The sequence below is a fragment of the Polyodon spathula genome, chromosome 6 (genome assembly GCF_017654505.1).
Source record: "Polyodon spathula isolate WHYD16114869_AA chromosome 6, ASM1765450v1, whole genome shotgun sequence".
Classification (NCBI taxonomy): domain Eukaryota; kingdom Metazoa; phylum Chordata; class Actinopteri; order Acipenseriformes; family Polyodontidae; genus Polyodon; species Polyodon spathula.
Genome location: NC_054539.1, coordinates 22,157,271 through 22,723,065, shown reverse-complemented (window position 1 = coordinate 22,723,065; position 565,795 = coordinate 22,157,271). Strand labels below are relative to the sequence as shown.

The window sequence follows — 565,795 nt, the reverse complement described above, 5'->3', positions numbered from 1 at the left end:
CCTAGTAAATTGAACACATACCTGTCTGCTTCCCAGTATACCGTAATGTTGTCGAGTTGCTGTTCTGGTATTTGATAAATTTTCCTGTTTTCTCCATTTTCTTCCAGTTACGCTTTAGTAAATGTATATCACTCATCATCTTTTTTCTTGTGGCAACATTTTCCTGATTTTCAATGAACATGTCTTCATCAGTAACATTTTTGTAGAATATTCATGTAAGCACACATTCCAAATAAATGTGTATCAATGGACCACTGTACTTGTTGTGGTAATTGCGGTTAGCAGGTCCTCCCTGATCTCTGATTTAGTACTGTAATGGCAATCACCAGTCAAGTACATGTTAGTTGTTATTAAAATATAATACCCCTTTCACACAGATGAGTTATGATGGCTCAGAACCAGCACTGATGCGATATTTTGGTCTGTGTGAATTGCCTATATCCAGCCGTCATATTTTATGCCGTCTCTGAACCTTCTCAACTCCTGTGTGAAATGCTATGCCAGCACTGAAGCGCTATAGTGGGAGTGGATTGAAAGTCAGCATCCAACGTGACTGTATACCAGATGGGTTGAGTATTTTTGTCGTTGGTGTTACACGCTTTCCTTTTTTTCAAATGCAGTGGCTGATCAAGAACAAAGTTATTGGAGTTAATTGGAGTCTGGAAATAGTTAAAGAATTGTTAACTTTATGGGCTGTCGATGAGGTGAGTTCACAAATAGAAGGGACGGTGCATGATGCTGTAATTCATGGGTGAATTGCCATTGCCATGAAAACCATCTGTTGACTGACAGGTTTGAAATTGTTACTCTAATGATCCCTTTGCCTGTGTGAAAGGGTTATAATGGTATTATACCAGCATAGATTGCACAATTCAGTGCTGTGTGAATGAGTATTTTAAAGATTTTTTTAAACATCTCTGAGATGGCTTGGTAGTGGCATTTGTGTGTGAAAGTGGCCTAATTGAAGCAAACCTCTCATCTCTGGACATATCATTCAACATGATATCAGAAGTGGTGCTTACTTCCAAGGAATACAACGCAAGAAGATTTTGAGTTAAAAGACAAAAATCAGGGCTCCCGAGAAATACACAAAAGGCAACGAATCAGTCAACCAGCAGGAAGCAGCGTCTGGATCAAGTGACAGTGATCAGCTATGTTATGTTGATGGACTTTCAGTAATAAATAAAAGTATTGAAACACTTAAACAAACACATCATAAGAACAAGTATGAAATCCACTGCACAGTTTATGCAATGACAATCCCATCGAGCTGAAAGTTGACGCTAGTGCAAAATGCAATGTAATATCAATGGACACATTCAAATGCGTCAAAAATGCAGAAAAACCTGACACAGTGAAAACTACAAAACTCATTGCTTATTGAGTCCCTCAAGTGCCACACTGCAACACAGTTACATACATTGCAATTTCATGTTGTAGACAGACAGGTACAGCCACTGCTTGGTTTACCAGACTGCCTTCGAATGGACTTGATCACTCTGAGCAAAGAAATCCACCAAACAGACATTGATCAAAGCTCCAGCTTGCCACATAAAGATTTCACAGACTATTATGATCTGTTCGATGACAAACTAAGCAAACTTGCTGTCACACACACACCATGAAGATCCAAATGCAATGCTTGTTGTGAGATCACCTCACTAGATCCCTGTTGTAATGCAAACCAAAGTAAGAGCTGAATTGGGCTGGATGACAATGACCTGCTTCGTAGCCCACAGAATGGGTTTCATCAATGGTGACAACACAAAAAACAAACTGATAAAATATGCATAAGCATAGACCCACAAGGCCTCAACAAAGCACTAAAGCGTCCCCATCATCCAATGCGAACTGTTGAGGAAATCGCTGTGCAAATGCCAAATGCCTCTGAATGTCTTTCGGAATCAATTCTGCATCTGAAGTGTTCCAACATTCCATGGAACAGATTTTCACAGGATATCCAGGCACAATCATTGTTGATTACATCATCGTCGCAGGAAATGGAGTTAGTGAACATGATGCAAATCTCAAGAAAATATTAGACCATGCACGCAAAGTTGATCTGAAACTCAATCCTGTCAAGTGCAAGTTCAGGTTAAAACAGGTGGGGTACGTCGAACATCTATTCACAGACAAAGTTCTGAAGCCTGACCCAGCAAAGATCAAAGCAATCAGCGAGATGCCTGCCCCAAAAAACATTGCAGCTCTCCAGGGCTTTCTAGGAATGACAAGTTACTTAGGAAAATCAATTCCAAAACTAAGTGATGAATGCAACCTCTCTATGTGAGCTGACACACAAAAACACAGAATGGTGCTGGTTGAAACAACACCTAGGTGCCTTTGAGTCACCGAAAGCAAGTATTACCAGCTCACCAATCCTGAAGCACTGTAATATTTGGCCATTAAATGACTAAATGGGACATTCATTCAATCTCGTCACAGACCACGCCCCACTCAAGTGGTTAAGTACAATGAAGGACAGCAATGCTCAGATAACTCGGTGGTATCTGGCACTGTAGCCCTTCATGTATCATATGATCCACCATGGAGGGTGGAAATTGGCCATCTAGAAAGGGGGCGGAGCTACAGTATACTAAATATACGAATTGGAAGGGAAGGGAAGCGACGTGGCAGCTGTGGATTGGAGGAGCGGTTGCAATCGCTAACCAAGAGTGCATGATTGACAGTACATAAGGGGTCGTAGCGAGGTGATCTTTTCCTTTGTTATGGTTAACGCTGAACCGGAAGGAGAACTGTATTGTTATCGGGAGTGTTTTGTTTGTTTGCCATGTCTAAAAATATACTTGTTTGTTGTTATTAGATGGCTAACACGATCCGGAGGTTTCGCTAAAGGCCAGCATAAAACCCGGACAACACTGCACTTTTGTCACGATTAATTGTATTTGCACCACAAGTACTATAGCACTCACTGTGGACTGATCGTGTTTGTGCTATTAGTGGGTGTTTAAATACCGGGACTGAACCTGTGGACAACGCTGTCTATTGCCTCTTATCATTATTGCTTACTGTTGTCATCAGACTTTGGATTACAAATAAAACCATCAATTCACCAGTACTTTGTTGTTTGTCCTTGTCTTGAGCACTGTATCACCCATACACCTGTGCACTGCAAACCACTTTGCCACCCAATATAATTAAATACAATTGAACCAAACTTCTCATCTCCGGACATATCATTCAGTAATTTTGGAATCTAGTTGTCATTTTCATTAAACTGCCAGTTTGTGTGCTGTGGTGAAGTCAGTTAAGATGCCCTTGAGACCTGTACATAATAAACCTTATAATCATACAGCTGTACATAATAAACCTTATAATCATACAGCTGTACACTGTAAACTCTGTAAACTCCTGGAGTTCTAGTATAATCTATAGCGCTGTAAACAGCTATTACTGATGATAATAATAATAATAATAATAATAATAATAATAATAATAATAATAATAATACCACTTGGAAATTATGTGTTAATGATTAGGAAAATGTATTATTGATTTTAATAAGACTGATAACATTAAAATACAAATGAAACTTTAAATGTGCACTTCAGTCCTTTTCCAGTTCTCAATCCTGGAAGAGCAGCACAATTCAGATCATGCAGTAGTACCGTTCGGTGCTTTTACTCATTTTCTTTCCCCTCTGGATCATCAGAAGAGAAAGAATTGCTCTTTTAGAAGCTTCAACCAAACGTATGTTCTTCCCTTTGCTCATTACTACCACTAAGTATACAGTATAATTCTATAAGGTTAAAATGTCTGTTTCGCTTCAAACGACCATACAAGATACATGCGAGTCCACACTTACAAAGACAGCATTTTGAAAAATAAAGGTGCACACAGTGTGTAACGTGAGTACGGCTGCGGGTGCCAATGGCTGTAACTACCTTCCTGCTGTCCTTTTTGCAGGCACTCACGTACTGCTCTTGCGTCTGTTTCCTTTCTGCAAACGTTCGCTTGTCTGTCTCTGTCCAAAAGGTCTCATCATGTTTATGATCTGCCGCTCAACCCATGGTTTCTCCTGTTGCTAGGACACAAAGCACTTATTTATACTCAGTATCAATGGTTGAGGGTAATGTTCTCGACTTCTTTGGCCAGTTTCATTGACGGTATTTTGAAATTCAGTGATTTTCTTTTAATTTTCATGTCTTTTGGTTTTGTCCATTTTGGTTGAAGACAATGCACCCAATAACCACACACGTCTGCAGAAAAACCTTCTATATGTGCCACACATAAGTAGTTGTTTAAACGTTATAATGATTATTTATTTTTAAGGAAAATTGCATCCTTGACGTGTTTTCTGAAAAAAAGTTTTAAAAAATTGCATTATCCTGTTCCAGATGGACACGTCAGGCAATCTCACATACCTTAATAGCAGAATGATGGCAAATTGTATAAGTAAGGGTTGCGTTTTCTGGTGATACTTATAAAGAAACTATTTTGTTATTATTTATTTTATAGAGCCACATAGGAATGAATGTAATGCATTTTTTGTGCCTTTGTATTACTATTTAAAACCCTTGTTTTATGGAATTTATTTTAGCGTGTTGCTGGTTACACTAGTTGGATGGAGATGGCTGATATATCATTCAAGGTATAACACATGCTTAGGTTTACCACCATGTTGAGTGGAATAGGATGAGCTGTGTAAGGAACAGAATGGACTATACAGATCTCAAACAGGAGTGTCATAGGATCTACATGGGTGCTTGTGATGGGGTACACCCCACCCATGTGTGTGTGTGTGTGTGTGTATTATTTTGCATTTTTGTTGTATTAATATTTAAAATGTATTGTTTAGTTTATAAAACACAATGTTTTGTTATTGTTTTGCAACATGGGTTAAATTTCTTGCAGAATGTGACCATCTCCAGATGGATTGATTAATACTAATTTGGAGACAATAACATGTATATAAACCCGCAGCTACGGCTGATCAGGGTTGTGTGTCCAGGGGCGGAAGGAGAGTCATGAGACAAGAGAGTCTATATTATTAGAAAGCAATTGCTACCCTTGCTGGTGTAAACTTGTTTTGTTTCGTATCTGCTTTGTATCTGTTTATTTTGGCCAACATGCCTTTTTTTTATAAAGTATTTCTGTTTTGTTAAAACCTTTTGTTTATTTATAATTCAGATGTGCTGCAGCACTTTCATACCCCTGTGCTATCGGTGTATGTCTATTCTTTTCCGGGTCTGACATCACCACAAAGCCAACCTGCCACATATGAAGAATGAAAGAAATTCCTCCAGGACAAAAAGGAATCTGTCCCTCATTGAAACCATGCCCTGCCATCTTCAGGTACTAAAGGAAAATGATGGGAGAACCATTCTTTTACTTATCTCTGTTTCTAGACCTGTACTGACAAGACCTGTAGACCTGCACTGACAATTGTATATGACTTACAATTGTGTTTTCTTGGCTCTAGGCCTATGAAAGATGAACGGTTGTTTAACAGAGTGAAGGGCAAGTGCAGCTCTAAAATAAAACTCAAAGGGGGACATGTGTCCAGATTAACAACACAGCGTTGAATTGGCAGAGTGTAAAGTAGCATCCTGCCACAGCACAAATTTCACCCCATCCCGAATGTATTAACTGGCCCAAAAATAATGAAGCACAGCACAAACTGGAACATTTAAATGCTTAAATGCACTGTGCCGGTGCTCAACATGGGCTACCAGTAGCACAGATTAACAGACTAATCTGAAAAATAGCACCTCCCCTCCAAATGGGCTACCTCAATTGAAGTAGGTCATTTGGAGATGCAGAAATGACAGTTCAAAATGGACTAAACTTTGTTTTAAATAAAATGCTTAACTAAATACTCTCCCATCTTCTGTGTGCTCTCCCTCTGTTCCTGGGTTAACTCTCCGTCGTAAGAAATACTTTATGACTGCTGCCTTAATGCTCTTTCCCATCAGCTGCAGACTTTTTTCTTTGCACCCAAATTGAAATCAGACTTATTTGTGGACCCTTTTAGAACTAGCACAGCTGTTCTACCGCTTCATATATCTAACTTTAATATCACAGACTTCATTTAGAAATGAGCCCCACCTGCAATTTGTTTGTGCATATAATTAAGGCTTGACACGCCTTAAAGCGCATGGCTAATGAGCAGCAGAGCGCATTGCATGGCGGAGCGCATTTTGGCACGTGCTAACGCGGCCTTAACTTGCCAAAAGTGTCATGATACATACGGGGCAATTTAAAGCCACCGTTATCCCGGAAAATGCTTGATACATGACCCCAAAAATTTCATAAAGTTATTGACATCTACATCACAAAGGGTGATCAACCTTAAAACAAATACTCTAAGGAAAATAGTATTATTTGAAAGGAATTTAATGTAATGACCTTTAGATATATTAGCCAGCATGAAAATCTCTGATTTGTAAACATTCCCATAGAGATAGACACAGTGGTGGAAAAAGTATTCAACACAGTGGTGATGGAAAATACACTGGAATACTCATAATGGCAACCCTAACCCTAACCCTAACCCTAACCAAAAACAACAGCACAAAAGTGAAAAACATGTTTCATATTATATGTTAATTTTTAATGTAGTACAATTTCTTCAAATCCATCTCTATTTAGTCTATAAAAAACTCTCTTTAAATAACTCATTAGTGAAAACTTTTATTACAGAAAGATTTGGAGCAGCCCGTTCGTAAACAGCCAGGATCACAACAGTATATTAAAAGGATCACAATATAGTATGTCATGGTTAAGGATAGAATTGGTTAAATGTAATGATTTTCCACTTAACATTTATTAGATAGACTCCTTAAGTGTATTCCAGCATTTGCCTATTTTTGGATGGATTGTCTGGAACCAATTTCTAATACAAACAGATCTGTTTTTACAATAAAGTATTCATTCATCATTGATCAGCACAATTTCAGCTTTTTATAAGTGCATAATTTAATATATACTGCTATTCAATTATTTTCAGCAAATCGCCATAAGTATAGATGTTGCTAGGAGCCAAACAAAGAAGGAGGCGGTGCCTGCATTGTAATAGGCATGCCAAATGTCCAGTTTTGGACGGGATGTCTGGTTTTAAGGGAATTTGCATACTCTCCATTTGGGGGGGGAATGGGGTTGATATCCGGTTTTGAAAAAATGTAAAGTTGGCTACCCTTATCAGAAATCATACATGTGTTACATACATCTAGCTTAAGTTTGACATTTAGTAAAACTGACTTTTTTAAAAAAAAATGTATAAATACTACAGGGTTGGTGCACTAAGATGGACCAGTTCCAGTGCAAACATGCCGCAGTTTGCATTTCCATTGCAACACTTAGCAAAGTATACATTTTATTGAATGTACTAAGAGAAAATACGTAAATGAAAAGAACAGTAATATACTAATTAAAATATTTGTTGCATCATCTTAGCAAGATCTTATTGTGAGACATTGTTCAAATACATAGTGGGAGTTGAGTTGTGGTTTGCTGCAGCAGAGGGTGCCCGACGTCAAGGGTCAAAGAATCAAAACAACCTTGTCTTCGTTAGGAGGTATTGGGTTTAAAAAATATATAATAAAATCACACACATACATTTATAGAGTTCAATCTATTTTAAATGTATAAATCAGTGTGCTGAAATAAATCTTTATAGTATGCTGTGGCAGAGCAAAGCTCTGCCCTTTAAATTGGCAGAGATGGGGTTAACTTCCCCTACCTGCCTGGGTTTATTATGTTCAGGTGGCTGGGGTTGATTAGTTGATTAGGTTGATTAACGATCAATCAGCGCCCAGCCACCTGATATAAAAGGAGGCCTCTGCTTCTCATTTGGGGAGAGGGAGCAGAGGGAGCTGAGGAAGCAGGTTGTTTTTTTTTTTGGGTTGTTTAGAAAGTTTGAATCCAGTGAAGGCATTGCCCAGCCTGGAAACTGTTATTTTTGTAAGTTTTGCTTTTTATCTTTTTTGTGTTTAAATTGCTTTGTTTTGGCCCTTGTGCCCTTTCATTTTGTGTTTATTTATAATAAAATAGTTATTTTTTTGAACTGCAGTCTGTCTCTGGGCCTCTATCCACTCGCCAGCCTGCCACATTTGGTGTCAGAGTGGGATAGCGCCACCTAGAGGCTCAGAGCAGTATTTTTGTTTTGTTTTGTGGAATTTTTGGGATAATTTTTTTTTTTTTTTTTTTTTTTTTTTTTTAAATGGGAAAGAGCAGACAGCGGCAAAGGCAGGAAAAGCAGCAGCAGCTGAAGAAATGTAAGCTGCTGCAGCCACCGCTGGAGGACCCGGCTAGCCTCTTCCCCTGGTGTTCCTGGTGTGAGAAGGAGGACCATCGTTGGCGGTCCTGCCCAGACGTGCCACCGGCAAACTGGTGTGGCCGGTGTGAGGAGGACGGCCACAACTGGGCAGGATGCCCCTACAACCAGGCCCAGGAAGAGGTGCCGTGTTCACCCCGGGCATCAGGGGCCACCCCACTACCTCCAGCACCACCACCTTCACCACCTTCACAGGAGATCTGGGACTGGTTGATGCACCCTGAGGCAGACCTCGTCCACGATCTCCCCATAGTTATCAACACGCTGTGGCGTCGAGATGGGGAGAGGTGGGAACAGTGGGAGGAACAGCACCACCCGGCCTCCTTCCCAGAGGTTGCCCTCATGGTGGTTAATTACCTGGCTGTAGACATGGGAGATGCCCCGGTCACTCCAATAAAGAGGGGTGAGCCGCCTTCCCGAGAGCCAGAGAGGGGTGAGGAGCCGCCGTCGTCCCCAGAGCCAGAGAGGGGTGAGGAGCCGCCGTCGTCCCCAGAGCCAGAGAGGGGTGAGGAGCCGCCGTCGCTCCCAGAGCCAGAGAGGGGTGAGGAGCCGCCGTCGCTCCCAGAGCCAGAGAGGGGTGAGGAGCTGCCGTCGCCGCCTCCGCCACCAGAGGGAGCCGGGCCGCCGTCGCCGCCTCCGCCACCAGAGGGAGCCGGGGGGAGTTGGCCGATTGCAGCCGGTGTACGTTGTACATGGGGGGAGGTGTGTGGCAGAGCAAAGCTCTGCCCTTTAAATTGGCAGAGATGGGGTTAACTTCCCCTACCTGCCTGGGTTTATTATGTTCAGGTGGCTGGGGTTGATTAGTTGATTAGGTTGATTAACGATCAATCAGCACCCAGCCACCTGATATAAAAGGAGGCCTCTGCTTCTCATTTGGGGAGAGGGAGCTGAGGAAGCAGGTTGTTTTTTTTTGGGTTGTTTAGAAAGTTTGAATCCAGTGAAGGCATTGCCCAGCCTGGAAACTGTTATTTTTGTAAGTTTTGCTTTTTATCTTTTTTGTGTTTAAATTGCTTTGTTTTGGCCCTTGTGCCCTTTCATTTTGTGTTTATTTATAATAAAATAGTTATTTTTTTGAACTGCAGTCTGTCTCTGGGCCTCTATCCACTCGCCAGCCTGCCACATATGCCTATACAGTATACAGTAGAGTAGTGAAATCAAATGAACACCTAGCGCACTTTCTTTTTAATTTAGCCTGTAGGCTACCAGTAACACCAAATAAATCATGCTGGAGGGGTTAGCAGCACAAGGGTTTAGTACATTGCTCCCAACATATTGGGGAAAGCAGAAATGTCATAGAGATTTGTTTTCAAGGCTTGTAAGTAGGAAAAATTAGGTATTTGGCTGTTCAACATGCATTGAGCACAACTGGCAACGCACGAGAAAAAGCGAACTGGGAAATGCCAGCAACCATTGTGACTGTTTATAACATGCTTTCAAAAGTTCTTAACACAGTGATGCAACTGTACACGTCGCAATTGTCTGCAACTTTCATACATCTCGTTATAATATTTGAGAACCCTCATTTGCAAGCCCGCTGCTAAGCATATGCAAACGCACAAGCTGTGTACCCTAAATGCTCTGGAGAAAAAAAAAAAAAAAAAAACAGGAAGTGGTGGTGTTCGCGCGAAAATCTTTCTCAGTGAGAGAGCAGCTCCTGTGGTCCATGTCTGTCCCCCATAGGCTGTTCGACCGAAGTGACACACAGGCGCTCCTACTCCAAGCGTTCCTGTACTTCAGAGACCTCACATAGTATATGTTACAATATTACCTCTTTTTTTTATTTGGGTTCCAGGGGCCAGGTTCGTTATAGCCAAAGGTTCATTATAATGAAGGGCGTTATAGCGTGAGTGTACTGTATTTGAAAATATTCAACTGCAACTAGCCATAACACAATCATGCTATATTGGTTAAAACAGCAATTAAATGGGCTTGTTTTTAACATTGATATTCATTTGATTTTCAATTCCGTTTTTTGATGTGCTACAATTTGACTTGGCTGTTATTTTATTTATTTATTTTTTAGGAGCCGGGCGCCCCCCGCGGGGGCCGGGGGGGGGGGCAGCACATGGTTTTGACTTTGCGTATGTTTTTTGGTGGGCTGGTGGCGGGTATGCTCATTTGCACTATCTCCGTCCCTTTTTTGCCCAGAAACAGAAACTGCTGCCGCAAAGCATTCCCTAAAAAGTCGCTAATAGCCTTGGGCGTGTTTAGTACATTTCACCCTAGACTTCCTACTCGTTTACAACTGGTTTGCGACTATTGCAAGGTGTCTTTTCCCCTGACTACTTCCTGTTATTTCAAAACTTATTTTACATAATTGTTACTTTATTTATTTATATTCAATTTATATAAAATTTAAATTACAAGTATTAACACAGCTGGTACATATCAAGCTGTATATACAATTGTAATGTATAGAACACACAAAATACTATTATCTTTGTTTAAGCTAGGGAGATGGTACTTTATGTGGATGACATGTTTAGTATTGTATTTTATTGTATTAAAAGAAAAAAGAAAAAAGTATTATTTTGTGCAACTGTCCAGTAAATAAAATAGTTAAAGGAGGTTGAAATACTTCACTACAATTTAGTCTGGGCAATATATGATTTCTTTTCTACCTCTAGCTCTAGCTTGTTCTTAATGCAGGCAGTAGGATTCTTGTATTCAATGTATTCCACACAGCCATAGAGTACCATGCCTACCACCAACACAGCAAGCACAACATACAGCTTAACATCCACACATAAATAGTTGCTGTACCCAAAGGCTATTACAAAGCCCACAGACTCCCAGAGCCGATAGTTGGCAAATGCTGCCTCCTTGTGTTCTTCAAATAGAACTCCATAGAGAGCTGAAATGAAGCAGAATACATTGACAATCCATTATATTGAGTAAAACGTGATACCTTTTTTAAAAGTAGTGGCAAAACATCGAATGGTAATAGCAGCTCAATGTGTTTTTCTAGGTCTTAAAGCTGCAGTATTCGACAATATCATTTTCCACATAAAGCATATTAGCTTGGACTTTTTAACTGAAGCAAGTGCGACAATTTTATTCTTCCCCGTCGTACTTCTCCACAGTCAACCCTGAGGAGGCAATTTAGTTAGAATGGAAAATAAAAAATGATCCAAGCTGAAACAACAATAGAGAATTATTATATTGATAAAACTTGAACATTAATAGCTCACACAATGTGGAACACAAAGACGTTTTGTATGTTAAATGTATATACAGTATGTCATATATTCTGCCTTACAGGAACTCACAGTGAAGTGTGTTTTTTAAGTAATATGAAACCAATTACAATATCAGATAATAACTTATCAATACAATTCCTTTCTAAGAACATGCTACTGTATGTGTAATATGAATATTTGTAACTTGCCATTTGTTTGTGTCTGCCACACAGCGTCAGCCATTCCCCAAAGGCCAGAAAACACAAAGAACACTGCCAAGTCATCAGGATGAGGTTTCCAAAGAAACAGGCCTATTATACATGACAAGTTAGTGACTGTACCTGCAACCAAAAAAAAGAATCATTTTAATTAGATGAAATACATTGGGACCATGTCTCCAGTATAAAGAGCAAGGCAGCACTGGATCTTTCACAGGTAATAACAGTTTCCTTACCTAAGGCAAATAGGGCGATTCTTCCAGTATAATGTGACAGCTTTCCAAAGGCAAATGAAAAAAGGGAGTTTGTAGCACCAAAGCAGATCATCGAATAGCCAACATATCGTATTCCAAGAGCACAGGTCACATAGGACTAAAGAGAGAGAGCCAGTCAGTGTTGGGAGTTCCAGACTGGAACTTGATCCATACCCCAACATTGAGGTAGCACCTTAGACAAGAAACTTGGGAAAGGAAATACCTGAACATCAGATGTTGCTGCATCGAATAGCATGGATAGTAATGCTATTGCTTTTCACCCCAGGAGGGTCAGGTTTGAATCTGGCTTACAGCACATAAGCAACTTAGCCTTCAGTGGACAGTTGTCCACATCACAAAAACAACAACACAGTCTTGGCACAGTTGGCACCTTGGTGGTAGTCTCAAAAAGAGAGACCTGTGATTGTGTGGGGATGCAGACAATAACATGGTCCCTGTATGGCAAGGAAGAGGTTTGTGTGTAGGGAATTCAAAAATTGCTACTGCTTGTGCTACAGCTGCTCTATAGATAAGTTACATTCTATTCTACTGCAACTGTATGAAACACCAAAATCCTTACTGTACAAGAGTAATTACATAATATGTATATGTATAGGTATATGCATGTCAATATATCTAACGGCTACTTTGAAAAATGTAAGCATGTCTGCTGTACTGTGTTCCCCCACAGAAATCTAGTACATTTCCATCTATTACCTTGTTGTAGTCTCCGGCGAGGAAGCCCTGCTCAAAGCCGCTGTACATTGTCATGGGGATAAGCAGGACCTGTCGCTTGTCTCGGAGATGCTTGAAAGTAGCTAGGAAAACTGAGAAAAATGGCTGCCTGTTGTCTCTGAACTCTTGGGCTGCTTCCTTGTCCAGGTTGTCTAGAAATACAGCTACCAGGATCACAGACAACACACCAACACCTGTATGGGGAACGGCAAACAAAAAGCCTTATACACAGTGAGATATATATATATATATATATATATATATATATATATACTAACTACAACAATAAAAAAGGCAGTGATCGTTTTTAAGGCACGATAGGACAGATTTATCAAGATACTTAAAGTTACAAAACTAGTTACATGAATGTTAAAGACTCAAAAGTGTCGCTTGTATCAAATTGTTAAACATTAATGATTGGTTTCACAAATATTGATTAGTACTTGGACACGTACTGTATTGCCAACCTTACTTATGAAACCAATCGTAACAGTTTTATTTCCCTCTCTCAAATGTAGCTAATTTCACTTTTTGATATAAAAAGTACATTTTTTACAACATATTTGCTTAAATGAGAATATACCATTGACTGTATTTCTAAAATAGATTTTGACAATCTCATCTAAGACAGGAATACCATTTGTAAGCTAAATCCCCTGCTGTGTTGGTCAGCCAGACATAAGTGGATTATAAATTGAAAGTACTCGCTTTAGACTGTTTTACAAAAGATTCCTGCTGTGTAGAGCAATCTGATGTGACTTTGTTAAACAAATTCAAGTCTTTATCAGATTAAGTATCAAGCTTCAAACAGATTTTGTTTACACCTTGTATCTTGAAACTGATAACAGGATCATGTAAAGGTTTTATCAGACATCGTGTCTAAAGGAATGTGTATTCAATATGAAATCTGGTGAAAATGGTGTCATACTACCATCTGGTGGATTATGGAGATGGTTCAGTTTGGAAATAAACTGTTTTAAATGGGAAAATATGTTATCTGTTATAAAAGCAGTATTTTTGTGAACTCGTAGATGTACAAACACAGAAAATCTAGTGTATTAAAATCCTTACTTAAATCACTAAAATAAAGTAGTTTATCATTCAGGAAATGGATTACAATCTAATTAATTCATTAGAAGGATTATTGTACTGCATTGTGTGAAATCACATCAAGTCAAATATTAATGTGATTGTCAAGTAAAAATGAATAACTTAGGAAAAGTTATTTCACAAGAGTATTTTTAAATGAATGCATTTTCTGTGATTTATGACCCTTTGTTTGAATGAACATGGGGAGGGATTTGTTTGATGAAGTTACGATGTCATCTGCTTACACGCAAAACAGCCAGTAAAATTACCTAATGGAGTTTACCAATGGAGTGACTAGCAGAGTCCACCAATTGAATGACAATAATCTTAGATATACACCTACTCTCAAATGTTCTAAAAATGTTTGCAACATAGGAAGAATGACTCTCTCTCAAAGGAAACCTCTCTCCAAGTACTCACTTCAAGGACTTTCAAAAGACAATACTGCTCTTGGAAAAGAAACATGGAAACATCTAAGGGTGTGCAATTGGACTGAATCACTGAGGATTCAACAACAACCCTCAACATTCTTCAAGGAACGAAAACTAATACACAGCTGCTGGACAACAAAAAAATGACTTATTGAAGAAAAGATCTTAGTTCAAACAATGAATAAAAATGTTTGTTGCTACTAAATCTAAAAGTATGCTAAAATACACAAAGAAGTAAACTGAAGAATACTAAAGTTACTTAATACCAAAGTGCTTTTTAAACCAGTTTGAGTTGGCGCTGCTGTAGCCTGTAACAAGAGGAAACCCCTTGGGTGTGTTTCTGTTGCATCGTTGGACATGAAGTTCTGAAGAAAAAGCTGTCTTGTTTTTCTTTAACAACCCTGAGTGAAGAGGACTACAAACTGAAGATCAAGTTTCTAAACTGGAAATGTTTTAACCAAGCTGAGAAAGCTATATAATTCTTCTTTGCAAGACTGTTTCAACTTTCTTCACATATAAGGACTGGTAACTAAATAACGTATGAATTTCCAAGGTGCATAAATTGATTGTATGGTTAATTCTGTTTAAATTTAATATGATGTTATATTAACCTATGTTGAATTACATGATAGAATATGAATGCACTGTTGAATGTTGGGTATATTTAGAATCTTAATTACAACTGAATTTATGGTTAATTTGTCTTGAACATACTTAGTATAATACTTTATTATATATTTAAAACAAATACTATCTACTCTTATTTTTGTAACTTTAATAATAGGTATTTACTTTCAACAAGATTTGTCATTTTGTTTTTGTATGTTGAAACAAGAACTGATATATGATAACATTGAATCAAAGTTGAGAATTGTCTAAACTTTAAATCGTATGCTGAATGAATTAATCATATTTCTAGCCAGAATGATTACTGTAAAATATATATTCATATATTTAAGTCAAACTTTTGATTGCACTTGGATATGAATGTAGTTTTGATGTTGATATAGAAGGATATCGTGTTAACACCCTAGATCATTACAGTAAGGTATTATTTATACATAACTAAAGGTGTGTCTTGAGAAAGCTTAAATTTTAATGTTACAATTACTTTATCATAACATTTATTTTTCAGTCCTCATAATTGGGGGCTGTAACAGGATGGCATGTGTTGACGTCAGACCCGGAAGAAACACTCAGTACTGCCAGGTGAAATGTGAATTACTCTGTTGCGCAGTTTAATTAATAAACAGAAAATAAAAGGTTGAACAAACGAAAAACACTTTGTGAAATAAAATGGCATAGTAGCCAAAACGAACAGACAGACAGACAAACGGTGGACGAACAAACAAGTATCTGCTGGTCGTAAGCCAGCACGTAACAATCGTTAATCTTAGTTTTTACCTCCTCTCCACACCCGTTCTCCACTCATGAACACACAACCCCGAGTGAGTGAAAACATGCAGTTTTTATGCAGCTGTACCGAAACTCGATTGCTAATCAATCATTCAATTGGAGTCGTGGTACAACTGCATGTGAATTAATAAAAGTGCCATTCCCTGTGCTCACATATTATTACATTTTACCTGCATGTGAAGTGCTGTGCAATCCTCATGCCTAAATACAAATATACATTTTAAACACTTGTGCGCATAACCCATATTACATCCCATGTACCAATGACTTTACACCAACATTAACACACTACAGGCAACATACAACACAGAAATACACAGGGGCGGGGGAACATTGCAACAGGGCTCATTAATTTATCACCACAACTTTTGCATAAATACTTTGCTAAATCGGACTAAATGTTGTATATTTCTTTTTATTCTATGCAAATTGACAGCAAGCTGTCTTCATGTATTACAGTTAAATGTAAAGAAATTGCTTTAATCAAATCTGATAAATAAACATCCTATTTATCAATTGTAAATTGTTGAAACTTACAATCAATAGCTGTGAATTCTGCTACAAACACTGTGCACTGTTTTTGAATAGCAGCCAGTGATGTAGTGCGTGGTCCCCCATCAAACGGGGTTGCAGCAGTCTGTGGTTGTGTTTGGCAGGGTGACTGTTCCCCCCTTTGGGCTAAATTCCCAAAGCTATTTACTCCAAATTGTCATTACTGCATTTGTTTTCAGAAAAGGGAAGTACAATAAAGTTACCAAACCAGACATAAACAACTAGGACTTTTTTACTTTGCAACTTTTAAGTTGTCTTAAGTTGTTTCTTATTTATTTTAGAATTGTAATGTTTTTTTTTCTTTCAGATAAAAATTACGTTAATGATGATTTGGAGTAAATACTAGTCCCTTATCTGAAACAAATCAATGTTTTCGACCTTCCTGTTTACTAAAGTCCACAAAAACCTGCAAGTGAATTATTTGATTATAAAGTATTATACCTCACTGACAGATTTATATTATTCTGGATAATGTCTCAATGCCAGAGATGGCAATACTTTTTCAAAACATTTAACCATACAAGGCTAAAGATAATCAACCATCTTTTTCATTATGAAAAATCTTTGCAAAATCACATACTGTACTGGTAGTTCTTTTAATGAAGGAAACTTACCTATGTAAGAACCCAAAAGAGTGTATCTTAAGGAGTCTGGGGGAATGTCAATTGTGCTGTTTCCAGTGGCATTTGTTACGGGACAGTCGACTGCTCCACAGTGTTTTAATTGCTCCTCTGTGATGCTAGCTTTAAGAATAATACATAAAATAATAACATAATTATTATGAACAACAATAATAATAATATAGGAGTAGTGGATAAAGTCCACCATATGTTTGATAGAAGAAAATCTGTTAATTGCAATGCATGGGTCTTCTTGGATGTTCAGGATTTTAAGTAGCAGGGCTACATACAATTAGTACCTCACTTTCTTTATATATGTGTAACAAAAATGTGACTAGATTTTCTACCTTCTCTTTAAAAAAATCAACCAAAAGGTTGGACACCTGCCAAAATACTGTCAAGTTAGTTAGAAGAGAAAATATTCCACAAAGACTGCCAATTCAGTGCCTGCTAGCAATCCTTAAAGTTGGTCAGATCTGCTCTATTGCCCTTCATGAGTTGAACTGCCTTTCAGCAGCAGTTAGGTATTATAGTGCAGTACATTTCAGGGGAGGAGAGGTGGTGGAGTTCTCAACCCATTTATAGGTCAAGTGCTGTGCCATGCATTATGACAAAGTGGGATATTTTCCATGAGTAACAGAGTAAAGTCCTTGACCCAATTCGGAGCAGCCTTGTGTGCAGGAGAAGAAGACAGAAATGAGCACTGCATGGTATGAATATAGAGCCCTGTAGAGAATTCAGCATTAAAGCAACATTATTTTACCTCTGTCATCAGCCAGCTCAAATATCAGCGATGACATCAGATTGCCCCACACTGCAGAAGACTGAAATATTAGAAAGAAGATCCCAAAGTACTGGTTGATTATGTCTCTGCCTTCTTTGTTCTCCTTCTTTCCCTGCATGTTTCCACTGATGGTCAAGTAGGTGCATTTTGCTGACCAAAGGGGAGCCCCTCCTAACCCCAGAATTATAGACGTGGGAATCAGCGTTTCCCTAAAAGAGATGCATTATAACAGTTTCAGAGATGAATTCAGGAAAACATAACAAAATGTATGCAATACATCATGAAGACAAGAAAGTTGGTTTCACACTAGTCCACAAAATCTTCAGATCTTGTTTCTAGGCATTCCCCCAGCCCTATCACGAGCTTCCCAAATTAATAGCCCAGGGGTGCTAACATGCTTGGATTGGATCTCAAATCTAACAGTGGTAAATTAGTACATGAAAGGGCATTTGTTTAGAGAAACAGGAGTGGATTCCATATTCGGAAACAAACATGGCTTGTGCAAACCTGAAATGGCCCGTTAATATTGGTTTTCCATTAATGAAACAAGTGGTTTAAGTATTAGGCACACAACACACAGCACATAATAGAAGTGTTGCTTGAATAATTTATTTTTGCGTTTGTCCATTAGTCACGATGTAATGTATTTTGTTTTTGCACTCAATGAAAAAACAAAGCAACAATGCAGCTTAAAAGACTCTTCTATGTATAAGTACTAAGTAAAACTATGATCAGTCCTACAGAGGTCCTTGTTTACACACGACAAACAATTTTTAGGCATGCTAAATTGAACTTAGGCTGACTCTTTAGTGCAGTACAAAGGGTAGTTCTGGTTCCAGCTCCTTTAGCATGTTGTTTTCTATGACAATGAGGATGGAGGCTGGCGTCGCACCTATTATGCCTAACATACTAATCTTGTCACACAAAATCAGTAAAGAATGCCTACTAGAAATAAGAAGTTTACATGTGTTGAATTTATGTTAAGTACAGTTAAGTTACTGTAAGTTTGTTTTTTCATTTACTTTTTTTTCAGGTGTTTCATACCTTTAGGAATAATTTAATAATTTTACTTTGGTTTAAAAAGTTTAATGTAGGGGGTCCCCTGGTAAAAGCTTGCCTGCGTGGTGTACAGGGCGAGTCAAACAGCCAAGGGAGCGCAGGCTTGTGTCCTAGCTGTGTAAAGCACAGGTTTTCACTAGGGATTCAGGAGGGAACATCACATTGGCCTTGGCGCTCCTGCAGGTTAGGGAGACAACACCTGCAGGCATTGCTTCTCCTCATTGCGCTATAGCAGACCCTACTGGCCAAGCGCCCAGTGAACTCAGGTGGACCCCTGCAGGGCTGGCCTTTGTTCTCCAGAGGACGGTAGCTGGCTGACATCTGCTCTTGAGTTCCTCGGTGTAAAAGAGAAAACTGGCTCAGTCGTGGGATCTGAGAATGCCCACTGAACCTTCAGTTCTTCTGAGCTGTGTGGGGAATTGCTGGGGTGAGGGAAAAAATAATTAAGCATTCTAAATTGGGGAGAACATCAGGGCCAATCTAAATGAATGAAAATCAATAATTGGCCACACTAAATGAATGCCATTCAATCAAACAAAGAAATAATATAATTACCATGATGGGTAAAGGTTTCCTAGAGAATATGCTACATAGCAGCCCATGGATACAACAATGGTCCACTTGCAGCCCAGATTCTTAATTAGAATTGGTGGTAGGAACATAGAGGAAAGTATAATGGCTCCATAGAGAACACTTAAGGAGGCCGTTCCTAGGCCTTCATCTGCATTCAGGCTGCTCTGTAAAACAAATGCAAATTAATCCTTTACAATGTAATATTAATACTAGGGCTACTATACGCCAGACACATCTTTGTTTAATTAATGGTTTGGCATGTTACAGTAAATTGTACGGACCATAGTGTGAGGAGTAGTTAAAGAGTTAAACATATTTGTGGCTGGGTGATAGATCTAAAGTTTATCAACCAATTGAGAAAGAATGAATTACGATTGTGCAATGTGTCATTAACTGGAATTCACTGATATTTTATTTTTATATTTACTGACTCCTATTTACTCAAACAGTTATCCTGCTTGCATATTCATATTACTTGTTTACTGACTTAAGAGTATTACTATTGCTTTTGCAAGACAGTTTTAGACAATTGATGAAGGCATTATTTTCCATGTAATCGATATTTACGCTGAAACTGAGATATTATCTGACTATTATTCCTGGCTGAGATGTACTGACTTGAGCTATATTGATATTAATGTTCTTTTCTATTTTTGTACTGTATTACTTTACTAACTTTTTGATATAAACGGTGTCGCATGTTTTATTATCAGTTCACGAGGCTGAGCTGGGGGTAGAGATAGGGCAGAAGAAGCAGAAGGGAGCGGTTAGTAGGACAGAGTGCCGGCTAGAAAGGACCGGACCTAGGATAGAAGAGCAGGCGAGGCCCACTCTAGTAGCAGACCAGCGAAGCTGGACATGGAAGCTAGGATAGAAAGTGGTCACTGACTGAGGGCGGCGATGCCGACACGAGCTCAGGGCCGAAGGACCTAGCAACCGGAGACAGGATACAGAAAGTGGTCACTGACTGAGGGCGGCGATGCCGACACGAGTCCAGGGCCGAAGGACCTAGCAACCGATAACATATATGAGGGTTATGACTCGGGGAGCCTCCTCTCAGAAGAAGATGGTCCTGGAAGACTGGGACACGAAAGGAGATAGAGAGGGAGTGGTACCCAGCATCTGAGACTGAGCAAGAAGCTGAGGAAACTGTGAATTCAGAGCTTCTGAGAAAGCCTAAGAAAGCTGTGAGGCAGATGGTTTCATGAGTAGATCCTCGTAGGGGGAGAAGCAGCCTTTCCGAAGAGCAGAGATGAGTGAATGGGGAATGTCCGTTGATATAGGCAGGCGTGAAGGTACGGCAGGGGGAAAGCTTTTGAGGATTCCGCGGAGGGTCAGACAAACTGCGGGTATAGAGAGGATGGAGGGAGAAGGCACGGACATGATGCGGTAGTGATATTGTATTCCTGAAATTTAAGATTTAATGGAAGCTGGGGAGAGATGCAGGGATTCCTTAGCATGGACGATGAAGGCCAAGATCCAGTCTTGATTAAAAGGAATAGGGTAGATGTGATTATGAGCGCAGAAGGTTAGGAATGCTGACCAGGCTGTAGAAGAAGAAGCTCTTGAAGAAGGGGCGAGGGCTGCAGACATGTAATGTTGGGTGGATTGTAGAAAGTTGCTGAGGGTAGGGTTTAATCTAGTAACATCTGATGAAACTAAAGGGATTGGAGAGGGGCTGGGGTAAATTGTCTTGAACTGAGAAGAGAGGACGAGGGACGAGGACTGGGTTGAAGAGAGCTAGCTGCTGTCTTAGGGCATAAATATGTGGAGTGCGCTGTGGAGGTGCACGCGCTGCAGGCATTGGGGCGAATGCCGCTAAAGATACGGGTGAATAGATCTGGGTTGGAACAGGACCAGTCTGTGATATGGTTGTCAGCTGAAAGGATGGCAGCAGCATTGGCTGAGAATGCACAGTGGTATTGATAGAACAGAGAGCCCCCATAGCGCACGGATAATTCGGTTACAAAAAAGAGATACCGACCCCCTTATGCTGAGTGTTTGACTAAGCAGCCAGAGCCTGCTCTGTTGTTTTCTGTCATTGCAGAGGAATAACATGGAGACTGGAGCTGCAGCCACGGAGCCAGCGCTAACCCAGTTCGCCGTCTCACTGCACAGCACATCACAACAAAGCACCACCAGCAATTCACGGGCACTCGCACTAAGAGCACAGTTTCATGTATGGAGGAATTGTGGTTACTGGATTGTCTTGATTTGTTTTGTTTGTTTTGTTTGGGACTGTAACCTGCCATGTTGTGTTTCCCCTATACCATTGGTATAGGAGCGACCTGTTTTTGTTTTGAGAAGTTTACTTTTGCTATTGAATTACATAAACACAGACAGTTTTTGAAGTGAAACCTTGGTCTGGACATTGCATTTATTACACTTCTTTGCATATCCTGTTCATGGTGACATACAAACGTTCTTCAGAGTGTACAGATCCAGATTATGATGGGTGTTTTTAGTTAATTCAGCAAAATCAGTAATAAATTAGCATAAACCAAGATAAAGTGTACCTTTCATAACAAAGAAATGATGGACTCTGTGTATGTCTTATTAAAAGATGCTTTATGCCAGTTTATCGAATGTTTGTGATACAGTACAGCAAACCCTTCTTTCCTTTTTCTGACCACAGTAACATGTCTTTTAGGGAGAAATACAGAAGGTTTTGAAAACTCAGAAAACTCAAATATTTCCAAAATGACATTTTATTGTTACATGAGCTGATTCTACTGTTGACTCATTCTTGATATGCATCTAGGAAGTTATACGATGTTGTCTTTCTGAACTTGTCACATGAAATATATAGGCCAACAAATATATCTAAGTTAGGCCTAAATATAAATTAAATGTATATATTTTAAACATAAACTAGATTATCAACACTACAAGGATGTTTGATTGCTTGTTTATATTTGTTCTTCTGAGAAAACATCATTCAGACTAGTTTTTATTTCCCTGAAAGAATTGCCTTAATTGATGAATAAGAGGTTTTAAAAAAAATGACAACTTAAACTAAAAACCGACACCTTGATGAATCGAGCCCATTGTACGGTAAATTATCACAGTAAGGTATTACAATGTCCTGCAGTTAAGACTATGGAACACTAGCCAATTTTCAGGCAACATTTTTTAGCAACTGTTAATGTAAAGCAGTTGTAGAACACATTTACACCCAGCAGCACGTTACTGTACCTGTAGACTCTGAAGTCCTCCATAAGCTGTAAATAATAGCAGAAATCCAAAGGAAACGATTAGGATATTTTTCAAATTGCTACCCATTTCTTCTCAGCTTAAAAGCAATTAATCTGTGTTCCAGGCAGCCAAACTGATGAATGACAAAAACTTTTCTGGTTGTAAAAACAGTCGCTACACCCACAGCCTTAGGTTAAAGGTACTAGTCTTTCAGATAATAAACTTTATTGAGAGACAAAGTTCAATACTGTGCAAATGTCATCAACAATCTGATTACCAGTTGGCATAGTATCATAGTATAGCAGAAAGAGAGGAGGGGAATGCACAGTGACGTATAAAACTATTTACTGAATTTACCTAAATCATTTAACTAAAGATGTAATGATCAGGGTCTCTACAGTGAGTTTCCCATTATGTTTCTGATAAGAAACAAGCATCTGCCTGTAAAAGCAGTTACTGTATTTAACTTGCCATCATTTGCTTTCATGAATATTCATTTAGAAAACTTTAGTGATGGATGAAGACTGTGTTTGAATATTTTTGATGACGGTTTTAGGATAATCTCAATATCAGTAAGGACATCCTGGCCAATGTCTTGATCCCATATATCCCGATGCTTTTCAGACCAATCAAAGGTTATACAGCAGTTCACTTCTTAATGGTGTAGAATAATAACTACAGTATGGTTTTAAAAAAACAAAAAACTGTCATCACATCTGCATAACATTCACACACACCCTTGTGTTTTGCTGCTGTTGTATTTTATAAAAATACACCCTTTAATCTTGTCACTTCAACCGAAAACTAGCCAATACAAGGGTATGGAGTTGAGAGGTAATGCTATGGGCCAATCCAAATGTGAGTATTTCTGCTGCAAATTACGTCAGCTCTCTCTTATACTTAGATTCAGTTTTTTCAGCCTGTCTTCATAGCTCATTCCTTAAACCATGGGATTAGTCTGGTTGCACTTTCTTAAACTCTCTCTACGGTAACTATGGTGACCAGGACTAGTCACAGTACTCCAAGTGCGGTCTCACCAATGCAATAGATACCAATGTATGGGCTAGTATACTATAATGCAATAGCACGTATTTTATTACACCTCTCAATAAAATCAAGGCCATTTTCTTCCACTAAAGTTAGGCCAGAAATATTTAATTGATTGAAAGTGGACTGGTCTACATGTGTTTTTACTGTTTCTTCTAAATAACATCCTTTAAAATAAACTATAAAGGTCACACTGTGACCAGTCTGAAAGGTTTGTCATTCGCTTCCTGTGTTATGTGTCCCTATGGCAAAGTGGTTTGCGATAGCTCAGGAGTGCTGGTGATATGATTGTGAAACAGAAGACAGACAACAAATAAACAGTTTGTAAATAATAAACACAGTATGACACACACAAAGACACACATTCACAAGTCCAGAGTGATTGTTATTGTGCTTGTGGTGAAAATACAATTTATTTGTATATGTGACGGCCGGCTCACCAAATAGACCCGCTTGGGTTCTTTTCCCTTCTAAAAAATCACGATACACACACAAGTTTGAAAGAAAAATAGCGCTGATGCACAACTTTAATAACAAAAATAAGCAAAATAAAACAAAACAAACACCTAGCACTAACTAAACACTCGATGCAAGATCCTAACTATCATGCAGGACGGCTAAGCCGTTTACCTGCCACAAACACTCAAAAACACAAACTCTCACAATACCGCAATACGACTGCTCACTCACACAGTCAGGCTCTTCTCACAGCAGCAGCCCTGAGCAGACTGGCTGCCTCTCTTAAATACCCTGCACCTGGCTCAAATTTACAATTACCACCAGGTGCAGGGGATAACTAAACAATAAAACAATTAAACAATTAACAATTAAACAAATTAAAACCCTTAGCCCATTCACCCAAAAGTGCATTTTCACATGTTTTTAAAGCAGGGAGAATTTTAACCCCCTCCCTGCTATCTCACAGTGTACAATGGTGCAGTGTTGTCCGGGTTTAGTGCTGGCCTGTAGCGACAGCTTCGGATCGTGTTAGCCGTCTAATAATAACAAACAGTACAACTAAAACTGACAAAACAAACACTAGACACTCACGCTAATATTTCGCTCATCCTTTAGCGTTTTCTTAACCATAAACAAAGGAACAGATCACCTGGCCAAACATCCCCTTTTGTACCTTCAGTCACGCCTCCTTGGTTAGTGAGTGCAACTGTTTCTCCTCCAATCCATGGCTGCCACACCGCTTTCCCTCTGAAACAATGATGTAATGTACTGTAGCTGTGCCCCCTTTCTAGATGGCCGACTTCCACCTAACCCTGGGAATGAATTGTCAGTCCATCCAGTCCAGGGCACTCTGTTCCCTTTACACTGCATCCTCACAGGTCGGGAGGGAGATTTATCACCAAGAATCATTCTGCCTCTGTCACAGTCCCAAATTTGCTTTAAAAGTTTGTTCATTTATTAAAAGCTATTAGATAGGAGTACATTATTTGCATTTTACTTCAGGTTTCCAGTTTATTTTTTTCAATTATTATTATTATTATTTTTATTTTTATTTTTTTAGCAGTTTCAAGGTCAATTGTGCCGAGCACGGTCTTGTAGGGATTTATAATTCAGAGGGTATAAAGTACTCCTTTAAGATGTGTATTTTTCTTGAGGCAGTTGTTGTATCATATTCATTTACAGGTGTATTACAAGAAATACCCTATACTTTGAGCTTGAGTGTTCAAATGCTGAAAAACAGAGCAAAACATAAATACAGTAGAATCTCAACATTTTACGAATATGTCGGGTGTTGGGGAGCTTTGTATGTCTGAATTTCATTTTTTTTTTAATAATGTGCATGTTTTTATGTTGTGTATACGTAAGAGATATACATAGTTACAGGTGTGCAAACCACTTGAAAATTTCAGGTAAACAGTTTTGGAATTTTACCACCAGAGAGCCCATTGACCACGATTTTAAATCCCAATGGAAACTATCATTTTTGATGGATGCTAGATCAATATATATATATATATATATATATATATATATATATATATATATATATATATATATATATATATATATATATATAAAAATTAAACATGTCTATTGGCACCAGAATTTAATGTTGTTGGCACTATATAAGGTACCCTGCCTGGCACTAGAATGTAGCACCATAGCACCAAATTTGCATCCCTGAGTTAATAGTATTTATAAAACAAGAGAAAGGATACATTTCACAATGCATTTCAAAGCTGTAATGCAGTTTATGTATAGCATAGATACTGCACTTAATAATCTAAAATTCCAGAAAGGAATTTTTGAGGCCACTTCATCTGCCACTAATGATAATTGTGCATATTTTCGAAAGACAACGCAAAATTAAAATATTTTTAACTAGTGTGACAGAGATGGAATGATTCTTGGTGTTAGATCTCCCTCTGGACGTGGGAGTGCACTGGACTAGATGGCCAGTATACTAAATCATCGACCCGGAAGGGAAACTATGTGGTGTAAAGCCAGTGTTTCAGGGGGAGCGGTGTCGAACTTTCTAGGGTGGTGTGGTGAGCGTTCTAATAATACAGTATTTTTATTGCAATGATAAAGTGCATACAAGTCTAAATGTGAATTTTACAATGTTTTGTTGTTTAAAAAAAAAAAAAAAAAAATACTTGTTTTTAGTTTGCCTTTGATAGTTTAATAATGATGGGCGATTTTGGTGTTCTATGAGCAGGATGATGGAGGAAAGGGGCAAGTAAAAACACTTTTGGCTTTATACCCAAGCATTATGTTTACTATTTTGATTGCTTCTCTGTATTGTCTGGTTGCTGACAGAGAGATTTTTCTCTTGCTGAGCATGTCCCAGTTTTATACCCCTGTAACATGGGGTCACTGTTACAGTGTGGATATCCGTTGAGAAATGAGAGACACAGAGGGTTTGATGTTGAAACGCCGCTCAGCGTCCAGGTTTTATTTATTTACAGCAGGCAGTTGCAGTGTTGGTGGCTGCCACTAGGGTACCAGAAATGGCAGCCCTACTGTTGGCGGATATTTACAACGCAGAACAAAAATAATCTCCTAAATGAATCCCTAACTCTGGTCCTAAGGATCCCAGTTAAACCTAAAGTGTTTTAAAAAAGGTTGATTTAAAGTATTGCTTAAGGTTAACTACAACAGCTCCTTTTAAGATTTTCTTCAGGATTCAAGGATTCTAAAGTCAAGGTGGTCGGTTTTCTGACACTGCAGCAAATGGCAGTGAGGAAAGAGACAAGCTACAATAACTGTGATTCCACATACCCATACTGGATAACTACAGTTTCTGGGACGTAATTAATTGAGTTCAGGGAGAAATTGGGCAACCCAGTTAATATGTACTAAGGTATAACAGAACGTCAGTCAATCTTGCACTTTGTAGAATAGTGGTGGCTACTAGACTCTGCTGGAAGCAAAACTTTTCTTAGTAGTTTTATTACAGTTTGTTTATCTTTTTGTTTTTGCCTAAATGTATATAAGTAACTTAGGGGGATCCCATTGCTTGTAGCAACCTTGAGTATATCCCTTGGTGCCACCCCGCCAGGATAGAAATAAATCTTGTGGGCCTGCGCAGTGTTTCAAAGGCACATTCTGACTTCCGTGTGTACACCCTCCCACACGTGGTGTTAATAGTGGGATTCACTGGCCCTGCTAAAGGATGGCATCGTGATCCAATGGGAGCAGAATGGATCTCACACAGTTCACAGCGATGGTCCTTCTGCGCCAAATTTTGATGGTGGCCTTCCCCAATGCATTTCTTACCTGAACATTAGGTCAATCCTAGAACACTTTGCTGCCAATTTAGACAGCTCTTCTTCCTTCTTTTTTTTTAAACGTTTTTAAGTTGGCATGGTACTCACAGATGGAAAAATCAGTGACACTGTGTGGCGGAGTGTCCTGCCCCTTTATGTTTATCAGTGTTTTATGTTGTATGTAGTGAGTTAATGTTGGTGTTTATACATGGGATATAAATATGGGTTACAAGCACACGTGTTTAAAATGTATATTTGTATTTAGGAACAAGGATTGCACAGCACTTTACGTGCAGGTAAAATAATATGTGAGCACGGGGAATTGCACTTTTATTAATTGATGTGCAGTTGTACTGCAACTCCAATTGAATGATTGATTAGCAATAGAGTCTCGGTACAGCTGCACAAAAGCTGCATGTTTTCACTCACTCAGGGTTGTGTGTTTGTGAAGAGAGAAGGAGATATTATATTAACAAATTGCTATTTCATGCTGGAAGCTCCAGCACAGTATTTGTTGGGTTCATCCACGTTTGTTTTGTCTGTCTGTTTGTTTGGCCAACGTGCCCTTTGTTTTGTGTGTTTTGTTTAAATCTTTTTATTTGTTGGTATTATTTGCAATAAAACTGGATGCTGTAGCATCAAAGATTCACCGCCATACCTTTGTTGTTCTTCATCCTTCTTCTGGTCTGATGTCACCCCTGCAAAGCCATCCCGTTCACACACTGCCAGTGAACATGTGTGATTGAAAATGTCTGGAAGCACGGTTATATTGAGGTCAGTCAGTCTAACATAACAACGCCCATCCCTCTGTTTGCCCGTCATTAACCAATGATACAGTATGTCTTTCTCATGGCTTAGTGCTGGGAGGTACACAGTAAAAAGAATAGCAACAATAATACATTATGATAATGAGACATTTTCTCACAGAATGAGATTAGACAGAATTCAATTGAATTGTACAGAACGGGCCAGCTGACACTGAGCAGGTTTGTGAATGGGTTGTAGATCAGATGTACTGGTGCAGAGGGACACTGGTGGCAATGACGGGCGTGCTTACAGGCACCTTTTGCCATACGTTTTTTTAAAATTTGAAAGGCATTGCGGCGAGCAGCTTGGGCACTACTACAACTGCCACCAGTGCCATCGGTTATTTCACGCCCTGCCTCGCTTGCCAGTGCCTGTCATTCTGGGGTGGGACTTTGAGCAGTTGAAATATTGGTTGGCTGCTGTGACTGTCCTGTCCCCGCCATTGGCTAAGAAGGAGGAAATAATTGGAGAAACCTTCTCCTTTCGCGACCCGGCTTTGTTTTTCCATAAATCAAAGCCCCAAAAAATAAAACGGTCATTCTGAATTACACTACTCGTTATCCAGAGGCCATCCCCCTACGCTCTGCGTCTGCTAAGTCAGTCACCAACGAGCTGGTGAAGGTTTTCTCCTGGGTAGGTATTCCCTGGAAAATGGTACTTTTTAATGTCATGGCTGGTCCGTGAAACATGTAAGCTTTTGGGGATTAGACCATCAGGACATCAGTTTAACACTCCCAGACTTTTGACCAACCTGTCAATCATGGCGTTAACACCAAGAGGTAGAGCAAGGGTGTGTTGCTCAGACATCTTTGATTGGTTGAGCGGCAGGTGTTTGGGGGGAGACGGTCGATCCCATAAAAATAACACTGTCCTATTCCTCTGGTTAGTCCTTGTAGGATATAACACAGCGGAAGCTCTGGAAGGAGGAATGGAATACCTCAGATTCAGAACAGATACGGATTAAGAAAAAGAAAGAAGGCTGCCTGTTTCTGACACAGAAGCAGGAAGCAATGGAGAAAGAGAGCCGGCAACATAGACAGCTGAACTCAACAGCCGGGATAGTGGTTTCTACGTACCCCATACTGGTGACATACAGTCCCGAGGACGTTATACAGTTGAGGTCAGGCTGATCTGGGAACTCCAAGAAAGTAGTGAGGAATAGGAGAACATTATTAAGAGGAGATTGTGCAAGTTAGCAGAGGTAGTGAGACCCTGCTTAAAAGCAGCACTTTAATTTGTAGTTTTATTTACAGTGTTTTCTTTTCTGTTTTGATTTCCGCTTTTCATTAAGGATTATTATTACACATACAGTACCTCAGGGTACGGTTGTTGGTAGTAACTTTGAGGATACCAAATAAATAAATAAATCTTGCGCACCTGGGCGGCGTCTCAAAGACAATCTGACTCCCGTTTTACCTGTGAACACTCTCACAGATAGTATAAATCATTACATAACTTTAAAAATGTTGTCTTCATAATTGTATGTTAGTTTTAGGAATTCATTTGTATTCAGTGGTATTCCGCATTGTGTTCTACAAAAGATTGGAAAACCAAGTTTTTGCTGTTAGTTCCAAACTACACATATGTGCGATACTTTTTGGTTAACGATTATATTTTCTTTTACAGCTGTATTGACACAGAGAACTGTGACGGGGAGCCCCTCCCCTATGTATATTGTGCACTATTTTAATAATTTATTATTATTATTATTATTATTATTATTATTATTATTATTATTATTATTATTATTATTGTGTTGTGTGCGGACGGACTAAAGCCGTCCAATATTATTATTTGTTATGTGAGACCGGCGAAAAGCCGGTCTCATAATATAGTCACATGAATGGGGTTAAAATCCCCATTCATAGAAACCTTGTGCAGAAGGTCACCTGTATAAAAGCCTACAGCTCTCTGTGGCAAGGTACGAGTGAGGAGAGACGTAAGTCTGTGCAAGGGGGATTTAAAACTAAACTAAAAACAATTGCTATACGTGCTGGCTAAAACCCAGCATGATACTTGTTTGTTTCGTTCACTGCGGTTTTGTTTATTATTTGTTTATTTGTTTGCCCAGCGCGCCCTTTATTTTGTGAGTGTTTTGTTTTGTTCACACTTTGTTTGTTTATTATTTAATAACAGTTTTGACCCGCTACTTCCTGAGCCTGTGTTTCTGGTCTGACGTCACCACTGCAAGCCATCTTGTTCACAGGAACCTAATTACACATCAAATGAACAAGGCGTGTGCATTATGCTTATAAAATGGCAAAGACTGCATACATGAAATAATCAGTACTTGACAAGCATTTACTTATGATGTTAATATTCCCTCAATAAATAGGCATGTCTTAACATGCGCTAAACAAAAAAAAAAAAAAAAAAAAAAACTGCAACCATGGGTCAGAGCACAAACAGAAGTAACAGTAAAATCTTATCTGCTAATCTGTATTCTCGGAAAATAATCTAGCTTTAAATCAGTAATGACACAACAACTGAAACTCATAAGGAAATTGTTTTAAAATGTAATTTGTACTGGTGAAGCAAATAAATTAGAGAGCTATACATAGGGTGCAATTTTTGACAAAAAATTGACATACACAAAATATATTTGGCACACCGTGACCCATCTGTAGCACCCAATATAAACAGCGAAGACAATCACTACGTTACTTATTTATACCAAATCAACTGTTAAATTATATATTATTTTTATAAACAAAAACTACCCTACGCTATGCTTACAGCAACTAAAATAGCTCAAAGCACACCCATGACAAGTACCTGTACTTGCACTGTTACGCATAACCTCATTGATAGCTACATAGACTAGAGTGAAACAACAACAAATGTAACATTACAGAACATACATATTTTAACAGCTTCATTTACTATGAATATTTCACACACACGTTATGGATTTAACCTATGGAAAGTCCTATAGTAAATTGGTCAAGTCCTATACAATACCCTATAGGATTTCTTTAAAGCCTTTTTAGTCCTATAGAATGTCCTATAGTACTACTATAGAGAGACCCTTTTGAATACTATAGGAGGATTTTTTTTTTTTTTTAAGAATCCTTTAGGATTTCTCTAAAACCTTTTTAGGCCCATAATGTCCTATAGTACTATTATATGATCCTATAGGACATTTCCATAAGGGACACACACACACACACATGATATATATATATATATATATATATATATATATATATATATATATATATATATATATATATATATACTGTATTTCCCTTAACAAACAACCTTACCTGATTTGGGAACTCCTGGCAACATGAAGTTGTAAAGGCACAGCATAATTAAAGACAAGTAGACTTTTTCAATACAAATGAAAAAAATCTTGGAGCGATTTAAATCCAGATTCAAAATGTCTTGCCCCTTACATAAATCAACGATCGTCTTACATTTTTATTAGCATAAGTAAGTTAAGTTAAATGTTTTAAACTTACCGATTTCACCAACGGACAAGGCTGGATTGTTATAACAAAACAGTTTGGTATGGTGGGCGATGGTTTCCTCTTTCCTTTTCTTTCCTGTAGGTCTGTCCTCAGTAGCATGGTGTCCCTCTTTAATCCACAACTCAGCATATTTCTCAGCTTGGAAAGTGTCAATGTTGGGGCCGTTAATTGAAATAAACAGCATGCTGTTGAGTGTGCTTACATGTATCCGGCTTCTCTGGTCCGTCAGAATAAGGTCCATCGCACTAAACCCATGTTCACATTCAGCAGTGGACACAGGAATTACACCAACTGTGGTGATTAGTTTCTTCAGGTTATCCCCCATGCGCTGAGTATCTTTGTACTCTCTGAATTCCTTTATCGTTAGAGGTCTTGAAACATTTAATTTCACAATTTTGCACAGATTCATAACTTTATCGTCCCCAAACAAGCATCCTCTTCTGTAGGCCATGATGTAGGGTTGAGTACAGCTGCGTCTTCCAGGACCCCTTTATCATTAGATCTTCTTTCGATGTTTTCAACTAAAGAGTAAGAACTGAATGCAGAAATCTTTGTAATTCATTCGTTGAGCTTCAGATGGCTCTGTGATTGGAACCCATTTTAATGTACCGGTTCTTGAAAACTCATCATTCATGGTGCTGGTATTTGTTCCATCTCTGTCCTTCATAGCACGTAAAGCTTTTAATTCAATATTAATCTCAGGCTTAGCAGTGATGGCAGTGGAGTTCCTATTCTGAAGAAACAGGGATAGGGCTTTTAGTGTCTCAAGCGCATCTTTCATTATGGCCACTTCCATAACAAACATTCAGTTTGTCTTCTTCCCCCGTAGACTACCATATTTTGCTTTGTCCTGCGAAGAACGTGAATTATCTGTTGAACAGTTTCTAAAAAAAGTTAACAAGCGCAAGGTAACTTTCCAATAAAGTAGTCGCAGATGTGCTGGAAGATGACAGCCAACGGATGTTATAAACTCGACCAACCTTATGTATGTGCACACAGAGCTCAGCAGCCATGGCTTCAAGTTGACTCTGATTCTTGGGAAAAATACGAATACAGTGAATCTATTAATAGCTGAAAAGGCGTCATGAATAGCGAGCTCCAGTTTATGGTTCATGCAATGAATCATGATTAGATAGTTGTTAATCCTGGCTCGGAGAATTGATGCTGCCCCTTTGTATTTCCCCAGCATCGATGCTGCTCCATCAGTTGCAAAACCCACTAGACACTCTCGAAGTATGTCTTCAGTGATGCCGTATCGATTGAGGGTGGAGAGTAACTCATCTGCAATGCCAGCACCTGTTCCTGACTTTAGCTGCACAATATTAAAAAAGTAGTTGCATGGTACATCTTCGAATGGAATTTGCACGTAAACTATGAGACAAGAGATGTTGGAGGCAGATGTGCTTTCATCGACCAGAATACTGAACATGTCGCTCGAATCAATTACATATTTTGTAAGTTGTGGAGCCATTTTGTCTGCTACAGACATCAGCATATTATGACGTGTGTGGTCAGAATACAGCACTTTCCCCTTATCCAATCCACTAAGATGCTGTAGCTGCAAAATTTTAGGATGCATCTTAAACTTTTCTTTACAAATCATGTAGGCAGTTCTCATTATGCTCGCAGTGACCTGTCATTTTTTTTATTCTGATTTTTCTATACTTCAGTGCTGTTTTCAGCAGCTTTCTCCATGGCCTGCTTTTGTCTGGTTCATACTATTTCTTCACATTTTGTATGAAATTTGTATTTCCCATGTTTGCATATTTTGTCGTTTTGTTTTTTGGCTGATGTTGCAGTTATGCCATTGATAAAGGCCTGATCAATTCTAAGCCATTCTTTTACATGGGGTCCCAGATCAGAATTTCGGAACAAAATCAGCAAATTACTGAACCGCTGGGATTAGCCTTTAGCCAAGAACGATTAGCCATCCATTTTTCAAAGCGAGCCTGCCCTGTACAACCGCCGATAAATATTGCCTGCTCCCCTGAGCTCTCCAGTGTAGTGTCGATTCACACACAGGGGACACACCTGCATCGTCACTTTGATTTCTGCAGCTGCCATCATCACTGTGGCAGAGCAAAGCTCTGCCGTTTAGAAATTGGCAGGGATGGGGTTAATTTCCCCTACCTGCCTGGATTTATTATGTTCAGGTGGCTGGGGTTGATTAGTTGATTAGATGATTAGTTTAATTAATGATCAATCAGCACCCAGCCACCTGGCATAAAAGGAGGCCTCTGCTTCCCATTAAGAGGAGGGAGCTGAGGAAGCAGGTTGGTGGTTTTTGGTTTGTGTGTATTTTTGAAATTTTGAATCCAGTGAAGGCATTGCCCAGCCTGGAAACCTTATTTTTAAGTTTTTTTTTTTTTTGTATTGCTTTATTTGTGTTGGAAACCTTTTGTTTTGCTCTTATGCACTTTTATTTTGTTTTATTTATAATAAAAATAGTTATTTTTTTGAACTGCAGTCTGTCTCTGGGCCTCTATCCACTTGCTAGCCTGTCACAATCACACTTTCCCTTTTTGGCACTCTGCCGTGCAGGTGATGATTCGGTGGGTAACTCCGCAGGCTAAAAAAATATATTATTGACTTTTGGTGTCCACTCTTCATTTTCTTTTTTTGTTCAGCATTCGCACTTTAGGTGAAAATAGCACAAGAATAATGGTTTGAGTAATACACAGCAGTTGAATGACACTGAAGTAGTTTATTTTCATATGGCGCTGCTGTTGGATGGCAATGACAGATGAGTGGAATCCGATCCTGATCCACTTTACACAGCCAAACTTCATGATCCGGCTCCAGTGAAACCAAACTCCTTTTGTTTTTTTTTTTAAATCATGTTAATACAAGTTGCTATTCATCTCACGGTCTGAAGTGCTTAGACCGGGACGGGGGCAGTACACATTTATAATTTAAAATGTTTAAAATTTCCCAAAGAAATCATGGTAAATTCAAAAAAATATTTATCGGTGGGGATAAATTTATTTATTCCCCCCCCCCCCCCCCCCCTGGTGATGACAACTGTACGTGCAGTGCCAGGGATTAAAAAAAAAACAGAGCCAGGGAACCCCCATCTCCCCCATCAAATCGCACCCTGGCTAGACATGAAAACAATTTTATGACACCAACCCTAACAAAGAGTAACACAAAATTGATGTCTACATACAAATTAAAACAAACTTTGGACTGCAATAGATTGCTTTTATTACTCTCCAGAATATGATAAGCAACGATTGCAACACTTTGTACATCTTTGGTATCTTCCCTTTTTATAAAGTAACTTAATCATGTACACTAAAGCATGCCAATATTTTTTTTTATTCTTGATTGGAATCTTGTAGCATCCCTGATAGTATTCTGCACTAGTTAAAGCATAGCAAAGTGTAATAAACCATGGCATACTGAGGTGAGTACATAGTATTCCATAGTTTCACTGATTTATACCCCTTTTTGGTTTATTATTCAATATTTTCCTGATACTGTTTTCTAGGAAGTACACAGTATTTTGATTGAAATGCTGCATTATTTTAATTCCGTTACAGCAGACGTTTAGACGTCAGAGAATCAAATAACATTCAAACATGGTTCTGTCATTTCACAAACACATTAGCACCTGATTATGTTGGCCAATCAAAGTTTGATTATTGTGGCAATAATCTTCTCCTTGTCACTCTCATTCAGGCAACCTCTGTAATTTGTATACATTGGTATTTAAAAATAATTATTTGAAAAACAGGAATATCAATGTCTCTTTAAGTTGATCCGGCTTTCCAAACGTAAAGTAGCACTATTATTAAGCCTCATTGTAATGTATATTTTTTAAGTACCATATTCCCATTTTTAATGCCAACAGTCCTGTTGTTTCCACCAGAGGGCAGTAAAAACTTGACTGTGATCAAAAACCTTTTATGTGCACAAGAAGAGCCATGGAATGAATCAATAAACATAATAAAGTCAGCCATGTATAGCTGTTACACATATATAATGATGTACAAACATCTATGTAAAATGTCTATGTTTACGTTGAATATATATTTATATTTATATATATATATATATATATATATATATATATATATATATATATATATATATATATATACAGTGTGCAAAAGTTTTAGGCAGGTGTGAAAAAATGCTGTAAAGTAAGAATGCTTTCAAAAATAGACATGTTAATAGTTTATATTTATCAATTAACAAAATGCAAAGTGAGTGAGCAGAAGAAAAATCTACATGCTGCTGCTGCCATTTTTCTGCACCCCAGTTCCTGTGTTTTCATGCATAGTTGAGTCGCTTGGCCTTGTTTCCACGTCGGAGGTATGGCTTTTTGGCCGCAAGTCTTCCATAAAGGGCACTTCTGACCAGACCTCCGGACAGTAGATGGGTGTACCAGGGTCCCACTGTTTTCTGCCAATTCTGAGCTAATGGCACTGCTGGACATCTTCCGATTGCGAAAGGAAGTAAGCATGATGTGTCTTTTATCTGCTGCAGTAAGTTTCCTTGGCTGACCACTGCGTCTACGGTCCTCAACGTTGCCCATTTCTTTATGCTTCTTCAAACGAACTTGGACAGCACATCTGGAAACCCCTGTCTGCCTTGAAATTTCTGGCTGGGAGAGACCTTGCTGATGCAGTATAACTACCTTGTGTCTTGTTGCTGTGCTCAGTCTTGCTATGGTGTATGACTTTTGACAGTAAACTGTCTTCAACAACCTCATCTTATTAGCTGAGTTTGGCTGTTCCTCACCCAGTTTTATACCTCCTACGCAGCTGTTTCTGTTTCAGTTAATGATTGTGTTTCAACCTATGTATTGAATTGATGATCATTAGCACCTGTTTGGTATAATTGTTTAATCATACACCTGACTATATGCCTACAAAATCCTTGACTTTGTGCAAGTGTACCTAGAAGAATTGATGCTGTTTTGAAGGTAAAGGGTGGTAGCACCAAATATGGATTTGATGTAGATTTTTCTTCTGTTCACTCACTTTGCATTTAGTTAATTGATAAATATAATCTATTAACATGTCTATTTTTGAAGGCATTCTTATTTTACAGCATTTTTTCACACCTGCCTAAAACCTTTGCACAGTACTGTATATATATTACACTACATTTGTAGTGGAGAAGCATGTCTGAATAGACACCAGGGAGTGAAGAGCGAATGGACGTCACCACCGACACTGCACACATCAACAAAACGGAACAGTCCAGTCCAGCAGAATGAAGAATCAAAGCCATTACATAATTGTTTGGTAAAAGCATAAAGCTAAAAGGTGTAGCAGAGCATCAAAACAAAATCCCCCAAAATAGAAACAAACCAACCAAAAATATATACAGTGCCTATAGAAAGTCTACACCCCCTTGAACTTTTTTCACATTTTGTTGTGTCAGTGCCTCATACATTTAAATTAGGATTTTTTTTCCCACTTACCTACACACCATACTCCACACTGTTAAGGGGGAAAAAAGTTTTTATTGAGAAAATAATTATATATTAAAAATACAAAACTGAAAGATCTTAATTGTATAAGTCTCCAACCCCTTGAGTTAAAACTTGGTGGAAGCACCTTTGGCAGCAATTACAGCTGTGAGTCTGTTGGGATAGGTCTCTACCAACTTTGCACACCTAGATTTGGCAGTATTTGGCCATTCTTCTTTACAAAACTGTTCAAGCTCTGTCAGGTTCCTTGGGGAGTGTTGATGGACAGCAATCTTCAAGTCATGCCACAAATTTGCTATTTGATTTAGGTCATGGCTCTGACTGGGCCACTCAAGGACATTTATCTTTTTGTTCCTTAGTCATCTAGTGTAGCTTTAGCTGTGTGCTTTGGGTCATTATTATGCTGAAAGGTGAACTTCCGTCCCAGTTTCAGCTTTCTTACAGAGCGCAGCAGGTTTTCCTCAAGGACTTCTCTATACTCTCCATTCATTTTCCCTTCTATCCTGACAAGTGCCGTAGGGATTGTGTTTGGATGATGCGCTGTGTTGGGTTTGCACCAAACATAACACTTTACATTTAGGCCAAAAAGTTCCATTTTAGTTTCATCTGACCACAAAACCTTTTGCCACATGGCTACGGAATCTGCTGAGTGTTTTTTTGCATACGAAAAATGGGATTCAAGGAGGGCTTTCTTGAGTAATGGCTTCCTTCTTGCCACCCTACCATACTGTTGGGATATTGTTGTCGCATGCACACTTTGACCAGTCTTGGCCATAAAAGCTTGTAGCTCTTGTAAAGTTGCCATTGGCCTTTTGGTAGCCTCTCTGATCAGTCTCCTTCTTACTTGGTCATCCAGTTTGGAGGGATGGTCTGATCTAGGCAGGGTCTTGGTGGTGCCATACACCTTCCACTTCTTAATAATCGTCTTGACCGTTGATATTTTTTTATACCCATCCCCTGATTTGTGCCTTTCAACAACTTTGTCCCGGAGTTCTTTTGAAAGTGTCTTGGTGCTCATGGTTGAGTCTTTGCTTTGAAATGCACTACCCAGCAGAAGGAACCTGCAGAAACTGTTGAATTTATCCTGAAATCACGTGGATCACTACAATTTAACACATGTGGAGGCCACTTAACTTGGTGTGTGATTCTGAAGGCGACTGGTTATACCTGAGCTAATTTACGATTGCTATTACAGGGGGGTGGACACTTATCCAACCAAGCTATTTCAGTTTTTATTTTTTAATTAATTTTCCCCAAATTTCTAGAACATTTTTTTCACTTGGAAGTTGTGTGGTAGAATGTGTAGATAAATTTAAAAAAAACTATTTTAATACATTTTAATTCCAGACTATAAGGCAACAAAAGGTGAAAATGTTGAAAGGGGGTGTAGACTTTCTATAGGCACTGTATATATTAGAGGCAGGCAACAATATGAAAATTGTATATCGATATTGTGCATGTATTTTGATATCGGGTACGAATCCTTCCAAGTCACCCCGTTCAACCGGTGGTACTCAATGCAGAACCTCCACTCTCTGTTCTTTTAGGCACCATTACTACCGGGGCCATCCAGGGGCTCTTGGAAGGTTCCACTAGTCCCGCCTCCCGCATTCCCCGCATGACTTTATCCACCTCAGGCTGGTGAGCCAGTGGCATCCGGCAGGGACACATGTTTATCGACACTGTGCCCCCCGAGACGATCGTGTGCTGGACAAGGTGGGTTCGGCCGGCCTCCTCCTTGTTGCTCCAGGGAAAGCCCCTTGCAATTCCATCGCCAGACTGCGGTTGCTGCCTCGACAGCCTTTTCCTCCACACTTTGTGGCTGAGGAGTAACCATTAGCTGCTGTCCTGGCGACAGATGGTGCGGTGATGGTGGCGGTCTGGGAAGAGCGGGGGGGGGGGCAGGTAGCACCCACTTCCTAGTTGGTGACGATCAGTCAGTACGCTGGCACCACCCCTCTCTCTAACCTGCCTCGGGACCCGACGTTACATTTTGTAATGATTAATAATACTGTAAGTTGCCTTGGATAAATGTGTCAGCTAAATGACATAATAAAAAAAATAATCAACTATAATCAAATCTAAGTATCAAGACACATGTAAAATGCAGTTGAAATGACATTTTTTCTGACTCTGCTACTTTGTGAACACTTGTTTCAGATCACATTAAGGAACAATGTTATTATTTTCATCACTCAAATTGTGTTTGATTTCCTTCTGTAGCCTCCAGATTTAGTAAATAGCAAAAGTGATATGAATACAATTACAATTACAAACTTTTACCTGAAGTACATGGAACCAACACAGTAACACCTTTGTATGAGGAAACACTGTGTACTGTATTGATTTCTTTCATGTCCCGATCTACCGTGACACATCTGCAAAGAGAAGTGTACAAAGGCACTAGTACTTGTGCTTCATGATTAAATAATTAGTCTTACACTTCGTAGATTAAAAATCTACAATCTTATAACTGATTGTACTATTAAGCATTTAGGAAACAGACAGGTCACACTTAAAAGAAACAGAAGGTTCATAATGATTTAGACTTCAACTGTGATTTTTAGAACATACCTTGGCTGAAAATCTCCAACAGCTTCCTGAAGTTTTTTCAGACACTGTGACAAAATGCCACTGGATTCCTCAAAAAATTCTACAGGTATTCCTCAACCATGGTTGCTTTTCATTACCACAGCATAAAATGCAAAACCACACTGAGTTATACCTTTGTATGTTGCATCAAGGAAAATCATTGTTGGACCATACTGTTCAATTTGCCACTGAGAATGCTATTATCAGGGGTTGCTTTGCACTGTGTGAGAGAGTTAAATCAAATTGTACTTAAATCAGTTTGCCAACACTTTTGCAGTTGTTTCCACCCATTCGTGTGTGTGCATAAAAGCTCTTCTTTATTACTTTAATGTCCTCTGGTGTCACATAGAATTTTCTGTCTGTCATGTTTTTTTTTTAAACTGTGTGACCAATCTTTACATTTCAGCATGACCTCTCCATTTGATAAGCCCTGGGATATTCACAAATGAATATAACCCATTGGTTCTTCATCAGTACAATTCACTACATTTTCCTTAGGGTCTTCTAGATCAAGGCCAGGGTGCTATTGCATTAAACGCACAATGCGTCCATGTGTTGAAATGCTGCTCACAAATGTAAAAGAAGCCTATGCTCCACATCTACTGGCACAAGTTATTGAAGGTGCTCCAGAGGATTTACCTTTAGGTTTATTGGACCTTTCACACTGCCACTGAAATTGATCTTCCCCTCTTTTTTTGATAGCTACAAATTTGCCAATTCCATTCTCTTCAAGACATGCCAAATAATTTTGCATAAAATCCTTTCTTGCCTCTTCTTTTACAATATGTATGGTTCTCTGCACATGTGCATCAGACTCCTTGAGTAAAGAGACTTCAAGTGATGAGATCCACAAACGATGAGATCCACAAAAAGATCCATTATCTCACTAAAAGGAGAAACAACATGTTAAACAACACCTCAGTGACATTCAGTAACAAATCACTCAGAAAGGTTAGATAGGCAGAATATCTCTGATTTAATCCAAATTTAAGAAAATAGCCATATGCAAACATGAACATATAGTGCTTCTGTAACCAGTCTGCCAGGTACCTGTGCCCATCATAAACCAGCCTGACAGGCACCTGTGCCCATTATTATAAACCAGCCTGCCAGGCACCTGTGTCCTTTATAAACCAGCCTGCTATGCACCTGTACCCTTTATTATAAACCAGCCTGCCAGGCACATGTGCCCATCATAAACCAGCCTGCCAGGCACCTGTGCCTTTTATTATAAACCAGCCTGCCAGTCACATCTTCCCATCATAAACCAGCCTGCCAGGCACCTGTGTCCTTTATAAACCATCTTACCAGGCACCTGTGCCCTTTATTATAAACCAGCCTGCCAGGCACCTGTGCCTTTTATTATAAACCAGCCTGCCAGGTACCTGTGTCCTTTATAAACCAGCCTGCCGAGGCGACAGGCTCGGGACTCTACAAACAAGTAAAAGTACAACAAAACACATCACAGCGGAGCAAAAGCAGGAACTGTGAAACCGAGCCAGGCAAGGCGGGCCTCCCTCACACAAAATGCACATAAACAAACAAGGACAAACCGCTCCTACAAAAGTTTCTCACAACCAAAGCACAGATGTAATAATGTAAGCAAAGCCTGGTGATGCAGTTGTAGGATTACAACTGGGATTGCAACAGCAGTGCCAAGGTGAGTTTACCTGAGATTTATACGAATTTCAGCCTAAGATTCTAAAAATGTGTTTTATAATTGGAAATGGGTAAAGACGCAAATCCAGCATAGTAACCTCTTGGGTAAAATGTAACATGATTGTGTCTTCATTGTCTCACAATCATGTTACATTTTCCCTAAAGGAATTATGTTTTTGTATCTATTTGATTTACTACACTTAAAACCTTCTTTCTCCGATACATTAAACATGACATCTGGTAGACAATCATGTTCCCTATACAACCCATAGAGAATTAAATTGAAGTTAAATTCTTGCTGTATTGCCGTTCCTTTTTAGTAGGCTTAATGGCTTCATGAAGAGTATTTGGAGCCAGAAGACTGTGAGCTTGAATTCCACCCTGATTCATTTGTTGGACTTCAGGTCTTTTGACCTCCTTGTAGCTGCCAAAACCTACACAATCCCACCCAATTGGAAAAATGTGTTTAAAATGAACACACTGCATGAACCACACAAGCCTCCATAAAACATTGACTGGAAACTCGAAGGAGACCACACCCTGCAAAAAAAAAAAAAAAAAAAAGCTCAGGCTTCTTTAGGCACAATGGGACACTGACTGATGGTCATCCTGAGTCTAGAAATGTTGTCCAGGTACTACAGAATTCAGTAGATGTCTTGGGAAGTTTTTTTTTTTTTTCATTTTGTTGTGAGATTACATTTTTTAAAGCAAGTGCTTGACAATCAGTATAATAGATTTATTTTTTGGTGCACAGGAATGCTTTCTTTTACCAAGCTTTACTAAAAGAACCACCCACACATTAACACACAAACAGACATAAGTAAACCACCAAGAACTACATAACAAGTATATCTATTTCAGTGAGGCTTACTAATAAATGGGCACTTGACCGACATTAGTCAGCATTACACAATCCTTTTTTGTAGCATTAAAAATCCTAACCAAATATACAATTGAACCTCTCACAAGTCAATAAAAAAATACAGAACAACTCTGAAGTTAAAGTGATTGTAACTGGCAAAATAATTTCATAAATCATACCCATTTAGCACTTCTATTACCTACTTAAGTCAAATGTGTATTGTTATTTCAAACTTGTGTTTGTTTTAAAACAGACATGTGTTACCTCAGTAGGTTAAGAATTGTCCCAGTTTGCTTTCCTAGCCTTCAAGTTAATCTGTGACTGCTCTACTTACTGGCTATTTCACCCCAGCAGTGTCTTCAGCCCAAAGCATTTTACTGGCTAAAAGGATATGAGTCAATGGGGGAAGCAGCTGATTGGATAGTGACAGGAAAGAAGCCAGTGAAGGATTGGTGTCAATTTTACCCTCCAGGTGAAATGGCCCAGGAACTGCAAGAAAGCCTGAAAGCATGGCTTGCAAACCGAGATTTCTTTAACCTAGGGTAATACCAGTTATCATGTTTTAAAATGAAGCAACATATTTGCTTAAACACATGCTCCTTTCAAAAATGCACATTTGAGACCTACACAGTATAATGAATGGATGTGTGTGGCAGGGAACATTTTTGGAACTATTTTGTTTCCTATAATTACTTTAAGTGTCATCTCCCTTAGAAGGCAAAATGTTGGTTTCATAATTATATTTGATAACTATTAAATAATTTGGTACCCACTACCACAAACAGCACAGGCTGCAACAGACCTAAATTCCAATTTAGAAACAATAATATTTCCAGCATGTTATATGTATTTAATTATGGGTGTGGTGACTGTTAAAGTTTTTAACTGGTTGGCAAACATTATGTGAACCAACACAGAAAAAAAAATCTGTATTCATGTTGTGATAACAAGAAATAGAACAGTGTTTCACTTTGTTTTTTTTTTTTTTTTTTTTTTAAATAAATGTGTGTTATTATTATTATTATTATTATTACAGACCCCCATGTAGTCTTCCACAGACAAATTACTGTCAATGCCCTTTTTCATTACTGATTATGCAATACTTTTTTTTTTATGGTGAATTTTCTCTGTTGTGGTGTAATAATAATATTAACTGTACAGTAAAATACATTTCATTGAAAAAAATAAATAACAGTATAAATGCATCTAAATTGAAAATGTTACATGGATAGAAGGTACAGTGGGTATCTAGTATGATTTGTGTTTGACTTACGTTTAATATTACTGTACTATCATTTACATTATAATTAGGGCTTCTGATACCCGATAAAGCACCCCCAATATAAAAAAAAAAAAATGAAATCAGTGGATAGCCAATAAACACCAGAAAATAACGAAAAAACTGTGGAAATGGTTAATCAATTCACATTGAATTTACCCTTTTCCCATTAAAAAAAATAAAACCTACTACAAAACTAATAATAAATACATTTCCCGGTGCTGCTGGGCAATGTCCCACCTTCCTGATTTGTATCTATCATTGATTTGTTCTGAATACTTTAAACACGCCCCAAATACTCAGTGGCAGCACATTCCTACATTTCTTCAAAACGAGGTTTCAATCAGGATGGAGGCTTGTTAGCAGTACTTGTACACTTAAGTGGTCACAGGCACATTCTTCTGGGGTTTTTGTGTGTAGGCATTTTTTTACATTTTGCCACAATTTCCAAGTCTGTTTTAAATCCTCTATATCTTGACAGTTATACAGCTTTAAATCCTGCGAACAAGCCTCCATTCCTAATTGCAATCTTGTTTTAAATCTCGCAAGCAGAGTCTCCAATAGAAATGTAGGAATTTGCTGTCACTCAGTAGTTGCAGTGGGTTTAAAGTATTCAGAATGAATCAATGAAAGATACAGGAAGTCAGGAAGGAAGGAGGGACACTGCCAGCTGCACTGGGAAAGGTAGTTTGTTTTGTTGATTGGAAAGGGATGGTCAATGTAAATTGAGTAACCCATTTCCACTGTTTTTCTGGTGTTCTCCGGTGTTTATTGGTTATCCACCAATTTATTTTTTTGTATCTGGGGTGTTTTATTGGTTTTTAATGGTTAAAGACAAAAATCAGAAGCCTTAATTATATTATACATTTTATTTAACTATTGAACTGACCCACACTCAACATGGTGATGAACACGATAACTGCCTTGATTAAGCACCACTCTTTACCAAACCTTTCTTTTACTTGTATTCAATCCTAGCCTCCTATATAGGTTTTAGATTGCATTTGACTATAGTCTTTCACTTACTGTGCGCTTGTCACACGACTATGAGGACCCTCATTAAGTGCCTGGTTTTCATATAAGGTCATGGTTCTGATATCGGAATTCTAATTAATTGGATGTCAGCCCTTTGCAATGTCTCTCAGTAGTTATAGGAATCAGTTCCAATAAAACAGGGGATGTAATAGCAATCCATTTGAATTATGAAGAGTATAAAATCGCATGATGCCCCACACACAATCCAGGCTATATATATATATATATATATATATATATATATATATATATATATATATATATATATATTCATTTTGGCCACTGACGAATGACACTGACCTTTCTAAATTTGTATTTACTGTCTCAGCTGTCAAATATGGTTTGCCTAATGATAGCAGGAAGTGAATGAACTACAGTACTAGATAGATATTAAAGCAAACCTTCATTTTGTGATAATCAGCTGTATGGCCTTCCTTCTTGGATTGCTAAGAAATTTAATTTAGTAACTATAATATTTAATGCTCTGTATTTAAACTATAAGGACCAAGCTTTTTGGGTAGAATTCCCCCATAGCTGCCTGTAACAGGGAGAGATCTGTGCTGACTCTGCTGGCGTGTTCACGGGCTGCAGGAAGAGGGCGGCAGTCGCCCAACAGCCGCCTGTGAGTCATGGCAATGACACGGGGAGGTGGGAAAGGGTGTGTGTGGACTTTCCCCCTCTCTGAATGGCTGGGAGGCGGGTCTTGGGTGATTGTTGGTCCTATAAAATAATTTGATTCAGGACCGGGAATCAGCCGGGAGAAAAGAAATTCACAGCAAGAAAGAGAGAGAGAGCGGGGAACCCTTGGGCAGACCCCGGCGTATTGTAAAAGAGCAGGCTAGATAGCCGACAGAGTAGGACGGTGATCCGGGTCGTGCGGGTAGCGGCGACCGGGATAACGCTGCCGAGTGCAGCAACTTTTATTTGTAGTTTTATTACTGTTTTATTTTCCCTTGTTCTTTTCGCCTTCTGTTTTCATTATTATTTCTTTGAGCACCTGCGAGTGCATTTGCTGTTCGTGTACCAGCTGTGGTATTTCCGTGGTGCTGTCTATCATCGTTGATAGGCAGCCCACGGTCAACAATGCCCTCTGCCGGAGAGAAATAAGAACCGGTCTAAAATAAAACTGGGCACCTGTGTGGTGTTTCCAAATACACCTGTCTGTCTCCTGGCCAGTGAATTACCCACACCCCTTCCACACCGCCCTTGAAGAGTTAAGTAAAATTGTGAAAAAAAAATGATACCATGAAGTATAATTCTAAAAAAGAATCCTAATACCACATATGACTAAAATTTTACTATGACACTGCACAGCCAAGATAGAAAAAAAAGTCTGTGTCCATGGAAACTGCTTAAACGAGCAAGAAAAGCAGGTACCACAAAGCAGTTTAGTAAAGCTACTCAAGATATTCTCAAAAAGCGTCATGTAGTCACATTACAAACCAGATCTAATTTTGCCATTTCTGTAAGTGTTTGCTGCATACATATTGTGGGTCTTTTCTCTAAAACTATTAAATAAACAACTTTTAAATATATTTTCAGAGTGATTAGATCTCTGTAGCCCTAAGCAGAGTGTCATCCTCATCAGCAGATATATTTTGACCGGGGTAATTCAAGCTGCATTTTGCAACCCTGTTGAATATAGATTTAACAGCTCCTAACAGCTCCCAGGCAATGGATGCTAGCAGCTTGTACTTACTTTGATTTGAATAGGCACATGTCATCTCCATTTAGTTACTTATATAAATATGTTGGTATTGCCACCAATTATAACATGCCTAAGCACAGTATCAAAGTAAATATTTAAAAACAAAATACAATTGAAATGGCTAGCATAAACTGCTAATCTTCTAACAGTTACTAAACTAATTAGTTCTCTTGGCTAATGTCTTAATGCAGTGAAAACCCAGGATTGTGAATCAGTGTTCTCAATGGTGGTGAGGAGTCCCCCATCTATATGCTTATGCTGAAGATATTGATTTGCCATTTTTCTTAGTTTTTGTTTTTCCTTTACAGTACCATAGCCTAATTTAGAAAGTTTACACAGATTCTTCTTGGTACCTAACAGTCTGGTCTCACTCCTGTGGTCTTGGCCTCACTCAGTCAGACTGACCTCCAGGAAAAAATCCTTAGCACAAAACGTGAGAGAGTGATTGTATTGCTAATCTTAATAAGAGGTAAAACACTGATATTCCTTTAGGCCTTTAAGAATTGAACTATTCAAAGCATTTTGATCTTACCTCTAGTTCATGATATAACTACAGGTGGTGGTGTTATACAGTCTACATTGCTGTCAGTGTTGCATAAAAAACTTGTCTGTGTTCAGTCTTAAATAAGTCTTTAATTTGCCACTGCCCCCTGTTGTTTTTCTTCCATCACTGACAGACTGTGGCAAAGTGGTTAACAGTGTGCAGGTAATTCAGCAGTGATCAGTGAACAGACAGACAACGATAATCCAGGTGCAATGCTGTTTTATTCTGAATCCAAAGGTCTGATGACACAAAACACAGTAAATAATAATGATAACAAGTAATACAGTGGCGTGTATTGCTTTGTTCTAATCCAAGGGTTGGACCCGAAATAATAACAGTCCTGTGCAAATACAGTTTATCGTGAAACAAACTGCAGTGTTGTCCGGGTTAGTACTGTTTGGATCGTGTTAGACATCTAAAGCATATCTAATAACGACAAAACAAACATAACACTCACAATAATAACACAGGTCTTTCCTTTCGGTTCAGCTTAACCATAACAAGGAAGAGATCTCTTCACTATTCCCCTTTTGTACCGTCAATTACGACCCTTTGGTTAACGAGTGCAACCGTTCCTCCAATCCGTGGCTGCCACGTCATTTCCCATTTGGTGTAATGTAGCTCCTCCCCCTTTCTAGATGAACGACTTCCTTCTAACCCTGGGAATGAATTGCCTGGCTATCCAGTCCAGGGCACTCTATTCCCTTTACACAACGCCCTCACAGGTTGGGAAAGAGTTTTATCACCAAGAATAATTCTGTCTCTGTCACTGACAGACATTTCCAATTACAGATATTTTTTTTTTTTTGTGACCAAATGTTTTTTATTGAGGAACTCATAGAACAATAACAGTACAAAAAAAGGAACAAATGACATCTGCAAATTATTCCAGATAGTATCCCAATTAACCTATATATGTAAGGAAGCTACGTCACTATTCCAAATCATACTAGCTGCTAAGGGTTTGTATGAGGCTTTAAAAGATAGGCATATAATGAAGAAACCAGCCCCTTTGTTTTATCCCCTGTGTTCAACATACAATGGCGTGGATGTACTGGTAATGTGGTCCCCAGGGAACCCCATAGGCACGCATTGCTGAGCAAAGTTAAAAGAAAGACAAAAGAAAAAGGAAGAGCCCGGTAGGCTGTACAGTGATTGTATATCCTGGAATGATATATGTACTCCCCTATCTCTCCAGAGTGGGAAAGAGAAAGGATGACCCTCCGACAGGAGCGCATAGTTAAGAAAGATAAGTGTGTGAGAATGTCATTTTAGTTGGAGTTTTGTGTGTCTTTCAACAGAATACCAAATAGCAATTAACTGTGAGATTATAGGGCCAAAGCGCAATCTGAAGTGCTTCAGAGGAAAGTTTGAGAATCTGATCTTGTAATCTGTATGGAGATATCAATTTATCTTCTAGTAATCACCATAAAACATCAGGATCAAGCCAGACAGTAAGTGGACATACTATAAATGACCAAAAATATAATTGAAAGTTTGGCAGCGATAAACCTCCTGAAATCTTGTCCCACTGTAGAGTGGAAAATTTAATACGTGGCTGTCTACCTTTACATATAAATTTAGATATCAAAGTGTGTAGTTTGTCCCAGTATCCGGGAGGGGGAGAAAGAGGGAGCATTGAACTGAAACAAATTGATGCAAGGAAGTATATTCATTTTAATTATAGAGATGCGGGCCTGTAGCGAATTAGAAAGATGTGACCATCTGTCTAAGTCTGCTTTCACCTTAGCAAAGATTTTGTTAAAATTATTTGATACAGTGGAATGTAAGGATGGGTGTATATCAATACCCAGGTATTTGAAATTTTTCAATTACAGATATATTATTTTCCAAGACAACTACACTGCAACTTATTCAAGATTAATATATGCTGTTGATTAGGATTACTATAGTTGTTATTTTTAGGAAACCATCTGACAACAGCATTTTGTTACAATCTAATTTCCTTGTGTGTTTTGTCACCATAGAAACAGTGAGATTGCCTGCTTTAATTCATGAGTTATTTAATCCTTTCAGTGCTACTGACTAGAGGTCACTGCTTTTTACTGTCTCTCCTAATCATGCTAATGACAGGAAGTCTTGTCCTACACATGTTTGTAAAATGATAGGTCTTAACAGTAAGTACCATACAAAAATGATCTTGCGAGATGTTGCCTTACACTAGATTTTTTAAAAAAAGATGCATAAAGTAAACTGGCGAATAGTTTTCAGTGACAGCCATGAAAAATACTTGAGAAAATATGATGAAGTGCGTTGATTCATATAAAACAAAACTATCATCCTCAGTCACCGTAGCAGAGACAAACATCATTTATAGAAGGACACCCTTGAGTGGGGAGAAGTATCCGGACTGCAGTGTGTTGACAGGACTTCAGGACTCCTTTGTTATGTGTGGTTTGGAATGGTGATATGTCAACCTGATTAGTAACACATATCATAGGAAGACACGAATTGCATTAAGTAGGCAAAAGCCATCGATTCTATAGTAGAATTTTGAGTAGTCGACATGACTTTGTAATCTGATGAGTTGTAATCTGATGAGTAATGACGTATGTTAAAAGAGACACTAATTGCATTGGTAAAGCAAAAGTAAAATTCTGCAATGGGATTTTCGGTATGTGACCTGACAAAGTATGATTGAGTATGAATCTGGTAACAAATGTCAGTTTGCATTACAGGATCCTCGGTGCTTTGGGAACCTGATTTGTCTTTGAAAAGGGGGTTTGATTTGTACATGATGATGCCTTGAGCATTTGGTATTTGAGCAGGGGTCTCAAATCCTGGCCCTGGAGGGCCGCAGTCCCTCGAGATTTCTGTTCTAAGTGTACCTTAAATAACTTAATTGGACCAATTGAGTGCTTATTAGAAGCTTGATTGGTCCAATTAATTAATTTAGGGTACAGTTGGAATAAAAACCAGGAGGGACACTGGCCCTCCAAGCAAGGTGATTCAGTCCTGAACTTGATTTCATGCATTTCGAGGAGAAGCACAATATGACTGCATTTACGTTTCTACCTTTGGATTTAGAGCATGACGTTTACTGGAACGAGGCACATTCAGCAACAAAGTGACTGGAATGAAGGACTGCTGAAAAATGAAGCATTGCAGCATTCACAAGATGCAGAATTATCTTTGCGTCTTGCCTCTGAAGAAGCAATTAGTAGGCAATTGTGAGGAAAAGTATGTAAATAATTAAAATACTTATGGAATGTTAACTAAGCTTACATTGTGTGTGTCAATTCCAGTACACTCAATTAGCTGCTTATGTTCACGCATTAGTGGCTTGGAATTTGTATTGAGGCATATTGCTGGCAGTAGGTGATTCAATGAATTTTATAAAGGCATCGAGGAAACAATAATGTCTGTCAAACCTTCACTAGCAAGAAGGGCAAAAATAGTATTTCCGGATTACCATATAAAAATGCAACGTGTTGTCTAAGACACCAAAGGCATTGTAGCTTTTAAAGTGTTTCAGCTATTTGAAGGATTTCAAAAATTTATCTTTCTTTTCAGTAAGTACCACCAACTGTTTGCTTGACACCTGCCACACCAAGATGGATGAAACAATTAGCACTTTCCACTACATTTTGGAAAACTGAATATGGTAATTACCTAAACACATTCACCTCTCGCATTAGTGAATAAAAGAATGTTACTTGCTCCATTTCACAGATAAAAAGGGGAATGACATTCATAGCACAAGGCTGCTTTAAAAAAAAAGAGATCAAATAGAGGAAAAGTGTTAAAATGTCACATACATTTTGTGGTTCTTTGTGGTTTAATTTTGATATTATCAATCAATAGTGTGCATCTAAAGCACGTCCTGAATTAGTTAATTGAACCTGCTAATGTTATTACTGTTATATAACATGTGCAATATGCATGACAAAATTACTGGAATTTTAAAGCCACCTGTTTTTCCAGAGCATTCAATTGTGCATGACATTAGTGGTTGTTCATGTTATATTGCCTTCATTATAACACAGTTTATAGGTCATTTACTGCTCAATCCAAGCAGGATATTTTATTTTAACCCACAAGGAGTAACACATAGATAAGCTAAAATGACCAACACAGTGTTGGCTGCAGTTATTGTCTCTTACTTTTCATTCAATTGAGAAAATTTGCACCAGGGAAAAATTGAGTTCTGTCAGAAAGGTCCCAGTACTACAGTCGGCAGGGTTTATCAGAAACTGGTATCAATGATTGCTGCAGGTTCTGGACATTACATTATTGAGAAAAACATGTCTGTTTGTGGGTATAGACAGGTAAGAAAACAGGAGTGTACAAGGCTCAGCCGTGACAAGGAACCAGGACCACGCTTCCCAGTTCTGAACGTTACGAAGGAGGGCTGGCTGGGTGGAGGCAGTCGGCTATTTGGTTTTAAGACTACTTTGACTGGTTTTATTTCTTTTATTTTGCCTTTGAGCCCCCAGGGTGTTGGTGTGGCGTGGGAACCGACAGCTGTAGGATAAAAGGTATACTACTACTTGACAGAAACTGTAGTGTGTTAGACATTAAAATGGAACAGGAATTGGAAATGCTTTGAGTTGTAAATTTACAGTATAATAGTAAATCTCAAAAAACTACTCACTTCTAAATCTTTTGTAGTCATTTTTGTATTACTTTAGTATAAATACATGTTAATTTGGATTCATATGTTGTTTCTTTCTGACTTTATGTGAACGAAAAGACACAAATTTGCCTGTTTTCTCATTGGAAATAGTGATATTTTGAAATTTACCTGTCCTGGTCACAAAAGCAAAGTTTGTGGGGAATAATAGCCATTTTCTATACTTTTGAGGCATAAGCAATTAGGAAATAATACTTGCTACCCAGGAACAAAAAAAAAAAAAAGTTACACGGTGGAATCATTGTCTTTCTGTCACATATCCCACCACTCAGAGTGGGGCCGAAGGAACTCTTGGCTGAATTTACCTTTCCCATTATTAAAATAATCTGTATTTTGGTGGTCTTTCCCTGCACAATGTACCGTGTGGTACATGAAGGGCTGCAATGCCAGATACCACCAAGTTACCTGGGCATTGCTATCCTTCTCAGCTGACCACTTAAATAAATTTGGAGCACACTTTTTGGTGAGGTCAACTAAAGGGTTAACCACTGTGTCATACTCGGTGTGATGAGTCAATGGGGTTTCGGTCTGCAATTCAGCCTCCCAACAGTAGAAGGCATCAAACCAACTCGGGACTTCCCTTACCAAGGTCTTGTGACCATGACAAAAGTCATCTTTTTGAGGGGCGGCACCTTGGTGAGGGGCGGACGTACGAGTATGTAAATTCCAGCCACTGGAGTCAAGTGAAATTAAGGATACCTGTCAGTTTGGGATTGGTGATCCACTACTACATCCACTTTGCATACTAAAGGAAACGTGCTACTGTGTTCGGTGTTGGTCCTAAGGAATAGAGGTGGGGGAAAAAAGGCTGGAGGGAAGTACGTGGGAGTTTGGACTGTGTCACGAACGGAGACCTTACTAACTTGGCTCTTTTCTGTTTTTATTCCTTTTTGTTTTATTTTTGGATTTAAGCAGAGCGTGAAGAGGACTAAGAGGCTTCCGTTCCTTTATTCCAGCACTCCCTCCCTCACATCCTTCTTTATTATTTTTCTTTTTTTTTCCGTGTAATATTAAATAAAATTTTAATTTTTACACGTAAATCACTGTCTGGAAAATCCATTTTTACTCACACGCCTCACACTCGGGGATAAAGCAATGGTAATAACCGGCTAATCCCAGTGGCGACCTCACCTGAGTCTTGGTTTTTCGGGATCGCCGGGTCTACCAAAGCCTGGATTTTTTTGAAAAACAAACCTAAAACAAAATCAGAACGCAATTCTCAACAAGTCATGCATTTCTTCCAACAAATGCTTAACAAAAGTAACCTACAGTGGACTAAAATTCAATGCAATCATAAAATTCTAACAGTCCAACCACACTTGAATGGTAAAAAAAATAGTTTATGACCACTGCTGTACAAAGAAATCATAGTGAACTTGAATTGCCCAATAATGGGATGAGGCTGTGCCAGCTAGCATCAGTTTTGCCATGACAACTGCATACTCTGCAGTGTCATAAGAAGGGCTCCTTCAGGGTTGGTCCAGGATGGTGGGTATTATAGTTAGTGTATCAATAAGCATGCGAAATTAGGCAGTGCTGGCATAAAAAGTGTATTGGAGATTTATACACAATGATATATATATATATATATATATATATATATATATATATATATATATATATATATATATATATATATATATATATATATATTATAAAATAGAAATGCCAGCACTACAAGGTGGGCCTTAATCAATTCCAACACACACAAGATGCCTTGTACCAGTAAAATAAAAATTGAAATAAAAAATACTTTAAATGATGTTTCCATCACTGAAGAGTGAAGACGACAACTCTCGCCTAATGAGAAACTTATATCCCAAAGTGTCTCTCAATTATTCATATTTTATTAAGAACAAGGAAAAAAATGAAAACTAAATAAAGCTTACATGTTTCGAGTTATTGTCTTCATCAGAGCATGTTGAAAAATGGAGTTCGTAGAATCTGTTATATGCAGCTGATATTCATTGTCAATGAACCTCATTGTCTAATTGCACAGAATCAAGTCTAATCAATTGGTTCAATTCCCTCCTTTAGAATGAATCACAAATCTATTAGATATGTTGTTAGACATTTCATCATAAACCACAATGTATTAACAATTTAAACATATCCAAAAACAAATTGTTAATTAAATTAAAATAAAAGTAAAATATTCCCAATATACCACTGTGACAGAAATACAATGATTCTTGGTTGTAAACCTCTCTCCCGACCTGTGAGGGTGCTAAGCAACAAGAACAGAGTTCTTTGAACGGGCTGGTCTGACAGTTCTTTCCCAGGGTTGGGAAGTCGGCCAGTCTGGAAGAATGCGAGACTCTGTTGCAAGAATGCATTGACCCGGAAGGGAAATGACATGGCAGCTGCAGATTGGAGAGGCGGTTGCACTCGTTTACCAAGGGGTCACGTGTGACAGCATAAAATGGGATGGAGAATTGTAATCTGTTCCTTCGCTTTGGTTGGTATTAAGTGACCTGGAAGGACCTGTACTGGATAATCATGTTTGTTTCGTGCTATTTCTAACGAGTTATTACTAGACAGCTAACATGTTCCGGAGCTGTCGCCAGAGGCCAGCACAAACCCGAAACAGCACTGCACTGTATCACAATAAACTGTGTTTGCACCACTAACACTAATTCATGCACTAACGGACTTGTGTATTTGTTTTGTGTTTTGTGTGGGTGTATAATAAAAACAGCATTATTATTTGTGGGGCAACCCAGGGATTATAAATTAAGTAATACACACTGCTGTATTACTTACCTCCATTCAGGCACTTGACATAAAATAAATTAAACAAATCTTTTCATCTGGATTACAGTTGTCTGTCTGTTCTTTAATCATCTGCACCTGCACACTATCAACCACTTTGCCACAATTACATATCCCTGAAAATTGGGAATTATTAACATTAGAAACAGTATAATTAACTGATTCAATTTGCATCATTCTGAAAAATAATCCATTAATTAAAAAATTCCCTAGAAGCCATCAAACAGTAACTTGTAATGAAGGAACTTCATATTAGAGGGCACAGATTGATTCCTTCATTGAGACCAATTGGTTTTAATGTTTGGAAGGCAAATACATAATATGCTTCTCTCCGTAATAGTAAATGTATTAGATTGCCACCTCAAGTTGGTAAAGTAACTTTCTCTATCCCCACAAATCATAAAGAGAGTAGGGATGATCCATGACCAGCTTTTTTATAGTGTTTAGCTATAGTCTAGTCTTGATTTTGATTTCTGATAGCTGCTTTATGTTCAGAGATCCTTCCTTTCAGGGCTCTTTTTCGTTTGACCTGTGTAGACCACATATAGGCATATAAAACACTGCTGTAGTATTACAGTTAATAAAGCCCTTCCTTTTTATCTTTTTACCTGATCTTGGATGATTAACAGTTTTGGTGTTTATTCAGTTTAAACAGTGGACACATCACCCAAATTTAAAATTACCACCTGGTGGGTTAGATAACCATGTAGTGGTTTTATCCAGTTTTGGACTGAATGAATAAACCAATCTGTCCTTAATATTCTTTGCACGTTTGAAGGCAAAATAAGGTTGTTCTTCTATTATTGAATTCAGAGATGTGTCACTCCTTAATATCTGCTAGTGTTTAAAAATTGTCGCTTTTATATCCCTTTTTTTCTGACCATATTAGTAGGACATCGTCAATGTATCTAAGCCAAAGAGAAATCAGCGGTAGAAAAATATTGTAATTATTATAGCTAAATCTCTCTTCCAGTCCCATGTACAAATTGGTATAATTTGGGGCAAATGCTGCACTCATTGCTGTACCTTTAATTTGAGAAAAATATTGCCCCTCAAACACAAAGTAATTAGAGTTTAAATACAATTCAAGTAAATCTATAATTAATTGAGAAGGTGGAATAGCTTCAACAGGTCTAGATTTTAAATAAAAATGAACTGCATCAATACCTCCTATATGTGGAATGTTTGTATATCATTAATGTGCTTAAGAACATCACATGTGTCAGATACAAAGGAAGGTAGTTTGCAAACAAAAGGTTGTAGATAAAAATCTATGTAACACACACACACACACACACACACACACACACACACACACACACACACACACACACACACACACACACACACACACACATATTTTAGTTTAACTGTTACAACCTCTAACAAAGTTGTTTATTCCTAGTTGTAAAATGCTGATGTTGTTTTCCTGCTTCCAGAAATAACTGGTGGCAAGAGCTGATTTAGGCTGTGGAGTTAAAGGGCAAGGTGTGTGTTTTCTTCCTTTGTGCAGCTGTGGTGAGGGGAATAACTTTTCCCATCTTAGCATGTGATTTATTTGCATCATGTGGCAAGGCGCTTAACATCCTTTTTGCATCAGCGTGGGTTGGTAAGCTGGGCGTTGTTTTGTTTTTTTCAGATGCCTGAGGCTAAGCTCAAGGAATGCAGAACTGTCTGGGGGAAAGTACTGCGAAAAGAAGAAGAAAAAGTAATCATTTCAAACACTCAAAAAATAAAAACTGAGGTAGAATTATGAGAAACCTTTCAGTGTTTTGATGCTGATGAAGGTTGTGTAAATAATAGGCTATTTCACTTTTTTATACAAAGTTGTTGATATAGACAGGCCAGGCGTTTCAGCAACGGGCAGCTGAGAGAATTTGAATACTGAATTAAATATTTAAATCAGTCTAACCCTAACCTTAACCTTAACCCTAACGCTAACGCTAACCCTAACCCTAACCTTTACCCTAACCCTAACCCTAACTCTAACCCTAATCCTAACCTTAACCTTAACCCTAACCCTAGATTTACATAGGCCATTTTTATGCATCAGGTAAAGATCGTGGCTTGTCTTTCTGCCTCTATGTCAAGTTATTTCTATTTAAGTTAAGAAACTCTTACATCTGGTTTTACAGACTCCGATTAGCAGTAGTCTTGGATTTTCTTACCTTAGTCTTTTTCTTGCATTAGTCTTTCTAGAAGTAAAACTCAGTGCCATCCAGTGATATGCTCATTTGTATCAAATCTGAGTGTTTGTTAAGAATGGCAGTGACTATCCAGAATAAATGTTAGTATTGCTTTTCAAATATCATGATTTCTGAAAACTTAAAGGATTTATAGCAACAAATGCGCACATTATGAAGAACATGCAGATGTATGCAACATATTGTGAAAAGCAACAGGCACGCTACAGTGGCCCAAGTCACAGAAATCGTTAGTACAGCATAAGAAAACAATTTTCCTCTTGAACAATGTGCTGGGAACTATTATAAATGAATCTCCTCCTAGCGGCTGATGAGGTAATAACACTGACATCAGTATAACACTTAACCCTGACTACAGAGCTTCCATTCAATTCAATTGGCTGAGATGCCAAGCCTTCCTGACTGTGGTTGAAAAAGGTAATTTAATGTCTGTGTTCTTTGCATTATAAGCTGTAGTATACATGCTGGCCTGTGAGACACTTGACTCTCCAAAAGTTGCTCAGATCCTTCTGAAGCTGAGCCTAGGTTAGTGGACATACACTCATGTTTAAGAATGTAATGGTCCTCCTGCTAGTGAATGATGAGTTAATAATACTGACATTATCATATGGCTCATATCTCTCGACTACAGACCTTGACGATAGCAGTTTGTCCAGCCCTTGCCTTTACATTCAATTAAATACAATGGACTGAGATGCCAAGCCATTACACTGTGCACTGTTGACTATTTAGTCCATTCTCCATGTTTTCTGTAAAGTATATATTGTTTTAACTGCCAGTAAAATTACTAAACAAACGTTAAGGGGGTGGGTCAGCATGGAGACCAAGCTTGCCTTCAGCTCTCCAAAGACAGTTTGAATGTTTATGTAGTCCTCTGATGAATCTCACAATGGGATGAGTAAAGCATGCGGGAATAGAAGGCGGAGACAGCAACGTAATTCCCTAGGAACTGCACTGGCTTCACACAGGGGATTAAAAAGTTGACTCACTCACTGTCACATGCCTTTCATTTATTCTATGTGCTATTTTTTACTGATGTATGTCTTACATACACCAGAGGCAGGATGTCTGGTACCAGCTGTATATGTCTGAGACCTCTTCCGAGGCTACAGGGGTCCTTTAAATTTGTGACAAATATTATTATTATTATTATTATTATTATTATTATTATTATTATTATTATTATTATTATTATTTCTCTTATAAATGTATACTGTGGTTCTGTACAGAATTATAAACACATAATAAAGTGTAGTAAAAACATAGTGATAGCATTGTGAAGGCAGCATAGACAAGGAATGTAAATCAAAGAAAAGAAGGGTCAAGTACAGACCATTCATATTAAAATGATGGGAAATACTATAGAAAACTAAGGCTTGTATTTGCACCTTAAATATTGACACTTCCCCTTGTGTCAAATTTTATGATATGGATAATGTCCTCGGGGGGTGGGGGTGGTAGGGGCGTATTATATGACATGAGCTAGTTTTGTTACCTAAATGCCTCCTGCACCATTTAACCATGCAATAACTGAGCACTGAACAAGAACAACTGCTGGACAAAATGGCATCAGGATTCCAAAAATGTATCTGATAAGCTGAATTCTGGTCTTTGTATTAAATTGCATTCAAGAATCTTATATCTTAGAATCTTATATCTTTTGTGTCCCAAACATTTTCTGTTTTGCTATGTCAGTTCAGCAAAGGAATCCATAGGTAAAGATTATTGGGGTACATTTTCAATAGACCGAAATAGAAGTGTTTTTTTACAAGAGACAGTGGTGGACATAATACTTTGAACTAGTAGTTAATTAATTTTATAATTTATACATTTTATAAATATTATATTGTTTAACACTTTGTGACAGGATGTGAGTGGTAAAGTATACAAAGATAAGGTCCAGACAATATTTCCCCAAAACACCCGTATTTTAATAAACAATTCCAATAAATAATTAAATCACCCTATACCAACAATGGTATAGGGGAAAGAATACGACAGGTTGCAATCCCAAACAGAAAATCATACTCCTTAAACCACAATCCTCCATGCACGAAAACATGCTCCTTGTTCCCAAGGAAAGTAATGGTCATGTCCGTGCTGTGCTGTGCTGTGCTGTGCTGTGCTGTGCTGTGTTGTGCTTTGCTGTGCTGTGCGGTGCTGTGCTGTGCTGTGTGGTGGGATAGTGATCTGGGGTACGTGCTGGCTCCATGTGACAGCTGTGCCATGTACAATAAGGCAGTGTGTCTCAATCGCACTCCACATGTCTGTGTTGATTATACAAACTAGACTCCACAAGGTACTTTTATTTTACATTCCACTTTTTGAACAGTTACATGTTTCCATCTTTTTAACAGTTGTACATTCCATCTTTTCAACATTTGAGCAATATAGATTTTTAACCATTGAACAATCCACGTTTTGTAGAGTTGTAAGTTCTATCCTTTGAGTTTCTGAACACTTTTTTTATTGCAGTCCTGTTATAAATGATTATATTACAAAACAAAAATAAAGTTACAGAACAATAGAGTAGCAAACCAGCTATGGAAAGACAGGAGATGGAAATTATCATTTAATAGTGAACAGAGTTGAACTCAGGCACAAAATATTAAGATTGGTAAACAGAAAAGGCTTGTATAAAAAAACTCAAACAAACAAATGTGGGTCACTGTAATTCTCTACTGCTTCAGAGATGTAAGCTCTTGCTGCCTCTCAAAAGTCATCTATAAGCTGCTAAAACCACTCCCATTCTATAGTCCAGCATTTCCATACATGTGCAACCAGTCATAACTCCCCTTCCAATAATACCCCCAAGCCTGGTGTCCAACAATAGTACCAAGCAGGCTGCAAAAATGGTGTCACAAACACAATCCTGGAGGAAAATAATAATGTCAAATGCAAAGTTTTTTGCAACCTTGTTATGCACTCCAAATATCACAGGCAAGATGGGGGAGGTGTCTGATTATAGTTGTGCAGCAGTACCCTGTTCCTTATGATAAGCAGCACAAGAAATATCTTGATAAAGAATACAAAGAAATGAAGGGAAACTATAAGGAGGAAAATCAGAATTCCAGGTAAGCACTATGTTTGGTATGTTAAAATAACACACTGTTTTGACTATAATGTAAAAGCCTCTGTGCTGTCTGAGGTTACATCTGTGTTTACTGAATTGTTTAAAAAAAAAAAAAAAAACATCAGGATGCATCAAAATTTTTTATTTTTATTTTTGATGCGTCTAATTTTGTTTAACACAGAACAGTTTTGTAGCATGCGATGCTGCAGTAGTTAATATGCATTTCAATATAGCAGTTAAAAAGATTGCTGTGGTAGCTCTAGGTATATATGTCCGTCCGGTAGTTCTAGTGTTAAAGCTATTGCCAGGGCTCCGAGTGGCTCATTCAGTAAAGGCATTCCGCGCGGAGTGCAGGATGTGCTCTATAGCCTGGAGATCATAAGATCGGGAGTTCCTAGGGGGCGGGGCACAATTGGCCGAGTGCTGCCCAGGTAGGGAAAGCTTAGGTCGGCAGCGCATCAGTGACCCCTGTGGCCGATAGGGCGCCTGTGGTTCTGCAGTGGAGCCACCGGATCTGTGTTGTCCTCCGGCACTATAGGTCTGGTGACCTCGCTGTGGATCCGCAGCGCGAAAAATGATGGATTGGCAGGAGCACGTTTCAGAGGACGTGTGCTCCAGCCGCCATTACCCGAGTCGGCGGGGGTTGTAAGCGGTGATCCAAGGATACAGATAATAATTTATACTGTACATTTATGAACGGAAAAAAAGCTATTGCTGGAAGGCATAGTAGACAGACTTGCATAGGTCACCACAGGAACTACCCCAAAATAAAGTAAATAATGCTTAAATAAAGCTATTCATTGCATGCATAAATGACATGGTAGGGTTGAGAATACCGTTGAAACCTTTCTAAGACATTTTGGTAAAGACAAGCATTGCATTTTAAAAGAAATGTTATGGTTTACAGCAGAAGATAGCAATTAAATTAACATTGAGAACAGGTGGAAAATTAAAGATGTGACAATTGTGTACATTAGTAGTTTAATAAAATAGATGGAGGTGAGGGAGAGAACAGAACAAAGCAAATTGGAGCAATGTAGACATCTGGGTTCCAGGCTGGGGGTGGTAATTGCAGGTGTGATGCGTGGAAACAAAGAATGGGCAAATCAAGGTCACAGCAAAGTAATTTGAAAGCAGAAATTAGCATGCCACAGCAGATGGAACTGAAAGAGAAGAAAAACCGTACCAAAAAATACATGAGAACCAATTTTCTACAAAACTACTTCACCTTCTCTTTAAATTACTAAAAAGAAAAGCTATGTAGTATCTTTGTTTCTGATTATTAAACCTGAAAATTCAATTCAAATACACCCAAATGCATGTTGTTGCAACAATTAAAAGCTGATTGAAAATGTTTCACACTGTGCACCCAGCTCACAAAGAGAGCAGGTAATTCAGTAAGACAGCACTGTACTATGGTACTGTCTGAAATATAAATATAAGATATTTATTCAGTTATACCACCATTGTTTATGTTTTAGTTCTTTGAAATGTAATTTTTATATATATTTTCTAACTGGGTCCCATTTTGTACTAGTGCTATTGAGATGTGCCTGAGCTGGCTGTGGCAGGCCAATAAACTAAACTTAACTGACCACAATCTGCCTGACATTTAAGGTTAGCATTCCAAAGCTTGCTAATATATGTTGCGTAAATCTCTACAGTAAAGCATATTTACATATCTCTACAAATAACATAACTTCCCTGAAGAAAACAGAACATTACATCTCAGTTGAAAAAGCAAAGCATATTTATACTTCTGAAAATGATAATTAAGTAAAATCCACTTACACAGTTTTGAAGAAAAAAAAGACTTAAGATTACATATTACTTCTCCAAAAATAATATACAGTTAAAATGGCAACATTTGTAGTCTTCCAGATAACTAAAATGTAGTGCATTTTTTTAAAATCATGTACAGGCAATTTAAAATCCATATGTTCTTTTATTTTTAAGAATATATCATTTACAGTATTTATTTTGTATTCCTCTTTTTTCCCCATCTGCAGTATAGTCATACATGTTACTGTAGATTCTCAGAAATACATTAAAACTGGATTTGGAGAAGCAAGTCAAGGTAAATACAGAAAATGAGGCTGGGCTAGAGGGCCCTTCAGTTGTCTAATGAGTTGTACAATTGAAAACAGAAAATAGGAGAGAACTGCAGGAATACAAAACCAGGGGAACGTGAAAGTGAACAGCAGAACACAATGTTCACGTGCTATGTAGAAAATGGTGAGCGTGTCCAGAGCTGAGTGTTTAAAAGAAGGAGACCTTGCCAGTTCAAAAACAAGATGCAAATGTCCTTGTGGCAAAGTGGCTTGCTGTGCGCAGTTGTAGAGGTGATGCGTTTTCAATAAATGACAAACACGTAAGTTCACTGTCCAAACCATGCTTTATTTGATCCAGTCCATAATCCAGGTCATTATGACTGCAAATAATAATCATGTGTATTGCACGGTTATACCACGGGTTAGAGTTCCAAAATAATAAACAAAGTATAAACACACTCAAAGACACACACAATCACAGAGTCCAGAGTGAGTGCTAACATGCAAGTGGTGAAATACAATTTATTTGTGCAAGGTGGTGAAGTGTTGTCCGGGTTTGGTGCTGGCCGTAAGCGACAGCTTCGGATTGTGTTAGCCATATAACAAGAAACAAGAACAATTAAAATCGACAAAACAAACAAACACTAAACACTCACAGTACTTTTTACTCAACTTCAGCAGTTCTCTCGCAACTATAACAAAAGAAACAGATAGCTCGGCCACTTCCCCTAAATACCCTGGGTCACACCCTCTTTCGGTGGCAGGGCCAATCACGTATCCTCCAATCCGTGACTAACATGCCGCTTACCTCATTAAGGCGATGACTTCTGATATAGTGACTCCGCCCCCTTCCTGGATGGCCGGCTTCTGACTGACCTTGGACTTAACTGCCAAACCATCCAGTACGGGGCACATTGTTCCTGTTACAACAGTCATTCGCTCTCTGTCACAGTCCATTTAAAAAAAAAACTTAACTTCAGCCTTAATTTGTGATATAATTTGTCAACATTTTAGATTTTCACAAGTCTGATAACTTTAACAGTTTGGATTTTCATTTCCAAAAATGTATGCAAATTGAATTTTGGCATAAAGACCTTGGTAAGTTTGTCTCTTGTTTTCATTCAGCCATCTTTTATGTGAAAGCTGAGGAAGTAATTATTAAGTTAGTAGTTCATAATCAAGCCAATATTTTGAAAAAAGGTGAAAAGATGTATTGCAAAGCCTCTTACACCTTAGACCCTGATAAGAGGATCTAAAGAAGTTATGTTCAAGTTTGACTAACATGGCAGGTGTGTAGGTGGGTCTAATAATTCTCATTTAATGTGATAATGCTGCTGAGCACAGTTTTTCAGCATGTGGGATGCTGGTATCAAGAGAGTTAATATCTCTAACAGAAATGTAATGTTCTGTGGCACACAATATTTTAATCAAAATATCAAGTTCAAAATGTAGAGTGAAGTTTGGTTTGCAACCTGAGTATAGGAGGAGAATGCTGCTACAAGAGATCCTTGATGCTGCCAGAGAAAGTAAAGAGAGCTTTCAGAAGTGATGGGGCAACAATGACTGTTATTAACTTTGGATGGCACAAGTCTAAAAAAAAGGTTTTTATATTGGAAATTGTATTGGTCCTGGTATTTAAAAAAAAAAAAAGCAATCCCCGGGTTCTGTACTTAAACAATTTATTATTTATTTATTTTTTAAGCATGCTAACTCCATATCTCTAAACTTTTATTAAGAGAGCAACAAATTAAAAGGCCATGGCTAAGAGAATGCTAAGTCAAAGAAATCAAGTTTTCAGTTAAGCTGTCACCGAATCCAACTTTCAATGTGACCAGAAATAGTTCCATGTACAAATAATCTCATCCTGGGAACTTGCAGCCTGTCAGCTTCAGTTGATTGCGGGGAACTAGTAGTGCATAAGGGGAAAGTAGGTCTGTGAAGTAAAGAGGAGAAAGGCTCTGTATTGCCTGGTAAATGTGATTTTTTATTACCCAGGAGACTAGAACATTGGTAGCATGTTGAGACATTTGTCAAATGCTGCAGAGATTTGTCTGAATTTAATTTTATTCTCAGTTTGGTGGGCTAGTAAACATCAATCCTAGCCAAAACGAAAACATGCATTCATTTATCTGCATCAGATCCAATGAAACAGGACATTAGTCTAAGGTGGTACAAGGAAATCTTAGTGGTATTCAGAATATGAGCCCTAACGTGTAAGTAGCAGGGTTCCAAAAAATATAGTGTTACATGTCCCAGGTGTTGCTACAGTTGCTTAAGTCATGTACCTGCCATTTTTTTTCTAAATTGTTAACATCCTGACAAGTTTTTACACTTATAATTTTAAAGTCTGTTTCAAAACCCTTTCAAAATGGCTGATCTTGTGCACTGATAGTGTAAGGACTATTGCCCACATTGTCAAACAGATAACACAGCAATAACGATCCATGATACAGTATGGAGCAGAAAAGCCAGAACACTTGCTGTACTATTTTTTTTTTATCTCTCTTCCTGCAATGATATAGAGGACAGATCTCAAACCCCAATGCACTAGAGCGGCCATTTGGAAAATAGCTTTGAAAAATACTTTAAAGTTATAAGTGTAAAAAATTGTCAAGATGATGTTATCCTTTACGTGTAATTCGGGGGGGGGGGGGGGGGGGGGGCACTCTTTCTATTGCTCCTATCCCTTTTCCCTATGACTTTCCTAGCCACTCTAGCCTTCTCGGGACATTCAGTAAAGGACGGGAGATCTGCCGCCCAATCACTTCGGGGTGGGGAAATTATGAGTTATGTCCTAGTTCAGGCTCAGCACTCCCTACTAATCACACGGCGACAGGGCGACAGCAATGCATGTGTCTGACTCAGACACAGCCAGTTCAGCTTCACAATTCCGATTGGCTGCTTTGCATGCCAATCTCTCCCCATTTCCTATTTCTACACAATTCTACTTCCGCTCTCTGTCTGTGTTTGTTTTTGAATCCTCCTCCTCCCCTTCCTCCGCTCCTTTCTATGCCGCACCAAATGCACAAGGGCTCCCTCTGGTGGGGAAGTGAGTATCACTCCCCCCGGCTATCCGGGTCGGCATCCACAGTATCCATTGCCACCCAGTTCCTCGCCAGGTTATAGGGGACCCCTCGTGTCAAGGAAATTCATGGTTAAATTCATTTTAATATAAGCATTTCTCAGGTATTTAATTCTGTTGTCTGTGTGACATGCTGTGGGGGTTGGGTTGTTAACACCGATTCCAGAACATTTTTAACCAAATCTACTACAAAGGTTGTAGATAAGGCACAGAACACAAACTGTGTTAACTCTTTGATTGTAGGGTGTCATAAAACTTACCAAAGCAAGCTATAGTGATGATGCAGTTGTTTTTATTGTGTTAAAAGTTAGTTAAAATGTTTTAAGATTCATTTTTAATTACATAACTTGTGGACAGAAGTTTAATAGTTATTTTAATAGTCCCAATAAATCTGAAGTGTTTATTGTGTTTTAAATGAATATTATAAACAAATATCTATTTTTAGATATTATCATTGTGTTTTATATGCTTGTAATCGTAATTTTGTATAGAGAATGAAACTGAAATCCGTATGCTTCTCCAATGAATGTAGCTAAAGTTATATTGAATAGGAGGTTTAAATGATAAATGTAATCCTTTGATAACAAAATAGGTGGATACATTCCATTTCTAACACACCCTTTTTGTGTTATACACAACTGTTTATCAAATACTGTGAACCAATGAAAGGACCAACAAAGACTTGTTTACAGTACAAGGGAACGCCTATACATCGTGTTATTTAAACTCAAAACAAGGATTTTCACATTGTCTGCTCTTTTCTCTGGATGCTGGACTCTCTCTGGATTCTCGCTCGATTTGTCCTTTTTTCAATCTCATCGTTCTTAACTCATCAGTTTCTGAAGTTCTTCAACGAAGACACAATGATGTAATCTTCAAAGCTGTCCCGGAAAAGATGGGCTGTCTCAGGAACGATGAAAGCTTTTGCCTACAGCACAGACTTCACAGAGATACTGCACTGTGCTGCTGCACAGCTAACTTCTACAGAGAGAATGACCTTGTTAAGAAGACTTTGTTTTAAACATCACACCAACAGAATAAGTAGGAAACTTATATTGTTTGTTTACAAGTAACTGAACTAAAGCCATGATATTGATATTGTCACAATATGTAATGTGCGTCTATCCAACTAGATGCTGAACATTGTATATGCGTACTTAGCCACTTGGAGAGCTGGCGCATGTATAAGTAAATGTAATGCGTGACTGAACCGAACAATGCGTTATGAACTATTTAGACTGCTTCACTAATGCAGAACTCTATGACCAGAGAGCACATCAAGGATTTATTACAAACATTTAACAATACATTACTTTTCCTTAAATGTTTTAATTTGTTTCTTCTTTATACATATGTTTTTAACTATGAAGCACAACCTTTATTCTTCTTCCTTTGAGAATATGAATAAATGTAATAATAATTTGGATTGTTAGGTTTCTTTTTGTCTTCTAATAAATACACATTCATGATTGATTTGAATTACTGAAACTTACATAATATTAATTGTTAATCTCTTTTCATCTTGAATTTAGGGATAATTAAGCCAGAATCATTAATTCTTATTGTGGTATTGTGTTTATTATGATTAATAATTACATTATGAGCTTTAATGGGTATTTTCTTTAATGGTAATTGGCGAGGACACAGTTGTGACAAAACCCTAGATATACAACGTAAAAATGCATGACACTGGCCACATCCTATCCTTTCGCTTGCCTCCACAGGCTTCGACCTGGCTATCTAATCTTCTCTCATTCCCTTTCAGGTTAAGTATCTATTCGGCCCTCTCTGCAGCATGCTGGTACATCCACCCACTGGGACAGGCCCCTCTCTAGAGAGCGGGGAGGGGGTTTTCTTTGTCTTCTTCTCTCCTAAACAGACCCAAGATTTCTTTTCCTAAAATCTCCACGCCGTCCAGCTGCCAGCCTAGCTGCCTGAGGATGCTGTTTTCCTTCGTTTTGTGTTATCTCCTGTCCCCTGTCCCTTGGTCTCCAACCCACCCAGCAGCCAGAGGATGCTGCCTGACCCGACGAGATGTGAGAGTTCAGGCTCGTCCTCTATTTACTTGTCCTAACACCAAAATTACATAATCACTTCAAGATCAATTTCACCCTATCCTAACTTCACTCTCTTATCCCACGCAGGCACCCAGTGAATTAACAATGAAAAGAAAAATTACAGGTACATTATTTAAACAATTGTAGCAACACATGGTGATGAATGATGCTATATTTTTCAGAACTCCACTAAGGTAGTAACTGAAAATAGTTGTTTGCTTCAGCATGTTTCTTTCATAATTTCTCATTTGATACCCACAGTATATAGCAAATGAAAGTGCACAATATAACTATGATCTTGGGTTTAATAATGACAGAAATAACAACATGTGCAGTAGTTCTTCCTTTGTTAATCATAGACAGCTTATTAGTCAGACCCCTATGTGCACCATATGGAAACCCTGTGGGGATTTCCTGTTCGACCACACAGTAAAAGGGAATGGTATAAATTTAAGAGCCATTTTAACACATTATTTAATTTAAATATTTGCAGCCATTAGTTTTTAGGTTTATGTGCATATTCTGGGTTATTATTACAGGAACATATGTGCTTGTAAAAGTATAAAAGTCTTGAATACCTAAATAAATTGCTCCAATCTGGTCCCTGTTCATTGCAGTTGCTTTGGCTTGTGTATACATGTATAAGAAAGTTCAAGTAGAACCTTCTTTAAATTCTTGTCTCAGATTCATAACTGAGCATTTGAGGTTATGGATATATGTGAACATGTTGTGTGCCAGCCATACAAACTCAGATACAGAGATTAAATGAATGAATGGGGCTTAAAGTCAATGGATTCAACACACATTAGCATGAAATATCAATTGTTATTAAAACAAAACTTCCTTTAATTGAAGCACCGAATTGCAACCTTGAACCAAATGGCCCCAGGCTTGATAGACATAGAAACAAAAAAGGAGAACATTCTAGAGACCGAAGACTGTGCTGGAAAGGAATGCCGATACAGCCCTTGGGGGGTACAGAACAGTTGCCAAAGCTTAACTCCAATGATCTATGAACCTTTTTAAAAAAAACACAGGCGTAGAACAGGAAAATAACAAAACCCTGTATACATGTCAGTGAGAGATATGTTTTGTACCAAAATAACAGGTTTAGCGCCAAGTTATCAGGATTTCTTTGAACTGTTTGTTGAAGTAGGACATGTTTATTTTCTTGCGTGAACCTTGACTTGGCATGTAGCAGCAGCTGGGGAAAGGACAGTGGGTGGTACAGCCCTGTGGCAGGCTGGCGAGTGGATAGAGGCCCAGAGACAGACTGCAGTTCAAAAAAATAACTGTTTTATTATAAATAAACAAAAATAAAGTGCACAAGGGCAAAATAACAGATACTCAAAAACACAAATAAAGCAAAAATAAAACTCACAAAAATAAAGTTTCCAGGCTGGGCAATGCCTTCACTGGATTTAGAAAATTCAAAAACCACAAAACAAACACCAACCTGCTTCCTCAGCTCCCCCTCTCCAAATGAGAAGCAGAGGCCTCCTTTTATATCAGGTGGCTGGGCGCTGATTGATCGTTAATCAACCTAATCAACTAATCAACCCCAGCCACCTGAACATAATAAACCCAGGCAGGTAGGGGAAGTTAACCCCATCCCTGCCAATTTAAGGGCAGAGCTTTGCTCTGCCACAAGCCCATCTGTAGATGGCACTGTCATATGTACTGAAAGCAAATTCTCAAGATTTGTTGATTACCCTGTAGGTAATGTCATCTGTTTATACTAAGGCTTGCCAAGTCATATAAATAAATGGTGACCCCATTACTATAGATTTTCTGTGACAGTGCCCCCCACGAAGAGAGGGAACAACCATTCCTTTCTTTTACCCATAGTCTACTCAGATTGTAACCTCAGGTAGTAAAAACTGTTTTTATGTCTCTCTTCCTTGTGTATGTTTTCTATTAAAATGTGCTAAAGGTGCTGTAATTAAAATGAAGAACAGCCCATTGTTTGCATATGAAGCTGTGTCTGTACTCTTGATTTTTCATATGTTCTGGTTATACAACCAATCGACAGCAATTGCATAAGAATAATAGCATGCTGGCAAGGCTAACTGAATTGGATGTATTTTAAGGTGTGCAACACACTTGGCTCATAAAACAAATTTACCAGCATATGCCTATATCTAAAGCTGATTCATATTGTCAAGAATTATACCAATAGAAAATTAAAGGTGAGGTCAGTATCGGAATAGCTTATACAGGTTTGATTTTATAAGGAAAAACAGCAAGGTCACAGAGGTATTTTCCAATGTCATTGTTTTCAGACAGCAGGTTGCAGTGCAAGCAGGAGTAACACACTGAAATACAAAAATCAAAATAGAATGTAGTTGTTGCACAACACCAGTCACGTTGCAGTCCTTTGTATATTTATGAACCAAAATACATTCACAGTGCAATCAGGAAGCACGGTAATTATTGACAATAAATGTTAATTAAAGTGTATCTTATTTATGTGTAGTTATCAAATGCAAGTTATATGCTGTATCATAATCTTTAATTTGACCGCTTGTCAGATTGTCACAAAACACGTTCTCGACCATATTTATACAATGATTTCGGTATTTTCAGCTTCCTTGTTTATGGTGAATTGGTTATAATTGATCAGCTATTTTTTAAGGCTTACGGTATTTTGTATTTATAAATGTATTGTGTATGTGTGCATTTTATAAGTATTTATTCATTGGCACTCAAATTGTCTCAGTTATTTAATGTTTACACCCGGCTGTGTACCTGCATTAAGCTTTAAAAAGTTACCAAACACACTGTAGTTTTTCAAGAGAGGCATTGCCTATTTGTATCCTGTGTTGTAAGTAGCTCAACAAAATATATCCCAGTATAATACAGATCGTTAATATATTTTTCTTGCACACCATGAGCCATAAATCATCTGTGCAATAAAAACCAAAAACATAAGAAAGATTTGTCTCATGGGTGTCAAATTGTGTGCAGATCATGCTCCCTCCTGCAAACACACTGACTGAAATTAAAAGATGTTGTGGGGCCATAAAACTTGTTGGAGAAAGAACCATGATCTGGATACACTTTGTCAGTGATAACTCATATGGAATGCTTCAGTGCGAATGCTACTGAGACTTTTGATATTTATAAAAATGTTAAAGATTACTGTTGGCTTCTTTAGCAACAGTCTGGAACAGTTGCATAAAGACAACAATTGTATTGTATCAAAAAAAGTCTTTCAAAATCTATAGATTTGCAAATAAGGCCCTCAGCCACTGGTGAAGAGTAATGTGACTGAGAAATAGTGACAGGAAATAGTGACAGGAAATAGTGACAGGGTTTTTTTTGTCATGCTGGTAGAAACTGATGCCTGTGATTGTTATGTTACACTTCCTTTTCCTGTTAGGTTTGCCAGAGAAAGTCAGATGAATCTGAACTAGCTCACTGTCACTCCCTTCGTTTCTTTCTCTCCCCTCTACTGCTTTGGACCTTGGACATTTAATTTATCAATATGCTAATCAATATGTTCATTTTTGTACCTTGGGGATTTAACTTGTAAAAAGTCATGTAATCACACAACACATGCTGCTGATAAATTGAGTTGTTTCTCTTGGCAGCCTTTGCGAGCAAGTTGTATACTAGCAAGCACTATTAATTTACATACTTGCTATTGATAAGGCTCTATTGTTTTCATGGTTATTATTATTTCCATGTCCATGAAATTTATCCATTGCCGTTTAATATGTAATCCCCAGTAAAAATGTCAATTTCTGAAACAATAGTGTAAATATACATATTGTTTTATCACTTAAAAATAAATACATAAAACGTTTGGTTGACTACTACCTATTACACTGCATTTATGAATCCTGTTCTATAAATCTGGTCAATTACTCTACACACTGCATTGAGTTGCACAAGTTCTTTAAAATGTCTTCAATTAAAAATACACCAGCTACATAAAAGACTGGAAATATTTTTGCAAAAGATCGCTCTGTCCAGTACAAGAAGAGGACATTTCATGTGTCTTTAATTATGTGTTTATTTTTGTTTGATAATTCACTGATGGTGAAAATAGAAGGTCTTTAAAAAGTGGACATAAAAAGCAAATATTCTTCAATTTAGCTTTTCCTGTTTTCCAGGTAAGTATTTTAATATTTAGGAACATTTGTTGTGTAATGACTAGAGAGAATGATCAATTTTGAAAAGAGCAAATTTGTTCTGCTTTAATAAATATTATGTTTAATCGTGACGTTTCTTGAAATGCCTGTTTTTACACTGTAAATTTCTGTGAAATAAACAATTTTTTTGCCATGATAAAAATGGAGCCCTAGCTATTAACCATTTTTAGCGATGTCTTAATGCCAAGTGAGCACAGCACACTTTGGTTTTTATGCCAGATGTACAATGCGCTTCAAAACTGGCTACTTCCAAGAAAACTACCCCAGTGTATTTTTCAATTATAGTCTGTCAGTGCCTCTCGAAGTGAAATATATGCCTTGAAGTGATGGAGAGAATTACGTAAGGGCTGGGGAACAAGATGTTGGCTTCTGATTAAGAAACAGAATGTATCACTCTCCCATAATTCCAAGTAAGCAATCAGAGTTACATGCAAAAAAAAAAATTAAAAAAAAACTTTTAGATACACCCAGGTGTTTAAAAAAATGGCAACACAAAGTTGCTGGTCTTTTCTGGGGATTTCACAGGGGGCTTCCTATCAGCTCAGGAACTCATGTGGGAAATTGGCAGGCGCCCGACAAGCTCAAAGTCAACCCCTGCAGGGCTCTCCTCCAGGGGCTGATAGCTTGACGACACCCTCTGAGCTCCTTGGTCGAGAGAGGCTTGGCTTGGCTACGGGATAGGAGGCCACTGACTTCAGTTCTCTGGAGTTTGCTGCGGTGAACACAGTTGAACATTTGAAATTGGTTAGAAAAATGGTGGTAAAAAATAACAAAGGTAGGTCAACATTATTGTCTTTGAATAGCATGCTCATTACCAACACAGATGGTAGATGTTGAGTGTGTTTTACACTGCTGCCAGTACAAATAAAGAGCAAACCATGAGGCGGATGTCCAGCTGGAACAAACACATTTGTGTGATAGTTATTAGCCTCACACCCTTGTTTTAGTTTTTTTATAAAATAAAATCAGCCAACCTTAGACTAAGTGCAACATCCAAAGCCTTGAAAATTGTTTAATTTCATGAAACAACCACCATATCTGACAAGGAATGCAGCCTCAAAGGAAGCTAGCACATCTGCAGGGATTATAGCATGGTACAGATAATAAGCACATACAGAAGTGTGAGGTTTTCATTAGATTCTCTTTCCAACACTATTAAAGCCATCAAACAGAAGCACCATCTTTGAAAGAATGCATCACATAACTGCTCTTAGGGGAAAATGGGTATATGAGCAGTAACAAAGACATAGAATGATATTATCACAAAAAACTGTAAAATTAAACTAATGGTAATGGGAAAGTAATATACTATATTATTAGACAATACATACTAAATCAGAATATTTGCATCAAGATAAATCCCTACAGATATAAAAATTGATTGATTTAAAAATGTTTTTAACCAATGTTTCTGGCATATTATTTCAGCACTGAAGGAAATATCTCCAGCCAGACTATTATTGAAATCCCCTGACTGCTTGTGAAGGAAATTACAAGCAAATTACATGCAGTTAGTTGTTTATTTTCAGCACCATGCTGTATCTGCCACCTCTACAGCTCTCTTTAAATTATCTGTCAGTTAATCATTCTCTCACTCTCCTTCCCAGTCACACTCTCCATCAGTATCTGTTCAACCTCCAACCCTTCCATCCCTCAGCACCACTGATATGCCTGCGCAGAGCCAGCATGGACAGCCTTTGATTGACAGGCTGGGGAGTGTGAATGCGCTATAGGCACCCTTAAAATGCCACCTGAAGCGCCCAGTTTCGCACATCTGTGTTTATGTTCTGTACAGCAGCTGAACACCTTGTGGTTTGATCTGAGCCAAAAACAAGTTTTAACCTAACACTGACAAGCTCGGATCTAGATTTCGTTAAATTTTTATAGTGCATGTTATAAAGAGGTTAAGTCTGGCTGCCTTTTGACTCCGCACTCTTAAATGAGACAAAGCTAATAATTTAAATGAACCGACATTGAATGCTATGCTATTCTTCATACTTGTCTCAAATTGTCGATTATGAAAAAAATAACTGCACTGGAAACCTCTGCCTCATAAATTTAGTTTCCAGCATAATTTTCTCTCATTTTCTGGTTGCTTGTTGGCTTGTGGGAGACACTGAAAACCTGCAGCTCTAGGAACATCTATACCAGGGTTGGGCAATTCCGGTCCTTGAGGACTGGTGTCTCTCCTGGTTTTTGTGTCAACTGTACTCTAAATTACTTAATTGGACCAATTAAGTTCTTATTAGAGGCTTAATTGGTCTGTTGGAACAAACACCAGGAGGGACGCTGGCTCTCCAGGACTGTCAGCATAATGTCAGCTCCAATAATGCAATAGCTTTTTCTTCGGGATGCTCCTTATAAAGGTTTACCAGAATAAAAGCATAGGAAGATGTAATAAAGCATATTAAAGCATAGCAAAGGTATATTAAAAATCATGGCAAACCATGATAAACTATACTAAATGCATAGTATAACCTTAAGAAAAACATTGCTAAAGTGCAGTTACTGTGCAAATTTACTGTAGTAAACTTCTGGAATAGCTTTAACCGAAAATGTGTGCAGTGATGGATATACTTTGGATCATGCAGACTGTTTTTCTACATGTTTATGATGTTTATCAGTAGACGCCAGACAACTGATTCACCATCCATTTGCATTCTAGTTGTATGGTAATTCATGAGACCCAGATGTTGGGTTTATTTCACTGTATATTTAACAGGAACTGTAATGATTTTAATGACTGTCAGATGAGATGGTTTGACACTAAAGTTACTGTTTTAAGCTGCACACGTCAGTAATTCTGTCTTACAGAAGGCTAATCTCTAATGTTAGTACCAATAATCAAATTGTTCTTGAATCCACATGTCATCTTTTCCCCACATGTAGTGCTAGAAGTGACTTCTTCACATAATTTTGCAGCAGAAAGCAGAAATTTTGCAGCATCCACCATATTTAACCATAACTTTAGTTTCCAGCTAACAGAGTTGCAAAGGAACAGTGTACCTTGGATTTCACACTCAAAAAAACCCAAAAAACACAACAACCTGGCAGAGCCACAAATGCTCCAGCAATCAGTACCAGACACCTGTTTCCTATTCAGCCCTTTTAATGTTGGAGCCATGAAATCTGTTTGGTGTGCTTTTTACATTCAAATAAATATAGCATTTTGACCCAGGCTATGGAATAACATTGAAACTAGACATGGAAAATGCCAAAGTTCACTAAATGCATACAACAGAGAAAATTCTCTCATCCAGTGACTTAATGACTAGTGATCTCAGGTTACAGAAAATTCTTGTCAATGAGCCAGTGATCAAACAATGCACTTACCTAGGGGTTCTCCTTCAAAGAAGTTCTACTTCATCTTATTTTCAAAGCAATAAAACTGTCTGAAAATATAAAACGTACATCAGCAGCGGCACTGACACTAGCACTCTGTTCTAGTTGCCTGCCATAGATACATTATGCATCATAAACTATTGTAGATAAGCCTGTGTTTTGCTACAATAAGAGAAAGTGCCATCTTGTGCTCTGCCCCATTGGAATAAGTTTCTTTATGTTTTTCTTCTTGCAACACATTGCTGTTTACTAGATGGTTCTCACACAGAGTGTGATGTAGCCCATCTCTACAGCAAGCAGCTAAAACTAAACAGCAGTTATTAAACTCATAGTCAAAGCATCCTAACACAGAACAAAACAACGTTTGAATTATTCTAAGACAAACCATCACAAATAATTGTAAACATGTAAGGAAATAGTACAAGACACAGAAAATGTATTTTAAGCTCTTTCTCCTTTAATGCTTATTGTTACCATCTTTGCTTAGTCCCTTTGATATGACATTAAAAGGCTAAATAGTAAATACAGTTAGGTAGCGTTTGCATTTTCCTGTTTATATTCAGAAAACGAAAAAAAAAAACAGTGGCTTTTCTTTGTCCAAATCCATTATTTAACAAATGTTACTTTTAATAAATGTTTGATGTTGCAAAACTGAGTTAAAATTAAGCTTCCCTGGCTTGTTTCTGCAACAAGACCACTAATGAACAGATCTCACACAAAGATGGATAGATCTGGGACTCACAATTCACATTTCCAGGGCAGCATGGAGTGCTATTAACAGGATATATGACCTGCAGTGTGACTTAGAACTGCTCTGTAGAGATAACAGGTAAGACAGGAAGACTTCACAGCATGTAACCAATTCAATACAACCATTTCAAACACAATATATGTTAAAAATAAATAAATAAATAAATAAATAAATAAATAAATAAATAACGCTTTTCCAAAGAAATCATGTTTGGTCACAGTCTGCTATATATTTTGTAATCATAGATGGCTCAAAAAAACACTGCACAATTGAACTTCAATATGAAGTGAACATGGAAATAAAACAAAGCAAATTGTGTGAAAAACAGCCGTTTTATTAGCACTTTTACCAAGCAAGCATAACTATCTCTCTGTCTCTGGTCTGCAGCTTCTCCAGCAACCTAGCTAGGAAACCAAAGCCTAAGCCTGCCCTTTCAGAAGATATCTAATCCGACTGGCTGGGCTTTGTATTTTTCTTTTTTACTGGCACTGACAACCCACCGACCTGATGCATCTCACAGGATTGTACTATTGCATTCTGCCGGCTGTAGTTTTCTCTCTGAACTACATATACAGCAACATTGCTAGACTCATAACGAAACCCCGGCTAGGAATTCTGCATACCAACGCAACGTAAGGAATATCCCCTAGAAAGTGTCGTGAGGGCATCAGATGATTCGAGGGCATTTGCCATTTACTCCCACCTTTCACTTCCAGAGCTCAGCAACTCTATGAAATCAAGCCAACCTATCACTAACCTTAAGCAACCCCAGCCCTAAAACCTAACCTCAAACCCAATACCTAACCCTAAACCTAACCATTTAGAATCCTTTGATGCCCTCAGGACACTTTCTAGGGGGTTTTCCTGTGTGCTGCCATTCGCAGAGTGAATACGTCATTGGAAAGTATCGGGTCTGTACTTTTAAACAAGGTGGCTTTTACGTTGCCAGAGTAATATGCATTTAAGGTTTGAAGTTTGGTGTGCCGACGCACCAAAATGAATGGGTCTGAGTTTAATTAATTATCAAATTGTTATATTTAAATTACAGTTTAATCCATATGTTATTTTTAAACTTGAGGGATGTTTCAGATAATGCTAAATGATTTTTACATGGCTGATTCTGTTTTTATTTTACTGAATTAAAAAGAACAATGGGTTAGGGAAACAGTCCTCAGTGTATTGACCCTGACAATCTCATCAATATTCAAGTTGCTCTTTCTGCCAGCTGGAAGTGTTGGTGGTTTGTGTGCAGATATTTATGCATATACAGTATGCCACGTGCCTGTATACGCTCCAGTAAAATCAATGGCAAGGAGCGTCAGTTCCTCTCCCTATGGTTTAATAATATGTCAAATGTATCTTTCCTGCAGACCTGTATCTAGTACGACCTGAGCTTAGAGTTACATCCACAGATAGAAAACAGAAACCTGCTTGTTTTAGGTGTTTTTCCAAAAAATCACCCATCTATACCATAACACAAAAGTCTAATTTACAACCCTAACGACTCTCTAATTTTACCTTCCAATGCAGGCCTATTTCATATAAACCACATGATTGCGTAACACCTGTATTGCTTGTAGAATACTACACAGTTATCCATATTTGCTGCACATTCCGCCTTCTGACCTAATGTAAATAAAGAGAGGTCAAGTGTTATTGAGACTTAATGACTTTCTGAGGCTGAGATAACAAAACCAAAGTCAGGAAGAGCACAGCACACTTGGTAATATGGTTTCCTTCTGCGGTTTTCACTTCTGCTGTGTTAACCTCAAATCCAAACTGAGTGGAGTGTCAGATATACATATTAATTAAAATGAATTCTCTCTCTCTCTCTCTCTCTCTCTCTCTCTCTCTCTCTCTCTCTCTCTATATATATATATATAATATATATATATATATATATATATATATATATATAGTATCAAAGGTATAGTTTCCATATCAAAGGTAAACGTAATATCAGAGTTTCCCATGCTTTTCCTGTGTTTTAATAGTGCAATTAATATGCTTTACCATTTTTTTTTTTATTTTTTTTTTTTTTGTTACAATGCCATAACATGTTACTTTCATTAAGATTTTGTTGTGATTTATAACACATTGGAATACCACGGTAAACTTTTATACAGCTACTGTAGTTGCTTCACAACTGTTAATATTTTACTATTGTTTTGTTATATATTTATTGATAAAAGTGTGCAATACATAAAAATACATAAATACAAAAAACAGTAACACTATTCAGGCAACTGTAAGTTAGTAAGCTGGTACTCACACTGCACTGAGATTCTGGTAAAACTTTTGGCATTTACAAAAATAGCATTGTTTAAAATGTTCCCTTACCTTATTAACAGCTGAATTTAGGTATTAGTCACCACCACACTGCAAGAGGACTGGTAAGTAGGCAGAGTGTAAACAGATAAATATGCGTACCCTTTTTTTATGACTTTTAATGAAGAAACCGCATGTGTTCAAACACAGGCAAGTGATTAGATTAGACAGTTGATTAGACAGTATGGCTGATCAAAGATTGGATAATTGACTCGTTACTGTATATTATATTTGCCATGGATATTAAATATTAAAATGTATTCCAAATGAGATGTTGGCATTCAGCACAAACAGCCCCATCAGCATATAGACAAAACAAACATCATCAAACCAATAAATAAAATAAAAATATAAAAATGAGATGATAATTAGTTAGGTTAAAAAAGTAAGCCAACCATAGCAACGGAACAAATTGAAAAAATAATAATAATAATTATATACGGTGAAACAAATAGACACAAAGGGGTAGATGTGATAAAGTGTTGCACCTGTTGCAAAAGAGTTGGAAGTCTAGGGTGAAATGCACTAAACAAGAGCAATGCTGTTAGCGACTTTTTAGGGAAAGTTTTTCTTTGCAGTTCAGTCTTAGATGATTAATTATTTGCGGTCCTGCACAAATTCCCCAAAAATGCAGTAGAGATAGTGCAAATGAGGGTTCTCAAATATTATAATGAGATGTACTAAAGCTGTCGTCAACCGCGACACTTACAATTGTATCAATTTGTTAAGAACTTTTGAAAGTACATTTTAAACTGTAGCAACTAGCAAACCTTTGAAATTTGACACCTACGTATGTCATATTTTGTCGTAGGGAATTAGTAGACCGTGGAAAATGTGGATCGTGCAAGCACCAGTTTGATTAAAGGGGAGGTTAACTACATCAATCAACATTTTCTATCTGGTCGTTCTATTTGTCGGATTGTATGGTTATGTGTTCACAAACCACTTGCTTTTATATTTATTTATTTTCAATATCTGTGCGATTCATAGTGTTCAGTTATACTATAACTTACGCCCCTCTTTATACTAGGCCTAAAGATTTAGTTACTGTATATTAAAAGGTTTTATACGTCAAAATGTTGTCAATCATTAATCGAAATTAATAAAAAAAAATGTTGCCATGCGTCATGGTTTTAGTAACCTCAATTTTGTTTATGACTGAAAATTGTGCTTTAACTTTTTGATAATCACTCGCGTATACCTATCCTTACAAAATTGCTTACACGTTAAATATGTAACAAAAACATCTCAAGTTGCTATAACGTTTGTTAAACAGATATATAAATGACACTTACAAAACTCATTTAAATTTTTTTTTCTTTGTTTGTTTGTTTTTTTAATATATCTGAACAACTTATTCCCTGGGCTCGATCTACTAATTCCCCATTAGAAATAGTGGAACCTCCCATTCAAATTCTCCACTTTTATCCACTTTTTCCCCGGTCTATTCCCCAGAACACCTGTCGCAAATTTTGACGATGTAGCAAAAATCGATGTTAAAATGGTGTATCGTAAATTTTTGCTACTTTTTTCTTCTTTTGGTCAAGTTAAAACTATCAAACCATTTATCTTGGTGGTTATATAGAGAGTAGTTTGAAAAGATTCTAAAAAAATATATAGCAGAACTAAAATAATTTAATATAATTAACATAATTTATTTTTAAACTAATATCAACAACATGCTCGGAATTCACAGCAGGAATATCTCTAATAATAATAATAATTTTACAAAGTTATGCACCACATGCTCTGGCATCCCAAACAAAGTAACCCTGGGGCTGATGCAGGGTCTTCTTCATCTTGCCCTTCTCCTCCGAATACGTTCCTGCCTCTCCTCAACAAGAGCTAAGTGTCACCGAATCAGGAAGTGCACCACAGCAACCATCCTGAGGCCAACGACAGGTCTCTGCAGGTGTGTGTTTTTATACAACTCTTAATTTCATGGTCGATGTCCTGATGCGGCAACGATTGGCTTGTTGAGGACAGTCAGGAAAACCTTTGGAGGAGAAGGGCAAGACAAAGAAAACCCTGCATATTCAAACCCAGGGTTACTTTGTTTGGGATGAATTGTCCTCTTCGCTTGCCTCTCCAGCGGTATCAGCTGTGATGTGGATGTTGGCCCTCCGTCTGTTTTTACTATATGCCTTCTGGTAACACCGACAGCATTGACTTTCTACACTATAGAGAACCATATGGCCTCTTTGGTAGCATAACTGATGTTGGCTGAGGCTTTTACAAATAACTAAATTTCATGCTGAGTGACCTCAGCTCTAAGGACTCTTAGCTCCTCTTCAGAAAACTTTTTTCTGTGGGCCAAGGAGACTCTGCTGCCCTTCCTCTGGCATATTTTTTTTTTGTTTGCTTTGATTTCCGTGCTCCACAAATCTCATCCAGCGCCTACTGCTTTCTGTACTCCTAACTCACCTCCCCTCTGGGCTGTAACAGTGGCCGCTAAATAGCCTGTTACACAGTCACCGCTCATTGCAATCCTCATTATCGTGATTGCAGCTCATTATTTGTGTCTGTTGAGCAATTTGTATTACTCTTAAGTTCACATATGCCGCAGTGCAAAATAATTGCCTGACCACTAGGCAATTTGGATTTTGCAGAATCAATGCTTTGCACTGCGCCTATCCTTACATCAGCCCCTTTATATTGTAATGGTCCTGGGTGGAGAGTGAGAATTGGAGGGTAGATAGAGAGGGTGTTTGTGCGTGCAGGGGTTGCATGGCGGGTGTATGCATGCAGAGGTTGCCTGGTGTGTGTGTAAGTGTGTATTCATGCAGGGCGTTTCATTGTGTGTGTGTGTGTATGCATGCAGGGGTTGCCTTTTGTGTGCGAGTGTGTGTAGGGGAATTAGGGTGAAGGTTTTGGTGCGAAAGACGTGGGGGTGTGGTCTGTGTAAGTGGCAGGGGAAGCAAGAGCATATAAGGGGGTGCAAGGAAAAGACTGGGGTGATTGGGGGAGAGAAGGTTGCGTTTGAGGGATATAGATAGAAAGAGAGAAAAAGGGTAGAGTAAAACAGGCAATTATAATCATTTATTTTCGTTTTCGACTCCCAGTTCCCTTCCCCTACTTTATGATTTTATTTAACTTATTATTGCACAAAAATAAACTGCTTGAGCCTTCATTTCCTCACGGTTGCAGTATAATTTCTGTCCCAAAAGAACCCAAAAGCATTACAATATATATGTTGTACATAGCATTTGTTACATTTTTTGGTAAACAATAGCAGGGATATAGGTCCAATCCCCTCTCACAATTTACAGTAATAATAATAATAATAATAATAATAATAAAAAAAAAAAAAAAATCAAAGTAGATATACTGCACAAACCTGAGGGTTATTTTACGATATTCAATGGTTTCAAACTCTACAAGAGAAAAGTACCATGTGTGAAAAAATAAAAGTGGGTTTTATAGTTGTAAATTGAAACAACCACTTAGCTGGGAAGTTACATAGCGTATACATTGTCTTAAAGGTATCATTTTAAACACCATCAGATGTATTTTGAAGAAGAAAAAATCATTGAAAACAGGTTTAAAAACAGGTATCGCAAATGGCTTTTAAAAAGTTCCAGTAGGTGGCTGCACTGAAAATTGCATTTTTGTTTTTTTTTTTGTTGCCAGCTACTCCGAATCCTTAGTTCAGCAATACATTGTTCTGCCATTGGGCAGAATTTGAAGGGTGAAACTACCATTGCCAAGAAAGGGAAGGGGCCTGGGTTATGACTGCACCTTCACATCCTTTCTATAATTGCACATAGTCTTTTGCAAAGCATTTCATCTCATCTGAGGGTACAGCGGAGTCACCAACATGATACTTAAAGCTTCACAAGATAAAACATTACTAGAGAAACAATCTAGAATATGCTTACTATAACAAATACAATTCAGCAATAAGCGGTTTTCCCAGCCTTTTTTTGCCATTCTTTCCCTGATTCTTTCTCAATAAATATTGATGTTCTGCATTGGACCGTGGGTCAATATCCTGTATCCTGTCATTTCCATTAATTATATTCATAGCTGACAACTACAGTTATTGCACTGTACTTTGTGTCCCCATGCTTGGAAAATATCCAATAAAGGCAACAGGGTTCCGCTGGTCAGCCTGGCAGCCTTCTGTTGGCAGCCTTTTGGGGGACTGGTGCTGGTTATTACATTGTTGCAGTGTTGGGGGATTATAAAAAAAGCAGCCTGCATGCTAGCAGTTGTGGAGTGTGGAGTATGGCTTGTGAAGTGAGGAGAGTACTTGATGAAGTGCTATTTGACCCTTTTATGCTAAATAAAAGAATTGCTGCTTTGGAAGATACCTGCTTCTGCTCTTCTTTCTTCTTTGTTCACTGAGTTATTAGAGCATGATAGTTAAGTAGTCTAAAGCCCTTAGTGTAAGTATGGGAAATGTATGGGAAAAATGACTGCACATTTAAATTGGTAAGCTTTTATAAAAGCATCCTGCGCGTTATTGTGCGCTATAAACCAGTTCATTGAAAGCGCGGTCACGACTTGTAACGATGCACGGCGACGCGCACAGAACCAGACGTAGCTCTTCCCAGGGAGAGTGAGAGGAGCGGTAATAGAATAAGCCACACCACAGACACCGACACAGGATAGAAGAGAACAAGGAAATATCAGGAGTAGAGGAAGAGGTGTTGAGGAGAGACAACACACATTACCATATTTCGGCAATCGGTCTAAGATTTGATTTTGAACAAAGGGAGATTTAAAAAAAAAAAATAACAACATAATATTCCCGATTCAGAATGTCGGGGAGTCGGGAGGAGGAGCGGCGCAAACTCGCCGACATCATTAACCACTGGAACGCCAACCGGCTCGACCTGTTTGAGATCAGCCAGCCCACCGAGGTGAGTCCCCGGATCGGCTGTAGTTGCAGGCCGCATCGGGATCAGCACGAATGCAGTTAAGAGAGTAAAAGGCATGGTGCAAACTGATACGAATGGTCGATTAATATACCCGTATATCCAGGATTGTGGTTTATTGGTAAACAAGTGGTTAGATGGGGTCGTATATTTTTATTATAGCCATTACACTACTGCCACTATCGTAAGTGCCTGAAATTGAGAATTATGTTTTATTGTAAGCCTTAATCACTTCAGACAGCTTCACTTCAGACAGCATTGATACCTCGTCAGTGCTAATCACGTTTATATACAGCTAGGCAGTAGTAAATGCAGTGTTTCTTTCTGATCTATACGGATTTTTTTTTTTTTTTTTTTTTACAGTAGTATGTCTAAAATTCTCTATCTCCTATTCTGAAAGCGCTGATTAACCCAAAACCGCCCATGCAGAAACTCATGAAAATTGTATTGTAAACGTTATCCATCGGTAATTTAAAGATAGCAGACATGTATTATTTCCAATATCTGGATTGCTGATCATTTCGTAAAAATGCCTTTGCCTTTAATAAGGGTGTGACAAGTTTCTGTCTCATTTGGCTTCAAAACTTTGCGAGGTTGCCAAGGTTGGAGCGGAGAAAGTAAACATGGGCGGCTCTTGCAACATATCACAGGGGAGGTTAAATAATTCACTCCGAGCAAAGCAAGCAGCTGTATGCGACCTAAAAGTTCAAAATAAAAAAGGTCTCGCTGTTGTGTGGTCTGAGCTCATGGCCAGGGTATGTTATCTGAGTTGGTAGTGACAGCAGAATGTGGTGGACTGGCAGTGAGGCTAGGGTGTAGCTGGACTCTGTATGTAGTTCTTCTGTGTTACCAAAAAAAAAACCCACAGCAGGCAATTAACGATTCTTGGGCTGCTCTGGAGTGTGGATTGAGATAGCTGTGATTTAGGCGCGCATTAGTTAGTGGATGGGGGGGGTTTATTCCTTTTCAGATTTTTAATTGGCAAGATTCTAAAGAGAGCGCAGTTTGAATAGAACCCCCAACGAAGCTGTCGTGGCATTACCCTCTCAAACTTCTGTCTGGTCAGCACAGTATTGTGGTCTGTTAATTACTGGCTGTGCAAAATCAGTGTCGTTAGCCCTGTTTTCTGATTTTGTTTTTCTTGCGTTTTTAAAACACAATCCATGTAAACGTTACTTAATGTTATGTTGAGTGGCAGGGACATGACAGTGCCTGCACAGTTGAATGATTTCATACTAGAGGTTTGCATGCTTTTCAGAATTAAAAAAAAAAAAAAGGTTAACTGTAGCATCAGTGCAGCAATTTCTACCTTGTGTACCAAATAATGTTTAAAGGGGCATACATATTTCAGATACTACCTCACAAGTTGATTCCCATAACAAGCAGTATACAATTCTTAAAACCCACAAACGAATACTGGTTCAAGATTACTGAATAAGGCAAGTTCCAAATAAAATTTAGAATGTCTTACCATTTTATCACCCTGAGGCTGTTGTGTTCAACGTTTTAACTTTCTAGATGCCATCCTATTGGCCTGGTACTGTAATTCAGAGCTTGGCTGGCTACCAAATTATTTAGAGCATGGACATTTTCCTGGGATATGTCCAATAGCATTTTAAGGCTGTGTGGCAACAGGCCATCTTAGTCTTCCTCTGCAAAAGTACAAAGAACAGTGTGCCGGCTGTTGTGCTTTTCTTAATTTTCATAACAGCTGCAACAAAAGGCTTTGCTCATAAATAACGTATTTTAGTCTCTTATAAGAGCCGTCTTGTAGGGCTCTGCTTTGTAGAATAGGTGACTATGCAAGCTGTCGAAACTGTCATTGGCAAGATCCAGGGTCTGACACAAGCTTTAGTCAACCAGATACGTACAGAATATCATTTTGCTCATAGCTCCAGGACATTGGGTCTATGGGTAGATAAGAATGAAGCACTGTCGTGTTATTGGATTGTCTGAGGCAACTTACTGTATTATACACACACAATAATCATAGGTGAGATGTAGGTGGACAAATAAAACTAAAATTGAAGCAATCTGACTTCCCTCCAAAACAATGCTGCATTGTAATAAATTGATAGAGTAATTCTAATGCCAGTAAAAAAAAAAAGGAAATCACTATGCTGTGCTAACATGCAAAATGTCTTTTGCACATTAGTTCATGTGCCCTCCCTTTCAGCTATGAAAAGTTTTAACAGGACTGTGTGTGTTTGAATTTATTCACTGATTGACAACGCTACAGAAAAATGGGCAATTGTGGCTGGCTAGGCGTTAGTGTCCAATTGTTGACTTAAATGTATGGCTCTTGTGCCTGATTAATAACGCACTGCACAAATGAAATTGTCCCCCTTAAAACGGAAGTATATTTTTACTTGTATTATGTTATGAAGTTTGTGTTTTCTTGTTTGGATATTTGAACTTTGAAAGCTTGTGACTGTTGTAGCTTGGGAACAACTTGTTGGATTGATTTGGAAATAGTTGCATTCATAATGTAATGGTGGGGAAATGAAACCTGCACATACTTGGTGATTATTATAGTATTATTGATCAGCATTTATCATTTTAATTGCACATGGGTGTGACTTGCTGTGTAGGCAAACAGCCTTCTAGGGAATAGCTGGTTTTGGACTAGGAGGTAATTGTTTGGGTGTACTGTAGTTGGCTGGGTTGACAACAGTACAGCTTTCAGGGGCTTGAGTTTTTATTTTAATTTTCATAATTTTTGTAATACATCAGGTTATTTCCACATTCACCCAATTCCAGGAGACTGTATCTGCATTAGAACCTACTACCAAAACTGGCAGGTGTGAGTATTGGCTCAGTCTGCCTAATGCCTGATATTTAATTATTTTGCCCAAGAGAGAAAAGCTACTGTTTTTGTTTTTGTTAATCCTCATTGAGTCAGACAGTAAAATTGTGTTTCTCTGAGTGACCCCACAGACAAGGGCACTGCTATACATAGTTAAAAGAAAAAAAAAAAAAAAAGAACTCAGTGTAATGTTGAAAAATGACTCGAGCACTGTAAAAAAAAAAAAAAAAAATCTTGCACCTCCCCCTTTATGAAATCATTGGGTCAGGTTCCGTCCACCCTGACCAAGATGTCCCTAATGCAAAACAGTCCCTTTAACAGTTAAAGAAAACCCTGCTGTCTGAGTATAATTTAGATGCAGATTTCTTTTCCACTTGGGACTTTGTACAAATCACGATTTGTTTCCTTTTATTTTTGCATTTATATTAGTTATTAAATGATGGTCAAACTTAAATTCAGGTTATCTTTCTCGGGTACATTCATATGCTATAGCATACTGTAATTTTGTGTGGAGGCAAGTGTGGCTGCTTGTGGCAAATTTCTGTTTTTCATCTCCCAAGAGCTAACTGGATAAGTAAGAATGAGCGTTATCAAGTCATAGGCCCCAGGTAATAAGGTTGGTCCTTCATGGGTTCCTGATTTTAAGTAAAATTTAAATAAACACATTTAAATTGGCAGCAACCTTCAATCGGTAAAGTTTTCTGTGAGGAAGCCTTATTTGAAACATAAGGTGAGGGCTGAGTGTACAAAGGGACTGTGTGTTTCACTCGCTGTCTCTCTGCTGAGTGCACGGGCCCAGGCTTGCAAATATATTACTGCCTTGTCTATGTGATTGGCCAGCAAGTGCTAAGATTTGCTGAGAGCTCGACAGCATGTATCTGAAGATTAGCATCACATTGGCTCTATCTGGTGCCTTTTTGAAAAGCCATTATCTGAGCCAGAGCAAAGTACATCCCAGAGCATGTAGGCTGGGCCCAGATCAGGGCCAGCCATGGCAGCACTGATGCCTGCAATATTTCACCAGGAATGCCCAGAATTAAAACTGGTTGGGTCCCTGCTTTCCCACCTTTTATAGTTCTGTATTGACAGTCTGTGTTACACCCTTACCCATTAGTGGAATTTTTCGTAAATCCGTGATTCCCATCCTGGAGACACCAATGAAACAGACAATGTCACAGTATATAGATACCATAATACCAACTGAGCCAGAAGAAAACAATGACAAGCTGTTTCTAAATTAAAGACATAAGAAGCAGTATTAATTGGTAGTAAATTTGAATACAGAAAAGGTGAGCCATAAGCTGTGTTTTTGTTTTCTATTTTAAAAAAAAAGACCAATTTTAAGTTTCAAAATTTAATGGAGGCAGCCAGTCCTAACATTTATTTGTAGTCTTCCAAGGTTATACATACTTTCCCATGGTGCCGTTTCTCATTAACTACAGAGTACGAGAATGCGCAAGTGTATTAATAAGTAAATACATTTAAAAAAATGTGCTTGCAATTTCGAACACTGTTGATTTTACAGTTTTTGGAAGTTTTTCTGTTGCATTTTCTGTAAACATTAATGCAATTTCTACAGTAAGTTCTATTATTTCTTTCATTAATATATATTTTTTTCAATTCTGTTAACTGTTGCTAGATTAAAATAAGTAAAAATAACAATGCCGAATATATTGGCATTTATTTGAACAACGTAGCTTGAAAGAAAGTCCAGTACAGGAATGTCAAGTAATATATGAAATGGAAAAACATGAAAATTACTTATCAAATGGAAAAGAGCAATGTTGAAATGGAAAATCACTTTAGTGTACAAATTACATTTATATAAACAAATGGTTTTGGCTGTTTTATTAAGAATAGATTAGCACAAACAGACATCCCACTTCTTTAGGAGGTTAGCACGAGCTACTATAGGAAATCCGGAGCAGATATTTGGTTTTGCAATCTGCCATAAAACACTGCAATACTAGCCTACTAGCTTGAATTTGTATTAAGTTAAAGTATGACTATGTACTGTAGCAATCACATTGATGTTTATGGAGTACCATGGACAGGTGTAAAAGTTAACGTAGCTTGTATACACTGTTTAAAGCCGGGTTTACACTGCACGGTTTTTGCAATCTGGAGACGCAGCGCCACTCACACTTACCGATTGAAATACTATTTCTCACTGCAGATCGGGGATTGCAAGCTACACACACTACATGAGATATCTTGTGGCGGACTGCGCCTATTTTCATTGCAGAATTGTAGACATCATTCTGGAGAATCATGGACTCAAGTGAGGAGGCGATTGCTGTTGTCTGTGCATTGTTTTGAAGAGGGAAAAAAAAAAAAAAAACATTTGGACGCGCAATTGGCTTAATAGACGTGGCCAGTACGGACTGATGATGCAACTCGAGTTGAGGAGCATCCAAAAAAATAAAATCTGATCTGTTCAAAAAGTGCAACACTCGCTCGTAGTACAAAATATTTATTAGATTAAAAGATTGGCCGTCAAGCGATCTTCATCAGAATACCAAATTTGATGAATAATTTGAAGACTTTTAAACTAATAAATATTTTGTACATAAGTGTTGCGCTTTTGAACGGACTAGAATACAACTTTAGTAGTAGGCTACTACAAGCTTGTCATAGGTTTAAATATGCAACAACGTAATCTGTATTCTCTCTATTTCTCACACACACAGACGCTTACCCCTCTTCCTCGTATTTTGAATAAATTAGCAATACAAGCATACAGTAGGGGTTTGAAAGGGATAACAAATACGAGTGACTGTAGAAATTGATTGCTATGAGTGCAGACACCTCAGCTCGTCCGTGATCAGCAAAAATCGTGCAGCGTAAGCACTGCTTATGACTTTCAATGTAATACTGTTGTAGCTCAATTTTGCCAGAACGTGTCGCCACAAGAGATATTCAGATCGATGTGCTAACTGTACAGTTGGCGAGTGCGTAGGAGTAAAAAGTATCAAAATGAAAGCAAATGCGGAGTTAACCCATTCATTAATGCCTACATTTTTATACTGTGTATCTGTTTGCACTATGCACTTTAGCACCCTAAAGGCCTGGACACACCAGCACTTTGTGTCGCTTCGCTTTTTTTTTGTTTGTTTTGACAAGCAGTAAACAGTGGAAACAGAGGAAGAGATTCATACTTTGTTTGAACATGAATTTCCCTTTGACTTGAACTTAAAAAGGGAACTTAGATAGTCTTCTAAAATGAAGAACCATTGTCTTTAGTACCGTGCCTATTTAAACATAGATAGATAACCACAGTATGTGTTTATACTTATTTGTGTGTGTGTGCTTTTTATATACATTTTGTGGTTAAGCAGCAAAAGATCTGACTGGTACATCTTGTAGCTCATATAGTGATACTTTGCTTTTTAATAAAGACTGAATTGGCAAAACAAAGCACATAAAAATAAAATCAATTAAATTAATTGTGCAATGCGAATATCGTTTTGTGAATTGTGTATGCTAGGTTTCAGATCGATCTTAAGTCAATGCGTAAGACATTTTACAATGCTATAACATATACTCACTGTATTTCGTAAACTTTGAGTAAAAAAGACGATCTTACCCAGAAAACATAGGTTGTTTAAAAAAAAGTAAACAATTTCATAATTTTGCTGTACGGTTACTGACTCAGGTATATGATTGTACAGTTCGGCCTTCATCACCAACATCACTTGTAAGCTCGAAACTGATTGGTCCATCGTGATTCACGGTGTCCAAAGAAACGTAAGCCCAGAAACCAAATGCCCTTCAGGAAGGAATTTTTTACTGGAATTACATACATAATGTATTGAGGAAATTGCTGCTATTTTACTGGAAGAAAATGAACATTTTGAATACTATTCATTGGAACGTACGAGCACTGTAAAAACTTTTTTTTTTTCTATTTGAAATAACTATTTTAGGTGGCTCATATGGCAAAGTAGACGGCAATTTAGCCAGCCGCCGGCTGGAAATGAGAACGCTGCAAATACTGCAATTTAATCCCACCTGCACCATTGTGTTACGCAAGAAAAACTGGATTTGCTTCATTCTTGACAAGTCACTGTTAGACGTGTACAAAATCATGTATTTGCCAGTCTGCCCAGTCTGTTACGGTACATTCTAATAATAATGTTCATTCAACAACTAGTCTTTTCTTGTATATTCAGTGTTATTAGAAGTCCATGGGACATTTTTTGCTCCTTAAAGTATGCCTGTCATATTCCTAACCACGCTGTAAGTTCAAATATATATATATATATATATATATATATATATATATATATATATATATATATATATATATATATATGTACTGTCTAATGTTAAAACAAAACTGAATTTGTGTTTCCTACACAGTAAGTGATCAGTGAATAGTTCAGAGTGAGGCATGGTATGGAACAGGTGTAGTGAAGATCCACCAGCGTCTATCTGTCGTTCTCTGAAGGACCACCACCCTGGTCTTCAGCCCTGGTGCCAGTTGTGTGTTGATGAGTTTTGTGATGTGGAGTCCTTGTGGCCAAATTTGCCTGTAACCTAGGCCTCCAAAACTGGAAGGCTAATGCCCCTGTCCTGCACACACGTTCCAGCTTCTTTTAAAGAGTACAGTACTGGATGGTTTTGCCTGACAGTTTCTCTTTTTTTCTTGAACTTAGGATACTTTTTAATCTCAATGTCTGGACACAAATCCTATTGTTTTTGTGCAACAATAAATGAGAGGAGATGAACTGTCTGAACTATCAGTCCCCATTAATCTCTGGTGGATCCCCATAACTTTTTGTTTTAGGATATCTACACACTACTTGCTCCATTGATCGTTTTGTTTCAGAGAATGTACTAGCTTAGTATAAAACAATAACACCAATTATCCACATGACCTGCCAAAAATTAGAATCAATTATGTAATACTATAGAGAATATATATATTGGCCGGAAAACTCTTCTTATAGAATTTATGGGTTTTAAAAATACAATTATCCGCCTTACTTAAAGTAATATTGTATCAGATATATTTTACAAATTTGTATAAAGAACATAAGAAAGAATACAGTAACAAAAGGGAGAATTCATTAAAAATATTTTTTTAAGTGTCAAATAAATATGTAGGTACAGTTTGTTAAGCAGTAAGTCTGCTTTTAAACTAACTACATTTTAAAGTATAAAGTACACCTGTCTTTAAAACAGTAGGCCAGGATTTGCAGTAAACCTCAAGTAAAATGCTATGCCATTTCAAATTTGTATGTTTGTTTACCACTTGTTCAACTTTCATGTCTTTCCCGTTTTGTTAAAGGTTTTATCCGAAAACCCATGTTTTAAACAGCAGTTAAAGCTAAGCTTAACTGTCAGAGATTTTTGGCGTACTGCAGACCTTCCATGGGTGACCAGTGGTCTGGAAATCAGTTCATTACTACAGTGGCTGGCATACAGTATGCTTTTCAAGTGCAAAACAGATTGGACAGGGAGGGGAGCACTTAGTGGCTGACAATTAATAGGTAGTGTTTTGACAAAAAATGTTTTTAATTTTTGCACTTTAATCAGATTCTCTCTGTTCCACCTGCTATTATCTTGTGGTTTCTTCTTGTTATTAATATTAATAATAGTTTATCTTTTGTGCACTGTATTTGTAACTCTGTTGTTGTCCTGTCATTTAATATTCTAATGTGGTCTACCACAAAGCAAACAAGGCCTCTGTAGATTTGACATTTCTATTCAGTAATAAACTTGTCAGGCTTATCTTCCAGTCTGTTCTGGTCTTTTCTGAAAGTTATTTTATTTTAGTTTTGAAAATGGTTGGTGTAGAGATTACCAGATCTATACATTGTTGTGTGACAGGCGAAGTTAGCTGAATGTGTTAAACATGCAGCCTCTGTTCTCCTCTAGGGTGTTATTTTGGGGTTCTGCTTTTTCTGTCGCATTGAGAGACTAGAAATAGTGGGCTTATATGTCATGCCCTTGCCTAAGAACGATGCAGCTTAAGAGTTGAAAGCAATGCTCTTTTTCAAACCAAGAAATACACAACAAAAAAGCCCAACATTGTTACAGTTACGAAGCAGTATGCAGTTACTGAGCAAATACAGAATCAACAGTCAAAATATGTTGGCAGCAGTTACTGTATAGAAAGTCATCTATATTAGCAGCCCCAGTTGGTAGTGTGAGCCTTGACTGAACACTGCAATTTTCTCTTCTCGGTAAATGCAAGGTGTATTTGAGTCTGGTCGTTGGCATGTCTTGCTGCGTAACCTTTGTTTAAGAAGCTGTTGCAGTGAAGTTTCGAATAGCCAAAACCAAAAACCCCCTAGCAAGTTTCTGTCTTAAATTTGTGGGTGTAAGTTTTTTTTTTTTTTTTTTTTTTTTTTAATTCATGTTCTTACATTTTCAATTCCAGTGTTACTCATTGTTTAGTTCAGCTTCTCATTTCTAATGCAGTTGTCTGATAAAGTGTATAACCTATTTTTCATGAATGTTTATAAACTTAGAGAACATACACTTAAGCAGGTTGGTAATCCGCAATTCCAGTTCTTATAAAATATTACTGTTCTGGTAAAAAAATTCTAGGGCTGCAGCGAAGGGTACTTTTTGACCTTTGACGGTTTGGGACACGTTCGAACCTTCAGTGGTACTAATTTGCATAATTTACTGGTGATGTCACCATAGCTACTAGTTTATATTTAGGCTTGCTACTTTTCGATTTTAATCGTTAAAGGTTGTTAAACATCGAATTCCCCATAAAATTGAGTTTTTATAAATGTATATAGAATAAACGTTGGTAAAGCCACTCGCTATTTTTTTTCTTGGCAAAAATAATAATTTAGAAATCATCTTTAGTTTGAATGGTGTAGTTTTTATACTTGATGTCTGTCCCGTCTCTGTTCCGCTCTGGCTAGGGGCCGCTGTCGCTCAACTCAGTGGTCCGTTAATAGGCTAGTGTAGTTTCACTGTCAGTTGGTCCACCCTTGGCTGAAGCAGAGCGAAGTTGAAATCGCTGTAAGTCATCAAGACCGACTGTGTGTGCACTTTCATTTGCCAGCTACGGTGCCTGTTCTTCAAAGTGCCTACTTCGAAATTAGCGGGTTAAGGTGTGGGTAAGCTTTTGCTATTATAGGTATATATGGTGACAGTTACTAGTTTGATTTGAAAATGGGGCGCAAACACTTAATCAGTATTGTGCACAAACCATGATCGACGGCTGAAGTCTCCATGGCAGGACAAAGCAGGCCAGTCTGCCTTGCCTTCAGTGAGTCCAGCTGTGCTGAAGCAGGAGAGGGGCGGAGCTCAGAATAATAAGTGCAAGTTAGTTCTGTTCAGCTATCTAATGTTTTGTTCTGTGCATATTGTTTTTACTTGTAAATGTATGCTATAAAAGTACACGTAATACATTTTAGATGCTGTGTTTTCTACGGTTTAATTGAGACAATTTTTTATGGATGAACTTTAGCTTTACAATGTATAGCTTCTCTGTGACCAAATGTTATTTGTTGGAGTGTTTGGTAACCATGGTTTTGTTGCATGTTGAATATGTGAAAGGGGCTTCTCTAAATGAGACACTTATCAATGGCATTAAAAGTCTAGAGGTTTTTAATCATAAAGGTCGATTTCACCCATGCTCTGCTTGAATTGAAAAATAAAGATCGGGGGAAAAAAAAACAGTAAATTCTTTCAAAAATAAACATTGATATTAATTGCCGATTTAGCAAAAAAATTAAAATCAAATATTAGCCTATTTATATTTGATTGAAATTCATACTATTTTACAGGTAATCCATGTAAATAGAATAAAACATTCATATGTAGTTTAAAAATATGTTTTATATAGAAGGTAATCAAGTTTCGTGTGCTGGATAGTTTGTACTCTGTGCCATTCAGCTGTCTCACAGTTTAGTAAAGCTAGATGGCACAGCACTCGGAAGAGGGCAAGGGTTGTACCTTCAGAGATGTTTCAGTGTAGAGAAATGCCTAAAAAATGGTCCAGCTGCTCTGAGGGGAGCAGTGAAAAAGACTCTGAAGGTAGGAACATTGATTTTTAAAACCTTAAGTACTAGGCCCAACCCTTTAAACGAAGCAGGGCTTGTGCATCGAGTTGAAAAATTACAGTAGAAATAATGTGGCCTGGTATGGGCACAGTTTAAGGAGTGTTAAATTGCCTGCTATCCACATACTCCCTTTAACCTTGGTCTGTGGAAATGCTCCCTAGCTAGGGGGTACTTAGTTTCACACACTTCAGTATCTCTGTCCTTACTCTTAACAGCAATGTCATTGTACGTATTATATAATGGCCTTGAGAGTCTGTGTTGTACACAGACGCAGAAACAGTATTTCAAACCTTTCCCATGTACCTCGTATAGCTTTAGAATGTTACAGGGAACACGTTTCTCTGGAAAGCTTAATTATGGTTATTTGTGTCGATAGGAAGTTATACTTTTTTTCTGTTAATGAAAATGTTTTTAAAACACATGGGTATATTTAATAACAGATGTATGGTATGTTATGTTAAATTAATCTTGGAAAATAAATTACTACTTCAACTGTATTTGCTTCTGAGTTGGCGCTATTCAGGATATATGTCTTACAGGACACAGGCTTATTTCCAAAAACCACTTGCTAGCATTAGGCCAGGGCACTAATGTCAGTCTTCTGTTTCATGTTCAGTCAATCAGTACGTTTACATGGCAAAGCCTTTTCCAAAAAGGAAATCAGAAAACTGATTTTCTTAAAACTTCACTTTTCTGTGTTTACATGATTAACGATACAAAATCTAATTGGAATTCAACTGCATACATGGATAGAAGTTTTTGGAAAACAGGATATTTTTGCATGGAAAGTGCTGTAGTAGCCTAAGTACGATTTGAAGACCGGACATTTCTGCGATAGAATGGAGACCAATCCAATAACTCAAGTGCTTTATCGAAGTGTCAGGTCTTAAATTCAAAGATTACTATCCTATACCTCTATTCAGATTCCCCACAATGTGCAGTCATCTTTTCAAACAGCACATCCTGTTCTATATTACCAGTTTCTTTTGCAGACATTATTTTAAATTCTCATGTCATTAAAGCTAGAAAACATTTGCTGCTTCACAATGGGCTAACAAATACATACAGACTTTAACAAATGTATTACTTTATCCCCAACTAGACAAATAGATGCATGCAGACTGACTGCAGATTATTATTATTTTCTCGATTTTCTAAAACCACGTGCAAGTGAAAAGTGTGCACATTTACTGTATGCTGTTTCAGTAAGTTTTCCGAAAAGTGTGTTTACATGATATACGTTTTGTTAGTTTTTTAAATTTATTTGGAAATTTCTATGTGATGTTTTCAGAAAATTGACTTTCGTAATAATTCCGATACATTTTCCGAAAAATGTGTTTACATGACTTTTCACCACGCGTAATATTAAATAATATCGCCGTTAACCGAGAAGGATGCAGAGAAGTGTTGGATCACACTGAGGATAAAGGGAACATTGATCAATTTTGCAAATATATCTGCAAAAAGCGAGTAACATATTTTCTTTGTTTTGCTTTGTAAACAGCGCTCCACCGCCAGGGGAAATTTACATCGACTTATTTTGGTCATCGACAGCTGACCATCTTCCTAATTTGAAATACTGCATAAATGCAGTAACAAATACAGCTGATGCTGAGCGCAGCAAGTCACTATATAATCTTGTCCTTTCCGATCGGAGGCGTTCTCTTTCGGAAGACAAACTGGAAGAGCTAGTGTTCCTTTAGTTTAATCTTGGAATTTAGAAAGACTAGGTATATACTTTTGCACAATACTTTTGTTACTTTGTACATACTTATACAGAGATACCACATAAATTGTATTTTTTCTGTGCATAATAATTCTCTGGGGTGTAATATTTGTAGTGCCTTGCATTCCAAGATGCAAGTATAAAACATATAATGGGAAACTAAAAAGACAATAGAAAATACTGCCCTTGAAAACCAAATACACTGTGAACATCTCAATATTAATTCCAATCCAAACTGGTAATCTCTTGAAGGAATTTGCTTATGCTTGGTTTAGTTTTCAAAACACATCAGAGCAAATTTTTTTTTTTTTTTTTTTTGTTTTGCCATTAATTGGTGAAAGATGTAATTGTCATCAGATTTTCAGGCCAGGCAACTTGACATGTGTAGTAACTGGTTAGCAGTGTCTGACATCAAAGTAGTAATTTTCTACTAATCCAAGTATTCCTTGTTTCAAAGCTCTGAAATACATATTTAAGCATGTCTTGAAGTTTGATTTTGAAGAGTGGTTGTGTTAAACACATTTATTTCTCAGTATTCCAAGGGATACAACACAAAACGAGTTTGCATACTGCAAAATTCTTGCCTGTCAGACAAATGAACCCCTGCTTGCAGAAACGTCAGCTGCCATCAGCAGTAATCTGACTAGATGAACGCAGCATGTCATGTTTCAGGCAAATCTGCTTTCAGCACGAAGTGAAGGTACAGTTACACACAACAAAAGGCCAGCTGTGGTAGAGTGGCTGGGTGTCTATGGTGGTCAGGACTGGAGGCAGAAAGGGGACTCAGAACTGAAGTGTTGCAGGTTTATTTTTATAAATCAAAATTAACAACAAAACATAGCTCACTGAGCTAAAATAAAAAGAGAAAACAAAAACAAATCGTGCACACAAAATGAAACAGAAAAATCCCTTATCCTAGTCTATCACGGTGAGGTTTTACATAAAAATACAGGAGTGTTTGTGTCTCTTTCTCTCTGGCAGCAAAACCTCCCTGTTCCCAGCTCTCTGGTTGTCTCCCTAATGGAGCTTTGGGCTTTCTTTTTATAGGATGTGGCTGTTCCCAATTAAAACCAATTATTCCATTAGGTACAGCCACATTCTCAATTTTTTTGCAAGGACAGGAATTAACCCCATCCCTGCCAACCACCACCAAAACACCAACAATAATTGCAGGCAAAGCTCTTGCTTTGTCACACCAGCCAATAGAATGTTAGCAGAAGCTGGGAAGAGGTGGTTGCCCTAGTAACCACTAGCAGCACTCGGTCAGGATCAATTAAAATGTTTGCGGAGTTGAAAAAATGTGGCAGCAGATGGCCATATAAGTTTTGTGGTGGTTCCAATATTTTATGACTAACTTGGCGTTTACCAAATACAACTGACAGCTTTGCCGTATGTGGTCTACTGCCAAAACAAGAAGTAAATTATTATTATTATTATTATTATTATTATTATTATTATTATATATTTCTTAGCAGACTCCCTTGTCCAGGGCAACTTATAATTGTTACAAAATGTCACAGTACAAAGTATCACATTATAAAATAACACATTACAGAATATCATAATACAGGTAAGAGCAGTTATGAAAGTACAATAAGATCAAATTCAACTAAGAGCAAAATAAGGAATACAGTAAATTATATATAAGAGCGAGTTAACTAAGACCAGTTAAAACTTACAGTAAATATTTGCTTATATGAGTAAAGTCCAGTAAGAACACATAGCAAGTAGGATACATGGGTGAGAATGATTTCAGATAAGAGCAATTACAAAAAATGTGAGTATGGTTACCTATAAGAGTAAAATCAAATACAAGATACAGTAAACAGCTGTAGTTGGGAGCAGTAGTTGAATGCGACAAGGTATGGAGCAGTTCTGTGCAAGTAAAAGCTGGTTCAGCTTGTTTACAGATGCTGTCTGAACAGATGTGTCTTGAGGAGCCACCGGAAGGTGGTCAGGGACTGCTTATTTGTGAAGGAAGCATGCGGACTGGTTTCAATGTTGATGTTGATAATTCTCAAAGTCAAGGTTTCTTAGTGGTTGTAAAGAAGACTCTACAAGACAATTATTTTCCCACTGAAGCCACTGCTTTGCACTTCACAAAGGAGATATTTGTTAACACAGTAATACTTGGCTTTGTAGCAGTTATTTTAGGGATTCAAATCTGTTCACACAACCTGTTTTTTTAGCAGAACTCGTGTCATACTCACTCAATTAAACACTTTTAATGAAACAATCCAGTTAGCATTGCAAACTTTTCCTTTCAAAGCATTTCTCATCCAGCTTAGGCTTTACTTTACTGCAACCTCACCTCAAAGGGGCTTGTGGCGGAGTGTCCCGCCCCCTTATGTTTATAAGTGTTTTATGTTGTCTGTAGTGTGTTAATGTTGGTGTTTCTGTATAAAATACATGGGATATAAATATGGGTTACAAGCACAGGTGTTTAAAATGTATATTTGTATTTAGGCACGAGGATTGCACAGCACTTCATGTGCAAGTAAAATAATATGTGGGCACGGGGAATTGCACTTTTATTAATTCACGTGCAGTTGTACCGAGACTCCAATTGAATGATTGATTAGCAATCGAGTCTCAGCACAGCTGCATAAAAGCTGCATGTTTTCACCCACTCGGGGTTGAGTGTTTGAGTGGAGAATGGGAGAGAGAAGGAAGTTAAAAATAACAATTCCTACATCGTGCTGGAAGTCCCAGCACGGTACTTGTTTGTTGGGTTCGTCCACTGTCTTGTTTAGTGTTGTCCGGTTTGTTTGTTTGGCCAGCGCGCCCTTTATTTTCAGTAGTGTGTTTTGTTGAAACCTTTTTGTTTATTATTTGCAATAAAACTCTGGACGCAGTAGTCACAGATTCACCGCCCTACTTTTGTTGTTCTTCGTCCTGGTCTGACGTCACCCCTGCAAAGTCATCCTGTTCACAGGGCTTTAGAAAGTATTTTGTACTTGTAGAAAAATGTTGTACTAAAGATATTAAAAAAAATTACGATTGAGTGAGAAGGTGTGGGTGATTGTTAGAATGCACAGTGGCCAGTTACATACATTTTGTTTATGCTTTTCGTAATCCAAAACAAAGCCGAACTGGAGAAAACTCGCAAAAATAGCAAAAATATACCGGTATTCAGTCTTTTCTTAAATTATTTGGTTTAATGCTGACAGTAACAGAACCTTGCAGAATTACGTAAACTGCAAACATGCTATGTTAAAAACCAGAGCAGTACATCAATAGCTGCCATCTTTCTATATCCCTTGCAGGATATTGTGAACATCCGGATCACACATCATAGAAACAAACAGAGTTCACTTGAAAATTGCATTGTGAACACAAAGGGACTCAGTCCTGAAAAAACAGCAGGCACATTGATACACTGTTTCAAACTAAATAAACCAGACAGAGTACATTTTGAAATGGACCCAGTGTGAATGCAGCCTTACATTTTGCATGATATCTTACCATTTTGCTACAAGTGAAATTGCAGATAACACATTCTCTGAAAAACTGTTCTGCATTTTGACTTTAAGAACTCCCTTAAGGAGTTTTCTAAAAATACAAAACCGATTGAAACTAAGTAACAGGGCCTATATATTACAGTACTGTACCTTCCAGCAAGCACTGTGAAACCTTGTATACTATATTAATCTTTCCAAAGGGTTTTTCACTTACCTGGGGTGATGAACCAAGTCAGTTGCCTGGTCATTCTGTTTCACAGGGGACTAGTGTAATATTTTGGAAAAAACTAAATGTACTGGCAGATACTGTAGTGTAAATGTTGTTCTTAACATATACCAGCTACAGTCAGTTCTCGTTAGTACGAATTTCAAGGGACCAGCAAAAAAATATGTTATCAGGAATCTAAAGGCAAATGTCAGTTTTTATTGACGTTACAGTAACAGCTGTAAGTGAAACTTTAAAAAGTATACATTGCAAATGAGCTGCACTTCCCATTCTGATCACAGGCATTTTTAAACCACAAAAGCAAGGGGTCCTCAACATCAGGGTATTGAGCAAATCAGAAACATTGACATCTTGCATCCAGTTTGCTGTTCAGAAGCCTATCCCATTTTTTTTAGAATGATTGCAGTGTCTTTCCTTTTTTTGTATGGTGGTGCATTATAGAATCTGTAGTCCCTAAACAGCACAGAGGTGCTAATGTGGATGCAAGTTAATACATTTTAGGGCTGTAACAAAGGGTACATTTCGACCTTTGAAGGTTCAAACCTTTGATGGTACTGATTTGCATAATTTACTGGTGATGTCACCATAGCTACTATTTTATATTTGATTGAAAATGCTTTTATTTTGCAGGTAATCCATAGAAATGGAATAAAACATTCACGTGTAGTTTACAAATATGTTATGTAGAACAGTAATCATGTTTTTATAATTAATATAAAATGCAGTAAGCTTGCATTGCAGCAGAACCTTATTGCGGCCATTTAAGAGAACTGCAGCTAGGAAAACTAGAGGTCGGCACAGGTACCCAAAAACCCGGGTACCTGTCAGGTTTTAAATTACCCGATGCTACCTGGGTCTCTCTATTTACTACCCGGGTTTCGATTTATTAATTTGAAAATGTAAAGAATATAGAAAGTATGACAATACAGTTGTAAACGCCGGTCTCTGGCCGGCGTAATAAAGAAGATTTTGCATTAAGCCTTTTCTTAACTGACAGGATATCAATGTTTTACAGAAAACAATAACACACACAGTGAGTGGCAAGCACACCTCAGTAATCATAACTGCAGCAATTATTCTTCTCAAGACCTATATCGGAAACAAAACAACATAACAACATCCTGTTGGTTTATGTCTGTGATAACTGATCCAATTAATAATAACCGTGTGGCTTCCAATATGGAATGCTTTATCTACAAGTATTGTGCAGATAGTTTCTTGCAAAAAAGATAAAATAAGTGGCCTTTTTATTTAAAAATAAATAAGCACATAAATATAAGAATAATAAAAGTAAGAAAGTAAGTAATTTTTAATCATTCCCCAAAAAAGATCTGGGTACCCAGGTATTTTACACGCCGAGTTACCGGTCTGGATTTGCTACCTGTGCCGACCGCTAGGCAAAACAAAGCTTTTATTTAACAGTCACCATTCCAAGCAGGTTACCAGTCAGTCACATTTTACTACTACCACTGCTACTACTAATACGAATATGAACTTACTCTTGTCACGTGATCTGTAGATTGGTTGTGCCTCCATGATACATCAAGAGTTGCTTGCACAGTTTACATTCACCTTTTTTTTTTTTTTGGGTCACCTGGGCATTTACCAAAAAAATTCCAAACAGCAGTGGGTTTTTGTGACATTTCTTCCAGTGCAGGTTACGCTATACAGCACTTTCCTGTCAAGATGGAGAATGAAGAAATTACAGTTCTGCCTCCTGGATAACACAAGCTGGAGGGGGAGGGGCGTACCATGGCACTTCTCTTACAATGTCTTGTACACTAGGTATTCAGTACATATTTTACTGAAGCACTACGACTGCAATAGTACCCACCCTCCATTGCTTTGGTATAATAGACACTGCTCCATACATGGCAGCAGCGCCATATAGAGTTGCTACATATAATGTTTTGGTCGTGCATTTTAATACAACAACTTTTGTTTCAGTAATATGCATTATACAAATCAAAAGGTCGAGTTTTGCATATGAGTAACATTTAATGTGTGATTTATAGTATTCACGCATTGTCAAACTGTTTCGTTAAGAGGAAAAAACATACATTGCGTGAATGCTGGCTGACAAACCTTCTGAGGGTTTAGAATTACCTTCGAATTCCTGGCTAGCGAACAAGCTTTCGAACCTTTTAAACATAGCCCTAACACATTTCCCAATATCCTTTACACTTGCGTGTTCAAACTAGGGCGTGTTTGGTTTTATTCACATTTCTTCCTTGGGAGGGCTCCAAAATAATTTGCACTAACAGAAAATTTGTGTTAAGTGATTTGTATTATAAGACGTCATTTGCAAAAAGTGACTGCTAAGTTTTGCGTGGACCTTGTAGAAAATGTGTTCTATCAGGAAATTAATCTGATCAAAGTTTGTTTTAATGAGAATTGACTGTATACTCTAGGTCTAGTTGTGTTCTTACTTTACTACGTTAACAGTAAGAGTTTTAAAGGTAGTTTTAAAGAGTTTCTGCAGTCTGTATACTTTGTATGCGCCTAACTGAAAAAATGTCATGCTTTGGTATGGTTCAGGCCTTGTAATGTTGTGGGTGACTCATGCTTTTACAAGGTTTTGTGATCTAATTTAATTTCAGGTTTGTGTGAGTGACATGCTTCCCTGGTGAGGGAACATGGTATCTAGAAGGGTGTTGGTGGTGTGTTTACAACCCCACTGGGTTTAGGCATGGAATGGGCGTGGTGGCGTTTAATTTGTGGTGCATATGGACACCCCATGGTTTTATATCTCCCACAGCAAGTTGGAAAGCCTATGTTAATAAAGACAGGTGGGGTTGAGGAATGGAAACAGTTTTGCAGATCTGCTTTAGTGCTGGAGCCTCTAAAAACCGTCTCCCACCGTCTTCTACGCCATTGACACTTGTATGTCATAGAGTAAATGACTCTATTTGAGTTTGTATTATACAATTGTGTGTGTTTCAAGACTGAATTATATTACAAATGGAGCAAATAGAAATTTGTTTACAATCTCAGGAAGAGCAGAGTAATGTGTACAGCACAGTAGCCTCTGTCATATCATTTCAATACAGCGCCTTTTTGTAAGACTGACTTAGTAAATAAATGTTAGGAACTGTGCAGTAATATCCTGGTGTATTTTCTTAATCATGTGATTTGTTTGTTCTAGTAAGTGCTGATCTGGCTCAGGCAGTCTCTAGTATCCAATGACACTTGAAAGACAGACTTGAATGGCCTTTTTGTTTTAATTGTCTTAAAATAACACTGCTTAATTAAGTGTTATCTTGAGGCATCTGGTTAATTTATCTGGAGCTCTTGTATAAACCCTGACATCTGTGGTCACTGTCTCCCATGCATCCTTGAGAACCACTAGATAATTAATCAAGCTATATCTGGGCGTGTAGAATATATTGGGGTGGGGTAATCTTTGAACCCCTCAGACCCCATATACTGTACCTGTCGCTTCCAAATTACTAGAAAGAAAAACGTGGCAAGACTAACGTAGGTGGCTGAAGGAAATCTGCATTTCTCAAGAACCATTCAAAGCTAGAATGTTACCTCTTAGCCACCAATTTTTCGTAAGAAACGACCCATAGATTTTGGAGGTTGGAATAAAATTGTACTGGGAAGCTTTTTATTTATTTCTATTTATTTATTTACTTTATTATTATTATCACATGCATCCTTGGCACAATGAGCCTACCCTGCTTTGATATGCCTGGAAATTAAAGGACCAGAGAAGCCGCAAGTTCCTTTGTGGAGTAAAGCTGCGTGCCCTGCCTGCTTCTGACTCCGCAGCATAGCTTCTGGGCTGCTGGATATATTTTAAGAAACATTTCTGCTTCCCGTCGATGAAGGTCATCTGTCAAGACCATCGGAATGCTGGGAGAGATGCACCATTCTCATCACAAGTTAAGTTCCCTACAGGATCGGAGCTGGCAGCACTAAAGGGCAGAGTCTGCATTTATTCTCCAGCTTTACTGTTTCTAGAGCCTGCTGCCCGCCAGGTTTACTTCCAGCTTTGATGGGATCCCACAACTCTTTTCAGGTTGCATGGATGAGAAAAAAAGGCGCACAGAGCAGCGAGACTGGCTCTGTGCTATACTTCTAATTAAAAGCATTAGCCCAAAGTAGTGGTGCCAAATATTAAGATCATTAAATACTCTTGCCATTAAGAGAAGGCATTAACATGACTCCATTCAGCTTGACAGGGTGAGGCTGTTAAGTCTGTCTGCAAGTATAAATAGGGTCCTGTTTTAAGGCTTTGGTGATCTATTACCGTAAATGTAATAATGAAAACATCATATTTACAGCAACCGCTTTTAGGATTTTAGTCATTTACTCCAGAGGCTACACATGTGGTATGTTTTAACCATGCTTTAATATAACATATAGAAGCAAAAAAAAAGTATCATTCAGGCAGTGCAGTAACTCATGCTTAAGTACCGGTACTTCGGAAAATACATTGGACAGAAATCAACAGGAGGAAAAGACCTAGGTTTATATGGATTACAGTGGGGCAATCTCCATGGAAAAATAAAAAGTCGTCTCACTCTTTTGGTAGTAGTTTGGTTGTGTGCGTTTCCATGTAGTTTTCTTTTAGACTGATAAATTCTCGTTCCAAATGCAAATAAACAAATTCATATTAAAATAACTGAGGCAGTATATTTGTGCCTGAGTTCCAGTTTTCCCTTGCGTGACTTACTGATATTGTGCAGCTTTCTTAAACCGGGTTTCCATCAAGTTTTTAGGTTGTCTTAAAACACAGCCTGCCTCATTTGGTCCCCAAAAAAACAAAAACAAAAAATAGTGTGTGTGCAGCTCTGCTGATTCTGCTGACACAAATAATAATAAAAACATTACATAAGAAAGCGCTGTGTACTATCCTTGTATTTTTTGCTAGACATTTTTTTGGCTGCATATGTTTGTTGTAAACCCATTATACACGTACATATTCGTAAGAGATAAGGACAACACATTTCCAGATAACTTGCTATTGCAACAGAAGAGTCTGCAGTTTGCATTTCCATTTTGTATTTGAAACTGCCAGTAGCTAATGCTGTGCCCAATGCTCATTTTCAAAACTAACGCAAACATTGAATCGGGTAAAATATATATCAACTGACTGAATAATTTGACATTGTTAATTGAGTGTGGTGGTAGTAAACAGTAAAGGGAAGCAAATGAATATGCAAAGAGGAGCCCCCAGAACGATAACAGCTCGGTCACCCCATTAAACTTAATGCAGCCCTGAGCACAAGTGCCGAGTACAGTGCCACCTGTACTTCTACGCTGTAGCCTGGTATTTTATAAAGTAAAAGAAAAAATGAAATGTGACAAATTTGACAGTCCCAACATGTGACCCTTCCTGTGAAAGCAATTATGGTACTTAACGTTTCAGCAGTCTTTCTCCTGCTATTCTATTACATGCATTCGTGCACTGCTCCTATCGCAGCCTGGTACTGCACACGGAGAAGGGATTAAATCATTGTAACCTCTCTGTGAAAGAGAAGATACAGATGTCTTTTGAACTGCTGAGGGATGATACTAAGAATCTGCATTCCATTATCCATGCTCTGGCTTCAACTAAATTCCTTTTTATATACTTAAGTGAGTTTTGGGTTTGGGTTTAATATTTTCTTATTCAGTAGGTGGGAATAGTTGAGATATGTGTTGAACTGTTCACAGGTCCCAGGACAATATTTGCAGAAGTAACTATATTATTTTCATACTGCAAACTAAAACTGGCAAATTCCTTTTGAGGAGCTATATCAGAGCTAGTTGTGTGTTTTGCTAAGCTGAAATGGCTAAGCTTCAACGAACAAGAATTTAGTGATACCAAAGACACTGAAGGAGACGTTTTTGTTTAAATAAAATGTATTTTCTTTTATTTCATTCTTTGAAATGTGGTTGCAGAAAGTTTCTAAATTCACCAAAACATTTTTAAAAAATGAAATCCTTTATATGAAGGTTTTCTTGGTTTCTGGATTTCTGTGTTTCATTTTTAGTTGGTTACAACCTTTGAAACCTGTCTTTGAGTCTTTCCCAACTGAACAGAATAGAAAACAATGCCATACCGTATACATATTCCCCATACAAGAAACAGAAATGCATTGTTTAGTATTCTTTCTTTCGTTACTGCAAACATAACTGCAAACTGGTTAAACCATGCCAGGCTGGTTGCTGCCAAATTCCTTTCTCTGCATCTGACGGGGTTTGTTTGAGAATGCACACAATGGTAAGCGCAATAAAACCATTTGCATAAACTACATTGTGTACCTTTGCCAGATTTAAATAATGGGTCGGGGGGGGACGGTCCTAATTTGCTTGGAACAATATTGTCTGGCTCTCTGACGTAAACGTGAGCTCCATAATGCAGAGTGTGAGTGCAATTCCTGCACATTCTTGAAATACCTTTTTCTGTTGGGATGATTTGCATTTGAATCTCGGGGTCTGAGCCTGTTAATGCTGAGCTGTGTGATCATCTCCCAGCAAGCTGAGCTTGAGGAACGTGGTGCAAAGGTTCTTACTTTGAAACAGTACAGTAACTGCGTTTTTCTCAACCCACAAATGTCTCCTACTGTATAAACGCACTATAATCAAGTTTCATGTTAAGATACGACAAACCCTATGAACACCATACACTAAAGTATTATTGAACCATTTTATTCCATTGATAGGCGTCTTTCTTTTAAGAACCCGAGTAACAAATGTATTTCAAACATGCAATAGCTGTAACTCAAGAAAAACATCAAATCCACAACCTGTACCCCCTGTCTTGTGCTCTACTCTCGTTTCTTCACCTGTTTTCTCTCACCGGTCAATCCCTTACCGGAAACTGTATCCATCTTGTATGTCTTTTTTTTTTAAATGGATAGACACCTAAAAACAAACTTAACAATAAACAGGAAAATCGGTTTAAATAATTAGATAGAGAGATATCTTTTTTTTTTTTCTTCTTCCATTCTGAGTGTGCTCACAAGATACCAAACGCTGTTTGCATACTGCATTAAGCACTCTTGGGATTATTTTGAGATATGCGCATTCATTGCATTTTGTCCATGTGATTACTTACACTATTAATGTTTTTTTTTTTTTAAATGTGAACTTCCCCAAAATGAAATGTATTTGCGTAGGTAGGTAACTTTTTTTTAATTTATTTTTTTTAATTAATTTCCGAATAAGCAGTGGAAGCTGGTAAAAGTGGCAAGTGATAGTTTAGTTTACACCGTCGTCTTGCTTTGTTCTCCCACCATCTCCCCTTTCTCCACCTCACAGCAGGCTCAGCCCCATTTTGAGGGTGCATCTTCATTAATAAACTTTCCGCCTGCCTTGTTTTATCCTACAGGATACAAACGAGTCACAATTTTGATCAGCGGGTTTCAGAGCTAGGGGGGTATTATGTATTGATTGATACATACACAGGCGTGTACATATGCATGCAGTTTAATTACGATTAAATAACATAGCCACATTTTATGTATTTGTATTTACTGTAAAGGTAGTGTGCTACTTATTAAAATATAACAATTTAAATTCGACCAGTTTATTCACCAGACCAGTCCAGCTACAAAAACCCCCCCCAAAAACAATCAATAAATGAAAAACAGATCTTGGGATTAGTGATGTAAGTGCCCAATCAAATTACTGCTATTTCTGCTGCCAGCTAGAAAGAGGAAGCCTGGCTAATGGGTTCTTTTCAGCAGCAGTCAAGGTTACAGCCTTTCGGACACGTTTTGAGGTCACTTCGTTGACAACATGAATTGTAACACAAGAGGTATGGCTTTCCTCAAGAAAATATTGTATGAGTCGGGTCTGTCTGCTCCCCTTCCCCCACTGGGAGAGAGGTCTTTCCAGGTCACGCTAATTCCAGCGCCCTACACTGAAGACAGAAAAGCCAAGCCTGTTTGCTGGAGGTTGCATTGTTGTATTTTAAAAATTCTTTTTTTTACTAGATTTTTATTTTATGTGTTCATCACAATGAATTTAAAACATTCACATAGTAAATAATTAATATGTAATAGTTTAACATTAAATTGCATGCAACACCACATATTAAAGTACAACATTCTACGATTTGCACAATGCCAACAACTGTTGCATTTTCAATGCAGCTCACATTCCAGTGAGAAATTGTAAAAACAGCCCGAGGGGGAACGTACACGGCGTTAGTTTTACAGTATTATTTCCAGCCAAGTTTGAATTTTGAAAAGTAAAAAAAAAATGTAATAAAAAAAAAAAAATGCTTTTTCAGTTTACAGTGACAACAATCTAAAAGTTTTTATTACACTTCACTGTATGACTGTTTAAACACAGGCCCTTATAATGCACTGCTGGAACCATGTTTTTCTCTTTTTAAAACAAGCAATAATGACAAGTATTGGTTTTATGAGAAACCCACGTCCTGCAGGCTTTGGTGATAAACATTGCTGCTATTGTACATGCAGGGATAACAGGGCCTGTATGTCGCAGTTTTACTGGAATGAGGTACTGTAAGTTGTCTGCTAACCAAATGAGAGTAATACTTTGACTATGAAACTTTTAAATATTTAAAAGTGTTTCAATTATATTAATATCCTTGTGTAAAAAGGCCATCTGTTCCTAATTCTCTTCTGAAATGTGTTGCATCGCTCATGCTCTTTGATAACATGCAGTTTTTTTTTAAATTGCGACGAAGTTGGAAGTTTAGAAACCCAGACTGGTTGCTAATCTTGTTGGTAAATTTTTGTTTTGGGAAGTAAAATTTGATGTGGTCCCAGTGGAAGCCAGACTTTAAGATCAAAATATCTTCAATATATTCTTAGAGAATAAACCATATATGAAAAAGGAGAGAGAAATGGTTCAGTGGTATAGCCCTAGTTATCCAAAAACAGTAAAGGCAACTTCAGTGAAAGCTTTCCCTGCAAGTTAAAGCACTGAAAGGGTTAATTCGTTCCAAATGCATGGGACGTAGACACTCCTGTAATCCACCAGCAAGACTGTCAAGGTAAGCAGAGTTTATGCCACAGACAGTACAATCTCACTCTCCATACCCGACACACATTATTTTTGGTGACATCAGCTGGAACTAACCTAAAGGGAAACTGCTACATATTCTTTTTTTTCTTCTTCCACACGGTGACCCTCCTGTCCCTACTTGTACAATCGATTTCACAGAAAAAGTACTACTTTCCAGGCCTCATTGCAACATTTAATGGACTGTTTGAGCCTAACACCTTCCAGCATTTTTTTTTTTTTTTCTGCTTACGGCAGCCCCAGCAGATTCCATTTCATACCTACCTGTATATTCAGGTTTAGCCAGTTTGTAGCAGCAGGGCAAGAAATGACACCTATTTCTTGCCCTCATGAGACTGGGCAGATAAACCTGCTTTCTGAGCTTATCACATCCTGTTCTGCATTGACACAATGTTGAATTAAGGAAAATGCTGGCTGAACTCATGTGCTGTATTTCAGGTCTGGCAGTCACATGGATTTCTGCTCAATACTGTCATTTGTTTGTTGTATGATGAACAAGAAGCACAGGTCCCTACCTACTTTAACATTGTTTCGGGAGAATATTGAAACGAGCAGGTGACAGGAATTTGATCAACCCAGCCCTCTGCTAAATTGGAATTCATCGCATGTCGCAACAGTAATAAGTCTCATCTGAGTCTATAGGTTTATCTGTAATTAATACATTAATTGAGGATAGTTCTGAAACCCAGGACTTGGTGCAACAAATATTGTTTTGTTTATTTATTTTTTTTGCAAATTCCCAGTAAGTATTGCTTTTGGCTTTGTTTTTCAGGCTTAATAGAAGTTATATTAACTTTTATATAAAAATATATATTTATGTAAAAAAAAAAAAATGCCACTGTTCGATTTTGTTGCTAACAAAGTAATTAATCTGAAGCATTTTTTAAATTTAAAATACAAGATGTGAAAGCACTTTGAGGATTTGTGTTTTATTCGACCGCTTGATTGGTTAAATGTTCATTTTGTGTCATCTTTTCTCACTTTTTGTGTTGTGCTGCTTTCCAGACAGTACTGTAATAACATACAAATTTACTGTTACCTACTGAATTACTTAGTGAGCCCAGTCCCAGAGGGAGCAAAGTGGATTCCTTCCCTGGCCCTATCTTCCAATATTGTTCAGCAGCCCATCGAAGAACTGCAGAGGAAATAGTGTTTTCCTGGAGGTAATGAAGTGGTCAAGTTCAGTGCCAGTAGCCACACGGCAGACATTACCCTTCTTCCCCCACCTTTACCCCAATATTTTAACCCAGAAGATTGGTCTGAGGGGAATCAAACAATTAGCTGCATTAATGAAATGAACTATCTAATAAAGCAGTTACTCATTTGCACAGCGGTTCTTTTCAGTCCAGGGGGGTGGAATGCATGCTGTACTGTAACTGATTTCAGAAATGGAACAGCCATATAATAGAGAGAAGTAGCTAAAAGCTGACATCTTTAAACCCCCCTTTGGTAGAGAAAATGGGAGCACATGCAGGAAGTGCAAAAAAGAAGTTGCAAAGAGACCTTTCTCCCACACATGTTGACCTCCTAATGTGCTTTTAATGTAAACCCAAGCCAGCCTTAGTGCTATTGTGGAAGCTTGAGACCCTTTTCCATGAATTTCATTAAGCCTCCCCTAGGCCAAGGCCATTTAACCATTTTATAGTTTTCTCTCCAGAAGCTGCTAATAATAATAATAATAATAATAATAATAATAATAATAGCTTCTGTATCTACTAGACCAATTTACGTACAGATTCTACTAATTAATTCTCACTGTGTGGAGTATTGCAATATGGAGTATCCATATGCTAAGAGACTAGGGTTAGGGTTATAGTACTGAAGGTATCAGAAATATTCCAATCAGATTAAAGGCTTTATAAAAATAAATTTAAGTGTCAGAACAGGATTTTGTGGGTTGATTTTTTGAGGCGCTCTTGTTAATCAAGAACCAGTTGCATCTATAATGAAAACAAACTTCCTGATTCCAGAGGCAACCATCCTTGAGAAAAATATGTAGGGACTTGAGACAAATCAAGTTTTTTTTTTTTTTTTTTTTTTTTTTAATTTTATTTGAAAGGAAGAAATGTGTTCATCTTTCTTTTCCCAACCCCCCTACATAATTTCCAATTAATAAGCGGCATATTGCAAGGATTCTTTCATCAAAGACTAAAGGGACCAGTCTGCAACCTCACAAGTCTCCTGCTCTTTGTGTGGGCTGCTAGTTTGGCCAGCCAGCCCTTTTGGAGCTGGCAATCAAACTGTCAGCAGCTTTTCAGACATTCTCATGGGATAGCAGTATGTAGCACTGATGGGTTGACCCACTTAAGTATAGTTGAGGCTAAAACAAAGGAGGGGAGATTTACAAAGTCATTTAGTCTCAGTTTTGTCTTCATGTTTGTATGATTGCAGGTCTTGTCTTCCTGCCTGCCTAGCAGTTTCAGGCTAGGCTATTCTGACTTTGTACATGGATTAAGTTATCCTGAGTTTTCAATTCTGTCAATGTCCAACTGTATGTGTCCAGTGGCAATTTAAAACTCTTGTACCATCTTTTCCTTTCTAACTCACGTTCTCCACGTGAGTTCCAGTCTGATTTCTGACAGCATATGTTTACATACAGCGCTAAAATAAGGCTAGACCTTGAGGTCTCATCAGGACAGAGAGTTAGAAACCAAGGGTCGTTTTCAAAGCTGTAAAAAAATAATGAAACCTGTGCATATAAAACTACAAATACAACAAAAAGCAAATAAAAAGTGAAATGGTGAAACTACAGTAACAAAAAATAAACCTTGGTTTCAAATCACAAATAAAGGACTGTTATAAGCAGTCTCTTGCTACAGTAAGCTTCCACTGGCCAACACTGATGAACAAGAATGGTTTTGTACTGTACATTTATAGCTTGACGTTTTGGGGTTTTATTTTTGGTCACACGACATCCTTTTTAAATTTATTTTGAGCCGATTCTGTTCCCTAATTAAACTCGGAAAAAGCTTTAAATTACAAAATAATGTCCCTTGTTTTTACCTTCAGATCTTGACTGAACCAGATTCCGTTTCGCTTAATTTGTTTTCACTCGTTTTTAAGTTGGCCTGCCAGGTTTTCTTCTCTGCATAAACTACCCAGTACAGAATGTATACTGTGATAGCAAGTCCATGATTCAAAATCTCCTTGATTTTGTAGCAAAAAATAAATAAATTAAAAAATCCTTCAACCTAGTCTTTTAATTAGTAGTTGTCTCTTTATTAGGATGCAGACACAGGTTAACAACTGCTAATTAACATTTAAAGAGATCTGGAAAATGAAAACCGAAAAGTTCAAGCTCTAAGTATATTTTAGTTGGCATAGTAACCACAGTGATTCGTGATTTATTAATAAAGCTTTTTAAAGTTATATTTTAGTCAACCACTTGCTATAAAAAGGTAATTTTTATCTGAATTTACTGGATGATCACTAGAAACTGTTTGTCAGGACCATATGAGCAGTGAATCACTTAAGTGTTTTTGTTTTGTTTTGTTTTTTTTACTCATTCTTGTGTGTAATGCGGTTCAACTACTGATAATGCTCTTGGAATTAAGTGAGTGTTCTAGTTATTTTCCGTTCCTTTTGAACTTGCTCTAGAGTGAACATCCCACCCACTACCCTGAAAAAAAGACCATAAAGGGTCCTGAAAGTTTGCTGCCTCATTAACTGATAACTGAATCAGTTAAGGTCAGTGGGGGAGGTATAGGAAGCAAGTGTTCCCAATGAAAGCATGCATTGTTCTTTACTGAGGTGTACCCAAAACCAACATTCCACTGTACAATGCAAGAATTGGCTGCTTTGGTTGTGTTGTCACTTCCTCTTTTTCCACAGTTTTTTGTTTTACTTTTTTATTTTTGATCATTTTCTCCTGGGGAGGAGGGGGGTACTTTGAATTTATCAGACAGCTGTGGTTTTAGCTGACATCATAAGCTGGCCAAGCTGTGTAACCGGAGTGATTCATGGCAATGTTGCCATTGTATCTAGCCTGGTAACCTGCTGTTATTAGTGATAGAGGACCTTGTGTACACTACAGCCACATATTCATGAACTTGGCCTACATCTTTCTAACAAAGAGATTTGTGTCCATGGGTGTGGGTGTGGGCAGTGGGAGATTTAAGCAGGTCACTGGGTCACTAACCATGTTCTTTAACTGTTTGGTGGGGTCTGTTAACGTCCGACTTGCAGTTAGGACATTGGTTTCACATTTCCTCTTAAAGCTTTATAGAGGGGTAAATACAGGCTATTCCCAGACCGGATATGAACTTCTCATTTTGTGGCCCAGGGGAAGAGGGGTGTGTTTTAAACAAAATTGCAACTGCGAGATTAATTTTATTATTTTTCTGCAATGTTGCTCTGCACTCTGTGGAATGAGGTCTGACTAGAACTGTCTTTTTAATATTTAAGCATGACTGAATATTCTTCAGATTAAATGTAACAGAGACTGTGCCTCTAGGCTTTTTTTTTTAATATGTTGTAAATAATGCATGGGAAGCAGATTTCATGGCTATTACTGTTGTATTGCCTTGCTTGTCACATTTACTGTAGACTCGGTTTTATTTTTTACTCATGGCCTTCATTATGTAGCTGCACCGGGGCATTTGGTTCAAATCTGGCAGTGGGAAAATGGGAGTTTTAGCCGTCTTGGCCTGGCTGAATGGACATTAAGTGGACAAATTGCAAAAGGCTTTTTTTTTTCTTTTCACCATTCGTATTTTTTAAAGAGATAAGTTGTGCATGGCACATACCGTAGGCTCATGAGCATTGGCGGTTTCAACATACAGACTCATTGGAAAAGCATCCATTTACAATCCTGTGGTGTGCATACTGTTGCAGTGCTTGCCAGAAAATCATAGTCGTTGAAACGGGGTGATGAAAAGGAGCCTACAGTCAGCCGCCTGTTCATAAAGGCTATAAAACATCCTTTGGTTGGTTGTATTGATGTTGAATTATAACAGACTGTCTGAACTGCTCTCTTCTTTTATCCAGCTGCAATGTTAAGTTGCACTTCAGGAGCTTTTACAGCCTCCCATAACCCGGTAACACTGATTTTTAGTACTTGAGCTGGTAGTGGGGGATAGGACACTGTTCTCCAGTTCTGGGCTTTGTCTATGAGAGATCAGCAGCAGCACTGCCAGCACTCGCAGAGCCCTGCAGACTAGCACTATAGACATCAGATAGAATTAACCTATCCACGTTTCAGCTGGTCTATCTGGATCTTCCCTTTAATTGTGAACTTTTCAGCATGGGCCAGCATTACAGTCCTACAGTATACAATTACAACATGCCATTCAGTTTGTCACTGGCGTTATGCTGTATTTTCTTCTTGTCTCTGGCAGTTACTTTAAAAGTAAAATAAATAATTGAAAATATGTGGCTTGTTATTCCGGATGAAGTTTTTTAGTGTTTGTTATTGATGTTTTCAATCATATTGTTTAGAATGTCAAAAAAGTGTGATGAAAGGTAAAAAGGCAAACTGTTATACAGTAGATTGCAGGTGGATGCTGTAGCAGAATGACAAAAATAAGCTAAAGCTACCTGCAATACGTTTTTAAATGCGTGGAAACTTGGCACCTTCAAACTAGCTGTTGGAGATGTTTCTACAGTGCATAACTGCATTAAAGCTCTAATCAAGTCATTTGTCTTATATGTTTTCTGAAATACCATGAATTACAAAAAAATTGAAAAAAGTCCATATCCAAACACACATTTTTAGAACAGAAACTTGACACTCAAACAGCCACACTTAAGTATCTGGAAATTTCTCATATGATGCCACGTAATGGTGTCCTGAAACTACATATCACCTATGGAAACACTGGGCTGTCAAGCTGTTGTAGTCACAATAAAAAATAACTAAAAACAAGCAGACAATAGTTGCTACAAAATAGCCTTTTCAAACAAGGACACCATAAGAGAAAAACACATTTTGTGGTTTGTGAGGTGGTGTTGAGGGGATGATGTAAAATCTGAATTTCTGTGGTACAGGTTGAGTTTGGTCCTGTAGGAGCTGCCTAGTGTACATGGAGCATTAATCTAATTGTATCTGGTGCCTGAAAAACTACCATGACTAATTAGGACCTGCCATAGCTGGCAGTGGTGATGCTCGTTCTCTCCAGTCAGCAGCGACTACGAGGCATATCACAGTCCTCAGGTATTTTAAGCCCAAGTGTTTTGTGATAATGAGGCACTAGTGGCACAAGCTTGACGCTGAGCAAAAGTGTATTTTAATTAAAACTGGGGCTCAAAGGATGACAAATCCTACAGGAATCTGTTCACACTTATTACATCGTCTTTGCAAGATGTTGCTCTGTGGTCCAGTGTTGGGCATTTGTAGGCTAGCCAATGTTAAATGCTTTGTTGTGGTTAAAGTTTATTAAATTGGGAATTTGAAAACCCCCAAACAAACCCTCAAACTCCCTGAAAGAGGATGTGAATGTTTTTGCTGGCTTGGGTTTTTGAAGAGATACATTTGACCTAGTTAATAATTTTCTTGCTTGTATTACAAATACTAGACACATGAAGGAATATGACTGCAATGAAATGTGAAATAAAATTTCGTAAAAAGACTTGCAGTAATTGTTCACAGGAAAAGGGTCCTAATGTGATTGCAGAATTAAATTGGAAGGAATTAAAACCTAACTTCATTGCCAGTAAAGAGGTGATTTTTTTATTTTTTTTTTTAAACACCCGAATGTACATTACAGTTCATTTACGTTACAATTAAAATGTGGTCACCGCTGAAACTTTTTTAAATGCAAGACCAGACAAGTGTTTAAATTGACAACAGCAGTGCTTCGAATCTTACAGAGGAGGAATGAGAAATGCTTTGTCAGAGCGCAAATTTGCGAGCTGTGGGTCACCAGGGGCGACCAAAATTAGTGTCTCTGATCCGTTTTTTAATATGCATTCGCCATCAGCGACAGTGGGAATGTGCAGGTCAGGTAGGAAATAAAACCTTGTTTCGCTGATACGAACATGTACCTCAGTATTCCGTGCGTGGTTTGGTAACCAGTTGTGTTGTTGCTAATCGTGCTTTGTTTATTTACTTCAGTGTGTTCATAAAGTTTATTCAAAGTATGCTGTGATGAGCTACTGATATCAAGTTGTTTTATTTTTTACAACTTATCATTGAAACCATAGAGTAGTTGCTATTGCCGCTGATTGCAAACATCGTTATTTTTAATGTATATATAATATATAATTTAAATTTTCTTTGCTATACTAAATTTAAATAGATAATATCATGTTCTGCAACCATAAAATACTAAACTGAAATTCAAAGTATTTTGGGTGTTTTGAAGTCACTATTAAGTAGGCCTAATTATTAAATGCACATTGGTTAATAAAAACCACTGGCGTGTAGATTTCAATGGGGGAAAACTGAAGTCACTGAAATATTTTAACTAAGAGTATTTACTTGGCCCCTAAATTTTTATTTGGCGACCAAATTTTAAAATCTAGGACCCAGATGCCCCTAAGGATTTTGGCCAACTTTGAGCCCTGTTTGTTGTTGTCTGTGCATATAATTTAAACTGGTGGCAATGCCAATGCTAATAGCTGGAACTGTGGAAGCCAACATTTTGAATGGCAATACGTTATTTACTTGTATCTGTAGCCAGTGTAATGAGGATCTGTCACAAGACTGGGTGACTCAATGGAGCTTAAAGCAGGGTAGGGTGAGTCATTGGAACCCATGTTTGTAGAGACTCACAACGGTACACATGAAAAGTTGATTTTGGATTGATTCTTAGTAATGGATGAGACCACTTTTGTTAGCAGATCAGCAATTGCAAGCAAAGTTTGTTGTCCTTAATGGTCAGGCACAAAGATGTATCAAGGACATGGTGGTGTCTCTCCCATCTTTAAGAATGGCAACTGTTGCAGAAGAGAACCAGGTCTTCTGATCAGACTATTTCCAACTGGAAGCCAATAGTAACAGATAAAGGAAGAGTGATTGTGATATGTAACTGAATTCAGGTGGTGAACAAGTTGTTTTTCACCAAAGTATGAAGGTTAAATGTAACTAAAGTCAATTTTAATGAAATGACTACAGTCTTGAACAATAATTGACCTCACCACAGACCATCACAATAATTAGTGGATGGTGTCTTGAGAGACCAAGGTGTGGTGAAAATTAACTACTTTATCAAACCCTAAGTGAGTGTTTACCTTAATCGCTCTCTGTGATTAACTTGTGAAGCAAGTTTATTTGAATCTGCATGAAGGCATGAGTGTGATTTGAAAGAAGCAACGTGGTGTGCATAGATTATCCACATATATTCAGACACAAAATGATTTAAAAGATGAGACCTGGTTCTGTGTGACCATAAAATACCTGAGCAAGTTGTCATCAAATATTAGTAATATTAAGTAAACAAGTAAGAGACAGGACTGTATTTCATATATCTCAAATAGTCACTGCATTATCTGTTAAATGACCTTCCTTTTTGTACAAAGGTACATTTATTCACACAAGATCAGTTCATTTCCATTGTACGATGTGTAATGCAAGCCTCTGATGTCAAATGCATTATCACTCTTTCTTGTTTTTTTTTAGTCTGCTGTTAACTTTTATGAAAGGTTTTACTGGTAATATAATTCCTAGGTAAATTATTTTACTATTGCTTGCTAAATACAATCTTACAAGACAATCTCATCTGTTTGGATTTTGTGATGCTGAATGATTTTGACATCTCATTGGACATTGTGAGCTGGTTCAGATGGTGTGATCAGGTCCTGACTTTATGGGAAGTGCGTAACTTTTTGACACCTTGAGTTGAACCACATATTGATCACTTACTGTATCTAGTTATGTTCAGCAGTTTTAACTTTTCCCATTGAGTCCAGGCATCCAGACAACAAAATTGTGTTCCCTGATGTTTCACATTTGACTATGGGCTGACAATAGGAAAACAATATGTCTTTTTGTGCTGCTGCTTTAGGCTGTGGAAAGTTTAGGACAAAACAGGATAGTCAGGTGTTTTGAATCTGCTTATGTCCTCTTAAGATAGGACAACATTTTATTAAGTGTGTCTGGACCTTTGTCAATTTTCTATCAGGCAAAATTATCCAAAACAAATACAGTTTTCAGCAGAAAAGGCCTGTAACTGGTTGGCTTATTGTAATACAGAGACTTCATGAGTGGATCTGCTTCTCCAAGCACAGTATCCTGACATTATGATTAAAATCTCTAAATTTAAATCAACATTGGCTTGCATATTTTACCTGTTGCATTTTAATTAATTTTGGTCAGTGTCTTTTTACATATTACATTTTCTTTCCATATTACCTCTTGGCGCAAGGTAAGGACACAGACTTTGGAATAATCTATTATAGTGTTTTAACAGCCCCACCTTTAACAGAGTTTATACTCTTGGGAACCATTCTGCATCCTAACACGCACAAGAAGACACTTACACCATAAGGGACAGAGTAAATTAAATTAAAGTATCTTAAATTATTAAAAACCAACAAACATCACCACCAAAAAAAAAAAAAAAAACATGCTAGCTGCATTTTTGTTAACAATTCAACTTGTTTTCCACAAGAATTTATCATACATTTGAAAGTGGTTTGTGACAGTCTATGTTGTCGCCTCATGTGTAGAAAACAAACATGTACTGGATTCTTGTCTTGGTGGATATCTAGCAGTTTGGTAGTTGGATACTAACAAACATCTACTCGATCAGTTTGGAAGGAGATGTACTGATTTCACGTACATTGTACATTTAAGCTTGATCTCGATAGTACGTATTGGGAGAAATAGTTTCCCCCAGTGTAGTGGTGATACTGTGTTGTGTCTTGTATGCGTGGCTAGTTTCTGGTTCAGATTCTTCGTTGTGCAAGTGGACTGTACTGTACTGTACCATTGACTTACATCAGTGACTGTCGAGGTTTGTCTAAGCTGCAGATGATTGTGTGAGGCAGTGGAGGAATGCAGATCTGCTGCCAAATTGTTCCCGAGTGTTTATGAAGAGTGGCTGTGTGGTGCGCTTTGATTCTGTCTGACTGCAGCAGCTAGAAGCCTTTAGGGAGTGGGCTGAGACATTAGACTAGATACTGATGTTTGTTTAATGCTCCAACCTTTTAACCAATGTTTATGGTACTTAAGTAGCATGTTTATAGAGCACGTTTTGTTAGGTTTATTTTGTGACGTGAAATAAAAAGGTTCTAAATAAAGGGATCAAACACTGAATTGTAACTGAAATGCTAAAAAGAAACGTAACTAAAGTCTTAGAAAAATGTTTGCGTTCTAAAATAAAAAGAAAGCTTGGACAAACCGAGATTACCGTGCGACATATTTGAATATTAGAAAGCCACCTTCCTTTCATTTTTTTTATTAAGCTTTCTTCAAGACTGTGTTCATGATAACCAGAAAATAGGATGCTTCAGTATTTTGTGACGCTAGTAAAGAGGCTGTGTGCTATAGATAATGTTTGACGCAGTCCAAGTTGCATAATAATTAGAGCAAGTTCTCTTCCCACGGGTGCTTTGATGTCCTGTCCCATGTTTTCAATTATCACTTGCAGAGCTTTTAAACAGCAGGTGTGATTTCCTGGCTGTACAAGCGATAGAGCTGCTGCTGAAGCCTGCTGGCAAAGGGTTATCGTAAAGGTCTGGAAAAGGAAGAATGCAAGCTTGGTGGGGGAGCTGGGTGTTGCAGCTTACCAGGACGCATCTCTGCTCACCCCTGAAGTTCTGTTTGTTTAACGTAGGTGTGTTTCAAAAGTTCGGACAATTCATATTTGAATGTCAACAACTTTGGTATTTCTTTGACAACAAGGACTTTTGTCCAATGTTTCTTAGCTTTTGTTGGAAAACGTTCATTCAAATTCTAGTTGATCCCAGCGATTTTGTAGGAGGCTGTGCAAACAACACAGTGTATGACATCATAATAAATTGCCTAGTTTGGTTGTGTTCAAACCCACTCTTGTGGTCAAATTAGCCCGGCTCCATATATTTGTATGCACTGTAAGCCTCTCTGTTTTTCTACTATTTATCACATTGCCGGCTTTATTCACATTTAACAAGTTTGTGTTAATGTAAATAAATCTGTCCAAAATTATGAACTGTATTATGGGAACAAGTTACATTGTGATTGGCCTCAGACTATGTATAAACATAGCAGAGTATAAATGCTATCTGGAAAAAAATGATTGTGTAAGTATATTGCCACTGAGCTCTGCATTCTAATTTTCAGGTTTTACATACTAATCACATTTTGTCCCTGGTATTAAAATAAGTCTGCACCCTTACACAATAAGTTGTCATGGTGATCAAAAAGTAGCAGGGATATCTTGAGTAAAGTGGCTTAGAATACATTTGGTCTCATTAAACCTTGACGTGTCTGTTAGTTTATTTTCTCCTTTTTTTTTTTTTCTTTTAACATCTCCCCAGTTCTACATGATTGTCTGCTTTGTGACTGCAGGGGATTGATGTCATTTTTAAGATTTCGATCTAGTGCAAAGCACAGTTGTGACATATTTTCTAACCAATCAATCAGCTGATTTTGTTTAACCTTCAAATAACAAGCGCACACATTGCCACTATGAAAAAAGGCCTTGTTATCTCCCTGAAGATTAGGGAATCTGCTGCTGCGCTGAACAAAATATAGTGGCCCAGACCGGTTCATGCTAAGTACTTTTCCTGGTGTGAGATATTCTCTTGGCTAAGATTGTGGATTTGAAGTCGGACGACTTTGAACTATACAAGTTTGGAATGTGAAAAACCAATCTGTACATTGCATAGAAAGTGGGACAGGATAAATAGCACATTATTTTGCTAACCCAGGTGGTACAGTATTTGCATCAATCTCTTATCGCCTCCAGTTATAATGATGAGGACATCTGCTATTAAGGTGTCACAGAACGAATACACTGTACAGCCTCTCCACACCAGTTATTACTTATTTTATCAGCAGAGATTGCACTGATACATACATGCAAACTACCAACCTACCTACCTCCCCAGTTCACAGAAGGGACCACCTCCGTCTACACACTTTAGAGAGACAAACGTATCTTGAGATTAATTGTCCTCCTGCTGGGTATGATGTTTGGGTGCTGTAATAGGTCAAGTCCCCTAAAGAGCAGCGATTTAGCCTACGTTTTGTATTTCCTTCTGAACTGAAATTCACGTTGCCCCATTTCACAAGGTCATTATTTTCCATCATTGATTTGCATCTGCTAAATTAAATGGGTACTGGCGCATACAGTAGACTAACCCTTTTGGGGCAGAATTTTTTCCTGTTAGAATACATATGCTGCTTCAATTCATTGTCCTGTGTACACCCAGTGTAAATAGATGGTCATAACCACGAAACACAACCAGAAAAAAAGATGTCAAGCAGACCAGCAATGTACTAGTTCATTCAGCTGTCCAGATTGTTTAGGACTGGTTGTTTTCTTTATTTTTGTTCTTCATTACTGGGAGCCACTTAAAATTACTTGAACTGGGTGAAAAGTGCTGACAGGTAAGAACAGGTGTCCATAAATACAGACTGTGTGTGTGTACAATATAAAAATAATGTATAAAATTAAACTGGACTTCTGTCTTTGAGACATTCTTGGAAACAAGATGTTACCTTAATGAGTATCTCCTGGTGAAATATTATAATAAAATATACATATTTTGCATTCAAATATCTGAACAGGAACTGAAAAAAAAACATTAAAATGGTCTTGTCCGATGTCTGATCATTACGATTTAACATAGCATTTTGCAATGGGTATACAGTATTGAACATCCACTGAACTGATAGCTGCATGCACACTGTACATAAGACATTTAGCGAGACCTGTAATTTAACTGCAAAAATACAAATCTAAATATATTGTGTACAGTATTGCACGTTTAGAATATGTACAATGTGATGAACTATTAACATAGCACCGTAGTGATTTCAGACTCGCCTTTTGGCAATAGATTTTACAGGTCTGGTTTTCAATTAGATATATTTTGTGATAAAAGGTCAGTAGGCAACAGAGGATACAAATGAATAAAGTATTGCCAAGTGTAATTGCAGTGAGATATACATTTAGTCTGGGAGGGACCTTGTTAAACTGGTGGTATAATGAAATGTGCATTTTCCAAGTTGATAACTATACAGTAGATAAATATATTGGGAGGTGTGGGGGGTGTGGGGGGTGTGGGGGGGGTAGTACAGGCATTGAGCCTGTGTGTGGGCTTGAATTACCCATAATTCAAGTTATTTACAAATACTGCTCGATGTCAGTTACAGCTGGGTCTTGCTTTCCAAAGGTGATGCTTTGCGGGTGATGGCTGCCTTGGTGAGAAAACATGCTAAACATTGCTCCTGAACCCAATTGGTGCCATGCTGACAGATCTAGGCACACGGTAGAACGGTATTCGTATGTACTGCTGTTTAACGACATTAAACTCATAATCTGTATTGTAACACCTCTACTGTAGGTTTGTTTTGATGGTAACAGTATAATGCAAGCCTTCTCTTTCCTATCCTACAGTCACCCCAACACAGCTTTGTTGCAAAGTTGCTGCAACCCAGTGCCAGCTTAACACGTTATGCACAAACTGCTATGCATGAAATAAGACTCCCATTGCATAGCAGTTTGATCCAATCCTGGCCTTATTACCTATACACTGTTGCTAATTATGTTCGTAGAAAAATCATTAATGGGTGAAACTGCTATGCAATAGGAGTCGTATATCTTATAAACAAGCAAAGAACTGCTTGCAACAATTACATTTAACTACCATTACAATTGTTTCATTTCTTTTGAGAAATGTGCCTTTGCACATGCTTCAGAATATGACCAAAAGTGTTGTTACCATTGCAATACAGTAGTTAAGCTCCCTTTGAAAGGAACACTTTGTCTAGCAGTGGGGAAATCCTGTACCATTAGAAGAGGACTGAGGTTTCTGGACTAAATTAATAGGCAGTGAATATATGCCTATTCCTTTGGCAGGCAAGTATACCTATCCTGCTGTTTTGATTTAAATAAAAGTCCTCCACTTAAACTGGGAAACATTTAGTTTCATGTTTGTCTAGCTGTGTAAGATGCATGCTGTGTTTGTTTTTTTCAGGGAGATTGGGGGTGGTGTTTTGGGTGGTTCTGTGAAGTAATATGCTGCACTGCAGATCTGGAATGTAAAATAGGCTAGGATTAAAATGTTACTGTAGGCAGGAAAAAAAAAAAAGATTGCGATTCTGTCTGCAGTACATTTAGATATGTTTCCGTGACTGATTTCATTTAACGTTTCTTTATCCAATTTTACATTTTGATATGCTATTCGAAATATGAGAACTGGCAGATGCTGCCTAGATTAAACAGTCCTTGGAGAGATGTGATTGATTAATCTTTTAGCCAATCTTAATCTGTCAAGCCTCTCTCATTAGTTCTCGGCTGCTGGAGGAGCAGTGTGTCTCAATAAGGAATGCGCTGGAACGTGCTCTCTGATTTCTGAGCTCAACTTGATGACATTTATTATGCTGCGAAAGACAGAGCATATATTAAAATCCTTCGACAGGCCTGCGTCTTGCCAGCAGCGCTTGTGACTACCCGGGCTTCTCTGGAGCTACTGTTGGTCCCCTTCCTTTCCTGTACAGTTTTCTTAAACCCCAAAACCCATGGAAAATTAATTTGAACTTTTTTGTTAATTTAAGCAATCATTCCAGTGTGTAATTGGATTGCTGCCACCGTCATTGCTGAATTTGGCAGTGTAATGCAGATTTAATAATAAATAAACTGTACAAGCAAGACCATATGTTTTTTTTGTTTGTTTTTTTTTTTGGTGGGGAGAAAGAGTGTGCTATATTGGTGACATCTGGTGGCAAGGTCATATGTTCTCAAACAAATAACACACAACTGGAATTTGAAAGTACATTTCTCAAACGAGAGGGGCTTTTCTTGCTAGTTATTGCTAGGCAGCTCAGTTTCTTTAACCTTTTCAATACTGCAGACCAGAATAGTCTACTGGTCTAGGAAAGATAACTAATGGTGCAGATTTAAAAAAAAAAAAAAAAACTTGTAATATACTTTTTTTTAACAATGTATTTATCTTATTTGAAAGCAAAAAAAAAAAAAAAAACAGTATAAGCCTTTTACGGTGGTCTTTTTACAAAGTTATTTTACTGTAGTGCTGGAAGGTTTAGTTAAGGTCTGGTATTGTGTATCTTTGGAGATAAGAACGGGGGAAATAATGCTGTATGCAAAAGTATCCAGTTCAGTTAGGCTAGGGCCAAGACTCATCTTACCTAAGAGCCATTGTAAGGCAGAGGGTTTTCAAGAGTGGTGTAAATATCTTTTAAAAAGGACAGAACATCAGCAGCCACCCTGATTTTTATATGACATGTAAATTTGCTGTGTAAAACCACCCCTTTATATATCCTGCTGGGGGTGGCATTACAAACTGCACTTGTCTGTCAATCGGAATTGTCATTGTAATCTGGAATAACATTATCTCTTCTCATCTCTCCCACACCCACTTTCTTGTGCCCCTTTACAATGACTGAGACAGCTGGGGGATGGGGATGGGGTGGTGGTGTGTCATGTGTATTTACAGCAGCACGGTTCAGAGGTTAGCACTCTGTAGTCTGTGCTTATCTTGAGCAGATAACGGCCACCTTGTCCATGGGGAATTCATCCTCCTTGTGTCTCAAAGCCTCTGATAGATTGGGCACATTGTACTTCAAAGCATTCCTCAGTCCACTTGGGTGCCTTGTAAGAACAGTCTGGTCTTAAACCTGTGTGACACGTGAGCACCGATATGGGGATGTGAGGGACAGCTGGATGCCTACCTACCTACTTGCTGTATAACTGAAGGGCACTACTGAGCTGGGAGGGTAGCTTTCACAGCTGCTGTTGTCCATCTGCGTAGTGCTGTATGTAATGATTAATAATGTACTGTATCTTTCTGCCGTGTTTATACAAGGTGTTAAAATGAATCTGGTGATTTTATAAAGGTGATGCCTATAGGCCAGATGATTTAACCTTGCACTAAAAGTAGCATTAGTTAAATAAATCCACTATACCTTTTAAATATACAGGAAGTCATATTGTAGGTATAGTACCTGTAGCCCTGTATACTGTAAATAGTATGCATTCTCAGTTATACTATGCAACCTTATTGCATTTACTGTAGTGTTTATTGATCATCAGACAAGAATAAACATTTCTACCTGTAAGTGCATGTTTCTTTCATTTCCTGCTATAGAAAATATCTGTTTTTTATTGGGGGTGAGATCCAAATCTCCTTCTCTTAGCACCTATGAAGAAAAGTTACAACTGTAGCAACTATTGAGCAAACAAAACACAGCTGTAACAAAGGATTTCCTTTGATCTACAGTAACAGCTTCATTGTACGAATTACAGTAGAACACATCTTGTAATAAATCCTGAACTTGTAAAATAAGCAATATTGTGTTCATACATAACCCCCTTGAAATGATCTGAAATACAGTTTCTGCCAGAAAAAGACCACACAGTTCATACCTGCTCCAGAGCATATTTGTACCTTTTACCTGGTAAAGGAGAGAATAGTTAATTAATACTACAGAGCACAAAAAGGATGTCTGTAAAAGCTGCAATGGCAGTAATAATTGTGTGGCCAGCAAAATGTGGACTGACTCTGTTATAAAAGCAGGCTACTGTTTAGATAGCTTGCATTATTGTTGCTTGCATCAGCAGTTGCACATTGGTAGTCCTCATTTTCTTTTGTTAAATAGGCCACTGAATAGAGGCGTGGCTGCCCAGGGACTCCAGGCTGTGGGCAGAACTGCTGTCAAAGCCCATCTTCACTCATTGTGACATCATCACTGACAGCTGGCTTCAGAGTTGTCTGCTTAGCCTTTTTTTTTTTTTTTTTTTTTTTTTTTTTTTTTTTGATTTGCAGGATGCAGGTTGGGTGGTTGTTTCAGGAAATGAGCTGCAGTTCCCAATAACACCCATTGTTCTTTCCAAACAAAGCCTTATCCAGCATTTGCAGTGAGCATATCCACAAGGCAGTGTAATGTTTCACTTTGAGTTGGGGGCTATTGGTGGTTCGGCGTACAACCACTACTTCCTATATATTGTAAAATAAACCCAGTACAAGTCTTAGCTTTTAATGTTTTCAGAAAGTAATTTGATGTTTGGCTTCCTCTTGCCACTGGGTTCTAGTTCAAATCAATTTGAGATCCTTTTCATCAGCAGCAGAGTGATATCAGCTTGAACTGGGATTCGGGTGGTACATAATTGGGGTACAGTAGGCACAGAGAATTTTGTCTGCCGCAGTTACTATGGTTTACAGTAGGAAGAGACGCAACTCGCATCCATATGCAAATAACGCACTGTGACGTAAGCTGGGCTTGGGTTCAGGAGAGTACAACTACAGGAAATGTTTGTTTGGGAACACAATCACATTGAAGCACTCAGTACAGGAGGGGAAGAAAAATATTCACACCATTCTGAAATGGTTTTTGCTATATGAAGACAGTATTTTTTTGTATTGGATCTCATTTTGAAATCTTACTTGCATTCATTCAAATCCCCGCTCTGTATTAATAAATTAAAATGTAAATGTAATTAGCCTGCTAAGTGTGCTATCACTTGGTAGTGGTGTTTTAAGGGAACCTACAGTTGAGGAACGGTAAGATACTGGATGTAAACAACACATAATAAGAAACATTTGCAGCACAGTATGCATACTGTAAACAGTCTTGCATGTTGTATGGGATTATCTGTCTACATTATTACTAATTAAGGAAAGATACCGTAAACAATGGGAATATAGTTTCTTGGAAAATAGTTGCAGGAAATGGGTAGAACAGTATAACTTTTCTGATGTACAGTACTGTATTTATATTTATTAACAAAATGCAAAGTGAGTGAACAGAAGAAAAATCTACATCAAATCAATATTTGGTGCGACCATCCTTTGCCTTCAAAACAGCATCAGTTCTTCTAGGTACACTTGAACATAGTTTTTGAAGGAACTCGGCAGGTAGGTTGGCCCAAACATCTTGGAGAACTAACCACAGTTCTTCTGTGGATTTAGGCAGCCTCAGTTGCTTCTCTCTCTCGCAGTAATCCCAGACAGACTCGATGATGTTGAGATCAGGGCTCTGTGGGGGCCATACCATCACTTCCAGGACTCCTTGTTCTTCTTTACGCTGAAGATAGTTCTTAATGAATTTCGCTGTATGTTTGGGGTCGTTGTCATGCTGCAGAATAAATTTGGAGCCAATCAGATGCCTCACTGATGGTATTGCATGATGGATAAGTATCTGCCTGTACTTCTCAGCATTGAGGAGACCATTAATTCAGACCAAATCCCCAACTCCATGTGCAGAAATGCCGCCCCAAACTTGCAAGGAACCTCCACCATGCTTCACTGTTGCCTGCAGACAGTGATTCGTGTACCGCTCTCCAGCCCTTCGGCGAACTAACTGCCTTCTACTACAGCCAGATATTTCAAATTTTGACTCATCAGTCCAGAGCACCTGCTGCCATTTTTCTGCACCCCAGTTCCTGTGTTTTTGTGCATAGTTGAGTCGCTTGGCCTTGTTTCCACGTCGGAGGTATGGCTTTTTGGCCGCAAGTCTTCCATGAAGGCCACTTCTGACCAGACTTCTCCGGACAGTAGATGGGTGTACCAGGGTCCCACTGTTTTCTGCCAATTCTGAGCTGATGGCACTGCTGGACATCTTCCGATTGCGAATGGAAGTAAGCATGATGTGTCTTTCATCTGCTGCAGTAAGTTTCCTTGGCTGACCACAGCGTCTACGGTCCTCAACGTTGCCCGTTTCTTTATGCTTCTTCAAACGAACTTGGACAGCACATCTGGAAACCCCTGTCTGCCTTGAAATTTCTGCCTGGGAGAGACCTTGCTCATGCAGTATAACTACCTTGTGTCTTGTTGCTGTGCTCAGTCTTGCCATGGTGTATGACTTTTGACAGTAAACTGTTTTCAGCAACCTTGTTAGCTGAGTTTGGCTGTTCCTCACCCAGTTTTATACCTCCTACACAGCTGTTTCTGTTAATGATTGTGTTTCAACCTACATATTGAATTGATGATCATTAGCACCTGTTTGGTATAATTGTTTAATCATACACCTGACTATATGCCTACAAAATCCCTGACTTTGTGCAAGTGTACCTATAAGAATTGATGCTGTTTTGAAGGCAAAGGGTGGTCACACCAAATATGGATTTGATTTAGATTTTTCTTCTGTTCACTCACTTTGCGTTTAGTTAATTGATAAATATAATCTATTAACATGTCTATTTTTGAAAGCATCCTTACTTTACAGCATTTTTTCACACCTGCCTAAAACTTTGCACAATATTCTATATAATTTTCATTCCACATTTCCTTGTTACAGTAAGATAGATGTACTGCAGTCCTGTACAGGCAAACAAATATATACGTTTAAAGATATTTGTTTCCCTTGTTATGGTTTGCAACTTACATTTTATACCATTGGGGATCTACTACATCAAAGGAACAGATTACATCGTCACATCCCCCATTATACCTTCTGTCACGCCCCCTGCGCTAGCTAGCTCAATCATGTCACCTGCAATCCACGACTGACAGTTTGCGTACCGCATTAGGGCGATGACTTCTGTCATTGTGACTCCGCCCCCTTCCTGGTTGGCCGGCTTCCGACTGATCCTGGAATGAACTGTCAAGCCATCCAGTCTGGGGCATACTGTTCCTGCTACACAGTGCCCTTACAGGTCAGGAGGGAGATTGAATGAATCCTAGTCAACACTCTGTCACACACGTCCATAAATCCTATACTACACAAATCTCAAAGTAAAATGAGTAAACGCAGTATAATGCTAAACCAGACTAGCCTGATTGATTCATATACACTGTAAAACATTTCTTTTTAAATGAACACGGTAATGTGTTACATTAGGGAATACATACATATTGTATTCCTTAATTTTAAACAATATGCGTTCTTTTTACAATTTTATAGTGTTAAATATTTTGTAAATCACCACTTCCAAATAATTTTAATAAAATTAGTTCAGCAGATAGAAAACATATTTCTGGCAAAGAACTGCTTTACCGAAAACACTGGTAACATAGGCAATTCAGTAGTGAAACATTCAAAGGTAAGCATTATGTTTATTGCTACATTTCTAAAACAAATGATCCACTAATGTAGACGCCTTCCTCTTACATATTTGACTTTGAATACGTTTAATCTTATTCAAGCCAAATGTCTTCATCAAAACAACACCTCGGTGCGCATTAAATAAGAACATAATAAGACATTTTACTAGCGGGAGGAGGCAATTCGGCCCATCATGCTCATTATGGTTGTTAAAAATCTTGCAAAGAAAGTAAATTAGACAGAAGGCTACCACTATACTTACTATAATAAACTGCAAGTACTTTTTATTGCTTTCATGCTGAACCTGTAGCCGTTTGCATTGGCGTTCCACATTTAATTTAATTTAATTTAATTTAATTAATTTAGTAATTTAATTTTCCCAGAATGCACATGTAATTGGTCGCTTCCACTATGTGGAAATGAGTAAGTTTAGTTCATACTGTTATTAAAGCACACAATTAGAGTTTTGTTTTAAAAGCTAACAAAATTATGAATAAATAAATAAATTAAATAACACGGTATTGAAAACCGTGATACATGGATATTTTTATTTTACCGCGACATTAGGTCTCGTAGGATTATGATATCCTGATATAGGTATCGATATACTGCGGAATACTATTATGGATACAGTGCAGCCTCATTCCGTCGCAAGTGAACTCAAATGTTACTGAATTCAGTGTTTCATCTGTATACAGACATTACATTCTGGATGTAAAAAGCCTTAAGGAAGGGGATTGGTTCCTAAATCAAGTGAAGGCCCACAATACATGGCAATATAAATACGAAAGACTCTCACAGGAACTTTATCCATTATACTGCAGGTGTGAACTTTATCAGCTACTGCAATTATATGGCCATAATCAAACTTGGAATGGCTTAAATAGCTATGCAGAGGGAGTCATATTTCTGGCAAATGATTTTCCTTTTTTTTTAAAGCATATTTTTTTAAATTGGCGAAACGGTTGACCCATTTCTTGAAGCCTGGTTGAAGAGTCAAGATAGTCCACAAGTCCTGACATTGTTCCTGTGAGGATTCACTGAAGTCCTTTCTTAAAGGTTTCCAGGAGGTAAAACACCGCAAGACAGGCAGCCACGCATCTACGCACACTAATGGCTAGAAGTAGGATTGTAATGCCACAGCTGATGTGTTTTTTGCAACATAGTTTACTCAGTCTAATGGTTCATGCCAGATATGGAGCTTGTTTCTGAGACCTTGTACACAAGGAAGTTGGCCTGTATTTGATTACATTTTATATGGCAGTGTTATCAGTAATAATGTTTTGGAAGCATCCCAAGTTGTATTTGTTTGCGTAAAAAGATGCATAGTATCAGATGATGATCAGCTTGGCAAACATACAGTAGTATAAAATCAAGCATAAAGTGTAGGATGCCCTGCCAACAGTATCATTTTTCTCAGGAAAGATTTTACACTACAGGGCAATTTAGTTTCTTTGTTTCCATGCTATTCACACACGTTTAACCCTGTTCAGGTGTTCACAAAGTTAATTTGCAGGTCATGTGAGGTTATTCATACTGTGTGGGTTCCCCATCCTGTTTATTATTTGATTTTTATATGGCACACTTTGCAGTTGTGTACAGGACTGCTTATCTAATTCAGATGAAACTTTTAACACAAGATTTTGGTTATCACAAGTTAGGGAGTATGAGAATGAGTAGGGTTATAAAAAGGTACCTGTCCATTCCCTTGTCACACTACATTTTTTCATGTACAAGGTATTGGCGACCTTCTTTTTCACCATGCTAGCTCTAATTTTGTATTTGATGGGGAACTTGTTGCACACCAGATATTAGTAACATACTTGTTTTGTTCAGATACCACTGTTAGGGCTGCAGGCTAACCTTTTCTGAAAAAATGGCATTTTCTCTACACTCTCAAGATTTACAATGTTGACGTGCAAGATTTGCACTTTGTTTGCTGGTGATGTCTCTCTCTCTTGTAGTCTGCACGGCATTGTGTCTGAAATAGTTTGTTTTAAAAAGAAACAATCCATGAGAAACCACACAAAGGTTCCCTGGAGAACAGCACCTCCATGTAGACTACTGTTCTACTGACCCAGACTGCACATCATCTTCAGACCACCCAAGACCAGACTGTTGCAAAAGCTGAAAGGACCTGAACAGACTTTATTGAGACAGACTATAGAAAGTCAAGTTTGGGTCTGTAAGATCCTTCATTAGCGTTCTGAATGGCTCTGAATTGTCTGTTTGATCTAGACCAGTCCTATTTTAACTTTTGCTGACGGACTTCGTTGTCATACCATTTCTTAATGCTGATCATTTGATTTCCTTTTTGGACCTTACTCCTTTGTCATCTACTTGTTTGTTGATACCCAGCAGAAGGTTATAAAAAGAAAAGCTTGAGGATATTTACATTACGTTCACCCTGGTATTTGATATCTTTTGTTGGAAATATTTGCCAAGGGTTGTCGTAATTTATGGTACTGTGTTTTATTTTATTACCCAGCGAGTTGCTTTTTATCTTAAGTTCTGTCGGAGGGGATTCCTGGCGTTTATCTGGCTAATGTGATGAAACTTTGAGAAGACATTTGTTACAATGAATGCCACCCCCATTTACTGATACCTGAACTATTTTTATAAACTGTTTTATTACATAGTGTAGTCTACCTGTGTCCTGAGTCAACTGTGTAGTGTACTGTATGTGTGAATTTTGTTTTACATTTTTTTAATTTGCTTTTTGCTGACAGGACCTGGAGTTCCATGGAGTGATGCGGTTTTACTTTCAAGACAGAGTTGCAGGAAACTTTGCCACTAAATGTATCCGGGTGTCGAGCACAGCCACCACGCAGGACGTGATTGAGACGCTGGCTGAGAAGTTCCGCCCTGACATGAGGATGCTCTCGTCTCCCAGATATTCCCTTTATGAAGTGCACGTCAGTGGGGGTGAGTATAAAATTGAAAGAAGTGTAATTTAGTTGTTTAAAAAAACCAAAAAAACAAAAAACACTTGACTGTGTCGCTGTATTATTTAAATGCGAAAGGTTCTGTGATCAAAGCAGGAAATAGATGCAAGTGTACTGTAGGAGAAGCTGTAAAAGGGAATTTGGGCCATAGTTGGAAATATGTATGCAATTTTTAAATGTTTTTAAATCCTCTTTTTATCCGTGACGTAGAAGTTACTTTAATTGTAACAAAATATTGACACAAGAAACAGCAGGCTTTAGATAAATAACTCATGTGGACATTTATCTTCTGGAAAGAAACACATGGGTGAACTTCTGTAGCCGTTTTATTGTTTGGTTTAACTTGTTTCGTCCCTGTCATTGTAGAAGAACGACGGCTGGATCTGGATGAGAAACCTCTGGTGGTGCAGCTGAACTGGAACAAAGACGACAGGGAAGGCAGATTTGTACTGAAGAACGAGAATGACATACTCCCCAAAGTAATGTTCTTTGCCTGCTGCAAATTACTGTGCCTGACTTTAAATAGGATAACAGATTAAATGCAGCAGTGTGTGGGCTGAGCCGAATGCTGACAAGTCGCTTGGCTGGAGTTGCCTTAAATATAAAATCCCTTTATAAAACGACTTATTTCAAATAATTATACAGGGCTGGTATAAAATGAGGGGAACTATGTACATTTGCCATATAGGGCACTGTTAAGGCCCATGTGTGCATAAATATCACATTGCTAACTGAAATACAAAACACTTGCAACGTTAAAATGTCAGATAGGGCAGTCACAAAGATTTACCCTTTTCAAGATTAACACAACTATCCTCTGAAACAGGATAATACAGCGATAGACAATACTAAGGAAATAAATCCTTTGGAATTGAATTTGTCAGACTATGGCCAATTTTATTGATTAAGAAAATTCTGAGATTGTTTAAAAATTCAGTGCACAATCTCAGAATCTTAAATTAAATTAAAGTTAAATTCTACTAAAATAATCTGTATGCACCCAAACCTCTGCGTAATGCCACACTGCTATGTCCAAAGTCACTGTTCTCAAGCATCTCTTCTGAGCTAAAAAAAACATGACTTACACATACACCCTCACATGTACTCTGAAATGTACCGCCGCATGCCCAATGAAGCATTGTATAAGCTGTATTACCTCTATGTGGAAAAACACTATTCTGTGTGACAAACATGGTCCGACTAATTTTCCATAAGGAATGATCTTGTACCTGCTTTCGTTTGCAGACTTTTTTTAAAAAATTTTTTTATTGAATGTAACATTGATCATAATGATACATCAAAGTACAACATGCGAAGGAAACATGTACAATGTGGAAGATGTCAACTACACAAAACGAAAGCAGGTACAAGTAAATTCCTTAGGGTTAATTAGACAGACCATGTTTGTCACACAGACTAATGTGTTTCCACACGGAGATAATATAGCTTACACAACGCTTCATTGGGCATGCACCGGTATGTTTCAGAGTACATGTGAGGGTACATGCTGAAGTCATGTTGGCTCAGAAGAGATGCTCGATGGGGCTCCTGCACTTCCTCACCTCACCACACACCAGTGACCCATATAGACTGACCGGGCGACTGCGGGCTTGCCTGTAAACTGCCCAGAGTTGCGTTGTCCTCCGACACTAGCTCTGGAATGGCTGCATGGTGGGCCTGCAGTGTGAATAGAAGCAGTCAGCTGATGGCACACATTTCGGAGGACAGCGTGTCTTCGTCGCTCCCGAGTCAGCGCAGTAGTAGTGGTAGTGGTAGTGGTGAGCTGAGCCTAAATACAATTGGTCAATTCAAATTGGGAGAAAGACAGGGTAAAATCAATTGGTGACTACTAAATTAAAAAAAAAAAAAAGAGATGCTCAAGAACAGTGATTTTGGACATAGCAGGTGGCATTATGCAAATGTTTGGGCGCATAGAGAGTATTACATAATGACCAAATATATTCGGAACAGCAAAGTGGGATAGTTTGTTTTATTTCATGTAGTACTGATTTACCCTTTAACATAATATTTGTGTCACTGATCCAATTTAAATATATTATGTATTTGTTAATAAGTTATAACCTTTTAAATTTGTTTTTAAATTTACATATTCTGCAAGATTTTGGAATATTTCATACATTTAATTGGTTAAGAGGTACTTAGAGGGGGTATATTACTTGCAAGCTAAACGTTCAGCTTTTTGCTGCAGTGAATTACAATCAGCTGCTGTAGAAAGCCTGAGCCCTACTTTTTAAAACGGTTTTCAGAGTCCCAAGCCAGATAAGCGTCTGAAGTTGGACTTGTTTCATATTTGTGATGGATGGCTGTGCTTTGACCTTCGGGATGATTTTATCTCTGCTCTGGGAGCAGTAAAGAGCTCTTTGTTGATATAGTCGCTCTCTTTAGGCAGGACAAGATCCTCTCTTGCAGTGAAACAGGAACTGTGCAGCCTTAATTGTTGTGCCAATACCATGACAGGCAGATTAAACGGGAAGTTTCCTTTACTCCTATCTGCGTGTGTCTGCGATGAACATCCTGAAAACGTATGGTGCATTTAATGGCACTTTCTCTTCAGCTGCAAAATAATCCCACAACACTTTGTTGATTTGCGCTGCCATTAGTTACAGAAACTCAAATGTGCAGTTTTAAAATAGCAAACATGCATTTTCATTTTAAAAAGTTATATCTGGATCTACACTAGGTTAATGAAAGTTCAAGTGTTGTACTTGATATGTTTTAAAATGTAATTACATATTTATTTCAAAACTGCACACTTGAGACCTTTTGTAACAAATAAAAGTGCACAACAGGTAAGATGTATATATTTTGTTAGCTACAATTAATAAAAAAGGGATATTTTTGCTAAGTGAGAGACCTACTATAGGTCTTCAAGCCACAATGTTAATATGCCCTTAGATTAAACTAATCAGCCAAACAGAAGCCGCCTTTCACTACTGTAAAACTCTTACTGAACCAGAAGAAGCTGTTTTGTCCCCCTCCTGTATCTAAGTGCGCAAATCCCACTGATTGTATTAACAAGGAGGCTTTGCATTTCTGTCTCCTCTCTTTTTACTGGCTCAGAAGGCGCAGAGCAACGGGCCGGAAAAGCAGGAGAAGGAAGGAGTGATTCAGAACTTCAAGCGCACCCTCTCCAAGAAGGAGAAAAAGAAAGAGAAGAGGAGGGACAAGGAGGCCTTTCCAAGGGTGCAGGACGGGGACGAGCATTCCTTACACAAGGAGGATAGGTGAGTGCTTAGCGACTTGGAGGTAATTAGCAACATTGTCCTGTACAATTACACCTCAATCTACTGTGTGTGGGCTAGCTACAATGCCTGCATCCTTCAAAGATGTAGCAAAACTACAGAAATACTCTGTGGTTAGGATGTAAAATTTTGCCCATTTGATATGAACACTTCAGATTTATTAACCTTATTATCTATAATCTGTACTGAGTACTCAGAACTCATCCTAAATCCTCCCAGACTGCTTTGATCTAACTGTTGTGTTTGGGTATTCATGACCGTGCCACTGATAAGAATGCAACCAGTTTTCAGGACTCAGTCGATCAAGCTTGATGGTTGTGTTTCTTTGTGACGGGGCGACAGTTCTGCTCTATGGGTCTGGAAAATTTAATGGGATACATACGAAGTAAGTCTACAGATTCTGCAGAAATAAGAGCAGATATGTGGGTTATTGTTGAAATTGTCAACTGCGCTGGTTTTGTGCTAACAAGATGAGAATTGCTGACTGCCAAGACTGATGTGAAATTAAACTAATACTTGTATTCCAAGTATAGGCTTGTGGGCTTAAATAGATGTAGATTCATTTAAAGTTTAATCTGTAGCTGTATGCTTAATTTATCCTTTCCATTTTATTTCATGTTTGCAAGCTAGTCTGTCAGGGATGCCATTCCCAAGGGACATACAGTAATGCCCGAAGTATTAAGTATGTCCCTTGGGATTACTTATATATATATATTTTTTTTTTTTTGAATTCCTATTTGCCTTTCCTCTTCCTTGCAAAATTGGGCCCATGAATGTGATTTATGAGTGTCACAATAAATGGGTGTAGAATGTCTTCTGCTGAGTACCGTACAATAAGAGGGGAATCTGTGTGGTGAGATATGGTCCTTCTGACAAAGGAATACGTTAATTGAAAGATCCATAAAATATATCTGACAGCTGGTTACAATAAAGTATATTGGCTTTTAGATCCTTCAGAGGATATCTGTGAAATATGTTGGCTTGGATCACTGAGCACATTAATGGTTTGGGTATTGGATGTACAGTGTGCAGTTCCTGAAGCCACATGACTTGGATAAAGCATGTCCTCCTTTTCCAGTGAGAACTCCCGATTGGCTGCTGAGGTGTACAAGGACATGCCAGAAACCAGCTTCACGAGAACGATATCCAACCCTGAGGTGGTCATGAAGCGGCGGCGGCAACAGAAGTTAGAGAAGAGGATGCAGGAGTTCCGCAACAGCGACGGCCGGCCTGATTCAGGTAACGGAGCTGGAACAGGTTCACTGATCCATAGGTAGTGAACAAGGACGGAAAAGGACTCAAATAAATTAATAAGATTACTTACTCCATTCCGCAAGTAACTCTTCATTATTGCAAGAAATTTATCCTTTTGTTCCTGGATACAGATCTCATCTTTTGATGAAGTATTAGGGATATAAACAGTGGAGCAGCTGTTTTAAAGATGTAACACAAGCTACGTCTGCAATGGTATCTAAGAAAGAAAGGGTAAAAATTATTTTTCAATTTAAAATATGTAATTCAAGAACTGTAAACAGTTTATAGATTTTATTTAATACCATGAAAAGGTATTAATCAATTTTAGTAAATCCTCTGCTATCCAAATGAATGAGTTCCTGAGGTAGGTTTATATAATCCAGATGAATCCTGTAAAGCAGCGGTTCCCAAACTGTGGTACGCGTAGCCCTGGGCGTGTCCAGGGGGTACGCAGCAGAAATTGTGTAGTGGCCAACATTTGTTGTTTTGTTTTGCATTTTCATAAGAAAGTTAGTTTCAGAAGCAAAAAGAGTGCTATGCTCTTGGGTTCACCGTCCTCGCACGCATGTTTATGGCAAACCTCGCAAGAGGCACCAATGAGAACAAAGATACACAGAGACAATGATGTACAGAGGCCTCACTACCAATCACTGTACAGCAGCAGTTATATGTATTATATTTAGGGCTTCTGTTTTTTGTTTTTTATTAATTTCATTTTGCTGTGCATATTTTTAGCTATTTTTGAGTTTTATGTAAATTAGTTTTGTCAGGGCTTTTGCTTTTTATATATTATATGAAATTATTGTTTGCTTGGCTGTTTTTCTCTGTCAAAATATGTATAGTAACTTGACAGCATTTGCACACTTTAGTTGTACCTTTTTGCACCAGTACTGTCTTCCACAATGAAATCCTCATGGTCACAGGCACATTCTTATGGGTTTTTTGTGTATAGGCATTTACATTTCCCCACAATTTGCAATTATGTTTTAAATCCTCCGTATCTTAACTGTAATATAGCTTTAAATCCTGCAAACAAGCCTCCATTCCTAATTTGTAATCTTGTTTAAAACCTCACAAGCAAAGTCTTCAATAGAAATTTTGGAATTTGCTTCCACTCAGTAGTTGGGGTGGGTTTAAAGTATTCCGAATGAATCAATGATAGATACAAGTCAGGAGGGACATTGCCCAGCTGCACTGGCAAAGTGGTGAAGTCTGGGAAAGTGGTGAAGCAAACATGAATTGAGTAACCATTTCCAGTGTTGTTCTGGTGTTTATTGCCTGCACACAGATTACATTTTTCTTTTTTTTTGTATAAAGTGTTTTTTAGTTTTTTTTTTTTTTTTTTTTTTAATCGTCATTTATATTGTATGTATTTTATATTGTTTGTATATACTGAAAGCATATATTAAAAATAATATTAAAATGTAAGCCTTTTATGCTAATGGAATGCGGACAATTGATAGATCTGGAAGGGGATATGTGACAATTAAGTTTGGGAACCGCTGCTGTAAAGCATAGTGTATGGCATTAGTGCATTTTCAATGGCTACAAGGCAGAAACGCATGGAGGTTACAAGGGAGCGGTTTGTGACTGCATCGGACACACCCACACAAATGAACAAGTGTAAAAATCCCAATTGTGTGTATGATGTGTTAATTTATTCTGGGGTTACAGAGATTCAGTAATTTTAGCTGAATTATACTCCACTGGCAGTTTGTAACTGCAGTCTGCTCCGGTTTTCTGTAATTGCACAGATCCGGCATTAAAGTGTATTTAGTTGAACATATCTTTTCTTGTAATAACATATTGTGGTGTTTAAATATCCAGAGGTGTTTTAAGAGAAGATGTAATGTTCTACCAGACTAGCCACAGTGAATGTGCTGACACTTGTCAGCAGCTGTGTTTACATGGGTGCCTCATTCTGACATTTAGTTGTTTCTGTTCTTGTTTGCTGTGTCATTATCTTCAATAACTATGACAATTCCATAGTGACTGCATTTCATTATAGTGAACTAGTCCAGTCCAACCCCCACCTTCTCCCTGTCTATATAAATATAGAGTAGGTGGGACTGGCACAGTTGAAAAAGTCACATGATTGAAATGGAATGAGGATGGCTGTTCTGTTCTCTCTAAGGAAGATTTAGAGAAAAAAATATCTAAAGCTTAATATTGGAGAAACATAACCCATAATCAATCCTAATGATTGTGAACAACATACAATAGCAAAGGAAATTATGCTTTAAGTGAACTAGCCACTTAATTGTCCAGCAGCCTGCCTGCGGTCTTGTTACGTAACTGTACAGAAAAGCGGGATCTAGTGTGTGATCCTTGCTGCTTTACTACTGGGGAGAATGCAGAAGGTCCACCTACCCATTAACAATGCTACACTGCTTCCACAAATCTACTGCTATACACTGAAGTTCTGCCGTGCATTTTTGGCACTAGGGGTGTTGCGATATGATGATAAAAAGAGAATTGCGATATACATTCTAACAATTATTCTATTAATAATTTTAATTATCGCTGTAATTTTATTTATAATTTTTGCACACCGAGAGATGCATCAACGTGACAGAATACAGAAACAACTATAATAGGAATATGCAGTACATGGCGATAATGAATCTTTCACTGGGTTTTATATAGCCACAAATATCAACACAAGCAGCACACAACAAATATGGAGGATATGAGAACTACAAAAATGACTTTCCTCCTAAAAAACGGATATAATCAGTTATCTGGGATCATTTTGGTTTTAAAAAAAGAGACTGGACAGGTTATTGAAGATGGAGGTGCAACTTGTAAATTGTCGAGCTGTTCTTCTTTCAAAGAGCAGCAACACGACGAACATGTTCACGCATTTAGATCACCACCAAGCACTTTTATAAGATTTTTAAGGAACAGTGTTTATTAAAAACAGTCAAGTAAAACCAATTGCGTGTATAATAATCCTAATGCGTTTAAGTATTCCCGTTTTATGATTTAAAAAACCTAAATTATGTATTTTTTTTTTTTAGCTACATAGCTTAAGGAGGACAAACATTTTAACACTATTTAAAACAGACACAAGGATATAGTTAGTACAGTGTGTTCTCAAACAGGAACGTTAAATATATTTGGCTACTCCTTAAACGCTCAGCGCACACTATAGCGTTGCGGTTGTTTTCTAATTATTTATTTCCAACAAAATATTTATGTTTTCAAACATTTATTTAATTAATGTTTAACATTTTGTTGCTGTACATGTCAGCAGTAAAGTCATAAAAACAAACCCCTGGGTTCTGACTCTTAGTGTCATTGTTATTGTGGTCCTAAAATCTGTTGTCTTAACACAGTTCTAAATGAGAAACGTTTAAAAAGATTTAAGTTGAGGCTCACCACAGATGGTCTGTATTCACAATTTTTCTATGTATTCATAGCTCACTCACTGGTGCTGGAGTAAATCTTAGGGCAGGCTGACGTGACCAGCTTCATTTAGAAATGCGTTTAACCCAATAAGAACGAGCTATTTGGGAATAAGACATTTATTTACATCCTTAGTATCAGACAAACAATTATGAGAAACACCCAAACTAATGAGGTAAAAAACAAAACCAAACCCTTTTAAAGAAGTTAAATAAAAATAAGGACCAATCTTGATTAAAATGGCACTTTAGTTTATCTACAGTAATTGATATTGATGTTTCGTAGATGTTTAAAAACAGTTGTGATTTCTGTATTTAAAATAGTTTTGTAAATATGTTATATTATAATTAAGCACCATATTGTTTTCAGTTTGGTTTATAATGTTGTAAAACATGTTTTAGCTTAATAAATAGTAAGCATTTTAAGTCTAAGAATTATTTTGTAAAATATTGTGCTGTATCGCAATTATCATGATAATACCCCACAGAATAATTGTCTCAGAGAATTTTCATATCGTGACATCCCTATTTGGCACTGAAAAGCACTTGTTGAAAACCTGCTAATTTCATAACGTTAAATGATCATCTAAGAAGTTAAAAACAATTAAACAAATGTTCTAAATTTAAGCAGTAAATTGACGTGATTATTTAGGCGATAGTCATGTAATGCTTTTGCTATATTCTGGAACGGGATGAACAATTTACATGGCCAGTGATGTATGAATAAAGCTGGTTAATATGATTATCTTTTTTTTTTTTCAGAATAAATTCAGTATATTTTTTTTTTTCTCTACCTTAAACCTTATTCCTTACTGAATTGTATCTTCACAATTAAATGTCAGTCCTTATATCATCCAATGCTGGTCTTGTTTTGGCTTCCACTATTTAAAAAAAAAAAAAGATAAAGCCAGTCAATTTAATTATCTGATACTGTCAGACATGCAGCTGTTTTGATGTAGTTAACATTTATAATCAATCAATCTTTATTTTATATAGCGCCTGTCATAGTGGACCACCATCACAAAGTGCTTTACGAAATGCAGTAGCAACAGGAAAATCCGTAATACTTCAAATATAGAGAAATGCATAATACATGCCATACAGTGGAACGTGCATAATGCATGATAGTAGCATAATACATGAAATAGTACACTAAATACAGTGGAAAGTGCATAATACATGATAGTAACATAATACTTGAAATAGTAGCAGCAACACAGCAGCTAATTGCAGATATCAGACTTAAAGAGCATGGAAAACAAGAGAGAACGGGTGGGTCTTGAGAATTGATTTAAAGCGAGCGACGTGGGAGCGTCATACACCAAAGCTGGGAGAGAGTTCCAAAGAGTCAGAGCCATGAAGCTAAGTGAGCGCTGTCCAAGTGTGGTACATTTTTGCTTGGGGATAACAAGCAGGCTAGAGTCGGAGGACCTCAGCTTGCGGGCAGGGACAGCAGGTTGAGGAGGTACTCGGGACCTGTGTGATGAAGGGCATTGTAGGTGAGCAGGAGAGTTTTAAAAATAATGCTGAAATTTACAGGTAGCAAGTGCAGCTGGTCAGGACGGGGGTGATGTGATCACATTTTTTTACATATGCTAAGGGTCCTGACAGAGGCGTTCTGAACTAGCTGCAGTTGGTTTATGGTGCGTGCCGGGACACCACCATATAGAGAGTTGCAGTAGTCGAGTCGAGAGAAGACAAATGCATGACAAAGTATCTCCGCATCTGGGAGGGAAAGGTAGGGACGGACTTTGGACATGTTTTGGAGATGGTAGAAGGAAGATTTGACCACGGATGAGATGTGGGCATCAAAGAAGAAGTTGCTGCAAAGAAGTACACCAAGGCTTCGTACTGTGGGGGAAGGCAGCAGCAGACAGTTTCCGAAGTTCAGGGCAACTATATTTAGATTCTTAGGTTGATTTTTAGCTCCTACTAGGAGGAGTTCAGATTTGTTAGTGTTCAGTTGAAGAAAATTGACAGACATAAAGGTCTCGATATCTTGAATGCAAGCCGAGAACCCGACCATGGCAGAGGGGCTACCAGGGTCTAGTTTTAAGATTTGGTATGAAATAAGCTCATCTCTAGGCAGTCCCCAGTCTTATTGCCATAAGAAGGCAACTGAAAAACCTGTTGGTTAGTGTTCAGAGTATCAGCAAGATGAGTTAGCAGTTCAACTGGCGGAATTGATTGGAACAGCATATGGATTGAAACCTCTAAATGATGGCTAGGAGTTTCAGCCATGGGATACAGTTGTGCCACTGTGGCATCTCTGCCTGTCAAAAAGGTGTCCAAGCATGTCCAATGCTATATATCGACAGCTGTTAAAGAATAGCAATGTTAATAAGTAAATGCCAGCACTGGTGCATCATTACTCCGAACCACTCGGAATAATTGGTAACTTCTTTAAACTGGCTGAAGCTTTATAATCAATTAGCTTGGGCTCAGAAATAGAGGGCTGCAAATTCCTGAAAACATTTGTGTATTTATTTGTGTATTTCTTTTTCTTTTTCCAGGGGGGACATTGAGGATCTATGCAGACAGTTTGAAACCAAATATACCATACAAGACAATCCTACTGTCCACCACAGACACGGCGGACTTTGCTGTTGCTGAGGCTCTGGAGAAGTACGGCCTGGAAAGGGAAAACCCCAGTAACTACTGTATCGCTCGGGTAAGCACTTGGGTGGCGGACTCTGTCCAGCTTCAGAACTGGAGTCTGGTCTGCAGAAAAACTGAAACTCGTTGTTTCGCGCTAGCTTTTCTGTTCATGCGTTCCTGAAACGCACATGCCTAAAATTGTGTCCCATCTATCAGATACTAAATGATCAGTTGTTAACACAAAGGCTAATAAACTCCAGGGTCTTGCATTTTGTTACATTGCCCACCAGACACAATATGAATCAATAAATAAGTATATATTACTTGTCATGATGCACGTGCATCAACATATGAAATGAACTGAAGAAGTATGTCTATGTTAATAAACTATAATAATAACGTAACAGGCAAACTAACGTTAATAAACTGTCAAACTAAATTGACACACCACCCCTACACATGTTAAAATAATGCAGCAGCATGTAAGACATGCACATTATTTAACAGAATGGTGAAGAAACTCGCCAGATTGGGAAACATCAAATTGCCTTGACTTGTGTCTGATTCCGTTTTTTTTCCCCAAGAGCTTGAACAATTTCCAACTTTTTGTAGCAAGAGAAACAGCGGCGCATTTCGCCGTTTTGTATACGTGCCATTTTTATAGCAATGAGGCGCACGTGTGGAAATCGGAATACAAAACGAGTCAATGACATGGCGGTGGTTCTGGAAAGATTTAATAAATCAATCAGTGTGCCCCAGACACTGTCGCGATGACAAGTTGCTTTTGAAAAGAAAATAAACCATTTTAATTTCAGTTTAATGATAATGAGTTATCAGGTTACAAAACAGTACTGCTGTAGATGTCAAGGAGGTGTTTAAGTGAAGTTCCCGTTCCTTTAGCCGGCACATTTACAATGGGGGGGGAAATCAGTTTCACCACAAGGGTGTTTCCTTAGACGAAGTGTTCTCTTGGGTGTTCCGCGGAGACTACTGTACTTCTACAGTCAGAAGATGCTGACCTCTTAGCAAAAAAACTCCTTGTCATATTATCACAGACACTGGTCTGGCGCCAGAAATGTCTAAGTAAATATCTTTGTTTATATTGCTGCGTCAACTAAATACGAGGCTTATTGCTGCCACCTACAGGACTGGAGTGTACCTTAATCAAGACTCTTATATTCCAGAACAGTTTTTTTTTAAACAAGTAAGTATTTTATGGTCATTTTTTGCTGCAGTGTAATAGATTACCATGAATATGTATGTCTGCGTCCCTTTCCCATTCTGAGCGTCCCTTGAACGCAAGACATTGTTTTTCCGTCCAACGGATTAATTCTGCACCTAGGTTACCGCGACCTCTGCTGCTTTATTGTATTTATTGATCGTTTTCACAGTTTTTCGACTTCCACCTAAAACAATTTAACTCTAGTGTTTGATGCAAATTTAAGATAAAAAATTAAGTAAGTTATCATTCTATTTGGCTGCCTTATTGATGTCATGTTTTTCTTTATGCATTCTGCTATATCAGGACAGTACACTTTGAAGTATTTTCTTCATGTTTGCTATGCAGTTCCATTATGGTCACTATTCCACTAGTTCACAAGCACCAATGAATAGTTTTACAATTTCAGCTGTAGATGCAGTACAAATATTTTTGACCAAATGAACCTTTTTTTTTTTTTTTTTAAATCAACTTTTTCTAATTCTTTAGAGCTGCTAAAGGCAATTAACAATAATAAAAGACAATGCAGGTTTGAATACTTTTAAATATCTCCTGTGGACGGAATTTCAGATAATCGCTGCAAATTCTCTAATTTGCATTTATTTTTATCGGTTTAATTTACAGAAGAACCTGTCATATCCAGTCTTGTAAAATAAGATACCGTCTGTTAACTGATGGATCTCATATGTCATTTACACACCCGGGTACCAATTCCATGGAACATAGAAACTGATCAATGCACATTTTATTATGGGTCTAATACAGTAAATTTAGCTCTTAGCAGGTCAAAATGTTTCAGTTCCAGGCAAAAGAAAAGACTGTGGGCTTTGGAATTCAGTTTCACTTTTCACATGCTGTCACTTCAAGTAAAATAAGATTCCTAGTTTAACCATGTTAAATAAAAAAAAGAAAGCAAGAGCAGTTAATGTAATTACTGTACCATTAAAGGCTGAAACAAGGTGTTTTTCGACAAGCTCAAAGCCAGTGTATTTGTGTGTGCACTTTTTTGTTGTTTTTTTAAACACCATTTCTGCGTTGGGTTAAGTCGCAGTTTCGGTGCAAAAAACCCCCCAAACCTTTGGCATGGACTGAAAAAGCAAAGTGTGTACTCATTCTGAGATGCAATATTTTCGCATGTCTGACCCCTGGAACCAGTTCAGTCGGATAGGACAGGTTCTGTTGTCTCCTCAGTCATACTGCATTTGAGATGTAGCACAAAAGAACTAATAAATAAAATGTTAGCAGTGGGCTGCCAGATTAAAATTATGACTTTGACATTTAGTAGAGGACTCCATTTGTTAGTAATTGAATTACAATTACAGAAGTGACAGCAAAGACAGATGAGTTCTGCTAGTGAACGAGTGCTTCTGTAAAGCATTGCTTTTATTAATCTCGCACGTCACTGTGTGGCAAACATCCCTCTTGTAAAAACTCAACCTTGACTTTTTATTGCCTGATCTTGACAGGCCCAGTCACGTTCAATCACACAAAAGCACTGGAGGTGCTTGTATAAATGTCTAATGACTGCGGAAGTCCTGTCTATATTATGATGTTTCAGCTCTGTCGGTTGTTCCTGAAGACTGGTATTTCCATCTGGATTTTCTTAGCTCAAATGAAATTGACTGAAACTACATTGAGATGCATACGCTTGTAGCATAATTGCATAGTTCTATTTTATTTTACTAAAAACTCAAACTAAAAACTTACAATAATTTCATTACTATGTTTCTTTATCCTTTTGAACTACAAATATATGATTCTTACAGCCTTTATTGCAAGTTTTTTTTTTTTTTTTTAAATCTATGTTAATTTTGCTTTTGGTTTAGTTTGGTTGAATCTGTCAAGCCCTTGAAATCCCAAAAGCAGTTGATAAAGTTAACCCTAGCTGATTCTTTAAGTAGAAACCAGGACTGGGAGACGTGGTTACAGATTAAGTGGAGACACTTTTTTTTCTTTTTTTAGACAGAATGGTGAGGGTATTAGGGTTATTAAGTCACAGTGTTGATGCTGAATCCTTTAAGACCTGACTTAACAAAGTATGGGAGCAATATGCTTAAGAACTGGGCAAGCTGAATTACCTTCTCTTTTTCATATTTTCTTACACTATCAGTGTTATTCCACTACCCCACCACTGTTTATTTGCCTTGGCAATGAGGATCTCCAGTTTCCTATCTAAACAGCACATTGATTTTTTTATTACGATTTGTTGTCATCTTTGCTCTCCAGGTGTTGCTACCTCCCGGATCTCAGCACTCCGATGACAAAGGTGCCTCTGAGAGTGTCCTTGATGATGCTGACTGTCCTCTTCAGATCTTCAGAGAGTGGCCGAGTGACAAAGGTATGGAAAAGATTACCAATGTGGGCACTTCTTTTTATTTCTACTGCAGATGAGTGCCGGAAAGTCGTTTTATAATGATACAATGTCACTCAGCTATTAAATAAAATGTCTTTCTGCTGTTGTTGCATGACAGCAGTTTTGGTGTTATAATCTGATTCCTGATTAAAACACCAAACCCTGATAAGTGCTACAAAGTCTTATAATATGGCAAGTTAATTGATAGGAGTGAAAAGTAACACATCTGAAATTTATTGACATTGAAGGCATATTGCAGAGTTTCGTTTTTATGTTTACACTAAAACAGTCCAAGCTTCATTAGAGCCTAAATATATAAATGGTTGTCCTTGTTTCAGAAACATTAGTTTTCCAGCTCAAGAAACGACCTCCAGATTATGTCCCAAAGAAAGCTAGGAAGCCAGATGAGAAAGTTCCGAGGGGGAAGTCTGTCGACGGGTCTCTCCATGTCCCTTTACCCCCTGAGAAGCTGCCCTACCTGGTAGAGCTGAGCCCAGGTAAGCATTAAGCCCTGGATTCGAAGATGTTTGAACTGGAAATATATAGCATTCAAGTTGCTCCGTTTCTGAGTACACTTCATTGAATCCCCTGGAATAAAAGCCTTTGTGCTCCATCAGAATTATGAATTAAATAAAGTTACACAGTATATCCAGAACACAAGACACCAAAATATTGCTTCCTAAAATCTCAGAGACTTTACAGTACCCTGTGTCACAAGTATAACATGCATTGGGTCATTTTGACTGGGAATTGCTCTAAATTTGGGATGGATATTTTTGTATATTTTAATAATCATATACATGTAATTTACCAAACAATTTCACTGTTCTGCTTTACATCAGCGTGCCACTGGCTTAAAATAATGCTTGCATAATACCAACACTGAAGAAATAAAAAATGAAAGTAAAAGAAAATAATAATTTTGAATGTCCTTTTTTAACAGTAATTATATAGTATCTCTAAACCACTGGGCATACATATTTATTTTTTGTTTAGCAGCTAAAATTTTAGTATAGTATAGTTTCAAAATAATCATCCACCTATAATGCATGATTTTGATTTGAGTGGGTGAAGCAGGCATCTGGCAATTCTGCCTATGGAGAGTTTTGCTTAGAGCTCTGTGCTGCTCATGAAGCGGTTTTCAGCTCATCCTATTGAACACTAATCAGTGAAGCACAATCTTTCTGCATTTTTTAAAGTAAAAAATAAACAAATAATAATCGCAATACTTTGACTTTATTTTTTTTATTAGCCAGGCTGTATTTTAGGAACACTGCAGCAATAGCGGCTGGTTGACTTTCTTTTCGGTGTTTGATAGAGTGCATCCAGATTATCTTGTGTGGAGTTTCTCAAGTCAAATTGATACATTTCTTACTTGCAAAAGACAAAAACAAAGAAAGTAAACACAAAAGCGTTTACAAAAGCGCAAAGCGACAAAGTTATACCGCATCTCATTGGAGCATTTTTATTTTAGCTTTAATGAAAAGTTTATCATTGTTTAGTTGTTATAGTTTTATCTTGAGGTTTTTGATGTGTAAATATTTTAAATGGCACACATAATTATGCTGAAATGGGAAGTAAATGGTAATGTGATAAACATTTACAGTGCAGAAAGTGAATATGTGTGTTTCTGAGATTTTCAAATGCTTTTGATTCTGTGCATCCTGAGATATCCTAAACCAGCAGTTTGTCGGTCCCAAATGCTGGGGGGGTGACCAGTAGTATTTAATATATAATTTAATTGTGGGGGGGGGGTGGGGGGGTGGAGGGGGGGTGTGTTGTTAATTGGGTTATTCTGTCTTTTATTGCAACTGTCGTACTATTTAGTAGAGAGGACAGATGGGTTTTTAAAAAAGGTTGAAACCACTATTATGCAATTTTAGTAATTTTCTAAATGACTATTTTAATTGATTTGCTTGAGTACACGTGTCCATCTGTACTCTAAATATGACAAGTGCTTTTTAAGAAAAAACTCTGAAATTTGAAATCTGTAAATTATACCTGCTTATCAAATGTGTTAATGGCTTGCTCTTGCTTCTGTACAGTGCACAGATGCAAATTTGGACCCGCAGTAGATGAGATGCAACAACGCTCTCAGCGTGCAAGAGTCCACAAAGGAGCTGGTGCTCCTGCTTTCTTATCGACCGTATGCCTTTCTACCGCTCACCATGCACCTGCTGTGTCTGGAGAAAATCAGGCAGGACCGGGCCAGGGTGCTATTAGTAGCCCCTTATTGGCCCAGGAGACTGGTTTTCCGCCTTGATGCAGCTCCTAAGCGGTCAGCCGTGACCAGCTCAGTCAGATGCGGGGAACGTTGTGTCATCCCAACCCATCAAGCCTGTGGATCTTGGTCTGGCCCTTGAACGGCAATATTTGAGCCGTCTGAGGTTATCTAATAGGGTCGTTGACACCTTGCAGAAAGCCATGCTTTCCCAGTATTGGTACAAGTAGGCCGTATTTCACACATGGTGCCTGCCTAAGGGTTTTGACCCGAGGACTTGGCCCGTGGCAGTTGTACTGCAATTTTTACAGGACCTATTTGATGAGTGAAAATCCCCCTGTACATTTAAAGGTCTATTTTTGGCAGCCATTTCAGCTTGCCATATCAAAATTGATTCTTTCTTCCCAGTTCCTAGGAGCTCATTTCCTGGTGGGGAAATTTTTGAAAGGAGCTTGACGTCTTTGGTCGCCTATGAAGAACATTATCCCTTGTTGAAGGCTTTATGTGGTGCTTGAAGCGCTTATGAAGCCCCCTTTTAAGCCCTTGCATTCAGCTGAGCTGAAATACTTATCGTTGAAAGCGTCTTTCTTGCTTGGGATCGCGTCCGCTTATTTCAATTGCAAAAGCTTACGCTTCGCACCAATCCTGCTTTTTTGCAGAAAATCAGCTCTGCATTCCACATCAACCAGACTGTGGGATTGGAGGCTTTCCAGTCTGACAGGGAGCGGCAGCTCCATACTCTTGCGGGCATTCGCGTATTATGTGGACAGAATACAGAGTTGGAGGCAGTCTGAACAATTTTTTTGTCTGTCATGGGGCAAAGTTCAATGGTAAATGATCATAACCCTGGTTCCCTGAAATAAATATGTAACCATTAACCTTCAAGGTCGCCTGTGATTGCAGCAGTCTTGAAGGAAAAATTCTCACGATGTCTGTCTGCAGTCCATTTATGCCCTCGAGGGCGGGCACGACTGTGTCACAGGCTTTGACGTGCAGCTTTGAAATCTTATTCAAGTTATCAGGGTCTTTACGATAAATACCCATTAGGTAATAGTTTAATTACTATTTCAGGAAACTAGGGTTATGATAATAACCTGACTTTTTTGCTTAACAATAAAATAGTCTGGACAGAGATTGTCAAAACTATCAACATCTTTATTGTGAAAGTAGCAGAGAATAGATTAATATGGAATACAGCAACAGAGATCGTCATTCAGTGACTCCAGTAGCCATGGCTTCAAAGTATATTTTATTACCGCAGCCATGGTGTCAGAGTAGATGTTTAGTTTCTGAGCACTCCTCTGGCATCAGAGATTGTACGTCTGAGCTCTTGTGGCATAGTCACAGTAATACTAGATATATATATATATATATATGTGTGTGTGTGTGTGTGTGTGTGTGGTGTGTGTGTGTGTGTGTGTGTGTGTGTGTGTGTGTGTGTGTGTGTGTGTGTGTGTGTGTGTGTGTGTGTGTGTGTGTGTGTGTGTGTGTGTGTGTGTGTGTGTGTGTGTGTGTGTGTGTGTGTGTGTGTGTGTGTGTGTGTGTGTGCCAGCTTTACAACCACATTTGAAGCCTACGTGCAGAAAATCACATAAGTTATGCCCAAAACCATAAAACCCCTTTTTCTCATATCTCAGCTCTCTCAAAAAGAAACACCTTTTAATTACTTTTCCTCTGTTCCCCTCCTCCACTGTTTCCTCTTTCCTGTCTTCTCACTATCTACTTTACAAGCTGAATGTCACATAATTCAACCAGCTGTTCATCCCCCCTCCAGGAATGAATACTTTACACCCAAGGCCAGATAAGATAAAGCTAAGTCACGGAATTTTTCAAAGGCCTGCTCTGGCTTTGCTGTTCCGTGACACATCATGGATCGCTATTGCTGTGTTACTTGTTTGACAGTGTTGGCAATAATCTTTACACTATTAGTGCACTAGAGCAGACATTTTGAAAAGAGCTTTGAAACTTTAAAGTTAGAAGTTTAAAAAGTTGTCAGGATGTTAACAATGAAAAAAAATGACGGGTACATTATTTAAACAGTTATAGCAACACGTGGTGATGTATAACACTTTTTTGGAGCCCTGCTAATTTCGCTGTAATGCGATTGGGCATAATGCCAAGAAGTAGCCGCACTCCAAACTGCCAGCTGTACAGTGTATTTTTTAATTTACACACACTGATTTGTACCCAGCTAGCTGTAAAGACTAAATACAGGAACATTTTTTTCCCCCACACCACGGCAGCCAAGATTTAGGGCTTTGCAATATTAAGAAGTGCATGTTTAATATGCTGGTGATTGCAGTAAAAATTATAAAATGTTGCCATCTGGAGAGTCAAAAAAGTGAACAGTTTCTGTAAAATTGCATAAAAATGATTTTAAAAATGCCTTTTTTGTGTTTTATGTATCCTCTCAATACAATAATACAATAATCCATTCTTAAATTCATTTACATATGTGGTTCTTAGTAATAGGATTACAAAGTTTGTATATCTGGTTGCTATGGTAAAAATCTTCATATACGCTTACTGCTATGCTGTGTACACTTTGATAAACCTGCTTATTAGTTGTCATCAAACTTAGTTGGGGTAAAACAAGTGAACTTGCTTTGCATAATTTAGCCTTGCTCTAATGATGCTAACAAATAGCAGCACAATATTGCTTATTGGGTTTAGCGAATTTATTTAAAATGTTCATATGTGTGTCAGGAAGCTCTTTTTTACAGTACCAAAGTGTTTTTATATGTCCTGTTTATTCTGCTTGCACTATTGGAAATTAAGGTAAGTTACCGAGGGATGGCTAAAGTCTGCAGTGAAACCAAGTATGTACTTATACAAGTGAATGTGTAGGTGTGTGTGTGTCTATATATATATATATCTATATATATATATATATATATATATATATATATAATATATATACACACACACACACACACACACACACACAACATTTTTTTTACGACATTTTATTCTAATATTTTCAAAAAATAGACATGTTAACAGATTATATTTATCAATTAACTAAATGCAAAGTAAGTGAACAGAAGAAAAATGTAAATCAAATCCATATTTGGTGTGACCTCCCTTTGCCTTCAAAACAGCATCAGTTCTTCTAGGTCAGGGATTTTGTAGGCATATAGTCAGGTGTATGATTAAACAATTATACCAAACAGGTGCTAATGATCATCAATTCAATGTAGGTTGAAACACAATCATTAACTGAAACAGAAACAGCTGTGTAGGAGGAATAAAACTGGGTGAGGAACAGCCAAACGCAGCTAACAAGGTGAGCTTGCTGAAGACAGTTTATTGTCAAAAGTCATACACCATGGCAAGACTGAGCACAGCAACAAGACACAAGGTAGTTATACTGCATCAGCAAGGTTTCTCCCAGGCAGAAATTTCAAGGCAGACAGGGATTTCCAGATGTGCTGTCCAAGATCTTTTGAAGAAGCACAAAGAAACGGGCAACATTGAGGACTGTTGACACAGTGGTCGGCCAAGGAAACTTACTGCAGCAGATGAAAGACACATCATGCTTACTTCCCTTCGCAATCAGAAGATGTCCAGCAGTGCCATCAGGTCAGAATTGGCAGAAAACAGTGGGACCCCGGTACACCCATCTACTGACCGGAGAAGTCTGGTCAGAAGTGGCCTTCATGGAAGACTTGCGGCCAAAAAGCCATACCTCCGACGTGGAAACAAGTGAGGTAAAATTTGAAATATTTGGCTGTAGTAGAAGGCAGTTAGTTCGCCGAAGGGCTGGAGAGCGGTACACGAATGAGTGTCTGCAGGCAACAGTGAAGCATGGTGGAGGTTCCTTGCAAGTTTGGGGCTGCATTTCTGCACATGGAATTGGGGATTTGGTCTGAATTAATGGTCTCCTCAATGCTGAGAAGTACAGGCAGATACTTATCCATCATGCAATACCATCAGGGAGGCATCTGATTGGCCCCAAATTTATTCTGCAGCATGACAACGACCCCAAACATACAGCGAAATTCATTAAGAACTATCTTCAGTGTAAAGAAGAAGGAGTCCTGGAAGTGATGGTATGACCCCCATAGAGCCCTGATCTCAACATCATCGAGTCTGTCTGGGATTACTGCGAGAGAGGGAAGCAACTGAGGCTGCCTAAATCCACAGAAGAACTGTGGTTAGTTCTCCAAGATGTTTGGGCCAACCTACCTGCTGAGGTCCTTCAAAAACTGTGTGCAAGTGTACCTAGAAGAATTGATGCTGTTTTGAAAGCAAAGGGTGGTCACACCAAATATTGATTTGATGTAGATTTTTCTTCTGTTCACTCACTTTGCATTTTGTTAATTTGATAAATATAAACTATTAACATGTATTTTTGAAAGGATTCTTACTTTACAGAATTTTTTCACACCTGCCTAAAACTTTTGCACAGTACTGTGTGTGTGTATAATATATATATATATATATATATATATATATATATATATATATATATATATATATATATATATATATATATATATATATAATTGTGACAAAGTGCCCACCCCTGTGTGTATTATCTGTTATGTGTTGCGTGTGGTGTGTTTAAATGTTGGTGTATAGACATTGGTACACGGGATATAAATGGGTCTGTGTAACACAAGTGTTTAAAATGTATATGTGTATTTAGGCACGAGGATTGCACAGCACTTCACGTGCAAGTAAAATGTAGTAATATGTGAGCACGGGGAATTGCGCTTTATTAATTCACATGCTGGGATTCAAGTGAAGAATTAATTGGTAATTGAATCCCAGCACAACAGTATATATAGATGCACGTTGTCACATACTCAGGGTTGGGTGTTCGGGAGGAGGGAGGGAGAGAGAGAGAGAGAGAGAGAGAGAGAGAGAGAGAATAGATTTCAATTGTTTGTGTAGTGTTCGTCCACTCTGTGTTTTGTCCGTGTCTATTCGTTTTCTTTGTCTGTTTATTTTGGCGCAAAGTGCCGTGTCCTGTCTTTCGTTTGTTAAACCCTTTTATTTTACAATAACCCAGCGCCAGCCAGCGCCATCATCATTTCATTTCATCCGTCCTGTGTTTTGTGTATTTCATTCCTTTTCCTGGTTCTGACGCCGCCCACTTCGGCCGTCTCTGTGACAATATATATAATGTGATACAACCATCTGAAATTTATTTGTATCAGTTGAAAATGGTATTGCATTAAATGGCAATACTGTATTAACTATTTCCCATCTAATATTATCTTTACCCAAGTTTTAATAGAGGGTTGAGCTGCTGTGTTTATATAAAATATATATAAAATTCACGTATTACACAGAGCTCTTTTTCATTTGCAATTTTTTAAACTGTTGTGCAACTTCTGGTGAGGCAATAAATAAGTGCAAGGTATTTTTGTCATTCCTAACGAATACTAACATCTGATTTTTTTTGTATCTGAATACATGTCAAAAAATATTCGTTGGAATATCTGGATGTTTGTTCCAGTACTAATATAACTGCCTGTTGACGATTGACCTGAATTCTAACATGCACTGATTCCAAGCTGCTTGCCGCCCCCAGCTTTACTGACCTGATATTAATGAACTAACCATGTCACAAGAACGTATCTTTTGTTCTTGTCTTTTACTTTGTCAGACCCGATTGCAACATTGTGGTTTAAGTTCAGATGGCTTAAAACTAATAAAAAGATATATGGTGGGCTAAGTTGGCCCTTGGAAACACAGGAAATTGGTGCCTAAAGAGCCATAGTGCTTCGCCACGAAGGTTGAAGTCATTGTTAGCTTGGTGCAAGCACATCTGGTAACATTTTATTAAGTGTCTCTTGAATGTGTGTGTGGTAGGGGGCAGTTGGAGATGAGGGTTTATTTAAAAAAGAAAACATTGTCACTATTTCAAGAGTTGTTGAAAGATGGAAGGCTTCATAAGAACTTTTACTTCCTTTCGTTTGTATGGTATAGTTTCGTAGGATACATTGTCATTTGTAAATAAGTCACTGCGAGAAGTTATTGAAATTGAAAATAAATGTTTTGTTAAATCCACCCTCATGACAAGATGTACCTCCAGAGCAAAGAGAATATGTTAAAAATGAGAGATCAGCTGGCTGAATGTAATCTGTGTGTCTATTCTGAGTAACGGCACATTATTTCTAGTATCGGTTTTATTGGTTTGCTACACCCTTGCCATGTGACTGAAGGACTTGGCAACTAGTATTCCACTCTCTAAAATGTAATCTTTTCTTTGTCAGGGGCTGAGCTGTGTGGTTTTTCTAAGCTCTATGAAAAGGATAAATTGCTCAAGGTGATGGTGGTGTGGTTCTTCCTTGGTGATAGGGGTGACCTGCATTTTGTTTTTTGTGGCACATTTTATCTGTCTTCCCCATCTCTGTAACTCAGTGGTCAAATTGAGACCTGCAGCTGGCTTATGAGCTACTTCTCAAAATTCAGCCATGCTTAATATCTATGTCCATTCATTTCCAGCTATCATCAAGGAAGCTAGTTAAAATGGAGGCCTTCAGAAGTGCGTCATTTGACAGAATGGCAGCAATGGAGTGTTGAGGGAGACTCTCCCCACAGTTTGTGGTTAAAGGAGGTTAAAGGCTGTGGGAGAACTTGTAGACCTTCCTCTCCCAAAAGGTTTCTGTGAAACACTGTTGAAAAAGGAAAACTATTGTAAAATATCCTTAATTCAGTGATCGGTAGTATGTCTGTTTGGCTGACCAGTCAAAGAGGGGGATACGAAGGCCTTGTTACTTACTGTGCGCTGAGCATGTTGTTTGTATCGCCCTGCTGCATTTTCACCCTTTCCTATCTTCTCTCTCCTGCCCTCCTGTGCATGTTCTGTCCGGTGTCTGTTCTGCTGGTCTGTCTGTACCTGGCTCCTGTGCATGTCTCCTAACCCTAGGGAGAGGGAAGCACTATGCCTACTACAGCTATCGCCAGCAAGAAGGTACCGTAACCAGAATTCTTTCTTTACTTGTGTTTCCTTGTGTCTATATATTTAAACACTAGACTTTATTGGTAGGATTTGTTGTTATTGTTTTGCCAAAGTAAAACTCATGAGATGGTTTTGCAAAAGCTGGTAGACTGCAGTTGCTACAAAGTAATGTATGAGCTTGAGGAAGATGCTGTGTTTGCTGACCCCTACTTTAGGAATGATTTGGCCCTACAGTATTCACTGAACTTTGTCTAGAGAGTTATTTAGAGAGTGTTTTTGAGTGTCTATTAATTACATAAGTGCAGTTAATACAGACATGCTAGATTGTTGGCTGCAACATAAACTACTTAATGGATAATAAAATACCTTTAGAATATTTATTTATTTATTTATTTATTTATTTTCCATAAAAATCTTTAAATTGAAATCCTGAGTCAAAGCTTTGCCATAATAGCACTGATTGCGAATAAAAGAACATTTCTTTACAATACTGACTGATTGAAGGCGATTGATGCTTTCTATGCAAGTTATCAAAGTCTCAAGTAAGGGGCTTAATTGGTGGGCATTGAAGTACTGCAGTTTCCTATGTCAGGGTATCACACATCGCTCCCAGTAAGATTTGACCCTGTCAGAGCAGGAACCTCAAAACAAAGAGATTCATTTTAGAAACTTATTTTGTAGAGATGCAAATCCTGGGGTGATGTACCTTGAAGTGCATAAACAAGATATGTTTATATCCACATCTTATTAGACCTTGTTTCTGCAGATAAATACCTCAAAATATAAAAGCTCAGCATATTTACCTGTGTAAATCAGTTTGTCAATTAGTGCAGGTGACCTTTTAATGTATTCTTAAAATATAATTTCTCCTTAGAAGGCAGAAAAAAACAAACAAGCAACATGCGCTAGTCTATTGCAAATTGACAATTTTTACAAACATTATGTAAATACTGTACTTTATGTTTTTATTTTTAATATATATATATATATATAAAAGAATACACAGTGATTGTGTATATATGTGATTTTAGGTCACTTATTGAGATTTTTAAAGTGACGTAAGTTTTTTGTGCTATCTGTACCACCTGTATGAAATATGTTTGTCTCTTGCAGATGGGTCAGACTCCAGGGATAAACCAAAGCTCTATCGGTTACAGATGAGTGTCACAGAGGTTGGCTCAGATAAAACAGATGAAAACTCGATTCAGGTGAGGGGACACTATTCCCAATGGTTAAAATCTAGAAATGTTTTTAATCAGGTGTGCAGTGGAAAATTAACAGAGCAGAAACATTGACACTTCTAAGAATTGCTGTGCATGTTTGCTTCATATCTGCAGGGAGAGTTTTAATGATCTTAATATAGTTTGGCACAACTAATATCCTTTTGAGGCTAATGCATTTAATTGGACATCCTTCATACAGCCCTGTAACTTTGTAGCTCTTTTTTCATGCAAGCCACAAAAATTACAAACGGTTAATTTGATTCCAAATTTGAAATATGAAATTTGTTATTGCACTAAAACATATTTAGTTCCTGGACTGTTGGCGGTCTAGGGTTGAGAAGAATTACTCCAGAACAGTGGATCTCACACTTTATAGAACAAACCTCCCTATTGCAAAAACTGCTCAAGAACATTTACATCATAATCCAAAAATATACTAAGTTTGTTTAGAAATTGGTTGACATTTGGTTACACTTCAATACTGAGTTACTTCGTCTCTTCTCTGTCAGTTGTTTGGCCCAGGAATCCAGCCCCACCACTGTGACCTCACCCACATGGATGGCATGGTAACAGTGATCCCAAGTTTTGATGCTGAGACCTATGTTGACGGTCAGCAAATTGCTGAGACCACCATGCTGAGAAGTGGCATGAAGGTCCAGTTTGGGTCTTCTCATGTCTTCAAGTTTGTGGATCCCAGCTATGACCACGGGATGACCAAAAGGAGCATGGACGCTGGCCCCATGGTCAAAGGACAACGACACAAATCAGGGTATGTGTCGCACATTTACCAGTCACTGAAAAACAAATGATGCAGGGTAAACCTAATGTCCATGTGCTATATATGGGCTCAATGAGTAGTATAAAAATACAGTATGTTTAATGGGCAAAAAGCTACTAAATCAGTCAGTATAATTGCTATTGTTTAGTCCTTTTACTTTTTTTATTGTATTTTTTTTTTTGGGGGGGGGGGGGGGGGGGGGGGTTAGTATGGCTCCAAGAGCTGCACTGGCTAATGTTTCTATGTGTGCTTTTTTCCTGTACAGTCCTCTTAAGTAAAAGCATAACATGGTTGAAAGTGCAGTTATTTGGCCAGTTGTAATGGGGATTAAAGGAAAGGGAATTGTATGGGTGAAACTGTTCCATCTGTATTCCGTCAAAATGGCTTCTCCCAGGTCCATTCGTATTATTTGTGTAGAAATGCCAAAAACATAGGGTGGGGCTGGTTTGTGCAAAAAGCCGACATGGAGAGAATCCTCCTACATTCGAAGCTCCATCACTGATCTAAAAATAAACTATTTTTAGATCAGCGAACTCCATCTATCAATATGTGTCAGGTTTATGACACAGGAGCGCTGCTATTAAGATATCCCAGCTGCACATTCACACTTCCAAAGCAGTAAAATGGCTTGTACTGTGATTAATGAAAGCGCCATTTTCAATGTGAATGGTTGCAGAAATACGACTTTTGATAAGGACAGCAACAACATGTTTGCCAAGTGTGTGTTTCTAAAAACAAAACAAACAAACATAAAAAAATCATTAAGTGTTTCCAAACTGATCTACCTTAAAATGAAATGCTGTTCTTGAGAATGCTGTACCAGGCAGTGAAACACAGCAAGACATATTGTAAACATATCTGGTTGCTTGACCAAAACAGTCGCGCCTGCCTGATTTAATTATGCCTGAACTGTCAAGTGGTGATCGATTTGGTTTTGAACTGGAGAGAGAGTGACAGAGCGAGACCATATGAGAAATGCGTACTATTTGTTGTTTAGTTTGAAGGGGATGCTTAGTTAAAGAGCAGTAAAAGTCGTGAAATGAAAACCACAGCTCCAGCTTCTCCATTTTAAAATCACTATGTTTTTTTAAACTTCATGTTTACTTTTATATGGTTAATGTACGTCAATTATTTATTTATTTATTTTAACTAACACTAATTATTATTCTAATAACGTTACTTTACATATTAATAATACAGATTGCGTGGCAAATTATTTATTTTTGTATTCTTTTGGAGCATATAGAAGATAAACACATTGTAACTTTAAAAACATTGTAAAAGACCTAATTCTTACTGACTAAATGAAAACTTTGTTTTAACATTTTTATTTTTTGTTGTTCTTTGGAAACACAAGGTCGGTATACAAATACTGTGGTTGTGTTGAATTCTAAATCGTAAAACATATTGATCCCCTAACTAAAGAAAATGCCCCCCTAAAATTTTGGTAGGGGGCCAAATCAGCCCTCAATCATTAAGTCCTGGAGCAAACATTTGCATTTCAAAAACTATGTTTGTGTCTAGCCTCATGTGAGTTTCTTTTTCTACAAAGTAAATTTCAAATATTCTTCTGAAATGGCTCGATGCATCTGAAAGCATGTACAACTGCAGAACTTAGGGGGGCCTAGGTGACCCCCAGATCTCCGGCTTGATTTTGAGATTGATTTTGTCCCAGGAGTTTGTCAAAATGATCTTTGGGCACTTTCACCCATGGAATTGTAAATGTAGGAATTGTGCCAACGTTAAGAATGACTGACCAGGTGTGGGCAAGACTTCAGCTGCCCTGCAGCTATCCCCCTTTTAGCTCTATTCCAAAGATCATCACAAGACTTGCCATGCAAGGCACTAATATAACAACATAATGCAATGAATAGGAAAGTGGTAAAATACTCTGGGACAATAGATTCAAGTTAGTAGCATTGCAGCTGCTGTTTGTATTAATGATAACTTAAAAAAAAAAAAAAAAAAAAAAGTGGTGCTGAATCCACCAGCTCATTTTATTGCAGGGGTTATGGAGGCTAACATGTATTGTTGGGAGGGTCAAATAAGAGACTAAGTAGATCAGTGCAAAGCATTCTGCGTGCAACATTTGATTTCCTTTGCATAGGACTGGCAGATGAGCTCAGTACAATTACTGAAATAGCACTTTATTTTTTTTGCTCAGTCTAATCCATGAAGAATCAAAAAAACAGTATAGTTTGCTTGGTAAGTAGATACCTCATAGGGGTTGGATTGTTGTGATTGTACTGTCTGTACATTCATTTTGTTGGTATGGATTCTAGTTTTGGATATGCCATGGTTGGTATTTCTGTAATTCAGATTGAATGTGCTGCTGGTGTCTTCCAGGATCTCCTTTGCAATGAGATCTCAATGGGTTCTCATCATTTAAACATTCAATAATTTTTATTGAATATTGATATCCACTAATGCAGACTAAAATTAGATAGATTAGAAATGGATTACTATAAAGCCATTAATATTTTATTGTGTGTATGGGGGAAAAAAACACAACGCTTTTGGCACAAATATCAAGTTTTGCTAACACTACAAGCAAAAATAGTGAATATAGTATCTTAGATTAGAGATTGTAATGAGAAACGCAATAAAACCAATCAATTAAAAGGGTGTGGAAATGAGTTTCTACGTCTCTCAAATATTTCTGATGCGTTTAGATGTTTGTACGAATCAGAAAAGACAGATGAACTTTGACGCAAAGCATTCTTAATCATTCGGATGGCTTTTTTTGACTCTATTCGGGTTTCAGATGCAGAAAATTAATTTGCATGTCTGTGCCTATTAATCTCCTTTCACACAGAAGCGTTCCTGAAACAACATTTGAACTGGATGGGGACATCCACAGTGGGACTCCGCTGCCAACAAGCAAGGTAATGATGAGCATTGCTTTGGGTGTGCCTGGAAACGGTACCAGGCATAAGGACACACATTCAAAAACGACCTCCCGTTATCAGTCAATGTTACAGACCGTCAAGCCTCAACATCTTGAAACACCTCCTGGCGCTGATGAATAATTACGAGAGGATACACATTGAAACGGTATGGGGCTGCCCCCTCAACTCTCAAACTTGAAGCTTGCTTACAAGACAAAGCTCCCATTGTTGTTGCTCTCGCAACAATTTCTCTAAAAATGCATAGGAAGGACTTCAGACTCTCGTGCTAAAAAAAAATGTGTATTTCATGGACCCAAAATTTTAATAAAAATTATACAAATAAAATACACTTGTCTGTACCCAAAATTTTTGTATCACAAAAAGGGCTGTTACTCCACATTGGGCTGTAAGGAGCGAAGTGTAGTCTGTTTCTACTGAACCATTTGTTTTCACTGCAGACAGCTGAGGACAGATGAGAGGTTTTATAACTTCTGTGTTGCTGTGTGGTGTGTCTTTTTTTGTTGCAGAGTTCGAGCAGGCTGGATATTGAGAGATCCACCCTTAGCGAGCGTGGCATGGTGAAGCCCTTGGTGCACGGAGAACAGAAGCAGGACTACCGCAAGCAGGAGTCCAGGTGAGTTCCGAGGGTTAGAGATGTTCGTGTTGTTTTCTAAATTAGAGAACACAACAGCTGAAGTTAAATTGAAACCGAAAGCAAAAAGGTTTAACATGCATTGTAATGGAGGAAAGATCTCCCTGGTAGTCTATACTATTCATACAGTATGCTGTATCTGTCCAAAAACAGACCACCCATATAAAGATGTAATGTAAAAAATAAAAAAAATGTTACTGCAGTAAGAACTAATAGCTACTGTACATGTATAAAAAATGGGGTCTGAGTTAGTCCTACTTGCAATAACAGTGTGTTCTCCTTTGTTTGACTGCCTGTCTCTTCTTGTTTTGTATGTTATGTTAGTGTTTAAAGCTTTCCGGGTAAGTTATCTGAATGGTGCTGAAACAACTAAGATAACTGAGCCAATACAATACCCTACACTACCCTATAGAGTTTTGTCTTGTATAGGTAGTTACAGTAAATTTCCTCCATCCTTTATTCTAATATGGGCGGAATTACTCCTGTGATTCGCAGTCCAAAAAAAAAAAAAAGCATGACGTAGGACCCTGAGGGGAGGGTAAACCAGTAATACCAGTTACGGCTTTGTGTTGGCTTTGCTTGACTGCTGTATTTTTTGTAAACAGCAGTACAAGATGTTGAAATTATAAAGAAGGCTCACTTAATGTAAATCCCTTCAACTGTGGCCTGACCTAACTTAGTATGCTGAAACACTTACCTTGTTTAATTAGTGGGTGTGTGTGTGTTTGGCTTTGGACTGATTTGCATTGTTTTTTAACTGCTGTTTAACACCATGGGGTGCAGGGCATTTATTATATCAATTCCATACAAGATTACGGGGTATTACTGGGGTTTTTTTTTTCAGAATAAATAAACCAAGGCTTTTACTTCAAGGAAAATAAATGAATTTGAGGTTCAGTATAGAACAAGCTCAAAAGCTTATTATCTCTGTGAGGAGATGTATCTCCCTGGAGACTGGCATAATGTAGAGGCACACGCACTGTGTTTTTCCAAACAAAAGTTCCACTGCCAAAGTTCCACTGCTTTAATTTCTGTCCATACCAATGGTGCAGGTCAGCCACTGAGATACAAGGTTTGTACATTTGCTACACAGTAGTTTTTTTTTTTTTTTTTTTTTAATGATTTCTTCACGTTCTGTTCCTGGTGTTTAAGTAAAAATTAACCATATAACTGCCACATTATTTCAACCTCTGGCCATCATATTTTTGTGTCACCTTTTTGACATCAATTTTTCTCCATGTTTACAAACTATTGTCAGAGTTAACTTTCCCTTTAAATGATGCTTGTTTTTTTGTTCATTTTCTAGTTGTATAAAAAAAATAGGAACTCCTCTAGTGCCATTATACTTTTACAATGCCCTTGTAGCGATGAGAGAGAAAGGATAAGGCCCCTTTTAGACATTTAGCCTTGTCAGTTAAACCCAGAGGCATCTGATGTCTGTTGCTATAGTGAGGAATTAGATGAGTTGACTATATCTTTTTGTCAGAATTTGACAGCTAATGAGAGTGTCACTGGGAACACATCCAGGACACTTTTTGTAATACACTCGGCCATTGAGAATGTCCTTGAGTTTAAAAGTGCATTATTAGTAAGGATGAGTAGTACATTGAAATGAGTGCATTTTAGAAACTTCAAATTAAATTTAATCTGTCAAAACAACCTTTAAGAAAGTAGTCTTTAAATAATGTACTGTATGGGTTAAAGCTTTTTAAATTTATAGTGGTCCCATTAGATAGTGGTCTAAATAAATACAACTGAGCTACCAACACCTTCAACCTTACAATATGGCTCATTGCAAGTGATATTTGATCAGTTCTGCTAACAGGTGCACAGGGGCTCTTTGAAACCAAATACATACTGGAGCTGACTGAACACAATGCCAGTAAGCATGTCCTCATCAATAATCCAGACCTATGCTCTATCTGCACTGCCTCACTGTGAGTAGTAGAAACTACTGAAAGGTAGCAAAAAGGATAGGCTGCAACAGTTTATTCTTCACACCTTGCTGAGGAATGTTGTACAAGTGCTCCAAAGCAAGGCCTCTGGAGAGGTGGGCATCGGTAGACAGTGGGATTACTTTGCCCTATGTAAACTGGTTTATTGAAAAGCAACTTTCTCTCATCAGATCCCAGGATGGACAGGGACCAGAGCTGATGCTACCAGCTAGCATAGAGTTCAGGGAAAGCTGTAAGTAACACTGTCTTTCACCCCCATTTCTTATATTCGGACATGTCGTAGATTTGGAAAGATAATGTAGGTAGAAAAATGCAAGCTCTTGTAATAGAGTTATGCAATCATTGTGGAACTCCATTGTTCACTGTCTGTACAGTGTAAATTAAATGACCATACTATTGTACAGTATCTGCGGCCGAAGTGCTGGTAACTTTAAATAAACTGCCTCTGTTTTCTCAATTTACTGCTCATAAGTGCGTCTTTGCTTGCCTCCTCAGCCGAAGATGCCTTCCTCTCCGCTATTATCAACTACACTAACAGCTCTACAGTGCACTTCAAGCTGTCCCCCACATACGTACTGTACATGACCTGTCGCTACGTGCTGTCCAGTCACTATCGACCCGATATGAGTCCCTCCGAGCGCACGCATAAGGTGATAGCCATAGTCAACAAGATGGTGAACACGATGGAAGGAGTCATTCAGGTGAGTTCTCAGTGCCTGCTTGTTCACTTAAACACGACTAGATGGTACACCCCACAACTGTAGTGTTTTCCCCTTTAGATGAAGAAACAGAGCATTCTGCACTAAATGAGCACCAGTTTAATTGACCATCTTATGCACAGCATTCATTACAGATCTGCACAACCATATGTCTGTGTCTGCAGTTTTTAGATAGACTGATCTAATCTAAACCTAAATCTACCCCTAGGGTTCCTAAAGCTCAGTAATCGCGTTGGTCAGCCACAGTTTCATCTGATGCTCTTGGGAGCTTTTCTAAACCAGTGTGTTTGTGTGGTACACCAGTCTTTGTTGCTGATTGTTTAAAATGACCTTGTGTGCAGTTTTTCATACCTGTTCTTCAGTGGGATTCTGTGCATTTTTGTATTTATTTATGTTGTTCTGGTAATCCTAAGAATATGTTTCTGACATTTCCAGATTTTTAAATCAGATATTGCATTGTGTTCTTCTCACTCTTGTCCTCCCTATTGTCATTTAAACACTCTGGGATGCAAACTGAAACTAACGTGGGTCTCTTTATTCCAAATTTAAATACAAGAAAAGTTCCTTAATGTAAAAAAAGGGTATCAACGGGTTTTTTTTGTTTTTTTTCTAATGCTAACAAGAGGTAAGAACTGTGTTTTGAAATCTTGGTTAGCCATTCCTTAACATAAATGGCAAGAGAGGAGAGTAATGTTCTAGAACTGATTTAACGTTTATTTAATTTTTTTTTTTAAGTCGTCTTCAGTTTAAGTAATTTGAGGGAATGAGTCAGAGTACACTTGGACAGCCTCTGCAGCAGTGAAGGCAAAATAGTTTAAACTACCAGGTGCAGTCATCAGGGACACTCAGCTGATGTATAATTCCTTTGTATCCCACAGTGTTAATATAATATAAATGCACAAGAAACATATACACGTTCTGTATGTGTGTGCCTGAACATTTGTACACAGTTTTTCAGAAATGAGTTGCCAATATGAACCAAGTCGTACCAGTGTATCAAGTTTTTTTGCTTTGATTCTGAAATTTGGATGAGATGTACTGATAAGAGCCTCGCCCAGGCATCCATAACCTAGAAAAGTGCTTTGATGATGTTGCATGAATAGCCGCATTTCCTTTTACACAAAAAAAACCCCAACTTTTATGCTCGACACTGCTGCATGGAAGGAGCTTGTTATGATTTATTGAGAATTACAGAAATATAATTATAATGTTTCTCCTGTCTGGTACAGCAATATAGTGGTATTATTTAGTTCTTAAAATGGACAAATTCACAGTCTATTTATGACGGTTGATATATTTCTATTCCCTGTTCACTCCCCTTCTGACATTTTAGTTTTTTTTTAATGATGAGTGTCAAATTCCACAAGTTCTATCTAATGATGCTATATTTAAATACTTACATTATTGCACACATAGTTCATTCATAAAGTGTATGTACAGTACTGTAATACTCATGAACAGGGGAAATACAGGGAAGTGCACATATAGATTACATCCATTGTAATAGATAATCTCAATAGTCTCTCAATTAACTACAAATTGATGCAGCTGGTGGTCATTATTATTGTTTTTTTTACATCTGAGACATTCTGCAATTTGAAACTGCAATGACCATAAGCCATTAAGGTACTGTCTCTTTGCAGGCAGCCTTTTACAGTAGATGATTTCAGCTGTTCGTATATGCTTGTAATCTCTGTCAATGCCATGACTGTTGATGGTATCTTTCTTTGTCCTGCTTAATGTTTTCCTCACCCTTTTCTCCAGGAGATACCCGAGGGGGATCAGGTAGGATATTGCCTCTAGGAACAACCTAGCTCGGTCAGCTTTGCACAGTTTCTCATGCTTTTTTCCATATCAGAAACAAAAACAACAAATAAACCCTTCAGCAGTGGATTTGAAACAGTACATAACCCTCATTCAGCAACTTGGAACATGCGGTACTAAAAACCTTGACTGTGCAACTTTATTATCAGCATTCCATGTACTTCTGCTTAATGCACTTCAGTGTGGATGAGGCACAACCCAAGTTATTTTGCTTTTTATTTTCTAATTGTGTCTGTTTCTTCTTCTTCTTTTTGGATCTTGTATGCATAATATGGTCTGGGGCTATGTAGGGATGGATCAGTATCACATACTCAGGAGCTGGATTTTTTTCTTTAAAAAGCCAGAGTCTGTGTATCGTTTGGCAGTGGGGCATTAACATGCAGATTTACCAGATACAGTAATATACAGCTTAAACATTTAAATATAAAAACATTGGCCTCAATAATCCTAACCTAGAAAAAGCTTGAAAGAATCAGAAATGATTAAGACATTAAATGTGCAGTATATTATCATTTTTAAAGCAATTTTCAATACAAAAACCTGCTATTTTCAGTTAATCTGAGCGTTTTTAAATTGTTAAAGCATATTTAGTTCAGTTTCTTTTCACGCTGTCAGAAGATGCAAGGTTTCTAAAGTACCCAAAACTACTGGCTTGGAGTGTTAGAGGGGTTATATTAAACAAATGCACACCGTTTAGCAGCATAGAATCATTTTTACAGGTTGGAATCCACACTGGATATTTGTTTTCCTGTGTTAGTTAAACCTGTATTACTATAGTGGATGAATCATCCACTATTAGAAAGATACCTCTACTTTAAAAGTTTTCTGACTTAAGTGGTTCTGCATTTTGACTCCCAATGTATCCTTCTGATGTATTACCATTGAATTGTTTTATTATTATGGGTTTTGTCAATAAAGCAAAAAAGAGAATACCACATTGACTCAGGCTCTGATATGTAGAGCATTCCATTCACCGGGATTTCAGGTACTCTTAGTTAGTTGACAACACTTTTTCTTCTCCTCTTGACGGGTGTCATTATCAGTATACGTTGGGTACTTTAAATCTAAACCAAGCGCTTACCTGACAGTGCTCCCGATCGGTCTGCAGGAGGTATTGAACTCTCCTGTAATGATTCATATGTGGATATTTTATCTGGTATCTGAGGTTTTTGGTAGATGGCGGTGCTGGTCTGTCCCTGGAATGTTTCATGCTGGCGGTGCCTTCACTAGTGCACTCATGCAGTCTGTAACGCAGCCTTTCATCTCCACAGAAACAGAAGAATATTGCAGGAGCTCTTGCCTTCTGGATGGCAAACGCTTCAGAGCTGCTCAACTTCATTAAACAGGATAAAGACCTCACCCGAGTCACACTGGATGCTCAGGATGTCTTGGCTCATTTAGTACAAATGGCCTTCAAGTAAGAAACCATCAGTATACTGTAGGGTATAGGGCTTTTTAATGTTGGTTTCCATCAGGTTAAAACTACTATGTGATTCAAAATTGAAATGTATTAGATTTTTAAAAAATGTCAGTATATTGTAAATTGTTCCAGTTCCAGTATCTACTGATAATAAGATGATACTGTGTATCTCCCTACAAAAATAGCTGTGTCCCCAAATTAAGGCCAAATCAGCTTTCTAGCTTTTGGAATTCATTCCTGCAATAAACAATTATCCCATGGACTGAATAGTCCATACCCACCAGAGCATGTTAAATGTCATATTAGGCTCTATGTTGCAAGCACTAATTCTAAAAAATGTAGATTTTATATTTTTTCCACAAAATGGCGCAATCAGTTTAGTGATAAAAGCAATTAATTCAACCATCTGCTTTTATCATTCCTAGTCATTAAAGGAAAATGATGACCCTTACAACGTACAGGGAGGCATAATGGGATTTGGTTTGACAAATTGTTTGCTTCTGCTTCTGTTATTGGGCAGACATATGGTGCTGCAGTAATATTTTTTATTTGGCTCTCTGTTTTTCTTCAGGGCTAAGCATTGTCTGACATGAGGGCTGATGTCATTGTTGCATAACAGAAGCTTTGTGCACCTCTCAGGAGGCCTCAGACTTTGATGCTTACTCTTATCTTTAGTATCAGAAATGCCTGCGTTGATGTTACCCTAAACCCATGTTGAAGTTACATTTTTGTAGGCAGATATAGTATCTAGAAATGTGTTAGATTTTATTTTCAGATTTCAGAATTTGTCCTATTTTTTTGTTTTAGGTGATGTATTTATTTATTTTACACACAAAGCCATTAAGAGACACATACTAAGTACAAGAAAGACATTTACAAAGCTCTTGTTTTAGTGCCCACGTATCTTTCTCTGTCATATGTGCATATATCCAGTATATTAAAACTTGCACAAGTTTAACCCACTTGTAATCTGGAGTTAACCAGTTCTACCAACATCAGCCATCGCCCTTGTTAAAACCACAGGAAGTTAATTGATGATGTTATTCTTGCTTGGTTTTTGATACAACAATGTAAAATTCCCCTTAACCTCCAATAATTTGTGTACTTAATTGATTGTGGTCACTCTTTATAATAGTTCTAAGGGGGATTTCTAATCCAATATGCTGTTGCTCTGTGGTTTTAGTAACATCAAATCTAGTTGCTGTACAAGTTGTTAAAATGTTCAGATGTGAATGTGTTTCCATGTAAAAAATGTTTTCCCTTTGCAAATTGCATGTAGGTCACTTAGCAGTAAAACATATCCGAGGTTTTGCTGCCCTCTAGTGTCTTGTCTTTATAATTGTATTTGTTTTCTGCTGCTGATTTAAAATCCACCTTTGATCCGAACAAAAGGTTCTAACATTGAGTGGCAGAATTGTTACCCTCCACCCCCAAAATCCTCAAAGGTATTTATCCTAAATCTAAGTTTGCAACACAATAGTTGTTATTCTTGGCTAGGGTGTGCTGGATGGAGTTGGTGTTAGCTTTACAGGGTTGTCAAGGAAACACAATTAAGCTGCTGTTATTATATTGGTGATGTTAACCTTGTGCTTTAATCATGCAGTTAATGAAGAAGGAGAGCCTAACCTTTAAAAACATTGACACAATATTTCTTATTTTACTGAAGATGGGGCTTCAGCCAACCCCATCTGGCAAACTAAAATAATTAAAGCAAAATAATGAGACTTTTTTTCTTCACAGTTCTTTATGCATCCTCTCCTTACTAGCAAAGCATATCTTTTTTGTTTGCACCATCTCCAAGAACGCTCACGTAAATGACTGTGACTTGGAGTGAACTTCCAGACTAATACAAGAGCGCTCACCAGTGATGGTAGTGCAGGGTACTGCGTGAATGGCAAGTGTTGACAGGTGCATTAGTGTGAAGAAATGCTTGATTTCTTGCTGTCATTAAAGGCAGCAGGGTTTGACCTCTTTTTCATCAAAGTCTAAGTGCTTGTGAAAAATTAGGAGAATACTTGTGTATTGATTGAAAAATGGACTGACTGACTGGCTCGACGTTTTGTTTCTTTTTTTTTCGATTCTTGGAGATTGTTTCACATCATGGTTGTTGTTGTTGTGTCAGGAAGTAGCAAGAGATCCTGCCACTTCCTCAGCTGAAATCCAGTCAACCCTGTTTGTCTCCCCCCAGGTACCTGGTCCACTGTCTGCAGTCTGATCTCAACAACTACATGCCAGCATTCCTAGAGGACCCAGAGGAGCAGAATCCACAGCGACCCAAAATAGGTAACAAGTGCATATTGGTCTTTAATAAGGGGAACAGCAGACATCAATTGCAAGGTGCCAAATGGAGCCAAATCTACTGAATTCAGGGACCTAGAACTCCAAGACCCTGACCCATGTTACTCTAAAAAGTAAAAGCGTATTCAACTCAAATGGCAAAAAATATATAAATTAGAGAAACTTGGAAAATTTTCTGTCTACTGTACCCATCTAGGTTTTTCAAGCTTAATAGATTCAAGCTATAAAAAGGCTGAATTAAAGCATGCTGATTTTAAAATTACAGTGTGTGCGTGCTGTACTTTGAAAATGGAGCAGATGCAAACACAGCTTGGTGCCAGTCACAAAAATGCCACATGGGTGCTTTGAATTCGTACAGGTGTAATTATAGAAAAAACACCTTAGCTCACTCAGCATTGCAGACTGGTTTAGAGGGAAAACACTCCACTTAATTTGTGGGAACAGATGTAACAAGCTCTGGACTTTTGCCAGTTAAGTTGTCTCTTGTGATTTTTTTGTAACCACTTAGGACCTTTATGTATCCTCTTAAGCATTATACAGTTTTTATTGGTAATACAACCTTTTGCAAGGTTAGAAACTTAACAAAACTGTGGTACTAGTCCAAAAGACGAGTACCTTTTGAAACCTGCTAGTCCTTATGTGAAGTGCCTACGTTTTAGAATCAACAACAGCTGGGGTCCCTAAAAATATCAGGCTTAAACTTTATTTTCCTAAAAAAATAAACTGTTATAAATTTATATAAATATATAGATTTTTTAACAAAGGCACCTTAGTAAACGCTTCTACAGATCAGATCAATCACCTGTTTGCACCTTGTTATTGAGAGATTACTGAGTGACTAATGTACTGTGTGGTGAGAAACTGACAGTATTAGACAGTTTGACAGGAAAAATTCTCTCAGCTGTGTCACCTTACCGACCATGAAGCTATTATTATTATTATTATTATTATTATTATTATTATTATTATTATTATTAGTCATTTTAGCAGATGCTTTTATCCAAAGTGACTTGGAGACTAGGGGGTGAATTATGCATCTACAATTGCTGCTACAGAGTCATTTATAATAGGACCTCGTTTTTACATCTCAGTTGTAGGACAGAGCACAAGGAGGTTAGGTGACTTGCTCAGCGTCACAGACAGTGAGTAAGTGGCTGAGCCATGATTTGAACCGGGAACTTCCTGGTAACAATTCCAACCTACAATAACTAATTTACTCGCGTACACACACGATCTTCGCTAAAGTCCCAATTTAAAGACAGTATATTTCACTGTAGCCCTCCGGATAAGATTGTTAGCTAGGTGACTACATTTTAATTTATTTTTTATTTTTTAAATTAGCAGTGGGAGAAACCGCTTCAGCAAGTACAGTAGAATCTGCCAGAACTGACGGACACTGAATTTACTAGGTTGGATTCTAATGAGAGCATAAAAAATACAAAACAACGAGGGAAATGCAGATTTGCTCAAGAAAGCGGGGGGACTTTGTATCAATGGATTTGAAGGATCGCCTTCTGATTTGTCAGAGCTGCCATTTAATGTTTTGCTATTACTGTGTATTGTATTGCTATTATAGTAAGAAAAGGGTGTTTTTAAAAACGTAATTTCAGCTTCCAATCACTTAAAATATGCTGACGATAATGTAAACAACACCAAGCTACAGACAGCGAGTCCCAAACTTCAAACGTGTTACTGTTGTTAATAGCTAAGAACTCAACTTTGTTATGGCTATTTTGTATTATGTTTTAAGCAACATATTACGATAAAGTTAATTATGGTAATTGTTTGTTTATTAGTTTTAAAATGTGGCTTATTTCCTGACCTCGTTAATAAAACTGGCCCGCTTTACTTATGACATCTTTTTTTTTTTTTCTTTTTTTTGTGGTGGTGGTGGTACTTCAAAGATGCAACACGTTTCAGTAAAATCAAAAGCCCAGTATCCCCCAGAAAGGGAGAACACAAATGTAAACATCATATTAAGTGGGGTTGGCATTGCAGGGGAGATGAAGGGAGATTTCAGTTCTGAGTGACTGTTTTGTAAGCATTATGAATGCTTATTCACCACTGCTACAATACATTAGAAAATTGACTGCATTTTTTTTTTTTTTTTTTTTAAACGCAAGACTGACTTTAGAGTTTATGTGTACATTTGTTTTAAGTACTCGCCCAGAGGACTACTGAGACACAGACATCAGCTAGTCCTCATCAGATTTAATTTGCGTCAGGCAAGCAGGAGTTTCTTACATTTTTCTTACTGTTTTGCATGAAATGTCATGCCGTAGTCTTTTATACATGATGAAGTTTCTCTGTTCATGGAAAAATTTAGAAAATTTGAGCTGGTAGGTATTTTTAGAATTCCAAAAGGATCCCTCTAGTGGCAACTTCTGATAATTACACTTAGCTGGTATGTTACTTGCATTAAACATGTCTCAACTATGACTTCTGACCAATAAACCATACCTGCAAGCCATTGAACCTTCATCCAGTTTTTAATAGTATAAAATCTGTAGTTATGCACACCTGCAATAACTAATTATTACATTTCCCTCAGTAATTCAATATAAATTACAGAAAGTGAAGTTATTCAAATGATTCTTTTTTTTTTTTTTTCCTAACAGAGGATGTTCTGAACACCCTGACAGGCGCCATGTCGCTGCTGCGTCGTTGCCGAGTGAACGCCGCTCTCACCATCCAGCTCTTCTCCCAACTCTTCCACTTCATCAACATGTGGCTTTTCAACAAGCTGGTGACTGAGCCCGACTCAGAGCTCTGTTCCCACTACTGGGGGGCCATCCTCCGCCAGCAGCTAGGATATATCGAGGCCTGGGCCGAGAAACAAGGCTTGGAGCTGGCAGCTGACTGCCACCTAAGCAGAATAGTTCAGGTCAGTGCTTCTAAAAGCTGCAGGGAACCCCCTGCTGGTTCACTTTCACATTGAAATATCGTGGCTGTATTAATTAGCATAACCTGCTATTTACTTTAGTTGAAAGCAGAGCTCTAGAATATCTCAAATGACATGCTCCAGTCACTGCTTGCAACAGAAGGAGGTTATAAAACAATTCATTTGGGTACACCGGGTAGTGTAGAGTGTTACTAAATGTTTTACGTCATTCGTTTTTTGTGAAAATGGACTATTGGAGTATAATACTTTTTTTTTGGTAGCCTGCTGTTAATTCTTACAAAGCTGTCAATTTATTAATTTCTGATCAAGCTTATTCACAAACAGGATGAACCTTAGAAAGTGTTACATGTGCTTAAATGTTAAGCCTCTTCGTTCTTACTTAATTGACAGTCTGTGAAGTGCATCATTAAAAATAATACAGTGCTTTATTATAACTACTGTATTATAGCAAGATTGTGTTATGTCTGAAGTCTCCCTTTTCTTTACACTTTAAAAATTAATATCTTGTAATGAATAGATTTATACCCTATTACATGTTTCACTGTCCAATTCAGTTTTCGTATTGTTAAGTCACCATTAATGTCTTTCCTTTGATTTTATTTTTTTGTGCATGATTCATATTTTCCAAGATGAAGGTGTTCATTACTATTTGCTATGGAAACAGTGGCACTTTTTATATGTCCGAGTGTTTTGTGTTAGCGATTTTAGAAAAAGGTGTGGTTGACCACATCTTAAATAGTTTCTTGCAACATTTTTATTTTACATCTGTTCATTGGCTTGATCCATTATAAACTCTTTGAGGGCTCGAATGCCATTGCCTTGAAGCCAGCTTGAATACAGAGAAACGAATGACTTCAAATAACCAGATTCTTACACCCACATTAAAATACACTACCCCAAAATATCCCCATGGCTTTGAGGGAGGCGATTCATCTGTTAGTATTACTAGTGTTGCATAAAAGAAACCTACAATGGTAAGGATATAGAATACTGTAATGTAACAGGATAGCACCAGGAATGAGACTTTGAGTCAGGAAAGCTACAGTGAAGCTCTAATGTGTAAGTTTGTTTACAACAACAAAGAAGAGCCAAAATAAAAAGGTTTAAACAAAGACCAGTCAGACACAAAGACAAGTTTTTCAGTCAGGCTGTGCATTCGCCTTCAGTCACAGTCCTCTTTCTCCTAAACTCCTCCAACAGAGTCTGGCTCCCTTTGCATACCATGTGGTGTGGCATGATTGACCCAGCCACGTTCTGCACATGGATTCTGTTAGTGATGGACTCAAAATAATCAGACTTTATTAAAACCCATCGCCAAAACCACACACACACACACTATTTACACAGCAGGCTCTTGCCCTGCCACATGTAGTATGTTTTTCTATATAACATACATTGCCGGTTGGGGTCATTCGTTGGTGGTGTATTCAAATTTAGAGGAACAGTTCTTTGTTCTGTTCAAATGCTTAACTTTTTTTTTTCTTTTTTCCTTTAGGCAACAACACTACTGACCATGGACAAATATTCCATGCAGGACGTTCCTAACATTAACAATACCTGCTTCAAGCTGAATTCTCTACAGCTGCAGGCTCTGCTCCAGAATTACCACTGTGCCCCAGATGAGCCGTACATTCCTCCTGTAAGTTCAAATAAACAGTGACACATCTAAATAATAACAGATATTCATACACTAGAGAAATTAAACCTGCCTATTACTCCCCCTGCATGCTTGACAACACATTTCTATCTAGGGATTGATTTTTATTTTTTTATATAAATATATATGTGTCCACCTACAGGAACATTTTCATAAATGCTGCATGCTATTGAATGTTTATGACTGAACTATTGCTAGAGCTTTGCCTGAGAACAGTTTCTACAGCTGTGACTGAGGGCTCTGTATTCGAGGTCAAACAGTCTTGACACACTTCAATGCGCTGTATAGAAGAAGCCTTGACAAAGTTGTTTGTCACAAACATGTTTACATACCACTGGGAGATGCATGTGAATGGTTTCCCAGTGGTTATGCATAAAACCACTATAAAGAACCATCCTTCACAGAAATACCACACCGTCTACTGTTTGGTATACAAATTACAGTTGCAAAATGAGGGGTACATATGTGGCAACGGCAACATTCACTTATACCACAATCACAGAGATGCTGAGTTTTAAGATGGGTTTTTTGTTAGTTTTGATTCCCCTTAGTGGTGGCATTTGAAATCATAAGCAGCCTTTGACTAACATATAACAACAACCAGCAGGCTGTAATTTCTGAGATCACTCTGCAAGTCAGCTGCAATGAGAACTCTTCACTGTCATGCAGCTGTATCCAGATCACGGTATATGTTTGAACCCCAGGGCACAAATATATCCTCCAATAATTAGAAAAAATGAACACTCGAATTTGACTGATTTTTCCATTTGATTGTGTTTTTAACCAGTGTTTGTTAGTTCAACCCCACTCCCTGTCATGCCATGAAATATGCACAAGCTGCATGAAGTTGTTTAATTTCTGCAGGTTCATGACCAAGGAATGTTGTGCCCTTCTTTTGGTGGCCTGTCCGTTTCTCTCCAATATTGGATGTGACCAGTTACTGACCTTCATAGCTAGGCCTCTGATATGAAATAGCATTCTAGGGCTTTCTGGTAATGTGTTGATATCCAATGGGAATTCATTTCCAAAGACATGGTATAAGGGTGGATCTACACTGGACATGAGCGATGCAAGTGAATAATTTAGAAGTGACTGAAATCTAGGGGTGTGTCTACACAAGTGTCGACTGCGAGCGACTCCACAAGAAAATGTGGTCTATTTTTTCCCGCCAGTAGTGAGTCACCTATAGTGAAACGGACCAATCAGAAGCAAAGTCAGTTCCCAACCCACTTACAAAACCACATCAAGGATTAGCTTCAGCCCTATTTCCAGGCACAGCCCCAGGTTCAGTCCCAACCTCTGGCCCAACCCCAGTTGCAGGATAAACCCCACCTGCAACAGCTTTAATGCAGTATGGACTGTTTTGACTGTAGAAGCAGGTGGACGAGAAGGGGAGATTATGTAAATAGTTGTTTGTGTACTGTTTTGTCGGCGTCAGGGGTGTATTATGTTGTATTATTGCGAGTGTGATTGTGTGTGTGTTTTACCTCTTCCTCCTGTCAGCGGGGCCTCTCCTGGGTGTGTGTTGGCTTCGACTGCTCATTCTGCAGTCTATGTGCTGTGTGAGTGGTGTTGTGAATGGGCCGTTTATATCGTTTGTGGGATTGGATGGGAAAACAGCGGGGGAGAAAAGGACAGACTCACATGACAGTTTCTGCTAAAATGTTCACCTTTTGATGTAGATAAAACATTTGCTGCAGTCGCTTGCTTTGCTCGTCTCCATTGTAGAACCACCCTGAATATCACATGGTGGTTTCTCTTGTTGCTACCATTCTCATGTGTGTAAATAGAAAGCTTTGTGTTCCTGCTTAGTCTCAAAGCACTCTCTCTCTCTCTCTCTCTCTCTCTCTCTCTCTCTCTCTCTCTCTCCCTCTCTCTCCCCCTCCCTCCCTCCCTGTAGGACCTGATAGAGAATGTAGTGGCAGTGGCCGAGAACACGGCAGATGAGCTTGCCCGCAGTGACGGCCGTGAGGTCCAGCTGGAGGAGGACCCAGATCTGCAGCTGCCTTTCCTCTTGCCCGAAGACGGCTACTCATGTGATGTCGTCCGCAACATTCCCAACGGCTTCCAGGAGTTCTTGGAGCCCCTGTGTCAGAGAGGTAAGTGCTTCAGTCCCTGTGGCTGCAAGATTATATATGCTGTAATTCTGACTTTGCAACTAAGGGTATAAAGATTCAACAGCACTGTTTTTGAAACTGACAACACATACAGTCATTAGCTCCCTAGATTTCTGATTTCCTGTCTGAATCTAAAAGTTACCACTACACCAGAGTGTTGGTAACACACTTTAACGGAGATTTGAATAGATCAATGTAAAAGTGCCAATTTTACTGTACAGTAAGGAAGCATTCCGTCTGTGTGGCAGTCAAAAGGTTCAGGCAAGCCCTTTCTGGTTATGTATCACTGGGTACACTGCTGCTGCAGGTATGTACAGTATGTTCGTTTTTCCTTGTTTTTATGACCACCAGCTTGAGCTATCAGTGGACACACCTGTGTTTTGTACTTCCTACAGGCTACTGCAGGCTGACACCTCACCCTCGCTCTCCAGGCACCTGGACCATGTACTTTGAAGGGGCCGACTATGAAAATCACTTTTCCACTGACAGCACTGAGTTGGTAGGTGTTTTAGTTGTTGTGATAGAGAAACGTACGAAAGCGGTTCTCCGCCCATAGTAGTTTTAAAAACGAAACTGCAAACTACGAAATGATTAACTTTCTTTTTGTAAATGGACAGATAAAACTACCCCATAAATGAATGTGTATTCAATCTGTATGTGTCTGCTTCTCAGGAATCGGGAATGGCAGAAGAATGAAATCTGTATGTTTAATAGATACGTTTGTTGTTGTTTTTTCAAGTGCAGTGTATCATTTTGGGTAGCGGGGTGCACACTGCTAGTAAATTGAACTTGTATCTGTTAAGTATTCATTGATAATAAAAATGCTTATACATAAATGGGTTATTAGTTTTAAGATTGATAACAATTAGTTGTAGTGCTTACCATTGGATTCAGGGAGCACAGGTGGTGCACGTCTGCTTGTTCTCTGTGCCCGGCTGTTGTCTGTGGGGGATTGCGTGCCTGAGGCTCATGCTTGATATGCGTTGTTCTTTTGGGGCCGCGCTTACCTTTTCCATAGAGGGACATTTAATCTTGCTTAACCCTATTTTAATATTGGTAAATTTAAAAACGGTAAGATTGAGTTTATATTTAAATGAATGTGAAGTGAAGCATTATTATTGGAATAATAATAATAATAATAATAATAATAATAAATAATAATAATACTGGATTCATGTATTTAATTATTATGGGTATTTGCCCAGTAATGGATTTGCTGGGGGAGGGACCTACCTGAGATAAGGTATAAAAGAGGTCAGTATGAGGAGGAGTAGGCTGGAGGTTAGTATTTGAACACTGTGGTAGCTTAGGTATAGAAGTGTTGTGTTTTCTGGCCAATATTTACTTTTTTTGTATTTTTTTTTTTTTTTATCCAGGATCAGTTTAAATAGTTATTTGCTGAAAGTTTACTTTTGTTCACAAATAAAATATTTGTTTCTTTTAACTGAATGCTTGGTTGGGCGTCCTCCCTGTTTAACATCAGCCACTCGGCACACGCCCACAATTCTTATTTACTTTCTGGGGAATGATTTACATGCAGCTAAATACAAGATATTAAAGGGATTATTGTAAAAAAAAAAACACTACAATTAGAGCCTTTAGAGGGGAATTAGTCCTTTATTCTCCTGCCCCTGCTGATTCACCCTGTCAGTTGCTAGTGGGTTAATTTAAATATACTGATTTCTTTAGCCCATGCCGAAGGATCCGGAAATTGTGACCGTGACACTCAAGAAGCACAATGGAATGGGTCTCAGTATTGTGGCTGCAAAGGTAAGATGCTTTTTATAATCTGAACTCTAAATAAGGGCATGTTTGTACCCAGTGTCTCTGAGGGCCAAGTAATTTGCCTCAAATTACTTGAAGTTGGACTGCTAGTTGTTGTTTTAATGGGATGTGTAATGGTGCACTAACTGTTTTTCGTGCCAGCTAAGTTAGTAAAGAACTAAAGGTGGGGTGGGGCTCATCTTTAACTCATTGAGTTTGATTAATAAGAGGAGGGAGCTAGATCGCACAGTAAGCAACTATTCTAATCAACTCTGAATGTAATGTTTGCTGTAGTAGGATATATATTCTTCTTCAGAGTCCCCCCCCCCCCCCCAAAAACAAAGAAAATAGTAAACAATAAAATAATAAAAATTAAAAAACTGAAATGTCATAATTTTTTTAAGTTTTCACCCCCCCTGGGTCATTACTTGGTTGAATCACCTCTGGCAGCTATTACAGACAGTAGTCTTTTCAGATAAGTCTCTCTTAACTTTGCACATCGTGATTGAGCAATATTTGCCCGTTCCTCCTTGCAAAATTGCTCAAGCTGTGTCAAGTTAGTTGGGGAACGGTGATGGACAGCAATTTTGAGGTCTTGCCACAGATTTTCAATGGGATTAAGGTCAGGACTCTGACTGGGCAACTCAATGACATCTATTTTCTTCATTTTAAGCCACTCCAGTGTTGCTCTGGCAGTGTGCTTTGGATCATTGTCCTGATGAAAGACAAACTTCTTCCTCAGTTTGAGTTTTTTGGCAGAGGGGTGTAGGTTTTTATCCAGGATTTCTCTGTATTGTGTACCATTCATCCTGTCATCAATCCTGACAAGATTGCCAGTCACTGCTGCTGAAAAGCATCCCCATAACATGATGCTACCAGCACCATACTTTACGGTGGGGATGGTGTTACCTGGCTGGTGTGCAGTGTTTGATTTGCGCCTCACATACTGCTTAGCGTTCAGGCCAAAAAGTTCCACTTTGGTCTCATCAGACCACAAGACGTTCTGCCACATAACTGCAGTATCTTCTAGGTGATGTTTTGCGAACTCTCTGTCGACAAGGATATGGTTTTTTTTAAGCCAGGGCTTTTTCCTTGCCACTCTCCCATAAAGGCCCTTTTTATAGAATTTCCTGGAGATTGTTGATACATGAACATCATTGTCCATCGCAGCCACTGACTTCTGTAACTCATGAAGAGTCACAGTTGGTCTCACAATAGCTTCCCTAAGAAGTGCCCTTCTTGTCCGGCAACTAAGTTTAGAGGGGCGGCCTGATCTAGGCAGTGTGGAGATAGTTTCGTATTTTTTCCCATTTCTGTACGATGGACTGCACTGAGCTGCTATATCTATCCATATGTCTATGTCTTTCTGACTGAACCAGCACCATATAATCACTGTTTGTTTTGTGACTTGCGTAAAATCATTTTTTATAGCTCTCTGATCAGTTCCCAACGGACAGATGGTCACATGAGCCCTCTCAGTTGGTAAATATTAACTCTTTTGTAGATACTGTGTCATTTGTTTTTTAGTGAATATTTTACTAAGCTGTGCTGTAGTCTGCTGTGTGTTGACTTTCAACACTGCAAACTTAACTCCACTCAAAACCATCTAATCTTAGGTATGCCCCTGTATAACTGTTTAACTTATTTTAGTATGGTTTATAAACATGAGAATATTTAATTATTATAGTATGGGTTGTCTTTGCAAAGTTACTCAGGGCATAGTCACTCACTGAAGTGCTTTTCTTTTTTTTTTATTATGTTCTTTTTAAGAGAGAAGCACGGTGTTTTTGTATGTGTTTTGTATTTTACTTATTCATGTATCTGTATGTTAATGAATTAAGGTCAGAGGCTGTTTTCCTGCTGTCAGCCTGGTGTAAGTTTTGTTTACTTTTGCTTTATGGCTTTGTGCTCAAGTGGAAGGCTAAGCAGTAAATTTAGTCACTCACTTAAACCCCCTGTATATATTTTGATGTCTGATGCTCCACGTTGCGATTGCCGTTTTTTAAATGAAATCCAGATGATTGGGAAGCTGGAGCGCATGCCCAATGTTATTTTCAAAGGAGGTTGTAGGCGGGTGGGCCACTTTTTTATTTTTTATTTTTTATTTTTGTACTCGTTCATGGGCAGGCTTTTAAACCTCCAAGAAATAATAACAAGTACAGATAACGACACAGCTGGGAAGAACTTTGGAAGTTGAACGAAACTGTTGCGGAGTAACGAGAGTCTAAAGCAGCTCTGTTGACTTTATGGAAGAGTTTGAATATGGTATTTATATGGCCTGTGCTGATACATGCTATATGGTGTCATAACACGTAGCTAAGAATGATTTTGATTGGTGTCTTGGAAGCAAGGCAGCCAGCTTTTTTATTTTTTGTTTTCAGCCCTCTGTGCAGTAGCGATTTATAAGCCTCTGTGCCTGAAAGATCAGTTGTGATAAAAAGGGGAGCAAAATGTGGTTCTCCGTTGTTGGAAGAAGCGAGTCGGTAAGCTAGTTCAAAGTTTTTTTTTTGTTTTTTTTGTTGTGTGTGCCTGCTTGGCAGCTGCAGGCTTTAGCAGCAGGTCTAGCTGACATTACATTTGAAAGAGTGTGCAGAGGTATGGTTTGATTTTTTTCAATGCTTGATGTTTGCACATGGGTGTCGGCATTTGGAAAGTGTTTTGAAAATGTTTTTAATAACCAGGCCAGCCTATGTCTGCTTTTTTAAAATATTTTTTATTTTTTTCCCCCCATGAAGTTCTTTCAAGTAATTGCAAGGAAGTATGAACAAAAAAAGGGTTAAATGGCTGGGACACTTTATTAGCGCACATTTAAAAAGTTCTCGTTTTGAAGTTTTACCTCTGTTTGGTGGGATTTCTTATTCTTATCCCTAGTCTTGTTGGGAGTGTGCTTTTTCGCCAGTGTAAAGGAGTTTTAATTTACATTCAAAAAGAAAAAAACTACCACAGTTTGCTCTGCATGAGTTACCAATCAGTCTGTAAAAAATAAAAAAATAAATCAGGGTGACGTGAATTTTCCTCGAACGTTTGTTAAATTGTTTCTTGAAATAGAAACTGACTGCACTGTGTTGTCTGGAATTTTGTAAAAGAGGTTTGAGAAATGGTTCTGCAATATGTGTGTGCTTATTGTATTGTATTCCACTTTGTGTGTGTGCGTGTGTGTGTGTGTGGACAAAAGGGGACCCTGGAGTTCTTCCACAAACCAGTAGTTAAACTAAGACCCACATAAAAGTGTGTGTGTGTATGTAGCCTACATATTGATTTCTAAAACGCTTTAAGCATGATTTAGCTTGACATGGGTATCCAACAGGTATTGCATATACATTCCTGTATTTATTTATTTATTTATTTTGGGGGGTGGTGTCAGATTCCATTTAGGACAAGGAACTGGCTAAGAAGATTGAGTAAAGTATCTACAGTAGCACTGTGAGGGAACCATTTTATTATTGTGTATGTAAGTTTGAAAATCAATTACACCACCCAGAACTCATTTTTACTAGTGTACTTGTGTAAAGAGCCTGTGTACTGAACTCACAGGGCCACAGTAAAATCCTCACAAACGTGCCAGTAGAATTATTTCCAGAGTGTGGGGGTGTCAAATCCAGTTGTGGTACTGAGATGAATGTGTCCATTCCCTCTAGTGATAAGTGCAATGTTTGTGTTTGTTTTAAATAGAATGTGTGAAATGCTGTGTGTTTTTTATTTTTTTACCCCAAGTTAAGGTGCCTGTTGAAAATACTTTGCAACAACAACGCAGCAAGTTTCTTGTTTTTAATAAGCGTTTGGATGAGGAAAATTTAAAGTTTTGTTTTAGGTAAATTATCAGGCCTGTATTCCGGTAGAAATCATCAAGATAAATTGTTTTAAAGTCACAGTTTTCTGTTTTAAATTGAAGTTTTTGAAGTTATTGATTCAGTATTTGTGATAGTGTGATTTAAAATAAATAAATAAATCAATTTTAAAAAATCAATTTTAGATATTTCGCTTCCAGAATGCTATGACAGTGTACTTTAAAACAACCACAAAAAAGCATGCGGCACTACTTCTCCACGAAAAAGAGCAATTTTTTTTGTTTTCTCTATTTGTCAGTTTGCACGCATGTTTTCTCAGCTTATAACCACCGAAGACGACTTTAAAACAATAACATTTATTTCTCATTTCCTCCTTGGCCTATTAATGTTCATCAGTCAGGAAATACATTGGTCAATAATATCCAGATTGTCCTGGTTTTGTTCTTTTCCTTCCTTCCTTGTAAAAAGAGTTGGCCCCCCTAACGTTCTCCAGAAAGGGAGCAAGACGTTTCTTTTTTTCACCCTGGAGTTCTTCCACAAACCACTAGTTAAACTAAGACCCACATAAAAGTCCCAGCTGCATTTACAATAGACAAAGCCAAAGCTGCATTTAGCCGAATAGCTTTGTTGTTTTATTTATAGAAGGGCAGATTTATATTTCTCCAATCCAGACATTCCTACATAGCTACCATTGAACATTTTAACACATCATTTTTAATTATGAATATGAAATTGTTACATTTTATAGTACCATATATCTGCTCACAGTACGTCCTAAAATATTCCAGCACAACATTTACAATAAAAATCTCTGACCTAGTTTGGAGACATTTCAATTTAATTTGTGTATTCAGTGTTCATTTTGTGAGTTGATAAAATAATGCACACAGTGTTGTATTGGATATTGAACCCACCATCAATGATTATTGCATCTAATTTGAGAGTGTAAATGTTGCAAAGCCTGTTCTCAAGAAATTTTGAGACTTTTCTTTGTTAGCATCAAGTTTTTGTCAGTTCTGCTATATTCTGCATTGCAATGTTGATATGCAGTTTTAATATACCCATGTAGTGGGTTTTTCAAATTTAGATTCAGCCCCTGTTTTTTACCTATGGTCTTTATGGTATGTGAGGTGGAGGTAAAAAGGTGTTAAAATGCCTTGCTCTCCCTCCCTCGCTCCCTCCACAGCGCAAGTAAAAGGCTGAGTTTCAATCACTACTGGTATACCCCCCGTTTGTTAAAGTTAAGCTGAGTTAAATGGCTGTAAATGTGTTTGCAATTACAGTAGCATGCCTGTTCTTATTACCATATTTCACATGATTTGTATTTTTATTTATGTAGCACAATGTACTTTTTTATATTAGCAATAAACATGTGCAGTATTGATATCTGCCAGTCTGTCTAACTGCATTTGCACTAAATTAGAGGTTGGTGTGACTATTGAAATACCTTCAAAGGACGCTGAGGTTTGGATGCGCAATCTCTGTGACCACTACAAATTAGCTTCTATAGCTGGGCATTCTCTGTACATTTCTCAGGCAGCCCATTCAGAACAGACAGTGGCTAACTGTCATAGTCTCCAGTACCAGTGTAAGCACTTGAATAGCCTCCTCTGTGTGTACTGGCTCATATTTCTGCACCATTGTAGCCACAGTTAGAATAGGTGCATTGGAGACCACCTTTGGACTTCATGTTAGTTATTGTCTGACTGCAGTCTGAAGCAGAACAGTGCAGTGAAACTTGCTGTACTACTGGATGATATGGAAAACTTGTATGCCGTTGAATGAGCTACACTGTTGTATGTATGTGTGTTCCTTTTTTTAAAATGTTAATGTTATGTCTTTTTTGTGAATGGTTGGGTTTAGATGCTTTTATGTTATTTATTTTTGTAACCCAGGTTGTATAAATTTAAAAGTAATATTTAAAAAAAAAAAAAAAAAAAAAATTAAAATTGCTGCAGTCTTTCAATATTAGTTCAAAACTGAAGTTCAGTAATTAGGGAACATTCTTCTTTACCATTCTACCACAATATTAATGATGATGAAATGATTTTGAAATGGAGAGTCTACACTGGTGCTGCAACAGAAATGCACTCTTTGATTTTCTGTCTTTTATTGAGAAAGTGATTACCTCTTGACTGATTTTAATAGGGCTTCCTTGCACTTTCCTTTCCATTTGTTTCAAAAGCCCAGTATTGATTTCCTGTGCTTACATTACAGTTGCTCTTTTGAATTGTCTGAGAATTATCGATATTTGCTGCAATAAATACAGCTGTTAGCATGAGGATAAATTTTAGCTACCAATAAGGGGGCATCCTGTCCTAGTCCAGGAAGAGTTCCAAGTGTTTTTAAAGGTTTTCATTTGTGTCGCAGAATAATACAACTTGTTTCTGAGTTTGATAAAAATGAGTTTCACCCTTAATTTAATGATGAAAGTTGGCAGCTGTATTAAAGCTTGCATAAAGAGAAAATTACTTTAAAGTACATGGGCTACCTTGTAGATTCAGTAGTCTCGGGCTAAGAGAACACCTCTTGGGAGGCAAGCGAAGTGTTCTTTAAAATGGAGATGACCACCAGACACACTATGAATCAATAAATATGTATTACTTGTCATGACGCACGTGCATCAACATATGAAGTGAACAGAATAAGAAAAATGCAATAGGCAAGTGTATGTTAATAAACTATAATAATAAAGTAACAGACAAACAAACATTAATAAACTAACTGCCAAACTAAATTAACACAACACCCCTATAAAAAATGATGCAGCAGCTCTAGATTAATTATGAATACCTGTACAGGAGCAATATTCAAGACATGCACAAAATTGTTTAACAGAATGGTGAAGCAACTCGCCAGAACGCAAAACACCAAATTGCTCGGCGACTTGTGTCTGATTTCAGGATTTTTCTAAAATTCTTGAACAATTTCCAACTCTTTGTAGCAAGAGAAAACAGCGACATGTTTTGCCGTTTGTTTGCATGCCATTTTGTAGCGATGAGATGCGCTTGTGGAAATCTGAATACTAAATGAGGCAATGATATGATGGTGGTTCTGGAAAGATTAAACCAGTCAGTGCGTCTGAAGACACTCTTGCGATGACAAATCACATTTGAATAAACCATGAATGAATAAACCATTTGAATTTAAGTTTGATGATGAGATATCATGTTACAAAACAGTACTGTATCAGTTGTGAATGAAGTTGTGCCCCAAAGGTGTTCTTTTAAGCGAAGTTCCTGTTCCTTTAGGTGTAAAATTTATGATAGGGGAAAAATCTGTTTCGCCACAAGGGTGTTCTCTTAGGCGAAGTGTTCTCTTAGGAGGTGTTCCTATATGCGGAGACTACTGTACTAGATGCATTTCAGTTTAGAATGGCAAACCAAGACCCTTTAATATTAAAACACAGTTTCAGAATTTTCTCGCTCAATCTGGTTGTAATTGTACAAAAAAATGATAAAAGTCCACCCCTGAGCTCCTGTTGCTTTTGCTCACTGTTCTTGTTCTGTCCAATGTTATTAAATTTATGTTATTTTTTAGATTTTATACTCCAGCAGTCTACCAGCAGCAAGATCATGTTATGACATCCAGTAAGCTTTTCTTCAGTTAAAATATAACGGATGATGAATTGGGATTAAATTGTTGTGTTTTAAAATCTATACATACTTTTTTAATTATTTCTTTTTTATTTCTACTCTACAAAGGAAATAAACTGGTTTGCAGGAGGATAGTATTTGGAAGAACAGGCCTAGGTTTAAATTAGTCAAAAATTTTCTGTCTTCATTTATTATTTATCAACCCTTAAGCATGCAGGCTGTTTATTGGAACTTGCCTGTGAATATATAGAAATAGCACTGTTTTTGTGGCAGCCTATTGTGTAGAACTCTGCTCGCAGAGCAACCCCTCTTTCTCAGGCAGATAATATTACAGACTGCCCCTTTTGGTGACTGGACTCATGTACCCAAACTGTCTGGTGGTTACAACAGTCAGCCTTAGTTGATGATCAAAGAATTTCTTTTGTTTGACATACATCTCACCCAAACAGACAGCTACAATGTTGACGTCATTATTGTTGAGCTCATCTGACACCACCTTTTAAAAGTGGTAATAACGAGTGACCCCTCTTCCGTGTTCTGATCCCAATCTCCTTTTTTCAGCAGCTGGGTTCTTTGCAAACAGATGTGACGATTAGCTGTTCTGTGTATTTTCCGTTTTACTGCTACATTCTGCATTAGCCAGACTAAACTGTATGAGCATAACAGACACGCACACATGCATTTTAAATTATTCAGTGTGTTGTCCTGTGATTGCTTTTGATTCAGTTTATTAAGATATTTCAACAGTAACTGGATGCCATATGGGAACACAAAGCATGATAAAAGACAAATGCAGTGGAGACTAAACACAATAGAAGCAGATCAGAGGGTTGAGATCTATATAAACAGAGTAAGTAAACAATCAACATGTTCTTCCAAATAAAGTACCATGGAATGGCAAAGATATTACAGACCATCAAGACCCCATCTAGCGTGATTCAGACACTAGTTTTAACGTTAAACTAAATGAGTTGTGGCTTTTTTTGTTTCTGCGAAAATAATTGTAAAGTTAAGTCCAGCTGGAGTGCATTTGTAACCACAAGAGGAAACCATCGCAGTGTTGTTGAAAATAGTCATGTTTGACTTTGGCCAGCAGATTTCTTGTATCACTTTAAGTTTGCTGGAATGCAAGAAGAGTGCCCTACATTTTCATTCACTGAACTTCTGCACACAGGGATGGACACACACTGATGGGGGGCACTGAAATTTTTTTTAAAAATCTTGTATGTTAAGATGTACATTTTCTGAGGTATTAACATAACCGTGCATGTGTACAGAGTCTAAAGAACTAAGATGCCAGAGAGGCTAGTGTGTTTATCGAGTAGTATCACGTCAGGCTGTTTCGGAACCAGGCTGTAATTGCACATTCATTCCAAGCTTTTCTGACAAGTGATCTCTCAGTGTCCAAACTGATACAACAGTTACTGTTGTTGGAAGACAGAATTGAGCAGCAAGTTTTGCTCTTAATCCATTGACTCTGTTAGGTTGCTGTAGTTTATGGGTTTACTAAACAACTATAGTTAGTGTAGGTTAAGCAAAATGTTTGTCATCGTTCATTTGCAGGCTGTCAAATTACATTATTCCCAGTCACATTTTCTGTCAAAAACATTTGAACCCAAGCAGTTTTCTGTGATGAAAAACTGGTATTGTGTTTTTGTATTAATTGGTGTTGCAGGCCAGGATAAATGTAACTACAGGTCTGTCTAGGTTCTAGATGGGCATTTTCATCATGTAAAATTTATATTGACTACAAATAGCCATATTCTCTCAGCAGTTTGGGCAGCCCCATCTGGTTTCAGCTTAACAGACAGTGTTAAACTTCCTGGGAAGGAGACATTCTTGAAACTTTTTAGTACAGTGCCCTTCACTTTTTATGCCGGCTCTAAATTAATACATTCTTTTAAAACATCTGTTAAAAAATATTTGGTCTCCCGGGGGTTTTCATGTGTGCATTTGGTAAAGATTTGAGTGAGTGACTGCCAAATTATTAATATTATATTTTATTTTTTTTGTTGAATGGTATAAGCATTGATCTAAACTTCTAGACCAAAATATATGGGTAGGGCAGATATATGTATTCAATTGTTACACATAAAATTATGGACAATTCATCAATTACAGTAGAACCTCAGGGTAATGAATAGAGGTTGTTTATAAGTCTGAAATGTCTGTAACTTTAAACATTCGTTTTAATAAATGTGTATACTTTTTCTATTTATTTTGTTTGTCAGAAAGTTTCATATTGAAGAGATCTGTGGAACAAAGCACTTACCCTCAATGTGATTTGAGATATTGTATTTCAAGACTATGGCAGTGTTGTCTTTGTACCGTTGTTTTACATCTGGAGTACTGGTGGAAAGTGAGGGTCATTGACACTTTGTTCCACAGATCTCTTCAGTTATTGGAAAACTGTTACTTAAGACAAGAATGCAAAATAAGCCTTGTGATAAAACCAAGTACAAAGGCCGGTTTATAAACGGAGGTGAAAATACTTTATTTGAAATATATCAGCTGGGCCAGAGAGATTTACTTAACCTAGTAAACAAATTAACAGTTACAAATGTGGGGGGCACTATTGGCTTAAAAATGCTATCCAGCCTGTCAGCAAAGAGGACAGGAAATACCCCCATCTAACTGATGGACAAGCTGTGGTTATTGCTTCTGTTGTATAATAAGTTATCCCCAAAAGGCTTTACATTTCCTTCTCAGAATAGAGAGAGGGGCCTAATTTGAAAGGAACAGGCAAGACATACAATACACATTATAAATAAGAATGTTAAAGTAAACCAAAAGGGGACCATTAGCTACTTTAGATTTCCTTTACCATGGTTATAAGGTCCAAGAAAAACTGTTTGCCTTCCTGAATTTCAACATTAGCTGGATCATTTTGCATGTTTTGATTGAACCACTGCTTTCTTCCCTAAGGGTGCTGGGCAGGAGAAGCTGGGAATCTACGTCAAATCTGTGGTAAAAGGAGGAGCGGCTGATATAGTAAGTAGGGAAAAAATAAGTTGCACAGTTTTGTTTTTACTTTTTTTTAAAAAAAAACATTTCTCCTTCATGACACTGACAGCTCAAATGATGTATTTACAACTGACTGGGATGTATGCTTACTAATATACTTTTTTTAATTAAAAAGAGACATCAAAAAGCAAGTTGAAATTATATATGTATATTTAAAAAATGCTAGGGTTTAACACTTGTTTTTTTTTTTTCTGCAGGACGGCCGTCTTGCAGCAGGAGATCAGCTGCTCAGTGTAGATGGACGCAGCTTAGTGGGCCTGTCCCAAGAAAGGTAAAAAAAAATTAAAAAAGAGAGAAAAGACTTGAAATTTCTTCTTGTTTCAAGTAAAGTATTACTATAATTTTACAGATATATTCATTTGGACACATCATAAAGTATAATAACATCTTTACTGTGACTTAATTGAGGGGATAACAAAGCACCACCTCATTCAAACCTTATTTAGCAACCATTAACTGGTTATAAAGAGTAATGGTTGTGCCTCCCATTTTCACAAACTAAGCTACTCATTATAAAATAGACGCGTATAAGGTGTCCTGCGTTTATTATACGAGTAGACTTCTACTGCCTCCTCGTACTTCTCAAAACAAGCTGAGGAACTGCAAGGGTTATAAATCTAAAGACTGGGGAGCTGAAGGACTGTGAAACCCACTATTGTTTTCTGCTTTTAGGGCTGCAGAATTGATGACACGGACAGGCTCAGTAGTAACACTAGAAGTAGCAAAACAGGGAGCAATTTACCATGGATTGGCCACGCTGCTTAACCAACCGTCCCCTATGATGCAAAGAGGTAAGAGCTATTTGTTTCCCTTTTAATTTCTCCTGTGGGCTATACTGGAGAGTTTTGTAATTGGCCACCTACATAGATAGATTAGAATGTGCAATTCTTTAATTACATGGGTCTTTCTCCAAAGTGATCACATTGGATTGGATTGCCATTTGAACAAACAGATGTATAGGAGGTAGGAATCAAAAGGCTCAACAAAAAAGGCCCCAGGAGCTCATCCAGTTAAGGCACTATCGCAGTGCAGGGTGAGTCATATGATCAGGCGATTGCTGTTTGAATCCTAGTTAGGGCTGGGACGATAGTTGTTGAGTTTTTTTTTTTTTGCTATCGATGTATCGTTTTCATAAAGACCCGATGCATCGTTTCTTCGTAACGCAAAAGAAACTTGTAAATAATAAGTACATCTATTTTCATCAAATCTAATTATGAAAAGTGAACGCTTCTCCAGTTGAACACTGTCGGCGAGGTCCCCCACCAAGTTAATAAAACATAAAAAATATTACTGTCTAACTTAAGATGTCTTGACAGCGACTGGATTGGAGAAAAAAAAAAACACTCCAACAGGGAACACAAGAATAACTATTTACAAGTCCAACATAGTAAAGTCTGTGCTCTCCAGAGGTTTTTTTCTGCTTTTATTCAGAAACATTCTCCGGTTTCAAAGAACGACAGAGTTTGTTCACAACTGTCCCTGTTTTGCTGAACCCACGCTCGCTCAGGACCGATGCTGCAGGGATGCTTAACATGCCCTTTGCCAAGGCTGCTAGGTTGGGAAAGTGTGTCTGGACAGACAGTGCTTCAGACACACAGGCTTTGGCCTGTTCGGATAGGAAACGCAGATGGCAAAATCAGGGGTCAAAAAATGACACAAAAAGCAGTAACGTGCATAACCTCATTACGTGGGTCATTCAGCTGATATACACAAAATCGCTGAGACACATTACACAATAGCTTATCTCAAACTCTGTGTAACTGGAATCAGATGAATTTGTAAAAGACAGTGCCTCCCCTTCATCAGGACCTTCACTCAGTCTGTGTTTATTTGTCAAGCTTACTCTGAAAACATACATGCTGTGTAGTGGGCTTTTTTATAAATATTATTTGAAGGAACCAGAGGAAAGGCAAGGAATAAACGTGTAGATTAAAATTTTATTAATGAACTGAGAGATGGGTGGGTTTTTTTTGTTTTTCAAACGCTGATGGTTATTTTATCCATTAATGGTTATTCCAACGATTCAATGCATTGTCCCAGCCCTTCTCCTAGTATTGGCTGGGGGGCTGTGCTGTCATTTGTAAGTTACCCTTGACTCCTGTGTTAACCAACTTGAAAGAGGGAATGAAAGTTTCCCATAGATCATCAGTCCTCCTGATGGTAATGGAGTGCAGCGGCGAGGTGACATGATTTGCACTGGGAATTTCAAACTGGGTAGAAAAATGTTGAGCAAGGGATTGACATAGGACTTGAAAGTAAACCCTTCTAGATACTGGAAAACAACAGGTTGCAAGTTTGTGTTTGATTGATTTTATTGTTTTTTTTTTACATTCCCTTTAGCTTCAGACCGTGGCCGTGGCTCAGGAAAACCCAGACCAAAGAGTGAAGGCTTTGAGCTCTACAATAACTCCGCACAGAACGGCTCCCCTGAGAGTCCACAGACGTCATGGGGGGAGCCCCCTGAACCAAAGAAAACGTCAGGAGAGGAGAGACTACTTAAGAACAGGGCCGACCACCGCTCTAGTCCTAATGTTGCCAGTAAGTGAGATAGCAATACCTAAGCAAGGTTCCTGCCACGGCTGAATGGTTGCACCATTCATATAAATCTGTAAAAGGGCATTTTGTTATCCACAGCTTGAAAGAAGCATGATATTTGTCTGTGTTTTTGTTACTATTAATACTCAGCCAATACTTCAAAGATATTAATTTCCAAATTGTATTAATTAAAGAAATACAATGTTAAATTTTATTATACATGGATAGGGATTGTGAGCACAAGGAGGAGGAATTTTTGGTTACAGCTCAGTGGAATTAAAGTATCCTGGACAATTCATCAGACTTATGTACTGATATTACGTAAAAAGACACCGAAACTGAAAAATGTTGTCATAATGGGCTTCTTTTCAAGATACTGCTGTAAAGGTTTATCTGAGATAATGGATTGCCTTTGGGTGTGTGTGCTTTTATTATTTTCCAACGCTACTTAACACTTGTTTATTTAATTTGTTCTACAGACCAGGCTCAGAGTCCAGGAGGAAAGACTGTTTATTCAGGTGGCCCAACGTCAAAAATCACATCCGTCTCAACTGGAAACCTTTGCACTGATGTATGTATAGATCTGTAGAAACTTCCCACAAATCACATTTTGACCTTAAAATGAACTCTTGGGGTCAGTCCCTGATAACTATCTGGCCACAACAGTATACACGTCAAATGAAACGTTTAAAAAGCTTAAAGTCCAAGCTAGGCCAATATGCACAGCCGACTAAACTATTGTCCTTTTTCTCAGGAACAGCAGCCCTCGCCACGACCCGAAGCGTATCCAATCCCTACCCAGACCTACACGAGGGATTACTTTACTTTCCCTGCCTCCAAATCCCAGGACAGAATGGGCCCTGGTCCTGAGCAGCAGTGGCAGAACTATGGGGACAGACCCCCAGGCCAGCCTGACGATCATCACTCCAGCAATATGTCCATTCAGGTAAAGGCAAGACTGTAGGACACTTGGAATGTGGAGTCCCTGTCTTACGAGAATACAAGCACTGATCATTTCAAATTCACAAGGTGATAGTCAAGTCTGCTGTATAAAAATATTCTTAACCCATTTGGAGGATGCTGTCCATAGCAGGTGTAGAGTCATTCTGCCGTCTGTTTTCAATGCCCTCAATGGAGCCCCTCTTAGAAACAACTGGAGACATTACAGTAAGAGGTTACTGCAAAAAAAGGCAGCATTTTTGACCTGTGGTAAAGTGGTCCTACAATCTTATTGCCCTTTTATTTGGTGCCTCACCTGCCTAGTTTAATTGCTGTTCAATTCAATGTTTTTCCACAACATCTATGTCCATGCAAAGTGGCCAAGGATCCTTTTTTTTACCTTGTACAAAGACTCCTGCATGATAGTTACTTCTCTCTACTAAGAACTGGTGCACATGAAAAACTGTTTCAGCTAGTTATGTAGCTGGACCATTTATTGTAACAGGTTGTCTAATATGAAATAGATTCTTTATGGTATTAAATAATCTCATTTTAAAAGGGTTGTTTTAAAAAGTTATTTGAAACCTTAATAACCACATCTTTGATCAAAGGTATAAATATAAACGTGAAAGGCTTTTTTTCCCCGTCCTGTTTCTATAAAGCAGGTTTTGTGTTTCTTAGTTACTGGCCATATTGAATAAGCTGTAACAAAAATAACATGCCGTGAAGTTGTAACAAGGGATGCTAGAATTGATGTATTTGGAATTGAATTTAGAGCTGTAAGGTTTGCTTCCTTTTTCACAAGGTTAAACAAATTCTACAATGACCTTGTAGCTCAGTTCCATAAAATTATATTTAGCATAGACGTGGTTTGACTCGATACAAGTATTTGAAATGGGGTTTGGCTCTGCAACGCCATCAGACACAGCAACATTCATAAACATGCTCCACCGACCTTCTATTAGACAACAGCCATACCACTCTTCTGTACCCTCATCAGCTCCAGTATTCATTTAGATAGATGTTGAGATTTCTATTTGTTGCTGGAGCTGGGACCTGTAATATGTTGGTGCTGGGACCTAAAATCTGTGATGTCCCTACAGAAAACTTATCAAGTGTTGTTTTTATTATGAAGACTGACAGCACTACTGTCAGTAATGCTATATACCCTATACCCTTTATTTCTTACAACCTGTATAAATACTATCATTTGTCAAAAAACGCTCATTTTAAAGCAGTAATTTAAGTGAAATAAATTGTTTTCGTACCCTCTTTTTGTCACCCTTCAGCGAGTAACTCGCTCGCAGGAGGAGCTCTGTGACGACCGAGTGGCTTACCAGCCAGAGAGGATGCGGCAGGAAGAGATTGTTCAGATGCAGCAGCGGGAGATGGAGTATCAGCGGGAGCGGGGCAATGGCGAGCACTGGAACCATCAGGTCTCCTCCTCTGTGGAGTCCAGCACATCCAGCCAGGAACACCTCAACTACTCCTCTTCCTCATCCAAGGCCCCCAACCACAAGAGCGGTCCGGGTCGATGGAAGACACCAGGGCCCACTAACTCTGCCCCTGTGGCTGTTTCCCAGCCAACCCAGTCGGACCTTCTGCCCCCACCCCCTCCCCCTCCTCCAGTATACTACACAGGCGACTTTGACTCCCAGGCTGACCTGCCTCTCCCTCCCCCTCCCCCTGGTGGCGGGCAGCAGCAGGCTATAGCTGCCGCCACTGCAGCAGCTGACCGCAAGAAACGTGACGAGCAACAGCGCTGGTACGAGAAGGAAAAGGCACGGCTAGAGGACGAGAGGGACAGGAAACGGAGGGAGCAGGACAGGAAGATGGGCCAGGTCCGCATCCCTCCTGGACCAGGAGTCCCTCCCAATCTCAACCACCATCACCAGCAGCCTCCATTGTCACCAATGCCAATCCAGCACCAGCAGCACCAACACCCACCACCACCTATGCCTCTACAGCAGCAGCAGTACCACCCCCCTCCCATGATGCCCCAGCAGCCTCCCTGGATTGAAAAGCCTTCCAGTCTGCCCCGGGCTCCCCCTCCCCCCCAAGACACAGTCATCCGGGAGCTGCTTCCCCAGCAGCAGCCACGCACCATCGAGCGCCGGGACCTGCAGTACATTGTCAGCAAGGAGGACCTCACCTCTGGGGACAGCCTGTCCCCTGACCCCTGGAAGCGGGATGCCCGGGAGAAGATGGAGAAGCAGCAGCAGCTGCACATCGTGGACATGCTCAACAAAGAGATCCAAGAGCTGCAGGCCAAACCGGAGCGCACTGCCGAGGAGAACGACCGGCTGCGCAAGCTGATGCTGGAGTGGCAGTTCCAAAAGCGGCTACAGGAGTCAAAGCAGAATGAGGAGGACGAGGAGGAGGAAGATGACGAGGACGTGGACACCATGCTTATCATGCAACGCCTGGAGGCTGAGAAGAGAGCCCGGGTAAGACTGGGGGAGGGAAAGGGTGATAGATACCCAAGTGATAACTCCTGGATAAAAAAAAAAAAAAGCATTCATACAACTTAGATCTCAAGTAAGATATAGGGCAATGAGTGTGTTTAGGCACTACCTCTAGAATTGCTGCTGTGCACAAGGTTTATTGTTATGATGGTCTCATGTCATGTCTTTGGAAGCTTATCATAAAACGTTAAGACTTCGCTTTCAGCCAGAACCAGCTGTATCTTCAGAAAACCCAACTATAACTTTTTTTTTGTTTGTTTTCTTTAGTTTTATATTGCTTCCAGTTACTGTGAAAGCATTTAGGAGGTGTTTAAATTGCACACAGCGCCAGTTAATAAGAACAATTACCATGTAGCTATGAACCCATTTGGAGCATTACCAGATTAAAGGATATAGTATCCACGCTAAATCGCCTGTCGGTTCATTCAGACTTTATTTATGTGAACTGATAGGCATGTACTTTGTAATTCCAGTTGATTTGTAACATGAAATTTCCTTAAACACAAATTACTATTTTAAAAGAAGTAGAAACATTTTTTTATTAGGGTCATTGTCTATGGCTGTTTTAAAGGGAAAATATTGTCTTTGATACAGTAGAGGCTTTGGAAATTCCTTTTAAAACCTCATGCATTACTTCAGTTACATCCAAGTGTTTACTGCTGGGAATAGGTTCGCCTACGCTAATGAATCCCGTGCTTGTGAGGAATGTTCTTGGCGCCAGATCACTGAGTCAAATCGAAACGATGTTTTCACTCTATCTTTTTTTCCTTTCTTTATTTCCTGCAGCAGACTGCTGTCCCAGCAATCTCTGTTCTAGACTTGGTATGTTCTTCAATGTTTCTTCCTCTTACTCGGTTGCCACCTGTGTTGTGATTTATGTATTATTTATTTATTTAATTTTGCCTTTCCTTTTATGTTGCCTGCGCGCTACTCCTCATACTGGAATTGAAGCCTGAAACAGAGCTCCTTCTGGCTGCATTTGAAAATTAATCTAAATTGTTTAACCCTTTCCTTGCTATTAGTAAATGTGTCAGTCAAAAGCGTCTAACTCAGAAGTGAACATTACTTGAACGTTATAAGCTGTTTGTAAGCCTATTTGAGAATATAGTTATGGGCACAGTTGTTTGTGAGGCTGTAGCAGTCAGAATGTGCATTGCATGGAATTTTTAGCTAGCATCTCTATACTTTTTTTTGCTTCTGTGTTTAGCATTAGTTCTGTTGTGTTATCAAGTTGAGCTGCCCCTGTTTAAACCAGCTGGAGGAGTGTCTTATCCAGGGAAGACGAATGTTACCCTTGTGACACAGATTTTGAAAAGGCGGTACTAAATTATTTTATATTGTTTGGAAATTTCTTGGTTGTACTCTTCTACTGCATATATAGTGATTTTTTTACAAATACAAATCTATTCACTGTTTTATTGGCATTGCCTTTCAAAGGATACGACTACAGTTCAGTTAAAAAGGAGAGTGAGTATTATATATATATATATATATATATATATATATATTAATATATATAGATATATATATCTTAAGAAATAAATAGGCCTCTTATGATTAGTTCCTTCCTATTGTGGTAGGATTTTAATAAGGTATGTCATACCTATTTTAGCTGTGTATGCACCCTAGATACTACTTTCAGTTAGTGTAGAGGTCCCTTATCTTTATTTATTTATTTAAGTATGTATAATTCCTGTATTAAATACATTCACAAGCTGCTTCTGCAAAAAAAGGATTCCTCATGAAATTACTTCAGGTTATGATTCCACAGAAGGTACAAACCTTCCTTCAGGTCACTTTGGTAGTGCTGTGGGAACATTATTTGGTGTCTTGAGAAGCCACTTGATTCTCTATCTGGCTACCTGGCGACTTGATCAAGTTGGAATGGGTGTCATTGTTACAGCTCCTGACTACTGTACAGTATCAGACAATGAGCATTAGTCAAATGCCAAGTTTGTAACAATAGAGACATTATGGGTTTGAATCCATTTTCTTGACAAGTCTAAAAATAACAATTCTGTGGTGAGCTTGTGAGGTAAAAGTAAGTCAATATAAACATATTGGAACATTCTCCAGAGTCCTGTAAAAGAGTTTTGCTGCTGTTCTCAATAATGGAAGCCTGTAGAAAGACAGCATGTGTACATAGAACTAAAGGAATTTAGCTGCTGAAAACCCAGCTGTGAGGACATGCTCCACTGCTATATTTACACATAGCTTAATTGCTGCATGTTAACATTTCATTTGAATATTAATTTGTAACTTTTTTTGTGGGGTTACATGTGACATGGTCTCGTGTCTAAGTTAAGGTTTATCAGTTTATTACAAATACCACCCAAAATGAGTAAAGCAGCAGTATTTGGGTGGAGGGGTTTGCTACTTTTACCATACTTTCTACCATGTTATTACCAAATATAACCAAAATACTCTCCTGTCTTGAAGCAGGAAATGTGATTTGCTTTTGTTCAATCCTGTCGGTTTTGGTTTGTTTTTTATGGTTCATTCTCCATAAAGTAATCAATGTGTCGGTTAGTGTTGATGGTGCCTTTTCCAGAGAGAGCTAGTTAAAGGGCCTGTGTGCTCCCCAGTTGCAGGATGAGGAACGCAGACGCAAGCAGCAGCTGGAAGAGATCCGCAAGCGGGAGGCAGAAGAATGGGCGAAACAAGAGGAAGAGCGCCGCAGGAGAGAAGAGGAGAGGAACCGACGAGAGGCAGAGGAGAAGGTGAGGAACTGACGAGAGGCAGAGGAGAAGGTGCTGATATTGTGGGGTTTAACTGGCTCTTTTGGGTGGTCCTCAATAGGAGGTGACATAATTGTTTTAAAATACAATCCTGGTTTGATGTTACTATTTTATTGTTTCTTTCTTAAGGTTGGTGCTTATTCTTCGGACAAAAATGTATAGAAAAAAATATAATGTATACTCCTGCAGTATTGTAATAACTGTGTTTTTATCTGGCAAGCAAATGCATTATTTGCAAACCTAATTGGCAACACATTTACATTGTCATTAACTGACACACAATGGTTCTGTTCTTAAAAATAATAATTGAAGCTGTAAAAAATGTTTGAAGTTAAACATGAGGCTGTTTCCTTTCTCTTTATTAGACAGCAAACAGCAGCTACTACAGTAGGTTCAACACTTTTCTTTCCAAGAATGCAGCCTAATTTAGGCATAGTCCAGACATTTGGATCTTGCTGTTGTTTAATTTGCGTTTTTGTACAACAGGCAATTAAACCTACATTTCCTGCAAATCCACAGGCATTTTACTTGAGAATTACTGTTTACCAACTATAATAGTCAGTCTTTTCCATGTCTCAGAGCTGGTTGACCAAAAAATGAAAATTGTGCAGCCATTTAGCTTTTCGTTTTTATAACAATGCACACAAAGTATTTGAAGTTATAATAGAGTATTGATAAAGCAGTATCATGTCTCTGTAAAAGCTGCTGTAATTATTCATAATACATTTTGATTAATTACAGTATATGATAAACCCTGACTTGAAAGTAACTAATGTTTGGAATTGGGAGGACTGTAAACAAGCATGATTCATTTAAAATATGTTTCATACTGTGGTTATATAGTTGTTGTTTTTTTGTTTTTTTGCAGTTGTTTGCCTGCAATAATGCTCTGCTTGGTTTAATTTCAGGTGTCTAGGTTTTGAGCAGATATGTGCAACTTACCATGAGAGTCATGCGTCTATGAAAATGAGAGGTTATTTTGAATAGCCATTGGCACTTTTAATACCATATAAATCAATAGCAATTAGGTCTGATGAAAAAGCAATGATGATTAACCAGGTGTCTTTCACAAACACTTTTCAGTTTGCCTGCTTAGGTAGAATAAAAATGCACCACTTTGATTCTAACCTGGTCCATGTGTTGCTCCATTCTTTCTTCATCCACCATGCAGAGGAGACAGGAAGAGGAGTATTACAACCGCTTGGAAGCAGAGAGGCGCAGACAGCACGATGAGGCTGAACGGAAGCTGCTAACACCTGACGAGCCTGGTCTGTACAGACCTCCCCTCCCCCGGGACTACGAGCTACCCCCTCCCCCTCCCTCCTCAGCTAACACACCTCCACCCCCGCCTCAGAGAAACACCTCTTACCTCAAAACGCAGGTCGTCTCCCCTGACACAGTGTACACTGCCAAGTTTGTTTCATACAATGATGAGGAGGAGGACTCAAGCCTAGCAGGTCAGGTTAAGTTCTCGGCCACCAGAAAATCCTATGGCGACCTTCCTCCTGCTCCCAAGCCGCAGCCTCACCAGCCATCTGCCCGCCCATCCCGCCCGGTCTCTGATGGGATCTTTCTTTCCAACTCATTCCAGCTGCCATCAGCCAATGCCAACAGTACTGCTTTTAAGGCAGGTCCCCCTCCCCCTCCCAACAAACCCAGCTTCAACCCGTCCGGCAACTCCAAAGGTAGTGACAGAGAGACAAGAGGAAAAAAAAAAAAAAAAAAAAAAAAAAAAAATTATTGTTATTTTTGTTTGTGTGTCCCTCCTCTTCTGTGTTTTTTGTGGGGTGAGATTTCTCCCCCACCCCTACCTTTTCTTAGTCTAGTAGATTTGTAGATCCCCCAATCAGTGCGTGATTTTCAAGTTTGATTTTTGTTTTTCGTGTCAGTGTGATTATATCCATGGTAATCTCCGAGATTCTCTTTCCGAAATTTTTCCTCTGTCCTTAACAATCACCCTTCCAAGTAAAAGCAATAGATAGGTAATTTCCTCACAGTTATTCTTTGTTCAAATCCGAGTACTGTTGGTTTTGGTGTTCATGTTTTTTTTTTTTTTTATTTCTGCTTGGTGTGGTTTGGCTTCCCCATGTTTGGGATGAGGGAAAATAAATTGTTATTTGGTTTCCAGAGGTACAAAACTCCTCGGCTTCTAGTGCTCACTTGGCAAAGGGGAACTGATCTGACTAAAACTGAGCATTTAATTAGTAAATGGCTGTAAAAAGGAATTGTGTCTAATTAGCAACAGCTGGTAGAAGCAGTAAAGTTAAAGGCAGTCTAAATACTCAAGCCGCACAAAAGAATTAGTAAAAGATTACTTGAAAATCCATAGATAGATAGAGCCACACAAATTTCAACTTTCGTTTACCATGTTATTTTAAAGAGTATGAGTAGTTTAAAAATTAGACCATTGTAAGGCCACCAGCTCCACCTACTGATAGCAACTGGTTATTAAAAAAACAAGTCTAAGTACAGCAAGTAGACTAGCAATATATTTAAATTTAAAATTATACCTCAGAGTAAATTTGTACTCCAATTTTGATATGCAGTGCTGTTTTAAAGCATCGTATTTATATTTTAAAAAATAAATAATTAAATAAATAAATCTACTGACAAACTCAAGGCTGCTATATACTGGAAGATTATAACACAGAAACAAATAATCTGCATTTTTAGTCTTAATAAACACCCAAACTGGTTCAATTGATCTTGAGGATGCAGTATTTAGTTAAATGCTAGGACTGGGACAGTGGGCAAATGGCCAAAATCCTTGGTTGACAATGTCAACTGATGTCATTTTATATAAAACATAATGACAAAAACATTGCAGGTATTCAACTAATGTAAGGTTTACAGGATAAAGTAAAATGTTAATTGCGTAGATAGAGTTCTGACAGGTTAGAAGTACTATTTGAAAAAGGTAAAAAATGAAGGTTCTTCAGCAGCCATTTACAGAAATGAATGCTTATGGTGCAACATGGGACTTGTAGCAGTTTTAAGATTGAGGTTTTTTTTTAAATCCTATTGGCCTCAATTGGGGGCTGATTATTATTGCAGGAACATCCCACTAAATCCATGCTTTTTAGTTTAGATGTGCTACGGTCCCTGTTGCTTTATACTTTCTAATTGACGATTAACAGTGACTAACCTAAACCTCTCACACTTGTTGCAAGGCTAATTTCAGCTAGCCGCCTATCGATTGCTATTTACTGCCACTGCTTTGCCTTGATCTCCTCCTTTTGAAATTCTTTTTTCCACATCTTTGGCTCTGCTGTTTTTTCTTATTGACCTCCTTATGCCATACTCTGCATCCAAGACTCTTGTATTGGTTTCTCAGTTTACTTCTTTTTAATGCAAGAGTATATTTTGAGTTACTCAAAAGGGTGTGGCATAAAAAGGTTGCCCCTGATGGTTTGTCAAAAGTATTGAGCTGGTGATGGAGGCCTTCATACCTAGCTTCTTCCACTAGGTTTTCGGGTTTCACCGCGCTTGTATTTTTCACATGCCATGGGGCTTGGTGTTTGTGTCTGCCTTAACCTGTATGTGTCAGCTGCCTTTTGTAACGTCCTTTTCTTTGTTTTGTTCTTTCATGACTGCAGCAAGCTTCCAAAGCAAGTCTACTTGCTTTTGGGCCAAAAAGGGCTTTGAAGTTTTTTTAGATGTATGTCCAACTGTCTGCAGAAAGGAAAGCACCAGTTGCACATCACTGGAACAGCTACCTGGTCTAATAAGTGTTACCCTATGTTATAACCATTCCACTGGTTTCTATTGTATTCAAATCTTTGATGCAAATACCGTAGTAATGGATATTACACATTTGTATTTCAAGGTGCACATATTGTAAGGCTTGACCTAAGAAGTCATCATAAAAGTATATGTAGATTTTTCAAAAAGGCTTTTAATGTGTGCAAATGGTGGTCATTTGTTGTTAAATTCTATTTGGCATAAGGAACTAAAATATAAATCAATAAAATCAGCCTTGATAAACTGATTTTTTTATTTTTATTTTTTTTTTATAATTTGTGTTTGGAAACTAGGCCATGCCTTAAATTAGACTTTATTTCCTAATCGTCTTTGAATACCAGAATGCAGTTTGGTACACTCAAAACCGGATAGAACGATATATGACAGTGGAATAGGTGAGCAGTGCATTGGTAGATCATTAGGCTCACAATCAAATGTTTTTTTTTCTCTGCAAGGAGAGGTTTTAAAGTTCTGTACGTCAAGCACTGAACAAAATCGGTTTCCTTGAGTCAACATATGTTTATTAATTTAGTTGTGCTGCTATAGTAACTTTATAACAAGTGTTCCATTTTCATAATTTTTTAAATTATAAATAATTAAGATTTGGAATTAGTGTCAGATTTTGAGAAGTTCAGAAAATCATAAAGTAGCATATTTACATTGTAGTAAAAGTAAATTACTGTTCATTCAACACTTACTAAAATAATTAGAAGACAATTTTTTCCTGAGTAGCGGTACTAATATATGTTCCAAGCTAACACACATTCCACCTGTGACCCTAATTTTTACTGGAGTGCTGTTTTGTGATGCTGTAATGAATCCGAGGTAGAACATGCAGTTGTCACTGTGACCAGAATAAATAAGCAAAGTTTGTCTGGTGGTCCAGCTTGCTTGTCAACAAGTTTCTACCTCTGATTTTGGTACTCTTTCCTTATGCAAGTATAAAGGTGCTGTGTGGTAAAGCAAATTATAAATTTAAATGATTTAAATTGAATAGTTCAAAACTATTTACTACGTTACAAAAGACTTTATCTGCTAAAGACTACCAATTTGTAATGACAAAGGTTGTATTGAGTGAATCATGTAAGAATATGTTCATTTTATTGTTGGTCCAAGTATGAAAAAAAAAAATTGAGCTACACATTTAGAAAACACTACTTGTCGTTTTCAAGCAAAATTTATCAAAAAGTGTTTGTAATTGTTCAGAATATCCCACCCCGCACCTAACAAAGCACTGCAGGATGGTTTTGATTATACAGCACCTTTTTATCCCTTGCAGTCCTGTCTGTTGGCTTGTTTTATTAATTATTTATTTGTCTTTGTTTTTAAACAGGATATAATTCGTACACTGGAACTACAACAGCGGTTGTAGGATCACATGAAGTTTACAGGGACCTGCGGGATAAACGTGTCAAAAGGTAACAGTCTGAACAAAGCATGTTGTGGTCCATTTTCTGTTCAGCAAATAAAATACCTGCAAAACAGTAACGAGCCAGTAGTTTCTACATGAGCATGTGCCTTGCCTGACAGTATATGCTTCATTTCTAAGGTTACACAATGTTGTCATCCAATCTTTAGTTTAAATTGAATGTGCCTGGGCCTATTACAAGACAGCCAATCTGCACACGGTGTGCTGGAAGTGTTTTAAATTTAAACCTAGTACTGAGAAGTGCTCACAATACAATGGCACTACAAATTGTCCGTCTTGGGCACATACACTAAATTCCGAAATTATTTATGAAAGCTATGTTGAAGTGCTTTTTATTTATTTATGTATTTTTGTTTTCCCCTAGTGGTCAAGATCAGGATGATTCTTTGACTGGCGAAGCTCCAGAGAGTATGACTTTCAAGGAACGCCAGCGATTGTTTTCCCAGGGACAAGATGTGTCCAATAAAGTCAAGGCATCGAGAAAACTGATGGAGTTGGAGAACGAACTCAACACAAAATAAAACTGGAGCCTTAGCAGGATTGAGCGCATGCCTCCGAATGGAAGAGGAGAGCGTCTGTTTTCCTTTTGTACAGTGTGATTTTGATTTCCCTAATAATTGGACTGTTAAATATGATATTGTTGCAATAGGCAATTTTGCTTACTTTCAGTGTGAACTGTTCAAGATATATTATAATAAAGCACTGTAAAATATGTTTTAATTCAAAAAAGGAAAAAAAAATCACATGAAGGGTGGTATATTTTTGTGTTCTTTTAATGGTTTTGGGTTAAGAGTTTTTAGAGTTTAAAAAAGAAAGAAAATTAGAAGCTGTAGTAACTTACGGCCATTTGGAATCTTTTATAATGACTAGTTTAAACCACCCATTTGCAGCAAATAGTTCCAGCTTTCTCTGTTGGTGCAAGCTGAATTTCCAAGTTAAAAGGACAATTCTGTTATTAAATAAATAAGTTTTCTTTTGAATCCTGTTGTGCTTTTTAATGGTCTGGGTCAGTTCCATTGGTTCAAACTGCATAGTGTTGCGGGTCAAGTAGTAAAGGCACAAGCCAGGGGTAAGACATTAACAATAGTGCATACTCAGTAAATAAGCAGGTTGGCACATACTGTAATAAATCTAAGATTTCTAGAAGCATCTAATTTCACATTCCATCTGCCAATGGGACAGAGCTGTAAATTGTGTGAAATCAAAGCTTATGTTTCCATTGACCAAGGTCAAACTGGTTTAAATTTAAACACTATCAACCCTAGTTGTAACTAGTTGCAGCCCCAATTTGATATTGGAGCTAATCTAGTTTCATGGTGAAGATGTCTTCAGTTTCCCTTTTTTTTTTTATATAGTTTAACCTCAGAATGCTTGGTTGTGGAGTTATGGGTGATCATTCCTATTAGGCTGTGAGTACTTTGATGCCCCCAGTGTTTAATTCCGCCAGTTTTTCTTAATGCCACCTTCAGAATGTCTTAAATATACATGATGATGATATTGTGAATATTCCCAATAACAGAAGAATATGGACCAAGCTACGGCTGGAATTACTTGCATGGAAAAGGTTACCCATATCCTTTCCATTTGATAACACAGAACCAATAGGATTTTTTTTTTTTTTTTTTGTGGTTAGTCTGCTTTTAATAATTCGTTTAAACTGTTTCATTTTACATGATGATTTTGTAAATCAAAAAATACATAATGAATAAATATGCTGGATTTGACAGAATTTGTACAAGCATTTTTTATGTATTACAATAGAATTTTTTCATCTATTTCAACTGGTATCTGCAGCAATCACTTTAATCCGCTGCTTTGAAGAATAATTATTATTTAACACAATGTGATAACCCCCCCCTCCCACCCAGGTGAAAGGTGGATCTTCACACTACCCATTTGGGCAATAGGCACTAAGCAATCAGAGTCTAGATTTTATTTTATTTTATTTTTTTGCAGACTCCCTTATTTTCTGTTATTTGGTCAGGCAGCCAATGAACACTTTGTGTTCCAGATATGAACAATATGGCTCTCACCCAGGAAATGGACCTCCTACCATTGTTTAGATGTGTGTGTGTTTTTTTTTCTAATGTACTGCAACTTTCTAAAGGTGTTTCCAACCAAATGTTTATTTAACTAGGCCCTCGACTGGATTCTTTACTTGTACTGTATGGTACAAGTAAAAATTGATTACAGATTGTATGATAATGATTGCAGATCTCGAAGATTGGTGTGTATGTATATATATATTTTTTTTTTTTTTTTTTTTTTTTTTTTTTTTTTTTTTTTCTTATTGGAAGATTCATTTTTCAAAAGTGTGCTTTTGCTGTCTGTATGAATTGAAGGGCAGTGTGTGTTAAGGAACGCATTAAAGATGTTGCCTGTACTGGAGTTGAGGAAAAAAAAACAAAAAAAACAGCAGATCCTGTCTTGTGTGACAAAATATTACTCAAATAGTGCTCAAAATAAAAATGATATTCCTTTAATACATTCATCCATGTGCAGCATAAGTATTTCAAGTTTTAGTAAAAACTAACAAGATTTAAGAGAACAAGTTGAGTGTTTGTGTCTGGATTTTGTAGGACTTTCAGGATCTGTTGTAGTATGTGTTCTCAAGTGCTTTCTCTAATGTGCGTTTATAATAGAAAGCATTGAAACTGCTGTAGTTTGTCATTTCTACTGTATTTCACTTGCAACCTATTTTTAATAAACTGTCTTTATTATGTATTAGAAGAATTATGTCCTTTATTTTTATGTAAGTGTTGCCTACTGTGCTTGTCTGAGTAGTTTCATCAGTGTTAATGTGTTTTTTGTTGTTTTTGCATTGACGTAATACCTCAGCATTATACAGGCCATTCCTGTAAGTTTATCAAGAGCACCTGCTCTAATTGTGAGGGTACCAGCATGAAAACAAGCCTGTTGTGCCAAATTTTCAAAATAAAAAAAAAGACAATTTACAGAATTACACAACGATTAAGGTTTATCTGTAGCTGTGTTAAGCACCCTCGGCTTGAACCCCCTCCCAATGGCTAAGGTAAAGCATAATTTAATATGTCTAATATGTACATGTTTGTAAGTCAGTTTAGCCCCTTCTGGAAGTTAGTTCACATTACCAGCATGCTTCCTAGAATTCAATTTAACAGCTATGCAGAGCTGAGACCATCACAGCCTGTGGCATGCCCAGGAGTGTAACGAAGGTCCTCTTAAAATTATGTTTCTTTCCAAATTAGATCGACTGGGGGAGGAGCAATATTTTATCTTTTATAGTTTAATACCTTAGCTTTTATCAATTATGTGAGTCTCCAGTTTGATGTTGTACATGGGTGGTAAGCATCCATGGTGCCAGTGTTATGAAATCTAGTTGAAATATTTGTCAACAAGAGAAACTGCTGCACCTGAAGAATATCCTAGTGTTGGTGTTACCATGGACTCTGTTCAAAATAATTCAGGACCAGTGCTTTGGTGGGTAATGGAGCAAAATAACAGTATTATTTAACAGCATAATTTATCTTCAACAGTATTCAATGGACCCTTCAAATCTGCAGCAAGAATTACATTTGGTTTATCATAATCTATTGTTGCCTCACTACTGTCATTTCATGTACAATTGACGCTACATGTACTGTATTTATCTTAGTAGAATAGATGAGCTTTTTTTACGTATATAAAGACGTATACAGTGTGCGACTGGTCATTTCCTTAACTCATTTATTTATATTTCTTTATAACAGGTAATGTTTTAAGAATATAATTTTCCTTTTAACAAAATGGTGCACATTTCCTAACAATCTGACTAGTATAACTGCAGGTGATCTGTGCTCGATCATGTTCGATCCCTGGAGAAATGTGCTGCTGTACAGGAATTATCCTGCAAGAAATCTTGCTGTAGCCCAAGGACGACGCTGTAGGTACAAGTTCTTGTGACATTCCCAGGCTAAATACAGCCTCAACCGGGTATAACTGCAAACTGGGGATTACTTTAACATCCAGCATTTCGTGCATTTAAAACACCGTGCTCACAACTGACTCATTATTTTAATTTGGAATGAATAATAAATTACGTTTATTTCAATTCAGCACGGTTTAAATGTAGCGATGGTATCAGTGGAGAAGGTTAAACCAATCAGATTGTACGTTACTTCTGACGTGCTAGCGCAGTAACAGCGCTGACGCCAGGTTTTTCAAACAACGGGATTAATTGGGTTGTATGCTTTGAAATCAGAGCTGTCTATTTATTTGTAGTTTTTCATTCTGTTTAAAATATGCCGCTGTTTATAAACCCTAATCAAGTTTTTACTCAGAGAGTTAACTTGCTGGAGCACAAACTCCGCGTAAGTTTCACTGGCTTTGAAAACGGAGGAAAACACAAGTGCTTATATTTTAAATCAGAAAAAAAACGTTTATGTTTACTTGCTGCAGGCGTTATTTATCAGCGAGTCTGATTTCAATTTAAATTATTCAAAATGTTTCTAGAAAAAAAATATAACTTTTCAGAGATGAATTAATGACCTCTGGGTCTGAATTGTACTTTGTTTTTCAGGGAAAAGAAGAACAGATTATTAAACTGGAGACTGAAAATGCACTGCTTCACCTGAAACTGGCCGAAGTAGGTTAAGTATCAAAATAATTTACTATCTGACACTGACAGGTATATATGTTTATTATTTTTATATCTGTATAACAAAACAAACTGTCAATAAATATTCTAGGGAGGAAACGTTTGTACCGGCTGGTCACAACATCAGTAAAATTAACGAATTGAAAAAATAAAAGCTAACTGATTGAAAATGAACTCGTCTAAACTCATTTTTAAATTGCTGTATTAAAAAGTTATCCAAAGGAAACCAAGTAAACGAATGACATCAAATAAACTGATACGCATTCTGTTTTTTAATAGGAAATTTGAAGGTGGCGCCACCTGATTTATTTTACTCCTGAGAGATTTGGTTTACTATAATATGGTATACATTGTACTTCTGTTCTCCAGTTAATTCAAAATGAAAGAATTTCAGAATATTTCTTTAAAAGAAAGAATGTTATAACATGAAAAAAAAGCTCGTTCCAGCAATAGTTCACAGAAGAATAAACACTAAGGATGAAGTTGTATGAACTTTAACACTTAAATTATTAATTTGTCATTATTGGACAGAACTTGAAAAATAAAATTAAAAACTGCTTTTGTTGTCTAATAGTGTTATGGGAAACTTGGAAGAAATAATGAAGAGGAGACTTATATTAGCAGCCTATACCAGGATCAACTTAACCGGAACAAAAATACAAACCTTTTTTTAAATGAGCTTTTCAAGGAAGTTCAGGTATGAGAAAATATTCCCAGTAACATTACCACCAGGCCTCACTCTAAACATGAACTTGTTTGTCGTTAGTTGTATCTCAGGGTATGTGACCTGGTGACAAAAACAAAGTTGTATTGTTCATTGAGTTGATTTTGTTTCATTCCATAAACTGGAAAATTCACTTCAGCCAAGTGCATTAAGGTTTGTTTTCATTTTGCGGTACAGTCAGTAGCAGGCAGCTCACAAAGCCTATCAGGGTGTTTCATTTGATCTGTTGGTATTATCATTTAAGAATGCCCGTTCTGAATTATGTCTCCTATTATCTGATGAAACAGTTAGGCTCCACTAATTTTTTTTCTTCTTTCATTTCGTTCCTTTATTAACATAGTAGAAAAGGCAGTTTTATTTTTTTTGTAGTGTGTTCATTTCAGAAGAGTTCTCCTTTTAAAATGTATTTATGCAACAAGCAGAAAAAAGTATGCATTGCTATTTTAGGTAACTTCAGTCTTGTAAATTTGTTTTTCCTTTACAGGTATTAAAACAAAACTTGAGAGATCTCTCTTCGATATACGCTGGTTTCTCAAAAGAACTTGAGCAGCAGAGCAAAAACTTCCTTAACAAAGTCATAGCTGCCAGCTGCATGATCCAAGACTGCAGTGTGGATGTGAACAGTAAGGACAAGGTCTTTTACAGATTGTTCTGTGTAACATGCAATTGGTGTGGATAGTTTGTAATGCATTAAGGTTCGAAAGAACAGTTTACAGTAGTAAACACAGAAAACAGGTTGCTTGGGTGGGGGGTGTACAATAGCTGCTGATAGGCATACTGCAGCGTATACCTATACTGTAGTGAGGGGCAAGCCTACAATGCCAATCTTGACTCCTCTTGTGGAAGATGCAAAATAGTAACTGTCTGTACTAAGGGTTGCAATAGTGAAAAAGCATGCAAGATGGTGAAGGGGGGTATGAAAAAGTGATTATGGATGAATATTGTCTTTCAAAATGGTTTGAGCATGGATTGTAGGAAGCCCAGTAAACTCAAGGAAACTCTGTTGGTTTGCACATATTATTTCTGTCTGGCAGTGTGAGTTATACTATTGTACTTTATAGCATTTTAAATCTGATAATATTTTATCTACAGCAAATGTCATAATTTTTTCTCCACAGAACTACAGGCACAAGTTCTTGATCTGGAAAGATCTTTACAAGAGGAAAAGAACAAATACAAGGATGAGAGACAGAGGAGAAAAGTCCTCCATAACACCCTAATTGTAAATAAATTATATCTATCTATATATCTGTCATTCATTATTGATGCTATGTATTTTAGAGTTTAATATTTGCATATTAAAAACAAGGTACTGCATCACTCCAGCAACTGTGGAGAAAGTGTGGCTACACTACAAATTTCAGCTAAAACATTGCATATATGGACTCGATAGTTATATTTTTAGAATGAGTCATTGCACGTTTATGCTTTTTGTGCTTGAAATTCTGAAGATCCAATCATATTTTTATGTTTGTTTTAACAGGAGTTTAGAGGGAACATCAGAGTTCATTGCCGGGTGCGTCCGTTCTTATCTATTGATGTTGGAAACAATGACACAGATTTGCTGTCCAGGTAACAGAATATTTGTAAATGTACCTTCAAAGCTTTTAAAAAGAGTGCTTGAAGCAGTGGTATTTCAAAATAACAAGCCCGTTTTTACTTTAGTGAAGTAGGCTAGAATATTTTTTTTTTTCATTAAAAACTATATTGAAATTAATTTTCAGCTTTTATATTAAAGCTTGTGGTGTACTACTCATTCAGTCAAACCAAGTAGGAATTTGCTTGCATCATTTAAGATGTGTTTCAAGTCAAGTAAGCTTATTTGTGTATAAAAGACAACAACAGTCTCAGCCATTCTTTCACAGCCATTGTCATCTTACTTTAAAGGCACGTACCTGAAATCGAATCTGAAGCAAGTGTAGAACTTGCCCCAAATAAATATTTTTAAACTAGCAAAAAATTACTAAAACAGCAGTTACGTTATTGTTTGTAAGTTATTTTATTATGGGAAAACTTCGCCATAATAAAAGCTGAATCTGAAAACAAGAACTGTGTGAATATAGTCATTCTTAGAGGTGTGTATAACAGGATTTAAAACAATTTATTTATCTGCCTTTTTACATATCTGCCCTTAGTCTGGTCCCACCGCAGTCAGATATGTGACAGATTACTGTACTTTGAACTGCCTTACTTAGGGAATACTTACCTTTAAAAGAACAGTACTTTTGTTTTCTTTGTTTAAAACTTTCCTTTAATAAAGTACATGTGGGAATTCTAGGTGCAGCTCTATGCAGAGATGACATTGGTAATGGTTGTGCCATTTGGTGCTACATGCATGTATTTGTAATTAATATGTGCTCTGTGAATACATATTGAACAGTCTGTGTTGAAACACCTGCATAATTTTGCAGGTTTGCAATTACTAAAACTTCACAACAGCAAGGTTTGCTTGGGTTCTTGGAGCTTCTTAACTGTAAATATACATAAATTAGCCTCTCAACACTCAGCAGTTAGTCCCCCCACTTTTTAACAAAGCTCCTATGATTGAGACACACAATTCTTGGACTGTTGCTTTTGGCATTGATTTACTGATTGAATTGTTCTGCTTTTAGAATAAAACGTCCACCTATAGGTACCAAAACTGACTTAGTGTTACTGAATAAGAAAGTTTACTGGTCCAGAGCTTATCTATACTCAAAGTGAGTGTAATTGAGATTTTTGTTACTATATGGTTAAATAAACTATTCATTGAAAAGCTTTCTTGTTACAGTTTATTAGATATCAACTTTGAAAATTGTCAAACTGTATGAACCCTTTATTTACAACATCTGATTGAGTTAAACAGAGATTATGTATGATTTTTGCAGCTGATGGTTTATAAAATTAATATTATGTGAATTGGGCATACATGTAAAAGTTTAGATGAGTAACATTTCAAAAACTATGTTGGTAGCCTTGTGTGATTTTATGAGGTTGATTCATCTGGTAAAAGGACAAGTTGTAAGTGAAGTAATTTCTTTTTCTACAAAGTCAAGTTCAGATTTTGCTTCGGAAAGCGGTCCAAATTTATTTGCACAAACAGGAAATGTGTATTAAGGGAATTTGTATTACAAGAACTAATTCACACTAAGCAACTGCTAAATTTATCCAGGACCATGTTAAAAGGCTGTCCAGTAGCCTCATTTTGTGGCCAGTCAAATTAGCAATGGTTAAAAGATCTTGAATAAGAAAAAGTGTAATTTAGCAGTTTTTGTGTATAGCTTTGACCCATCCCATCATATGTGATTGCTTGGACCTTACTTGGGACTTTAACTATTCTATAATTTCAACAAGTAATGAGTTTTTTTTGTTTGTTTGTTTTTATTGTTTTTTAGGTCTGCGACAGCTTCAGAAAAAGTGGTTCATGCAGTTAATGATGTAAGAATATTACACTGTAATTACGTGTGATGTGCTACAACTATGGGCTCTATTAGTTACGTTGAAAATATATATATTTTCAGTGCCAATATTCATTCTTTATACAAATATGTCTCTTTGTTAATGTAAAATGTGTACATGGTTAATCTTAAACTATTTATTTGTTGTCCCTATAGAAACTGTAATTAGTTATTTTGCTATCTTTCAGGACACCATCCTTGTTAAGTGCTCCAGATCAGGTTATCCAACTGTGAACAAAATGTTTGAATTTGAAAGGTAATATAGAAAATTAGAGCTTATATTGCATCCAGATTCATATAAATTAGATTTGCTGGCATGTATCTTTAGATGGCTGCAGCGATTGGTCATATGGCAGTTTCATACTTTCATTAATTAGTATTAACTGTGTGCTTCACAGAGTGTATAGCCCTGATGATTCTCAGCAAACAGTATTTGAAGAAGTTCGACCTCTGCTTACCTCCCTCCTAGATGGGTAAGTTGCTCAGAAGGAGGAAGAATTGACCAATATATTCATGTGTGTCTCAAAATGTGTATTTTGCAGTATATATATATATATATATATATATATATATATATATATATATATATATATATATATATATATATATATATATATATATATATATATATATATATATATATATATATATATATATATAAATAGTTATAGCATCTCTAGAGCAGGGGTCTCCAACCCTGGTCCTGGAGAGTCCCTGTCCAGCAGGTTTTATAGGTGTCTTTACATCATCAGTGGCTTATTATCTGGAACACCTGTTAATCTTGACTAATTAAGCCAATATTTGGTTCAGTTAAGTAAAAGAGAGATTGGGTGAAACGAAAACTAGCAGTACCTCTCCAGGACCAGGGTTGGGGTCTCCTGCTCTAGAGTAATAACAGAACAGCTGACCTCCATAAAAACAGTGAGAGCTGTGAGTGGTTGTTGTATAACACTAATATATCTGGCTACCATGCTATCTAATCTAAATTCAGTGTAAATGACCTGGAGCTGAAATCCCTAGTCTCAGAAGAAATGCTGGTTACTAAGGAGCGATCGGCACATGACTGGTAGTGCAAGTCTAGGTGTTTTACAGTGGGGTTGTTGAACTATCACTTAGGAACTTAACATTGAAGCAAAACATATTCTCTGTAGCAGTACAAGCTTATAATGCATTTCAGATATAATGTTTGTATAATGGCTTATGGACAGACGGGAAGTGGAAAGACACACACAATGATAGGGCCACACTCTGAAAATGGCTTCAGCACTGAAGCGTTACCAGAAGAAGGAGTTATCCCTAAAGCTACAAGGGAGCTATTCAGGTAATATGGAAAAACAGATTTTTAAACAAACAAAACTTAATTTTTTAACCCCAGTTTTAAACATTTATTAAAAATCTGCATTTATTTTTATTGGTATCCTACTTAGGGCAATAATATAAAAAAATGAGTAAAGAGAATTTTGGACGTACACTAGAGGTCAGTCTATCCTATTGCAATTGTGTATGTAATTAATTATGAGAGGCATGCTTGTATAAATTGCTCATATTTTGTTACCTACTGCTGTTGCACGATAAATCACTTCTGACTCTTGCATTATTTATTTGTTGGCATGTTCTTGTAAAAGCTATTGCTCTACAGGGTTCCATTGGGCTTTTAAATCTGCTTATAAAACTGAACATGGTTGTGAGAGAGTGCAATTAATTATTGTTCATGCATTGATTGTTGCAGCCTGATATCTAAGAAATTGCCTGGGAGCCATTCCGTTGAAGTGTCTGTGGTGGAAGTGTATAACAATGAAATCTTTGATCTCCTGGCAAAAGATGGTGATGGATCAATGTTGATCATGAAGCGCGATGTCATCACAACCAGTACAGGAAATAGCGATGTGCCATCTTTGACACATGAGTGAGTGTTGTTTATAAGTGACATTTACAAAATACTGTGTTTGCATTTATGGTGCAAAGCTGTCTCCCTAAAAGCAGTTTAGTTAAAATAGTGCCAGTATTCCCTTCCACGCCTTGGCATTACAACGGTGTTGTTAGTTGTTATATATGTTTCATTTTCCAGACTTTATGTTGCTCTGCAATGTGGTTGCAGGGCAAAAGGGCTTAATTTAAAAACCTGCAGTATTACATTTTCTTCTTATTGATAGTCAACTGTATTGGATACAATTTCTTATAAAGCAGTGCAAATAAGATCAGTACAAGGTGGGTTGAGTGAAGATTAAAACAGGAGCCATGGTCCAACTGTGAAGCATTTTATTTTATAGTTTATTTATTCAGTTTTGTATTTTACAGAAGTGTGGAAAATGCTGCAGAGATCATGCATGTTTGTAACCACGGATTGCAGCTTCGAGCAAAACACCCAACACTGGTCCATGCCGACTCCTCTCGCTCTCATCTGGTAGTTACCATCACTGTAACTACACAGTGTGCTTCAGTTGAGGGTCTAGGTAAGAACGTAATGTTTGGTTATTTGTGCAAAGCACAGTTAAACTCAGGAGCTGCATTCCATTGTGTATTGTTCTAATGTTTTGAACTACTGCCATAACATTTACCTCTCTTACACTTAATCCTCCATCTATGAACATTACATTTTTTGCAAATGCCTAACTACTTCCAAAAAACCTAAATTGCTAGATTTTTATCATTGTTGTCTGTCTTCTGTTCAGCTGTCTCCCTGCAAAATGTGCGTCAAGAGTCGCTGAGCCACAGGAGTCACAGGCAGCCTCCAAAACTCAGGGTTACAGATGAACAAACAATGGTTCGCTCCCGGTCTCCCTCGCCTAGGTCCAGTCTGACAGAGCTGCCAGTGCTCCACAAGCCAGTAAAAACTAAACTGCATCTAGTTGATCTAGCAGGCAGCGAATGTGTCGGTAAGTTCATTCAAACCAAGAAATTGACACATGCATGATAGCGTAATGGTATCTGGAGACCAAGTCAGTTAATACACATCATTAACGACTCCCTTATTGGAACTTGAACTTGAGACCTTCCCAGTCATTCTCTCTGCACTGCTTATTCAGAAATGGACACTTCAGAGCATAACTACAGTGATGCAGTTAAAATAGGAAAAACTTAAGAGGACTTTCATTTTGTAGGACTGTCTGGAGTGACTGGTGTGGCCCTTAGGGAAACCTCTTTTATCAATCGCAGCTTATCGGCGTTGTCAGATGTACTTGGGGCATTGGCAGAACGACGACCTCACATCCCCTATCGAAACAGCAAGCTCACCCACTTACTGCAGGATTCAATAGGTAAATAATGTTGCGTTATACAGTATATCATGGGTGTGTATTACCATTGGATCAGACAATGCAGGTATTATACAATCAGAGAGAAACTAGATATAATTCAATTTGATAATGATTTTCACACCTAATTTTCTGCCAACAGGGGGTGATGCAAAATTACTAGTGATGCTTTGCGTTTCTCCTACCCAGAGGTACATGACTGAGTCACTGCAGTCATTAGGATTTGGAACCCGTGCACGGCAAGTTCAAAGGGGACCGCCTAGGAAAAAGTTGACCAAATCCAAGTAACTTTTTTGTGTAAGCAATGCATTTCATAAAATCGGTGTTCCACTTTTTACTGCCAGATGTGCAAGCTGTCTGGTCTCAAAATGAAAAACCAGCACAGTAATGAAGTAGGATAAAGAGTAACATAATGCATAAAAAGGATTATCAGTGAGACAGATGCATTATTCTGTTTCCTATTTAAAAAATACATTCAAAGAATGCCACATTCACAAAAGCATTTGCTAGAACAGCGGTTTTCAAACTGGAGTACGCGTACATCTGGGGTTACTCGAGTGCTATTCAGGGGGTACGCGAGAAAAATCCTATAATGGCAGACAACAGGATTTGATTTTTATTTATTTATTTGTTTGTTTATTTATTTATTTATTTATTTTTACCACATTGTAGTACTTTGTGACTTAGCAATCAAATTAACAATGTCGAATCTCCTTTCAAATAAAACCACAGCCGTACGGTGTACGTTTCCTTTCTGTTGGGCGTGGTTAACTATAAACACCCAACCGGCTGCTGACAGTGAGTGAGCGTTGAGCGCACACATGGCTAAATTACATATTTAAATAGCATGGCAGTGGTCTGCAGTCTGTAGGCTAAAAAGAAGAAAAAAATAATCATTGTATGATGTTGCTTCTTTTAAAAATATGTAGTATTTACTAGGCACGTTTGCTTTCTGGAGTTTAAATGTTCAGTGTTTATAGTTTAATCAGTTCAGTGTGTTTTATCTAAGTTTTATGTTTTTAAATAACAGGATTATTGAGTTTAGCAGGCAGCTGTGCTGCCCTATTTAGACAGGGAATTCACTGTGCCTGAGCGTACACGACTGTTTTCTTTAGTCGAGTAATTGCATTAGCCTACACATGAACACTGCTAATTATTAGGCTAATAAAAGCAAAAGCACTGTATTATTATTATTACAAAAATGGAATCGCAGATTTATATATAGCAATCTAGCAATCCCTAACTCCTGGATTGGGAAGTGTCTGAAATTGGATTCCCTACTCCAGAACTATTGAGTGTGTTCATATCATATAGCGAGTGCCCATCAACCAGCTGTCTGGCAGCTGATTAACATGAACAGATGACTGCACTAAACACTAACATGTAAGCATTTTGCTAAAAGTAATTTTTGACTGCATGATATAAACGTCACCTTTCTACTTTAATCAAAAGTCTGTCTTTTCTCTGTTTTCTCTCTACATTTCTGCATTTGTTGGAAGAAATGCATGGGTTTTGTTGAATTGTTTTAAATTAGAACCCTAGTTTTGTTTTCAAAAGCATGACCTGTTTTTGGACTTACTGTATTTAAATTAGTTTAACAGCGGTTTTCCATGAACTGTAATTGGCTGAACTCTAGCCCCTCCTCCTTCCCTGTGCCTTCTGAGCCAGCAAATTGAGTCCTGTTTATTTATTTATTTATTTTAATGACTCGCTTAAATTATTTTGTAACCTATTCGTTTATTTTAAAATACAGAATAACATACCCATGTCTAGGGGCCGCATTGTTTACTAATCAGATTGTAGTTTGACTGAAATTTGTGATAAAAAGCAGGCACATCCATCACAGTAGTAGGTAAGCATTTTTTTTTTCCCGTTAACATCAGTAAGTACTTAAGCCTAGTAATTAGAAAATACTTACTTTTTTTTTTCTGTTTTCATGGGTATATTATGACCCTATCTGAGATGGGGGTAGACTAGACTTTTTGGAAAGGGGTATGGGGCCTAAAAAGTTTGAAAACCACTGTGCTAGAAGTAAATAATAAAATGATTTGCATTCATGTTCTGCAGTTTTTGTTTCTAAAATATGAAATTTGGGATACTGTTATGTAAACGTCAAATGGGTGGGTTCAAAATGTAATTTTCAAGCTTTAACAAAAATAGGTACTAATTTATACCAAAGAAGGGCATTATCAGTAATCAATTTCAACATTTTTTTTCTAAGAACATTACTTAACAGTGTGGTTTAATCATAGGTGTAAAAAAATCTTTCTTAACTCTTACTCTGTTTTCATTTTAAAACTTAAGGTCTCACTCTGTGCAGTATACATATTTTAGAGACAGATGAATTCCTTGGATGTAACAATGGGCAACAGCACAGAAACTGAAGATACATGTAATTTTACAAAAGTTGTTTTCCCTATTGTGTAAAAATAAATACACAATTAAACTTATTTTATACATACTTGGTTGTGTGTCTTTGTGTGTTAATATCTGCAGTTAACAAAACACAAATCAAATAAATGATCTGACATCTGGATCATCCCCCCCCCCCCCATAAGACAGTGCCTATAGAAAGTCTACACCCACTTTCACCTTTTGTTGCCTTATAGCTTGGGATTAAATTGCATTAAAATATATTTTTAAAAATTTTAATTATTTTTTATCTACACATCCTATGCCACAATTTTCAAGTGACAAAAATATTCTAGAAATTTGCAGAAAATTAATTAAAAAGAGAAACTGAAAGTTTGGTTGGATAAGTGTCCACCCCCTTGTAATAGCAATCCTTAATTAGCTCAGGTGCATCCAATTGCCTTCAAAATCATACACCAAGTTAAGTGGCCTCCACCTGTGTTAAATTGTAGTGATTCACGTGATTTTGGGATAAATTCAGCAGTTGAATTCAGCACCTTGAATCTCATTTGAAGTACGTGGTCTGACAAAACTAAAATCAAACTTTTTGGCCTAAATGCAAAGCATTATGTTTGGCGCAAACCCAGCACAGCACATCACCCAAAAGAACACCTTCCCTACTGTGAAGCATGGTGGTGGCTGCATCATGTTATGGGGATGTTTCTCACTGGCAGGGACTGGGGCACTTGTTAGGATAGAAGGAAAAAATGAATGGAGCAATGTACAGAGAAGTCCTTGAGGAAAACCTGGTGCCCTCTGCAAGAAAGCTGAAACTGGGACGGAAGTTCACCTTTCAGCATGACAACGACCTAAAGCACACAACCAAAGCAACACTGGCGTGTAAATGTCCTTGAGTGGCCCAGTCAGAGCCCCGACCTAAATCCAATCAAAAATTTGTGGCATGACTTGAAGATTGCTGTCCATCAATGCTCCTCAAGGAACTTGACAGAGCTTGAACAGTATTGTAAAGAATGACCAAATATTGCCAAATCTAGGTGTGCAAAGTTGGTAGAGACCGATCCCAACAGACTCACAGCTGTAATCACGGCCAAAGGTGCTTCCACCAAGTATTAACTCAGGGGAGTGGAGACTTATCCAATTATGATCTTTCAGTTTCGTTTTTTTTTTTTCTCAATAACAACTTTTTTCCCCCTTAACAGTGTAGAGTATGTTGTATAGATAAGTGGAAAAAAATCCTCATTTAAATGCATGAAACGCTGAAGCACTGATGTGAAAAAAGTTCAAGGGGATGTAGACTTCTTTTATGTTATTTATTTATCAACATTGTGCTTAGTTAACTAACTAAAGCTTCAGAACCACCTGTTTTACAATGAGCAAAGAAAAGATAGCCACCTCACTGAGATAAGGTTACATTTTATAGATGCTGCATAACATGGCAGCAGGGCAACATAGCAACGTACCTGTCAAGATGATTTGTTGTTCAAGGTAAACACTGACAGCTGTGTTGAAAGCTGCACAATGGTTTCCCTCTTTCTTTCATTCTAAGCTGTTCAGCATGCAGTCCCCAATGTGCTAACAGCTCCCAGAACTGTAATGTATACTCTTCCAGTGTAAGATGAGAAGCTCATTGAATATCGGTACTTTTTCATCAGAGAGCAATACAGCCGTTAAATTACACATTTTGCAAGAGCAAGGTATAAAAGTACATTATCCCATTATGGCTTTTTCATGGCATGGGTTCTCTGACCCATTCATCCTAGTACATATTTCTAAAGGTGCTATGTGCATGATGGACCTTCATGAAACAAATAAAGTAGATTTTTTAAAAATTCCCTTCTGGCCTACAGTGGTCTATATTTTTTCTCAAAATGTAAAATGGTCCACAAGTGTTTTCATCTAAAATATAAATGCTATATATTCTTATTAATTTTACTTACACTGAACACCTTGCAAGACAGAAATAGTGTGTTGACATACATGAAATTCATTCCGTTCAGGCCTGAGAGGTCTGTAATAGACTGGTAAATCAGCGTGAGCGATCACTGTGACAGCTGTATATCAGTGATTGCTGGGGAAAACTACAGAAGCAGACACATTCAGCAGCCTTGCTTTATTGGAAGCATGTAATCACAGCATTCGCTGCTCTCTTAAAGGTCTCTGAATTTACAATACTACTGAACACCAACACATGCGACTGCAAACGAAAGTCACAGCCAGTTTTCACTGTGCTAAAATAAATAGTCTACAAAGGGGTTTTCTTTCAAAAAGGTTCTAAAAATGTACACATTCTGTAAAGCATAAAGACGTCAAAAGGTACTTTTACAGTTTCTATATATTTACAAACAATACAAAACTGCACAGGAAAATTAAATTGTGTCAGTTGTAAAAAGTTAAAACAATACACAATGAGCACACAAGTCAGTTTTTACTGTTTTCAAAAGGTTTGCCAAAAGAAAAACTGTTAACATAGGTTAGACTCCTTTAATTAACTGTGAACTTTGACAAAAAAAAAAAAAAAAAAAACGTTATCTTTGGTAACCAAATGTTAGCAAGTATGTCAGGGTGGTCAGTTATGTTTCATCATCCTTTATCTCAAACAGTAAGTTCTTCCAAAAATAGTAATTGTAGTGCAAAATCTACACACTAAAACATATCTACAAAGGTTTTCAAAACCTACAATGTACTTTCACTGTGGCCGTGCCATCTTGTTTTTATATAAACACCTCATGCTGTTTCGGCAAGCTGTCTTACATTTTTTTTTTTTTTTTTTTTTTTTTTTTTATTTTACAACATATGTTTTAACCCTTTCTATTTTAGATATTGCTACAAAAAGATGTGAGGCCGGCTGTGTTGATGAGCCATATTCATTGTTATCAAAAGATTTACGTACTATAAAAATACACCACATTTTCCATGGTGGAGTGAACCAATAAAAAAATTTTAAAAAACCCACTAAATAAGGCTGGAGCAGTTTTTTGCACAACATATTCAATGAAAAGAAAGAAAAAAAGTCTTGTTACCTTCACTTTGTGCATTCTCACATAAAGTAATTCAATGCTTTCCTTTTTGTCAAAATTGTAGAAGAAACTATTTGCCTTTAGTTCCAGCCCAGCTACTTTCTTTAAACTGTAGCACCACTCATGTCAGCTCAACCCAGCAGAAACTACCTGAAAACTTACACCGTTTACCACCTACTGCTAAGTTACAGCCTAGCTTTCTATCTACTTTTGTAATTTCCTGCAAAATAACTGATGAAAATAAAACAGAAACATTGCAGTCATGATTTATTTTCAATCCTTACAAAAAAAGAAATGTTCAGTTTTCACAGGCTCTGCCTTCAGTTTACAGTCCTTTTTCTCCGAGAGCCTCAACACTCCAAAGCACCCTATTTGTCATGTGAGGGAGAGTCCCGGTACGAAGTAGGGTTGCTTCTCTTCAAAGTTTTCTGCCTACCACGATTATCACAGAAATGTCAGTTCGAGGGTCCCCCAGCCCTTAACTGCTTTGTTCCTACAATAAAGTGCCATTGCAGTTCTCAGAGGGACACACTTTCTCAGATTTCTTTGTTTGGGAAGTAGGACTGGAGGTCTCTTCTTGCAATGGTAAAGTATGTACTAAGTTTTGGCTGCTTTGAAACATGCCTGTGGACATTTCGTTTGCATTCCCTGAGCTGGAAGTGGACTTAGAGTGAATTGATTCTGCCAGTTCACCCTCTCCCTCACAAATGACTGTCATCGGGCTGCTGAGGATGCGGTTACGGGCATTGAACCTGCTGCTGGCAGCTGATGGAGGCGTGCGTGAGCGACCGTACTTGGTGCCTAAGAGGGAGTCTCTCCTGGGTAGAAACCCCTCGCTCTTGGCCCATTCATCCTGTGCTGGCTTGTTCTTCCCGGGGGAGCCGCTATGGCTGTCAGGGAGATCCAGAGTGGACTCTGAGCATGTCCTCTGGAATTTGGGAGCTGTGTTTTTCAGCATCTCTGTGGCAGACATGCGGAAGCTGGTCTCAGAGCGACTGCCCTTCTTCAACAGTAGGGCCTTGAAGTTGTCACTGCTGGTGGCAGATTTGCGTATGCTGCGCTGGATGGAGCCTGTCTGACGGTGCGGCGAGGCCAGGCTGGGGACCCCTCCGGTGGGTGTGACAGGGGGAGACGGGGAGTGGTTCCATGCACGGTCTTCCTCGGAGTCCTTCCTCCCCAGAACTCTCCTTTTGGATCTGGGAATTGGAAAGAAAACAGGTTAGCCTCATTATTTTTGAGGAGTCGTTTGGTTTTCTTCAATATGAATACAAAATAAATACTCATGAAACAGCGGTTAATAATGTATTCAACATCAGGGGGTAAACTGTTATTTACAGTTTTGAATCCAAATACATCTAATGGACACCAACTGGAAGAGAATCCATTTGCCCCTTTTTTTTTCTAAAATAAATATTATTTACAAACTAATTAATTAGATTGTAATCTATTTCTTATACAGCCCGTTTTTGGCCACGCTTTCCACAAGGCACAATCTGATGCAGCACAATATTCATGTTTTAAACTTGAACCCAAACAGTGCTTTTTGTAGAAATACCAATAATTGAAAGCATGGAAAATAATCACTGGTACTGCCTGGTTAGGAGAATACAGCAATATATCAAGAGTTTCTCTTAAACGTCTATAAACTAATACTTCAAAGCTGAATTACACTATTAAGATATTAACATTGTTATTGCTATTGAAAAAAAATGCTAAGATAAATATTTCACATTATAGAATTGTGTTGCAGTCCATTAGTTTTTCCACAAGGGGGCTGCAGATACAGTAAAACAGAAAACACTTAATGTGTATTTTCTTTGTGCCAAGGTTTCAGAACTTTAGGTTACTACTGATTGAATGTGCCATTTTGACATGATTACCAGCATAATTCAGCTTGGGAGAAGTGGTGCTATAATTCACCTTTCTAGAGTGGCTATGGGCGACACAGCTCTAATCCTGCACTAGTCATACACTGGATCATATGACCAGCTGATTACAAGGTTACTTGCCAGTCTAAGCCACGCCTGCCATGAAGCATTAGCTTCCAGCCTGTGTCCCACACTGCTTCAGTTAACCCCAAAGAGGAATAAAAACAAGCAAAGAAAAATGATTTGGAACAAAGATGACACTTAAAACAGAATCATGAGGAGAAGTAGGATAAGAGAAAATACAGGGAAAAAAATGCAGTGCATACAGTACCCATTCTCCACTAAGAATTTCCACACCAGAATATCTAACACCATTGTAGTTAAGACTCAGGGACCACTTTATCCACTAAAAACTTAACCAACTATGTTCTTGTATCTTCTAATGATATTTACTGCTGTTTGTGTAATGCATCCTTTCACACAATCATTTGAATAATACCACGTAAGGATATTATAATGCAGTTTTCTTTAGTGGCTGGAAGGACCAGGGTTTTGCTGTGCAGTTGGTCTTTATACTGTTTTATAGGGTGTACTGCTGCTACAACAGATATAGTGTTGTTCAATATGTGCAGTTAGGACTGGAAAACATGATGGAACATGTAGCAAAACAAACAAGTTACCTGTGTATAGCGGCAAACAAATCATCTGTAGTTCTGGGTCTAGTTGGTGTAGCCATCTCTTCAGAACTTTCTCCACAAGTACTTGATACTGGCGATGAGCTAGCTGTGTTTGTTTCAAAAACCTCACCTGCGAAAAATAGGACTTGTGTATTGTAAATATAACTAACAAACACACTACTGATAAACTAAGGGCAAAGTCCCAAGTGTTTTACTGTCCCATATGTTTGCCCAGTTTTTTATTCCATTCCTTCCCTTCAATTCTCATAACAGCTCCACTTGGGCTGGCTGGTGCACATTTATCTCCAGTTTTCCTCCTGTACTCATGTGGAACATTTGCCCTTTCTAATTAAAGAGGAAACAGGGCTTAATTCCAGCAGCAACCAAATCACTAGTTTAAAAGTGGGCTGAGAAAGTACAATAAAAAAGTGTGATCCTGGAGGTAACTGCAGCAACAACACATGCAATCCAGGCAGGACCTTGCATCTCACACTGTAAGAGAATTGAATATTTGCATCCTTCCAAAACAGACTAAACTTGGGCACCTGAAACAATGTGCTGCAGGAAGGGGTGCATTCAGCTAGAGGCAAAATCAATTCTTAGTGAATGAATGACTTTTAGTACCAGTCATGATACAAGAAAAATAAATAGCAAAATATACAACTATAAAATTGCATTACAGAAAACTAAGTTTTTCTAGTGTACAGTGGCCTCAATGGAGTCCAGCATGCAGCAAAGGTAAGAAATGCTCAACCTCCACGTATCCCTTCAACACGGTACTGTTCAGTAATTTAATAGAAACACTTGCCCAGTTGGATTGTGGATTTCTTAGCAGCACTAATTTGTCAGTCATATCAGTCTCTTATAGAGGTATTACTTGACAAAAGGTCTCTCCTGTTCTAAGGCATTGACCAAAGTGGCCTAGAGGCTTATATCTTGATTCTGTAATAGAATAGCTGGATGTGATACAACTAACTAACTGTTCAGTAGCAAAATATTACATTGCGTGCATAATTTTATCCATCTTTTTTTTTTTGTTAACATAATACAGAAACAAAAGAAAGTGTATGACAATATTTGTAGCTTGTACCTAAACTGCTTTCATCTCTTAGACAATTTCTGTACATTAACATTAAGTATTAATCATATCAGTAACATACCATTTTCATCTTCTTTGGAACTTATGGATCCCGAAGTGCTGCTGTCTCCATCAACATCTGAAATATTTTTGTTGTCTGAAAGGGTCTGTTCCTCCTGCTGGATAAGCGAGGTCTGAACCTTCCAAAAGCCATCTGCAGTACTCTCACTGGAAAGAGAGTCAGGGGTTTTGGCTACAGAAGTCGAGTTGCCAGAATCTGTCTCCTCTCCACTCTGTAGCACCTTGAGTAGGCCATTCTCTTCCTCACTGTTTTCAGTAGCAATTGAAACCCCATTCTCAGGGCTTAGGACCTTTGTTACATGTGCCTTTGTCAAGTCTTGGTTCTCTGCTTTGATCAACAGTGTCTGCCCAGGCGGCACAGTCAGGGTGAGGTTGGGTTTCTTTGAAAAGACAAGGGGTTTCTTTTTGGGAGGGGTGGTGTTGCCTCCTTTAGATGGAGATGCTTCATTCTCCTGAGGTGAGGTTGTGTGAGAGCAAGGCTGAAGCTCACCTGTTCTCCCTGAGAAGACATCCAACTTGTTTGGCATTGTAGGGTTTTCAGACATGTCATTGCTAGTGGCTGGACCTGATATTGCCTCAGAGATCTGAGCATCCTTAGCAATAACTAACTGGAAGTTCTTAACCGGTGTTGGTGGTTTCTTCAAGCCATTTATCGTGGAACTAGTCTGCAATGAAGATGGACGTTCCAGCAATTTGGGCTTTTCCGGTGAAGAAGGATTCTGGGAATTAATAAGTTCACCTTTTACCTGAGGATTTTGGGTAGTCTTTTCAAATTCTAGTATTTCTGGCTTTCTGACAGACCTCAATTGCACCATCTGAAGGGTTTTAGGTGTGATGAGTGGCATCATTGTCTTGCTGGATTCAAGCTGATTAGAAGTAGGCCTCTTTCCCTTATCACTGGAAGCAGGATGCTGATTGTTGAAGATACTGGCAGGATTTGTAGGCTTAATGGCAACTTTTAGGGCTTTCAGGTTGAGTGGTGGAGCTGGTGGTGGAACCACAGCAGGTAAAGGAGGTGCAGGAGGGGGAGGGGGAAATGGAGTAACAGGAATATGAACATGAAAAAGAGGTGGAGAAGGCAGACTGTGGATAACATCAATTGTGAAGGAAGGATCCAACAGGACCTCTGTTGGAGGAGAAGGGAACGTAGGAGAAGTGGGGTGTGGAGGAGAGGTGGTGGGTGCAGTTGGAGAAGTCATTCCAGGAACTTGTGGGAGTAGTGGAGGAGGAGGGAAGCTAGGAGAAGTGGGATGTGGAGGAGAGGTGGTGGGTTCAGTTGGAGAGGTCATTGCAGGAACTTGTGGGAGTAGTGGAGGAGGAGGGAAGCTAGGAGAAGTGGGATGTAGAGGAGAGATGGTGGGTGCAGTTGGAGAGGTCATTCCAGGAACTTGTGGGAGTAGTGGAGGAGGAGGGAAGCTAGGAGAAGTGGGATGTGGAGGAGAGGTGGTGGGTGCAGTTGGAGAGGTCATTCCAGGAACTTGTGGGAGTAGTGGAGGAGAAGGGAAGCTAGGAGAAGTGGGATGTGGAGGAGAGGTGGTGGGTGCAGTTGGAGAGGTCATTGCAGGAACTTGTGGGAGTAGTGGAGGAGGAGGGAAGCTAGGAGAAGTGGGGTGTGGAGGAGAGGTGTTGGGTGCAGTTGGAGAGGTCATTGCAGGAACTTGTGGGAGTAGTGGAGGGAGTGGTGGTGCGGGTGGGGGAGTAAACATTTGAGTTGCTGTAAAGACAGGAGATGAAGTTACCATGGAAGAGCTTGGGGGAAGTAGTGGTGGGGGAGGTGGAGGGGCCTTTGGTGGGCCACTGGTAAAAAAGGGATCCATGAAAGAGCCAGGAGGGAGAGGAGGAGCCATAGGAATGCCAGGTTGAGGTAATGGAGGGGGTGGAGGCGGAGGATTCATGAGATTGGCATGATTCCTTGGTGTGTCAGAAGTATTTGATGACAAGGATGTAGAAGAGGAGGAGACAGACACAGATGATAACAAGGATGACTTCCTTTCAGGCACTTTTGGCTTGGACTTCCCACCTGCAGGTGACATAGACCTCAAGAAGACTGGCACTGGAGTGCCAGCAGTGGGAGTATTGGATTGGCTCGAGTACCCGCTGGATGGTGAGGTTACTCGGCGCACCTTATCTGGAGAGGTGGTCATCTTTGTCTTTACAGATGTGCCTGGTGCTTGTTGCAGGTTGAAAGCCCTTGACCCACTGGGGAGGCTGCAACCATTGCCATAATCCCCAAGAACTGCACCAACACTTGCAGACTTCAGTTGACTGTCTTGGACCCCAGGGAAGTCCACGTAATATCCCCAGGCATCAGCGTACTCTGACCTGATACTGCTGGTATCACTCTGTGAAGGGGTGACAGGGCAAATGGAGTAGATGTTTGGCCCAGAGGTGGACATGCTGCTGCTGCTGCTGGCACTGACTGTGCTCTGGCTTCGGGAGCGCAACACCCAGGGGTCATCATAGTCACTGGAGGGGCTCTGTGATGGGGTCGATCCACTCTTGCACTTCAGATTGAGCTGCAGCGATTGCTGCAAGGTGGCTATCAGTGTTTCGTTCAAGACTGGCCCATTGGAGTTAGACTTTTTACCTGGTTTACGTCTTAAGGAGTCGGTCCTAGAAGGGGGCAGAGGCGGCTTCTTTGACTTCTTCAAAGAAATGGTACGTGACAGTGACTTATCACTGTTTAGACTTAACCTGTCATCCTGGCTTTGATGGGCTCTACTTTCATACATACTGTGTCTCGAGTTCCCCATACTACTGCTTCCATACTGGCTTCTGGCTTTAAGCCCAGAGTCGAGATGCATGGAGGTGTAGTAACCGTCATTGTCCATGGAATACAAGGAGCTGGTGTCAGTTTTACTAGAACTTCTCTCTAAGCTACTGTAAATGTGATTGACTGGCGTGGAGCAACTTGATGTCAAAGACTTATGAGGCAGGACATTCTCAGGTGTGTCATATATCCACTGATCAGCAGGGATTGTGCTCCTGCTATGGAAACTGCTTTCCGAGTAACTGGAATCACTTCTTGCATCCTTCATACTGCAGCTGTTTCTTCCATCCAAAGTACTGCACTGTGATCCTGTCTCTGTGTTACTTCCTATACTCAAGGACGCAGCTGAATCACAGCAAGATGGTGTTGCAGGAGTAAAAGAAGAATTTTGTTCTTCCTTCAAGCCAATCCCATTGCTCATGGATATAGTACTGATGGGCCTGGCTGGTGCATATGTAGATGTTGAGTTTGTCTTGTTATTTGATTTCCTTGAATTTTGAGTGGTGTGAATTGTTATCACCTCTGTCGATGAGGGTAGTGTGGCATTGGGTATGACACTTGTTGAGTAAGTTGCGTGAGGGGACACCACACAGGCTGGGCTTGTCACTCTATCGCTTTGGAAGCTTCTTACTTCTTGGGACTTGGGCCTTGGTAGTGTTCCTGTCATGGGTGTATTCCTCAGATGGATCACGCTTTCATCCACTTGAAGTTTGCTGATCTGCCGTGGCAAGGTGCTGCAAGAGGTCTCTTCAGATTTATATACAGCCCTGTCAGATTTGTCCATTGACTGCAAGGACACCCTTGCTCCAGATCTTGGTAGGCTATGGAAACGGAGGTCGCCATTAATCTGGGGAAGAAATAGGACTCCCTCAGTGTCATTGGCTGTAGACCTGTTCCCAGAAGAAGAGTTGGGCAGGGACATCTGAGCAGCAATGCCTTGTCCCTTCTGTGCTCGAATTCTTCTCACTGACGGTGGCACTATTTTAATTTCTTCTGTCTGACAGCTGAAATCCCTTGTCTCTGATCTCTGCAAGGCAGAGTGCCCACTACCTATCCTACCTAGAGTGGAATATTGACCTGGGATGTACATTGAGTGACCCCGAAGTTCATTATGCCCAGCTGAAAAAAACAGAAATAAAAAAAGGGAGAAACAGAAAAGTAAATATATTTGTACAAGTATCTTCAGCTCTCTCTATTTAATCCCATCTAAATAGTCCTTTAACAATATATAAAAAAAACAGGAGTGATTTACTGACAACCTAGTTAGCATAGTTTTTGGGTCTGCTGTAAATCTGCAAAGAGATAAGCAAATGGACAAGCCCCAAATCTCCAACTTAATTCACACGGCGCCTACCATGGAAAAACATACCAAGCGCCAATAAACAACAGCTGTGGCATATGTTTCCTTCTTCTGAACTTAAGTGATTTTACAGATCATCACATTACTTGTACAAGTACATTGGATAAAATAAAAATAAAAAAGATTAACCATAAGAAATTATTGACTGAAGTGCAATTTTTTAAAGATTCATTCATTTAACTGCTGTTTGTCTTTATGTAAGTATGGAGCACGGAAACTGACATATTGATGGCACTGGACAATGTTCTTACATTTCTGAATGTTTACATCGTTTTGCAATGCTATTTTTTTGCATTACAATGACGTTCTGTAGCAGCTCTTTGTGTACATATGTGAGAACTCTTTCCTTCTCACCTGTGCTAGGGCAGTAAAACAAAGTCACACGTCAAGCAGGACAAGTCATTTTCAACTTACGGACACAGAACAGCTGACAAAAAACACCACCCACAAAGGTTCAACATGGAAAGGTTAGGCAGAAACTGTACAAACACCATCAAATTGTAATTATCACGCTATTCACTCCTGATGGAAAGTACACGTGAAGATGAAGCAGTTGTACCAGCCTGTGGGTGTGGGGCTCTCATCCAGCAGGGCTTGAGAAACAGCTGCAAGAGATTCTGTACTGGTATCTGATACCTGACTAAGAGCTTTTAAAACAACATGTACCATTTTCTAGGAATGTTGTCCCCTATGTGAAGAACCCTTCCCTCCCAACTCACACTCCTGATGCAATTCATGCAATAATATGATATGTAATAATATATGGGTATGAGTTGATCTACAAATGCAAACCAAGGCTTTACATACAACATAACACTATGGATGCATTTTTACTTATTACCAAGGATTAGAATACAAAACAAAAAACAAAGGATGCAAATGATATGATGGCCTGAAACAGTATGTTACAGACAAATGTACAATAATGACCAAATAACTTTTGAAGCTGGATTGCTATGTGGTCTAATTGTGATCATTCTGTTTATGCATGATAATGTATTGCACATTACAAGAATGACCTACTGAACCCTGTCTCTTTGCTGGGAAACAACTAGTCTGTAAAAGCTGCCTGGGGTACATAATACAAATTAAAAACACATTTACCCCCCCCCAACCTCCCCCTACCCAACAAACTTGCATTATACCATACAACAGTATTGCGTATAGCTGACAGATATCTATTCCCCACTCTTTCTCCTATGAAGATGTCTTTTTTTCATTTCTCAACATACAGGGTTGTTATAAAAAAAAAATCACTTTTGAATGAAATGTTGAATCTGACTTTTACCACCCATTAATGTCTCATCAGATATTAACTAAAATTAAACATTCCCTTGACCAATAAACTTTGAGTGGTATACATCACGAATACAGACCTTGTAAGGCCAGAAAAATGGACTCTGCTTTATTGCAACCCCCGTTAGAGGCTATCAGACTGTATTTGTATGAGGGTTGACAAATGGAATTAGTTAAGTATAGGAGGCTAATGCAGGTGGAGAGATAGAATACAGTACTGATGAGCCATACCTAGTTCCTTCTGGATGTTGTCGGGAACCCCTGTAATTGTCTTTCTCCTTTTGACTTTCTTCGGACATCTTACCACAGTGTCAGAGTTAACTAAGGACCGCCGGATGCTGGCCTGACGGTCAAAAGTCTTCCCTAATGTAAAGTAGCACAGCAAGCAAACCAGTGGTTAATGACAAGCATGCAGATTTCATGCTGTGATGACAAATACAAAATATGCCCAAACTGTATATTGACATGGTCTGTTAGTGCACAACTACAGCTGAACATTGTGAAGTGAAGAATGTGTTCAAGCTCACAGGATAAGTGGCTGAACGCATTGACAACAGGACAGAGAGCCACCATTCAAAGGTTAAGGGCAGTTGAACAAACAATAGTTATCGTGATCTTTGTAATAAAAAGCAAACGGCAGTTTATTCTCATTGGAAATTTCAATTATCTGTGTAAACATGGTGTGAGGTGGGTTAGGCCAAGTGTGTGTGTGTGTGAATATGTTTATAAAACCAAATACAAAGTTCACAATAACAACAGAACAATTAGCAACATGCTTGGTTAAATTCTCCATCAAATCATGATTTGTTCAACTTATTTTTATAAAACAAAAAGTTGTGGCACAATATCACAGCTTTAATACATTTAAATCCCTAGCATCATATCACCTGTTAAAACTTGTTGTTTGATTTCTGAAACCTTTTAGAAATCCGAGGTAATTGTACAATGTTTATATAATTATTACATTCCGAATGAGACGATTAAGAGAGAACATCAAATAAGAGCCCCTGACCTTTGAGTAGTTGCTCCTAAAGAATTGCAAAAATGGTGTGTTAACATGAGCTTCTCTTAAGCTGTAGTGAAGCAAAACCTTGTCAATATAAAATTATATAAAAACTTGAAGTATTACAAATGACAAATGCAAAAAAAATCACCATAATGAAGTGATGCTGAAGTGAGATTATACACAGTCAATGTAGGTTTCCTCAGCATCCTTAACATAATATAAAAGGTAGCAACTAAACAACAAACCCCTTTGAGGTTCAGAAAACAACTAACTGTTTGATATGCTTGAAGAGACATGCTTCATTTGTAGAGCAGTGACACAGGCCTTTATATTGCTCAACTGAATAAAGTTTGAAACACTGTACAATATATTCCCGCTACTTTAAAAGAGGTTCTTCATCTGGCCTATTGATGCCCTTATCCAGGTCCTGTTGCAGCTTGGGCTTGTCTATCATTGGCAGTTACTGTAACCATCTTTAACATAATCAAAACACAGCAACTGAGGATTGAGCCCTGGTCTTTAGGTTCAGAGACCAATGTTCTTCTAGCTATGTGGAACAAACACAGACTTATATTACTTAACTCAGTCAGCTGGCAGAGTGAATGTATTGCAATAGGTAGTGCCCAGTCTAGGTCCAGAAGCCTACCTGTTACATTGATGGGAACGACGTCAGCCTGCACAGCCTGGGCCTGTTGGCGCATCTTCTCCTCAGGGGTCGGCAGTGGGAGGGACTTGGTCCAGTTGGTCTGGATGTCAATATCAGAAACGTCACCAAGTACCAGAGTGTTGGGTCTCATGGAATACATTAGCTTCTCATCCTTGGCCGATAAAACTGTGGACTTCAGAAGCAAATGAGGGATTTTAATGTTAGGGAAGAGAAGGAAGGCTGTCAGTTTGACATTAACTGTACTGCCATTCTTTATTATGTGAACATTTTTTTAAACATTAATAGTATTAAATCTTGTACTTAAGATGTCAAATATAAATTTATTTGATGTCCCTTTACAGTTTATGTATAATAGTTTACCATTTTTAAATTAATTATGTAATGAACTTTTACCACGCCTTGCTATTTTACCTTAAGATTAAACTCAAACTTGCAATTACACTGTCCTTTCTAATCGTAATAACTCACACAAACATATCTCACCATAGGGACTATTAACATGAATCTTGTAACCATATATTACTTTCATTTTACACAATTAATTTAACCTTGAACAATTTATAGCATTTCAAATTCTATGAACTTTAAAATCAGGTTACTGCATATTAAATAAAATAATTTAAATTTAACCTTGACCATGCAATAGGTTTTTATATCTGATTACTAACTGTTATCACATTATAATGTGGACTATTATTTTTTTAATTAATGTTACATAATTAATTATACATAATCACTACTAATTTAACTTTAATAACATTGTTGGTTGTTATAAAAGGTTACTCACTCTTAAATCAAGACACGTCATGTAAACAAAACATGGGAAGCTAACCAGTTCACAGAGGAGCATGCTAGTTACCACAATATTATGTACATTCAGAATTAAAACTGAGATACTGTATTAACTGCGCCAAACAACAAAACACAAAGCTAGGAACTTGTGCTTTAATTAATTTTGAACGAGGCTACACACCATCTATACGCCCGTCAAAGTACCAAATGCATCTTGTAAAGATAAAACAGAAACACATTAATTATCCAGCTATTTATAGTATAGGTTTGGGATTTTTAATCAAAGACCTTGTAACAGTCTAGCACACAACTCATTTTACAAGAGCTGCCTAAGAAACTTCAAGGTCTCCTGTTACAGCACAGCAATGACATTGTATAAGCATCATCAACTTTGCAAAATAAGCTTATTAATACTTACACAAAGGCTAATTTAAAACAGCCACAATTACAAACTGAATCTTAAACTTCAATCTGTAAATTGAACCGCTAACGAATACAAATCATAAACCCAAGCAGTACTGCTGAATATTGCACTGGAGAAGTTTAAATAATACAAACTTACTTGTTGTTCTCAAAGAGCGCTGCCTACAGATTTGTAAGCCTATGTCTCTTGTGTTAGCAATGCTGGATTATCAAAGTGATTTTTATTGGCGATATGTGACTTTGGCTCCTTGTCATTACTTATTAGGGTATACAGACGACAACGTGAAAACAAAAGCCTGTGGTTTTGTGTTCTCAAAGCTGATGCCATTAAGGCCCACTAACCTACTTTTCTTTGAACTTGAGGATCTTGTCAGACTGCATTACTGTCAGGGCCGCAGTGCTGAAAAACTCAGCTGTTCGAGCGGACACCAGGGATCGGGTAAACGTGACCAGGCAAACAATCTGTTCTATAGCATTGCTGCTTTTCAGGAGACATTGTTCACATGCTCAGTGATCCAGGATAAGGGATACAGTCATTTCACAAATGGAGCTGTTATTACTGTACAACTGTCAAATAATCTCTTACTGTATCTCAGTGATAGCAGAAAAATGTACAGTTTGCCTCGTCTAAAATACGTCCATGCTCATTAAACTAAAAACTGCATAATCACATGCATGTGATACACAGGGTTCTGTGGGGGGTTATTTATTATTTTAGGTCTATCAAGATGTGGAAATCTGCATTTAGTATATATTTTGACAAAATGTATATCACCATAAATCACCAATAAAATTTATACCAACTATGATTATGCCATTCTGTAAACTGCATGCTCTTAAACAGCAACATACAGCTGCATATATACAGCTTGAGTGTTATACAGATCAAGGATCTGTCATTACTACTTCAATGTAGGCATTATAAACAAACATACAGCATGCTGATGACGCTTATAGTGCTGACAGAAGAGTAATTAAATAGAAAACAATTGAATAAACCAAAAATAAACCAAGAATAGTTTCTTTAATTAAGTACTCACAATAGCATTACATGAATTACAATTATTCAGTAGCTGGTAAATGGACACTTATGTCCCTCTGTTTAAGTCTGTTCACAAGTGTGATTATGTTTGTCTACAGGCACAGAGCTCCACTGTCTGGTAAAGCTGTAGTGTTGTGTTGAGTGTCAGAAGCCATTTATCTCTTGTAATTTTAGCTAGTTCCCACAGGGTTTTCATGGCTAAAACAAAAACTGATAACCCTCAGAAGAAAACCTAGCAATATAGAACACTATAAACTGTACAATGCATAGATAATTTGTGTTAAATAAACATATATTTCCAATGTATACACTGGTAAGGGATATAAACAGATAGATGTATTCAATAACCAGACAGACAGACATAAAGCCCCAAAAGCAAAAAACAATATGTCTTGTGTATGAACAATTGCCAAGCTGCAGTGACAAAGCAAATAGCATGCTCTTGCTGTACTTAAAAAGGCCAGTGTTCTTTTTTTAGGTAGTGTTGTTGTAATGCTAAACAATAGCCTCACTGTGCCAGAGTTACAAAGCCTCTTGTTTTATGTAGAAGTACTTAAGTCTTTAGTTAAGGATTAGGAAAGGATTTACTCCATTCTAGATGTTTCCTAAAATAATTTGGGTACTACCACATAAAACACAGCAAAGCACTTCCACACACAGGTACACAGCACCTAGTAAAGCCTAACTGGGTGTAATAGAGGTATTCAAGCACAGAAATGAAGGAAGCACTGGGGTACAGAACCACGAAGATTCTCAAGGCACGGCTGCATCAAGCTGCAATCAGGCACAAAATGGGGGGACGAGGAGCAGCCATAGTCAGGCTAGGTACCTTGTGTTTCCTGGGAGTCAAATGACAGCAGACATTAAGGCAAGACTGACTGAGGCAGTCTAATAGATTAGACTGCTAAATAAGAGAGAAAAAAGAACAAACACAAAAACAGGACAGTGAAACAAAACAACAACATGTAGTTCATAACACCACACTGTGGTTAGCTTCTGGAAGCAGAAACCCACACTGTCACATGCAAACAGGCACAGCTAGTATCGGCATTGTTTGCTTTGTATTTATTTATTTATTTATTTATTATCTTGGAATGCTTGAACTGTCAAAACCAGTTACACGAGGGCAAAATTAAAGTTAAAAAAAAGAGAGAGAGAGAGAGAGAGAGAGAGAGAGAGAGAGAGAGAGAGAGAGAGAGAGAGAGAGAGAGAGAGAGAGAGAGAGACTACATCAGAGAAGCTGTGCAGGTGAAATGCTGCACTACTAAATTTGTCGTCTTCTTGTTTTGTTATTATTGTAAATCTTTAAACATAACACACTATGTAGAAACATCTTCACTCTTAGTTCATAAGATTGCTAACAATGTTTTACAATATAGAACATATCCCACTGATGCCCATCAAGCGATGCAATTCAAATGGTTAACTCCAGAGGACAGTAAAGCACATAAGTCTTTAACTAGGACTACATAATATTATGAGTAAAGCTATTTCAATACAGGTTTTTTGATAACCCACAATAAAAACTAATACTATAAGCTGTGTTAAATAAAATGTTTTGGTTGCTTACTGAATTGGTGGTGGTTATTTAGCAACTGTACCACATACATTATTACATATAACCAGAGACTGCAACTAAATTAATATATTTGACTTTTGTGAAAGTGGTTACAGCTCTGTCAAATGACACCGAATTTTCCTAGGGGGCGGCGCACAATTGGCTGAGCACCGCCCAGGTAGGGAGGGCTTAGGTCGGCAGGGGAATCAGTGAATGCAGATTATATTTGGGATTAAGGACAAGTGTAAAAGTAATCAATCCTGTACAGAAGTGGTTTTAAAGCTCAGGTTAGTGCAATGTGTTACCTTTCTATCAGGGTTGTCATGCTCAGGAAGGCTGCCATCACACAGGTTGGATGAGAAGGTGGGGCCCTGAGAGTAGTACTGTGAACTGCGGAATCCATCGTTCCTCAGCTTGTCACATTCTGGCAGGCAGGAGACACACAAAACAAAAGGCATCAGCGATGGGTTTGTTCTCATTAAGGAAATGTAACTCCTTTTACCGTTTGACTGTCAATGTCAACAGAAATCCTCATACAGTTCACCTAACAGTCTCCTACTTCATTTTTATTTATTCCACACCAGAAAAAACAATCTGGAAGTTACAGTACATAATTGCATTCCCTGCAATGCTGAAGCTTCCTAATTCTTTTGATGTTACTACAATGATAGATTTCTGCTGCAGGACAGAAGTGAGTGACCACTGCTAAAAAAAACTACCTACATTTAAATAAAACTGCATGCTATGCTGTTCATATATCTTTTTTTTTTTTTAAATTGCTATTATTATTATCAACACTCAGGGAGCAGCCACAATGTTTTATTAATTTTTCATAATGTAATGTATTACTAAAGGAAATGTACTGTCTATTAATTCTGTACTATCCAGTAACTGTTTTAACAGTTATGTGTCTTATTTAAAACCAGACCAGAATTAGAATGTGGTGAACAATCAACAAAGGGGTGGGGTTTATCCTACCGAGTTTTACCCTGGATTAAAATATGCAAATATATTGCTAAAATAGCATCAAAGTAATGTCAAAATACTCATAGATGTTTTGTACATAACCATTCCATTGCTATTCCCTTTGAACAATCATAAGAATGAGATGATTAATCTAATTGGTTATTATATTGCAAAACAAACATGAAATAGATTGGATTGGGGACTACAAATAAACACAATAAACCCATGGCCTGTTTTGCACCGCTGAGCTTGTTGATAAAGCTCTCAAAACAAAACAAACGTCTTGTGTCAAGGCTGAGCGACGGCTAATTCTTGGACAGAAAAGCAGCTTTTAGCCAACTGGCTACTATTGGCTGTCAGCACTCACAAACAGAGCAGCTGTCACAACCCAAAGCTACATTACATCAGACTTCAGTATTACAGCTGGGCATATGGCAAAGTAAAGAAGGGAGCTGAGATCGGGCAGAGGAGCCACACAGATGAAAAGCCTTCCTTTGTAGAGCGACGGTGCTCCTTCTCTTTAAACGAAAGGGACAAAACTGAACTTTTGACAGGCCGACAGCTGGAATTGTCTGCCTGAAAAATTGGCTTAGGAGACTTCTTGTTGGGAGGGGGACAGTGCAGGCACTCAAAGCTGGCCTAGTCTTCCAAAAAGTAGGGTGTAAATTGTGCCTCTGTTCTTGTGAAGGCTGTACTGCTTGACCTATGGAGTGGGGTTACAACTAACAATACAGGGTTGATATGTGCAGATTTCTACAATGTTGGGCCTGTAATTAAAAGACAAGAATGCCTTCTACTGATCAAATTAGTGTGCATTATAATATATATATATATATATATATATATATATATATATATATATATATATATATATATATATATATATATATATATATATATACTTTATTTTTTTAAATAAATAAAATGATGCTACTCCTTTAAAATCTGCAATAACGTGCACAGTTCTAAACATGAAGCCTCTAAAGACCTTACTTAGAATTTTATACCTCAATGTATCTTCAGTTCACACTGTACACAGTGCCAATTCGTTTCTTTGATTATGAACTAAAGCATGCAGTCCCCAAGGTTACTCTAAAATGAATTTCAAAACCGGATTACAAACTGCAAAAAAACATAATGCAATATAAGTATTCATCATCTCACCAAAGATTGGCTTCTTCATGTCTTTTGATGCCTTGTGTTCAAGCTCCTGTGATATTAGTATACTGTTAAATCTGTAATCCCTTCTAGTAATGGCTGATAGGATGATTTCCTAAATGAGATGTGAACTACAATGACAAAGGGAGGACTGGGAACACATCATGACTTTCACACCATTTCCTCTTCCCACCTTCCAGACAGTTAATGGTGTGTGAACATCCTGCTGCAGTAACACCACCTTGAAGTGGACCAGCAATTCCACACTAAAGCAACGCTGACCAACTGGTGTGAACAAATTCATAATCCATTCCATGCCGGGATATCACAAGAAAAGAGGATTTCCCCCTGGTTCTCCATTTACACTGGGCAAACAAGCTATCGTCATTCCATTTTGAAGTTTGCACTGACAGGAACTTCAATCAATGTGCATGCATTGTATGAACGTGCGAAGCAGTAAAGAGTTTGTAGAGGGCAGTATCAATCTCTGCTGTCAAGATGCCCTAGAAAGTGTTTTATTGTCCTTCTTTATGCAGTGATCAAGGTCAGGGTTGAAAGCATAATATTGCAAGTCAAATATGAAATGTGTTTGTCCATTATACCTTAACTATAAAAAATAACTCAATTATGTTTAAATTAAATATCCAGTAAAGGACAACAGACACTAAAATAGGAGTATAATTATAAAATCATCACACAAGTATTCTAGTAAAGGGATGCTTTTCACTTTTTTTTCTAAAACAAAACCTGGAAAAGCACTACCATTGTATGTTTTAGAAACATATGTTAGCAATCATGAATTACACAGACTGATTTTTATGTTAGACCTCTTTTTGAGAAATTAATCCGTGCAGCATAACTCATGAAAGGCAAGTCACTTAATTAGGTGAAAATAAAGTGGATATTATTCACTTTGTCTGTCAAAAGCTCTTTAGAATTTGTTTAGCGCAGAGGCACAGTTGCTTGCTTGTAAAGAAGCCTAATAAAATATCTCTTTATAAGGACAACACAGCATTAAAATATACATTATGTCTGGGAATAATGACTAAGATAGATGTCTAGATAGAGAAGAACTTTAAAATTAAAACACTCTGGAAGAGACCGGCTCCCTCTGGGGGGGAGTTTGTATAAAACTCATTATAAAAAAACTACCCTGATACAGTCTAGTGATTGCACTTGGTCCAGGAGATGTATGGTACAGTAGATGGGGCAGTCACCAGCAAGCCATTAGTACGATTTTAAAAATTTTAAAACTTTTTAAAATTTGCCGTTGTAGAGGAACTGAACAGACAAATTAAAATTAGAGATTAATTCTTCACACAGGAGATATTTTGTGGATGACACATTTTAAAGAACATCTTCTTATATTCCACTTGATTTTAGATTTCAAGGGAAATGTGACGATTGATTATAGTCAATGACAAAGACACATCTATCTGTGTGTGAGCCTGTGTGCACGTATACGTGGTCTGTATTTTTAATAAGTGCAGTTGAGACAGACACAAAGGAAATCTCATTGGCAATTTGTTAGCCAAATTCCAGGCATAGCGCGTCAATTTTTTGTGATCATTCAATTCATTTAAATAGATGAGCGGAACAGCAACATTTGCTAATTAGATTCTAACTCAAACACCCGATTTGTCTTTTTGTCATAAAGTGCAGTCATGAAGGTAATTTGCCTCATCAGTTCTAAAAGATATCTTAACGATAATATGTTAACCTCAAAAATAAAACCCTGCCAAAAGAAATCATACCAGATATTAAACATATAGAGATTTAATTAAGAATATATATAATGAAATGATTGTATTTGTTTTTTCAAAATATTTCAAAATAGGTTATACTTGAGGGGCCTCATTCAAAAGGGTTGTCCAAAAGGTCACAATACACAAAATAAAACAAGAAGTGAGGATCATACCCTCACTGTGTCGGTGTATTTCATACATTTTATGTGCAGAATTTTAAAAACAATGGGAATTCTTTATTTTCCTGAGGAAAACTAAAATGCTTGTACAGCATGGCTAGGTTATTTGTTGGGGGCTGGGGTGTCTGTGTATATTGTTTAATAGATTGGATAAGAAATATAAGTCTTCCAGGATAGTAATGAAGACAGGAAAAAAAAACTAGGACCCAGGCCAAAACCCAGAGGGACTCCAGTATTAATAGGCATTGCTGCTGTTCTGAGCAAACATTATTAACTGGCTTTTCCCATCTTGACAGGTGTGAGTCCAGGATTTCACAGGCTCACTGACATTCTGGAGATTTAACAATATCAGGTCATAATAAAAAGCCTTAGACAGACCAATTAAGGTTTCACCAAGGAAGTTACCAACATTAAGTTTCCAACATGGATCGTAATCTAATTCCAGTAAAGGAAATGAGATGCAAATTGGAAGAAGGCTAAGTTGCTATTGCAAATCAAATGCTGCCTGAAATGACATTTTCCTCTCCAGCTCTGATGACATGCTGCACTTAACATCTCCTCGAGGCAGATCTTTCTTTTTGTTTCATATTCAATAAAAGGCAGAGATACAGGAGGTGGTTAAGTCCCTGCTACACCAAAGTAAAATCACACAGGTTGGAATTATTATCACTATACAGCCAAAATCACTATAGTGAGTAAACTAGTAGCCAGCAATTATGTTGGCTTATTATAATAATAATAATAATATAATAATAATAAATAATAATAATAATAATAATAATAATGTGATTATTTCTACCTCTTTTTTAAAATTATTTTCATTAATATGGATGTGCTTCTGATCTAGACAGAAATTGAGTGCAGGATCCCCAGTGAATTTCATAGAAACTCCAATATAAACATGCTGTGGCTTGTGACCTAGATTGATCTGTCCACAAGTTCAGGTATTGGAGGACCACTGTTAGTGATTTGGAAACCATTAGAAGGTAACGCTGCAGAATTCAAAGAACTTCACTTTTGTAAGTTATGTTGAATTACAGATGGATTTTTGTTGCATTCTTTTGCCTTATAAATTACAGCAGTATACAGTACATATATTAGAAGTAAAGCCAAATCTGTAAATATTTATGCACACAAAGAAAAATAAACTGTGGCACACTCCCTGGAGGGCTCTGGTTGTCTGATTAAATATTAATTTGTTTGCAGCAAGCAAATATTGAGCAGTTGACTGCCTTGTTGCCAATACCTATATGATAACATCTGATTAGCATTCACCGTGGGATATTTACTTAAACCAAACGTTGCTCATCTAAAGAAATAATTAAATCTTTTTCTTTACAGAATCAGTGCCCTTGCACTTTCTTGATCACTGTAGATAAAGAGAAGTGCATCTATATTTGTATTCATGGTTTGAATCTGGGAACAAGTTATCCCTCCACTGTCCCTATAAAAGGAAATAAAACAGCAAGCCATACTCCTTATCTGTTATAGTATGGGTTTTTCAGAATCATTAAAGCAGCAGCTCTGCGGCACTCCATATCATCTGAGGGCTGCCGCTTTCAACACAGGGCACTGTAACACCTCAAGCCAGGGTGCTGCTGATAAATTCAACATGCTCATGGTTTCCCATAAACAGGATTTGATCCTGTAATCCTCGTGGCCCAATGTACTAATCCAGTAACAATCACCTCAACTGTCGACAGTCAGTCAGGCGTTCTGGCTGCTGCTATGCCAATGCTACAGTATTATAATAATGTGATGCTGCTATTGGTCTGGACAATAAGGAGTCTTGCTCTCGATTACATTTGCACTTTTGAGACCCACTTCTGGATATTTCTGACAGAAAATGCAATTGTATTTATTTCCTTGCATGTTTTGGTAATATCTAGCTATGCACCACGTTACTGGATCCTCAGCTAATACACGATCCTCGCACTACTATGTCACTGTAGATGTAACTTGTTACATCGTAGTAGTATTATTTGCTCTTACTGTAAACTACACTGTATTTAAATATTAAGCTTGCATTGCAACCCTTTACTGCCCTGTAACACCTTGCAAGTCGCATTGGATAAAGGCATCTGCCAAATAAAAAAAATAATTGAAATACTGTATATCAGCCTTTACATACAAAGATAAAACACTTCACAGTAGTTTGTAATAGTTGTCTGCCTATAATGTATTCAGTACATTTATTAATGCTAATAAATTAATTCATCCTTTATATTGTAGCCTGCTGCAGTGTCACTGGCATAAAAGCTAGAACGATAAAGAGTTCACTTCAGTAAACATGGATGACACCTGCTGTTCCACGTATTGTGAAATCTACTGTAGAGGTGGCAGCTAAAAAGGGAGGTGAGCATCTGGACCACCTGCCAATCTCCTTGTGAACTGACAGGCTAGCTTGCATTAATATTCTAGCGGGCATTAAGCTCAACCAAATTTAGAAGACCAGCTCATGTCTGATTATGCTGATTGTGGTGCAAGCTAAGATAACAGCTCAGCAGAACCAGGGGACACAGGCTGGGAGGGCTCAGAATACTTAAAACTAGAAATTAAGAGTTTGGGGGTTACCTCTATCATTCAAGACTCATACAACTGCAGTTACTAAAGTATCTTTTTACCAGCTGAGAAATACACCCAAACTTAGACCAATTATTTCCATATTTGATGCAGAGAGACTAATGCATTTGTTTAATCTAGAATTGATTATTGTAATGCACTTTTTTTCTGGTGTCCCAAAACGTGTGGTGTCCCTCTTGCAGCTTGTTCAGAATACTGCTGCTAGAATTCTGACTAAAACCAGGAAATTACCTTTTTTACATTCTTTTTGGCCTCTTTACACTGGCTCCCTGTGCAGTATAGAATTGATTTTAAGAGTTTGCTGTTAACTTACAAGGCCCTAAATGGATTAGCACCTAGTTATTTGCAGGTGTTACTAACCCCATATCTTCTAAACCGCACTCTGAGATCACAGGATGCTGGTTATTCCTAGAGTCAACAAAAGCAACACAGGAGGTATGGGTTTTTCTTGTAGAGCTCCTAAATTATGTAATGGCTCTGCCTTTGTTTGTGAGGAAAGTCAAGACTAAAAATGCACTTTTATAAAATGACTTTCTTAACTTAGTGGGTTTTAATGTAACTTTAAAATTGCTGCTTTTGTATTATGTGCATAGTGTTATTTAAATGGTCTGACTGTGGCAGTTGTATGTGTGGCATGCTATACAAATGTATTGTGGTTTGTTGTATTTTTTCTGCTATGTACTGTACAATGCTTTGTGACACTTTTGTATAAAAAGTGCAATATAAATGCAAATGAATAAATAAATAAATAAATAAATAAATAAATAAACCCACAGTGCTACATTTCAATATCAGTGATGATCTGCTTGCTTTAAGGCTATGATGGCAGATCAGTTTACTGATGAAAGTCTCTATGGTTACCAGACAAACAGAGCTGGGAGTCCATTCTTCTCCTGACCTTCTCAGGTTATGTAACCTTGAAATGGGCAATTCCAATTTTGATGTAGGAGGCAACGTTACAGTTTGTCCCCAGTTATTCGGTTACAGTATAATATTGTGATCTCAGTCGATCTGCTGGATTATTAGTTTTCAGAGAGGGATAGAAATGCAATTTGTGTGTGTGTGTGTGTGTGTGTGTGTGTGTGTGTGTGTGTGCATATACACAAACATATAATGTATGTACATTTGTATTTGTGAATGCACATCATACATCCTAAAGAGGAGGAGCTAGAGACTTGTTTTTAATACTCACTAAATACATTTTTACTCAAAATGATCTTTCCTATAATAGTGTAAATCAGATGTCTTCAGCAAGAGCACAATTAGACGAGGCTCTCTCTTGGGTAAATAATTGCCTTGCCTTGGAAAGAAGATCTTGCATTATCCCCAATAGTAACCACCCCAGGTCCTCACCTCGCAGCACGGTCTTCAGGTTGACCTTGGCCTGCCGGTGTAGGTCCTCCACACAGGCTGGTCTATTCGTGGGCAGGAAGATGTTCTCCTGCTGGTGCCAGGGGGCTGTATAATGGACTGTCCACTTACTCTCGTCATCCAAGTTAGAGACAGCTGCAAGAAGAAAACAAGACAGATCAGGGCTTGTTGTGTTGTTGTACTTGTTGTTTTTGTGAGAGGAAACAAACTGCCATGGCCATTTCTTTTAAAGGACAAAGCATATGATCTACAAGATAGTACAAGTAGGAAGAATGTGTTGTTCATGTTCAATATATATGAACAATATATATAATTTATTAAAGATCTTAATTATAGACCTACAAACTGCATTAGTCAACTTCAAAATTCCAGAGAATTTGACTTATTAAAGCCTATGAGACACAGATCACTGATTTTAGAACCTTTAACTGTACTGTGGTGCATAACCACGGCAGTAGACAGTACATTAGAAGGTATAATTTACCCATGATCAGCAATACCCATGCTCTGCTGGAATACTGTGCTATGGCCCACCACAACACATTACAAAGACGAACTGGAGGTGTCAATTTTCAGTGAAACATTACTTTGTGGATAGGTCCTAGTTTAAAAAACCCTATTACAATCCCCAATACCTGCGACAATATGTTACACCTAAATACATTTTCAGTACCTTGTAATTAACTTCAATTAATATACACACACATAAACCACACAGGCAAGCTCAATAACACTCTACAACTTCTGTTAGAATCCTTAAAAAAATGTCAAAATTAGATGTTCACTTTGTAGAGACGAAAATGATAACCCAATTAATCTTAACTAATCTAGCTCCTGTAGTCTCAATAGGGGTTGGAGGGTCTTTTATAACTGACGCCCAGCATTTATTATTTAACCAAATGATGAAACCTGTGTGTCTTTTCTCTCATGGATGCCAGCAATCTGCTCTGAAAAGCCCTTATTAAGAATGCAATTCCATTCCCAGATCCTTGTTCAGTGAAACCCCCCCCCCCAACACTCTCAAATGAAAAGTGATTTTGTCCACAGGACTGTTTAGAGCGACACTCTATTGGGTTTTACTCTAGAGCCTGAGAAAGAGACCCAGTCATTTCAAGGAAAGCCACATGTGTTCTTTGATGGCCAGGCATGCTCAAGCAAAAAGAAAAGGTTCATAGCAAACCGTGATCATAAAAATACTCTCTCAACCCTTTATGATACATAATCAATACAGCAGAACATGCAGCAAAACTACCGATAAAAGCAAAAATGAAATAAAATATATAAAATTAGGGGATGATCTTAAAACTGAACTAAAAGCAGTTTAAAGCAGTGCCCTCACAATAGAAAAACAATGTCATATGCAGTAGAATTAAAGATCGTATTAAATACAACACACTTCCCCACTGCATAACTGGCACAGACCAGCACCACAGAATGCATGGCTCTTTCTATTAAATGCACTGCTCCACCCGTAACAGCATGATAGGGAACCGTTGCTGACTTCACAGTATTTCGGTAAATAAGCTTGAATACCTGCTATGAAGCCACAAGTTACAGCTCTGAATTACACTATGTGCATGACAGAATGTGCTTTTTAGTGATTAGTGTTTTAAAAAACTTAGAAGTAAAACTGTAACAGCCAATGTATTAACATTCATTCATTTGAAAACATAAGTAAAAGCAATCATGCATGACTAGTTTCACAAATGACAAGATGCAAAAAACAGGTGTGCACTACGGCTGCTCTTTCATTTCCACTGAAGTCATTGTCTCTGGGCAGTGAGAGAGGGGAACACACCCTGGTTTACAAAGACCATGCCCTTTTTATTAATCATCTCACTACAAAACCCCTTGTCTTCATTCTCATTCCCTAGGAGTACAAAAAACATTCCCAAGAGTACAAGCCTTACAACTTTTAAACCTTCGTGTTTTTGATCAATTGTATTTTATCCTACGGTAAACAGAGCTGTTACAGTACAAGGTACTGTAGGGGTTTGTAATTGTGCCAAGCATTTTGGCTAGTGCGTTTTATCGGTGTGAAGTTTGGCAGTTTCTTACAATATGCTTCATTTTAGCATTGCATGTTCAATGTAGCAAAATGATCTCTACTGTACTGCACCACAGGACAGGTTTGTTCAGATAGTAACCTTACTTAAATTAAAAAATGTCCCTTGAATAAATAAATAAATAACAACATCATAATAATTAGTTAAAATTATTCAATATACAAGTAAAGGATTTTATTATGGAAGACAAGAAGTTCCACAAGTAAATAGTTTTAAAAAATCTATACGTTCTGACTTTGAGCAATATGTAAATCAGCACCTCAGATCATCCGCTGTTAGGAGAAGCAAGAACACTTACCTTTTCTCTTGAAGTATTTAATCACAGATTTCAGCTTTGTGCTAATAAACACCATTATGTATTTTTATCTTTCCAAAGGTATGGTTTGTAAAAGTTTACTACAGCATTGATCCTCGGACTTGGTCCTGTTGTATGCACTGCTGCAGAATCTGCTTGCTGCTCTGGTGACGGTGCTTCACAGGGCACTTTGCACTCTGCTAGAAAACCACAGGAGGAGAGTCGTTGCTTTCTGCAACATGATCCCAGCACTGCCTAGCAAAGCCTGACAACACAATGAAGTGGAAGAAAAGGCTTCAGTGAAGACAATTGGGCGTCTGAAGATAAAACTGACCCAGGCTGCATTTGTACAGGTTTCAGAGCTACTGTGTTATTTGATTTTTAGCTTATTTTCCTCCTGCTGCAGAAAACAGGAGCCATCAAAAGTGCATAGCCTCTACTGTATTATTCCAATCTCCAAGTGCACACACTGCTGAGTCCCTCGCAGCCCCTACCAATTCCGAATGGATTGTCTACAATATATCCATTGTCCAGCCTTCACAAACACTATGCCCACACCCCCACCGTTGTGGGGTTCAGTGTTATTTTATGGGAAGAGAATTTACAATAGACATTCAATGGAGTTGCAAATGATCCATGAATTTCGGTGGGAGATTAACAACTTACACCTCCCCCTGTCTAACTCATTTCAGCTCTGCAGACTTCTGAAGCAGGGGCTTTAATTGCTCCAAACCTGCTGTCTCATTTGCTAGCACAATAGGTCTAAAATGCACCAAGAACCAACAAGTTGGATTTGCTTTGCCTTGGCATGTCTAGGCTTACAGGCATGTTGAAAGAGGGATTGCCTGTGTAGCTCTGATTAAAATATCACTGTTCTCTCCTTGAAGAGGCACGTTCACCTCTATTTCCATAATTAAAAGAAATAAAATAAAAAAACGATAAAAGAAACTGCACATAATCAAATAAAAAAGAGAGCTTTGGGTTACCTGCCTTTTGAAATGAAAGCCCCTTTGAGGGGGTCAGGTTTCTTTAGGAATAAAGGAAGTGTACATATTTTAATATCTTCATCTGTAAATAGAAATGAATCAAGGGCTATACAGCGGTATTGTACACTTGCCTTGCCAGGATGAATGTGCTTAAATAGTCCCTCAAAACATCTGCAATATTAAATGGTTTGCCAAGGTCCGTTCACTTAACCTCAGGACTGCTCAACCCAGCAAATTTTCACTGTTGGGGAAATAACAGTACCATGGGATAAATTTCATCCCTCCCGGGAGAACAAGACCCTTTATAAAGAAAGCAGGTCTTAAGATGTATAAAACTGGAGGTCTTTCCCCGATTGCTTTTTTGAATGTTACAAGTTCCCGACCCAATCTGGGTATACAATTGATAAAACACAATACCTGTATTGGTCACACAGATTTAATAAATGGGATGATTTTCACTAAAAGTAAATTGTTCCAGTACTGTTACTGGAGTGATATGAATTTACGATTCAATTTTTTTAACTTAAAATGAAAGATATTTATTATAAGCCACTTCTACTTTTCTTTAAACAAGTTTGACTGATTGGAATTGAAATAATTTATTCTCAAAATCCTGTCCCCATCCCCCAGCTTGCACTTCTTAGCTTTCCGACTGACCTGCTTCATTGTGTTACTTGTGCCGGTCACTCTGGCACAAATCAAGGGTGATGAGATGCACTGAGAACAAAAATTCCTGCATACGAAGCCATTCTGTGGCTGGCTGGGAGCCTTTAGTCCCTGAGACAAAAGCAGAACAAAACCCTAAAAGACCAGCTCTGCAGAAACAGCAAAAATAATCTACATCTTGGAGATTGGTTTCAAAAGTATGTACTACATTTATACTGTTGCTGCTGTAAACATGTTTGTATTCTTAAGTACAGTTCATGAACAAATGCTATTCTTTTAAAACGAGCTGGGTGGGACAATAGCAAAAATCAGTAAAATCCGCCCTGTTAACATTAGCAACATTGCTCAAATAATACTTCTGTTGTCCTGCATTTATTATTATTATTATTATTATTATTATTATTATTATTATTATTAATTTATATTTCTTGGCTTTGATAATGAACTGCTTTGGAAATTTATCAAGGTTGCACACATCTGCAGCATATTTGCACCAAAACTTAATTTCTGTACTGGTAATACCTCATTTGTTTTGTACTTCTGGCTCTGAATGCCAGCTGAGTAACAAGACTTTATTGTAGCTGTAGAAGGGGGTTCTTTAGAATTGGTGATGCAGTAGGTTTATTTGTAAAAGGAATGTTAATGAGGCTGGGCTGTACATCTAAAGTTTTTTTTTTTTTCTCTTTAACTGTATTATATCTGAAACAACACACTGGGCAAATACATCATTTGAAATTATTTCTAAAGGTACATTGTGGGATGTTATTATAATAATCTAGTTTATTATTTAGAATTCTCACTGTATAGCTGAAGTAAAAAATAAATAAATAAGGCAAGATCTAACAGAAATAAGCCATACTTAAAAAGAATGAAAGCTGTACTTTAAAATAAACAAATAAATAAAGCTGAAATCATTCTACAACCCATTGTGTTGCACAAAGAGAAACATGGGGCCCTATTTTCCACTGTGCTGGAATGATGAGGCCTAACTGTTTAATTCAGTAAGGTAAAAGTAATGATGGTGTAATCACCCTTTCTGTAATTACACCTTTTACCTTTTTAAATAACATTTATTTTCATATGGCATGTCCCTTATACTGGTATATTCAACTTAACAAGAGAAGTGGAAAATTCAGTCCATGGTCGCTTATTGGTGGTCTACCATTTCTGAAAACGTCTCTGTGCTCATAAACAGGACTAATTAACTAGGCTTGCTACTTTTCGATTGTAGTCAGTAAAGCTTGTTAAACATTGATTTCCCCAAAAATATGAGTTCAACTGAAATAAACTTATAAAAGCATAAACGTCGGTAAAACCAATCACTTTGCTTTTCTAATGAAAAATAATAATTTAAGAAATCATCTCTAGTCTGTGTAGTTTTTATACTTGCTGTCTGTCCCGTCTCCATTCCGCTCTGAATGGCTAGGGGTCGCTGTCAGTCAACTCAGTGGTCTCTTAATAGGCTAGTGTAGTTTCACTGTCAGTCATTTCATCCTGTTCTGATAGATCTTGTTGGCTGAAGCAGCGCTAGAATGCTCTCATTCGTTTAAATGACTGTCAATCATCAAGACCGACTGCACTTTCATTTGCCAACAACAGCGCCTGTCATTCAAAGCGCCAACTTTGAAATTAGCGGGTTAAGGTGTAAGTAAGCTTTTGCTATTATAGGTACACGGTGACAGTTACTAGTTTGATTTGGAAATGGGGCGCAAGAGGAAAACACTTAATGAGTACTGTGCACAATCTTCTGACAGACGTCTGAAGTCTCCGCGGCAGGACGAAGTGGGCCAGGAGAGAGGCGGAGCTCAGAATAATAAATGCAAGTTAGTTCTGTTCGGCTATCTAATGATTTGTTCTGTGCATATTGTTTTTACTTGTAAATGTATGCTATAAAAGTCTGTGTAATACACTTTTTATGCTGTGGTTTCTATGGTTTATTTGAGACTTTTTTTTTTATTTGTGTAGGAACTTTAGCTTTACAAGGTATAGCTTTGCTGCAACCACACATTATTTCAAATAGAATGTTTGTAACCATGGTTTTGTTGCACGTCGAATAAGATAAAGGGGTTTCTCTAAATGAGACGTTTCTCAATGGCATAAAAAGTCTGGGTTTTACTACGTTCTACTATCGTAGATCGATTTCACCCACGCTCTGCTTGAATTTGGAAAACGGTAAATTCTTTCAAAAACAAAACGTCGATATTAAACCGTCGATTTGGCAAAAAAATTAAAATCGAATAGTAGCAAGCCTATAATTGACCCACAGAAGAGATGGACCCACTTTTAAAGAAGATTGATAGACATGTTTCAGTCGTTGCATGTGAAAGTGCTTTCCATTTTAAACACAGTCACCTGTTATCTTCTGCAATGCTGGAATGAAAGTTGGTTTGTTATTCATGTGATGTTTACAGAGGGCAGTGGGAGGCACGGAGGTCACTGAGGCACCCCTGCTGTTCTATTGAGCTAGTTTAGCCACCATGAGATCCCTAACATCCATAAACCCAATCTAACCTCCCATTAACCGCAGGTCTCACTCTGACTGATCAGAGTTCCTCTTCCAAAAATCAAGGTGAACCCTTTAGACAAAATATCACATACCATAGTGCAATGCTGTTATCACATATTGATAAAGATTATACGGTACATGTGTTTTACTGAGATGGCCCATTTCAGACACCAAGATATCATTTTTTGTTAGTATTGCCGTATGGATGGCATACAATTAAAACATATTTTGATCTGCAGGGAGCCCATCTCAAGTTAATATTAATTTTAGACTTGCTTCTTTACACGCAGTAGACATTCTGATATAATTTGAAACCTTTAAACTGCCGAGATTTTATGCCTGCAAATGTTCCATGGACTACACCATCCAGAGAACAGATGCAAATCAGTGAACTGGGATGGCTGAGTTTGGATAACTCCAAGGGAAGATGCCATTCCTGTGAAGTAACACCCATCTCATTTCAATACAACAGTGTCTAGATATATAGAAATACATTAGCATTAAAACAGCATTAGCATGCAGTTAAATGCATAGGGCTGGAAAGTAAATCAGAATAAAATGTCAGTGCTAATTTGGGTCCAACAACAATAATAATAATATAATAATAATAATAATAATAATAATAATAATAATAATAATAATAATAATAACAAATAACAATGGTATATAACAAATAACAATGGTATACTTTACTACAGTATTTGGGCAATTTCAGGGAATAAGCACCAAGTAGTTCAAAGTAACACTGCTGCACTGGTATGCAACATCCTGAATTAAAATTACGTATAAATAAAAAAGAAGGATTTCTCTCTTTAAGGGAAGAATTTATAACACCTACTATGGCTCCACCACCTGTTTAGTTTGGTCTTATTACAATATGTTCCTGTTTAGCCCAAGCGCTGAGGTGAAACCTTTTAATCCCTAACTGACAACTAGATGTAGCCAAGCAGAAAGCCTTTAACACAACTTTCAACAGACTTCAATTCCATCTTGTGATTCTGTTGGTAGAGGATCCATTGTTCTTCAGCAATGGCACAAATCTACCCCCCCACCACCCCCCACCCCCCCCCCCTCCCGAGCCTCGGAGATTGGGATTCAATAGTTTCTAATAGGGATTGAAAAGCTAACATGACTGCTGACCATCTACTGATGTTTACTGACTGACAAAAGACCTTCCCATCAGATCTGTCCACAACCTGAAACCTACAGTATTTGACCGTCCTCTTATCTCCTGTCACACTTCCCCCAAACTCACAATACAGATTTTCTCCTCCTAGGTTAATAAATGACACACAGTTTTTATATCTCAGAGAAAAAGATGACTTGAACCCCTGGCCTGAAAATGAAAAAAATAAGTTCTGGTTTAAAAAAATAAATAAATAACTAAATAAAATCGTCATTGAATTTATTTATTTTCTTTTAGTTTTTCTAAATTTAGCAGAAAAAAATTGTTTTTTATTTTTTGTTTTTTTTCACAATAGTGTTTCGGCAACAGAAAGGCCAATTTGTTCCGATACAGTACAGGGCACTTTACTGGCAAGTGGTCCTCCAGTGCTCATTAGGATAACCTTCTACAAAGTAGATCATTGTGACTAAACAAGGACCACTTTCAATGTAAATACCCAGTGTTGCACACTGGGAACTTCTCTTCTGTATGCAAGTTGATTTAGGAGGTCTGTTGTTATCAAGGCTTTCTCGGTGCCAAGAGATTTACAGGGGATTAATAGAGGAGTGCTTAGGTGTAAATACAGAGCAGCGGGGAACAAACTGAACTACAACATACACTGTGTAGTTTAAAGAAAAACAACGAAAGACCTGTAAAAGCAGGGATGAGGCAAGTCTTTTTCACAATGCAACACACTTAATGTTTAACTGGGCAGGTACAGCACTCTAGTGACGCCCACTGGTGTAGAACAATAAGCTAGCCTTGTCTAATTCATTCCGAACAAGGATAAGAGTCTAGTTAAAACAAAAGCACTGTTAGGTTTGCTAATCTTTAAACTCCAGTGCGAAGTCTGTAACAGCTTTCATTCTTTCACAAATGACCTAAAGCAAAGAAACGGATGTCTGGCCTACACAGTTCTGGAAGTGGCCTAACAAGACAGTAAGTACAGTAATTGGTAAAACTCCTGTAAAACTCAACTCTTCCCTTCTGGACAATATAGCACTCTACCTTTAATGCACTTTAACTTGCACTTATCTGCTCCCTATTTTCCTGTATGTAATCCTGCACTGAACCCAATCTGTAGTATCTTGTATTTTACTTGCACTCTTATCTAATCCTGCCGTAACTATCAACACTGTTATCTGCTCTTGAACTGCCCCGATATCAAATTGTACTGTGTTTTGTATTTGCTCTTATTAGAACTGAAGTCATTGTATTTTGTATCTTGCTCTTGATTGTACTGTAATTCTTGATATGTATTTTTTTAAAACAACTGTAAAATTGCCCTGGGTAAGGGCGTCTGCTAAGAAAGAAAGAAATAATAATAATAATAATAATAATAATAATAATAATAATAATTGGAGACAAGAAAAAAAAGGGATATTGATATTGAGTTCCACCTGGAGGGTGCAGTAAAGACTGACCTCTATAACAGAAAAATCCCAAGTGTCAGTTAAGATGAAGAGCACTGAGCTCAGGGATTAATAGAGCAATAAAGCATGCTTTTCTGTCTTTGTAAGATGCCATGTTACAAAGGATTAATGGACTGGCCTTGATCCTTCAGGAATAAGGGTTAGAGAACTACTGTTCCTTTATTCCACTAGTCCACTACAGCACACCTCCTGCTTTATAACAATCGATCATGCCAATAACTGGCTCCAACTTAAGTAACTGCGATTTGAATTCCATCCGTTCAGATTAGTAAGCAGTACACTATTACTAACGAACTGAACAATCCGATCAAATCACCATCACCGAATCCATGCTTTTGTACTTTATACTCAAACATTACCATGAATGCAATTTAACCACGTTTCCACTAAAAATCACTAAACACTAAAAGGACAAGTGGAATTTGTCATTACAGTACACAAGTGTACAAAACACTTATTTATGAAGCACAAAAATAAAATAATTGAAAAACAGAAAATTGACATTTTACCTTACTGTACTTTACTGTAAATGTGGTTACAGTAATGAAGAGGAATGGGTTCCATATAATAGTATGAGTGTCTGATTCCAAATCCCATCTGAAACACTCATTTCCACATCATGTCCTTAAAGTAGTGTTTAATCACCTACATTATCAGTGCCACCAAGCTATAAAAACTGGGTATAAGCCACACCCTGACCTTCACAACATCACAATTAAGTTATCTGGGATAAAGTCATTATCAGGTATTCAGGCCTTACATTATTTAAGCATGTTACAGGACTGGTTATTCAAGTCAGAGCTGGTTGTACAGCAGGTAGTGCTGGTTTCCACTGGCTATACTGGTTGAAAAGACTGTTATACTGGCTGTACAATTGGTTAAGCTGTTTCAAGAAAAGAAAAATAAACAGTCAAAACACAATAAACAGTAAAAGTTCTGAAGCCTGTTGAAAGGCTGTTATCACACTCGTGAATAATAATTACTGTAAACATGTGCTGGGTATTCCTAATTCTTGCTGATCAACAGCTCACTAGAAGTTACTAAAATGGTCAGAATTATTAGCTGTCCACTCAACTACAGTACAGCACCAAATACTAAAAATGTGGTGTCTTTTGAGCTGTTCTGGACTGTAAAGTAAAACAGTACTGAAGCCATGCATCGCTTAACGCATGGTGTTATATAGGTGCTGCTTCTTGCCTCTCAAAATGAGATGATGTGGTCAGTAAAGCTTCCACCAGATGCTCGATATTTCAATTCCAAAACCTTTTCCAAGGTTAGGTAATGTCAAAAAATGTGTTGAAGACTGCAGGCTTTGATTTGCAGTACAAACAACAAGACCTATTGCATAAAGCACGTTCAAATCAGCCAGGGATTGCCCCTAATTTCCGCAGTGACACGGTCAAGCCTGTGCTATCAGCTGCTTTTAAAATAAACGCATTTGGTTGTGATCTCCAGGGAGCAGGCGACAGACAGCCTCATTAATTATACAACGCTAGCATTGTAATTACTGTAGTGCATTATTTTAAAGTATTGATTCTTTAACTCCCAAATGTGCATTTCCATATACATGGTTTACAGTGCAGTTCACAGTAAATGTGTTAGGTGTAGTTGAGATGCAAAGACATAAAAAGGTATAACTGCACAAAGGTATATAGCACGTTTCTTGCTCTATCACATTGTCACTCATGAATAAGCAATGTTATACATTAGTTAGGGTAGCATGATAGATTATTGATGTAAATATTCTGGGATATCTCATTCAAATATGATATCATTTTAGAGAAGTTTTAACTGGATTTATTGTGCAGGGTCCACAGGTTACAACCTCTGCTTTTTCTATGTACTGTATGCAGCGTGCTACTGTATGGGGGACACGTGAGCATATGAGTTAGTAATATAGTACATATAGTGAAATCAAAAAACAATTTAAACTGTACTATCATTTTCTTGATAAGGCTATTGCACACACCACAGACATATTGTGATATCTAGTAGGGCTGTGTTCAAAGTTTTGAAGGTTTGTTCCCTAGCCAGGAATTCGAAGGGAGTTCTAAACCTTCAAAAGGTTCATCAGGCTGCATTCACGCAATGTTTTTTTTTCGTTTATTTTTTTTTGTTAACAGAAACCGTTTGACAATGTGCAAACAATATAAACCACATAGTAAATGCCACTCATACAAAATCAGATCTTTTGATTTGTATAACACATATTACTTAAACAAAACTCTACATGCCACCAGTGCCATTTAGTGGAGCAGGGTATATTACATCAAAGTACTGCGGGGTGTGGGGCGGGGTACCTATAGCGGTTGTAGTGCTTTGGTAAAATATGTTCAGTAAGTGCTATGGTAGAGTATCTTTGAAACATACAAAATATACGCTTCCACTAATAATTTTAATTTGGAAAACAGAGCACCGTCCGCCCCTCCCCCCTCCAGCTCATGTTATTCAGAAGAACTTTAATTTCTTCATTCGCCATCTCGACAGCAAAGTGTTATATAGCGTAACCTGTATTGACAGAAATCTCTTGAAACCCCTCTGCTGTTTGGTATTTTTTGTTTTTTTGTTAAATGCCCAGATGACCAAAATGCAAACTGTGCAAGTGACTCTTGATGTATCATGGAGACACAACCAATCTCTGGGATCACCTGACAAGCGTAAGTTCACAATATTAATGTTTTTAGTAGTAGTAAAATGTGACTGATAACCTGCTTGGAACAGCGACTGTTAAATAAAGCTTTGTTGTACCTAAAAAAAGTTATTCTAATTGACCGCAATCAAGGCCCGGAGAAACACATCTCTGGGCCCTAGACAAGCACACACTTGCAGGCCCCCTACCTCTGAACAAACAGCCACACACACATATAAATACAAACAAAAATATTGCGTGTGCATGTCCAGTGATCTTTGAAAAACAAAAACTGCATCTGCACAGTACTTTGTAACACAAGTCAGAACAAATTGATTTTGGGACACATGCCTCGGTTTGAGTCAGTGAGTGAATTTTTTTCCAGTTGAGGTGCAAATCTGTATATGTAACCCCCCCCCCCCCCCAAACTATGCAAATTAGTACCATCGAAGGTTCGAACCTTCCTTCGGTAATGTGTTCCTAACCTTCAAAGGTCAAAATGTACCTTTCATTACAGTCCTAAAATCTACTATAGAATATAAGCAGTGTTGACCAACCTACTGCTAAAACCTTACCAAATGCAGCATGTGCAATAATATCTGTTGTGACCTCAACAGATTTTCCATAGATCTGACCCACATTTTATAAAGTGTTGATCCTGCAGGTTCATTATCTATCCAGGGTTAGGGGTGAGAAGAAAGGGGATGACTTTATACACCCTTTATCAAAGAAACTGGTAAGCTGATATTGAGCAGTTTTCAATGCAACAGAACCAGCAACTGCATTATAAAAATCAATAAAGAAGCCAACAGTGAATAACTTTCCCTTTCGTCCAGAAGATGGGATCAATAACATCAGACAGACCCTACGGAATAGATCACTGAGGGGATGGCTAGAGAAGGTGGCTCCATGAAAGCACTGTCTTTAAAAAGCATTGGGTTGTAATCCAGACAGCAGTCTGCAGCGACCCGACCAGATTTAAACCTGACCGCCGGTTCCCTACTGGGTTCACATAAGCAAACCACCAGCACACCAGAATATAACCCAGATCAAACAGACACAGGGGCCATCAGTATTTATAATCAGTATAACTTATCTAGTCTTGTACTTACTGTTGTAAGGACTTAATCCTTGACAGTAGCTTACCACCTCTTTGAAAAAATGTGTTTGCTACTACTGCTGTACTAAGTTTAACTTGTATCTGTCCACTATTTGGTTTGGACATTGATTATACTGTACAGTTCTTTTTCTAAAGGTTGAATGCATACTGTAGTGTGAGGTCAAAGAAGTAAAAAAAAAAAAAAAAAAAAAAAAAAAAAAAAACTACTAAAAGTTATGGTCAAAAGTTTTGCATCACCCAACAGAATTAACTAATTTTGCTTCATAAAGTAAAATGTAACCTGCTGAATAATGTTACATTAACAGATTGGATTACATACCACTTTGTAGTTTTCCATATACTTACTGAAAAGCTGACAAAAATTGAAAGATTTGACTTTTTGAAACCGAACATGAAATACTATGAACTATTTTGGCTTCTCCTTTTGCGATACCATTTTGTAGTTTCTTTGAAAGCATGCTGTTAAAGAAAAAAAAAAAAATCTGAATTATGTTCATACAGTTTGCTTTATTTCTTATTTAATTATGTCTCATAATTAAAATTCTAGGTGATGCAACACTTTTGGCCATAGCTGTAGTCTCCACTCCGGTATTGCAAAACAATAACAATCAAGAACTACAGACCTCTATCAATAACTAAAAGTTCAGGCTATAGAATTGCATTTCACAGTCAATCATGTTCAGACTTTTTTCTAAATATGTTGGACAACCAAAGACAGCAATTACATGGGTATTATCGTACTGACTACGTGCTCTTACTGAACTTTATTCTTATAAGCAAATATTTGTATTATTTGTTTATTTAGCAGACACTTTTATCCAAGGCAACTTACAGAGACTAGGGTGTGCGAAACATGCATCAGCTGCAACATCTCGCCCGACAGATGGAGCACAAGGAGGTTAATTGACCTTCTCAGTCACATAGTAAGTCAGGGAGCGAGCCGCGATTTCAACTGGGCTCCTCCTGGTTACAAGCCCTTTTCTTTAAGCAACGGACCACACAGCCTCCTTTTACTTTAACTGCTCTTAGGTCGAACTCGCTCTTAAATGGAATTTTTTTTACTGTATTCTTTATTTTGCTCTTATTTGAATTTGATCTTTTTTGCACTGACTTTATTGTACTTTATAAGTGCTCTTATCTGTACTCTGTAGTGCGATATTTTGTAATGTAATACTTTGTACTGTGATATTTTATAATAAATCACCCTGGATAAGGGAGTCAGCTAAGAAATAAATAAATAATAACGATAATGATAATTCTGTGAGCTGTCAGTTATTCCAGTTAAGTAGGACTCCGAGTTTGAAAAGGCAGACCTTCCTGCAATACATTAGGTTGCACCGATTCCCTCTTGCTATTTGCACATACTGTACCATGCAAGTTTGAAAGCCCTCCATTCTACCACACACGTCACACTCTCAACCTCTGGCAGCTGAGTCCCTATAAAATGTATTGGGGGGTTAAGCATTTCACACAAGTTACATCTGTAGCTGTCATAAGGTTAATATAGCAGAACTTGAGCTCTTCCTTGAATGCGAAATTGAATTATTAGCCACATGCTGGACCAACCTTTTCCGATCTGAGTGTAATTAGGCACGTTTATCTTCCTTTCAGAACCTCACTGGCCCGTGTTGAAAAACGCAGTAATGCAGCTTGGACTCTCATCAATTTAAGTGACAAAATGCCCGCTGCATTGCAACAACATATGGTTCATGTGATTCAGTACTCTCCAAGGACAATACATACTGAAGTGAATTTGCAGTATAAACCACAGCCATTTTTATTTTTAGCACTTAAATGTCTCATTTGCATTAAAAATTGGATAACATTTAAACTATAATTACATGTCCTTTTGACAAATACTATGTTATATTTTTATGTAAATATTACAAACCGCTTACTCTTATTAAAATCCAAGTCCATAACTAATTTTAGCTGCTTTATAATGGGACAAAAACAACTGTCATTGCAGTCGAAATTCTCCCTGATTAGTGCAGTTATTTGGGTGAAAAACAGAGAATGCATATAAAACATTGTGTTAGATAAATTGCTTAACGTGTGCAAATGTATTTTGTAGATATGCATCAATTATAGTAGTATTTACCATATGCATGCAATTTGAGTTCTTCAAAGTGCACATTCAGTCAAACTATTTTAAACATTTTGTTTATAAACCTAAATAGCCCTTGTTGTATCACATCAAACAGAGCGGAGGTTACTGAAGAAAAGCTGTTTATGTACCTGTTGGGATCTCTGTTATGCCCTTATTAAACTCTGTACTCAAGTCAGTTAATCTTGATTGCGCGCATGCATGCAATGAAAGCTGTGCTCAGGGTTCCCATGTGTTCAATGGAAATAGCAGTTACGTCTTTAGGGACTGCCATAAGCCGAGTTGTTAGGGTTTCCAGTTTGACAGCGTGTGGAAAGTGAAAACACAATAAAGAGCAGCTCACATTAGATGTTACAACTGAACTGAATTGTACTTTGGCTTTAAAAATAAGAAAAGGCCACCAATGCAAATGTGTTATATGACCTCGTTACTGACAAAAGTAATATTATTACAGTAAGGCGTTGCTTAAGTAACTTAGTTACCCCAACTTTGGTGGTAAAGGTTATTGAATATGGCCCTGTGTCTTATTAGCACCTCCTGTTTTTACTAATGTAATAACCTACATCTATGTCCAGCTCCACAGACAGTAAACTAGGGACATGCAATTAATGTTGCTATGAAACCTAACAGCTTCTCTTACTGGTACCTTATCTCTTCTGGCCGTTTACTGCCACCTACAGGAGCACGCAAAAACTGATTCACACTGTAATTGCAAATAAATTAAAACACCAGTCTTTTGACTAGAAGCATAAGCCTTTGTTAGGTGAGAATACGTATTATTCTTGAAATCTTAACCCTATCAGAACAAGCCTTGAAATAATAATTTTTAAATAATTTTGAATTTAATATAATTAGTCTACAGTATGGAAAGAACAGGTAATAAGACAAGACAGTTCCTTTTAGTTTCAACAGTTCATCAAATTATTTATGTACATCACTTACTGTTATCAAACAATAAAGACAACACTTTAAAAAATGGTTTCTGCTGCTTTTACCTTAATTAATTTTCACTTAGTTACAGTACCAGTGGATCTGTAATTCATTCAAATCTGCTTTCAAATCTGGGGCATCCCTCACATTCAGGATGGCTGGAAGAAATGACTGCATGTCCCAGGGAGTATCAGAAATTAATGCATCTAAAATTAAAGATTAAATATCCATGACTTATTTTTGCATTACAGATTGAAAGGATGATGTTTCATACTGGACTATGTTTTAGAACAGCTACACAATCAGCATGTACACTTTCCACTGCCTGTCAGATACAATGCAACTAAAGCTAAAAAAGTACTGTGTTGTCTAGAGATTCTGGATGCATCTAATACTGACAGTGAAGGGGAACAGTAGTTCAGCAATAACTTGGATCATGTAAAATATTAAACAAATGAAATCATGCACATGATATTTTCAACAGAACTCTGCTTATAACCTAATTTGCTGTAAAGTTGTAAAGAGTTATTTTCTGTATTTGTGCCTGGTAAAAGAAGATTGGAGGTGAGTGCATACAGCCTATTGGAAGGTAATTAAATCAAGTCGAATTAGCTGAGTTTACTTTACATACCTTATGGACTGTCTGTGTTCAGGCACTGTACTGTACTGTGCCGTTTATGTGGAATTGCACTATAAATGTTACATGGTGATAAAGCATAAAATATTTCCTACTATGAACAGGTCATTATCTCAAACATCAACACACATCAAAAATGCTCACAGAACTGTGGGAATAATGTCTAGCTGAATGCCTACAGTAGAAAAATCAATTAATTAATCACAGTAATAGCACTGGTAGACCAGGTCATCAATACTAGTCCATTTATATTTAGTGCATGAACATTTGGTTAAACAATTCTAGCATCTCCGGATCAAGTAGAGCACAGAACACCAAGAAGACATTTGCAGGTTCTGGCTTCTCTTCCCTCCCCAGAGATCAGCAATTTCTTCTTGTGCAGAAGAGAATTAATCCCCAATTACTGCCAGACACCCGCTGCTGTCCTGCTGCTACACTGGCCTGTTAATTATTTAATAATGCTAGAATTAACATGAAGCGAGTAAAATTATATTAACTGAACATGTGGCTGCTTGTTCTGTGGTTTTAAAAGGATACTTGCACATGCAATAAAACTTCAGCGAAGCTTAGACGCCTGTTTAATTTTATTGTATTGTCCATCTTATTTAAAACATCAGATCAATTATGTCCTACTCATTCCTATATTATGCTTTCGACTCAGAATTCATTTGTCTGAGCATATTCAAAGGTTGCTATAGTGCAATTTGTGGTTGTACACCCCGTGCTGTGTTATGCAGAGATGTGCTGCATGACAGAGACCTGAAAAGAAAGACAAAGCTCAGGTGGGTCAACTCACTCCACTCTGCCAAGGCCTCAATGAAATAGCTTCAAATTACATTGCCATTATAGGCTTCCGTTGGCAACCGCAATTCAAATTACCTGCTAAAGAGAATGGAGGAAATTACAGAGGTTTTGTTATTGCAGGGCTGCTAGTCACATCGTTTATCCAGGATTTATTTCATTTAAGAACAATTTGGTTGGAGCAAATGCTTTCCAATACCTCGAGTCCTCTAAAATAAATCAATCGCAATAAAAAAAAGAACATTTAAACTCTAAAGGGGTCCCATACAAAATAAAGGAGGTATGTTAAAGGTTAAAAAGATTTAATTGCACATCTCCTACAGCAAATTCCAACTTCCAGAGCCCCCTGTTGGTGTATAATAACTATACTGTAGAACACCTCTGCCAGCAGAGGTCATCATAACAAAGGAAAGATTTAACCTTCCTAAAGAACAGTCTTAAAGGCAACATGAAAATGTGAATAGCTCAGTGATGGCACAGAAGGTAGCTTGGGACTACTTCTTTCAAAACATTGACCTAATTGTGAACAGCACTACTTTACATGTACATGCCTAAAAAACAAGCAATTTTTAAACAAAAACTAATTTGCACTTGCTGTGGTGTAGAATAATATGCCAGACAACCATGCTGTAGCTGTCTTGACTTACTGTGTCACACGACAGCACACATAGCCATGTGGCCTAGTGATCAAATCTGACCACTTGTTGCAAGCCAGGATTGTGGTTTTTAATGCTTTATATTACTACACAGGTAGAACAAATCAGTTTTCTACCTATGTCCAGACAACTATGCATTCCACAGAAAAGTGTTGGTTTAACCTGGGTTAATACATTCTCAACATAAAACTTTGACATTTACAGCACAGAGAATGTCTTGCAGTAATCTAGCCTATCCAACCCAATTGTCCAAGCACACACGAGTTCAACAGACAGGCACTGGAAGCAGCATGCTGCTGGCGGATTGCTGGCAAACTTATTTCCTTGATTCAGATGCTAAAGAAGTCTAATCACGATAAGAAAGTGCACATGATTTCATTACATATCTTAAATAACTTCCCCATCAAAGTATTATTGACCAAACCTCACACAGCATCAATCACAATGGTGCTGTCTTTATGTCAGAAACCGATCATCTTTTCCATGCAAATGCTCCAGCAGCCATCCGTCTTTATCAGACTGAGCACAAAGGGCCCTATTCTCAAAGCTTCATTTGAAGAATGTTTTTCTTGATTAAAATACAGTTTGTCATGGTAACTGCATCTTATGGTATAGTACATATTTCTATAAACTTACTAGCTCCCTACAATTACACTATTTTTTTACAGTACTCAGTAAACCTTTGGATACTTTCTCACTCAAGAGCATTCAATACAGAATTATATATGCATTGTTAAGTCTACAGTTTTAACTTATTAATACAAACTATCCTTATAGGCAAATAACTGTTACACATTATAACACTGAAGACAGTCAAAACCCTCTTGAAGCATTTATCTCATACACTAGGTCTTATGATTGAGTGTTTAAAGTTCTGGATGCACATCAACCAATACCCCAGCACTGTGGTATAGCAATCTTGTGCACGAAATACAAAACCAAGTGTCTACTTGCTTTGTGGACCTCTACAAGGAGAGTATGCATCACAGCCATGAAAAGGCATTGACCCTGGTCTAATCACCTAAGAAGAAATTCTCCATGTGCATGCAGCATGCATGTTTATTGTTCACGTGCCTATTATGCATTTCTCACAATGCGAGTAGTGCACAGTAGGCAGTACCAGGAGAAACAGACCACGCCTTTCCCGGTAAACTTTGCTTCAGTTCCGCTGGAGCTCACTCAGCAGGTTCTGCCCTGTGTTCAGCTTTCTATTGTCTTTTCCATCTACAAACAAAAAAAAAAAAAAAGTCTGCAGAAGAAAGACTAATGCTTAGAAATCATTCAAATGCTCAAAGCTGCACAATGTTGAATTGTGTTTTTTTTTTTTATTTAGCTAATCAGCCCCTCAGAAAAGAGACAATGCCTTTGTGCTCACTGTCACAAACGGGAACTACAGTAAAGCAACAGCTGGGTTTAAAATAATTTTGAAACAAGTTACAAGGCACCAACACAGTTTACACAGTAGAAACCTGAGAATATAACCCCTTTAATGCAGTAGCTTTTAAGCTCTGCACCTTTTCAGTAGTTGTATTTCTGTTTCAATTACTACTTTTCAGAGGACTAGAGTCACAGAGCCATCATAACACTGAAAAGGTACAATGTAATTACTGCTCCACTGTACTCTGCTTATACAGTTGCTGAGATGTACAGTGTTTAAGTTTATTGCTGCCTTTTTAACAAGGGCCTGTATTTTATTTGGCTTCATGCCCAATATAATCCTTTTTGGAAAGTCCTTCACAAAGTAACCATGCTGTTTCTTTTTCTTCACATATCGCCCAGTTAAAAATGCAATTCATGTAGCAGGACTAAAGGAAATATCTGTACAGTCTGTTAGATTCTCATCCATCAGTTATCTTAATCTGCACTAAGCAGCAGACTACTTGAGAATGCACATTAATCGAGTATAGTGCATAGTCAGCAAGCATTTGCAATGTGTACTTAATTATTCCGACAGTATTCAGACTGGTTCAATTCCAAGCCTAATAAACAGATCTTATCAATTAGCGCCAACATTAAATATTCATTAGCAACCTCGAGCAATACTTGAACTATACAATCAACAATATAATTTCAGAGGAATTTAAACCTGATGAAAATCTGCAGCTAATGGACAGTACAGCACATCTCTGATACATTACTGTACCTGGAAGGTAAACAAAACAACTTAAAAATCAACTGTACACTAATATGTTTATAATCTGGAATTATATACTGTTTTCCTACTTAACATTTCCCCCTGATAATACAAACATGTTACTGTTTCTTGGGGAAATTTCATGCAAAAAAAAAAAAAAAAAAAAAAAAAAATCAATAAAGAGAATGAGATGCTGGGCAAGCACATTTAATTCCCCCACTGAAAGCTAATATAGTACTATAGATTAAGAGGTATGATATTCCCTACAGTGGAAAGGATCAACGAGGGCATTAGGCAGATAAGGAAGGAAATAAAGAAAACACTGATGAATGAATTGGTTTATTCTATTCAGACAAAGCTGGGTCCCTGCAGCGCAGCAGGATTTTCTATGGAGAGCTCTTTCTGCCTTGTGCACGGTTTTCTCACGCTTTGCTGAGTGCTGCTCAGCACACAGCTGGCTATCTGTGTTAAGGGGGATCAAAAGGGAGTGGTGCTGAAGCAGACAATAATAGCCAGCTTAGCCGCTTGCATAGCAACCACCCTCCTCAACACACACACTGCCTGGCTAATTCCACTTATTACTCAGGCCAGCTCCAGTGCTTTTGAAGTAACATTTTGTAAATATAAATTGCATTCATCACTGTTAGTTATTCCTAACGTCCAAAACCCAAATCACAAAAATCTTCTTATGACAAAGAAAAAGTTTAGGTAAAAAAACATGTGTCAAACAGTCATGTTAAGAGAGCACGTTTTTTTTGAACAGTTTGCTTACTGTAGCTGAGCTTAAGTATATTTTAGTAATGAAAACTTTAAAGTAGCTTACTGTCTGAAGTTAAACCTGCTAATGTTTTATACAGCGAGTGAAATGGGGCAAGTAGGTCTGAGGGTTAAGAAGGTTAGTAGCCCACTTATCATTCAAAAATATATTTTTGTTTTTTTTCATGCTTCAGGATTAAAGAGTAAATAGCGGGGTTCAGAAAAAATATAGCGTTATATGTCCCCACGTGTTACTACAACTGTTTAAATAACATACCTGTAATTTTTCTTTTCATTGTTAACATCCTGACAACTTTTTACACTTGTAATTTTAATGTCTGTTTCAAAATTATTTTCAAAATGTTTGCTCTAGTGAACTGGGCTTTGACATCTGTCCCTCACTGCAGAAAGATAAATAAATTAAAAAAAAACACACAACAACAAGTGCTCTGGCTTTTCTATTCCATACCACATCATGGATCGTTATCGCTGTTTCACCTGTTTGACAATGTGGGCAATAATCCTTACAGGATTTAAACAGACTTTAAAGTTAGAAGAATAAAAAGTTGTCAGGATGTTAACAATGAAAAGAAAAGGGACAGGTATGTTATTTAAACAGTTGTAGCAACACGTGAGGACGTGTAATACAATATTTTTCAGAACCCCGCTAATTACTATTTAGAACCATCATTCAACTTTAGTTACTGTAAAAAATAAAATATTTATATTCAGATTTTAACACAGGGTTGTCAATTTCCTGTATCCCCATTTCACTTTGTAGTATGTATTGGTTTCTTTTCCAGAATATCCGCATAAGAGAATTCAAAACAGGTTTTTCTTTTTTAGCACGGTTGCCTTACTGCCAAACATACACACACACACACATGGTACACATCCTACATTGGACTACAACACTGTGCTATCAAATTCCACAAATCACATAAAAAAATTATTTTACAAGGCTTTTTCTTTTTTTTTTTTCTTTTTTTTACTGTAGAGTTATCAGAAGTAGCTTACAGTGATCAGCAATTTGTAGGCCAGACGTACTGTTTTTCAAGACTATTTTTCGTTAAAATACACGCAGGCCTGTTAGCTACTGCACAGTAGCTTTAAGGGAAAGCAAGGACTAATTTACATTTCATATCATTCATTCCCATGAGAAATATCAGATTATACAGCAACTGCACAACCATAAACAACTGCCTCTAGCCCTCCACATTTTGCAAGTGGATTTTTACATTGTTGTATGTGGTCATGAACAGTACTAAGTGCAGCAATATAAATCCATATAAAAGCAGAGTTGACCAACCATAAATTTCATGGTAAAACAGTAAGAAATGTCATCACTTAGGTTTATCTATCTTTATTTTGATAGATATTAGAAAGAGGTGCATTAGAAAAATTTTACTTCCAAAAGTTATTAGCATTCAGCATTCAAAATGTACCCAGCTGTATACTGTAAAACACATGCTTCCTAAGTACAGGTATATCTGGTTCTGACTTACATGTCCAAAGGGAGTTCTTGTCCGGGGTTCTATGCTGCAGCAGCTTCCTTCGGACGCACCCCTGTGGTTTGGTTTGAAGGTTCCCCATGTTGTTTGTGTAAAGGGGGACCAGTTCCTCCTCATCCTCATTGTAGGCCCTGTGCCAGCAACTTACCACTGGCTCTGAAGACAGGCAATGCATGTATGCAATCATTTTTTGGCTTGGCCCTGGCTGGCTGAGGGAGGGGTGGACCCTTTCCCCAGTGGATAAATCACAGCACAAGGAGGGGCTTTCCTTTCACCCCTGGGACCACAAAGACCAGCCCCTAAGGGTTACTGAATGAAAGGGCAGACCTGAAGACCTTCTTAAAATTGTATTGATTTTCTTCCAATATAAACGTGTGGGTGTCCAGCCAAGCAGCATTCATAAATAAATTGGATTGCTGGATGCTTGCATCGTATGCAAACCCAAACAGTATCCAGGAAATGGCAGCTTTTTATTTTATTATTTATTTATTTATTTATTTATTTATTTATTTTTTAAAGTAAAATAAAATATAATTTAATTAAAAAAGCTCTTTTGAAAGTTTATACAGCTCTGAAAACAGATGAAGAAGGAAAAACAGTCCACTATTTCCTCTGAAATAAAATAGGTCCTTCAGTTAATTGTGTCGTGTCTTCAGCCTGTTTTGAACAGGTCTGAAGCAGCTTTCTTAGTATCGCACCCCAGCTAGGATCCTGCTTCTTCTAATCCTTAAAACCAGATTATCCCAAAAGCCCTTGTGATGAGCTAGACTGGGCTCTCCAGTGCAGGTGGCTCTCTTTCTGTAGCCAATTTAAAAATACTCCCAACAACCTTACCAATACACATTTGTTTGGACATGCAATTCTCTGAGTTAAAACAAATACAAATATTAAAGGTTCTTCTTACTGTAATTGGTTTGGTCAAACGTGATTAAAATAGTTGTGTTATTATTTTTTTTATTTTTTTATTTTTTTTAAAGTCAACCATACTGAATGCTAACTATTTCCAGTTGACACAGTTTGACAAAAATGTATTGATTACATTTACAGTTTATTAAAAGATGCAGTGCCCTACAATCAACTAGAATTTCTATATAGACTATAATGTCTATCCAATACATTATTTTCATCATAGTCTACATTGACAGGATACTTTGTTTATATCCCCCCAAAGGGGAAACCTGTAGAGACATAATTTCCTTCCTCTTCCCCTTGAAACCTAAAAATCTTGTTCCTGAGAAATTCTGTCCATATACTGTAGTGATGGTCACCCAGATGGAAGCAGCAAAGCCATCAAAATAGAATATCTTTCTACTCATTTACCGTCCTATTTCAATGCAAATGTACTAGGGTTACATGCTTAAACTACCAAAGGAAAGACACAAAAGAGTGCCATCTCCTGGCCACGTGTGAAATAATCCTGCAGTATTGCACTCTAAGAACAGATAGACAATATTATAGACATGGCAATGCCTTTAAAAGGGCAATACAAGTTCAAAGACTGTTTAATATGTGGTCCTGACAACATAGAGCCCTGGGCATGAACACCTTATCCGGCCTTACTGTAGGAGTCTATATTTAGAACATAAAGACAAATGTCAATCACAATACAGTAGCCTCAAAACAAAGCACACACAGTATACTGAATATTTCTGTGAAATTAACCTGGCTGGGAAAACTCACTCAGGCTTGGCTTTTCATCCCTACGATATTTTGCTTTATGGAAACTGTTAACCCAGAGGTTAAAGATATTGAGACGCAGAAACCAGGCAAGAATTTGACATGCTTCCCTTACACCCATGCACTGTAACATTGGCCATGTTTGACGAACACAGATTGAAATACCGTGGAGACGTTGCCAGCAGTACAAAACCACAACAAATAAAGCAGTTTTCCTTTGGATAACCTTGCCAAAAAGGGCTTCAATCTTTTTTATAAGGTTAGTGGAAGGAAGCAAAGACTTAAATAAGTACTTTGCTTTTACCTCAATCCATGATTAGCATCCCCACTCAAAACTCTTTTACAACCACAGTGTGAATATAAATTGTATCTGTTCTGCTTGGTGTTCACTAAAAATAAATGTTCTTACAGCTCATTGCAACAACAAGCAGGAATATGAAGAAATATAAAAAACTATTTTAAAATGCTCTGAATTTGTCTCACCTTTAACTAAACAATAATGTGCGACTGTTACAGTGATACATTTGGTGACCTAGTGTTCACAATTACAGCTAATGGTTCTAATCAGCAGCCTGCATACGTGGCCTTTGACAGCCTTATTTTAATGTAATACTACAACACTAAATAAAATAAAAACTGCTACAATAGTTCTATTGCGGAGAGTCCTTACTCTAGTTTTGGGACACAAACGTGGTACTGTATTAACTCAGTTATCCAGTAAAAGAGATGTGTCCAGCACTCTGCGGAAATGAATTAAGCAGAATATTAGTAAATCTTATTGCTTTCAGTTAGACTGGCGCTGCACTGTAAATGTTCCAGCTTCAGTCTGCAGCAGCTGATGCTCATTACTGCCTGCAGGCGCTTTATCCAGCTGTTTTATTGCGATCTGGTAAGCACTGGCTCAAAAATCATGGCACGATTTACAGCCAATCAAATTAAACATACCCTTTTTCTTGCCACTTTTTTACATCTGTAAGCATTTACACAAACTTGCAACTTCCAGTCAGCTGCCTAGAGCTGCTGCTGAGCTGATAGTGGGAAGCATGGCTATTATTGTCTCACTTTCTTCTTCAATAAGATTAGGCTGCTGTTTAATATGAGCCATTAGAAAATGTAATATTTGTGTGATCAGCAGACTTCAGGCTATTCATTAAATCTCCTTGTGTAAAGGTTCTAGTCTAAAGGACGAGGAAATCCAACTCTATGATAATAACCTGGTAACCACCTCAACAGTTCCACGAAATACAGATTTTATTTAAGCCTAATGGCAATAATAATACTAACTGCAGTACGAGTCAGTCATAAGATCATTATTATTACTGGTTTTATTCTTTTACATATAAAGTGGCCATCATTACATCCTCAGTACTGGATGAAAATTCATCCTATGCAACTCCCTCTATAGTGTACCAGTTGTTTACTATCTGCAGTATTCTGCAGCTAGTCACCAGTCCGATTAGTACAGAAGTTAGCAGCTAACTTCTGAAGACAATACAGTACTCCACAACCACATCCCGCGACTCGGTTCCTATGAATACGATGACCTACTTTTCTAATGGTTCCAAACAAAATGACCACAATGTATTAATGCTGACTTGGTAATTTACAGCATTCAGGAAGGAACTACAGAAAAAGACTCCTCCTTCTTTTGTAATTTTCATCAATACTGTACAGTACAACATAAAAATAAGAAAGCCTATTAAAATTAAAAAGCCTGGTATGTCAGAAATTTGGCACAACTTGGAGATATAAAATACACATTGAATTAGCATCTGCACTGAATATTTACATAGCCAGCAGCACTCCACCAAGTTGCCTTGCTTCATATTCTTTTTAAATTAATCAATCCTGACTTAAGATGGTCTGGCAATCCCAGGTTTACCAAGCAAGTAACTCAATTTGGACTGTAGGCAGGAATTTATTCCAGGGATCAGGGGAGAGACAAAGAAAATCTGATGCTAATCACAGCCTTGCAAAAGACCACTTCAGACCGTCTGTTATAAATGTAGAGGAGTAAAGCACACTGGTATTGGTATTGGACCTGAATTTGTGTTTTAAATACTCTGATTACAGCCAATCGTTTACCTTGAACAGCTTGCAACTGTTACAAAGTTCAACAATAGTCTACAGACTAACCATTTAAAGTTCTTGTTTTCCTTCATAAGGGACTGGTTTTGTTTTGTTTCCTGTTAAGTTAAATCTGTCAGTCTTTTGGCATGACCCTGGGGTGGGTCGCCTCGTTTTTAGAAGTCTTATTTAGACTCCAGCACACTTTCAATAAGTTGACAAGTTGTCAGCAGACATACACCATGCATAGAAGCAGTGTGTCAACGGTGATCACCCAACTAAAACCTCCTTAAATTGTCACTTCCACTTATCCAAGTACTTGATATAAACCAGCTATAGTCAAAAGTTTACAAATCTTCTTGAATCCTTTTTCAGCTTTATGACAATAACTCATTTTCTGCCTAAGGTCTTCAGATAGTTCTCTACTTTTTCCCATATTGACTTTTTACCAATGGCAGCAATCATCCTATGCCTAACCCTTTTACGTACTCCAAGAATGTTTGTCTACAATCCAGCATTTTCTAGACACTTCTTGAATTAGGTTCTGCATTAGCAAATTTAATTTTTAGCACCTTGTAGACAATACTATCATAGCATCAAAGAGTATAAATACTTTTAAATGAGTCTACTTCTTGTAATACTTTTTCCTCATCCACAAAAGCAAAACTTTTGCTATAAAAGATTTTTCCTATAATTCTTTGTTTGAGAAGTTTCTAAATTATAAGTTTCCACTGGGGTATGTAAACTTTTGACTACAACTCTCTCTTTCTCTCTGTATATATATATATATATATATATATATATATATATATATATATATATATATATATATATATATATATATATATATATGGTGAAAAAAGACTTTAGTGCACCCTGTTGTAACAAATGAAAGGCTAATGGAAAGTTCACAGCAGTGTTCATTCTCTGGGTATCTAGTGCAGTTCTCAATAATGGTTTGTCAGTTGAATAACTTTATTAATCATTAGACCATCTGAATCGTTTATATTTATTTTTTATTTATTTTAATGAAATGCGGAGGAAACTGTCTAATTATCTGAGATCTGAAGTCAACTAATGTTAGACATGAAATAAAACTGTTTGAATGTGCAAAAAATATTTTCTACAGAACGAAAACTAAACTTTTTAAGAAAGCGTTTTCTTCGGAATCAAATTGTTGTTCATATTTCTAAATAAGAAAACTACAGTCGAAAAATCAATGATTAATTAGCATTGCTATGATAAATTAGTTTTGGCACTGCGCTCTTCCTGAGTTTCAGGTAACTATATTTAACTGAGTGGCTTTTACACGTTTAAACTTAACTTACTGATATTGAATGACCTCTAATTCAATCAACACAACTCTGCTCAGACATTTGTATTAAATTACTGCAATAAGAATAAAATAAAACATTGTTGCATTTTATTCTGGACTCCCCCAGAATGTCACATGCACACTTTGACCAGTCTTGGCCATAAAAGTCTGTAGCTCTTGCAAAGTTGCCATTGGCCTCTTGGTAGCCTCTCTGATCAGTCTCCTCCTTGCTCAGTCATCCAGTTTGGAGGGACTGTCTGATATAGGCAGGGTCTTCGTGGTGCCATATACCTTCTACTTATTAATAATTGTCTTGACCATTGAAGGCCTTTGATACTTTTTTATACCCTTCCCCTGACCTGTGCCTTTCAAAAACTTTGTCCCAGAGTTCTTTTGAAAGCACCTTGGAGCTCATGGTTGAGTCTTTGCTTTGAAATGCACTTCCCAGCAGAGGGAACCTACAGGAACTGCTGAATTTATCTTGAAATCATGTGAATCACTACAATTTAACACCGGTGGAGGCCACTTAACTTGGTGTGTGATTTTAAAGGCAATTGGTTACACCTGAGCTCATTTAGGAATGCTATTACAAGGGGGGTGGACACTTATCCAACCAAGCTATATATTTTTTTCACTTGGAAGTTGTGGGGTAGGATGTGTAGATAAATGAATTTAATTTATTTTAAATTCCAGACTATAAGGCAACAAAAGGTGAAAATTTTGATGGCATACCTGTTTATTCTTATTACTGCCCCAGCAATGTTCCTTCAGTGTACCCTCAAGACCACCTTCCTTTAACCTTAATTATAGGATACCTACTATAAACCACAGCTAAACAACTAGAGGGGTACAGAGGGCTACAGGAGGTTACTTTGGTATTATAAATTCAAACAAAGTTACACGATTCTGCGAATATTGTTTTTTATTGTCTAGACCAGAGTATCTTAATTTGAACCCATAACGTCAGAATGTGGCACTGTTCCCAGAAGCCCCATGGCATCTATGATCCATTTTCAGTGCAGTTCACTACTCTGCTATAAAAAAAAAAAAAAAAAAAAAGTTTCGTGGCTGACATTAGGCATAGTTGCTTCCATGAGAATAAAGTTGCTTCAGCCCCTAACCTGTTCCCAAAAATATGTACTTTGTGAAAAAACAAGTTGGTCACCCAAGGAGTTGGATAATTGGTTGCCATGGGAATATAAAACTGGGTCCCGTTGGAGAGGCACAGAAGAGGTTTCAGATGTAGTTTTGTCACTCCCTACAACACAATCTAAAACACTGCAAAGCTTGGTGCGATTCCACCTGGGAGTCCAAACATCTTATCGCTTAAAATTGCTAACCAGCAGTTTAAAACATAAAACAAGACAAGCCTGACTAAGAGCGAGCAGTATAAAATATATCCAAATCTTGCAAGAAGCTCCATGTTTTCAAAGCTGCATAACAATTTCCAATCCTGGTTCAACCATGCAGGCTTTAAGAAAATAAGTAATCAGCTGGTTCCAAACCTCTAGTGAATCACCTGGCCAGACAGTGACTGGAGAACTACTGTAGTTCAAACTGGCCATAGCTGAAGTATGACTAGATCACAAGAATATAGATTACACAAGTGTACAAGGAATCATAGTGCTTGTTTCACATTTGAGAACAGTGGCACTTGCTACTGAAATGGAAACTTGTAGTAGAAAAAAGTATAAAGTTTTATTTGTCAGACCCACCCACTTCTGCACTAGTGAGGGCAAACTTAATTTCACAAAACACACGAATAGTATGTGTTATTACAGTGATTACAATTTCTTTTTTATCCATAGTTCTTTGCAAGTGGGATCAACTCAAATTCCTAATGTACAGTTGCTTTTTCACCCCTTATCCCTTTAGGGTTTTATTAAGGGTTACATTTCTTTCTCTGTGAGGTGTGATTGTTCTCACTTGTAATGTAAAACCCAGAGAAACATATTTCTACAATCCACAGCTTAGAGAGTACCATACTGATTCAGTACACTGCATTGCTTCTGACAGATGAACAAGTAATGGAGACTCTCGACCAACATTTCAGCAACTATGCCTGGAAAATGTAGGCCACTCTCATGTGATTTGTATCTTAAATTTGACTAGGTTCATTCAAAAGGATAAAAAATAAGTCACGTCCCATTACACCATAAGAATGAACCAATGTGCCAGCCTAAAGAGTATATGTAGTATAGATGCTACAGAATAGAAAAGGTCCAACACTAGTATATTGTTAAAAAGTCAGAGTTCAAATTAATAAACAATCAAGATTCAAATTAATCACTTGCTAAGTTGTTGTTTCCCTCAAAGTAGCAACAGCGATGCCAAAAGTCGATGGTCAAAAGTCTTTCATCACCCTGGAATTTTAGGATTAAGACATAATTTAAATATTTAAATAAATAAAATAAGTTAACCTAATGTAATCAAAGAAACTACAAAATTACATTGCAAGAGTCTACCGGAAGCCATAATAGTAGTACTTAGTATTTGCAGTGCACTCCATTGTGTTTTAAGACTTCTTTAATCCTCTCTGGCATGGACTCAATGAGTTGAGTAACGCTTTAGATTCCTTCATGGGGCTTTTACACTTGATTCCTGTTCGTTTCGGTTGCATGATTGATTTTCTGAGCCTTTAGGAGGCGGTATCTCGTGCCATTGGCAGAAAAGCGTCCCCAGATATGAATGGTTTTCAGATGCTTCGTCGTTGGGACAGTACACTCTGGCTTGTATATTTTTGTGCCTTTGAACTCTTAATCCACCTCGGTTTCCAAAACAGTGGAAGTGGGACTCGTCAGAATCATTACTTTGGCCCAGTTTTTGTATATGCGACAAACGTTCAGACAATCTCGAATGTTTTTCTTGCTCAGAAGAGGCTTCTTTGCAGGCCTTCCAAACATCAGACCAGACCACTCTCCAAGAGAGATCATCTCGCAGTGTGTGCAAACACCTTACACTCAAACTTCTATCCTTTGCACAGTAAGTGGACACTACTGGCTGGCCTATCTCTCCTTGAATGACATAGGTGGCGATCCAGGCAAGGAGTGCTGACTTTCTTCTTCTATTTCTGGATGATCCTAGATACTGTGCTTTGGCTGGCATAACCTCTGCTGGCTATCTGACGACTGCTAAAACCTTCCTTATGAAGTACAACGCTGGCTGAGTGTGTTTCAGAGGAGCGTTGACTCTCCCACGTGTCTTGCTCTGAAGTTACTCAATCTATGTAAAATCATGCGTATATAGCTTAAATCTTATTGTTTCGACTTTTGTCACCTTTTGATTACTTTTAATTGAGAAACATGACAAGACATCTTCAGGAAAACATGTATTTTCATGTACGATTTCTAACTGTCATAGTTTTCCACATGTCAGTTTTTCGTCAAGTATATGGGAAAGCTACAAAGCAGTATGTAATTTAATATGTTAATGTAACATTATGCAGCAGGTTTCATTGCTTATGAAGTAAAAATAGATAATTCTAGGGTGATGAAAAACTTTTGACAAAGCTGTACAAACAGAAAGTTTACAAATCCACTGTCCACTTTATTACCAGGGGCAAAAAGTGCTGATTAAAAGAAAAAGAAAACCATTTGGACTACACCTGTTGAAACAGTGACATCTGAAAACGCTCTTCAGTTCAATTTGTTGACTTGTTCAAGTATAATTTGTGTGTATTTCCTTTACTCTTGTAAACTGAATTTCTCTTTAATCCTGTGTACTGCGATGTTGATGTTTAGGGGTTACATGGTTTTTGAAGTATTGTGTTGCACCTGCTTCTTGTTAGTGGACTGTACTTGTCAGCATGCCAGTGTTTCTGCTGTACTGTATATATCTTTTCTTCCTGCATACTTCCTGTATTTTTCCAGCCTTGTGTGCAAAATTCACAAATAGTTACCTCTTACAGTAAGTACAATTTCTTTGCATAACAGTATATTGTATGGTATATGATTGTGCAGCTCCAAAGTTGAATTCAAAAGCAGGGTATCTCTGTGCTCACATGAAAGAGAGCACGGAACAGACAGGATTATGGTCAGGCTTCTAGTTGGGCACGGCTATGAAAATTCTTTGAAAGCATTTGTAAGTTGTCAAGAATATCCGACGTTACAGAAACTCTCCTTAAAGCAATACGGTTTTATGATTGTGTAGGGGCTTACTGCTCAGACCTTACTGTATTCTCTCCAGACCTACAGTGAAAAATTTGCCTTCTGTGTTTCAGATTTAATTAGCAAATGGCTGTAAATTTAGTGGAGAAGGTCAGACTTAACCACTGCGATTCAATCACTGTCTTTATGCACAGGGCATAATTAAATTTCTAAATACCACGACTCTGCTTGTATTGTCACTTGGCTTGAGATCATTAAATAATATATGGCATTAGGATGAAAAGCATTAATCTTAAAACAAACTAATGGGAGTCCTGGCTGTAGGTGGCTAAGGCGCTGTTGTTATTGTCAGTATGCACTCGGGTGATTTCTGAAGGAGGGGGTTGAACTGGAGGAAAGTGGTAATTCCACAGGTTCTGGTACTGCAAATAAGTCATGCATTATTACAATGAAAAACAACAAGCAAATTCTTGGTGTTTCTATGTTAAACTGAACCTGAAATTGTGTGGTATGATATAGCAGTAGAGAGTAGATATGGACCAGTGATTTACTACAAATTACTTTACAACTGGTCCCCACATTAAAAATCTAAGAACATATTGATAAATAGTACAGATAAATTCTGGTTATGTCATTCTGGCTGTATAATCATGCTTGTTCAGGTCAGTTGATTTGAAGCAGCAGAAAGCAGAGGTGTGGGCAGTTAGGCTCACTTGCAGTAGGCTCCACCGCCAAGACACTCTATAGTAGGAAAGCTGTCGAGCAAAGACATCCCACATGCAGTACAGCGCCAATGTCAACAGAGTGAGGATTCATGCAGTTTGAGACCTCGTTTTTAAATCTGACACGGCACATGGAACAGCCTTACAGTAGTATTGTCCAAGAAAAACAAAACTACACTATTATGCTTCTCTAAAGTATGTATCATATATTTATTTTTAATATTGATGCAAAAAAGTGCATAGTACTGTGGCAATGTTGCCCCGCCCCTGTGTGTATTTCTGTGTTGTATGTTGCGTGTAGTGTGTTAATGTTGGTGTACTGTAGTTGGTACACAGGATATAATATGGGTTATGCACACTAATGTTTAAAATGTATATTTGTATTTAGGCACGAGGATTGCACAGCAGTTCGCATGCAGGTAAAATGTAATAATATGTGAGCATGGGAAATTGCACTTCATTAATTCACGTGCAGTTGTACCGAGACTCCAATTGAATGATTGATTAGCAAAATCGAGTCTTGGTACAGCTGCATAAAAGCAGCATGTTTTCACTCACTCAGGGTTGAGTGTTCGGTGTGTGGAGAACAGGTGAGAGGGGAGATTTATATTACAATTGCTATTGCGTGCTGGAAGTGCCAGCACAGTACTTGTGTTCTGTTCATCCACCATTTGTCTGTCTGTCTATTTGTTTTAGCCCATGCACCATTTATTTTGTAACAGTGTTTGTGTTTTGTTCAACCTTTTATTTTCTGTACGTTTAATAATAAACTGCGCAGCAGCACATTCATTCATCACTTCATCTCGCAGTACTGTGTGTTTCTTCTGGTCTGACGTCCCCACTACAGCTGTCTTTGTCACAGGTACATGTTTTGCCTGGTTGAATATCACTGTCCTCATCTTGCACAGGGACATCACTGAGATGTGCTATTTCAAATCACAGCCTTACAAAAAAACTAAAATTATTATGCACAAATCGCTCTGCTAGCAGACAACAGGCTGTAAATGGCAAAGATTTTCACTCCAAATCGTAAAAACGCGCCAAATAAAAGTTGGCACACTGCCTCTCTTTTGCTATGACTGAGTACAGAATGTCAGACCACAACAAGACAGTAGAGATACTGCAACAGCATTTCACAGGATTTCAATCCGCTCATACTGTTGGGGCTCTACAATTCAAAGAGGCCTGTAACAATACTGCAGTACACAGAAAACAGCTGTAATTTATAAGAGGTTGCCTTTTTATGCTGTTACTGAAAGGATCCGGGATTACAGTACAGACTTCATGCTCCAAGTAGTTAAACTGGAGGAGCCTCTCCAGCTATAAACACGTGTGATGCTGAGGCTCAGCGCAAAATCTGTTTTGCATTCTGTGCATTTATTTTGGTTCAGAACTCAGCCAAAAACAGACTCTGAAGAATGCACTTACACTGGGGCACACATGCGAGACAACTGGCAAACAGGCTTGGGGATTTGAAAACATATCTGCCGGAGCTATGGGAGGAACCTCTGCAGTAACAACTGCTCTGGATTTGCAAGGAGACAGGCCAGCAATGATCCCCACCCAGGCTAATGTCAGACCAAAGAGATCATTCAGAGGGGCAGCTGCTGTGTAGGTGGGGATGGGGTTGGGGAGTACATGAACTGCTAAAGGAGACCATGCACACCCACTTCATAGCATTCCAGACATCTCTAGATCACTTTGTATAACTGCTAACTTTCCATTAAAGCACTTACATAACATAGAATTAACTGACAGTACTTTTAAAACACTGGGGTAAGTCTGACATTTACAGTTTTCTCAACTTACAGTAAACCAAACTAATGATATTTATGACCATTTTTTTATTTAAGTTTGAAATTGTGTCAACCAGCAAAGAAGTTTAAAGCTAGATACAGGGTAAAGGAATGTTACATACAGCTCAAGTCCTGACTATCAAATTAAAATGCCATCATATCTTAATAAAGCTATTCTGTTTATTTGAATTATTTAACTCATTTGAGATCTTCTTTCCAAACAATCTAATTTTACAGCTTGGTGTCACTGAAGCACATCGGTAAAACTGCCCAAGGTCACTCAGGGAGTCTGTGGCAGAGCTGGGTAGTAACCCAGTATCTCAGCTCCCAGTCCAAAGTGGAACTGTTCTACAGTCAGCTACTCTACCTTGGATAAGATTCCCTAGAACGTTGGCTCTCTGCATTAAGGAGTCAAGCGTCAACTTATCAAATAGTGCGACAGAGTGTTACCATGCTCCTTAAACCACAGCCACAGTTCAAACTCTGCTGCTGTCATCATAAAAAAAAGCTGTATTACCAGGCTAACTGACAATGAGTTGTATAGTGGACAAACAACGGCGAGGATAATAAATGTGAAACTTTGCATGCAAAGTGCCTCTGAGCCTTAAAATTCACCCAGTACTCTGGCAGGTACTTTCGGATACTTTAGATGAACAAACACATCATTTTGTTAACATAATTGCGGTGTACTATAAACACTGAGGCAAAACTCTTAGAAACAATGTCATGCTGACAAATCTTCCGGCTAATGCCTTCTTCCAATACTGCTGTACTTGTGTAAAGTCAATTCTTTCAGAACAACTTTGATTTTATAGCACATACGCATTTAACCAGAGATACAGGAACATGTTAAATGAATGCTATGTTTAATGTGGCTAGGGCCACTACATTTTGTAAGTGGAGGGTGCTAATTCTCTAGGCAAGAACTGAAACTCACTTTCTGTGCTTTAGGCTACACGAGCACTATAAAATGAACAACAATGCTCTGTTTATCACTTTTACAATGGAAAAGAATGGCATATTGTACTGGACGGTACAATGAATCATGCACTTCAGAAATATTAGAAGCCACTGTAGTATTCCACCTGTGGCCAGACATTTAAGTCCAGACAGAGGCGGAGATGCTAATGAACCTTTACTTTGCACTCTTGTTATGGAAGGCATGCTGGCAAATAACAAAAGGCACTGAGACTGATCTACAAACCAGACTCTGTGCTCCCCTTTGGTACACATTCCAGCTACAACACTCATAACTTTCATAAGGCAAAGGCCCATATGTCGGCTCATACACATGAAATCTAATTCTGCAAAATGAACCAGAAAACCATTTTAAACAGGACAGCTATGGCCAAAGATTTTGCATCATCCTATAAAATTAACTAATGTTGCTTCATAAAGTCAAATTTAACATGCTGAAAACTACACTAACATATTGAATTACATACTGCTTTGTAGTTTTCCATATACTTAACAAAAAACTAACAAAAATTTAAAAATGTGACATTTTGAAATCTAACATGAAATACTGTACTACTATTACGGATTCCGGTAGACTTCTGTGATATCATTTTGTAGTTTCTTAGTCTCCATTATGTTAAATAAAAGATGTTAAATAAAAGATCTAAATTGTTTAATAATAATAATAATAATAATAATAATAATAATAATAATAATAATAAATTGTTTATTTTTATATAGCACCTTTCATTGTGGACCGCCATCACAAAGCACTTTACAAGATACAAGGGTGTGTGAACCAACCATGCATCAGCTGCAGTCACTTACAAAAACGTCTCACCCCAAAGACGGAGCACATGAAGGTTAAGTGACTTGCTCAGGGTCACACAATGAGTCAGTGGCTGAGCTGGGATTTGAACCGGGGATCTGCCAGTTACAAGCCAGTTTAACCACTGGACCACACAGCCTCCTATAATTATGTCTCAATCCTAAAATCCTCCTGTAATTATGTCTCAATCCTAAAATTCTAGGTGATGCAAAACCTTTGGCCATAGCTGTAGACATATCAAACCACTTATCACGTCCCTCGTAGAATGTTGCATTAAGGACATCCTGCATTGTCCCTATAAACCTGTTCCCAGACTACTTGCAGAATGGATCCTGCTTTTTTTTTTTTTTTTTTTTAATTGACAGCGAGCAATACATATTCCATCAAGTACAATTACAAAGGAGCAAACAGCTGAGGTGGTAAATTTCAACTCAAAGGAAAATAAACTTCAAAAGACAAGAAAAAACCCTAACCCTAACCGTTACCAATTTACTCACCTAACTGGTTACTGTACAGTGACTGAACTCAAAATTACAAAAATATTGCTCTACATCTAACCTTACAAACGCACATTTGTGAGATGAAATGGTGATAAAAAGTTATTTTCCTAAAACAGTACTGTAGGTGACATACTGTATTCTAAATCAGCTGGCTCTTGTCTTACAGGAAATGTTAACTCCAAGGCAAGTTACAGTCGGTTTTCCATTACAAACCCATATTTCAGTGCAATTACTCCACTACTGCTAGAACTATTGTGCACACACATGGACGTGAACTTTAATTTTTTTTATTTATTTATTTATTTTTTTACAAATAATATTTTGTATAAACATCTTTACCACAGAATAAAATTGTAAAAAACCTGGCTTCTTGAACTTCCAGAGCAAGAACATTTCCAATCCCAAATAGTTCAAGTTACAGTGCTGTTGCCAGCATGTTTTATCACCTTTCAAATGCAAATTCCAAGTACAGTACAGTAAATGGAAAACTACAAACCTGGCTAATAGATTAGCCTTTTTTTCAGTTCCAGATATACAGAAGTTGACTTCAGGTTTGTAACTGTAGCACGATACCCCTTTTCCCTTTGTTTCTGAAAAACAGTATTTCAACTCCAAGAAGTGTTTCCATACCCACCACCATGTACAACACTCAGCCTTTGTTGGGACAAGATGTAATGAAAAAGTGAGAGTTGAACCCCTACCTTTCACACAGAACATCTTGTGAGTATTCCCTGCAGAAAAGTTAGCGCTCTGTACCCCTTGCAAAGTTCCTGCACCGAGAGGCACAGCAGCTCCCCTGTCCTGCTCCGCTCCGTTCAGCACACACATACAGCCCAGGAAGCTGCTATCCAATCCACTGCTTTCTGAGGCACACTGCCGACAATCCCCTCCCAAAAAAAGAAATAACCCAACTCCACTATGCACAATGGTCCCTCTGGACAACCCTGTTGTATAGCACAGCTCTGCATGCAATTGTTTTATCTGGTCTGTCAGCATTTCCCATCGCAGTGGACACAGCTTATACTCATCAATTGGTCAACCATAAAAAAAAAAAACTAATTACTTGATTTCCAAACTCAATTGTTTCTTATCAAATGCTGCTGCCTATAGTCCTTAACAGAAAGTGGATAGCGGCACATTCCTGTATCTTCCATGCATAAACAGAGTACTTTCACAGCCTCTTCTAAGATTCTATACAATGTGATGCATTCCTGATTTGTATGTGCTTTTGTTTAATTGGAATTATTTTAATTTCTATGATTCTCCCACTAGCATTCCCTAAGATTATTTGAGCATCAAGTATAAAATATTGCAATCAGTTGCTTATTAGAATATGACATTAAATAACAGTAAATTAAACTCTGAATGAAAACTGAAACACACAGAGAACCCAGTACAGCAGCTTGGGCATGCAGCTATTGACATCTCACTGAAAGTAAAATGAACAGCGGCAGTAAAACTAATTCTAAAGGGACTTAACCATTCATTTACTTTGGTTTGTTTTTTAATCTAAATACTGTTTAGAGGACCGTTTTATATCAAATGCCTAATCTAGCTGAGTAACCAGTATTGAGAACACACTGGGGCAGTCTTGATCGAAACTCTCCAACAAGGACAAATTTAATGACAAACGAGGTTTTGCACAGATTTTCAAGCAGATAGACACTAGGCGTGCAGGTTATTAACATACTGGTACTGTATCCATACACTCCATGACATAATATTTACTTCCCATACTGTACTTTATCAAAAAGGGCATTGAGGATGCATAAACATCAGCACCTGGATACCTAAGAATGAATGTATGTGGTATCAACACATGACTCAATACACCTTTCAAAAGTTAACCAAGCAAAAAGACGATTATGCGATCATGCTATCTTTGTTTTGACAGGCAATCTGCTTCGTGTCAACATATGCAACAACCCCCCTCCCGATTTGTAATCGCTATCTGGTGTTTAAGTGCTTCCAATGAAAGTACAGTTAACAATGAACACCTACGTACTGTAAGGTTTCTAATTACACAAATTGTAATAAGATATCTACTTATAAAAGTATTAACCAAAACTAGTTCAATCTTTTTTGTAAGAATCTGATACAATTGCGCAGAATCAAAATAAAAGAAAACACAAAAGGGGCTGTTAATTGCATAGCAGACAAGCCAAAAGAAATTATAAACTGAATGTGTGTGTGTGTGTGTGTGTGTGTGTATTGAGAGTGGAGAGCTGGTGCGAGTGGTGTCCTGCAGTGTCTTTTCCCTGAAGACTGTGGGCAGGTGCAGTTAATCATGTAGAGTACATTACTGGAGCTGAACACCAGCGGGGGGGACCAAGCACAAAAGAGCCCCTCATTAAATCAGACTGCCAAGCAAGCTCTCCACTTCACACTCCCTGGAAACATTCTGGCACAACCCTGTAGTCTGTGGCAATTTCTAATAAACTGTGCTCTTTAATATGTGCCATAGCGGGACTCCATCTAATAACATTAGACCTCTTTAATCGATCTGATTTGCTGATTTAATTTACAGCATAGCGTGTGTTTGATTTGATCCCGAATTCATTAAAAGGAAGTCCCTGAGTTCACTGGCTAATATTTGTTAAGAAAGAACAATGCCAAGTTAGACTTTGTTAAAAACAAAACAAAAAGTACATCCAGACCAAAGATAATTTCATGTTTATTTTTCTTTTTTAAATGAGACATTTTATATCTACTTTTTTATATTTAGTTTATGACCAGCTATTCAAAGCTCCTGCAATTGTAGCTTTTCCACTTTTTAAACCTCAACACTCTGCCACCATAGTCTAGTATACTTGTGTTTCAAAGAAACAAAGCAAAATATCAATGGGGTCCAACATCTGTATAATGTTAATCCATGGTAATGAAGAGCAGCCATTAAATATATACTTATAAAAACAGAATTATAGCCAGCTGTGTAGTAGGCTAAATTATTTGTGATAAAAAGACAGCTCTAAATAGGGTGGCTGCTAAAATACTGTATACCCTGTATTCTTTTTTTTCAACATTTACCCTTCAATAGCGTGGTCGTAGCAATCTAGCCAGTTAATGATATGAAGTGTCTTTTGTAAAAAAGAAAAACGCAGTTCCACCCTCGAACCCACCCAATTATTGTAGCTATGCTCATTAATTGCTTGTAATTAAAATTGAGAACTGGGGGAAAATGAACAGCAAAGTCCATTAGCAAATAAAACCACATAAATCACTCCTGATTGTACTCTAGTATTCACACTGGAGCATACTACAGTCAGGAGAACAAAAGCAGGTTGGGTGCCCCCACTTTCACAAGTGAATTTCACCATGCCAAGGAGAGACTGTAGAGAACCCACATGAATTCGAAATGTGCCGAGAGGCCCATATGCAGAAAGGAAGAGGGTGACTGTATTAAAAATGGTACTGCACAACATGGCAAGGCTTGACTGTCAATTTTTTTTTCATTCTTAAAAAGATTAAATAAATGCAGAAAGCTTTAGTTAAACTGGAGGTCTTGTAGGTTGAAACTCAAGTGTAAGTGAAAGTATATAGCGGACAACATTCTGACATACTGCTACTTTTCAGACCTTTGGGGCAATATGGTAGTAATTAGTAGTGGTATATTCCTACTGCAAAATTACAGTACCTTCTAGTAGTCACTCAACTGTCTTCCAATTTACACAGTAAATTGTACTTTAAATAAAAAAAAAAAAATTCCATGGTACTGTAGCTTTTTATTACTTTAATAATAAATGTCCCTTTTAAATACCAGACTAGTAGAGTAAAACAGAATACTTCTTGTTTAAAATACCAGTGTTTCCTCTCGACAGAAGATTCATGTCCTACTGTGAGAAACAAGGCTAATAAGACCCAGACTTGTCTGCAACAATAACTGCTCCAGGCTTACTTTGGCGCACAACCTCTCTTTTGATAGAGAAGGACTCAGCGGGCAGGATTTTCAAAAGGTTGTAAATGATAACTCCAGTGTTAATCAACAGATTGTTATGCAGCATTACTTTTGGCATTTTTCAAGAGGGTGTTATGCCTATCACGCTATTAAATAATCTTTCTAACATGATTTCCGAAATGATGTTGACTTAAGAAATAATGTTAATATCTTAACGAGCAGTGCTTCTTGCGACTATTTCTTTTGTTTGCGTGGTAATTTAAAAGCAAATTTGTGTTGTCATAATTTATCAGGAGTTAATTTGCACTTGGAAAAGGGGGGTTTTAATTAACAAAAGCCTATCACTTACCTTGAAACAGAAATTTAACAGCAACAATACAGAGACTACGTACATAATTCAATATTTGTAGTTATGGAAATATTTTGGACGACTTCTACATACTTATGGTTATGAATGAGATTTGTTCACTGCCGATCACATCGCAGGAAGGGATGCATAAAGTACAGCTGCAACGGGGCAAATCAACAGGCGAAAAGATAAGGGTATGGCAGTAATAAATATCTACAATTTTGGCTAGATCTTAAGGTGACGTGATGATGAAAGCCACCATATGCTCCATATCTATTACACACACCAATCCATTGGTTTCTATATAATGTCTGTGCTGATATTGTTTGAAAACAAGACCTGACAGCCCCACTTTAACCTTTTAACTATTAGATTAAACATTTACAGAATACACATAGATGGCTTATGGTACATTTTTTGTTTCTTTTTAACCAAAAAAAAAAAAAGACTGCAAAATGCACATGCAAAGAGTTGTATATAGTAAGCTGTGGAAACATATCCCCCTGAGGGTAAATGACTAGTGGTGTTTATTTATTTATTTTTTAATCTGTGCAGTCCAATTTTTACCCACCACGCCAGATAATTGTAAATCAGCATTTTATATGTGGTGTTCTAAATAAAAATGTCCATTCTGCATGACCAAATGCACAATTTAAAATTAAGTTTACAAATTATACACAACACAGATAGTCCCATTATTTTGTATGTCCATTTGGCTGCTGCTCACAGATGGGAGAGCCGCCTCACTGTACCCTAGTAGTTTCCATAACAGCAAGTTATGCTGCCATTCATTTTTCTTCATCTCGTTACCGTGCATTTGAGTTCCCCTTAGCTAGTCATTGAGACAGGAAGTGATGTAGGTGACCTGCAAGAATTAAGCTTTTTAAACGAAAAATGCGTTCATTAACGACCTCATCGACTCAATTTCAAAGCATTAAAACTGATAAATTTAATGAACACATTTCGTTTGAAAGTCACTAAAGCTAAAGCTCTCATTACTATACCGTGAGTTTGAGACTGTAAATACAGAGGTTAAGAAGGAGCATGCTTGATGTGGAGGGCGTTTCTCCACGTCTCAAAAACACACAGACCTCTCAACTCCATCCCTGCAGCATTGCCTTCATCACATGTACACTGCTCGCTATTTAAACACAGCAGGGGCAGCAGCACCTGCTCACAAAACCAATGCTCCCTGATTATTAAACATGGTAGACAGATTAGCAACAGTGCTGCTCTTGCAGATGGATAATTCAGTTTCCATTATACAAGACTTGCTTTCTCAGAATGCAACTGAATTAGTTACTTCTACCCTATAATTACAGCAATAAAAACAATAAATACAGCAGAGTCTCTCTTAAAGTGATCCAATGAACCCACCCTCTCACTCCTCCCTCTTTTGTACTTAAGGGGTATAACCGTCACAGATTTCTAGTATGGAAATGCTCCTCTGTCTGGATACGATGATCACATTTTGCTAGTCTTAAATTACACATAAAACATTGAAAATGTTCTATAGAAAGACCCCTTCTAAAGTGCCAATGTGAAGACCACTGCTACAGGTTGTTCTAGCAAGTGAGTTATTAAGCTGGCTATGCAAAACCATTCTGAACAGGGACAGATGCTGATGCTCAGGTGGTGACCCACCTTACCTTTCCGATGCAAAGGGGCATAAACCCAATCTTCGTCATCCTCCCCCTCTCCCTGTTGCCCTGACGACAGCTCCCCACTGCTGTGGAACAGGAGGCGGGTATGCCGGGTCAGCGTGGAGAAGTTGATCCAGCTCAGAGCGCGGGATATAGAGGTCATCTTCTCCTTCTTCTCCTTTCTGAAGGAGCCTGAACTGCGACCTCTCCTCATCCTCAGAGATAACTATGGTACTACAGCGACAGTAATTGTTGTTTTGTGTTATTGCATACACACACTTGGGGAAAATTCAGCTTGGCTAGAAAATCCTTAGTGCTGGCTCACTTTCTTAATACAAGGTGAACATTAGGAAACACAGTGACGTATGTGTAATACACGTAAAATCAGCCTCAACGTTCAAAGCACTGTATTCCAATGTGAAATCCAGAACTGCTTGATCCCACTTTTAGTATAATACTCTATGCTCCAGCTGGGGATTCCTAGAGATATGAAGAATGCAGGTGTGTTATTAAATACTGTAACAAAATTGTGATTGAATAAAACTAAAGTCATTCACTGATGGTTACCTGGAAGGGAAATGTCAATCCACAGAAAGGTTTGGTATGGCTGTCAATGTTCACAGTGATGCTCAAATAGTTCTTTAAGCTGTTTATTTAAATGAGAAGTCTGGTATTGCTCCATGCAAACAACAACGGATAGTATCCTTACTTCATTCCCAACTTTTCTCAATTTCAGATTAGTCATCCTATCCCAGTTCTGTTCCCATCCTTGCCACAGATCACCTTTTGGTTTGTTTTGTCTGTCTTTACATATTCAAATCAAAAATGCAAAACTAAAAAGGAAAAAAAAAATACACAGTATTCTGCTTTTAAGGAGGTGCCAATGATTCTCCTAAAGTCTTTCAATGTCTTCCTTTTTTCCACCTTTAGACCATGCCACTGCGATGTCTCTTGTTAGCAGCCAGACCGATCAACCGAGAGAGGCTCAGGAGCTTTGGGTTAGGATTACTAGGAGGCAAGTGATCTATTGAAATATGATCAGCCTCTCTCACTCACACCCCCTTCTCCCTCCCCTGTCCACAGGCATGGCAACTGAGCTTAGAAACTCCTCCTCTCTCAAGCCAGGTGTCTGGCAATATTATTCACGTGTTGTACATAACTGTGTGCAAGAGACCTGCCAAAGCAGCTACCATCACACCTCCTTTGTGTACAGTGGAAATACACACAACAGACTCCCGCAGAATCATACACTGACAGGAAGGAGCTTCAGCTTCAGTAGAGAATTTTAATAGCTTGAAAAGGATTTTCAGTGTTATTCTTAAACGTAAGTTCAGGGATAACTTGAAAAGGCTACCAACAGAGTTTTAAATATGCTGAAGTTTGTACAGTAGTGCCCATTTAGGTTTCTTTTTTATTTGTTTATCCAGTATGCTGACCATGATAGTATTTGATTTTTAACCACCAAAGATCTGAACAAACAACAATTGGGCCAATCCATGGCATTAATACAGTGTGTGTATGAGTACAGATCCATAAACACAACAATCTAGACATTAGCCCGATATTGATGAATTATCAGTGTCAAAAAAACACCATTTTCATGGAATTACCCCAATTCAATGTGCTCTCCTAGCGACATACAGTATAGACATTTTTTATATATTTTTATTTTGCTATCCTGGGAGGATGCAGAATCAATCTCTTGGGTAAATTACAGTTAGGGTTTACTTAGTTTAACCGTGAAACAAATATAGGCAATCCTTCAATAACATTTTAGAAAAATAAACAGCTAAAAGGCTACCTCCAGTATTGCCAATAAAAGCCCTGGTACCGTACATGCACTAAGGTGACTCCAATAGAGCTCATTATGTGCTTTAGGAATGAGTTAAAAAAAATAATAAACACCTTCTTTTGTGACACATCCTGGAGTTCTACAGAAAATTAAATTTAGAAATGTGGTGTCACAGAAGTTTCTGAAATAGTTTGAACTAGAAATGTATGACAGTTTAGAAATGTTCCCCCTTTTTTTTTTGTATTTGAAATACTTTAACGTGCACTTATTCTCCCTCCTCACCATCAAGACCATAACAATAATGATTCATTGTGCCCTGCTTGGATAAATCGCTTGTTTATATTCGTCACAAAGAAAGCACCACCTCAAAAAATGATCAATGCAAACAAACCCATCTTCATTACTGTGCACATTTTAATCTTTCTCCTCTGACTCAGGCAAAGCACTATTATATTACCCTATGAATCAGCCAGTCCCTTCCATGTGACCTTTGGCTCATGGAACGCAGTAAAAGGGCGCACCAACTGTCATGGTTTGTTAATAATTGATCAGCCAGGCGTTTCAAATAGAGAAGCTTCCTGTGAGGAAAGACACTTACTAGACAGATACAGTGTGCTATTCCACTTGTAGGGAGGGCTGTAAACATACGAAGGTAAACGCTGCATTCTCTACAATACGCCCCAGAGCTAATAGTATAACATAACCAGGAGTCTAAAAACAATACGCAGGACTAACAGTGTTTTGATACAACAATGTGCAGCCAGGTTTCTGTTTGTAATATTCCATCCTTTGAGCTTTTTTCACAGTTGGACCTATTGTTTGAATCGATAACATATATCCATGTAAGCTTATTTTATGTATTTTCTTTCATTTAAGTACACAGACCCAAATAATTGTTGCTGTTTTGAAGCCATAAGGTCAATATTTCCAATTACAATAATGACTTATGTCTCAATAGTAGCATGGCTTTTAAGGAGAATTCTACATATACAGTACATGTGTTTTCATTCTCACCAATTTTCTGAGTGGAAGCCCAGCTTTATTGATTTTTCTTCCAACTGGATATAGAGCCTTGTTTTAAGAAAGGGTGACAGGAGGGCTTTAAAGATTTTTGCAAAGGTCGGGAGATGTCACTGTGACTAAGTTTCAAAGTAAGCTGAGCAGGGCTGATGCTCACACCAAACCATAGGTACCAAAGCTTGAGAAACACAACAGCAAAATCCTTTAGATTCCAGAATGTGTTAGAAAAACATTTGGAAAAATACTGCAACAAAATCTTTTCAGCCCATTTTATTTGAGGTTAAGCCCAACTCTAATACGCATTGTAAACTAGAGATGGGTTAACATCGGATAAAATGAACCAAAAGCGTGTTATCTTCAGTATTTTACATATAACTGAACTTCTTAGAACTGTACATGAAATGTAAATTAAGTTAGGGAGTAATCTCTAGATGTATCCATTGCCTCACAGAAAGAAGAGAAATATCCAAGCAGGAATATGCTAAGTCATTTCCCAGGGGTCTTAAGCAAAACCGAACTCATAGGCTTGGCTTCACTGACCTTGATTAGCACTAATGTTGGACTACTTAATGTTACTTTAGGTAAAGTATTCTGTGAAACCAGTGGTAAACCGTGAAAACGTACAGTAAAACAGTGTTTAAACAAGGAAACATTTATGCAGAATAAACTGGAGTTATGGTTACACTACATACAATACATAGGATACAAACAAGTGTCACTCCAGTTAAACTGTGGACAAACCCAAGGTACATTGTACACTGTATGTGGGGGGGGGGGCATAATAAATATACACGCTGTAGTTGTTTTTAGTGACTGGAAGGCTATAGTGCAGGACATGCTACAGATTATGCACAGTGCAGTTTCAATTTGTATTTCACAGAGCCTGTAAATGACTGCAAAAGAGCTAATCTGTTTGAGAAAACATTTACTTCCCTAGATCTAATAAGACAGAACCATGTTGCCTTTAAGAACACCCCAAAATTGAATATATTAAAAATTAGAAAACACATACAACTTTTGCCACTGGTGGTATTATTATTATTGCTTTCTGTAGAAACAACATTTATCCAAATAATATTCTCAAAATATATCATTTTATACAGAATATCAACCATAATTATTTTTACACCATGGAATTCGCCAATTGGAGTACTGAATAGGTGCTTTCACTGCATTCCAGATACGAGCTATTAATCATTTCTGCTACATCATAGTTAAAAATAAAACAAAAGCAGTTATATTGCTTTCTGGGCTTGACTCACAACTCACAGTAGGTCTGGAGGTGTGCCACAGAAACACATTATTACACATTCACGTTATTCTTTTCAATAATATTACTGCAGAACATTTTTAAGTACCACACCTGCAGTACTTGTAGACATGGTAACTTAATTCACAACACTGCTAAAACTAATCCAAAGACAGTAAAGTTTAGTTTGTAGTGAAAACAGCACAATTTTCAAGTTTTTAGTTGCAAAAGTATACAACACAGGCAAGAGTGTAGCATACTGCATACTGTACCTGTGGTACTGTTGAGCTCCTGTAACACTACTGAAAAAGAGAATCAAGTTGTTGAAGTCCGGCCCTTCCCAGCTTTATTTTTAGTTTTAAGTGAAAAAAACATTGGTTTTGGTTTATAAAGAGGTTGTTCTAGGACCCAAGCTAATTTCTTTTTTTGTGTGTGCCCCATGCTATTTTCAGGCTAAGGGTAAGGAAGCCACACAAAATGAAACTACCATCCAATTTTAGCTTGAAGGCTTTGAAGGCAGTTCAGAACTGGGGCAGTGGTTTCTGGCACGCAGGCCTTTTCAGCGGCACTATAGTTATGTTTTTCTACATGTCTTGAAGAAAACAGCTGATTACGCACATAAACAACAATTAACTATTGCAAGGTTCTACAATGTAGAACAAAGAAAAATTACATCTGGGCAAGAGATATGAAGTTTTTGGTCTGGTAATTTCTGAATCAACTCCGAATACTTAAAACACAAATATACTATAAATTTATACAGCAGGATTTACATTCTATGCTCACTCACCAAACTCTGCTCAGGTGAAGAAACTAGGCCAAGCTCTTCTTTCAACAGTTTTACATTTCTAACAAACATATTTGCTGAAAACCTTATTTTTCACAGGTCACATCTGTAGCATTATATCAATAACATTATATAGTACATCACAGTTTACCATCCTGTGTCTATTGGCCTTGCACAATATGCTTGTGCATATACATACAGCTCTGGAAAAAATTAAGAGACCACTGCAAAATTATCAGTTTCTCTGGTTTTACTATTTATAGGTATGCGTTTGGGTAAAATGAACATTTTTGTTTTATTCTATAAACTACTGACAACATTTCTTCCAAATTCCAAATAAAAATATTGTCATTTAGAGCATTTATTTGCAGAAAATGACAACTGGTCAAAATAACAAAAAAGATGCAGTGTTGTCAGACCTCGAATAATGCAAAGTAAATAAGTTCAGATTCAGATTTAAACAACACAAAATAATATCAAAATAATAATAAAATGGATATTAGTATCTGTAATAAAAAAGGAGAATAAACAGGTGTTAAGGTTCAAATTGCAAGTGAATTTAATGAATAATAATAACATATATTAAATTAACATTAAAGAATCTTAAACAGAATTTTCTTTTTGATAATTCAGCAACGGTGAATTAAACTGGGTAGTTAATGAACTACAAAAAAAAAAAAAAAAACTAAACCCGTAATCTTAAGGAAAAGGTGCTTCAATGGGTATGTTTAAAAACCAGGAATTGTGGGTGTTGTCGATTGATTGAAAACGAGACATTTTGTTTGAAAAGGGATCGGGATGCACAGGAGTGCAATATGGGTCAAAGGTCAAGTATAATCTTCTAGAATAATATGCCATTTTGACGTCACTACTGCAGTATTATGGCTTTTTTCTCAGTATTATGGCTCTTTTTTCCCCCTAATGGCTATATTATGCAAATTATATCAATATCAATATATTATATATCTATATATATATATAGATATTATTAGTATATATCTAATATAGCTCATATATATATATTATATATTATATATATATATAAGTAGTACATCAAAAAGTAGTTTTCATCAACAAATAATGAATGTAAAATATCTTCACTACCGTACCACATAGAAAACATTGTGTGACTTACTTCAATCAACTGAATACTCTAGCTATCATTACAAGCATTGCTGTTTATGCTTTATTCACCCAGCCTTACTGGCACCTTCATTCAATAGTTTGAATCTGTATATAACATTACGCAAAGTAATTTCGTTCCAATTGGAGGTTAGTAACATCTGATATTAATTTCCAGTATTTAAATCCAAAAATAACTTGGCAATTATATTTCTTTTGCTTAAGGAACTATGTATCTTAAAATGTGCAAGATAATCCTAGTACTGTCTGAGGTCAAACATTTTGCTCTTAAGATATATTAATAACCCCATGATCTCCTGCCAAACAGAGTTACATCTGGGATGTGTCTACTGTATGCCAGGAAGATTAGACTTTCACAAGAGAGTCCTGTTTATGTTTGTTAAGCACCTCTTAAAAATAGGAGCTGGAGTTAGTCTAGCGTCCTTTTAAGGCTTCTTCTGAAACATGCACGAGTACACATTAAGTTCTTCCTCACTGAGCTGACTGCTCATCAGTTGTCCTGTTACCCACATATACCTATAGTAGTCCATGGTATACTGTATGTATCCCTCAGTTCACTGCTACAGTTCACAAGAATGCATTTGCACTCACCACCACGACAGTGGCTTTTAAGATCTTGAGTTTCAGTCACTTGCTGAAATACATGTGAATAGCCCATTTTGGTTAACTGCATTACATTTAAAACTCTTCTAGAAACCAACAACACTCTAATCAATTGAAATCAATAAAGTGTTTTGTAATTAATCAAAACAAAGTCTCAAGGCATGACTTTATGCTTTGTGAATACAGCCCTTTATTGTGTTTAGGTCTTTCTTATGTAATTGCATAATGATATTGGATAGACACCATTAATAAAAAAAATTAAAAAAAAGTGTTGTGCTCACAGATGGCACCTTCCATTGCATAGCCTTCCCCATTTTCAACTATAGTGCATTCACAGCTGGGTTAGGTATTGAAACCATTAGGAGACTGGGTCTCAAACCAGTATCTTCTGACTTCGGATGACTTCCTCATTGCAAACCAGACAGCAACAGGGTCCTTTGGCTGGTCTACAAATCTCATCTGACCTCTTTCACTGTCTGCTATCCAGGTGAACGGGCAGCAAACAGCATTGTCCCATTAATCTAGTGCACAGTTCTCATAAACCCGTTGACATCAATCTTCAGACACCAGTGAATTACCCTCCTTTATTTAAAAGGTGTCAATAGAAGAAGGAATGCTCTCTCAAAGACATTTCTTAAAATTACTATCAATTTCTGACACAGCTTATTACCTTTCAAAAGGTCTGATGAAGCGCCCAGGCTGCGTAGAAAAAAAAAAAAAATGTAAAAAAGAAACTATAGTCACTGTATAAATAGGGACTTCAATACCTCTCTTAGGTAGCAGTACGCACAGTAGATGCAGAGTTTTCAGACTGGTTAGCGAAGAGCACGAGAATCATTTGTTTGAGTGGTCATCAGGACTTTGCTACAATCCAGAGAATTAAACTAAATCCTGCTCAAATAAAACTCCTCAAAACTCCTTTTCCAACAATCAAAACACATTTCTCTATCTTTGATCCTACTGGATTAGAATATTGGTGACAGAGGGTGACAGAAGATTTCCCACAAGGCCTAGGCCAGCCTTAGCAGCATAAGCCATTTGGTTTTGCTCAAAAAGAGCCAGCTTAACTTTTGTGATGTCATTTACTACATAGTTGTTAATCTATATATTTGTTTTTTAACATAACTTCACATCAGAAAACATGTTCATTATTTTATTTTATACCCCAGACAGTAGATTGTAGTATGATGTTAAGAATTAGAATTATACTCTGCTGTAGCTTTTCTGCCTCAAATGGTTGCTAGGATTTGCATTGCCTAGGGCAGTGATTCTCATCCTTTCCTGACATCAGACCCCTTCTCAACACAACCCATATCATAGGGACCCCAGTTTAATCTGACAAACAAGTGGAATTGCAATACCATAATAATAAGGCTACTTATTTCTAAAAAGAACAGGTAAAAAAAAAAAAAGATTTTACTGTAAAATTATAGCTTTTACTATAAGATTAAACTGTGGATTTCAACTTCAGCTATCAATGCAGTTAAACATACATGCAAGATCATGAAAAGAAACAAAAATAAATAAAATAATAAAAGTTAAAAACAATTTGAGGAGAAAAGTCACAACTTTTCAGATGTTTCAGAAAGACAAATTTGAGCCTACATTGAAAATATCTGGTCAGAGTCGGAAAGATGGTGTTCCCAGCACAGGTGCTGTTGCTGCTGCTATTGCTCTAGTAACTGCACAGGAAACCATAAAACAAACACTCTGCGGCACCAAGAAAAACAAACAGCCATTCATCCATCCACTTCACTCACAGGGTCTATTGACAGCCACAATTAACTTTCTATGGTTCAAGGTAAAGGCTCACTGACTTTCTAGCAAAGTAATAGAACATAACAAAGACCAAGCAATTTGAGAAAGACTTATGCATTGAAAGTGCTTTTTTTTTTCTCCCTGTAATCCACAGGGCTCCTGGCTAGACTAATTAGATTCCATCTCTTAGGGATACTTGTTTGGCACAATCAGTGCTGTCTGGAGTGCTTGGACAGGGGTTCATTCATTACATTATTTTGTTATTTTGATTACCACAATGATAAATGTTCATGATGTACTTCACTGTACACCTTTTGATTATTTGGTTACCAAGCAACTATGTTTACTATGTTTTAAAATTAGCAGGAAAAAACAGGGGATGTTAATCTTAGTTTCAGCGTGCAGGATGTTTCTCACTTGCTTTCCCATCGCTCAACCTTCTTACTTGCAAAGTTTGCACTTTATCAAAAGCTGTGAATCTCTGACTCCATGTCAATTTCCAAATCTCAGAGTTTTTAGGACCTGAGAGCAAGCCAGCCTCAGCTGTAACACTGAGTAGAATCAGAACCCACTTGAAAATTTCTGCCTGTTCTGAGAAGTAGGCTGTATAATGAAAATCAGTTTAGTCCATCTATCACCATGTAATAAGTGGAAAATTAGTAAATGACTTCATGCTTTGGTGAAACATTGTTCCTGCATAGAAAAAGCAAAAAGTTGGCCGTCTTTGTGGAAAATCCAGTCTCTTTCTGTGAAAGTTGTGAACAGATTTAAAATTTGTCGTTGATATCCTAATGCTAATTCTTTTGTTTTTTTCTGCCTTAACTCAGTGCTGTCCTAATGAAAGTCAATTTTCAAACTTTTGTCCTCTACCAATAAGATAATGATATATAACAACATAAAAAACCTCACACATATCCCGTCACTCCGCTGTAAAGAGCATACTGTAGAAGACATTACCAGATTACTAAGCCATTTGTTTACACAGCACTAGTCCTTTGTAAACCTTCTGCAATTGCTTCATAAAAAGTTTCTGAGGTAAAGCTAACTACACCAATCGTGCTTGTATTGCAAGTTACTTAAACTCTGTATCCTCCCACACTTATCAAGTAGCTAAATAAATATAGCGCAATTGGTAAATTACATATTTTAGTTTTATAAAATGACCTAAATTCTGCCGAATGGTGAGGAAAGATTAATTTATTGCAGATGAACTAATATGGATTTGCCCAAAACATAGAACTTGCAAATTTCATATTAGTCATTCACTCAGCATTTTTATCTCTTATCTTTTTGTCTCTCAGATCCTCAAGTGAGAATGTTAGGCTCTCTTTTTGCCACAAGATGGCACTTTAACTCAGTCAGTTCTCATGCTGATCTGCTCAAGGTCTGATGCTAAAAAAAAAAAAAAAAAAAAAAAAAAAATCCACACTTAAAACACAATTAAAACCAGGATTCAAACAACAATGCATTCCATTTCTTGAGCGTGACAATAATGTAAATATGAACACACATCAACACCTTTCTTTCTTGTTTCCAAAGTTAAATACAGATTTAACTGACCACTGAACAAAACAAGCACATATGGCATGTTAATAGTTCTACATTCTGTATAAAAAAACATAACTGCTCTAGGTATAATCAGCCTTAAAAGGTAATAAAATAAGACCCATTTACAATTATGGATAAGTACAGTACAGCCCATTCCCTTACTATGCTCGCTGTCCTTTCAAATCCTAGCTGGAAGTGAAGGCGCAGTGCTTCAAACGTACTGTAGATGGCAGCTCTTGTTTGTAAAAACAAGACTTAATACAGTAATCCATCACATATCTGCGCCAGCCGTTTATCAACCATGATCAACCTCTTCAGCAATGTTAGTTTATTATTGAACAGATCTGTCCAGAATTGTAGATCCTAACAACATTTTCGTACACTGTGTTGTATGTGATCTGTGCGCTGACACTGGTGGTAGAGTCACGTGAGCTGTTCAGCATGTTGATATGTAAATAAATCTTGTTTGCCTGCGGGGTGTATCAACCTCAACCTCCGTCTTGATATCCTCTCTCGACCCCCCCTGAAAAGAACACAATACTGTTTAAACGTTCCAGAACTGCTTCATAAACCACTTCTGATGTAAACTACACTAAACGTGCCTGCACTGTAAATTTACCTTGTAGCCTCCTACCATATTAAAGTAGCACTTATCCCAACAAAGGGTGCAGTAGTTTCAACTGATGGAGCATATCATGCAATGTAATCTGATCTGCAGAGAATGTACAGTAATTCTTGACTAAGTGTCTAATTGTTGTTTTTTCAACATTTCAGCCAGTGCTGTTAGTTGTAGATGGAAATTCTTCTTAACAAGCAAACGGATTGCAGTGATGTAGCATTTTGGCCTGAAGGAGAACATTTTTACATTTTTTTTTTTTTTTTTACATTTCAAAGTTTACACTATATAGTGCATTTTTCATTTATGCTTTTTACTTCTTACTTCTTAAATTCATCAACTTCGCGTCTTCATTTCACGTGGAGCATCTGAAGAGTTAAAACAGGTGTTGGTTTGGTTTCCCTGTCTGCAACACCCAACGCTTTACTCATGCTTTTCATTTCACTCTATGAAAACCTCAGCATCAACCTTGGCCTTTCCCTGAACAAAGGAAACTACTTCCAGACAGCAGTGTGTCAGGGTGACTCAAACTTAATAGCTCAGCAATTAACAGAGATTTATTCCATCTCAATGAAACAAAGTCTAAATCACTCCTTTTAAACTCATCAGAACAGCAGGGCCAGATAAGAAGGTGCTCAGGTTTATACAGTGTGCAATAAAGGAGGCTGAACCACTCTTACAGACCCTCTGGACAGTCACAAAGATTCAGAGTTCTGGCAATGATCTATACTACTAAACTAAAACCAGATATACTACATTTATGTTCCTGGCTTTGGAGAAGTCTGTTACAGCGATACTAAAACAGATGGTAGGCGTTTACCAAGATGTGAGCACCAGAAAAGGAATAAAACAGGAGACACAGCTGAACAGCAGTAAGATATGGAATATTCAGCTGTACCACTCCTTCCCAAGCAGACTTTGAATTAATGTAATCAGGGTTCCGTAACACTGATGAAGGCATTACAGCAGCCGAAATATTTAACTCCTTTTCATAGCAGAACACACTGCTGATTCTGCAACAGCATATATACACACACATACACACACACACACACAGTACCAGTCAAAAGTTTGTGTACACTTGCTGGAAACTAGTTTTTTTTGCAGAATTGCCAATGTTTTATGTTGTATATGTTTCTGTAAATAATTGAAAATGAAAACACATGTTATAATATTCAAAACAAAACATAAGGAGTATCAAAGCAATGTTCAAGAAAATTGAAAATTGTCTCTAAATCTTGGATTCCTCAAAATAGCCACCCTTTGCCTTAATAACAGCCTCACAAACACTTCTGCAGCAATTCCCAGAGATGTAGGGCACTTGTGGGTAGCTTTGCTTCGACTCTTCTGTCCAGTTCATCCCATACAAGTTCTATGGGATTGAGGTCTGGAGACTGGGCAGACTAGGTCATTAGACTGAGTTGTCCTTCACTTTCCTTCTTCGCCAGACAGTTCTTGCACAACTTTGAGGTGTGTTTCGGGTCATTATCTTGCTGAAGAATGAAGGACTGCCCAACTAGCCGTAATCCTGATGGAATGGCATGCCTCTGAAGTATGCTATGAATTCCATTAATATTGTAATACAAATAAATAATCAATATGTGTAAACCGTATAGGTGAGTTTACTGCAGTTAAGCTCAAAAATTGTTCCAGTCTGCCTTAACTGAAAATGATTCACCACCTTGTCATGTATCCTCTATTGCCTTTTGTCACAACAAGACATGCCTACATCATTATTTATTTATTATTTTAGACACATCTTTTCTTAGTTGATATTTCTCATTTACTGCAGCCAATCAATGCATCCTTGTATTTGTATATTTTATACACACTTCTGTTGCTCTCCTGGTCCATTTACAGTACCCAGTCCTTTGTATATGAACAGAGGAACCTACTAATTTAAAATCTCTGTTCCTTGCAGCATCCTCCAACATGTCTTCATAGTTTATTCAGCCAATTCTTTCCTGACTCACCGCGGACACCAGACACCAACTGCTGGGGTCACTACAAATCAACTCTAAAATACCCGAACCCAAACCTGTGAAGATATGATGAAGTAAACAGCATACAAAAAAATAAAAAATAGTTAAAAATACTAAATCTGGTTTTTGACAGATTAGTCTTATAAAGCAGTAAACTAAATAGTTATATCCTCAAATAAGAAGAAAAACAATACTGACACCAAACAGTTCTTTGTACAGCAAGATCTGGTATTTCTGTCTGGTACCGAACGTGCCCTTCTCACAAACAGCCCTGTATTCTACAAAGAGCTTTCAGTCTTTCCCTGGATAATTGCAACATAATGAGAGCAACACACTGGAGATGAGGAGTTACTCTCTTGGATTGCTTATGGCATTTCAACGGCTGTGTAGATTTAAGATAGAACTCTTCTGTAATTACTGTCAGTAATGCACTCTTAAATCCAATTTCATTTACTTACTTTTTCAGAGATCTGATCGTGTTTCAAGACCCTCAGGCTGTTGCAGATTATCAGGATGACTACCAAGGCCAGGGTCAATGGAACACCATGTGAGGAATGTTCAGGTTATCTGCCCTTTCAGACGGATTAACCCTTAAATTATGATGTGTGGAACCAAGGCCACTTCTCATTGACTAACAGAATCCACGCTACACTATTCTAGTAAGTTCTGCAAAAATTGTCCATCCCTTTAATAACGTTGTTGAGTTATTGTAGAAAGTTAAGTAAACATTTTACTTATAAAATAAAAAAAAATTAACATACACACACACACAGTCGCTGCTGCTTTATCGGGATGCCACGGGAGAAGTAAAAATATCCAGAATAAGTGGCTTTCCCAATTAAACAAGAAGCATTCGAGATGACTTCAGGTCACACTTTTTTTTAATTCTAAACAAAATGAATTGCTGTTTTTTAATTCTACATGAAATTAAAAATAATGACATCTCAGCAGCCTGAGAACTACAGGGGATTACAGCTCCTTCAAGAGTTCAATATGGCTTACGCAATTTATGCAAGGCACAGCGTAATCATGTACTCAAGTACTCACTGCACTGTGCTACGCAAACCTGTCTTGCTCTGAAAAGCTAATAGGGAGCTCCAGAGACAAGAGGCCAGAGAGCAAAAGGCATGCTCTCCCATAGTTCGTAATTCTGTTCTGGGCACAGAAAGGAGTTCATTTTTAGCTAACCACAAGTTGCGGGGAATGTAGCAGCAAAGCAGATCCTTGATGTCAGATGGGCCCAGGCTATTCAAGGCCTTGAAGGTCAACAGCAAAATCTTAAAGTCTATATTTAACTGGTAACCAGTACAGAGATGCCAAAACTGGTGTTATATGGTCAAGTAGACCATATAACACCACAGAATTTTTAATGTATTGCAACCTATTAAGAACATTAGTGGAAACATCCTGTTGCACTGTTGCATTATGCCATGAGGTGTCATTTAGCCTGTATCAAAAACTCCCCTAACCTGCTTTGCAAATGAAAACCACAAACACTTCAAAAGGTGGATCCTTTACAAAGAATACCCGTTCCACAGATTTACATCTGAAGTCAAAAGAATCAGAGTACAAAAGCACTCTCTGGTTCTTTTCTAGAACTACTGTTTCTGCATAACTAAACATTGGGCTAAATTCTCAAAGCCATTTACTTCAAATCGTCATTAGCACATTTATTTCAGAGAGGAAAAACACAAATAAAGCCAATGCTAAAAAAAGAAAAAAAAAAAGTTAGGTATTATATTCTGACTGTCACAGATCGGCGGAGCACTGGGGAGGGGAGGCTTCTCTTGTATCACGACTCATGGATACATCATGGATGCACAATGGCCGGGTTTCCACGCAGCTTTGAAAGACGATACTCCATTTCCACCGTCATGATTTATGTGACGTAGCAACACATACCACGCACACAGCACACGCTATAGGAACTGTGCATCTAAAACACTGAACAACTTTAATGGGAGGGTAAACTGCCTTACAAAAAGCTCTACAATTGACCAAAGTTTTTTTTGCATGGAAATATGTCTAGAAGCCATGCCTTATGATTACAAGAAAATTGTTTGTAACCTCACGCAACTTTCTACTTATAGTAAACATTTAAATTTACCTGCCCATATTTTAATTAGCTTATTTGCATTTGGAAGTAGAATTTCTAAAAGAAAACTACATGGAAACACACACTACCCGAAAGGTATTACCAAAATAGAGTGAGAAAAAGGCGAGACTTTTTTTTTTTTTTTTAAACCCCTATGGAAACTGCCCCAATCCAGGGAAAGGAAGCCATGGCCAGTTTTTCCGTCAGCTGTTTATTTGAAGTGACTAAGTTATTTGTTTGTGTTTCATCCTTTGTGTGCACAGGGCATCAGCTGTGCAGGGCAGAGCTGTTTAGGTAATGAATTTTCCCCCCTTAAAATAGTGATTATTCTGCAGAGACCAGGATGGAAGCAGCTCTTGGTAAAATAATAAGGAATATACCAGTTATGTTTGTTTTTCAATTTTGTAATGTTAATCTGTTATATTTGTAAAACTGAGGGTGCATATTTTAAACAAAAGCAAACAGAAACTGCTAATCTGCATTTCTATTTTCTCTTAAACTACCCTGTGCTGGAAGCAGGCACAGCAGGTTGCATTGTATTTTGCCAATTAATTATCCCATTAGGCAGAAATCCACTTCATTCAATATCTTACAGAGCATTAGGTTATTATTATAACCCTGATTCCCTGAAATAGAAAAGTAATCATAAACTAATGGATATAACCTTGTATAGCCTGAATTACCTGAGCATTTATAACAAAGCTGCTCCTTTATGAGTCCCGTATGTGTCAATTAATAATACGAGATAAATACGAGTGATGCATAAGGCCCAGCGACACTTTCTCTTCAGGCCTGCTGTGTTGGAGTGAATTAAGTGATCTTGAAGGGAAATGGTTACACTTCTATTTCAAGGAACCAGGGTAATAATGACCTAACGTTGCCTTTCAAGTATGAAATGTAACCACTACCTAATGGGATAGAATATCCAAACCGTTAAAAGTGAAGGTCTTGCTTTAGCATTCTGGCCGAGGACCGATGAGAATCCATGGCATATAGTCCACAGTACAGTGAGGGAGGACCCTCATGCAGTGTATATGCTGCAGGGTTACACCGAGTAACCTTGACAATTAACACCAGAAGTCCCAAAGGTTTGTGGCTAACTACCCCAGGACTTAAAGTGGAACAATAATAAAAAAAAATGTGTTAAAGAGCAGAATGAGTGGCTGCTCTTGTCCCAAACCAGGGTTCCTGTGATCTATGACATTCAGTCGGCAGAACCTGGTAAAAGTATGAGGCGTGGCCCATACTACAGCGTTGCAAATGTCTGCGACAAATGCGTAAAAAGCCCAAAAGGCTGCAAGGCCTCTTGTCGAGTACCAGTGACCTTTTCTGGTGGAGGCAGGTTGGCTAGATCATATGCAATCCTGACCGTATCTGCAATCCACCTTGACAGCCGCTGGTTAGACAGGGCTTGTCCGAAGCAAATAAACAATTGCTCCAATTGCCGCCAACTCTGGGTGTGGTCAACATAATACACCAGTGTCCTAACCGAACAGAGCGTATGCAACTGTCTCTCTCTGTCAGACTGGAAAGGAGGTGGATGGAAGGCGTCCAATTCCACTGACTGATTGACATGGAAAGCAGAAATCAAGGGCGCTGGAACTAGGGGTGCTGGGGGTGCGGCAGCACCCCCTGGCTTTGCATGGCTTCCATCATATACGGGGGTTACAGTTTTTTTCAATGGCTTTCAGCACCCCCACTTTAAAAATTGTTCCAGTGCCACGGGACTAATGCGGAGAATAACCTTAGTTCTAGACTCTGCAAAAAACAAACAGGCTTTCGCTGTTGAGAATGCTTGCATTTCACCTACCTGCTTAGAGGAGGTAATAGCAATCAGGAAAGTTTCTTTAAATGACAGGACTGTCAGCTCTGCTGAATGTAGGGGCTCAAATGGCAGTTTAGTAAGGGTAATCCAGCACTATATTAAGTCACAAGCGAGGGTCTGAGCACCCTAACCCTTTCCGGTCCATTTATTCAGCGCCCGTCAAGTGCGTCGAGTCCTATTTATTTTCACACGAGCTGTTTATTTTACACACACTGTTTAAAAGTAATTTTATTTACAGTAAAACAGGTTTAAAAGGCACTGCATATCAACAGGTACTGAGTATTTGAAATGACAAGGGCTGCATTTTGTTAATTACCTTATCAAATGTACCATGATGGGTTTACATGAATTTACACCACTTAACAAATCAAAAGGGGGCTGTTAATCCTAAACTGTTTTTCACTATGGAGAAGCGGCTACTATATCTGCAAGCAGCTTAGAGATGCGTTAAAAAAAGGACATTTTTGTGTTTAAAACTTAGCAGCCAGACATGAAAACACTCCATCACCAAATAATGTTAATTACATTCTGAGGACAGCAAGGAAAAGAAGTGTCTATGCATCAGTACTAGGCAGTTGCAACACTTAGCTGTACTCACACAATAGCTCCATTACATTTCTGGAATTGTAAACTTACCAGTGATTCATTTACCACTGCAATCGTTTACTGCATAATTTGCTATATTTGATTTAGAATCCTTTGCCATGATATTGCTAACAATATATTTCAGTGGTGTTAATACTCGGTCAGACATAAACACTTACAAATAGATGTTTGTAGTGTAAAACATTGTGAAGTGGAGAAGTGAAACTCTATGATACTTTAATAAAGCTAGAGAGTAATACTAAAAGCTGAATTTTGACAGGAGTGAGGCACACTGTGCTCACTGTTAATGCATCATGTCAGGAACCCCTCGCAGCAGGGGCCAAGAGCTGGCCACTGAGAGTCTGATCAGTCAATACAACAAAACAGCAGTTTCAGACCGAAAGTAATTTGAAGCAGCTGACTCAGACTGTGTGCAACCCTTAGCAGTTTAGTAGGAATGTTCTGTTCAATATAGAGTGGAAGGTTCATTCCATTAAACAGTCAATGACTCCTTACAATTGTACAGCAAAAAAAAAATTTAAAAAAATTAAAAAAAGAGATAGTGACGCCTATAAGTTTGAGCATAAAGCAAAGGTTTCAAACTTCCAAGTGAAATTACTCGAATGGAAGCATTGCTTTACAAATATGCACACCCGATATTGAGCAACCCCTGAGCTGCAGCCCCCATCTCCAGTGGAATAGAACTGTCATTTTGCAAAACACGCAACACAACTACTTTAAAAAACATTTTAATACTATTTTTTTTTTTTGTCCCAAATTCTTCTCAGATTCTTCTGGTGAGTGGATATAATACACCTCTCAGGTCTGAGTGAAACCCCTGCCTTGAAGCTGAAAAGAGTGAATTTTACTCACCAAACTAGCTAAACTGTCGCTTAACAAAATTTAACAAGACTTTTTTTTTTTTTTTTATTGCACGTATAACTGAAATAACTATAATATTTAATACATTTCCACCCACTAGGGCCTTATCAATTTGCATTAAAGTTATATTCCTGATTTCCAAGATGATTTAATTACACCTATTAGGAGAGACCTCTATAACAATGCACTTGAACTTACAACCAATTTGATATTCGCTGTTTAAATCCAACAATGGAAAACCCAAACTCAACAAGGTTAAGGACAATAATTGAAGGAGATACGAATCTGACTGTTGCTCTTTGATGTGTATACCCTATTGAACACTGTATTGCACGATATATTTTTAGAATTCAGACCAGGCTTTCTTTGTGTTTTTAGAAATCCACATTTTTAGGTTTTTCGGGTGTGGAATAATGTCAAATTTCCTAAGCAAAATATCTGCAGAAGCTTGACTTCAGATATAGTCATATTGTTTACACTTTTTAATACTTCTACCAACTGTTCAAAAATAGTACTGTCCTGGCACTGTTAAATGTGCCAGTGTTTTTGGAGCTGTTGGACAAAATGACTGGTAAAATTCTGTACATGATTGTATCAGAAGCTAACATTGCTTTTTCTATTAAAGTATTTTTAAAAAGTTTTAATGTCAATTTTTTTTTAGTATACTGTCTGTTAACGACACAGATAATTAGGCATGCAAATCCCAAATGTTTGTATGGAAACCAAATTCCAATGGCAAGCCTTGAATTAAAACAATTACCACTTCTCCCTACATTGCAGTACAAAATCATTACAGAACAACCTGATGCAACATGCTTCCCAAGTGTTTAGCACCTAATCAAGAACAAAAGGAAATGTGCCACTTTCTTCTTCCCATTCACAAAATCAGCAAAAAGATGAATCATACAGGTTCAGGAAAATTTGGAAAAAAAAGTGTAATGCTGTAAAGGATACACAGTCAAAACCCCTAAATAGTGCATAAAAAGTAGGAAAAAAGCAGTTTTGCATTTTTTTTTTATTGTACTGCAACTTATTGTATTGCAAAAATCCAGAAGATAGATACCTAACTAGAATTAGGTTATTAACTATTAAATAGAATTTGATTATGTTCCAACCACTGCTACACTTCAAGACTGTATACATTACTTCAGCAGGACTGACAACTCTATTGAAGTACTGTAATAGGGTTCAGTTCAGAACAGTACACAGTATATATATATATATATTTTTTTTCAGGTTTACTGTATTATCTATCAGTCTATGGTATATGTACTTCAGTGCAGCAGTACAGTACAAACCTAAGGTATTAAATTCACTACCACAGTGAATGCTCTATGTTAAGCCATTTCACAAGACACTGAAACAAAAAACATTTGCCAAACAAACTGGCCCGTTACTCTGTAAACTGCATTTGCATTTTAAACAATAAATACATTTTCAAAAAAGACTAGTTGTTGAACCGAATGTTTTATGCTGTGCATGCATGCATATTATAAGCAGGAGGGGGGTGTAATTTATTTCAATTTTAGAACTCACTTACAAAGCTATTTATGGCAAACTGGCATGAGCATTTGTTCATCTCTTGTTTGACATTACATGGCTGTCAGTAGCTGAATAAGAGAGGACCCGAGACACAAAAAAGTATTTTTTGCATTTTGTAAATTGGCTAACTATCCACCTAGAGGCTTAGGTTCCTCATTCCAGGCATACTGTACAAAGATCTCAATTAAGTCTTAATGCTGAATCTTAGCTTTCAGCATTCATTATCTTGTATTGTATTTTAGCACAGTATATTTAAAATGTTTATTCTTCTGTATGCCGGTAGCTTAACTATCATTGGCATAGATGCTGTGTATTTCAAACACAATTTGAAAAAAAAAAACAACAACAATCTGCCAATATTTTCTTTCAGTCCAATAGGAAAACCAATGAAAGCATTTAGTAGGTCAAACTTTAGGTTAACAGACATGGATTAGAAAAAAGAAAGTCCCAAAATCTGCTTGCCAGGGTTTTTCAAAGTCTTCTTGCAAAAGAAAGTCTTTGTCTTAATTTGCCTTATTACAAAAATTACAATGAAAGAATAATTATATGCATGTGGATTGGTAACTAATTTTCATACTATATGAAAGAATGCCTGAGGGAAAGCAATTGAATTAGCCAAAGTTCAACGCTTCATTATGAGGTACAGTAAGGGCAGATGTTAAATACCATTGCCTTGACTATCCTTGCACGCCTTTAAAAGGTAATGTTACTGTTACAAGATACTATAACAGTTACTGGCAGGAATAACATATTGTAAACACTGAGATGGAGAAAATTCAGTAACAATATACAACTGGGCATTTAAACTATGGCTTCTTATAAAACATTTAAAACAACACTAAAAAACAATGTGAACTAAACCACCATACCATCTTATTGTTCAGTTATCATGCCTACCAAATGACCTGCATGTTTGGAGACACTATGGATTTACATACACATTAAGGCTAGCCTCACTGTATACAGGTTACTGTATTGTGTGCATATATTGTTCACTAGGAACTATCCAGAAGCCAACAGAATTTATATGGCTCAAACGTGTAACAATTCCTTTAAAACACTTGTTAAATAGTCGTAAATTATGTGGACAAATGTTTCAATATACACTCAGTAAAAGTAGTTTGAAACATTTGCTTGATTATAACATTCTGGCATGAGCTGGGAAACAGTGTAATATTGACTTTAGTGTGGAGGACAGAAAGATGAAAGTAACATTACATTTTACAAGCGCAGAACATTGTAGAAAACCACTTTATTAAATTTACTCTATAATACAAACCACAATGCTGCCTTTTTAACAGTTCTCAGAGCAATGCACATGACAAATGCAATATGCTTTTGTAGTAATGACCTTCTGCATGAGGTATTAATTATGTTATTAACTATATGTTTTACATTGTGTGTGTGTGTGTGTGTCTCTTCTCGTTAAGTTGTTTTTAAATGATTGTACTGAGGCCTTGTCCAAAGTCAGTTTAAATCTCGCGCTTATATGATTGTATTGGAGGTATACCATTCTTGTATATAAAGTGTTTTTGAATCAAAAACCATTTGTCAGCTTAATTGTTTCACTACACTTTCGTCTTTCCTTTAATGGAGAAAACAAAGTCAATTCAATCTGGTATGGGTGGGGCTGGGTCAGCATTCTGACCCAACCTCAGTTCCAGTTCTTGGGAGTCTCATTATTCACCTGCACGCCCAGCAAACTGTGCTAATTAAGAGGAATTAAGGAACACTGATTCAGCCACACTGTGGTTCAGCAAGGAAGGATACTCCAGAGGGACTGGTGTCAAGTGAAAACGATCTGATCATGAAATCTGGCATAGATTAGGACGGGCGCCAAGGCAATTAGTGAACATTTTCTTTTCACAGGATCGCTCCACTCCCTGTTATTATAAAGAAGGTGACAGTAGCCACACATCCCTGACCCTTGTCAATGCTGATTAGGGCATGTATTTAAGTTCTGAAGTATTATATCCCAGCTCAGGTACCACATTCACCTTAATGTGAGATGCTTATAAAACTGTAGTTACATTAGGCCTGGATGGAGACTAAAATAGGATTCCGAACCTAGATTTTCCAACCCACAAACGATAGTGTTGGCTAAAAAACAGGTTTCAAGTTAAAGGTTTAGAAAGTATGAATGCAGAATACATACATTAAAATCTGCCAATGGTAAGGGAAAGTGGCTTAAAAAAATGTGTACTTCTATATTATGCACAAATAAACACCATTGGGGCACCCAGTGTTGCATGCATGTATACATACTGTACATGTCATACATACATACATTCATGCATGTGTCTCTGAATGGAAATCCATTATGCTTTAATCAGGCATTGAAAATTGTCCAGCCTTCAGCACCTGCAGCTGTTCTTCAAAGGCTCCAGGCAACAAGAGAAAATTGGTGCCTATGGAGTTCAGGCATGTCTGCATTCTACAATTTCTATGCTAATTATCAGACAGAGAAAGTGTGAGATTAAACAAATGTACATAATTATCTGTAAAGGAAAAGAAAATCTAGGCAACCTTTTCCATTCGTAAGATAGGTGTTTTGTAAATGGAACAGTTTTAAATACTGAGTAGTTTGCTATGCTACAGGTTTAATATTGTACATTGTGGCATCATTAAGTAGAGAAGAATCTATTGCATCTTCTGTATTTTTCTCAGTTAAAAAAAGAGAGACATTTGCATTAAAGAGGACCCTGGGTAAGCAAGAAATAATCTTCAAATTGTCTTCAGCAAAATGTGTCTTTCTGAAGAACTGCATACCAGTTAGTAATGCCAGTAATTAGAGATTTAAAAGTTCTTAACCCAGAAAAGTAGTCAAAACTTCTTCAGTAAGTATTCAGGCAGGCTGTATTTAAATTATCTGAGGTTGAGAGAGGGGTCAAAGCTTTGTGTGCTGAAACAATGGCAGAACATGACCTCCCACACAATGGAATGCTCTCTCTTGTTTACAGACCAACAGAGAAGCGATTTCGGCACCATTTGAACAATTACTTATTACAAAGCCAGGGTTGTGCAGCAGATCTAGTTTCACACCTTAGGAGGATTACAGGACAGACGATTTATCAACCCAATAATGAAGAATAATAAACATATTTATAAGACTATAATGAAATGCCTTTGGTTACTTTGTCTCAAACAACAGTTATATTTTAAAGAAGAGAAATGGGCAAAAGGCTAAAAGCAACTTGCTCAGCTGTGGACTGGACAATGGAATTTCCTTTCAAAGCTGATCCTCAACAGAGCGAATGCTGGGCAGTTCAGTGGATTGCCAGATGGAGTACTTCACCTCCAGGATGCCACATACTATTTAGCTCAAGTCCATAGTGATTCAAAAGTAATTTATATCTGATTGCTGCTGGGGGCCTTTTCCTACAGGACTCAGTAGTCAAAAATCACTGTCTAAATGGCATCTGTTGGCAGCAATCTTTCAATGGTTGCGAGTTATCGGTAGGGCATTGAGAGTGAGCTAACCTCGGACTGCCTCCAGGGCAGGGTCAAGGCACAGTAGAGGGCGCAGTGTCAGTGTGGATGATTGCACTGTGACTGTGCTGCTGTGTGGATAAACCCAGCACCTTTCAAAAAGAACATTCCATGTGTTCATGAGTTTGTACACAGGGATCAAGACTGTCCAGGGTGCTGCCTAAGGACATTGCATCAATGACCTGTACATCTATTGTTAGACCCACACATTTTTCTTAAGGGGTTTGTACCTGATACTGTACATCTAATAGTACACTAACAAAATGCCCTTTTAATGTGACTACAACATTCTATGAAAACATGCACTACTTTACATAGCCAGTTCTACTACAGAAGGGCACTGTAAATTAATACAGGCAGCATCCATACAATACAGTATAGTTAATTTTTTTTTTTTTTTTTTTTTTTTTTTTAATCTGCATTCAGGTAACTTAAGTTAACTTCTTAGTTAATTGCAGTATAAAAAGGTCAATAGCGGAAAGGGTTTTGTTTTAAGAGAACTTTACCTCAGAAAATACTTATAACCGTAACTCGCCTATAAAAAGTCTCCTAATGAGCGCCTGGTTTGAATTTTGCATAAAATGGCAAGACAGAAAATTACAAACAAGCCAAAAGGCGAGCAGTACCTGAGTATGGACTTCTCCTCCTCCTGAAGCTCCATAGGCTGATCCCTCTCACAGGCATCGTTCTCAGAGTGTGCTGTTTCTCAGCCAGTCCACGCTGCACTGCTCTGTTCTGTATGAATACTAAATCAGGGGAGGAAGATCTCGGAATCCTGCCCTCATCTTTGTCCTGCTTGGTTGCACAAGTAAAAAGCACAAAAAAAGAAGCATCCCATAGGGAGCAGGCCATTTACAAGGAGCGGTAGCGACGGACCCCAACGGCTTCCACCTCCACCACTCAAATTCATTCAAAGAAGCTGCTAAGACAACCCATCTGCCAGCCCACGGTGGGGGATTGTGCGCGGAGGTCTAGAGGTTCAGTTTGGCAAAAACGCATTTCTGTTCTAACACCCCCCTCTGTTTTTACTTTTCCATCTCATGTTTTGATCCTTCTTTTGTCAAAGCCAGAGACAAAATAAAATCAACATCTTACTGTACTCTACTGTGAACTAGCATTCATTTTCAACCGCAAACAATCTATAAAGAGGGCTGCAAGTAAGAGGATGATCGTTTTTTCTAGTACAATGAATGATTCATTCTAGCAGTTTGTTTGCCGAGATGCTGTCATACCTTCAGTGTTTCAGATTAATGGCTGAGATCTGTCTGAATAGGTAAGAGCAGTTGCCTAATTTGGGAAATTCTTCAGGGGCCACCTAGGATTTACTCACAGACCACAGGTTGGGAAGGTGAAAGTAGATAGTGGAAACACACCAGCTGTAGTCTACTGTACAGTGTGTGAGTACCAATATCAGGGCATGAATTGAAACAGTTGTAACAACACTGTGCACATGCACCAATAACTCCATAAAGGCTTAAAGGCCATTATTTAACACAGCCCTTCCACCTTTGTTATTTATTATTTAAAGCATGCTTACACCATTACAATTGGTACACTTTAATAATCTGATATGATGCAAAGATTTAAAAGTATGCATCTGTTTCCAGGTTATTAAAACTGCAAACTTGTTTTCTTGTCTTGTTCCAGCATAGAACAGATTGTAATATTTATTTATTGCATTTACATACCGCTTTTTATAAAAAAAAATGTATTGCAAAGCACTGTACAGTACACAGCAGAAAATGAGAACAAACTGCAATACATTTGTATAGCATGTCACATATACAAATGCCATAATCAGACCATTTAAAAAACAGTATGCACGTAACACTAAAGCAGCAATTTTAATATTACGTTAAAACCCACGAAGATAAGAAAGCCATTTTATAAAAGTGCGTTTTTAGTCTTGACTTGAAAACTGTAACGGTCCCAGCTTCCCTGGCAAACAAAGGCAGAACAATACATAATTTAGGAGCTCCACAAGAAAAAGCCCTCCCTCCTGCATTGCTTTTGTTGACCCCTAGGAATAGCCAGCAGCCCCGCATCCTGTGATCTCAGATCTATGGATGATACGGGCCAGTAACTCCTGCAAATAACTAGGTGCTAATCTGTTCATGGCCTTGTAAGTTAACAGCAAACTCTTAAAATCAATTCTATACTGTACAGGGAGCCAGTGTACAGAGGCCAAAGCGGGGATAATATGTTCACTTTTTCTGGTTTTTGTTAGAATTCTAGTGGTGGTATTCTGAACAAGCTGCAAGCAGGATACCACATGTTTTGAGACACCAGAAAAAAGTACATTACAATAATCAATTCTAGATTAAACAAAAAGGCATGCATTAGTCTCTCAGCATCAGATACAGAAATAATTAGGGCTCCTGATTTTCCATTCTTGGGAATGTTAAATTTCAAAATGACCAATTCAATTTTTTTCAACTTTTTTTTTTTTTTTTTTTAATTTAAAAGGGGGTCAGATTGGAAAAAAGTGGGCGGGCCAGAGTAATTTACTCTGCACATTTTTAAGCAATAACAAATATTACATAACTTAATATTCATATATTGAACAAAACTTACACATTTTGCCATTTAAATAGTAATTAGAATTTAAATAGAATTTAACGGAGTATCATTACAAACATTTTAAAATGTTTGTGACATATTAATAGTATAACTGTTAAGAAGAGATCAGCGCTTCTACTTTTGAGCTTCTAACTACTGTGCCCTCTGGATATGTATTTCCAAAAGCACCTTGTTTGTTTCAAAATGCCTTTTCATATTGGATTCCTTAACTACTGGCACATTCATTTCACAATAAACACATTGGCTTTGAGTTCAGTACAGCTGGTAAAATAAATAATAAGTATTTCTTGGTCCACTCATTGTTGAATCTACAATTCTCACCATTTTCTGTTCTTACTATAGTAGCTAGAGTACAGAGAGCTATTTTACAGCAACACGAGTTAAAAAAACCTAAAATTCACTGTTACTATTAAGGAGTTTAATGATACATTAGAAATAATTAATGTTAGAAAACTAAAGGTTCCACTTCAACCACCGTGCTGTTTCCCTGTGTTGAGTGGGTGACAGAGTAACGGATTTGAGATAATAACTAAAGGAATACATGAACTACATTTTTTATTTTTTTATTTTTATCGGGGGTGGAGATGGACTCGTTTTTTTCAGGTACTTTTCACTTTTCTGTATACACAACTCCAAAATTATCCCACAGAATATATAATCTCTGTTTTATCTGAACTCAGCATTAGAAAATTCTGTGACATCCAATGCTTGATGTCTGTAAGGCAAGTAACTAATAACACCAAGGCAGAGGAAATTACTGGCTTTAGAGACAAATATAGCCGGGTATCATCAGCATAGCAATGGAAGTTCACTCCGTGTCTGCGGATAATATCACCTATCGGTAGCATATAAAATGAAAACAGCAAGGGACCTAGAATGGAGCCCGCTGGAACACCACAGACAACTTCTGAAAATGCTGATTTTACCTCCCCAATGGAGACGAACTGAAATCTATCAGAAAGACAGGATTTGAACCAGGATTGACAAGGCCAGACATTCCTACTGAGCTTTCAGGATGATTCAGTAGGATGGAATGGTCTACAGTATCAAAGGCAGCACTTAGATCTAGAAGAATTAAAACTGATGAAAAGCCAGAGTTACAGCTTATCAGCAGATCATTCACAACTCTGACAAGGGCTATGTGTAGCATGAAAACCAGACTGAAGCTTCTCGAATATACCATTAAGAGTTAGAAATGTTTGTAATTGAATTGCAATAACTCCCTCTAGAACCTTATCTAAGAATGGTAGGTTGGAGATTGGCATATAGACCTAGATATTGAGGACTTTAAGGGTCTAAATTGTGTTTCTTAAGTATAGGCTTTACCTCAGCTACCTTAAGAGCTGAGGGAACTATACCAGAGGAAAGTAAACCATTTATAATATATATATATATATATATATATATATATATATATATATATATATATATAATATATATATATATATATATATATATGGCAACCCCGTTTCAATTTTTATTCACATATGTGACTGAAAAGCAGGCCTAAAATGTGGCAAACTGTTTAGTTATTTTTATGGAATGATAGCCTGCACTCAGAATGGAAAAGCTACTGGGAAATACAGTAATCCTTTTGTAGCAGATGTTTCTTATTAATATTTTTTTTTTCAATGCAGTACAGTAGCAGTTTTATGGTATATATATATTTTTTAAAGCATATTGACTGTTACTTACTGTTATGGTGTCTAACAGGCTGATGGTCTGAGCTTACCCACACCCACAATCACATTATTCTCTTAACACAGAGGTATTTAGAACGCAGGAAACAGCAACTTGCTAGCGTTGACAGGAATAAATATTTATTTTCGTAATGGTTACTTCACTCAGATTGCAAATGACTGACTATCAGGTTGTACACAATGATTGACATTCACAAGACAAACTCATGACTGACCACCAATAGTACTACTGCTCCCTCCTAAGGAAAGACATGGCATTAAATAAAAATTAATTAATTATTCAATAACCTGTTACACCTGAAATCATTTTATAGAAAAATAAATATTTAACATTCATTCCACTTACAATAAACATTCATATAACTTACATGACACCTGTTTCTTCTCAGTTATATGTACTTGTTTAACCTGCATGAATACAGTCTTTGTTTACAGACACGATCGTTAAACTATTATATTGTTTACGGGGCTGAACAAGGCCATCTGCTGTGATGTTTTAGGACAAAGTTAGCAACGAATAACATATAAAGAGAGGCTCTGTCCTTCAAAGGCCCTACGCATATAAAAGAGGGGATCCGTCATTGAGGAAACCCGACAAACAAAGAGGGGTCACCGTCCCTGAGATGACCCGACAAATGAAGAGGCTCACGAACCAGAAAGAAAACAAATTTAGAAGACGTTAATACACATAGAGCGGGGTGTTCTGCCTCTTCAAAAGCCCAACATAATAGAAGGGGGGGGGTTCCATCACTGAGGAGACCCAACAAACAGGAGAGGGGTCACCGTCTTTGAGGAGACCCGACAAACAAGATGGGTTCCGCCACTTTGGACCCTCACATGAATACAGGCATCAGAGCCTGACAGAGAAGTAGACAAAGGATCAAGCATGCTAAAGAAGGGGTTTGGCCGGGGGTCCCCTCTGACTCACAGAGAACCCTCCTCTATGAGGTAAATGAAGAAACGCTTACAGGGTTGGAGAAAGTGGAATCACTAACCCCCCAGAGGAGACTGATGCAAAGGCGGTTTGACATTCTAGAGGAGGAGGAAATGAAAAAAACACAATACAACTAGGAGGAGGTGACTAAGGTTTAAACAGAATAGATTTAATTGGTTGAAGATGATGAAAGGGCGCACGGGCCTAGTACCACCCCCTGAACCACACTATAGGTTAACATTTATTTTTGTCATTATTATTCTCTAGTCCCTAACCATTACAAGTAAAGACTGAACATTAGCATTACCCTTTCTCTTAGAAGATTACCGAAAATATGGCTATAACAAAACCCTTGTTCCACATGTAGCTATGGCAACTTCATTAAGAGAAGAGCCCTAATCTAAATACAGCAATGCAGCGTCATATATCAAACACGCTTTGCTCATGCATGACACATAATAAACTACTGCTCTATCGCATGTAGAATAACATTAACAATAATAATCACAATAACATGCAATGAATATTACACTGAACATACCATTTTTTCACTTTCAAATTCTAAGCAAGTTACAAGCTTACTAGTGCCATTAAAATCAGTAACTTTTTTTTCACTTCAAATATTACAAATAGTTCCCTGTTTCAAAAACAAAAAAAAGAAAAGAAAAAAAAAATATTCATGTTAGTTCAACCTTGTCTTTTCATCTGGATGGCTATTGTAAAATAGAGCTGCAGCAATCTCCAGCCAGACTCCATCAATCAATCTATCTTTATTTTATATAGAGCCCTTCATAGTGGACCACCATCACAAAGCGCTTTAGATTGTCGTGAGACGCTGGCGTGGAGCACAGAAACGTTTTGTTTCATTCAATTTATGTTTAGCATTTCCCATTATAAAATCGTCTGCCTACAAGTAATCTACCGCCTTACTGCATGAAGTACAAAAACAGCACATTACCATCATCGTAAAATTCATCCTTGCCAAACTCGCTGATCTGCTCTTTAGGGGTGGTTGTTATTGTTTTCCACATTTTTTAACAACTCTGGATACTGGCTGAAGTAAACGGAAGCCTCATTCAACATTGAACTTGAATACCAGAAGCAGTTTCATTAGACAGGCATGTTGACGTAAATTTAAAGCAAAGTTGCCTGTGTTAATGTTTACATATGGTACGTGTATTGATTTGGCTATTATCAAACAAAAACTAAAAAAGCCTTGCATGTTTTTTGCCCCTCCTCAAATGTAAAACCAAAAAAATCTCTGACATCATAGAAAATCGGTGTTTCTCAGTGTACCAATTAGATTTTTCTGTGGTAAATGTGATACGAAAAGGCAGCCTAAGTCTGCTTTGTGTCATGTAAAGGTCGGCCCTGGTCCCGGATTGTAGGCCTTTTCTTTTTTGAAGCGTGCTCATGTGAGATGAAGAATTAATTACCCGGGATTTAAACGTATGGTCCACAGTAGACAGCCTTTGGCAGATTCACCTAAAAAAGAATGGCAAGATAATCAGAAATAGTAACATGTAGGGTTGGGACGTTCTTAACAGCTAAACCACGAGAAATTATGCAGGATATAATTTAAAGAATCCAGTAGTCTCAAAAATTCCAAGGAGATAGAATCAGAATTAATATCAAAACGAAGGTTAAAATTACCCAATAAATGAATCCTATCATATTTGGCTGTCAATATAGATTTTTGGTTTATCATGGTCAGTGCTTCAAGGTTCAAGATAAACTCCACAACAACATAATAAATACAAAATAACCATGTACCGTTTTTCATCATGAATTGGGTATTGATAATGACAATTACATTTTTATATTATTCCAAACTTGTTTGTTTACAGTAGCAAAGCAATGCAAGTAGAATAACCATAAATAAATGCCAGTAAACATACCTGTAACAGTTTAAGTAGTTGGAGTGCTTACATTTATGTGTCATATAGAAGTAGCCTAGAACCACTGCATTACTAACCAGATTAAGTTCACATTAGGCATTTGTTGCAGCTCAAGTTCACACAGAAAGACTCCGCCCTTGTATGAAGACACTCTGTTAAAATCCAACTGCTAATATAATGTTATTACGTCTTAGACCCCACTGCATTAAATCCTATTATAATCCTCCTCATTAAATACCATTCAATGCTTGACTCCCTGGGAGAGAATTAGAAAGGTGTACTTTCTTGTAACGGCCTTTCTATTCCTATTCAAAAAGACTGTATTTAAAAGATGTAGAAAGAAAAGTAACCTTTTCGATTTCTTTAAACATCACAGACCCTTTATCTAAGTTTTGAAGCACAGCACTGCTGTTTGTATCTTGGTGAGTACAGTTAATTAAAAACGCTAGCAGCAGACTCTTATTGTGGCATCAATCCTTAGTTCCAGACTGTACTTGACACCAGATCTTGTTTCAACATCATCAATGGCATAACCTCAGGGAATCTGATGTTTTTGTCTTCCCTAACCATAAATAAGTAACTACCACAAAAGCAAAAGGCTGCAGCCTGGACAGAATTTGGGTAGATCTGCTGAAGTTCCCAGATACAGTAAGCAGAAGACTTGTTAATTGTGGTGTTCATACACATTTATGAGACTATAGCATATCATTCTCACTTTACTCCATACAAATGTTATAGGCAGTATTGGTTTTGTGCTTTTCCGATACCTCCCATTTTCAATTCTACAAGAGAATCAGGGTCCAAAAGTTGCTCTGGAGGCCAAGTGGATTAAACAACAGCTGTTAACTTGCAAAGGTTTCTGACTTGTTCCAACTGCTGGTCTACAAAATCTTTGAAAAATGTATTAAATCGAGCTGTAATAAATGGGGCAGTATTAATTTGGTATCACCTGTCCAAATATTGATTGTTAACTGCTAACTCAATACTGAATGGGGAATCCCTCAAGCGGGCTGTTTTAAAGCAGTTCAATCTTTCAGGCTTCTACAGAGTTCAGAAACTGCCGCACACGCACACGCACACACACCTTTCCAACAGATCTTCCCATTCATCTTCAGAATATAAGACATGCCACTGATTCGATTTATTCTATATTATGTTATATTAGTCTATGTCTATACTATAATCATTTTTTCTCTGGGACTACAGACACATTTTGGACCCTGAAAATTAATGAATCTTTTCTGTATTGACAGGGATGCAAAAAAAAAAAAAAAAAAAAAACATAACCTCAGTGCTAAGAGAAAAATAGCTCTGCCATGCATTTTGCAATTCCTTCTCACTCAAACTATTACATTATAAATCCAAATTCAAATTAAAAAACGGTGGTAAAAGGAATCCCGAGTGTGCTGGTCCTTTCTTGCTGGGTTTGTGTCCGGCCCCTTATGCAGGAAACACAAAAGCCTGTAAGTAACCCCTGAATGATGGATTTTGAACCGGGTTTGATAGACTCATTCAGAGCCTCTGACTGAGATAAGAGGTGAAGAACCGCTCTCCTCATACACTGTAATTATCTGTATAAGCTAAAGCTATACAGCATGATTCATTCATCTCACTGCTCTGTCTGTCTATTCTGTGTCGCTGATGGACTTCTTTTGTGCTTTTGTCTGGCCTTACCTTGAATCATAATGAATAGTCTCTTCCTAAGCAAACTGAATTTACAATTATAACCGCTGTGTTATTTCCTGGTGGGGGGGTTGGGTTATTTATTTGATTACAATACATTTTTTTGTTGAACTTCCCAATGAAGAAGAACACGATTTCCATTGCAAAAATCGTACTGAAAACATGGTCCTGAACAGCTTTCAGACCAACGACTTCTCCAGAGGATTAGGTTGCCTCTAACCTTGTAGAAACAAAGTGTCTGCTGTAATCTTCTATTACAGACAATTTGGCAGCACTTCTCTGAAAAACTCAGCTCAACATTTTGAAGGTACTGTAGGCATGTTGGGTTTTTCAGTATTTCAGCCAAAAAAAGAAAAACAATTGTGTCTGTAATAACCCCTGATCAGACTAGATTTCACAGTAGGCTAGTAGGCAGTAATGGAGTCCTGCTGTAGAGTACCGTCGCCTCAGGAATGCCCTTACCAAGTTTCAACACAACTGAATGAATGGTTCTAAATTAGAAAAATGTTAAGTGTAATATGAACTGTAGTGCTGGTATATTGTACAAAAACTATGCAACACAGTGTGTACTGTACATTAGCACAGATTGTCATTCCTTAAAAGATGTGTTCTAGTTAAAGAAAATATACTGACTTTGTAGAAGTTCTGTGAAAAAATTAACCAACTGAGATAGTGCAGACTGAAAAGGTATGAACAAGACAGATCATTCTTGAGGCAGGGTGGTCCTGATGATGTTGTGAATGCATTTACCTCAAGTGCACTGAAATAACTGATCCACAGAATATATGCAGGTGCAGAAAACTTAGCCATAGCCCCTTGTGTTTGCACTGAATGTGAGCCAATTACTTAAAGACTCTTTTTTGCTGTACTGTACTGGATTTTTCTACACACAGTAACAGGGAGAAAACATGAGAGACTAGAAGAACCTTGTTTTGATGGAATTCAGTTGTATTCCTCACATCTTCACCATTCTGCTTGTTTTTTATTTGTTTGCTTTGTTTTCTGTTGACACCACATGTTTGTTTAGGACTGTTCTGTATTCGTTAATAAATAAATAAATAAATAAATAAATAAATCTGATTGTATCTTAAACCAGTTGCTTTAAATAAAATGCCTTTGTTTCACGGCAGTCCCATTTATTCCCATGCAGTAGTCAGTCTTTAACTGGAATTTTGCTAACCTATTTAAAAAATAAATACAGGCTAGTCACAAAAACCTTCAATTAAATTATTTGTCCAGGCTCAGCACACACATAATTCAGTGATACATTCACCACAAAATGCTCTATAGACTGAACCCAAAGCATCTCCCATTTTAGTAGAAAGCTGAATGGAAGCACAATTAATGGGGGCTCAGTTACACAGATCTGAGTGGCTGGCTGTTTTTAAAGTGCAGAGATTTTGCTGCAGATGGTGCATTTCTTTGTTAGATTGGACTGATGATAAGATCAATCAACGAGTTGCTGTTCAAACAAAGGCTACGGTTGGCATTAGATACAGGTAAATTATTTCACTATCCACTTTGAAACAAGTACCCATAATAACATCAGCCAGATCACAATTCTTTATTCTCTATACCTAATAAAGGCAGGTCATTCTGCAAAATAATTATGTTCATTAAGATTCGCCTGGGGTTCCTTTTGCAAATAAAAGTAATTGCAGAATAATTAATTGCAAAATTGCTGATTGGTGCCTTGCAAGGCCCTCAGTTTTTACAAAAAGTCATTCTGACAGATTTTTTTTTTGTTGTTAAATAATGTGGCCCCCAAAAAAACTGCTTCACCAAGAAATCTCTGACTTGACATTTGCCAAACATAATAAGATAAATCATACATCATTTTTAGAGCAATACAATACGATACTGATCCCTTTAATGTCCTATAGTATGGTTTCTTCACCAGCTTCACCATTCAGAGGACAACACAAACACCAAGTACCTAGTCTTTATACAGTCACCAGGTCCACGCCCACCACAGGACAACGAAAACACCAAGTACCTACTCTTTATACAGTCACCAAGTCCACCCCCCCCAAGAGGACAACAACAACACCAAGTACCTACTCTTTGCTACAACAGGAATGCAACCCCCTTCTACATCTTAGCCTAAACGGCTGAGTGTGCATTTTAACACATAGACAGAACCTTGCTGTAATATTTTAAAACTAGAAAACTTACAACGGTCATTTAACGTCTTCTATGTGCATCTTCTGTAAGTTGTTCCTCATAAAATTAAACAAACTGTACTCTAGTGTACAAGCTTAGTATCCCAACAACTATTACATGTTCCGATCCAATTTACTGTGGACAAGGAATTCAGTAAATGAACAAACACTCATTCATATAGACACACACACACACACACTACAGAATTCCATTAATAGTTTAACATAGCTGCTCGCAAACTGACCTCCCTTTCGGTATGTAAATAGATACGGTTGTTCCCTGTATAGTAGTATAAGGTTAGCCTGGCATGTTTTAATGGGAAAACAAGACTGCACAGTCCTGTGAAGCCATAGAAAAGGCTAAAGGCAACTTCAGAGGAATACAAATTATTTCAACAGCTCCTCCCTGTAGTTTTATACCAAATTTTACAACTTATTTGAAATTCCAGGATAAATCGGTCCTATCTGACTTAAATGGTTCAAGGGACTCATTGGATATGTAAAAATATCACATTCAGAGGGAGTCATTGTACTACATTGTAGTCGGTGGTGCAGTCTAGCCGGAACATCTTTCCGGTACTTTTTTCTATAGGGAAATCAGATTAGTCTTTCCTTTGAATACGCACTACGGGGAAAAAAATAAATAAATCAGTGTCCAATTAGCTACATAGCAGTTTTGGTGTTACACTGAAAATCTGATTCTGACAACCAGTGAGTATTTTACATGTTTGCAGTCTTTCCCGCACAAACGTCCGATTCAGTCAGTTGTGCTTGTGATTCAATGAAGAGAGCATTAGGAACTTCTATTACAGACTACAGTGCTACTTTAAGAAAGCTAACAATTTTTATTTTTTTAGTAAAAATGCTGAAGAAGAAGCCAGCTGACAGCAAAAGCGCATCATACGACTGTGACCGTTATAAACTATTTATTTATTTAGCTGCTTTGCTTGTTTTTTGTTGTTGTTTACTGTGGCCGTTATAAACTATTTATTTATTTATTCATCTGCTTTGCTTGTTTTTTGTTGTTGTTTTTACTGTACCAGAACTGCTGTGTTTTATCTGATCCAGGAAAAAATAAATGTTCATAAGGTAGTGTACAATTAAATTATACAGAACTGTCGGTAGATAGGCTTTAAAAAAAAAAAAAACATTTAAAAACTAAAACTGATACAGTTTTTGTGTGATTAGTCATTTTTTTTGGATGCAGAGCTCCAGAAAAAAGACAAGTGGAGAACGACATACAGATACTACAGGGCATTGTGGTGATTGAAATTCTGCGCTGGTGAATTAAAATCATAATAATAATAATAATAATAATAATAATAATATGTAGTGTGAAATGCGGCGAGTAGGGTAGTCTGACACCAATACCAATAAAACTAACATTTTCACTGAATCATTTTTATATCATTAACTTAAAGACTTTGTAGTGTTAGTATCTTAGCTCTGTTTGTAGCCCAAGGATCAGATTTGCTGAAGCTATAGTTCTGTACAAAACCGTACATCCTTCAGATGAGACGCTCACGCCTATCCTCTGTTGCTTTGGATATTTATTTTACTTAAACATTTTTTTGGTGGCCAAATGAGACAGGCTGCTTGCAGTGCTTCAACACATCCTAAAAAGTTTGTGGAAACCCAGTTTAAGAAAGCTGTACGATATCAATAGTCACGCAAGGCCAAATTGGATGTCAGACAGAAACATTTAAATAACCTCCCTATTTTAATATTAATTGGGTTACTTGCATTTGGAAGGATAATTTATCTGGCTAAAAGAAAACTACATGGAAACACACACTACCCGAAAGTACTACCAAAATAGTGAGAAAAAGGTGAAACTTATGGAACTTGCCCCAATGCCTTTTCTTTCAAAATGCCACAACTGCAGTTGACGGCTGCAACCCATTACAAGTGACTTGGAATGTAATGCCTCATGACCTGACCCTGACTTAGACTGTTTTTCTGTCTTTATTCTAACCTTGCAGTGAAATGCAAATGAGGACACAGGGCAGCAGTCAGTACTGTCATCACGCAATATATGAAGTTACTTCAGATATGGAAGCCTGGGGCATTCTAGCTACTTGAAATCTGAAGTGCTACAGTATGAGTGGGCTTAGGTTGGGTTTTTGGTTTGATTAAGGTAAGTGTGCTGTAAACTGTGGCATATATAGACAAAAAAAACCTTCAAACACTATGTACAAATGCTGTAGTTTATCAAACAACAATATTACTGTATTCCAGATGCCGCACGTAAATCCAGTAAATTGAATATGCACAGCTTTAGTTTGTCCATCAGCTTCACCAGTTTGGTTAGATGGAGACCTCCGTCTATCTGTCAAGTAGTCTAGACAGCAAGGCACTAATAAAGGTGACTAAAGTTACATCAACATAAATTAATGGAAATCCAGAGTTTGCATCAGGACTTCTCCCAAGTTCGGCAACCAGCTCTCATATTGGAAAAATAATTACAGTGTGTACTGAAACTCCACTGTGACAAAGAATCGATACTAGAATATGCTAAACTGGAATGCCTTGTAATGCCAAGTTAGAATAAGCAATATTGGGGATCCAGTCACTTGCAATAGTGCTGGCTGCTGCCTGATGCTCTCATCATCTGTTGTTCAATAAAGGAAGCCCACTGTCTCTCTTTTATGTATTATATTTGCTGTTTGAGAAACAGTTGGCAGTCACCTGAACCATTCACACTGTGCATTTGCATGTCACACCGCTTACAAAACAGGCAAACTTGCACATTTAAAGAGCAGTCGACTTATAATCCAGCAGAACAGAGAGAGAGAGAGAGAGAGAGCACAGAATTCTGTAAATTGAAGAGCTTCATTCTCCTAACCGAGATTAACAAAAAGGCTTTGTCCTGTCTTGCATTGATTTTATTATATACAAACAAAAGATGAAAAAACTAAAAATTGTTGTATGAACTGAAAAATGTTACCTGCACGGCTATGTTCACCTCAATGGTCACTTCAACTCTTGGGTGCCTTTTGAATATCACTGGAGGCAATATCTCTGGTGCTTACTTGAGCTACTCATTTACACTGTATAAAGTATACTGAGCATCAAAATAAACTTATCACTTATATTTGAGCATCAAAAGAAACTTAGCACTTATATTTGGATAAAATTCACTAGATGTGATCCAAAAATGACAAACTCTGTTTTAGAGCAGGTTGTGTGACTTTTTATTGTGTTAATTAACAACTGACATCATGAAGATACTGCAAAATGACCTGTTGATCTTGGGCAGGTGTTGTGACTCTTGGTCTCCCAGTTCGTGGCCTGTCATTGACAGAGTGTGTTGGTTATACAGTCTCGCCAGGTTTGAAATTGCTGGCTGTGAGCACCCAAAATGGTGAGACACAGTACGCTGCCCTAATCCAGCCTCCAACAAACCGATTGCACGAAGGCACTGCTCTCTTGACAGACATGGCATATTGGTTTGTTTCTGTGATTTTCTTTAATGCAATTTCTTTAAAATGTAATTTTATTCAAGCTTGCAATTCAACAGCTGAAATCATATCCAGTGTCCAATAAACTGTCTCACTAATTAGATGATTAAGTGCACACGCTTCAGTCATATTCACTCAAGCATGTCATGGTCAAGGATGAATGATCGAGTAATTAAAAAGAAACCAAAAGCATTTTATCAATGTCTATCATTTATATACCTTTTTTTTTTCAAAAATAAATGTGTTATAATAGTGATGTTTGGTTTAGAAACATATTCCAGAGTGATAACAAATCAGTACGGTTACACAAGATCAAGTTTTCAGAAAACTAATGTATTGGAAGTCTGAATCAGAAGACTGGCTTTATGAAAATGACACTTTTCTATGTTTACATGACTGGGAATAGATAACGCAATTACAATTCTGATAAATCCAACTGTGTACATGGATTACACTTTTTAGGAGCAATTGCGCATATGCAGTAGCTAGTTGGATAGGAACAGACAGGGCTTGGTTCATTCTGCAGTAAAACGGAGGCCTGAATTATCAAATTTGTTATCGAAGTTGCAAATTATGTTCTAATTCCCCAGCGTGTGCAAACTATCCACTCCTTGCAACAGCTCATCCTTTTCTATTAGCTACTGTACCTTGTGCATTTAATCCCATGGAAGAGTACTATTACAATAACACCAAGGCTTGTGCTGCTTGTATTGATACTTACCAGTGCATGAAAGGCTGGCTATTACAGGACCAGGCCATATGGCCCAATAGTTTAGTCAAACCAGCTGTTTCATTCACTTTTCTCTTTCTGGCAGACAGTTATGACTAGGCTTGCTACTTTTCGATTGTAATTGGTAACGCTTGTTAAATGTCGAATCCTTAAAAATCTGTGTGAATTTGACCGAAACAAATTTATATAGGATAAACGTCGGTAAAACCACTCGCTACTTTTTTATTTCTTAACAAAAACAATCATTTAGAAATCATCTCTAGTTTGTGCAGTTTTTACACTTACTGTCTGTCCCATCTCCTTTCCGCTCTGAAAAAAAACTTTGAATAATAATAAGTGCAAGTTAGTTCTGTTCAGCTATCTAATGTTTTGCTCTGTGCATATTATTTTTACTTGTAAATTTATGCTATAAAAGTTTTATATTCTGCGTTTTATACAGTTTATTTGAGACACATTTTTTATTTGTGTAGGATCTTTATCTTTACAAGGAATAGCTGTGCTGTGACCAAACATTACTTCAGTTAGAACGTTGGTAACCATAGTTTTGTTCTGTGGTGAATATGACAAAAGGGTTTTGCTAAATAAGACGTTTCTCAAATCGCATAAATAGTCTGTGTTTTTTTTTTTTTTTTTTTTTTTTTTTTAACGCTTAACTCTCAATTTCATCCATTCTCTGCACGAATGGAAAAATAAAGATCGAAAAAATGGTAAATTCTTTCTAAAATAAACGTTGATGTTAATCCGCGATTTGGCAAAAAAAAATGTATCGAACAGTAGCAAGCCTAGTTATGACACACTGTAGTGTAATCATTCAGTGTTTAGTGTACAGTGCCTTTTTATTGGGCCACACAAACACAGACTTTGCGTAATAATTTTACTATTTATTATCCCTTCACACCCCTCAAACTAAAGTGGCTATAATTTTCAATTCAAATTTGATTGTTTGTTTATTTTAGGCAGATTGTAAAATAGCTAGCTGATAACTGACTTTTTGACACAACTACGGTTGACAAATGCAAAGTGGATTCAAATATGTTCCAAAAGCAACTATTAAAAATAGCCACCTTGCTGCATCAAAACAAAAAAGCACAGATGGGAAAGAGTTTCTGTTACAAGTTGGTACCTGTATTCATAAGGGTTTACTTTAACAGATGAGAAAAAGGAACAATACCAAGACTCTCCCAAGGAAAGAAAGCCAATCTGATTTCCATCTGTGAAGCAGGAAGAGCAGATTCCAGTGTAACCGGACTGTATCATATCTCAAGGTTTTCTCATCTTCTTGTCTATTCTTAAAAGCTCATAAAAATTAAGCTTTTATACTTTTATAACAAAAATGTTCACTCAGGAATTTGACAATTGGACAATGTTAAGGGCCCCAGCAACACAGAAATACAGTGAGCTTAAATATTTCGCCTGGTTTCATACCTGGCCTGTATCTTCCACTACACAAAATAAAAGGCAAAATATTAATCTTGACGTGGGGTGCTGTGGTTGAGTTGACATGGAATGACTCATCAATGATGTATCAGCTACTGCAGACTACAAGCATGAGAACAGTTACAGCACCTATTGAGTCTGGTTTAGAAAGACTGTGGGGGAAAAATACTTTGGCATATACAGTCCACACATTTAAACCAATTAAATTATGATTTCTAAGAAGTTCATTTTCAGAATTGTTGCCTTAGCAAATCAAGGAGTAGTTGTGTGTTATTTTATATAAAAAAAAAAAACAAAACAAAACAAAAAAAAAAACGACCAGTGTTTAAATTGCTGCCACACTGCATGCCAAAGTATTGCCTGAATTGCTTGAATGTCAAAGGCTTTTTTTTATCATGCTCACTGAAAATGCATGTCCCTTGGTCCCTACAGACTGGGGGTGATTTTCAGGCTTATTAAATTTCACTCCCTGCCTCAAATCTGCTCAGTCCTGCCAGCCAAAATCTCCACTAAGGGCTTGCTGTTTATGGAGTGGAGGGTTAACATAATGGGTATGGCAACAGGAAATGTTGATCTGCTCCTTTGAAAAACACTAGAGAACTGCCGCTCGATTGCGTTTGAAGAGTGAATTCTTCGGAGACTTCAGCACAAACAAACACACACACACAAAAAGGGAAGCATTATAATGCAGAGGATGCAAAGGCTTTACAGGCTGCTGAAAAGAGAGTCAGGAAGTTCAACAAATCGTGTGTTTTATCATTTCAACTTCAGTCACCAAAAATATTTTATAAAAACCCAGGGCTGCACAGTCTGAACGATTGGGGGAAAAAAAGATACTAAATTAAAATAATGTAATGAAATAAGTGGGCATAAAACGATCGTGCATAGTTTTGTTTGTTTTTTTTTTTTCCACCATGACATTTCTAGTTAGTTATACACCACAGTTTCAGTTTGAGGATTGATTCCAAAGCCTCGTGCTGTTATATGGTTTGACTCAATAAAACAGTAAATTACCTGGATGCTCTACAAATAAACTCTAATGGAAGAACAAAAGTCTAACCAGCAGTAATTACTGCACAACTGAAAACACTGCTAGGCAAACAAGCGAAGTGTAATTTAAAAGTCATACATCATGGTGTAGACAGCACCAGTGACAACACAAGCACTTTCTTTGATGGGAAGTTGAAGGAAAGAATTCCCAGCTAGCGGGATAAACAATGGTGCCGTGAAGAAGTTTTGGGAAGCTGGAACATTATTTGACTTTCACATGTCCTCTTCCAGCCTGAGCTACAGTACGGTACTTCATTGGTACACTCTTGTGATTCTTTCAATCCAGAGTATGTTCCAACCAGGTCATTCATTATCAAACTGAGCAGTCCACCGCATGTTCTAAACTGACCTTTACATGTTTCACTGAAATAAGGTGGTGTTCAATTAAGTAATTAAGTACCTGATAGGTACAAATACAGCGCAGAAGATGATAGCAGAATGTCCCCAAAAATGAGTTATAACTGGATTGTTTTCTTAACAGGTTGATTCATTGTCACAATCAATGGTAAATATGCAACACATACTGTAGCCTATAGAACATTTGCCTTTTTAACACCTTGCCTGTTTTTTTGTTTTATAAAAACTTAATGAGACACCGCTGTATACTAAATTAATTTGTGTTGCTCCATTTGAGGGCAATGCACAACCATCTTAGCGTGCATGGACAAATGTTTGTGACTCCTGATTTATTGACAAAGTTAACATAGAGTGACGCCAACCTGTATGCCTCACTGAAGTTTGTGGTAAACCCTTAAAATCAGAGCAAATGAAAAGCATGTGGTACAGCGACAAGAACTTAGTTTAATTGTAATCAGTTTTCTAATATTATATAATAGACTTAATAATGTGCATTTTATTTATATTATAGAAAAAAATACACTATTTAAAATTGTACTGAAGCTATTAAAAATAACATTGTATAGGAAAAGCCACACAGTAGCCTATGCTGTACAGAACTATCCAAAATGTCGGTATCTCAACAATGAGTATTTTTTTGTAAACCACTGTATATCAAACCTAAGCGACAGGTTGCTTTTACAATTAAAAGTTGGTCTTGCAAGCTTTTTCAAAGAATGTGAGTAAAAGATAAGCTGTCCTCTGTAAAGCCTGATTTATACAATTTGATAAAACTAGGCCAACATATTTTGCTGGCATCTTTGTTTTGGATTGGTGAACAGCAATACTGACAAAGACATGCCCATTTTCCAGCAATTCTGGTCTTCATAAAGCCATTCTATCATGAACCTGACAAGACAAAAGTTAGCGTTCGGTGAGAGATTGCAGATTTGTTTTGTCTGAAGCAACGGATGAAGTGAGATGTTGACTGCTGTACAACAGAATGTGTCCACATTAAAGGTTAATGTCTTAAGAAGGTATTTGATGTTAAAATGGCTGCTACACAGGTTCACTGCACTCAACCGCTATGGTTCATTGCTTTCTTCATTCCATCCTCATTGCTGGATTTGCAACACACAGGTGATTGAAGAGATTTTCTGTAGAAATAGATTTTTTTAAAAAAGGCCATATATTTTCAAAGCGTTTTCTCCATTTTAGTAACTTTTTTTTTTTTTTTTTTTTAAAGGACAAAAATCTATCTTAATGTTACAAAAAGAAAAACAAACACCTGGACAGTGCTTTAGAGGCCTTGGATTAGTTGTTTGGTTCTAGTTCTGTAAAATTAAGGCGTTTCACCTCTTTAAAAAAATAGGAGTTAATTGAAGACAGGAATACAGGCTTTGAAAATATGGCCCAGACAAGAAAAAATAAAAAAAAACAGAACATTAATTGAATTGCTCCTTCCTGTGACATATTCCTTATAATGCCACTTACCTCCTTTCCAATGGATACATGAACATTTAAAAAGGGACTATGATCTCATGTTTATGACCCATAAGCTGTGAAGACCAGCCTGCCTCTTATAAAGTTTGTATACCTGTACAGGCTCACGGTTATTCCTTGTAAAATGCAAAGTACTGCATTACTGTGAACATAAACAAATGCGTCTGTGTGTGGAAAAACACTTTCCACTCCAAAGATATTTTTCTGCCTGTTTTTTTTTTTTTTTTTTTTTCCCCTCACAGATATGCGCACACACACATTGTAGCACATAAGCACGTTATTATATTGCATGCTTTTGACTGAACTGCATATTGCTTCAACTCTTCAAACCATAAGCACATGCTACAGTATTTGCTGATAAGCGTACCCTCAAATAAAGTATTGGGACACCATGTGCTCCAATTCAATGTCAGCACTTGTTATAAGGTACTACTTAACAAGCTTTTATTCCTTTAATATATATATATATATCTATATATATAATATATATATAAGTATACTTTGTCTTCTCGAGCAATGGAAACAGAAGAGCTTAATGTTTCTATGCAACACCAGAAATATGCAGTTAACAACCTCTGGTTTCGCTCTCTCTATAGGCTCTGCTGATCAGTATATTTGTGCATGTTTTGTTTTAAACAAATTCTTTTCCAAACAGTTGATGGTCTGTTTATTTTTCTATGCAGAAATATGCAGTTAACCACCAGTATCATTTGTGCATGTTTTGTTGTCACCTCACCTAACAAGCATGGGTTACATGGAAAACAAATTGTGCAGCCACCTCTGTGAACTCTAAAGAGGATTACGTAGCAATGTATTTTTGCATCCCACCAGGATACACTGTCAACCTCCTGGGGGAGGGAATAGCTCCAGCCCTTGGCGTGCATTTAAACTATTCCTATTTCCATTGCAAACAGTCCTACATAATCTGAATTCTGAGTAACCCTTCAACTGAATGAACAGCTGGAAAGGAACTGCTCTACTACAATGAAAATGAAAAAATACAGTTCCTCACCTAACCATTGTGATGAGTCAAAGGGGTTTCGGTCTGTGATTCAGCCTCCCGACAGTAGGTGGCATCAAACCAACTCGGGACTTCCCTTACCAAGATCTCGTGACCATGGCAAAAGTCATCTTTTGAGGGGCGGCACCTTGGTGAGGGGCGGAAGTACGAGTATGTAACTTCCAGCCACTGGAGTCAAGTGAAGGAAAAGGACACGTGTCAGCTGGGGATTGGTGTTCCACTGACTACAGAGGCGGGACATTACATACTAAAGGGAACGTACTACTGTGTTCGGGGTTGGTCCGAAAGAAAAAGTAGGAGGAGTCACGGGTGAAGGGAGAGACTGGTTTTGTGCAGCGGGTTTTTTTTTGAAATACTAACATTTCTTTTGTCTTTTTTTTGTTTATGGTCACGACGAAGACAAATTAAAGACGTGTCATCAGTTTGTTTTGGATTTCACCCCTGCACTCCTTCCCTCACACCATTTTGTTTTTTTGTTTGTTATTTAATCCTTTTTGTGGTGTATAGAAAATAAAAATAAATTATTTTATTTCTGTACACATAAATTACTGTCTGGACATTCCATTTAATACACTCTCGCCTCACACGTGGTGTCAGAAGTGAAAATGGATCCAGCTACAGTTTTGACAATGTTTAGGGAGCAGGAGGAGAAGCGAGAGGAGAGAGAGACACGGCACCTGGAACAGCTCGCCCAGTTCTTGGGACAGCTGGTAGAAAAACTATCAATATCAACATCAGAGAGAGCGGTTGCCCGGATGTTTGCAGCTCAGCCTAATCTTCAGAAGATGACCTCGGAAGATGATCCCGAGGCTTTCTTGATTACGTTTGAGAGAGTGGCAGAGGCTGCAGAGTGGCCTAGGGAACACTGGGCCATGAAATTGGCACCCTGCCTGACAGGGGAAGCTCAGGCAGCGTATCGAGCCCTGACGGCCACGAATGCAGGGGACTATGTTAAAGTTAAAGAAGCCATTCTCTCACGCCTCGGGATCACGGAGGAAACATACCGGCGCCGTTTTCGGGAATACCAGCTGTCCAAGGGGATGCGGCCCCGGGTTGCGGGACAATATCTTTTAGATCAGTGCACCCGGTGGCTGCGGCCAGAAGAACATACACCCCAAGAACTGGTGCAGAAAATAGTTATAGAACAGTTTGCGTCTATACTACCGCCAGGGAATCGAGAGTGGATTAAGAGGAATAGACCTACCACTCTCGAGGATGCCCTCCTCCTGGCGGAGGCCTACGAAGACGCAAACGAAGGTGCCGGGTCAGACCCCACTCCTGCCCCTAAACTAACTCGGACCAACCAACCAATGAAGCCCAGAGGGGGTAACCGGACCTTCAGACCATGGAGGTCGAGGTTAGCCCCATCCTGGGCGAGAGAGAATCCCCCTAACCTGCCGGTCGCGGACTCGCAGGACAGATTAACTCCGTTGATGCCTCCTAACCAAGTGTGCTACCAATGTAATGAGCCTGGACACATTGCCAGGAATTGTCCAGTAATAAAGGTGGACCTGGCGACAAGATCCTGGTCAGCAGTAACAGGTAGGAACACTGGGGAATGTCGGGAGGGCCCTTATCAGTTAAGAGTACAGGTCGGGGGAAAGAGTACTTACGCATTTGCGGACTCTGGGTGTGCACAAACATTGATTCGGCAAGCTCTCTTGGATGGGGTAGCCTGGGAGCCACAGGGTAAAGTGGCTATCTCCTGTATTCATGGAGAAACTCGGGTTTATCCCACCACTAAAGTTAGACTTATTGTAGGTGATTATTCAGCTTGCGTTAAAGTGGCTGTAGCGCAATGTTTACCATACCCTGTTCTCCTGGGAAGAGACTGGCCGTTTTTTGATCGTATTTTAGGTCGGGAAATGGTCTTAGTTTCTACCAGGGGACAATTAAAGCAACAGGAGAAAACAATTGGCGAGATTTTTCCGTTGCAATCCGACCTGTTTAACCCTAAAATCCGCCCAAGAAAAACAAAAAGAGAGCGTCGGGTGGAAAAATATGAGGGAACTCTGAGACGACAAGGGGAGGGGTCTGACACAAAAGTAAACCAATCGCTTAAACGGCAAGGAAAGGGAGTAGGTATTCAGTGTAACCGGGGCTGCGAGGTTACTGAGGTGGAAGGTCATGTAATAAAAGACACTCCTCTCTGTGTACCTAACCATTGGGACCGAGATATTGACTTGGGATATGAACAACAAAATGATCCCACGTTACAGTATGCTTGGAAACGGGTTAGATATATCGAGGGGAAGGATATGCAGGAAGGACAACCGGTGGTATTTCCGCATTTTTCTGTATCTGGGCACTTATTATATAGAATAACCCGGGCTCCCGGGACGGGACAGCTCGTAAAACAGTTATTGGTTCCTAGGCCTTTTCAGTCAGAAATCATGAGATTGGCGCATGACATTCCATTTTCAGGTCATTTGGGAACTGAAAAGACTCAGGAACGAATTCTGGCCCGGTTTTTTTGGCCTGGGGTTTATGGTCTGGTGCGGAAGTATGTATCGGAGTGTCCTGAATGTCAATTAGCTGCCCCTAAGTCAGTTCGCCCCGCACCTCTGGTTCCACTTCCAATTATTGGGGTTCCGTTTGAAAGGATTGGTGTAGATTTAGTAGGCCCTCTGGAGGGAACAGAGTCAGGATATCGGTATATTTTAGTAGTAGTGGACTACGCAACGAGATATCCAGAAGCTGTTCCCTTACGCTCTATGAATGCAATAGCTGTAGCGAATGAATTGGTAAAAATATTCTCTAGGGTGGGAATCCCGAAAGAAATTCTCACTGATCAGGGCACTAATTTTATGTCAGACTGTATTCAGCAACTATATAAATTATTGAAAATTCGTTCAATTAGAACCTCAGTTTTTCATCCACAAACGGATGGGCTTGTTGAACGATTTAATCAGACTTTGAAAAATATGTTGCGCCGCTTTGTAGATCAAGAAAAACGCAATTGGGCTAAACTGCTTCCCTACTTGCTCTTTGCAGTTCGCGAGGTACCACAATCCTCAACGGGGTTTTCCCCGTTTGAGCTCTTGTACGGTCGGCAGCCGCGGGGTATCTTGGATCTCATAAGAGAAGGCTGGGAAGAACAGTCAAAGGAGTCTAAAAATGTAGTAAAATACGTGTTGCAGTTACGCGATCGCTTAGAATTAGTCGGTCGATTGGCACATGACAATCTCAAAGCGGCACAGCAGAAGCAGCAACAAAGCTACAATAAAAATGCAAGAATTCGGAACTTTCGACCTGGAGATAAAGTGTTGTTATTGTTGCCCTCATCGGAATCTAAGTTGTTTGCTAAATGGCAGGGTCCCTTTCAGGTTATTCGAGCAATTGGTAAAGTCAATTATGAGATCCGACAGCCTGGGCGTCGGAAAGAAAGTCAAATTTATCATGTTAATCTCCTGAAACCGTGGAAAGAACGGGAAGTCCATTTTATATCTCCTGTACAGGAGGGAGAGGATTTTGGACCCTCAATTGAGTCAGAGTCAGCAATTGAGGTCCCGATGGGGGAACAATTAACTCCTGATCAGCGTGAAGAGGTAAGCAATCTAATTAAAATGTTCAGTGATGTGTTTTCTAACGTGCCTGGAAGAACGCATTTGATCGAACATGCTATTATCACTCCGCCAGGTCTAAGAGTTAGACAGAGACCGTATCGCATTCCAGAGAGTCGGAGAGATTCTGTTCGAAGGGAGGTGGAGTGTATGTTGAAACTTGGGGTAATTGAACCTTCCCGAAGTGAGTGGTGTAGCCCAATAGTACCAATAGACAAGCCAGATGGGTCACTACGATTATGTATCGATTTTAGGAGGGTGAATGCTATCTCCAAGTTTGATGCATATCCCATGCCTCGAGTAGATGAACTCTTAGACAAACTGGGGCAAGCTCGGTTTATTTCAACTCTGGATCTGACGAAAGGATATTGGCAAATTCCATTAACGAAAGCCTCTCGTGAGAAAACGGCATTTTCAACCCCAGAGGGTCTTTTTCAATTTTGTACTATGCCGTTCGGACTTCATGGAGCGCCTGCTACTTTTCAGAGACTAATGGACAGGGTTTTACAACCTCATCGAGAGTATGCAGCTGCGTATATCGATGATGTAGTCATTTATAGTTCTTCCTGGAGAGAACATTTGACTAGATTAGAAGCCGTCTTACAGTCTCTGAGGAGGGCGGGGCTCACAGCGAACATGGCAAAGTGCGCTATTGGAAAAGAAGAAACTAAATATTTAGGTTTCATAATGGGTAAGGGTAGAGTGAAACCGTTGGTTTCAAAAGTCCAGGCTTTGTTGGATTCACCGGTACCTACCACGAAAACCCAGGTGAGATCACTGTTAGGGTTGGCTGGTTATTACCGCCGCTTTATTCCACACTTTTCCACTATAGCCGCCCCTCTCACTGATCTCACTAAAAAGAACGCTCCAAATAAAGTTAAGTGGAGTGCAGAGTGTCAGACAGCCTTTGAATCTATTAAAACTAATTTGAGTCAGGCCCCAGCATTAATAAGCCCGGATTTCAGCCGAGAGTTCGTCCTGCAGACAGATGCATCGCAGACTGGTCTGGGGGCGGTTCTGTCCCAGGAGAGAGATGGTATAGAACACCCGATACTATACATCAGTCGGAAGTTACTGCCCAGAGAACAGAGGTATTCGGTAGTGGAGAAAGAATGCCTGGCAGTGAAATGGGCAGTGGAATCTTTAAAATACTATCTTCTGGGACGACCCTTTGTACTCATCACAGATCACGCTTCTTTAAAGTGGTTAGACACGATGAAGGATTCAAACGCTAGGATTACGCGGTGGTACCTGGCGCTCCAACCCTTCGCCTTTCAAATAAGGTATCGTGCGGGTAAGTTACATCAAAATGCTGATTTTTTTTCCCGGGAGGGAGGTAAAAGGGAAGGGTTAGAGGTTTCCGAGTGTTCCTTCGGCTCCACTCTGAGGGGTGGGATATGTGATGAGTCAAAGGGGTTTCGGTCTGTGATTCAGCCTCCCGACAGTAGGTGGCATCAAACCAACTCGGGACTTCCCTTACCAAGATCTCGTGACCATGGCAAAAGTCATCTTTTGAGGGGCGGCACCTTGGTGAGGGGCGGAAGTACGAGTATGTAAATTCCAGCCACTGGAGTCAAGTGAAGGATAAGGACACGTGTCAGTTGGGGATTGGTGTTCCACTGACTACAGAGGCGGGACATTACATACTAAAGGGAACGTACTACTGTGTTCGGGGTTGGTCCGAAAGAAAAAGTAGGAGGAGTCACGGGTGAAGGGAGAGACTGGTTTTGTGCAGCGGGTTTTTTTTGAAATACTAACATTTCTTTTGTCTTTTTTTTGTTTATGGTCACGACGAAGACAAATTAAAGACGTGTCATCAGTTTGTTTTGGATTTCACCCCTGCACTCCTTCCCTCACACCATTTTGTTTTTTTGTTTGTTATTTAATCCTTTTTGTTGTGTATAGAAAATAAAAATAAATTATTTTATTTCTGTACACATATTACTGTCTGGACATTCCATTTAATACACTCTCGCCTCACACCCATATTAAAACATTTTAATTCTTTTGGCTGAAGAATAAGTTTGTTCTATTAAAGAAGGTGTCACAAACACATAATTATAGCAAATGAAAATAAAAGCTGCAAGCAGTTTGTAAAACATTCTTGACTTACATTGTTATTACAGCTAATAAATAGTTAGACACTTTAGAACTAAAGTCGGGGCAATAAATCCTGCCAGATTTTAAAAGAGCTGCAATCTGTCAAGTTCATCTTGCGCTCTGCTACGGAACATCTTGCTCACCTCACAGGTGTTGAGGATAATCTCTTCCATTCCACATCAATTGTTTTGGTAAAGATGTAAATTATAGATCTGTTTTTTTTCTTTTTTTTTTGGCCACAGTATAGAATACTGTGACTCATATAAAACCAGTCTAAAATGATTCCTTTTCTTTCAAAGACACACTTTGTGTGTGAATAAGGGATGTGTTTTGTAAAGTGTGATCTAATAATAATGAAATGTTTTGTACAGTAACTCCTCTAAAACCACATGGCGGAAGTCACTCCAGATGTCCACAACAGCATCATTCCATTGTCACTTTTTTGGTAACGTGCATGCCTTCAGCAGCATGCCAGTTCCGCACAGCTATAAATGCTAAACCAGTCAACTCATTCATCTTGACCCTGTGCACTCCAGGTTCATAAGTTCACCTTCCTGATCACACCAGACCCTAAATAGAAAGTCTGATAAAAACAACTGACATATAGACCAAAGATATCAGGCAGCAAAACCTTCTTCTAGGTCCTTGCCTCTCAACCCATTGCTGAAACTAGACTTCACAGATAGGTGTCAGTAAGAATAAGGCATAAACCTGCCCCATCCTGTCACTACACAAGGCACACAACCATTCAGAAAGATAATACATGAATTGCTATTCATTTTCTAATGTAGGCCAATGTTTTTAGCGAACAGTAAACAAAATCCCCAAAATATCACCCATGGTACACAGTCAATTGAATTATTATCATTATCGTTAAGCAAAATGAATCCATGACAATATTAAAAAGGACGTTCTTAAAGTTGATTAATGGAATGACAAAAATAGAGCTTTTAATAGAAATATGTGCACTGCATGGTGCAGTTCTTTATATGTTTGTAATGTAGTTTTATAAACTTCAAAACCACTGCTATTCTAGATTACCTCCTTCCTTCAGGAGTCAAGACACAAATCACTTAGGCAGAGGTTTTAGTGGTAGAAAGGAAGCACAGTCAGTACACATGAGAAAAGCAAAGAAACAAAGCCACTACCAATAAACGTAACTGTATTACAAATATGGACTGTTTAAAAAAAAAAAAATAATAATAATCATTTTCATGATCCATGCCCATTAATAAAAAACATATGTCCTCCAATTTGATCCTGCTTCCGCAGCCTGAATACTGCCTGCATTGTATTCTGTTCCAAAAGGTCACTTCCCCAGAAGCCAATCTTCCACAGCCAAGCAAACAGCCACTGTTGATTTAAACTTCCCTCCCACAGGGTACTCTACCTCAGCTTGTTTTATCTCACTCACTTCTGAATTGCTGCCAACTGACGCCATTCTCCTAACTGCCCCTGCTAGACCATATTTATTTCATGGAAAGGCAGGACTAAAAAACCCTTGCAGTTGGTCACTGTTTTAGACAGGCAGCAAGAATTAACTGCAATTATTAATGAAGATCTTTGTAGGTTACAACACTTTTCTACAACCAGGGCCATTACAGATTAAACATGCTTTTGTAAAATGTTGAAAACATTACTGGAACTTTTATTCAGCATCGAACCCCCTCCAATATTTGCTTAACATCGAACTAAATTAATACTAACAGTTTGGGACAGCCGCTGTACTCTCACTTCTCTGGCCTCAGCGGTGTGCCTCCATTAATCTGACAGTCGCTTTTTGATCCTCTGTTCCTGTTCGCCTGTTCTGAATCTATCTTCACTTTTTATGACAGCTCACCTTGAAGCACGGTCCCTCTTGAGTTTTTAGTAGCACACTGTTATCACTCTCACTCTGAGACTTCCCAGTTCTGGCTACTGAAAGCAATCCTACAACTACAGTTGAGGTCAATGTTGCACAGACTGGCACGATAAATGGGGTTTGTCCTTGAAACTTTCTGTTGCTGTCTAACAATCTGAAATTTTAAAATTTCAATAGCAGGGTTTTTTTTTGTTTTGTTTTGTTTTGTTTTTTTTTTCATGTTCTTACTCAAATCAAATGAGTTTAGTTACACCTAAAAAAAGTTAAACTGATTTCTTTTTGCTGCACCCCGGAAAAACGACGGGTGTGGGGAATATCATACAAACGTCATTTGTAATATAAAAAGTAAACATTACAGCTGGGAATGTCACATGATGTTACCTAATCTGTACTACACGGAGAATTAGACATTGTTCCACCCCCCCCCCATACAACTTTTTGTCACAATTTTAACTTCCAACGTCACCTAAAAACCCTATTTAAATCAATATTAACATATATTTGAGTGGCTTGATTGTACGCAAAAGTCAACAGAAATGAGTTTACTTAGTGCTAAACTGTAACGTAAAACTTGAGGTCAGCATCAACTCTGTGTACACTGCATTGTGTAAATATTTGCAAATTGCCAGCACTGTTAAAACATTTGTGTGTCTGCTTTTATTTTTAGCTCTGATAAAAGGGCTAGTCTTGGATTACCTTACCTAAGGTAACATTAGGTAAGGTTAGTTCTAAAATCGGGGTCTGTGAAATACACATTTCGACACATATCTGTACTAAACTAAAATTTTATACAAACAAAAACATGTTTAAAAACAGTTTAACCATATTTCAATGTACATTTGTCCTAACTTAGGGGCATTTTAGATGCTTGTTTTGTTAAGTGGCCCATCTGATTTAAGCAGGGTTCAATATAAGCATGCAATCTTACAGAAGCCCTAAACTACACGGTAAAATAAATAAATGTACGAGATAATCCCCTTCATTTAGTACTGTTCATTTTTAGTACCGACAACACTGTCTAAAGCAGCAGCAGGAATCAGCTTATTCTTTAGTGCCCTTCAAAGATCTATCCAGTTCCAGACAGGGGATTGTAACTCCTCTTGATAAGATGGGGGGACATAACAGACACTGCTAACAAGGAGTCTCCCTTTAAGGGGAAGGGGCATATCTATAATGGCCAAGCCAATGCTATTTGCTGAATCAAGAGAGCAATGTGATCTATAGCTGCAGAGCTGCATGATGGGGTGAAGGTAGCATGTACTGTACTATATGGAAATCATAGACACTGTTCCATATTCAATAGGTTGATTATGCCAAAAAGTAAGATCCAACACCTAAGGGCCATGGATAAACTAAGCTTTTAACCCAATGCATTTCCAAATCAATCTGCTGTGTGATAACATGTCTCCCAAGAAGATAAAAACAAGCAGACAAGGAGTACTCAGTCAAGTAAATTAAAGCATTATTTCAAGTGTCACCTGGTGCTTTTAAGACGATATATAGGTTCCACGTACCAGAGCATGATCAATCGGGTAAGCTAAAGGTTGCTAGCGTATAGCCTAATAGCTACCAAATAGATCTGCAGCAATTAATAAACCAAGCACTACAAAAGGTGTGAGCAGTTTATTTAGTTTTTAAACAGAAATCTCAATATTTCTGACAACCGGCCTTTCTCCAGACATGTTCCATAGCCATAACGTGATGGCCTGAAATTACCGCCATCTTTGTATGTTAAGCCCTAGAATACAGCAAAAATGCAGACTTCTACATTGTAGCAGCTGTAAATCATCTGAAAGCAGAAATTGCCTGGTAATATTAAGTCATAACAATCATCAAAAGGTTTGAGACCATGGGATAAAGCAGTGCTACATGTCCTGTATATGTTAAATTTATGTGTCTGTATGGGTCTCATGTTTAGTAACCTGACCAGAATGTAGTGTACTTTGAAAGTATATTAGAAAGTCTCTATCTATAGAGATAAATATATATATATATATATATATATATATATATATATATATATATATATATATATATATATATATATATATATATATATATATATATATATATATATCAGTGCTTGGAAACTCTGACCTGTGATTGGTTAAAACCTCATCATCGGAGCAAAAACAGATTGAATTATTGCCCTAATATCCCTACACCACAAGGTAATAGTCTGCCTCTGTCATGTGATTGGTTCACATCACTGTCAGTCCCGCCCCTTTTCAACAGAACACTCTTTCTCTTTTTCGGGCTGAAAATTCAGTTTTTGCAGGAATCCTTCCAAAAACACTGGACTCATTTACAGACTGTCAGCCTGATACCAGGGAATTTTTTAATGGACTTCATATCTGGTTCACTCCTCACAATAAGAGAAAATGGCTGAAAGTGAAAGAACAGCTCAACAGCAGTTCTGTAAGATAACAGAAAATTAATTACAAAACATACTCCAAAAGAAAGGTGCTCCAAAAAACTAAAATGGTGATTAAAGATTTTCTTCTTTTCTGACTTTCCGAAATTCAAACAAATTCAATTTGACGGTGTAAACAAATATGACGGCCAGGATCTAAATGTACTTGTGTTATGTAGCAGTCAGGAATCCACACAGAGCGCTGTATGCCAAAAAGACTTTGAGAACTATAGTATGCGGTATGAACCTCAAAAACATTTTCTGTTATTGATGTATTTACTTATGCTGTACCAGCTATATTTAAGCAAAATATATAAAGTAATATCCAACCTTGCCTCACTTATTTTCTTGCCTGATTCATATACTAAATATGTACTGCAGACTCAGCCATAGTGGAAAATTAAATGCCCCTCTGGAAGACCATATCGTTTCCTCCAGGGTGGGATTATAACTCCTTGTCGGTAAAAATAGTCTTCCCTTGGGGCAATAATTTTCCACTACGACCCTCCTCTCCAGTCCACATTTACTATAATATATATACATTACACACACTGCACTCTGTTTATAGGAATCACATCCGTCCCAGGTGATTTTATTCTTATAAGCAGTTGATTCTTAAAAGTGGACCGACATGATTACTGTGGTGCAGAATGAGTATGTTAGTAAGAGAATGATAATAGCTTGTTCCCTGTCTGTTTGTTAAAGTTAATGGCACCTTGATAAAAAGGGCTTAGCCCTCAGCTTTCTGATGGGGGTATAGAGGAGTAAGGAAGCAGAAGAAAGAAAGAGATATAATGTTTGTTCCACACAAAGTATTGTTTATTAGTGCGCCAACTGAGAGCTAGGTTTATTTTATTTGTTGTATTAGCGGTTGTTTTGCCACCACGGTATAGAAAAATAAAACCAACGCCGGTTTCAAAACTGTAAAATCATGACTCCAGCCTGATAATTTACTCTGCCCTCAGCCACTCTGTCACATTACAGTTAGCAAAAGCATGCCATCAGCACTTTAAATACAGTATGTGTATAGATGTCAATGGTGCTCAGTCATTTAGGACATCAAAACAAGCCTTCGTGGGTAAGTAGCTTGTTATATGATCATGATTATGTTTACTCAAGGCTGCAGACTCCTATTTTACTACAGTATACTTGAGAAGCAATCGTCTTGCGAGGGTGCCTAGTTTAACTGCTGTGTGGTGTTATGTGTAAAGGCCTTTGAATTAAAAAGACATTACAGTTCAGTACTTTACTGTCACGACTACCACTGCGTTTAAGCATCTACGACTTACTTATTTTCTGCTGCAATGCAAATCTCACAGTTTTTCATTAAGCTGAGATGCAAAGCTCTGCAATCACCCTCCTCCTCCTCCTCCTCACTACGCTGCACCGCAATTCCCACTCCCTCTACATGCATATCACACAATAGCACTGCTGTACTCGGTATGTAGGCTATTCAGTGAATGTGTATTCACTTTATTGAAACAAAGTTTCACTAACAGAGAACACAAAAATCATATCTGCACAATGCAGTGGTGCAGTCACTGTCTGATTACGCAATGCAGTGTTTCCCGCATCACTGCACTATCCACGCTGCGTACCGCCCTAATCATGCGAGATGTGATCAAACTCAAATTCAAAAACAGCTTTATTGGCTGTACACGTCATTGCACTTGATCAAGTACCGTATTACATGTAGTCAGTTTTCCACAAAATTATTCTTACAAGTGGATTATTTTACATTGGTTAGTATAAGAATGATTTTGTCCCAGTGGTTTTGATCACTATATGCGGTTGATTCTTATAAACCTGACTGCATATATATATATACACACATACACACACACTATGTAGAATTTGTTAAAAAAAAAAAAAAGCATGTGAAAAAGTAGAGTAGACTGAAATGAGCAATCATTTCAAAGAGCATTGTTAAGGAGCTAATTCACTGAAAACATTAGGATCTCAGTCACGCGTTTCATTTTCCCAAAGTGAGAAGTATTGGCATGGATGCTGAGACAGACAGAATGGATAATTTGTCCCCCCAGCTGGCGAGATGCCTTGATTTTGTTTAAGCAGGATGTGTTGTGCATGTTCCTCTTCAAAAAACAGCAACGAAGGAAGACTCCCAAGAAGTTTAAGAATCCATTAAGCGTACTGCTTAATTTTCATTTTGTGCTAAAGAGACAGCTTGTTTTAAGGGAAGAGAAAAAGCTTGGGAGTATAAACAGTTACAGAGACACTTTAAATCTGGATTTTAAAAAACAAATTAAAAATGAAACATAATATATCATTAACGCGGCTGCGTTCCTCCGGCTCTGTTTTTTGTCACCCAGGTCTAATGCCCTCAAAGTTCAATTAATAAAATGTGAGAATAAAGCACTTTCATGCTTCTCATCAAGATTGATTCAGATTATACTGCATGGATAGCACTTGGCGGAAGAACCACCATCTGGTTTTTTTTAAACGTCTTTGGAGATGCCTATTAGGGATTTCCACCTGGTTTAAGAGAAGCTTAAAAGACAACTGAACCAAGCCCTTTGAAAAACAAGGAGCTTGAGGCAGTCAAACCTGACATTTTTACTTTTTATTCGGCGATTTGTCGGTTTTAAAGCCAGCAGCTTTGAGGTTGGTCAGGAAGTAGTGACGTGTGAAAATCTTTGAGGAACATCTTTGCCGCCCGCTGTGAAGATACAGCCAAGGAGGCACCAGAGACAGTGGGAGGGCAGCACACATCGAGGTGAAAATACTGTCAAGGAATTTATTTCCAAATCTGCTAACTTCATGCCCTCTTTGTAGAATTCATTTCGGTTGTCAAAGACAAATATGTCATTATAAACACTGGAGGGATGCTTTGAAAGCTAGTTTGTGTTTTAGCATTTGCTGCATTTATTAGAAAAAGTTTTTTGGCTTGTTCAGCAACCCTGCAACAAAGCAAAATGGATCTGATGAACTTTTCATGTCAAACTTTTCATGTCCCAGGTTGATTTTGAATAAAAGCCTCGTTTCGGGATTTTTGCTTTTTGTACTGCGTTTTAATTCTTTAACGAACAGGATAAAGCAAAGGCAGAATACTGCACACATACATGAGACAAACAGGTACATGTAATTCTACTTTTATTCACAATCTCATCTCATTAACTTACTCCAACAGTTTATCGTTCATTTTGATTTTCCTACCGCTAAAGTGAACCCCTCGACAATCAAAAGGTTTGGACCCCAACAGGTTTGTTATAACGAGGGTGTACTGTATTAATCACTGTACTGAGGCTGCTCTTCAATATGACGATAAGGAGAGATGCGAGATTACTTTTAAAGAACATTTTCCACGTAGATGCAAGAGATCATGAAGGGCATGTCTACTGAAATTGCAGCTCCGTACTTCAGTGCAATTTCAGGTGGGTAAATATAATAAGTTGGTTATTTTCTTAACTTCCTTAAATCTCATTAAAAGATTTTTACCTACTTGCCAAAAGGCAAAAAAAAAAAAACTACTGTCATTTTTTTCTTTTTTTTTTTTTTAAATACACATTTAAAAACCTGAATAATGAAGCATAAAATCATAAAACAAATAAGGCTTAACATAACAAAGGTCTGTAAATTACAACTACCATCGACTTTCACAATTATCAGGTCAGGTGTGTCAGTAGCACCATAAAAAAAGAAGGCTACCACAACCATCTTATAGTACACTCACAGTGTGAAGAATATCAGATCATGGCAAATGCCAATGCATGTTTTAATAAAACCTGGGTTAGAAGTCCCATGAACAGGTATTCAGGGAATAGATAGTCCATAGTAATATAAGACATCTTCCAATTTATTCCTGCCGCAAGAGATTCTGCACAGTACACCCCTGAGGCTAGTAATAAAGTACAGCCAAGTATATCCTGCTTCAACCTGCTTAAACAATCAAGAAGACATTCTACATGTACCACATATTTTTTGAGCATGGTCTATGCCAATCTCCAATTCAAGGTTAACATGCTCATTACACACCTGAGGGTTGCAAAGTATGCATGCAATCAGCACCCTACCCACAAATAAGCACCTTCTGCTTTTTACTGTTAAATCAGCATGTTGCAGTTAAGTTCTCATGCTCTCCATTGGCACCTCTGGCTGATAGGGGCAGGACTGTAACTATAAATCAATGATATTCTGTTAATTAGCAACATGGAATGGCTCTGCCTCGACAAACACTAAAAATTGGTCTTGTCTGTACCTAATCATTAGGGCTCTGCAAGCCCTAAATTGCAGTGTATCTATTTTGATAATGGCACTTGAATATATAATTTACACCATAGATTTCTATCTGTTTAATGTTTTGATAAGACCTCAAACTTAGATTTTATTTGTAAGTATACTGTACAAACCAATAAACAAATACATCTTCACTCCCACAACGACTAAGCGAAGCGGAAGCCTTCCAGATTATAAATGTCTCAAAATGCTGTGTCCGATGTTTTTTACCTTTCAGTACGAGACACAAACGATTTATTTTTTTATCCTGGAGTTGCCTTTCTGTAAAGGTACTTTGTGTTCATTCAGAAGTAACTGGAACACATACTGTACACCTGACTGCATGGGTTACTTTTTCCTGTTTAGTAATTTTCGTTAAGAACAGATAATAAACATACAAGATTGTATTTAGTTAGAAGTGTTGTGCTTGAAGCTGTTTTGTATTTACACAGTCAGATATTACTGCATGTCTGTGGTACCCAACCCACAACACTCCTGCAAGAAGCCTTTGCCTACATTTATACCTTTATTGATTTTTTTTTCTGTTTATAATATGCAGTACTTTACATGACTTATAGGGTTACAAAAAAATGGATCAAAGGGTTAAAACAATGATACATTTCAGTTGAACAATTCTACCTAAAAGCATACAGCTCACGGTACTTATTTTACTGTTAGACGTTATCCTTGTTTTAGTGTAAAGTAGCAGGATGTGAAACACCACTGACATAAGCAGTTAATTGTTATTATGGTAATTGAGCTGTTTCACTCCATGTAAACAAACAAAGTAAAAAGGAAAATCTACCTTAGAGCAGTTTGTTTATTTTCAGCAGGTACGTGCCGAGCACTGGACGAGCACTGGACTGTTTGCTCACTTGCTTTGAAGTTATCACTTAAACTGTGGGGTTTTCCCCAAGAATCATTTTCAGAGAGACCTCTCAGGATGCCGTCTGCAACAACGCATTTGCAATAAACATCAGCGCAAAAATCTACTGGGAACAAGGTGGAAAATTACTGTCCTATTAACCTCAATGGAAGGGATGAAGCTAATTCCACTACAAACACAGATAAAGCATTGCTTATGAAAAACAACATTTACATAAAATGAAATATGAAGTCAACTGCTTGCACATTTAGAGACTTGTACATGTTTTAAACATCCAACAGTATAAACAAGCATTAGACATGCTGTGTAAATGCACCTTCGGTCCATCCGTCAGCAATACTTCCTGACACCAATAATATGTAGTCAACATGCTTGTCATTGAATTAAATATCTTTAACTATTACTACAATATGAGCTTTCAGGACAGGATTTAAAAGTTGCCATTCTTTAGAATAACACTGTCTGGCAAAAGGTAACGTTCAAAAAACAAGAACTACTGTACTAGTACATGAGAAAATTCATCTGAAGTCTGCAAAAAAAGATAATATTATCTCGATTAATTATTTAGATCTACATATAGAATTTGCAGCTGCAGTGCAATAATGCATTAAAGCAGATACCCTAGTGCTATCCAGTGGATTTCTAGGGAGGGTGTGGCATCAATTTTTAGTTTGTGCTAGCTGTGAAGCAGGTCTGCTCCGTTACTAAAAAAAACACATTCACCATCTCAACAGTCCCTACAGTACACAACCTGGTTATGCTGCCACTTGACTTAGTGGAGTCTTTAAATAACGGACCATATCCCACTTAGTAAGTGGCCCTCTGACCAAAACTTTGGGAACCCCTGCTCTAGTCTAATCTATATATTAATTAGTGGTGTGTGACCGAGTTTAATAAATAAATACCCTGATTTTTTTTTTTCTTTGCCAAATTACCCTTTGTATTTTTTCATTATGAAAGTTTGTTGTTTTCAAATTGGAATACCATTTTATTATTACAATGGAAACGTGAACTATATTTTATTTTTGTAAAAAATTATTATGTGAATCATTCAGAAAACATTGATTTGTGTTTGTCTGAATTAAAATTTCATCGACATAATAGGCACTCTATTTTTTGTTGTTTTACGAAGGAGTATAGAATCGTCTTGGCGCTCTTTTTCCCCTCCAATAAGGTTAACACGTTAATAGAAATAAACAATTTTTAAGTTGGGAGCTCAAGTAGTCTGAAGTTGTTTCTTATAATTATTTTAAAATTTGAAAAGGGTTTTTTTTTTTTTTCAGAATTGGTCTAACATTGACTTGGAAAAAGCTTTGAAAATGTAGTACATTATTTGTCTCAACCACAAAAATGCAGGCATAAAATAACTGTCTGGTTTATCTTGACAACATGAAATCAATACACAGTGCTCCCTTGCTATAACGCGGGTCTCAGGGGAGACACAATATGAGCATTACAGCTGAAGAGCATTATAAATGGGGGAGGGGGTGGGGGTGCCACAGGACACAACACACATCTGACTAAAATACAAAATAAAATAACTCCCTTTCTATAGCGCACATATACTGAAGCAAAAATGTAACTTTCCGTGAATTAACCATATATAGCACCATGTAATCAATGCTACATTTTTTACCAAAAAAATTAATAAATAAAAAAGGTTGGTTCAAAGCGATAGACAAGCAAACAAAGTGCAAGAAGGAGAGCGGGTCGGGTGAGGAGAAAAGGGAATGGGCTCACCCAGGTTCGGCTGAAGCGAAGCTGAAGTGTCTTCTCTCCTGGAGAAAATACTGATACAAATAAAACATCTAACATGGCATTACTAGACTGAAAGACACACCATGCAGAACTAAAGAGCTATGAATAAATCCTCTTGTATTTCAGCAAAAAGTCTTTCAAGGTAACTTCCCAGTGGCACTCCTTTAAATGGCTTATAACTCAGTGACTCAGTAGACACTCGGCGTCTTCTAAAAATAACTCAGACAGAGGTATCAGTAAATACCTTGTTTGTGGATTCAGGAGAGAGGGCTTTCTTTATGACATCACACTGGAGTTTGCTACGGTAAATTTTCAGCACAGATTTTAAATGACTTTGACCACCGTTCACACCACTGTGCTGGCCAGGGCCGCCTCATATTTAGGTCTGTGACACATATGTGACTGAAAAACAGGCCTAAAATATGTAAAGATAGTCTGCACTCAGAATGGAAGAGCTACCGGGATATACAGTAATCCTTGACTTGTTTTTTGGGAGCGTTCACATATGACAAAAGGCCACCTTACAGCACAAGTGTGAATAGGGTAATAGAGAGCCAAAATAAAAGGCATCAAACATTTTAGCACAATATGTCGTCCATTTATATTGAAATGTATACAGTTTATGATTAAATAAAATGTAATCACACATAAAGAAAGTTAGCTCTCAGTAAGCTTCTCTATTTTAAAAATCTAAAATTGAGTTAGTTGAACACAATACTGTAGCTTATAAAGACTGGAAGAGTCATCTACAGTACAAAGGAGTTCCTACAAGAAGCCTGTTTAGCTGGGAAGGTCAAGGCAAGGTTAAGCGGAAGTAGGAACCAGTAGCAATGCAGTGGGAATGAAAAAGAGTAATGCACGTTTTTGTTTGTCCACTCATTTTAAGCTTTGTTTTGGCACTTCCCAGTAGGCCTGCTACAGTGTATGTCATTCTGTGGGAACTGGGAACATGCACAACATAGCCGATCCTCTCTCCTATTGTAGACTCCCACATAAGTCTCACAGCTGGAGACTATTACACTTTTCAGAAAAGGGAACTTCATATACAATTACTAGTTATTACTAATTGTTGGTATTTTCACTAAGAAATGCAACAGTGTGTGATCATCTAAACCTCAAATCGAAGCCAAATGCCCACATCCCAAGGCAACTTAAAGAGTAAGTGGCAGGGTTCCAAAAAAATATAGCGTTACATGTCCCCACCTGTTGCTACAAGTATTTAAATAACGTACCTGCAATGAGGCCAGATCTCAAACGCCAGTGCACTAGAACAGCTTTGAAAAAGACTTTAAAGTTATAAGTGTAAAATGTTGTCAGGATGTTAACAACGAAAAGAAAAATGTGGTATGTTATTTAAACAGTTGGGACGTATAATGCTCTATTTTTCGGAACCCGCTACTTACTCTTTAAGAAGCATACTAACCTAGCCCTCATAAACAAATCGTATGTACTGTATACCAAAGGACATCCCACACACTAACACTATAATCAACAGCTTTTCAGACTTACAGAGGTAGTTCAGAGAACAGACAGCAGCTGACATTGCGGTCACAACCCGGAGATTTCCTTGCAATACCAAAAAGATTTCCAGAGAGGACATGCGTTTCCTGCTCAACACTCCGCTTACATTGCACTTAAACACAAGGGAAATCAAGGCTGGCGTACATCTATACCATTTGTTTTGTGTGTGTGCAATGGTATATTATCACAATATTGTAACATTTATTGTCTGAAATAATAACCTGGTAAATACTTTAGAAACTACAGTACAGGTTTAAAAAAAAAAAAAAAAAAACACTACAGTATTATCATGTTCTATTTCTGAAATTCCAGAAGAACCGGAAGGTTAAACCATGCGGTGAAACAGGCAGTGAGAAACATCGTAATTTCAGAAAGCATTGTAGTCTCAGCTTGTGCTTCTGATACCTCGTTAATCAAGTATGCTGGCTTTCTTGCTGCTTTTTGTTTTTCTGTTACGAAGAGCAAAAAAGATTGTTTGTCACCTACATGAACAGCTGCAATAACACAGCATTCAAGCTCAGTTTGCGCTCTCTGTGATTCTCCCCCTCCCCCCCAGTCTTTCTCTCTGGTCTGTCAGAAACAAAAGGTGTTAATAATAAAGCTCAGAGAGCAAGAAAGAGAGAGTTCTCGCTGGGCTCACGCCTCCAAATGGATCTGTTTTGCGAAGTTTACGCCAGGATTTGGATTTGGAGAACCATTCATTGTGCACAAGAAATCCCATCCTGTATCAGCGCAGTGAGTTTCACACAAACAAAAAACTATGAGGAAGGAAACTTTGAATGTGCTTGTGTCTTCAGGTTAAGGATAATCAATCAATGCCTTCCTTACAAAAATGCTGTTTGGTGCATTATCCAACACACAAACACACACTCTCTCTCTCACACACACACACACGCACGCACGCACTCTTATAATCTGGTACCTACTCAAATATTCTGTTAACCTAAATTTTGTGGCTTGTTTTTTTTCTTTTCTTTTAATGGCTATCCATCATTCCCTACCAGCTGATCCCCATATCAATGTGCACACTTCAAATTTAATGCATGGGAAATCAATTCCTATTACAGTAACAGGTGCACAGTACTTGTGTTTAAAGGTCTTGGGTTGGTTTTTCTTGAACTCCCTTCCACATGACCAGACGCTGACATTAACCCTATACTACAGATAGAAAAGGTCAAAAAGAGCCACTGATCAACTCATTCTCTTGTCAAGTTGACAATGGTATATTATTACATGGTAAGCGAGTTTGCTTATTTGTGACACACAACATTTAGGCGAGAGAATCGGTAATAAAGTATTATCCAAACCAACTTAATAAAAAAAGTTCAAAGCCAAATTGATAGTACTGGAATAAAGTCAGTAAAAAGTATTGCTTAAACCACTGTTTTGATCTTACAGCTGAAATGCTTCCCTAGTATATCAACAAGCAAGACTGCTTTGTTTGTATCATTAAAATAGTTCTAATCGTTTCTAAATCCATGAACTCTACATCCAAACTGTGCATGCTGCAAGTTTTAGTACAATGCATGACAAACCGCCAGGAACACACCTCCAAAGTAAACATGCAATTCAGTAATCAGCATGTTGACTAATACTTTATTGAAAGAATTCTCTCACACAACCATACATAATAAATCTGTTATGACTGCAATGTATTGTGCATTCTGAAGGCTATAATCTCATATAAATGAGTGTCTACTGTGTTTTTTTTTCTGTCTATAGCAGAATAACACCTCTCAATCAATCTAAACAGGAAGTCTGATATGTCATGAAGTTCATCGATAACACAGGGCTTGGAGGGGCTGGCACTAAAATAGCAGGAATATATTTTGTTACATACTGTTTGCCTTGTATGGTATGTTGGTTAGGATTGTGTTTATAAATTCCTTGTCTTGTAATTCCTTATGAACACTGCACTGTAATATCGATCAAGTGATCAATGGTGTCAGCCACTTCTGGAATTGCATGTTCTAAAAAGAAATTCAGCGTTACGGAAATGTTAATGTGCCATATGATAAACATAACTGCCTTCATACCTCTCCTGTTACAAATATACTTCGATGGGCCATTCCTTGAATATATGTGAGCCCACAGTGCAGAAATATGAATGCTTCAAAACACATGCAAGTTACACATCTGTTTAAAGCTGACTGTCTTGTGTTTTTATGCCTCACATGTAAACCAGATAAATAGTTCATTCATCATATATGTCAGTTGTGTAACAAACATGATTTTAGGATTACCACTGACCGGACATTTGCATCCTAAGAGACAAAACAAGTACATGCCACCTATACCAAATGTAACATGTGCTATAAATTAAGTCAAGTTTGTTAAGCAAGCAATTTTAACTGTGAAACAAGTTGGTAGAGAAAGACTGTTCACACTTATCTGCAAAACACAACAGCCTGATATTAGTTGTGCTTTACACACAGATAGAAGTTTTGGTGCCAACTACCTCCCAATGCCTTTCATTAGAAATCCTGACAAGCCTCAAAAGGAAGAAAATGCCAGTGTACACAAAGCAAAAGTAGAACTCCTATCCATCCTTAAGCAGTCAGTCAGTCAGGGCTAAAAGGTTTCCTCAATTCAAGACTCAAGTGGGGGAATGTAGATTTTAGAAAAGAAGTTTGCATCACAAAATGTTCAACAAAGCTATAATTGCAATGCATCACATCTATTGCAGGAGCTTTTCAGGTGGCTGGCTGCATTGTCTAAACGTTCTGTTTAACAAGGCTGGTTAAAAATATAACCAGTGAAAGTGAAAAGAACATTTTTTTCAGACAAGCTGCCCTCAGGCTGTTATGTCACACAGATGGCCAATGAAGGACTGAAGATCTATCACGTTTCACAGGTGTCGGGGAATCAAGAAACAAAGCTAGCATACAGCACTCGTTAGACCTGCAGACACACAAGGAAAAATGAATTTGCCTGCACGTGACGCACAGCAACCCATGTCTGCAATCAGCATCGCACAGTACCACAGACAACTTAATTGAATAACACTAAACGAAACAGTTACATTTTTGTACGTGTCAGACGTTTTAATCTCACCACAGTCAAAGGTTATTTATTGTAAAGGAAACCAACACAGCTAGCATCACATCTGTGATATTCCGCTTTCATTAAATGTTAAGACAATTCAAGAAAAACACAAACACAATTATGACGACAAATGAACAACAAATAAAGTTAAAGCAAAATCGTTGCCCAGTAAGTAAACGTAAAAACAAACGGGTCCAGGAAAAAAACAGTAATTTCCCAACAGAAACAGATAAAGATAAATTTTTATGGAGATCAAAATCAGTAAAATAAATAAATCTAAATTCAACTTACGGATTTTGATTTTCTTGTGGTCAAGCTTGTGGATTGTACTGTGTAATGTTTCCAGGCGGTTCTGTATTCGGTTTGAGTTCTCCCATACAAATCTGGTTTCTCTCTCAATCTCCAGAAAAATATTGCTGGCATGTCGCGACAAATCAGAGAGCTGTCTAAGGACACTGGTCAAAGTGTAACAGCAAACCTCCTCCGAAGTTGTGAACAGGAGCTTTTTCTTAACTTTAACTCGCTCCACAAGCACTTTGTTCCCATCGCCGCGATCACCTGCGACTATTACCCTGTACTCCCTCTCGTTCAACCTGCTTACCCGCTGGGGTTCCACTGTCCTCTGATGAAAAGGCATTTTCCAGTAACTTTATGAAACGGAATAAATGTAAAACGTAGTCTCCCAATTTCTTTTGAAAGTAAAAATTACGCAGATTTATGCAAATTGTAATATAAACAAAGTAGGTCCCGACATTTTTTGTAAAAAAAAAGTTTGCAAAATGCAGCATTTGGTGTTGTGAAAGAAAGTCTGCTAAACTCGTCTGTCAGGAAAGTGCCTGAATCCCAAACTACCAGGAAAGTGCGTCGAGTGAGATGGAAAGCCTGGAACAGACCTCAACACCTGAAGATACCGGAGCTAGTGGAGATCGTCAGCTGCGCGCACCGAATTTTCTGCACAAAGAAAACCTGGAACGTGGAGATTTACCTCCAACCGGTTTTAACTGAAGCGGGAGTTGCAGGGTGGCTGAAGATAAATCAGGAATGGAGTACATGTCAGCTCATGGATTTATTCAGCTTCTGTGACAGGAGAAGCGTGTTTAAAATACATATGGTTTTAAATACTACTACTACTACTACTAATAATAATAATAATAATAATAATAATAATAATAATAATTCATACTTATTGGGATTTATTTTTTAGTATTTTTGTGGAGATAAATAAACCTACCAAATTATTATTATTATTATTATTATTATTATTATTAGTAGTAGTAGTAGTAGTAGTAGTAGTAGTAGTAGTGGGGTTGTGAGACAAAACATCATTAAACTTATTATTAATCATAGTAAAGCAAGGTCAATGCATGGTATATCATGCATGGGTTCGCACTGTAAACTGCAGAATTACTGAGCAAAATTTATGAAAGTAAACTTTGAAAGGGAAATTCATAAACAGCAACAACAACGCTAACATTAAAAAGTGATTAATAATGGCTAAAGCTTGTTGAATTGATCTTAAAATATAGTGGTGTATATGGTGTTTATGGGAAGTCATAACATGTGTGAAATGCTGGTGGCCAAACTGTTATGATCTTTTATGACTCCAGAGTTCAGGATGTAATCTTCATACTTGTATTTCTTTTTCAACAAACAACAGACTGATTTTTCTGACAGCAGCCATTTACATACCAGCTAGTTAGACAAGTTTATACAGTTAGACATGCATAGTGTATGTGCATTGCACAAATCAGTTAGGCAACCTGACACTGAAGGAACAACGTGACTTTACCTGACAGGGGTAGTAGCTGTGGCCATTAAGAAAACAAAAGCAGCTGGTTGAATAAATTGTGAATCTACATTTTAGTAGCTGTTAATAATATACTATTAGGTTTGGTCATGTTTAATTGTGCTTACTAACTATTCCAGAAGATAGAACTGTATATCCCTTTTCAACCACTGGGTCTGCTTGTGAAAAAACTGAAGCAGTTTGAAAATTGACCACCAGCAATGTGCAGCTGTAATTTACGCTCCCTTTGTAACTGTGATTTTGTAGAGTGTTTTTCCATTTAACTAACTCAAAGTTGCCACAGTGCCGCAGAAATTACAGTTGGACACTTGGTTATTTCTAAAACATTTTGGTTCAAGAAATTCGGCTTTTCAGACAAAGCCCCAACGGTTATAAAGGATGTTACTAAGCCAGGCAAATAATGATCTAACAACAAACAACAACCGATCCTTATACAAAACATACACTATTAAATATGCAAGAAATTATATATTCTATTAAATGAAGATAAGTATCCCTTTAAGATAAAAATATAAAGGAAGTAAAAAATGAGAGAAGGCCATATGATCAGAACAGAAAAATGACACAAATGGTGATTTCAAATGATACACTATTTTTGTTATAATTATAACACTTTACAGAAAACACGCACAGATTAATATTTTCAGCAAGGTACTATTAAGTAACAATCCTGTAAAAGCTATTTTTGAAACTATTAATCGCTGTGGGTAATTATTGCATTATTTAATGGTAACACTGGTTCAAAAGAGATAACTGAATGTCATTTAAGTCCAACATTAAGTATTAAGTATTTTGCTGTTACAGACTGGAACTAGGTAATGACATTTCCAAGCTAGGCAGTTTTATAAATTGGTATACTAATCATGTACCTTAATGCAGTAATATCGGCTCATCCCATTTTTAAGTTCTGTTTATTTAAAGATGTTATGGTACACTAATCCTGGCAACTGGACATTTTTCTCCTTTCAATGGACTCCATAAATGTAGCTGAAAATAATTTCATGCCTTCCAACTTAAGTAAAACTTCTTGGCAGTCATTGTTGTAGAAACCGATTTTGGGAGGTAAAATGAAGAACAAACATTTCAATCAGTCGTTCTGTGTCAATTTTGAAGTTTATATATAAAGCGCAAATACTCCAGGATCTCTCATAGTGAGGGAACAAAGGGGACAGCAGGGACAGTGCAAATTACTCACTGAGGCCGACCCTCAACTAAAAACCCACCTAAAACTAAGAACACTCCCATTAGTTCTATCAGATAAAAAAGGCTGGTGCCAAATCGCTGAGACTAACCTAGGTTTTTTTCTTGGTGTTTTCTGTTTTCCTTATTTAACACAACACTCCACATACACTGTATGTTTGTTCTCTCTTATCTTGCTGTTTCCATATGTTCTGTCCAAACATGTTTTTGTATCTGGTTGAAACTTTTAACCAACACTCACTAAAGCTCAAGCCTGCCACCTACTGGTGCCTACAATGACCACTTTATTTTATTGTACTTATTTTTTTACATCAGACAGTACAGTAAGATGAACAGCCTGTTTTCAGTAAGCCCTGGTGATGTTTAGATGTACCTCTGCTCACCCGGTGGACACAAAGTGAACAAACAATACTGTAACAACCCTGGGTCTGCTTTAATCGCGTTCAGTCTGTCCTACAGTGGCTGGTGAACCAATGGCTGCCCCCCTGAGAAAGAAGAGGCACTGCAGTCCAATGTTGTAATTGGAACTCAAGCCGAGTTGAGTCACAGAGGGTAAAGATTTGAGTTGAGACTTTGACATGCCAAGCTCGAGTCGAGACAAGTCACAGAGTTTGGTCGAGTCGAGTCACCTATCTGGCTTGAGTCAATTCGAGTCATTAGTTCTGACAGTTCGAGACAGTTTGATTTAATCAGATTCATCAGGAGATTAGCAACCTACATGTAACAAGAAAATAACATTTCAATTAAAAATACAAAAGTGAGCTGCACAATAATGTCTGTCTATTTATAAGCATATTTTTTTATTGACCATACAGAGGCCTCTTTACCTATGCTCAATTGGGTTGGATGTACAGTAATGGATACCACAAAACAAAAGAATGCTTTTAAACATTTATTTACAATTTTACTGTTGGCACTATTTTCTCCACAGTGAAAGTCCTTGATAGTCTTTTTAGATACCTTAACCATAGATAACTTGTGGCATTTAATTTGTTACAGAGATCTTGCTTCCAGGCCTTAAAACACCAATTACAAATGAAAACAGTCTAAGTAATGCAACTGAGACGAAATAAGAGTGTTTAAACCATTGCCTACTCCACATATATGCTCCAGTTTAAAATCAATAATCTCAACTTAATTTGCTTACTATTACAGAATGAAATGTATCTTGAAAGGCATAATAATGCGTGTTACCAAATAAGTAATTTACAGGCAAAGTGTTTTTTTTTGTTTGTTTTTTTGTTTTTTTGCCATTTTTAATTTTTTTTTAAATTTTCATTTTTTGGGGGTGGGGGTGGGGGTTGTGGGTTTCTTTAATTTGACATAAATGGCTACTGTAGTGATCCAGCAATGGGGTTACTAAATAAAGCACCCCATGGGTCAAAATTTTGAATGCAAACATAGCCTTCGACCTTTCCCTTGATGAAAGACGAGGCCATGCAAAGTTTGGTTGCACTGGCTCCTGCATGGTCCGAATTCATAAAGGAACAGACAGACAAACATTCTTCTTTATGTATTAAGAAGATAAGATCCCTTTTAAACAGGGACTCGAATCGATGACAACTAGAGTCGAGTCGAGTCACCGAAAATTGCGACTGGAGTCATTACAATTCTGCAGCAGTCCCCAGCAAAAAAGGGCCTGTGGTCGTAGTGGGCTGGACTGGGGTTCTACTGGGGACGGTGCAGGCGAGATGTGGAAGACTACTGCTGTCGCTGTCACATGCCCCCCTCCAGCAGTTTCCTGTTGGTGGACCCATGGAGATGGTTGAGGTCGACCTCTTGGGCCCGTTCACACACTCAGAAGGGGAACTGACACATTCTGGTAGCGCTGTACTACTTTACAAAATGGCCTGAAGCTTATGCGCTGACCGACCAGGAGGCAGAGATGGTGTCTGAAACACTGCTGGAGGGGTTCTTCAGCCGATTATGGGTCCCCCAGGAGCTCCACAACGACCAGGGCTGGAACTTTGACTCAAGGGTGTTCCGGAAATGTGCAGATGGCTAGGCATCAGCAAAACATGGACAACCCCCTTCACCTGCAGAGCGATGACTTGGTGGAGTGATTTAACGGCACACTCGCTGTCCGGCTGGCCATCACCACCAGGGATGCTTTTACCTGCCAGTGTAGAGTCCTGACTTAATAAACAGTGAATCTGAGAACCTGCAAATCCTGTGCGAGCCTCATTCATTCTCCACGCAAGCTACAATACTGTAGTGTTGGATGTGAAATAAAAGCAGACTCCATATAGGCAGGGTGATTCAAGCAAGCAGTTTATTAACATGGACAAGTAAACAAATATGGACCACTGTCTGCCACGGACCACACCTTGTTAGCTAGTGGTGTGGGGCAGCAAAACAGTAAGACATGTAACACGGAAACATAAAGGACAAACAAACAGGACAGTCAACAAGTCATTTTGCAACGCAGATGCCTGGGTCGTTACAATACTTTAACCATTATTTATTCATTTTATTTGTACAGTTTTGTAAAACATCACTGTAAATACATTTGTTTTACTCGATACATTTACAAAACTATTTTAATAAATGCAATGAATACAATATAGACTACTAGTTACAGTAAATAAATTACACGTGTTTATCACCAACGTAATGGAAAGAAAAGTACCGTACGTCATTTATTATTATAAGAAATAGATAATTCGAGCGAAGTTCTCCTCCACTGCTGAATAGTTTTTGTTGAGATCAGCAAGTAACTATTCACCTTTGCATTATAGTTTGCTGCTGTTCGTTTAAAAGACGCACGCATGATCGGCTTCAAGATCTGTGGAGCCAGCTTGCTGGTTCGGCGTGGTATGTCATCATGCAAATAACTGTAGAGCTGCATGAATCTGCTTGACACTTAACTCTTACGACTCTGCTTGTTTTATAGGTGTTTTGCTTAATATAAAAGCCCCAAGAGGTCTGTTTTGTCCCTCGCGGGTTTGCTGTTAATAGAATTTTGGGAGCTGTAGTTTTCCGTTTTCTGCTGAAATATGAGCGTCCTTGCTAAGGACTACAATCCCCACAACTCTATGTAAACTTAGACTGAAGGGAAAATACGGAAGTGGGATGTGAAGACAAAAAACAGGTAAATCCCTCGGTGTAAAAGGAAATACACTTTAAAAATAAACTATAATCTGTAAATAAACAGTTTAAGGCCTACCTTGCTCTAGCTAGAAGAATTCAATTAGGGCGCCGTTACGGTTGTTGGTGCTATTCCTACCGAAGTTAACTCGTCGAAACATTTTTTTGGTTGTGCTGTTTTTTCCTACGATACTAGTGAGTGTTTTGCCAAAGTGGTACATTGTTGTGCCTTAATGAATTAATTCATTTTTATTTTAAGAGGTTGTTGTAATGTACAGTGTATACATATATATCGTACTGTTATAATGCTATTAATGGGTACAATTAAAGAACAACTACAACCTGCCCATTTTCACTGGAGGAAAAATGCTGTAGTGATATTACATTACATGTGGGTAGATGTAGATGCAAATCAAATTATTGACCTTCAACGTACTTGAGTTTAATTGTATTTGCGCATTAATAAGATAAGCTGTTTGTTTGTGTCTCACTCTGAACGCAGCCAGAATGCTTTAACATTTTAGTTTGATTGTTGTCTTTCTTCATTCCTTTCGCTTGTTGTGTAATTGCTTGGTGTGTAAGCAAGTCAGTTGTGGCTTCGTTTCAAGGCAGGTGGGAGCTGTGCAATAACCAAAATGGAAGAGAAGAAGTTAAAAAGAAAAAGCCCCAAGACCTCCACCAGCCAGGCAGGTCCCACTGGCAATAGTAAGAAAAGTGCTATGCCTGCCAGCAGAAGCACTGCCTTCACCAATATGGGAGCACAAACATCAAGTCAAAAATCAAAATTGAAAAGGTACAGTATTCAATAATGTATGTTCTTTAGATTTCATCTGTGAACTTGTTAAATGTAAAAGTGTGTGGAAATGGTTCTCTTTGCTGTTCTATGGGGATACAAGCTACCATAAAAATTGTTCTAGTAAAGTGTTAACTGTGGTGTCTCCTACATTATTATAATGTTTATTATTATTATACAGTGTGTTATGTAGACAGGTATTCTTATGCAAATGGTCAGCAAGACATATTGGTGTTTTGTGTATTTATGTTTAGGGGCATGAGAGACAAAACAAGATCCCAGGGTGCAGCAGGAAAAAGCACCCAGTCTGCACCGATCCAGCACTCCTTTCTGACTGACGTGTCTGATGTTCAAGAGATGGAAAAGGGCTTGCTCAGTCTCCTCAACGACTTCCACTCTGGCAAACTCCAGGCCTTTGGTAAACAGAATGGACTTGGTTGTTTGACTTTTAACATGTCCAGCAATGTTGCAAATCAGTCCCAACATTATTACAACCTTACAGTATTCTTCAAACTATCCCCCCATCCCCCTCTACAGGTAATGAGTGTTCAATTGATCAGATGGAGCATGTGCGGGAGATGCAGGAGAAACTGGCTCGCTTGAACTTTGATCTATACGGGGAAGTCGAGGAATTGCCAGAGGACCAAAGAAAGGGGGCCAGTGACTCTAATCTGGACAAGCTGATGTCAAATGTGAGTTTCCTTGTCAGTCATAATCAGAACCCTGACATGTGTTGCTTGCACTTTTCTCTGAATGTGGTAATTTAAGCTGTGTGTTGTGCATTATATAACTTTGTCGTTACCTCCTGTTTTTTTTTTTCTTTTTCAGCTTGAGGAACTCAGTTCTTCAATGTATCCTTTGTAAATTGTGTGTTTCAGGTCCTGTATTGAATGCATAGGTGTGTGTTCAGTCAATTGGATGGATGTATTCTAAGGTATAAAGTTAGGTAAGGAAACCATTACACATTAAAAAGAACACACATTCTTCCTACATAAAATACTAACTTTTCTGTAACTATAGTAATGTTATTTAAAATTATAAATAAAATCACCAGGTCTAAATAAAGTTGCATTTAAACAACTTGACTGTTTAGTTAACTGATTAGAGGAATGATAAAGAGAATTCAGCCCTGGACTGGGCAGAATGAACCACAACTAATCAAGGGAAAGCGTTTGTCATGTGCAGTTATGATTTGTAAATGTTATCAGATTGTTTTGCATTTCCTCTGTGGTCTTTGTTTGTATTGGGTGCAATCCTTAACAGATTATTTTGTTAGACAAAAGTTAAACCTGGCTGATATTCAGGAAGTCCCCCGGACCTCCAGCATCTGAACATACAGACATGAACTTCATCCTGGTGGAAACACACCAGACTTCTCAGTAATCTTATCACATCAGCACTAACTGATCTGATTAAGAGCATGTGCAATACGACACACTTTGTCCAGAATTTCAGATTATGAAGTGGTAGCTGGATTACAAGTTTAAAAGTTATTGCTACTAGCTAAGTAAACTTGCTAAATACTACTGTGTGATTTAAAATGTAAACATATTTAAACCTGTACTGTATTTCATTTTATCATAATGCAATGAATTTATCAAAACTTTCAGTGGATTATTAATTTGTGTATCCATTACTGTAAAACAAGATATGTAGAAATACTAAAAAGAAACCTCACAAGATGGTAATAAAGACTTCTCATCAAAACATTTATGTAAGAATTTTACAAGGATGTTTCTTTTTAGTATTTTCTTTTTACTCTCTTTTGCTAAGTACCTGTGCAGTGTGCCTTTAACATGTCTGTTCTTAATTTATGCATATTGACTTCGGACAATCTTCTGATATTTATGTTTGAGTTCATCCAATACCCCTCCTATGGTAACTTGGAGTGCCAAGAATATTAAAGTGTGTACTGTGTAAACAAAGTCCCTTTTTGTTCTTGTTTTTTTTGTATTATTAAATTATATATATATATATATATTCTCCATATGGCTTTCTATGGCCGCAATATATTATCCTGCTTTACCTCTGCCTGACAGGCTATGCATGTGTTTCTAATTAATGCCCAATTTAACTTAATGTCAGCAGTTCTGAAAGAAACCAAGGTAAGTGTATGTTCTTTCACAGTTTAGCATTCTGTGTAAAGCAGATCTGATAAAACTCAAAAGTAGTTTTATCTATAGGGACCACTGTTTGAAATTTGCCTGCCACTTTTTAAAAATAATATTTTTATTTGGTGTTGAAAAAAAACAGCTGTAGAATATTTTTTAACATTGGCTTGTCAGGAAGCTTCTTGAATATGTCAAAACTGTATTTAAAGCATTGTGGTAAGTCACACCTTCAATGCTACTGACTTGACTTCCTGATATGAATGGCCTGGCATGTCCAGAATCGGGTTAAATGATGGTTCTGGAAAAACAGGAGAGAATAAGTATGTACTTACAGGTGGTTGTCTATATCTAAATAACTGCTGATACACTTTTGTTCTTCAGTGTTTAATTATAATGTGATAGCAATAATTTTACATTTACGTAAAACAAAAAGTTTCAGTAGAAGTCGATGGGGTTGAGTAAATGGAACTAAATTTAAATTAAGTCAAAAAATAAGTTGAGCTGAAAATGTCTTTTTTTTGGTGGTGTTGGGGGGGGGGGGGGGGGGTCAGTGTATCAACCAATTACCTACAAGCTTTTTAGAATACATCAAGGCTATTACCTTTCAATACATTATTAATCAAGTGGTTTTAAATATGTTTAAATGTTTAGATTAGTAGCAGAAGTCCAGTTTATTCAGGCTGCATTTGAACTCTAATCTCTAGCACCTGTTTTATTTGCATGTTTTGGATAGAATTACTACATACACAGACATCAGAAAAAAATGATATAGTTCTTCATTGTTCTTTTACACAAGACTACAACTGTTTCTAATATGTTATCTCACTACTGGTTAACTATGGTAAAAGGATTGATGTAAAACTGAAAGAAAATGGCCACGGTATGTAACGTTTCACTAATGTCACATTTATTATATCACACTTTAGAGCTATAATACTACTTTTATTTGTAAACTAATGTTACTCAGTTTTGGATAGAGAACACCATTATGTTCCTGTCCTGTTTCACTTTACGGCAATAACGTCGTGCTCTTAACCAAATTGCCCCAAACGAGTCAAAAAGCAGGCAGTGTATTAGATGCATTTATTATATTGTACTATAATGTTACAGCAACTTAACATGTAAATAAATAAATAACATGATCAAGAAATGCGTATTATGTTTGAGGTCTTATATACAACCTATCCGTGTGAATAATTTACACAAGCTAGTAATTGTCTTAGAGCCGTGCAGTAAGAATATCGGGTAGAACTACTGTAGCAATCAATACCTTCAGCTGAGTATTTCTTGGCAACACTAGCTAGCTGACCGGAGGTTGTTATTGTGTCCCTATGGAGACGTGATTTGAATGCTTAGTGAGGTCTATACTCAAAAGGAGGAGTAACTTTCGGAACACTGGAGGGTTTTCTTCAAGGTACATTCTTTCTCTTCGGTGTTCTTTTTTTCTTTCTTACATATCGAGAACGTTTATTAACGTAGCTTCCCAGTGCAACAGTGTACAGTTTTACATATTCGTTTACACACGAGTAACTTGATTTGATGCTTTTAAAAATGTGATTTACTTTGATCAAGTTAGTGTGCATTGTTTTTAATGTATTATTTACAGTAGCCTACATGGATACTGAAAATGTTAGAAAAAGCATTTTAGTTGTGCAACCGTAGATAAATAAAGCGTTCCCGTCGCGCTTCTGTGGTCATGTGACTAGTAAGTGTTCAATTCAAAGTGAATAGAGAAAAAACAGCAATGTTATTTTTAATATTTATTTATTTATTTATTTTATTGGTACTTAATCGTAATCTTTTAACTTTTCTTTTTTTTGGTTTGTTATTTATTATTTCTGGATGCTTTGCATTATATTGATCTGCGTGTGATTAAATACATAACCTTTACAGTTAAAATAAATAAAATATGGTTTAATTACTCCTATCTATCTATCTATCTATCTATCTATCTATCTATCTATCTATCTGTTATCGTAATTAAACCATAGATATGCGTGATAAGCACAGTTTAGACATAAACCATGACCTGATCCAAGGATCAACACACAAGAGCAACCCTCTGTTTAAAAAGACTGGCGGTAGAGGCATGAATTTAATACAGTATATTTATACGGTATAGCAACGTAGTCACGCTCTGCTTACATATTATAAAGAAGTATTAAATCAAATTAACTGATAGACCATTTTTTTTGGTCTTTCTACTTAAAGCGATACAGATCAGCACGCATGCGTGTATATGTATATTATGTTTTACATATGTAACTCAGATTATTTGAGTTTATAATATTATACTGAAAGCCCCAAGCCTAATTTTAAATACATTTTAACTTATTGGTTGTTTTAATGTATGTTAATAACGTTTGTTAATATAATTTTATGAGGAGAGGCGAAATTTGCCATGTAAAATTCTTTAGATACAAATAATAATAATAATAATAAATAAAAAATGAGGGACCTTTTGTGCCTACCTGTTACAGTGCATGTGATTCTCCATAGACACCTCTAGATATTTACTTTAGTTGTGTTTGTGTCTAAGTGGTAATTTGGCCTTTCATATTATGCTAGATTGTGAATTAAATGAAACCACTGGAAGCAGAATCAATGTCCAACTCCATGACAAAAACTAAAATGAGATCAAGTCCTCATAGTATCAAGCAATGGCAGCTGGAAAGCATTGGTGTCCAGCCTGGAGTGACCGAGATGGCATTAAATGAAGCTTTTTCAGGAAACCAAGCAAATATCACAATGGACACTCGATTCAGCACCTGGACTCCAATAACCAACAAATCCTGTAACCACCAGGTAATGGGCCGGCATGACTTTTTGTGCTCTCCGTGAGATTTAAATAAGGAGCATAGGATGCAGAGCAAGTATGCAGCTGACACATTTTAGCTAAGTGTCACAGTAGACATTCACTGGAAATGTACACTTCTGCCTGTAGAAATTCTGAAAATGAAAAAAAAAAAGATTTTTAAATTTCAGTCTTTGTTCATAACATACATAGCTCCAAGCTAATCGTTCCACAATACTTTCTTGGCATAATGTGTCATGTTGTGAGTGATTTTTAAACCAAGTGAGGCAGACCGGAGGGAGTTATCTCATTTTACTAAAATAATTGGTAAAGTAGATATGGTATTGTAAAATGTATAGCTCTGGGAACTGGCTGACATTTTAAATTATATTACACTGTTTTATCCAGTCGTATTATTTTATATGCATTATTACAGTACAGTGTGTTTAAGTAATTTTGCATCCATTCATTTGAAACAGTAAAGGTTTTTTGGAATAAATATAACTCTGGCATAATAAATCATTTGTACCGTAAAATACTGTTAATTTGGCTGTTGTTTTTTTTTGTTTGTTTGTTTTGTTTTACAGCTCTTTCAGGAAAGAATGAACCTAATTTGCCACTGGTTTGATCTGTGGACTGACCGCCAGCGAAAGCAGTTCCTTCATAATGTATTGATGAGATGCAGTAGATCACAGCTTAAGTAAGTAAATTGCCTTTGTATGAAATTTTTATCTACATTAGAAAAAATGTATTGTTGGCTGTACAAACCACAAAGGCATAGTCATCAAATGCTCCTTATTGTACTTAATGCGTTGTCTGTCAGTTAACGTACTGTAAGAGTACGTCATGATGGTTTCTGAGACTTTAAACAATTTGTAGTCATTGTATTAAGCAATACTTAAATACTGACTATTAGGGATGTGTAGAACAAAGGGTGTGAATTCATCCAAGGTATTTTGATTTTTCTTCCAGTTAAAATCAGATTTAAATTTGTGGTTATAACTTGCGTGTGCTTGGGTCTCTCATACAGGTTTACTAGGGACTGGTTCACAGAAGTCATTCCCGTTACCAAACTGGACTTCACTACAGTTCTGCCGCGCTTCATATCCCTGCATATCTTTTCTTTTCTCAACCCCAAAGAGCTGTGCATTGCTGCCCAAGTGAGCTGGCACTGGAAATTCGTAGCAGAACAGGTCAGTTGTTCAATACGTGGCAACACGTATCACCACCAATTGTTCAGTCAGGGTTATTTGGAAGTTGTGTTTGTTCATATGATTTACTCTGCTGTATTTCTTAGCATAAAGCACTAGCAGTAATGCATTCCCCTATAAAGTGTATTTAGTTACACTGATTCTAATGAATACCTCAAATCTGAGGCAACTGCATGATAACTGACTTTAGCAACATAACCATAAATGTCCGGAGACTCAGGTGTGGAATTCCATTTCAGGTGTTACCCAGTGTTCAGTGCCCTAATCTGTGCCAAGCAATGCATTACTTACTGCACAAACACTCTTGGTGTATTGTATTAAAGTGCTTTAAAGTTGAGTTTGACCAGTGGGATAAATCATTAAAACATTACACGGTTTTCCTACTGTCATATTAAAAATGTCACTGAATCTTACAAATGTCAAAGAAGCTTTGCAATGAATGTGTTTGCCAGCGTGTAATGGCCTGGATTTTTCACTTCCCCTTATTAAGTTGCGTTTTGTAGTTTAAAGGCATGCAATATGAAAATGAATGTCTTTTTAGAGTAAAAGAAAAATATAAAACAGTTATAATTACAGATAGTGCTATTATAGCAACCTATTGTAACCTTATTAATTTAAATAAGTTGTGCCTTTTCATTGCAGCCCATTATTCTTAACCTTGTACATTTAAATTCCATTTCCCTCCTATTTTTCTGTTTTACTCTTCCTCTTTCTGTTCATCAGTCTGTTAATAGTTGGGTAACAGTCAGTTAGATGTGTTTAGAAGGAAGTCAAATTATAGTGGGTGTGGGTCAGTTACAGTAGTTCTGTAACACCATCTGCTAATGTACTTTATTATTTTCTCAGGTAACTTCAAAATGAGTTTCCCTTCTATCCTGAACGCATTTTGTTGCAAAATCTGGTTTAAGGTGGAGAATGAGAATGTGCTGCATTTACATGCATTTATTGAGCCTTACTGTTTTCAAAAGAGACTGGCCGTTTTAGGGTAGAAAATCCTGATACGTTTAGACATACTTGCAAATGTTATTTTGTTTCCCAAGGACTGCCTGTGGATTCCAAAATGTGTGAAGCTTGGGTGGTTTGTGCCCTACACCCCAGCAGACAACGAGTACGGTGCTTGGAAGAGACACTACATAGCCTGTGCAGCTGACCTGGACTATCTGACACCCAGAGAGGCAGCAGAAGTCTACGGCACTCTGAATGAGCCGAAAGGAATTACAGAGGAGATGGAAGAAAGACAGACAGAGCGAGCAATAAGAATGAGAATTCGAGAGAGAGTTGCAGAACACAAAAGTTAGTGGTGCTTGCAGTGTTCCATTAGGCATGTCCCATGTCATATACTCATAGCAGTTATAAAAGTTATTGAGATTTCAAAAATTGGGAATGTACAAAAAATAAATACCCACCGTCATTGACTCACACATGTGTGGCAAACAGCAGGGTCGTGTCTAATCCTTGTTAGGAATGCAGTCTGATAAGCACAGTTTAGACATAAACCGTGACCTGATCCAAGGATCAACACACAAGCGCAACCCTCTGTTTAAAAAGACTGGCGGTAGAGGCATGAATTTAATACAGTATATTTATACGGTATAGCAACTTAGTCACGCTTTGCTTGCATATCATAAAGAAGTATTAAATCAAATTAAAGGATAGACCATTTTTTTGGTCTTTCTACTTAAAGCAATACAGATCAGCATTGTTGTATCAGTCATTACTTTCTGTTACATCCGTGTGTGGTTTGACATTTTTTTGTAGTTGTATAAAAAAAAAATACATATACTCTAGTATTAGCCAGGTCAGATTTCTCTAAGGATTTTTCTTGCCAAATCAGAGATTTGTTTTTTAGACATGTTTAATTAGCTTGCATGCATGCAGTTATGATAATTTAAAAGGTAGGTTTTTAACCTGATGTCTGGTTTTACCTTGACTAAATGTGTTGACGCCATGAAGGATATGCAACAGACTGTCTCAAAACAGCCATGAAAAATCATTAGCAAATCCGAATCTGCAGAAGATAATATAAAACTGTCCACCAAAGAAAACTCCAACGATAAAACTAGACACCTGGTTTGCAGGTGCTTTAGAAATATCTACTGGGCTGTACTGCTATTGTTAATTTACTTTCTAACCATGTTCACATTCTCCTTAATAGAGCTTTTCATGACTACTATCAAAGTTTCTGATTCAGTTCAGATTCACTTTTCACACGTATATCACAGACTGTAAAACTTAAAAGATAAAATGAACAAAACCTCTACATTAATAAAAAAAAATATATATATATATATATATATAAATGCTTCTTTTAAAAGCAATGTGGGACTATAATGGAAAAAAATACAAATCATACAAATTTGGCTGAACCCATGTTGTGAGTTCTACACAACCCTATGTGTTTGTTGTATCAGTCAGAGAGGTCAGAGTCTATCATAGGATGGACCTGAATTAAAATGCAGAACAGTTCACGATGAAAAAGGAGAGTCGCTGTGCACAGTTCATGTCCGTTACTAAAACCTGCCATGGTTGGATAACAAATTGGTGTATAATAGTAATAATAATAATAATAATAAAAAAACAGCTTATTAAACCACAGTCCCTCCATAGGTACTTCATGTTTGTTTGACTGTTCATGTTGTATTTACTCTTGCCCTGCCATTAGAACTTAGCTTTGCTGCGTGATTACGTTGCTGTTTACATTTCAGAGGCCTTGCTGAAATCACGACCGGCTTGGCTGAGCAACAGTTGGAACCCAGGGACGGTAAAGACTAGGTTACAAACAAACAAACCTCAGGCAAGCCTGGGCCAGCCTGCATTGACAGCAGCCCTGCTATTTATAAGGGTAACATTTCCTTGTTTTGATAGCTAACTACATTGACAGTACATTGATTTTTTTATGGCCTGGACAAACTAAGGATTCCATGCCACACACTGATCTCTGCACAGCTTCAGAGCTATTTCATTTTAAAGGGACTTTTCTAAGCAGTCCTTGTTAAAGAAGGAATACACTATTGTAAGGCTGTACCTCTTTTGCCAAATGTGTTCTCTTTGCTGGCTATTTGATTTCATATCTGAATGTAACAGATAAAGTACATAGCATTGAATCAGTTGCTCCCTGTTGTGTCTTTTTAAGCTGGCTGTTTTTGTATGTGCTGTATACACACCTATTTATTACAACAATATATAATCAAATGTTTCAATTAAAAGATACTCTTACTATCCATGCTATCTTGTTTTCTTGTTTAGGAGAACACCCTTTCACATGGCACCCTCTCCAAACATTTAGCAGAGGAAAACAAACCCTGTTCTTCTTATGACCCAGTTGTAGAGAAGAAACTGATGATCACATCCTTAAAATCACTGCCAAAAAGGTTAGCAGAGAGTGTGAGTGAATGAATGTTTATTTTACTGGTACAAATAAAAACTTTGACGTATTGGAAACCAAACACAAGTGACATTATTATTATTATTATTATTATTATTATTATTATGTCTGTTGTATTTTGTGACCACTGATGCATTGACTGGTCTATCTTGACAGAATCACATTGACCACCTGGAGAGAAATCTGTACTTTTTTACCTGGGTTTTTATTTCTTTATTTACTAGGAAGAATGCCTGCTGTGGCAGTTCCTACCCTGTGTTACCCCACAGACAACGCAACCATGTCCAGCGAGTGTACAGCAACCCATCCACTCAGTCTGCACCTTGTCTTATCTTGATATCGTCGAGGGTTCCAGCTTACGAGGTACAGTGTAAGAAAGCAATGCATTCAAAATACATAAGTATACTGGGTCATCTCTCTCTAACTTCCAGACTGATTTTCTATCAATAAGACTTGATGAATATCTATTAATCTATTCATTTATCTTCATCTGTCAGATATCTGTTTCCAATTTCTTCCGTCAAACCAGTTAAATATTATTGTTGTGGCTTCTTTTTAGTGTTCACCACTGTGTTATTAATATCTACTCTGAAAGTGTGTGCTTTAATTCAAGATGCTGTTAGACAGCTTGAAGGTTGGTGTGGTCCCTGTGGTCTATGATTACACCGGAATCACGCTGGAAAGCCTGCTGTTTTGCACTGAACAAGCCCTGCAAGGAGAGAAAGCTCAGAGCATTGGAATATTCACTGAAGGACACTCTGGAGAGATCTATCTCTCTAAAGGTGGGTGGGTCTTAGATTATTATTTGCCATAAAAATTCCAGCAAATAAGCTTCTGAAAAGACTCCTCAAGACTGATTGGGGCAAGCATGTTAGTGTTGATCAGGCTTTAATTCACTTTGTCTATGGGATTCAGTGCACAGCTCAGTAGCTTGATATATGTAACGGGAGGAGGTTGAGCTTAAGCAGCCACACCGTTAGCAAGCATCTGAACTATTATGCAAAATGCCTTTGTTATTATAGAGCTTTTAACCTCATTCATCTCACTGACAGGGGACAGAATCTGTAACAGCAAAGCATCATATTACACTGCACTTTACATGCTTCCCCCAGTCAGCCTGGAGGAGTCTCACCGGAATCAGTTTTAATACTGCCTTGCGTTAGCCAATACAGAAAACAACATATTCCAAACCGCTATAAACCCACACAAGGTCAAAATTTTACAAACCTAAAGTGACATACTATAAAATACAAAGAACATAGCTGAAGCATCGAACACCAGCATACCTTCTCAGTTTTTAGTGACCTCAAACATGATATTCAGTGGTCTCTGCCTTCAAATACTCTTTTGACTAACGAAGCATCCCTGATGTTATTTTTTTTTTTTGCTTTCCCTTAGACTGCAAGGTCAACACAAAGAGCGTTTTGAGTCCTGAAATCCGAGAATTCTGGGAGAAACTTGCTGGCTGTATGGTGTCCCATTCTGAAGGAGGCTGTTTGGATATCTTTATTCCACTCGCTGCATCAGGTATCGTCAAATTCATCTTGAACTATGATACAATAACAGCGAGAAAACAAAGTGCAACATATATACACACAAAGTAAAGCTTAACATAACATAAATGAGGTTCTACATGTATCAGTTCGTTTCCTGCAGCCGCAGCAGACAGCAAAGATTTCTCAGCAGTACAAGATCTATTGGTTTCTACCATGGTTTGATCCAGAAAAATGATTTCTGAAACAGTATAGCTAAGGTAAGACTGGTGGCAGGCCTGGAGCAAAACAGGAAAGCAGAATCTATTCTTCTGTAGTAATGCCTGTGAGTAGCATTTTCTGAGCAGAGTTAGATCAACATTTTTTAAAGGGTTAAACTTATTTGAAGATGTACATTTATTGATGATGGTCTTACGTAATATCAGAAGAAGCCTAAAGTAGCATAATCTTAGCAAAAACTCACTAACACCTCAGTGCTATAGCTGTATTATATACAGTATAGCTATGGCCTAACAGTTTGCATCTTCTAGAATTTTTGGATTGATAAAAATAAACTACAATAACATAATTTAGATATTTTATTTAACATAACGTAATCCAAGAAACTACAAAATTCTATCACAAAAGTCTACCAGAAGCCATAACATGTAAGCATTTCATGTAAGATTTAGAAATTTCACATTTTTCAATTTTTGTCAGTTTTTCTGTTTAGTATATGTAAAAGTACGAACTGGTATGCCATTTCAGTGTGCTATTGTAACATTATTCAGAAGGTTTCATTCAACTTTATGAAGCAAAATGAGTTATTTCTATAGGGTGATGCAAAACTTTTGACCATATCTGTATATACCTTACTTTTGAAGCAGGTAATCAAATTATGTTGTCATCAGTAAATGTTGACTTATTTAAAGTAGATCCCGAGTTTTCAATTCTGGAATTGCTCTTGTAATTGTATTGCTCAGAGGCAGGAATGGAGGTACTTTCCAAGATCTCAGCTTTAACTGGTTTGGATGTTAGCACACCCACAGGGATTGCAACCGGATCCTACCAGCACAGTGAGTACGAATTAGACTTCCCAAAGCAAATGACGATACATTGAAACTTGTGCATGTTTCATTAAAATGGTTAGATAATATGTAATTTTATTGAACTGTTTTATGGTGTTTGCAATCTGTCTTACACTTAACAGGGGTTTTCATCATGTTTATTTGATAGCAGTGTAAAATAACTGAAATTACACAACAGCAGAAGACTGCTTTCCCATTATTTTCTATGGAAGTCAGACATTACGTTATTACTCACTAACGGAAAAGATGATACTAATTAAGGACATCTGTTCTAAAGCCACTGCTTACTGATGAAATGCTTCACAGGGAGGCTCGAACCCTGCTCTCAAAAAGCTAACTCTTTCAGTAAACTACACTCCACAGTAAACCCATTATCCCTTAAATATATGTCCAGGAAGAAACTGTGAAATTATATTTCACTTTCCCATATTTAACTCGCCCCTAATTGGGGCACAGACAGTTGTCCAGCACGGTTTAGCACAAATATAATGCAGCATGTCATAAAACCATTTAAAATTGAGTTGCCATCACTGACTTATTCAAGTATTCCTTTATGCATCAACTCTTAGATTTAAACAGATTTAAACTAGAAAAGTGTTGTTTTTATTCAGAGATCTCAAATAATTTCTGCAATATGAAGTGTGTGAGGTATGTTTATATATTATTCATCATCCTCTTAGTTTGTAGCGAGTGGCTTGGAAAACCGGAAGCCAAGTTTCCGTGTGTCAAATATTTCATTGAATCGAAGCTGCTATCCTGGTGCAGGCTGGCGGATGTGCTGGAGGAAGCCTTGAAGACCGCCAGGAAACACATGAAACCTTATCTCCAGGAACTGCAGGAGGAAGTGTGTGGAAGAATCATCGGTAAGACTGCACAGCGGCTGGATAACACTAACCCAAACTTCTGAAACTAGGATATCCTAGGCAGTAATTAGGATAAAATATTACAAGACACCAGTTACTAGGTGACGCAGCACGGTAAATCATAATTCTTCACGTGAAGCCTGGGTTTGATTCCAGATCACGTCAAAGGTTAATTTAATTTGGTGGCCTCTACTTACTCAGTGGACATTAGTACACATCACAGAACCACCACTCTAACCTTGCTTTCACTGAAATAGTGACCAAATCAGTCTTATTATACTCATCTAAGTAGCACCTCTAAGAAATACGAAAATCCCCTTACCTGTCTGTGCGTGCCTATGGGAACAGTACACAATGTACAGAGATTCCCAGATACTAAGAGAATTACGATATCATGGCATTTTCTGAAGAGGTTGATTAATCGAGAATTCACCCACAGCAAAGTTTGCAATATAGAAACATGAGCACCAGAATTGCCCTCAGTTGAGATCCATGGGATGAAGAGGACAGGAATGTAATAACAAGGCTTCCAAACGTGGAGACTAGCCCTGGCAGCATTTTACCAACTGCCTGGGGAAGGAGAAGGCATTTTATACCCTCTTCCTGCCAGATAGTGATTAAGGCCAAAAGGAGCTAGTTCTTTTAAAGTGAGGATTAGCAAAAATATGGTAGGAAATTTTACTATTTTCCATCAAATAAATACTGATTGCAAATAAGCTGAAGATACCAATACAATATTTATGATATGTGTCATTTCTGATGAATTTCCTGAGTTAAATCATAGCTGACAGATGTTTAAAAGCATTCATGTCCAATTGTATTTTTCATCCTTGGATGTTAACCAGTTGTCTCTCACTAAAGCTACAGTATACTGTATCCACCCCTGTAGCAGAGTGGCTGCTGGTTGTGAACAGGTGCAGATGTGATGCAGTGCAGGAATAATCACAGACGGACAATTGTAATCCAGTTTGGAAAAGGGTTATTTTATTTTTGTAAATCCCGGTCTGGTGACCAAACAATAGGCTCTGGCTATACACATCAATGCGTAAAGCATGGAGAACAAATGTGTACAGTATGGAGACCCCAGTAATGTAACAGTAATGACATTTTAACTATGTTCTTTGCACACAGGGCAGTTTATGTTTGATTCCATGGGCTTGGCAGAGGTGCAGACAAAGCAGGATACTGCTCAAGCTCTAATTGCAGGCCTGGTGGCCCTGACAAGAGAAGGAGGTGTAAGTGCTACCATCAGAATATTCCTGGCATGATCTAATCATTTACATTTGACTGGAAGAGCAGTTTAACAGCCAGCTTCCTTTTTAGGGGAGTTCTTTGGAATTTCTGTCTAACTTCCTGATGGGAAGATGTAAAAGCATCGATGGGAATAATTCAGGTGAAGCATTTCTGACTGAATGTGAGCCAGCAGTGACTCTCAGTGGATATATGAAGGTAAGCATGTGTCACTCACCTGCTGAATAAGGTATGCAAAGCTAACTGCAACAACAAATACCTTACAGTCTGAACACTTCCAGAATAGGTTATTTGCAGGTACCTGTATCAGTGCTGGGGTAGTAAAACAGCTTTTCATATAATACGTGCATGTGTGAAAAACACTATTTAAAAATGGCCTATAGGAGCTTATCATGGACTTGCAAACATCCATGGTATTGAAGGGTAATGGCATTGCTTTATCTTGTTCTTTGGTAACAGTGGAACTACCGAGTCAACAAAGGAATTACTTGAACTATTAAACTTTTTTAAGTTATTTATTTATTTACCTAACTCTGAAATAATTGCTGTACTCCACTGAACAGGTTTTTTGTCCATCTTAAGCGTCCGATCTGTAAGAGGTGGTGCTAGAGGAGGTGTGTTTAATTAGTGTCATCTCTCAGCAGTGCTTTATTTGTTCCGTAATAACAGAATGGCTTACCTCCATAAAAAACAATGGTAGAGCAGTATTTAAAAAAAAAAAAAAAAAAAACAAGAACAAAAAAAAAACAGGATGCATTAATGTGAATAAACACAAAAAGAGTGTAGAACTGGAAAATGACCTGGAGTTACTGTAGAGGTTGAGCAGTTACTGGAACATGATGAAGGTGCTGGGGAAGTCTGTGGTAAACAACTGCCCAAGAACGAACACAGATGGCCTCGTTGATGTTTACGTGAGCACAGAAAATCACAATGAGTTTAATCTAAACAATATACATGTTAGAGCCAAGTGCCATCTGCGTGGTGTTCTGTGAATAGTACTCAGAGTCTACAGTCTCATTTGTAACCTTCACAGGAAATGTAGTGGATGATTGGGGTCTACTTGAGACACCTATTCAGTCTAGGATTGAAATTAGTTTTCTTTTTCATGTAATTATCACCAACACCAGTGTTTTCAAGGTTAGAATATCCAAACAATTATCTGTCAGATATTTTTTCTTGAAACACTAGGCATCCTGTTTTTAATAATTTCTCCCGTGCCATAAAGCACCATAGAGCACTAGCTGTTAAAGCACCAAATATGATGTTCCTATTTTAGGTATGAAAAGGCAGGCATGTTTCTTATATCCGCAGGATGATGAACTGCTAAGAACTGACGGAAAAAAAATTCAAAATGAAGAATTGGCTCATCTGGTGAGTTAAAAAAAAAAAAAGTTGCATTTGATCAAAAACTTGATCAAAAAGACCTTGCAAGGAATTTGCTAATATTGTAAACATGTGTGAAGACAACATTCAGAAATCAACTGGATGTGACTTGCTCCTTAGCCACACATTTGAGTAATAACAGTGCAGTTACTTCTTACTTGTAGTGAAGTGGAACCAAACATCATCTAAGGATTACAGAATTTTTTTATATTATTGTTATACTACTGTTTAGATAATCTGTTTGCTGTGATTCTACAGAATCTGAAGCTTCAGAGGGATTCGGCAGACAAGCGCACCATGTTTGCCAGAGAGGTTCTCCAGAGTGAAAAGAATTATGTGCAGTTGCTGGAGATTACCAGAGACGTATATGTCACACCACTGAAAGCAGCTCTTTCGTCAAATCGTGCCATTGTGAGTGCAGCTAATGTTCTGCTCATCTTCTCTGATGTCTTGGATATCCTCGAGTTGAACAGGTATATGTTTCAGAAAAGATTGCTGCTAAATGTATTTATACAACTAACACCCACAGCCCAGACTGGTATGAGATCCAATATTAATTATCTCTTCAGCAACTGTCTTAAGGATGTACTAGTTTATACCTTCATGTTATACAGCTGCAGAATTGCAAAATGGGCCTAAATAATTTTAGCTGAGAGGGTACCTGTAAAAAGTTGGTGTGCTACCACCAAACTTGTGTAGTATAGTTTAAAAAGCACATTAATATTGCAGATTACGATAAATGTACACTTTCCACCTGATCGTAGCAATGTCTGTCAAGCATCATGTCATATACTGTACAATCTTGGCAAACATAGTTTTGGCTCTTAAAGAAGTGAATATTTTCTTGCCTTTTATTAGCATTAGGAGAATTTGCATTGTCGGGCATCATCAGTATGTGTGTTAAAATGTAGCAATTCTATAGAACCGGCTTTCCATCACTGAACCCCAAACCTTTCTGAACAGCATGTAGTACGTTTCCTACTGATAATTTAATTGATGTTGTTTTTTAAATAATGCATACAAACTTTTACTGTGCTGATCATACAAGACATCACTAAAAAATATTATTATATAAACATATAGAGTAGATACGTTTTGGAATGAATGAAAAAACTTCATGCATTTGAGATGTAATTGATTACATTTGTATCAGTTATCCACTACCAGTCAGATCCTGTATTAAGCTCAGAGAAATGTTTCACCAGGCAATTTCTGGAGGAGCTGAAAGAAAGGCTGCAAGAGTGGGGCCCTTCTCAGTGTCTTGGGGATGTGTTCATCAAATTCAGTACCAGGTTGAACACCTACACAAACTTCTTTAACAACTACTCTGTCATCTTAAAAACTATTGATAAGGTTGGTTTTCAGCAAGCAGCAGTAAACATGGGAAGTTGTTTCCCAGTTTTATTCATGTTACAAATGTAAGAGAGAGGGAGTTCATGTTTTGTTTTGGAAGAAATGTTGTTTTGTGTTTGTTGTTGGATTTAGTTATTTTGCATGCATGAGACAACACTTATTGCTAAACGTTAATCTCCAGCAATTGAGCATTTGAATTGATAATGTGGGACTTTTTGTAAGTATCTATTTTTTTAATTGGCAGTACCTGTAATCTTGCATATTACTCACATGCCAAGCAAGGGTGTTGGTTTACAGAAAATAACAGACATGCAAAGGAAAATAGTTTAACAATACCATAACTTTAATAGAATGTATAATTGTACCAGAATAGATTATAAAACAATAATAATAATAAACATAATAATAATAATAATAATAATAATAAAACCAAAGAAGCCTATGTATTGGTTATTCCATGACAAACCACAGTGAAAGAAAAAACAGCCACATTTAAGACTCCATTGACAGAAAAGCCAACATGGACCAGACCTTTCATTTGCAAGAAAAACAAACCAAGTTGGCTAAAATGCTCATAAATACCTGAAAACACATGCTTTGTTTTTTAACTATAAAACAGTTGTGTAGGACCTCAATGTATGAAATAAAAACAAACCATGTTTTTGTTATTTCTTAGAACTGACAACCAGGACCAGTATGTCAGGAAAGTATCTGATGTACAGCCTATACAAATGTGGTGGTTGTCAGTTGTTGCTTAAATGTCAAAATTACCACATATTATATATGGGACTGCATTTGTGTCACGCAGTTTTTCTTGGTTAAATGTGCACAATTTACTTACAGGACCTCATCTGCAAAATATATTTATTACACTTTTTTTTCAGTGCAGAGAAACGATTCCAGCTTTCCGGGCCTTCCTGAAAAGGCACGACAGAACAGTCGTCACTAAAATGATGTGGTAAGTACAGGCTTATTCATTGTACCCCTTAGACACGGTCAGCATGAAAATCGCTCTATTGTCCTGATGCTTAGTTGCAATGAACTGTGGTCAGCAAAAACATACATACAAGCCTGTACCGGCTTGAAAAATCAGTTAAAAGGGTTTGAAATAATAAGATAACACTAACTTCAAAAGATCATTCATTATAAGGTTTTACGAGTGCCAGTGGGGTCTCTTTCATTAAATAAAGAGTGGAGCATCTACATGCCGTTTAACTCAAAATTATTCCACTGGTGTTTGCCTCATTAAATTCAAAATCAAAAAAGGCTTTATTGGCATGACAAAATTAAAATTAAGTATTACCAAAGCACTTACACGACGAACATCAACAAAGACAAAATACGTACAGAACTGGAACCCCCCACCCCCACCCTTCCCTCTAAATTTGTGTGCCCTCCAGTTTCTATGGCCAGGCTGTGGTCACTGAGTATTTGGTTAGTGTTTGTTTTTGTTTCAAGTTTTTTGTCTTGACCAAGTATTCTGCCAGTTCAGTTTCTAAGTAGAACAAAAATAAAACAGCTGACAGAGGTCTGCAGTAGAGCAAGTTTTAGGGCAGCATTGTTAAGAGCTTTTAAAATCATAACAGTACTGACATCAATATCCTGTTACCAGTGTTTCATTGAAATAATAGCTACAGAAGTTACTATCAGGTTGCAAATAGATCTTGGCTGTAACCCCAAAGCAACACTAACTCAACTACAGTATTTGATATCATTCATGACTTATCTAAATACTAAAAACTACTAATCATTTTAACATAAAGAATATTGATCAAGATCAACACTAAGCTGCAATCAGCTGTTGGCTGGTTTCACCGACTCCAATTAGCACTAAGCTTGGAACTCCAATTAGCACTAATCTGTTGGTAAGGCGTCCAAAATCATTGCTAATTGGGGTCTGTACAACCAGATATAAAATTACAAACCAGCTACAAACAAAGGCACAGTTTGGAGTCCTTTCCTTAAAGTAATCTTTTCTTGATGCCAGTTTTGTAAAACGATAAGCAAAGACTACACCTGGCTCAATTTGATTAAGAAATTAGAACATCAGCTCTAATGGGCCAACTATTTGGAGAACACTGCCATACACGTCTCTACATGCAGTTTGTGTTTTATGTTTAGCCTCCAGGAGCTGTTGCTGTTCCCTTCAAAACGGTTTGAAGAGTATGTCTCTCTCCTGTATGGTTTGCGACTTCACACTGCGCCTGAGCACACTGACCGGGCTAACCTCACCACTGCAGTTGAGAAAATGAAACACTACAGGGATTTCATTCGGCAGGTACTTTGTCTTCGGACCTCAGTGTAGGGAGAGGTGGGACTGGTGCTGTCATCAGTTCAACACACATCTTTTCCTGTTTCCTGGTTCATAAACTTAATAAGTGCAGGATATAGAATGTTCCATTGTTTACTCAGTCCCCTGTGAGAATGATGATCCCCATCCCAGTGCATCTGAGGAACAGGTACTCACTAATCACGAATCTGTGTCAAGGGATGTCGAATACAGTGAACTGGCAATGTATCAGTTCAATGCAATGTATCAGTGTGGTGCTTTAGGACACGATGGAAGCAGTTTTAATATTATTTTATTTATAGTGAATATATTGGGACTATAATGCCATTGTCCACACCTGATCTGTACTGGGAAGAGTTTGTCCCAAGCTGGAGAATGTGTAAGACCTACATCAGAATCACATCAAAATATATGTCTGGCTTCCCAGACCCCAATTAGTGCTAATCTTGTAAAAGTAATTTCTTTCTACAGTTAAAGCAGAATATGGACTGTGATCCCAAGATGCTGGAGGCTCAACGGTCTATTCAGGGTTGTCCTGTAAGTAATTTGGTATATTTAGTTTTATTTACAGTGCAAGTCTGAATATCTAACACTAAATAATGATATATTTAAATAACCCAACCATTGTATGTTCTTAATCAGCCTCATTTTTTATTTTTTTTATTTAAATGACTAAGCTGATTTATGTGATTTACAGAACCTGATGGAAGCAAATAGATATCTGATTCAGGTGCAAGATGTGGCTCAACTAAGCTGTCCTGATGTGGAGATCAACGCTTCCCTCAGGTAATTTCAACAGAATCACATACAAGATTAAGATCATTTACAAGCAGTTGCAAAAATACCTATGAACTTCCTTAGACCTCTGTGTTGGTGAGGAAATACAAAAACATATCCAAAAGCAAAATTTGGGTAAACTGTATGTCTGCACACCCCACCCCCTCTACCCACAAATAAACTTTATATTATAAACTATATTTTGTGCCAAATCTGAAAGATATCAGAGGTGTTTGTTTTTCTACCAAGCTAAATAAAGAGAGATCATTTGAAATAGTCTGATTCTAACCAATTGATGACATACTCAAGTTTACTGTATCGTGTGAAGTCCCTCCTGTATAAGAGTCTGATGGCTTTCTGAAATAAAACATTTCCTCAGTTAGCCTGACAATTGCTCCAAGCGCCAAATCAAATAATTATTTTTTGTTTTTTCAGGATCTATGTCCATGTTAGTGATCTCACCCTATTCCTCTTCAATGATGCAGTGGTTATCACCTCGAGAAGTGTCTCTCATGTGCCCTTTAAACATACTTGCAAGACAACTCACCGCTTCTTAGCATCAGTGGCCCTTCACAGTCTTTTCATAGAGGACATTCCAGACACAAAATGTAAGTCTGCATTCTGCAATCATGTAAGGTATAATTACATTTACAATTATTAATCATGAAACCAATGAAAATCCTTGAGTTAATGGATAATGGCTTTAATCTGGCCCACTCTTCATTCTCCTTGCGTGGCCAGAGACCTGATGCAGTCCAGTTTTCCAGAGAATTACATTTTTTAACAAGCTGCATTTCACTGTTGGTGCTTTGCAAACTTATTTGACATGTTTACAACCCATTAGTGTGAAATCTTGATAGATGTTTAAAATTCTTCTATTTGTGATTTAACTGTCTTTTGAACCCCTGATAATGATCTCAGATTTTGATCTGCATAGCAATATCTAATTTTCATACAAATTGATAGACAATTCACTTTAACAGTAAATCTTATGATCTTCCAGCTGTTTACCAACTGTACTGTACTTCATTTACATCCTCCCCCTGGTGTGTTTATAGTGACTGTCTTACTCAAGACATACAGTAGGGATGTCAGTGTACTTGTACTGAAAAGCTTAGACTTCTGAAATCTGTTGGTTATATTTATAGTAATTTAATTAAGAGAATGTTGCATCTCTTCTCAACATTTCTAAACGTAGTGTGTGAACAGTAAGATATTTACGGATGCGATCGTCTTTTAGTATCCCACCAGTTCTTTAGCATACAAATAATCTATTTGGAAATATTGTTTTTTTTTTTTTTTTTTACCTTAACAGACATAAAGAATGCATTTGTTCTTCAAGGGCCAAAACGTCAGTGGATCTGTGTTACAGAAAGGGAAGAACACAAATGTATCTTCTTGTCGGTACTACAAAGTGCAATCAATGCTGCAATTGGTGTAAAATAAGATACTTCTTTAGGCAGCACAGGAACTGGAAATAGTTTGCTCAGATTTGAATGAATCCTTGAATCACAAGTTTATGTAAAACTGAAATGTACGCCATACACAATTTTTAATGAATGTTTTATTTATGCAGGTGATTTTTTTTTTTATTTTACTTGTGTAAATAATTTCTGTAATTCAGCTGGGAATTCCTGTATGTGACTGAATTCTGTAGAATTATGTTTATGGCTTATTTCATAGGAACTTGACTGAAAATTGCAATAAGATTATTTGTTTTACAATGTGATTTTATTATGGCTATGATAGTGTGTATTTGTTACATGTAAGTGGGGGGAGCTATTTTTGTTTAAATTGTTCAAACTTTTTTTATTTATATATATATACTTATATAATATATATATATATATATATATATATATATATATATATATATAATATAATTATATTATATAATATATACACATTATGTATGTATGATAACTATTTTTATTGAAGCCCAGAATATTGTAGAAATGTACCGCCACCTACTGGATAAAAAAAGTTTAGTTTTATGAGTGGAACAAGCAAATGCAAATACTGACAATTGAAAAAATGATAGGATGAGAAGAACATTTTTTTTATTCAATATAAAAAAGTACCTTTTTAAAATGTTTATTTTTTATTTATTTTTTTTTTACAAGGTTGCTTGGAACAATCCAAGTAATCTGGATAACCATAAAACGTCAATTTTATTCTGGTAAAAAACTTCTAGGTCAAAGCAACTTACTGGCTGCATAGCATGTCAGTCAGTAGGGGATAGAGCTGGTTGATTAATGGCAGAAATGAAGGGGTAGAGACAATTTCATTCTAAAGGTGAAATGACCAAGGAAGTGCACAAGACTACCTACAGTAAAAGTACCAAATAACATATTTTAAATTAAAATACATGTTTGCTATAACATGTATTTCTTTCAAAACTGCACATTTGAGACCTGTATGGCAACACAATGTTTTCATATTTTTTCCTCCCATTTGTTACAACCACTTTGGTCATGCTTAAAGAAAAATAATTGTTTTTCAAAGTACAGTAGTAAATTGGTGTGAATGCAAAAGTAATGGGAAATGTGGAACATTACCATTAAATATGAAAAAACTGTAATAGCAACATCTCCTGACCAACTGCAAGCCTAAATAGACATTGCAGGTGTTGCTAACGATTAAAAATTGTGTTGTAAGATAATAGAACTTATTACCATAAAATTGCAACACAATGACAGATTTTGGAAAGGCAAAATGCAACTGACAAGACATTAGGATGAAAGCTATTAAAGATTCCTCCAAATAATATTGTATTATCACAAAAGGCATTAAAAATCTACCCCATATTCTTTAGACCATTTAATAATAAAGACAAGTTAAAAACAGGCAAATAAAATATTGTGCTGTTTTTATTTTGTGTAAAAATCACACAGCTGCTAGTTCATTCTGCAGAGATACATCCATGCAGTTTAACAATCTATGATCCCACAGCCAGAATATAAGCAATTAAATAGAATATTTGCTGTTAGTCAGCAATTGATGCAAATTTACATATGAGATCAAAAGGTGTGTATCATACAATATACAACATACCCCTTATACAGTACATCAACCTGAATAGCAGTAAAAAGGCTCTCCTTGGTTCAATAGGGAGAACAGATTAATGTGAAAACCTGACAAAGTGAAGAGTAAGGCTTAGAGGAAGTGAAGAAAAAGTAACCCAAAAAGGTCCATAAATAAGATTTGAATTGGAACGACAATTATACAAATAAGGTACCAACACAAGTGAAGCTATAATAAGAGTGGAGATATATAGTTACAAATCAAGTGGTTGGGTTTCAGGGGATTTATAATAGAAAAGCATGTGCATGACAACATGCAGATTACAATTGTGTTCAGAGGTATGAAAAGTGCAGTCTTTAAATTGGAATTACAATTAGGGTTTCTTTTTCTAAACGGTTGGTACACTTTAAGGGAGGATTATTTTGGTTCAGGACTCTAATTATGAACTGTATGAAGTACATGCAGGAGTGTCAGGGTGTCTGCATGAGGGGAAAAACTAAATACAAATTGTTAATATATTTGCAGTTGCCTGTGGTCACGTACTGTACAAGGTAGACAGTCTGCTGTAATAGTTACCACTGTGGTTTACTAATAAAACTGAAAAGCCTATTGAAAATTTCACAAGATTAGTAACAGGTGATCTGTTTCACATCAGGAATTTATTGTTACTGCAGCAAAGGAAGGGTTTGACAATTATGAACGATTAACTGGCATGTAAAATCATCCACCATGGCACTACAGGAGAAAACAGTAATTGTGTGCAGCTGATCAATCTGGGTTGTCCTATGTAACCAAAATCTCCTCACATTCTGACAAAACAATTATCTGCATACCATGTTAAAAGGTGCCATCTAGAGTTTGTTTTAATGTGCTCTGTTGTTTCAGTCTAAGGATGGCTTAACCCACATCATGCGACCCTTAAACAGACAATACTGGTAACATGTATGTTAAGTGCCTGTTAAAAGTCAGGTGAAAGTGTCCTAAGGGAAGTAGCTGACACAATAACCTACATTTCCTATTTGAAATTAAAAGTGCGACCATTTTTAACATGTCTTCTCCTACCCCCCACAAAACATGTTCTTTTCCATTATTTTCTGTATACAGATGATCTGTACATAAGCAACATTTGCAGGTATATAGCCAGACGGAACAGAACACCACAAACTAGTGCTGGGTATAGTTGGAAAGCTGAACGCAAAAGTCTGGGAATGGGCATGGACCTCTTAGGTCTCTTTGCGATTTGTTCAGTAATAGACATTGTCTTATAAATGTGAAAATGGTCTCAGTTGTTCCAGTTGAACCTCCAGGGAAATGCGTTCTTCAAGCACATCCTGCAGGAAATAATTTAAAAAAATATATAAAACCTTGTCAGAGAAACTCTACAAATACTTTGTCAAATAAATGCATTCTAATCAGTACATGTACTTCTTGGGATCAGGGAAGACGGGCTTTGACAATTTTATTGTTATGCCATGCACACTTGAAAAATCTAACGAAACTCTTCGACCTTGAAACGTGCTCTATACCAGTGTTCCAAATGTGTTTATGGTTTTCTTCCTCCATTACTTCCCCAGTGTGGTGACAGATGGGTAACAACACTTATCCAAGTTTGACAGAGATCACATTCAAGGGGTGTGACTAACTGACGGTATGGAATGGCAATCCACATCACTAGAAATTAGGGTTCACCTGGAGAATAAGTGCTCATAATATTAACAAACCCTACTGATGCCATTATGCTGATTTCACTTATTAAGCTTGGAGTTTGACCATGAGAAAATACTTTTAGTGCAGGGGTGGGAAACTCTCCCAGACCAGATCCTTATTCAAATCATGTTCTTAATTGTTTAAAGCAATTCTCTCATTACTCCTGTTAAACCTGTGTAGAATTGGCCATTCCGTTACACCTTTTACAGGAAACACCTTCTTTCACACATTAGGTATGTGAGAAACATTTTTGTTTTTACAGTTAATTTCACAGTGGATCAGACAATACAATTCTGAAACTGTTTATGTGCATTTCCCTTAAAAAAACAATACTAGAAGTTTTGTAAGCTATTTCTTCAGCGCATTGCTTACCGGAAATATGGAGGCTTACTACAGCAGCGAAATTCAGTATCTGTAGTCAGTTATTTTGCCAAGGCATTAAGTACAATTAGCCAATGCACACAGATTTTTGTTAAATGGCTCTCAGAGCCAATACCTTTCTTTACCTTTAACTGTTGTTGTAATTCACTGTTGAGTCTGGCTAAGACAGTGTTTGTTTCTTTATTTCTTCTAATTGAAGCTTGAATAGCCTTTTTGTCCTTGCCCACAGATCTGGGAATAAAGTAAAAAAAAAAAAAAAGTCAGGAACATGTACCCAAGGATAAACACATTACAGATGAAAGACCTCAAAAAGTAGGTCACACTTCCATACATTCACAGTATGTAGGATTCACAGTTGCAACACATTAGGTCGATATCACCTAAAATAACTTTGTGACTAATCAAGTGTCAGCTGTATCATCACAGTATGTGGAACAACTAATGTCGTGGTCATACTAACATGTTTTACACAAATTATTGTAATCTTGATGTTTTTTTGTGTAAATTTAGGTAGGCCAGGTTAGAAATCTCATCAAAATAAGTTACACTGTTCCAGCACAACACAATACAATGTCCATTAGGTTTTATTATTTTGACAAGTTTATATTTTAAATTAAATTCTAAGATACACATTTAGGTTATCATAAGGAGGACAATGGATATGTGGAATAACAGACCAGAAGCTACGTAAAGTAGGATGTAATCCCTTGCTACAGCAGTTACTGAACACCAATAAGCTGTATCTGACTACTTTCATATAAACCTTGGGAAGTGTACAAGGTCTTGGAAAAAAAGGCCACAGATACAAGCAGACAAACAGCTTTCTACTTGGGGCACAGTTTATTACAATTGCAACAGTAAGACGAACATAGATGTTTTACCTTGGAATTGAAGGTTGTGTAGCTAGAACAGTAGCTATGACATTTGATTTCTGAGAGTGCTCATCTACATCTGGTCGCAGATCATCTTCTGATTTTAATCTTCTGCGAACAGGCTTTGGTGGAGGAGCAAGAGGCGTGGAGCCTTTGGCCTGTTAAAACAGCACGTTAAAATCCACAAATCAAAGCAGCATTGAATGTATGATTTTACTTAAATGTAATGATACTTTTATACTTTTTTTTTTTTTACTACATTAAGATAATTTATTTTTATCATGTACATACTGTGTTTGCAGTAACAGTTGCTTTATCATCTCCCCGGCCGTCAGCTTTTGCAGTTCTAATGGTACCAGCAGGTTCTATGGGTTTGTCCGCCTATACAAATCAGGAACAGAACTAAAAATCAGTAATACAGTTGCATCTGTAGGACAACAGGACATGGTGTGCAATTCCCATACTACACAGCCTTAATCTTGAAGGTGCATAATTGTGTTTTTTCCATCGCTGAATCACTAGAAGGTTGAAACAACAACCTTGTGGTGGTGGTGATGGCTGAGGACTGGATTTGAATCCGCTGGGTTAGGCAACACTGAGAATATCTGAATTTTAATAATAAATAAACTGCAAAAAAAAAAAAAAAAAAAAAAAAAAATGTAACATTGTGCCTCTTCTGATGCTACACAAAACAAATCTGATACTACTCTGTCTACCACACAAGAGGTGGTCTGCTCTATCAGAGCTAGTCCCTTACATTTATCGAATCTAAGAGAGAACACTTGAGTTATACATTGAGGTTCTGTATACTGTACTTGGTTTGGATAAAATATCTACATTTTTTAAAAATTTTAATTACAGGATTTGTACTGCACATCAGCCCTTTATGCACACAGGACAGCAGACAAATGGTCATGTTTGACACTGACCTGTATGGCCTCTGAGTGTTTTTCACCTTCATCAGCTGACTGTTCTGTTGCTACTGACGCAAACACAGCAAACTGGCTGAAATCTGCAAAGTTCGGCTGCTTAGGTATTTGTTGAGGTGAGGTACTGGAGTGAATCACTAGACCATCGCCATCCACTGACCGATGTATATGAGGCCCTGCAACCTACAGAAAGAAAGGATTGCAGATATACATTTTACATACTGCTAGGCTGGGATTAGAACTAAGAGGCACATGTGTATCATGATCCCAGAATTAGTCTTGTTAAGTGCAATTTTGGTTTAATTCACTATACTATATACTGCACATGAAAAAAAAAAATTACAGGGATACATTGTGCACCTAGCATTTGCTATTTGTTTTCAAAAACTGAAAAGTATACAATGTTTCCAATCTAAACATGAACTCTTAGATATATACAGTAAATGATTAAGAAAATAAAAGTTCACCTTGTATTAAATTTTATTTTATCTGTAGGGCAGTAAAGTTAACATATGCTTTGGAACACATTTACCTGTGTTGGCTGAGGTCTTGGAGGCACTGCAGGTGGGTAGGCAACTGCACCTGCTTGCTGTTGTCCTGTTCCAAAAGAAAAAAGTAAAGATTTTTCTAAAAACAATTGTTAAAATAAATTTAATTGAATAGAGTAAAGCAAAAGGTAGACAACTGTTTGAAACTGAAATTGGCTCCAAAATAACAGCCTTTTGTTCATTACCTTGCTCTTCATATTACCATACCCTATGGTTCACAGTTGATACACTACAAGTTACCCACCTGTGGTGACTGCAGCAAAGTTTCTGTTCATATCTAGTGACGAGGAGCGTGAATGTGAGGCATGGGGTCTTGGTGGGGGTGGAGGTGGAGCTACTGCTTTTAGTCCCTCTGGAGAAGTTCCTGAATGTGACCTGCAATAAAAAAAAAAAAAAAAAAAAAAAATTAAAAATCAAACATTCCAGCTGGTATATTGTATCTGTTTTCTGTAACAAAAAAAAACTTTTTTTATATCTATTTGTCCCATATTAATATTCTACTGAATGTATCCTTTGCATTTTCAGTGTAATTTCATAAACTATTATGAAATTATATATTTTGCTCAGAAACCTCACTTCTTTCATTAATGATTCTAAATGTTGTACCTTGAAGATGTCCGAAATAATGTACTGTACCACATTCTCCTTTTATAAGTTTTAGATACAATGGCCATATTATGAAAATAACCTATATATTATTATTTGTACAGCAAATTTAAAGTTAAATTACCTTATAATTAATGTGTGTTAACACACAATTATATATATATATATATATATATATATATATATATATATATATATATATATATATATACACACACACACACACACACACACACACACACACACACACACACATACATACATACACACCGTATTACTTCAATTTGGTGCCGTGCCGTTTATGTTAAATAGAACAAAATGATTGCAGCTCTTAAACGAGGGCGTTGACTATACGAGGGGGGCCTTTATTAATAATACTACGATTTTCAAATGCTGCAATATTTAATTACATGATTACATGCAGCAGCGTGTGTGGCGAACCTGCTTTGTCTAAAGTACATTTATCAGGGAAGGTTACAGAGAGCCTTTTAGGTGGGAGTTGGAAGGTCAGGGGAGTACTGTACCAGCGAATTGGGAGTGTGTATTGGTTGTTAAGGGGTGGAACAATGCTGGTTTGGCAGTTAAGTCCAAGAGTGCGACGTAGATGGTTTTTCTACACTAAAAATTACCTCAGAATATCAACTTAATTTATGTAAAAACTACAGTATATCCTACTCTTTTTTCTCACTGTAATTTGCTTGTTTGTAATTTCTATGCATGAGAAACCGAAACAAATCTTCTCATAGATAGTAAAAACACATTGTTTTTATTTGTACAGGAATTACAATTTAACTAAAAACAAAACAACAAAACCACCTGTAAGAACTTCAAAAGGACTGCTGTTCTGTACGTAGTTTATCTTGGATTTTCTTTCAGAACTGTACTACCATAAAATAAAATGTGCTTCATATGTGTGTGTGCATTAGTTTGTAATTTACGTTCTAGATTGAGGCTCCCGTCTCTTCGGGGGCGTTACATGTACTTAGTCAGTGTTGCGAGTTTATTTGTTTACTCTGTGTTTTTTTAGTAGGCGGAGAAAAAAATCCCTTAATGTTTCTTTATTGATAGCGCCGTTTATTTGAGGGCGGCCTCTATTATAAAGCCGATATATGACTGCGGCGTCAATACGAGGGCGACGCCAAATTTAAGTAATACGGTGTGTGTGTGTGTGTGTGTGTGTGTGTGTGTGTGTGTGTGTGTGTGTGTGTATATATATATATATATATATATATATATATATATATATATATATATATATATCAAAAATAGATAGATTGGAAAAACATCGTAAACTATTAACAGGGGTTCAACAGATTCACCTAAAACAAATTATCACATGTTATACTCTGATCTCATTTCTAGCAAAAAAGTAGCAAAAATGAGATGCAAGTACTAAATTAACCAAAAATGATCCAACCTTTGCCGAGTAACCACACTTCCAATCTGTTCTGGATCTGACGTGTATGAATCTGAACTACTGTAGCCATCTTGCAAAAAAAAAAAAAAAGTATTATTGATGATATTTTGGGTTTAGAGGAAACCTCATTTAGAAATGGGACTTTGTCCTTAAAAAGAACAGCAGCAACAGAACATATTTAAACTATACATGATCATTTTTCAAGTTGTTGTTTTTTGACAGTGCTCACACAAAACAGTGTAATTTAATATAGGGCTGCAGAAAGGCTTCCCACCAGGAGTTTTATGGTATAGTTCACTGTTAGTTCAACAGGTTTTCTAGACCAAGCATTTTAACTCAGACATTCCACTGCTACTTACCTACGGCGTTACTAGCTACAAATTTTATAGAGGTTGCTAGTTTATTTTCTTCAGACAGTTCAGGAGGGTTAGCAAGTAAAGGACTAGCAGGATGAGCATGATCTACACAAAGAAAAGATAAAAAAAAAAAGTAATTAATTTTACAAATATAATATTCTATATTAAATTGTTAGTATTACGTTCACATTTTGAGTATTATTGTTATATTCTGAAACTGGATAATATTACAAAGCTGCCACAGGTTATCCTATATTTAAACAGCAGTTTGTTGCTCAACCTTCTCAGAATTGTAAAATTGATGCATTTTCATTAGATGTGAAAAGTTGTAATGGGCCTAGGTTCAGACATACATAACATTTTTGATTGGCACCTAACAATATTTGGAAACCAATGTGGTATGAAAAAATACAGGGCAATTCAAGTCACTGGACAAATGATATGAAAATATGTATTAATGGATAAATACAAAAGTTACAGTGACTTCTGAGATTTAAATGCATTTGTCCTATTTGTTCAGTGATTTCTGAATCACCCTATATAGGCAATTCCATTAGATAATTCCTGTACAGTGCCTGCTAACCTATGACATTTACATAATGTGTTTTCTTTACCGCTTGCAGTTCGTTTCAGCTCCATCTCCTGCATGTGAATTTTACTGGGAGTCATGCGAATGGGAACAGGATGAACAATTGCTGTGTCCTTTAAGAAAACACATTTCACAGTTTTTACTGAAAAAAAGCTTTATTTTGATAAACACATTTAATTTGTTTTTACTGTATCCTATAACACTATGATCTTGTAAAGATTTCACAAGACTTTGTCATTTAAAAAAAATGTGATGCCTAAAGTTACCATCAAACAGCTTTGCACAGTTATACAGATAAAAATATGCTTTCAGTAATGTATTTTCTTATGATAAATATTTCAGCAATGCTATTCCCCATATATAATTTTTCCTGCCCAAAAGAGCCAAACAATTTTTTTTCCAGAAACGCATAACAAAAAGAATGCTACTTACACTAAATAATCAAGCATAAATCACTAGGAGCACTTTTTGATTAAGCAGCAAAAAGCAAGCAAGATCATGTTGGACACCACTATTGAAGCATACCACCCATGCATTTCAGAGAGACAATTTCAGTGGAAAAATCTAGGGTTAATAAAATAATTAATACTTAACAGGCACATTACGTGATTGACTTACAGGATCAGCTGGTGCAATGTTAGAATCAAATTGGGTCAGAGTTTGTGAGCTTGAAGAGCGTTCACTAAAAGTCTCCCACTGCTGAACAGACAGAGCAGAGACAAATCAGCATGGGATCACAAATTACAGAAAAGTTTCAGATCTGATTGAAGTCCAATACTAAACATTTAAAATAAATAAATTAAAACAAACAATTATGAACAAGAATGCAGTTTTCAAAATGTACTATTAGTAAAGTGGGAAAAGAGGGTTTATGGCAGAATCTTGTTAGTAAGAACTGATAAAATGAGCATCCTCTTATTTAAAAAAAGAGGAATTCAGAGAAGATAAAACCTAAATAATAAATTACACAACAGCTAGGTAGACACCTATGCAATTTTAATAAGTACAGGCATTATGTAATATCATCCCAATCATACAAATTGTATGAGTTCCAGAAAGAGAATTTTTAATACTCCTAAATCTTCAATTTCACTTATATCAGCAGCTGATAAGGAAATTTAAAAAAAAAAAAAATTACTTATATTGGTTGATAAGTTAACAAAAAGAACACTTACTGACATGCACAAACCATCACAAAAACAAATAAATCTGAGGTAGACTATAACCTGCTCATGTGATTTCAGAATTACAATTAAGAACAAAGGCTTATTTTAAAACAGATAAACAACATTATGACATTAACAAAGAGTAGGAACATGGAAAACATGGCATTGCCATTATGTACACATTTTTGTGTGTTTAACAAAATAACTTAATTTCATTTTTTAAACTGAAAAAGCCATTATTAGTACATCGACCCGCAATCCTTGCATTTCAGATGCAAGACCAATGCAAACAGCAGCCATGCATCCAGGTTACTTTATCACCACTGCAGAATTTTTACCACATGTACTGGTTTCTAGTGCAGACAGTAATGTGGTCTTATATTTTGTCTTTTTACCTTTAGTAACATTTTCCACTTAGCTGCCACTTTACATAGCTAAGTGGAAATCATTTTATGACATATAGCTACAATCCTCTCTCAAATACATAAAACTAAAAGTAACACATAGGATATAAAAGCCCTAGAACTATGTATATTGAACCACAACAACGGTGAAAATCTTGTTAGGCTTTACAAAATGGTGCTCAGTTTTAAATGAACCTATTTTACGTAAAGTGTCTCTGCAGGAAGTGTGTTACTTTTTATGATCTATTAAATGTCAAAACAAAAAACAATCAAATAACTAAAATTTCAAACCTCATTGCTCTGGTTTAAATCAGGCCAAGTCTGATTTAGTGACGGCATTGATGGTGATTTACTGGGAGGCGCTTCTACTGGGGAGCTTGAATAGCCTACTTCAGCAGTCTGGTCAACAACTTCTAAAAGACAAAAGGAAACCAAAGCTATAAACACATTTGTTATTCATGCTTTGTTTATCAGTTTTCAATGCCTAACCAGATAACCTACACAGAAAAGTGTCTGCTTCTCAACAATCTGCCCTACTAATAACAATAACAATATTCAGTTGTGACTTCAAGTCCAGGAAAGTATAACTTTAAAAAGATGTATTGTAAATCTTCTACCTTATATTCAAGCGCTATGAAAATGTGCAGTTTATGCCACTTCTGTTTCACCATCAAATGCCATTCTATTTGGTTAAATTATAGGCTGGATTACTGATGCACTAAATAAATTACAATAATATTCTAAATACAACCCAAGCAGAAATTTTGAAATGCACAGCCCATAACTATATATACTTAATCCTGAATGGTTTTATGAATATGTTAACTCAAACCATAAAAAAAAAATGCTTTTACCTGCTGAGTCATCCAGATCGATAAGTTTTGGCATGAGGCTTTCTGGCAGCTTTTCAGGTAAGTCATAACCATTCTTTCTGGCTACTACAAGATGAAATGCAGCACAGAACTCGTCTAGTGTTAACGCGCCATCTTTATCAAAGTCTGAAAGCTCCCTGAAATACACAGAACGAACATTAATGCAATCTCTTTAAAACACAATAGAAAATAGAAAGTATAGCCTAGTTTTAACATGCTAACATTACACTGTACCGAAGCTGCTTGAAATAAGCATGAAGGCTATCAGTATTTGTTACAAGCACATGCATAAAATGACAATAATTGTGTACAGTACCCAATCTTTTTTCAATTTACATGGCATTCTATCATACCAGTTAGGCTGAATACTACAGTATAGGTTAGTAAACTTCCATTTTCAGACAATGTTCAGCAATATCACATCATAAAAGTATTCCTCCTGGACAAACACTTCCTTTATCTAACCATAAACCAAAGTGCATATAATAGAGCATTGTTACAAATGTGACATCAATCAAAGTGTTTGGTCATCATCTGCAAAATCAAGAATTCACATGACAGCCGTACAATGTCAGAGGTTAAGTCTCAAGTCAACAGCACTAAGTTTCTGCTTTTTCTAAGGTATTGCGGGCTTTAAGAATTTAATGTTCCTGATCTGTGTAGTTCAATGGATTTTAGACTAGTTCTGTTTTGTGCACAAATTTGTTTACATCCCTGTTAGTGAGCACTTCTCCTTTGCCAAGATAATCCATCCACCATATGTGTGACATATCAAGAAGTTGATTAAAACAGCATGATCATTACACACAGGTGCATCTTGTGCTGGGGACAATAAAAGACCACTCTAAAATGTGCAGTTTTGTCACACAACACAATGCCATAGATGTCTCAAGTTTTGAGGGAGCGTGCAATTGGTATGCTGGCTGCATGTCCACCAGAGCTGTTGCCAGAAAATTGAATGTTCATTTCTCTACCATAACCCGCCTCCAACGTAGTTTTAGAGAATTTGGGAGTACGTCCAACCGGCCTCATAACCGCAGACCACGTGTAACCACGCCAGCCCAGGAGCTCCACATCCGGCTTCTTCACCTGCGGGATCGTCTAAGACCAGCCACTCGGACAGCTGATGAAACTGTGGGTTTGCACAACAAACTGTGAGAAACCGTCTCAGGGAAGCTCATCTGCGTGCTCGTCGTCCTCACCAGGGTCTTGACCTGACTGCAGTTCGGCGTCGTAACCGACTTCAATGGGCAAATGCTCACCTTCGATGGCCACTGGCATGCTGGAGAAGTGTGCTGTTCACGGATGAATCCCGGTTTCAACTATATCGGGCAGATGGCAGACAGCGTGTATGGCGTCGTGTGTGCGAGCGGTTTGCTGATGTCAACGTTGTGAACAGAGTGCCCCATGGTGGCGGTGGGGTTATGGTAATGGCAGGCATAAGCTACGGACAATGAACAAAACTGCATTTTATTGATGGCAATTTGAATGCACAGAGATACCGTGACGAGATCCTGAGGCCCACTGTCGTGCCATTCATCCATCACCATCACGTTTCAGCATAATAATGCACGGCCCCATGTCGCAAGGATCTGTACAAAATTGAAAATGTCCCAGTTCCACACCCCTACCCTTTTTTTTTTTTTTTCTTTAAAGGTATCAGTGACTAACAGATGCATTCACAGTCATGTGAAATCCATAGATTAGGGCCTAATGAATTTATTTCAATTGACTGATTTCCTTATTTGAACTGTAACTCAGTAACATGTTTGAAATTGTTGCATGTTGCGTTTATATTTTTGTTCAGTATAATATAAAAAATGTTATTAAAATGTTATTTCTAACTGTAATATTTAATGGAAGTCTAGCATCCCACTGCTCTGCATCACATTTACAAAAAAATCTAAATAATATTAGGCTGTTATCATAACCTGAAATAGAAATGTAACCATTACCTCATGGATATTTATCCTTTAGATAGATTTTCCAAAGCTGCATGTAGTGCCCCTGACGCAGTCACGCCTGCCCCAGAGTGCTTAAGAAACTGCTGACACTAAAAACGTCATCATTTGTGCCTCAAGACCGCTGCAAGAAGATGCAGCGATCTTGGAGGTTAATGGTTATAATTCTATTTCAGGGAACCAGGGTTATGACAATAACCTAACGTTCCCTTTGAAGTACAAAATGTAACTATTATGGTTAGACAAAGCTGTTGCAAGGAAAACTGCAGACCAAGTGAAAAGATACAAGGCTCAGCCAAGGCCACCTTGCGCATTACCATGAGGAACCCAGTACAGATAACAGGGCTAAAAACATTGAGGGGGAACTCACCTACAATTTTATGCTGTAAGGGTCACACTTGAGGCAAACCTTAGCACTCTTGTTCAAACCCACGGTTTTGTGGATCCATGACACTCAGCCGATAGAACAGCATAAAAGTGTGGGGCATAGCCCACACCGCTGCATCGCAAATGTCTCTGACACTTGCTTCCTGGAATAAAGAGCATAAAGCTGCCTTCACTGGAGGGGGCAAGTTGGCTCGTTCATACGCAGTCGTATCTGTGAGACATCTTGACAGCCTCTATTTAGACATGGGACTTAGCCCCATAACAGACTAAAAACTGCTCAGACTGCCTCCAACTTTTGTTTTGTCCATATAATACGTCCACATTCTGTAGAGTGTCAATGACTCTATTAGAAAGCCCCAGACGGCTCAAACGGTGCCGTTCAGGGACCAGACCCAGAGCTGCAGGTTGGGCCAATAAGGAGCTACTAATAACACCCTGGCCCTGTCTAGCCTGATTTTTTCCTAAGCACAGCGGGAGCATGGCGAGTGGAGGAAAGGCATACAGAAGCTGCCACGGCCACTGGTTTGCCAAGGCATCTATTGCCAGAGGGTCCTGGCTCCCATTATTGAGAACCAAAGGGGACAATGGGTTGATTCTTGGGAGGCAAATAGGTCCACTTGTGCTCTCCTGAACCGTTGCCAAATGAGGCTCACCACTTCTGGGTGAAGCCTCCATTCTGAGACACTGGGGACTGTCCTTTAAAGGAGGTCCACTGCCCAATTTGTCACCCTGGGAAGATGTACTGCCTGAAGTGAAAGATGGTGACGGTGTGCCCAAAGCAATAGCTTGTGGGCAACCCGGTGGAGACTGGGGGACCCGAGGCTCCCTTGGTGGTTTATGTATGCCACCACAGTAGTGTTGTCTGTCCAGAGAAGCACATGTCTGTCTTGAACCTCCTGTAAAAAAAAAAAACTGCAAGGGCTGTACTGCCTGCAGTTCCAGAATATTTATATGGAGACCCTGCCACGGGGATCTCCATACTCCTTGCACTCCACTGCTGTTCCACATAGTGCCCCAGCTGAGGCTGGACACATCTGTGGTGACAACCTCTCTCCTGGTAAAGCTGCCCAGTGCTAGGCCTAAGCATAGGTGAGCGGACCATGTCCACCAGGACAGAGCCTGCAGACAGTGTCGAGAGACTGTTAGTAGATGGCCGCAGTTCAATATCAGCTGAAAAACCCTGCTGCTGAACCAGCGTTGGGAAGGGCGTATGTGCAGAAGATGCAAAGAAGAAACTGAGAAGCTGCTACCACCAAGCCCAGGAGCCACTGAAACGTCACTACTGTGAGCCTTATGTTGGGCTGAAAAAGCTTATGACAGAGTGAACAACATGGTCTTGAAATCCAGATGCACTCCTAAATAGGAGGCTGTCTGCGAAGGTGTTAGATGGCTCTCTGCATAGTTCACTGACAGACCTAACCAAAGCAGGGGGCTGTAATGAGTTTCGTGTGAGCCACTGCCTGCACTGGAGATTGAGCATAAATGAGTCAATCGTCCAGGTAACTGAGCACTCCAATGCCCCCCTCCTTCCAAGACAGAACCATCATTGATCTAATTATCACTGGTTATAGTCATTGACCACTGTTGTTGCACTGCCAGCTACATAATAACATTGCTGCATGCATTGTTCAACAGTCTCCTTTATGGTACAATATATGCTATGCTGTTATAGCAGTTACAGTTAAAGGTCCTTTGCATTGCACACTACTGCAGTTACATTATGCCAGGGTTTCATTCTTGCGATGGATGCAAGACTGCTGTCCCCATGGAGGACAGGCAAGGCGCTGCCTGTGTGGGTCCTGAACATGCTAAAGAGGCATTTGCCGACCGCAAACTATTGTGAGTTTTGTGAGTTTTTCTCTAAGCATACATTAGAGAAATTAGTGCCATGCAGCTCTGTAGAGTGCGCTCTGCCAGTTCCACCTGGACAAGGCTCCCCTCCTTCAGCTCAGAAAGAGAGAGCTGTATCCTCTCATGAGAGCTCTGTGCCTAGGGAAAGAAGGAGAACATGATGTAGGAGTCCGGCTTCACGGTCCTCCTCATCTTCTCTTCCACCCCTTTTCTACAGTTTCCCCTCCTAAGAGGAGGAGCCACCGGTCTCATAGATCGGAGAACTCTGAGCAGCTAGGAGGCGGTCTCCCAACAGGGAAACATGTTAGCAGAGCTGTTGCACAACCGCACTGCTACACCTGCTCCCTCCTCACCATTACAGTGACAGGGAGTAGTACATGCAGAATGGCAGCAAGAGGATCTGCTTCTGAGGAAGCAGTCGATCAGGAGTTCCCCTCTGAGGAGGGTGACTCAGATGGCGCAACGCCAATAGTGCATATGTCATTATCACAGAGCTTTTGCCTCTGATTAAGAGGGTCACAGATGTTTTGAATATTCCATGGCCTGTAGATGACAAAACAATTTTTGAGGATGATCCCACTCCCTCTCGTGTGCCTTCTCCGGTACACCTGGATTTCCTCTTTTGAAGTGCATTCATCCTGAGGTCACCCGGCTACATCTTAAACAAAGATGCTACCTGCCCGAATAAGCAGTGCAGGGTTTCTGACACTATGCTTAAAAAGGCTTACTCAGCTGGTGCTTTTGCTACACGGCTGGGTTATAATAACAGCATCTTGGTGGATTACCAGAGCTGTTTGTTGAAGTCTCTTTCAGAGTCACACACCGACACCACAACAGCTCGAGGAACTGCTGCTGGTGAACAAGAACCTGCTATGTATATTAAAATTCAACAGACAGGCAGTGAGTAGGAACCTGGCTGCTTTAGTAGCTGCAAGAAATCAGCTGTGACTGTCTCAGGCGCGCATAGCAGATGGTGACAAGGCACCATTACTGGATGCTCCCATTACTCCAGGACACATTTTTGGTTGTGCGGTAGATGACATGCTCCAGCACTCTCATCGGACGCTGGAATATACGAAGGAACTGGCCACCTCCAGTATGTAGACGGGCACCAAACTGGAGCCCGAAGGTTCCAGCAGCCTCAGAGACTGGCAGAACCGGCTCTTGATAAAGCCAGTGGGAGTTTTCACAACCGACCCGCCGCTGTGCAAAGGGGAAACTTTATTAAGTTCCTCTGTCAAGTGTAAAGGCAAAAGCCTCAGGCTAAACCTCAGGCAAAGCAGCACCCCTAGCAATTTCCTGCCACAGGACCAGGGCCCTTTTCAGGAAGTCACCTGGAGTACTGGTGTCAATGCACCACGGACACATGGGTGTTCAATACTGTACAGACCGGCTGTTCTGTGCAATTCAAACAGTGATCCGTGAGACGCGTTGATGTTGTCTCAGGAGGTGGCTGCCTTGCTGCAGAAGCAGTCTATTTGCACAGTTCTTCCTCTTCGCTTGTAAGAAGGATTTTACTCCAGGTACTTCCTAGTGCCCAAACAGGATGGTGGCCTCTGACCAATTCTCAATCTGTGACAGGTCAACCCGTATCTGAGCCGAAGGAGGTTCAAAGTGTTACCCGTGCAGCAATTGTTGCAGTAAATAAGGCCAGACGACTGGTTCACTACGGTGGACTTAAAAGACGCTTGCTTTCACATCCTGATTAAATCAGGGCACAGGAAGTACCATGGGTTCACTTTCCAAGGGACTGTGTATGACACATGCACTATTGGTGTTGCGCCATCTGAGTCACCCTCCTCTGAGGGGAACTCCTGATCGACTGCTTCCTCAGAAGCAGCGATAGACAGCAGATCCTCTTGCTGCCATTCTGCATGTACTACTCCCTGTCACTGTAATGGTGAGGAGGGAGCAGGTGTAGCAGTGCAGTTGTGCAACAGCTCTGCTAATGTGATTCCCTGTCGAGAGACCGCCTCCGACCGTGAAGCCGGACTCTTACATCATGTTCTCCTACTTTCCCTAGGCACAGAGCTCTCATGAGAGGATACAGCTCTCTCTTTCTGAGCTGAAGAAGGAGGGGAGCCTTGTCCAGGTGGAACTGGCAGAGCGCACTCTACAGAGCTGCATGGCACTAATTTCTCTAATGTATGCTTAGAGAAAAACTCACAAAACTCACAATAGTTTGCGGTCGGCAAATGTCTCTTTAGCATGTTCAGAACCCACAGGAAGTGCCAAGCCTGTCCTCCATGGGGACAGCAGTCTTGCATCCATCACAAGAATGAAACTCTGGCATAATGTAACTGCAGTAGTGTGCAATGCAAAGGACCTTTAACTGTAACTGCTATAACAGTATAGCATATATTACTTGTACCATAAAGGAGACTGTTGAACAACGCATGCAGCAATGTTACTATGTAGCTGGCAGTGCGACAACAGTGGTCAACGACTATAACCAGTGATAATTAGATCAATGATGGTTCTGTCTTGTATCGAACGCTTAAAGTACAGTACACACAGTACAATGCATAGTATGCACAGTGTAGTACAGTATTGTAGGCAATGCACAGTATATATAGTACGGTATAGTGCTAATATAGTATAATGCCCAATGTACAGTACATACAGTCAGTATATAGAGCACGGCACGCTGGTAGATCAGTGACCTACAGTTACCGAAGAAATAATATGCAGGGATGCCCACCTGTATAGCTTCTGGCTTAACACAGCACAGCCCTAAGACTGGAGGAAGCTTGCAGTCAAGTTGTGACACCCTTCGCAATGGTACTGCAAGCAGAGACCAGAGCGGCAACGAAAACAATGCAGGAAGGACTGCAAGCAATCAGACCCTAAGCAGAGCTGAGCCCAGCAACTGCTAGTGAATCGGAAAGGTAACCTTGTGCGTTGTACCAAGTACGGGCAGGAAGGGGGGCTGGTCTGGGACATACAGTTACACCAGGAGCGATATAGAGATGCCCAGCTATTACGCTTTCTGGCTAACCAACAAATTGAAACCCAAGGAAAGCCTACTGCTATTCTTCACTCTAACTCTGCAAGCAGATCTTAATGTGGTACACTGTGGGGAAATGCTGCAAGCAGGTTGGCCCAGCGCGTGCACCTCACACAAAACAGTAATCAAACATTTACCGTTATTTTAATATATTTATAATAAAAAACAATTTTTAATTTAAACTTCAACCGAAGCTAGCAGTTTACGAGGTAGCACCAGTAGCCGGCATAAGGTGTTTTAATCCCGGGGAAGGGGTAGCAGAACTGCTGGCTTTGCACGGAGCACAAGGCCACTGAGGGACTAACGAACAACCACGGCTGAGTGCACAATGTGACACAATTTTTACTAAAACACATAAAAACAATCGCAACAAGTGATAAACAGAAGCGAACAATCAGATATAACACTATGTGTCACTTATCTGTTCGTAGATCCCTCTCTCTTTGAGGCGGTGAAAGGAAAAATTACGACTTTTTAGTGTCACTAGTCTCTTTTAAGCCATCTGGTGCATATGCGACTGCGTCACTGGCACTACGTGTAGCTTTGGAATATCTATTCATGTTAGACGGTATCAAAGGATTAATACCCATGAGGTAATGGTTACATTTCGTACTTGAAAGGGAAACAAGTTTTAAAACATTATTCAGGCCATTAAAACATTTAAGACTTTTAAAAGAAAATGTCAGACTAGCTCTCACTGAGGTACAGTAAAACCTGAATTTAGGACCACCTGTCTATGTTAAAACAAAGAAATAAAAATGAAATCGTGAAAATATATGCAAAGAGTTTGTACTGTTTGGTAGTTTAACTGTAATACCTGTGTAAACTAGAGATGGGAGTTTGTGAACAAAAACATAAGCATACCCTGGAGTATAATCAAAGCGGTACATCATACCAGATTGTGTGGTTTGTAATCATTAAGCAAAATGGAAATGTGAAAAACAATGTGGCACCAAAACATGTAATGTTCAGCTGTAAAAGGACCTTAAGAGAGAGATACCAACTATAAAGACCATATGTCAATGCACGTGGTCGGTATGATATGGCCAGAGTTTAAAGCAATGCGGCAGTGAAAGAGTTAATTTCCAGACAACACTGTTATGGAACGTAAGGTTAGTACCCTGAATTTAGCAGGGTCTGTCATTTTTATATTTAGAGGACTCCAATTTCAAAACTAGTTTATGATGTTAGAAGCCTTTGGCATTCTAAGTATTTCGAAGTTATTTTGGTGAAGTCAAGATCATGCATGCAGGCAAAGAAACTATTTTAACCACAAAATTTAAAGTGAATAAAATTGATATAGTCTGACAAATGTACATAAACTTGTAATAATTGATGAACAAAGGTATGATTTGAGTTTGAAAAATAATACAGTTAATTGTGTTAAAAAAAAAAAATATAGGGAAAGAAAACATGCTGTTGTCAATGGGAATAAAAATCTAAATAATAAAACATATAACAGGTCTCAAGACAATGACTTTATTAAGGTCATTCTCCTAAAACAAAATGATATGTAATATAGCAAATTAATGCAATAATACACTTTCATGTTTTTGGTTACAAACTTAAAAAAACTGCAGTCTAAAAAGTTATATTTAAAAAACTATACGCTTGAATCAACTCTAATCATGACAGAAACTTACCCTAAGGTGTCCTCGGAGCAGCAACACACATGGAGCAACAATCAAACTTCATTTCTAGTGTTAATCTTGTTTTCTATACAAGTAGTGCCTTGAAATAAAATTTTGCTCTGCGATTGCTCCAGTGTTATACGCCGGCAGCAATAGTTTTGTGTGAGATTATCAAGAAAGAAAAAATAACGCCAGCAGCAGCAGTTAACGATGAAGACCTGCGAGAAGCAATTACAACCCAATCCAGTAAAAGTAAAAAATAAACAGACAAAAAAAAAAAGACACTACTGTCGAAATGTCCGCAATACCAAATACAGACAAAACGAAAAAAAGATGCATTTCATAAGCTTGAAGGAAACTAAAAGATATTCTGTGTCTCCAGTTAAGAAAGTAGTAAATTGAAAGCGAGTACTTTATTTTTAAATAAATCTCCTACTGCTATAAATTGCTGATGTGTTATTTAAACTGTAGTTTTTACTGTAGCTACTGAAATGTTAGTGTACTCCTTGTTTTTTTTATTTACAAAGTACTTACAATGGAGGGGAAAAACATCCTGCTGCACAGTTGTTCTATTGCTATTAATTTCATGGTCAGCTACACGTTTAATCTGAAGGGTTTATATAACCCTGTAATTATGAAGTCACTAACTCAAACGGTTTCTGAAATACAACACTTTGACACTGTGATGGTGACAACTTTGCAAAACAAACTCTCAGGAAGTCTTAATTTGTATGAAACCCACAATCGAACATAGCCTAGAGAACTACAGCATACACCTGTGTACAGATTATGAAGGCAATGTCTCAAAGCGTGGTGGCCATCTTACAGGTAAAAGTGAAGGATGCCCATAACACTGAAAATGTAAAGTTACCAATTTTAAAGCTTATGGAGATATTAGAGGTAGTAGTTGAGTCAGGGAAGCAGGTAGGTTGACAAACTCCTATCAGCTCCCGCAAACTACATTTGGGCAGTGTATTGAATAGTGGTTCTAAACAGGTCTGGCTGTATACTTTTTAGTAACAGGTACCTTCCTATCCATAAAAGAGAACCCACTCATCTTATCAGCAGCATGCTACTTTTAAAATAGCACATACTTAAACCCAGACTAGTTAATAATTTTAACCAATCATACTTACCAAATGTGAGAAAGCTCAAGAATAGGTAGCTTTGATTTTGTAAAAAATTCTTTTGCTGCAGATCCTTGAGATGAACAACAAAAAAAAAAAAGTAACACAAGCATGTCAGTGACATTCATTACCAGTCACAGCTATACATTCAAAATGGACAGCTCATGAAAAATGATATCTCATGACCTACGTATAGATATCTCCATATTCTTAATAATACTGGCTAAAGAATGTACAAACAAAGTTTCATCACAAATAGATAAGCGTTTCTCTAGATATACACAAAAATGCAACTATCCCCATATTCAAATACTCTTAATTATGCACACTAAGAATGTCCTTAGCAAGTGGCTTCACAATTTGACAACTGGTTCTCAATCTATATGTAGACACACACACACATACACTAGTATAAAGGCAACAATTCTGTTGCTGGAATGTTTACTCACCTGGAATGAAACCATTTAAATCTGGCTGAATGGTTTTAAACTGGTTAATATAATACTGTCTTTGTTCATCAGTGATCTTCCATGGATCATCGTAACTACTAGATTGCCTTCGGATTTCATTTGCTGCTGCAGCAGATGCCACATTTCGTACCGTTGTGCTCTCCTAAATAGTTGTATACAAATATATATAAAGAATGACAGAGATAAGAATCATCCTACCACAAACAATCTGATACCTCTATCTCATTTTCTTGGTACAATTAAATATTAGGATATAAATAATGAAAAATACTTTAGAAAACGAGTATTTAATGTCATCAAGTTTATATTGTAAGTCAATGGTTTAAACATTAGGCATTTAAATTGTATATGTCCAAGTAGTCATTAAGAAAACAAAAATAAATAAATTACAAGGAAGCGGCAATTAAAATGTCTTCACTAAGCTGTCCAGTGACTTAATTTTACTAAAATAATGCTACCTGGCAGTTAAGTGTACAGTGATATTGAGTATGTAAGCAAATTCTAAACTTCCAAGTAAAAATATGTGAATGTTAACAAATGACTATCACTCATAGTTTTGGAAACCTAACTATGAATAAACTACAGATAATGCAACTGCTCAAGACTTTTTAGCCATTATTTAAAAAAGCTAATAAGTCTAATGAACCATGTGCTGCACTACCTGGAGTGATGCAGGATGCATTGTTGGATGTGTGCTGGAAGGGGGAGTATCTGTAAAACTGACCCAACTTTCTTGAAGAGGAGGAGGAGAGTGGGCAGGCCACATCCCATCACCTGTGACTGGTCCTTCCACAGGAGAGCAAAAGGAAAAGGGAACAGTAGACAAAACACTGCCATTATTCAAACTTATCCTAAATTTAAAAGTGATAAATAGCACAGAGATATTAAGTGTGATTTCTTATTTTAAATCTGGTTGAAATTTCCTAAAAGATCACTGCTTTTATTTGTATACTGTTTGGATCTAAAGAAAATCAGTGTATATTACTACAGTGTAGTAGAATGAAGATCAAATGCACAAAGAAAAGGTTTTCCCTACAAAAAAGGAACATAACGGAAACAAAAATAAGGATTTAAATGTAATGTTTTGCCACCAAATATGCTTTTTTTGGGAAAGGTTACCAAAATAAATGCATGGTGATTAAATCAAAAAACACCAAGGCGACTTAGTGATTTAAGTAAATGACAGTGTTTTTCATAATTGTTTCTGTAAATTAACACGATCTATGACAAAGGCTCATATTAAATTTCTAAAAATCTTTACATATAAACAATTTTCCATGAAGTTCCGTGTAGCCACTAGTCCATCAGCTTACAACAGAACACAAAACCAGCCTTTTTTTCTACATATATGCAAAACAACAAAGCTTGTCTGTCATATACCTGATTGTGTTTCTCCAAAGGGTGTCCAGACTGTCCCAGTTGCTGCAGGCGGCCTTTCTGAATTCCCTCCACTGGGATGCCGCTTGTGCTTTCTCCAGGAGTGGGGAGAGGTTGGAGGAGACTGATGTGGGGAGACAACTGGAGATGTGGAATCAGGCTGTAGGGAGACAGAAGGATGAACATACAACTTAAATGATTAGAGGCAGGGGTGAGTCAACAGGGGTCACTGAAGGAAAAAAGCATTAAAGTAATCCCTGGAAAATATTATATTTTTGGTCAATATGCTTTAATGCTTTTGACTAACCTTCAAGCAAATGGAATAGAATGGTGGCTTGCTGCATTTTTGAGGGCATGGGAGATGGAGAATAGCTTTGTGATGACTGATGTGTCAATATTTCTGGAGTAAAAGAGCACAACATTTATCTATCCATTACCTGTAGTTCTGCTGTAGGTGCACGAGGTTGAATCACTTCATGACTTCCAGAGACCTTCTTGACCTGTACTCTACCAGGAGGTGGAGGAATGACACCCGAGTATGTGCCTTGGTTTTCAGAATCAGATGAGTACATTGTTGCGTGTCTAGACTCTTGTTCATTTTTTGCCACTACAAATCTAGGCAGAGGGAGATCCTTCACTGTTAGTAAAACAAGAGAATTAGATTGTTTGTTAACTTAAAGACAAATCAATGATTTATTCATATTAGGAGACAAGTACTAGTAAAACTGTGAAATCGCCATCATAATGATTGTTGTGAAAGTATTTTATATATTGAGGCATAAGACCATTTCTGCTCCATTTTTTTCTTTTGCAAGAATTCACTGATAAAACGATAACAAAACAAACAAAAATCCCTAAACAACAAATGACGGAAAATCCCCACTTCAGCATTAACTGCTATTTTTATTTCTAGAATCATCTACAAGGCAGTTAACCTTACATGGCAAATTTAACTAATTTGTTTTCGCAAATAATTATGCTCATAGATTTATTAACAGTTGGTTTGGTATACTGTTACTCCAACATTATGAAGTATACACATTTTTCTGATTAAACCAACAAGGCATTCAGGAGTTGAAGTCTCACAAAAACAAGCTTTTATAGAAACAAACATCCAATCAAAGGAATGCATAAAAACAGTGTGTGCATAGTGAAAGGAGCTTTAAATCCTATTCTTCAGATATCTACAGTATGAGAAATGATTTTAGACCACATGCGATATACAGCCAGTCTTGCTACAGAAGTCTTTATTCAGAATGTAGGTGGTGGTACAAAGAGAGTATACTGCAGCAGATTTGTCAAAAAAACATGCACATGGGTCAAAGATAGGATTATAGATTACAGAATTTCAGCACCTACTGTAAAAAGCAAGTCATTTTTTTCTGTATATTATGGCTCAATTCATATTACACTGTATTCATCCCTAGCAGAACAAAGGTAGTGGCACTCACCTGTGTTCAGGCTTTCTACCCGCAGCGGCAGTCCAGACTGTGCTACAGCTACAAGTTTTAAAGCAATGTAGAACTGGCTGCGCCCAAAATAGCCAAGTCTTGTTGCACCACAAAGTTCTGTAATCTTAAAGACAAAAACACTTCAAATTTTATATAATAAATAAACTTTTTTTTTTTTTAAAGAAAGATCTTCAAAAAGTGTATTTTCTATGCAACTAATTTCTATGCACTTGCATTTGGCAGGAACTCAGCACTATTAAGATTTATAAATATATATATTTTTTGGGACAGGTTTTTTGGTTTTAAGGATGATGTGTGAATCATTCTTCAGTACATTTCCTTCACATAATATGTCCCATGTAGAAATAATGCACAAATTATTAAATGGGAAAATGTAATGCCAAAATTATCAGGAAAAGATTATTTTAAATCTAAATCAGCGCCACATCTATGCATGTTTAGATTAAAAAAAAAAAACTTATTTCTGAACAAAGTTTTTCATTCCTATTGGAAAAAAATGGGTACATTGGTATGTCGCACACTATAGACAATACGAATACGTGTTATCAAATTATCAAATAATTAAATTATTAGTCCTGCAGTAAAATACCACAGCAGCTATTTCAGTTTGTCATTATTATGCTCATTTTAGTTTAGAAACGTAACAAATCTAAGGAACCTATTATGTTTACAAAGGCAAGGCTTAAACAAAAGAATAAAAAATGAAACACCCCAATATCATGCTCAAAGAATACACACACACAAAAAAAATGGTTGTACGAGTCATGAGTCAGAATTGACACATCCCTTTCAAACCTGTAGGTCAATATAGACAGTGCACAAGAGACTAAATTCGGCAATTACTGTAAGAAAGAAATTGGTCTAAATATGTATATACATCTACGGAAGGGTATTTATAACATGCGTCCATTTTAAAAATATGCACAGAATTAAGATGACAATACAATGCAATAATGTATTGAATACAATTTACTCACAAGTAGTTTCAATAAATAGAATCCACATCATTTATTTCTCCGGCTGTTGCAGTGTGCCTGATGTAACGTGAGGCTTGAATCTCAAACATCGCTTGTTGTTACTAAAACTAAGACTAATGACTTCTGTCACTCATCAAATCGTGCATGCTATCTGGTATACCAAAGATCTCGGCGTACACTATTGAAGCACTGACGCGTTGGTAGGCCGGAAGCGCCACATTAAAGAGATACACACAAAACACTGAACTCTAACACAGATGAAACCATACCAGTGAGACGTCTGTGTTGTAGTATTAAAATAAATTTGCCATCTGTCTGTATCAGTTTGCATACATCATGACACAGAGCCTGCTGTTCGTTGAAAACTCCCAAGGTGAGAAAAAAATAGTGTTTTAGCCACACCTATAGTTCTATTCAAAAACATGTCATTTGTATTTATCTACTTTGAAACACTGCCCTTGCTACAATCTAAATAGCCATTTTTAGAAGGAAAAAAACCCAAGATAAAATCAGTGCTAAATATACCTTTACTAAATATGATAAATCTACCCTAGTAGCTCCCTTCTCTTCCACAGGGTGATACTACAATTGAAAACATGGACATGCATGAAAAAAAAAAAACAAGTTAAAAAAAAAAATAGCATCAACATGGAACAGAAGAATACAGGAAGAGTAACTTGAGTTATGTGTTTTTTGTATAAACAAGGAAGGTTGTAGATAGTTCCATTGCTGCGCATGATATTTCCTATAAGAAACATTATTGTATGTATTTTTACCTGCAGTACCACCTCGCTGGGTAGCTGGGCCGCCCGGAAGAGCTCCAGCACCCTCCCGTTGCAAGCCACTTTCTTGGTGTTGTCCGTGTCGCAGTAGGCGAATAAATCCGAGTAATATTTCTGTTCCACATCACTTAGGGTTAAAGTTTCCATTTTAACATAAGAAGAACACGAAAGTGGCAGAGCACGGCGAAACAAACAACGAAACACAACACCAGCGGGTCTGGGAACAAATAAACTTTTAAATTAAATACAAAAACAGGTAATTTATTTTAAAAGTGAGCTCCGGTTTCTGGCGTTGTTGCAACAGTCTACTTGTGTTTGGTTAAAGTTGTGGATTGTTTCCCTGTGTAGCAGTTTAAAGTTGTTTGTCTTTTTTAATTTATGTAATTAATAACAAGAAGAATAAAGTTTGAGGCTCTGTGGGCTCCTTCCACCAACAGCCAACGCCGCCATTCCTGCGCCCCGTGACGTCACCGGACAAACCGAGAGAGTCAGTCAGCACAAGCCGCGGAGGAGGAACAGGGACCCGGATGGAGCTCAATTCATCAATGGTTACAGTCCTGCCTTCTTTCTTTGACTGCTGCAGAGGTAGCAGTGCTTAACCGCTCTAGCTATGCCAAGAAGTACAACAGCTGCCGATAGTCAGCAAGCTAACCCTGCCCTGTATTAAAATTAAAATACATTAAATTGCTCCACACTCTTCTTCTACGTAAAGCAAAGTATCAAGTGTTCAGACCCCGCCTGGTATTCGTAATTTGTTAAACTGACTCAAGTATACAATACTTAATGTAAGGAAAGCTACGACAGCAGCAATTCTGTTAAATTATGTATTTATTTATCCAAGGCGACGAAAATATCAGTCTCACACCCTCAATAATAGCCTAAAAAGTCAAAAACTTCTTATCCAAGTTTAGATAAGATGTTTAGGCTACACTTCGTGGTACCAGAAGCCATTTATTTAATGAATAACTGGTGGGCACGGTGTAGCACGAATTAAAAAAATAATATAATATACGGAAGAAATATCAATTTTTCTTTAAAAAAATTCCCATATACTGCAGTGTAATGCATAGTCTCAGCGTATAGGAACACCTCTTAACACTCAGGAGCGGTCTTTAAGCACACACGGCCCCGAGGTAGCAAGGGGCCCTTGTTGAAATGACTCAGTTACTATAAAAAGCTTATATTCACCTCAAGTCTTTACCAGAATGAATGACTTATTAGCCATTTTACCTTCTTTTTTATCTATACGTCACAAGCCATAAACAGAAGAAACAATGTGTAGGGGTGTAAAGCTGTGCGCAAGTTTATGTCAGTATGTGCCTTGTAACCATGTAACATACAATTTAAACTAAAAGACATTTAAAAATGAACTAATTTCGACACACTACAGAAAAGTTTGCTTGCGCGTCCAGTCAGTGCTGCAAACTTGAGGCGAATACATGTATAGGTTCTCACACTCACACAAATAGGGCTGCGTGTTTGAATGAACCTGAGTGGTAACAAATTAAAATAAATGTGTTTTTACATAAGCCCAAAGTCACGTTATGTCAGTCAGGCTTCAAACATGTAGTACTATGTTCACCGGAGCGGAAGGGTTAAATTAATTAATTCTGGGATTATTTTACCTGATGGATCTTTACTTTCACTGTCAACAGACTACGCTTCTAAGCGGGTTAATTTCGAACCTTGTTTGTGGCCTCTTTGCAACTGTCCTTAGATAGAACCTTGAGCTCAGTCTGTCAATTTACATCCTCCTTGTTGTTTCCTACCGTTACCGGTTTTAAAGAAGGTGCAATAGGCTGCTCAGATAATATAAGTCAGATGCAGTCAGATCGGTAACTGGCATTTCTTGACTTCACCACGTTTAACCTCCAGTGAGAAACAATATCCTTCATAGGCGACCGATGCTGCTGAACCCCTTTCAAAAATTGCCCTGCCGGGATGCTGAACTCCTCTGGAGACCGAGTCAATTTTGACATTGCATGCCGAATGGCTGTCAGATAGACCTTTAATGTAGAGGGGAATTTCCCTGCATCAAAGAGATCTATTTCTGCTCTCGTCCTTTGGGGTAAGCCTCCACTCTGTGGTGTTGGGACCCTTCTTGAGAGGAAGTCTGCTACCCAGTTTATAACCCTGGATAGATGTACTGCCCGCAGTGACAGGAGGATCTCATGTGCCCAGAGCAAAAGCTTGTGGGCCATACAATGGAGACCTGTGGCTGCCCTGGTGGTTGAGGTAAGCCACCACTCTTGTGTTGTCTGTACGGACAAGCACATGTCTCACTCGAACCTTCTGCAAAAAATGTTGCAAGGGTAGGTAAACTGCATGCAGCTCCAACACATTTATGAGGAGATACTACCAAGAAGGGTTCCACAACCCTGCGCCACCTGCCATTCCACACAGTGCCCCCGCCCAGGCTGGACACGTCCTTGGTGACAATCTTCCTTCTGGTGACACTGCCCAGCACTACGCCTAGATGGGCAGGCTGTTTCCACCAAAAGTTTGCCTTTAGATAGTGGTGAGACACTGTCAATATACGCTCATGGTTCAATAGCTAAAGCTGCCTGTGTGCAGCTGCCAGCGCAGCCAGGTTTTTATTTATAGCCTGCCCATTCAGTATTGACAGACAGAGCAGGTTCTTATTAACCAGGCACAGCTCATCCAGTTCTTCTGGCGAGAGCCTGTGGCTGTCAGAGAGGGATCTCAGAAAATACGACTGGTAGGTGCTAAATTAGTCGCCTGCACCAGCACGGCAACTGAAGCATCTACCGGCAGAAATTGGGCCAGGCCCAGTTTCTCCACATTGTGCACCCTGTATAGGGTGTCCATAGACTGGGAAACAGCAGAAGCTGAAAGAGCAGAAGAAAATCTGGGAGCATTGGTGGGGGGATGGGGACGCAAGAGAGGTGGTAGGCTTGTCAACAAAGATGGACTGCCTTGTCTCACCTGCTGTAGGCCAGGGCACTTGCAAGACTGCAGTGGCCCTCTTATTCAGTGGTAGAAGCTGTGCCAACAGGGAGAGCTTAAATGCAGGGGATGTGGTGTCTGACTGAACTCTCTGAGCGCCATTCCTTGGTGGGAAACTGCTGCCCAGAGCTTCTTCATCTACTCCGAGTCCAACGATCACTTGGAGCTGCGACTCTTCTTCTTCTTCCTCAGAGGAGGAGAAGGAGAGGCAGAGGAGGATGAGGAAGACCACGAAGCAGGCTACTTTCCCGGGTGCGTCGTCCATTCTCCCTTGGCACAGAGCCATGGGGTGAGAACGGAGCAACCTCTCTAACAGATGGTGATGGGGAAGAGTGCTGTGCAGGAGTGAGGGATGCAGAGCACTCTGTAAAGCTATGGGAGAGATGTTTCTCCAGTGTGCGCTTGGAGAAATGTGCACAAAACTCGCAGAAGCGGCAGTTCACCAGTACCTCCTTTGCGTACTCTGGCCCCAGGCAGGAAGAGCATCTGCTGTGCTTGTCCTCAACAAGCAGACTGGCCTTGTATGTCTTGTAGGGATAAAACCCAGGCATTATGCAAGTAGCAATGCAGTATACAGTAACATTGTACAGGTGCTGCCTCAGTCTGCTTAAAGACAGCAATGGGGCTGTTCAAGACCTGAACAAGACCTGCTTGGTACCGGACTGGGGATGTAAGCCCTGGTCGGTAGCGAGTTGGACCCATGACGGTACCAGGATGGTTTGGTCACTTTAGCACTGGGTCAGTATGGTACGGGAACGGAACGGGTCGATGACCTCGGTCCACCAGTTCACAGTTACCACGGGTAGCATTGTACAGGGATGACCACCAGTGCAAGCGACTGGCAAAGCCACTCACTTAGTACTCACATGAGATAGGTAAGCCTGGTTGTTAGAATGAACTAACAGCTCTGTTGGAACCGATATCGGTTCGGTGCTGTACCGGTGTGCTAACCTCGGTCCCGGTTTGGTACAATATGGTACAGTACCGGGTTGGGAACAGCACGAGTCGGTGACCTAGGTACCGATATGGTACGGTATGGGTCCACCGGTTTGCAGTTACTGCGTGTAGCACTGTACAGGGATGCCCACCTGTGCATGCTACTGGCAAAACCACTCAGTCAGTACTCACACGAGAATGAACTAACAGCCCTCGTAATGGAGATCAAGATGCTATGGGCAACCACAACCACAACCGATTGCAAGCAGCCACAACCGAAGCAGCTTCGTGGTCCTGCGCAGCGCTGCTAAACCCAGCAAAAAATGTGCTGAAATAGATCACTGTAGACATCTATTTCTTATAACTTATTTTCCTCATCCACAAAAGCAAAACTTTTGCTACAAAAGATTTTTCTTAAAATTCTTTGTTTTTAAGAAATTTCTAGAAATTATACATTTCCATTGGGGTATGTAAACTTTCGATTACAACTGTATATATTAGGTTTACTCACGCTTTGTCAATTGTAAAAGGTATAATTTTCGTTTTTAAGTTATAATATATGGATTTAATCAGAAACGGTCAATTATGCTGAATACTAGTTATTAATTATGACAAAGTTTCACACACTGCTATGAACTGAACGACTGACCGAATATGACAGTAGAGTTTAATTGAAGGCGGTGTGCTAAATACATTTCAAAATAAATTAGGAAAAAACCTGAAGCCAGCGTGAGCTTGATAATCACCTTTCTCGATTTACTGAATGAACATACAACAGTTGAAATATGGACAAGAACACCATATGTTGATTGTTATCCAAATAAAAAATGTGATACTTCTATATAGGTGCTCAAACTTTTGTCCACTAACTGTAGGTCCCCTATAGTCCACAAATATATATATATATATATAATATATATATATATATATATATATATATATTAAAACAAACAAATATACCTGTACATTGTTGTGCAGTCAAATCAGGGTTGCCAACATTGTAATTTTATAATTGCCAGTTTTCATCAGCTGCCAGATCCTGTCTAAGATCCATAAAAGTCAGTCACTTGTTACTGCATAAATGCCAGCTAGGCTAGCCAGCATATTTCCAATAACAAAAAAGCATTGCAAGCTGGACGATGCCTCCCGAGCTTGTGTGCTTTGGCTCCTTGAACGCGCATATAGCACAGTTAATTGTTAATTTGCATTCTTGAGATACTTTTCACAGCTATCACATAAGGTGTAGGTATATCAAGCTGATTGTGAAAGCTGCAAGCAATAAAAATATACCATATTTATTTTGATTCATAATCCCCAAATTTTTTTTTTATTTATTTGTGTTTTAGTGTTAAAATGTGACTTTTTTACTGACTGACCTTAAATATATGGACAGTGGCAACCTTAAGTCAAATGCAGTTTAAGGTGTCTTTTCAAAACAAAAGCCATGATGGCCAAAACAGACAGACATTAAACAGACACGGTGAACAAACACAAAACAAGTAACATGCTGGTTTTCTATAGTATTTCATTTCACTCATGAATCATGTCTCTCGTTCCGACTGAACCAAAACAAAGCATGTGAGCTGCTTTGTCAAGGAAGACAATTAACCCTTCCCTGATGACTTTAAACACCCTTGCCCAAATAACGTACACACATATTAAATAATAACATATAACAAACCCAAAATACACACTGGGTGGCGTGTACCCTGCCACACTGACCCAATGCCTTTGCAACTGGTTTTGCTTTAATGCTGCATAAAAGGAAAGCTTCAGGATAAAGAGTAGCATAATCACTGAATACAGTAATAAATCTGTTCTCTTAGCTACATCTTTCTAACGTCCCTAATATATAGATGGCTATCCTGGAAAATTGCACCTCAATAATGGGAGGTAGTAAAGACATGACAACTCTGACAATGCTTAACTACACCAGAATACAAGCCTGGCCAACAAAACCGATGGCTGGACCTCATTAGTGTTTTCTTTTTTTAATTGGATATCTCTTATTAATAGCAGATCATCTGCAGCAGTGATTACAAAATCTCTCTCTACTTCCAGTTAGAAAGAGGTACAAGACAGGGAGGCCCTTTATCACCTTTATTATTTGTCGTGGCTCTTGAACCCTTAGCAGAAGCTATCAGGTTACACCCTGAAATTACAGGTCTAACACTTGGAGGTTAATATCATAAACTTGCAATGTATGCAAATGATATGCTTTTCCTAAATGACCCCCACCAGTCAATAACGCCCTGAGACGCTTGGTGTTAGATCTCCCTCCCAACCTGTGAGGGCGCTGTGTAAAGGGAACAGAGTACCCTGGACTAAAAGACATGACAATTTATTCCCGTGGTAACTGTACTATTTGTCACAAAGTGTTAAAAGGTTTAGATAACAAGAATAATGTTTATTAGTTGCAGTTGGCAGGTGTAAAATGCCAAACGAAAGTTTAAAATGTTTTATTTAATTTGTATTCATTATTTGTAGTATAAAACATGGCACTGCTGTGTGTAATGGCGGCCGTGTGTAAAAGACTACAATTACCATAACCTTTGAAACAGGCTGCTAACAATGACTGAATTTTCATTTCTTCATTTTACTTAACCTTTATTTCACCCGATAGGAAGATTGAGGTAAAATTCTCATTTACAACGACGTTCTGGTCAAGAGGCAAACATCACAGCAGCACAAACCAAACAAATACAACACAGAAAAACAAAAACAAATAAACAACACATTAATAAGTACAAACACATGCATCGCACAATAGTGAATTCAGATCCCGATTAAAAACATCCTCCGAAACAAAACTCTGTAGTTTTCATTTGATTTGAAATTCATTCCAGTCATAAGCAGCCGCAAACTGAAATGAATTACACCCAAAAACAATGGACACTCTGGGAAAAACCAATCTATTAAATTAATCTGATCTTAAATTGTAAACTGAAGCAGATAACTGTAATAGGTTGCATATATATAGTGGGGTTTTCCCAATCAGGGTTCTATAAACTAACCTAAGCCAATGATCCAATCACCTAGTGTGCAAAGAAGGCCATTCAACCATAATATAAAGATCGCAGTGATGAGTAAGATAAGAAGCACCAGTTATAAATCTTATAGCAGAATGGTTTAAAGCATCAATCTTCCCCAAAGCAGCTTTCAAGGCTATTTTGTAGAGAACATCACTATAATCCGGTATTGAAAGAACAGACAACTGAACTGGAGTGTACCTAGCAGAATATGTAAAACATGATTTATTGCGAAAGAGAAAAACAATTGCTACTTGCTCTAATTCAATCTTACTAGAAGTAAAAATGTTTCAAACACTATTAAGAGAACCTGTTGTATTTTTTTCTGTTAAAATGCATAAGTTTAGTTTTATCAATATTTAGCAAAAAAAGCAAGTCATAGAAGGCTTGTTGAATTTTATCAAAGCTAAGTTACAAATCAGACATTACTAATTGCAGCGTAGGACCAACTGAATACAAAATAGTGTAATCTGCATAAAGATAAATATGAGCATTGCCTGAGCAATATTATTAATATAAATTGAAAAACAAATGGTAGGGCCCAATATAGAACTTTGAGGAATACCTTTAGTAACTGCAAAATTATAAAACAAATCTATCACAATTTCCACATGAGCTCTATTTTGAAAATAATTACGAAACACATAAAAGGGAAGAGATGTCTCTGTGCACTGTGTGGCAGTAGGGATACTGTGTGGTCACGGAGACAATAAACTGCGGAAACTTCGTTTTACAGCAACCAGTTCATCTGTTTGAAAAACGACAACAGGAGCAAAGCAGCAAAACCGTCTGTACAAGAGGCTAGCTATAACGGCAAGTAGGTTTACCAGTTTACAGTGCGTGTTTTAAACAGTGTGTTACAGACCTGGAACATTCTACTGAAGTTACACTATCTTGTGTATGTGTGTACTTTTCGGTGGTGCAAGAAAATACAGTGTGTTTAAAGGGACGGTGAGGGACAGGACTACAACAAGTGGTGTGGTGCTAGGGACAGTCCACAAAATACGAACCGTTTAAGAAATGAAGATAAATTCTTTGTTATTTGCTCTGGAGTGTGTGTGCACATATAAAAACACAAGAGACCACTTAGTTTCAACAAAATGTTTTATTTTCAATTAACTTTGTGCAAGTGTGGATATTGTTGAAAAGGAGAACCTCCATGACACCGGGAGGTGCCAGAGCTTCACAATTGCTAGTGCAGAAACAGTACTTTCATGGAGTGGCTGCTGAAGAATTAACCTGGATCCTGTGGAATACAAATACGACAATATAAATAACAAAGACATTGAGAATACCCTGTACCTGTGAATCAATAGTTTCTTCCAAACATGTAACCTACCCGAGTGGTCATGTGACGTCTTCAAGAGAATAGACGTTTTTACAGAATTAGGCACAGCTTAGCTGGCTGATTCTTTGGGCAGAATATATATATATATATATATATATATATATATATATATATATATATATACACACACACACACACATATATATATATATATATATATATATATATATATATATATATATATATATATATATATAACAAAGTATAGATAGGGCCCAGATGATTGGGCTAGATTTGTCTTCTGTTTTATTGAAAAACATTGGTTTGCCACTTCTGTTTCCGGCACAGTTTTTACATGCACCTTCAGCCAGCTTTCCCCAAATACAGCAACACACACACACACACACACACACACACACACACACACACACACACACACACACACACACACATATACCAGCTAAGCATCTTGGCTGTGTAGCTGTTATGTGTTATGATCTCATGTGATTGTGAAGTATTCTACAAATAAAGTAAACCCTGAATTGATAATTCACCAAAGGGATTGATTTAAAATTGACACTTTATTTTTGTTTTGAGAGTTATAAAATAACATACAATGTGTAATAAAAATTACAAATAATCAAAGTTTTGCTTTTTGCTTGAGATTTTGTGAACTTGCCCACAGTTTAAAATGCAACAGTTCAGCTGAATACATTCACAGGTCAAAGGTATTTTAATTATGTCTAGAGTTTGCTGCTGAGGAGTGACAAAACATGTCAGTGCAAGCTGCAACTGACAACTGCTGACTAAGGCAGATGACAATTAAAGAAGAATTATTAAAATCTGGAAGGTAAGAGTTAGATTGCAACCTACGCCCTAGTATTTTAGATTGGGTTTTCATGAGAGTACATTGTCCTCAATATATTTTGTTAAATGATGCTTCTGTTATTGAAAGAGGAAGTTATAGCTTTAGTTATACAATGTTTTCCCTTATAACTAAATAAATACCCTCAATTATATGTGCTCCTCATTGTAGCTTTCTAGCTTCTGAAAATGAATTGCTGACTATGCAAATAACTATGTATCAACATAATACTTTGTCTCAGTATAGAACTTCATGGAATTTACAGCACAGGTATGATCTAATTGTTTTCTGAATGCTTTTTCTGTGACACCTTCACCTGGTAAGTAATTTCATACATTTGTAACTGTGTAAAAAAACTAAAAAGTGCTTTCTACCTTGTGTTCGGAATTTACTTTTACTCAGATGCCATGTGTGCCCTCTTGTCCTACTTGTGCCCCGTTGTCCTACAATCTGTGCTAAATTTGAAATAGTGACTATTGGTTAACCTCATCTGAACCATTTAGGAAGTTTTAAACGCCAGTCGAATCATAGTTTTTTTTACACCGAAGAGTTTATTTTAACTTGTTGTCATAGTTCTAACAGAACTATGACAACATAAATAATCTAGTTGCCCTAGCCTTTCCCATCTGATTTCACAGTTTTCTTGCTCTGTTTTAGTCCCATTAATTTTGTGCGTGTACATTTGTATGTCCAATATGCAACATTTGTTCATATTAAAATATATTTTCAATAATTTAGTATGTGTAACTTGAATGGACTTATTCAGACAGAACTGAACTTGGTGCTGGCACAAATAGGAAAAGGAAGTGTAATGGTTTGATCCCAGGCTACTACTTCAATTCTTTTTCCAACATTGCCCTGCCTGTTTATGTTAGTGGTAGTTTCATTCCTCACATGTCTCCACAGTGAGAGGATCGTACCAATGGAGACTCCTTAAAGGAAGCAAGGGAGACAGTGCATGGAAATTATGGCCTGTGATTGATTAAAACCTCATTGTAGGAGCAAACATAGATTTAACTATGGCCCTAACATCCCTACATCACAGGACAATAGTCTTCCTCTGACATGTGATTGGTTCACATCACTGTCAGTCCCGTCTCTTTTCAAAGGAATGAGCCGCCCATCCCCTGCACTTGTCACAACAAGAGAAAATGGCTGGAAGTGACAGAACTGCTGAACAGAGATTCTGTGACTTAACAGAGAATGAATTACAAAACATACTACAAAAAAAAAGGATTCTCCAAACACTAAAATGGTGATTAAAACATCACTGTCACTGTTTTCTGACTTTCTGAAATTCAAACAAATTCAACTCGATGGTGTAAACAAATATGATGGCCAGGATCTAAACGCACTACTAAGAGAGTATTATGCAGCAGTCAGGAAGCCAGATGGAGAGGTGTATGCCAAAAAGACTTATGCAGTATGAACTTCAAAAAACATTTTCTGTTATTTATTTGTTGTTTATTTATTTACTTATGCTGTATCAACTACATTTAAACTATATATATATATATATATATATATATATATATATATATATATATATATATATATATATATATATATATATATATATATATATCATATTTACTATCCAACCTAACCTTATTTTTTTGACTGATACTATATTAAATATGTACTGCACACTCTACTCCGCTCAGCCTGGTGCTTTATATTATAACATATATATATTATAATATATATATATATATATATATATATATATATGTGTAGCATTATAATAGAATAATGTTCAGTAACACAAAAACATAAATACTGTCTAAAATGCAAGAAAAATATGAGATTTTAACCTAAACCCTAGTTTCAACATTCCTATATCAACAGCAGTTCTGGAGGCAAGTCTCCATTATAAACTCATGTCTATTATTAACCACAGTGCTAGCAGTAGCAGATCATGTGATCAAAGCACAGGTTTTGTTTTCATCAGAGGAGGCAAGCCTCTGTTACAAACTTCTATCTGCTATAACCACACACAGTAGTATTAGTAATGGCAGATTACGTAATCCGATCGCTGGTTTTAATTGGAGGAACAACATAAACCCTCCCGCCCCCTGTTGAATTGCTGCTTTACTAGTATGCATGATTATGATTGATGTTAAAGAGATTTTGACCAGAAGAAATCCATTATAACAGTAGGCCAATTTAAAAAAACATATGGTGTGGTAGACAAAAAATAAACTGTGTCTCTGCTCGATTGCGTGGAAAATCCTTTGAGTGTTTAGTCACCATTATCTAAAGTTAATTGAAGCTAGTGTTGTTGACATGCGTGAATTGCGGCAGTTGTAGTTTTCCTCTGCATTTCTGCTGATTGGAAATACCTTTCAGTGTGTACCAGATAAACTACTATTCCCAGAAGACACTGCGCATCCGTATACCCTTTGCATTGGGTACATTCCAAAACTCAATGTTGAGTAGCAAAACTTCCAAAAATCTGTCCTAATTTAAATGACGAGGGCTAGTGATATGTTACGTCAACAAACTCACCGCCTCTAAGAGCTGGTGAGTTACTCAACAAAACAGATGGTGGCACCCACAGTTAGCTATCAAACTGTGATACAAATCAGATCAGCTCAATATGGTAAATAAATAAAAAACAAACAATTCTGCCGCACTCCCAGCACCCCTAATTCCAGCGCCCTTGCTTGAAGGTTGGTGCTTAACAAGCCAGAAGCTGTTTATCTTATCTCTTGAACACAAGCTGCAGTGGGAGCCCTTGGATCTGGAGCTGAAACTCACGGACAACCACTGCAGCTGGAACCAAGAGGCCCAACCCTACCTCACCACCCCATCACGCACGTCTGAACCCGCACTTTTCAGGTTGTTTTGCGTACCTGTTGGTATGGATACTTTATTTTATAGCATTGTTAAATAACAAATATTAAAAGGCCTTGCGGGTTAAAAACCGTAATTTGAGACCTTTGTTTTGTTTGAACTGCACCTGCAACACATCACCCTCCACATCCAGACACATCCCCTATTATTATACATGACTTTATAATCTACACAAACCATCTTACATTAAAATATTAAACACATTTACACAATCATCTCCACTCAGCCTTTTGTAACTTTAATACATCTTTCCTGCACTTCCCCGGCACTGAGCTGATCGGGAGGTCCGGACTGACTTGGGGGCGTGCCCAGGGAGGCTGTGTGGGATCTCAAAAAGCATCTGCACCACTGCTTGAGGCTACTGCACGGCCATTGTTACACAGACAGGTGTTGAGCAAAAGCTTGTGTTTGTTTCTTTCAAGAAGGAGAGGGTCCTCTCTGCAGGAACTACTACACGAAACCCTTCCACTCCAAGACGATGCTCGTGAAGGCACTGCCCACCTGAGTCTGTTTGAAAAGGCCATTGGTTTCATTGGTGAGATATGGCTAGGGAGGGAGGTGACACATTGTATAAAACTAAAACCCATACTTTGTCTGACAGCGATTTCAGACACTTCACATAATATTCGGTTCCCAGGTTTCAATGTAGGATCTTGGTACCCTCTTCCTTAGGAACTGGTTTGCATACCACTAGCTGAAACTCTCACTTTTTTTTATATCACTCCTGCTTGTCTGCCTGACCATGGCTTCCCTATCACAGTACCATTACATTACATTGTCACTAGTGCCATTGCACAGGAATTTATTAAGGGCCGCTTTAGCAGTGAATCAGGTCACATGTACCACCCTAAATAACAATGGTTACTTTAATTCATTTGCAAAGTTTTCTCTGAGACAGATGGTAAATATTATGTATTGCACCATGGTTAAGGGCTGAGCAAAGAGAGACGATCAGTCATCTTCATCATTGTTAGAGCTCAAAGATAAGCTTCTGAATCAAATGACTCACAGGAACACTGTGATGAAAGCGAGAGAGGGGGAAAGATTGTTCTGTTCTGTTTATGGGCATGAGAGATGCATTAGTCATAAAGGTCTCTTATTCTGACTTGGAGGGCTGTACTGCTACAAGGACACTACCAACACTGTCTCTTCAGCTGCTTTCTAGATCTTGATAACCAATAACAATTTCTAATATATATATATATATATATATATGATATATAATATATATATATATTATATATATATATATATATATATATATATATATAGCTGTAACTATCGACATTGAGTGTTTACTTACGTTACGCAATAAGTCCCAGTCTATAATGTTATCTATAGTTGTAACACCAATGGAAAAAATGGAAATACTGTGTTTATATATATAATATTATAAAATCTCATAATTGACTGCTTTTAGTGAAATACGAGGCTGGTGGGCAGCAGTAGGTTTACGCATGTGAAGTCTTGTGAAGCACTTCAGTGAGACTTTGTAAAATCGTTCATTTAGGGGCTGTAGCAATCACAGTAAACTAACCAAACCCAAATAATAAGCTTCGTTAAACACTTGAATTAAAACTACAAACAAATTAATCAGTGTGTGTGTGTGTGTGTGTGTGTGTGTCTGTATATATATATAATATATATATATATATATATATATATATATATATATATATATATATACTTGTGTTGGATCATTCAGGGTGGGAATATTTCTTGAAATAGTTTGAAATGCTTGTGTGTATTTTGTAAAAGTAAAAAATAAAGCTTACCTTACGTCTTGTATCCCAAGGTCTACTCTGTGTTGCTATTGGCTAACATGTAGCCTCAAAATGGGTGGGATTATATGTGTAGTCTACCAGAAATCACCCTCTGCAAATTTTACTGCATTTGTAGCGGCTACATGATGCAAGCTTGCGGCTAGCCTCATATATAGACGTAATATTGACGTGTCTGTTGCCAGGCAGGTTATCACGTGGCTCCATACAGTATGTAGTATTTATTTATTTTATAACATTGTAGATTGTTTTAATTGATACGCCATTTTCATCACTTTCAATTGAGGAAAAAATAAGAATAGAAATTAAAGGTAGTCCAAAGGTTACATTGGACCTTCCTCAACAGGGAGTACCGAAAACAAAATTGCCTTTTTAATTGTACAAAAAAAAAACAAAAAAAAAAAAAACATACAAACCAGATGGTTGGCTGCTGCAAAACCGCCCGGATTCTGTGATCTACGGTGATTTAAAAAATCTTCTATGGGCTGTAAAAATGTTTATTTATTTATTTATTTATTTTTTCTACAAATTACATCTCAGGATTCATTAAACAAGTAAGTCCACAATGCTTTTGTTATATTCAGTTGCTTGCCTTATGTGCTGCGTATACTTTATTAGAAAAGCAGGTTTTGTTGTTTAGCCTCCCCACTTATTAAAAGTCAGGAGCCGTTACTGTTTCACACATGGTTGGGTTTATCTTGCAAACTGCGGTGTTGAAATTGTGTACAAAAACGATGAGAATACAATGATGCAATACAAGTGACACAGTCGCCTTGCAGAATTCCACATAGTAAATTAACTGTGAGTGATGAACACCACTGAGTAATATGAACACACATATCTGTAGTTGCTTACTGATATTATAATTACACATGTGGTATGCCCCCTGTTGGAGTTTTTGTGTGTGTGTTTTTCACAGTAACTTGTTCTTGCCCAGTACCACAATTCAGCACTATATTGGTTAGGTGAAGACAGCATGTTTTCAAATAAGCCAAGCAACTTCATTTCTGCCCTGTATTGCGCAAGTGACCACCTGCGCTTCACAGTTTAAATAATCATATTCCAGTCATGGTGTCAGATTGGTAAAAAGGTGAAAATCCGGTGCAAAAAAACAATACTTCGGTACACTGACGTCATGATTTATACTGCTCATTATACGCTATATGGCAGGGCTTTCTCATTTCACACACTTCCTGTTGAGTTAGGAGAGCCAGCAGCATCTGCGCTGAAAGCCAAGAGAAAAAAGGGTGAACTTAGGTAAGCATTGACGACTTAGTTTTTTTAATACTCGTTTGCAAAACATTGTTGATTTGAGAATGAATAACTGAAACACCGCAACTTTTATATGAAAAAACAGAATTAAATATGTCTTGGTCTTTGTAGTCCATCTCATGGCTATATCGCGTGTACAGACTATGCTGTACTTACTGAAAGTACAATTTACGGGTGTATATGTCTCGATTATGTAAGAGATATATACTAATATGACTATTATATTATATATATATATATATATATATATATATATATATATATATATATTATATATTAAAATAAGACTATAACTATATATATCTGCTACCAGTATATTATATATAACGGCCTATGCTACAATTGTTTCCCCCCCGCGCTTTGGGTGTTGCCGGATCGAGGTTACTTCCGCATCAGGATAGTTCAGTACTACTACTAGACAATGTTAATGCAAAGGCTTTATTTTTAATTATAAGAAATCAAATGAGTCGTGCATTGTTTTGAGTAGGTCGTATTATTTAGGGCTATTATACCATATTCAAGTCCCCATATTCTACAAAAATAAGAAACAGAATGGTCTCGTTCCAATAACCTATTTAAACTGACAGGTTCGTAGTGAGGTGTGAGTGAGGGGGTGGGGGGATGTAGGATTTTTCGAGTATAGACGATACGAGGCAGTTTTGCTAAGATGCAAACACATCCATTGCATTGTTGTTATTACTACATTTTAAAGCAAGTGGTGAGCTAGAGTGTCATAGGGAGGTTGGTAGCCTACAACAGAAAACAAGTTTACTGGATATATTATGAGTAGATGGTCTCCTCCTTTATGACAGTGTTAACCGATTCTGCCGGTTTTAGGCAAAATTAGGTTATCTATTGCTCACATCCACAAACCTCCAAAATTCTTCCCATATCTGAACCCCCATCAATGCATTTTTATCATGACCATATAGTTGATACCATGAAATATTTCTATCAAAGACCAAATTCCCCATGTGTTTGTTGGTTTTCATTTTATTCAAAGATCTTAATGCAGCTGTAATGTTTAGAAACCCTTAGCACTGTGGTTAAGGCAAAATCGAACATTTCAATATCAACACCCATAAGTAAACAACTAAGGTGCCACTCAAACTTTTTCTTATTCTATGTCGAAAAACAAATGGAAAATTGGTCTTAGGTTCCTGTATGATATGTAGAAGTTTCAGGCAACACTAGGGCAATGTGTATAGTGGAATTTTAAATTCTCTTTTCTTTACCAGCCTAAAACAAGTGTAATATGGATTGAACCGTTGACCCACATGTTGATTAGAGCAAATGTTTCTTCATCCCTGCTGCTTCATCCAAGTACATCGATTGTGACCCGGGTAGCCAGGACCCGGGTACAAGTGCCAGTGTGAAAGGGGCTTTAGAATACTACTATAATAAGTAATACTTGGGAGTTATTCAAATATAAACATACCTGTTTTTTTCCACTCTTTCTCTATAAGCTGAATCCAACTCCTGATGTACAGGTGTTTTAGTTTGTTGCATCACAGATACAAACTAATTGCCAACTATTACTGCTGCTTTGTGGAATTCAGATCTTTCTTGACAGTCTTTCAGTTTTGTAATTGCTGAACCCCAGATTTTTAAAGGACTTGTGTATAAGCTGTCAAGTTTCACTGCACTCAATATTTACAGTAGGCTCCATCAAATTCTGCAAGTCTTTTCCTGCACTACTGTCACTGAAGAAATACATTTAAATACATAAATGAATGAATACATACAGGTTGCCATGAGATTTTAAACATATGTCAATCTTCATGTTTTAATAGTTTCACAAATCGAATTCTGCGTGTCCAATAAATAATATTGCTACTATTGAAATCTATTAAATAAATAAATAGATAAATATACCGTTTTTAATTGCAAAAAAAAAAAAAAAAAAAAAAAAAATGTAAATAGCAAACTGGGCTAGTAACACTAAAATTGAAAGAAAAAAAATTCTTACATTTTTTTGCCAGGGAAAGTTTGTTTTGAAATGCTTCTAAACAGTAAACTTCATGTTTTTTTTTTTTTTTAAACATCCCAACAGTGAAGTACACGCTTGACCACGTAGTGTTATAAATTACACAACGATTTGTTCTGATCCACTAATACCTTACTCTGGGCGTTTTTTTTTTTTCTTTTAAACTTTTAGTTTTCAGAAACTTCAGTGGCTCTATTTAAATATACCTTGAGTGTCTTTCTAGCAACAGAACGAACATGGGAAAAATAAATAAATAAATAAAAACAATTTGTCCAACAGGCAAAGTGTAACGACAAAACTTGTTGTCCCAGGCGTTGGGCGATATGAATTGCACACCCCTGCTGCATACCGTAAAATTACAATGAAATTAGCTTGGCGGCAATAAATTATAGCGCAGTTGTATTAAGATCTGACGTTGATTAGATCATTTAACTAGATCCATTCCCATTTTAAAGTGTTTGCTATGACATTGTGTTTCTACAGTGAACGAATATGCAAGTGGAAAGTGTAATGCATAATAACGCTTTCAAGATTGTATGCTGATGCACCTCCTGAATTTCAGATTAGCAGAAGAAATGAATGTGGAGCATGAAGTACAGTTATTGGTCGAAGAGATACGGCGACTTGGCAGCCCAAGTAAGTAAATTAATATATAACCTGTATTTATTTATCTGTTTCTAATTTCAAATAGACCAGCCAGTTGGCTTTGTGGTTTAGTACAGGGGTCAGCCTGATTCACTGATGATGATAAATGTGAATACATTGAAACCAGATAGATAGAAATACTTATCTATGGATCATATATATCGTGTTCTTTATCCTCACTTTACCCTGCTGCACATCAACTCTGACTCACAGGGATACCCTTTTCTGAAGTACTTCTAAGTAAAAGGCTAAGGGGCTCGGTTCAGACAGCCGTCTCAAGCAGAGCCAGGTGCTGCCTGCTGTATGTTTACAAACAAAACCAAAAATGAAAACAGTTTTTATTTATGCTTGCGTGTTGAGTGGAATCATTATAGGGAATGTTATCTGTTTATTGCAGTAGTGTTTTTTGTAAAATCATGATTTGAAACCTTTTGTGGTTGGATAAAGGTTTACTGAAACATTTGCCATTTATAACCCAAGTACAGCAAAACCCATCTAATCACTTGGGATTGGAAAACTGTGCTGGATTTTAAAACTATTAAAGTACATTCAGTAGATGTAGTATCCAGATAAATCCTGTAACATACCTGTGGGACATGTGCATGTTTACATAACATATTTTATTAAAAAATAACTTTGTGCCGGACTGCACAGTCACATTTACATTAATTTTAGGTAGGCCGATTCCAGAATAGATTCTGGATTACAGAGGGATCAATAGGGATTTGGTTGGGACACACACATATTGACCATTACAGTTTTACTGTATCATCGAATTGTCTGCGCGACCGAAGTCTTTGTCACACTTACATTTTTATATCCTGAGAACCGATTCTTCAGTTGTGATGAATAGGACATTACCATAACCTATTAATATAATCTGGGAGTATATGAGGGTGCCCTATCTGTCTACATTTACATTACAAATTTACAAATTGTAAAGAGACTTGCTTTGAACATTACTAACATACTTGCCTATGTACTCCTTTTTGGTTTAGATGCAGATGGAAAGACCAGCGTGAAGTTTGGAGTCCTGTTTAGAGATGACAGATGTGCAAACCTCTTTGAAGCAATGGTAGGGACATTAAAGGCTGCCAAACGCAAGAAGATTATCTCTTTCCAGGGAGAGCTGCTCCTGCAAGGTGTCCATGATGATGTGGATGTTGTACTACTTCAAGAATAAGGCATTCCGCACATAATGTGCTGTATGTTGACTTTACAAAAGTCAAAGTTTACATTGAACAAAGATCATGCAATATCATGGAATATCATGCCGTTCACAATAATTGAGCCATCTTGTCACAAAATATTTTATATTTCTTTAAGAACCAAAATATATGGCAAGTTGCATTTTTGTAAAGCAGTATAAATGTTTTCTCCTTAATGTCACCTATTTTATACAGCGAAAATTTGTATAAAGTTGAGAGGAAAGGGCACATAAATTTATACCGTACAAATATATATTTAAGTGATATATATTATCTAAGAGTAGTATTGTAAGAAACTGTAATAAATAGATAATCATATGTTACAATGGCACTGTATGAAATTGCACATCTAGTTAATGGGTTAAGCAAAGCACTGTATAAGACAATAATAAGGCCAAACAAAACCAGCTTATATGTGCAAGCTTGGATAAGGTTGCAGGTATTCTAGTATTGTACTGCTTCTAGTAAATGTATTTTTTTGTGGATCTAACCTCATTACAATGACACTGAAATATTTTTTAATCCTCATGTAAGCTGGTTTAATCAGCAATAATAAATACTATATACATTGAAGCTTGGAAAAAAAAAAAAAAAACATTTTCAACATAATAAACATTTGTGAAATTAATTTGTTCTATTCTACATTATTTAAACCAGATACACAAAGAAAAAATTGAACCAAGAATTGCGATATGAACACTATGGGCCATACTCACTAAACATTTACCGCCATGTTTTGTTTTACACCAAAAACTGTTAATCTTACAAAACTAGTAAGAAAGGTGGTGTATGTTAGATAATGCTTTAAATTAACCAAGTGCTGTAGGTAACAGTGCTCAAATAAGTGTACTCTATTTTCTTCTATTGCAATACTGTAACAACTCCAAGATTTATAAACTATATTACTGTTGCTATGGAAACTTGCTTATTGCTGGTGGTTTGAGAAAAGAGACAGTGGCCGGGTTTCCAAGCAGCGTAGAAAGTCTATACTCTCCATCATCATGTTTTATGTGATGAAGAACGCACATTCCACACGCTAGGAAGTGAGCATCGAAAACACTACGATTTTAAAGTGTGGGTAAATCCGCTTCTCGCACTAAAAATCTGTACATCTGATCAAAAACATGGAAACATGTTTGGAAGCTGTGCTTTCTTCAACAGTGAAAATCCTGTTTGTGGCATAATCTTTCTATTATAGTAAAGGCCATACCAAGCAATCCTTTATCTAAGATCTGCTGGACATAGCCATAGCAAGGTTCTTTGTCCCAACAGGGAAAAAGAGCCCACCATTCAGTATTTGTTTTTTTTTTTTTACACATTTATTCAACGTTTCAAATTATTGCCATTTCACTCCTAAAATGATAGCGCTTTACAATTTGGTTGTTTTATGAGAAAGTTATAAAAAAAAGCTACTACAAATAAAAATGCAGCCTTTTTTCATCCTTTTACACTTTTGTTCTTTTCGTGTTTGGTGATCAGATAAGCTTAGTCTTTTTTCTATAAGATGCAACACACTGTACACTAGCATTAAGTAGCATCTACCAAGGACAAAAAAGACATGTTTGTTCCCACAAAATGTATTAAAACATTGGTTCTACAAATTTGTTCAAATAGGCTTATACTGGACTTAACATTAGTTTGCTGCAACTGCAAGACATAAGTTCCAGAAAGTCCCGGGTGGATTAGCATCTACTGGATCCCTAATAACAGCAACATATACTGAACATCAAATGAAATGTATCACCTATATTTGAGCATCAAAAGAAACTTATAGTTGGATAAAATTCACTAGATGTGTTTGAAAAATGACAAACTGTTTTAGAGCAGGTGCAGTAACTTTTTATTGTGCTGATTAACAATTGACATCACGAAGATGCTGCAAAATGTTCTGTCGATCTTGGGCAGGTGTTGTGACTCTTGGTCTCCCAGTTTGTGTCCTGTTATTAACAGAGTGTGTCTATTTATACTGTCTCGCCAGGTTTGAAATTACTGGCTGTGAGCACCCAAGATGGCAAACCACAGTTTGCTGCCCTAGTCCAGCCTCCAACGTGCCGATTACACGAAGGTGCTGCTCTCTTGACAGACTTTTTTTTTTTTTTTTTGGTTTTGTTTTTTTTAATACATTTTTAAAGAAAAATTTGGTTTAGCACCCCCTAAACAAAATCCACGAACAGGGTGCCCAAAAATAAGGAGGGTGGGAACAAAATGCAGCCAGAACTGCAGCAGTTCTTCAAACAGCAGGAAGAATGGCTGAACGTCAAAAGGTAAACGATAGCGTCTCTGTCCTGGATCCGGTGGTGTAACAGACGGCCCGAGTAGAGTATTACCACATCGAGTACCGTGGGAATTTATCCGGTGGACTCTGTGCTCGCGGTGCTTGCGCAGATGTTGTGGTGCCCTTCCTGAGCTTGGGGCACCTCTTTTTCTGGTGCCCCAGCTCCCTGCAGTGGTAGCACCGCACCTCCTCTGAGGAATAAAAATGACATAATTGATCCCCTGAAAGGGGACCACAAAATTACCCTCAACTGTTTCCTTCCCTGCCAGGTGGATGATAACCTGGCGTTGAAAGGACAACACCTGGCGGAGGAGCTGGTTTTTGCACTCAGGGGGATGGGGTGGATAGTTGTTTTTAGCTCCCCTAGGGCTTGAAGATGGGGCTTCAGGAGGTCATCCTTCAAGAAAGGTGGGACGTTTGAAAGGTGGGACGTTTGAAAGAATGTCCGTGCTGCCCAACCCCTCCAGGGGTTCTGTGGGGATGTACATCCCTCTCCGACTGCGAGACCGATTTTACAAAGAAGACGGCTTTGCCATACATCTTTGAGGCCACCACAAAGTTCTAGCTACAGCATTTTGTACAAGTTGTAGGCGAGAAATAATGTTGTGGTTAGTCCCAATAAAAAGACCAATAGTCAATCATAGAGGATATAAAAACATGCATTAATCTGTGTGATGTGTGACCTCCTAGTAGTAGTTGTAGTAGGGTGGGTGAACAATGCATGATTGGGTTCATCCCCTATGAGAATCGCAAAACACACGTACACACACACACACACACATACATGGTGGACACTTAAACAACTAAGCTATTTCAGCTGTTATTTGTAATTAATTTTTTACAAAGTTCAAGAATATTTTTTTCACTTGGAAGTTGTGGGGTAGGCTGTCTAGATAAATGAAAAAAACAAACAAACAATTTTAATTCATTTTAATTCCAGGCTATAAGGCAACAAAAGGTGAAAGAGGGTGTATAGGTCTATAGACACTGTATGTGTGTGTGTGTGTGTGGTGTGTGTGTGTGTGTGTGTGTGTGTATATATATATATATATATATATATATATATATATATATATATGTGTGTGGAATTAATTCGTGCTTCCTAGACTCCATTTTGGGTATGTACAAGTACCCTAATAGTTAGTCAAAACATCTTATTAACTACTGGTACATGATATCTGGTACATAGTTTTTTGCTAAACCAGAAAGTGGTACACTCTACTTCTTGGAGTCTATGGACAGTCCTGTTTATACCTTCAGAAATAACAATCCTTTCTGGGTCATCATCGTGATGTGCAAATAAAGCAGATACTTTCCTCCATGCAAAATGTCTTATTATTACTGGCAGATTTACTACTCTTCCAGCTGTTGCTGTCTGCAGCTGTATTAGCTATTAGGATAGACCTCGTGGCTTCAATGGTAACATCATAACATTGTAAACCAAATAAAACATAAATAAAATAAAATAAAATAAAATAAAAAAAAAAAACAACAATTTTGTGATTGGTGGAAGTATACACACAGCAACCATCATGTCATCTATGACAGCATGAGTTTAATCCAGTTTAATCCAGTTTTTATCCGAGGTGTAATTACACATACATTTATTTTTTAAGATTGGCTCTTTATTTGAGGAATAACGATTGAACAAGAACGTTTTTGAAAACTCAACTTTCGGCGTTGTACAGCTATGGCCAAAACTTTTGAATCACCTTATTGAGTGAATTAACTTTGATTAATAAAACTCGAATGAAACCTCTGCTGAATAATGTTAACATATTCAGTTACATAGCGCTTTGTTGTTTTTCATATGCTTAACGAAAAAACCTGAAAAATGTGCCATTTCGAAATCTAACACAAAATACTGTACTACTATTATGGCTTCAGTAATTTTGTAATTTCTTTGATTACGTGATGTTAAATAAAAGATCAACATTATGTTCGTATAGTTTATTATTATTATTATTATTATTATTATTATTATTATTATTATTATTATTATTATTATTGCTCAAGTCTAAAATTCTAGGTCATGATAAAATGGCTGTACAAACTAAAAGATTTGTTCTCATTAAAATCTAAAATAATCCTATGTGTACAGCATTGTATATAAACCTCATAACAAATGCATTGTATCTGCCAATGCATGAGCTTTGGATGTTACATCGAGATTACTGAAGCAGATAAACTGTAATCCTAGCCTTAGAAAAAGTAGTACATTACATCGTTACACCGCCAGTTATGGTTGATAAGACGATGTTTTCCCAAGACTTCTGTGATTATTGTATTGGGATAATTTCAAAGAAATATAAGGCTACAGTTCAGCATAAATAAGAGCGAATGTGGCCATTATTTTAGCATAGCAGCTGATAGAAAGTGACCTCAATTCAATCCCTGTTTGGTTCTCTAAACTCTCTGACCATCATATTTATCTAAAAACCCTAATTAATAAATTATGCCACAAATTCCACTTTCTCATCTTTTCTCAGTGCAACACAAATTGCGTTTATTTGTGCACCGCTTGTTCCCTTTTAAAGAAAGTTATACTAATTTTGCTGACTGTCGAATTAATTGATCTTCAAAAAAGTAACCTACAGTCTAAGTTGTCTACGTAGTACGTGCACAAAATATTGTGTTAAACTGCTTTAATTGATCTATTAACTGTTAACAATCTTTATCAATGCTAATAAAGTTACTGTCACTATATTAATTCTTGTTTAGTGGGTCCACCTATTAGTCCTATTTATAACGTTCAACCAATGGGCGGAGGAGGAGATGAGTCTCGTCACTGAGACTGGAGGAAAACAGCGTCTAGGTTGGTGTTCGGGATTCAGAATCGGAATGAAAACAAGAAAGAGGTCACGCCTTCTTCATGGTATGCAAACCCTGCTGCTAAGATTTGGACGGGAGTACTTAAACTGACACTTACTATAAAGATTTAACATATCGTTATATCCTTTATAAACCGAAGAAATGAGGGGCATTAGCTTCTGCTGAAATATCTTTAAAATTTGACCAGCAAAAACGCCATGCCCAACCAGAAAAACAGCAAGGGGAAGAAAAATAAACGCACTAATAGCAGTGGAGATGAACAGGAAAATGGAGCCAGTGCTGCAGCAACAGCAGCCCCGGTGGTAGCTACAACATTAGGGGCTACAGCTGCATCTCAAAATGAAAACAATAATGGTAAGAGCGATATCGTTGCTCACTGTTATGTGTGTGCAGGTCGTCCCATTGGAGGGAAATGGCAAGTGGACGGTATGTTTACATACATAACTCCACTTCAGATGATATGCGGGACAGCAAGGAAGCAAGCATACTGTACTTCGACTGCGTGGAAATTGTTTATGCTTTTGTGCGGGGAATACAATGTGAATTCTGGTGTTCACCTGCTTATGCACAACTTGTGCTTTAAATGCTATATATTTAATGTAGTACTATCTATAAAACCTACTGTGAGATGCTGATTGGAAATAATAAATACAGCTTTCAGTAGACGTAAGAGAAAGAGGAAATAACACTGCAGTATTGCAAAGTGCAGTCTGGAGTAATGCCTGTGCTGTGTCAACAGTTCTTGTGGGCACATTGTCACTCTGCTGTATTATAGCATATTATCTATGGGGCAGTAGATCATTTTTAGGCTTAAGCATAGTTAATGCTATGGAAGGCATTGGCTAAAACGTTTATCTGCTTGGCTTCTTTTGTTTTGCCTTAAGCTTTTGCTCATGTTTTGTTTCTCACCTACCAAAGTAATTTTAAAGGTTTATCATAATTTGTTTTATTTGAAAAAATACTCCACTGATGCAAACATCCAACATGTGTTGATCTAATAAGTCTCACCTGTTGTGCACTTCCTTTCACTTTATTGGTGTCGAATGTGCGGTTCTGAAAGAGACATAGTTATATATATATATATATATTATAAAAATATGAAACCTCTGACTACAAAGTTCAAGAACTATCTATCGTTTCACTTTCTTGGTCATTTTACCTGAAGAGTGAAATTGTCCCCACCTTTTTAATGTCTTCCTACCTGTCATTAACCAATCAATAATAATTGACTGATGTGCTTTGAGCCAGTAACATGCTTTGACCAGGAAGACACTGCTGAGGTGAAATTACTTGAAATAAGGCAGTAACAAACTCCCTTTGAATAAGACATGGAAACTGAAAACCTTCTTTAACCTAGTGGAGTACCAGATAGATCTATCAAACTACAGACCTTTTACCAGATACTGTAGGATTGCAAACATGATTGGATTCTGCAGGAAGCTGCTTTCCTTTTTCACCCTTTTTTGTGCACTTTTATGAATCACACTGAATGCACATGTACTAGTATCTCACTATGTGGAATTGCAGGTGAACTACTGTAGTTAGAGTAAGTTTAGTTTGTTGATGATCAAGGAACTTGCTGTGAGGCAGATTTTCTGATAGGAAATAATAATAGTTAGCGGTAGAGTAAGAAATAATGGAAATGCACAAAAAGTTTGATGTCTGTGACTAAAGTTGGCTTTTTTTTTTTAAAGTACTGTACAGTTTTTAAAAAACAAAACAAAAAACAGACTTTAAAAATAAATAATGCACTTGTTAGAGATTTGTGTAAGGACCCATAAACAACCACTACAATTTCCAGAGGGTCTTGTAGGAAACACTAGTTAATGTATAAAATATATTGTATATAATTATACAAGTTAACATACAAGAGCAAGATGATCCAACAACAATGACTTCTAATGACCTTTTAATAAAGCCCCTTTCACACTGTCACTCCTACTCCGGTCCCGACCCTGGTTCTGGCTACTTGAGATCACAGTCCTGCATCGTGTGAAACCACGAACGTATTTTTGTTGATTGAGACACACCATGAGTTAGATTGCAGCAGGGATGAAGAAACATTTGCTCTAATCCACATTTGCGGGCGATGGTTCAATCCAGAGAGGTTTGGATGGAAGCGTCCGTAACAAGCTATGCGAAAGGGTGAAATTGCACAGCCGACCCGCATGACACCGGGTAGACCATGCCAATGTGAAAGCAGCTGTAGGCTGTGGTACATTGTTACAGTTTCCTCCGCACGCCTCTAGAGAAACGGTTTATTAATAATCTCTTATGGGATTGGGCCAAGCTATGAAGTTTTCTTCTATGAGACCAGGGAAGGAAAATGCCAGCTTTTCCAAATTTTGGCCAATTCATGTTGTTTCTCTCCTTTTTTAAAAAAAAAAAACAAAAAAAACATGAAACACTAGAGAGGAACTAGAAGTATCAAATGTGAAGTTTCCATCTGCCAGTGGGACTGACTTTTTAATGAGATTTAAAATCACTTTCATCTCCATCAGCAGTAGATTGAGATCAAAACAATTTTTATTGACAATCCCTCAGCCCCAGTTAGAATGGTGGGCTGGTAGAACTTCATTTTTCCAATGAGCATCAGATTTCTGACTATAGAAAAAGATATGGTGCTGAACATGAAGGCTGGGACTATGGTATACATCAAACAAATACTGGATTTGAGGTTGGTATTCATTAATAAGTAGCCATTTTATTTTATTTTTTTAAACACAGGTGTTCTGTTTTGGAGTAATCAGCTCTATCAGTTTTATGCTGATTTCATCTCGATGCCGGATTGACGAACTGTTTAAGAATAACTTCTAAAAGATCATCTGAAACATGGCGTAGCGAAACAATTGAAGAAACTGTCACTAATTATGATGCAGATGGGAGCTCTGAAAGACTGGTAGAAAAAAAAAAACCTCAATTTAAAAATTGAAGGATGTGCTCAACCATATTGAATTTCAAACTCAAACCATTTCTTTACAAACAGTTTTGTGTAAAGTCACATTTTGTGTATAAGTATTTAAAAGTGGTAATAGCTAATGAAATAGTTCCGCAAACCATATCTGCTGTTCACTTTCAGTTCCTCTGCAGATCTCACATATGCAGGTTGATACATTTTGAACCAATTTGAAATGCCCAATTCAGATATTACCTACTGATCTGAAGAATTGAAGATCAATTACGAAGCAGCAGATGGTACCAAGCTACTGATCCCTGGAGATAAGGGCACAGCCAGGACTCCTTGGGAGCCTGGGGCCTGTTCCATAAAAGCAATTTGCGTGGAATTGCAGTCGCAGGCACTTCACAATCTAAAATTTGGGTTTCATAAAACTTTCGCAGGGCTGTGACGTTGCTGGTTTTGACTGAAATTTGCGACAGCCAGACAGCAACCGCAGTAGCAATTGTCATCGCAAATCCTGCTTTACGACATTCCCTGCTGCTCGTATTACTAGCTGGCCATCAATATGGCAGAGAAATCAAATAGGAAAGAGTATTTAGGGGCAGTCAAGTGCACTGGAGCAGACATTTTGAAAAGATCTTTGAAACAGACTTTAAAGTTGTCTGGATGTTAACAATGAAAAGAAAAATGACAGGTATGTTATTTAAACAGTTGTAGCAACACGTGGGGACATGTAACGATATATTTTTCGGAACCCCGCTACTGATTCTTAAATCACTGTATTTAAGATCAGACGGAGGACCTTCTGTATTTGCACTGTCCTCTAGATTTTGGAGTTGCCAGTGAAGACGATCCTGCTTATTTACCCATAAACCTTAGATCCATAACCCCTATAACAGAGCATGCAATTCTAATGGGCAATATATATATATATATATATATATATATATATATATATATAGATATAGTATATATATATATATATAATTGATTTAATAGTAAAGAATATATGATATATAATATTATATCTTATAATACCAATCTAACTGGGCACTTCTAAATAGTGTAGTTTGAATTTCCTCTTCTGTAATACTGCATGGGGTATCTGAATGGGATAAACCTTTTCACACCTATTGTTGTTGTCTTATGAAATGATTTGTAACTTAAAACTGTAAATATACTATTTGGAATCTAGATCACATCTATCTTAAAAAAAACCAAAAAAAAAAAAAAAAAAAAAACAGTTTTTTAGAAAATTGGAGAGAGGATTACCCTCCTCCAAATACACAGAGAATCCTCTCTTTAAAAAATTATTTTAAATTTGAAACATCTTGCTGCCACTATAAACAATAATATTATAAGTCAGTTTACAGTGACATAAGCCTAATGCCAATTGTGTGTTCGTTTTGGGGCTAAGTTAAGACCACTAAATTATTTAATTAAACCCAAAGCTTAACCTAGGCCTGTAGAATTTTCACACAGTACATCCACTGTATATTTATAGTTTAAACCTGTAAACACGGGTACATCCTGGTAACCCTATAAGGTGTGTTTGAGTACAAAATATAATTCTTTGTGTATCAGTTCCATCGAGCTGTATAACTAGTTACATTTGTTTTGTGCATGTTTAATCTGCTGTTTAGTCTTTTACTTGTCGTTTGAACATTCAAATCATTATATACCTCCCTTGCATCCAGACACCCCAGTTTTATTTACTAAGAATTACAAACTTTGCAGTTTGCACTTTGACGTAATTTTCTGGTGCACCAAAAAAGGTCCCTTGAAGAAATTGTGTTTTTTTTTTTTTTTTCAGAGCAGAGTGGTGTTTTTTTATATTTCTTTGTTAGCAGACAAGCTAAAAAGTGTTTCAGTTTATTTGTAAACTACATTGTGGTTACTGCCCCTTTCAGATTGGCGCTCCTACCTGGGTCCTGGGCCACAATCCTACGTAGTGTGAAACCATGTACACGGGTCGCGTGATGGGCGTTCGTAAGCGGACAAAGTAACAGACATCCATGCTACCAAAGCTATGCGTTTATACAGGCATACTGTAATTGAAAAGACATGAATAAATAAACATTTGAACAGAATGGGATTCATTTACAATCATTTGCAAAGTCTAAGTGCTGGCACAAATCACACAGATCCTTTTCAAAATATGCAGTGCACTTACCGCAGCCTGTCTTTGTGCATTTGGCACAGCTGTCAACAGTAACCCAGGCTTCTGGCACCAAATACTCCATGGGCATATACTAGTACAATGAAAGCTTCTTTGTCCTCCAAGGGCATTGACCGGGGATCATCTTGTAATTGTCGGTGGGCTTCTGCTTCAGTGCAGAGTTGTATGTGGTGAAGCAATGCGCTCTCATCAGTGATGCGTTTTGCATATGCCGTGGGCCCTGGAACTTCCCTTGAAATATTATGTTCTCCACCTGCAACTTCAACACCAGGATTTATAGTATTCTAAACAGTGCCATTATTACCAGCCTCTTGAGTGCCAGATGGTGCTGGCACTACCGCTGGAGAAGCGGCTGCCTCAGGTGCAGGGGCGATGCAGGTGAAGTGGGCGGCATCCTTGCAGGGGCTGCCACAAGATTGCTGCTTCTCCCACGGGATTTCCTGCACCTTCGGTGTCACAGCTGCTGGAAGAGTCATCTTCACAAACCCAGTCTGCTTCAGAGCCAGATTTGTCCAATTCCAAACACTGCTTTGCTGTTCTGCATCTTCAGCAATCCATTTTCAATGTGTATTGGGGTAACAATGAATTTCTGACAGAAACGAGTGACTAGTAACCAGAGTGCAGACAGCCAGCCTGGCGCTGTGACCTGTCAAGGCTGTTTGATGGGCTATCAGGAGGCTCATTGAAACAATAGAAATGTCAGAATACCTCTCACTTGAGGAATGCAGACCGACATACTCAAACTTCAATACATGGCAGCAAGTCCTGACCGATACTGTGAATACAAATAATACTGCAACATTTAATTGTTATAATATGTTTTATATGTATCGGTCAATTTGACCGCTCCTGGTCGGAATAGTTATGACTATTTTATTTTGCTCATTTTTTAAGCTATGCAAATCTTTCTTTGAAGGGTAATTAGTATATATATATATATATATATATATATATAATATATATATATATATATATATATATATATATATATATATATATATATATATATATATATATATATAGGGAAAGACAGGAAAGCACAGCTCCGTATCTTAAACACACGCACCACAATTTAAATTTAAATTCCAAAAACGGTCTGCCTTGGTCATTCTATTGTTAACTTTTGTCACTGTAACATATGCAAATATGTAAAAAATTGCAATATTGGATACTGGCGACTTGTATGTGGAATCATAATAACAATAATACAATTTTTTTTCTTGATACCAGTATTTTCTTCCAGGCCCATGCATCTGAAAAAGCTTCATGAAAACATATTTTGGTAATTGCAGTTGTGTGCACCAATTATTGACTTTAAACATGATATTACATTGAAACTACATGCATTTTTTTTTAAATCACAGGATTGAACAAGAAGGGCGATGTATTATCATTTTAATGATCATTTTAATGATCAAACTGTATCAAAAAAGCAGTGAAATGCATTGGAATAAGGGAAAACTTTAACCCAATGATGGTAAACTTTTCTGGTATAATAATAACTGTGTGAATGCTTGCAGTAATATTGTCTGGTTACCAGTTGGGAAATGGTTAATGTTTTGCCATAGTCCATGTAAATATCTGTGAAACACCCACGAGCCAACGATACCATACTTGAGTATGGCTTGCAATCTGCCGTTTGTCTGAAAAAATATTTGTATCCAAGATCACAGGCTGTCATTGACATTTTCTACAGGTGGTCTGCACATTAGTGCACAAACTGTTTTGCAGTCTGTTCAAAAGTTTCTACATTAGAGAAGACCAGTTCTCTTAATCTTTCTGTTGCATCATATTTTGTTTTATGAAAAAAAAAAGTGACATTTCAGGAAAAGTCCAAATATTTTACAATCTGTTGCGACTCTCAGTACATTGAGATGGGAGTTGTGCTTTCTACTGGTGTTTTTCTGCAAACGCTGCCAATCCAGCATATATTTCAGATTTTCCATGGTTGTGACTGAATAGTTTCACACAACTCGCAAACAATTTATATAGGTCTAGTGAATCAGGTAGAGTGAATCACATGTCACGTGACAATTTTCACATACATTTAGGGGATTTTGTAATTTTAATCATTTTGTGACGCGCCAGAAAACAGCTATGGACAACATACAATTAAATGAATGCATTTTGACATTCAAATAACTATATTCTACCTACCAGTATATGTAAAACATATTTCAAAAACTGACCCTTGTAAAAGTTTACCATGATTTCCCCAGGTATGCATTTTCTATACATTTTCTACCATGCTTTTTCCATGCTTAACCATAAATCTATATGATTTTGTATGCTTGCCTGTGATGTACCATGGTTTCAGTATGATTTTCTACATTTTGGTTTATAAGACACACTGGGCATCATTTACTAAGGTTCTTAAAAGTAGCCATAAGATGCGTGTTAACACAATCCCCTAACGCCCATTGAAACTATAAATAAGCTGGTATTTACAAATGTCAATTCCGCTTATTGAGACATGTGCTATGGAAATCATTCGCATATTAAGACATGCCTTATCACAGAAGATAAGGCGCGTCTTAATGAAATGACAACATAGGGGCCACTGACTAGAAAGGAATGAGCAGAGGTTGAGATACGCGGTTGTCAGTTCTTGACTTTTACTAAATATATGTATTAAATACTCTGCTTTTGAAAGGCAGGATCGCAAACATAAATAAATAAAAACTTATAAACAGTCTAGACACCGTCATGACTGCACAGTATATATAAAAAGCATTTTGTTTATACAGTATAGTAGCCTAGGGGGGGGGGGGGGGGGGGGGGGGGGGGGCGGGGGGGGTGGGGGGGGGGGGGGGGGGGGGGGGGGGGGGGGGGGGGGGGGGGGGGGTGGGGGGGGGGGGGGGGTGGGGGGGGGGGGGGGGGGGGGGGGGGGGGGGGGGTGGGGGGGGGGGGGGGGGGGGGGGGGGGGTGGGGGGGTGGGGGGGGGGGGGGGGGGGGGGGGGGGGGGGGGGGACGGGGGGGGGGGGGGGGGGGGGGGGGGGGGGGGGGGGGGGGGGGGGGGGGGGGGGGGGGGGGGGGGGGGGGGGGGGGGGGGAGAAAGTAACCTGTGTAGAGAGGCATGTGTTGCGAGTGATAAACTTCTCTGTGATACCACGCAAAAACAATTAGCGAATTGGCTTGTTCTATTTAAAGCGAATGACACAGAATTGGTCGAATTGTGTATCTTTAGTGTTTGCAGTTAGCAAGTCTGTCGAGCTGCCTAAAAAGAAAAAACTGAATAGTGGACTGCAAGGAACCAAACGAGGATTGCAGCGAGTGGGTCAAGCTGGAGTTCACTGGCATCAAGGAACAACACCAGGGAACTGCCATATGCTAATAGAATAACAGAAAGCACTATCTCGGCTTCTTAGCAAGAAAGGCAATGTGAGTAGCAGTCTGAACCTCACTATTAAGATTGCCATTGTTGGTAACACAGTCGTGGTTGTAAAGTGTCTTAAGAGCAGAGGGTAAAATAAGCTATCAAAGAAATGTATGGAATATGTTGAAGATTTAGGCAATGAAAGACAAAACACAAGATTATAGTTCATTGTTTTAATTCTCGCTGGAATTGAGTGGTGGTATCTGTGGAAAGAAACAAAGATATTTACCAGTGAAAACCACAAGTGGCAACCATACCACAAACAAGGTTGAAAATACTTACCTTGGGAGCCTTCACTGCCACCTCCTGGAAAACCTTCACCTGGACCTTCAGGAAGACACCACTGTTCCACCACTTACCCCTAGAGGTCGCCATAAGCAGGACTCTGGCAACAAGTGAGATCGTGTGTGGCGGGACTTGAACAAAAATACTTGCCTGTAAATAACAAACAAGCCTGGTGGCTGACAGTGAAACTGCATACAGTCTGGTTTATTACAGTTCACAAACTACCACTGTGTGTACTGCTGGAATGTGTGACCATTTTTAGAGCATATACTTTTTTTTTTGGAAAGCCTGAAATATAAATCTTACTTTTAATACGGAGGTTTACAAATATCTGAATAATTTCAAGGAGCAAGTAGGAAGATAATTATTTGTTTTGGATTAGAAGTGTCATTTAGATTTTTATCTGCAGGGATTGATTGCAGTATACTGTAGATTAATGTAACTCTTTTGGCTTTTACAGAAGCACCTTGTGCTACCCCTTTGATCTGCAGTTTGGGCAGACTTATCGACCTGGAGAAGGATGACTACCAGAGGGTGGTCTGCAACAGTGAGCTGTGCCCTTACGGAAACTGGATGCACCTGCAATGCTTTTTCGAGTGGGAGAGTAGTATTCTGGTGCAGTTTAACTGCATTGGCCGGGCACGCAGCTGGAATGAAAAGCAATGCCGGCAAAACATGTGGACAAAGAAGGGATATGACCTGGCCTTCCGCTTCTGTTCCTGCCGCTGTGGACAGGGCCACCTTAAGAAAGACACAGACTGGTACCAGGTGAAGCGTGTGCAGGATGACCGAAAGAAGAAGGTGCTGCCTGAGAAGAGCCTTGGCAAGCTTAGCTATAGTGCTGATGGAGAGTTGCCTGAGCTCCCCAGGAAAGGGAAGCATCCTCCAGGGAACAAACCAGTGCACAGGTCTGTGGGACTTGACCTGCCGCGAAGGCAATCCATAGACAGACAGAACTCACAGGAGAAAGGTGCAACAGGCTTCTCCTGCAGCAACAACCTTGGCCTCCGCTCACCCTGTGTTTCACCTGGTCAGTCCCCACCTTTGGGTTTCTCCTTCTTCTCTTCCCCCTCTTCCGGTGGGCCACGCAGCTCCCGGCACTTAGGCGAGTTCCTCAAGAATGCTGTCCACATGGAGAGCCACCGGAAGCACTTGTCCACTAGCGCAGGGGCGGTACGGAATGCCTATTTTGAGCATGCGGCAGGGCTGCAGATGCCTCGGCTCGCGTCTGGGGATGCCCCTGTGCAGTTCCTCCGGCGGCTGGACCTGTCAGAGCTCCTGGCCCACATCCCTCGTCATAAGATCAACACCTACCATGTGCGCATGGAGGACGACGCTCAGGCTGGCCAGGGGGAAGACCTCAGGAAGTTCATCCTGGCAGCGCTCAGTGCCAGCCACAGGAACGTGGTCAACTGTGCCCTGTGCCACAGGACACTGCCCATCTTTGAGCAGTTCCCACTCGTGGATGGGACTCTTTTCCTTAGCCCCTCTCGGCACGATGAGATTGAATATGATGTTCCTTGTCACTTACAAGGTAATTGCTTTCTGTTTGTGTGCAGTGTGTCCTAAGTATGCATTAGTGCTGTTGAAAATATTAGAAAAAACTTTTGAAATACTGAAGTGCATATCATAAGTAGTAGTTTATTTTATTCATGTAATGCTGGACCAGTGTATACCAGTCACCTTCTAGAATGATGTACTGTGCCTACATTCTTGTACAAATCTTTTTAGTATTATTTTTTATTATTTGTTCTAGGATAAACCAATAAAGTAAAAATATAGTAGGCAGAATTGTAGAAAAAGTTAATATTCTTTGAAAGACATTTATTCATCGGTGGGAACTTCCTTTCAGCTGTCCAACAAAATATTAGTTAAATGTTATTTATCATTAAGGCTGTAAGAAAATCATGGGCCATTAATTTGTTGCAAAAAACGGAACTTTTAACACAAACCACAACTTTTAATGTGACTACAATGTTTCTATTATTTATATGTAATTTATTTGCAAAATAATGCTGAAAAATAAACTGAAACCGAAAAGGAAACATCACTCTCACATTGTCTTTTGCTAGAGGGGTTAGCAACAGGAAAGAAGATTGTGGGCTGTGAAGCAAGTACTGTACTTAGTTATTGTTAAATTTTGTGACTGAAGGTTTATTGCTGTTTTGCAAATACTGTAGTGGCTGTTCAATTTTATAAGTGAGCTTTTACTGTTATGTACTGTACTGTTAAGTACTGTATGTTATGCATATTTCTTGTTAGCTGCAACTCTTCACTTGTAGTGAAACACAGCGTAAAACGTTTTATTTCAAATGGAGATAAAGAGGGAGTCTTAAGAACTTATGTTCTGTTTATATTTATGACCACGCCGATTGTTAACCCATTGAAAACCTGCAGAAACACTGTACTATACTGCTGCACAAGGAAATTACCGTTCTTGCTAGTTAATTGTGGTATGCCACTGAACACCTATTTTATTTGGTGCAGTAGTTTTTGCGTAGCAGTGTGTGTCTATAGCATAATGCAGAAACAGCTTATATGTTTTGTAGCTACGGTATTTGTGTTTTGAGGCAATACTGTAAAGTTATTTTAAAATAAAAATGTGTGTTACACCTTGATAGTGTAAACTTAATATAAATAATTCTGTATGACCACAGAAGAAACCAAATGGTTCGATGATTAGTAAAGTTGCAGTTGGTATTACTGTAAGGGGCTGGTAATTGAGTTTTACCAGGAGAAGCGTCCCATGTGATAAAATTTGACTGAATTTTGTTTCCTGTGCGTCACAAAATGTTCCGACAAATATGACCAGAATTATATAAAAAGACTCCTTGTTTTTCGTTGAGTAGTGTAGTTATGCCAAGAATGAGTCGAATAGGTTGTTACTTCTTTTCCTGACGCATGAAATAACCACAGCACTTTATGAAGTATTCTGTTTATATCCCAAGTATAATGTAAGTGTCTAACAACTGAATTTGGAGAATTCCTTTTAGATGAAGTTCTTCGTGTGTCTTCATTTAGGAAAGTGAGCTTTGCCTGATTTTCTGTCATTGGATTAATGAATGCAAGATGATTCCAAAATGAGATCCAGTTAAAAAAAAAAAGAAAGAAAATCATAATCCTAGAGAAACATTGAATATGAAAATGTTTTAAATATAACCTGAAATGTTCCAGCTAAACTAAAAGGCTAATTTTCTGTATCAAATAACTTTTTTTTTTCTCTTTTGAAGGGAGGCTGATGCACCTGTATGCAGTCTGTGTAGATTGCTTAGAGGGAGTTCATAAAATTATATGTATTAAATGCAAATCCCAATGGGACGGGAGCTGGCACCAGTTGGGAACTATGTACACTTATGACATACTTGCTGCGTCTCCGTGTTGTCAAGTAAGTATTTGAAGGTGAAGGTAGGGGTGGGGTAAGGCTTATTGATATCCATAATTTTGAATATTCTGTCCCACAATGAAATTGCCATCACACATAAAGTACAAACGAAGTTCCTTTTTGTTCTTCAGCATTTTTTGATTTTGGTGATTATGAAGGGACTAAGGCAGCAGTAGTGAATGAGTGACATTTAACCTAGAGTTTAAAGTCTTGTACATTAACTGAAGAATATTTTTCTAATGTATATTGTTGTACGCAGCCACTGTGAGAATGTTTGTTTTTTACATTTGAATAGTCTTGACCTGTATTTTTATTTAAACAGAATTCCTAGTAGGCTCTGGTACATAAGGTTCTAAACACAAGTACATAACAAGTGATAATGTTTCTGTATAGGGCTACTGATTTTCTATTCTGGGGAATAGCAAATTCCGTTTAGAAAAAAAAAAAAAAAGAACAATTCTGTTTCTTCTGATGTTCCCCACTTTTTGTCAATTTATTGATGATTAAACATGGCATTTGAACGTAAATATAATGATAATACTTGTTTGACTTATTGCTGGCATTACAATAAAAAATATGACAGTTTAGTAACAGTCCAGCAGTGTCATGTGAGAGTAATCCTATTTACAATACTCCACAAATGAAGCTTAGTGTTTTACTGGCATTATAGTAACCAGGATAAAATATGAAACAGTTTGATAAAAAAAAGCATGTTGACTGACTCCTTGCTACAGAGGTTCACTGCTGTGTATCACTTAACTAATTTAAATAATTTAATGTAAACGCATCATTAATACTCCCAGTTGTTTCTTTGCTAATTCTGCCTTGTTGTTTTCAAAATTCAACATTATATTATAGCTTTATGAAATGCAGGTAGAGTGGTACTGACTTGTACATGGTCAATCAAATGACAACAAAATTAGCAAAATAGTATCCCACCACTGCATTTTTTTTCTTTGTTGGTGCAGTCTCCGTGTTGTTTCAGCAGAGATATGTGAGTGAAGACATTTGATTAAATAACTCAACTTGGCTGGGTGTAGTGTAAAAAAAAACCCAAAAAAAAACCAAATGCAGAAAACTGGAGTTGCGTGGAGAAAAAGACAACACTGCAAAATTCCATTCCCCAAATGCCCAATTCCGCGATTACATGACTGCGGAAAATTGGTAGCCCTATCTGTGTTTTCTAGTTGTTGAAACATCTATATAAAGAGAGTAGAGTAGAGCAATTATGAGTTGGGGACAAAGCACATCGTCATAGTGTCATGAAATGATACTGTGTTAGTGTCTTCATTTTCTAAGCATGTAGTTTTGTTAATGTTTTCTAATTTCTTTTCATTCTTGCCTCCCGCTCACTCCCAGGCCCGTCTCAACTGTAAGCACTGTGGGAAGCCTGTGATAGACGTGCGAGTGGGGATGCAGTATTTTTCAGAGTACAGCAATGTACAGCAGTGTCCACACTGCGGGAATTTAGACTACCACTTTGTGAAGCCATTCTCCTCTTACAAAGTGCTTGAGGCCTATTGACGAACGATTTGCTAGTGTAGTATATATATAATTTATATGTTATTCATATATTAAAGTTTAACAAAAAGCATCCTATTTTTTCAACAAAAAAGGGTAAAGGGGAAAAAAGCACAAAAAACAACTTCTTTTTACTTTAATACAATGTTAATTCAGCATACAAATCATTAAACTCAGCAACTGGTAACTTAAAGAAACAAGGAACTTCCAAATGTGTATATAAAGCTGAGATAAAAAAAGAAGTTACAAAAAACTGTGACAAGTGAATGTATCTAAACCAGATTTTTTTTTTTTTTTTTTTGTAAAAAAAAAAGTCATAAAATTAATGCAAGGTTTTAGTATCATATATATATATATATATATATATATATATATATATATATATATATATATATATATATATATATATATATATATATATATATATATATATGGATTTAACAGGGTTCCAAGACAGTGGACCTCCATGGCTGTTTACATGACATAAATTAATGTCAGTTAAATGTGATTAACTTTGGTACTTTTTCAAACACATTTCATTTATAATTCAGTGCCAGTAAATAGTCTATGCTCACTAGCCCTTGCTTACAGAAGTATAGTGAGTTTCAGTTTTCTGCTACATTACTGCACCCTGTTCTGCGTTCTTCTGTAATAATGTATTTTGTAATACCTACTGGAATTTGTATGGCCCTCTTATATTTCAATGACGAGACAAAAGCTATTTGGGATTCCCTAAAAAGTGCATCTAAGAATTAGTAATACAATTTTATCTTTGATTGTGAAGTGCCTTGAGACCTTGATGCAAATGTCTGCTAGATGTTATACCAGTCAAATGTCTCTACTTAGGGTTTTATTGCCAATATGAAACCGTCAAGGTTGACGAATATCTTTAAATACCTAAATTTAATTTTGTGAATGCTTGAGAGCAGCTGAGGTGGAAGTAATGTATTAAGCAACTGAAAATGTGCAGCTGTGTGACCTATTGGCTGTACAGTCAAAGCGGCAGATACCTACTAAAATCACAAAGACAAAAGAAAAAGCATCAGTTCAGTTGTTTCAAGAATTGGAACTGACATTTATTGATGACATGTGAAGAGTGCTTGTTGAAAAACTGTTTGGTAAAAATCTGGGAATGCCTTGTATCAAAGTGGAGTTTTCTTCAGGGAACAATTTCACTGCTTACTTTTAGGATACTCCCAAAGGGGAAAAAAAGTTGAAGCCATGCTGACTTCATTGTGGCCACGAGGTTCAAAATCTACAAACAGAATTTTCACATGCATGCCACATTAAAGCCAACGGACAAAGCTTTTGGTGTCCTTTTGAAAACAACTGTTAGTGGTCTCTTCCCAGTTGAGATATGAAGTCTTGTATCTTTGTTAAAAGGACACTGCGCTTTGCATGTACCCTTATAAATGCATGTACCCTTATAAAAAAAGAAAAAAGAAAGGTTCTTTGCAGTTTATGGATCTTCACAGTAGATGAAAACGTACTTACTGCTTCTGTGCTGGGAAGGTGCACTAAATGTGAGGCTACAGTGAAGACACCCCGTTTTAAAGGGCAATGCCAAAGAAACCAAGTACTTGATATGTGCTTGTAAGGGTCCTTATCCATTGTTCTGTCGGCAATAAAGCATTTCATTTTGATCATCTTCCTTTACACGAAAAGTAGTGGAGCTTACTGCAATAAAACTATGCCACCTGCTGTGTGCTATACTGCACTGCAGTATGTTCAGGTATTAGTACCCACAGGGTTATGGCACCTAGTGACCTGCAGTAGTGTAGTACTCCATGTTGATTAGACTGTGGTGCTAATAGTTTAAGTATACCATGGGGTCATATAAAACATGAATGATTGAATTGCAAAACATTTTAAAAAGGTTGCATTGTATAGCATTGCCATATTCCAAAATAGATACCCTTTTAAAACCCTCTTAAAATAAACATGCAAGCGACCTTTCATTTCTTTAAAGGTAAACAAGCAAAGTTTTGTGTCCGTGAAATCCACTACATATAGCAGTAGAAATCATGTGTGATGTTCTGCGTCTATGAAAAGATAAGTCTTGTTAAGTTGAGGATTAACATAAAGGCGGCTTTCACATTTTAAAGTTAGATAGGTTTAACTATTTCACTGCATTGATGCAGGCAGGTCCATTGATTGAATTATACTTCTATTTTACATTATAATGATTTCAGTTTCTCAGTTGGAAGCAATATTGGTATTCATGTTCTCCTCTTTTTTTTTATGTGACACATGGCAGAGCGTCTCAACAACTGATGAAAGCAATAGGAACCTGATGCAATTTAGACATCCAGTAATGCTAAAACATTAATTTCTATGTCATGTCAGGTTCCTCTATTACCCGCGGAGTGGGGGCGGGGTATCTATCTGTACGTATAGTTTTTCAGACACATTGAGAACCGCTTATCCAAGTGTCATAGAAGTGGTGTTTGCGATAATCAAAATCTGTGTGTCGCAGTCTGTCCCATGTATATAGCATTTTCATTTTCGCATTTTCATTCTAGTAGACCACTTATCTAATTGTGATTTTAACTTTTTAAGAACAGTTTTTAACATTTTTAATTTGAGAATGTGTGTGTGGTGTTTTGTCTTTTCACTTGTCTGCTTTGTAATGTTTTAAATGTTTACATATATCTTGAGAAATGCTCATTCAATTGTGATCAATGAGTGATTCTCAATATATAACATACAGACACACACACACACACACACATACACACACACACACACACACACACACACACATATATATATATATATATATATATATATATATATATATATAAAATTCACCCCCCTTGGACTTTTCCACATTTTATTGTGTTACAACATGGAATCAAAATAGATTTAATTAGGAGTTTTTGCCACTGATCAACACAAAAAAAATCCATAAAGTCAACAACCCTATATGACGTATAGGTTACATATAACTAAATCACGGCCCCCGTTGGGACTTAGTACGTGTCCGGTTGGGTCAATTGTGTATGCAACATCTGGTATCAAACTAGTAATTATGTGTTGCGTGAAAAATAAAATCTACAAATTGTTCTAAATTAATTACAAATACAAAACAGAAAATAATTGATTGCATAAGTATTCACCCCCTTGAGTCAATATTTGGTAGAGGCACCTTTGGCAGTAATTACAGCCATGAGTCTATTTGGATAAGTCTCTACCAGCTTTGCACATCTGGACACTGCAATTTTTCCCCATTTTTTTTTGCAAAATTGCTCAAGCTCCGTCAAGTTGGATGGGGACCTTTTGGTAAACAGCAATTTTCAACTCTTTCCACATATTCACAATTGGATTGAGGTCCAGGCTTTGACTGGGCCACTCCAGGACATTGACCTTTTTGTTTTTATGCCACTCCAGTGTGGCTTTGGCTGTATGATTGGGGTCATTGTCCTACCGGAAGATGAATCTTCTCCCAAGTCCCAGGTATCTTGCAGACTTCAGCAGGTTTTCCTCCAGGATTTCTCTGTACTTTGCTGCATCCATTTTCCCCTCTATCTTTACGAGTTTGCCAAGCCCTGACGCAGAGAAGCATCCCCTTAGCATGATGAGGCCACCACCATGCTTCAAGATAGGGATGGTGTTCTCGGGATGATGTGCAGCTTTCGCCAAACATAGCGCTTAGCGTTGAGGCCAAAGAGCTCTATTTTGGTCTCATCAAACCATAGAATCTTCTTCCACTTGGTCTCAGAGTCTCCCACATGCCTAATGGCAAACTAGCCGAGATTTGATGTGAGTTTTTTTCAACAATGGCTTCCTTTTTGCCACTCTCCCATAAAGGCCAGTTTTGTGAAGCACACTGGCTATTGTTACCATATGCAGTCTCCCAGCTCAGCTGTGGAAGACTGTAACTCCTTTAGAATTGCCATAGGCCTCTTGGTGGCCACCCTGACTAACGCCCTTCTCAACTGGATACTCAGTTTTTGAGGACGGCCTGTTCTAGACAGATTCACAGTTGTGCCATAGTCTCTCCATTTCTTAATAATGGACTTTACTGTACTCCGGGGAAAATTCATTGCCTTGGAAATACCTACCCCTGATTGGTGCTTTTGAAGAACCTTATTCCGGATTGCTTTGAATGTTCCATCGTCTTCATAATGTAGCTGTTGTTAGGAAATGTACTAACCAACTGTGGGACCTCCCAGAGACAGGTGTATTTAACCTGAAATCATGTAAAACACCTTAATTGCACAAAGGTGGACTCCATTCAACTAATTATGTGACTTCTAAAGACAATTGGTTGCAACAGAGCTTATTCAGATGTGTCATAGCAAAGCGGGTGAATTATGCAAGCTTATGCAAGCAATTATGTTCTGTTTTATATTTGTAATTTAATTTAGAAAAATTTGTAGATTTTATTTTTCACTTTGACATTATGGACTTTTTTTGTGTTGATCAGTGGCAAAAACTCCATGTTGTAACACAATAACAGCAAAGTCCAAGGGGGGGGTGAATACTTTTGAGAGGCACTGTGTGTATATCTGATTGGGTGACATTACCCAAGTCCATTGATGGTAACCATGACAACCAGAAAATTTGGACCCAGTTCTCAATTTGAGTGTTTCTGTTTTAATGAGTGGCCTACTTTAAATGAAGCTGAAAACTTGACAATATGAAACAATCTTTTTGTTATTGCATTACATGGGCAGGACTTGAGAGAGCCTTTTCAGTGGAAGTGCCACTTTTAAAAAGAACAACAGAATGTTGATAAGGGATGGGTATTTTGAACTTGAAACATGTTAATTGCAATGCTGAGTTTTATTATGTGATAAATATATTTAATAATTTTGTAAAAGAGAGAAGATTGGGTTTGGAACTGAGTAAAAATAATAAAATGTGTTGCAGTATTTGGTATGTGACAGAGTTATAGATTAAAGGTCTTGGGTATCCTATCAATTCTGAAAATGGCAAAAGACAAGCCCAAAAGTACTAAACCTGAAAAGTTCCATTCAGTCTGTTTTTTAGTTTAGTTCTTTTTTTTTTTTGTCATCTCTTTTAATAAAGTTGCTTTTTTGGTACAGTCACAAAATATTTACAGTTTGCACGTATATACTTGCTTTTGAGCTGGATTCAGATCATTTGTTCAAAAACAACAAGAAAAAAAAAACATACACATTGAAAACCAGAACATTAGTTATTAAGTCTCTACTTATCACTGTTTGAAATAAAACGCTTAGGCTGTTTCATAGAGTTGCAGCTAACACTAATAACTTGTAACGTACAGTAGCCTACACTTGCAAAACAGCAGTAAAAGCAAAATTGAACAAGCAGTATTTGCAAAATGGCCATACACTTTCAGTCACAAAATTTAACAGTATATAGTGCTTGCAAAACAGCAGTGAGAGTTCAGTTGCAAAATTAAACAATACTTACAAATACAGTCAGCTGATCCTTAGCATTTCATTCTAATTCCTTTTGTTGGTTATTGTAAGAATGCATGAGCTGCAGCCTGATGTTACCTCCTTTGAGGTTTCTGATCAGGTTTGTAACCACTTGTCGATATCTCTGATTGCAAGTTTGGCTAAAGCAGGCCATGTCTCTTTCTGAAGAAACCAGCAGGATCAAAATGTGGGAGAGTGCACAGCCAGATTAAACAATATCCCCAATAGAATCATGAATTTCCATTGCTTCAGAAGAGCAAGGCCCATCAGCAGGGACCAAAAGTGGATCGCGAAGAAACACAAGTACATTCTGAAGTTGTCAAATCGCACTTGTATATTCTTAAGATTATTAGTGAACTCTTGCATCATTTACATCAAGATTTCATCTGTAGCAACAGCACTCAATGTGGATAATGCAACATTTGTCTGAAAGATTTCAAGGCTCCTCTGAAATGCACACACACACTTTTTCAAACAGATCCCCAACAGGGCATTCATGGCCTTGCAGTTGCAGGTTGAGAGAATTCAAGTGACCAGTAATATCACAGAGAAAGGCTACTCCTTACATAGAGGCAGCGTCATTCATATAATCAAACAACTCTTGAGCCTTGTTGGTCTTCTTACCCCCTGATTAACCAGCAAACGTCATCGTGCAGTAAAAGGTCATATTAGTCAGCTGAAACTTAGTGTAGGAGTGCTCTAAAAAGGGCGTGTAGGCTGGCAGTTGATTTACCAGTTTCATCACAAATTCCATAGTTTTTTTTTTTTTAATTTACCAGACAACATTGCACACAGGACAGTGATGAATGATGCAGTGCAGACTTTGTAATGAAGGGTGTATTGGTGTTAAACGGGAAGGAAAGCCTTTCTCTTTCCCTGTCATGGAGGGAGCTCTGTCAGTAAAGAGCAAATTTATTTTCTGCATGATTTGTCAACTGCAAAAGACACGTATTTAGTGTTTTTTTTTAAATCAGAAACCAGTGTTGACAAAGATTCCTCACTGATAGCTTCTACTCTTCTCAATGGAATGGAACTTGCTTCACATGGTTGAGGATGTCATCGTTGTTTTTATCTCTGGCAAACAGCTAGTCCAGTATTTTCAACGCTGCTGTTGCTTTTTCCTGTACCATTGCTGATGTTGTGAGAATTGTATTTGAAGTCTGATATGGTAATTTCAGATTTTCAATTTTGTCATGCTTTGCTGCACTGCCAGGAGGATGGGTCACATTGAAATTACTGTGTATGGTTTCAAAATGTCGTTTCACATTTGCAGCTTTACAGACTGCTACAGTGGCTTGGCATAGTAAGCTTGGAAAAATCAGCTCTTCAATTTAGATTAAACAAACAGTTTTCGCTGTCCACTTTACAGCTCTTACTCCGACTTGCAGCCCTTTTCAGAAAATTTCGAAAAAGTGGACAGTGTTTTAGCTTGAACTTCGAATACAGTCAATACAAAACAATACACAAGCATAACATCCAATAGCTATCGGGCAGTGCATGATAGTGTAATTCTTGTACGTTTAAACAAGACATGGATTTAATATACCTAATTGAGTAATTCACTTTTAAAAGGAGAGCTCGCATACCAATGAGCCGCTTCACAGTATAAATCAATACACACAGCATTATGAAAATTCCATAACAAACTGCCATTTTATTTTTTTAACTATAAAACCACTGCCACAAAATGAGTGACATTCCGCCAATTTCCTTTAATCTATTTGGGGAAGAAACTCCAGAGAACTAGTACAACACCAGTAATCCACCTGAAAAACAGAAGTGCTACTGAAACTGTCAACAATAGACACATAAGATTACATGAGACACAGCTAAATGAAATAGAAGAAAACACAGATAAAAAAAGCTGCAAAGACTACAACATGGGCTGTTAATGTATTTAAAGCTTAACATGAAAGTTCATAGTTTTTCTTTAAGGACATAAGTCCAGAAACCCCCAACAACATTCTAAGGTAATTTTATGCTATTGCAAGTTCAACTGATGACTAGTATTCAAGTCTCCAGTTTTTTAAAAACAGACCCCAGTTGTCCGGTGCAGAGCTTGTGATAAACTAAAGCAATATTTAATAATAGTAACAGCCTTTTACCTGCACCCACTCAGAGCTCCTCAGCAAGTCCTGAACACTAGACCCTACTTGTACTCCCGTGAACCGATGGGAACAGATTTCCTAGGCGACATGATGCCAAAACTAAGCAACAAAGCCTCTCGCAACGCTACTTGAGAAGTACAGCGGTGCATCTACTTTCAGAAGCCAAACAAAAGAAAACAAAACAGCGAAGTTCAATTTTATCCTCAAACTCGCCTCCAATCTGACTCCAGTCTCCATTGCAGCTGCGCCATTTCCTTCCTCAGTTTCAAGAAACCGCCAGGAAAACACTTTACCAGCTTGTACTCTGCCCTCTACTTATGAGATGCTGCTTTCAATGCAAAACATTCAAAATATATGGCAATGTGCACATTGATGTCTGCACTCTAAATAAATTGCAGTTCATTTCTTAATTGTCTAGTTACACATACCCTGATTAGCACTAATCCTGGACTACTCAATGTTAATTTAGGTAATCCAAGAGCTAGTCAGGGTCTGTGAAGCCAGCCGATTAAGAAATTAATTTTATTTTATATACAATACAGACTTAATGCTGAATGCATATTTTCTCTATTTTTGTCTGGGTTGCATCTAAATGGAAATAAAACCAAATAAAAAAAAAAAACATGCAGGCTGCAGAAAATGTGTTTGGTCGTCCGTGTAATTAGTCATCTATGAATTTAAATTCTTCAGACTCAACAATGGAAAAAATAAATAAGCAAACACAAAGCAAACTTGGCATGAATATATATGAGCTAGGCCAGCTAAGCTACTGCAGCACTGTTTCTGTTCAAAATCAATCGGAAAAAACATTTTCAAACACTAACATTTAAAATCTACCCTCCACGCCTTACCAAGGATTTATTTTGGGATCAGAGACCAGTATTGTTGTACATGCTGTGTGTGTCCAATTAAAAGTATAGTATACTTCACTTTTTTAATGTGTCTGTTTTACAGCTATGAACTTTAAAACGATTTTATTGTATGAGAAAGGTTAAATGCCTCTGTCTTTGTACACAATGTCATTGGAAAAAAAATCTTAACAAGGACAGTATTACTTTGTGTTTATGTATAATGTATTTGGCAATGATTTACCTTGTTAATGATAATAAGTATGTAGTTTTTTTTCTGTCAAGTATTTGGTCAGTCTGGCTTCTGAATTTGGCTGTTAACCCTTTTAACCATCAATGGTGTCTCGCACGAAGGTATTGTTTTATTTAAAACACAATTATTTCTACTTTCTTGCAAAAGTAATGCATTTGGTTCACTCCCTAGGGCCATAATTTTAAAAAAGGATACTACCTACAGTAGTAGTGGAAGACAATTACAGAGCGGCAATAGGTCCTGGTTTTAAATCCTAGCTTAGAACTTTACCTGCTAATATGGGGAATATATATCTTGCCTCATTGTGTATCAGTGTTAATACTGTTGTATAACCAGTGGTGTGGGAGGCGGGTTGAGGGCATGCTTGGTTACGTGCATCGTGACATAACACTGAGTGAGAGACCTAAAGTATGGCCTGGCAAGGGTAGGGAAAAGGAAAACATAATTTAAAAAATTATCTATTTGTTTTGGTCATCCTAATTTGTCTAAATGGCAGAAAACTGTTGATGGACCGTCTGAAGACAACAAGCTAGCAGCTACCACCAGCAGTCCTGTGCCAGTCAAACGGTAATTAAATTAGTCAGGATTTGTGAGATTAAATAAAATGGTTTGCTTTGCTTTGAACACAAAATGTTAGTTAACAAAAATGAACAACCATAAGTACGAATGAAATTATATATAGTTATTTTTATTTATTATCATAATGTGAAATTGAAATCTGATGCGCATGTTAAAAGTTCAAGTATTTGCTTTGTATTTTTTTTTTTTAATTGGAAGTGTTCTAAACTGAATCTTTTTTTTTTTTTTAAACTATTTTGCATTGTATTTGGTTATTTGGATCTTCTGTTAAAAAACAAACAAAAAAAAGATTGTTCTTTATTTTTCGAAAAATAAAATGTCAATGCATGATTAAGAAATCAGGTTGCCAATTACACCACTGTCACCTTAAAAAATATTTACCATTTCCATCCCCTCCCCAAAAAAAAAATCCTGGCTACGCCAGCCATATATATATATATATATATATATATATATATATATATATATATATATATATATATATATATATATATATATATATTGGGTAGAGAATATGTAATTGTGCAGTTTATTTCAAACTTTCAAACCTTAATAACACAACCAAATAGTGACTAAGACCCTTCACCGTTATATTTGTTCTCGTGAGACTTTCACTTTTTCAGTCAGCAAAAATAATTGCTAAAAAAAAGACTGAATTTGATGTAGCCCTTTTAAAATGGCAAAAAGACAGCTATGTTTGGAGCTATGAGTCACCACTGTGTATAACAACTGTGGCAATGTGTTCTGCCCCTGTATGTATTTTGTGTTATATGTTGCGTATGGTGTGTTAATGTTGGTGTATAAGTATTGGTGCACGGGATATAAGTGGGTCTGTGTAGCACGAGTGATTTAAAATATATAGTTGTATTTAGGCACGGGGATTGCACTTCACTTCACATGCATTTAAAGTGTTTAATAATATGTGAGCACGGGGTTGCACAAATTAGTTCACGTGCTGGGATTCAAGTGAATAATTAATTAGTAATCCCTGCACAACAGTATATATACAGTAGATGCACATTTCACTCACTCGGGGTTGTGTGTTGGGTGAGTGGAGAACGGGGGAGAGAGAAGGAGAAAGACAAATTTATTTAACCCTCCTATTAGGTTTCGGGTCTATTTGACCCGACTCTAGTTTCCAAAGTCTAGTTTGGACTAAAAGAGCTTAAGAGTAAAACCTTTGCATATAAAAACAGTTAATCAATTTAAGGCTGTTTAAATTAGTTTGAAATTGCATTGGGTCAATATGACCCAAAACATAACAGATGTACCTAAATTCTGAACATATTAGGGCCAGCACGCTACTTGTGTGTTTAGCGTTTGTCCACCGTCTTGTCTATCTGTCTGTTTGTTTGGCCACCACGCCGTTTTGCATTGTGTTTTGTTCACATGTTTTATTTCTGCAATAATAAACTGTGCAGCAGCGCATTCACTAACCATATCACCTGGCAGTACTGTGTGTTCTTCCGGGTCTGACGTCATCACTACAGCTGTCTTTGTGACAAAGTACAATCAGATTGAGGTCAAGATGTACCTGTAGGTGTTACTGGTTTGTTTAATGTTTTCTTATCTATAGTGCTTTTTTATTGCACTCTTTTAGTATTTTTTATGCTCTTATGTGTTTCGGTTTGTTTTTTGTTAATTCAGAGTACTTCACACTTACTTTACAGAGCAATATAAGTAGAGCCCAGTGTTTTTCACAAATAGTAAAACAAAATGCAACCTATAAATGAAATAAAACGACATGCAAAAATAAAACGACAAATCTTTATAAAGAAAACATAGCGTAGCGTTTCTGCAGGAAGCAAGAAACGAGAGAGATGCTTACTTTCCAAAGGGCTTTTATTCAGCAGGCCTTTCTCTCACACACAAAGACCACAGCTCTGCCAGCTGCTCAGGTTACAAGACCAACAACAACAACAACACAAAATGGCATCAGAGCACCTTCTTTTCACATTAGCCCCTTCCCCTTATTGGCCGCACATCCCATTGGCCCTAAGCTGCACACTAGGAGCAATGGGCACAGACAAACAGCAGCCAATCACAGGTGAGACACAACATTCCCACATTCAGGATAGGGTTACACAGACATAGGTAAACAAACAAACGTCAGGAAATACAGAGATAGAGGGGAACACAATTACAGCGGGAATTACAGTACACAAACACAACTGCATTGATCGCTACTACAGAATTACAATTTTAAATTGGGAGGTTTATACAAAAAATACTTTAAATAAATACTTGCAATCGTTGTTGTCAAGGCTCAGACATTACCATAGGCACGGTTTGAAGTGAAACGGAAGCGCTGATGCACAGGTCTATAATTTGGAGCGAGTCATTTGTGAGTTAAAATTGTGATGGAAGAGAAGAGATGTTTGTTTCTAAAATGCCTAAATTGTGCATAACAGCAGTGACAAAATATTTTGCCTTTGTCGGGGATGCGAGTCCTTTTGGGGAAAATGTAGTTGTTTACTTATATTTTGTATTAGTATGCTAATTCTTTGTTATTTCAAGTACTGCAAACTTTGCACTGGAGCAAATGCTGTTTTGATTTTTATTGATTGTGAATGAATGAATCTACTTTGCATGGTGTTTAAATACTGAGAACCCCCAAGCTTGCTGTATACTGTTATATACTTTTATACCTCCCCGAGCTTGAAATACAATTCCTATTGCTGTATGTGCAATTATTACACAGCCCCACAATAGTAGGGCACTGTAAAGATATATATTTTATTGGATGTTATTGTATTTTTATAGCAGGCATGGGCAGTTAATTAAAAAAGTGGGGGACTGTACGTTACAGTTAATGCCACTAATGAGAAATTATGGTGACTACATTTTTTTTCCCGAGCGAGGTCTGTTTCGGTCATAATGTTATTAAAATAAATAAAGCAGAAAATGTTTAATAAACATGATGTATATAGTTAAAACGTGATGTATGCTATTACTGATATACAACTATCTGAGTTGTTTTTATTAATGTCTATCTAATAAAACAAAATTTGTAAAAAAAAAATTATAAAAAATAAAAATAATTTCACAGGGCTCTAAATATAATGCTGGAAAAATTATATTTTGACCTAATCACCCCTATTTTAAGTCATTCAGTCAATTTTCAGTCATTCCTGCACCTGTTTCCCCCTAGAGGACTGTCTTTATGGAAAGAACTAACTAAGCATGGAGACCAAAGTGCCTACTCTCTTGTACAGATGCAGGTTTCTTCACATGCAGTGTTTGAGGCACAGCAGCAGGGCTCTGGGGGTAAATGCTCCCTTTGCCCACAGTGCTGCTTATGAGTAGATATAAAAGAGCTTCAATTTCCTGCTCTGTCAGACTAATTGATGAGAAAACTCAAAACGGGAGCAATGGTGGAATAACCTGAAAGGAAACGTGTTACAAACATATTTCACACTCACAATAAAACTCTTGTATTGTACGATTGTTTGAATGCACTTTTTTTTTTGTAAAATGAGATTATTAAAATAATGTAAATACTCCTGATTAAAGTATTTGATGACATGTTAAGCAGTGCATTGTAGTGTGCCTTTTTTCTTTCTTTTTTATTACTGGATTAGCAGTGTATTTACAGATTTAAAACTAGCAAGTTATGGGTGAGTTTGAATGATAACAAAATTAAAGGGTATATAAGAACCTTTTTATTTTATTGCGTTGCATGTTCCCATGTGTTGCTACAGCTATTTAAGTAGGGTGTGTGTATTGTTTTAATGTATTATTTTTTTTACATTTTGACCACTGAGATGGATTTACCAGTAAGCAGGAGGATGATGGGAAATGTAGTTCTGAGAGGTCCATGCGGGTACATGGGAAGCCATCTTGAGGCAGGGAATGCAATTTAGAAGTTTAAAAGAAGTGGTCAAAATGTAAAAAAAAAAAAAAAAAAAAACAATACACACACCTTAAAGTTGTAGCAACACATGGGAACGTGTAACACAATAAAATGAAAAGGTCCTTATATACCCTTTAAGTTTGGCAAAAACCTATATGAATGCATTTCAGGAAGATCCATGAGGTTTTCCATACTTTGAAAGTACTTCACTAATTACTTTACTTCCCAATATTAAACACATTCACTAACAACATGTCAAAACCCAACTTTTAGCCTTTTGCTTAGGTGTGGTGGTATCTGGTTCAGACCCAGCCTAGGAATTCCCTGAAAAAATATTCCCATGCATGGTAAATGGCAGCACTTTTGCAGTTGCTGTCCTTCACTTGGAGAAGGAACTTTTAAAATCTAATACCTTCATAAAAAAGTGAAAAGCTAAAGGGATTGAGAATTTGCACAATATGGGTGTAATGTTCAAAGCTTATTTTGGGTACATCACTGATAATAAAATAAAAAAGCAAATCCCATTTTTGCAATTTTATGTGCACTGGGCAAAACAGCATATACTTTAATTTTAAACACAAAAGCAAAGCAGATTTGTACTGTTTAAATGAGATACATTTCTGTCATGTGCCTCATTACTCTCATGTATGATTCTTGTTATCTAACCTAAACAAAGAAGAAAAACCCTGACTACATATCCTTTTATTATTCACTGTCAGGCTTTATCAATAGTAATAATAACCATGCCCGCTGCCTTGCACGCCTACAGTCACCACTGTGAGCACGCTGTTGTTAAATGTCACCCTGTCAACTAGACTGGTGACTTTTCCTTCAGGGGAAATTAACTAGATTGAGTCCTATAGCAGCTTGTTTAATGGTATTAAAATTAGATATACTGAATGGGTTCTCTTTCAAAGGCAAATAGGGAAGGATATTTTTCCTTGCTATGGCAGCTTTAGGTGCCTAAAGCCACATACCGACTACTACACTAAACTGTCAAAAATAATTTATTTTGATTTAACTGGATTATAGATACTAAGAGGAAGGCCAGTCTCCTTGATTGCATTTTGAGTTTTAAATGTATTCTGTGCTGTATATGTGTATATAAAAGTTAATTTACAGATCAACATATATAACCTATTCCAAAAAAACACAACCAGAACATTTCTAGGCTCCCGTAATGAACTAATTAAAAAATGAAAACCATTTTGTTTCATTCTGTCAATTGCAGCTACGCTTGAGTTACCATTGCCACATATTACAGCCACATACTACTGAAGATAATTTAGTAATGGTGACAATTGTAAATATGTTAATAAAGAGATGACAAGTACTGTACTACACAGCTATGTGGGAATTAGCTAGTTAGGTTGGGTACAGGATTGTACACAGCAGGTCATTCTCCCAACACAGCTAAACATGACAGCTGTTTAGGTCATTTAAATAGGGGCTTCGCATTAATCTGTTTATAAATAACTAAAAACAGGACATTTTCTTATAATAATGTAAAATGCCAGTGGGGTCCTATTTTTATCGTTTAGATAGATAGTGTCACTAATTAGATTCCTGTACTGTTTTACTTAATTGAATATACCCCAGAATACCTTTGTAAGATAGATCTGGGCTTCAATTTATGCAGTTTTCCTACGTTTTAACTTGCTATTTATTTTATACCAAAAAAACAATGTATGCACTTTTAATTCTTTAATATATTGGATTCTTATTATAACAAGATGATTCAAATATATAACAAGGCTAAATGAAATACAAAAAAAATTGCAAATCCACACTGTACCTCCACTTGAATGCATAACTTTCATCAGATTAAGCTAGCAAAACAAGCTTATAAACCCAGTTCAAAGACTTCAAGGTAAAGCATTACAGGAACATACGCACTGTTCCATGCAAACAGGATAAATGGTCTCTCTCTTCTCTCACTTTAAAATGCTCTCTTCCAATTTATATATATATATATATATATATATTTTTTTTTATTGAGTTATGTTCTGTGTTTTTACTTTGTTACCGTGATACAGACTTGTCTTTTGGTTTAACCTTGAATAATTAAAAAAAAACACAAAATGTAAATAATCTCCCTCAAACTCTATTTTAACTTTTAAAATAGTTTACAGGATGAAAATTACCTTATTAGAAAAACTTCAGACTCTGCTAGGGTTAATGTAGAAACTAAATTCAATTTAATGGCAGTCCAGTTTAGTCAACTGCTTCCAAGTCCCTGTCTGTTTGTTCCTGGGTGTTCTCCTGGGTGGCGCTTGGGTTGTCAGAGATGAGTTCTGCTGGGCTCTCACAGTTGACTGGAGCAGCTGTCTCGGGCTGTGGAGCTGGCAATCTTTCAACCTCTGCTACTTGACTTGCCTCGGAAGGGCCTGCCTCCTCCTCCTCTATGAGATGGGAGATCTTGAAAGCAGCAGTGAGATCATGAATGGTGGTATCCTCTGTCTTCAGGCTTGGAAGCTGAGGCAGAGGGAATGGCTTGTCCTCCTTGGCAGTCTCGTTCTCACTGTCTTCCTCCGCCTTCTTTATCTCCTCCCCTACGCCACGTATTTCCGAAATCTTCGTGTATAGCACGGTCCTCTCATCCTGTAGAGCTCGACACAGTTTCTCTAGCTTCTGGATCTTCAGCTGGAAGCACTCAAACTCTTTGTCCTTCACAGTTTTCTGCGGCAAGACAAAGAGTCAGTAAGCTTTTCAGTAAAACTCCAGCAATACATTAAACCACAAAGTGTTTTTTAGTTTTCCTTTTACAGTAAGGTAAACATTGATGCTTTGACTATTTGGGCACCCATCAACCTGTCCTTTACAACCTATGATAAATGCAACATCCCAACAATTAGCTAATCTAGGATTGCACCAAATAAGATAACCTGCTAATGTTGGAGTTTTTGACACAAGCTTGGTTATAACCAGGGATTCCAGTTTTCCCGCAATAAAAAAACGAAATTATCCGATAATTTTTTTTTTTTTTTTAAATCAGCTTTATTCTGCAATTAAAGTAAAAGGTTAAAATTGAGCCCACCCCCATCACATTAGAAGATACACAAACAGTACAATTAAATAACAGTTAACACAGGAAGTATTTATTCGAAGGAAGTTACAAACTCACCAGAGTTTACTTTAAACATTACAAATACATCTGTGTACTATTAATACAAACCAAAAAGTAGTTTTCATATTAGTTTATCTCAAGTTAGTCTTTGTCACGTGGGTGGCTATTGCCAAACTCATTGACCAGGTCCTTAGGGACACAACACACTGGATACTGAAGTAAACTGCAGATACGTTTTAACACAAATGTGACACTGACAGTGTGCCTTGTTCAACTGTGACCTCTATACACCAGAAGCAGTTTTATTGAACAAGTATATTTACTAAATTTAAAGCAAAATTCCCTGTGTTGATAATTATATATGATAAGTGCATTAGTTTGGTTATCAAACAAACAAAAAAAGCCTTGCATGTTTTTTGCCCCGTCCCAAGTGTAAAACAAAAAATTCTCAGACAGCATTGAAAATCTGTGTTTTTCTCAGTTATTCTGCAGCAAACAGATTCCTAGGATCTCTGGTTATGACATAGCAGACACTCTCTTGGTTCAAAATATCATTCAGTACTGCTTGCCGCAGTATCTTATCAAAGGCAAAATAGATTACTGAATCAATCAGAATCAAGCATTGTATGAACAGGTCATGAACTTGCACAACATAATGTGAATATCTTAATACACCACAGAATCCATTGATTGGCCATCCTGATTACATGCAAGAAAACACATATACAGTGAATACATACTAACTGCTGATTTTCTGATTGAATGCTACTCACCTCTTCAATCATGTCTATAAGTGCCTTGTTACAGCTCTCAAAGCGAGTTCTCCAGACAGTTGTTTCTTTCTCTAACTTCTTAATTTTCTTTGACATCTACAAAATTATTAAAAGAAAAACCAATTAAAACATATATAAAGTATTTTATGACACTGAACTATTATTAAAGCCCACCATTTCAGGGATTGCAAAACTATCTTTAGGAGGCTAAAAAGCTTTATAAGAACCTACATACGGAGATTATGTGTGCATGGTTATGGAGTAATGCCCTGTATCCACTAGATGTGACTATCGGAAACAGGGTATAAGACACATGTTTAAACTGCTCCGCAAAAAATACTTATTTTTTCACTAGCAACCCTCCAAAAGACCCATCTTCGCACATCTGGTGATTTTCACATACTCAAGGCATGGGTAGGGCAGTTGTTCCACTTTGGCTTCCATGGCTAGGTAGGTGGTGCTGGTGTTCTAGTCCATAAAGACATACCTTTTGGTGCCTCTTTGGCGACCTCAGACTCTAATGGTTGCTATGTCATTGGCTCAGGTGAACTTTTCAATATTCTATAACCTATTAGGCTCTCTTACAGATCTACACTCACACCACTTGATTTTGTGGGGGGACTTTACTTGTACATTAAACTCAGCCTTAGACCACTCTTCCTCAAAACTGTGTCTCCTTAAAAGACTTCTCAAGTTATTCACTCTTTTCTTGATAAGTACAGGATCTCTGGCTCTTGTCATTTCCCTTTTCCTACTTCAAATAAGGACTCTTTCTTTTCTCTTATCAACCATTCTTTCTTTTTTATCGACTATTTCTTCTTGACTTATGGTAGCATAGTTATATATGTGGTCATGCCCTCTTAGTGTTGGAAATTGCCTTTCTTAATTAGAATGTACCATGGGGCAATTGACGCTTCAACCCATTTATTTCCTCACAAATATCTTTCTTTTTTATATTAATTCAACTCCTCTACTATGTGGGAGACCTTGAAGTCCTACTTTCTCAGGCAAATAATCTCGTATACTGCCCAAACCAATAAATGACGCACAGGGAGACTTTCTCAGATAACTCATCTTAAAATTAGAGCAGAAATATATCTGTTCTCCTATCCCCAGACTTCATAAGCAAAGACTGGCCTTGCAAACTAAGTAAATAAATTAGGCCAAAAAATTGTTCCTAAAATCTATTTTTGAACATGACGACAAAGCCAATAAAAAATTTTTGCATCAGCTATGACAGTATGCCATCTCATATTTAATTAATCAAATTTGTACTCAGTCAGGCCAGACTTCTGTTTATCAACAGGAGATCAGTAATCAATATTTATTATTTTATTCCACTTATTTTTTTCAGAACCTTGTTATTCCTACCATAGATCCCCAATCTAAAGCTTGTCTGGAAGGAAATTAAATGCTTTGGAGTAAAATAGCTTTGGAGGAAATTAATCAGGCCATTAAATCGATGCATGGTGGCAAATCACCAGGTCCTGATGGGTTTCCCTCAGTTTTTTTAAGAAATTCTCCCCTCAACTTTCCTGTCTGCTATCTTCTGTTTTTTTCAGAATATTTTCTTTCTTTGTCTTGGCCTTTGACTCTTTGTCAAGATTCTATATCTTTGTTATTAAAAATGAAACAAGGATCCTCTGATTGCAGCTCATACTGCCCGATCTCCCTCCTTAATACTGATGTTAAGATTCTAGCAAAAGTGCTGGTCCATCACCTTGAATCAGTTGTACCTTCCATAATGTCCTTAGCCCAGAGTGGATTTATACAAAACAAGCACCCTTTTTTAAATCTTCAGCGTCTGTTCAATATTATTTACTCCCTATCAACTTTGCCCATTCCAGAGGTTCTTGTCTGCTTGATGTTGGGAAGGCCCTTGATCATGTTGAGTGGGATTACCTCTTTGCACCTCTCCAGATGTTTGTTTTTTGCACCAACTTTATCTCCTGAATTAAGTTACTTTACTCCTCACTTCATCACGGCACAAGGCAGCTTTCTTCTTTCACCCTTACTCGGTTATGCCATTGAAACTCTTTTTTTGCTTGGCAGCTGGGATGTGTACATCTCTGACCCTACATCTTTCCTCCCTCATATTCTTTCTATCTTTGAACTAACTAGTATTATATACTGGTTACATTCCCATCATCATCAGGGTGGCCCTGCATGGCTATGCATGGAAGCAGCGTCTTTTCAGTATACATCACTACCTGGTCTGCGCTGTTCCTCCCTACCTCTTCTTTTTCTTTCTTTACCTCTTGCTATATTATTTCTATCAATTGCAGTGTGCATTTAAGCGTGTTTGATTTTGCTCATTTGATAATCACTGCTTATTGTCTTAAAAACATTTATTTTATTCATGTTACAAAATCAATTACATTTTTAAAAAATAACCTACATACATGCATACATACACACACATGCATGCACACGCAGGCACGCGCACACACATACAACTGCGGCTCAAAAAAATCTTACTCTAATAATGTTACCCAATGATGTGTATTGAAATATATATCATTTATATAACTTCAATGTTGTGAAACCTGTTACGTTAATAATATATACTGTATTTTCACAACAGTGAAGCTGTGTTAGTTTTTGAATTTGACAATTTCTACAAATTAATGCTTGCATAAGAACCAATGGAATGGATTAGTTTTTATCCCTTTATAATGTACTGTAATTGTGTGAGCTTGTTTCAATAACAAATACTCATGCTTAAAGGCATCATAAAACTTGATATAGTAATTCAGCCAAGTGATTCCAATAATAGAATTGCTCAATACTCACTTTATCCATCTCTTGTTTGAAGTTTGCAAAAACGCCATTGCTCTTTGCCAGTGTGCCCTGGAATTCTTCAAACTTGTTAGTGTACAGGGTCAGCTGTTGAAAGATTTGTGAAAAAAATAAATTAGCCTTCCACTCAAAAAGAGGATCAGTAATAACACAGAATTATCTGAATGAATTGTACATTCTTATCTGTACACAGTCTTTATAAGAATCTGATGTAACATTGCTCAGTTAAAATCTAACCGAAATAGTTCAGATATCTTTATGCATGTCGTTCCAAAATTGGGCTGATAATGACACTTGCACCGACTCATCGTAACTGATGTAACAATCAACAGGCCAACATAAGAAGACCTCAAAGTGCAGGAAAGTTCAGAACGGGTGACCAGATCGCTGAGACATGCTAGAACTTTGCATTAGTTTCTATGTTTCTGGAATTATCTTTACAGAAGCAAATTGCACTCTGCACAACAGGATCATAAATTGTTAAGCTCTTGTTTTTTTTAGACTGTTGGTGAGTGGAAAGCACAGCATTTTAAATCATCCATTTCCACCTTGCTGTTTCCTCATGTTATATATAGCTAACATAATAAAGACATAATTGATCTTTTCTGCAATAAGGAAATAACTCTTCTGATAGTGCTTCAGACGTTTATAATAGTGAGAACAGTATATAGTGTTTTTAAAATTCCCTATGACCATACAGTACCTCTTTACTTTCCTTTCTTTTGTTTTAACTCTTTATATGCCAAGCAGCTTTTCTATAGCTTTCTGCTTATTTGTAATAAACTGTTTTTCAAAAGCAGTATACACAGGCACAGTAAGACTACATAGAAACAGGGTTTTAAGACTTTTTGTTTGTTCGTTTAAAAGGAACATACGCATAGGTATGTGGAGTGGTGAGTTTGTATGTAAACACATAGATTTGAGCACATTATGCGTCAAGTGATTTATTATCTGTGTCTGACCTTTTATGCCTCATTGAATTAAACATATTTTTCTACATGCAGATGCATTCAGACATTAAATGTTACTCATTTCTAATATTTCTTGACATCCTGTTAAATGGTTGTGAAGGGATGCCTTCAAAATGAATGCATGGACTTTTCTGACGTACAGTCTTTATTGATTCAGTTCTTATATTTGTAAATGATTATGAGAATATATGATAGAAGAAAATATAGGTGTTTTTTCACAATTTGTTTTTTTTTATCATGGTCATGGTGTTACATTTTTAAGTTGTTTTTTTTTACAATTACGAGTTTACAAATATTTTCTCATAATAAGTACTATCTGTTATACTGCCTGACTTGACTGCAATGTGCTTGTGAGTGTTTGCAGCTGCTGCCGTCTGGTTGCGATGTGGCCAGTATTTCCTTGTTAATGAGGCTTCAGTCTCAATGAGTACTTTCCAGGCTAAACAAGACTCCCAAAGGGGGTAATCCCCTGTCACCTCCTAGTGTGTCTCTAGCTATATGCCAACTCTCCTACCCCCAAACTTTATAAAGAAAGACTGGCCTTGCAAACTGAGTTTGATTTGCTGTAAACAAAATCAGGCCAAACATCAGGTCTTGTTACCTGCCTTAGTAGCAAGACCTGGTCAATATATCTTGGCACCCATTTTAGTGTTTTCACCTCAAGTATACCTTTTTTTTCTGTAGCAACTTAACCCCTTTAACTTTTTTGGTAACAAATGTTATAAAAGAGCTATACATGTTTTAAGCAGATCAAGTGAAATGTAATTATATAACATTTAAGACATATTCCATTATCAACCTATAGAAGCAAAACATAGCTGCCACATTTTTTTTTAACTATCCCTGTGTTTCTCAACCTCCTGAGGACCACTTTGAAATACCAATATATGGAATGGGTGAGGTGTATATTCTAGCTTTGGCGTAGTGGAGCTAAGGCTCCTGGCTACTAAATAATTTGGAGCCCTTATTTAAGTCAAGTCTGAACATTCACATTTTCTCTGGGTTTTTGCTGCCTTCATCCTCTCCTTCTTTGGGGGGGGGGGGGGGGGGGGTCCACTGTCCCAAAACCCAACCACCCTCCAAATGCTGTCATTGTTCCAGCCCAGTGAATTGAGGACGCTAATTACCAAACAAACTGCCTTTAAATATATCATAAAACACAGGGAACCCTTTTATTTGACTCTTATTGAGAACTAAGCATGTACCAGCAGTAGGATGGTAGACCATGATTCATTATTTTATTTAGTCATGCAAATTGATTTCCCAAGAAATAAATCTCATGAGAGGACTGTCAGTCCAAGATTTGGGTAATATTGAAATTGAAAAAGGAGAAACCACAGAACAAATGAGTCTGTGAAAGAGGTAAGTGAGGATGGCTGGGAAATGAGACATTGCGGATATTCACCTGCACTTGCATCACTGTATCTTGTTCTTTCAGTAGCTTAGACTGTAGCTTCCACTCAGCAGCCTGGGTCAGTAACTGTTGTTAGACACAAAACATTGGAAATGGAAGTTGTTAAGGAGTTTACCTGCTTCTTCAGCTTCAACTCCTCATCCCTCATTCCTTGGCACTTCTTTGTGCACTCAATTGCCTCTTTAAGCAACTATTAAATGGGGGGCATAACAAACAGAATCAGTCATTACTCACTGTAAAATATCTACATTATAGATCCAAGTTTATAATGCTTTAAATGGTTTATTTATTAAATTGTTACATGCACAGAAAGGCATACAAACATAAAACCATTGATATATGCACATTCTGTGTTCAAAACTGTATAGCTTCTTTAATAAAGCAATTCAGTGAAAAATGATAAATTCTTACATATTCTTTTTCTCTTTGGTGACGTTCCTCAGCTTCCTTCAACATCACTTGTGCCTGTTCTAACTTGGCATCCACCAACTGCTGTTGCAAATCACGGTGCTTGAAGATTTTATTTAAGTGCTAAAAAAAAAAAAAAAAAAAAAAAAAAAATACACATTTTAATCTGGTCCTTATTAAACAGTTATTAAACTGTATTCACTAAAATAGACATGGACTTTCCTTTGTTCCTAATAAATATCTAATAAAGGATACATACTCCAGTATATTCAATTACTTTTCCATTCAGACTTTAGGGTTAGATTGAATTTTGGAATGGATCTTTAATTGATTTTTACTTTGTATTCAGTGGGAATCGCATGTTAATTAATATGCTACATTTACTAAAACATGTTAACATGTTCTGTATAATAGTTTACATAATGTTTGTGATTTTAGAGTACACATTGCATTAGATATATGTATTTTAAGATAAGTGTCAAATGTCTGAGAATGATCTTGTACATCTTGGATAATGCACAATTTATAAACATTGGTATTTTTGCACTTCTAAACCAGCAGGGGTCAGACAGAAACCATATATTTGAAATTGAACACAGCGCAAGATTCTCCTCTGAGTTTTTCAGATTTATTTAAAAAATAATTTGTTGTTGATTTTTCAAGTTTACATTTCAAACATAAAAAAGGATATTCTGGCATTTTTTTTCTTTTACTTATATGTCTTAGAATTTAAGTAGATAGAGCAATGCTGGGTAGGGGCATTCTGAGGATTTATAACATTACAGTAAAAGTAGTATAGTAGTTATATGGGGTTGGGGCAAATAATTCAAACATTTCTCTAAACATAAAGTTAGATTTCCAAATCTTGCATGTTTTTGTTCCAATATACCTTATTTTTTAGTGCACACAAACAAGATCAATCAGCAATCCTCAAAAGATATTACAATTATTGGTTGCCTTTTTGAAACGCTTTTAGTGATATATGTTTCTTCTCCTTCTTCAACTACACAATAAGGGAAATAACGATGCTGAATCCAATGCTGGACTAAATTCAAACTCAATATAACTATCAATGTAACTACTTACACCTTTAATTTACTACTACTACTACTACTACTACTACTACTACTAATATATTTTAGACTGCATTTGTCCCTTGAACACATTTTTAAAATGTGATGCAACAATTCCCCTCCCCCTAAATCCCCAAGTGTGCTTCTGTTGTATTCTTTTAAGTCAATAGCACATTTCTTTCAATGCCACTATATACCATTTGAAAGCTTAAGAAGTCCACTGATTTATTGGACACTCTCAGGAGTACTTGAGTACATTGAATGCGAGTGTGAAGGGAAAGCTTCGATCAATGCGGATGGCCTGGTTTGGTTACCTCCTCCCTCTGCTCGTACTGGTCGAGGATGCCCTTGAGTTTGTTTGCCAGGTCGCTGTTCTCCTGACACAGCTTGTTGTTGCGGTCACTGTGCTGCTCAATCTGGCTCTGGATGTCAGTCAGGGTGTTCTGGAAGTGGGCAGTGATCTCCTTGCGTTTCTCTTCATCTTCACGAGATCTCTGAAGAGTTTCCTCCTGTGAAGAAATCACAGTTTTTTATTTGTGTACACATACGCATCCAGAATATCACATTTTATTTACTCACCTTTTTTTTTGCCACGCATATTTATGATGCATTAATTATATATTTCTCACTAGCTAAGGTATGCTCCTGTGTAAGAACTAGGCCAATACTATAAATCACTTTCGGGTCAATGTTTAGTCTTTTGCATCCCTTTTTCAAATAAAACATACAATAAAAATGAAAGTACATTGAAGAAATGCATGGTCTAAAACCAGTGGTTTTCAACCTGTGGTGTGCGTACCAGTACTGGTACACGACAGGCTCCCAACTGGTACTTGGCAGCAGCTGTTGTTTATGACGATGTGATTCCCCAACCACAGTACTCAATTAATCGCGCTATCAGAATGTATCAATTTCTTTGCACCACTGAACCATCAATCAAGAAAAGGACTTGGGGGCAAGTCTGAGAAATCAAAGTCCGAGCTTTCAAAGTTAATGATGGGGAACCAAAGCAGCCACTCTGTGTTGCTTGTGGTGAACTCTTGTCAAATAGTTTGATGAAGCTGTCACATCTTCGGTGACACTTGGACACAAAATCAGAAAACTGGTTGTAACGCGGCAGGTCAATAGCCATTTAAGATTGCACATAGTTACTGGTACACCTGATGGTCCCTGCTGGAGACTGGTACTGGACATGAAAAGGTTGAAAAACCGCTGGTCTAAACTATAGGAGAGAACTGAAATCATGTGTCAAGAAACAATATTTCTAGCATGAACCTGTTACAAGCATAGCCCGTCAGAAACTGTGTTTGGCCACAACCACATTTATTAGCATATTGAATCTCTGCATGCAGTGCCCCTAACAGCTGGGGTTGTTACAGATCTGGGAAATGTCATGTGTTCAATCAGCATCACCATTAATCAGTGCCAAAAGCCCTTTTAAAAATGTAAATGTTAGTTCATTACCAATACTGATTTGTAATTATCAATGTTTGCCTCCAGGCAAAATGGTCACAGGTTTGACTTCTAAAACAGGGTGTGTTCAGATACTCGTACTTGTAAAATTAACTTCTGAGTATGTTAAAAGCTGATTGGAAGTGAATTTTCCTCTTGTACGATCGTGGTCATTCAATTTATGGCCTCCATATGGCAGTAAGGTAGTACAAATATTCCAAGCTACCAAATGGCTTTTAAAACACTCAGTTGTAAAGGTGAGGGAAGGACATATTATTTTGTTTTCAAATCAACATATAATCAATAGATTTATTTAGTACCTGCCGATAAGTGTGCACCCCCTCCCACGTAGACAACATTTTGCCATGCATATACCAGGTAGTACTGTAGGCCTGTGCTGGTTCCGGATTTGCAGTTCTACTAAAATTCTTCCCATCTGTTCCACTGATGTTTGGGATCCCATGTTTAAAAATCCTAATGAAAGATAGAGTGCTAATGAAGGACAGTGCCCATGTCATAGCACTGCCCCTAAGAATAATAATCTAAATCTAGATGTTTGCTTTAACCTCTATATAAATTTCTTCACATCCTTCTGCACAAAATGTAGTTGATAGTGTTTTCCCTTCTTAAATGTATTGGTTTAAGTTTGAAATTATCCAGTAAGTTAGGGCTAGGGTTATATATTACAATACTCCTGTATTTTTGCTGATGTACAAATGAAGTCGAAGATAGTTACAAAAATAATGCTGGATAAATAAGAAACAAATAAATAAATACATAAAAAACAGCCTTGCATTAACATATAACTAAAGGCATACACTCAATACAAGTGATAGTTTCACAGTGTTCAAATAAAGTACAAACAGGTTTTCCCATTACCCCTATGTAGCAATGGAGACACATACTATATAACCTGAAACAAGGGCTACAAGGTCAAGACCCAGTGTCAAACCATATTAGTGTCTGTACCCATCCTGCGACCTTTGTCATCAGGGGGTTTGGCTTTCATCCTTGATTTATGTTTTTCAGGCAGGTCCTAGAGAACTGTAATGAAAGTGCTATGATTCTGTACTGTGCATTAATGTAGACCCAAGCAGGTTCTTTGTAGAAAAGACAGTGGAATCTACCATGACCAACAAAAGTAAAATGTTTTTTTTTACAGCGCTGTCCCTAATGGAAGTTTGAAAGGGACTGACAAAGAGTAATTTCAACTGAGAGCTTTATTGACCTAGTTTACAATTATGACCTATCATGTGCCTATTTAATACTGATATTTTATACTTCATGAGGAAAAAACATTTATTTAAAATACAAGTCAAACATATATGTCAATTACCAACATTTATTTTTGAACAAACGTATAGTACATGTACCTACATTACAGCTTGAATTTTCTTTTTGAGAACCACACAACAGATTTATAAAGTTAAAAAAAAAATGATGTACCATCAAGTTTTGTATATTGTACTAATATTTAAGCAACAATGTCATCAATCCACTAAGGATTGGTCTCAGTTAAAATAATTAAAACATCTCTGTATCTACTGAATACATGCTACAGTAAATGCTCTTACACTAAAGGTTTGATTTAATCAACCTATACCCTGCTGGCATACCCTGCTGTGACGCCTTTGGTTAATTAAGCTTCCCTCCTTACTGGAGTTTACTCAGATGTGGAATATAGGAAAACAATACCCAGTAATGCAGATATTCAGTAATCACTTACTATGTTTTATTGTCAAAAGACAAAATATCTTTATGAAGTAATGCATGGTTTAGTTTACAAAAAAAAAAAATCTAAGCTCAGCCTCTTGAATAGTGATTCCTAATCAGGTGGCCACGGTAGCCGGACAAACCTAACCTTTACTGGCAGGGAAACGGTCCGATACTTACCTTGAGTGTCTTGTTGTGTCGCTGCAGCTCTCGACACAGACCCTCCAGCTTGCTGCGTGCGAGAATGGCTCTGCTGTGCTCACTTTGCAGATGGTCCTTCTCCTTCATAATCAGAGCTTGTTTCTTCTGAAGAACTTTCAGCTGTCTCTGCTCAGAACGGTGCTCTTCCAGCTGAATGGGGTCAGATTGTAAACAAAAAGCTATTAGAGGAGAGGAATGGAGTGGAATAACTTCCATATGTGTTTGTTATGTTATGGCAAACTACTAGACCATACATTGTAAACTGAGCTAAGGTATTACAGAAAATTACAGATAGCAATTGTCTCTGTCTGCAATAGTTGATGAGAGAGGTTGATGACTACCATGGGAAACACTTTAAACCGTTTCACAAAATTAGAATCCGTCAACCTTGTTTAGTCTGTGTTGGTTGTTGATTATTTTCCTCTGGTTTTATGATTATTTTTTAATTCTTAAAAAAAAAAAAAAAGTTTATTTCCCTTTAATATCTTTTTAAGAAAGTAGTCCCAAGATTTCACCTCTGTATTGATAATACTTTGTGCAGTCATATAGTCTGATAGTGGTTTGGAATACTGGTAACTTACCAGTTCTGCATACTTCTTGAAAAGAACTTCTAGTTTCTCCTCTGCGGTATTCAACTTGTTTAAGCTTTGCATAAGCAGTGTGGCTTCTTTCCCTGGAAACAGAGCATTTACCAAGAAATAAGGATGAATTCGTTCATACAGAATTAAAAATATATATTTGTCAACTACAATAATAAGACACAGCATTTTGTTATATTATTCTTTATTTGACCTGGATATGAGGTTCATCCAAACTTTTTTTTTACTCTGCAGAAATCTAAGACGTTTGCACCAAGAGGGTAAGTGAATGGACTGATGCTGAATCCATATTTATGACTTAATGATGAAAAGCAATTCTGTTTAGTATTCATTTCTCTCTTCCTGTCCTATGAGCTAAAAACAGCTAGAATGGGAAAGACAGAGTAATCCACTTCAGCCAATCTCTTATTATTTTATATTGAGTTGGGAACAGAATTACCATAGGGGCATCCAAATTTAAAAAGAGATAACATTTATGAAAAAATACTCAGTAAGTGATTTAGTTAAGACACAATATAATATCCCTTAAAAGAAAACAGCTTTGCATGACACTGTAGGAATAAAATTAATCTCAATAGACTTGCAAATTTGCAGTACAGAAAAAAAAATTACATAACAGTGTGCAATGTCTCCCTCCAGAATAAAACTTAACAAATTTATTAGACTTATTTTCAACTACTAATATTTCATTTTATATTCCTGTTACAATTTCCAAAAAGTAATGGTTTTCATTTTAATATTTAAACATACTTAAACTAAATGAAACCTATGAGAAATTTGAAAATGAATGAAAATGTTTGTGTTTTTAAAACTTTTACAAACAAACAAAAAAAAAAATATATATTATATATATATATATATATATATATATATATATATATATATATATATATATATATATATATATAAATATATTATTTATAGCTCAGTTATCTCTAATGTTTATTGTTGCTGTTTATTATAAAGAAAGAAGGTTGTAATTTCCTATCCTATCAATAATTCAAGAGCAGTTTAGATTGAGTGCATATCAAAATATATTTTATTCATAAAAAAAAAACAAAAAAAAAAACACTTTAGTAAGGACAGACTAGAACGCTAATTTGGTGTGTTTTTCCTTTCCAAAAAAGAAATAAATGTGTAGAAGCCTTGAGAATCTAATATGTTCTTGTGACACCTTATATAGAAATACAGAACAGGGAGATATTACATTTCTGGTCTGGTTATCTATCTGGGCATATCGATACAATAATTACATTAATTGTTAATTGATCTACTGTGTAACGTATAGTCCTTGCCTTTTAAAAGCCCCTGAGCATCTGTCGGAAAGGCCTGCTAGTTTAAACAACAGATCTAGCACCATTTTGGAAATTCTAATCTTAAGCATAGATGCTAGAAACTAGTATGACATAAAACAGTCAAGTGCAGTATGTTGACAGGCTATATTAGATTTGATGTATTTTTCTAGGGTGTCAAACTTGGAATAATGAGCATTTGGTAGAAAATACACAGTCAACTGGAATGAACTTATTGCCCATCTTAATTTTTACAATACCCTGTCAATTGATTGTGCTTTAAATCCTATCATAGAGCTCCCCAGGGTACAGCTAGTATATGGATAAGCATTGCCTCCAAGGGCGTCATTTGCTACGGGCAGGGCAGGGGAGACAGTTGACCCCCTCCCCCGACCCTGGTTTGCCCCCCCTCAGATGATCTAATCAATGTTTCTCAACCCTGGTCCTGGAGGACCCCTGTGGTTGCTGAATTTCATTCCAGCCGAGCTCTCAATTACTTAATTGAACCCTCAATTGAACTAACAGTTTGCTTAATTAGATTTTTTTTAATGGTTTTGCTTATAAAACGATGAAGAGTTCAAGTTACTTAAAAATATAATTTTAGACACAACTTGAAAAATCCAACTCTTTAGGAGCTAAAAGTAACTCAAAAGTTCTGATTAGGCAAATTAATAGTTATAGTGAGGGTTCAATTAAGTAATTAAGAGCTCGGTTGTAACAAAAACCAAGACACAGGGGTCTTCCAGGATCAGGGTGAGAACCACTGATCTAGATGATCTATATGGTGTTATGTCGTCCACCTTTTGACCGATAATTACCTAAACCTAAATTTACATTTTAGTGATGCCTTTGATACAAACTAAATGTTTAGTGATAAAACAATATCTGAGTAGCAGGTGTTAGGTACTCATACAAATTCCAACTCAAGCAAATCCCTTAAATAATAAGATCTACTTCAGTGACAAAGTTCCAATCATTCTAGTATATACATTATAAGCAAGGGTGTTAATGTGTGCCCTGTTTGGTTATATAATTCAGTATGGGCTGCATCATTTTATTAAATATGTGGCACTGACCAGATCTCTCTTCCACATGTCACATGATGGGACTGCCTTTTTATTTTTAGCTATAAGAATGAGAATCCATATTGTTCAAATTGAGTTCTGGCAAAATCAGAGTCTGTGACTCCTAAGATTGTTAGTACAGGCTCAGGATCCAATCTTTTGTTAAATATCTCAGAGTAACAGCCAAATATGTTTATCCAAAATGTATGTAGTTTAGGATGCATCCAAAAGTGATGGGATAAAGTGCCCCCACCTACTTTACACCTATCACAGGTCGATGAAACTTCTGGAAAGACCTTATAAAGTTTGGCTTTAGAATAATGAAGTCTATGTATAATCTTAAACTGAATCAAGTTATGTTTAGCATTGACTGAGCACTGATGAATGTTACTAAGACTGTCTTCTGACGTATCCCCCGAAACCAGCAAGCCAAGCTCCAATTCCCAAGTGTGTTTAATTTAATCTGATGAGGTATTGATTTGTTTATTAAACAAATTATAAATTACAACAATATGGGGAAATTGTCATAAACTCATCAAGCTCTGGGTTGCATGTTTTATTTTCAAACAGAGACAAATTTGTCCTTGTAAAATGTCTGACCTGTAGGTTGTGAAAAAAGGGAAGCCAGCAATCTATACTCTCTCTGTAACTGTTCAAAAGATGCAAAATTACATCAATGTTTAAATCATTTAGTGAGATGATTCCCAATTCTCTCCACTTGGAAGAAACAGGATCAATTCTTGAAGGAAGAAAGGCATGATTGAAGCATATTGGACTGTAACTACACATGCTAGAGACCTTTAAGTACATTTTAATTTGTTGCAAATTTGAATAGAATTGTTGATTATGAAATGATTTCCATAGACTGATTTATATATCTTGGCTGGGGCATTAAGCAGTGCAGAGAGTGAGGTTTGGGTGCAATATGCCAATTTATAACCAGGAAGGAGTCTCACTATTAAAATGATCTGGATAGCAGTTCTTCCAGTATGTAAAGATTTTAAAATTGGCTGCCCAGTAGTAAAACTTACAATATGGGAGTCCAAGACCAGAAACCTTAGTTTTACAGAGATGTTTTTTTAGAAATTCTGGAAGCCTTATAGACACATATGAATAACATAAGTCCAGTGTTTTAAAAAAGCTTTGATGATCAAGGCAAACAGGAATGGTGAAATGGGGCACCCCTGTTTAGTTCCACTAAATAACTGGAATGGATGAGAAATATTTAGATTTCTAATAACAGATGCCATAGGTTTTGCATAAATGATCTTAATCTGTATGTTTAGAGTAAACAATATTAAACAGGTGGTGCAAATGTATGTATATATATATATATAGATATAGATATATAGATATATAGATATAGATATATGATATTGGGCGATACAAGAAAACTTCTGTTTGAAATACTGGCTTTGTACAGTGATTGGGGAGATCTGAGATTGATTTAGAGTGATTTATCATTCATAACAGTAAGGCGGACATATCCTTGTCACAGATGGCTTGAGTGGTGTGTGTGGGTGACGTCAGACGATACAGGGCTAAAATGGCCGCAGCCTTATCTTTATTAAATAACAAAACAAAAATTATACAAAACACAAAGAAACTGGAACATTGGCCAAAACAAAATAAGCACAAACAGTTAAACAGAATGAGTACCTACAAGGTCTCACAGATGGTAACAATTGTTTGTCCTTCTCTTACTCACAGTATCTTTCCACTATCCTCCTCATAGCTCCCACCACCTTGATGAGCCAAGGCGGTCTCTTTTATATCCTGTGGCCGGAGCCTTATCTACCTATTGATCAAACAAGTACATTATTAAGGCTCCAGCCACATTCTCACAGGTTTATTTAAGGAACCCCATCCTTGCCACACACCCTCAGAACGTGTATGCTGTGTGGGGACCCGCTACGGTGAGGAGAAAAACATAACTGGACATTCCAAATTGGAGGAAAAATAATAATAATAATTGGTCATTCTAAATTAAAATAAATAAATAAATAAAAGTGAGTCTCTCCTCCGACAGTTATTTTTAGCGGCGCCTCCTTGGATTTTTTGCAAATGGTGTCATATGTCTGTCACTGCTTCATAACCTCCTTACCGAGGTCCGGGTAGATAAACACTACCTTACCAGTCGAAGAACAAGTGGATTCTTGCAATAATTGGCCGTGAGTGAGCTCCCAGTGCCAATTTCGGTGCTAAGGATCTGTGCGCTCTGTCGACCTCAAATGGTGTCTTGAAGTTATCTTTCCCTAACAAAGTAGGACTAATTGCAGTAATGAATTCTGTGGATCGTTCGTTTTCTTCCCCTTCTGGCATGCCAATAATTCTGATGTTTTGGCATCTGGACCTGGATTACCTGTCGTCAACTTTTAAGTGGAGACTTCTATTCTTGGTGCCCAAGGTTTTGCAGAGCTGGTCTAGCAATGGTCTGTAGAGGCCTGTACTATCCCAGAGACTTGTGCACCAATCTCAGACAAAGATTGTTGTGTGTTGTCTGAACATTTCAACATTCTTATTGAAATTCTACAGTTGCTCAATTGCTGCCATGATAGCTGCAGACTTAGGGTGTATAGGAGCAAGACTTTCACCCTGCTGTTTCAGTTTGCTGTAGGGCCAGGACTACTTCTGAGTCTGCTGTTGATTTCTCTGCTTTCTTGGTAGGTTTCAGTTTGGTCATAGTTGCTCAATATTAAGATGTTTTGGGGACTTTCAGAAAAATGTTTTATATATATATATATATATATATATATATATATATATATATATATATATATAGGGTTAAAATAAGAAAACTAGCGGAGATCCTCTTAAACGCGTCTACTCCCCCCACCCCCAATACATTTTTTTAAACATTATTCTTTTCTAATCTAACCAGGATAAATGACGCTGGTGACGGTTGCTACGTGAAGGCGTAGAAGACAATCATTCATAATTTTTTGTCCAGTGATTATAATAAACAAAACACAGAATTACATGCGTTCTATTATTTCTATAATAATATAATGTTATTGATATCATGAGGGAAATGTTGGATGTTTGCCACAGCAGGTGGAAAACGATAGAAATTAAACACAGCGAGACAACAAGCAGGGATTTCATGATATTATCAACACCAAAAAAAGTGTGGCGCCACATTGCACTAGTTTAGAATGATACCGGAATTCAGAACTGCTCTATAAACTCATCGTTGTCTTTTACATAGGTGGATCGGCAGAAAATAATATTTAAGGTGGTACACTACAGTATTAGATATACTCTGTTTTAAATATACTGTTATAATTACTGCTTTAAGATGTTTCATGGCTTAAATATGCATTCATATGGAAAGAAATGATTAGGCAATGCTATCCATGAAAATCAACAGATTAATTTTTCTAACATATTTTCGCCGTATGCAAATGTTGGTATTAGTTCGGCAGAACAAAGGTTCTTTTTGTGCATGATAAGGGTCAGAACATACCTGCGTACATCTACTGGGGCCGAGAGACTGAGTGATCTTTTGGTTATTGCGAGCGAACCCGTCAAAGTAAAAACATACAGGCTGGTGTTGACAAATTTGTCAAGTTGAAAGCGAGATGCTACCCCCTTTTATTTTAATTTATTCATGATTATCTGTGTAAACATGTTATTTAAAACTTTGCTACATATTTCTTTCGACATTCACATGAATGTGGTGCTTATTTAGCAGTTTATGTTCATTGGTTTATATTTGATAAAAGTGTCATTCTTTGTGGAAAGCAGGTTAAATGTATCAAACTTAACTCAAGGTTGTAAGTATGTCTATGTAACAAATCTGGTAAGATGTATTTAGATGGACGATATAAATAAAGAGTACTATATTCTTACCCCTGGCTTTTTGTGAAGCCTATGCAATACATTAAAACATTTTGTTTCAATGATCAGAAATAAGAGTAGTCTAATCCCTAGCTGCTACTGTAAAACGATTTAAAAACATTATGCTGTACCGCTGTTTGTTTAATGTAGCCGTAGCTACAGTATGTAACTGAAATGTTTACTTGACTGCATTGGAAGCTGGCAGCAGAGCAATTCGGTTAACCTCAAAGCCTTTACCCACTTTTACAGCACACAGGTTTCAGTGAAAATGACTCTCGTAACGTTACACATTTTAGTACTATAAAATGAGACTCAGTGGAACAACATTTTTTAAAAAATACAGTACTTACATTACACATTTTGTATAATTTATTTTAAGAATAAGAACAACGTTTTCTTATTTTAACTCTCAAATATATAATTTATATTTTTGAATGCTATCTTGTTCTAAACAGGTGCAGGCACTGCTTGTAAACTGGCACAATTAAATGTATTGATTTCTCTGGAAAAGGGTGCTACATTTTAAAAGAAAAAAAAAAAAAAAAAAAAACATTACCAGTAACATTTTGGCCAGTAGGCCTCCAACTGGAGATATCTGAAAGGAAGCAAATATATGTATTTCCAATTTCTCTTAAGATAATTATTTTGTTTCTAATGGCTGTACTTTACTAATGCACAAAAATTCTCAATAGGCCAATAAAAAAGATAACATTCTGCCTTCATTTTTTTTAAGTCAGAAAGTAGCATGGACTACTAATTGACCTTTGTAGAAGGCACAGTAGCCAGCCATCAAAGCCAACACTCAAACAGATGCGACTGATGTATTTTTAGAACAGGCTGTTCTTCTCACTGCTACACATGAGCTAAAAATGTAGCTAGTAGTGCCTTTTTACCCTTGGTTGGTGCATAGACAAGGCATGGTTTGTTAACTCCCTTATAAAATGTTATAGTTTTATACCACAATTAAAACACAGTCAAATGTAGTGAAGCTTAGGAAATCCAGTCAAACAATACTAAAAAGAGAAGATACATTAAAACATAAAAAGACAGTAAATCCATTATAAAAACATGGTGAAAGAATCTCTACATACCTAACCCTTTAATGATCTTCTTCTCTAGCTTCTGTTCCTTGCCAGCACTGGCCTCCTTGGCTGCAGATGCCTCGCTGGTGACCGGCTGCTCCCCATTGGTGTCGTCGGATTCCCCTTTATCTTCATCTTCTGGCTCCTTGTTGGCGCTCTCCTGCTCTGAGCTTGCCCCGGACCCATATGTGTTAATGATGTCCTCCAGTTGTCTATTGAGCTCTTCGGAAATGTCACAGATGCTTGTCTCCATTTTAGGCTCCATAGCAGTTGGTGTAGTGATTGTTTTCTGGTCAGCAGTGGGTTCTGAGGATTGAATATTGGTTCTGATTTACCTGATGGGTATGCAGAGAAAGAAATAGTGAGGATGAGGAACAAGCAATATCTTCTTTTTAAAAGAAATAGATTCAGCAGCATTTTCCTATTAAGGCAACATTATTTATGTTTTTATTTATTGTGACTTTGTTTCTTCATCAATTCACACTAGAATTACAAAGGTTTTGAGAGATTATATTGGTGTAGATTCACAGCAAAGATTAATGTAGTTTAGATGACGATTTAAATATGGTGAATTTCTTTTGCATCTGCTGTAGTTAGAAAAATAGTGATTGTATTGCAGTTTCCCAGTGACTGTGAGTAAAATATTTACAAGACATTCACTATGTTACCATGTGCTTTAGTTTTTAATACTCAACAGCCAGTAAGGAAAAAGGCTGATGTTTCAGCTCAAAATCATATTTGTTTAAAGGAGTGCAAGGTAGACTTGACCATCTTGTTTTTGTGGGTAGTCCAGACATCAGACATTTGTTTTCAGTTTCTGCAGTACCCCAGAACTGAACAAAGTTAGAAACTTTGAAAATATTTCAATGAGAATTCTTATCAATGTCTGAGAAAGTGTTTTGGTAAACCACTAAAATACTTGTAAAATGCAAATGCCTTACCAGTTCATGTGGAATATGACAGAATAAATCACAAAAAATGCTACAACTGGTTATTTGCTCTGCATTGTATTATTATACTCCTAAATCATTAGAATTATTTGTCTCAGCTGAAATGAGGAAACTTATTTGCTAGTCATTGTAACATGACATGAGCAAGGACAGAATTGGGTCTCCAAGCACAACCATTAGCCATTGCTATGCAAGGAAGAACTGCAGTATCCAGCATACTGTCTATCAAAGTTTAATGTCTCCCAGTGTCTGACCCTGAAATGCCACAAATTGGCACAAAATCACACTAGGTGGACGTAAGCATGAAACACTTGACATTTTACTTGGAAGGAATCTTAGTCATCCTACATCTTGTTTATCTGTTTTGTTTCTTATTTCCATAGTCCAGCAGCTTATCAGGATAAATTTAGCTGACTCCCCCCTTACCATCCAGCAGACAGGCACATGGCACCTGTTCTATGCCAGGAGCTATTTTTGGCACTTCTAAATACGGTCACGGTAACTCTTGTTCTAGCCTCTTCTAAAAAGAGATCAGTTATAATGATTATTTATATGAATATATCTGTCATATATTAATGATCTTTTTTGTATGTCTATATGTAAACAACTTAGTCTAATATTTTTGGCTAAAGCCTAAAATAAATGGTTGAATCTTGAATATAAATTGGCTACTAGAATATATCTACAATATCTATAATAATCATACAGTACACAATTAATAAACACAATTCTTTATAACACGAAAAAGGGGTTAAGTACAACAAGAAATATAAGAAATATATTGAAAATCATAACATTTATATGTTTAGTAGAAAATTTAAGACATGTAGCGCAGCGATTCCTAAAAGTTTCTGCAACAATAACATTTGTCATTATATAGTTATTCCTGGAAACTTAGTGTGTACATATTTAAAAAGTTGTTCCTGTTTTATCTAATCTAAAATGTGTTCATTCGGCTGAATAATGGTAAGCCACTCGTAATATATTTAGCTGGTTAAGGAACTTAAAGCCCCATACTTTGTTATGACACTTTATATATTCTTATTGTATAGACCAAGTGAATACACTATATAATTGCATGTGCGTTTACAGTTTAAGAGCACACATGGAACATGTGTGGAGAGCAACTAACTCTATCTACAGCTGATCAGGTTACCTTAAAACCAATGTATCATTGTTCCAAAGCAGCAGTTAATGCAGCAAAATCTCGTACACAGTGTAATTTCAATAGCTTTTCCTATCAAACAGTAGTAAGAAAAGAGATGGGACTTACCAGAGCTTGCACTGAGGGGAGAGAGTGACGAAGAGGGTTCAATGACACAGCAGAAAGAGGCACAACAGCTGTGTGGAGCAGGCCCTTAAAATAACTTGGAAACACCAATGAAGAAAGAGATTTTAAAACAGGGGTGTTCGAAACAGTGCTTTTAAACAGGGAGGGCTCCAGATTGCTGCCAAACTGGACAAAGTGACAAACCATAAAGGGGGATAAGGGGTTATCAGATATCCCGTATGTTATCTTCATTGTAACTGTAACAATCAGGGAAGACCACAGTTGGAAAAAACCATGCTTCTTTCTTTCAGGAAGCCTAGTTTTAAAGGATAGGTACCCAAGGAATTTAAATCAATTTCTTTACCTCCTATTAGCACTAGCAACATTATGATGGGATGGGCCCCCCTTTTCATTTTTTTTATTTTATAAATGTTGTAGATGGAATATTGAGTTGCTTTTATCTGTGCTGTAGGGCAGTCTTACCCTAGCTTCAATCCAACCATATGACCTACAGCACAGGAAGCAGTTAGAAATAAATCTGTGTATCCCTAAATAACGTAAAAATATGGAAATAACAAAAACATATTCAGCATTATGTTAAAGGGACCAATGAGAATGTTAATAAGACTCCTAACACAAAATGTGCTGCTATTTTAATTATGTTTTCTTATTGAGAAGTGTTGAAACCCTCCTAATAAAAACTGTCTTCATCGTGGAATGTAATCATGGTAGCTCCCAGTCTACTGGAATTCTCTGTCTTGTAATTGCTGGACACTCTTGTGTGCTTGTGACCCCTTTCTATAGTAGCATGGTTTTGAGTGCTTATCATAGCTCTGCTTGTCAGACTGGGATGAGATGCTTCAGATGCTGTAATGAGTTTTTATAAAACTCCGTTAACATGGTGGAGGGGGGAGGGCATAGAACTGGAGATAGTAAGGCACATGTTGATACAACTTCATCCAACACTTCAGTAAAAATGTATTACATTATTGTAATATAGACACATGACAAACATTTCTGGCTTGTTAACTTCAACATTCATGTGTCTATATAGAGCACTAATAACAAATAAAACTAAGGGTTATGCTGACACTATATATAATTGTCTTGGTAACAGTATATGACCACAAGTAGAGTTAATTATCGACACATGATAAACAGCAGTCAATGAGCCATGACAAATAAACCACAACACACACCAAATCGAATAACACTCGCCCTCTACATTTTGATAGACTTCTTGATGCCACAGTTGTTTCACATTGTCGTGATGGGTACAAAGAAGTATGCTAGTTTCAAATTACCCAACCCCAATACTTCAAAAGTGAAAATACAGGTGTATCAATAACAACATTTAACAATTCTGGTAAAGTAGTTTTCTGCTAGATGAAAAAAAGAAGTGATTCGGTTATGTAGTTCGCAAAGTTACAGAATGCCATCAATCACTGAAAAATAAGCAAAGGATAAATCAAACAATCAATCAGTTTAATGTCTTAGAATACCCCGGTCTGTGGGAATGCAATGTGAACCTATTTATACTCATGAAACCAGTTCCTTAGAAGTTGGTTGAGGATTGGGTCCTTTAACAGTGGAGTGAGGAAGAGTGACGAGGTTGTCTGTGCACCTCTGTGTCTTTGCTTTTTCCAACTGCAATCACCAGCAGGAGTCTGTGAAATAACATTTAAAATCAGTCTATAAATCTTTTTTTTATTTTTTTACACTTAGCAAATGAACATTTAGCTGACATGTTAAATCTGGGTTTCTAACAAATAAATAAGTGAATTTAAATATATTTTTTAAACTTGACGATTCAGCATTTACCTAACAGATAAATCTGAAATATATTATCATTCAGCAATTAAACCTAAGAAAATAAATCTGGGTTTTCACAAAATATTATTTTTTAATCCTCCTATTAGATTTTGGGTCTATATGACCCAACACTAGTTTCCAATTAGCTTAAATTTTATTTTTATTTTCATTTTCTGTATAATATTATATGACTTTTCCTAAGTTGGGGTCATGAACTTGTACATAGAAAAAAGAACCTTTGAGATGTTTATTTTTTTTTAAAACAGGTATACAAATAAAATGTTTCGGGTCACTGTGACCTGTGGCATTTATCTATGTAGATTTGTGTGCAGGAATAAAACAAACTTATTTAATTTGTTATTGTATTATTATTATATTTGTATTATTATTTCTGGAAATGGCTGCACCTGTCTAGAGATATTTATAAACCAAAAAAAGGCAGAGCCTAATTTTCTCTGTCAGTATTGCAACAGCATCTCACTGTTAAAGACATTCCAAAATGAGGAGCTCCCTGGTTGGCAATCAAAGAAGTTTTATCAAGTTCCTGGACTAAAAGAGCAAAAGAGAAAAACCTTTGCAAGTAAAAACATTTAATCAATTTAAGGCTGTTTAAATTAGTTTGAAATTGCATCGGGTCAATATGTCCCAAAACATAACAGATGTACCTAAATTCTGAACATAATAGGAGGGTTAAATATTGCAATGTTTTGTGTGAATGAAGACAGATGGAGACCGGAATTGCAGTTCTCGACCTCACGGTTTATTATCGACAGGAGTCACTGTCAGCCGTGACCCACGCATCCAAAACAACAAACCTCGCTGGTTAATGATATTCCTCTCTTTTAAGTGTGCTCCTGGATTAACACTGTTTTTGGCTCCTCTCTCTCTCTCAAGACTAAACTACTTCTACCATTTTTGTCATTGCCAGCCTGAGCTCTCCTCTTTGAATCTTAAAGATTCTGGAGCATTTGCCTGTCCAATAATCTCTGCATCTGAACAGCAAAACAAGTCTTTTTAGTTAGCGCAGGCTGTCGGGTCATTATACAGCTCCCCCCTAAGAGTCCCTCGTCTCGAGGGAACCAACAAAGTTCCGAAAATGACCCGGGAGTCTGCGCTGGCACGGGGCCTTGATCGTGCTGTTGGCAATGTCAGCCCTGGGAGAACTGGAACCTCCTGGTAGGGGTTAAACAAGGATGAAAGGGGGAGCAAATGGGGAAAGGTGACTGTCAGATTGTAATGGTTGCTAATTTAGGGTGCCCGATAGACAATTATGACTACCAAAAAGAATTTAACAGACCCAGTATAATATAGGTTCATAGCAATAGAAATACATTTGATAATACAGCATTCACTATATCATATATAGTATTCAATACACAATATAATATTAGACAATATTATATGATCAGAATCATTGATAAAGTATGCTACAAATATTGTATATATGTGTTTTAAATAAAAAGAAAACAAAAACTTTTCCCTTACACAACTGTCTATTGAAGCCACAGGTTCCACAACAATTAACAACACTACAATAAGATAATGAATGATGCATTTACATTCATAACAGCAATCATATTGTACACCCAAGCAAACTTGTGCAAATATGCAATTAAACTCTATGTTAATAAATAAGACATTCACACAGTAAATCCCACCTATTAATATGCAACACATTCAAATTCACAAAAATAACTATTTCACATGTTAAATCAGATTCATACAAAAATAACAGCTGCAGCCACACGTTCCAACACTCTTCTGAGTGAGTCCAGGGCAGACTGGATGGAGGCTCCATGCACTGAGGTTGTCTAGGTAGACCAGGCAATCTTGGGGTGAAACGTCGACCAAGACTTTCTCCATCAATCTGATTCTGATTTGACGCCGACCCTGGGTGGTGCTGGGATTCCCCAGGATGGCTGTACAGGTAGTAACCTCTGTGCTGGAGTGTGCTGGCCTTGGGAGAGGGCTGAGTTCCCCCGGGACGGCTGTGCAGGCAGCAGCCTCTGCTGGAGTTCACTGGCCCTGGGAAAGGGGTGTTGGTGGTTGTTCCAAGGATGTTTGGGGGCGGTCGTGTCACTGGCTGTTTTGCGTGTGGACCAGCTGTCCTGGTGGGTAGGCTAACCCACTATTTATTTATTTTACTATATTTGTTAATAAATTCCCAAACTCTCTTTGCTAAATTTCTCCAATTAACGATCCTTTAATTAACTCTTGATATCAGTGCTCTCCACTTTGTTAATATTTATTGTCCAATAAATTTACAAGTTCGTTATTGCAATGCTGAACATTCACGTTGAAAGGAATTTTCAAGAAGTTTCTCACAGATCCACTGTTTGTCAAACATTGGTCCCATGTTTTAGACGTAGCATCTCCAATTTGCAACACCACCTCTTACGACAGTCAATCAGCATACAAAGTATGTGCGACACAATGCTCCAGAAACTTTCTTAAACTCAAAATGTTTTTTTTTTATTTATTTTTTTTAGGTTTCACAGAAACATTAACAATATATTTGAAACCTAGTTAGTTTTTTGAGATGCAGGAAAAATTCAGATCTTAGGGGACCGATATGCTTTACAACATAAATTCCATCTGAGAAGACAGCAAACACATTAATTTTTATAAACAGCATTCAGGGCAAAGTTTACAATACAATATATTATTCTTATACAATGAAATATAAAAATAACCAGCATCAATAAAGCAAGTGCAAACATGAAACTAAGTATGGCTCTCGGGGCTATAAAAAATATGTATTCTTTTTTTTTTCAAAAACTGCATTTGTTTTTCATAATATCTTACCATTTTTGGCAAAAAAAAGTCTAGGAGCATACCAACAAAATACCATCATGGGTGTGTACTGGCCTCATTCAGACCCACATTCAATGGAAATTAAGTACAGTTTGGAGTATAAGCTAAAGATAGATCATAGATCATTCTACAAAACACAACAAAAAATGTGGATTGCCCTTCAATACAATAATAATATTTGTATACCTAGAATGTATATTAAAACAGCATAAGACTATTATTATTAATTGTAGTATATTTATTTTACAAATATAAAAAATGACAGCTACCCAATTGAACATAAGAAGACTGCCATTTCTTTTGACAGATTATTTGACAGTGACATGGTATGTAGGGTTGTGGTGTATTTTACATGTGGTAATATATGTAATAGACAATTGCAATGCTAGTATTTAAAAACATCTACTAAGAAATTAATTGAAACTGTTATTCCTTATTATATGACACATGTAATCTCTCTGCCATTTACTTCCACTGGCATTCCAAATCCTGTTATCCTGCGATAACACAACACAATGCAGTATAAACAAACATCACAAAGCGTCATTAGTAACAGCAGCCTGCCACCAAGCTGGTTTGGATGTATATTCACAGCAGGAGCAGCACCTTAAAAAAGAAATGTATCCACTGGGAAGACTGTCATCTCCTTGCACACATGATACACTGGAGTTAAATAATCATGTCAACATATTTACTAACATATTTTCTATCGGTTTATTGTACAAAAAAGTAGTACACTGTAATCCCTCTACTACAATCACTGAAGAGACTGAAATGACAGCTAAAATGACTGAATCATGAAAGAAAAAAGTCCATAAGGGGCAAAATGTAAACCCCAAAAAGACTGCAAACTGATATGACAGTCAGCAATTGTTAAATATAGTCAAGACAGGCTGTGCCACAACACATGCGAATATTATTATTTGTTTATATTGAGATGCCTTTATCCAAGGCGACTTACAGAGACTAGGCTGTGTGAACTATGCATCAGCTGCAGAGTCACTTACAACAACATCTCACCTGAAAGACGGAGCACAAGGAGATTAACTGACTTGCCCAGGGTCACACAGTGAGTCATTGTGTGAGCTGGGATTTAAATGAAGGACCTCTGGGTACAAGCTCTTTTCATTAACCACTGGACCACACCGCCTGCTTCCCAAAGAAATTACGCCAGTCGTGTATAAGCCAGAAAACAAGGGGGTACTTTTATTGCTGGTTTTATAAGTGGGGTTTGTTTGTGTTCAGTTTATAACTTCTCAAGTTTAGCAGTTCTAATTGATACAGTTGGATCAATTCCAAAAGCTGTAGAGCTTTCATAATCCAGACCTAGAATCAATCAATTCATATCAGTCAACAGCAAGTAATCATTGCAGAAAATTATGCAAAAGTCTTGTTAAAATGACTGAAGCAGAATGTCAGCTTTAGGTCACATATGGTAGAAGGTGTAAAGATATTTATCCCTCCTCAATGCAAAATGTATACTTGAGCTCCTAATCATGTTCTGTCATGGTTATTTTACAAACACTGCAAAACAAAATGCAGCTGACCTTTTACTTGTTGTCTTACTCATTTGTTGTGATAGCAACAAAGGATTCTGGCCCCTTGATATTTTCAGCATCAGTATCATGAAAAATCATACATACATTACAATGCTGTTGACACTGTACTGTATCCTTTGATACAGTGTACCTATAAATGAATTGTAGAACCCCTTGGGAGACTGAACATGAGTAAGGCATATTAACCGAGCATTAACATTACAATGTTGTTAAACAAATAGGTAACAAAACTTAAACTGTCGTCTGGTTTCACAGACCCTGATTATCATTAATTTTGGACTACCTTACCTACGGTAACATTTAGTAATCCAAAACTAGTACTAATCAAGCTGTTTGTAACCAGTCGTTTAAATCTTAAAATTTTCAGGTAAGATAACAGCATTTATTAACGTTAATATGAGTTGTACAGTATGGACGACATATGGTAGTAAATGTTATTTCCTTGTTCTAAATACTGTGAAATGTTAACACGTAGTATGTAGTCCAATTTGCAAAATGGTGCCTCGTGGAAAACAGCAGTAAAATTAGTGTATGTAAAAGTTGATGTATATTATTCTACAACTTATCGCTGTTCAGTTCATGTATAAGAAATATGTGTTACGCAGATATGTCTGTGTTACTTTGACAAAAGGGATGTGTATGCAGCAAGGTAACAGATACTAATTACAATGAACACAGTACATGCATCTGAGTTTAAAATACGCGTTGTTGGGCCTAACAGCTGTTGTAACAGAAAACGTGATTGCAACACTGTGTTTAAGTTGTGTTAGTATCACTGATGAGTTAAAATGATATACTGTATATCTACTCTAAAAATAATGAATGTACTTGTAATACAGTGTCAATGAGTCTCAGGGTATAGCTAGTGTGTGTATTGCCTCTAGCACTACATTACTGTCACCAAATGACTGGGTAACATACATTGTTCGTATTAATATTCCCGAACGAGAGTCGGATGCATTAGATGTATATGTACTGTTTTGATAAAGATATACAAGTACAAGCTGCATGAGTACAATCCATTACAAATGAATGCAAACACTGTTGATGCAGAGCTCTGTAATCAAGCACAATTATTATTGTTTTTCAGAAATAAAACGTTGAGTGTTGGATTCAGTCACTGGTGCAGCTTGATTCTTTGCAAGTGCGCAACACATTATCACATGAAATAATAATATGTAAATATTAATTGACAGTGTCAAGTGGTCACCATCAGCCATACAGCCCTCAGATTGCCTTGTATCATACAGCACTGCTGTTGTTAATTAATATTCTAGTTGGTAATGCTATTGTATAAAATTATTGACTATGTCAAACCACTCACTGTCAAATGGTCCCCGTTAAATAAAATGCCAACTAAGGAAGAAAGATCAACAAATATATTTATTGAGTATGGTATATGAATCTTTAAGTAACAATGACACCTCTGTAATAAGAGATATGATAATGAAGTTAGAATTTTAACTCAAGGCGGCCTGGGTCACATTATCAGTGAATGAGGGACTGAACAGTCAATCCTTTATTTTGCCACACTAGAAGAAATAGATCATAGATTGGTTACAAACCTTTGCTGTTTAAAGGCTAAACTGATGGACTATTATAGAACATTATTTATTATCAACACTTGATAGCTCTCAGTTTTGTCCTGTGTTTAAGGATTCTACCCTAACTATTTGTATCTACCTTCCAATGACGCATTCGCGTTGGGCCTTATAACTCCTTAAGTGTGCGGTTATCTCATGTTAACCCACTCCCTGGAGTGCCTTAATCCTATTATAAATCAAATTTAAAATACTATATTGACACTGTCCCAGCTCACAGACTGATAAAGCTGGAAATGCTGTACTCCATCTTTATTTCTTACAGAAGCATAAAATTCCCTTAGGAGACTGTTCAATTTGTCCTTAGAAAGTAAATGAAAAGGTAACAGGTTTAATTTTTTCTTGAAGCCAGTTTGGTATGATGTTCACAGCCCATTTGGACGTTTTTGTTGTGTTTTTTTGTTTCGTTCAAGTTGATTTAGTTCTGTTTCTGTTATTCCACTGTGCCATTTTTCCTTTAAGTAAAGCCAGTTGCTGGTACTTTGTCAGATTGAGGAAATTGATCTTCATACCATTCGTCAAAAGTTTTTCCATTAAAAAGATAAAAATATGATTGTGGTCTGTCATTTTGTTTTTTACTTAATGATAATTTACAGATATTAAATGTTATCGAATAATTTAAATTAAAAGCTTTTGGTGATGCATCTGCTTTGAGAGGTTGTGTGGGATTAACATATGGCTGGTGGTGTAGCAGCCACCCAATGACACCCAACAGGGGTCCCAACACCACCACTAAGGGGGCAGAATAAAAGTTCAAAGCTTTGTTACAATGATCTAGAATTTACGTAAATCAGTTTAAATAACTACACAATAAAATGCATTAAAGTTTTATTAAAGGGGATAGGGAAATTAAATAAAGCCAGCCAATAGCCACAATATATTTAAAGGCATGGGGTATTAGACCAACATGTAGCAGCCACTGTACTTCTCATTAAGAGTGGTAGATGGTTGGAAACAGCTCTTCCCAGCAAGGGTTCTACAACAAAACCAAGTTGTTAATACACACAGGGTTTAACAGTATTAGAGAACTTTAGCAGCAATATACCTGGTTTAACTGTATTAGAACAATTTACAGCAAAGTACATGTTTAGTTATAATTAAGCCAGTTAGCAGCAAAGTTCGGGTTTAACAGCAAAATAAGGGGCAACATAAATTGGGGGTTAATAAGTTGTTAACAGACTGGCAGGACTTCAATGTTAAACAAAAGGAAACACACTGAAAATTATATTACCTAATTAGCAGGTTAATTAACGGCATTGATTAACTACAAACCAAACCACACTAATAATAATAATAATAATAATAATAATAATAATAATAATAAACAAAATATCAGCAACAACTCATTACACAAACACTCAGGAAACTAGCAAGAACTTAAGAAAATCACTTCAACAACTACTGTGTCTACAACACACCAAGCATAATAAAATATAGGTGCACCGAGGACAGGACATAAAAACTGACTGACCTGCTTTAACAAACAAAGAAGCAATACCTCCCCACCCATAATTGCTGGCCAACGAAGTACGATAAAGACAAAAACTTTTCCCCCTGTTTAAACCAGATGAGAAGAGAAGGACACAGCAGTGTAGCATTAGTAAACTAAACCAAAAGGTGTGGGGAATTTTGCCTGCTGCTGGAACACTTAATCTAACAAAACAAAACTTATGAGACCGGGATTTAACCACACGTCTCAGAATTTTATTCAACAGGTTAGCTCTCAAATTACCAACCACTTTACTTTTGGAATACATTCACACAGCTCTAACACCGCAGACAGAGAAACAGCACATCTCCAGAACACTCATCTACAGCAGCACACTGAATCTCAGGTTCGTTCGGTCCGTCCGTCCGTCCGTCCTTTCCATTTTTAACATCCTGACAACGTTTTACACGTATAACTCTGTTTCAAAGCTCTTTTCAAAATGTCCGCTCTAGTGCACTGAGAGTCGTTTATTCCACAGATTGTCAAACAGGCAACACAGCAATAATGATCCATGATGTGGCACAGAACAGAAAAGCCAGAGCATTGTTGTTATGTTTTTTTTGTTGTTTTAATCACTCTTCCTGTAGTAATTTCAAGGACAGATCTCAAACCCCAGTGCACTAGAGTGGACATTTTGAAAAGAGCTTTGAAACAGACTTTAAAGTTATACATGTAAAAAGTAACAACAAAAGAAAAAAATTACAGGCACGCTATTTAATAAGTTGTAGCAACACGCAGGGACGTATAACGCTATATGTTTTGGAACCACACTACGATGAAAGACAAAGTAAATTAACTCCAGGTAATGAGCACTGTGGAGGATACTAAACTTATTATGAACCAAACAAATGTTGTTTGTATATGAAGGCATTTTTTAAATGTAGCTTGCGGTAATATTTTGGTCTGGACTACTTACCTAAAATGTATGTAGCTTTTAGAGGGCATCTACTAGTGGGGTAATGACTGTTCTACTCAGAACATGATTGGCTGAATTTATCTTTGAGATTTATAATGTGTATTAAATCCCTTTTTAAGAGTATAATTTTAGCAAAAAAGGATAAATCTGCTCCAAATAGTTATTTCTTGGTAATATTACACTGTTAACACAGTATTACACAGTGCCTATAGAAAGTCTACACCCCCTTTCAGAATTTATCACATCCTACCACACAACTTCCAAATATAAAAAAATATCAAACGCCTTGAATATCCCTTGGAGCACGGTCAAGACAATTATTAAGAAGTGGAAGGTGTATGGCACCACCAAGACCCTCCCTAGATCAAGCCGTCCCTCCAAACTGGATGACCGAGCAAGAAGGAGACTGATCAGAGCGGCTACCAAGAGGCCAATGGCAACTTTACAAGAGCTATAGGCTTTTATGGCCAAGACTGGTCAAAGTGTGCAGGTGACAACAATATCCTTTTAATTACTTTTTTGCTGTTTTAAAGGGTTATCTGCAAACATTTTAAAATAAAAACTGTAAATCCAAGAGGGGTTGAAAAATTTGGCTTGATCTGATTATTCAGACTCCCCAATCGTTATCCCCAGTTTAACTGAAGTGTTACATTAGGAGTAATGTACACGATTGTACACTTTAAGGCTTACAATGCAAATTAAGCCTCATTAATCCAGCCTTCTTACATGCAATTGGTACACAGAAACTTAAGTAAGACAATTACCTCTGTTATTTTTATATACTGTATATAATGATGTCTGTCTGCAGATTAGTTTCACTTAAAGTCTTTATTGTTATGCAAACACGTATGTTAATATAATGCAGGAGGATCAACAGCTACACCTAATGGCCAAACACAGCCTTTAGGTCAACTGTCTTTGGTTCGCATTAAGCATTTACTTAATATAAAAGTGTACACACCTATCTAGAACAATTTGTGTATCCTCTCACTTAAAACCACTGGTCTAAACTAAGTAATGTCACTTATTTTATAATGTGTGCAATACCATATCTAAGTACCAATGTTTTTCTCTGAAGATAAATCATAAAATGCTTTAAATCATATTTAAATGAATTTATTTGCTTCATTTATTGATCAAAACACCCCTTAACTTTAGAGAAAGTATGGTGGAATCACTGTTACAAGGAGAAAATAAAACCACTAACAAATATTGCAGATTTGTACCTGTTTAAGTTGTGTACACACACATACATCTGCAATTAACATTAGATTTGTTTTAAGTCAAGTGAAAAACAGAAGCACTTTATGTTGAAGACAGCAACCATCTGTCTTATATTTATTCAGGTTTCATTGCATGAGGATCTAGAAAATATGGTGAAGACATATTTAGCATCTAATGGTAAAACATGACACAGGATAGGAACTGCGATTGTCTATGTCAATTGATAGAAATTTCCCAAGCTGGTTGCTAAAAACTGTATGCACCCCCAACCAGAACTGCCGACCAGACCTTCAGCCTATGCTCATTACCACCAAAACTGGTCTGCAGTCTGATTCTCACTGTCGTGCATTATTGTCAGGACTTTAGTAGTCCCTGTACAAGAAATTCCAAAGCAAACAAGCTACATTAGTAACTTTTTATTGTATAAAGTAACAAGTAATGACCCACCACTGTGACCTGTTATTTGAGACCAGTTCAGAAACAATCCTCACTCCCATTCCCCTGCCACGGATTCCATAGAGAAATCTGTTTAAATGCAGATTTGGCCCTGCATTCTTCATGGATACAGCAGAGGGCGCAAGCAAGTAACAATTGAAACCCCTTGGGCATGAATAGAATTTATATAGAGAACTGACAGGTTATATGGAACTTGTGAATTAAGGGCAACCTTAATAACACATACTATTCATTCATTGATTTGGGTTGTAGATCTACCTGAAAGTACAGTGACTCAAGTTACTTATTTTGAAGATTGAAAAATAAGATATCTGAAGTGACCTGAACTCTGGCAGAACTCATTCACACAGCAGTGCAGCAAAGTGTGCCTAATGTAATTGTGTCAATAAAGGAATATGTTGTGCTTGCCATAATTGAAGATTATTGCAAAATGGGGGGAATGAATGTCTGGAGTTGCTGTTTTTTTTTTGTTTTTTTTTAGCTTTTATGATGTAGCTCCCCATCTTACAAGCCTGGCTTGTGCACCCCTCACTGTGAGATTTCACTTATTTTAACTTCTTTACATTACAATTCAGTATATTAAGTGCATGTTATGAATAATGTGTCATGTTTACATTTGGAAAATGCAGCCCCATTGCACCTGTATTGACTGCTGTATAAGAAAGAATGTTGAGAGCACTGGTAATTGTTTGCTAGGCTGGAACAATGGGTGCCTAAGGAGTCTGGAGTGTAGTAGGGTTAAGCCTGGAGTATCCCCCTCTGTCCAGACAGGAGTGACCTTCAAGGAGGCCAGGTCTGGTGCAGCCAGACCCCCAAGGCAGTGGGAGATAGTGTTGCAGAAGTAGTGTAGTGTAGCAAGAAACACAGACCAAATGTGAATGGGGCTCCAATTAATAAAGCAGGAGTGAGCCCTTAGTCCACCACTTGAATCATGCCAAGGCTAAAATTAATATAAACCATCAACCAGTATTTAGTAATTGAAACCCACAAGTGTCTTCTTCAGTCTAAAACAATTATAATTAAATTATTAAAATAATTTTGTGAAGAGCTGGGTTAGACAAGTTTTTTTTTTTCTGTATTTACTCTTTTTATTTTCCTCAACATGCATTAGTTTGGTTCCTTGATCCAAAAGCAATTAAAAACAAGGTCACCTACTGTTAGTAGTCAACTGGAAATGCTGTAATGTTATTTTTCCATTTTAAATTGCTTTTGGCATTTAAACAAAAAACAAATTGGAATGTAAAACAACAAGAGATCAAATGTGTGAAATGGCCTTTCAGTTTCTTGGGAAAACAACAAAGATAATGTTTTGCACCCTAAATCGCAACTTATTTATCTCAACTCCGTGAGGCCTCTTAACCTGGAACATGGAATGTGGAAACATGCTGCTATTAGCAGTGAGTTAATCTGTGTTTGTATGCAGTCGTGTAAAAGGTCTTTTATAAACACCACCACCCTGTTTAACATAAAAAGCTTATGTCTGCATTCCAATGCAATGAAGTATTGTTTTGTTTTTAGTGACAACACAGTTGTCTCCCCATGAGTACTCTATGTATCAATATAACACGTTTCATATTGGCTGCTTTTGCAGGTTATATAGAGCATAAAGACGTGTAAAAGTAGTCTGGCTGGAAACACCTCACTGTGTTGTCCAACCCTGTTAAATCAAATCAATTTGCATTTTTCCTCTCTCACAACTACTAATGTTGTTAAACAAGATTCTGTGGTTGCTACTATTTACATTGTCAGCAGGAACACATGGAAAGTAAATTTTAAATGTTTTCAATCCATGGCCAACAGTTAAACATGGACTGTAGTAATAACACAGGGTAATGACAGGAACAGACAGGAAACAATGTTCCATTTTGGAGAGCACAATGCCAGTATTCACTTTGAAGGTACTTCCTCAGGCCTTTTCTAGTTTGAAGTATTTTATTAGACTGATTTGTCTTGGAAATTGAAAAACCCTTTGCTTTATTTTTAATAAAAACAAATGGGATGCAGTCAACACTGTATCAGAAAGATATGAATCCCAATCATTTTAGGCAATAAAATACTGTAGCTTAACAGTTTGAAATTTTACATTACAAGTTTGCTGCTGCATACTCTTGATTTTCATACTACAGTATTTACCATCTCAAAATTAACAGTATGAAACTTGTAACCACCCTGGTAAACCAACTGAAACATCTGCTATATACAAACCTAAAAACCTGGCTACTTTTCATTGAGCAATTTTATAATGGGAAACCACTGCAAAAAGTAATAGTATTTTTGAGTCTGAAGCCCTACCAGCAAATTAACCATTAAATAGGAAAAGCGTCAAACCATTTTTTTATTACATTTTTTATGGAGAAACAGTAGTAACCCACACACAAAGAAGTTTATACCTTTCTGTGGCTAATTGCCATGAATATTCCCTTTGTTAAATAATGCCTGTATTATTGGTCACTTCAATACAATTATTATTATTAATAATAATAAAGCGATATTGTCTGCCAATGGGGCAATGTAATTATCTTGGCTTCATATTATGTAGTGTTATTATGTTGATACAAACAATTAAAGGGTAGATTTGTGTCCTTTTTATAAAGGTATCTATATGTGAAGAGAAAAACGTTTGCCTATCAGGTACAAAACCATATTGAGCCCCTTTCACAATGGCATGCTCTACCCAGGTCAGGACCCGTTGTCATGCAGGTCAGTTACACAATTTCACACTGCTTTTGATAAATACAAGTAAACAATATGCGTATCAGTGCCCCGGAAGCAGCTTGTTGCTGACGTTTCCACCGAAATGTTGATTAGAGCAAATGTTTCTTCATCCCTGCTGCAATCTGGCTCATGCTGTGTCTCAAGCAACAAAAACATGGCTAAACATAATAAACAAAATGTTCCTTGAGGAACTGAAACCTTCACGCAGGCGTGGCTGTTTGTTATGTTGTCAGCTGTCATACCTTTTGTCTTGCTCAACCCTGGTCAAAGCGTGTCAACAACATCCTGACGTGCGTTGCTGGGACCCGGGTACGACCCAGGTACATGATTTCACATTATGCGGGAAGGTAGTCAGAACCAGGTAGCCAGAACCTGGGTCCGGAACAAGGTTGAAGTGCCAGTGTGAAAGGGGCATTAGATTTGCCCCCAACCCACATCATTCCTCAATTATTATTCTACATTAACTGTTTATAGTGTTTCACATTTGATAAACTAATTTACATAAACAATGTTAAGTCTGTTATCAAAGTGGCATGATCATGTTTGCTGTTTTATTATACCGCAACAAAGCTGTAAATAAAGAGAAATTGTAAATCAGAAAGCAATTGAGTACTTGAACTTGCAGAATATATATTTTTTTAGCTTTTATTCATGTTTGCAAATTAAAATATAATAAATTAACATTTTTTTTTTCTAAAAAATTGTACAAAAATACTGTCAAGCTTTCCTAGAAAGCTTCAACACAGTAGTATTGCCATGTATTGCATAAACTATATTTAGCACAATGGTGGAAATTCTAGAAACTTAAGAAAACAAAACAAACAAACCAAAAAAAAAAAAAAAAAATCTTCATGAAATGTATGCCACTAACTAGCCAACATTCCACACTGTTTTATTGACATACATAAAAGGACGGTGGGGGAAGGGTGGCAACAGATTTTCTAGAAACAGTATCCCTTTCCTTGGCCTGACCAGGTTTGCCTAGCATATGTTTAGAAAGACACAGTATCCCTTTAGGGAATAAAAGATCAACCATAAAGCAAATTGACAATTTGCTTTCATAATATATATATATATATATATATATATATATATATATATATATATATATATATATAAAAAAAAAAACTAAACAAAAAAAAAAAACTAATGCATTTGGTATGTTAAAAAAACAAACACAAAAAAACCCACACCACACAATATAAGAAAATAACAACATTTCATGGCACCAAAGATTAAACAATTGTACACCATTGAGCTAATGTGTAACACATTTTTTTTTTAGTTTTCTTCCTTTGTAATTAGGCAAATATCATTTAACAGCACAAATATCTGGAATATATGGCCAATACATTTTACAGTGTATTACTGTCATTAACAATTACACAATACTTCCCTAAAAGCATCTTTCGCCATCTACATAATTTTAAATGTGTTTAATTTATATTATTTTCTTAACATCTTCATTACAAAATAAATTCATTCCAGAAGAATACAGAAAATTAAATATCTGTGCTAGCACAGTAATGTGTCAGACTTTCACTAAGAGGGTAGTGTTTAGTTATCCAGACCTATGTATCAACAACACATATTTTATGAGAGTTTGTTAAATGAACTCAAATGCATTTCAAAGACTTGGAAAAATTCCCCAGTAGTGACATTTATTCATCATCCTCCGAGATGAGTTAAACACACTTTCATGACAAAAAATGCTCCCAACCTCTAAATTTTAGAGGTACACTTAAATAAATACACTGGTCTGAAGAACATTATTATGTCCACACTGTACAATTTCTGCCAAGTCAATGCCATTAAGAAAAGAGATACTGTAGCCGTGAAGGAATGCTTTTTTTGTACGTTTTTAAAAACAACCAAACCAAATCCTGCTGGTGAGACTAACAACTCACTCTGCTCGGCTGCTGTTTGCAAACAAAGTCTGTCATGAAATCAAACTCGTTTTGTCCCAACCAGAGCTCTGGCAATTCTTTTATTCTGTCCAATCCCATTTCTATAACTAAAGACATCAACACTTCCTCGTCAATAAAATCCGTGTCTATGACATTGGGGGGCAGCATTGCTGCAGGCACATGGTGGTGGACTGAAGGGGGCATGCCTGAGGTGCTGCGTTTTGGATTGCAGTCTCTGTATTGCTGGCCTGGTCCGTTCATTTGATGGTTTGCAGGGTGCAAGTCCGGCATATAGTGATGGTGAGGAGCAGGCTGGTGATGGGTATAATACTGGTTGTTGAGCTTCTGTAGCTGCATGCTGGCAGCTAGCTGCCCTTGGCTATTCACAGCAGGCGCCGCATATTGTGTATTGTATCTTGCGTTGGGAGGTATGTTGTTGTTGGGATGACCCCCATTTACATTCACATTCCCTGGCCCCATTGCATGCCTGATCCCGTTGTTTGAGTTCATATTCCCCCCTCCATAGAGTAAATGATCGCCCATTAACCCGTTGTATGCGTGCTGCAGCTGTGGCTGTGGAGGCGGCTGCTGCTGCTGCTGCTGCTGCTGTTGGTGGTGGAGATGAGGATTAGAATACTGTCCCATTCCCATCCTGTGTGCTGGGTGGTGATGGTGAAGACCGTTTGCTGAGTCGGGGAATCGTCCGTGGTTCATAGCCATCATGCGGTCTGCCATTCCCCCTATCTATCATGGAAGAGAAAGCAAAATTTAAATTATAGTGCAATGATAGCGTGTTCTTCGAGGCATATGTATTCCTACACTTTACCATGCACAACGTGTGTCATGTTTCATTTTTACTTTAGTTTTTAACTTATGTATATACACATTTTCTGGTCATTTTATAATGTTATACTATAAAAAATGTGTTTTGCGTCTTTTTCAAATCATGTTTTGAAAAGCGTAATTTAGACATCGCTGCTCTAGCACATAAACAAATACAAACTTGTACAATTCTGTGCATTTCAATAACCGAAGCACTCTTAAAATAATACAATCACAATATAAATCAGTTTTAGTTAATGTATTTTAATCTTGCATTTATGGCAAGTATGACAACGAGATAAAAAAAATACTCTGCTTATAATTTGTTTTCACTTAGTATCACAAAAACTTGAAAAAATAATAACGTAGTATGTAGCTTACCTACTGGGTTGTAACTCCTTTTATGGTTTCACTCAGCTAAACGTAATGAAGTGTAGAGATCCTATAATTACTATACAGTCTGTATTCCAAATCGCTGAAAACTGTGGACAAAACACCAAAACGAAATACTTCCAACCTCTGCCCAACCAATATAAAGAAGTGCTCAATGCTCCTTTGGCCACTGCTGATATAGGATTGTTGAGGGGCGGAGCAAGCACAAACCTTGAAACTGACGAGACAAACAAAATCTGGATACAGGATCGTGTGCAGATCATGCTAGTTCTGTGCATTTGCATCTTTACTATATTTAGAACAACGCATTATATGTATTTGTCATACAGAAAGGCTAACAATTTGAATTTGACACATTGACACATTGAACTAAACAATTCCCTAGCAAATAAATAAATAAATAAACCATTGGCGAGCGAAAAACATTTTTCATAACAAGTTTAAATGTACTTTTGTGTTTCGGTCAGTTTTTAAAGATACCACAATAAAAAGCTTAAACGACAAAAAATCAAAAGGACCACGTTCCACGGTTTTAATTTTAGTTAATGATGTGTTTTATGTCAGCTTGTTTTGGTGTCCCAATGGTACACACTCTGAACTGGATAACTATTTTCCATTTGATACAACGTTCTGTAAATGGTGTGTACGTGCGTGACCCCTTGTTTGTAGTTAACTCTGAGTTCAGTCTTTAACATTTAGAGGTTGCTTTGCCTATGATGTTAAGCAATTAATGCTGTAAATTTATGAAATGCTTTAAAGAATGGAAACGCCTGTGAATTCAATAATCTGTAAATTAATGTGCAGTGCCGTACTGCTGGAAGAACAGAATGTGCCAATATCATATGAAAGTGTGATTTCATGAACAACTGAAACCTGTTTATCACAATGCAATCGTTTTCAAGGAACTTGTTTTGAAACTGCCTTCTGAAAACAAAAAACAAGATGACAAAATGCACACTGTATTGCTGACACGTGTTCCTTCAGCCAATGCACTATTTGCTGTAACAACATTCAGCACTATTGATATCTTTTCCTCGTGCAGTCTCCAGCTCCACGTTTTGCACGTCGGGTATCTTCTTATATACGTGCACGGGTGAGTTTGTGTTTGACTCTGGTAGCTTTGGCATCCAAGCTGAGCCAAGGGAGGCGTCTCTGCTCTGTAAACAAAACTATTCACTTCAGATATGCTATTTCCACGTACACCACGAGACCTCCCGCAGCTGGTCTGCAGGGTGCAAACTCAGCTACCCTTCACTCATCTAGGGGGTTGTTTGAAGCCCGATCAGGCCTGTAATTAATGAAGTCGCATTGGAAATATGTTAGCCATGCATGACTGGGAACATCAGGTTATTAGAAATCACAATATTAAGATGAGGTGCTTTGCATGCAAAATACAGAGCAAAAGTCACCCAACAGGCAATTAATTTGTTTTACATTAAGTTCTTTACTAATTCTGCATGTTGTAATATTATTATATATATATATATATATAATATATTTGCTGTGGATACAATATTTATAATATATTATATATTATATATTTGACGTGGAATGAATGGTTTTTCCTCTATTTGCACGTGGACTTACCAAAAATGTTTTAACTACATTTAGGAGATATAACTTTGCCAATGTACAACATTTATGTTTTTATTAATTGTATGTATTAAATATGTCTGCGCTAGTGACCTGTGCCTCTTTCAATGTGTGCTGCTTGACCGTTCATTGTCAGCCTGAATAATACTTCTTAATATTTCCTCTTATTTGGGAGGACTGTAATTATACATGCAATCACATTACTACAGACATTTATTTAAGGAATGAATGTGCCCAAAAACCAATCGGATAATCTGCCACACACTCAAGGGCGCTGGAACTAGGGGTGCTGGGGCTTTGCATGGCTTCCATCATATGCAGGAGCTACAGTTTTGTTCAAAGACTTTCAGCACCCAAACTTTAAAAAATGTTCAAGTGCCACTGAACACACTCTAACCTTCATTATCCTATTTTCTGGTAAATCTTCACAGCTGGACACATACAAATGAGGGTCGTTATCTATTCCTCGCTAGTAAAGTGCGTTGAAATCAGCGGTGGCTCCTTAGAGGAGGCAAAAGAGGCAGTGCCTACTCAATTTCAAAATGAATATATATATATATATACAGCAACCGCCGCTTACGACCAATATTTCCTTGGCAACACTTTCCTTACCACTAAAATCCACTCGGTAACAGGAACATTTATGTCGTTGTGACGTCGCATAATCAGCAGTCTCCCTTTTCCAGATACCGCAGAACTTCGTTTTAATAGCCCACGAACGCAGCCAAAAGTGTGCACAGTGCGCTTATCAGTTTATTTTACGAGGCAAATTCGTTCTTTGCTTGATCATTCCAGCGTGTATTTCGCGCAAAGTTTAAAATAAAAAAAAAAAAAATGCTTTGAAGTGATTGCAGCTAGAAGAAAATAAAGCTGTATAGGAATCATAAAAAAAAAAAAAAAAAAAAAATAGATATCAAAAAAAGAGCAAGGGAAGTGAATGCAAGTACTGTACAAAGCTTGCTTATTGTATGCTATTATATAGTATCTATTTGTTCCGTTGGGCATCGTTTTCCTCATGACAATAATATTATATCTGTAAACACATACATTTCAAAAAGTAAAGACAATAAATGTACCGGTAGAGGACGAATTTGATTTTTTTTTTTAAAAAACAATTTTTTATAGAAATGTTTTAGAAAGTATCTTGGCTACAAATATACTTGTAAAGAATGTAACCTGTACCATAACTGTTTTAGGCAGGCTGCCTTTGTTCAGACTTCACTCCCCATAACAGCAACCGCCGCTTAACAGCAAACTAGCAAAGGGCACCATTATGTTGCTATTAACGAGCGACTGAAAACGTCTTTTCCGAAATCATTAAAATACACGAATCATGTAAATCTCACTTGGACAGTGCGATTAGACCTGCCGTGTTAGGGACTGTAAAATAGCTACACAATTAGATGACAACTAACGTGTAGGAATAAAAAAAAAATACAATGCAGAAGCTGATAAAAAACAGATACACCCTGTCGAACGTGGTTCATTGTGTGCGGTTTTGTGGTGTGTTTGAAGTGGCATTAGTGGACACGATGAAACCGAATCATTTTGGACCGGGGGATTGTTTCGTGGTCTGGTGGATTTTATGTCGAATATAGAAAATGCAATGGAGGAGCATTTATAAATGGCAACAGTGTTTAAAGGCACAACTAAAACAGTGCAAAACGAACTGTTGGATGCTTGACGTGACCACCGCGATTGTGCAGCAGTTAAGAAGCTCAGAATGTGTTGCTATACAATATATATATATATATATATATATATATATATATATATATATATATATATATATATATATATATATATATATATATATATATATATATATATATATATTGATGGAAGCGGCAAAGTCGTGGAACACGGTTCCTGTGCAGACTCAATTGCCAATGCAGTGCTCTAACACCTGGACGTGGTTTTACCGGAACAATCGGACAAGGAAAATGTGATAGCTCAAAGCTACGATGGCGCCAATGTAATGCGTGGTGACACTGGTGGGTCCGAAGAAAACTGCTGGACAGATATATAAATACGCACTATGTCCACTGCTATGCGCATCAACTCAATCTAACTATGCAGCAAGCTGTATAGAAAATCTCCCGGGTGAGGGTTTTGTCAGCTGTTTGTCAGCAGCATCGGAAAAGTGCAAGACTCGGTCAACAATCTGATTGATAAACTGCCTCCACTGTACGAGTCGTCCAGGCGAAGCGCTGACATGGCTGGAAACGAGAAAATAGTGTGACATAATAATCGCCAATGCCAGGGAACGTTTTGCTTTCACGAAACGTCTCGTGAGTGCCAAGTTGCTGCAAAGCGAATGATTTGAAAGCCACAATAAATGTTTTCCAGTATAGGCACTGGCCGACAAGGTACAGGCATATCCAGTGCTGTACAGAGGAAAGCTGCAAACAGAACTCTTGTCATTTATGAAAAACCAGAATTTCGTTCGGCTACAGGGGCTGTGGCACTCTTCAACTTGTTTACCGAAAACAACCTACAGGACACCTTTCCTGAGACTGTGGCAACACCAGTAACAACTACAGAATCCCAAAGATGATTAAAACATTATAATAGGAACACAATGTCACAGGATCTACTCGACGTACTGGCCATTATGTCGACTGAGAAACTGCTAATCGAGGAGATACCGGAATTCAACAAGCGAACCATTGAGGAATTTGCTGCCCTGTAGGATTGCTGAGAAGTTCCTGTATAAGTAGGTGAGTACAGTTTGACTTAAGAAATACAGTAAAACGATGCTCACACAAATACACAGTTAGAAAGCGTGCTCTATTAAAGTCCCTGATTGTATACTGTTAATTGTGGTATATAATATTATGAACGTTAGTGTGAAATAAAACTTATTTTTCTTGACTTTCTCAATTAGTAGTCACAGTATGCGCGTAACCTATTGCCCGACCTATTTTAAAATTCACCGGCCGCTACTAACCTGTCAGGTTTACAGGCGTGCGTGTTAGACGAAGTTAACAACAACAACAACAACAACAACAACAATTGACTTAAAAAACGCCTTAAATTGTGCAGGCAAATTCCTATTTGGTTTGATTGAATGAGCACAAAAAGCTTAATATGAAATCTGAAAATAAATTTTAAAAAAGAACGGCACGTTTTTAATAATAAAACCATTCTAGCGTACCTCACTAAAGTGAAACCATGATTTTGTTATTTTGATATTACCACTGCTTCAGATTATTATAGTGCTTAATAACAGTAACAACGTTTTATTTAGATTTGGTTATGAACTTAAATCCGTTCATATACCCGCAGCAACACAAACCTAACTTATTGTAAAAAAAAAACAAAAAAAAAAACAACCCCCCCCCCCCCCCAAAAAAAAAAAAAACAAAAAAAAAAAAAAAAAAAAAAAAAAAAACAAAAAAAAACAAAACACCGACAGATAAAAAGTCTGGTTCTCTCAGTTTTTTTAATGAATATAACTGAATTAATGCATAATAAAAACAAACTAAACCAACAACTACCTAGCCTATATTAATACATATTTGTTTTGTGGGCTCCAAACCAAAACCGCCCAGCATCTTGTTGCAGACACGATGCTTCCAACGTCAGCTGTAAACAGTGTAGCGCGGACTTGGGTCAAACCAATGTTCGTATAGGTGAGTTTATTGTGTTTTTTTTTTTTTTTTTTTTTTTTAAATCAATGTCAGACTTTTGGCGTCTTCTGAATGTTTTTGGGTTTTTTTTTTTTAAATTACATTTTAAGCCTTTTAAAGGCAAAACCATAACAAAATAATAGTGCCTACTGAGCAAAAAAGTAAAGGGTCAAAATGTATACCGGTATTGCTCTATGGGGTAGGCACCAACGGTCTCAATCAAGTTACAGTCACAAAAATCAAGTGCCTGCACAAACATTTTTACAGTTTTCCACGATAAAATATATACTTAGCAATCACAGAAAATACAAATAAAATCCGCGGAAACAGCCAAGGAAACAGCCAGAGACAGAAAAAACTAAACGGTAGTTAAACAACACCTTTTTATGACTTTTACAGTACTTTTTCCAGGCCTGGAAATCGCTGTTTTAAAATTCCGTGATTTCCATGACTGTACAAACCTGACATTATTATCAACCCCCTCCCCCCCACATCCTTTTGCCTGCAGATCCAGTGTGCCTAACACATTACCGCAACATAAACAACCAATCACAGAATACACAGTCTGTGCCACCTCCCCTGCTGGCGCTGCAGTTTTGACATAGAGAGCTCTCAGCTGTCAGTCTGGTGGGCAGCAAAACAACACAGGAGGCACAGTTCATATTATTTATTAGGACAAAACAGTGGACGTAATTACGGAGGTGGCATCCCGTGCATTCAGAACGGGGTGTTGACAGTGTGTGTTTATACTGTAGCAGCTGTGCGTGTGAGTTCAGCGGGGGTCTGGAGCTCTCTTTCAAGCATAAAAGTAGATGCGGAGTAGCTACATTGGTCCGCTTCGCAGGGAAATGGGAGACAGCACGTCTGCGCTTTTGTGTTTGTTCCCGGCCCGGTGCTAGATCTCGAAATCAAACTCTTAGAGGTGCTCCAGCCAGCGGGCGAGCTGCCCCTCCTTGTTCTTGAATTAACCAGCCACTGTAGGGAGGCATGGTCAGCCCTGAGTGTCAATTGTTTTGTTATCATGCTGAAAGGTGAACTTTTGTCCCAGTTCCATCTTTCTTGCAGAGCGCAGCAGGTTTTCCTTAAGGACCTCTCTACTTTGCTCCATTCATTTTCCCTTCTATCCTGACAAGTGCCCCAGTCCCTGCTGATGAGAAACATCCCCATAACATGATGCTGCCACCACCCAGTAGGGATGGTGTTTTTTGGGTGATGCGCTGTGTTGGGTTTGCGCCAAACATAACACTTCGCATATAAGCCAAAAAGTTCAATTTTAATTTCATCAGACCACAAAACTTTTTGTCACCTGGCTACAGAATCTCCTGAGTGTTTTTTTTTTTTTTTGCATACTTCAAATGGATTCAAGGTGGGCTTTCTTGAGTAATGGCTTCCTTCTTGCCACCCTACCATACAGGCCAGATTTGTGGAGTGCTTGGGATATTGTTGTCACATGCACACTTTGCCGAGTCTTGGCCATAAAAGCCTCTAGCTCTTGCAAAGTTGCCATTGGCCTCTTGGTAGCCTCTCTGATCAGTCTCCTTCCTGCTTGTTCATCCAGTTTGGAGAGACAGTCTGATCTAAGCAAAGTCTTCCACTTCTTAATAATTGTCTTAACCGTTGTCCAAGGAAATTCAAGGTCTTTGATTTTTTTTATACACATCCCCTGATCTGTGCCTTTCAACAACTTTGTCCTGGAGTTCTTTTGAAAGCGCCTTAGTGCTCATGGTTGAGTCTTTGCTTTGAAATGCACTAACCATCAGGGACTGCTGAATTTATCCTGAAATCATGTGAATCACTACAATTTAAGGTGGAGGCCACTTAACTTGGTGTGTGATTTTGAAGGCGATTGGTTACACCTGAGCTAATTTAGGATGGCTATTACAAGGGGGGTGGACACTTATCCAACCAAGCTATTTCAGTTTTTTCCAACCAAGCCATTTCAGTTTTTATTAATTCATTTTCTACAGTTTTAATGCATTTTAATTCCAGGCTATAAGGCAACAAAAGGTGAACATTTTGAAAGGGGGTGTAGACTTTCTATAGGCACTATATATAGATATATATATATAATATATATATATATATATATAATTATCTATATATATATATATTATAGTTATGTAGCATCACATTGTTATATAATATTATATAATGTGGTACTGTTCAATAAAACAAAAAATAAAATTATTGTCTAAAATGGAAGAATAGATTATATTTTAACCACAACCCTATAGTCAAAGCAGTACTGGCTCCTCAGAGAAGGCAACTGTGTTATAAACTCCTATCCGCTATTAACCACAGTACTAGCAGTAGCAGATCACATTACCTGATCACAGGTTTTAATTGGAGGAGCCCAGAGTTGTTGTTTTTTTTTTTTATCAGACAAGCCTCCGTTCTCGATAACCACAGTACTAGCAACGACAGGTGAAATAGTCTGAGCCCTGATTTTAATTGGAGGAGCAACTCCTATCCTCCTGCCCCCTGCTGAAGCACTGGTACTGAGTGCTCGATTATGGGTGAAGTGTGCAAGAAATACAGAAATTGCAATACTGTTATTTTCATAATTTGTTTTTTTCGTATTGAATTTTCTGAATTAAATTTTTAAAAGTGACCAGAAAAAGAAAAAAAAAAACCCATCATAACAATAGGACAAATTTATCAAACAAATCAGTGGTGGGGGAGGAAGAGGCGCGAAGAAAATGATGTCTGTAAGTTGCCTTTATCCAAGGCAACTTACAGAGACTAGTGGACTAGATGAGGGGACACAGGGAGCGGTTGTAGAGAGAAAAAAGGACTGGTTCCAGGACTGAGCTTTGGGGGACACCTGACGAAAGAGAACAAGAGGCAGAGGGTGAGCCACACCAGGACACCTGGTATGGGCGATCGGAGGGGTAGGAGGAGAACCAGACAAAAACAGTGCTGGAGAGTCCGAGGTCAGTGAGGGAGGACTGGAGAATAGAGTGATCGACTGTGTCAAAGGCAGCAGAGAGGTTGAGGAGAATTAGGACAGGAGAGAGAGGCGGCACGGGCAGAGAGTAAAGAGTTTCAGTGGGGTGTGCCAGGCAAAAACCGGATTGGAGGGGGTCGAGCCGAGAATGGTTTGACAGGAAAGCAGAGAGCTGGTGATGTACTGCTCGCTCAAGGGTTTTAGAGAGGAAAGGGAGAAGGGAGACAGGATGGTAGTTCTGGAGGGATGAGGGATCAAGGCATGTGCTTGATTTGTTTAGTGTCTTGAAATCGAAATGCTATATGTTGTATACAGTGCATTTCTAAGCGTACACTGGCTGTTTGTAACAGTTAAGTATATTAGAATAAACTATGATGCGCTACTGTTTTCTTTCCTATGCTGGCTAGTGGATAAATATTGGGTTCCGTGAATAGGTCAATACACAGTTGAAATTGGGTGTATAAATCATTGATGTGTTTAGTACTTTCTGTATTTCAATTAAATATCAGTATTTTAATCATTTCAATTTAATAGTTGTAGCTAGAGTTTCTGGTTTTTGGGTTTTATTTCTGACGAATGTACTTGCCTTTAAATGTTTTTATTTAAAAGTGAAACAAGCCGCCTTCTTTTTACTCCAGCGAATAACAATGCAGAATGAAGGTGTTGAAACAAAATTAATTGCTCTGTATTTTAAATAGTGCTCTTGTACCACATAATTAGTCATTGCAAATATTATTCATTGTTGTATTTGATGAGTTTAGCTTTGTTTTATGGAACTAGCTGGTTTAGTGTTGTAGCTGCAGCCTTCATGCAGTGAGAGTAAAGCAATCATCATTTTGTCAATATCATTTTTCAATGGCTAATTAAGAAACAGAGATAGTTTAATGATGTTAATTAAAGGCAGGCGGAGCCCTCAGAAATAAAAGCCTAGGTCATTTTTTCATGGCTGGCTACGGCCCTGAAAAGTGTTGTCAGTCCAAATACAATAATACAATTCTACTGCAGCTGGGAGCTTAAGGGGACTCTAACCCCTCTGACTTTTTTCTGCCTGCCCATTATTTTTCGCTACCAGCCACCACTAGTTGAAATATTGTCATCTCATTTTACAACATTGTGTCTGAACTATGATCAGACTGAATACTGTTGCAACTAACCATTGGATACAATGTTGCAATGTATAAAACTATAACGTTTTTCAATTGTGAATGAAAGGATGCCAATTGAAAAAATAAAATGGAAAATACTGTTGTAATTATTGCAATTAACACAACAGCACTTTTAAAAAACAACATTCATTTAAAAATTGTGTGTTCTTTTCTTTTTGGGAAAAGCAGTATAAGTTAAAAACCGTTGCAGTGCCTTCTGGCGCTGTGATTTTTGGATTTTATTACTGTTTATTGCTGCTATTGTTCATTTGAGAATGGCAAAAAGGGTGTTGTGAATAGGGTTTTGTTTAATTACTTGCTATAGCCAAATACACAACAGAGTTGCAGTGTTCTTAACTAATGGTCCAGTAGGGATAACATCATAGAGCCTTATAGTAACTTGGAACTATGCACTGGTTTGCATTTTTATCCCTGGTTGGCTGCTCTATCATTAGTTTTAAATTGCTGTACAATAAATTAAAGTACTTTTAATGTGTTTGCACTTGGGGTTATATAAAGGACAAATTAATGAACCAATCAAGCAATTAACTTAATGGTGGGTTTAAAATTCAAGGATTTACCATGTTAGACCCTATATATCCAGAATAAGTTCCCCTTAAATAAATAATAATAAAAAAGATATATAATGTGCTTTGTTTTTATTTTTGTTACGCCCATTATCCAAAAGTTAGTCCTTTCGCCAGTACCTTTGGCAGCTGTTTTCATTGTGTGTTGACTGTACTTGCCTTTTCCCATGTAATGTTGGGGAGGAGACTCTAAATTTGCATTACAATGCAGGGCTCTCCATATGTATTTATTTAAATTTTTTATTTATGGATTTATTTCACAGGGACAACGTACAATTTTTAACATTCATGACATGTCATAAGACGTGTTGCATCCAGATTTAGCTGTGAGCTTATTTTCGTTGGCATTCCCTGGGCAGGTGTAAATAAAAGAAGGAGATAAACGAACAAACACAAAAATCAAAAAAGAATGTAATACAAATAATGTAGCATTTGCAGAAGGGAGCAATTTGCAATTGACAGTTTTATAACATAGTGCAACAATTCCTTCCAAACAAATGCATAGTTATTTATAATAACAAAAAAACTAAACAAAACAAAACAAAAACCAGCTGAAATTCATAGTACCATAATAATAATAATTACCCTCCCTCCCCTGATTTTAATAATCGCAGTACAACAATTGCCAAAATCTACTAATATACCATAGTAACACAGTGAAGTGCCAATCCAATCAAATAGCATACAATTAATGATCACATATTTGTTTTTGTTTTAACCATATTTTTAGCTTGTAAGTAAAATCTTTCAACTCATGAGTACCTTTAATGCTGTCTGGTAAAGAATTCCAGAAAATTACACCTTTAAATGAAAATTCAGTTTGTGCGAATTTTGTTTCCATGCAGTTACTTTTAACAGCTGCCCTGAAAAGTAATAAGATCATACATACATTTTTTTAACCTTTTTTAATTACTTTTTTAATGTTAATTGGGAATCCATTATTATTAAATATTTAAAATCTGAAACTATATCAATATTAACCCATTTAACTAAAATATCAAAATCATTTTTTTGTTGAATTTTGTTTGATACAGAAACACATTCCCACTGTTTTCTTCACATTCAATGTTAGGTAGGAGTAATTCAGCCAGTTTGTCACCTGTGTCATAACATTTGTTAACTTACAAGGAAGTGCTAAGAGGAGTAGTGTTTCTTTAAAGGTATGCCCCTGTTCCATAAATACACTTAAATTCAAAATGCATTTTTACTGGCAATTTCTAATTACTTTATCCCCCAGTAGGAATGCAACTGGGGTGCAAATAAACAAGTTACTGTTAAACAGGGTTAGAGAAAGAACTTTTTTTTTTTTTTTAATTTGGAATCAGAAATATTTTTTTACCCCATTTTCTCCCCAATTTGAAATGCCCAATATTAAGCTTGGCTCACTGCTCCAACCCCATTACAATTTTTCCTTACCAGTCCAATGTCAGACCCTGTCCGACATCATCAAAAAGACATCAAGCACAGATCTCTTGTCGATTTTTATCCAGTAAAAGCAGAGAAAACCTTTCAATGGCCGAGTGACACCGATAGGAGCCTAATGAACGCTTGAAAAAAAGGGGGGTCTATCTGAGAAATACACATAGCTTCTGCACCACAGAGATAACACGGATACAAACAAAGGAAATAGCTGCTTCCGCATCCAGCGCTCAAAGAATATCACAGATATTTGCAGAGCTTTTTGAGATGTTATAGTAATAATATAATGACTTGGATCACATTATTGAGGAGTTTGGTGATAAAACGAGTGATCAGAAGCGGATTTATCAGTATGTGAAAAATATAGCGAGCAAGGGGTGGGGCTTGGCTGGAGATGCAGTACTGATGTCCTTTTGCTATGCAGGACTTTTTAAACCTGTTTTACTCTGAAAATATGCAACTAACAAAATATTTTAAACAGTGTGTGTGAAAATAAATTGGACCTGACACGCTTGACAAGCGCTGAATAAGTGGACTGCTAAGGGTTAATCAGTTTCCCATCAATTGTATCACCCAGTATAAAGCAAAATTAATCAAATGTCCTTGTATAGCAGCTGTGTGTCACTATGATAGTAGTACATTGCGGTCCGCAAAATTTTGGGAGGTTCAAAAGGGGTCAGTACGCCCAAAAAGATTGGAGACCACTGACCTAGGCTATATTGTATAACCAGCAGATAATCTGTTTTAGCTTTATTGGCGGTTTTGATTGAATCACCAATAATACTTCCACCAATCAGAGGGTTGATTTTGCCAGTGCTCGCTAGTCTAATAACCAGAATGATTTTGAAGCAAATAAAATCATTTTTGTTTTGGCTTTCTTGTTAAAGTTTTCACATGTAGCAATACTGCTCTATAATTATTGCATGATAGTACTGTACTGTGATCAGTCGAGGTGTTATGTTGTGAACCATAGCTAAGTTTTAAAACAGAGATAGCAAATGCTTACCGTAAAAGTTTCCGATTGGGTCCTATCATAAAATTAAGGGCCATTTATGAATGATAAATACTGTGTAATTGATTAGATTATTTGTTGTTCTCCAAGTTGCTGCAGTTACAGTGTAGATGCTATAATGAGTTACTGCAAATGAGATACTGTTTTAGTAGATATGTTTCATTAAGTAAACATTTATTTGAATGTTTTTGGAATTAAAAGTATAAATGAAAAACTGTGTGATGTTTTTTTTTTTTTTTTTTTGTGAAAAAAAACCCTAAAGTAGCAAATTCGGCGAATTTACCAACAACAAGAGAAAGGGGGTTGCAACCCAAAAAGTTTGAGAAGCACTGGTCTAAGGCACTGTGTCCAGATACAAAGCCTGTTTTAGAAGATACAGATTTTTTATCCCTAGTTTTTAATTTTTCCAAAAAGTTAAATTTCAAGCAAAGCTTTGTACTTGCCTATTTTTGTGCATGTGAAGTGTTTTTGATCAAATTCTGTCTTGAAGTCTGGAAGAATTACATGTTACTACGTGTTGATGCTAATTGTTCCATCACCCGGTACTACCTCCTCCGATTTTATCATTCCAGCTCAATTCCAGCTTAAATTTTAACTTCTAGAAAAATAAAAACAAAATTGAATTTTTTGACAAAACTTTATAATACAACTGCCTGCTCTAATAAATGCATTTTAGTAGTAATTTTTCAAAGTGTAAAATGTCTGGAAAATGTTTTAGGCATTTGCTTAAATGCCTAGTTTGACAGAAAGACTGTAGCACTACATTTGCAAAGATGTTTTCATTACCATTTAGATAAACCCTTTTGGTTGTATTTGCATTTGTATGAGCCCATTGAAAAACATGAATGGCCCCCCACTGTCTGCTGCCCAGGGCCTCAGAAAGCCCTTTTATTTCCCTGGACAGTTAGCTCCTAATTAGCTAAAGACAAGCAGAAGGAATGTGGACTATAGTTTTTTTTTTTTTGTCAAATGGCTAACATTTTAAAAGTAATGAGTGATTATAAAGCTTATTGAACCTCCAGGTAACCCACTATGTTAGGAGTGTGAGCTGCATGTTGGTATTTTATTAGCCAAGCTGAAAATATCACCTCTATTGGGTTACGGGTAAAATACCCCAATTTCTGTTTGGCTTTGAATACATTACATCTATGGCCAAACATTTTGCATCACCCAATAGAATTAACACATTTTGCTTAAAGTTGAATGTAACCAGCTGAATAATGTTACGTTAACATATTGAATTACATATTGCTGTGTAGTTTTCCAAATACTTAACGAGAAATTGGCAAAAATGGAAAAAAATGCATTTTGAAATCTAACATAAAATACAGTACTACTATTACGGCTTCTGGTAGACCACAGTAGGTATACTAGTGATGTTTTATCTTTACTTTTCCCATCTGTATGAAACATACATGGTTACTTGAGGAACAGTTTATAATAATAATAATAATAATAAATAATAATAAATAATAATAATAATAATAATAATAATAATAATAATATAAATAATAATAATAATAATAATAATAATAATAATAATAAATAAATAACTAATAAATAAATAAAAGCGATTAATATTTTAGTTTCAAATATAACTAAATAAATAAATAAAATAAAAAAATAAGTATACAATTTTTTTTTTTTTTTTTTTTTATTGAACTTTGCTGTTTGTGGCACGACTGTAAGCCTGCTGAATACTATCCCCCATTGAACAATGCCATCTATTTATTTCACAAGGCAATTTAAGCTCAAACAGCATTCTTTAAGTAGTTAAAAAATAATAATAATAATAATAATAATAATAATAATAATAATAATAATAATAATAATAATAATAATAATAATAGTCTGCTGTTTACAAAACTGTTGCTTTAGTTTGTCAGCCTTCATTTGTGCAAAACTTGCACATAAACAAACAAACCTCTTACCTGATCCGTTCCATCAAGGTAAGCCATTTGTTTTTATCCATTAGAATGTCTCCAATTGTTCTTCAATTATATGCCTCGCTTAGGCGAGAAAACAGTGGGAGTGTTGACATTGGTATGAATGCTCAGTTAACAATGAATTAGGAAAACAAGTCAAAGGTTAACTGCATAACTTTGTTGTTTTAATTGGCCATGATTATTTTGCTGGTGGTCCAATGAGGGAAAGTACAATGCTTATATTTACATTTGCTTGGCTAGGGTAGTTGGCTGGTGGAGGACAGCAGGGTGGCGATATAACAGGTACAGATAGCACTGTTTTTTATATTGGTGACATTTGTTCAGAGAGAATAGCTGGCAGTATGCGAAGGTGGCATTATAAAGGGGTGGGGGTGGGGTGGTATGGGGACAACTGTAATAATTTTTTTTTAATTATGTCTCAATTGTAAAATTCTAAGTGATGCAAACCTTTTGGCCATAGCTGTACAGTTAGGGGACAGTTGTGTCACTGCAGCTAACACTGTCATTGATGAATGCAAGTATACTATCTCTGTCCGCAAGGTATTAACATTGCATAAACATATACTACATTATGTCCTAATATTATATTGTTCCAGGTGCCAAAAGCTCCCTAAAGTACATCAGAATCATAAACCAGTGACCCCAAACTTCCTATGTAATTTAAACATGAATTAATTTACAAAGATAAACAATACATCATGGGACTTTTATCATTAAACTGCAGAGAATCTGAATAGTTTAATTCTCTATTATTCCCCCAGAGGACACTAATTGTACCCTTTATTAATATAAACAAATATATTAATATACAGAGGATGTTTAGATAAGTAAAATAAAGAGCAATTTGAACATGTGCAAAACATTCATGGAAAAAAAGAACATGTTTTGTTCAATCTGTTAATGTTTTGGCAAATTTACTTTTCATTCACATATTATGAAAATCAAAAAAATATAATGTTGAAATTCTACTTAAATTACATAAACAGAGACTTAATGGAGGTTGTTTCAAATTGCAACGGCAATAAATCAATAATGCTTTTCTTAAACTGCGACAAAGAACGTCATCAGCTAAAGATTTTACAGATGCAGGACATTTTTATTACACAAGAGTCATAACAATGTTGCATGTGATTTTGTATCTGCTTTAGTTTGATTAATTCAATAAGTTTATTATTCATAAATCTTTTAATTGAGAAGATTTGGAATGTGTTCTCCGCTTTCAAAACACCTTCTTCCCAGTGTCTTAGACAGACATGTCAACCCCTAAGGGTTCACACTAGTGAGACCCTGTGGCAGAGCAAAGCTCTGCCCTTTTTAAATTGGCAGGGATGGGGTTAATTTCCCCTCCCAGCCTGGGTTTATTATGTTCAGGTGGCTAGGGTTGATTAGTTGATTAGGTTAATTAATGATCAATCAGCGCCCAGCCACCTGACATAAAAGGAGGCCTCTGCTTCTCATTTGGGAGGAGGGAGCTGAGGAAGCAGGTTGGTGTTTTGTTGGTTGTGATTTTTCAATTTTCTAAATCCAGTGAAGGCATTGCCCAGCCTGGAAACCTTTATTTTGTACATTTTGCTTTTTTTGTCTTTCTTTTTGTGTTTCAATCCCTTTGTTTTGGCCCTTGTGCCCTTTTATTTTTGTGTTTATAATAGAATAGTTATTTTTTTTTTGAATTCCAGACTGTCTCTGGGCCTCTATCCACTCACCAGCCTGCCACAGACCCCCACTGAAAAACCTTGGGATTGGTGAAAAACATTAAAGAAATAGGAGCATACTGAAAAAAGCATGTGCAGCAATGTTCTGTATTCATATGGTGCTAAAGGCTCAAATAAATGTTCAAAATTAAATAAACAAATGCCAAGCATTGGTGAAAAACCTTAAACCTAGACTTACACATAAGAATTGGAGGACAACAACTCAAATATATTAAGATGTTATTTATTTAATGAGTAAAACAAAAAGACATCAGATTTAAAAAAAAAAAAAGTGGATTTATCTGACTTGTCTGTTTCTGCTTAACATTGTGTCACAGATAGGCTTGTGGGTGACGTCAGATGAGGAAATACACAAATAACAATACTGGGTTAGCGAAACGCTGATTTGCACATTTTAATAATAAAATAAAGGATTTAAATAACAAAACAAAATGGCACGGTGGCCAAAACAAACAGATACAAAAATAAATAACATGCTGGGTTATAGCCAACATGAGTAGCAATTGTTTTTATTCTTACTTTCTTTATCTCACGACTCACGTCTCTCGTTCTCCACGCTGAACACCAACCTCGAGTGAAAAATGCGTGCCTCTTTTATGCAGCTGTGCCAGGACTCGATTGCTAATCAATCATTCAATTGAGTCCAGGCACAGTCTGCATGTAAACTACTTGTGACTTCACCCGTGCTATATAACCCACACTATACCCTGTTCACCAATACATGCATACAATAACACACCACGTAAACATAAAATACACACCTGGGTGGGGGTACCCTGCTCACTTTGATATCTTGGCTACAAACAGTGCAGAAAGCATATTGTTCCCCTAGTTTCAACGCAACAATGCAGTCAAACTGAGTTGCCCACTGTGGTAAATATAGAATTCTCACGCAGGCGAGGCAAGTCTATTTTTGGAGAAAGTGGTTGCTAAATTAGTTTGCATAGCAGCTGTAGGCTAATGTATACCTCTTCATAGTGTACACCCCCATAACAAATGAAATAAAAATAATAACCTTGGAGGGTTGTAATTGATTTCCCACTTTATTAGGTACAAAGTGTGTTTTGTAGTCTCGCAAACATTAACAAATCCATGCTGACAAATCACATTATAACTAGATCAGCTGGTCATTTAGCCTGCGCTTTTAAAACAGACTGAAACTGGGTAGACAACACAAACTGTAAGAATCCATTGTACGGATGTGAGACCCTCAGAATTGTGAAAAACCATCAGCTTCAAAGGTAAACCTTGAGACTTGACATGTCTGCTTTAGGGAAAGTTTAAAAATAGTGGAACAGTACTCAAACCTATTCACGCCAAATTGTCATAATTTTATCTGAAAAAACTGTTTCAAAGAATAACTGCAACAATCACTTACTAGCATGCAAGTAAATACATGCCTGTTATTTATTTCTATTTTGGTACATTTATTTGGTGTGGATTTCCTTTTTGAAAAAAAAAAAAAATAGGCTAATCACAATGGGAGTAAATAGCTTTGAGAATCTAGTCCATGGGTTCTCAAACCATGGCCCGAGGGCCACATACTACTCGTATCGTTTTTTCTTTGTGGCCTGCACTTTCACTTATAACATAGGCTGTTATTAAAAGCATTAGGGTATTGGAAGTGGGGGTTGGGGGATTCTCAAAACAAACTTACTTGCACCTACTGTGGCCCCATGTCATGTTTCAGGGCCGCAAATGTGGTGCTTACAAATGAATGTTTGAGAACAGCTGATCTAACCCAATGTACCCTAATGCTTTTAATAACAGCCTACAATTCAGCTTTTACGAAATGTCATTGCTATTCAACAGTTTGATAATATATATATATATATATATATATATATATATATATATTGCAATAAGATATAAATAATATATAAAACAAGCACAGCCGTTGACCACTCTCCATGAGGCCAGTGGATTTCAGTTTGTGCGAAAAAGTAGAAAGTCATAAAAATGTGTTAAATGAAACAATTGTCATCTGATATTCTATATGAATGAATAGAAGGGTTTGATCACAATACAAGGTGATAACAACACCCAGTGGGAACAATGTTTTTTATAACTACTGCACGCTCTGTCACGTGTTATTGCTTATGTAACCAACTGCAATGTATAGGTCACTTGAATTGGTTTATTTTAGAATGTTATTGCTGAATGATTGAAACCACTGATATGTTAACTAGAAAACCATGCTTGTTTAGATGTGTACTGTTCTACTTTTGGCACTATTATGAAGTGCTAATATTCTTTATAGTCTATGAATTAACCAACATTAATGACTGTTTTTTAATTCAATATGCGCCTCTAATGCTGTAGCAGAGGCAATATTGTGAAATATAAACAAAGAGGAAACATAACATATACAAAATACAGTACAAACCATTGGTCTCAAATAGTGTGTGCTTAGATAGTTTAAAAATAGTCTTCCTCCAAATACTTTTATAGTAAGTGCTTGAAATTCAATGAAGAAAGTACCCTAAATTATAGGAGTATGCAGTATTGCTTACTTGCCTTCAGGTTAACAATGAGTGGTAAATGTCAGTTAGCATTAGATATATTCAAGTGGTTTGCACTGCAAACTGTGACAGTCACTGTTTCACAGATTATCTGAATATGTTAACAGAACATCTCAATCTATGTTTTTTTTTTAATTTTTCTTACAGATCTTACCTTATTACATGAAAGGAGAAGCTAGAACCAATGACAGGGCTAGATTATTATTGATCACACTGGGAGTGTGCTTTAGGGTGGGAATGATTTACACATTGTTCCTTGTTGGGCTTCCGAGCAAATCTTTGTCAGGATATGTCCTGAAGTACTGTGAAATCTCACACAATCTGGGACCAGCATTAACCTGAGCCACATCCCCACACCTTTTACATCCCCATTCAAGTCTCGGCATGGGGTGAGACAAGCTAAATAGACTAATTACAACGTTTTAGCCATTGAATGAGAGTAGATCCGAGCAATTTAAACCTTGTAAATGTACTGCAAATTATTCAGATATAATCTGAACATAAAAAGGTTTTTTTCAGGATATATTTTTTTACTACTTCCAGGCGAAAAAATCATGTTACATTTTTAACAATGGATTTATTAAGACACACACACAAACATAGTATGGGGAAATCCAATAGTATTTTGTGAACAAATAAAACATCAGAAGCTTTGCATGTTAATATACAGTCATAAGATCATTAGAACATAAGAAAGGAGGAGGAGGCTGTTTGGCCCATTAATGCTCATCCGGTTCCTACTAGCTGACTGATCCCAGAAGTTTGTCAAGTCTGGTCTTAAAGAATGCCAGCGATTCAGTGTCAACAATGTATATTTACATACATCCAGTACACAAAACCCATACATACCTAAAACATACCAAATACCTAACTGTGGGCAATTTAATATGTTGGAAAAAACTTACAATAGTAGTATACAAATATATAATATCATTAATTGGAAATCCAATTACAAGAAACACTGTACATCTGGCTAATAGGATATCAAAAGTAACCCGAACACAAGATTTTGTGTTTTGAATAAGACTGTTGTGAAGATATCTCCTCCTCCACAGACTACTAGACATTGTGACATATGAAACAGGGTCACATTGACCACAAAAAGGTCAATGCCCTCTAGAAATAATATAACATCATAAAGTGCCAGGCATATGTTCTTTTTTCCGATTGTGATCTGACTTCTGTGATGACTATCCATTAGCTTTACTTTCATTGTCTTTTTATTTTTAATGGGAAGTAGGAAAAGAAAGTCACAGATGAACACAGCACCCACATAAAAAAAAACTCTGTGAAGACCATGGATCGTACAAAATATCCAGTTTAATCTTTTAGTTATTTAGCTTTATTCCCTTCTTATTATTTATTTATCCAGGGTGACTTACAATTGTTACAAAGTTTCGCTTTATAAAATATCACATTACAGAATATCGTAATGCAGGTAAGAGCAGATATGAAAGTACAAGAAGATCAAATTCAGGTAAGAGCAAAATAAAGAATACAGTAAATAAGAGCGAGTTAACTAAGAGCAGTTAAAACAAATATTTGCTTGTATGAGTAAAGTCCAGTAAGAACATGTAGTAAGTATGATAAATGGATGAGAATGATTTCCCAATAAGATCAATTACAAAAAACGTGAGTACGGTTACCTATAAGAGTAAAATCAAATACAAGATATGGTAAGTGGTTATATTTAGGAGCAGCAGTTGAATGTGGCAAGGTATGGAGCAGTTCAATGCAAGTACAAGCTGATGCAAGTACTGGTACACTGGGTGCCATATAGTCCAGTATGGTCGAGAGTTGTGGTGTTTACAGATACTGTCTGAATAGGTGTATCTTGCGTTGGAAGGTGGTCAGGGACTGAGCAGTCCTGATATCCGTGGGTAGATCGTTCCACCACTAAGGGGCAAGAGTGGAGAAGTAGCGGGCTCTGGAGGCGGGGGAGCAGAGGGTGGTGCAGCTAGTCAGCCGGAAGTGGAGGAGCAGAGGGGGCGAATGGGGGTGTAGGGAGACATGATAGTCTGGAGATAGGAGGGAGCAGAAAAGTCAAGACAGCGATAGGCGAGTTTTGAATTGGATGCAAGCAGCGATAGGGAGCCAGTGCAGGAGCAGCGTAGCGTGGGAGAAATAATGAAGGCAAAAGACAAGGCAAGCCGCAGAGTTTTGGATGAGCTGGAGCGGACGGATAGCTGAGGCAGGGAGGCCGACCAGGATGGAGTTGCAGTAGTCAAGGTGGGACAGTACCAGAGCCTGGACTATAAGCTGTGTGGAGTACGCTCCTTCCCCGGTTAAAATTTGAACACGACTCCTACTTTGATGAAACGACAGAGTAGAGATGTGCTGAGAGTAGGAGAGGGAAGGGTCCAGGTTGACACCAAGGTTCTTTGTTCCAAGAACCATCTTCTTCTTCCTGAATTCAAGCCAAATAGAAGTTAGCCTTTATCTCTAGCAACTAGGGGGGGGCAGATGGGGGAAGATTCTACCCCCCCAGGAAGATGGGGGGAAGGTGGGGGAGGAAGTAGGAGAGGGAAGGGTCCAGGTTGACACCAAGGTTCTTGGTAGAAGAAGAAGGAGAAGGTGGTGAATTCAAGCGAAATAGAGATAGAGTGATCAGCAAGTGGGGGAGGAAGATGGGGGAAGAAATGGAGATCTCATTTTGAGATTGAGTTTGAGATGATGCAAGTGCATCCAGGAGGAAATGGCTGAGAGACAGGTAGAAATATGGGAGGAAATGTCAGTCAGAGGTGGGAAAGGAGTGCAAGATGTGAGCATCATCAACATATAAGAAGCCATGGGAGGAGATGGGAGGGGTCCCAGGACTGAGCCTTAGGGACCACCTGTCGAAAGAGAGCAAGAGGCAGAGGGACAGATGATAAATGATCCCTTTAACAAAAATATATGTGGCCAATCCAAGATCCATTGGCAAATTTCTTTGTGACAGGGTGTGAACAGGCTGGCTGTAGGGGAATGTCAGGCCAGAAAGGAGTATGTAGAGACAGGCAGTACTGGCAGGTGAAAACTGAGACGCTGCAGCATCTTTATTAACACACAGAAAATAAAAATGCTGAACAAAACAGAACACAGCCAAAATAAAAAGACAAACAACACGAACAGACACTAACAAACAGGGCACGAACACTAAACAAACAAGTACAGTGCTGGTCCTCCAACACGACGTAGCAATTGGTTGTTTTCTTTTTAAAGCTTACTTTTATCTCCTACTCTCCTGTTCTGTCGCCCTGAACACACAATCCCGAGTGAGTGAAAATATCCTGCTTTTATGCAGCTGTACCAAGACTCGATTGCTAATCAGTCATTCACTTGGAGTCTCGGTACAACTGCACATGAATTAATTTTTAGTGCAGTTTCCCATGCTCACATATTACATTTTACCTGCACGTGAAGTGCTGTGCAATCCTCGTGCCTAAATACAAATATACATTTGAAATCCCTTGTGTTACACAGACCCATTTATATCCCATGTACTAATGACTACACACCAACATTAACACACAACACGCAACATATAAACATAAAGACGCACTGGGGCGGGCACACTGCCACACAGGGCCAAAATAGGAAAAGGGTTTTGAGACAGTCATAGACCCCATTCCCACTGGTCAATTAAGGCAGTCCAGGGCCACGTTTTCTCATATGTGAACGCTCCAAAAAAGAAAAGGCAGCCCAGGGTGACCTAGATTTAGGCCACCGTTTCGATGTGGCCCAGGACCTGCAATCCAGGATCAGGGCTGGCTTTTACAAATATATGAATGCAAAGCAGACTCAGGGTCGCCTTTTCATATCACATGACCAATATTTTTATATTTTGTGTGAAAGTGTAAAAAACATGTTTTTAAAATGTTAGACCCAACAGCAAGTGTGACCAGTTTATTTATTATACATAACAATATAACCAGGACCCAATTTAAAATAATGTTTTTTTATTTTATTATTTCTGCTTTGATTAATTTCATTCTGAATAATTCAAAAAAAAAAAAAAAAAAAACAGACTAACTTAAACTCGGAGATGAAGCTTTGTGATTGGGTCCATCATCACATGACCAATTATAGGAAAGTATGCAGTCCTACATTTCAATGGAGGGGGGGTGGGGGTTCCTGGTAAAATATGCTGATTCATTTACATAGGAATAATGCAGACTGATGGTGTGGAAAAAAAAAATCAAGAAATAATAAAATACATGCTAAAAATAAACATTTCAGAGGGTAGCAGATATTACCAATTGAAGCATAAACATGACTTTGAACACTTTGACCTAAAAAGCATTCCACACAAACAGATTCTTTAACACAACTACAGCTAACCAGAGTCAGAAACACAATGTGAGGGTTAAAGTTTAACAAACAGGTTGTGTATATTTAGCACCTGATCAACTCTGTTAATAGTAGGCATTAGTGATAGACAATTATAGGCATAACAATAGATCTCATTGACCCAATCTGCAAAATGTTGTGTTTTATATGCAAAGTAGTACTAATCGAGCAAGGGTCATATTTTCAAAGTAACATTTTCAAGGTACAGAATTAAACAATATCTCTCTTTTTTTTTTTTTTTCAAAACAGCATTCCATTCCTGCTTAATCCTAGCATCAAGGCTGAGTCAAACCCAGCAGGGAATCAGACTAATGACTGCTGACCACAAGGCCACATGCTAAAAACCTAAAACACTATTTTATTCTTCAAAACATTCAGATGTTTTGGTCAATTACATAACTTTGAGTCAGATATCCCATTTTCTATCCAGAACTACAAGGTTTGGTCACCAAATTAGAATGTATTACTGGTAACAAATAACAGAAGGCTAATCTGAATAATAATATTCAAAGTGCTGCACTGTATGGGATGTAACTGTGTAGCGTATCAGGCAGTTAGATGACAGTTATTTTGACTATAACATGGGTAGAAAGGACTTCATTGCTGATAGGGGAAGACAGCATATGCAGAGGACCCTGATGTCTGAAAGGTGTCAATCAATTTATGCACATTAACAATAAGCTGCAACGACCACTAGTCACGATGGATTTTTCCCCAGTATTGAGAGGAGGCCAATTATTTTTTTCCAAAAAGGACCCAGCTCTTACATGGTAAATTAGATTTTACATTTTGGTGTTAAGAATATTGGCGTGTGCTATTTTTTAAAAATTGTTTTTTTTATTAATTGCTATTTTTCGAAGCTGCAAAACCATACAAACTCACATTCTATTGTTGATTTAAATTTGCGGGTGATTCAATGCTTCTGTTAATGCCTTTTTCTTTTTTATCATAGATATTGTAGCCATTTTATGAGGTGACATGTAATAGGCCATTTAATTAACTTAAACTCTCTATGGCAGAAGAGCAGACTTCAGAATTTCACACTGGCCTTTAGATGTCCATTTATAATGTCAGAATATTTTGGGATATACGAGCTTCTTTGAAACACAGTATTAGCTGACCATATTTGGCCTTTGAGGTAGGTTAGTTTATTCACAGAAAAGGTACATCTCAATAGTGCAACACAAATACAAAGAGAGACCTAAGTAGACCATTCTCACCATACTTGCAGAAATTGTTTGCTCAGCTTTGTGAGTTAAAGTAATACTAATGCAGCTTTGCCTTTGCTCCCATTATGTTACAGAGGCTCTGTAACATGGTGTATGTTTGTGTTTATCTGTTGGCAGTCCCTGCCTCCTTTCAGAAAGTAGGGATTTTTTTCTAGGATTAACAAACAGCATGGGCACATGCGATTTGCATTTTTTGGCAGCTGGAACAGGCATGTTAAGTTAAGAGTAAAAAAAATAAATAAATAAATAGAAACAAGACACATAAAGCAACAGTTTAAATATCTAAATCAGATTGCAATGTCAATCTGATGTCCAAAAAATGTTTTGGGAAAACAGTTTCCACAATGGAATATTATGTTTGAACTCACAATAACTCACATCCGAACCGTGCTGTTCTGCCTCACATAAATTCCACACTGATTCTGCAGACACTAGGCCATAAAAACAGCATTTCCCAATGACCATGCTCACTTGGCTGTGATCCAATATGTTTTTGCTAACACCGAAAAACTATAACTTTGCTTATGTCTCTCTTATAGAGCTATAGGCTTAAAACGTGGTTTTGTATGTGGATGTGTATGTTTCACATGGGGCTTGTTTCTAGCTACATTTTAGCTACAAAAACAAACCATCATCTTGAGTATGCAAAGCCATAAATAAAAACTTGCCTTGTCCAATGTACCAACAGTAATCCAGAAGTTAACCAATAACGTTAGGAAAACACAGTGGCAAGGCAGAGAGAAGGCATAGATTAAATGTGTGTTACTTATCAAAACATTTCTCCCAATGCATACTGTAGGAATATTTGTTATTTGGATATTCTTTTTGTCTGTACCTGATTGCAGTGTAATACAGATAGTTATACAGTGGATATTTCTGACTGTACTGTCTTATTACAGTAGATCAGAAAAGTTATTGGTTATTTTTTAAACTGTGGGAGTTGAGATATTTAAATACTGGCTATGTTGTCTGTTTCCAGAGACTGCAATTTTGTTATGCTTTTATGTCTTTTTTGAAAAACACAGTGTGATTCACACCTCATTTACCTTGTAGACAGACACAGCAGAAGCACATTTGCACACTTAAATAGAGTTACAGAATAAGAGCTTGTATCACTACACTTGGCCAAGCTTGCCAACTCTTTTTTAATTTATATCAATATGCATTAGTAGTACATTTACTATTGAATTTTCCCCAAACAACTATTTCTGTTTTTAACTTTTTTTAGTTTATATGCTACATTTCTTAAATTTATTTTATTTATATATTTGCTTTTCTATAGAGTGTATGAGTAATGCAAGTAAATTCATATTTTTTCTTTTGGAACCTTCCAATGAATTTACTTATTGAAGCTTTTGAGTTCACGTTTCACAGAAATTAACTTTTTCTTTATACCATGTATTTGCTAACTTAGACATGTTTTATTGATTAAATTCAGTCAGAAAAAGACTTACTGATATAATATGATCTTTAACACACATAACCTAAGCAAGGCCAAGCCCAAAACACACTTTGCTTAGTCCAAACTGACCTGTAACACACTTTCATTGATTCACCCTACAGATTCATCCCAAAACACTGTTATTGATCCTACCTAACCCAGATAAGATATTTTGAGCCAGCCTAGTGTAGCACTACTTCAGCCCTTGAACATAAACAGCATTGTGTACATCTAACCTGTTTCATGTAAACCTTCAAAAACACGAATATTGACTATGATTAGACTTCTGTCTATGGTATGTTTTTTTTTTAAATACTTCAACAGTCTGAGCAGTTTGGACAGGAGTCTTGGTAATAAGGTTCTATGAAAAATTCATAACCTTTTACATTTGCATTGTTATAGAGTGAACCTGTTGTAGTTTCAACTGAGACAGGCAGAGTGGGGGAGGTGGCTTCACAGCAGTAATCAAGGTGTGTTTTGTGGTGTTTGGTTTCATAGTTTCTAGGAGTAGGAATGTGTCAGATTCAGAAAAACAAACTTGAGTCTGATAATACTTTCACCAGTACACTCTTGTAAATGAGGTAGTTTCTCCTCAACTGTTTTTTTTTCCTTTTTACATTATTTTGAATAATTCGAATAAGTAAAAACGGTTTCTGGTTTCGATTGTTTACCGGGTCTTCTCATTCAGAAGGCTTTTTCTAAAATTTGGGGATATGGAGATTTGTTTGAATTGACATAAGCGTCTGACAGCTCTGGGCTTCTGAAGATAAGGGTCACACAGGGCTGAAATTCTGGAACAGGTTTTTTTGTTATTTTGTTTTTAGTTTTCTTTGGCTGAAGGAAGCTCTCCTGTGATAGACTGGGCTTGCTGATTACACTTGTTTTGAATAGCTGCCACCTAAACAGCTGCGGAAGCCAGCTCACATTTTATAATACAGTACTTGAAACTTGCTTGGTGGGGACCTTTAATTCTGCCTATGCATAGGTCCAATCAAGTGCCCACTTTCAAAAAGAGATATGCCCCAACATACCTCTCTGTATTAAGAATCTTGTTATCTAAACTCTCCCATTTCAAATAATAAAATGGCATCCTCGCAGTCATGTTGCTATTGGTATTTTCATTGCTGAGCTTTTATTTTGAAAAGTGTAGCTAGTAGCTTATATGAATTTTAATGCATATCCGAGCTGTTTTAGCTCATACTCTCTGCTTGTGGAAAAGTATGCTACCATCTCACCAGGACCACAAATAAAACATGATTTGTATTCCTTGAAGATTAAATAATTACTAAATAATAATAATAAAAAAAACATACCACCGTGTGCAAAAATCCAACCCACATTTCACCTTACCTCACCTGGAAAAGAGGTTTTCTTCACATTACAGGCCTTAGTCACAAAACTTTATGGACTGTTTTAAGTAATGTTCTGCTTTTTTTAATACCACTTTGATTAATGAAATCAAGTTTGCAGTTCTTGAAACTCCCTTTAATCTTGTTTTTTTAGAGAGAGTTAATTAGGTTATTCTCATTTTTTAAAACACTGTTTTACCTAAAGGTGTTGGAAATCACCCTGTAAAAACCGTGCTTCAAAAAGTAATAATAAAAAACTAAATCCTTAAACATTCCTTAACGTTTTATGAACAGAGGCATAAATGGTACCAGTCATGTTATTGTGCATATCGAAATGGAAGTACTTTTCATCATACTTTTCAATTTTAAGATTTTCCATGAACCTGATTTAATAGCTATGGTGAAGAGAATTCCTTCCTATCTAGGCAGTTCACATTTAAAATCCATAACAAAACGATCGGTAAAGAGAAATCAAATTCCTTTATTTTGTTAAACTGAACTTCATTGGAGGCAGCAGTTTTTGAAGGGCAAGCCAGGGTTAATGTAAACACAAAAATATCCACTAGACACCAGCATTCCTGTTTATTTGTTTAACATGTTAATCTAGCAACTCAGTGGAAATGCAGTCTGCTTTCAGGGCAGGTCCTGTTACAAGAGTTAGTAAATACTGTACTGGTAGCTGAAGAATACATTTTCAGTCAATTAGTTTCCTTTTAAAATATGTAGTTTTGTTTGAATAATCAACTGAAGGATATAGAAAGAATCTATATTCTGAATGGGTAACATTTTACAGGACTTTTCTGTAAACAATTACCTTTATTACGCACTAACTTACAAACAAGTTAATAGTTTGTGCATGTTGGGAAAGCTGTTACATGCACCTATTGGTTTAGAGGGTGATTGCCCAGAGGGGAGTAAATAGCAGGGTAGCCAGGGATGGTGCATAGCAGAAACCTAGCTTACTGGCTTGTATGGCTTACACAATAGCTTTGTTATTCAAAAACAACTTTTCTAGGTGTGTTTCTTAGCAGAGCTTAAAATGCATTCCCAAATGTAGGGCATCTATGCTATTAACATTGTATGAGTTTTTAATTCCACATGCTCAACAACTCTGATATCGTGGCTGCAGAGCTTGGATGCACAGACTTGTCAGTAGTGCTATTTTACCTCAATGGCAAGCTACTAAAACCTCTCCAAATCTGTTGGATCAGTAGCTAACTCACATCCACATGTTGTTTTTTGTTTCTCTAACAAAGAGCAAACCAGCTACCCTGCAGGCACTAGTTTTTCACATTTTCTTTATACTTGGTTTAATGGTGTCTGGTCTTGCAACCAATACTGAAGGATCTACAGTTTTTTGGGTTTAATTGGCTGGCTGCCATATCATCCAATAAACCATCACCAGTAAACTATATACTGTAAACCAGGACCAAGACAAGTAAAATAATACCTTTATTTGTAGTATACAGTAATGGGTGTGTGAAAGGATAGTGTCTATTTGAGCACTATTCTATATGTATATTTATAAAAGCAGGAACAAAACAAAACACGGGAACAAATAAAAAGGTTTCAACAACTACAAACAACTCAAACACCCACACTTCAGCTATCACTATATATTCTACTTCACTTTCTCCCTATGGTCAGACTGGGCATTCACCTTCACTGAACCCTCTCTACTAAACAAAAGATTTTGCTCCCTTTATATGCCATGTGTTTGGGGCTTGATTGACCATCAATTAGTCAATCAAGAGCCAGCCACAGCCACATATCTGCCAAACTTAAATTCAAAATAATATACACAAAACACACTATTTACATGCTGGGCTTCTGCCCTGGCCTGCCATGTGATATTCAAGAGTGGCATCTTTTTACAGTTTCCCAGGTAATGTAGTCTGTTCTTGGAAGAAAATGTATTTATAGATGGAACACACAGCAGTTACCTCCAAAGTTTTGAGAACTCAAAAGAATTTTCCTAGTGAGGTAAACAACAACTTTATACTTAGTAATGACCATAAACAAATACTATAGCTGAATGTAGAAGAAGAGTGATTTCGCACAAAGGAAGCACAAGGGATCTAACATGGAACAACAAGCACGCTACTTCATAAGATTGTTTTGGAATAGCAATATGCATCTAAGGCTTCTTGAACTAATTGCAGCAAGACACAATACTAGGCCTTTCTTTGTTTCAGATGGTCAACACCTGTGTTTTTCAAATGTACTACTGTGGCCATTTGCTTCACTGACAATTAATACAACACATACAATGAATAAGAACTTCCTCTCAACGAAACGAGATTTCCGCTTTCGTCTCAGGTTTCAACCTCATTATACCACCAAGATGCAATTTCTATTGTGACAAATAATAATAATAATAATAATAATAATAATAATAATAATAATAATAATAATAATTGAGTCACACAAGCATAATTTCAATTAAATGGTTTAAATCAGGATGCATTTGTTTTAGTTCTCCAGTTTGGTTGGATAACTTCATGCAATCATATAGTTTTTCAAATATTAAATATATTGGAATCATTTTGAATGTTGTAATAGTAATGCATAGCAGAGTGTACTAACTCACAGTAATCTCATAGTGAAATAATGGTAAAGCACTTTGTAAGCGTGATAAAACATAAGAACTAATAAAATACAAGGTTTAAAGCATTGTGAACTCAAATTTATTATTCAAAATATTTAAAATAGTTATATTGTAAAGTTAACATTTTTATTTTCTTTAAAAGTACATTAAAATTGATATTTCTAAAGCAAACAATCTGGTATAGTTTATTGTTCTTTTTTTAACCTTATGTAGCGCTGTTAGGTTGATCCTGTGTAAACAACATAATCCACAGAGCTTTAGACCTCTTAACACCTTCTCATGATATCTTACTCTCATTCATGCAATACTATACATCTAGTGTTCCACATTTCCGGTTTATTCCGAATTTTACAGATTTTTTTTTTTTTTTAACGGAACATCGTTTTTTTACTGATTTATACCCGATTTTTAGTCTACTATTCAGTATTTGCCTGGTACAATTTTCTGGGAAATACACACCAGTTTTGATCAAAATGCTGTTTTGTTTTGACTCCAACATTCCTACACTAGGTATACAGCAGGTATGTTTAGATACAGCAGGTACGTTTAGACGTTGGATACAGCAGGTACGTTTAGACGTTGGAGGATCAAATAACGTTCAAACGTTACACGTGATTGGTTCTTTGCTGTGTCACAAACAGATTATCACCCAATTCTGTTGGCCAATGGCCAATCAATGTCCGATTTATTGCCAGATAGCAGGCGTTGGACAGGGGAGCAAGAGGATGCCTTGCATTGAAAATACAGCCGCATTGAGGTACACATTAAACTAAAACAAGAAAGTGAAATGAGAGACAAGGAATCCATTTCCACTGCTTTTACACACACTTTAATAAAAGAGAGAGCACAGAATCACTGTGTTAGTGAGCTTGTAAGAGCTCTGTGCTTTGCTGGACAGCCACTGTTTATTGCAGATAGGTGTGTATTGGTGACGGTGCAGCAATACTGTCCATCAGCTAAAACATTGAATGATGATGCTTTAGTAGGTGAACTTGTGGAACTCATTGATGGAAATGTCCAGTGTGTCTCCCGGTGCTTTGGACCTTCCAGTTCTGTCAATTTTCTTTTCTTTTTACGATTTCAAGGTGAAGAAACCTGTCTTGTTTTTTAGCTGATGTCACATTCATACCTTCTGTAGATACTATTTCCGTCAGCACAGCTATTGCCCAAACGTTCACAAAGTACCAGCTAACTTGGGAAAATGTGGCCTCAACTTGCACAGATTCTGCTTCATCATACATGCCAGGGACATTAAACTTAATCAGAAACCAGAACTGCTATGCATCATATTCCACATGCAAAGTGTGTATACTGAGAATTTTATTCCACCGATTTTTACTGATGTTTAAATTAAAAACAATGTTTTACTGATTTCATCCCGAGTTTAATATTTGTAAAATAAAAGATGAAAAATGAAAATGTAGAACGCTACCTACATCCTAGGGATGAGCGGAATGTGTTTACTTTCTGTTATGTTCAGGCTTGTACCTTTTGAAAACATCTATTCTTGCTAAACATGTCCACGTGTATGCAATGTACAATAGATGACAAAATATATTTCTAATTGAAGTTTAGTATGTACACACAGTCTACACCAAATCTGGTGCAATTTGTTTGGTGACCAAATGTAAAGGAGTGATAATTGCAGTAGTATAAATAGGAGCTGTAGCTCAAAACCCTTTGTTTGTTCAAACGACTTTGCTTAGCATTATGTTATATTTGAACTTTCATCACAACATATTAGTCACCTAGGTCCGTCCTCCAGTGGATTCAGTAGATTATCAGCAAAAGGGTGCATCTGTCTACAAAAACTACTAATGCCAGACTTGCGTGTTTCTAAATGTTTAAAGTTTTTAGATGAAAAAGATAGTGTCTGTCGGGTTTGTTATATTTGCAGTGGAGGCTTATTAGTACAGTTGTTAAAAGGAAAACTAAAGGGACTTTGAATAGGTCAATTGGTAGATTAACTCTGAAATGTAACCATTAGACAAGTGGATTCATTTTACATCCTTGCTTAGCTGCCATACATACTTCAGATCTGCCTCTTGTTGCCAGGCAACTCAGGACTGCAGCATAACATTGTGACAAATGTTTGGTGGGACAGAACTTACGGGATGACTCACTTCTTGCAGCCATTAACTCTCACAGGTGACTGCAATTTTTTGAGTGCATTATTGAATTTAATACATGCTATATTCTCTGTTAGTCAGCATTTTTCCTTCAATTGAACAACCCAAAAATTTCTGATAAAGATTTAATTCCCTATATGAAACAAGTATAAATCAGAAAAAAAAAAAAAACAATCTTCAAATTGAGTTTTTTTTTTTTTAAATGTTTATTTAAACTAGCAATCTTGCAATGAACCCTGCCTGTTTATTACATGCACAGTTCTCCTACTCTTGCTTGTGCCTTAGAATACATTGCAAATACTGTTAGAACTACCTGTAAACATTTTTGTAATTTCCTTATATGCAAATATATACATGTTATACTTGAAGGAAGACTCCAGTTGGTAAGAATGTCAATACTTTATTTACGTTTTAAAGAAATACAAAATATTAAATGTTGTGTTAAAGATAACTTATATTGTGCTTAAACTTCTAATAGCACTCATCTTAGATGTATACTGTCAAAAAGTTTTGATGTCTAATGTTATTAGAAATATTGGTCTTCACTATAAAATGCATTAAGTAGCTACATTTTAGATCTTATAGTGCATACACATAGCCAGGTCTCTTTTAACTAAGAGGAGACTGAGGGTGGGATCATCAGCAGTTCTGCAGTTTGCAACACATTTAATTTGTATTTATTTCCTTAAACCATTCCTACAAAGACACTAAAATATATCATTTACCAGCTTGTACTGTAATTTGCTCTTTAAGTCTGCATTTTCTCAGGATGGACTTTTTTTCATTTAAAGCCATTTGACTTTCATTCGCCACACTTGACTACCTCTTCCTCATGGTTCTTATTTATAATTTAAATAGTGGTTAAACGATAGTCCTTCAACTGCCTGGTTCCAAATTTGGAACTGTTTGATGAGATATTACTCCTCTGAACTAAATCAAGCTCTAAAAGAGGTGCTATACCTTTAATCATTCCTCAGCAGCTGCCTGGCTCGTATGCGCTTTGCTCAGTGGGGGAGGGGTGCTCTTATGGCTGACTGTGTTTTTCCTATTGACATTTTTTACTGTAGCTGCTCTTGTGCCAATCCTGTCACAGTCTTCAAGGAAGAATGGTTAATTTCTCAAGCTGCGTTTTGTAATCATGAACTTTTCTTTGATTTTTTTTTTTTGTGAACCTCATGTTGTTTTTTTGCCTTTGCTTTTATATAAACACACCGTTTTAAAAAAGAAGGGCGAAAACCAGAAGTGTAAACAAACACAACATGTGGAAACGTGATATGTTTATGTCACCTTTGTACCCTCATGATGGGCTGCAAAGGTCACTTTTCCCAGCAGGCACAGGGCTTCAGTTATATTCAATATTTATCAGACAAGCTCCTCCCTCATTATGTGGAGTTTTCATACAATTAATCCTGAAATACAGGATGTGACAAGGTAACTCTTGTAGCTGAATCAAAAATGTGTTTTCTAAACTGTTGTTTTCTAAACAACACATGGTATTTTACTATTTAAAGAAGTATCAACTTAAAAAATACAGGGAAAATATCCTCAGGTCCTTGACAAGAGAAAGATGTCTATGACTGAAGACACAAAGGCATTGACTAGTAAGGCAAGTCCATACATTTTTTAGATAGCCAGAAAATCAATTTGACATTTTAAACCTGTTCATAAATCTGTAAAAAACAAACGTGTTTTTGGTTGGAAGTAAACACAGGTAGTTTTTTGCATTATTATTGTTTGCTGCCTTCCAGTCTGCTTAATTTAGAATACCATCGGCATAATCCATTAAGTATTTTACATCTGACTGGTGAAGTGCTTCTGTAGGGCCGGTGTGGTATGTGTTAAAACGTGGTACACCGCATACTACACTTGCCCGGGCATGTGCAAATGAAAACAAGGAAACAAACAACTGAAAGGGTTTGGCCCTAAAAGTTATTTTTAATATAATTTTTTTCACAATTGAGCAAATTTATGTGACTTCAACTGAGCAACAAATTGTAAACATATACAACTTTGTGTCTTATCCCTAGTGATTAGTGCAGTAGTCAATTCCAGCATTGACAGTGGACCATTTTCTGTTGTTAAACAGGTACATATTCTGATGATATACCACCTTCTGGCCCTACATTGGTAGTAAAAAATGTTAAAAACATAAAGGGATGTATTAATTGATGTAACTGTTGCAGATAATTAAATCACTGAATACATATTTGAAATGCACTATAGAGACTCAGATGCACTGGTACATTCTGTTCAGATAATTTGAACTTCAGAAATGTAAGTACTGTAAATGTAAAATTATAGTAATAACATTTGTTTATAATGTATTTTTATTGTTTTTGACCTTTTTCTTTTGTGCAATAATGACAACCCAAAGTGAGTTTAACATACCCCCCCCCCCATCCATAATGTTAGGTATTGTAACTGCTGGGAGCCAGTGTACAGAAATGTATCACATAAGTTATTGACTTTAAACAGCTGAATGGCATACTTACCAGATTTTTGGAAACATTTGTTTTAAATTACCAAGTTCATTGATAAAACCTGTTTAGGGAATTGTAATCTTTTTCCATAAAGACTACACCATGGTAAGTGAAAATAATTCAGAACCTGTAAATGGCTGTAGAGTTGTCTTTGTTATGCAATGCATATTTCACATTTTGTGAGAAAGATCAGTCATTGTCATAGGGGTGTATAATCCTTCAAGTGTGGCCAACACTTTTGAAATCTTATACAGAAAAATGTGTAGGGATAAAACATTAAAACCATACAGATGTAGCAGTGGGAATCCCTTTCACTTTATCTTTCTATTATTTTTCTTTTCTTGATGTTACAATCTGAGCCCATTCAGTCCAATTCCTGCATGACTTGACAAAGACCTTTACCTTTTTTCCCGTCTGTTTGCAAAGTTCTTACTGCCAGGTAGAAACCCATAAGAAGAAAGGCTTTCAATGACCTGTGAATAGACCAGCTGTTACCAGTTCTGCTGCTCTACAAAGACAGCTTCTCATGACGCCTTGCATTGTTATGCAATGATAAACAGCTTTTATTTCCATACGAGAGACCCTCTGTCTTGTAAGGATTTGTAAGGAGGTAAGTATGGTAACCCTGAAGTGTAAAACACAAACAATTAAAACATTACATGGAACAATTAACACAATCTGGCAAAAACAATGACTCAGTCCCTCCAGAAAATCTATAAGATTTTAAAAAGTGATAACATAAAACCTCAGAAACCACAAATTAAAAAAAAAAAAAAATTAAAACTGATCTTTGTTAAAAATTTTTTTTTATATATATATATATATATATATAATATAATATATATATATATATATTATATATATAAATATATGGATATATATAAATGTAATTTATGTATAAATAAAAAAAAAATCTTCTAACAAAACAAAAAGGAATTTTGGAAGTTCTATAGAAATGAAAGCCCCAGTCTACATTTCAACAGCACAAGTTAAATGTAATAATTGAAACTGGTATTTGTTAAAAAAAAAAAAAAAAAAGAAAACAAAGGAGCATATATGATATTACCAACATATACTTTAAAAAAAAAAAAAAAAAAAAACACCTTAAAATTTGAAAAGATCCATCTGCTACAATTGGCAGACCTACTGAAATTTTAATTACAAATAAACAAAAGTTGGTATCATTTGGTTTTATAAATCACGCAGAAGAAATCAAACAAAATTATTGTACAACAAATCTTGTGTATAGATCCTGTGCACAGCACATAAGACACAATTTTCATAATATTTTGTTTTTGTAAAAAAATGTATGTTAGACAGGAGAGTGTATTGTTTTTGTGATTTATGTCTGTTCTTAATATAACAGTAATAATTTTGCATGGTTTGAGGAGCAAGCGCAACTTTGCTTCATGGCCCTCTTGTTTGGATGTTTTGCTGTTTGTTTCTATGAAAGCTTGTGACCCTTGTAACTTCCGAAGGGCTTGTGACAACCTTCCCACGGTAAGTATACTTAATTTCCAGTTGTCCTTGCCACCATCCATTTTTCCCTTTACATATGCACAGGTCATTTTATATTCCAGGATACCGACCAAGGACCACACATCGAGGGACAAAAGCAGCCGGACCAGGTAAGTACAAAAATACAAAAGTTTATTTTTATAAAGTAAATAGTATGCACTAAAATTGGTCCTGCCTCACAGCTCCAGTTGTAAATCAGTATCTCCATAATGAAACCATCAAACAACAATAAAATATGACCAGTAGAGAAACAGAACACTAAAAAATAATGGATCCAGTTCACTAAACCCTATAAAACAGTCCCACTCAATCAGTCCAGGTTAAAAAAATGCTGCTCTGATAGGGTAGAAACGAGCACAGGACCTGCACTCAGTCTTTGGACACGACCCCCCCGTCAGTCACTGCACCCTCTGAGGTAGCCCTGATTTGATCTTCGTGCTGCCACAAACCCGAGAGAGAGAGAGAGAGAGAGAGAGAGAGAGAGAGAGAAAAACAGAAACAGAAAACACACAGCCCAATTAGCGCCGCACAACCAAATCCTTTCCAAATTTACCCAAACTCTGGACAATAATACTGCATACTCAATCATGAACACTCTGAATTTTATCGCACAGCCTTAATGTCGTCTCACACCACTAGGCTGGCAGAAACAGCAATACTTGTCTCAGTCCAGAGCAGGGTCAGCCTTGGGGATAATTGCTAGGGCAGCCAACTCCAGTCTCCTGGATAACGCGTCCTCTCTCCGTCACTCTCTCCCAAATCTTCTGGGCGGGTCCTTGTAGAGTACTTAGCCATCCAAAGGTCCATGCAATGTTAGATTTCCCCCCAAAATACTCCAAAAACAGAGTACAGTTTGAAAATATTTAATTTATTATGTTTTTTTTTTTTTTTACTGTATATCATGTATTATGCATTTTTCGCTGTATTTAATGTATTATGCATTGCTTTTTTACTGTATTATGTATTATGCACTTCTCTGTATTTAAAGTATTATGGATTTTTTTTTGTTACTGCGTCTTGTAAAGCACTTTGTGATGGTGGTCCACTATGAAAGGCACTATATAAAATAAAGATTGATTGATTGAACCCTAGCTTCAGTAGCTACTGTCTGCTCTTCGGAAACCTCTCAATGAGGAGGATCTGTTCCTTTAGATGTGAATGAGATTGCATCACACGCTAATTCTTTACCTCGTCTTGAAGGAACACGCAGTCCCCTCAAAGTACACTCCAAATGTGGCTCCAGGAATATGTAGGACTTTGTATTAGCGCAGCAGTATAAATGCCATACCATACTTTAGCAATTCTAACCATTCCCACCAAAGTGTAATGGAGATTGGAAGAAGCCTTTTTAAAAGGATACCACTTGTTACCATGAATAAGGATGATCCCTCTCACTGGATACAACAGTTTTCTTCCAGACTTAAGGAGTTTGTAATCCTTGAATATGAGGATTAGTGGTAGTGTTATTCATGTCCTGCTTAAATAATTGGATGACACACCTTGCATTATAGTTGCTTGTGGTAATTCCCAATTGAGATTTATTTTGTTTCTTTCTTTCTAGAAGGGCATGGTTCAAATACCTATTATCATTCCTAGCCACAGCATAACAGTGAAATATATATATGGTCAAATTTCATACCTACAGCATTAATCTGCCACTAGCTTTCATTCCATATTGAGCTAAAGTACCTTCTAACCTGCAGCACACTGTTGCTGTGCGCGCTTTCAATTAGACAAACATTTCAGATCCAGTCTTCATTAATCTAGGCTGTATTTTTTGTCATAATCCTGTTGTTACAGAGGAAGACATACGGTACTGGGGTTAAATCCTGATGATGCGTTATACTGGATTCTGCTGCGTCAACGCCCCAGGGGCGTAGAGCTGATGTTAAGGCAAAAGTGGTGGAAATAACAAGCAATAGTACTGTAATATTTTAAACATTAGCTAGGTAAATTACATTTAGAAATAGGCACGATTAAAATTCAAAAGGCACAGCACACAGTTACGTTAAAGAATCAAGAAGTGCATTTAACATTTATTAAATGGTGAAATACAAAGAAAACGGTTTGCCTGAAAAAAGGGTGCTGAAGTCCACTGTAATGTCATTCTACAATTAGAATTAGGCATGTTCAAAATTCAAAAGGTGAAGCACAGCACTCAGTTAGGCTAAAGAATCAAGAAGAGCAGCTTCTTCTTTTTGGTGGCATGTTAATGTAATCAAAAAGTGCTTACAGTTTATTCAATCAGCACAGAGCAACTACTGTACTGCACAGCATGTGCTACTCCCTTGAAGTGTGAGATTTGAAATCTCAGGCATTATTTGCGCATGGTTATTTTTTTTTTTTTTGCGCATGGTTATTAGAAATGGTGAAAAAATGACATTCAGATAAAAGTGGGAGTGGGCAGTAAACAAGGGCGTTGACTCCGTAGAATCTGGTACTTATACCAAAATACCTTAAGGGCAACTTGGCTTGAATGTCAAATAATGGTGTATCATGTAACTGGAGGTTGGACATGATTCTACGAGCAACAATGACATTAAAATAGTTTCAAAAGTCACCAGGAGGTGATGAATAAAACAGAAAATTATACAATGTGAATATAAACTATGATACAGGAAATGACACAATATGAATATCAACAAGAAGAAAACATTAGTTAAGTTCTCTTCAAGGAAGCTCTACTTTGTGTGTTGGACCACCGTGTAGTCTGAGGACAGACAGATTTGTAGTGGTACAACCCATCAGATATACACTGTAGTTCCCCTGGTATATTATTGTAATATCCTCCTACCTTCTAAATGTTATTCCTACTGTATAATGCCACAATATGGTAAATCATAGCAGTTTAAATTATCATATTCCTTCTAATTTAAGACGCCCTCGAATTTAAGACGCAAACCAATAAAACATCAAATAAATATCCATTTAAAAAGATACAGCCTCAGTTATGCTGTTGTATAGTACAAATCTGACATGAAACAGTGTTGTTGTAGATTACCCTCGGAGCTCGTTTATCGTGATTTGCACTTAAAGTGGTGTGTCTGTTGTACACTTACCACCACTGACTTACGGCATCCACATCCTGGCAACAGCAAGCACAACACAACACTCCATGGCATCAGGCAACATGTAACTCAGCAACCACAACAGCACTGAACTGTGATATTGCATGGCATGTCGAAAAATATAGTGGTCTGATCAGCATTTCCAATCTGTGCAAGCTGGTACTGTTTGTTAGAAATGCTGAAATTGTAAACGTTTCTCTTGGAATTCCTCAGGAAGCTTGGTTTGTTTTTTCAGCAGTCAGTCACGTTGCTGCTTGTGTATTTGGGCAGACACCTTTGTTGTCTTTTCTCAGCAGTCTGTCATGTTGCTGTTTTTGTACTCGGATAGTCACGTCTTGTTGACGATTTTTAATGTACACCACTATAAAGTACTCGAATTTAAGATTCAGGCTATTTGCAACATGTCTAAGACTTTTGCACACTGCATATATATATATATATATATATATATATATATATATATATATATATATATATATATATATATATATATATATATATATATAGAGAGAGAGAGAGAGAGAGAGAGAGAGAGAGAGAGAGAGAGAGAGAGAGAGAGAGAGAGCATCAAAAGAAACGTATCACTTATATTTGGATAAAATTCACTAGATGTGATCGAAGAATGACAAACTTTTAGAGTAGGTGCATGACTTTTTATTGTGCTGATTAACAATTGACATCAAGAAGATGCTGCAAAACGATCTGTCGATCTTGGGCAGGTGTTGTGACTCTTGGTCTCCCAGTTTGTGGCCTGTCATTGACAGAGTGTGTCTGGTTATACTGTCTCGCCAGGTTTGAAATTGCTGGCTGTGAGCACCCAAGACGGTGAACCACAGTACAGCCCTAGTCCGGCCTCCAACATGCCGATGGCACAAAGGTGCTGCTTTTTTGACAGACGTGGCACATAGTTTTTTTTTCTGTGATTTTCTTTATTGCTTTTATTTAAGCTTGCAATTCAACAGCTGAAATCACTCAATATCCAGTGTTCAATCAACAGTCTCACTAATTAAGTGATTAAGTGCAAATGCTTCAGTCATAGTCACTCAAGCATGTCATGGTCAAGGATGAATGATCGAGTGATTAAAAAGAAACCAAAAACATTTAGTCAATGTCCATGATTTATATACCTTTGGCAGTAATTACAGCTGCAATACTTTTTGGGTAAGTCTCTACCAACTTTGCACACCGGCTCAATTTGTGCCCATTCTTCTTGGCAGATTTGCTCAAGCTCTCTCAAGTTGCTTGGGGATCGCTTATGGACAGCAGTTTTCAAGTCTTTCCACAGATTCTCAATAGGATTCAAGTCAGGACTTTGACTGGGCCACTCAAGGACATTCACTTTCTTATTCTTAAGCTACTCCAATGTAGCTTTGGCCTTGTGCTTTGCATCATTGTCCTGCTTAAAGTTGAATTTTCACCCCAGTTTTAAGACTTTAGCAGACTGAAACAGGTTTTCCTGTAGTGTTTGCCTGTAGTTTGCTCCATCCATTTTTTCCTTCAATCCTAACAAGCTTTCCAGTCCCTGCTGAGGAGAAGCATCCCCACAGCATGATGCTGCCACCACCATGCTTGACTGTAGGGATAGTGTTGACTGGGAGATGTGCTGTGTTGGGTCTGCGCCAAATGTAACGCTTGGCATTTAGACCAAAAAGTTCCAATTTGGTCTTGTCTGACCACAACACCTTTTGCCACATTTTTGCAGGATCACGCTTTGTTGCAAACTCCATGCAGGCTTTGGGATGGCTTATTTTTAGTAATGGCTTTCTTCTTGCCACCCTGCCATACAGGCTACTTTTGTGAAGTGTTCTGGATATTGTTGACTGATGCACATTTTCTCCCATCTCAGCGATTGAACTCTGTAGCTCTTTCAAAGTTATCGTTGGCCTCGCAGTGGCACCCTTCACCAGTTTCCACCTTGGCCGGCTGCTCATTTTGGAGGGACGGCCTGATCTAGGCAGTGTCTGGGTGGTACAATTCACCTTCCATTTCTTGATGATTGAGTAGACTATACTCACAGGGATATTCAGAGACTTTGAAAGTTTTGTCCCCTTCTCCTGATCTGTGCTTTGCAATGACTTTAATTGAGAAACATTAATATTGCACACAGACAGAGGCCATTCAACTAACTAAAGTTATTTTGTGCACCTGAGTTAATTTACATTTGCCACAGCAAAGGGTTCGAATAGTTATGCAATCATGACTTTTCCATTTTTATTTCATATTAATTATCTATTTACTTCTTTATTTTTGTTTTTGCTTTGAATGTGTGGAGTAGGTTGTGTATATAACACATATTATTTCCTACTTCAAAGTGTCATGACTGCAAGCTTTAAAACAACAAAATGTGAAAACTGTGAGAGGGTCCGAATACTTTTGCAAGGCACTATTTTGCAGGGCACTGTGTTCTTCTAACAAACTATTTGTTTTACAATACTGTATGTGTATTATTAAATACAGAATATTGTCAGTTTATCAGCTGCTGCTGCCGGTATCATCTTTGTAAAATAGACCTTACTATCAATCCTCTAACATTCAATTTCAAGCCAACTGAAAATTATGCTTAAGTATTGCAGGTACAACTTTCTTTTGCACCTTTCTTATGCAAGGTAGATACTAGTGCAACTCTAGGTTGGAGCCCTAGTTTATCCCAATTTAAAAAAAAATAATACCTTGGCTTGTTTCCACATTCAACTCAAAAGATAAACACTTTTCTACACCTATCCATTAACCAGCTAATAACAATCTCCTGACACTAAGAAGGAACCACACCCTGAAGATAAAGAGGTACACTTATTTGTATTCTTGTGTATACTTGTTCCAGCAGTGTTTCCCACTCTGTACAATGGAACATCTCATAGTCCAGGATTTTTATTCAGCCTGTATATACATTCTTTTAAATCTCCATTGTAGTCTCATGATGCACACAGAAAAAGTGATCTTTAACTACCTAAAGTATCAAAATATCACTATTTCCAATGGGAAAACAGGCAAATGTGTGTCTTTTTGTTTACAGTATAATCGTAAATTTCGAAAAACTACTCACTTCTAAATCTTTTGTAGTCATTTTTGTATTACTTTAGTATAAATACATGTTAATTTGGATTCATATGTTGTTTTTTTCTGACTTTTTGTGAACGAAAAGACACGTATTTGCCCGTTTTCCCATTGGAAATAGTGATATTTTGAAATATCACTGTCCTGGTCACAAAAGCAAAGTTTGTGGGGAATAATAGCCATTTTCTATACTTTTGAGGCATAAGCAATTAGGAAATAACACTTACTACCCAGGAACAAAAATTGTGTTACATAGTGTAACCATACACCATCTGCCATGCGCATCCCATATTAAAATCATTCAATATTACAATCCAGAAAACTCTTATTGTAAGTTTCTTCTTGTATTTACTTTAGTTTACAATAGGAAACTATAGTGTTATGGGACAATACTGTACTGTAGTCCTTTTTTTCAGAATGGCTCATTCCACAAAATGGATATATAGTCTTTGAAGATGTTTTTAAATCATTGAAACATTTAGAGAAAAGGACAACAATTTGTGTTTTTGCCCATAATGAATAAAGATTGTACTAAATAATAGTTGACTTTATCAAGAAATGCTAGAGGATTGTAACAATCTTAATCTTTTGTGTTTCTCAGGTTTACGGATTTCAGTAATCTACTCCATTTGTTTTATGAAATAAATGGTCTTCACCAAATTAACATACATTCTGTGTTCAGATTCTTCAAATATTTAAGGTGGTAGCGAACTGTTCACTTTTTTACTGCTATAGCAAAAGGTTGCTCAATGACTGAAAGTTTTGCATCACCTAGAATTTTAGGATGTGGCATAATTTAAACAAACAAACAAACAAACAAACAAAAAATAAAAACTATATGAACATAATTTAGATAGTTTATTTAACATTATGTAATCAAGGAATCAAAGTCAGTTTTTCATTAAGTATATGGAAAACTACAAAGTAGTATGTAATTCAGTATGTTACCTTTATTCAGAAGGTGCTGACTACTGTTATCTTTGGTGTTTATGCTCATTTAAGTGTGCTTTCTCAATTAAAACAAAAATGCCCATTTAAATGAACCCAAACACTTATTTTACATTAATATTTTATAAAAATGTTATAATTAAGAAGTTAAATCGTCCCACATTATGGAACCCTATTCTGACATACTTTGTAATGTACTGTGTATTTAAAGGTTTTCAGCTGCTACTATTGTGATGCACAAATAATATCTAATACGTACATGTGTTTTTGTTATTTATCATTTTGTTTACTGTATGTCTGAGTGTCTTTCATTCTGTCAACCTATCGATTTGTCCTCCTGTCCAGTTATCAAATCTCATCATTTTTTAACAAGGTCGTTTAACACATAAGTAAGTGGTGATTTCCATTACATGAGAGTCAATGTTAAAACTTTATGCTGATTTGAACTCGTCTCTCGCCAAGATAAGCACAAACTAAGACATAGCTGTACAGTAAACTAATGTGATCCATCTCCATCTCCATCCATTTGCGTTGTTTTCCATCTGATGATGTAGATATCCTTCTGCCTGGTGTTGATGGCTGAAGTGTAATGCTGGCTCCAGGAGTCAGCCAGAGTGCTGTCTCCCCAGCGCATCAGCATGATAACTGTCTGGATTGAGCTAAGTAAGGTACATCTCTGGGGTCTTCAAGTGGGCACTTTCCTCTGTGTTTCGTCAACTAGCTCACGACACCTCAAGAGGGCTCGACAGTGATTCTGACATCCCAGCATCACCCCTCTCCGCCCCCCACGCAACATAGCCCAGCTTACTTACCTGTACATCAATATTGCTTTCTTTCTATTGTGCTTGAGATTCCCAGCCAGAATGTTTCTGTCTCAACCACAGCTAGTCACCAAGCAAATCACCAACTGTTTTACCACCCCCACCCTGAGTTTATACCATTCCTCAGAGGAAAGACCAACAGATTTCATATTGGAATGTGCTGACAGCATTATTACGTCTTTGGTGGATTCAATATGATACATACAGAAACAGTTACCAACAATAATAATAAAGGTCTCAGGTAGTTAATAAACCAGGAAATATATTTTACATTTTTCTATCCCTTCTTCATTTTGACTGACATTTTGAGAGTGGTGGACTCTTTTGCAACAATATATCACATATATTATTTTAAAAATCAATAAAATGTTATTTAATGTAACATTGATATTGTCATATGCATTTACAATTATCTGCAAAAACCACTACCCTATTCAAAAGATCAGGGGTATGGGTCACTATAGCTGTCAGTGACCTTGGAGTTAATAGATTTGCATTACTTTCATGACTCAGTGTGGAGGTTATATTAGATACTGTGTCAAATCAGATATCAAAAGAATATTGAATCAGCGTACAGGCTATATAAAGGCTACACCCAGAGAACCAGATCCATTTCAGAAGCCCAAAAGTAGCTTATTTAGGAATTTTTTTTGAAGAATGCCCTTAATATCCTCAGTTTGTTTGATGTTAAATCTCTTGAAACTTGACATGTTCTCACTTCTTACTCTTCAAAGAAAACTATAGTTTTTAGACAGATCTCTATGTACAGTAAGGACATACACTAGGTAAACTTCATGGCCTTTTTCTTGACTTTTATAATCACCATAATCTACCCTCACTAGTGTAATATATTAATATGTGTTTTTTTTTTTTGTTCCACTGCAAAGAAAGGGTCTAAAGTACTGCATATTAACAAGTTAAATAATTCGTGTGATTTGCTTGTCTTAGTCAATATAATCGGGCACTAGTTTCAGCTACTCCTAAATCTACATGGCTATCCTGAGGTGATAGTAATTATTCAAATCTGGGAGGAGCTTCTGCTAAACTGAATCACCCACATTTTGGTTTTTGTTGGGGTTGTTTGGTGGTTTAGGATTGGTTGTTGCCAATATAGAGTGTTTCTACTACTTGCTCAAGCAGCTGAGCACTGCTATCTGGTTAGGTTTTGTATCTCATAATCAATGTTGTCAAACTGGCTACAAAGGAAGTGTGCCATCCCTTAGCCAGGAGGTGTGTGTAGAGGAGAAAAAGCTACCACTGTGGCTGATTTTCTTTCATATAGGTAAAGCACTCATATGACATTTTCTTTATTGTTTTTATTTAAGCTTTAAGCAGAGAACCTTGTTAAACTGAACAATTTTCATCCTGCTTTGGCACACAGATAAAAGTCTGAAGTCGCATTGCTTTTTTTTTTTTATTCACAACACAAAACCAGTACCACTATTTGTCTGTGCTCCATAGGTGCTGGGTTATATGGGCCTGTGGTGGCTAAGCTCCACCAATATTCTGGAATGCAGGCCCAGCACCACCAATGTTTGAGCTAATATATATGAATTGTACATACCTTTTGATAGGGACTATATCTTTATATACAACATGTTTTTAAAATGTACGCATAATAGTAACGCACACGAGAAACAGCATACCTATCGAATAACATTTCACATCAGCGTTAGTGAAAGTTCTGAGCCCTGCTCTTTGGCGTAAGTCTTTCACAGACCACCATCTCTCGCACAAAGTGACAAAACCAGAAAGGGTCAAATTGTGCCAGGGTCCACTTTCTTTTGTCATTTCCATATTAAATATTATGTTTCTGTATTATATTTTTGTATTCCATATTATTGTAGTTTGTTGTCGGTCTACCTACCAAGATAGAAAAAATAAATTTATTAACCACTATGTATGTATGAGACAACAATGTCTGAATCACTTGGCAGTTCTGCACATTCAAAAGAACCTTACCGATGAAATAGACAAAATCTCCTTAGCAATTTAATTTTACAAACCTTCTTAACAATTTCATTTTGCAAACTGAACAGCGGAAAAATGTTTTTGCTCTTTACTAAGCGATATGTTGACAATGCACTAATCAATAATTACTTCTGTCTTTGTATAAACACAAATTTATAATTAAGTTGACTAGTATAAATGCTTTATTATGCTCCTATTTTGTTTCTCCTGGTTTGCTTAATTATTTTGGTTCAGCTGTATGCACTATGTCCTGTCCTGTTCATATGGCATACACAATAGCAATAGGGTATGAAACTGTATTTTTAAATAGCCTTATAAGTTTGAGAAGCAATTAATTTATAACCCATTTACAAAACATGACTGAAAGTCTTACTTCAGCTGTGTATATGCAGTCAATCATTATAATGTAATTTATGCATATTTTAATTATTTATTCTTAGATTGTGAGTGACTTGAATCTAACAGCTCTTTCAGAAATTAAAACTGGTTTAATTTAAACACACCATGTTTGTATGTTCATTGCCAGCAGCCAGAACAGCAACACAGAACTTTCACTTCCGTGCATAATGGATCCATTCACTTTGTTGTACATTTTCTGCATTCAAGGGGCTTCATCGTTTATCCTCTATCCACCATTTTACTTTACAAACAATGTGCCATAGACAAGCAATATATACACACAAATATTTTAAGTACACACTGATGATAATTGTACATATGGTAGACATTTTATCCAATAGATATTGGGTTTACTGAAAATATAACATTTTGTTGTTTAAAAACAAGGCTTTTAAAAAGATTTTCAGTTTTATCTCCTAACCCCAAATCTAGGGGAAATTGCCCCCTGACCCTTTTGCACAATTTAAAAAAAAAATCTGGCACATATACTGTGCTCTACTTCTTAACCAGATTCCTTTTTATTTGTAATGAGCCTGTGGTTAAAATTATTTGTTACCTGTCAGTTTCTTTAAAACAAAACCCTTCAGTAGCCAAGTTTGGAAAAAAGCACTGAAACTCTTTTGATTTCGACAATTAGCCACCCACAGACATCACCTGGATCCTACAATTAGCTCACCACTGCAATATTAACCTTAGAGACAGGAAGTCTGGTTGGACTATTGTTGCTATGACTTGAAAAAAAGATCAGGCCATTGCAAGCAAACACCTGGCACAACAATACAAGTGATCTTTTATGGCCTAAAGTTATTCCTATATAAGCTAATGATCAAATGAAGTTATATCTTTCTGAAAGGTAGAAATTAGTTTTAATTCAATATCAATATCACCTGATACACACAACAATTTACTTGAATTTAAGATGTTGCTTTTTGAACAATGCTTCCCATTATATGTACTTATACTTCTCCTAACATCATACAATTACAAAATCTATAAAGGCTTCAGCTCATACATCTCTTTTCAATAATGTTTGCCTCTAGGGGCTTCTTCAGGTTGGAATGTATTGCCTAATATCATGAAGTCATCTAACAGCCGAGTGTCCTTTGAAACCTAACTACCTTGTAATGTGAAACCACAGTGTGCATGTGCATATTATTAATTGATGTTGGTGAGGATGTTTAATTTCTCATGGTAAGTCTGTCTATAATGTAAGGCATTTCTCTTGATAAATGCCTTTGATAAATATCTGACAGAAACAATGGGTTAGATTTTTCTTTATTAATATGTGTTTAACACACCCCTTAATTTATAAAATACAGATACACTATTAGAGGTGTGACAACTGCATGTAGCTAAACCATGCTATTTTCTAACATTGCAACTGTGCACACCACAAGCAAGCACTTTGTAAAAGAGCCTGGCTCATCTGCATTCATGATTATGATCTTTTAATCTCATCATCTCACCGACAGGGGACAGAATCCATAACGACAATGCATCACACAGCACAGCCTGTTACACTCCTTCTCCCTTTAACCTTGATCAGCTGCAGCCAATCTGAGACCTGAGTCATGGCACCAATCTTACAGGGTGGAGGCTGGGCATGAATCGGTGACCGCACACTGCAAGCAAATGTATTAACCATTATACAAAAGAGCTGGACTTTTCTGCATTTGTGATTGTAGAGTGTTTAACCTTATTTCATCTCACTGACACGGTCCGTAATGGCAGTGCATAACACATCCCTGCTCGTTATACATTGACAACATGTAATAAGAGTGTGCTAAAGGTGTGTATTATAAAATATATATATAACTGCATTGCAGCTACATGTTGTGGCATATAGCATATTAAAACGTTTGAAGAACGTGTTAAAATAATATATTTATATCTCTACTTAATTGGAGTGCAGAAAACATTTTATTGCAGAATCAAATACCCTGCTTGTTTTATAAATAACAACATATTACTGTTCAATTTCTGACCCATTAAATTGTTTAAACGCAAACAGGCAGGCAGATAAACTGATTTAAATAAATAAAAAAGCTTGTCATACCGACAAACAGACAGACACTGACATGTATACCCAGGAAACATAGTGAAATACATTAGCATTATGTCAACAATTTATTTCTAATCTTGGAATGTCTCCTGCTCACAATTGTGTCAACAGCATCAAAGTCAACATCAGATGCTGCTGTCAATTATAGGTAAGACAGATTGGGTGGACAAGCAGACTGGAAGGGAAACAAAATAGATGGAATATGATTGCTCAAGGACAATACTGGGTTGAACTTTGACTGGTCACACATCACTTGATTGGACCACAAAAATAGTCTGACCTAAACTGGCAGCACTTGCACATATTTGTATTACTGGTATTCAAGAGTGACTTTTTGGGGTACAGAGAGCATAAACAGTCACAACCGGTATATTAAGTATTATTCAATAAGCATCCTCAGTGTAGATAGTTGCTCTTCAAACCTCCATTTGCTTTTAGTGTCTTCAATGGGCGTCCCTATATATGAATTTCTTCTAGTCTGGCTATGTGAAGCACAGAGTGAAATTCAGACTACAAAGTAATGTTCAGGAAGAATCATGTCAAATTTGCTTTGTCTGAGTTGACACATTAATAATCTGAGCAGAAGTCACATTCTTTAATCAATTTCTTTCCTTTCAGAGCAGGTGTTTAAAGCTTGGAAATAGAAATAGAACATATGATTTTTTTGCCTTCCACTTAGCATATTCCTAATTTATTTAGACTCCTCTACCCTCTAATTAATAAGAAAGAAGACTTTATTCACTGTTGAAGTTGGGTTGTGGAGACACAGTCCTCCATTCCTTTGTTACTGCCTCAGTAGTGGATATATTGATACATTCATACTAAACCCTAACATTCACTTGAATTTTCTTTTCTTTCTAATGTCAAATAAATATGCCGACTCAAGGAATCAGAAGCATTGCATGTCACCTGCTTGCTACAGCCTCAGTCTATGAGCCAAATACACAGGCATGTCCCTGCTGCTGCTGCTTCTCTCTGCAGTAGGACGTTATTGTGACATACAGTATAACCTCTGTAGAATTAAGGAAAGCAAAATAGATGTTTAGAAAGTTTTTTTTTTTAATTAATTAATAATTTTTCATCATTAAATTCAGTAATTTATGTTTTCCAGACTTTGGTGTACCCTATCACATGGGATAGTGCACATTTATCCCCCCTCCCCCTCCCCCCCCCTCCCTTTAATTAGCCATGGTCAATGCACCAGGTATCAGAAAGGTCTTGCTGCAGTTGTGACCTCAGAATCCTCAACAAAGAATCAGGAAGATGGTTTGTGACAGCTCTTTGCGGTTTTGCTCAGGAATCACCTATAATGAAATTCAACTGTTGACTGCTGTGCTGCTAAAGCAAGCTGAAATATGACTATAAACAACCTTCCAACCCATGTTCATATTAATTGTTATTTATTTTAAAGCATTATCTTTTCTTGTTGGTAATTCTAATAGTGCTGTTTCATTATTCCTTGATTTACTCATAATACATTTAAATGAAGTAAACTATTTCAGTAAACAAACAGCTTTCATATTCATTTGTATCAAACATATTAAATAGGATTTTTCAAGAGCTGCACAAATTATCCTATAATTGTCAGTCCATGTATAAGCAAAATAGCATATTATCTGCGGTATCTTATGTGTGCTATTACTGGCCCCAAATGTGCATATATATATATATATATATATATATATATATATATATATAAATATATATATATATATATCTTATCCTCCATTTCCACTGTACTACTAGGATTCATTACTTACTGTAATTTAATTGGGCAGATTTATGTATGTATATTTCCTTTTCAAATAAAAAAGCTATTCAGGACTGATGAAAGATCTCCAAAGTGTCCTGCTATACCTTCCACTTCAGCAGCAGGATATAATGACAGAATTGGTTAATTTTTATGTCAGCCATACATGTTCATTTTCAGATATAATTTTAAAATAGATTCAACATACAACAACATCCTATGCTAATGCCTAAAAGCCCCGGGGAGTGTGATGCATGCTTTTAAGGTAATTTTCATACTGCGGAAGAAGCAGGATGGCATTCCTACTTCTTGCACTAATGGGAAAAAGTATAAATCTGACTTGTAACAAAAGTTTAAAAAAAAAAAAATGATCTAGTAGTTTCACTATTGATAGAGCGTAACATCCAGGCTCTTTAAATGTGTTTTATTTTTGAAATATTGTACAAATGCTACTCAACATAATTTATTAATAATACATTCCAAGGTCTGCACTGTTGTAAAATTAGAGCACAGTTAGATGGTGGCCATGTGTCTTACAGCACAAATAACAGTGCATCATTTCAAAAAGGGCTGAGGCTTGCCGCTGTAGATATTATAGTTTTGGGTTTGTAAAGAAAATATGGTTTTGTTTAGTTAAAAAACAAAAAACAAAAAAAAATTAATGTGCAGCAGGTGGCCAGGTGTTAATTGACTAATTGATTATCAATTAACCCTGTCCACATGTCTTTAAAAAGGGGCTGGAAAGCCAGTCCTTTGTTCTGTGCTTTGTTTACAAGCTGAAATCCTCATGACTGTGTCTAAACCAGGGTGAGTGAACCAAGAACGACTGCGTGTATCCCAAGACCTCCCTGTGTAGCAGGAGTAGCGCATGGGCCGAGCTTGGTCACCTTTTCTTCATTGGCTTTGTTTTTCTATGGTCCAGTAGATGCTGATTATTAGCAACCCTGATAAAGACAACTTTCAGTTATTAACAACATTTTCCCAATAACCAATCCCATCCCATAGACTTTAATGTTATTGATGTGCATGCTTCAGACAGCTTTTATAACACACTGACTTTGCAACTGTGTATTTCTGGTTGTCTGAGTTTTGGCTGAGCTATGACATCAGATGAGCTCACTGATGCACTTGATGAGGCAGTCAGAGCTGCTAAGCACCCACAGGTTGAAGAGCCACAGCATACTACATCAGATGAGGAACCAGAAGAGCCTTCACTCCAAGGACAGTTAAGTGCAGAGGACATTTTCCGCACGATATGCCAGAATCGTGGCTTCAAAACTGTCTACGAAACTGCACTCAAAATTGAGATGGATTTACAGTGGGAGGTGGTACATCGTAAAAAGCAGACAAAGTTGGACAATTTCTTATTTTAAAATTGTGTTCTTTAGAATTGATTGTAAGTACACATTTTTTATGTTTGCTTTACTCATTGTAAGGATAATTGTACTACATCGTTGTGTAGTACTATTACCCTTTTTTTGTTTTACACACACGTGAAGTAAACAGTTCTACGTTTGGGTATTTTGTGTAACTTTTAACTTAGCGGTCCACTTATTCATCGCTTGTCAGGTGCGTCATGTCCAATTTATTACCTCGCTGTTTTTTTTCAAAGTAAAACAGGTTTAAAAGGCACTGAATCGCAAAAGTACACCGAGTATTGCATCTCCAGCCAAGCCCCAGTACTTGTTCACTGTATTTTTCACATACCTCTTTATAGACGTACATACTGATATCTCCTGATCACTCATTTTATCACCAAACTCCTCAATAATGCAATCCAAGTCATTATTTTGTTATTATAACATCTCAAAAAGCTCTGCAAATGTCTATGATATTCTTTGAGTGCTGAATCCAGAAGCAGCTATCTCCTTTGTTTATGTCCATGTTATTTCTGTGGTGCAGAAGCTATGTGTATTGCTCAGATAGGCCCCCTTTTTTTCAAACTTCATTAGGCTCCTATCAGTGTCACACAGCCATTGAAAGGTTTTCTCTGCTTTTCCTGGATAAAAAACGACACGAGACCTGTGCTTGATGTCTTTTTGATGATGTCGGACAGGGTCCGACATCAGACTGAAAAGGGAAAATTGTAATGTTAGATCTGGTATGACATAGGACCGCAAAGGGTTAAAACACATGTATTTCAGTGCCATATTTGTACAACTACAGTACATATTGTTGTTCCTTTTAAATACACTTAAATGGGGGACATTTCGATTAATGATAACTTTTTGCATTGAACCGAGAGGTTGTTAATATGCAGCGCCTACTGCATTTTTATTTTCATGTACATGTTTGTGTATATATCCTTCCGCACTAGGGATACCATTGATGGTCTCCAGGGGCGGTCCTTTATAACTGCAACTGGCTGTTTTGTTAAAGAAAACCTGGTCGTCTGAGCAGCGTTTCAACGTCAAACCCACTGTGTAACTTTCGTTTCTCAGCAGATACCCACACCGTAACATTTTAATTTGGTAAAACTGCACAAAAACATGTATTTTCATTTCATATGTCTTCTGTAAAGTGATACAAAATGATGAATTATTTTCAACTAAACACATATACATTGGACTAAATAATAATAAAAATAATAATAAAAAAACATATCAAGCTTTCTAAAAAGCCTTTTCTATGAACATCTTCACAACAAATAAAACTGTTAGCCAAACAGACAAAATAATATTACATTTTACAATAACTTTACCTTTTCCCTCATATTTATTGCATCAAAAAGCTCATAAAGGAAGAGTAAGGAGTTGTATTTTATTCAGATATTCTTATCAAAATATTTAAACAGTGGAATTCACTGCCCCAAGTCAGTACAGTCTGATATAAATATTATCATAGATAAAGATTATCTATCATGTCAGTAACATACACTCCCTCCATGGCTATAAATTCAAAATTATAGCCAGTACGATGAAAAAGTTGATGTTTAATAATTGATTCTTTTGATGTATTTGAAGTGAGACATAGATACTTCTGTACATACAACTGCCTTCACTATATCCAGCGGGGATAATAAGTGTCTTAATCAGTATACAGAAAAAGGCATTAGCTAGAATTTTTGTTTATGTGACTGGAGTAGATAATAATAATAATCTTTATTTTTATATAGTGCCTTTCATAGTGGACCATCATCACAAAGCACTTTACAAGATTCAAGACTAGGGGTGTGTGAGCTATGCATCAGTTGCAAAGTCATTTACAAGAATGTCTCACCCAAAAGACAGAGCACAAGAAGGTTAAGTGACTTGTTCTGGGTCACACAATGAATCATTGGCTAAGCTGGGATTTGAACGAGGTACCTTCTGTTTACAAGCCTGTTTCTTTAACTACTGGACCACACAGCCTCCTAGATATACTAAACTGTTGCGGCTGTTGCAATAGTCGCAAACCAGTTGCTATGTATTAGTGACTAGGGAATGCTTTGCGACAGCAGTTTTTCTTTGTGGTTCAACCTTAGATGAATGACTTACAGATGTTCTGCATAAACTCACAAAAAGCAGGTGGAGATAAGGGTTCTCAAATATTGTAATGAAATATACTAAAGCTGCTGACAATTGCGATACTTAGAATTGCATCAATTTGTTAAGAACTTTTGAAAGCATGTTTTAAACAGTCCCAATTAGCAAACCTTTAAAAGGCGGTATGAAAAACATTATCCACTAACCATGGCCGCTGTGATTGAACAGAGAAGGATACATTGTCTTCAGTGAGAATGAGTGATCTGTAGGAGAAGAGAAAGGGCATTTTGTTCCTGCATTACGCTTTTTGATTTAAATGAAGACCAAATTAAGTACAAGTACAGGCTCGACAGCCAAATAATTCTAATGAGCTGCTGTCTGATTTAAAAGCTGACCTGGAGCCTGTCACCCAGAGAAGCTATGCTATCCCTGCAGTGGTCAAACTATTGTCCACCCTGCATTACCTTGCCTGTGGGTCCTTTCAGGGGACTGCGGCAGCTGTTGCTGGCATTTCCCAGTCCGCTTTTTCTCGTGCGTTGCCAGTTGTATCTCAATGCATTTTTGAAGTGAACAACCAAATACCTGTTTTTCCCTAAAAGCAGCGTGTACTTACAGGCCTTGAAAAAAAATTTCTATGACATTTCCGGTTTCCCCATAGCCTGTACACATGTGCCGCTAACCCCTCCAGCTCATTCTGAGCATCTCTATAAGAACACACCTATTCTGTTAATGTGGAGGTGGTTTATAATTGTGCACAATTTAGCAATGCACCCCTAACTAACTTAAATAAAAACTGACAATATGCATTTGGTTTATAGGCTACTCATGATAATACGAATTAGTGATCTAATGCAAAATTTGTTGCTGGTCCCTTGAAATTCATATTAACGAGAATTGAGTATCATAACTTGTCAAATTGGCACCGTGATCTATTTTGTGTTAATTGTCTAGGCTAAAAATAATAATAATTTAAAAAAATGCTAACATAATTTTGTTTCAATTTAAAATAATATTTTATTTGCGTTGTTCACAAATGTGTACAATGCAGCAGCATGGTTTATTTTGTTTTACCGGTACCCTACAGGTTAAAGTAAAAAGAAAGTGCACTAGATATCCATTTGATTTTACTACTGTACTGTATAGGACTATACAGATTTATAGTCACATAATGTAAGGTGTAGCCTACCCAAAACCTATTAGTTTTATTTCAGCGCAATGATTTATACATTTAAAATACACTGAGATAAACATGTCTGGTTTAGCGAGAGGCTACTGTGTGATTATGAAAAGCTTTTTGGTAGAAACACATTTTTTATTTGGGGGTGAAGGTGGGGGCCCCACTATAGAATCTGATGAGAATAAACTGCCTTTTATTATTTATTTGACTCTCGCATGCTAGAAATATTTTACTAAGTATATTGCATCTCTCTCATTAACATATTTTCTCTTAGTATATATGACAAAATGTATAGAGCGAATTGTCGCAACGAAAATGACAATTGCAGTATGTTTGCACTGTGATTAGCCCATCTTATTAATCTATCCCTTAGTTTCTTATCCTTTGAATTCTGAAGTTATGGACGACTTTTTAAACCTCAACCCACTGTTAGTCAACACAGAATGAAACTGACACCGACCTTTAATTGGTCGTTATATTATTTAAACAAACAAACAAAAAAATAGAAGATGTATTATCTTACATTAATATTGCAGTGCCCTTTAATTTAATATTCACCTCTGCTTGTTTAAAAAAACTAAATTTTGAAGTCTTTCTTTTCAATAATAAATCAAACAATCCCAAGAATATCTATCTACAGCTATGGCCAAAGGTTTTGCATCACCTAGCATTTTAGGATTGAAACATAATAAAAAAACTAAAAAAACTACATGAACATAATTTCAGTATTTTATTTAACATCATGTAATCAAAGAAACTACAAAATAATATCGCAGTAGTCTACCAGAACCATAAAAGGAATACAGTATTTCATGTTAGTTTTCGAAATGCCAAATTTTTCAATTTCTGTTAGTTCTCCGTTAAGTATATGGAAAATGACAAAGTTGTTTTGTAATTCAGTATGTTAGTGTAACAGGGAGAGATCTGTGCTGACTCTGCTGACGCGTCCACAGGGCTGCAGGAAGAGGTCGGCAGTCGTCCAACAACCGCCTGTGAGTCATGGCAGTGACACGGGGAGGTGGGAGAGTGGGTGTGTGGACTTTCCCCCTCTCTGAATGGCTGAGAGGTGCGTCTTGGGAGATTGTTAGCCCTATAAATTAATGCTCTGTTGTTTCCTCAGGTCTGCCCTGTTAAACACGGCGAGAGTGCGGAAGCGCTGGTCAACGACCGAGAACCAGTGGAAGAGAAAGAAACGGAGGTTCAGAGCGAGACATTGAGGGCGGGGAACCCTTGGGCAGACCCCTGATTAGTATATCAAAGCAGGCTAGTGAGCCAGCAGCGTAGGACGGTGATCCGGGTCGCACGGACAGTGGCGACCGGGATATCGCTGCAAAGTGCAGCACCTTTTCTTTGTAGTTTTTGTTACTGTTTTATTTTCCCTGTTTCTTTGTGCCTTCTGTTTTGAATTATTGTTTCGAAGCACCTGCAAGGGCGCCGATATTGTGTACCATCGCTTGGTATGCCCGTGGTTCTGTTTACCATCTTGGTAAATCAGACCACGGACCCACAGCGCCATCTGCGGGATTAAAGAAAAAACAGCACCCTGAAATAAAACTGGGCACCTGGGCGGTGTTGCCAAATTCACCTGTCTGTCTCCTGTGTCAGTGAATTACCCACCACCCTTCCACAGTTAGCATAACATTATTCAGCAGGTTTCATTTGACTTTCTGAATCAAAATTTGTTAATTCTATGGGGTAATGCAAAACTTTTGGCCATAGCTGTATATTTTTAACTGAACCATTTCACTGGTCTCCAATCCCTTTATTAAAAATCAGAACCCACACTGGCTCACGAGTGGAGCATCCAGTAAAGGCGCTCCGCGTGGAGTGCATGTTGCACCATATAGTCTGGAGATTGCACTCTGATAGGGCGCTTACAGGTCTGCAGTGGAGCCTGTAGGTCTGGTGGCTTTGCTGTGAATCTACTGTGTGAAAAATGCTGGATTGGCAGGAGCACGTTTCAGAGGATGCATGTTTCAGCCTCCGTTACCCGAGTCGCAGGGGGGTTACAGAGGTGAACTGGGATCAAAATAATAATTGGGCATTATTATCATGGGTAAAAAACCATTGGCAATTACTAAATTTAAAAAAAATTATAATAACCAAAAAACCCAGAATATAGCAGTGACTAATATTGTATTACTTCCAGTCAGCTAAATCAGAAAATCAGAATACTGCCACTGTGCCAAGATTAAGGAAATCTAATTGTGCCTCTCTTTAGTGTTTTTCTGTTTGTACAAATATGTAATATTTAGATCAGTGGCAGCTTGTCATAATTTTGTAAAAGTAAAAAAAAAAAGCTTACCTTACATCTTGCTTTCCAAGGTCTACTGTATTGCTATTGGCTAATGTAGCCTCAAAATGGGTGGGATTCTGTGTGTCTTCCACCTGCAATCACCCTCTGTCTGTCATGTTTTAATGTGTTTGTATTGGCTACACTATACAAGCTTGGGGCTAGCATCTACCACTCAAAATAAGACTTAATCTTGATATGTCTGTTGCCAGGCGGTTATGGGTCACGTGTGGCTACATTCAGTATGTTGTAGATTTGTAAAATTCTTACGCCATTTTTCTCGCTTTCAGCTGAGGAAAAAATAACAATAAAAAATAACAATAAAGATCACCTGAAGCCTAAATTGGACCTTCTTCAACAGGGAGGACCAAAACAAAATTGCCTTTTTAATTGTTCGTGGTACGACAAAACGAAATGGTTGACTGAGAGTATTGGCAGTTTGATTTTTCAAACTGGCTCTTCATCTTCCATGTGGATTTCTGTGGGCTACAGTGATTTAAAAAATCTTCCAAGGGCTGTAAAAAAAAATAAGTTTCTACAAAATACATCACTTAAGATTCATCAATCAAGTAAGTCCACAATGCTTTTGTTACATTCAGTTGCTTGCCTTATGTGCTGCATATACTATATTACTGTATTACAGTTTATATTAAATTCCGAAGTACCTTTTGAAATGTGCAATTTATATTTATATATATATATATATATATATATATATATATATATATATATATATATATATGTGTGTGTGTGTGTGTGTGTGTGTGTGTGTGTGTGTGTGTGTGTTTTCTCTATTAACTGTGATATTATTTAATATTACGCGCTTGTGCGCGATGATACATTTTAATGCGTAAAATTATGCACGCATGTAATTGCGTCAATTCCCAGGGTGTAATTATTCAACTTTACTGCAGGTGATTTTACTTTCTTACTGCATTGAGATTTGCAAGATTCCACCTCTCGCTACACGCTAGTTGGAAAACTGTCTGTAGATATCTTAAACAACAATAAACCAAAGTCAATAATGCAATAACATGACTTTTAAACAAATGATTTCTTATTATATAATACAATGTTTGGCTTACATGATACAAAGAAAAATAAAACATGGCAATATTCCACTGGAAAGCCAGTAGTAGGAAGCTGTTCATATACAATAGAAAGACAGCACCTTTTAAAAAGGAATTGTGTAAAGCTCTTTATGCACATTTATATTCATTTTAGTCATTTTCAGACCAGTCATGCTTTTGCAGCATAAGCACAGGGAAAATAATTTATTTACAACAAAAAATATGTTCCATTAGGGCATTTTTACATTTACCAAGCCATTAACCACCTGGGCTTATGCAGTTTCACAAACCACCAGTAATCTGATGACTTTCACTGCTCTCTCTTTCAGCTTGTCAACAGGAAGAAGCTGGTTAGACTTGGTAACGACGGCAACACTCCTACCACATAGAAATCCTGTTTTAGACTTGGATCTAGTTTAACCCTGTTTTTCTTCAGAAACTACCACAACAAAAGAGACTCCCCTTGTTATAAAAAGCAATGGTTGCATAACAACAAAGGCCGACAAAGGTGTCCTTTGTCTATCTTTAAACATTTTACATTTATACAGAGCCCTTGTTTACAATACATTTCAAAGCACTCTACAGAGCACGCAAATCACCGTAATATGTATTAGGCAAACATAGTAGCCATTATGGACTCAGCAGTCATCCAATAAATAGCTGTTAACAGATTAAATCATATATTTTTTTTATTTCAGTGCAATTACTATAATGGTGCTTTTGACTTACTATTCATTCAAACTAGGCTGAGTACTCTTTGATTTAAACCAACAAAGACCATAGACTTGGCCAAGGACATTTCTACAGCATCTCCCTGGATCAAAGGAGGTGTTAGTCTTGATAGATCCATAATATAAATTATTAATACTGGTTACAATCTTAAAAATTAAAATTGTATATAGTATTTTAGGGTTGTGCCCGAGTCTGAGCACAGACGAGTACTCATGATGAGTACCAATCTCCCCATCGGAGTACTGCCAAGTCATTTTGTTATTACTCGCTATTCAGGTGAAAAAATATATGTATGTAAAAAAAAATGCATTGAATCAGCTCCTAGCTCCAATAGGGCAGTGATGACTGTTGTCAGAACTATTAAAAAATCTTATTAGTGTCCTTTAGGGTGTTCCTCCAAGATGTGAGGTTTTGTGAAGGACTATTATCCCAGAAAGCCCCTGTGAAAACTATTTTGGTGATATGCTTAGTGGCATGTTGACTTTTAAATATTTCATAAACCAAATATATTTATCCACTTGTGTGCCAAACAAAGGGTTGCTTGATATGAATAAAACATTGATTTAGGAAATATTCTAAGTAATATTGATCATTATTGGTTTTAATCAATATTTAGTTCATAGGTTCAATCAAATGATTACATGTGGATCAACAGAGTCAAGAAATTGAATTAAATCAGTCTACAATTTAAAGCAGTCTACAAGTAAATGTCTGTAATTGACAGTTATCTTCAATATAACAAAATTATAGACAGTTCTTAAGATAACAATGTATTTTGAGGATTGAGTCCAGTCTAGTTGCATTAACAGAGTAGTACGTCAACCTTGTCTTACTGTTCTTTAAAGTACAGAAGGGTTATGTGGTTCCAGCTTGTCTGTAGAAGTGTGTCTCATATAGCTGCTGGTCTTGCTTTGTCTGAAGGAAAGTCAAAATGAAGCAGGTGCAGGCCTAAGTGATTGTTAGCCATAGGGTCTCTAGTTGAGTTGAAGAAGGCAAAGATGAAGGCTTGAAGGAGAAGAAGAGAGAGAGAAAAGAGACGGAGATGGAGACCATGTTCTTACTGAAGCAGCACTCTTCACCTTTGCAGAGGTGTGTTGTTGTTGGAATCATCCAATTAAGGTTTATCCACCCAGGTTATGTAGAGAAGTGAACACTTCTCCTTTCCATGTCTCCACCCTTCCTAATAACTTTAATTTTGATTAAAAAAATCAGCCAGTTATTACAAAAAGGTTACCAGGAGGACACATTCTGAGGAACTCAGTGTCTGCAGAATGTCACAGGTGACACATATTGGTAAATTGCCTCTTGGACTCCAATGTGTCTGTGTAAGGCCATAAAACTCTCTCTTAACTCCTGATAACAGAATTTACATTCTGGGAAGTGGGGCAAGTCAGCCTAAAAGATTATTTCCTAAAGGCAGATAATGCTCATGTTATACAGACTGAAATCATAATATAAAACATACATTTTAAGAAAAATATAGCATTTTTACTCCACACTGTCAATAGATAGCCAGTCCAAGGGGGAAGGAGGAGGGACCTGTGTGATACAGTCTCTGACAGTGGAGGTAAGCATCTTTTCAGAGCTATGTTACTTTCACTTTGAAAAAGGTATTTCCTAACACCTTTTCTAAAAAAAATTCATTTATTAAAATATACAAACTTCATATAACTGAAGTCCTTTGGTTTGTGCATGTGCTTGGCCATGCATATAATTGGATTTTCAATTTACAAAGAAAAACAAAATGTATCATTTATTTAGAGATGTGGTGGATTTCAGACTTTTTATTTTATTTTTCTGGGACCTTCACTTTGCAACCTGGTCTATGTGGTCTCCACTATGAACATTAATCACCACCCCATCACAGACTTAATTTGATAATAAATACATTGTTGTGCAACAATAATTAAAATTGCCATTAGGACTTCAAAACGATAAAAAGCATTCTTAACCCTTCATCGTCAGCAACAGGTGCAAATGCACCTGAGCGTGTTTAAAATGAATATACCTCATGTGGCAGAGCAGAGCTCTGCCCTTTAGAAATTGGCAGTTATGGGGTTAAATTCCCCTACCTGCCTGGGTTTATTGTGTTCAGGTGGCTGGGGTTGATTAGTTAATTAGAGTAATTAACGATCAATCAGCACCCAGCCACCTGACATAAAAGGAGGCCTCAGCTTCCCATTAGGGAGAGGAGGGTGCTGAGGAAGCAAGTTTGTGTTTGTGTTTTTTGGTTTTGTGAATTTTCTCATCCAGTGAAGGCATCGCCCAGCCTGGAAACCTTTATTTTTGTAAGTTTTGCTTTTTGTGTCTTTCTATTTGTGTTTAAATCCCTTCGTTTTGGCCCTTGTGCCCTTTTATTTTGTGTTTTTGTAATAAAAGTATTATTTTTTTAACTGCAGTCTGTCTCTGGGCCTCTATCCACTCGCCAGCCTGTCACACCTCATAACTCTTTGAAGACCGCGACATATCCTTACATGTGATTACATTTGAATTGCTTATTTTTAATTTGAAACTAAGAATGTACTCAGGGAAACAGGAGTAATACTTCTTCAAAATGCACATGGTCATTTTTTGGGGTGCATTTGCACCCCTTTCTGCCTCAAGGGTTACAAAAAATATACATTTTTTTCACATACCACAATCACAGCACCAGATTACTGGCAGAATAAATTACTGAGTTGCAGAAGAGCTGAGGGAAATGTAGAAACAGTGTATTGTTCCCCAATTTATAATTGTTGTCCATAAATATGTATTTGTTTAGTCAATAGGCATTTTCATCAAACTGTGCATCCATGCGTGAATAATACATTCGTTTCCAACAGTATTTGATAACTGCATTCTTTACAGTGTTCAGTTATTACCTGATACAGTGCAGTATTTAAAAAAAAAATATGATATTATTGTTTTCTGCCTTCAGTGTCTTTCATATACTGCATAGGCTACCACGCACAGCTCCTGTTTACTTGTAGAATAGAGTGCTGAGAGTTACAGGGGATAGATAGATAGATGTAGACCTTCTAAAATGACTTGCATTAAAAACACAAGCCAAGGTATTTCCAATGTGTTTTTATTTCAGATATCACTTCTTTTTAACTTAATGGATAATAACACATACACATTATGGGAATAGCGAAATTGTTCAACCTATATTGAGGCAATGTATTGCCATTTTGATAGGGTAAATGTATATACAGTAGTAGGCAAGTCGGTTGAAAGGGTTAAGATCTGTGAATCTGTGTAGCATAGTGGTTATGTAGTTGGAGTGAAAGTATGACTAGTCAGGGTTCAAATCCTGCCATATATATATATATATATATATACATACATACATACATACAGTGGCTTTCAAAAGTATTCACCCCCCTTGGACTTTTCCACATTTTATTGTGTTACAACATGGAATCAAAATGGATTTAATTAGGAATTTTTGCCACTGATCAACACAAAAAAAGTCCATAATGTCAAAGAGAAAAATAAAATCTACAAATTGTTCTAAATTAATTACAAATACAAAACAGAAAATAATTGATTGCATAAGTATTCACCCCCTTGAGTCAATATTTGGTAGAGGTACCTTTGGCAGCAATTACAGCCATGAGTCTACTTGGATAAGTCTCTACCAGCTTTACACATCTGGACACGGCAATTTTTGCCCATTCTTTGCAAAATTGCTCAAGCTCCGTCAAGTTGGATGGGGACCTTTGGTGCACAGCAATTTTCAACTTTTTCCACATATTCTCAATTGGATTGAGGTCCAGGCTTTGACTGGGCCACTCCAGGACATGGACCTTTTTATTTTTAAGCACCTTTAGCAGCAAATACAGCTGTGAGTCTGTTGGGATAGGTCTCTACCAACTTTGCAGATTTGGCAATATTTGACCATTCTTCTTTGCAAAACTGTTCAAGCTCTGTCAAGTTCCTTAGGGAGCGCTGATGGACTGCGATCTCAGTCATGCCACAAATTTTCGATTGGATTTAGGTTGGGGCTCTGACTGGGCCACTCAAGAACATTTACCTTTTTGTTACTTAGCCACTCCAGTGTAGCTTTGGCTGGGTGCTTTGAGTTGTTGTCATGCTGAAAGGTGAACTTCCGTCCCAGTTTCAGCTTTCTTGCATAGGGCAGCAGGTTTTCCTCAAGGACTTCTCTGCACTTTACTTCATTCATTTTCCCTTCTATCCTGACAAGTGCCTCAGTCCCTGCCGATGAGAAACATCCCCATAACATAATGCTGCCACCACCATGCTTCACAGTAGGGAAGCTGTTCTTTGGGCGATGTGCTGTGTTGGGTTTGCGCCAAACATAACGCTTTGCATTTAGGCCAAAAAGTTCAATTTTAGTTTCGTCAGACCACAGAAATTTTTCCACATGGCTACAAAATCTCCTGAGTGTTTTTCTGCATACTTCAAACGGGATTCAAGGTGAGCTTTCTTGAGTAATGGCTTCCTTCTTGCCACCCTACCATACAAGCCAAATGTGTGGAGTGCTTGGGATATTGCTGTCACATGCACACTTTGGCCAGTCTTAGCCATAAAAGCCTATAGCTCTTGTAAAGTTGTCATTGGCCTTTTGGTACCCTCTCTGATCAGTGTCCTTCCTGCTCAGTCATCCAGTTTGGAGGGATGGCCTGTTCTAGGCAGGGTCTTGATGGTGCCATACACTTTCTACTTCTTAATAATCGACTTGACTGTGGTCCAAGGGATATTCAAGGCCTTTGATATTCTTTTATACTCATCCTCTGATCTGTGCCTTTCAACAACTTTGTCACAGAGTTCTTTTGAAAATGCCTTGGTGCTTATGGTTGAGTCTTTGCTTTGAAATGCACTACCCAGAAGACGGGACCTACAGGAACTGCTGAATTTATCCTGAAATCATGTGAATCACTACAATTTAACACAGATGGATACCACTTAACTTGGTGTGTGATTTTGAAGGTGACTGGTTACACCTGAGCTAATTTAGGATTGCTATTACAAGGGGGGTGGACACTTATCCAACCAAGTTATTTCAGTTTTTATTTTTAATTAATTTTCTACAAATTTCTAGAATATTTTGTCACTTGGAAGTTGTGTGGTAGGATATGTAGATAAATGAAAAAAAATAAAAAAAATAATGCATTTTAATTCCAGGCTATAAGGCAACAAAATGTGAATATTTTGAAAGGGGGTGTAGACTTTCTATAGGCACTGTAGTTAAAGTTATGTATGCAAAAGTATGTATGTTCAATAAAAGTGTCATTCATATCAGCTTTTCATCGTTTCCCGCCGCTGTCTGGCTCATCAACCAGTCGCATCCATCCTCTACAACGCCCGAAGCAACACACATTCTCCCTTCTAATTCACTCACTTCTCCTTCCCATGCGGGGTGACCTGTAACCCTTCCAATACATGTAAAAGACAGACGAGACAAACTGAACAGACAAGTCCTGCAACAAAGCAATTGTCTGGGTCGTTACAATATATTCTTAAATTTGAAAGTAAAATTATATGAAAGCATGATGACCTTTATGTACAAAAATCTTCACTAATATACAATTGAGCAAGAACTGTTGAGTATTTATTTTTGTTTCATACAGTATTAAATTGCAGTGTTTATATCTGATAGTGAAAAATAAATAAATAAATATCAAGATAGATAAATAAATAAATGTCTATGTATTGATTTATGTATTTGTTTATTTCAATATGCATTATTGTATTTATTTATTCATGTTTTACTTTTACCAAATATTAGGCTATCCTTCAGCATAGCTAATAGTCAGAAATTAACATTCCTTTTTGTCCAGTGGGGACCACAAATAGCGTTACTCTTATCAACCCGTAACGAGAGGAAATCGTACTTCCTTGCGCCAACAGGGAACACAATGAGCGTTATACTGACAGGAAACTAACATTTTTCAGAGATCAAGGCCAGACTCTCAGAATGATATAAAATGTCCAAAATGTATAAATTAAGTTCCAAGAATTCACAGCCGGCTGACTTCATCTTTCAAAATACTGCTTGTTTTCTCAACTAATCATGTAGCCCTGACAGTAACACAACAAACTTCAAATAGGTTATACTTTCAAATCCCACGCATGCTAGACTTTTTTTTATATTTATAAAAAATGTATATAACTGACATAGATGTCACAATAAGTGTGTTCCCTAGTGTATTTCCATGTTGACAAAACGTGGCTGTGGTCTGCAAAAGTGGGAGAAAAAGGAGGAGAGGAACATTTTGACCTTTGGCGACTTATTTCTCTTACTGTATGACAGGTATTGACTTGTTATCTACATTTCAACTAAGAGTGTGGGGAACTACAAATTAAAAGTGAAATGGACGATAACTTGATGCAAGGAACAACCGTTACTCTCAACATATGTTTCCAGAACTGTATTTTCTTACTGTATTATTTACAGTTGTCTGCTTGTTACCTCCTACAGTACATTATTGAAAAATGATTGTTTAAAAAAAGGTGTCTCAGATATTGGACTTCTACTATTGCACTGCCCCTGCTGACTTGTAGAACTGATGCCTAAGAGAGATGACAAACAATTTGGAGTAAATGTGCACCCCTTTCCAGGACTTGTAACTTTGATAATGGCGGCATTTGGATTGGAGTCTATCTTTTTGTTTTTTGTTATGTGTGCATGTTTTCTTTGTGCACTTTGAGTTTTGGATGAAAAGACAAAACTGCTTTTTTTATGCACAATGCTTCATACTGAAGCGCAGGCACAGTATGTGTTTTTGTCACAGTTTTTTTTTAAAGAAATAAATGTAATATTTAAAGAAATGCTTAACACTTCAAAATAATGTGTATTCAATACAGGACTGTTTAAAAATAAACCAGTTTTGTGTTGTTCTTCTACTTTAAATTATAAGTTAACTGTGTTTATGTATGTGGGGTGCGTATATACCCCATTTTGCCTTCTGTGTGAGCTCAGTTATTGCCGCTGACGGAGGGTTAAATAAACATTAAAACACTGTATGGTCACTTTCTGAATGAAAATCAGGACCAAAGATGCATTTTATCGGAACTTCTGTTTTTTTTTATAGCTCCGCCCATGTCTGGTGATGTCATCAGAGTAAATCGGAATACTAGTATGAGTAATACATTCACTGCTCACACCTACTGCATTTATGTAACCATACCCACTCTGAAGCTGGGGAGCAAATTCTCCTGATCAAGCAATTATTGGTTGAGACTGAGGCTTGATGTGAGTTCAAACATATTGAAGATACCAGGACAGAAACGCCTAGCTCCCTGTGCCTTCCAAATGCCTGGCTCCCTAAAGCCACAATGAGATTATTTTTTAAGAAAAATCAACATTAACCACCAGGGAATTGTCTCCACGACACCTGCTGAGTAAAAATCTCACACATGGTGCTTAAAAAAATAGGATACATTTAACTGAGTAGACATTTTGTGCAATTAATGCAAGCAATACAGTGCATGTTTTTCTATTAAATCGCTTTAAAAATACTAAAATAAGTTAAATAAATTCAATGATGAAGGTTCCAATCAGTAGTCTTTTTCAAAGTTTATTGACTTCTAGTCAAATCATTGTCCAGTTAATTTATTTTGCTTCTTTTAGTATTTCTAAAATGTGCACTATTGATGTTTTACAGTTATGGATGATTAAAAAAAAAACAAAAAAAAAAACTGTAGTTCTGTAGAAATGGGTTTCACAACTATGATAGGTCTAATTTTCTTTTCAAAGGGAGTCATGACCTGTCCAATTGAAATTATGTTATTGGTTGCAGTGGGTTTGTAAGAACCAAAGAATGCTGACAGCCTTATATGTAAGCAGAAAAGTACAGCAATGTAATTGGAGGATTCTTCAAAAAAACTGCAATTATATTGTGGTAAAAGAGCAGCACAGTGCAGTCAGACTGCTATCTGTAAATAACTACTGCACATTAAAGAAAAATATAGCGTTACATCCCCAGGTGTTGTGTAGCAATGTTGCCCCACCCCTGTGTGTATTTCTGTGTTGTATGTTGTGTGTATGTGTTAATGTTGGTGTATAGTCATTGGTACACCAGATATAATATAGGTTACGAGCACGAGTGTTTAAAATGTATATTTGTATTTAGGCACGGGGATTGCACAGCACTTCACGTGCAGGTAAAATGTAATAATATGTGAGCACGGGGAATTGCACTTTATTAATTCACGTGCAGTTGTACTGAATCTCCAACTGAATGATTGATTAGCAATCGAGTCTCGGTACAGCTGCATAAAAGCAGCATGTTTTCACGCACTTGGGTTGTGTGTTCGATGAGTGGAGAAAGGGATTAGAGATGGAGGTAATAATAATAATTATAATAATAGCAGCTCACTGTCTCACTGTGTTTGTCTGTGTAGTCGGTTTGTAACCTTTTATTTTCCTTCTGTTTAATTATTAAATGCTGAGCGCAAACAAGCACTCAGCTTCACCAAACTCCACGTCTGTTCTGTGTTGGTCCCTGTTTCTGGTCTGACGTCACCCACTACAGTCGTCTTTGTCACATGTTGCTACAACTGCTTAAAAATGTACCTGTAATTTTTCTTTTCATTGTTAACATCCTGGCAACTTCTTACACTTATAACATTACAGTCTGTTTCAAAGCTCTTTTCAAAATGTCTGCTCTAGTGCACTGATAGTGTAAGGATTATTGCCCATGTTGTCAAACACGTAACACAGCAATAAGGATCCATGATGTGGTACATAAGAGAAAAGCCAGAGCACTTGATATGTTTTTCTTTCTTTCTTTTTTTTTTAATTGCTGTTACTGCAGTGATTTAGAGGACAGATCTCAACCCCCAGTGCACTAGAGTGGCCATTTTGAAAAGAGCTTTGAAACAGACTTTAAAGTTATAAGTGTAAAAAGTTGTCAGGAAGTTGAAAAAAAAAAACAATGAAAAGGAAAATTACAGGTACATTATTTAACCCTTTGCAGTCCATTTATTCAGCACTTGTCAAGTGCGTCAGGTCCAATTTATTTTCAAACCCGCTGTTTATTTTACACATGCTGTTTAAAATATATATTTTTCTGAGTAAAACAGGTTTAAAAGGCACTGCATGGGAAAACAACATCAGTACTGCATCTACAGCCAAGACCCACCCCGTGTTTGCTGTATTTTTCACATACCTCTTTATAGACGTGCATACTGATAAATCCTCTCCTGATCACTCATTTTATCACCAAACTCCTCAATAATGCAATCCAAGTCACTATTTTATTACTATAACATCTCAAAAAGCTCTTCAAATGTCTGTGATATTCTGTGAACACTAGATGCGGAAGCAGCTATTGCCGTATCTCCGTAATCTCGTATTGCTCAGATACGCCCCCTTTTTTTTCTGCTTCACTCGGCTCCCTTCGGTGCCACTTGGCCATTGGAGGTCTTTCTCTGCATTTTCCGGAGAAAAAACGACCAGAGACCTGTGCTTTAAGTCTTATTGATGATATCGGACCTGGTCCGACATAGGACCGCAAAGGTTTGTAGCAACATGTAGGGATGTATAATGCTATATTTTTAGGAACCCTGCTACTTACTCTTTAACATTATACTCATACCTAAAACCGCTGTCAGCAGTCATTATGACGGTTACATTTTGAACAACATCAGTGTTAAAATGAAAGACAAACTATCGGATACAACTCAAAAGTTTTATTCAAGCACGATTATAACTTTCTTATTTTCGTGATCCTGCCTTTCAAATGCTGTCAGGGTATTTAATAAGTGTATTAAGTAAAAGTTATAAATGGACAACTGCATAACTTTCAAACACGCAGAGTAATTTCAATTTGAAAACTGTTAAGATGACTGCTGTGGTGGTTCTAATGTTAACTGCCATTGTGTTTTTTTTTTCTTTATGCATTTTTGGTGTTGGTTGGGATTTTTAGAGACACCAAATTTGAAGACGTCCCCTGTTGCCTTTTATATCTAGCAGATTACTACCATATCTTTTCAACAGTGATTCTAAGGCATTAAATTACAGTACTGACAGTGGTTGAAAATAACAAACCACACAATTTAAGTGCATTCACCAAGAGAGAGAAAGTTTACAGGTACCAGAGGGAAATGAAAAGAGACAGCCTCTTCTGTAGGAAGAGCTAACTCCTTTTCAGAGCCACGTACTGCACACAGAATTTTACAAGTAATACAAATTCATAGCCTAACATAAAAAAATCATTATAGTACCAGCCATTAATGCTTTATGTTAGTGATACTCCAGTAATGCTAAGTATACTTGAAGGCTCAAACAGGCATTACTTACCATGCATGCTTTGTCTTGGTTTGTTTTATTACCTTTATTCTAACCTTAGTTACAATATTTATTATATGACAAGTGGAATCTGTTTGCCATTACCTTTTGTTACAATCCTTAATCTGTATAACTTGTGATATATAGGATACTTTTGATATTCAAGGGTGTTACATAGGCTCCCACTGACAGCATAGCCAATCAACCTGTAGCCAAATGACTTATTCGGTTGAAATAAAATACACTAACTGCACCCAGTTTAATTTTTTATTAGAAAGCAGGACATTAAAAGGAAAAGACAAAAGCACTTGTCTGAAAACAGATATAACTAGAGAAGACATATAGTCTACTTGGGGACTAGTATAAAATTATTAACTTTTGAAAATATTCTTTCTCACCTATTTGTATTACTTTGTGCTTTGCAGTGTGAAAAAAAAAATATGGCTGAGCTTTTTATGTCTGCATAGTGCATTTAATGGCTGCGATATGCATTGTTTTTATATGCAGAATGCCATGTCTGCAGTAAACTATATTGCATGTAATGCTTGGGATGGGCTGCACAATGTTTCAATAACTGTGACATGCAGACTTTTCTCCTCGCAGTTCACTGTGTTCAAATAAAGGGCTAATTTCATATTTCTTTTTCGGCTCAGTAGGCACTGATAGCTAAGGCGAGTTATCAGTCTGTCTAAGCCTCTAAAAGCCTATTAAGTTATTTCCTGAACTTATGTAGGTTTTTAGGTTACAAACGCTGTCAGAGATGCTTGTTTCTGTGCCTACAGTGCACAGGGAGGGGGTTGACATCTTCTATCCTACCCTTTTATCATTATTTTTCTTATATTTTTTTTTTAACATGGCTCAGACCCAATCAGAGCTAAACTGTCCAGGAAATGCATTCCCATTAAACAAACGAGACTCATTCCCACTGCACTATGTCCATCTGCGGTATCTGGTAGCTCCATTATAATTCAGGAACTTTAAAAGAATGCGTTGTGAAAATGAAAATCTTGAAAACTTAAAGCTGTAGTGTCCCTCATTAATGCTAAACATGATTCATGTACTACTATTTACTACCCTGGTCCTCAGTTGTTACTGAATATATATGTTAAGATATTAAGATAAGCATGTAAGACTGTTGGTTTATATCCTGCATGCAAACACATGCTGTGAAGTTTAAGAATCTATTTATAAACTATCAACAATGTATCTATGAATGTTCTGATTAATGTTATAAGCAGACCCAGAAGTGAACACACACACACACACACACACACGGCAGTACTACGGGTGAATGAGACGCAATGGTGCTCACCATTTATTAAATAATAACACACTTGTAAATGACAAACAAAACAAAAGGGCACGATGGCCAAAATAAACAAACATGTAATACAAATATTAACAAAAACCGTACGTAGCAATTGTTATATCTTGATAGTAACAGTTTTCACAACTCACATTTCTATCCGCCTGTACACAAGGTTTTTTTATAGTGCAAGCCGAGGGATTAACTAGCTATCAGTTATCTTATTAACCCCTTGGCCATAGTTTGCACAAGTTTAATAAATCTGTGTGACTGTCAGCTTTTGTGCTGTACTGAAGTTTACATGTTTAATGTTTAAATATCAGTCAGGTACCGCCCCTAATCATGTCACGCATTTTCATTTTATGTTTCAATATAAAATACAAACAATAACAGTAATGGCGGGTGGCTTATTGTCCACCCCTGCATTTAAATCATAACAATAACAAGGACTTTTCATTGGTCATAATTACAATACAATAATTATAGAGTATAATAATAATAATAATAATATAATATATATAATAATATTAATAATAATGTGTATACCCCATATAGTGTATCCCCATCACATACCCCCACCCCATTGTGCGCAGGACACATGCCCTCAACAGCCCCCCCCCCCCCCCCAATTTTAAAGTCCCAAACGTCTCTCAATCATATTTCTGGTCCAGAAACAGAGGCATCAAGGGGCCCACAGGCATTAATGTTGATAGCAGAAATACTGACAACAGGGTGAGGTACTCCAGCAGCAGAAAAGTTGCTCTCTCCAAACTTGCAGCCCACAAGGGCAAGGCTGGCAGTGCCAAGGGTGACAGTCCAAATGCTGCCTGCAGCATAGGGCACTCTGGCAGCTTCAGAACAAGCATCCCCATGCGACGGTGAGCATGCCTGACCCTTGGGAGGTGATGGGAGCAACAGGTAGTCTCCCTCTTGCGGTAGAGGCAGAACAACAAGTGGTCTCCCTCTGGCTGTGGCGGCATCAGCAGCAGATAGTTTCTTTCTAGCGGTGGAGGCGGGAGCAGCAGATAGTTTCCTTCTAGTGGTGGAGGCAGGAGCAGCAGGTAGTATCCCTCTAGCTGTGGAGGCGGGAGCTGCAGGTAGTCTCCTATCTCTGGAGACTGGTGCGGCTCTCCCTCATTCACTGGAGACACCGGCTTCCCCTTCTTGGATGAGGGCTTACCTATCTTAGGCTGTGGACACTCGTGCTCCCCCCTTCTGGGAGCTGGTCGCTCGTGCTCCCGCTGTCTGGGCATGGCTGCTCTTTTTCTTTGGTCTTTGGGCAGGCCACTCCTCCTCTTCTTTAATCATCGAGGCCAACAAGGAGATTCTCCAGTCCACCATCCCACTGGTCCTGGTATGCTTTTTTTTTTTTCTCTCAACAAAGCAAAACTACTAAAACACAAAACAATAACAGTAATGACAGATGGTTTTCGTCCCCCCTGCATTTTAAATCATGGGACTTTTTGCTGATCATAATTACAATACAATAAGCACCAACGACAACAACAGCAGCAACAACAATAACAACAACAGTGACAACAACAATAATAATAATTAGAACTGCTGGGCAGTTTTATGGCTTCCAAGCTCAGCAACAGTTGAAAATTTTGGCACGCTGTAGCATTGCAGCACAAGTGTCAGAAACAGATTTTTAGTTTTATGGAGCAGTTTTAATTCAAAATACTGCATTAGTTCATTATCTCCTGATGCTTTATAACTTTAAAGCTAATTTTACATTTAACTTTAAGGAGTGGTCAAAGGTCACAATCAAGGTAATTTTTGAAT

At 37.4% G+C, this 565,795-nt stretch overlaps 11 protein-coding genes across 39 annotated transcripts; 6 read left to right on the top strand and 5 right to left on the bottom strand.

Annotated features, from left to right (window-relative positions):
• Positions 1-10,875: 10,875 nt before the first annotated feature.
• On the bottom strand, positions 10,876-22,485 carry unc93a (unc-93 homolog A). Of its 2 annotated transcripts, XM_041251559.1 has the most exons (8): positions 22,399-22,485; positions 19,186-19,367; positions 17,551-17,780; positions 16,782-16,910; positions 12,662-12,873; positions 11,927-12,062; positions 11,682-11,813; positions 10,876-11,147 (listed from the first exon to the last, which is right to left on the bottom strand). In XM_041251559.1, exons 1-8 carry the CDS (start codon positions 22,483-22,485, stop codon positions 10,876-10,878), a joined length of 1,380 nt encoding a protein of 459 aa, XP_041107493.1. The 2 variants fall into 2 exon arrangements, with proteins under 2 accessions (XP_041107493.1, XP_041107494.1); XM_041251560.1 differs by lacking the exon at positions 16,782-16,910.
• Positions 22,486-81,587: 59,102 nt separating this feature from the next.
• Positions 81,588-202,617, top strand: afdna (afadin, adherens junction formation factor a). 12 transcript variants are annotated; one of them, XM_041252560.1, is made up of 35 exons: positions 81,588-81,911; positions 129,988-130,183; positions 130,570-130,682; positions 133,285-133,448; positions 134,545-134,705; positions 140,641-140,798; positions 144,171-144,282; positions 144,636-144,794; positions 153,402-153,446; positions 154,548-154,642; positions 155,167-155,426; positions 158,251-158,320; positions 158,851-158,957; positions 161,101-161,162; positions 161,426-161,631; positions 163,414-163,434; positions 164,745-164,890; positions 167,082-167,176; positions 169,810-170,075; positions 171,589-171,732; positions 173,651-173,849; positions 174,263-174,366; positions 175,557-175,637; positions 185,941-186,006; positions 186,237-186,310; positions 186,712-186,830; positions 188,380-188,577; positions 189,054-189,145; positions 189,329-189,520; positions 190,803-191,960; positions 192,765-192,800; positions 194,564-194,698; positions 195,888-195,984; positions 199,791-199,875; positions 200,251-202,617. In XM_041252560.1, exons 1-35 carry the CDS (start codon positions 81,810-81,812, stop codon positions 200,405-200,407), a joined length of 5,475 nt encoding a protein of 1,824 aa, XP_041108494.1. In that variant the 5' UTR covers positions 81,588-81,809; the 3' UTR covers positions 200,408-202,617. The 12 variants fall into 12 exon arrangements, with proteins under 12 accessions (XP_041108494.1, XP_041108492.1, XP_041108486.1 ...); XM_041252558.1 differs by having other exon boundaries at positions 195,888-196,173; XM_041252552.1 differs by having other exon boundaries at positions 195,888-196,401; positions 200,251-202,616.
• Positions 202,618-204,089: 1,472 nt separating this feature from the next.
• On the top strand, positions 204,090-212,585 carry kif25 (kinesin family member 25). The gene is made up of 15 exons (XM_041251557.1): positions 204,090-204,214; positions 204,424-204,489; positions 205,076-205,198; positions 205,710-205,848; positions 206,344-206,447; positions 206,709-206,797; positions 208,600-208,642; positions 208,851-208,918; positions 209,061-209,135; positions 209,840-209,983; positions 210,392-210,568; positions 210,961-211,115; positions 211,335-211,538; positions 211,764-211,919; positions 212,059-212,585. Exons 1-15 carry the CDS (start codon positions 204,146-204,148, stop codon positions 212,202-212,204), a joined length of 1,758 nt encoding a protein of 585 aa, XP_041107491.1. The 5' UTR covers positions 204,090-204,145; the 3' UTR covers positions 212,205-212,585.
• Positions 212,586-215,808: 3,223 nt separating this feature from the next.
• On the bottom strand, positions 215,809-347,867 carry LOC121317023 (NHS-like protein 1). Of its 5 annotated transcripts, none has more exons than XM_041252547.1 (8): positions 347,263-347,867; positions 239,909-240,061; positions 232,230-232,348; positions 228,089-228,281; positions 226,668-226,799; positions 221,012-224,899; positions 219,855-219,981; positions 215,809-218,502 (listed from the first exon to the last, which is right to left on the bottom strand). In XM_041252547.1, exons 1-8 carry the CDS (start codon positions 347,606-347,608, stop codon positions 217,800-217,802), a joined length of 5,661 nt encoding a protein of 1,886 aa, XP_041108481.1. In that variant the 5' UTR covers positions 347,609-347,867; the 3' UTR covers positions 215,809-217,799. The 5 variants fall into 5 exon arrangements, with proteins under 5 accessions (XP_041108481.1, XP_041108483.1, XP_041108485.1 ...); XM_041252549.1 differs by lacking the exon at positions 347,263-347,867 and adding an exon at positions 282,187-283,080; XM_041252551.1 differs by lacking the exon at positions 347,263-347,867 and adding an exon at positions 276,995-277,080 and having other exon boundaries at positions 215,810-218,502.
• Positions 347,868-352,971: 5,104 nt separating this feature from the next.
• Positions 352,972-355,777, top strand: ccdc28a (coiled-coil domain containing 28A). Of its 7 annotated transcripts, none has more exons than XM_041252540.1 (6): positions 352,972-353,069; positions 353,648-353,858; positions 354,113-354,276; positions 354,396-354,550; positions 354,687-354,709; positions 355,135-355,777. In XM_041252540.1, exons 2-6 carry the CDS (start codon positions 353,701-353,703, stop codon positions 355,187-355,189), a joined length of 555 nt encoding a protein of 184 aa, XP_041108474.1. In that variant the 5' UTR covers positions 352,972-353,069; positions 353,648-353,700; the 3' UTR covers positions 355,190-355,777. The 7 variants fall into 7 exon arrangements, with proteins under 7 accessions (XP_041108474.1, XP_041108475.1, XP_041108480.1 ...); XM_041252541.1 differs by having other exon boundaries at positions 352,982-353,069; positions 353,674-353,858; XM_041252539.1 differs by having other exon boundaries at positions 352,991-353,069; positions 353,635-353,858.
• Positions 355,778-357,046: 1,269 nt separating this feature from the next.
• Positions 357,047-375,634, top strand: LOC121317021 (epithelial cell-transforming sequence 2 oncogene-like). The gene is made up of 23 exons (XM_041252538.1): positions 357,047-357,383; positions 358,538-358,774; positions 359,351-359,463; positions 359,794-359,956; positions 361,015-361,267; positions 362,680-362,816; positions 363,221-363,345; positions 363,584-363,722; positions 363,973-364,141; positions 364,758-364,886; positions 365,815-365,907; positions 366,600-366,782; positions 367,914-368,017; positions 368,106-368,231; positions 369,345-369,404; positions 369,675-369,889; positions 370,622-370,769; positions 371,654-371,727; positions 372,891-373,047; positions 373,531-373,596; positions 373,757-373,845; positions 374,272-374,444; positions 375,152-375,634. The coding sequence occupies exons 2-23, from the start codon at positions 358,550-358,552 to the stop codon at positions 375,280-375,282; spliced, it is 3,072 nt and encodes a 1,023-aa protein (XP_041108472.1). The 5' UTR covers positions 357,047-357,383; positions 358,538-358,549; the 3' UTR covers positions 375,283-375,634.
• A 1,054-nt stretch (positions 375,635-376,688) lies between these two features.
• On the bottom strand, positions 376,689-402,240 carry LOC121317020 (ralBP1-associated Eps domain-containing protein 1-like). Of its 5 annotated transcripts, none has more exons than XM_041252533.1 (20): positions 401,744-402,240; positions 399,970-400,093; positions 398,956-399,155; positions 398,522-398,678; positions 397,803-397,927; positions 397,121-397,283; positions 396,681-396,744; positions 386,690-386,844; positions 386,127-386,248; positions 384,884-384,961; positions 384,291-384,378; positions 383,680-383,781; positions 383,321-383,390; positions 381,542-381,672; positions 381,282-381,346; positions 380,750-380,932; positions 380,112-380,201; positions 379,830-379,978; positions 379,074-379,179; positions 376,689-378,191 (listed from the first exon to the last, which is right to left on the bottom strand). In XM_041252533.1, exons 1-20 carry the CDS (start codon positions 401,894-401,896, stop codon positions 378,123-378,125), a joined length of 2,394 nt encoding a protein of 797 aa, XP_041108467.1. In that variant the 5' UTR covers positions 401,897-402,240; the 3' UTR covers positions 376,689-378,122. The 5 variants fall into 5 exon arrangements, with proteins under 5 accessions (XP_041108467.1, XP_041108468.1, XP_041108466.1 ...); XM_041252534.1 differs by having other exon boundaries at positions 384,884-384,964; positions 399,970-400,109; positions 401,744-402,239; XM_041252532.1 differs by having other exon boundaries at positions 384,884-384,964; positions 401,744-402,239.
• Positions 402,241-415,800: 13,560 nt separating this feature from the next.
• Positions 415,801-421,211, top strand: LOC121317019 (costars family protein ABRACL). Of its 2 annotated transcripts, none has more exons than XM_041252531.1 (3): positions 415,801-416,025; positions 419,293-419,366; positions 420,374-421,211. In XM_041252531.1, the coding sequence occupies exons 1-3, from the start codon at positions 415,952-415,954 to the stop codon at positions 420,556-420,558; spliced, it is 333 nt and encodes a 110-aa protein (XP_041108465.1). In that variant the 5' UTR covers positions 415,801-415,951; the 3' UTR covers positions 420,559-421,211. The 2 variants fall into 2 exon arrangements, with proteins under 2 accessions (XP_041108465.1, XP_041108464.1); XM_041252530.1 differs by lacking the exon at positions 415,801-416,025 and adding an exon at positions 416,502-416,728.
• A 4,496-nt stretch (positions 421,212-425,707) lies between these two features.
• On the top strand, positions 425,708-439,608 carry heca (hdc homolog, cell cycle regulator). The gene is made up of 4 exons (XM_041252529.1): positions 425,708-426,044; positions 434,890-435,963; positions 437,660-437,814; positions 439,171-439,608. Exons 1-4 carry the CDS (start codon positions 425,888-425,890, stop codon positions 439,333-439,335), a joined length of 1,551 nt encoding a protein of 516 aa, XP_041108463.1. The 5' UTR covers positions 425,708-425,887; the 3' UTR covers positions 439,336-439,608.
• A 12,915-nt stretch (positions 439,609-452,523) lies between these two features.
• txlnba (taxilin beta a) lies at positions 452,524-476,457 on the bottom strand. 2 transcript variants are annotated; one of them, XM_041252527.1, is made up of 10 exons: positions 476,356-476,457; positions 474,142-474,467; positions 466,837-466,928; positions 466,235-466,405; positions 463,204-463,398; positions 461,820-461,939; positions 461,524-461,598; positions 459,018-459,110; positions 456,225-456,320; positions 452,524-455,063 (listed from the first exon to the last, which is right to left on the bottom strand). In XM_041252527.1, exons 2-10 carry the CDS (start codon positions 474,395-474,397, stop codon positions 454,599-454,601), a joined length of 1,563 nt encoding a protein of 520 aa, XP_041108461.1. In that variant the 5' UTR covers positions 474,398-474,467; positions 476,356-476,457; the 3' UTR covers positions 452,524-454,598. The 2 variants fall into 2 exon arrangements, with proteins under 2 accessions (XP_041108461.1, XP_041108462.1); XM_041252528.1 differs by lacking the exon at positions 461,524-461,598 and adding an exon at positions 461,400-461,474.
• A 15,648-nt stretch (positions 476,458-492,105) lies between these two features.
• cited2 (Cbp/p300-interacting transactivator, with Glu/Asp-rich carboxy-terminal domain, 2) lies at positions 492,106-494,194 on the bottom strand. Its single transcript, XM_041252525.1, has 2 exons — positions 494,049-494,194; positions 492,106-493,589 (listed from the first exon to the last, which is right to left on the bottom strand). The coding sequence occupies exon 2, from the start codon at positions 493,578-493,580 to the stop codon at positions 492,834-492,836; it is 747 nt and encodes a 248-aa protein (XP_041108459.1). The 5' UTR covers positions 493,581-493,589; positions 494,049-494,194; the 3' UTR covers positions 492,106-492,833.
• Between the last annotated feature and the right edge of the window lie 71,601 nt (positions 494,195-565,795).

Coding starts and splice junctions, on each gene's coding strand:
- unc93a (XM_041251559.1), bottom strand. CDS start 22,485: ATGGGTAGCAATTTGAAAAATATCCTAATCGTTTCCTTTGGATTTCTG. Junction 12,874..16,781: donor TCTTTTGGGTTCTTACATAG/GTAAGTTTCCTT, acceptor TTCCCCATACAG/GTGTTGGTGTGTTGTCTGTG. Junction 11,814..11,926: donor AATCGCCCTATTTGCCTTAG/GTAAGGAAACTG, acceptor TTTTGGTTGCAG/GTACAGTCACTAACTTGTCA.
- afdna (XM_041252552.1), top strand. CDS start 81,810: ATGTCGGGGAGTCGGGAGGAGGAGCGGCGCAAACTCGCCGACATCATT. Junction 133,449..134,544: donor TCCTTACACAAGGAGGATAG/GTGAGTGCTTAG, acceptor CTCCTTTTCCAG/TGAGAACTCCCGATTGGCTG. Junction 161,632..163,413: donor CGATGGAAGGAGTCATTCAG/GTGAGTTCTCAG, acceptor CCTTTTCTCCAG/GAGATACCCGAGGGGGATCA.
- kif25 (XM_041251557.1), top strand. CDS start 204,146: ATGCCGCTGTTTATAAACCCTAATCAAGTTTTTACTCAGAGAGTTAAC. Junction 209,136..209,839: donor CTTACCTCCCTCCTAGATGG/GTAAGTTGCTCA, acceptor AATGCATTTCAG/ATATAATGTTTGTATAATGG. Junction 211,920..212,058: donor CTTACTGCAGGATTCAATAG/GTAAATAATGTT, acceptor TTCTGCCAACAG/GGGGTGATGCAAAATTACTA.
- LOC121317023 (XM_041252547.1), bottom strand. CDS start 347,608: ATGCCTTTTCATCAGAGGACAGTGGAACCCCAGCGGGTAAGCAGGTTG. Junction 240,062..347,262: donor CCACAAGAAAATCAAAATCC/GTAAGTTGAATT, acceptor TTCTTCTTGCAG/CTGTCTCTAACTTGGATGAC. Junction 219,982..221,011: donor TTCCAAAGAAGATGAAAATG/GTATGTTACTGA, acceptor TATTTTTCGCAG/GTGAGGTTTTTGAAACAAAC.
- ccdc28a (XM_041252540.1), top strand. CDS start 353,701: ATGGAAGAGAAGAAGTTAAAAAGAAAAAGCCCCAAGACCTCCACCAGC. Junction 353,859..354,112: donor CAAAAATCAAAATTGAAAAG/GTACAGTATTCA, acceptor ATTTATGTTTAG/GGGCATGAGAGACAAAACAA. Junction 354,551..354,686: donor TGGACAAGCTGATGTCAAAT/GTGAGTTTCCTT, acceptor TTTCTTTTTCAG/CTTGAGGAACTCAGTTCTTC.
- LOC121317021 (XM_041252538.1), top strand. CDS start 358,550: ATGAAACCACTGGAAGCAGAATCAATGTCCAACTCCATGACAAAAACT. Junction 364,887..365,814: donor TATTCCACTCGCTGCATCAG/GTATCGTCAAAT, acceptor TGTATTGCTCAG/AGGCAGGAATGGAGGTACTT. Junction 373,048..373,530: donor ACAGGGATTTCATTCGGCAG/GTACTTTGTCTT, acceptor TTCTTTCTACAG/TTAAAGCAGAATATGGACTG.
- LOC121317020 (XM_041252532.1), bottom strand. CDS start 401,896: ATGGAAACTTTAACCCTAAGTGATGTGGAACAGAAATATTACTCGGAT. Junction 398,679..398,955: donor CACCTACAGCAGAACTACAG/GTAATGGATAGA, acceptor GTCTCCCTACAG/CCTGATTCCACATCTCCAGT. Junction 384,379..384,883: donor ACATTGCACCAGCTGATCCT/GTAAGTCAATCA, acceptor GTTTTCTTAAAG/GACACAGCAATTGTTCATCC.
- LOC121317019 (XM_041252530.1), top strand. CDS start 416,607: ATGATTTATACTGCTCATTATACGCTATATGGCAGGGCTTTCTCATTT. Junction 416,729..419,292: donor AGAAAAAAGGGTGAACTTAG/GTAAGCATTGAC, acceptor CCTGAATTTCAG/ATTAGCAGAAGAAATGAATG. Junction 419,367..420,373: donor ACGGCGACTTGGCAGCCCAA/GTAAGTAAATTA, acceptor TTTTTGGTTTAG/ATGCAGATGGAAAGACCAGC.
- heca (XM_041252529.1), top strand. CDS start 425,888: ATGCCCAACCAGAAAAACAGCAAGGGGAAGAAAAATAAACGCACTAAT. Junction 426,045..434,889: donor TCAAAATGAAAACAATAATG/GTAAGAGCGATA, acceptor TGGCTTTTACAG/AAGCACCTTGTGCTACCCCT. Junction 435,964..437,659: donor TGTTCCTTGTCACTTACAAG/GTAATTGCTTTC, acceptor TCTCTTTTGAAG/GGAGGCTGATGCACCTGTAT.
- txlnba (XM_041252527.1), bottom strand. CDS start 474,397: ATGGAGCCTAAAATGGAGACAAGCATCTGTGACATTTCCGAAGAGCTC. Junction 466,406..466,836: donor TCAAGAAGTATGCAGAACTG/GTAAGTTACCAG, acceptor GACCCCATTCAG/CTGGAAGAGCACCGTTCTGA. Junction 459,111..461,523: donor AGTTGAAGCTGAAGAAGCAG/GTAAACTCCTTA, acceptor ATCTTTCAACAG/CTGACCCTGTACACTAACAA.
- cited2 (XM_041252525.1), bottom strand. CDS start 493,580: ATGGCAGACCGCATGATGGCTATGAACCACGGACGATTCCCCGACTCA.